The sequence below is a fragment of the Halichoerus grypus genome, chromosome 4 (genome assembly GCF_964656455.1).
Source record: "Halichoerus grypus chromosome 4, mHalGry1.hap1.1, whole genome shotgun sequence".
Lineage (NCBI taxonomy): Eukaryota > Metazoa > Chordata > Mammalia > Carnivora > Phocidae > Halichoerus > Halichoerus grypus.
Genome location: NC_135715.1, coordinates 133,107,947 through 133,609,650, shown reverse-complemented (window position 1 = coordinate 133,609,650; position 501,704 = coordinate 133,107,947). Strand labels below are relative to the sequence as shown.

General features: G+C 40.9%; 2 protein-coding genes and 2 pseudogenes across 3 annotated transcripts; 2 read left to right on the top strand and 2 right to left on the bottom strand.

The window, feature by feature from the left end:
- Positions 1–16,595: 16,595 nt before the first annotated feature.
- SP5 (Sp5 transcription factor) lies at positions 16,596–19,279 on the bottom strand. Of its 2 annotated transcripts, none has more exons than XM_036067347.2 (2): positions 19,091–19,279; positions 16,596–18,381 (listed from the first exon to the last, which is right to left on the bottom strand). In XM_036067347.2, the coding sequence occupies exons 1-2, from the start codon at positions 19,139–19,141 to the stop codon at positions 17,236–17,238; spliced, it is 1,197 nt and encodes a 398-aa protein (XP_035923240.1). In that variant the 5' UTR covers positions 19,142–19,279; the 3' UTR covers positions 16,596–17,235. The 2 variants fall into 2 exon arrangements, with proteins under 2 accessions (XP_035923240.1, XP_077926111.1); XM_078069985.1 differs by lacking the exon at positions 19,091–19,279 and adding an exon at positions 18,575–18,745.
- A 41,631-nt stretch (positions 19,280–60,910) lies between these two features.
- On the bottom strand, positions 60,911–455,695 carry MYO3B (myosin IIIB). Its single transcript, XM_078070027.1, has 35 exons — positions 455,549–455,695; positions 454,707–454,841; positions 444,597–444,701; positions 444,256–444,355; positions 441,009–441,085; positions 421,908–422,053; positions 347,382–347,447; positions 311,843–311,998; positions 300,015–300,111; positions 298,949–299,065; positions 298,324–298,428; positions 295,506–295,589; positions 294,471–294,673; positions 289,646–289,744; positions 289,187–289,301; positions 276,048–276,174; positions 275,076–275,265; positions 274,099–274,270; positions 272,701–272,854; positions 271,475–271,563; positions 269,610–269,743; positions 247,896–247,904; positions 235,149–235,275; positions 232,361–232,566; positions 205,529–205,640; positions 204,225–204,387; positions 202,577–202,657; positions 188,366–188,467; positions 176,980–177,064; positions 145,678–145,738; positions 144,643–144,742; positions 66,079–66,185; positions 65,658–65,704; positions 64,682–64,852; positions 60,911–61,728 (listed from the first exon to the last, which is right to left on the bottom strand). Exons 1-34 carry the CDS (start codon positions 455,693–455,695, stop codon positions 64,714–64,716), a joined length of 3,957 nt encoding a protein of 1,318 aa, XP_077926153.1. The 3' UTR covers positions 60,911–61,728; positions 64,682–64,713.
- LOC118519708 (large ribosomal subunit protein uL15 pseudogene) lies at positions 116,077–119,497 on the top strand (annotated as a pseudogene).
- Positions 212,707–213,312, top strand: LOC118519686 (ras-related protein Rap-1b pseudogene; annotated as a pseudogene).
- Positions 455,696–501,704: the final 46,009 nt, after the last annotated feature.

Below are 501,704 nucleotides of genomic sequence, written 5' to 3'. Positions count from 1 at the left end.
ATGTTTTGTGAAGCCCAAGTCATATGGGGAGGCCATGAATAGGTGCTCTGCTTGACAAATTCTACTGAGCTCAGACTGTCTTTCTAGCTCAGGCACCAGACATGTTGGTAAGGCAGTCTCCAGATGATTCCAGCGCCTTTGAGCCACCCCCAAGTAAGTCATTCCCAATTGAGACCTCAGACACTGTGGGATACAAGCCACCCCCACTGTGTCCTGTCTAATTCCTGTCCCACAGGACGTGTGAGTGTAATACAACATTTGCTATTTTATGGCAATAAGTGTTGGGTGGTTCCATTTAGCAATAGATAAACCTGAACACCTGGCTAAACACAAGTGATCCGAAGAATCATGCCATTTTCGAGCAGGAAAGGACCTCAAGAGATCCATCACCCACTCCTACTGACTCAGTTTTCAGATAAAAAAACCTGACCTTCCTAGAGCTCCATGCCCTACCTACAGTCATGCCATTAGTTAGTAGCAGACCAAGAGCCTGAACTCCTCTTCCATTATAGTACAGATGTGTCTACCACACAGCAGTCTCCTGTAAACTGGAACAGTATTGGCTGCTCTGCCAGAGATAGGATCTTCACTAAAGTTCTAGCTCTCTTGAGGGATAAAGCCCTGAATTTGGGTAAACCTTTAAGCTGAAGCTCCCTATAGGGCCTGTCTAAAGAGTCAGCATGAATCACATTACGAGACTGGCCAACTTGTTTCTTCTTTTCTCAATCTTCCTTGGTCTCTCTCCCTCTCCTTCCTGTGGCTTCTTCCACTCCACAATTTTCTTCTATTTTCCTTTCTTCAACACTGTGTTTGAATGAAACCTCGTGTATCGACCAATGGTTCAGAGAAGCCTAGATTATGCCTATAGTATATGGGACACAGACTCATAACCTAAGTGGAAAGGATCATCCAGCTGGTTGGTGATTCTCAAAAGAGCTCAGGATATGAAACAGAAATGGAACACCCCATCTACAAGGAGACTCCTGAGGCATCCCATCAGTCACCAGGAGTTCTAAGGAATTACATTTGGAAACCCCTAATTTCCCTCTCACTTATAGATGGGGAAACTAATCTCACAGAAGTAAAGTAATTTGCCTATAATCATCCATGGTCTTTGCACTTCTGTGTGTATCTCAGAACTGAAATCTCTCAAAATCAAAACAGGCAGCTGTATTTTTCCCCTTAAAGCTCTTATCTGTGGCAGTTTAATACATCACCAGTATTCAAAGAACACATTTTTCAAATCACAATTTTAGACTATCTAGATCATGGCATTAAATTGTAGGGATGAAAGCAAATTTAAAGGGTGCTCTTCAAGTGTTTAATGGAGCATATGTGTCTTCTCAAGACTGGTGCTTTAGAAAAGACGTAAAGGGAGGAAAATATAAATAAGGACACACTCTACAGAGAAAAAGAAAGAAACCTTATGAAGAAATAGTACAGAAACTCAAAATTTTAAAACCTGGTGGGAAGGTACTTGGGGATTGTTTAACTAAACTCAAGTGTAGACACTGTTATTTGGTCCTGCTCCACTGAGGAGCTGGAAATAAAATGGAACCATTAAGTTTAAACCTAGTAATAACACTGTTGGCTTTGGTTCTATGTTTCTGTTTTTGTCTGTGTTTTCTAGACAGCTTTCACATTTCTAGGAAAGAGAAGGAGTGAAGGAGTGACTATATTGAACACATAGATGGAGAGACTGGAGCTCTAAAAGGTGAATTCACATGATCAAGTCAAGGATTGGCCCATTTGAGTCACAGATCTGTTTTTGGATTATAAATCCTTTCAGAATTTAACTAAATTTTGGATTTACTCTCCAGAAAAATGAGTACATTAACAAATTTGCAAAGAAAAAAAAAACCCATTCATGAGGAAAGAATATCCAATGGGAAAAAGACAGTTTCTTCACAAATGGCATTGGGAAAACTGGACAGCTACATGCAAAAGAATGAAACTAGACCACTTTCTCACACCATACACAAAAATAAACTCAAAATGGGTTAAGAGCCCGGATGTAAGACCTGAAATCATAAAAATCCTAGAAGAGAGCACAGGCAGTAATTTCTCTGACATCGGCCATAGCAACATTTTTCTAGATATATCTCCTGAGGCAAGGGAAACAAAAGCAAAAATGAACTATTGGGATGACATCAAAATAAAAAGCTTCTGCACAGCAAAGGAAGCAATCAACAAATCTAAGAGACAACCTATGGAATGGGAGAAGGTATTTGCAAATGACATATGTGATAAAAGGTTAGTATATGAAATATATAAAGAACTTATAAAACTCAACATCCAAAAAAACCCCCAAATAATGCAATTAAAAAATGGGCAGCAGACATGAACAGACATCTCTCCAAAGAAGACATCCAGATGGCCAACAGACACATCAAAAGATGCTCAACATCACTCATCATCAAGGAAATGCAAATCAAAACTATAATGAGATATTGCCTTATACCCGTCAGAATGGTTAATATAAAAAACACTAGAAACAAGTGCTGATGAGGATGTGGAGAAAAGGAACCCTCTTGCACTGTTGGTGGGAATGCAAACTGGTGTAGTCACTGTAAAAGATAGTATAGAGGTTCCTCAAAAAGTTAAAAATAGAAGTGCCATATGATCCAGCAATCACACTACTGGCTATTTACCCAAAAAATTCAAAAACACTAATTCAAAGGGATACATGCACTTCTATGTTTACTACAGCATTATTTACAATAGCCAAATTATGGATGTAGCCCAAGTGTTCATCAATAGATGAATTAATAAAGAATACGATACACACACACACACACACACACATTATGGATTAAAGAGTACACTTATGACGAGAAAAAGAAAAGAAAAATTGAAAGATTATAGCAATAAACACATGTATGCGTTTAACCTAGATTCAGTGCTTCTTAACATTGTGCTACATTTGCTTTCTCTCTCTTTTGATAGATAAGGTGTAGATAGAGCCTACATATATATTTTTGACACAAACATTTGAAAGTAAGTTGCAGACATCATAAAACTTCACCCTGAAATACTCGAGCATGGGTCTCCTAATATATAGAAGTGTTGAATCACTATATTGTACACCTGAAACTAATATCACACTGTATGTTAACTATACTGGAATTAGAATAAAAACTTAATAAAAAAAACTGAAAAAAAGGCCCATTCATGGACCCTATATTTATCAACCTCTCAACCAAATGTATTAGTATAAATACAGACAACAGAACACCTTTAAGCAGTTAAAAAGATGAACTTCATCTTCTGTTTTGGAATGGAAAAGTGAACATGACTTAAAGGGTCCAAGAAGTAGACCCTAGAATAGTTGCATATAAGCAGTACAGGGCTATTTATATAAAAGCAAATATTTATATTATGCCTATAGCAATAGTAGCAGATTTTGGCTTTGGGTGGTTTTTTTTTTTTAGATTCTATTTATTTATTTGAGAGAGAGCACAAGCAGGGGGAGTGGCAGGCAGAGGGAGAGAGAGAAGCAGACTCCCCACTGAGCAGGGAGCCCAATGCAGGCTCGATCCCAGGACCCTGGGCTCATGACCTGAGCCAAAGGCAGATGTTTAACCAACTGAGCCACCCAGGAGCCCCAGTAGCAGATTTTGTTATTGAGTGCTTGTTCTAAATTATTTAACATATATAATTGAATTTAATCCCCTATAAATTAGGTACTCTTATTATACCCATTTTGCAACTGAGGAAACTGAGCCTTCAGGAATTAAGTAGTTTACCTGAAATCACATAGGTATGTATGGTAGAGGTGGTTTACAAACCCAAGACACACACACACACACACACACACACACATATACACACACACAAACTGGAAGCCACATGAGGCTAAGAACCATATTCAGCATCTAGAACAGGGCTGGGCATGCTGCAGGAGATCAATAAAGATGTGTTGATTGAATGAATGAACCAAAATGTTAATAGTAGTTATGTATATGGGGTGAGGATAAAGTAGCCCTTTCATTGTCTAACTTACATGGTTTTTATTTATTTGGATATTTATGATGAGTATGTTGGCAGAACACTCTTAGTGTTCAACAAATATCCATGTGTGTCTCTATATTTCCCATTCCCCATGCATCTAGGTGTGTTCATGGGACTAATTTTCACCAAGGACATGAGGGTGGAAATAATGTGTCTCCTTCAGTCTGAGGCATGTAAGAGACAAGGGTCATTAGGGGCCATCTTTGAGGCTGGCTACAATGGAAGCTACGGGAGATCCAGCAATGTGGCTGAGACTCAGTTTGCCTGTGTGATCTTGTACAGCAAATAAAGATAAATATCAGGTTGTTTTGTTTTATAATTCCCTGAAATCATCTTGTTTATTTGTTTATTGTGTAAATACTCCCCTACTAGCATGCTGGCCTTCTGAAAACAGGAAGTTTGTTGCACTGTCTCCCCAGTGCCTAAAACAGTGACTGCCACGTGAGAAGAGCCTCTGAATGGTGAAATGAAGGAACTGAATGAATGAAGTCCTCTGGGTGCCTGAGCATGGATAAAGCTGGAAAGCAGTGATGGAATTTTCCATAGCAGCCTCCTAAGAGGGTCCCCTTTCTGGGTTGAGAACTCATTTTAAGGACTCCAGCAGACACAGACTAGGAGGAGCCAGAAAGGTGACACCATGGGACATCTTTTAAAGGAATGTAATTCACAGCTGCCACAGGCAGACTCAGCAGGAGCACAGCTAAAAACGGCCTCTAGAAGCATGTGTGATCTACCGGTTAGAATAATGGTTTAGTTACTGTAACGCTCACCAAATAACAATGTCTTAAACAAGATGAGTTATTCTCCTCTTATATAAAAGGCCAGCTGGCGGGCAGCCTGGGAAAGTTGGGCCTGATTCCTTTTGTTTTGGGTTTTTTTGTTTGTTTTTGTTTTTTTGCCATCTTCCAGAGTGTTAGCCTCATCCACATGCTTGAGCTGGATGTCTACTACGAGGCCTGCATTCGGGCCTCAGAAAGGAGAAAAGGTGGGAGGGGAGCACAAGCAACTTTAAGGATGTTACCCAGACGTGGCATACATCGCTTAGGTTCACATCCCGTTGATAGGAACTTAGTCATATGGCCAAACCTGACTACAAGGGAGGTTAGGAAATGTTGTCCCTAGGTGGACAGCCATAGGCCTCCTTAAAAGTTGGGGATTACAGGAGTGCCTGGCTAGCTCAGTTGGTAGAACATGCGACTCCTGAACTTGGGATCATAAGTTTGAGCCCCATGCTGGGGGTAGAGTTTACTTTAAAAAAATCACAAAGCCTCATTCCAAATCTCTGTACTCTGTACCACCCACAGCACCTACACCCAAAAGAGAATAAATCTTTAAAACAAAAACAAAAACAAAAAAACTTGGGAATTACTATTAGTAAAAGGAAGAAAGGAAAGATGGATACTAGGGGGCAATTGGCAGTCGCTTACCAGTGAGGAAACATCATGGCTGATGCTGAGAAACAATTTGTCTTAGTCTTTTTGATCTGTGTATGTGACTTCATTATTATTATTTTTGACAAGCTGTGTCAAAGGTCGTGATAGGCATCCTCTAAAATGCCCCTCAATCATTCCTGCCTCCTGGTATTTAAATCCTTGTTTAATCCCCTTCTCCTGAATTACTTTCTTCTAGTGAATAGAATGTTGATAGGCTGTCACTTCCATGAGTAAATTACAAAAGATGTACTTTCATCTTGCTAGCAGACCCTATTGCCTTCCTCACTTGCATGTTTTGATGAAGCAAGTGGCCATGTTGGAGAGACCCATGTATCAAGAAACTGAGGGTGGTCCCCAGGCAAGAGCCAGCAAAGAACTGAAGCCCTCAGTCCAACAACCCACAGAGAACTGAATCTGCTAATAATCACTTAAGTTTAGAAGCAGATCCTTCACCAATCAGTCCCTCAGATGAGACTCCTGCCCTGGCCAACACCTTGACTGCAGCCTTATGGGAGACCCCGAAGCAGAGGCTGCAACTCAGGACTGTCTAGACTGCTGGTGCACAGAACCTGTGAGATAATAAATGTGTCTTGTTTTAATCCTTTAAATTTGTGGTATTTTTTTAATGCAAAAAAAGGTAGCAAATCTGCCAGGACTGTCTCCAAATGCTCTGAATCTAGGCTTTTTAGTAGCACCAGATATGTTCCTTCTGAGGTATGGTCCTTCCACGTCCCTAGGTCCATGAATCCTCCACATCACACACACAGACACACACACAGACACACGCACACACTACCCTTTTCAATCTGAGAGGCTCTCCTCTCTCCTCAGCTCTAGCTTCTTCCATCCCCTGCCCTTGTGGCTTTTTTTTTCTTTAAATAGTCACATAACATAATCTAAATAAGCTTACGTTTTGATAACAATACCCAGAAATGTTGTGGTAGGGAGAATGCCTTTAAAAGCTGGAGCAATGAGGCTTAGGGAACGCAAGGGAATGACTATTAAGACATTGGGAAGTTAAGATTGTCTCAGAGAAGCCAGCAGTTCCAGGATCCTGGGAGGGGAAGAGGCAGTCAGTTAGCAGCTTCCTAGGACTGTCACCTCACCCCTACCCAAGCAGCTAAAGGCAGAAAGGAACCTTAGTCTATACCCCTAACACACTTCTTACAGATACTGTTGGGAAGGGATAGTAGTTAAACCTAGGGCATCCTCACTGTACTGGCCATACTTATCATTCTACATTATATTCGACAACAAAAATATTTATTGAGTCTATACTATGTGCCAAGCACTGTATCAGCCTGTGGTAAGCAGTAGTGAACCACACCTGCTCCCCTGGTGCTTCTAGACACTGCCTATTAACTTTCTGCATCCCCTACTAGACTGTAGGCTCCCCAAGGGCAAAGACCTTGTATGACTTTTGCATGGTGGATACGCAGAGTCTTTGGCATCTGTAAATGTTTAGTAAGTATTTGTGGAATAAATGAACCTGCATGTGAATGGAATGATAAAGAGGTAAGACGCTAGGAATTACAACACTGTAGTTTCACTGGAATGCAAGCCTTATGAGGGCTAGAATTTTGTTCACTACTACATCCTCAATGTCCAGAATAGTACCTGGCACACAAAAGGCATTCCATAAATTTTTATTGAAGAAGAAATAACTTTCAAAGAGTGGCTGTATTTCTAAAAGTGATCTGAAATATTTATGCTACTTTTTTCTTTAAGAGCCCTATGTTGTTACATGACATAAACAAAAGTCCTTGGAAACACCTAATTTATTCACTAGATACTTACCTATAGACATCATAGTAGAAAAATTCCCTAATATTGTATGTAAGACAGCCTAGTTGTAAATCATTATAGGCTGTGAGACCAATGGGAATAAGGACATGAGGCAAGTCAGGGAGCCCTGGGCTGCTGCCTACGGCTGGGAGCAGTTTTCTTCCTTTGATGGCTTGGTTACCTCGTCTGTACAATGATAAGCTTTTAGTTGGTGAACTCTTGATATCATTTCAATTATAAAAGTCAGTAACTCACTGATTCTGAATTTTCACCAAAAGATACGAGCCCAGAATGAGAGATGTAGAGCATATCTGTTTACTTTAATTTTCCTGACTTCAGTTCAGAATCTAACCAACTTTAGTTGAGAATTTAGCAAACCCAAGTGACCATTTAGTGTCTCCATCCTTACATTTTGACAGGGAAAGGAGCACCTGGCTGGCTCAGTCGGTAGGCATGCGACTCTTGATCTCAGGGTTGTGAGTTTGAGTCCCACATTGGGGGTAGAGTTTACTTAAAAATAAAACAAAAAAACATTTTGACAGGAAAAGGATCATGACTTCTACAGCATTTGGCACAGACCTGGGTAAATAAGATAAAGCTTGTAAATCACCTCTCCTCTTTAAGATTCTGGCATGTTTGTGTCTCAGGTCTGAGCACATGAGCTGTTGACTTTTTTAAAAAGTAAAATTAGGTATGGATTTATTACCTGATCACTTGCCATTGTCAAAATGCTCAGAACTTGCCCCACCCATTAGAAGTTTTTTGGTCAAGAAGTGTTTCTCTAATGGTGGTCTTCTAACCACCTGTCTTGGAGTCCCTGGGGTGATGGTTATATGAAGCTTCCTGGGCCTCACGTCTAGACCAAATCAATCCGAAGGTCCAGGAAGGTAGCCCTGGGAATTTGCATTTAAATAAGTATCCCAGGTAATTTTCACGTACACAAAAAGGTGAGAGCCAGTCCTCTGCCAGCTCGGGGCCAAAGGTTCTGCCTGATGCTACTTCCCTGAGTCTTCTTCCATTCCTCGTGATCCCCAACTGTCTCTCCCTTTTCTACGCTGCTGGATTTTTTTGAGTGTTCTTAACATTTGATGTGTCATGGATAATGACTGTTTCGTTGATCAAGCATGCCCTCAGTTTTCTCCTGTTAAATGAGAGGGTCAGATTGGATGATTTTAAAAGTCTCCTCCAAACTCAACGTGTTAAATTCTATTTCTATAAATTCTGATTGGGGAGATTTACCTGGTCAGGGACAGCTCCCTTGGTCATTCAGGGTTCTGGGGAACTCCTTGGGAATATGTCATAGTCAGCGTCACCCTAGCTTCTTGTTGTCATTCATGAGGGTCTTCCTAAAGAACCCCAAATCAGCGATGCTTGCGTTGCTTAGACTTGGAGTTGCAGAGAGATAGCCATTCACTGGGAACAATTAAGGAGTATTCTCATTTACATTACAAGCTTTCCTGGTACCGGTAATTCCCAGATTTCTATACTTCAAAGGTCAGAAATAAACTGTTTTTCAAAGAAATTTTACAAAATCATATTCTGGTTTGAGTAACAGCCCCGAGATGCACCATGAGCAAGAAAGACTTCATGGGGCAGAGGGCTGGGCTAATGAAGCCTGCAGTGACAGCCAGGGGAAGCAAGGACTCCGGGTTTAGATCAATGCCTACCTGCAGCCGCCTAAGTCTGTGGCTCTCCAGAGAAGCCCTAGGCTTCTGCCATGCCCTGTCTGTAGTTTTAAAAAGCTATTTTAACAGAAAATAAGTTTGAAAAAAAGAACCTGGGCCTGTGTTCTGGAAGTGCCCTCACTGCATTTCTGCAGCTTGGAGGGTACATGTGGTTTTCCCTTGTAGTGGTGGAGTTTGTATGTGCCCTAAGATAATTAGTTATTAATCACCCAATGACTCTAAAAACCCAAACTGCTCGGGTAGTTGAGTATTCCTTTTAAGAAAACAGATGTTGCTGAAAGTCACTGTTCCACTTTTGGAGGAAAATTCCACTAACATATAAAATATATCATTTATGATTCAAAAATGTAAGTCTATTTGTATTAAATACTATAAAAGGAAAATTGTCTACATAACTATGTAACATGCATGTAAGAATCATTCCTTAAGACTACTCCTGTTGTCTCATGGAGCTAGAAGATTCTCAGCTGAGTTTCTCAGTTGGGTGAGGGATTTCAGCCAAGTGGTTTATCCATTCTCCATTTCCCCAGAGTATCTTGTGAGAAATGTTTTTGGCTAGAATTTGTTTATTTTCCATAGGTTAATCTTATGATTAAGTATGCAGCTTTCTAAGCCAGTGGTTCTCAAACTTTAGTGTGGATCAGAATCACCTGGAGGACTTATGAAAATACAAATTGCTGGGCCGCATTCCCAGAGTTTCTGATTTAATAACTTGGAATTGGACCCAAAGATTTGCATTTCCAGCAAGTTCCCAAGTGATGCTAATGCTGCAGGTCTGGGGAGGTATCTTTTGTACTACTCTGAGCTCTTTGAAAGATTGTGTTCATCTTTGAATCCTCATTGTACCTTATCTTGGTAGACATCAAATAATTCTTCTTTTTTTTTTTTTTTTTTGAGAGGGAGGGAGGGAGGGGTGTAGAGGCTGAGGCAGAGGGAGAGAGAGAATCCTAAGCAGGTTCCATGCCAAGCTGGAGCGCAACATGGGGCTTGACCTCACAACCCTGAAAATCAAGAGTCAGATGCTTAACTGCTGAGCCACCTGGGCACCCCTCATGTATTCTTTTCTTTTTTTTTTGCCTCTTATGTATTCTTTTTTTTTTTTTTAAAGGTTTTATTTATTTATTTATTTATTTGAGAGAGAGAGAATGAGAGCGGGGAGGGTCAGAGGGAGAAGCACACTCCCTGCCTAGCAGGGAGCCCGATGTGGGACTTGATCCAGGGACTCCAGGATCATGACCCGAGCCGAAGGCAGTCGCTTAACCAACTGAGCCACCCAGGCGCCCCCTCTTATGTATTCTTAATTGTACATACTATCTTAGATGACTCTGAGGGTGTGGGGCAAACACAGTTTCCTTAAACTTAACTAGGCCAAGGTTTGTAAATCTAAATACTTACCTCTAGTTAATTATTGAAAAGTTACCTCTACTTTTGAATCCTGTAATTTTACTGTGAAATTTCCATACACAGAAACAGGACTTGGGAGTGTGCTAATAATACAGCACTTACAAAGACTGATGTGCCCAGAAGTGTTATCTTTAAAAGCTAATGCTAGGGGCATCTGGGTAGCTCAGTCAGTTAAGCGGTCAAGCATCAGACTCTTGATTTCACCTCAGGTCATGATCTCAGGGTCGTGAGATTGAGCCCCACCTCTCGCCCTGCAACAAGCCCTGCGTCAGGGTCTGCACTCAGTGCAGAGTCTACTTGAGATTCTCTCTCCTTCTTATTCCCCCTCTGCCCCTCCCCCCGTTCGTGCTCCCTCTCAAATAAATAAAGAAAATCTTAAAAAAAAAAACGAAAACAAAGCCAATGCTAAGGTCACGGGACTAACTCCTGATATTACTTGCATAGAGGCTAATTTACCCTAAATCACCTTTGCTTCCCTTTAATACCTTTAACTATTTAAGAATAAACTATATCTTCAAAAAGTGGATTTCTGAAATCAGATGTCAGAATGTCAGAAATATTCATACTACTGTTGCATTTTTACTAGCCATAATCAAATGTATTTGAATTTTTTTGACTTACAGATTTTAGATTTGAAGCATTTCAGCTCTGCAAGTGACTATAAAGATCATCCAAGTCCACATTCCCTCAGTCAAGGCTTCCATCTTCCCTACAGCCTACTTACACTCACCTTTGGTTAAAAAAAAAAAAAAGAAAGCAACTTTCAGCTCCTATGCAGTTGCCCTATTTCAACCGCTTTAGAAATAAAGCCTGTCTAAACAGGGTAGTCCCATGTCTGTTATTCCCCATGGCTGTTTCCCTTTTCCCTACTTCTAGCTCTCCCTGCTTCAGAAGCAAGGGGCGGCTACAGCCCCACCACTTCCAGCTTCTAGCTGCTCAGGGCACACAGGCTTGCCATTGACAAGCCTGAATCATGACTGATGAAGGGAGTACTTTCTCCTTAGAAAACAACTTAGCAGCTTTCTACTCCAAACCCAGGCTCAGCACAAAACCTGTTACCACAGTGACTCTCTTGGCAGTTACTGCGGGACTAGCAAGAAATGATATGGACTTCATCAAGGATCAAAAAAGAATAAAGGCTTTCCAAGAAAAAGGTCTCTATCAAATATAATAACCTCAATAAGGAATATAAATATATAAATAGCTAAATGCTTACAAGTCTTAATTCACATCCCCTTCATTAAAACTTTAACTCAAAATCTTTTTACTAATTAAAATCTATCCAACCTGGGATTACTTCAAACCATAACCCACTATCATATTTTACAATTTTACTTTCAATTGTGATGAAAATATTTTTCTCACTGATGTTCACAAAGCCACAGTAAAAAACATCAGACATGTACTACATAAATAAAACGTGAATCTACAAATAGAATTGTAAGTTTAATTCACTTACATGTAAAATTTAGGCCAAGGAATGTAAATGTCTATTAAAAATACAACAGATTTAAAAGAACTACAGTTTAGAATACTGTCGAGTTCTGCATTATAGGCAGCAAAGTCAGATAATGTGCGTAAATTCTTTCAGCAAAGGCAGAGAGACACAAGACACAAACTGAATTTCCATGCTAGAGATGAACATGGGTTATAGAAGACACATGACCTCCACAAGTCAAGAGGCATACAGAATGGAAAAAGAAAACAGAATACAGAATGTAAGAATAAAACTCACAAAGATAGAAATAAGAGAAATAAGCTTTCATGACACCTTATGCAGACTTTAGGAAATTGCCACCAAATACTTTTCAAATTAGGACGCATTTTCCCCACCATAAGCATAAATGAGGATTCAGCTTTGATATTTGCCTTGTGAATTGGATGAAATTAAGCTGAGGGCCAGATGTTTTCCATCTGTGTTTTAGAATACACTAAACACAAAATCATTAGAAAGCGCCTGTATGACTGAATGGTTTAACTTTTTATTAAAAAGTCAGGTAACATGTAGCTACTGCCTTAGACTTTGGGTGATTTTAGTATATTTTTTGATGTTAGAATTTTGACAAGCAATGAAAAAAATTAGATGAATAATTTTGAAGTAAAAAACCCTCCCACTTCATAAATAGGCAGCCTGAATCTTCATAACGCTGAAACAACTTTTGAAAAATGAAAGCTGCAGATTTTCCATATATCAAACTAGGAACTTGATTTATTTCCCCTGACTTGAATTTTGGTATTAGGTACACAACCAAAATATATTAGTTAATATGGTTTATTATGTGTTGTGCAGAAACTACTGCAGTTCACATGCATGGACTAAATTAAGAATTAAGTGTCAAATACCCCACTGGGGATTATGCTTCAGCATAATCACTAAAGGCATGGAAGGAAAAGTATATAAAGTCTAGGAAGGGAAGTCATCAAAATGTCAGCATGGAAATATATATCAATCATCACATGCAAATCTACAATTGGTAGTAAGTTGTAATAGTAAAACTGAAACTACTGAAAAAAGTTGTGATGGCCCATAAGCTATTTGATTACATCTCTGTTGAACAGTATAACTTATTCATTATAGTAAGGAACATCATGTAAGCCATTTTACAATGTCCACAAACTAATTTGAAACACTGAAGATTCTTTAAAAACAATTAAGGGAGGAGCAATTGACACAAAGATCTTTATGCAAAAATGTGTTGAGTCTGAACATCACCAGAGAAAAGTGTACTGTTTATGTATATTGGATACCACATCAATCAGGTTACCATTATGGTGGCCTAATAATGAAATGTGTCCTTTTGGTGTATTAATCTAAATATAGATTTCATTTTCATCATACATCTTTCTATCTAGATTTTTTCCTTATTTTTTCCTGGTGCGTCAAACTATGCCCGCACATATCCTTAGCATTCAAAGCTTCCCTTGGTTTCGTACTCTTTTAAAGTTCCCCTCTATCATGCAAACCAGAGGTAGGTAATGATATCTGATAGAACATTAATATTACTTGTTTTGAGTAGCCCTCAATTTGGGATATTAGCAAACCATCATTCCGTTTACTAGAAAAACAGAGCTTGATGGTTGAATTTGATTCCACAACATGAGATTATTTCCCAGTGAGACATCGTCAATTTACTTCAACTTATCAATATTTAATGTGAAGAGCTAAGGCAAATAAAAGTGGTTTGCAATTTTAGAGTCCTAAACAGCTTACTAGGTGTTTACATGAATTTGGAGTTATTGCTACCGCTATCATAACATTCTGTGAAACTCTCATGGCAGAACCCAAATAAATGGGAAACACTAAAGGTGCAGTGTTAAATGGATTTCTTAAAACCCCACAGAATTAGAACAGAAACAGTGCAAATCAGGGTGAAAAACCGCCTTTTCTACAAATATCATTGTTTCAAATAGGTTTCTGCAAGAAGCATGCTCATCAAGCTTAGTTTTTAAATTGGTATGTCTTGTTAGATTGACTTATAGCAAAATAATTTAAAACAATATACACAATATGGTTATAAGATTCAAATTCTAACTGAAACTACACTAATATAGTAAATGATACAGTTGTATTTTCTTTAACATAATTTACTTCCACTCATCACCAGAACTATTACAGATTAGTGGTCAGCTAAAGGTAAATTTGCACAATTTTCTCTTGAGAAAACTATGGAGCATTGTTAACAAGTTCAGGAACACACAATTCCAAATTACCTAAATAATTGCTAACTCAATTTCTCCATGTTTCTAAGTTCTTGATCAAAATGGTTCATTTATCAATTGAGGGTTAAATTTAAAATAATCATATCACACTAATTTTAGAATTTTCTAAAATATGATACTTTGTTATATTTTTGCATGCTACTAAAATAGTTACTTTAAAAATATACTTGAGACCATCATTAACATATTTTCTTCAATTAGTTTTTAAAACTTAATTGAATTGGGTGCTCAGGTCTTTAAGCCTTGAATATAGTTGGTAGATTAAACTTTCTTTTTTTGATGTTAGCAAAACTCTAAATAAAAAATAAATTTTAGTTTACATTTAATAGCAATGTTTCTGAACTTTTAACTTGAATTTTATTGAATTTTCTGCTAACTGCTTAATTATACATCACTTATACATATTATTTCTGGCATATTCATTTATTTTAAATACTTTTTAAAGTTCTAAGTGGTATCGGTTGTAGTTTTATGAAACAGAGCATGCGGTAGCAGTTCAAATTTTAACAGCTTATAAAATTTAATACATTTCTGCACTGTCAAATTTCTATTTCTGATTTATTAGCTTATTTTTCAGTATAAACATGAAATGGTTTCCTACACTTGGATAATAATATCATATCATTGTGGCTTCCTGGCTTCCACTTGGATAATTTGTTTTAAGTAATTGGAACACAAATTTGAAGTGGTACAAGGAACAGTCTTTCAGCTGTACCAAGTTAGCCTAGAAACTGTACAGAAGTTTGCAGATTTAATTAAGTAGAAACATAAGAAAGTTACTTTGTCATCAAATGACTGCTCTGCTTTTAAATATTACATATATCCTATTTTTAGATAAATTCCATGTATTTCATCTAGCTCTTCTCTTAACAATCATAAAGATAAACTTACAGGGAAACTTTATCTTCAACACTTTATCTGTTTAGATACTAGATGATCATGGCTGTCAATAACAGCTAGCAGACTCATTTCAAACTTGCCACTTTTCTTTTTCCACCAAGGGCATTCTCTTTTGAATGAGAGAATCACTTCAACTTTTCTGAGTAGAAGCCCTTGGGTCTTTCCACTCTACCAGGATTTCTCTTTCCCTACTATCTGCCAAAAAATCTTTCCTGGCTCTGAAGTCCATCCCAGGGCATGGCTTAGATGTGAGTTTCTGTAACTCTTCATAGAAATGATTCTCAAGAATCTTGATTTAGATTAAGATTACACACTTAGATGCATATTAATGTAACTGTGTAGCAACTTTCTTATTACTATTGCTTGCAAAACCATCACACCCTTGGAAATTTAGCTAACCAAACTGCCCTTCCCAGGTAAAGACCTCTGAAGACTCACATTCCAATCCGTCATTTCATAGTTCCAAAATCTCTAATGAGAGCAACTGGTTCTAAGGCATATCTCCACAATGACTCTAATTCTCTTTTACTACCTTGTCTCAAGTTAGAGTAAAATGCTATTTCTTAGGAATATAAAAGTAATTTCATCTCTGTTATGTTGATGTTTGTGTTTTACTTAATTCTGTAAGTCTCAAGCACAACCCTCCTAGCTCTTAAGAACTTACCACTAGGTTTGACTTCAAACAAAAGGAAAGGTAACAACAGTTTGCGAAATCCTATCAATTTATATACACTTCGGCTACCATGACAACACTATTCAGTTCCACTGAAATCTGGCATTAATGATGCTACCTAAACATATTAACAAATGTTCTTTGATAATTTTCTTTCTTTGATAATTCTAAATCAGAAGATTAAGATTTCAGTTGCAGGTTTAAAAACTCAAATACTAGCAAACATCAGGGAGCCAGTTGAGTCGAGACACTTGAAAAAACAACTGTAAACTTTTTTAGAGACAGGCGAGAAACCTAGATATGAGTATTCCTGGCTCCTCCCTGAGCAAATATTGGTCTACTTCAATGATTAAAAAAAATAAAATCCCAAGATACAAAATGGAACTAAACTTCCAGGCCAGGCCAGAAATCCCTAAGCGGCTATCGTGAAGCAAGACTTAAGATTTTCACAGCGCGATGATTAAGAAGAAAACAAGCCAGACAACGGGGCTGAGGTTACGGGGCTCTTCCCGGGCAAAGACCAACCTTGAAGGAGCCCCCGCCCACCCCCCCGTTTCTCTGTAACTCTCCCAAATCTCATCTGTGAACAGATCCTTGGGCCTACAGTTCCTCTCCAGACACCAGCATAACCCGCTACCAGGAGGAAGGAAAGCTCTAGTGTGACCTCTGTCCCTACAGTACCACCAAATGGAAAGCCACAGGGAATTCGCCAGATAAAAGAACGTGCACTGTATGGGCAGCAGGTATCAAACTTTTAAGAGAAGCCCGACAGTCTCTGCTCAAGTCCTAAGGCCGCATGATCTATCCTCTTTACCACAAATCTGACCCTGTCCTCCTTCCTCCGTCCATGCACCCAACACACTTGCCCAGACCCTTCCAAACCAAAGAAACCTCCATACAGGCAGCCTACAGGAACCGTCTTCGTGGTGAAACCTGACCGCTTTAGAAAGCCTCCCCAAGAAGAAAAGATCAAATGAGACTGGCTCAGCCGGGTCCCGAGGTGACCCCGGAGTTAACGTATTTATTTTCAGGCTGCAACTGCTGATTGCTTTACAGAGACATTTCATGCTGTAGCTCTGCACGGAGCTGAGGACAAAAGTAACATTTTTATTAATGTTATAATTATTATAATTATTCTTTAACAAAGCTATTTAAATAACCTGTACAAAGCCCGGCCCGGTCCTAGCAAAAAAACAAAACAAAACAAAACAAAAAAACCAAACCAAAACAAAACAACCCCCCTCCCCCAAAACTGAGCACTATTTCAAATCTCCCAAGGTCCTTCTGCTTTAATTCAGCAGTGCTTCCTATATACAAGGCCAGCCCAGTGTGGTTCCCCAAAACTGTAGATCTCCCAGACGGTGGGAATGGTTCAGAGCTTGAAACGCCCTTGCATGACGCCGAGCTCCCAACCCTACCTCCCCTGCTTCTCCTGGGCACAGGGTCCCTGTCCGCAGGCCGGGCCAGGGAAGCTGGGAGCCTTTGGGAGACGGGCAGCAGGAAGACGCAAGTGCCTGTTGGGTCCTCCCTCGGCCAGGTGCCCACAGAGCCCCGGAAGCTCCCGGAAGAGGTGCTGGGACCGGAGTCCGAGGCGGGAGAGGCCTCGAGTTGCCCCGGCGTGGGCTCACAGGTCCCGCGGGTCTTCCCGTTTGACCCCGGCCTCAGCAACTTTGAACTTCTTATTCTGGTGCGTCTTGACATGTTTGGCGAGGTGGTCGCTGCGCATGAAGCGCTTGCCGCACTCCGGGCAGGCGAAGCGCTTCTCGCCGGTGTGAGTCCGCAGGTGCCGCTGCAGCTCGTCCGAGCGCGTGAAGCTCTTGCCGCAGAAGAGCCAGTTGCACACGAAGGGCCGCTCGCCCGTGTGCCAGCGCAGGTGTGCCTTCAGGTGCGACGTCTTGCCGTACACCTTGCCGCAGCCCGGCACGTGGCACACGTGCTGCTTCTTCTTGCCCGGCTCTGCCTCGGGGGCGCCGCCAGCCGCCTGGCAGTTGGGGCAGCGGCAGCGGCGGCACCTCCTGGCCGTGGCCGCCAGGGGGGCCTTGGTCTGCAGCAGCGCAGCGATCTGGCTCTGGTACTGCGCAAAGTCCGACGGGCCCAACACCAGGCCCCGCTGCAGGGCCGCGGCGGCCGCGGCGGCAGCGGCGGCCGCCGAGGCGGGGAAGCGGGGTGCGTGGGGGCCCCCGGCACAGGCGCCGGCGAGGCTGCCCCCCGGAACCCCGGAAGTCCCCGGACCGGTGCCCGCCTGCGGGATACTCCACCAAGGGAGGTCGTCGGGGGCCGGGTTGGGGGACAGCTGGCGGCACGTGGGCGGTGGGGGCGGGGGCGGCGGGGGCAGCAAGTTGGAGTAGCCGGGAGGCAGCGCGGCCTGTGCAGGGTAGGGCACGTAGGCAGGCGCGCAGCTGGCGGGCAGCGCCGCCATGCTCGAGGGCAGCATCTTGACGGGTGAGAACTCGTAGGGATACGAGGGGTCGGCAGGGGGTGTGAGCGGCAGCTCGTGCGCCGCCCCGAAGGACGGCTGCAGGTGCGTTTTCTGCGGCGTCAGGCCCAGGCTGGGGTGCGGGGGCGGCAGCGCGCCCGGTGAGTGCGCCGGCATGTCTGCTGTCCAAGGGTGAAAGAGCCTGGAGGGCGAGCCCAGCGCGGGGTCGTAGGGCACCTGCAGGAAGTCCGGGGGCGCAGCGGCTCCGGGCTGGCCGATGCGGCTACAGGTGGCGGCTAGCAGCGCCAGGGGCGAGTGCTTGCCCAGGTCCGGGGAGGCGCTGGGGGTGCGGTCCTGCATGGGCGGCGGCGGGGGAGGGCGGAGAAGAGACAAAAGGTTAGCGCTCCAAGCGCTGTCTCCGGGCCGGCCCGCCACCCCCACGCCAGCTATTATACCGCCGCCCCTCCCCCGTCCCGGTGTCCCTCCCCCGCCACCGCACCCCACGCACGCACCCACCAGTACGGTTAACTTTTGGTGCCTGCGCTACCTGAACGCGGAGCGCTCGAGCGCTTCCCGTGCAACTACTTGGTGCAAAGAGACGCCATCCAGACTCAGAGAAAGCAGGCACAAGGTGGGAGGGGAGAGGGATCCGACGGGCCGCTCCCGGCTCCGCGGTCAGAAAGGGTGTGGAAACACCCACAGCCCAGCTGCCCATCCGCCCTCCCTCCCATCTTTTAAGCTCTTTCCACGCTACTCTCGCGCTCCTCCTCCGCCCACCGCAGGCTGAAAGTCAGCGGGAGGGCCCAACAGGGTGAGCTCGGGCCCTGTTCTCTGCCAGACGCGCAAGTCCCAACAACCCCCGGATCCGCGCGTCCCTCCCCCAAAGGCCACACTCTAGACACCAAGGTTAGGTGCGAAGTTGACGTGGGCACCCCTCGGTCTGACTCTAGCGGCATCCCCCGAGCAGGAGTCCCTTTGAGATTCAGGGTGCCCAGAGTACCAGGATAGATCCGGACGCGACCCTTCCCACCTTTCCCTCGCTCCCTCCGAGCCCAGACCTGACCTGGAGGAAGGCCTGCAGAGAGTCGTTCCGGAGGACGGCCACGGCAGCCATAGCTACAGCTTGCGGGCCGTTGGCTGCGGAGCAGGGCGCCGCCGAGGCATGGAGACCCGAAGGCGAGGACCAACGGCCGCCCAGCGTCCCTCCCCGGCGCCCTCTCTGCGCTCCGGGGCCCTCCCCGCCAGCGCCCCTCGTCGCACCCCGCTCGCTCGCCCCGCGCGCGGTCTGAGCGCTTCAGGATCACCTCCAAGAATTTGATAAGGACTTTGCTGGGCCGCCAGCCAGTCAGAGGGAAGATTTATGGCTTTGAAGTTTGCCGCTACCCAATCATCAAAGAATAGCGGCTCTTTCAGAAGCGAAAGCAAATCCTTTGAATCCACAAAGCTCCTATGGTGTGTTTGTTGGTCGGGATAAAAGAACTGATTATTAGGGGGGATGGGAAGGGAGGAGATAAAGGCGGGACAATTAATGAAGTAATCACTATGTGGGAAATGTATATACACAAATAATTGGATTTTCCTGATCAAAGGGGGCCTTGCCGCCTGGAGACCCGCGCTTGGGTTGCTGGAGACACTCGATCCTCCCCCCCTCCCACTCCCCCGCAACTCCCTTGCAATTAAAGATTTGCACCGAGGCAGCGCCCAAAGTGACAAAGTGTCTTTGTTATCTCCAGAGAAATCTGCCTTTGGCTTCCAGGCGCCGGACTTTGAGACTGAGATGAGGGTAATTCTCCCCTCCCCCCGTACTTACACACCCCACACGGGAACGGCACACGCAGCGGCCCGCGCACACCGCGGACCCGAGGGAATTCCCGGGGCGGGGCGTGGGACGCACCTCGCCCTGCGGGCCGCCTGCCCCCCCTCCCCGCCCGCCGCGGTGGAGCTGCGGGCAGGGCTGTGACCCGGGGCGGGGCTGGGCGGCCGCCCATGGCGGCGGTGGGTGGCGCGCACGCTCCGGGGCCGCCTGCCTGACAAGCCACTGTGGCTCTCTTGTGACATTCCTGCTGGCGACCTGGAAGTTTTCTCCGGCCACAACTTTTGCAAATAGTGAGCCTGGGAAGAACACCCGTACCGCGCCTACCACCAAAGCTAGGCTTGGCAGGACACCCAGAGCAAACCGTAATATACACCAGAGGAAAAAAGTGTGACGTCGCTCTTCTCTCTTCAGGCTGGCCCCCTGGACGCCGCGGACGGCCGGTCAGGCGGCTGACGGCTATTAGGCCCCCGAAACCCCCGTCAGTGCTAGCAATATCTCTCTCTAACCCCGTCCAGCGAGTGCGCGCTCTTTGCAAGCCGCACATACCTACCAGGGAACTACTTGGAAAAAGTAAGGCGCAGTCGAGGAAACCTTTTGTTTTGAACAAACCACACCACAGTAAGAGAGAGGCCCTTTAACCGGAAAGAAAAGTCAATAAAAACTGTTGTTCCCGTCACCTTTGGAAAGAAAAGAAAGTTCAGGCGCGTGGCGTGCGCCCCGGGTCAGGGAAACTCTCACCCCGAACCCTCGCCCGCCCGTATGCCTGACCGCGGAGGGCCGGTCGGCCACCTGCTTCGGTCTGGCCAGGGCGCCAGGCGCGTCTCGCCGGGTCGGTGCGAACGCCGGGATCTCCTCACCCGGGAGGGTCGGGCCGGGGAGAAGGAAGAGGCGGGCGTGGCGCCGCGGGGTCCTCCTGGCACTGAAGGGGATTAGGGGCCGGAAGGGCCGCTGAGGCCTCCCGCCGGCGGCCGCCGCTCACGTGGCCGAGCAACCGAGTGGGCCGCCTGGGCTTGGACCCCGCTCCACGCCGGGCCTCCCCGCAGGCACGGTCTCCGCTCTCCGAGGCCGCCGGCTATGCGGGGCTCTTCGAGCCATGTTGCGTCCGGCCTTCTGGAGACCGCACCGCGGCCGGGACTGACTTGAGAGGACGGGCCGTGTGGCCCAGCGCGCCGTGCGGCGCCAGCGGTCAACCCAACCTCAACCGCAACCCGCCTCTGATGCGGAGACTGAGCTGTATCTTGGTGCCCTCTGCATGCCCATCAGGGGTCGGGATGCTACGCCACCAGACCCATATTTCCACATGCCCAGGATCTGCCAGAGAAATAGAAACATCCTGCTGAAGAGGAATGGGCCGCATGACGTCCAAATGCTAGGAGTAGTTCACAGGCATACCCCACCCCCAAGGTGTAACTCCAGGAACGATGAGCAGTGACCACACAGCTCGCTCGGCCAAGGCTCCTGAAGATGAGGTCCGGGTGCTCTGGAAGCGGGGAAGGGAGGGGACTTAAAGTTTTGCTCCGAGGCCTGGCAATCCTATCCCCTTCCACGCCCCATCCCTGGGTCGAGTGCGGGTGAAGCCTGGCACTCGAAGGCGCCCTTTCCCGGATGCCAGTCTGAGGCCAGGGAGTTCCGTGGCGCACGCGCGCGCAGGCACACCGCCGAACTGTCCAAGCGGGTCTGGTACCTTAGCGTGCTTCCTTTGCCGCTCCTTTGAGCTCTTCAAATCCCGCTATCCCCGAGGGTCGGGCCAGGCTGGGCCAAACAGGCTGGAAAGCAGTCTCATTTGCCGAATATGTTCTCTATTTTAACACAAACGCAAGAAAAGCCAGTTCACATCTGCGTAGTTGTTATAGGAGAGAACTTTTCCCTCCAACATGCCCCCATTAGCCAGTGAAACCACCACCAGTGGCCAGGAGACGAAAAGGAGTAGTGCTTGGTGGTTAAGAGGTCGGACTCAGAAAATCTGAACCCAGATTTTCTAGTTGACGCTTTTTAGTTGGTGACCTTGGCAAGCAAGTTACACAACCTCTTTGTGCCTCAGTTTCCCAATTGGTAAAATGGGGGTGATAGTAGTGCTCATCTTGTGGAGTGTTTGTACGCTTAAAAGAGGTAATATAAGCAAAGTCTTTAGGGCGGTGGGGCGCACAGTAGGCCCTCTCTTGACTCTTCGAAGTCCTTGCTGTCGGCCTCACCTCCATTTGTGAAAACCCGCCAGGACTGTAGCCCTTCCAAGCACGAGCTGAAGTTTGGAGAGAGACTTTTATGAGCTGCTGTTTAGCTTCCCTCCCTTTGCAGTCGGGCTCCTGAAAAACTTATTCTTAATGAAGTAATGTTCGAAGCGTCCATTAAAAATGCAATGCCGGGAGATCAAAGTACAATATTTATTTTAGAAATTTGTTGCAATCACCAAGAGATACAGGTATCAAGGCCAAATGTCAGTTCCGTTACACAAAGCCCCGCGCCCGGGAAGAGAGTGTGGCTGCTCTGCCATAATGTAAAGAAACATCAAAGACCAAGCGCGCTGCAAAAGTGCGCAGCCGGGAGGGAAGGAGTGAGCCCGGGAGGGCCGGGCGCGCCCCAGACAGCGAGGGGGCTGCGGGGGCTGCGGGGGCTGCGGAGGCGGGGGTCAGTTCAAAGAGGTATCCGCTGGGGCGCGAGTTCACAGGAGGGAAGATTTAATGGGCTTTCTTTTGTTGGTGGGTGTGTTTGTGCACAGAGGACCCACGAACTCCTCTGTGGTCCTCCAGCCGGAGGGCGGAGGTGGAGGGGCGGGGAGCGGCGAATAGGGAGCAAACTTTTACCGCGGCGGGGGGGGAGGGGGCGGCGGGGAGGTTGAATACCAGCCTCCCCGCGGCGGCTGGCGCGGCAGTGCGGCTCGCCAAGCTGCAGGGCTCCGAGGCCGGGAAGTTCGCAGCGCAGTTTCTTCCCGGGAGGGCTGCGAGCGCCGACCAGGTGCCACCAGCGAGAAGAGGCGGCGGGTAGGTGAACCCGCAGAGGCATTCGCACGGTATGCGGATCCGCTCAGCGCGCTCCAGATCCATTCCAGAAAAAAGTGTTTGCTGAGCACTCTGGGTTGCTACTTCCCGCCCGAGTCTGGTACCTCCTCGCCTCGGGCATTTTTTTTGCAACAACCGGGGACTCACGCCTCTGGAATCAACCCAATCGGTCACCCATCTCCAGTTGATTTTTTAAAAATCTATGCATTATTTAGGTCGTTTCAACAAATTCTTAATTCATTGGCTCTCTTGCAGCAGGGTGTGGTTTAACCGCCAAGATCTCTCCCTTCTTTTCCCACCCCCTCCCCGACCCCCGCGTTGCTCGCTAAAGGCTCAACCTTCCAATTGCCCGTATCTACCTAGTTCATGCCATTACCAGTCGTTGCTTTATTAAAGGTGCTGGGAGGGGTGGGGTCAGCGTTTCCCTCGTGCTAATGGGGCACTGAGTTGCAGGAGGATGCTTTGTGCATTTCTTCAGTCATCTGCAACCAAGTATTCTTAGAATAGTCACTCGGCAGCCTTTTGAAGTCGTGCTAGAGCAGAAAGCTGCTATTGTTTTCAGCTCTCAACATGGAAGGGATCAAACTTTGCCTCTTCAATTTGAAAGGTTTTGGCTTTTTTTTTTTTTTTTTTTTTAATGGTGGTGGGGGAAGGGGTTGCAATCTGATACTCTCTAAGTTAACTTTGAGGATTTGGAGAGGTCTCACAGTTTAAGCTGCAGACCAAATCACAGACGCTCTAAAGCTTGCGTCTGAAACGGGCTCGATCACTAACACAGCGGAATGCGCTCAGTTCCAAGAAATTATAATGTTGGGAATCTTTGGAAAACACTGTCTTAGTTTGGGAAAGTTTCCTCAACTGGAAACCTTGTGTTAACTTCAAGCTTAAACTTCAAAATTGGATCAGTATATAATGGATGAAGGAGTGGAATTCTAGGAGGGGTCCTTGATCTCCTCCAATTCGACTTCCTCAGTTGATGGCAGGAGGAGACTGCATTTACATCATGCATCATGCCTGCACAGTGCTATGAACTTCAGTAGCTGTTCAATAAATGCTCACTGGTGTTGGGTGGTAGAATGGAATTGTGTGTACCAATGTCATTTGCATAGTGTTTGGTGTCACAGAGCACACAAATATTGTAGGGACTCAGGAGAACACTGGTGAGGGCTGGAGTAGTTAAGGGAGGCTTATTAAGGAGCTGGGGTTTGGAGGAGACTTTAAGGACCTATGGAATTTTAATGGGGTGCATAGAAAGGAAGACAATGGGGGGGGAAGGACAGGAAGGGAAGAGAATTCTTTTTTCAGTGAAGAGCTGAATAACCACGGAAGATGACGTTTTTGCATCTTTGATCTGCTGGTGTAGACAGGATGGGCTAGGTTAGAGAAATCAAGGAGAGGAGACTGGGCCCTGATGCTATATGCAGTGTGAATTTAGTGTAGACTCCCGAGCAGGTAAATTCAACTCCAGTTCTTCAATGTCCTTCCCTAGGAGGGTTGGCTTGCTGAGAACTTGGAAGGATAGACGCAGATGCAGTTATCTAGGTGTGAGATGGCGAAGGCCTGGATTGGAAACTGGTGTGGTAGTCAAAGGGTGACATACATTTTAAAGAGAAAAAGAGGAAAACTTGATGACAATTTGGAATAAGAGATAAAAGGAAAAATAAAAAAGATCTCTTTTGACAAATGATGCTGGGACAACTGGATAGCCACATGTAAAAGATTGATGTTGGGCATTTTCCTTACAGCATACATAAAAATTAACTCTAAATGGATCATAGACCTAAATGTAAGAGTTAAACTATAAAACTTGTAGAAGAAAACATAGGGGTAAGTCTTCACGACATCAGCTGAGGCGGTGGTTTCTCAGATGCACCAAAAACACAGTAGCAAGAGAAAAAAAATAGATAAGCTGGACCTCATCAAAATTTAGACCTTTGCGCTTCCAAAAATACTGTCAGGAAAATGGAGACAACCCACAGAATGGGAGAAAGCATTTGCAAATTATGTATCTCATAAGATATCTATATCTGTAATGTATAAAACTCTTGTAACTCAACAATAAAAAGACAACTAACCCAATTTTAACATAGGCAAAAAATTTGAATAGGCATTTTTCCACATACAAAAAGCAGATAAGCACACGAAAATATGCTCGACATCATTAGCCATCCTTGAAATACAAATAAAAACCAAATGGGACACCAGTTCACATCTACTAGGATGGCTCTGACAGGAAAGCTAGTGTTGGGTGTGGTGAAACTGGAACCCTCACACATTGCTGGTAGGAATGTAAACTGGTACAGCCACTCTGGAAAACCATAGGCAGTTCTCAGAATGTTAAACATGGAGTTACAATTCTATTCCTAAATATATATCAAAGATAATTGAAAACCTGGTATCCACAGAAAACCTGGGCATGAAATGTCACAGCAGCACTACTCATAATAGCCACAGGGTAGAAACAATCCAATCCAGTCCATCTGTGTTGCTTTTGTGCAACGGAGTATTATTCAGCTGTAAACACGAATGAAATGGTGATACATGTTACAACACGGATGAACTTTGAGATTTTATTTATGTACTTATTTTAGAGAGAGAGAGGGGGCGTGAATGAGGGGAGGAGCAGAGGGGGAGGACTTGTAAGGAGAAGAGTGGTGCTAATGTCCTCCAGTGGGGCTGTCGTGCAGGGCAGAGGGAACAGTTGGGGTGCCTCTTTTGGCAGGGAAGTCCCCAAATTTGGGCATATAAAATTGCTGTCAGGGCACCTGGGTGGCTTAGTCGGTTAAATGTCCGACCCTTGGTTTTGGCTCAGGTCATGATCTCACAGTGGTGGGATCAAACCCCGCATCAGACTGTGTGCTCAGCCCGGAGTCGGCTTCAGATTCTCTCTGCCTCTCCCTTCTACTCACTTACTCTCTCATTCATAAATAATAAATAAATAAAATCTTTTTAAAAAAAAACGCTGCTGACAGCATTGCTCTGAGCCATCTTTAGGCACAGAGAAGGCCCCCTTACAAAAGGCACATCTTCAGAAAAGATAGAGCCAAACTTTCTTTAGTAAGCGTATCTTTTCCTACCTATTTTATCTATGAATATCCGTGTTTCAACCCTATGTTTTGATTTGTCACAGGAACCATTTGCTGTCAGAAGAAATAAAGGCACAAAGAAGTCCAAGGACTGACGGTCATGGCAGGAGCCTGCAGAAGCTCAAGATACCATTTTGTGGCTTTGTCTTCCATCTTTCCAGGTACAAGGAACTGAATCTGTGGGGAGTACAAAGGACATCTGCTCAGGTGAGCACGGGCATCATGGCGGACTCCCGAGATACGGAAGATGAACCCTGCCCTTTGGACCGTCTGGAATCCAGAGCTGAGGAAGAGCAATCAGAGGGCAGACACAGTTGGGTCCCAGCATCATGGGAGGGTATGAAGGGCTGATAAAGGTGGTGAGGCCCAAACAAGTGAGGTGGTTTCCTAAGATCACACAACACAGTGAAAAAATTGAGTCATGCATTATTTCTCTATGCTGATGGGGAACAGGAGTACTTAGGGAAAGATTCTCCATGATTTATTACCCATTTGTGGGGGCATTTATTTCCTTAAAAGAGACAAAAGTAACAAATATAGCAATAAAATGGATATAGCGATAAAATAAAAACATGCATTAATATATAGGAAAATTACTTTGGATGCAAGCCTAATACAGATTCTGTGTGCATATCAAGAAATGCAAATAACCTCTGGACCCTTCATTTCCAACCCTTCCAGTCCAGTACTCCTGGATAGAAGGAGGAGTTGGCTAATTTAGTTGGAGAAAGGAGTGCTGGTGAGGTCACGGGTTTGCATCATGGGTCTGCTCTGGTTTGCTGGCAGTAGTCTTTGGGGTAGCCCTGTCTATGAACACAGACACTTTCCCTTACAGTGTGCGGACCATGATTCTGTGGCCAATCACAACACTAGGGAATCTCACCAAATCTCTCACTAACCGGATTTTATGGATGGGGAAATTGTAGCACAGAGGAGTTAAATTGGATGCCCAAGATCCTACATCTTGTTATTGGAGTTGAATCCAGGTAACGTTTTTAATCATCACATTAGAGTACCTCCCTGAGTGAGTGCAAATCTCTATCATTGGAAAAACAAATGGATATGTGAGTCTGCAGTGACATTATTATTATTTTAAAGATTTATTTAATTTATTTTAGAGGTGGGGCGGGGCAGAGGGAAAGGGAGAGAAAGCCTAAAGCAGACTCCATGCTGAGGGTAGAGCCTGACCTGGGGCTTGATCCCAGGACCCATGAGATCACGACCTGAGCTGAAACCAAGAGTCAGATGCTCAACAGACTGCACTCAGGTTCCCCCTGCAGTGATATTATTAAATAAGAAGTCAGGGATAATTTGTTGGCCACATTACACAGGGTGTTATTTGCTTTGTGGTAAGAATGTCACGTCTTAAACTGAGATGTTTTAATCTGTTTTACCCAAGGAGAAATGTGAATTTTCACCGCAAGGATTACAGTCCAGATCTAAGACCCTTTCTTTCACTTCTAGAATATTCTTTTCTCTCTCTTGCCCCTTACCTTTACCCCAAGCCACCAGGGGGCAAACAGAATCAGCTCTTTATCTTGGATGTCTTAAGGCTCCAGTTTTAAGGATACAGGTAAATATTAGTTGATATCTTTAGGGGTCCAGCTGAGGACAGACTAACACAAATGTTGGGTCTCTGCATGTCCCTAGTTCCATTTAAAAGATCACCTCTACTTCTTATAGTTCTGGCAAGAGTCTCACCTATCGGTCTTCTGGTCTTAAGAAACAATGCCCTTTTTATTTGGGTTCTAGGATCACAGTTTAGTTTGAAGTTGGAACTGTTCTTTTTACTCAGACTTAGATGCTCCCTTTCAGGGTGTCAGCACTGATCTCCCTCTCTGTTTGCTCTACTTTCCTTCTCTAACCTTTTAATGGCTGCTCCCTGAAATATTTCCAATTTGTTATTTTTCTAAGATTCTCCAAAGTGGCTGCGACAAGAGGCTCCAACCTCTACACTAGGATCTTTTGCTTACCGTATTGGTAAGCAAGGTATTCAAATGTCTTAGAGATTGAATGGCGATCTGAAGAAACAGAGTCTTAGCTGAGCTTTTAGGAATGACTCCCAGAGCCACACCACAGACCTGGCTTTACAAGGGAGCCGCTGCCCCTGCTGGGCTCAGGCGGCTGTGGAATCGGAAGGTTGCCTGCCTACTGGGAAGCCACAGAATCATGCCACCCCTGCCGGGTACCTGGCCTCTTACCAACCACATATGTAGGCTGTGACATTAGGACCTCTGTTACAGCTGCCGTAGAAACAACAAATGTACTGCGATTGTGTTTACTAGTAGAACAGCAGGAGCGCAGTCCCTGCCTCACAGCTGTTTGCTTCTGTCTTCCAAATTTGGTATGCTGCGTCTGATTGGCACAATCTAAATCACACACCACAGAACCCTAGCTGCAAGAGAGTCCAGGAAATATAATTTTCAGCTTTCTGGCCTAGAAAGAGGTTGGGACGGCTACTGAATGAGCCAATCCAAATGGTGCTACATTTGCTGACTATGAAGTTGCCTCACTTTAATTCCTGGTCTCCTTTCCTAGACCCTTACTTCTCCGTTAGGGATTGGCCCAAGCACGGATATGCTTTCTTCTCATTACAAACACTGATTTTGGTCCAGCTACTCTGGTCCCAGTTACAGTGGGGGTGATGTCATTTAATCAGTATTTATTGGATCCCCTACCATATGCACTCCCTGATCATCTCCCTCTCTCATGACTCCTAAATCTGTGTCCAGCATTAACTTTGACCTTGCTCTAGAGCTCCATCCCTGGATAACTAACTGTCCTCCTTGATGTCTCCTCCTCAAGAACATCCCATCAGATCTCCAAAATAAATATATCCCCAAGAAACAACCCCTCTTCACAATTTTCAAACCAAGATTTCAGATTTGTGATTTTTAAATTGGTTCAGGTCCAAACTCACCGGGCCTTTCTCCTTCCTTACTCCCTACTTCAGCATTGCTAATTCTGTTTCCATGCTATGAACCAATTCTTACTTCTCTTTTCTTTTCCCACTTCCATTTTCCTGGTTGAAGCTTTCATTATCTTTAACTCCCATTATAAGGCCCTTGTGACCATAGGCTGTATTTTCAGAGCAGACTGTATTTTCCAGAGATGATCCCAACAAGATCTCTTGTCGTACAAACTGGCTGGCCTTAGTGACTTGCTTAGAGTCAATGGGATGCAGCAGAAGTAACCACTGAGGCTAGGTCAGTAAAGGCCAAGTGGCTTCTACTTGGTTCTCTTGGAACACTCACTCTCCAGCAGCCCCCCTCCCTGCCTTGAAATACCCCTCTTGGAACCACCCAGCCGTGAGAAGCCCGAGTCACATAAGAGGTGACCTCTAGGTGCTCTGGTCAACAATCCCAGCTGAAGCCAGCCTTCTAGTCATACTAGCCCAGGAGCCGACATGGGAGTGAAGAAGACTGCGGGTGATTCCAACCCTCAGCTGTTTGAGTTATCCCAGCTGAGGTTGCCAGACATCATGGAGCAGAGATGAGCCATCCTCTCTGTGCTCTGTCCAAATTCCTGACCTGGAATATCCACGAGCACAATGAAATGACTGTTTTACTTCACTAAATGTAGGGTGGTTTGCTCTACAGTGATAGGTAATCAAAAGAACCTTCAAATCCATATTGCACTGTAATGTAATCTGACGATTACTTTTCTAAAACATTGAGCAGCTTATATTTTTGCTGGGTTCTAAAGCCTTAAATGTCTTCCCACTGAAGAGGGAAATAATTGCATGTTTTCCAGGCTTGCATTCAAGATGCAGCATAGTTTTTAATCTTCCTACCTTAGCTTCCACTTTAACCCACTATCTACCCTTCATTCCAGTTTCACCAGGTATTAAATCTTCACTTGGCCAGGCCTGAAGCTTTCCTACCTCCATGAACATTCACAAGCACTGGCTTTTACTTGGAATCTTTATTTTCTATATCTATTAAACTCCCCCTTATCCTTCCTTGAAGCCCAGCTTCAGCCTTACATCCTCTAAGACTGTGCTGTCCAGTATGGTAGCCAATGGCCACACGGGGCTATTCATATTTCAAGTTAAACCAATTAAATTGCAATTTCAGTTCCTCAGTCTCACTGGCTACATTTTAGTGCTCAGTAGCCACATCCCACTGGATAGCACTGCTTTGAAAACCTTCTTAGCATTTCCTTTTCCAATTAATCTCTCCTTAATCTCTCCACCGAGTGGGTGGTCCCCAGATTTAAGATTCCCACAGAATCTTAAATTGCAACTTTGGCAATTTTGATTTGAATATTTTGAAAATCCACTACCATAAAATCACAATGCATCTTGGTTTTCTACTATTCTAGCACATTGCTCTGTACATGGTAGGCGGCTCAAACATTTCCTGAGTTGCATGGGAGCAACAGTGAATCTCTTGCTACTAAGGGGCCTGGGTCAAATAATCTCTTAGGATCTTTTCCAGTAAAATATTCAACAAACAGTACAAATCACATATCTTCACCAATATATAATCTACCTGGAAAGCTATTTTTCAAATCATGAATGGTTTGGCAGCAGGAGGATCTCTTTGGAGGGGTATTCTACTTTTTCCAGCAGCTAACGCTTCTAGGGATCTAATTATTTTGGAGTGTATAGTATGTATGAGTGTGTGCGTGTGTGCGTGTGTGTGTGTGTGTGTGTGTGTGTGTTTTGTCTCAGACTAGGCCAATCTTTGCCGAGCCCTCATGGCATGTTAATCTATATGCCAACTCTATACACCATCAATCCAATGAGGGATTTCCTTCTTGCTGTTCTTTCTCTGGCCAAGGAGGACATGGGAATAGCCAATTACCAGACTGATGAAATTCCATTCAGTTTAAGGAAAAGTTATTACCAGTCCCTAAATCATTCTATTCATACAAATAAAATACATAAAACAAAACTCTAAAATTATATACTATGTGATAAGTAAGACTCCTTCATCATATGTGTGTGTGTGTGTGTGGAAATTGAGAGAGAGATAATTTTTTTTAAAGTAATCTCTACATCCAGTGTGGGGCTCAAACTCACAACCCCAAGATCAACAGTTGAGTGCTCTACCAACTGAGCTAGCGAAGTGCCCCGAGAGAGAGAGAGAGAGAAATTTTCAACCTAACCATCTAAATTTTTTACTTGTATAATAAAGCAAGGCCATTGGGCACATGGTAGACTCGCTGTGCTCACAAACACAGCTTTCTACAAGACCTATAGAAGAGGTGAGCTTTGATGATGTTTATGTGTGGTACTGTGTGTTCATGTCAACAGTGTTTTATTATTATTTCCCTTCTCTCATAACCACAGAGTGAAGCTCCTACTAAACTTGGCACATTTTTGAGGTTAATATTTACTTCATCTAAACATTCTATTTTAAATATAAAACCTGGACTCTGTACCAGAAACACTTTTTCAGTTACTCAATAACTTTACTTTTATCAGACAGTAATAAATGGGATTTTTAAAAAACCTGTTTTTGGAATAGATGCTGAAAATTAGGGCATTGCTGCCTGGTTTTGGATTCAGTGACTTTCCGATACTTTTGGGCCACTCTAACTTAGCTGTCCCTTTAGAGTAATTATTATTTCACCCATCATGGCAATATTTTATGCTTGTTCAGTTAAGATGGGTTTTTAAGATACAGAAAGTATTAATTTCTCTTGATATTTTAGAACAGTGCCCTCAGGTCTCTGCATTATTATGAAACACTGTAGTAGATGCCCTTGGGGCGGAGGCAAAGCAAAACCTGAGCCTGGGGCATCTCAGTGGGTCACCTACCGCCATCCCTCTCTCTGGCTAGGGGAGGCCACTGTCTTGGTTTTTACCTCTGCCGAGTGGGTGGTCCCCAGGACTCCCATTCCAGCAGCAGGAGAGGGTTTTAATAACTTTCTATGTTATTTGCCATAATTGCAATATCACTCTTCAAACCTCAACAAACTATGAATATGCTGGCTTAAATTTAAATCTAAAATGAAGAACTATATGAAATACTGGTGTATTTTGTTCTCTATTAACGTTACTAATAATTGACAAAAATATTATTTCTCTGCTCTCTTGGCATAATATGAAGCATTAATACCACTTTCTTCTAAAACCAGTGTAGGGAAAATGGAGTTTTTTAATTTTCTTATTTTGATTACAAAATAGTAAGAAGTCCAAGCCCCTGGCATGCACACAGGCGTAGCTCTGGGACCCTAGGCAAAGGGTCTTGACTACTCTGGGCCTCGTTGTTTTCAACCCTGAATTAAAGGATTTTTTTTTTTTTTTGCTTCTACTTTTCTTTCTGGTCTCCAACACACAGTAATAGCACCTTTTTGGGGATACATTAAATTTGAGAAGCTTTTTTTTAAAGTTTCAATTGTGGTAAAAACACATACAATTTATCATCTTAATCATTTCTAAGTGCACAGTTCAGTAGTGTTAAGTATATTCACGTTGTTATGCAACCCATCTCCAGAACTTTTTCATCTTGCAAAACTGAAATCCTGTACCCCTTAAACAACTCCCCAGGTCTCTAGCCCTTGGCAACCACCATTCTACTTCTTATTTCTATGAGTTTGCCTGCTCTAGATATTTCATGTAAGTGGGGTCATACAATATTTGTCTTTTCATGACTGGCTCCTTTCACTTAGCTCAGTGTTCCCAAGATTCATCTACGTTGTAGCATGTGTCAGAATTTCCTGCTTTTTAAAGTCTGCAGTAATTACACTTTTTTTTTTAAAGAAAACTTGTGTCTGGAGGTAGATAAGATCATTAAATTTTAAGAGAGAGCCTGGCCTTGAAATCCAATCTCTTATTTTATGGGTGTGAAAGCTGAGGCCTAGAAAAGTGACTCCTGCAAGGTCACCCAGTAGGTTAGCAGAGCAGACCTGGCCAGAACTCAGGCTCTGAGGACTTGCCTCGCAAGTACTCCTTCCACCTCAGGAGACGAGGGGCTGCATTTCTGGACATTCTAAAAGAAAGGTGCAGGGTTTAAAATAACATTGGGTAGAAGGGAAAATAGCATCGATTATGCTGGAAAACAAAGCGTGCCCCTGGGAATGTGGGGCAGAGCTGTGGGAAGGGGTTGGGACATGAGGAAGGGATGGGAGAGGAGGAGAGGGAAGACCGATATGCAGAGGGGGGCAGTGAGATGGCGGGGAAGGGAAGAGTGGGAGGAGGGAGAACAGAGCTTGGGGGGGGGGAGGAGCCAGATGGGAACCTAGAGACAGGAAAGACCCAGATTTTAAAAGAAGCTGGTGAATAAATACAAATACCGCAGCCTAGAGCATTTAAATCAAGTTTACCTCAGGCCCACCTCCTCCAATCAGCTAAGTTTAGTGAAAAATCATGGAGTCCGCTATTGTCCCCCTCCACCCCCAACACTTGTGTCCGTGTGCTCAAAATACCTGAAAATAGAATCAAGGCTTTAGGTCTTAGATTGCAAATGCCTAGTTAGGTAACACATTGAACACTCTGCCCATTAAAGTACAATCAACCAAGCCTTCAACAACTGCAAGTGATTTTATCAGACTTCCTTAGTTGGGAGCACAATAGGGGGCTTGCTGGGATTTCTAGAAAGGGCGATATTAATTGTGGAGTGACCAGAAAGGGGAAGCCCCAAGTAGGGACCCCTGTGTACTTGCGCTTGGATTTGGCTATAGGCCTGGGGATTTGGAGGCAGATTTGCCTTGACCAGAACAAGATGACTATGGGCCCAGAAGTTCACATAATTTATGAAGATTTTACTTTTCAACCCAGTTAATTCCTTTCACAAGGAAGCTTTGTCCCAGATGATTCATAAATAGCGGGATCAGGCAACACATGTTACATAATATGTGTTTTATAGACACCCAGAATGTATTTGTGCACACCCCCGAGAACTGTAATTTGATGTTCATTTAGTTTGAGAGTCTTTGTTTTCCAAGAACTAATTCTTCAAAGACTTGCAGAAGAGAGCAGAAGCAACCTTTATGGTGGACACAATTTTCTTCCTCTCCCATGCTCTAACTCCTGGCTGGCTATAAAACTATCAGACTCATTTCCATATCAAACAAAGAGGAGGCAGGAAAATACTCCCCTGATCGACATAAAAAGGCACATTACTGGGGATTGTCTAAGAACTTGTTTTTATGGCCAAAATTAGCAAATTATTCACAGTAATAGGTGAGTTGGATGACAATAGTGTTTAAGAGAACAAAGCTGCTCATTAGGACTTCGACCCCAAATCTGCCCCACGGTGGGTCCCCAGCTGCCAGAACATCTCTGAGCACAGACAGCCAAGAGGCTATAAAAAAGAAAAAGAGGCAGCCAGGAAGTCTGCCACTTACCCAGACACAGCTACCAGAAAATGCATTCCAGGGCTCATTCCTGCAGCTGCCCAGAGGGCTCCGTGGGTGGCCACCGTGTTAATGTGGGGACACACGTGGCTCCCATCTTGCTGGCGGTCCCAGGGAAACTGGGGAGCTTCAGATGCCCAATATCTATTTCCTCTCTTGAATTCAAACTCTTGCGGAGGTTTTGGAGACTTTCAGCCGAAACCTGATCTGCCAGGTGCCAAGCCTAAGCGCTTGGTTTCTTGACCTGCACTTAATCAATACCAATTTAATAACCCCTTTGAAGACATTCACGTGCGTTGGGTTGCAAGGTGGTGAAAACACGGTTGGCACCCTTCTGTATGAGATCTGTCCCAGAGACAGTTTATCACATGGTAAATCAGGGTTAGCCAGCTGGGGCTCAGCGACCCTTCCTATGAGGCCGTGGTAAAAGATTCGATAGACAAGGCCTTGAAACCGGACCTGCTACCTGGGGCCTCCAGGAGGGGAAGAAAGTCTTAAGGCAGGACCAGCAATCCGTCTGTGGGCATCTGGGCTCAGACGTCTAGGAGTAACATCAGCAAGGAGCCCGGCCAGACAGACTGGGGATTTATACTGTTGCTTGCTGTTCATTCCCTCTGCCCCAGGACGTAATTAATGAGGACCTGTCTGGTGGCCTGGTCTCTCAGGGACGTGTCCTCTGTCGGGTGACAGCTAGGGGATCTCATAAGCTTCCCCTTATGCTCTAATGGGGCTCTCGGAGACAGTATCTCAGCTCACAGCATGCCTCCGACGGTAGGATTCCAGGCTCAGAGGTGCTCACCTCCGGCTGCAGGTGAGAATCATTTGGGGAGCTTCTCAAACATGTTGATACCCAGGCCCCACCCCCGGACTAATTAGATCAGAATTTGTGAGGCCCGGCCATTGGCATTTCAAAAAAACCTTTATTTTGAAATAATTACAGGTGAATAGGAAGTTGCAAAAATAGTGCAGAGATGTGCCATTAACCTTCATCCAGTGTTCCCGATGATTATATAGCTACAGTACATAAACCCAAGAAACTGACACTGGTACAATGTCCCCGTGTCACATGCGCAGACTTGTGGGACGGCCACAGCAATCAAGAAGCAGATCCATTTCATCATCGCACACTTCCTTCCTGCCACCCGCACGGTCTCGCCTGGGCCCCACGCCTGGCCGTCCCCAACCCCTGGCAACTGCCAATCTGCTCCTCGCCGTTCTCATTTTGCCACTTTGAGAATATTATATAAATGGAATTGTACGGTGTGTGGCCTTCTGATACTGACTTTTTTCACTCAGCATAACTGTGCCCTCGAGAGCTGTTCAAGGCGTTGCACGAATCAGTAGTCGGCTCCTGTTTATTGCTGCGTAGCTTTCCGTTGCACGGGTGTGGCTGGATTTACCCATTCACTTCTTGAATGACACGTTGGTTGTTTCCAGATTTTGGTTATTTCCAATAAGGCTGCTATAAAATTCATGTATAGGGTTTTGTGAAGACATAGTTTTCATTCCTCTGGGGCAAATTTTCCCATTCACTTCTCAGGTCATTTCAATAGGGAGCAGGGCTAGGAACTCTTGGAACAGGGGCAAGTGAAAAAGTGGTTACCAGATGTCTCAAACATTTCTTAAATGCTCCGTATGACATTGTGCTGTGTGGCGGGGAGTCTAGAAAAGTAAATAAGGGCGTGGGTGCTGATGTCACCCTGCCTGGGCTCATACTCTGCCTCCACCACTTTAGGGCTTGACCTCGGTCTCATTAGCTCATCTATAAAATGGGACAGTAGCACTAATCTCCGAGTAGTGTCGTGAGCATGCAATGAGTATTGCTACGGCCCGAACGTTTGTGCACCCCACCCAAGTTCATATGTTGAAGCCCTAATCCCCAAGGTGATACTATTTGGAGTGAGGCCTTTCAGAGGTAACTACTTTAGGTGAGGCTGTGAAGGTGGAGCCCCCGTGATGGGATTCATGCTCCTGTAAGAGGAGACCAGAGAACTTGCTCTCCCCTTCTCTCTGCCATGTGAGGATACAGCAAGACAGCAACCCTCCGCAAACCAGAAGAGAGTTCTCACCAGGAACAGAAGTGGTGGGCACCTTGATCTTGGACTTGCTCAGCCTCCAGAGCTGACATAAATTTCACTCAGTCTATGGTATTCTGTTATAGCGGCCAAAGCTGACTAGGAAATAAAATTCAAGTATAATTCATGAAGAAGCTTAGAACATATTAATAGCTCAATAAATGTTAGCCTTATCATTGCTAGGAAGTGAATTTAGGTCACATGATTTTCTGGCTTTAAAACTCAATGCCTGGAGTGCCTGGGTGACTCAGTCGTTAAGCGCCTGCCTTCGGCTCAGGTCATGATCCCGGGCTCCTTGCTCCGCGGGAAGCCTGCTTCTCCCTCTCCCACTCCCCCTGCTTGTATTCCCTCTCTCGCTGTGTCTCTCTGTCAAATAAACAGAATCTTAAAAAAAAAATAAACTCAGTGGCTATCACGGTGCCCCCCCCCCCCCCCCCCAGGTCCTATAGGCAAGCCTTAGTGCACTTGGGCTGCCATACCCTGCTGTGGACCTTTGGCTTGTGCTGAGTGCTGAGGTGAGCGATGGCACTTCCTCCTGAGAGCCGCGCGCTGGTTCCTGCCCCTCCGCTGAGCTCCACAACACTCTAGCCTTTTTTTTTTTTTAAGATTTTATTTATTTATTTGACACAGAGAGAGAGCGAGCAGATGAGAGCACAAGCAGGGGAAACACACTCCCCACCGAGCAGGGAGCCCCATGTGGGGCTCGATCCCAGGACCCTGGGATCATGACCTGAGTTGGAGGCAAACGCTTAACCGACTGAGCCACGCAGCGCCCTCCACAACACCCTAGCTTACCCATCTCCCTTATGAGACTTTCTGCTGGATGTCACAACTGCCTCTTGATGTGGCTGCCTCTATCGTATTAATACTGTGGGCTCCTGGGTGGCTCCTTGGCATAGGGCTTGCTCACCGTCAAATCTCCAGTGCTTAGCCTCATGCTTGTCAGTCCGTCCTCATTAAATACGCGTTGACTGAAAGTACAAATAAATGAACCAAGGGTTCTGTTATCGCGTGTGGCAGGAAAGGACTTAGCCCCCTGTTAGTTCCCTGAGAAGGTCCCGATCTTCCCCTTATTTAGGGTGGTAGAGGAAGGGAGCCGGGGCAGAAGGCAGAGCCTCGCGTTAGTCTCTGACTCCCCAGCTGGGAGTTCAAGGCTATATGGGTTATACTGTGAGCTCCCAAACCAAACATGACGGGCAGGTGCTGCGGACACGAGCACCAGCATGAGGATCAGGAAGACCATCAGAACAGAAAAACTGGGATTTAGAGTTAGACGAGGGCATTTCATGCTGTGTGACTTGGAGTAAATCAAGTAACCTCTCGGCACCTGCGTTTATGAGGAAAACAATGGTTGTTAGACCTTGGGCCGGATTCTGGAGCCAGACTCCCTGGGTGTGAATCTCAGTACTGCCACTTACTTCTTTGTGACCTTGAATACTCAACCTCTCTGTGCCTCATTTTCTCGTCTGTAACATGGGGATAATAACAGTACCTACCTTACAGGGTGACGATGATTAAAACAGTTCATACATGTAAAAGGCTTAGAACACTGCCTAAATTACTGTTAATTAAAATTTTAAAAACACATAAATACAACGAGAACGAAGGATTGTTGTGACAATCAAAATCAAAGCCATGTCGTTAATGATGCTGGCAAGGCTTCCTGAAAAAGACTTTGCTGTCTCCGTGTGCATTCACTATGCCGCACTCTGATACGTATCTGGAAACTGGCGGAGCTAGACGAGGGGGCTGCTGGACACCACGTAACCAATCCGCTCGGGAGGGACCAGAAGTGGCTACCATCTGATGTCTGTCTTGTGGCCGCATGGAAGGAGTTGGGGGTATAAGTCCAGTTCCTGGTGGACAGGTGTTGGAAACCCAGAGCCATCCTTACAATTGGCACCCTTGGTGAGGTCTCCGCAGACAGGCAAGGATTAAGTCGAGGGGAGAAGGAATTGCTCTTCCACCCGGAGCCGGTGGCCCCAGCAGGGCAGGGCTGGGGCTGAATGACAGAGAACGGGCAACCGGAGTTAAAGCCTCCACTGTTCTCTGTGCTCTGCGTCACAGGGGAATTGCAAGTTCGGGTCCCCAGAGTAGTCACCCCAACAACTCTCACAGATACTGTCACATTCACATTATACTTCCATCTGGCCACAACTGTTTCAAAGAATTAGAGGCATCCCTTTTATTATCAAAAGAATAATATAATTAATGCAAAGTGTTAGGCTCTGAATTCTGCGGTCAGAAATGAAATAAAAAAGCGGTGCCCTGGACATTACCTTTTCTTTAGAAGTTTTTCTTTTCAGTCAAAGCAAAGAGAATGCCAGAAGGAAAGGAGTTTTGAGGCATCTTGCTCTTGTTTTCTATTAGGAGTTCAACTTTAGTGTATTGATTTCTATTAATACACAGAGATTTTCAGAACCCAAGTAGAGTGCATGGCCAAAATTAGTGACATAGGAAGAAAACACCTCCCTCTGAAATTGAAATCACATGTACATGTATGAGATGATTGCATCTTTGGAAATCTCTCAAATGACCAAGAAATTATTTGCATACACGGCTGACGAACCGTTTCTCCCAACTGTCATGTGAACGTGCCACTAGCACAGGCTGAGCAGGATCCGAATGATTGGTGTTTGGCCTGCCCTGAGACAGTGTGGTAAGGTCAGAGGATCATGGTGACCACAGGAGAATACTGGAAACAATCTTGAAGGATGAAGTATTTGTCAGTCATAGGAAGACGGTGCTCTGCCCGTGGACACAAGTGGCCTGCCCGCTAGGAGAACCTATCACCAGGCGGGGGGCGGTTGCGGGAGTTGGTGCAGACTCAGGTCAGCGAGTAAGAGGCCCTGCCCACACCTTGTCTGGCCTGCCTTCTTTCTAAGACAGGTGGTTCTCAGCTGGAACTTCGAGAAATGTGCTTTCTACTCCTCTAAATTGTTGACTTCATCCTTCCCAGTCATCTTGATCTTTTAGAGTTTGCTCAGTGGGTTTTTCTACTGACAACAAATTGGTATCCTGTTTTATAAATCTGTCTTCTGCAAGATTAGGGAGACAGAAGTTTCAACTTGCCTAAAGGCCTGGGTGTTCGGTGGAGGTGCCTAGGGGGTGTGGGGTTGGGAGCCAGAAGAGGGGGAGTGGGGCCCTCCCTCAGTGTTTCATAGACTTTTGTGACTTCACAAGAAGGCAAGGCTCTTGACTTAAAACATTCTGAAAACTACTGGGTTATATTTATCAGTCAAGGTAGTCCTTCCCTTTTGAATGTTTGTAATTATGTTAATTGTAGCAATTAAACTAGAAATAATTTAGTTCTTGCATGCACTTCTAATTTGTTCACTAATTTGTTAAACTATTCCTTTAAATGGTAAGAATTTCACTGTTACTGATTATACAATTTAAGAAAATAATTTTTCCTATTAGAAAATACCTTGTACAAACATAACACGTTCTTGCACTGTTTTTTCTTTGTTTTTAATTCCAGAGTTTCCTGGATATTTGGAGAATTCTGAAATTAATGACATTTCTTGACAATCCTAAGAAAGTTTATAGGTCACTATTTATTTATTACCTTTTAATGGGCTTCATTATTTCATCATTCCTGGTTTTTCATCAGAATAAACTTTTGCTGTTGTCTTTGCTAGGAATGCTACAGTTCGCTATCTCAGGAGAAATGTTGTAGTAAGAAAAATGATGTCAAATATAGCGTTTATTTATGGGAAAACTTTTCAATGAAGCAGCATAAATATGAGGGCTTCGTTTATTACCACCACTGCTGCCTGAGTGGCACTGAGGATTCCTAGGGTTGCTGCTCTGGGCGCTCCCTCTTCCGTGGGCTACCCTGTGGATCACTGCTGGGGCCAAGGTCACGGCTGGGGCTCTGCTGGCGGCTGTGAGGGGACATGGGCAGCCCCGGCAGTGGGTGTCTAAGACCATGGCCAAGGCAGCAGGCTCTGGATGTTCACCTCACTGACAGGGAGCTCCCATTGTTAACCTGAAGACATTTAAAGGGGCCACTAGTTCCAAATCCCATGTTGTTCGCTAATCCCAGATCACCTGTCCATCTGATCCTATTGAAAGACAAATAAAAGTATAATACCCTATAGAGAAACAGGTGAATTTTCCTGCACATGTAAAATCCATGAATTTGTTCATTCTTTTCTCATACTCAAGGTGAACTACATTTCTACATTCTGGAGAATCTGATGAATTGGTGACAGTATTTAAATGGACTTTGGTACCTGTAGGTGGCTCATAAGACAGAAATCAAGGTGTTGAAATTTTGCAGGTAGGGCCTGGAATTAGTTGACAAGATCCACATTCCAGCTATGAGATCAACCTAGTTTTCAGACAGTGTTAATGCTTCTGTTTCTATCATGTAAAACTCCATTTCTTTATTCCGCCACCCCCCCCCCCAACCTGGGAAACTGTTTAGTCCTAATGATTTAGAAAAGCACTCTAATGTATAAGGATAATACATAGGATTTCTTGGAAGATCATACTTTAGTGAGGGTCTAATGGTATCTGTGTGAAACCAGTGACTGGAAAACAAAAAGGATGCAACGAGAAGCCAGAGGTTTGCTAAGCGTCGCCGGAGAGGACTTGGAATTGCTTCTAGCTCTCTTCCTCAGTGGCTTTCCGCTGAAAGGGGAGGGCAAGTCCTCCTCCTTTACATTTAATTGTCAGACTTATCTGCATCATTTAGATATTTTTTTTTTAGTTGGATAGAACAAGCCTAAACATTCTGCGGTGGAGGACTTTAAGTCTACAAGCATTTTTCTCACTTTTTACACAGTGAAGAAGTTATGAGGTTATGCGAGCTCTCAGAACTCTGGAACCTCGTGTCTCGTGTTCACCTCCGTGTATCTCCAGTTCCTGGCACAGCGTCCGGCCTGTAGTAGGTGCTCATTAAACATGTGTTGAATGAATGGTGGTGTGGCGTTACAGACTAGAGAAATTACCCCCAAAGGAAGAACTATAACTTGTCCAAGGCACTTCACAAATTATGGCAATTGGAGAATGAGAAATGGCATTCTGTTAATTTTGGAGACCAGACTGAAGACTAAACTGACTTATCCTAGATGACTGAGCTATCTTATTCCAGGTAGAATTCTTTATTATTCCTTTCTCTATCACCTACATCTTTCTGTTTAGAAGACATACATCACTAGCAGTCCCCAAATAAGCAAGCTGAAAGCTAAGCAAAGTTTACTAAATATAATGAAAATTTGCACGTTTTAGACATCTAAAAAGGTGTGTCTAATTTCTCCTAATTTAAAAAAGTTTATCTTTTGTCATTTAATTTATTTAATGCAAACACTCTCGGATCTGTAATAGGCCTGTCGATAGAATAAAGCTTTGTCAAATGGAAGAGGCTGTTGCTCAGCGAGCAATCACCCACGTTTGCAAAAAGAGTTGTGTTTGTGACCAATCAGGGGAGAAGTTCTGTAAATAAACACTCTCTCTCCTAATTGAGAGTTGCTATTTAACTGGTAGGGAAAATGCCAATTTTACAAAATATTTTAGGCACAAAAGCAAAATCTCTTAAGTCTTGTCCTGAAAATAACTTGACATGAACATTTTTTCCCCCATTCCCCAAGGCCTGGAGCTGGGCTCTGTAATTTACACAACATGATGAGGAGAGTTGTCTGCCATTTTAGACTAATTATGTAAGTTGGAAGGAATTTGCTCCTTCATTCACTATGACAAAGTATTTACTGTTTATGTGTACTAACTTCTAATAAATGTTTAGTTTGCTTCTTTTCGTAGCTGTGGATAGTTGCCTTAAAGTGCTGTTGATTTGTCAATGAGCCTTAAACACGATAACCAGGCATCTCTTTTTGAAAGATCGAAATTAAAATCCCGGATAAGGACACAATCACAGACAAGGCACCAATACAAAATATATTTTGCCGGTAGTTAGTCATCTAATTTGGCAGAGAGGAATTTGTGTTGCTGTTCCCTTAAAAGATACAATGACGATAATATAGTTGATTAGATTTTTTCCCCTTTAACTTTTCACGTTTCCAGGCTTTACTACTTGGCAAAGACAATTTGGGACAGATTTCTTTATTTTCTCCTCTGGCCTAAAACGAAAAACCCCCACTTTCCAAACTGTTACCACCGAAGAGTTTATTAAATGGCTGAAAAAGACAGCTGGTCCCACCATCTGTTAAAATTTTTCAGGGGCCAAATAAAACAGGTTACACCTTTAGCCATGCCAAGTCTTGTAATACCCCCTTCCTCTCACAGCCTGGGGAGGGCTAATCTGAATTTCACGCTCTGATTTTGCTATTGCTAATGCCTGAGCTGCTTATGTAGCTTCTCCATGTTGTTTCTATTACCTCTCTTTTTTAGGTACAAAGCTATTCTCACATTTCAACCAAGCTTATTTGCAACCCATTACCTTACACCTCTGTAGTCTGTATGGTGACACCCAGCAACAAGAAGGAAACCCACAGATACCTAACTAATTTCTGACTTTTCAAGCAAAAGGGGAGAGCCAAAAGTATGTTTCCGTTGTTTTGCAACCATTTTTCTATAAATGCTAATGGAGGTAATTCAGATTTTGGAACAAAGGCTTAGCTCACGACACACTGCAGGTGTGAAAGGGTTGAAACAAAAGAGATACTAACCCTAATGGTATTTCTTGTCATTAACAATTCTTTGATGTTCACACTGGAGCCTCCCTTTTATCTTTTAGTTTTTCAGCCATCTTTGTTAACACTCAGCTCAATTGAATCTTTTTTTTTTTTTTTTAACCTCCCCCTGGCCTTTAAAGACATCTGCAAAATGTTTATGCTAAGTTAGTTTCCACCGCATCTTTTAGTACCAAGGCAAAGTAAAATGAGATAAAGCTTGTGAGGTTATTATTAAAACATCAGTAAGTTTCTATCATTAAGCTGAAGGGGAAGATCAATAAAAAAGGAGCACTTAATGTTACTTTAATAAGGATGAGTTTCCTGTAACAGGATTTGGGATTAACTTTAGTATCACTGAAGTGGGCTTTACGATAACGACGTTGCCGTGATGAGAAGAGTTTGACTTGCCTTTACCCAATTAAACAGTTTGCAAATACTCTGAATGTACTTGATCTATTATTTCCTGTTTCATTGAAAGCTTCCATGATACAGCATATTTTAAGAATATTTGAGTAGAGCTTTTTCTTCTTTGTGGATGAGTCCCTGGCAGGTTGCCAAAGACTTTCTAAGGCAGGTTTGCCTGTCTGTCCTTCTGTCCATTGAGGATTGGGGAAGGAGGAGGTGAGATGACAGGGAGTGGAACCGCAGCTTTGAGAAAAGTTTAGCTCCCTTTGATGACAGCAACATGTAGGGAACAGTCAACACTACATAATATACCGTCCTAAGCTATTCAGCAGCAGGCTCTGTGACTGGAGCATGGGCGCAAAGTAGAATCAGATGTTTCACACAAAGTGCTTTGGCTGATCTCACTATTCATTAGTCTATTTTGCATTGTTTTGAATAAAGCAGAAATGTTGATTAATTGCTTCTGAATACACCTTTCCTTTTAACTGTTGGAGGGGACGAATGTTTAACTAGATAACTCTTTAGTACAAGTGGGGAATTGCTCTGGGCACTTAATTTCTTTTTACTTGAGAACGCATGTTTTGGCAAGTATTAATTTGGAGCTAGTTTCATACTGTAGTTCAGGGCTGTAATAAACCGGACAACTCCCTCAGCCTTTATATATGCTTCAGCCCCAAATGTCAAATGCTGGGGAGCAGATAATAAGAAAAGATAAAATACAAATTAATGTTAACAATGTATCTATTTTATGATTTTCCTCTCATATTATTTAATAATCCTTAGCATTTATACGATGCTTTTCATCTTCAAAGCACTTTACAAATGTTAGCTAATTAACTGCGAGGTAATGAGGCCTGGGTAATAATGCTGCAGTAAATTTTCTCTAGCTCAGATTATGAAGTAAAAATGGACATACATGTATTCAGATTATTTTTTTATAGCATTAGGTGGTCTTAGAGATTTTGTGAGTCTGAGACTCAGGCAATTTATCTTCTGTGTAGAACTTATGTTTCTCTGTAAAAAATCTTGCACAATTCAGACGCTCAAGAACTGTAAGGATTTTCCCATCTGGCAGGTGGTTGACAAACTTTCTTTTATCTTAGCTTTGTCTGTTCTTATTCTTTGTTATTTTCACCTTGATCTCTCTCTTCTTGTCTAATAACAGAGAAAGGTCCAAAGGGAAGGGCATTTACTATGAGGAATTAGGGCCGTACACCCGTTTTGTTTTTTCCCCAGGTTTCCCAAGTAGTTTTCTTTTTAATTTTGTTTTTATTCAGGAGTTCGCTCACAGGCCGCCCTGGCGAGCGGCGCGCTGGAACACTAGTGCTGTTGCCTACTGCTCTGTGCGACGCTGCCCGCGCGGCAAGCCTCGCCGCTTCAGAATGAATGGGGTGTGCGTGTGTGCACTGTAGACAGTCCAGGCCGACTTTGTGTAAGGCCTAAATTAGGTAAATTATCAAGAAAAGCATACTTTATTCAACATAAAATACCATCTGATATAAAATAGACTCTAGGAAGGAAAACTAAGTCACTAATGAAAGCAATGTAGTTCATGGCAGACTTATATTACAAGCTAGTAAACACACCGCTTTCTGAGAATGAATTGCTTGCTGCACTTACGGTCTGAGGGCAGGTCTTGTTTCCCTGAACTCCTAATTTGGGAAAGCTACTAAAGTTAATCAGATTCTTCTTATTCATGAATAAGATCCTGATAATTCAGAAGGAATTTTATTTGAACCACTGACAATCCTATATACCCCATTCTAAATTAGAAAAATTTAATGAGGATTTATTCTCTTTGTTAAATGCTTTCCCCTCCTCTTTCTAGGAGTTATACACTGGGCTATGTCTACATGCCCCAAACACAAGACTGACAAGTGGAGGTTTCAGTCTCGGAGCTTATCCTCCTGAGACTTGGGGAACATGCTGATACTATTTGGAAAAAGCCAGAGGAAGACTGGTGTATAACAGACAATGTCCAGGTGATGGATTTTTTTTCACTCTTCAGTCTGATAGTTTTAAAGTCCTGAACACCAAGTACCCGCCTGTATGCCTTTACAATAATATAAATCATCAAAGGGAAGAATCAATTGCTACGATATTCTATACATGCCTTAATGATATGGCCTCTCTACCAAACTTGTGCCTGGCGACAGACCGTACATAAAATGTACTGTTATCATCAAACTAGTATCCCTCAAAGAAATTAATTGCACACTTAGCTTGTAATGACATAACTTGATCAACTGGAGCTTACGATATGCTGCTCAGGGAGAAGTGTTTCTATCATAAATCATGACCTTGTTTCCAGCCTTTTATCCCTAAGCATACCCTTAGCTTGGTGTGTCATCAGGATGGCTCCAGTCTTCAGGTGGAGGTGGAAGAGGGATCAGGAAGGAGGAGAAACAAAATTGAAATTAACCCTTCTTGTCAGTGACACCTACCAGCCTCTTTCCTATTTGTAGGGGGAAAGGAATGGACCCCAGTGCAGACGGGAACTGAACTAAGTGCTTTCATATTATTCCATTGAAATCTCTCAAACACTTCTTCACCGACTGATTTTATTTCTGTTGAGATGATCAATTTCTACATTTTGGAGAAATATTATTCTTAAAGCATTCCCAATCTGCTTGGCTTGCTTTGTGGTCACCCTTGCTATCTCTGTATATTTGTACTCTAGAAACTTGCTGTAGCCTGCAAGAAGCATGGAAACTTAGCATAGATTCAATTACCAAGAAAGGTTTAACCCCTGGCCCCCTTCTCTCCAACTCTCCTCCAAAACCACCACTCCCTTCTTTTACTAGAGCAGAATCCATTTAGATGCAGAGATGTGTAGAAGTAGGAAAGGGGTATGACTACATAGTGGACTGTGTGTATACCCTCATGTGAAACTGTCCATAATAAGTTACTGATTCAAAAATACCACACAGTATTGCAATATGACATAATTTACATTTTAAAAGCTTCTATATGCTAAAGAAAAGCATGAAAATATGTATATTATTTCAATGTTTTATAATAAGGCTACAGACTTTCAAGATCATACGCTCTTGACCAACTCCCACACTTCTTCAAATCTTACTCAAATGTCTCTGGTTCAATCAGACCCATGCTGACCACCCTGTTAAGTTGCAATCCTCTCTCTGCTCTCCCCATTCTCCATGGTCCTTATCATCTTCAAACATACTTACGGTGACCATACAATTTGTTGACCAAATGGAACATTTTTTTTTTTTAAAGATTTTATTTATTTATCTGAGAGAGAGAGAATGAGAGACAGAGAGCATGAGAGGGAGGAGGGTCAGAGGGAGAAGCAGACTCCCTGCTGAGCAGGGAGCCTGATGTGGGACTCGATCCCGGGACTCTAGGATCATGACTTGAGCCAAAGGCAGTCGCTTAACCAACTGAGCCACCCAGGCGCCCCCAAATGGGACATTTTTGAAAGTGAAAGCGAGCATTAACTGGAATTGGGGGGGGCAGAATAATGTATATAATCTGAGACTATTTTGAGCAAACCAGAATGTTTGGTTACTCAAGATACACTATGTAGTTGATTTATTTATTATGCTTGTTGCTTTCTGGCTATCCCTCAACCTAAATTGAAGCTCCATGGCAGCAAAGGGGCAGAGCTTTTTGTCTACTTTTATCTATTTGCTTACTGGTGTATCCCAAGGCCTAGATCAGTGCTTGGCACATAGTAGGTGTTTAATAAAGATTCACTGAATGGATGAATACAAGAATAAATGGATGAATACACTGAATGAATGAATATATGAAACTCATTTTGGGAAAAAAATGTTATATAAATGCAAAAGAGTGTTCTAAGCTAAGTCCTAAGGCTCTGTGTTTCTGCCACACCCACAGCACTTTGCTGAGTGTTCCACACACAGCAAGGATATGTTCAATGTTTCCTGATTCGGTGAATATTTAGTTTGGAATTTGGTGAATTCTCAGAACACCCATCCCTGTTAAAATGACTAACTCAAAATATATCCCAGAATCTAACAGTAATGCTATTTTGATGGCACAATGGGCTGATGTGCTATTTTCCTTCCGTTAAGAAACAAAATTCAGCTGAGTAAATTTGAAGATCTCAATGGCTTTATTCAACAATTCATGAGCCAGGCAGTATCCCATCTAGCAGATAAAAAGAAGCTCCAAGGAGCTCTACAAAATGGAAGACTTTTATAGGCAGAAGGAGGCAGGACAAGAGTGTTATTGCAGCAAAGTGGATTATTTCAGGCAAGGTCACCTTCCATTGGAGGAAGGCCGGCGTCTATCAGGCAGATTTCCTCACTAGTGCTGACCCGATAATTCCAGATTGACTGGTTAAGACTATATTCCTGGGGGAGGCTGAAACTACAATTAGTTAGGTATCAAGTCTTGGTTTGCTGGCATGGGGCTTAGCACAGGTGACTCCATTTTGGGCTTGTTGTTTCTTTCTTTTTTTAAATACTTCATTAGTACCGATTAATGAGGATTGACTTGGAGGGCATCCACTTTTCAGTAGGAAAAGTTTTCTATTTACATTGTATTATTTTTTCATATAGGTTTTGTTTTTTGGGGCATGGGTTAAAATATTAATTTACAGATGGCCTTCTCACATGGTCTGACTTAAGGTTCTCCCTAGTGTTTTTCTTCTCTCAGGTATTAACCAATAACTCATGCTGACTTAGTTCCTGCATAGTTTCCATTTACTTTTCTCATTTTACCATTACAATGTGTGTATGTATATATATATATAATCTACCTTAACACCCACGTGTATTTTCCATACGGTCAGGAGGAACATCAGAAAGACTGCTCTTCAGGATTAAACATACATTCTTATATTGCTCTTATTCACCCCTCTCCCTTGTTTTGGTGTAATTTAAAACTTGTCTGGGTTACCTCAGAAGACAATATTATGAGGCCAACCATTGTTCTCTTTCTTCAAAGTCCAGGAGGCACTTGGACTTACTTTAAAAAATGACTTTATCATTAAATGCCTTTTGTTTAAGCTAATGTCCCCAAAGGAAGCTCTGTCTCATTTGGGAAATGTTTTCAATAATGTATGGAAAGGACAGTGTTTAGAGAAAAGTAAAGGGGGAGAAAAACTGTACACTTAAAGGTGAGGCAGAGAGAGGAACAAGAGAAGTCATGGCCCAAAAGAGCTGTGTTTACAGTTGAACATCTGACTGGGGTGTCTTTGACTGCTGTCTCCTCTAGATGGCATGAAATTGGAGGGCATCTCTCTTTCTAAAACCAGGCAAAGTGTGTGGAAGGAGAGTAGGGACAATAGGTAAGTTAGGAAGGTAGAGGGAGGACCCGGCCATGGATGGAAGAGTTGCCAATGGAGCAAAAGGCTTCTGAGAGCAGCAGAGTGAGGACGAAGGGACCACTGGGTGTCAGTCTGCTCAGACAACACAAGAATATGTTAGAAAGAGGGACTGGGGGACAATCCCATTCTCATGGTGGGGATAAGAGCACACATTGTGGTAATAATTATTAAGAAGTTGAGCTTCTGAGATAATTTGGAAGGAAGTTCCTACTTCAGGGATAAACTTTCCAGTCTTGTTAATTTTTACAGATAGAAGGTAATATATATTTAAATAGTGTGGAAATGTTTACAACAGAAATGCAAATGATTTGCCCTCTCTGCTGTTCTCTTTTCAGGGACATTTTGTTAGCTTCGAGTTGGAAATGCTTACTCCTGCTCTGCATCTGACCTTTAGTCTTTGTGTGGTTGCTGCTACAATTGCTTTGTTGTTAGCTCTAAGGCATCTTCCCACAGGAAGAAAGGAAGAACAGAAGGATGGAGGAGTGGGGGGAGAGAGAGAGGGAATCTGGAAAGAGGAGTGCCGGGAGAAAGCCGGACACCCACTCCAAGGTTAATTTTTGTTGCTCAGGTGGTGCTTTAAGGACTTGAGTTTTAATAGACTCTACTCTAGTATCTTCCACACTGGTTTAAATCAATGTTTCAGTTCATTCAAAGTTAAGGACTTGTCAATTAACTCAAGCTATAAAGATTTGCAGCAGGGGTTCTCATACCTTTTTGTGCATGGGAATCACTTGGGGTAGAGATTTTTCCCTCACGTGACCTCCAGAGGTTCTGCTCACCTAGGTCTGGGTGGGCCCAGGAAAAGGCCATCTTTAGCAAGCTCCCCACAGTGGCTCTGATGCTCTGAGCCAGAGGCACTTGGAGAAGCACTGGGTTAGCACTCAGTATTCTGACTTCTCCTGGGTTCCAAGAACCTCCTCTGACCTCTCTTTTATTTCTGAAGAAGGAAAAGTGGCTCTCACTTCTCTCTGCTCTCTGGAGGTAAAGGAGGCAACTAGGTTTCTGTGACCCCCCTCATCTCTTTCTTTTATTCTCATGGCTCTTTCACACATATCCTGAAGCTAAACATGCCACCTTCCTTTCCAGGTATCAGTGGGATGGGAAAAGTGGGCACTATCACTGAAGTACTGTTGAAATATGATGTATGAAATATGATGAAACACTCTGACCCCCTGGAGCTAAAGCCATTAGGTGAAAGTAATTCCTCTGATGTCCTTGCAGGAAGTGATTTCCCCCCTGTGATCTTTATGTGAAAATCTCAAGTGGACAGCTCTGTATTTAGCAGAAAAATCACAGAACTTGCTTAGTGTGGCTTATTTTAACAAGAACATGGAAATAAGAGAAACACAAAATAATGTAAGGGTTTCACATATACTGTAGTTGCATAGTTGGAGGTGTGAGTTTCATTCCTGGCATAGAGTAGTCATTTATTTTTTGAAAGATTTCATGTATTTATTTTAGCGAGAGAGCACAGGGGAGGAGTGGTGGGAGAGGGACAAGCAGATCCTGTGCTGAGTGTGGAGCCTGATGATGGGCTCAATCCCACAATCCCAAGATCACACCCAAGCCAAAATCAAGAATTGGACGCTCAACCAACTAAGCCACCCAGACGTCCCTAGACTAGTCATTTAACTTACATTTGCTGAATACATGAATATATTTTAAAATAAACTCAAGCCCTGTTTCCAGCTATATAATATAGACATAAGAGATACACAGATAATTTCTATTATACCTCTTCAGAGACCTATGACAATTTTTCAATCTCAGTTGAGCTTTTTGGTCATATGATTACTTGCCATGATTGTCAAGAATCTATAGCTACCCAGTTGCATGCCCAATTATTTGATGCTCTTAACTTGACCCCAAATGGATATGTTAGTTTGCAGTTAGTTGTGAAGAATATACTGCTGAGGTTTTATAGAACTTTGGAATCTTGCTGTGCTCAGAGAATAGTATCTCGTCACATTAAGCTTATGTATTAGTATTGGTGAAAAGATGTAGATTTGCTAATAATTAAAAGTTGTTAAATCATTCGGACATATTACACATAAGTAACTGGAGAGATCTAACATACTGAATGGACACTTCAGTGGTTTGATGATTGTTGACGGTGCTGTTCAAGAACACATCCAAATCTGGGAGTGAATGCAGGATGCTGGATTTCAGGACATAATGTCTTGGGATTTTGTGATGGTTCAGGAAAAGCCAAGGAAGTTAATGATTGAGAGTCCCTGGAAACCCTGGCATAGGCCCCAGGGAGAAGCCTAATGCCCTAACTCAACAGGTGAGGGAACTACAGCCTTGAAGAGATTCTCTCTGCTCTTTCTCTCTCAGGCCCCTTCGACCATGTTTTCGTCCCCTCCCCCCCCCTTTTTGAAGTGTTGTTGGTGATCTGTTAAGCATTCCATACTGCCTTCCTTCCCACAGTTATTGATCAATACATGGTTCGTTAGATAGGATTACATCATGAGCTCATACTCCATATTCCCGTTTATACAATATAGTATTAATCATGCAACTTAGGAAAAAAAAAGTCAATAGAACCATATTATTAGGCTTCTCGTCCAAGGATTTTTCACGAGGCCAAACCTATTTGGTGTCCCCCAGAATGGCTGGAAAGTGGTTAGAAAAAAGTTTTCCCCCTGGTTCTCTAAGTAACAGTCTAGAGCAGGGGTTGGCAGACTTCTGTAAAGGGCAAGAGAGTAAACAGTTTAGGCTTTGGGGGCCTGCCATTGTAGTGTGAAAGCAGCCATAGACAATATGTAAATGAATGGGTGTGTCTGTGCTCCAATAAAACTTTATCCATAAAAGGAGGTGTGTGGGCCAGAAGTGACCCATAGGCTATAGTTTGTAAAAAATTAGTCTTGAGAAATACGGTTTCCCTGCATGGCCAAGATTAGGAACAATTTCTGCATTTCAGTAGTTGAGAAATTTGGTGTTATTTATTTTTCTACCTGGATATTAAATCCTGGATAGCTGAGGAGAAAGGCTGATGAGCTATATTGATTTTTTTTCAGTCTGAATGTTCTGTGAATGAAAGCAGAAGTGACTGTTAACCGAAAATTAATGTGACATAGGAATAGCACGCTATTTTCAATGAAAGACTTGAAAACAGAGACAGTATGTATTAGAGTTATATTACTGTATCAGTTGGATATTGGATTGGGTTTTTTAGTTTAGGTTTTTACAGTCAGAACGACAGCCAGAATTGAGAGCCAGTGGAGTTTTTCCAGAGTTGCCCAGTTTTCCTTTCCGTGTCCCTTTGCCCGTGGGCACTCTTGGTGCTTCGTGCCTGTCCCTGCCTTTGCACAGCACGCCCCTGACTTCTGACTGCCCATCAGTCCCCAGCAAACTTATTTTTCCTGGTGCATTGCTTCAGGATCGGCTCTCAGAAGTTAACTCATTTGAGAAACCAATTACAACAAAAGTGTAAACTGCAACAATAATGTTTTGCATTCTTTGCGATAGAAGATGGTGCAGGTTGGTCTCCACACAGAAAGTTCACCCCCATTTTTCCCACTGCCTTGTTAACTTTCACCAAGAAATCAGGAATTTCTCTCGAAGTCCCCAGCAAGGCTATTCTGCACTGCCTCAAGACCTCCGGTAATGTCTTGTTTTCTAAACCAAGAGTTGGTTCAACTTTCTTCTCAATTCGGCTTCAGTTGAGCCTTTGGCCATCTAGTCACCTTCCTTGACGGAGTCGCCACTTGAACCTCTCTACAGGCCTCTTACGGAGGTTGCGGGTGTTACAGGGCAGCATGGAGGAGGGATTAAGGGGCACTCCGGAGCCACGCTGCCTGGGCTCACATCCCGGTGCCACCAAACCGCAGGGTCTTGGGCACGTCACTGAAACTTTCCTGTCAAAATGGCATAATGACAATGACAGCATATATCTAATAGGTTAATGTGAATGTTAAATGGAGTCAAGCACAGGATTTGGCGTATAATAACTACTCAATGTTATATTGTCAGTTATATCGTTCTCAGATAAAAATCCGATGAAATCCTCAGCAAATTCTATATTAAACTGCATTTTGGTTACCGTGACCCTGGGCAGACCGTCATTGAACTATCAGCATTCTTTGAAGGACAGTGAAATGCAGGCTGCTTGGCTCCTGCCAAGCTGGATTTGCATATTGCTCCTCCCCACTGGCTCTCTGACCATGTCAGCTAACGTAACCTTTCTGAACTTCCCATTTATGCTTTTTACCTACTTAGCATAGCTGGTGTGAAGACTACATGGGAGAATGCCAGTGAAATTGCATTAAATAAATCATTAAGAGGAGCCTGGGTGGCTCAGTTGGTTAAGTGTCTGACTCTTGATCTCGGCTCAGGTCATGATCTCAGGATTGTGAGATCGAGGCTCCCATTGGGCTCCGCACTGGGCAAGGATTCTCTCTTTCCATCTCCCTTTGCTCCTCTGCCCACCCCCTCTTAAAAAAAAGGAGAAAAAAGTAAGTAAATGCGTCAAATATTTTTATTTCAATAATGGCTTTATTATTGAAATAAAGGCCTGGCATCAAACATCTTACATCTTGGGAGAATTAGTTAGGGAAATATTTTTGGAAAGAAGAACATCTCCTTTCTAAGCAAATTATCTGCTTAGAACCTATTGACCTGTGTATAAATGAGGCTGGTCCTAGATCATATGACATCACTGGGAAGCTGGATAGTTTGGTACAGAGAATCCAGAATGTAGAATAAACTAACCTAGATTTTTGTCTTTATTACTAACTCACAGTGTGACCCACGGGTAAGTCACTGGTCATCTGCTCTGTCATCTGTAAAAAGAGTGGGGTTGGCCTAGTATTTTCTAAGGTTTCTTACTGTTCTAAAATAGAATGTTCAGGTGTACAGAGCAGTGATATGTCCTTAGACATATCAGTCCCTAGACTGATCTGGCAAGTGACAGCCAACCATCCAATGTTATCAAGGGAAGGTTAATCGATAGAAATATTTTCTTTGCTTTTAACATTGTAATATGAGTGGCAATAAGCCTTTTGTTGTTAGCTTTATTTTTGTTCCTCTCCTTTTATTTTGAATGATACATGGCCCAGTAAAGCTACAAGAGGGCGTGAATGAAGAAAACATTCTGGGGGCACCTGGGTGGCTCAGTCGTTTAAGTATCAGACTCTTCATCTCAGCTCAGGTCTTGAGCTCAAGGTCGTTCAAGCCCTGCATTGGGCTCCACTGGGGATGGAGCCTACTTAAAAAATTCTGTATGACTCAAAAGATTAGCATTCTTTGCTGTCATTGACCATGGGGCTGGTTTGGAGAATAGTAAATACCAGAGGTTCACATAAGTGGGAAACATTACCCAACTAACTAAATAAGCATAGGCCCTTCCCAACTTCTCCTTTTATTCCTAAATTGTCACTCGTTCCTGTATGTCATGTTTAAATGCACAAAATCCTTCTCTTCCTTTATCAGAATCCTTCCTTTACTGAAAACATGATTTGGCTGGGCACTTCAGTTAAACTGCCAAACTGGTGTTTACACACAGACACGGTCTGAACTGATGACTGGGTTAGTCATTCAACCAATTAACCTGATCAATAACCAGCCCACAACTTTACTGAGAGATCATCAATGGATCAAAAGATTCAAATCACTGCATGTGATTAGATGTGGTATTGTGAGTGAGTCATGGATACAAATAAAATATCTAAGAGGAAATATCTTAACATCTCTCTAAAAGTTCTACTTCACACAAATTTGACTGAGGATGAAGACTAATGTAATTCAAAAATAGCTACATAGAAAAGGAGCATCATAGGTAAATTAAAAAAAAAGGAATCCCCAAACAGTTCTTTTAGGAATAGTCTCTGAACTTTGAAATACATGTAAGTAGTATATATGATATAACAGTCCCTTTCTCTTGAAGCTTATTTTAACTGTCATCAGGGAACTGACAATAAATACCTTACGAAATCTCACAAATCAACATCGGCAGTGTGAAAAACCAACAAACACAGCTCTGAGCAAACTACCTTTCAAAAGCTGTTTTAATAATTAACAAGTATCTGAAATCCAGTTACTACACTGATTTTTATTTAACTTCTGAATTTCAGCTACTTCATTAACATAAAACATTACTTTTGCCCATTACTTAATCCTAATCCTTCTCTTCAGCCTGTTTCCATCCTACAAATCTGACCAATCCTGTAACTCCCTTGAATCACCTTTCTTCCTCTTTCCTTCTTTTTACCACTGAGTTTCTGGAAAATTAGCCAGCTGCCACAGGAAACTAAAGTGATGTCCCAGTCACTCAGCTGATAAATTGCAGATAAATTCCAGATTTCAACTCATTTCTTCTGCAAGAGATCATCTTTAATTTATTTTTCCTCCACCATTACTTCCCCAGTCCTTACTACCCAATCTGCAAATGGTATTTTTACAGGATGTATCGGTTTCACACCCTTTTTATTCTCCTTCCTTCATTCTAGCTTTGGTCTTTAATTCCTTTTGCTGAACTATCACCACATAAGTCTTCCAACTGATCTTGGCTTCTTATTTCTCGCTCCTTTGCAGTACTGCCAACAAGCTCTTTCCAAATTCGAGCTGTTCATGGCATTCCTCTGAACACAATCCCCAGTGGTTTCTTGTTGCCCAGTGAACAGAGTACAAACTCCTTAGCACAGTATTCAAAGTCCTCCATCATCAACTTCCACAGATTTACCTTTTATTTACTTTCTATGCTCCAGTCAAACCAGAACAGGACCTGAATCTTCCTGATGTTTCAGTTTGACTGGGCTCTTCCAGGACACTTAGTTGTTACAGTTCCACAAGGGTGCTTAGAATGGGGGTGGGGAGGGATTTTTTTCCCTAATTCACATCAAGGGCTAGCAGCTGCCCTTGTGTTCTATTTTATGGGGTGCCAGTTCTATCTCTGCCCATCTCTGCTCTACCCACCATTCAAGATTCAGGTTAAATGCTGATTCCTTCATGAAACAAAACTTTATGCTCCCTCTCTGCTCTTACTTACCCTGCCATTTCCTACTCTAAATATCTATGTATGTGTCACATCTCCTCTTCTATCCTGTAAACGCCTACATCAACAATAATGTCTTAAAACAGTAATATGTGGAATTTAATTGTGTGAAACTAATAATTCATTATTAATAATAGTTCAAATATACTGAATCGTACACTTTAAAAGGGTGAGTTGTATGGTATGTGAATTATATCTCAATAATTAACTGTTATAAGAATAATAGTTCAAATACTAGTATTTGTAAATTATTTACTTAATAATTTTAAGCAGGATAGGTTACAGCATGGCAGATATAGCATGCACACATTCGTATCTCCTATTCCTGAGATCTCATTTAAATGGCAGTAAGGTAGAACTAAGAAGAATAAACTCACAAACAGGGTGAAGGGCAGAGAGGGAAGCAGACCGCCCCCCCCCGCCCCCCATCGAACGGGGAGCTCAATCTCGGGATTCCGGGATCATGACCCGAGCTGAAGGCAAATGCTTAACCGACTGAGCCACCCAGGCGCCCCAAAAGTTGGAGTCTTAAAAACCTATGTTCCCAACACACACACACACCCTGACTTGGGCAAAGGGCTCTACTCTAGGAGATAGTGAACCAGATGTAGACTGCTCTTACAAGGATTGCAGGCCAGTTTCAAACCATTATAGGGTCTGCAGTTGGATTAAAGTGGTCCTGATTTATTAATGCCCCAGCAAATACTACTGTTTTGTGGAGGAAGGGAATATTATCCTGGGTCTCAAATTATCTTCACAAACAATTTCATAACTATAATTTCCAATATGCAATAAATAATAACCAAGAGAATAAGAAAACATAAATGAGAACCACATCAGATTAAAACTGCTAGAAACCAAAGAAAAAGAAAAACCTTAAAAGCAGTCAGGGAAAAAGACAGATTACCTTCAAAGGAACAACAATTTGAATTACAGTTGTCTTTTCATCAGATACAATGAGAACCAGAAGATAACGAAGTGCTCTTTAAAGTTCTAAGAGAAAATAACTGCCAACATATTATTCTACACTTACCAAAAATACCCTTCAAGAATTAAGATGCAATAAAGACATTTTTTAGTTATAAAAAAAACATAACAGCAAACTCACAGTAAGGGAAACACTAATGGTGCTCTTTAGGCAGAAGGAAATGGACATCAGAATAAAGGTCTGAGATGTGGGAAGAAATGAAGAGCAATGAAAACAATAATAACATCTTGTGGGATTTAAGATATATATGAAATTAAAACACACCACAATAGGGGCACCTGGACACCTCAGTTGGTAGAGCATGTGACTCTTGATTTTGGGGTTGTGAGTTCGAGCCCCATGTTCGGTGTAGAGCCTACTTAAAAAAATATACCACAATAGGGGCAATATAATCAAGGAGGAATATATAACATAGAGATATTGTTAGTGTTTTAAGGTCCTTGAATTCTTGAATTGTCCAAGAAAAGGGTAAAAGTACTAAGTAATATTAGATTTTGGTTAAGTCAAGGATGCATACTGTAATTTCTTGGGTGTCCAAAAAAAAAAAAAAAGTAAAATTGTGTATATGTACCTAATAATATAGGCTTAAAATACATAGAGAACAAAATTGCCAAAACTAAAAGGAGAAATAGACAAATTCATAGTGGGAGATTTGAACATACGTCTCTTAACTGATGGAAAAAGCAATAAGAAAAAAATATCAGTGAGCATGGAAAAGATGACAGTTAACAAACCGGACCTATTTTGCATATATAGAAGACTGCAGAATACACCCTATTTCTAAGTATATGTGGAATATTTATGAAAGTTTTACCAAAAAAAATCATATGCTGAGTTATAAGGTCTCAATAAATACCAAAGTCTTGAAATAATACTGAATTTGTTCTCTGGCCATAAGAACAATTAAGCTAGAACTCAACAACAAAAATATAGGAGAAAATCCTTGTATGTCTAGAAATTAATAAACTTCTGAAAATCTTATGAATTAAAAAAGAAATCATAACTGATGCAGCCAATTTTATCAAAGCAGAAACATAATAAGCCTAAGAGCAAAAGTTAGTGAAGTAGGACAGATAGGTAATGAAAAAAAATGAACAAAATCAAAAGTGTTTCCATTAAAACACTAATAAAATTGGCAGACCTGGCAAGAATAGTTAAGGAAAAAGAAAACACAAATTATCACCATTGCAAAAGGAAAAAGGGGATCCGACTGTAAATTCTACAATATTAAAAATACCTTAAGAAATATTTTGAATAATTCTAACCAAATTTGACAATGTAGAAAACATGGACAAATTTCTGGAAAACTAAAACCTAACAAAACTGATACAGGAAGAAATAGAAGATATGAGTAGTCATAAGTTATTAAAGAAATTTAATCTATAATTAAAATTTTCCCTCATAAAAAACTGTAGGCACAGATAGCTCCCCTACTGAATTAAAACAATTTTAAGAAAGAACTGATGTCATTCTTACATAAAATCTTCCAGAGTAAAGCAAGTAGGGATATTATGAGAACTAAGGATTTATATGTTAATTTCATCATGGGCACAGATATAAATTTTTTTAAATTAACAAATCAAATACAGCAAAATGTAAAAGGATAATACGACATGATAGAGTTGTATGTATTGCAAGGATACAAGGCTGCTTTCATATTAGAAAACCAGCATAACTCAGGACATTAACAAAATAAAGGGGTAAAATCATAGAATTATTTAAATACATAAAAAATAAGCATGTGACAAAATCGAACATCCACTTATAAGGGGAAAAACCCTCTTGAGAACAGAAAGGAACAGCAAATATTATAATTAGTTATAAAATACTGAAAGCTTTCCCTCTTGGAGACTGCAAAAAAGACAAGAGTGCTTATTATTAGCCCTCCTAACCAACCTTGTACTGAAAGTCTTAGCCAGGTCAGTGTGGTATTTTGATTAAAAAAAAAAAGTGACTTCAATTCTCTACTTTTCCTTGTATCCACACCCTTTGCAATATAATGGGACTCCGAAGCCCCTCTTGAATCTGAGCTGGCCTTGTATTTTGCTTTGGTTAAAAGAATATGGCTAAATTGACAATGTGCCAGTTTGAGCCTCAAGAGACCTCTTTCTCTCTCTCCCTCTCCTTCCCTTCTCCCTCTCTTTTTCAGTGACTCTGGCACCGCCACTGGGGATAATAACAAATTGGAGGATGAGACCATGTTGAACAGAACTAAGGGGGCCCAGCTGTCCTTGCTTGGTCTTAGATATGTGAGAAACCCCGCCAACATCAGCAAAGGTGCTTAGCTGACCTGCAGCTAACTGCAGATGCACAAATGAGTCCTGGCAAGACTAGTTCAAATCAGCAGAAATATTCGGCCAACCACAGACTTGTAAGAAATAATTTGGGGTGGTTTATAATGCAGCAAAAACATTATAAGACAGTAGGTCAAGAAAAAAACAAAGTATAAAAGGAAGTATGCAGTATGAAAAAGGAAGAAAATGTCTATAGTTATTTGTAGAGGGTAAAATTATGTATGTAGAAAATCCAAAAATATCTAGATACATTACTGGAATTAATGACTTAGCAAAGCTGATGGATCTCAAATACTAAATATCAATTGTACTTTCATATAATGGCATGTCTTAGTCTGTTTGGGCTGCCATAACAGAATACTACAGACTGGGTGGCTTAAACAGCAGAAATTAATCTCTCACAGTTCTGGAGGTCTGGGAAGTCCAAGATCAAGGTGCCAGGAGATTTGGTGTCTCATGAGCGTCTGCTTGCTGGTTCAGAGATAGCCATCTCTCCACTGTGTCTTTATGTGGTGGAGGCAAGCCAGGTCTTTGGGGTCTCTTTAAAGGGGTATTGATGTCATTCATGAGGGCTCTACTCTCATGACTTAATCACCTCCCAAAGACCCCACCAACAAATACCACTACATTGGGAATTAGATTTAAGCATATGAATTTTGGGGAGACATAAACATTTAATCTAGAACAGGCAACAAACAGTTAAAAAATTTAAAAAACACTTTTAAATACTATGAAATTATATATGGTACATAGGGATAAAACTAATAAACTATGTGTAAGATTTCTCAGATAAAATTATTAATCATTATTAAGAGAAGAGAAGGAATAACTAAATAAATAGAAGGATATACCATGCTTATAGTTTGGAAAATTCAAGATTGTAGACATGACAATTACTTCCAAATTGACTTACAGACTCAAGATAATTCCAAAGAAATACCAACAGTTTTTTCTTTTTTTCATAAATTGACTATTTGAATCTATAACATGCAAAGAGCCCAGACTAATCAAAGGTCTCTTGGAAAAGAAAAACCGTGTTAGAAGACTTGCTCTGTCGTATACCAAAGCCTATTATAAATGTATAGGATTTACAGCAAGGATAACAGATCAACAGAACAGAATAGAGAATCTGGGAACAGATTCATGATTACTTGATTTATGTAAATGGTAGTATTTTAGAGCAGTAGAAAAGAGATGGCCTTTTCATTAAATGGGCCTTTGACAGCTGAATATCCATTATTAGAAAACATGAAAACTGGCCCTTACCACATAGCATTCACAAAATTGATTCCGGGTGGATTGAAGATCTAAATGTGAAAGGCAAGACAAAATGTCTCCAGAAAATCCTAAAGGTAAATACCTTTATGACCTTGGGGCTGGATAAGATTTCTTAATAGGCTATAAAAAAGTACTAATCAAACAGAAAAACACCGATAAGTTGTATTATGTTAACATTACAAACTTTTTTTTTTAATCAAAAGATACCTTAAGGGAATGAAAGGACAAACCACCTAGTGGAGAAAATATTTGCAACACATATAACTAACAATATATAATACACTTCTTCAAATTAAAAGAAAATATATAGTTAACCCAAATAAAAATGGGCGTATCACAAAAGAAGGTATCTAAAATTTTAGGCCACTAAAGTATGAAAATGTGCTCAATATCATTATTCATCAGAGATATGTAAGCTATCAATCAACAGTGAGATTCTAATATATACCCATCAGAGTGCCCATATGAAGGAGACCGATAATAACAAGAATTGGAGAGAATACAGAACAATGGAAGCTCTTTTATGTCACAGGTGTGACTGTAAATTGGTAAAATCACTTAGGAAAACAGTTTGGTATTACCTACTGAAGTGCAGATATGGGTACCTGAGAACTCTGCCATCCTAATCCTAGGTATATAGCCAACAGAAATGCATGCAAATAGACACCAAGAGACACACAACAATGTTCATAGTAGCAATGTCCAGAATAGCCCCAAACTGGAAATAATTCATATTTATCTATCAAAAGCAGAATGGCTAATTCAATTATGCCATATTCATATACTGGAATGTTACATAGTTTTGAAAATGAATGAGCTACGTTTACACTCTACAACATAGATTAATCTCACAAATATAACACCAAATAAAAGAAACAAAACCCAAAAGATTACATGCTACATGATTCCATTTATATAAAGTTCCCAGAACCTAACTATAAGAGGCAAAATTTAACTATAGTGTTTAGGGATGTTTGTAAGTGGTAAAATTATAAAGAAAACCAAGGAAGTATTTACCACAAGAGTCATGAGAGTGCTTGTCTTTGGAGAGGTGGGTGATTGGGAATGGACAAGAGGGAGACTTCTAGTGTGCTGACAATGTTCCACTCGACCCACAGAAGGTTTATATATACTCACTTTCTAATAACATATGAGACTGTAGGAGTGGTTACATAGATAACTTGACTGTAGGGGCAGTTATATAGACATTCACTTTCTGATAACTTAATGAGTTGAGTCCTCTGATTTGTGCCCTTTTCTGTATTTGCATGACATTTAAAAATAAAGAAAGTTAAAGTGGATGGAGGCATGTCTGCAGATGAACCAAAATGGAAGAAAAGCCAGCAGCTCACAACATGAACACCAATGGTTTCCAGTGAAGCTTTTAAAAACTGTTCTATTCCCGGAATGATTTCTATTTTGTCCAAGGTCAGTTATTTTGTCTTGACAGTATTTTTCAGCTTGTTGGTTTTCTTCATGTCAGGTATTCTCGCAGAGATACTATCTAAAGTCAATGACACACAAAAATAGTGTTTAATTATATAATTTAAAGTTTAAAAGGTAATCAACAAACACTTAAACATCAAATTGTAAGCACTGGAAGAAGTAAGAGGGGGAGACAGAATTGAAATAAATGCACATCTTTCATAGAGGGGGAGAGTAAATATTTTTGAAAATGATAAACCAAGAAGAGGGAAGTAAATTATTCACAGACATGATGGAAACCATTAAAAGAATTAGAATTAGAAATAATAAAAAATGGTTGCTTCAGAGGGGAGGGACTAAGGTAGGGACAGGGAGAAGAAGATTGATTTCCATTATAAACCCTCTGGACTCTCTGATTTTTTGTCTTGTTTTTGCCGTGTGCTTATTACTTTGATAAATCTAACAGGACATTTATGAGATTCCAGGTTGCACCATTCTCATATATTTGATTTAAGAATTGCTTCTTGAGTTTGTGGCATTAAGACTAGTTTAAGAATAACATCTACAATCTGTAGATGGTGTAGCTGATAGTGAACCCCATTTCTCTAGTAGTTAGGAGTTCTAGCTGTGGCAATGACTAATTATTGCAGAGCTTTTTTTTTTTTTTTTAAAGATTTTATTTATTTGACAGAGAGAGACACAGTGAGAGAGGGAACACAGCAGAGGGAGTGGGAGAGGGAGAAGCAGGCTTCTCGCTGAGCAGGGAGCCCGATGCGGGGCTCGATCCCAGGACCCTGGGATCATGACTGAACCGAACGCAGACGCTTAACAACTGAGCCACCCAGGCGCCCCTACTGCAGAGCTTCTAAATTATAATTTCATAATTATTCCCATAAAAACGAATGAGATCTTGCCATTTGTGATAACATGGAAGGACCTAGAGGGGTATTATGCTATGTGAAATAAGTCAGAGAAAGACAGATATTGTATGATTTCACTTACATGTAGAATCTAAAAAACAAAACAAATGAACAAATGGACAAACAAACATAAAAACAGAAACCAGAAACAGACTCATAAATACAGGGAAAAAACTGATGGTTACCAGAGGGGAGTGAGGCGGGAGGATGGGTGAAATAGGTGATGGGGATTAAGAGACAACAAACTTCTAGATTTATTTATTTATTTATTTATGGAGTGGGGGGAGGGGCAGAGGGAGAGAGAATCTTAAGCAGGCTCCATGCCCAGCGTGGAGCCCAGAGTGGGGCTCGGTGTCACAACCCTGAGCTAAAATCAAGAGTCAGATGCTTAACCGCCTGAGCCACCCAGGCGGCCCAGACTTCCAGTTTTACATACTAAGTCACAGAGATGAAAAGTGAAGCACAGGGAATGCAGTGAAGTATATTGTATGGAGATAGATGGGAACTACACTTAGAGTGGTGAGCACATGATGCACAGAACTGTCGAATCACTGTGTCCTACACCTATCCTATAATTCAACACAAAAATACTTATATTTAAATTATGTTAAAAAGCTACATATACTAGATATTTTTTAAATAATAAAGGTCATTTGTGTTTCTTCTGCTTGTATACCTTAATAAACATTACCTTTGGGGTGAATGTGTGAGAAAAAAAATCAAGGCTCATTTTTTTAAAAAGTAAAGTTTAACTATTAAATAATTGGCTTTTCCTATTTCTTTTTCTTTAAAAATACATTTCTGAGATCTTTAGATGCCTCATTTCATTATTTTATCTTTGTAAAATGTATATTAAAAGTTTCCCCTCTGTAACTCTGATAACATTTTTTTTTCTATTTCTTCCAGTTATTTTTTCCCAAAAATCTGGGTACTCCCACATGTACGATCTGCCAGGTATTTTAAAGTAAAAAATGCTGAGAACATCTGTTCTAGAGAAAAGGTCTTGTAGGGTTTTTTTTTTTTTTTTTTTTACATCATACAGCAATCTCACACATTGTTTTGCATAGAGTAGTTGCTCAAAAGATGTTTGTTGTATTGAATCATACTGAGTATTATAATATATGGTATAATATTATTATAATAGGACTGGCCCAACCTGGGGTGAAAAATCAGAGCTTATGGTGTAAGAAAAGTGATTAATCATGTAGCACACAGAATTGAAATATACTTTCCTGTCACATATGTTAGTGTAAATAAGTGAAGTCCCTCCATTCACTTAAGGGCATTTACGGGATGTCCATTCTGTGACAGGCACTGACCTAGGCTCTGCCCACAAAAATAGGCACAAAACAAGATCCTTGCCCTACAATCATTCACAGCCTAGTGGACATCGCTGACCAGAGAATGGGAATTTACTAACCACGTGACATAGACTATGACAGGTCCAAATTTTCTTTCCCTCTAATTCCTTTGTTTTTACTGCTAAGGTGATGGGAGTAAAGAGGCAAAGCCTTTATCAGCATAATAACTAGCAAGAGAGGAGTTCATCTGCCTTACAGAAGGATTTAGGCCTCTCCCCCTAAACACAAAAAATTATCCTGCCCTAGGAGACCTTGGGTAGTGCGCTTCTTCAGGATGGGGACCCTCGGCAGTGGAATTCTGACTCTGGAGAAAGGCCTGAAGGGTCTCTCAAAGGAGGAGGGGAATGCAGGGGGAAGAATGTAAGGTGGAAAGGGAGGACTGAATTTTCACAGGGGCAGATTTTGCAAGGACTGACGTGGCAGGAAAAATAAATACCATCAGCATTCACGATTGGCTTATGGTGAGACTATCTGTGACCCTCCCAGATTGCGAGGGCATGAATGACGCCTATCGCTGTACTGGAGGTGTGCTCAGCGTCCCACAGGCACCCATGAGATGAGAAAAGGAAAAACTGCCCAGCTCAGGCTGCCCTGCAGATATGGGGAGGGCAATGGAGATACGAGAACATGGTTAGGAATCTGAAAATTATTCAGTAAGTCTCAGACCCAGACCATGTGTCCAAAGAAGATGACCCCATCGCAGTACTTTCTTATTAAATGACAGTTAGTCAATGACCACGATTGTTCTTACCCTCAACAGACTTGGGGGGCAGGAAGAACACCTCAGTACTGAGCAAAAGATGTTCCTTTTGAGGATGAGGAAGAAAAGAAAGGGCAGGATGGGTTGTCTTCCTCGGGAATAGAGTCCACAGGTGACAAGGATTTGTAATATTCATCTTCCCCATCAAGCACTTTGATTTGGCTGCAACAAAGAAAAGAGTTTTCAGCAGAAAAAGAGGACAAAGGCCGCAGTCATCCCTGGAGCAGCTAAAGTTGCGTGAGTGCTGAGAACAGGGTTGGGTCCCCTCAATGGCAGGTAGGTAGCTCAGGGTCTCCCAGAACACAGGAACTGAGGTCTGATCCGCAAAGCCTTTCACCTCAAGGTCACGGGCTGATAACGGGCCCAATTTAGTGGTGTCTGGAAGTTGTGATCATATTACAACTTGTCTGCCTGAATTGACTTGTCTGTCCTTGTTTGGTTCCCTCTAGAAGAGAAAGTTCCCTCCTGTCCTCCTCCAGTTCTCAAACTAGCACCAGTTACCTATGTCACTATATTCTCGATCGGGATACTAACAATCAAATGAGCCACAAACTCTCTAGTGTCCTCTGTCTAACCACTGGGGGAGATTTTCCTTTGTGTACTTTTAAGGCCCATGGGTAGGGTGATGTGGGAAGCGGCCTATTTGCACTGCGTGGAATGCTCTTATTTGTGGGAGAGTTTTATACAATCTGCTACGTCTGCAATTATGAGGGAAACCACAATTTCCTGGCATAATTGTGAAAAATAACATTTGCCTTTAGGTGGCAATTTCAGCCTTTTTGGACAGAAAAGATTCAAGTTTTATATAGCTGCTACTGTGAAAAGTAGTTTCCAATGTCAATAATAGTGGTGATAGCCCCATTTGCATATTTTTAGAAGCTTCTCTGGAAAGTTTTGCATTTTCTGTAATATCACAAAGGACCCCTTCTGTTTACAGTTGCTTAGAACTAAGAAGACAGATATTTACCCAAGTTTTCTTGGCTTCCTCTTGCTCCCTTGATATTCTAGAGTTCCCTGTGGAGAGGGCCAAGAACACACAGTCAAAGCAAAGCAGCAAGTCGTTAATTTTTAATTCAAAGTGATTTTGTGTTGAATGCAAGCAGATGCTGATAATATCAGAAGTCACAGCATAATTTTTTTGATCAAAGGGCTCAAGTGAGCCTGATGAAGCATGCATCTTGCTCGTCTTTGATAAACCACATCAATTATTCACCGTGAAGGCAGACATCCTGACATGAAAGCAACAGATAAAGAGCCTAAGCACATGTTCGAGAAGAGAGCATAAGAGAGTGGGGGTGGGGCTGGAGGGGCTGGAACAGGTATTAATAACAGAATTATTAACTGGAAACAAAGCCAGTGAAACAGCTTTATGGCCACTTTGAACTCACATTTAACTGGTTATAGTACATGGTGTCCTCAGGGCTACTCAGCATTTTGGGCTGCTGACATCTTCGGCGAGGTGTTCGCGGCTTCTGTATAAGACCATTTTCTGAAACTGCAACAAGACAGCAAAACTTTACTGTAAGCCATCTGAGGTGTTGTGGAAATCAGGTAAAAAACTGCTCTTCACATAAATGCACTAAGTGGAAACCGTGTCCCATTTTAACGGGTATGTTGGAGCTCTGCTAATATTGGCAGAAATGTCATCCTAAAACACAAATACACACATAGGAATTGCTAAGTGTAAACAAGGGCCGCTAGAACTTTGCTTTGTTGCTCTTATCCAAATCAGCTGTCAAGAGTGACAGAAAACAAATTGGTTCGTCCATGCTGGCGAAGTAGAGGTTGGTGGTCAGCCTTTGTAGAGTGCGGAGTAGTAGCTTAGTGGGATAACTCAGGACAACGAAGGCTATCTGGGATAGTTTACACCACATCCTACAGTGAGGGTTCAAAGACATCTGGAGCACACACACTCTTGGGTAGATGAGAAGCAAACCTTTTGGTGGGATACATTTCGGAGGGAAAATGGCTTGAACTAGTATTTACTGAAATGCTTTGAACAGTACCATTGATCCATGCAATCTCTGGAGATAGTGTAAAGGAGAAGGGGAAAAGATAATTGCATGATTTCACAAAGCAGCCTCTCCGTGTTAGCCCTGATTTCAGAACCTTGGACCAAGAGTGAACTGGAGATTAAGAAACCACGTGTCCAATGAAGTCATGATTTATTTCCCTTCTAAGCAGATGACTTTCGTGGAATCTGCTGTCCTTTTGGCACTATATCTGAATCAGGATTTAGCAGTTCTAACTTCTTGCCAACATACACACACACACACCCCAGAGCTGCCACAGAATATTGTTCATGAATGTCACAGTCCAGAGAAGAGATATCACTTTCCTCCACTGAGTATATAGCATATTCATAAAACAGAGTTGGAGATTTGTACTTGGAATCATAACTTGACTTCACTAGAGGTTCCTACTATTTAGGGAAATCCTCGGGGAATTTTCTAAATGAAGAATAACTCAGCAAGGGCCATTATGAATAGCAAATTATCAGTTTCCTAAGTATGAAGTTTTGCATCTTCACTTGAACTGGAAATATCTATGTTAAACAAGACTATTAGAACTATATAGGACTTTAGGAACCATTTATTCTAAATACCCATTTTTTTTTTGAAAAGAAAACTGAGGCCCACAAATGTTGAACGACTCATCCCAGATGAAGTGGCAGAGTGAGGATGCAACCCTAGATTCTTACCTCCTGTTCTAGAAGTGTTCTTTTTAAAACTACAGCATATTGTCTTTCTTAACAAGAAACTGTTTTTGTAAGCTAAGGTCTAAGTAAAAGCAAGCTCTGTGAAAACATACAAATAATTAGCACAGCACAATGAAGTTGCTTGCAGAGGGCTCCAGTAGCCTTTAAAGATATCCCTGTCCACATCTTCAGGAAGTCTGTGCAGAGGGCAGGACTCCAGCTCTCGAGATGGCATTGTCTTCAGACTACAACGAATCCAGAATGGAAATGGGTTCTTTCTGAGAGTTCCAACATACCTCCTGCTTGCTTTGTGAAGTCCATATGCTATGATATGGTAGGACACAAGGTGCCTTGTGTCATCTCCTCTGATTTACAGATTAATGAACAGAAGTGCCTGGAGTTAAGGTTGCTGGTGTGAACACACACTGGAGATCTGACATCTATTCTCCCTTAGACTTCCTAATATTATGGGAATTCCAACGCTGGAAACTCAAAAGGCTGATCTTAAATAGTTTCTGAGTTCAGCTGGAGTTCAGCCCAGTTCAGCTGGACTTCACGTAGTGTTTACATTTGATCAGAAGCTTTTATTTATGTTCTCAACTGGGTATGCTTAATATAAGATGTGGTTTTCAACTTTTGCTCTCGATGAACTTGCTGTTCCATGGGTGGGTGTTCTTTTCCTGATTCTTAGAAGGAATTAAGTTATTGGGTAGAATTTTCTCAATTTTAACATTTCTCCCACAAATTAAAAAAAAACTCTTGGCATCTGATGGTATCTGTACTATACTAGAATCTAGTGTAAGTTGGTGTCTGATTTAGCATCAAGTTTTAATTTTCATTATTTAACTTAAATATCTCCATGTTTCATGATGTTTTGCAAAAGGCCATAACTTCCAGGTGTTTTGCCAAGTCTGAGTATCACTGATATGTGATCAATAATAAGTAACCAAATAAATATTTGAGAAATGAATCATTATTTAATAAATGCTGTTGGAACAATTTGATAGTAATAATTATGCAAAAACTATGACCTGAATATAGACCTTATAAAATTTATCCTATATGTAAGGTACTTTCCTGGATATTGTGGGGGAAAACAAAGAAAAATAAGACAAGGTCCCTGTCTTCAGTCTAATAGAGGGCACAGGGTCTTAAGAGGTTAAGTGACTTGTCATAAGTTAGTGTTGCTGGACTCAAGTTAGTTTTAAAAAAAAATTCTAAATTGTTTACTTTTCTCAATATGCTTTTTGATTCTCACAGGCCACAATAAATTCCAGATGTGTTATATAGTTAAACATTTTAAATATTCCTATAAAAACCTTAAAGGGGAATGAAATGGATTATCTTAACTATGGAAAAAGATATAAGTGACAAGGATGGGCTCAATTATAATACAAACAATAAAGTAAAATATTCTATATGATGGACAGTAACAAAACTAAGATGAAAGGAAGTGCATCAGAAAGATAAAAACAAATTTAAAAATATATACACACAAAAGTCTACCATCCATAATGTGGAAAGACTGAGACAAGAGAAAGATGGAGACACATTCATACATGCTGAAATACAATTAATGAAATGAGATACTGAAAAATGCTTAGCCATCCTCACAAAGAGCTTCAACTAAAACAACTACTACTGCTTTTCTATTAATTAGGATAAATTAAAGATCAAAAGACAATGTGGGAGTGGACCCACATACACAAAGGAGTCCATAGGCTCCACCTCGCCTGAAGTGTAACTTGACAATAAATAACAAAAGCTAAGCAAACTTGTTCCAAGAAACATGTCCCAGTGAAGGAAACCAGAGGAGAGAAAAAGACAATTTATATGAAGATGGATTATGATAACAATTTTGTAGTGGAAAAAAGCTAGAAACATGACAAATATTTAATAATTGGGGAGAAGTTAACTCTGAGATATGAACACGATATCATCCTATGAAGGCACCAACAAAGACAAATTTAAGGTATGCTGTCGATAGATGAAAATTCAAAATTCAGAAAAAGAAGAAAAAGACAAAACAGCATATAGCACATTGATTAAATCTAAATAGGTGTGCACATTGAGAATTTATCATGAATTTTTTTCCTTTAAAATTTAAAAGAAATCAATGAGGCATGCAGGGCAAAATTATTCTTTCTTTTGGTAGATAAAGAAAGCATAGCTAAGAAAGCTAAATCTCAAAGTGGCAGAGTGGAAGCTGGAACCCATCTTTGGCTTCTGAGCCAATAGTTTGCATCTAAGAGCTAAAAAACAATAGGGTTATCTGGCGATTACCTAGTTCATTTGACTAGTTTATACAGACAAAATGGGCAATTCAAGTTTGAAGATAAATATTAGTATAGGAGTCATTTGAAGACAATGATGTTCAGATTCTGAAACTGGCCTATTTCTAGTTCACATAAATGTTTATAAGCCACGCCAATGCTCCAGTTTGTAATCCTCTGGGGACCACCTCCTCGTAACACTTTTTGAAAGTATATTATGTCATGGGCGCCTGGGTGGCTCAGTTGGTTAAGCGACTGCCTTCGGCTCAGGTCATGATCCTGGAGTCCCAGGATCGAGTCCCACATCGGGCTCCCTGCTCAGCAGGGGGTCTGCTTCTCCCTCTGCCCTCTTCCCTCTCGTGCTCTCTGTCTCTCATTCTTTCTCTCTCAAATAAATAAATAAAATCTTAAAAAAAAAAAAAGAAAGTATATTAGTCATGGATACCATTTAACATAGGTCTCTTTCCCTTTCAAGAATCACTGCACCTTCTTCTCCCCTTGTGCCTTCTGATTTCATATTTGAGATCTGAACACATCACTTTCTTCGGAGTTTTGTCCCAGAACCTTAAAATAAACTAGAGATAAATCTGTTGCAAAATGTGGGGCGCCTGGGTGGCTCAGTCGTTAAGCATCTGCCTTCGGCTCAGGTCATGATCCCAGAGTCCTGGGATCGAGCCCCACATCGGGCTCCCTGCTCCGCGGGAAGCCTGCTTCTCCCTCTCCCACTCCCCCTGCTTGTGTTCCCTCTCTCGCTGTGTCTGTCAAATAAATAAATAAAATCTTTAAAAAAAAAATCTGTTGCAAAACGGAAGACATGTAAATGGCATCTCAGTGGGCAGCAGCAGGACAGGCATACTCTTGGCTCCCCAACCCCAAATCATCACCCTGTGCGGGTGCACAACTGGCTAAGCCCTTGGTGAGAAACAAACAGCTGAATTCAGTTGCTGGCTTCGTTACACAACTTCAAACAACTGGTTTGGAAATTTCATATTTCAATTCTCTTTATTGAACATGCAGGTAGATCCATGCTAGAATTGCCAGATCAAATACGTAACACCCAATTAAATTTGAATTTCAGATAAACAACCAATACTTTTTTTAATCTAATAAAATCCTGTGCAATATTCAGGACATACTTGTATTAAAAAATGATCGGTTGTTCATTTGAAATTCAAATCTAGCTGGGTGTTCTGTATTTATTTGTTGTTTTTATATCGGGCAACCCTAATTCAAGCACCATTTCAAGTTACAAACAAGGCCTTTTGTTTCCTCCTAGGGTCTCAGAGATGAAGTAGGAAACTATTTCCTCAGTCTGATTGACTTACTGAATTATAGCTATTTTGGCTACAGATGCTCTTCCTCTATACTGTCCCCTAACACTTAGGGTTTCATTTTTTATCACCCATTACAGATGTGCCATTCTGATCCATTTCCTAGCAGGATCGTAATGAGGAAAGGACAATGGCAAGGGAGGGCAGGATGGGGCATATGGCCCAAATATTCCCCTGCTTAGTGGGGCAGTATGGATTCTGGGCCCCTGAGGAATGGACAGGCAGTGGGAAGGGTTCCTGGGAGGAAAGGGAGAGAGCACACTGAGAGAACCATAGTCCTATGCACTCTCCCTGTGGGCCCTCAGCAGGCAGGAATAAGACTGCTGATCTGATTGCCATTTTGTGGATGAGGCATTCCCAGGGTCACTTGCCAAGTAAAACATCCCCCTGAAGCAAACAGTGTTCAGTGTTCTAGATTTACAGATGGCCAATCCCCATATGGGGTTACTAGATATATCTCTGGGACATGAAACCGAATTAGAGTTATGCAATTAACTTACAGAGCTCTGTCAACTCTGTGTATAAAGGGAGGTACATAATTTCTATGACCAAAATTCTCAGAGCAGATGGGGGTGACAGTAGCCTAGCTGTCAGCTGGATAATCTTTCTCCTCAGTGATGGCTGACCACGCTGTGTAGTACTCCAGTGGACACTTAACGAACTAGCCTTCAATGAGATGACTTGTCTTTTCTGGCTCTATGTCTCTTCCACTTACCATTTCATTTTTACTATCAAATCTTGTTTTACAAAGTAGCTTTTTCTTCATTTCATCTCATTTTTGGGAAGGACAACTAACCCCAAAGAGATAAGAGAGGCATAGGGAGATTAAGAGATCACACAGCAAGTTAGAAGCAAAGGAGAATTCGGGTTTCCAAATGTCCCAAAGGTCATTTTCTTTACATTACACCAGTTGTTCAGTTTTAGAAATACTGGTGCCCAGATCAGGACTAAGGCATTGACATTAAAACAACAACAACAACTCCTTGGATGGTTCTAATGTATAGCTAGGGTGAGAGCCGCTATACTAGACCATATTCAATCTTTCCTTACCAATAAGAACCACACTGGCAGAGTCTGCAAGAATCTGCACTACCTTAAAAATGCTGTCTATGGAAGAATCTTCTTGATGTGTTGTAAACCACCTGATGCTGATATACCTTGAGGAACAGGCTATTTTGGGGATGCTCAGAGTCTTGACAGGGAATAGGAGGGAAGATATTATGCCTTTAGGAGTTCAGATTTTCAAATTTAAGTCATGGCATGGAGGATGATAAATCTCTGGGGTTTGGCCCCTTCCTTTTATAGCTAAGGGGTCTGAGCCCAGGAGCATGGGCCCCTCTGCCGGTCTCCCTTCAGAGCCAGGGCTAGAACTCAGGTCTTTTGATTCAAAATCTCAAAGCCTAGGCCACGGCCTTTACTATGATGCTTGTTCTGTTACTGAGACATTCTTATAAGTTTTCACCTCGCCCTAACTTCAGGAGGGACTAAGGAATTCGGTGGGCTTTTGTAAAACACACACACAACCAGAAAGAGAGATTTTCTCCTGGGGTGCATGTAATTCAGATCTTCCTTTCTAAGATGAAAGGAAAGCTACAAATTTTCCCAGTTGCCATGTTATGTCATGAACAATCTTCTTCAAAATTGCAAAATTGCTACAAAGAAAACATCTCTGAGTTAAATTAGTGCCTGTGCAAGACAGTGGAGTTATAAATTGTCTACGTGGAATTTTCTCCTTACTAGTTAGGGAAGTGGTAATAACTTCCCCTAAAACTATTTTATAGCTCAGGGCTTGGCACACACTTAACAAATAATGAATGAATGCATGGTGACCATTCACTATTCTTGTTAAGATATGTGGCCCACTCTGTGGTTCTGTCAGTCAGGATATTATTGCCAAAGCTTCCAATAGGAGAAGGGCCTTTCTTATCCTGGGACACCCCTGGGGAAACTAGTCTACCAAGGAGGGAGATGAAGTCAGCCTCTTAAAAACAAAGTTGATTAGTATTTTTTTTCTTAATATCCTTTCAAGATTTTTCTAGGACTATGCATTCACTTTTCTTCTTTTCTTGAAGATTTTATTTATTTATTTGGGGGAGAGAGAGAGAGAGAGGGAGAGAGCACACATGAGCAAGGGGGATGGGCACAGGGAGAGAAAGCAGCAGACTCCTCACTGAGCTGGGAGTCCAAGGCTGGGCTTGATCCCAGGACCCTGAGATCATGACCCAAGCCGAAGGCAGACGCTTAACTGACTGAGCCACCCAGGGGCCCCTGCATTCACTTTTCTTAACAACAAACAATTCAGTCACTTGTTACTGTGTTCCCCCCTACTTAACAATGAAGTCGTATTTTCCATGATATTAACTTACTTGAAAAATAGTATATTTCTTTGAGACTTACATTTTTTTTAAAGACTCGATTTTTTAAGTAATTTCTACATCCAACATGGGGCTCAAACTTACAATCCTGAGATCAAGAGTTGCATGCTCTACCGACTGGGCCAGCCAGGCTCCCATAGAGTCACATTTTTAAAGTAATAAATGACCATGATGTTCAAATAAATTAAGCAATGAAAAGTTCATCTTTTTTCCCACTCCGTGATCCCATCCCCAAAATAGAAGTAAATCCTGGAACAAGTTTCTTGTCTTCCAGATTGGTCTAAATGGCATCATTTCTAATGGTTGTATGGTATTTCATTTAATGGATGATGCATGATTAACTTATATAATTTCCTATATTCGGCATGAAAGTTGTTTCCAATGTTTTTCTCTAAGTAGTGCTTTGAGGAACATCTCATAGTTTGATCTTTGATAATCACATTAGTTTCTTAAGATAAATTCCTAGAGGTTGAATAATTGGCTAAAAAATATACCTATTTTTAAAAGTTATGATTTATTGCCATTTTGATTCATCCCAATTGTCATCCAGAAAGTATGCAGCAAATATACTTCTACCACCTGAACCTGAGATTTATCCATTTCTGAAGGCTCTCACCAGCATGGGACAGTATCCTTAAGAAAAAGTCTAATAGGGCGCCTGGGTGGCTCAGTTGGTTAAGCGACTGCCTTCGGCTCAGGTCATGATCCTGGAGTCCCGGGATCGAGTCCCACATCAGGCTCCCTGCTCAGCAGGGAGTCTGCTTCTCCCTCTGACCCTCCCCCCTCTCATGCTCTCTCTATCCCATTCTCTCTCTCAAATAAATAAATAAAACCTTTAAAAAAAAAAAAAAAAAAGAAAAAGTCTAATAACTGAATAGGTGAAAAATGGCACACCATTTGTGTTTTGATTTGCATTTCATTGATTACTTGGGAGGACGAGTGTCTGTCTTTCCCCCTCCCCGTTTATTAGCCATTTGTGTTTCAGGATTCCTCATGAGCTGAAAGCAGCAGCTAAGTTCATAGGTCCTGGCTGGACCTAAACAGGATGGAATGAGCTTTGCCTGCCTGTTGTGTTGGGATGAGAGATGAGACTTCCCACTGGCTAACAGGTGTGGAGATGCCTCTTTCGAAAATTAGCATGTTGTAGGAAAGCATTTCTCAAACTTCTGTCATCATCCACCACTTAAAAATGTTTTTTGCTATATTCAAGACACCTGTACTATTCTTCATGTAGTATTTTTAAAATCAACTATTTTTTTACTTAAACACATTTTTAAAAAATGAATCTTTATTCACTGCTGTGCTAAATGGAAAGCCAGTGTCATTTGCCATAAATAGAAGTAAATCATAAAGTAAATGCAATGAAAACAAAACAGTACTATCACAACTGAACTAGATTCTGTTTCCCACAGAATGTTCTGGGCTTCTTTAAAAGGTTTGTTTAAAAAGAGAGGTGTGAGAGGAATTTAAGACATATTTATATAGCTATGATTTTCTTCTTAATATGAGAATTTAAACTGAGAACTGAAAAAGGAGTAACTTTCTTTTACATGATTCGGTGTTATTTAGGGTCACATCCACACACCATCTAAAATCAACTTGCAGACCACTAGAGGACCATGTCCCACACTTTGAGAAATATCAGTGTTGTGAAAGAAAAAAAACAAAAAACAAAAACAACCCAGCAGGTTTAGAAAAACTGGAGCACGAATCCCACCTCTAGCCCTACTTTTTAGAGGTCTGACCTTGGTGAGGATGATCACCCAATTAAGGTTGCGGTGAAGATGACAGATAATGTATGAAAAGAGAAAACCTGGCACCCGAGGCTGAGCAGGTGCTCATAAGGGGTTATCCTAACTCTGGTTTAATGGGAGTGGTTCTCTACCCTGGTTGCACAGTAGAATCCTCTGAAGAACATATAAAAAAATACAGATGCCTTAGCCTCACCCCTGGACCTCCTGATTCAGTTAGTCAGGGGTAGGGCTCTGGCATTACTGGCTTTTATTTATTTTATTTATTTATATTTTTAAAAAAACTTTTTTTTATTATGTTATGTTAGTCACCATACATTACATCATTAGTTTTTGATGTAGTGTTCCATGATTCATTGTTTGCGTATAACACCCAGTGCTCCATTCAGTACGTGCCCTCTTTAATACCCATCACTGGGCTAACCCATCCCCCCACCCCCGTTACTGGCTTTTAAACACAGCGTCCCACCCCTCCTCCCCCAATCCCCTTCTGGATGATTTTAACTTGTAGCCAGCTTTGGAAAAACCAAGTACTTAAACCTCTCCTAAAAGCTTAGATTGATTTTGCAGATTAGCTAGCCGCCATCTTACCAAGTTGGCACGGGGGTCAGAGAAGTTTCAGTTGGGCAGGAGAAATCGTGGGGAAGGGCAGCAGCTCCTAGCATTGTGAGGTATTTGCGCTGGAAGCCGCATCAGGGGACTCGAGCTCCAAGCAGACGCTAATTTCCCTGGACACTGGGAAAATCATTTTTCGTATTCCAAGAGAACAATTTTGCTGACCATGGAAACATTATTGATCTCTGGTTTCCAGAGGTATGATATTGCTCAGTGCTCTTTGACAGGTTTTGGTGTGAATAAATGACAAAGCTGAAAAGCCATTCTGACCTACTAAACTCTTTTTAAATCAAACAGAAATGTAGGGCAAAAGCTCTGGGGTGTCGGGAGGGTTGGAACTAGTAAAAAATGTTTAAAAGGCACAAGCTTAGAATCAGTAATACAGATTCAGCAATGGGTTGCTATTGGTTTCTTTCTTTTTGCTTTACTTTACACAGTATACTCAGAATGTTTGCATCATGTCCCATCTCTCGGCTTTCAGGAGTTTTTTAAACTGCTTATTCTGAGGTCTTGCAACGTTCCCTTCCAGCCAGGTGTCTTCCTGTGGGGATGACTGACTTCATCTGTACTGCCCCTGACAACGGCTGTTCCCTAACTTTGGCCCTGTTGGGGGGGAGGGGGGACAGGAATTAAGGCCAAAATAGCCACCCAATCTCTGCCCGGTGAAAAACAGCATGAATTCAGCTTTTTCAAAAACGTCAACATGAAAAAATCTAAGACCTGATCTGATGCTTAGCAGACCCACAATGCCATGCGGCAGGCTGGGAGATGTCATTTCTGGAGCTCCTAATGAGATGCAAATCACCTAGTGAACTACTCGGGAGCTGGGAAACAATGTCCTGGGTAAAAGCAGATAAAAATGGAACGAAAGAATGTCTTTGAAGATTGGAACGACATTTTAAATGCTTGAGGATATGGGACACCAGATAGTGCTGGTTTTAGTAAACTAATTGTGACTGGGTCTTTGATTCCTCGTGGCAGGGAATCCTGGGGCATTCATCCCCAGCTCTGCCTTGCTCTCTAAGTTGGGGACCTGGTTCTGGTTCTTGCTATTAATATGCAAAGGGCAGGTCACCTGTAGTGAAACCAACACTGGACTTGGGGTCAGCAGGCCTGGGCATAGTTCAATTTCTGGAACTTAGTGGCATGTGACCCACGTGAACTGCTTACTTTTCTGGCTGCCACGTTTTATCTGTAAAACAAGGGGTTGGACTGATAGAGTGATTTTTTCGACAAAGGGTGGTGGTGCAGCACATTGCACATATTCTTGCCTGGAGATTCAAAGCTGTTATCCCTGAAGTCATGCTCCTTCCCTGTGTGTGAATGTCTGTGCGTAGTGAGAGATGTGCCTGGTGAGAGTTTGTTGTGTGAAAGCAGGAAGAGAGAGAACCATTAGCCAAGAGACTCTTTAAAGTCCCTTCCAACTTTAAGATGCTATGATTGCAGAGTTCCAGCCACTCATTTTCAAAATGGACATAAATCCTATGGACCCTATTGGTCTTGTTGGAATTTGAGGAAGATCAAACTGCAATCAGGCTTCAGGATGGAAAGTTCTTGGTAACTATACCAGAACTTCATTGTAACATGATTCATTCCCTTAAAGAGCAATGCTGCACAAGGGGGTGCTCATCTAAACCTCTTTCTCGGTTATTTGGCTACTGATGGGCTAAAAGACCACATTTTAATCTCACCCAGCCTTCCCAGCTGTGAGTAAAAACTGCAAAGCACAGGTTAATACTCTACAGCTGTACAAACACCCACCCAGGTTCACAAATTCTAAAATATTTTTACATATAGAGAGCAATCATTAGTATGATGGACTTGGTTTGGGGGAGATTATATGCACAAATGATTGGCAACTCTGTGTGTGTGTGTGTGTGTGTGTGTGTGTGTGTGAAATTGTAAAGTGTGAATAATAGACCAAATGAAATCACAGGTATGATTTTTATTTGCATTAAACTAATGAGATGCAAAAGTGGAATCAATGCAGTATTAGTGGTGAAAAATTAGATTACTCTGGTTCTTTCAGTTTTAATCTCCAAAAGCCAATAAAATAGGAAGTATCTGGGGGAAAGAAAGTTAAAAAAAATAACTACATTTGGGTTATTGTCCTATTTTTGTGCTTCATGTTGGAAAAAATTTCCTTAGTACACTGTAAATTAAACTTGGTCCAACTATCTAGTACACCTTTAAGATTTATAAAAATAGTGAGACACAGAGGTCTCAGTTCTCTGCTCCGATTAAGAGTTTAGACTCCAGTTCTTCTGGGTCATACAGAACTACTGAACTTCTTTGCCTTGTTTTCTTATAATCTGAGATGAGCTTAATCTATTATGGAAACAATATACAGATTGATGGCCTCTCATACCCTCCCTTTCCCTTTATTCTCATGGGAGGTTATCGTGCCATGAGGAGGTCATGAGACCTGTGTGTCTCCACAGGACTCAGGATCTCTCAACAAATTAATGTCATCAACCTTTTTTTTCCCGTTTAAATCCCACTTCTCTGAGTCATTTGACTGGTAGAGCTATAAGCACATTCCAGCATGTCACAAAAAACAAGCCAAGCTTAACAAAGTAAATAATTATGGTGGTTATCAGCATATCTGAAACTGGGTATCTCCTGGGTTATACAGTGATTTAGGCCTTGACAAGGAAATGAATCACCACTTTTATTCAACTTCTTTGCAGTGACTTTGTATACTGACACATTCGAGCTGCTCTGACCACTAGGTCTGACCAGGCTAAACGACAGTTCAGTGCATTTAATTTTAGGTTTCCAAACTAACATATTTTAGGGAATCCATATGCAGTTCTCCACCCTTGGACCCTAAAGGAAACACTCTTTCAGGGACTCTGTTATCTTGGCTTAGTCAAATAAAATATTAACGATCAGAAACCTGGTAGCATTTATCTGACAATAAAGAAAATCATATTCACAGGAGCTCTCCACTGGAGTGATCTTGGACATCCGTGATGGCGCCGGGAAACGCGCCACTACCCCTGAAAGGGCGGGAGGTTCTGGCTGACTTGGCACCTTCTCAGTTCCAGCTCTCACTGCCTCTCACCCTGCATGAGATGGGGACCCAGCAGAGTGGGGTTAAATGGGTTGGGGAGCCAGTCCAGCTGGGGGTCATTAGCAATCAAGGACCAGCATTAAAAGGCAGCAGGAGACTAAGGGTCTCTGACAGGCTTGGCTCCATGCACCATCTGGAAAGAAAGAGGCTGTCGAAGCTGGATTAAAAAAAAAAAAGAAGAACTTCATGGAGACCACTTCTTGGAGATACAAACATGAACAGTGATGTTATTTTCAAAGTGGGTCCTTCATTTTTGAGAGTTGGGCCAGGTAGCCACATTTTCAGGTCAATCTCTGGCCATAATGATAATTCATTGGTGCCTGGGTTGGGACCAGCCCAGGAAACTCTGTCTAATGGTTTGATAATGGCTAGTAATCAGAACATCTATGTTGGATAATGAGGCAATGGGCATGTGTGAAGCCTGAAGTGTGGGGGCAGGGCTCATACCAAATAACACATTTAGATGTATTCTACACACTATAGTACAATCTGTGACTAAGAAGAGAAAACCAGACAGCTTTACCTAGGATGTGCCTGAATTGATCATTTAAGTTGCAATTTTTGACAAAATGAAAATTTAAAAACACGCTGGGACTCACTTTCTAAGGTCATTCTAAAATCACCTGTACAAAGAGGTGGCAGTCACAGATGTCGCATATTGCATATACCTGATCACTGACTTGGCTTACATTATTAAGTTGCCTCTCTCTTTTTTTCCTTTTAGATTTTTGGATGCCCCTCCTCCTTAACTATAAATACATAAGAAAGAAAATATGTTTAAAGTAAGAATTTTATTTCTTTTGATCACAGGTTGTTACACTTACGGAACAAAGAAAACTTATAATGTGATCCTTAAGATGTATTACAACACTAATTTAGAATGAGCTTCTATTCTCACTGTAAGAATCACTAATATAATATTATAGTTGAATTCATGAGAGGAATTTGCATTCCAGCTCATTATTGTGTGGTTCTAACATTAATCTTCAGAATACCTTTAGTTCTGATTACAAAGCAGCCAGTGCAAGGAAAAGGACTCAGGCTTGTATTTGTTTTTAGATGGTGAATGTACTTTCCTGATATTGTTAAGAATGAATAGTAGCTAAAATTATCCTCATGAAGCTTTTGGCAAGGTTCTAGATGCCTGGGCCTAGGGAAAAAGTAATGGGAAAGATCTAGGACACTGTACTCTCTCAGATGTAGGGTCCCGTGAAGTGGGGCTCAGAGGACACTGGCTGCTGATTCAGGTAGTAGACATGATTTAGAGAAGAAATCAAGGTGGTCACAGACCAGCAGAAATGCACAATTCTGAGAGTTGAACCTCAATCATTTTTTATTATCCTATCCTAAACTTTGGCTAAATTTACATCCATTATTGGCTAGCCTATCAGAGGTAGTGTTTTAACTAAGGCTCCAGTCACAAAGAACCGAGTTTAAAGAGACATACAAATCCCTAGTGAGAGAACATTGTGGGCATAAGGCATGGACAAATCCTGTTCTTAAGGGTCTGTAGTTGGGCTCATGCTAATTTTGACAGTTCTCCTGAAAGCTTTTAGTTTTCTTAGGTATATAAAGGTGACTATGTGAATGTGACTTTTAAATCACGGAAACCCAGTACTGATTAGAGTTATGGGTCTCTGGGAATGGATATGAGGGTTTTCTTTTAAATAGTTAGGTAAAAATATCCAAACTTGATGCCTACTGCCCAATCTCACACTACAACTTCATAGAAGATTTGCACACTGGTTTAGTACGGAAGATCACTAGTACTAACGTACTCAAGTTTACTCCCCTGAGAAGCAGAGAGTAGAACCCAGGATTCAATTGGCACTAAAGCCCATGTTCCTTTTGTTATGGTCTATTGCTCCCCTATACTTTCCTGGTGAGAGAGGTGAAAGGGTAAGGGGACCATGGCTCTTTCTTTGCCATTACCAGATTAATCTCCTCTGGCTGCCCTGAGGTGTGGCCCCTTGCCAACCGTGCCTGCCGCAAGTCTTGGTGCAGTGGGATGAGCCCCAATACCAGTTGTCATGCTATACCCAGAACCACGACTCCCTGCTAACCCCTGGCACCGCTGGTGAGGGTAAACATGTCTTTTTCTCCCTGAAGGTAAAATTTGTCCCTTATAGCTTATTCAATTTTACTCAGGGCCTATTCTGTGCCAGGCCCTGGGGATGTGGCAGTGAACAAAGATCTCTGCCCTTAAGGAAGTCACCAGTTGGTGGAAAGGGGGGGCGGGGAAGGGGGTTGTAAAGGGAGAAGCAGGCTCCCTGCCGAGCAAGGAGCCTGATGCGGGACTTGATCCCAAGACCCTGGGATCATGACCTGAGCCAAAGGCAGACGCTTAACCAACTGAGCCACCCAGGTGTCCCTGAACTACTCCTGATTCCATTTCTAATCTGTAGAATTCTCATAGGTCCCAATGTCCTTGACACTCCCATTTTGTGCAAATACAGTTCTGCTGCAATAAATGTTATCCCCAGAGCTGGTTGTTAGGGATTCCATTTTGCTAAATGACTCTGGCCCTTGTCCTTAAAAAAAGAAACAAACAAAAAAGCATAATCCTTTAAGACATATCACTGTTGATAGAACTTTCCCTTAAATAAGATTCCTCAAACATGGGTTAAATGTCTATGTGATGTTATGTATGTAATTTTGAGGCAGAATGTTTTTAATCAGCCAAATCTCTGTTTCATAAGGATCTAGGTGGTGCCTCATCTAGTTGCCAACAGGGCTGACCTGCTAATTCTCTCCATTCCAGAACAGGGTTGTTTGTAGTCCTGATGAATTTGCCATGCTGTTAGCTGGGGTTAATCTGCGAGTCTTACATGAAGGTTAGTAAAGTACAAGCTATGCTTATCCTCCTCCTAAAAGGCAAATAGACTCAGTGACTCTTTCTGACCTCCCAGATCTGCAACAACTTGCTTCAGAGACTTCAGTCTCTTTTCTGTGATAATACAGCTTTGAAGGGTATATTTCCACCTCTGTATCCTTGTACTGAGAATTATATAAACTAGCTTCACAATATAGAAATTGCTCAATAATTAGAGCAGGCATCTTACATCAAAATATGCAATTCAGATTTTATCTACTACCCAAATGCAAAATTCTCAAGAGTGCTGAGTTATGAGATTATTCAAACATAGAAATTAGCATTTTAAAAGTTTTCAACTGATAGAAAAGTACTGTACTCCGCTACTTTTTCCTGTGCATAAGAAAATTACTGACCACGTGATAGAGGGCAATAACTTTGTCAAGAGAAGTCAGACTTGCTATAAAGTCATAGAGATCTCTGCCTTGGTCTCCCCTTCCAAAAAGCTACATTTAGCAACTGAGCATGATGAATATAATGGAAATAAAACTCTCCAGGTGGACATTGTTTTGCTCCCTGATTTGGTTTGAGAGCTTCCTCTTTACTGTGGGGAACATATTTGAGGTATCTGCATGTGGCTGATCTCCCCTCCTCTCCTTCTTCCCTAAGTTCAGGTTGAACCTGTAGCCCAGGCCTGGCCCAGCAGAGTTCCCCTTTCCCGTCCACAGCGATCCATTCAGGGGTGGGTGCGCAAGCCAGGCAGGGCTGAAGTTCCTGTAGGAGACCTGAGATAGGGCACTGGAAGAGAGAGTGCCTTTGTCCTTTGGGATCTTGAGACAGGATCAGGGCTGTCAGTGGTCATTTTACCAACACTGAAAAATGTTGCCCAAAAGGGATAAACAGCACTTTAGAGAGGGAGAGGGAGAGACAGTAGAGAGGGAGGGAGAGAGGGAGAGGCCTAATGACATTGTTTGAATCCTAATAAATTACATTTTGGACTAAGCTAGTTTGGGATGGGTTTTTGGTTCTCATATCTAAATGAGTCCTTCCATAGTTTTTACAAATGAGTAACTTACATAGTATTGTCCTTCCTGATAATCATTAGCTTTGACACTCCACACCTGCAGCCATTGAGGAGCACACTGGGGGCCTTTGCCTTAGCCTCTCAGACAGGTCTAGTGTATCAGGGATTCGGTCATTAGGTCCTTTTGAGCCACTAAAAATTAATACATGGATGTCCCTGAAGGGACACCCGCTTGTATGGTGTGTGTGTTTGTGTATAGCATTTCATACTTTAATATTAGCTAGAGGTAAAACAAGCTAAGCATGCCAGCGTAATTTGTGAGACATCCATTTCTTATTAATGAAGTAAACAGAGGCATTTATGAGGAAGCATGAGCAAGGAACTTAGCAAGCACGTGGGCGATTTCCCACCTACATCAGACGAAACATGAAAGAGCAACTCTTAATTACAACCAAATATTAGCTCTGGCTCCTGGGAACTCATCATCCCATCTCAAGGTCTATATTTATGAAAATTTAAGCAATGTCTTAAAACATGTTAATTTGTTCTTTGTTTATTTCTTTCCCTGACAGATTAATTTATTCCAAGGGACTTTGGTTCTCAAGCGCTAATATATTGATCGGGCCCATGTACGACATAGCTAATAGCCTGGGGAGGAGATTTTGGTGGAAAACAAAAGTCTTTCTTGTACTTTTCCTTAGGTAATTAACTTTTATTTGTGGGCCCTGGAATGCTTCCAGTTTTCTCCGGATTTGCATCTCTGACTTTCAGATCAATGGTTGATTTCATGAGAAAGAGGCTGGAAGCACTGAAAAAAAAATTACACTTTAGGCTTGAACGAACCAGTCAGAGCACACAGGCCAAAAGAAAAGTTATGAGTTTTTTTTTCCTGCTGGGTGATATCTTTCCAAGAGCTTTTACGTAAAGGACATTTAGACAGTCATAAGAATCTGAAGTATGAGAAATACTGTTTATCATTTATGGAAACTTCTCTCAGTGAGTTTTGGATCCTTTGGTCTTGTATAATCCCACTGGAAACTCAAAGCAATGCCCACAAAGTGCCAACCTTTTAATGTCTATTGCTTCATTCTCAGTTCTTTTATAGCTCACGAATTGTACTGAGAAGTCTGTGGAACTTACACACTATATGTATATGTATCTGTATCTTGCAGAAAGAGGAAGTACACAGCAAGTAAGAAATGAAATTAGCCCAGAACCTATATGTTCCCAAACAACCTAATGCTTTTAACTATCTGTATCATTAGACGAAGTGGACGAGAAAGTCTCCAGAAATGTACCTATTCTCAAAATTCAGGCAACTCATTAAACATTCTTAGATTTTGTCTATGGTAGTCTTTTTTTTTTTTAAGATTTTATTTATTAATTTAAGACATAGAGATACAGAGAGAGAGAGCATGAGCAGGGGGAGAGGCAGAGGGAGAGGGAGAAGCAGGCTCCCCGCTGAGCCAGGAGCCCGATGCAGGGCTCGATCCCAGGACCCTGGGATCATGACCTGAGCAGAAGGCAAACGCTTAACCATCTGAGCCACCCAGGCGCCCCTGTCTATGGTAGTCTTAAAGGTGTGCAAGTTTAAAGCAGTACATCAGGGGGCGCCTGGCTGGCTTGGTTGGTGGAGCATGTGACTCTTGATCTTGGGGTTGTGGATTCGAGCCCCACATTGGGTGTAGAGATTACTTAAAAATAAAATCTTAAAAAAACAATAAAGCAGCACATCAGAAGTCAATGACCCCTAATTATATTATTTCCCCTTCACAAACAAATCTTTCTTTTTTTAACAAAAATATTTATTTGACAGAGAGAGACATCAAAAGAGGGAACACAAGGAGAAGGAGTGGGAAAGGGAGAAGCAGGCTTCCCACTGAGCAAGGAGCCCGATGTGGGGCTCCATTCCAGGACCCTGGGATCATGACCTGAGCTGAAGGCAGATGCTTAATGACTGAGCCACCCAGGCACCCATAAACCAAATCTTTCTAATCAGCAAGCCAAGAAGAGAGATTTCTATCACTCTTAGAATTCCTGATTTCTGGGGCTCCTGGGTGGCTCAGTCGTTAAGCGTCTGCCTTTGGCTCGGGTCATGATCCCAGGGTCCTGGGATTGAGCCCCACATCGGGCTCCCTCCTCCTCGAGGAGTCTGCTTCTTCCTCTCCCACTCCCCCTGCTTGTGTTCCCTCTCTCACTGTGTCTCTCTCTGTCAAATAAATAAATAAAATCTTAAAAAAAAAAAAGAAATCGCTCCACCAGCCTGGGTCCGGAAGTGAAGATGCCATCGAGCAGAGCTGCAGTTACAGCGGGGTAGTGCGAGCGAGGAATAAGCCCTTGTGGTTACAAGCCACTAAGACGTGTGTGTGTGGGGGTGTTTGTTTCTGCAGCATAATCTAAGCTATTCTGACCAAGAGCTTAAACTAAATATGTATACTTTATTTATTAGTTTGACCCTTATGACATTGCCGTTTGGTAATAAAAACATGATCTAATAGCAGCAATCTCATATGATTCAATTTGTTATAACAGAAAAATTGGAATATAAATTTCTACTCATGAATGCTTTTTCTTCCCAACTATAAGTACTTAGTAAGAGAAGAGCATATTTATTACTTTGATTCTTTTTATTGAAAAGATCATATCAGAGCTAGAAAAAGGGTTGCAAAAAATACACATTCCTAAATCCACAGCAATATCAATAATTAATCGAGAGATAGTCATCCATGTATCAGTTCCTAGGGATGCACTGGTGAGCAAACAGACCTGATTCTGCCTTCATAGAGATTTCATTCCTTCTAGTGATGGTGTTCAACTCTGAACAGGTAAGTTACTACAAATCATGATAAGTGCAAACAAAGAAACGTGTAGGTTGTTTTCAGTTGGAATTACATAGGAAAGAGGACTGAAGATAGGGTGGTGGGAGACAGCCCCTCAGAAAAGCACGGTTAAGTTGAGGCCTCATGAATGACAGAAGCCAGCCATGTGAAAAGAGGTAAAAGTGGGGGTTGGAGAGCATTCCAGGCTGAGGAACAGCGTATACAAACCCATATTCATGACCCTGAGGGAGATCAGATCTGACAAGTGGGGCTGGACTGTAGTGAGAAAAGGGATCATAATGTGTGATGAAGTTGGAAAAATGGGCTGTGGATAGGTCATGTAGGGCTTTGATGGCCATGGAGGGAATTTGAATTTTAAGTCAATGGGAAGCTACTGAAGGAGAACGGGAAGAAAAAAGACAGAGACAGTTTATTTCTTATCGAAGATCACAATCTTTGACAGGAGTCCCATACTAGTAGAGGCACAAGAATGGAAACAAGAAGACCACTGAGGAGGCTACGGTGGGTCAGAGGCAATGCTTGTCTGGACCAGGTTGTGCTGAAGAGGCAGAAAGGTAGACAAAATGAAGATATGTACAGGAAGTCATAACTTGCTGATGGATTGGATGTGTGTCATTAATAATGACTTCCAGACTTCTGGTGTGGGTCACTGGGTGGATGGTACACCATTTACTGAACTAGGGAACACCAAGGGAAGATTAAGGTTTCCGAGGCCATGAGGAAATCAAGAGTTCAGTTTTGGACATGTTAAGTGTGGGTTGCCTGAGAAACCATCTGAGTGGCAGTGTCGAGTGGGAAGCATGTCTGGAATCCAGAGAAACAATCTGGGCAGGACATATGAACTGGAGAGTCATCAACTCATCAATGGAATGTCAGGTTTGGGGAATAAATGTAGAGGGGAAGAAAAAAAGGTTCTCAGAGGCCTGAGGAACTCTAACATTTAGTAGGAAACAAAGAGCAGCCATGAGGTTAGGGGACAGCTCAGGGGTGAGTCTTCACAGGCACTGAGAAAAGAGAGTGGTTTACAAAGGGTGAGGTGGTCAGCTTTATCAAATGCTGCTGAGAGGTAGAGTAAGGAAAGGACAGAGAAGGTCCTCTGGATCTGGTGGCCTGCAGGTGTTTACTTACCCTGACAACTGTGTCAGGAGAGTGATGGGCCCAAGGGATTCTGTAGGGGAGGGAATACAGGCAATAGGTATAGTCAAAAATGTTTTAAAATTTGGCTAAGAAGAAGATAAGAAAGAAGGGTGAGGGAAGAGAGCCCAGAATTAACAATATTTAATAAAGAGATACTATAAAAAATCCTGGAGGTTGAGTTTACCTGGAAGCTACCAGATTGTTTTCCACTATCAGCAAAAATGTAGGCTTGAGAACTAGCTAACTAGTTATAATCTTGCACATCTGCTTTATGTGGCCTCTTTCTGCAATACCATGTTCTTCAAGTGTCATCTCCTCCTCCATTTTCTTTTCCTATATTTCTGGAAGGAGTGTGTTTGTGTCACTTTAATTAGTACAGCTTTTCTAACCTTGCTTGATCTTATTTTGCCTCTTAAGTTCTGAAAAATATGCCGTCATTGAAGAATGTTCTTCTATTTAAGTGGGTTTTATTTTTTTCCTAACTCCAAAAATGCTGACCTAGTTGGTTTCTGTATCTCTTGGTACAGTTCGCTTCCCTCTTAGCTTAAGTGTTGTTAAATGAGAGTAAAATTTCATTACAAATTTTAGTCTAAAGTGTTTAATTAATATTTTTAATAAAAAATTCACACACTTTAGGTACAGGAAAAAAAGTCAAATAGCACAAGATTGCAGAACGAAAAATAAGTCCTTTCCAGAACCCTAGATTCAGCTCTAGAGGCAACCACTGCCATTGCTATATTGTGTGAAACAGTCTATGTAGACACAGTCCTAAGGCTCTATAGCTCTTGTCCCTGAAACAAAACCACAACCCAATAAAACTTCAAGTGGGAGCATACTTCTATACTCTGTGCCTTGCTTTTCTTCTTCCATTTTTTTTTTTCAAGATTTTATTTATTTATTTGTCAGAGAGAGAGAGAGAGAGCACAAGCAGGGGAAGCCACAGGCAGAGGGAGAGGGAGAAGCAAGTTCTCAGCTGAGCAGGGAGCCCAATGCGGGGCTCCAACCCAGGCCCCTGGGATCATGACCTGAGCTGAAGGCAGACACTTACCCGACTGAGCCACCCAGGCGCCCCTGCCTTGCGTTTCTCACATCTTGATGTAACATGGAGGCTACATGACAAGAATACATAGAGATATACCTCACTGCTTTCCATGGCTCCATTTTTATCGCTACACTGCCATTTAACAAGGTTTCCACTGATAACCATATGGGTTTTTCATAGCATTTTATTTTATTTATTTTTTTAAAATCTTTTTAAAGATTTTATTTTTAAGTAATCTCTGCACACGATGTGGGGCTTGAACTCACGATCCTGAGATCAAGAGTCACATGCTCTACCGACTGAGCCAGCCAGGCACCTGGAGGTTTTTTGTATCATTTTTTAAAACCATAAAATATTCTTAAATGATTACACAAAACTTCTACCCAATATTAATTAAACAATTATTAGCCCAAATCCCGAAGCAAGTTAGATTGGGAATAAATGCGATTTTTATGTAGTTTGTGATAAGGAAAGATAGCTGGTGTTTTTGTGACTCTTTCATCTATGAAATTTGGGGATATCAGCAATCATAACCATTAGGAATAATATGCATAAGCCATAGGAATACTAAGAGAAGGAATATGAAATTTTAAGACATTTAGAAAAATAATCCTTTAGAATAAAGAAGTATGGGTTATCAAATGGCTTATGCAGCAAGTGCTTGGTGTTTTGTTTTTTTCTTGGATAATATGCTATTAGATTTCTTTCCAAATGGCAGTTTTCTAAAGATGCTTTTTCTCACACTTTATAGTACATGGACAATCAGTATTTGCAATTTCAAACAATACTACGACTTTTATTTGGGATAGCTTTTTCATGGACCTAATTAATGTATTATGGAGGCAAAGTGCCTGTAGGCCTTACCCTAGAGTCACCACTAATTAGGAAGGTGTATTTCAGAGGCAGGGGAGTGGAGACTTTAGTTTTGAAATACGTAAAATAAAGTTTGACTGTGAAGGTTTGGAAGTCAGTTTTAAAGATTTTGTCTTTTGTCCCGTGGACTCTCAGGAGACGCTGAGGCTTCTGATCAGAAGAGTGACATATAGTACCAGCAGGGGATGGATTGGAGGAGGGACAAAAGGAAGAATAGAAAAGGACACTAGTAGTCCAAGCTAAGCGATGAAAACCTTGGCTGGAGTGAGAACAGCAGAAACAAAAAGTGAAAAGGACCTAAGAGTGACTCTTAACCCTCTTTCTCTGCCCCAGCACTGTTGCGAAGTAAGACAAATCCCATTAATTAACAGTTACTCACTCTGTATTGTTTTATAAATGCAGCAGAAAACCCAATTAAAAGGCTAAGCCATTAAAGTGGGTCACAACAAATCATGAAATTAGATATAAACAAGGAAGTGATTGTCTTCAGAACTTTCTATTGTGTACGTGGAGTAGGATGCTTTTAGCTTTTACCTCCTTTCATCAGTGCCTTCCCTGAGCTATCACTGTCATAAAGTAGCAAGGCAAGACCTCCAAGAAGGGAAAATAGTCAACAAGGGTGGCTGATTTATGAAGTTAATCATCTGTGCCTTACATAAATTCTGATAGCTTAAAGGTAAACATTTCAAGGATATTTATGGTAAATCTAAATATTAAAAACAGGATTAAAATGATAAAAAGAAGATATGGGTGAATATATAATCATGGGGGTGGAAAAGATCTCTCTAAGCATAAGTAAGACCAAAAGATAATCTAAAAGAAACTATTAGTTGACTACATTAAAATGAGAAAAAAAACCAAGAGACTTTTTAACAGCAAAACAAACAAAAACAGGCAAAACCCAAAAACAAATAAAAAGTAAACCCAAACAAAACTGAAAGGCAAACAATAAAGTGGAAAAATATTTGTAACATGTATATTTAGCAACAGATAACTTTGCCTAATAGATAAAGAGCTATTATAAATCTTTGTGAGCAATTGATTTCCTACCCTGAGCTCCCTTTGGAGAATAAAGCAGACTGGATACACCTTCTGAAATGCCTCTTCTTTGATGTAAAGGCAGCCGGCCATAACTGCCCAGAGCATGGACAAATGGGTACTCCCAGCACTAACAGAATTATGCCTTAGCTTGATAAAATCCTTTCTGTTGGGTAGTAAGGGGATAGAGGGCGACTAAGGAATGTGCCACAGAGGTGGGGGAGAAGGTCTTGTAGGGTGAAATAAAGACAGGATGGGTGGAAACACTGAAGAAAATGAGTAGAATACTAACTCTGTTTTTCGAGTGACACAACACACTGAGAAGGACATAAAAGCATCTAAAACATAGGACCCAGACTGCAATAGGCAACTTTAGAAAATTTATATGTATTGAATTTAAGCAAAGGCATGACATGACTAGAAGCAAAGAGGCAGAGACGAATAGATCCTGCCTTTAATAACAATGAAAACAATAGTTATATTATTATAGCTTACGAGGTACTGGATTTTTATTTTTTTTATTTATTGTTTTATTTGACAGAGAGAGACACAGCAAGAGAGGGAACACAAGCAGGGGAAGTGGGAGAGGGAGAAGCAGGCTTCCCGCGGAGCAGGGAGCCCGATGTGGGCCTCCATCCCAGGACCCTGGGATCATGACCCGAGCCGAAGGCAGACACTTAATGACTGAGCCACCCAGGTGCCCTGAGGTACCAGATTTTTAACTTAGATCTGACATGGATTACTTCATTTAAATCCCACAATAACTCTGTACGATTAATACTATTATTACCATTTTATAGATCTAGAACCTGAAATGCTGTGCTCAAATTCACATGATGAGAAAACGCCCAGGTGATTCAAATTTGACTCCAGAGCCCATGTTTTTACCACTACGCTTTACATTTCCTCACTGGCCGTCCCTCACCAGTAGGTAGACCATGTGGTCTCAATGGACCGATGTCCTCTGCCTGCAGTTACGAATATGATTCTTAGAAGGGCTGCAGTTCTGAATTTCCATACAGGATAGCTGGATTCCCCAGGTGCCACGAAGCTTCAGGTTAAGTGAGTAGTCTGAGAGACTGAAAAGGGAAGAGTTGCCATAAAATAAATGGTCTTTTGGGCATTCTTTCTAGTGACCAAACTATACTTTGTTTGTTCAGATGGAGGCGGGCCCTGGTGCCAAGCACTGTACGTTGCAGAATTTGTGAGGCCCTTTGATGTCACATGCATCCCAGGAACACCCAGCTAAAGCAGAGAGCAGCTTCGTGTTTATGCCTCTAAACAGAACCATTTGAGTACACAGACCAAAAGACCTGATCTGGGAGCCCTGTGTTTTCTCCAATAGAGTGATTCATTACCAATGTCTTCATTTTGGACACTGCTGTTGAATTTGAAGCCATATGCTTTAAATTAAAAGCACACTAAGCAAATCACAAGTTTCTCAAGATGGTGCTTAAAGTCTGCTTTGGCATCTGCTGGTTGCCAAAAGACCCATATGATCCTGTAATTAAACAAAAAATATTTTCTACAAAATCAATCATTTTTGCTGTCCCCAAATGCTACGATAATGATGTTTAGATGCTATGTTGAGAAATAAGTTGCACAACTAAACCTTTTCCAAATTGTTTGTTCTCTACTCCAATATTGTCCTGATCTTTCTCTAGCCATCTTATTACAACTGATTATATCAGAAGCAAAGCTTTTTAGCTGCATGAGCAATAAACAGCAGAACCACAAAGCCAGGAATGTTGGCAGCAGAACCACCACGAACAGGTACTATTGTATCTACTTGACCAGAAGATTGATTCACCATGAGGTTGGTACCAGAGTAAGTCAGGAGTCTTGGATATATAGTCATCAGAAACCAATTGAGACCATCTTAAGTGAAAAGGGAATTACTGGAAGGAAGTCAGGGATTCACAAAGTTGATGGGGAGACGGAGAAAGAGCCCAGGCTGGACAAGAGGCAGGATCAAGGGACACTCTGGAGAGCCAGAGAACGGAAAGAGGCCTGGCTACTGCCGTGCTGCTGATTCGGCCCTGCCATGTCCTTGTCTGGTTGACTCAAGAGTCTGGGGAGCACCAGGCTGGCAGGGCCTCTTTTAAGGGCTGCTCTCTGGCCACTCTGTAGTGGAAGAGAGAATGGTGTTCCGTACTTCCCATCTAGACAGTGGGGAGATTCCCCAGGGAAGAGAAGGATGCTGAGGGCAAGGCAAGGTCAACACCAGACAACCAAAAATTCTGGTTCCACACTCCTAAGACGGCGACCAGTTTTCATTTTCCAGTCATGTTTTCCTTTCTAAACAGAAAAAGGTGTGGCCAGAAAACCAGTTGCATACGGCTCTCTCCGAGGCAAAGGTAGATCACAGTACCTAACGAGCCCCGGAGCCCGGAGCCAGCAAGGGCAGGAGATTTATCTCTGAAGAAATGTAAATTTCTTTCCTAGGCTTGCGGCTGGTGAACGAGTGTTAAGAACAACAGCTTCTGGGCCTCCTTCAGCTAGGAGATGGCCTTTTACAAATGCATTGTTTCTTATCCCCTTCAAGGGCCTGCTCTACCCTGGACAGCAGATGGTGTAGTCCTGGTGGGTGGGGTGGGGCAGAGGAGAGAACAAAAGAACAGAGGAAGAGATACTTATTTAAAATGAGTCATTCTTCCTCCTATGAATCTTCTGGGTGGGAGAAAACATAAAGTCAGAATTCAGGAATTTCATAGCCAAATCAAGTCCAATTAGGAATGGGTGGTAATGCTTAGGTATGTGGAACAGCTAGAAACAGTGTTCTGCACGATTTACGTTGTGTTCTGAGGCCCAGCTGAATTTAGGTAAAAGTGAGCTCAGATGAAGAGAAGGCAGAGGGAGCCCCAGGGGCTGGTAATGGTCCACAGAGGGACCACCTAGGAGGAGAGACGTGAGGGGCTCAAGGGCCAGCCCTCTCCCAGGCCTGGTACCGGAAATGACAGCCTTCTTGGCGGGAGTGGCAGAGCTGGGGGTGATTAGAATAGGGATGCTGCTCGGCATGGTTGTGACCGGGCTTCTTATTTTCAGTATTACAACAAACCCAGCCAAAATCATAGATAGGCTAACTGGAACTCCAATTTTTTTTCCTTTGGGCCTGAAACGCACTCACTCAATGTAGTAGCATTGACTGTATCATGCTGGTGAGTTAAGCCCTAATGGCAACTATTCCTATAATGAATAAAGTGAGAAAATTAATTTTAGCAAATAAATTACACCATTAGGAGAAGATATAATTTCAAAATATAGCACAAGAGAATAATAGGTGTTACAGATGGCAAAAATGTTGCCTGGATGCAGGCAATTTTACCGCAAAAGATCCCCACTAAATTGATAGACATTGGGGAGGGTATGTGCTATGGTGAGCGCTGTGAGTGTGAGACTGTGGAATCACACACCCGTACCTCTGAAACAAATCATATATTATATGTTAAAAAAAAAAAAAAAGAAGATAGTAGGAAGGGAAAAATGAAGGGGGGGAAATCGGAGGGGGAGATGAACCATGAAAGACTATGGACTCTGAGAAACAAACTGAGGGTTCTAGGAGAGAGGGGCATGGGGGGATGGGTTAGCCTGGTGACAGGTATTAAAGAGGGCACCTTCTGCATGGAGCACTGGGTGTTATACGCAAACAATGAATCGTGGAACACTACAGCAAAAACTAATGATGTAATGTATGGTGATTAATGTAACATAAAAAAAAAATCCCCACTAAAATGCAACCATATTTGGGAGCATGGATTCATTACCAATAGTGGTCACAGGAGCCTCAATCATTCATTAGACGAACTGAGAAAGGGGCAGGGGTTGGTTAGGGTAAAAGTGAGAAGGAAGACCTATGAAGGGCCAGGAGGCATGTTCTCTGGGCCTGGGAGACCCAGGAATGCCCTTAGAGAATAACAGTAGACAAGAAGGGGGCAACAAAATGAGAGGGTTGCAGAGATAGAGGGTGAAGAATGGTTTCAGAATTTAATCTTGCCTGTGTAAAGCTGTGCTGGACAGCTTATCTTCCTAGCAGCCATGCTATTCCCACCGACCATCTGGCCATCTTTAGGTAAGACAGTAGTGGTTCATTTTTTGAACACCTACATGCTAGGGGCTGGACTGCATGACTGGCATATATTCTCTTTTCTCCTCAGCACAACCCTGCAAGATGGGGGCTCTTGCCATTTTACAGATGAAACTTCGCTTCTGGGAGGGTGACGTGCCTGTGATCTCGCAGCTAGTGAATGCTGAAGCAGCTGGGATCGTGGGCGCCAGAGCCCTTGGAACCCCTGCACAGGTACTCTAGAGCCCGGGGCACAACTCTGTCCTCAGGCCTTCTCCACACCACCCTCTTAGCTGAGTCAAATAGCCGATGGGGATTTAACAATCACCTTCTGTGCCCATTACTGGGCTACTTTTAGTAAAGTAGACAGAAAAGCGACAGTGTGTCAATCCCGCTCCGCACTGAAGGTGCGGGTACGCTGGGAGAGTGCGCATGGAGCAGCCATGTGCCGCAGAGAAAAGCGAGTAAGAAAGGCTGCAAGGGCCGAAACACAGGTGGGACTGGGGTTGGTGCAGGCGGGCCAGGTCTTAGCTGATGGGACAACAGGGGGCTGCTTGGGACCTGCCATCCTCAGGGTAACGATTTCACAGCACAAAGTTAGCCATTGTGTTTATTCCCCAAATACACAGGGTAAAATTCCCATTTGCTATTAGAAAATGTATTGGCTGCCTGTTGGCTCAAGTGACAAAAACCATCTTAAATTTGTTTGTGTAACACAGGGAACAATTGATGGAATAGTCTGGGAGAAGAGCTGGCTTCCAGGATTCCAGGGGTTTAAATCACGTAACTGGGGTTTTCTCTGTTCTTCTGTCCCTTGCACGCCTACAGCTTTCCCTCCATCTCTTAGCTCTGCTCCTTCCTATGCATCGACAATGCTCTCTTTCCCTTCATACAGCCTTTCTCTGCTTGGCAGTGTGGTGGGGGGGGGAGGGGGAGGGGGAGAGGATGTGCTCTGGGGGCTGGGAGGTAGGCATATACAAAATCTCAGGCCTAACTTGAAGCATATGTCCTACCCTGGACCAATCACAGTGGCCAGGGGATAAGCAATTCTGATAGACCAGTCCTGGGGCAGATACCCAGTGTTTTGACCAGGAGTTAGCATAATTTGCCCGAGAGCCTCATCAGAACCACGTGAAGTGTGTGTGTGTTAGGGGACAATTTCCCAAAAGAGGTAGATGACATGAGAGGAAGTGAAGGAGAAGGAATGTTGGGCTGAAAACACTAACAGTTGTTGGTTACAGTGTTATTATGAATATCACAATGTACAAAATCAGTGAGCTCCATGAAATAATATGGATTTTCCATGAAAAATTGTCAGCCATCTCATGACATAGGAAAATCTTACAGATGCTCCTGACTAATGACTACCAGGGTACACATCAGAGAGAGTTGGAAACAAAATAGTGGAAATCCAAGGCTGCATCATGTTCAAGTGCATGGAGCTCATTTATTTTAAGATGCTCAGTTCTCTTTTAATTATTTATGATACCTCACAGCATACTGTAAGTGGATCCCAGCATATTTGGTGAGAATAATGACATCACAGGACTAAGAGACCTCACTCAGATCTCCTGTTCTCCAGCTCTTGCTAAGAAGTGGGAGAGAGGCAGTGAAAGTTGATACTCAGATCTGTTTATCTGCTTGGATATGTACCTTTTCTACACTGATGTACGTGTGCAAGGAGTTGTGGGCTCTGGAGTCAGTGGGTAAACTCTGTGAATGTGGGTCACTGAACCTCAGTTTTCTTATTTATAAAATGGAGTTGGTAAGGCTCTCCTTAAAACTGGGGAGGAATTCATTCATTAACATATTCAAACAGTGATATTTATTGAGCATCTACTACGGCTGTGTGAGGGGCACCAAGGTTAAATCACTAAATAGGACAAAGAGCATCCCTGCCCTCAGTGAGGGAGACATGAAAGGAAATGATATTCAAAAAGCACCTGGCATGGGATCCTGGTACATAGTAAGTGCTCAGTAAATGTGAGTTGCCCTCCCTTCCCTTTCCCTGCCAATTCATTCACTCATCTCGTCTAAACCTAAAAATGGTATCAAGTCTCTTAATTTCTCAGAGTCTCAGTTTTCTTATGGGTTTATTAAAGGGGTGGAGAGACCTTCTGATGTTTCTTCTTGCTCTAAAATTTCTGCAAATCTTTGGTTCCCTTTCCTCTTCACCTACAGCACAGAGAATGGGAATCTCATTGGGGACTACCACCTAAATCCTGTCTTTGAAGAGCAGCTTCAAAGTCCTAAAAAGTCCTTAAAAAGTCCTCAAAAAGTACCTCCATCAACAGAAAGGCACATGTGAGAGTGATTTACAATACACATAGGAGGCAGTGTGGTTATGATAGGGCTCTGGTTCAGATAGGTTTGGCTGGAATCTCAGCACTTAGCTATGGGATTTTGGACAGATGATTTAACCTCCTCATGCCTCAGTTTCCACATGTATAAGTGGGAATTAAAAAAATCTATTTCAACAGGGTTATGGTGAGGACTGAATAAGACAATGTATGTGTGTGTGTTGGGGGGGGGGTTGGTGCCTGGTGTGGAATAAGCATTAGAAAATGGAATATACTACCCTGAGTTGAGAAGTGAGTGCATATTAATTGCAAAATGGTAGGTGTAAGAGACTTCTGCTGGGAAGTAAAGCTCTAAATTTATGCTATTAAGCTTAGTGCATTTTTAATGAGTTTAATACATAATATTTGTGTATTCTGCATATACATTATTTTTTTAGGCAAAAGCTAGAGGAAGAGACATTAGGAAAGTTAACCAGAAAGTATGGTGCTCACCTGTAAATCAAGAGAGTTGTACTAGAAGACCTCTAAGATCCTTTTTAATTCTAAAGTTCTATGATTCCAGGCTTTGTTGAAAATCTGTAGGAAAATTTGCCAAAAAAGAAAAAAAAAGTCTTTTGTCCTGCTCTGCATCCCTCTCCCTTCCCAAACTGGACCTGCCAACTGAGGACTGTTAGCCATCTTTTGTATCACTGACTTCTGTTGTCCTTAACCTCACGTTTTCATAGAAAATCTCTTTAGTCCGCTGAAATGTGAAAAGGTGTGGTTTACAACCCAACAACTCTTTTTTTATTTTTTATCTCAGAGAATGGGGTTTGAACTCATTTAGCATCATCATGGGAAATAATGGAGGCCCTATGTACCTTTAACACAGAGACCCAAGAGTTTTAGGTCTTCTGGGAACGAGATTAGCATTTGTGAAGGTCTAAAGTTGCAGGCACATATTGACACTATTCAAGCTCTTAAATCCACAGGAATCTGCTGGTGCTCCAAGGAGAGCAATCAAAAACCTAAATTAAATAGTTGTATCAATAGATTTCACTCAGGAAAGGAAAAATTATCATGCCTGAGGTTATTGGGAAAAAATAAAAGTTCTAAGTAGGGAGGGAGAAATTATAAAGGATCCAAAGGCCCAGTTTGATGATGTTCACACTTTAAAATGTTGAGAGCAAAGGTGGTAATATGACCTTTTTCTTCCACCAGCCCACTGTAGCAGGAATCTGTGGCCTCTGAATATTCAGACATATTCTCTCTCAAGTTAATCGACAAAGACACCCTGGCAAAGTCAAAAGTCTGAGGGACTGTGAGTGTGAAGAGAGCGGTTCCGCCAAGTGTTTTTCCCAGCAGCATCCTGGTCCTAAAGGAAAGAAGCCATTTTGAATACTACAGCCCACATTCCAGGAAATTCTAAATTTGGTATCAAAAGTGTAATACCCCCTCTACCCTCCCTGCCTGGGTTTAAAAGAGAGCAGCAGGCTTTTTTTTTTTTTTTTTAAATCCCCTCCTTTTTACTTCCTCCCTTTAAGCTAAATTTTCTTAGCTCCATGTCCTGTTCTTCATGGAGGAAAATGTACAGATAAAGAAAAAAAGATCTTTTAGATAATTGGATTTTGCTGATTCAGAGAGTTCAGAGGCAAAAAAAAAAAAAATTACATAGAGTGCATTACTTCTGGTAACAGAAATGGAAATGTTTGGAACAAAGTTTAAAGAAAGTAGCCTTAGTTGGTGTGCGGAGAGAAGAGTGCTTGGTTGGTTGCGGTCTGCTTTGTGCCTGGATCCCTCAATACAGGTAGCTTAAAAATGAGATATGTTAATGTGGGGGTGTGGGCATAATGAGAAATTTCATTTGATGTAAAACAAAATACAGAAGAGTATTTCCAGTTGTTTCCAAACAGCTTGGGTATCAGCTCTTATACTCAAAAGAGAAAAATTAAGATAGAACTTTTGAGAAAAAAACCTTAATTTTTGAATCTTGGTCCTTTTATTCATAGGAAACATTCATTCTCCTATGCCTTTCTGTTGTTTTCAAAGAAAGTAACTCTAAAAAGATTTTTGTTCTGGATAGTAATCTCCTATTTCCTATATATATTTCCTATATATATATATATATAAAGCATATAAATATGTGTAAAGGGAATAATGTATTATATATATACAAACAGAGATATGTGTATATACATCTTTTGCCTCTGAGTTCACCGTAATTTGGACAGTGGTTGTGACAGGAATATTAACTACAGAAAGTGACAAGTTTGAGTCTATTTTGACCAGGCTAATAAAGACATAAATCTTTTATAGTTCTGTGTTTGGGAGTAGTTGTTTCTTTCCGTTACCTGTGTAAGTGTGAATTCAACAAAACCACTTTAAAGACCCATGTCATGCATTGTTGTTTTGCAAAGGTAGTTGTGAAATGCTATTTAAATGCTTTCTGTTACAGTTGGTTGACATTACCTTTCTACATCACAAAGTGTCCCTACCGCTAACATGCTGACATTCAGCTTATTTGGCACTGGGCAGACTTGGCAAGATAGAAAACCAATATACTGATTCATCTTTAAAAATCCAAATTGAGTTCCAAAGCTTTTACTTAAGTGTTGCTTACACAAACTGTTAAGTATTTGGATAATCAAGTGTCAAAGTAGCAGTTCCTGGAAGAATTATGTTCTATGAAGCTGAAGTATCTCATTTTTTTCCAATATTTTATTTTTTATTTATTTTTAGTTTTGTAAGATTTTATTTTTAAGTAATCTCTACACCCAATGTGGGGCTCAAACTTACAACCATGAGATCAAGAGTCACATGCTCTACCCACTGAGCCAGCCCAGTGCCCCCTGAAGTATCTGATTTTGACATCAAAATTAATTTCAAAAATTTTAGATTATAATTTAAATCAAATTTAGATTTGATTCAGGGTCATCAGTAATTACATTTTATGAGAACACAGCGGTATCTCTGGTGCCTGACAAAGTCTTCAGGGCCACTGAAACCAAAATTTCCACCACGTGACCTTTATTTGGGGGCAGCTCTGCTTTTAAATTAAGAACTTTTCATCTCATAGAAAATGGAAAATAATGAGCAATTTCTTTGGGTCACATATCTCTATTGCCAGAAGAATAAAAGACATCAAAATTTTCAGTAACATAAATAACAGGCACCATTTTTGCTTTTATGTAAAGTATCAATTCCACATGTAATTGCTGAATATTTTCTAAATTAAGAGCCCATGTGGTGAGCGGGTGCACACAAAGAGATAATCAGAAAAATCTCGGCATTAAAATATAGTCTCCAAGTAAAAACACATAAATCACTTTGGTGAGGCCCAGCCTGCTGTGAAAAGTACTGCTCTCAGCCTGGTATTTCTGTTGGGTCTAGTGCAGAGGAACTGGACATCGATTGGGCCCATGAACCTTAGGTCACAAGGTAAAGGGGACAAGACAAATGGCTGCATACCACAAAGTCAAAGGCCAAAGACATGCAGAGATCTACAAGTGGGTTATAACCGAGTCTGTATTAGAAGAAGACTCGCTTTTACTTTCTAGTTTTCATTCCACTGCTTAGTAAATTCACGTCAACAATGGTGCCACTTTCCTAAGTGAAGATAACAAGACCTCTCCCTGAACACTGTGTGATTTCTTGACATGACTGCCAACTCCAAGAGCTGGCACTCTCCTTATTGCCTTACTCAGTTGCTTGTTCAGAGCCAGTACTGATGAGGCCACAGCTATAGGTTTCGAATCCCTTGGGTCTGTTCCACTGCCCACAAATGGTACTCCTAATGCTGGCTGGTCATCTCACAGATGTCACAAGGGGGAGAGCCTGCCTGTGCCCAATGTGACCCAGTGCTCGCTCCTGGAAAACCATGGAAGGGTATGCAAAAGTGAGGGTGGTTCTGTCAGAGTCAAGACGAAAATGCTGGTGGGTGGTGAAAATGAGCAGCCTGTTCATACAGGCTGCTCCTTCCTGTCCTGACCTTTCTAGAGGTGAGCTAGGTTAAAGAGCAGATACTTTTTGCTCCTCTGTAAAAGAAAGACATGCTCAACTGATTCCTGAAACCCTTCTTGGCTGTTCACCTGGGATGTATTATTCAGGCTTGCAGAAACATTTGCAACCTGAGGACATGCTGGAATTTATGTGTAAGACTTATTTATCAGGCTTCCTCTCTGTGCGCGTCCTTAGAGCTATGGTTTTCAGCCTTGGCTGCACAAGAGAGTCATGTGGGGAACTCTGAAATAGTCCCAATGGCCAGCTATAGCCAGAACAATTATATCAGAACCTCAGGAGGTGGGTCTCAGACAGGCGGACATTTTTTAAAGCTTCCCTGGCAATTACAATATGCAGTCAAGGTTGAGAAGTACTGTATTAGAGGAGGAACAGTCAGGAGCATGGATCTCAGGCTCAGGAGCTGAGAAGGGTGGAAAAGTTCTCAGTTATGCTGACCTGTTGAAAGCATCCCAGATTTCCAGGGTAACTACCTAATGTCTACTGAAAACTGATTTCAGTTTTCCTCCTAAGGGTCAGAATCAAAGGCAGACAGCCTAAAAATAACTCATCAGCAGCCTGTTTGGCTGATGGCAAAGCTGGAAATTCTAAGTTGCCTTTTAACTTCAGCTTATTGCCTTTTCCCTTTGAAATCCTGTAACTATTAAGAATCAAGTTACAGATCAATAAAAGGTCTTGTTAACCACGTTAACTAGTGTGAAAGGTCCAGACCAACACCCAATCCCTGAGTATTCCCTGGTACTTATGTATCCCTTTACCTAAAATTCAAGAAACTTAAAGGGAAAAGGACAGCAAAGATAGCCAAAGAGAACTGTATTTGCTTAAAGTAATGACAAGTGATACATTTTCCACACTAATTTATATCCGTCCTTCATCTCTACAGGCTCAATTAATAAAAGTTATGCATAAATCTTAGGAGAGATCATTAAATCAACCAGTTCATAGTGCTGACTAATTGGTAAATAAATACTTCATGAAAATCGTTGATGGGTGTATAGAGTCTGAGAAAAAATAAACCAGAAAAAAAAGCTTTATCTGTAGCTCTGGTAGAGGTGTCCACACCTCCTCCACTTCAATTTTGTATTTTTCAAGTTTGTTAGAGGGAGAAATACCACAAAAACGAAGCCCCGTGGGGAGACCACATCCTAGATGAGAAGTTTAAAATCAAATAAAAAATCCAGATTCATTTCATTTGCCAGTTGCCTGGTGGCAGGTACTGAAGACACCCTAAGTCTGGGTGCTGCCACCATTTTGCACTGGTCCAGTCGCGTGCCCTTGTGTGACTATGACTGCAGGTGGAGGACAAGAAAGGAAGACAGGACCAGGAGAGGATGAAAATGGCTTTCTGCTAGGCTACGCTGAAAACAAAACAGGTGCCTTGGAAATCAGCTTGCTTTTTGAAGTTTAAGTTTTTTCAAAGGCTATTGCTCTCTATAAACAATAACATCTTCAGATAGAAATTTTTCCCTCGTCACCATGAGACCCGAGTGTGAGATTAGGTGGTACTGTTTGCCAACTGTGTGACTTCAGGGTCTTATAAGATGTTTTCTTATTTAAGATATTATGTGGAAAAACATTTAACCCAGGTGCAGGCATAGAGTAAAATCCTCATGAAACAGCGGTTACGGTTGTTGTTATTTTCTATGTGTAGATAAGCCTAGTACCCATCTTGATTTTTCTAGAGAGAAATACAACTCTTCAAAAATGGATTCCTCGGTCAAAGACCCGGATTCAGATGTGAATAGAGCCCGGTGATTCTAAATAAAATGAAAATTCAAAAAAGTGATGCTCCAGCCTTGACCTATCATTGCCGTTTCTCACGGAGACCCTGAGTGTGGCCAGTGGAATGGTGAAGGCAAACTTAGAAGTGATGTGACGTTCCCAGGACCCCATGGGAGAAGAGTCTGCAAGAAAGGAGCAGATGGCTAACTGAGGGTCCCTGCCGCATGACCACAGGTGAGGGGAGACCTCTCTTCTCAGGACTCAGTAGGGACCAGAGGTGGAATGAGACCACCCCCACTCTCAAGACTCTGTCAATCTGGTAGGGGAGACAAGTGTTTGTTACCCACACAGATATGCTCAAACACTGAAACGGGAGTCCATCCGAGTTCTGTCCGGGCTCTGCAGTGTGGCAGCAGTCCAGGCGGAGGGCCCCGGACAAGGCTGGGCTCCCAATCCTCTGACCAGGGCTAGTTCCGCAGCTGTGGAGAGGGGTTGTGTGCCCTCACCAAGCGGTGACTTTTACACCCTCCGAAGCCAGCTGCTGCTGAAAAGGGTGGGTCTGTCGACCTCCAGAGAGCAAGCTCAGGAAGGGATTCCATGGGAGAGTGAAAGAGAAAGTCCTACTGTTCCTCTCCCCTGGGCCCCAAGAGAGAACAATGACAATTCTTTTTCTTGACAGAAGGTTTAAATATTGAATGCCCATGGCAGGGTACTTACTGCACTTTTCTGGGAGACCTAGAGGTCACAACTCCTGCTGGATTTTTATTTTTTAAAGAAAAAGAGGAGAAGAAGGAAACGGACAAAATGAGAGAAGGGGAATTGTGAGGAAAGGTGAGAGACAAAGGGAACCTGGAGAGTGCTCGCTGGGTGCCCGTAGGTGGAAGCCACCCCAGCTGGGCTACCATCCCAGCATGGTTCAGAGCAGGCTGAACTAGGGATGTGTGGCTGAGCGCAGTGACCACAGCGGTGGGCAATGGACTGCAGAGAAGGGCAGTGAGGTCCTCTTCCCTCAAAAACAATGTTCTCCCAAGGTTTGACTCCATCCCACACCCATTTGCCTCAAAGCCTATACTGTTGTGTTTTCTTTTTCTAAGAAAGGAAGCAGCAGTTAATACACATCCTCATCCTCACCCTCACAACTTTTCCCAAACTGCTTCTCTGAGTGACATCAAACCCCAGAAACTCCCTTCCTGTCCCTTTGCTTACTGGGAATCCTCCAGACTTACTGGTAGTGTGTCTCCAGACATTACAACCTTGAATCTGATTACAGTCCTAGAACTTCACAAAGTTATGTTGTGTGAAACAGCCTTTGCCCATGCAAAGATCTTTTTTTCTTCCTGAAAAGTGGATAAAAGGTAACTTATAAATCAACAATCTGCTTTACAATGACTGCCTGCCTAACCTGGGGTATCTCTTGGATTAGAGTAATATGATCCTCAACTTTTTGGGTTGTTTTTACTTGTTATAATGACACACATTTTTCAGCTCCTTTCCACTGCATATATGTATTTTTATAGCTTTGTCAAAATTGCCACAAAAGAGTCTTGCCTGAAAAGACAGTTCATTAACATATACCACCACCATCAAAAGTACAATGTTATTATTACATAAAGTAAATATTAGCTTTTGTAATGAATCAGATAGAGGTTAAGTTGCTTCACTAAAATTGTGATGGTTGAGCAAGATCCAAATCTGCAGAGAAGGCTGCAGCCAATCACAGAGCCAAATGACAGTTTGGCACAGCTTTGCGCCCCGCCCCCCAATCAGCACCAGCACCCCTTCCACAACCACCTTAGTAAACACACGATCTCGGTAGATGCAGTGGGCCTACAATTTAACACAGCTTTAAGGCTAGTTTTTAGCAGCTCTCTAACCACCCTGCAGTCCCTACCATCTGCCCATGTGGGGATTCTGGAGCCGCAATGGCTATAGCTATTTGAGAAGCAGTGCTGGGAATTTTCCATTTACCAAGGAGATGCATAGAGAGAAGGAAATCTAACTGACCTTCGTATTTAATCCTTTAACAAACATTAATTAATATGTACCAGCAAGCAAGGAGCTCTGTTAAGGGGTCACAGAAAATGCCTGTAGTATAAGATCCCAAGTCCTTAGCCTGATTTCAAGACCTGCCCCTTGCCTGTCCCTCAAGCTAATGGTACATTGTGTGCCAGGTGGACTGGACTTTTTCCAGTCCTTCTAGTTCCTTGTATATTCTCTTCCTCTTTTTTTTTTTCTTTCTGTGCTTTTGCATCATTCCCTCTGCCTGAAACATACTTCCTGCTATATTGTATAAGACTAACTTCTACTCCTTCTTTAAGTCTAAGCTTAGTTTTAGTCTTCCTAGGATAGTCTTCTCTGATTCCGTGGACTAGGCTATGTTCCTTTGCTATATGCTCCCATTGCCTCCTGGACTTCTCCTTTCATGTTTATAATTTTTAAATACTTTTCTTCCTTTCTGTAAATTTCATGAGGGCAGAGACTACCTCTGTCTTGTTTATAACTATGTCCCATTAGCCTAATACTTCATGCCTAGCACATAATAGTTGCTTCCTGTTTACTGAATTATTTAATTAAATAGAATGATCCCTGCCCACAAGTGCTCTTATGATAGGAAAGGGGAAAAATATTAGATAAGTGCCAGAGTGTATGTGTGTGTGTACATCTTTAAGTACCAAAAATTAAATCCTAACAGCAACAACTAAGAAAAAACCTCCAAACAAAGACTTGCCAATTTCTGGTTCTCCTAATACTGAACCATATCCTATGGGTCAGTGCTACTGTTGCAGATATTTGGCTACTATTTATGAGAATGCCTAAAAAGAACTCAATCTCTGAGTACTAAATCTTGTTCTCCTATATAACTCAAGCTTACATATTTTTTTTTTCCTCCAAGGACAAAGGATACAAGTTTGACTTTGCTTTTCTTGCATAGGCAAGTTGTCTGGAGTATAATGACTAATAATGAGATGAGTGCATGCGCCCTGGCAGCCCAGAAGCACCACAGTGAGAGAGCACTCAGAAGCTCTGTCAAGCGGGGCTCTGCTTAAAAACCTCTGCAAAACATTTACTTAAGTCGTTGATTCCACAGAACTATGCTAAGCTCTGAGGAGAAACTACAAAACTATAGCTAATGCTATAAAGCATTAGCAAGTAAAATTTAGTAGTCTATATAAAATACACTATGATCAAGTAGAATTCCAAGATTTCATGGATTTCAATATGTAAAAAGTCTATAAATGTACAATACCAATATGCCACACTAATTAGAAAGTTAAAGTAGACTAAACGAGGGGTGCCTGGATGGCTCAGTCAGTCAAGTGTCTGCCTTCGGCTTAAGTCATGATCCCAGGTCCTGGGATTGAGCCCTGTGTCAGGCTTCCTGCTCAGCGGGGAGTCTGCTTTTCCCTCTCCCTCTGCTCTTTCCCCTGCTGTGCTCTCTCTCTCAAATAAATAAATAAAATCTTAAAAAAAAAAAGACTAAATTATAGGCTCTAAAGTAGAACTTTAGTTTTGTGATTCATCTAAATAGATGCAGAAATAACTTTCAATGAAATATAACACTCAAGTATTATCAAACTAGGAATAGAAAATAATGTACTTAACCTCATAAAAGTTATTAAAAATTTACAGCAAAAATCACACCTAGTGGTGAAACTTTAGAGGCATTCTAGAGTCAGGAACTAGGCAGTCATGCTCATTAGCTCTGCTTATATTCAATGTTGTACTGAAGCTTCTACACAATGTGATAAGGCTAGGAAAAAGAAGGGTATAATTGGAAATGAAGAGATAAATTTTTCTAATTTGTAATAATATGATGGACATACAGGAAAACTGAGATAATCTACAACTATTGAAACTAATAAGAGCTTAGCAAGCCGATGTTCAAAAATCAACAATGTTTCCATATCCTAGTAATAGCCAATTAAAAAATATAATTAAAAAAAATCCCATTTATAATAGCAACAGAAAATGTAAGAGTGGTAGCTTGCCTCTAAAAGGGCCTCCAGTACCCCGGCCCTCACCTTCCTGGAATTCCTGTTTAATCAGTAGGATACCATAGAAATAACAGTCTGTGATTTCCAAGGTTGGGTCACATAAGATATTGTAGCTTCAGCCTTTCTCTCTTGGATCCCTTAGGACTGGAAGCCAGTCACCCTGTCATGCAGACACTAAAGAAGCAGCCCTAAAGAGAGACTCATGTGGAGAACTGAAGCCTTTTGCCAAGAGCCAGTAAGAAACTGAGGCTTTCTTCCAAGTCATTTTGGAAGCAGATCCTCCAGCGACAGTCAAGTCTTCAAATGACTACTGTCCTCACTGACATCTTAAATCTCATGAAAGGGCCTGGGCCAGAACCACACAGCTAAGCTGCTTCTGAATTCCAGGCCCTCAGAAACTGTGAGATAATAAATGTTTATTGCTGTCAGCCACTAAGTTTTGGGGTAATTAGGCAGCAGTAGATAAACAATTTTAACAAAAATTCATAAACAAATTTTAAGAAAAGATATGAAAGACTTCTATAGGAAAAATGTTTTATAAACCTTATTGGATGATATAAAAGACAAATTGAATAAACTGAATAAATATAATATCCTTTACTTCTAAAGACAGAAATTCTTTCCAATTTAAACTACATATTTAGAGGCAAAATCCCAGCCTAATTCCTATACAACTCAATGAGCAAATCTTTTTTTTATTTTTATTTTTTTTTTTTAAAGATTTTATTTATTCATTTGAGACAGAGAGAATGAGAGAGAGAGCACATGAGAAGGGGGAGGGTCAGAGGGAGAAGCAGACTCCCCGCCGAGCAGGGAGTCCGATGCGGGACTCGATCCCGGGACTCCAGGATCATGACCTGAGCCGAAGGCAGTCGCTTAACCAACTGAGCCACCCAGGCGCCCTCAATGAGCAAATCTTAAATTCATATAAAGATTGGAAGAGCAAGAATATTCAAGAAAAATTTGAAGACCACCACCAGCTATGTAGAGGGCAATGGAGCATGTCTCCCAGATATCAAAATTTATTATTAAGCTGTTGTCATTAAGATGATGTGGCACTGGCACAGGGGTACACAAATCAGTGGAACAACAGAAAGCCCACACACAGGCTTGGAAACTTGACCTATGGGGTAGGCATAATAAGGTCCACCCTCCTCCCCGCCTCCCCACCCCCACCGCAACAATGTCCACATTTCTACTCCTCAGAATCTGTGAATATGTTAGGTTACATTCTATGGGGGATTTAAGGTTGTAGATCGGATGAAATTTGCTAATCAGCTGACTTGACTTTGGAACAGAGAGATTCTCTTGGTTTATCTGGGTGGGCCCAATGTAATCACAAGACCCCTGAAAAGTAGAAGTGGGAGGCAGAAGAGTCAGTGTCAGAGAGATGGCACTGTGGGAAGGACTTAGTCTGGCTGCCGCTAGTTTTGAAGATGGAGGAATGGGGCCATGAGCCAAGGAATGCAGGAACCATCCAGAAGCTAGAAAAAACCAGGAAACAAATACTCCCCTCTGCCAGGAATGGAGCCTAGCCAACACCTTGATTTTAGCCCAGCAGAATCCATTTTAGACCACTGACCTCAAGAAATGTAAGATAATAAATTTGTGTTGTTTTAAGCTACTAAATTGGCAGTAATTTATTACGAGAACAATAGGAAAGGAATATGATCTACCCTACAAATAACTGAGGAAAGGATGTACTATTCAACAAGAATAGCCAGACCAACTGGTTATCCATATACAAAGAAAGAAAACTAGATCCCTCTCTCATGTCATATATAAAGATAAACCTGAGGTAGAGTGAGTACCTAACATGTAAAAAATAAAATATTAAAATTTAAAAATTTTAATATCTTTATGAGCTTGGAGAGAGACTTCTTAAGGCACAAAAAAAGCACAAGCTATAAAGAAAGAAACCGATAAAATTATGTTAAAATTAAATTCAGTTACTATATATAAATACAGAAGACAGGCCACAGACCAGGAGAATATATCTGCAATGCATCTAACTCATAAAAATTAATATCCACAGGGGGCGCCTGGGTGGCTCAGTCGCTTAAGCAACTGCCTTCGGCTCAGGTCATGATCTCAGGGTCCTGGGATCGAGCCCCGCATTGGGCTCCCTGCTCTGTGGGAAGCCTGCTTCTCCCTCTCCCACTACCCCTGCTCGTGTTCCCTCTCTCTCTGTCAAATAAATAAATAAAATCTTTAAAAAAAAAATTAATATCCACAGTATAGAAATAATTGTGATAAATCAATGAAAGAAAGACAACCCTACAGAAAAATGGACAAAGGAACATGTTTTTTAGGCAGTTCATAAAAAGAAATTCTAATGCCCATTAACATAGGAGAAAGGGCTTATCTTTATTATTAGTCAGAGACAAGAAAGTGATACATTGTGTGTTTCTGACAGGAAAAAAAATTTTTTAATCTGAAATCCTAAGGGTTGGTAAAGTTATGGAGAAAAGGAAGGCTCATAGTCTTCTGGTGTGAATACAAATTTGTATTTTAGTTTTGAAAAGCAACTTGGCAATATTCTGAACAGTAGAAGACGCACATTTTGTGTGACCCAGTGATTTATTTCTAGAGAAATAGATAACCCAGGAAACATCTTGTGCTTGTACATAAGGAGACATGCACATTTGTCACAGCGTCATTTGTTTTTTGTTTTTTTAAGATTTTGTTTACTTGCGAGAGAGACACAGAGATAGCGAGAGAGAGCACAAGTGGGGAGGAGAGGGAGAAGCAGGCTCCACCCTGAGCAGGGAGCCTGACGTGGGGCAGACGCCTAACTGACTGAGCCACCCAGGCGCCCCCATCACAGCATCATTCATAATAGTGAAACTCATGAACAACCTAAATGTCAATGAAAAAGAGAGCCGATACGATGTTGCACTCATAAAATTAATGAAATAGTGGTACATGTATCAACATGGATAAATAATGGAAATATTTAAAAGGAAAAATAAACTTGCTGAGTGATAAATACAGTCTGCATTTATATAAAATTTAAAAACATATACTATTTATGTTTTCATATATGTAAGCTTTGGTGGGGCCTAAAGCTTAAATAATTGTGTATGGGGGTCTTCTTTAGGAAAAAGAATGTAAAATTATAAATGTAAACTAGGTACAAAATTGAATATTAATTTTGAATAAGAAAAAAATCACAACTATAATTTTTTAAAAGCTGACAAATACCACAAAGGAAATCCAGAAGAACAATGTAACATTATTAACTATTGGACACCTTTTTATAGTACCATTCTCTTTGGCTCCAATTTTTTAATACTTTTTTTATAGAAAGCATAAAAAGATACTTCCATCTTTTCTCTAGCATGGCTGGTCAACAGATTTAAGAAAAAAGATAGTTTAGAAAAGATTCTTTAAGCATCACAACTCTGTCACTTCTGTCCTTCTCGCATAGCAGAGTGGCCAACTGACCTCTCTAGGCAGGGCTTCCAGAGCAGCCTAGACCATGGTCCTTCAGCCAGAAGCAGAGTCTTCCCTCAGGGTTGAATAGGATGAGGTCAGAGCCAGGGGCAGAGCATCTCTGGCTGCTGGCAGTTGTTAGGCTATGGAGGTCGTCCTGGCAGCCCCAGGGTCATGCACTCCAGGCTTGGGTGTTGCTCCAGACTTCCAGCCTCTTGTGGGGGCTGCTTCTGTGACAATGGCCCTGACAACTTCTGGGCCTTGGGAGGAAGCAATGGGAGTGGGTGTCCCTGAGTCTAAGATTCTTTAGTTTCAGGATAAATTGCCTTTTATTGTAGGGGAGGAAAAATTTTCTTCAACCTTCTTAGGGACCCTGGCTGGGTCTGAAAACTAAACTGACAAAGACAGATTAGTGGGGGGAAAGCAAACAAATTTATTTAATATAAATTTTATGAGACACAGAGCCTTCATACAAAAATGAAGAACTGAAGAAATGGTTAAACCTGACTCTTTTTATGTTAGGTTTGCTGAAGAGTGAAAAGTTGTGGAAAGATGTGGTAGGACAAAGGTGAGCCAAGTGTGGAAAACTGGGGAAACTTAGCAAGGGCAAGTTGGATCAGATCCCTCTCTTGTCCCTTCTCTTTGGAGATAGGGATGCTTCTTCCCTCCTGGTAAAGGGAGGGCATCTCTCACACGAGGGTTTTATGACCTGCTTCAGAGAAAGGACAGAAAGTCCTTCTTGCACATGCCATTTCTCAAATTCCTTCAGCTTGACATATTTAATATGCCAAGGCGCCATATTTGGAGGTAGTGTGCCCTGAACCACATTTAACAAAAAGTTAAAAACATGCTAGGAAATGAAAATTCAGGATAGTGATTACCATAGGGATAAGAGAGGAAAAATGGGACTGGGATAGGGTAATGGAGGATTTCAAAAGTATCTGAACTTTTATTTTTTTTATTTTTATTAAAAAAATTTTTAAGAGGGGAGGAGGGGCAGAGAGAGAGGGAAAGAGACAATCTTAAGCAGGCTCCATGCCCAGCGTGGAGCCCAACGTGGAGCTCAATCTCACTACCCTGAGATCACGACCTGAGCCGAAATCAAGAGTTGGACACTTAACTGACTAAACCAGCCAGGTTTAGTTTTTTTTTTTTTTTTTTTTTTTTTTTCCAGGTCAGGAAGTTTTATTGCTGACATGCAGGAAGAGTCCCCATGTAGTACAAAAATATGTCTTTATACAAACTTTTTTGTGACTTTTTCTGTTTTGTTTCTTTACAACAGGACCTCTCAGTGTGTGACACCCAGGGAGGGCAGGCCCAACCTCCTCTCATTTGCTTTGCCACAAACGTAATCAGACGCAGGGGCCGACCTTGGAGGGCCCAGCCTGTCTGATAAGGCTCTGCAGACCCCCGAGCGTATTGCTTTGAAAAGGAGGAGAAAGCCCACCTGTGGCAAGCAGGCCCAGAGGGTCTCGGCTGAGACCCTCCCGGGAGGACAGTCACAGGGGCTGGGAGCCCTAGGCCAGACTGCATTTCTACTCCCTTGGGAGACTTCTTTTTGAAATAAATATAGAAAAGAGGCCATCCCCCGCCCCCGCAGCACGACACCCTGGCTCTCAGCGGCTGGCCGCTGATGGAGGCAGAGCTTGGTGCTCAGGGGGAGTAAGTGCTGGGCTCAGGCGGGCTCCCGCAGACCCACTGAGGCAGAGGCAAATATTGGGATATTTGAACTTAAAAAAAAAAACTTGAATTCAAATAAGGTAAGATATTAAGACCTATTATGAGGGTGTTTTTGTACTATTTTTCTTCTTTTCTAAGTGTTTGAAAATGTTGTATTTATATATATATGTATATGTATACACACACACACACCCTCCCCAAAGCACTAACAATTGGGGCTGTAACTGGTAGTGCCCCCCCCGTGCTCAAATAACTTGAAAAGGTCTTGTCCAAAAAGAGTATTGTTTATAAATTACAAATCTTTAAATCTGGTGATGCTGATTCTCCAGTTCTTTGCTGGTCATTGTTTCTCCATCTTATTACACAACCAAGAAGTGTATTTTATTGCCTTGATACGAATAGTTGCTTCTACAAACATGCTGAGTAATTACATTCAAACCATAAACTTTTAGTTTGCCCAGGATTTATGGACTAATTAGAATATTGTTCCTTATACTATATAGAATTTCTGTAACAAAGTCATTTTTCTAAGAAAGTGCTAACCTCTTTGGAGCCTACTACTAAAGATCCAAGCCTTCAGTAAGCCGTCTGGGCCTCCTTCAGTAATGCCACCACCAGCGGGGGACAGCACGATTCCTGGGGGTGGGGGGGGTCTGTTTACTGAGACCATTACATCTACTCTTTACAGCAAGATTTACAAGTGAACACCGAGAATATTTTAGCAGTTAGTTCAGAGAAATGAGTGCAAATTGTGGATAATACAGTGAATATATTAACAGCTTAGGATATTTAATACATTTTTAACAAAGTATGAATTATGTAAAATGCAAATTTTAGCAGTAATTAAGAGTGTTCACTGTATTTACCTTAGGATGCTTTTGAAATCCTTTAACAGAAAATGTTCACTAAGTTTCCAATACCTTCTCGCAGGGAACTACTTTCGATATTACTTATTTAAAACAAACTACTTCACAGCAGCTCAGGAGAGGGTGAAATTTCAAATGCAGAACAGCTGTTCTGTTTTAAAGTCCAGGCCAGCCTTTAAAATTGTGCTTTAGTAAAATCGATCTAATTAAAATTAATCTGCTTGGTCACCCCTTCTGTCCACCCATGCCTCCTCCCCCAAACAACCCATTTTAGGTCTCCAGGCATTACAGTCCTAAGAGGGCATCGTGACCTTGTGTGTGTGAGAATCTATTTTCTCTCAGGCTGACAGCTTGGCTGTGTTTTGGGGAGGATGTATACTCCTCCTACTTTTTCCTAATGAACCCTTGATAATACCTCAAACAGGTATTGTTTATCCGGCTGTGCTTAGAGAGCATTTGGGCATAATATTAAATTTATGTCAGAAGTATTAGACAGGAAAAACATACATGCGTATGTGCACATGTGCGTGCACACACACACACATACATGTGCGCGTGCACACCCACACATTTTCACATACCCTGCAGTTGTAGAATTTGCAGTTAGAGCAAAGTCTTTCCTCTTCACATTTAATATTTGGAAATGCTTGAGGTTTAGGGAAAACATTTTCATTAAGTGTTTGATGTTGTGGAGGAGCTCCGGGCAGTGGAAGACTGCTTTGGTTCACATTTCAGGAGTTCCTCAGGACTTGGGAAGAGGAGCTAATGAAATATTTCCCTGTTTAAAGTCACATGCAAGAAAATGAATCTTTTAAAACTTAAGATATTCCATTTTAAAGTGCACAGTAATATTAAACACTACCCAAAAGCCATGACACTCTGAGGGGAATAGAGACCTACTACCTCCTTTGAGGAACTCACATACTTGTAATCTTCAACCCAATACCGATAAATGGGGTTGTTGAGTCAGATTACTAGAATTTATTCATGAATCCAGAGACTGAAGACACCTAGCTTTCATGTGTGAGCTAGCAATATTAAAATGAAAATGAAAAGATCTTCAGTCTTCTGATACTAACCAGTTAGGCCATATCTAGTTACCTATCTACCTACATATTGAATCAGCATTTACTGCCTATCAGGATACAGGTGTTATAAGAGGCTCCCCTGGACATACAAACATGAATCAGTCACAGACTTTGCCCTCCAGGAGATTAAAGTTTGAGATAAAAATATATTTTCAAGGGAGTAATAAATCAGAGATAATGGGTCTACTCTGGATTTTTTTATTACTTTCTAAATAATTAAAATTGTTTTATATAGAATTTTTGCTTCTTGTCCCCACAACTTTGAGTTTTCCTGGTTTGAAGGTCTAGGTACCCAAGAAAGGGATGCTTCCACCAGGGGATGCAACAATGGTCCCACTGAATTAGAAGATAAGACTGCCACTTGGCATTCTGGACTCTTTATGCCACTGAACCATCAGGCAAAGAAAGAGATTACTCTGCAGGATGGGTTGATCCTGATTATCAGGGAATTGAGGCTATGCAATGGGGGCAAAGGGGACTCTGTCTGGAACCCAGGATCTTTTGGGGGTACCTCTCACTACTTCCGGGTCCAATAGTCAAAGTTAATGGCAAACAACAGTAAGTAGAAATATGAAGAACCCCTGAAGATTCAGACCCTTGTCAGGTAAAGAATCTCACAAGGTGAGATCTTGACTGAGAGATCATAGAGTAAGAAATAAGGAAATGATAAGCATCAGCTATATCTTAATGAGCATTTCATTTACAGTAACAAACACTACAGCAGCTAACACATTTTCTTCTTGCTTTTCTTGGTTCCTGTCATCATCACCACAGTGACAGACTTTCACCCTGGCGGTGAGGGTTGATTCCAACAGTTGCAGTTAGTTCCATTTTGCCTTGTCTCATGCTACCAGAAGTAGCCTCACTGTGTTCCCCCAGATACCAGCACCAGCTGGACACGACCCTACTCAGAGGGCTGGGTTTCAGCTCCATGAGACTCCTCATCCAAGCCTAAGTTCTAACAGTCACAACATCTTCTCTTTGCCTCTCAAGCTTGAGGAGTGGTAGCCGCTTCCTAAAGTTTTTATCTCTGGGATACTACAGTGCCCCCCTTTTGCCTTTTCAGTTCTTTAATGTCGGTTAACAACTAAAGAGTTGTTAAATTCTGTTAAAATAATTGGCGTGGTTCCCGTCTCCTGACTGGACCATGACCGATAATGAACACTGCTGTCTCCTCCAAGTCCATTCCACCCCTGCCATAAGGCCTAGCAGTCATTATTTGGGAGAGATGGAGCCCCCAGATCCAGGGATGGGCCCTAATAGGTCTATGTCAGGGTAACCCCATTCCCTTCCTTACCGTAATTGGTGCATACTACGCAGGCACCAGCCAATCAGTCTATAGCACTCCCCTGGCTACAGGGATTGGTTAAGGGTAGTCCAGTCAGATTCTGGGACATGGAGGCTCTATTGCCACATGAATAGAGTTTTGTTTAGATGTAAAGTCAACAACTGCTGCTAGCCTTTTTGCCATCTTCAGAGGAACCAAACGGAGGATAAAACTAACCCATGTAGGATGGCAGAGTTAAGGGAATTGCGAAGAACAGAGCCTGAAGTCCTGACCAAGTCATACCTCATGTACTCAGGACATTTCAATTAAGCGAACCAATAAATCTGCTTTATTGTTTCAACTAGTTTGAGTTAGGTGTGCAATTATTGGCCAGCAGAAGCCTTACAATGAAGTCATCTTCAATTAAACATATGTGTGATCATAAAGGACCATGCAGGCTTCTTTAAGCTGCAGTTTTATATACATGCATTAGCTCCTCACAGGGTATATAACCCATATAAGGTGAATATGGTAAAATATTAAAGAGTGGTTAAATCCTTGACCTTTGTTTGACTTCAGCTAGAATTATCCTTTCTAACCTGTCTCCCCTTTATACCCTAAAAATACCATAAACCTTTACCTGAATAGGAAAAGTTTTTCTAAATTTGTTCTTTTGGTCGTAAGGGCATAGAAACCTGTTTGTTTTTTAATTTTTTCATTGGTATTTCTAATATCCGGGGGATATGAATTCAGAACCATTAGAACACATACAAGTCTTAATTAATTACAACCTAGAAGTGACTTAACTTCCATCAGCTTTGCCTTCAGCTCTTTACGTTAGCATATTGATAGGCCAGTAGGAGGAAAAGACCTGAGGACAGTCTATCGTTATTTCCAGCAACCTGAGATCTTGAAATGCTCTCAGGGCCTCTGCCCTCCCTCACTGGTTAAACACTGTGAAAGCCTCAGCCTCTTGCCTTTGACTCTTTAGTGAGAAGCAAAGACACATAATAAAAATGGCCTCTCACATTTGCATAGTGTTTGAGTTTTCAAAATATTTCATATAGGTAATTTAATTTGGATACCCAGCTCTCCAGGAAGTGGACAGGGGAGTTACTGCCACTTTGCTGACACCAAGAGCCAGGGCTGTGACTGACTTCTCCTTCTGTCCCCAGCCCAGCCTAGCAAAATGTCCTTGATATAATTCTCGGTGATCAGGAAATGTTGGCTAGTGAATGAAAATGAAAGACAAGAGAGTTTCAGCTGAGAGTTTTTCCTTAAAACATTCTTGGGATTGTAGAGCGAAGAGCTAGAACTAGGACCAGAACCCAGGACCTTTGGCTTTAGTTTTCTGCCCTTTTTCTAAGTAAGGCTGTAGTCAGAGAGTAGGCCAGCTAGGAGAAGAAGCTCTAAAGACCTGGAAGGGACCTGGGGCAGCAGAGAAGCTCCTGCGGAGAGGGGTTGTCAGGGACCACCTGTCAGACGAAGGCTGACAGTTAACCACCTCACCAAGCCTTCATAAATGGACTCTTCTTTTGACAAAGCTGACTACATGAATGTTACTTCTTCTAGCTACCTTGCTCCACATATGGGGTGCTTTCATAAAGGATTATTAGGACACCAGGCTTCTGGTGTTTTCACATATTAGCCTACAGGATTGGCTGAGGGTATTTTTAAAAAAGGAACCACAAAGGAAAGGGTACACACAAAATAAAAGTGATGAGGAAATTAAAACAAACAAACAAACCCACTGATCCTGACTACATCTAATGGTGCCTAGGGAGAAAGTCAAAAGAGCACTGTACCGGAAGTCTGGAAGCCTGGGGCCAGCTGAGACTCTCACACTGATTGCCTTGTATCTTGAGCAAGCTGTTAAGTTTTTGGACTCTTCACTTCCTTTTGTAAATTAAAGGGTTGAACCATTCAGAGATCTCTAAAGATCCTTCTAGCCATGAGATTATAGGAGTCAATGGGCACAGTAGAAAAGGGTTTTCTGTTCAAGCCTTGCCCCTGCCACTTACCATTTGTTAAATCTGGACAAATTCTTTCTTTTAAAAAATAATGTGGCTTTTTTGTCTGGGCTGCCAACATGCCATGCAGACTGAGGAAGACCAGGAAACTTCAGAACCACGCAAGCCACGGCCACATCGGCAAGTACCGGATGCACCCGGGAGGCCAGGGTAATGCTGGTAGCATGCATCACCACAGGATCAACTTTGACCCATAGCGCCCACGTTACTTCGGAAAAGTTGGTATGAGGCATGACCACTTAAACAGGAACCAGAGCTTCTGCCCAACTGTCAACCTTTATAAACTGTGGACCTTGGTCAGCGAGCAGACACAGGTAAATGCTGCCAAAAACAAGACTGGAACTTGCTCCTAACATTGATGTGGTGTGACTGGGCTACTACAAAGTTTTGGGGAAGGGAAATCTCCCCACACAGCCTGACATGGTGAAGGCCAAATTCTTTAGGAGAAGAGCTGAAGAGAAGATTAAGGGTATGTGTGTGGTGGGGGGGCTGTGTCCTGGTAGCGTGAAGTCACATGGAGAGAGGTTCATGAAATGCTAACAAGTGCTTAAAAAAAATATAGTGTGTATTCTTTTCTTCCTATTACTAAAGTATTATATACATACTATAGAAAGTGTAGGGGGATGCCTGGGTGCCTGGGTGGCTCAGTTGGTTAAATATCCAACTCTTGATTTCGGCTTAGGTCGTGATCTCAGGGTTGTGAGATCCAGCCCAGAGTCAGGCTCTGTGCTGGGCGTGGAGCCTGCTTAAAATTCTCTCTCTCTCTCTTCCTCTGCTCCTCCACCCCCTCTAAAAAATAAAAAAAAAAAAGAAAAGAAAAAGAAAAAGAAAAAGAAAATGTGGAACACATAGGTAATAATATTAAGGTAGAAAATAAGGACCTCTTACAATGTTGTTACTCAGCGGTAATTGACTATTTTAAGGTATTTCTTTCCATAAGGTAAACTATAATAACCCTTGGGCCAAACCTGCTGTTTTTGTATGACTCATGAGCTAAGAATGGTTTTCACATTTTTAAAAGGTTGAAAAAATTCAAAAGAGTAATAATATTTTGTGGCACATGAAAACTATGTGAAATTAAAATTTCAGTGTCCCTAAATAAAGTTTTATTGGAACACAGCCATGATTATTTGACTATGTACTGTCTATGTGGCTCTTACCCTACAACAGCACAGCTGAGCAAGAGACCCTATGACCCACAAAGTCTAAAATATTTATTACCTGGTTCTTTAAAGAAAATATTTGCTGATCTCTGATACAGATAAAATAAATATAAATATGTAGGTGTATCTAAATATACATGAAAAATTACATCATGTATATTCTATTCTATTTTTTTCTTTTAACATTTAAATACAAACACTTGCTGGTAACTAAATATTCTTTGTAAACATGGTTTTAATAGCTCCCTAATATTACATCACGTAAGATGTACTATAATTTAAACAGTCTTCTTTTGTTGGAAATTTGGTTTATTAAAATTTTTCACTTACAACTGCCACAAACATCCTTAGGCATAAATATTTGACCATATCTCTGATTATTTCCTAAAATTAGCTTCCTAGAAGTGAGATGACTAGCATAAAGTATACAAACAGTTATATACATAGTCAAAAATGTACCAGGGTATACACCCATTACTCTAGGTGAATGAAAGTGCTTATTTCCCTGTACCCTTCTGAGTAATCATCATCAGAGCAGAGAGGGGGTGGGAGGAGAGGGAGAGGGGGTGGGAGGAGAGGGAGAGAGGGAGATTAAGACTGAGATCAAAAGTGATGTTAGGTCCAGGGTCATTTGCCTCTATGAGCATATTTTCACTTCACTGAAATGGGGGTAAGAGTTCTAGGAGCTAAGTTTTGCTTTGAGGAAAAAAATTGTGAAGGCATTTTGTAAACTGTTAAAGCACAATCACTTTCTCATAATTATTATCATGATTTTATGAAAGCTATATATACGAACCAGCCAGTTGTTCATCCTGAGGGGAAAAACCCAACTCACCATAACTGTCCTTTTTACAAAAGAATCAGGTCTTAACTTTACAAAGAGTATTTCATCCCTGTGTTACATTCTTAAAATTAGACCCATGTGTTTCTTTTAATTACTATTTGATATAGTATTAATATTCTTATTTATCTTCTGCATGCCATATGGATTAAATTCTCATTACCTTTGATCTTAATACTTTTAAAATATGTAAATCAGCAGACACTGTCTTTAAAGCAGTGTTTGCATCCCTGTCTATTATTGCCTTGGGCAAAAGGAAAATATCTGCATTGCAAAAAATCCCCAAATTGTGTTGAAATCCTGAAAGCCATATATTACACTGGTCAATCTCAATTAATTAAATAATGGCCAACTGAAAATGAAGCCAATTAGAATTAAGTATTGCTTAAAACTGACAAAGGTTAATGTGAGCCCACCATGCGTGCATATCATCAAGATGGTCACATTTCAAGAACAAAACTAGTTCAAGGCTTTGTAATTTACTTAACTTCAGCAAATAGAACACAAGAAAGCTTTTCTGTTTAACAAACATATGCATGCTATACTAAGTGCTTCAGTGTTCTGAAAGTCTTTTTGTTTTGAGCGATAGCAAGTCATTTCACTTTCTTGGTCCTTAGTTTCTTCTACCATAAAATGGGGTGATTGGCTGATGAATTCCAAGACATATTCTACTCTAAGCACTAACAAGAAACAATTATAAGGCAGTTACTGAACACATTTTAAAGGAACTTTAAACTTAACTGGGACTATAGTTACTAATTAAGTGAAGAAAAACTGGAGAGGGGAAAGGACAACTATCGTTTTGATGGAAATTAATCTTAAACAGGACCATTTATATATCTACTGACAAGCACACTTAATCATTTAGACTTGTTTTCCCTTTTCTTAAAAAAAATATATTGTGAAAAATATATTGGCATTATCTTCTCACCTCTTAACTTGAAATACTTTTCTAGCTTACGCTAGGACAGTGATTCCCTCCCCTTAGAGCTTATTCAATTAATGATACAAAATACTTTTAGGAGAATTTTGTGTCAATCAAAGGTCTATAACCTGTATGCCACTAAATACCAGAAATTATTCCTGCTTATTTGCAAGATTAATTGCTTTTTGTCAGCTGTTCATTTTACTTTAAAAAATAAACAGGTTCCCAGACTCATAATGGAATTGATAGCCTTCTTGGACCATGGGAAGGCTTATGTTCTTAAGCCCAGATGTAGCTTTTTCTGGAAGAATGCAATCATGTGTTCATTTCAAATTAATCACCTCAGTTGCCGCTCTATAGTTTCTGTACTTTGACTGACAAGCATCCTACATCCTACTAGTTATTAGATAATGCATTTTTGCAATTCAGGCAAACTTTGCTGGTACAACTTAGTCTATGTACATAAAGTATTTCCTAGAAGCAGTCCAATCTCCAGAACAACAGATATCTTCTACCGAGAGTGGTTCTGCTTTAGAGAGTTTACAATCTAGCTTAGAAAATATAAAGCTTTCACTTTAGCCCTATCCCTGACTAGTAAAACACATAGAGAGACCAACTGTGCAAGGCACAGCTGGGACATCAAATATGAAAGATCGGAATTTATATGGCAAATTATTAAGGGATAAAAGGGCCAGGAATATCTAAAGGAAAACTAGACGTGACATGAATTATTTCTCATAATAGATTGGCCTAGAAAAATGAGAACCAGGCATAGATTTACAACACATATTACATTGTTTGTTTCTTCAGTTAAGCCATATGTTTATAGATATTTATGTTTGTTGAAATTATTTCAAGAAGTGCATCACCCAGGGGCATCTGGGTGGCTCAGTCAGTTAAGCACTGACTCTTGATTTCAGCTCAGGTCATGATCTCAGGGTTTTGGGACTAAGCTCATCATTAGGCTCCCCACTCAGTGGGGAGTCTGCTTCTGTCCTTCTCCCTCTCCTTCTGCCCCTTCCCCTGCTCACGCTCATGCGCTCTCTCAAATAAATAAATAAATACATCTTTTTTTTTTTTTTTTAAAGCAAGTGCATCACCCAGTGGAATATCTGCCATGTTGCACCACAGGTGCATTATGTGTAAGCAGGTGCCAACCTTGGCCGTGAAGGTGGGGCCTATGCTGTTGGTGGGTACAGGAAATACCAACCTGACCAGCAGTGTTTCATTTCCATACCAAAAGACTGACCCTTGTTTTCACACTTATTTCTCTAGCATCATTTCATCGTAACTGTAGCTACCTTTGAGACTCGATGCCTTAAAAAACTGTTGAAATGGCACCACCTTTCTATATTGTACTCAGGAAGAGCACAAGCCAGAAACAAAGACATTTCATTCCAGACCCCTCCCTCTCCTAGTCCCACTGTACATCAGTCACCAGGCCTTGTATACTCCACTTTTATCCCCACTGTGGGAATCATTCCTTCTATCTCACTGCTTTAATTCACACCTTATCAACTCTTGCCTGGACCACAGTGACTGCCTCTCTGCTAGTCTCATGTCCAGTTTTGCCCCATCCTATCTATTTTCCACATGGTAGTCAGAGGCAATTTTCTAAACAAGCATGTCATTCTCTGCGTAATATCTTCAATGGTTCCCCATAACTTTCAGAACAAAGATGGCACTCTTTAGTTCAGCACACACGGCCTTTCCTGATCTAATATCTAACTTACCTTTCCAGCTCATCTCCAACTGTTCCTTAGAGCTCAGTCTCAGCTCCAACACAACACCATCTGCTAGTCCTGTAAGAACTAGCTTAGGCTCATCTACTTCTGGGTCTTCCCTAACTCCCAAGTCCACATTAAATGCCCTAACACTGGGCTCCCATTTCATTCTGTGTATAATAATATAATAACAATTATCCCACCTGAGAGCAGGTACAGAATCATATTCATCTTTCTACTTTTATGGCCTGGATCACAGCAGATGACAAATGAACGTATATTCAAGAAATGAACAAGTATTTTAGTTGTTCTTGCTCAAAAACATCCACCAACATCTCCAATTCCTTCAGAAATTACACTTTGCTAAGTGAAAGCCAGCTAGCTAGTCTGATAAATGAAATCTATCTAAGCGTTATCTATCTTGAGAAACAAGGTTAACAGCAGGCTTATAGGAGGTAATTCTAAATCAGTAAGGGAGATGTTACTGGTGAGTCTTTCAGGATGATGGGATAGACATTTATGTCACAAAGACTGCCTTCCAACTATGTTCCCAGCCCCACATTAGGGAACAAGGATAGCAATAGGCTTAAGGTTAAGGCTATGGGAACTTCAAATTCCCGCCTATCATTTACAGATGGGTTGCTGGGTGCTGCTAATTTGTAGAATAAATATACTGATATCTATGTAACAATTGAGAACTGCCTGGAGATCTGCAAAGCCATTAAGAAAAATTGCAAATAAAGAATCCAAAAACTAAGCCAGAATAATATACAAGTGGTTGTCTCTTTAAGGACAAATAATCAGAATGGTCACTTGCTGAATAAGATCAGCACAGCCAGCCATACAATGATTAAGGCAAACCACCCCAAGGTAGGGTTAGATGTCTGCTAAGAATGGAAAGTCCGTGTGTCCAACCCCCCCAAACTTCAAATGTTCAAATCCTAATCCCCAACGTGATGATATTTGGGAGATGGACCTTTTGGGAGGTGATTAGGAATGGGATTAGTGCCCTTCAAAAAGAGAGGCAGGAGAGCTCCCTCATGACTTCTGCCATTGAGAACACAGCAGAAGGATCCTTGTTTGTGCACCATGAAGCAGGCCCCCACCAGACGCTAAATGTGCAGGCACCTTGATCATGGACTTCTCAGCCTCCAGAACTGTGAGAAATAAATGTTTGTTGTTGAAGCCACCCAGCCTGTGGTATTTTTGTCATAACAGCCCAAATGGACTAAGACATATCTTATGACATTGAGTGGAATAAAATACATTTGCCAGGGAAGACAACAGGGCATGGTGGTCCAGAGCCCAGGCTTGGCAGTGAGAAAAGTCTGTGTGGAATCTTGGCTCTGACACTTTCTGGCTGCATGAATGTGGAAAAGGCAGCACCTAACCTTTAGAAGCAGGAATTTCCTCATCTGTGAAATTGGGGCATTCTGTTCTTTTGTTCACAAGGATCTAATATAAAAAAGATTAATTTTATCTCTAGTAAAATATGTTTTTCTAGCATAAGAGAAGAAGCTAAGTAAAAAGACAAACCAACTCAACTCCAACCCTTCAAACCGATAGATACATTTCCTTTCAACACCATAGCTCCTGTTACAGCAGCTGGGAGAAGTTCGTTCTCTCTCTCTTTGTCTTCAGCTGAGATTGTGTATGAGATCTAAATCTGATTCCCAAACATTTGAAACAATAATTGTGGCAGCTCAGTAGATTAATTTTGGATCTTCCCTCATAATCACACCAGTGTCTGAGTCTCTTTAAACCTTTTCCAAGTTAGTTAAATTAGGTTTAGGTGGATGAAGCATTTACTAAATACTCTCATGTTCAAATAATCCACATTACCTTATAATGAAGACATTGTTAAAAGAACCAGATCCTGCAGGGGGGAAAAAAAAACCTGGCAAAGTCACCTGAATTCTAGGAAATAAAAGCAAAACATTTCCACAACTCTCAGTTTTCTATGGATCACAGTTCAAAACTTAAATCTTGAGAAGATAATCCACCTTGGTTTTACAGAGTCTCTCTCTCTCTCTTTCCTAAGGTCCCAGGAAGGAAATGACTCTTCCGCTGTTGGGTTAACACACAATTCAAGTGCAGCTTCATGGATTCTATTGCAAAATCCTTCAGAGGCTGTTGATGTAAGGGGGTGTCTTATTACAGAATCGTTTTAACTTAAGATACCACATTGGTGTGAAGAGAAAAACATATCATTTGAATATTGCTGGAAGCTGCATTTTTTTTCCTGGGGAAATGCAAAAGTGAGACACTGACTTTAGCTCACTTTTAGAAAGATGGGTGAAGAGCCATCAGGAAAAGCTGAATACAGACAAAAAGAAAGATACAGACAAGAGGAAACAAAGCTAGCACGCCAGCGTCCCCTGCAATAATATTCAGGCCCTAAGTCATGCAAAAGTGCAGGCATAACGATTAACAGACAAAAAAAGTGACATTCACAATTTTATGAATTTCTAGTATTTTAAGATTTTCTCTTTTTTTTTTTCTTTCTGTCTTCCCATTTGTCCTCCCCAAGGTTGAAAGGGAAAAAATGGAAGACTGGATGTCTAAAAATATCTTTGGATATTAAACACCAACTTATTTAATAGGACACATATGTCACTCAATTCATTTTTGTAGACCTTGTCCCTGGACATCCAACCTTTCAAAGAAATAGTTGGCTTCCATGGCCGGATTCCTGCTCTAGCAACTGCACTCTGGAATCTAAAAATCTAAATATTTAAATCCATGATCCATGGAATTTCACGGCCTCCTTTTATGCCTTAACCCTAATATTCCAAGATCCAGCTGAAACCACTGTTGAAAGTCTCTGTAATTTCACAAATGAAGATATCTTAGGGGACAAAAGCCTGCACATCTCTGTAAATGTGGTGAGGCAAACTACAGAAGACAAACCTGGGAGCTGGACATTTCAAAGAGCTATGGTTCTCATCTCTTTTTTTTTGAGCAAAAGAAGATCCAAACAAAGTCACACAACAGCTAAACCAATGCCATCTGTGTGGAAACCATATTTTAAACACAAACAAAATCAAACGCTCCATATGCCTTCACTCCCGAACATTTGCTAGAACATTTCTGAGTAGTTATTGTTAGAAAGTCAGCATGGTCAGTGAAACAAAAGCAAAAATGAACTTTTGGGACTTCATCAAGATAAAAAGCTTCTGCACAGCAAAGGAAACAGTCAACAAAACAAAGAGGCAACCCACAGAATGGGAGAAGATATTTGCAAATGACACTACAGATAAAGGGCTGGTATCCAAGATCTATAAAGAACTTCTCAAACTCAACACCCAAAAAACAAATAATCAAGTCAAAAAGTGAGCAGAAGATATGAAAAGACACTTCTCTGAAGAAGACGTACAAATGGCTAACAGACACATGAAAAAATGTTCATCATCATTAGCCATCAGGGAAATCCAAATCAAAACCACATTGAGATACCACCTTACACCAGTTAGAATGGCAAAAATGGACAGGGAAAGAAACAACAAATGTTGGAGAGGTTGTGGAGGAAGGGGAACCCTCTTACACTGTTGGTGGGAATTCAAGTTGGTACAGCCACTTTGGAAAACAGTGTCGAGGTGCCTCAGAAATTTAAAAATAGAGCTACCCTATGACCCAGCAATTGCACTCCTGGGTATTTACCCCAAAGACACAGATGTAGTGAAAAGAAGGGCCATATGCACCCCAATGTTCATAGCAGCAATGTCCACAATAGCCAAACTGTGGAAAGAGCCGAGATGCCCTTCAACAGATGAATGGATAAAGAAGATGTGGTCCATATAGACAATGGAATATTACTCAGCCATCAGAAAGGATGAATACCCAACTTTTACATCAACATGGATGGGACTGGAGGAGATTATGCTAAGTGAAATAAGTCAAGCAGAGAAAGTCAATTATCATATGGTTTCACTTATTTGTGGAACATAAGGAATAGCATGGAGGACATCAGGAGAAGGAAGGGAAAAATGGGGGGGGGGAATTGGAGGGAGAGATGAACCATGAGAGACTATGGACTCTGAGAGACAAACAGGGTTTTAGAGGGGAGGGGGGCGGGGGGATGGGTTAGCCCGGTGATGGGTATTAAGGAGGGCAGTACTGCATGGAGCACTGGGTGTTATATGAAAACAATGGATCGTGGATCACCACATCAAAAACCAATGATGTACTGTATGGTGACTAACATAACACAATAAAATTAAAAAAAAAAAAAAAGAAAAGAAAGTCAGCATGGTCAAGCAAAGGAAGCAAAAAAGCCCTTCGGGAAGTCCTTGGCTTTCCTGCACTGGCCTTCTGTCACACTCTGCTCTGTTATCACCGCACACCTTGTGCATTCTATCTAGGGACGCTACTCTACACTCTTTCTGCCTTTGTGTATTTACTCCCAAAATAATTTAACAGGCTCCTTCTTTTAGAATTCAGGGATTTTGCAAAGCATATTTGTAATGCAGGTTTTTTAGCCTTTGCCATGTAATGACCACACAGCAAGTTAGACTATTTGTATGGCACAGCCAGGCAGACAGAGGCGCTCCGATGGCCCAGTCCTGACTGCTACAGCATCTTGGTAGACCATCATTTACCCACTGCCCAGCAGAGCGCCGGAGGGCCTCCCATAAAGATCTGCGGTAAAATGTATTTGTTTCCAGGAAATGTTAATACTATTACTTCTTTAAAAAATTGCTAAATGGAATATGAATTTTAATTTAAAAGCACATAAAAATGTATGCAACTCTTCATCCCACTCCTAAATCTCATCAAGTTTTTTACAACTTGGCTGTGTGAAGACTACTTAAGACCCTATTTCCAAACACTTGCAGTTGTTTCTGTTCCCTGTAAGAAACAATAAAAGGTGGCTTTTCTACAGTGACATTCTGTTTGTGACTCTGGCTGTGTGTTATTTTTTTCATCGAACTTTCTGCCTGGAGACCTCTCAGCATTGAGAGTGGAGCCATTTAGCAGATCATTCCCTTGCAACCTCAGCCAAAGGCCAAACAAAACAGCTTATGCTGATCAGAAGCAAAGCTCAGTGACTTGTTCTTTGCTGCTCCGGTCCCTGTTAACTGTCTTAAACATTTTATTATTTGACTTTTTATGTACACAAAGAAAAATCATACTTTCAGGTCCAAAGAGAGCTTCAAACATTTCTATAAGTCTTCTTTGAATCTTCCACATTCTTCACTAGAATCACTTAAGATCCACTGGTAAGGGGGGAAAAGTTACATTTTCAGTTGAGAAACTTAAACTCACAAAGATCTTATTGAAATTCTTACTGATTTCATGAACAATCATCTAGTTATAATTTTGGTATTAGAATGACAGTTTCAGTAGAATATATTATTATAATTATTGTAGAGGCTGCTTTTAGGCAACAGGCTTGAGCAATGGAAACCTGAGTAAGGTAAAAGGGCCCACAGTGACCACCGGGCTGAATGCAAACAGGTCCTTTAGGTGATCCACCTCAAAATATCCATAAGCCCTAGCTGACCAATGGGCCACTATACAACCAGACACAGGCACCAAAAAAGGAAAATTCCATACATTTCCATACCTCCTCACTTCCCCCTTAACTATAGCCCCACCACTGCTTCCTGGCAGTCGGTCTCTCCTTTGGTGTCCTGACCGCTGCACCCTTGCGTTGTAGTCAATAAACTTCTAGCTCCTTTGTTCGGCCTCTAGTGAATTCCATCATTGCCCATGCCCCTGGCCTCCACCTGATTGGTCACCCTACACTTATTATTACAAATATAGTATTATTATAGCATGATAATCAGATTTATGTAACTAAACATCAAGCTTGTAACTAAAATCAGTCCCTCTCCTTCCTCTGTTGCATCATTTCATTTTTGCTCTTAGGAAACAGACTCTGGAACGACAAGAAGACATCCCTTCATGACAATACGTGCAAGAAATAGAGTTCAAATTGTTTTAACTGAAGGTTGCTTACAAAAAGTGTATGACCTGTTTCCCACATGCCATGGGCTAGGTGTCTCATTTAAAACTGTCAATATCAAAGGTTAGATGGTTGACAAACACCCCAGTTTAAGTCCTGAGGCTCTGAGTCTGTGACTCATGTACAGAATGCTGCCGTTCTTCAGCTGGGTTACTGCCCTGCTCCCAAACCTGGACTCAATCATGCCGAGATATGAGGAACTCATGCACGCTACTAATCTTACTGCCTTCCAGGAGGCACCAATAAGACAGCAAGACACTAATCAGAAACATTTGAACTTCAGAATTATTCAGAGAAGATTTACTTACTGAGAGTGAGACCCTTTTCAAAATGCCAAACCCATTCACACTTGGTGCATAATTTTTTAAAAATTGAGCTTTTTTTCACTACCATGATCTAATAACTCCATCGATTTCAATATTTTAGTAAGTTTAGTGCAGATAATGGTAATAAATTAGTGAAAAATGCTGTCAAAGAAATAGAATTTTTCTTACTGGCCACTCATAAATCCTTCCATAAGATGGATAATAATATTTATTTATAAGTAGAGCTTCAAAAAATTCAAGTGACAAAATTCTAGCTGTAATGTATATTTAAAATGAGACTAAAATGTAAGTTTTATTTTAACATTATTGCTTATACAATTCACATGGCAAAAATTCTCAGGTGTTACAGTCAACAAAATAATGCCATAGCCATATTTTAAAACTCATTTTTTGGGGGTGCCTGGGAGCCTCAGTCAGTTAAGTATCTGCCTCTTGATTTCAGCTCGGGTCATGATCTCAGGGTCATGAGACTGAGCCCCATGTCAGGCCCTAGGCTGGGCGTGGAGCCTGCTTAAGATTCTTCCTCTCCCGGGGCGCCTGGGTGGCTCAGTCGTTAAGCGTCTGCCTTCGGCTCAGGTCATGATCCCAGAGTCCTGGGATCGAGCCCCACATCAGGCTCCCTGCTCCGCAGGAAGCCTGCTTCTCCCTCTCCTACTCCCCCTGCTTGTGTTCCCTCTCTGGCTGTCTTTCTCTCTGTCAAATAAATAAAACCTTTAAAAAAAAAAAAAAAAAGATTCTTCCTCTCCCTCTCCCTCTGCCCTGCCCCACCACCCCCACTCACACGTGTGTGCTCTCAAAAAAAAGACTAAATAAATACATAAAACTCATTTTTTTTCTCAGTTACCATGTTATGTACCTAAACGGCATTTTCTATCCAGAGTCTTTCTAACTGAAAAACATTACTTTATCCTTCCCTTTGTAAGGGAATTAAGAATAAGTCTCTTAACCTTCTATTTTAGATGCTTTCTTACATTAAGTGATTTGAACACATTCTGTTGGGAATTACTAAGAAAATAAACACTGAAACTTGCAGAAGTTTCTAATTCAACATATTTTCATCATTAAAATCCAAGCATATTTTAATGTGCTGATATAAAGACCAATTTTTCAAGTTGTCTTCACTGATTACTATAGCCAAATTCTTTTGCAACAAAGGTTTGGGGATTTTTCAGGTGTGTTGTAGGAAAAATATTTGAGCAGAGGAGAGAAGACATTAAAGCAAGCTACACCCTCCTTTTAGTTGGTCCTGAACCATCTCTCCAGACCATGCTAATTTATCTAACATGATTATGCTTACCAATCAGATGATCCAGTTTGGTTTCCTCTCATCCAAAGCATTGGATAGAGGTAAATATAAACCACAGAGCAACCTGATTCAGTCTACCTGCCCCTACAGACTTTTCCAAGGCCCACTACTAATCTCTTTCTCCAGTCTTATTTGGAGACTGCATTCATTTTCATAATAAATTTGACTGTATTAAAAAAAAAACACAGAAAGAAAGAAATCCCATTTCTTAAAGTCTCCCACTGTTCTAGACAGATGGCTGTGCCCCATCTCCTAAGCTCTAGTCCCATGGTTACCACTGTTGACCAGAAATATTTACAATATGCAACTAAAGTGCAAGATCCAAGATGCTTTTTGAAACAAAACTAATTTCCTCCAAAGAGACTACCCATCTGAATTAATTTATCACTTGACAAACATTTATTAAGTACTATTATGTGCTAGATACCATGTCCCATGTCAAGCACATCCCTGTTTCTCGGCTCGTTCACCATCATTCTGAGTGAGAATTAACATCATTGAGTTGTGTTTATACATCAATACATCAGTCACAGAATAGAATGCACAGCTTCCGATATTCTTATCCAATCATGTATAGAGGATAAGATTATAGAGCAGGTATAGCTGGGACAAGAGATAAATGAGCAGACGGCCCTCTGAAGAGGTTGTTACCCTGACACAAACAATGTTATGAATGCTTGTTTCCTTGTATTCCTGACAGCCTATGCATCATCTTTTTTCTTCTAGTCTAACCTGTTTGATAGGCAAAAAATAAATTTTCATTTCTCATATTAAATTTTAAGGTTGAAAATTTTTGCATATACTCATAAGTCATTTATATTTTCTCCTTTTACGAACTGCCTTTTAAGTTGTTTGTCAATTTCTTTCTAAAGGAGTGTTTGGGGGAGCCTGGCTGGCTCAGTTGGTGGAGCATGTGACTCTTGATCTTGGGGTTGTGAGTTCAACCCCCACATTGGGTGTAGAGATTACTTAAAAATAAAATCTTTTTAAAACTCTCTTATTTTTAAAGATTTTATTTATTTATTTGAGAGAGAGAGATAGCGAGAGGGAGAGAGCATGAGTAGGGGGGAGAGGGAGAAGCAGGCTCCCCGCTGAGCAGGGAGCCCAAAGCAGGGCTCCATCCCAGGACCCCGGGATCATGATCTGAGCTGAAGGCAGACACTTAACCAACTGAACCAAGTCCCCCAAAAATAAAATCTTAAAAAAAAAGGACTGTTTGTTTATTTCTAAAGTTTGAGGTGGTGACAGGCAGCAATGGAGTGGAAAGCATAAGTCCTACTAGGATGGAGGCTCCAGCCATTCCAATCGGATATTAAAAGAAAGGGAGATATAGAGGATTCGAATACTCAGGCAAAACCACAGCAGAACCTTAGGCTATTATGACAATAAAACCAATTTATGTATACTATCTTACATGCTTTATAAATGTAGTTTTTAATCATCATATATTATTCTACAATAGAGCTGTATCAAATTTACTTAATTGTTCTCCTTTTTCTGGATGTTTTAGAAGGGCAAATTATTGGCATAAAGGATTTGAATAATTTTTTAAAGGCTCTCAATATACACGGCAAAATATTTTTGCACAAAAACTGTTCCTTTATACTTCCACCAGCATTCTAATAAGATGTGTCTTTTCCATTTCTCCTACTTCTAGACTCTACCAGAAATAGCTTCATTTTGTTTGCACAAACTTTCTCCACAAGACACTTGAATATGTGCTTTGGAATTTTATAGCCATCTCTTGTAAGTGGCCTTTTTCTTGCCTGCAGGCCTTGACATTCCATGAAGGAGTGAGGCTAACTCTCATCATTCAGGAGGGAATATCTGATTCATAGGACTTGAGAATTCCCAAGTTCAGAAACAAGCATGAGACAATGTCCTGGGCATATGTGCCTCAGATGATTAAATTCTACCTAGGATACTCTGGTTTCTCTTCAGATCGTATAAATCTTTCGCCTTTTAAATTCTACCTAGGATAATTACTACTAATTGTCTATTCAACTTCCATTCTTTCCTGTTTCTTTTGCAACAGAACCCTTATATCATATGGGGCACAATGTGATCAACTATGTTTTCCAGCTTCTCTTGTAGATAAAGGAGGCCCATGAGATGTAAACAGAAGTCACTGGGTAGGGCTTCTAGGAAAATCCTTTTTGCCCTTTTGCAAAGAAAGTAGCCATGATGATTGGATCTCTAACAGTCTTCTTGGGATCATGAAAGAAAAGGCAGGGGAGTTGCAGAGGCTTGGCCTCGCCTAACATTCTTGATCTTCTGAACCAATGCCAGAAACTGCCTACCCTCCCTGGACTTCTGGTGACATAAAGAAAGTAAACATTTGTCTATCGAAGTCACTGTATTTCAGTGTCTGTTTATTAAAGCAGAGAACAACTCCTAACTGATGCACTATTTAAAAAAAATCTTCCAGATAAGTATTTTTCATTTCTATGGGATATGGTGTGAACTTTATATTAGGAATTAAAGTTATATTGGGCTCCTTTTTTTTTTTTTTTTTTGAGGGGGATGCAGAGTCACAGATGGAGAGAGAGAATCTTAAGCAGGCTCCGCATCCAGCACGTGGAGCCCGATGCAGGGCCTGATCTCACAACCCTGAGATCATGACCTGAGCCCAAATCAGGAGTTGGACGCTTAACCGACTGAGCCACCCAGGCACCTCTATATTGGGTCCTTTTAAGTGATGTAGCATTCCTCCCTTACAGATCCATTTTCCATCCATTTCCACCATCTTCTCTGCCCCAGAAGCTGATCTGTATGGACTACGCTGGCTTCCCAGTGATTTGGCCACTAGAGAGCCCTAGCAAGAAATCAGAGGGAAGGAAGAGAGTGAGGAAAGAAAGAAAATATTCTCTTATTTCCCAGCTCCCTCTCTCTGGTGTTGTCTTGTGTTGAATATGTCCTTTGCTAAAAGTCATCTCTCTTCTCAAGGCCCCCTCCTCACGTGGCCCTCTCCTTCTGGGTTCCAGATGCCACACGCTTTCTTTGCCCCTTTAGGTATGTATGTGTGGTAACAGCTCTACTCCTGCCCATAACCTCTTAGTTTAATCTCTTTAATTAAACAACACCCAATTTATCCTAATTTGTTCTGTCCAATACATTCCTTGTTTTATACACACATGCACACACACATATATTCTAGGATTTAAGGAAAGGCCATAGGCCCATACCTGCCAGCCTCCATGTCAAGGTAAAGAGCATCAACTGTAATAACAGGATGGGCAGGAAAACACTTTCAAGGGGTGAGTAGACTTAAGGGAAGTATGTAAAATGTTCAAGTGGGGATCACAATCAAATCTTGAAAAACACTTCTTAAATTTAGCAGAGACTGCAATCATTTTACTGGTGGTGGGGAAGATGATAAATATCTGTCAGTGCACAGAACTTCATTTTTCACCCCTGGCATCTTCTCATTATAGAATCCTGTAACTTTAGGGAATTCAGGCATGACTTGGTTTAACCTACTCATCTTTCTGTGAGGGCTAATTTACTGCCTAAAACCAAATCCAAATGCCTTATCTCTAGACATTCAGTCAGGTTTGTTGTTATTTGGAGGTTTTATGAGTTTTGTGGGTTTTTTCCCCCTGTATTCTGATTCTTCTCTAAAGTCTACATAGTTATAATACAGCCTTTAATAAAAGAAAAATTAAAGACCATTTTAAATCTCCAAAACACAACATATGAGATTCTGGGGACCATTATTGTTCTTATTAAAATTAATAGCCTCAGAAGTCCTAGGGTAGCATCTAAGTTCAGGTTGGTATTAATGAGAATCAGGAAAAAACTGCTTTCAAGGAGAGCAACAATACAACTATATGTTGCGCATAAATTATCTGAGCATTTAAAAGTGGCTCAGAAGACATTAACCCCGCTTTGCAGGGAGTTCAAAGTAAAGTGTTAAATGATTTTATCTCAATTTTTATTTCCAACTTTCATTCTAGAATTTTCTTAAGAATCCTCCTTCTTAGGGGTGCCTGGGTGGCTCAGTCGGTTAAGCATCTGCCTTGGGCTCAGTTCATGATCCCAGGGTCCTGGGATTGAGTCCTGCATTGAGCACTGCATCAGGTTACCAGCTCAGTGGGGAGCCTGCTTCTCCCTCTCCCTCTGCCCCTCCCCCTATTGTGCTTTCTCGTTCTCTCTAAAAAGTTCTCTCTCAAATAAATAAATGAAATCTAAAAAAAAAATCCTCCTTCTCTATTAAATATGAAAAACTGAGCAATAGATAAGCAATATTTTTTTGATAAAAAAAGGGCTAAGATGATGGAGAAATAAACACAGGGCTCAATGTTTCAGTCTTTTCAAGAATTTGGAGGTTTTTAATTTTTTAAAAGGGATCAAATTTTTTCTTTATTAATGAAGAAGGAAAAGACTATAGTAACCTGCCTTGGCATTTCTGAGAAGCCATAGCCCTATCCTTTTTAGATGCACGTGCATCTTCTAGTCTAGACCCAAGGCCTTAGATTCTGGCACAAAACTTTCCTGAATGAAGCCACGGCTTTTAAGGGTCATTTGATGAATTATAGAGCCAAAGAACTCAAACAGAAGTCTGAGAAAGCTATAGCATTCTAAAAATATTTGAAGAACTACCATATATTAAAAGAAGTAGTCTTTTTTTTTGTTCAGTTATTGGGAAGAAAAAAGAAACCCTTCTATTAAGGTTTCTAACCATGAAATTGATAGTCTTCAAAATTAGCCAATTCCTCTCACTAGGATAGAGATTCTTAACCAGGGATGAAGACACTGATAGAACATGAAGGTGTTCAAAGAGTCCTTGAAATTATATACAACATATTTCTAGGGTCAGAGTACATGGATTCCATTAGCTTCTCCAAGAGGCTCATGATGTAAGAAGGTCTGCAAAAAACTGTATGAAACCATCCTGGTTGACCATTTGTCAGAAATGCTGAAGAGACAATAATCACTCTAAGGTCAATGCTTATAATTTGCTGGTTACAGATAATGTAAGCAAAGCCTTTACGCAGTGTGTGTTCTATCCTCTAATCACTCAGCAGTTATTTATAGGTGTCCCTTATGCTCATTTGGGTTGATTTGCTCAGAGTGATAGGTTAAAGGGAGCATCTATTCTAACTCCCTAAGGGGAGAGACAACAGGATGTACTTTTTTCCAGTGCCTCCCCACAGTGTTAAATAGAAACTGTGACATGAAGTGGGGGTTCCATTAATGGACGGATTAAGAGGATGTAATCTAGAGTAAGGCATGACCAGCCCAAAAGAGACGAGAAGAGCTCTGGTCCCCAGGTGGCAACCCAAGTTGAAAATCAGAAGGCAGAGTACAAGTGTGATGCTGTGAGCTGAACTATCCTGAGCATGGGTAAATAGAGCAGTGAAGGACAAATGGAATGGACACTTTGTAATTTGATCCTCGGAGATTTGGAGTGGATCCTTGGATGTTCTGTCCCCCACCCACACCCCAAACATTCAGGACCTTGTGTAATGAGTTAGCATATGAAGTGTCCTTTGGAGGACAAATCAGTTAAGAACAGAAACAAGTCTAGAGCTCTTTGCACTTATCTGATTTCTGCATAAATGCAGAGTTTGACATTTAAAGTTGGTGTGTGCCCATTGGGAGAGCCCAGCCATTGTGTCCAGGCATAAAAACTTCTCCTTTGAAATTAGGATAGTATGTAAACTCATCCCTTAAGAGCTTTGTAGATCTCTTGCATTTGTTTCTTGGACCTGTTTGAATTTGTTCTTTTAAATAGGCTGCTTAGAGAAAATACTTGGCACCGATTTAATGAAAAGGGATATCATTAATTTCTTCCTTTAAAAAGGAAGGGTCCCTTTGGGAACACGGAGTCTTCATGTATACGTCAGACAAACCCAGCCTAATGTCTAGGTAGACTGGCTGTTCTAATTGCTCACTGCTAAGCAGCTGAATAGACCCTTTTGGATAGTGAAGAAAGGAAATGGAGATCTGAGTTGGTGGGAGGGGTATAGTCCTTATACCACTTAGGTGGATTAATGAAACAGAACTCCTCCCATTACACAAATTGCCAGACCCAGAAAATACCAACAAATTAGTCCCACTCTTCTTAAATGCAGTAAAGGTTCAAGGTGATAAACTCTTGAGACTTGTGGTGACATCGAGGAAAAACCAAAAGCGGTTTATAGAAATCTTAGCATACTCCATAAGTCTTGACAATTTGAAAGGAAAGGAGGAGTTGTTAACTTGGAAATTGCTACTTTCAGAAGTGATTCTCATTTGAGGGGTAAGAAATCACAGCAGCAGCTAAATGTTTATTAAGTGCTTACCTTGTGCCAGGCTCTATTCTCATGAGTTAAACTGATAATCTGGAGTCTTATTTTTGTTGTTGTTGTTGTTGATTGTTGTTGTTGTTTTAGATTTTTATTTATTTGAGAGAGAGAGAGAGAATACAAACAGGGGGAGTGGCAGGCAGAGGGGAGAGGGAGAAGCAGGCTCCCCACTGAGCAAGGAGCCTGAAATGGGGCTCCATCCCAGGACCCTGGGATCATAACCTGAGCTGAAGGCAGACGCTTAACCGACTGAGCCACCCAGGTGCCCCTGGAGTCTTATTTTTGAAGGACAAGTCCTGACTTGGAGTTCCCTCAAAGTTGCCAGAGCATCACACACATATAAACACACACACATACACACACACACACACATGCACAAATTCTTAGGAATGTGGATCAGAGACCAAGGAAGTTCAGGCTAATCAAAGGGTTAAATGCCAGCAAAGTCCTGGAAAGACAGGCAAAATATAAGACCGGAAAGGTTTGGGGCTGGTGGTGGGCATTGCTCAGAGAAGTCTAGTTTAGGATAGAATGCAGACTTGAAGCAGGGGAAGAGAAAGTCACTGTGAATTGTTCTTGCTTGGAAGTAAATTGTGGACTCATTTAATGTCAGTTGTTTATCTTGAATTTTTCCTTCCTGTCATTACCCCAACTTCATCTTTATAGTTCAAAAAGAAATATATCTATTCTTTTAAAAAAATAACAAGTAATTTTAATGTAAATCTGACAGCAGTCCAAGCTAAACAGACACCTAAACCTCATGCCAATAGTCCCCGAGGCATGGTTTTATGTCCCTTATTTTGCCTGCTTGCCTCTGAACCTAACCAGGAGAGAGCCCATGAAATCGTATACCCTGACCAATACACAAACAATCAAATAGCTTGGGCATAAAGTAACAGACTTCACAGTCTACTGCTGCCCATAGAGCTAACTGTTCAACCCCTTGAGCTTTCTATTTTCCCCTCTTCCTTTGTAGAACAAAGAGGAAAATACATGTGAGAAGCTAAAATGGTTGTCCAAAGAACCATCAAGAATAGTCTCGGCCATGAGAGTGGTCCAAAGGCACCATTTCCTTGATTTCTCCCTAGAACCCAGCTCTGTATTGACCAACCGGGACTCAGTTTCCTCATCTGTAAAATAAGAGGGTTGAGGAGAAGTATTTCAAAGGCTTCTATAATTCCAGATCCAGATAAGTCAGGCCATAGAAACTCGGTAGAGAACTTACCCAAAGAAAAATGAAATATTCCCATGAATAAGAAACAGAACCCCATGCAGGAGCAAACTTCTGTTGAATGCTTACTATATGCCAAGTATTGTGTGAAGCACTGTACATGCATATGCCATGTTATAGGTATTTTTATTATTCCTATTTTACAGATGACAAGAAAGAGGCACAGAGAGGTTAAGTAATGTGCCCAAAGTCACAAAGCTGTTCGAGTGGCAGGGCTGAGATGTCCATTTAAGTCTGCTTGACTCCAAAGCCTGCTGTGCTATATGCCGAGAGTGTGGGACCACCATCCGTGGACATCTTTTTTATAAGAGCTCTAAACTGGAAGCAACCCATATACCCAGTGACAGAAGACTGGATTCATAAAGTAGGATACTCTATAGCAATGAAAATAAACAAGTTAATCTTAAAAAATGTAATGTTAAGGGAAAAAAAAAGAAGAAAAAGCTAAAAACCAAAGAATACATGCTGTGTGATTTTAGTTATGCAAAGTTTAAAGACAGGCAAAATGGAACTATGATATTTAGGATGCATACTTAGGAAGAAAATGAGAGTCATTATCAGGAAAGGGTGTGCAGAACATTTCTGAGGTGTGGGCAAATTCTTTTTGAGATCTCAGTTGTAGTTATGTGTGGGCTTCCTTTATAATAATTCCTTACACTGTCCATCTCTGTTTTAAATGTTTTTTTTTTTCTGTAGGCATGTTACATTTCAGAATTTTAAAAAATATAAAAACAAGAACAACCAAAATCTCCTCTCTCTACCATGTGAGCTGTTCCTGGTGTGGAAAGGGAACAGAGGGCTGGAACACCTTTCTCCCCTCTTTGCCTGGCTGATTCTTGGTCCTCCCCCCACCCCACCCCCCACTTTGGTTTAAGCCTATCTGGCCCTTCTCCACTCCTCTGAGACCCAGTATCCTTGTTGGAGCTCAGATCCAGTGCTCACTCTTATTAACACCTCCGTCAAAGGAGACTTGATTTTGGAGTACCTTGTCCATTTCCCTCTTGGAATGTAAACTTCACACGGACAAGCCTGGATCCTGCCGCCTTGTATACCACCAGCACCCAGCACAGTGCCTGCCACTTAGTAGGTGCTCAATAAACACCTGCAGACTATCTGAAAGAATAAGTAATAAGGATGTATTTCACTCTCTCCCAGCCCTCTCTGACTTAAGCCAATAATTTTTCTTCTGCTAAATACAGTTTTTACCAGAAGCTGACAACTGGAGTTTTCCTGGTCATTTTAGGAATACTAGTTACTTAAGAAGTATAAGTAGCAAGGAAACAGGAAACTCATAGAAAAATGGAAACTGGAAAAAAAATCTTAGCATGGTTCTGCATATACTCATATTTTTTTCTTACTTACTTTTGAACTATGTCTGTCTTGCCTCCCTATAACATTTAAAATTGATTATATTTCATTTGGGGAACACACTTGTGTCAGGTTCTCATATGTTCAACATCTAAATGACAGATCACCTTGTTCCTCTCAGACTACTCTTACTTCCTTGGATGCAGAATGGGTGCTAAGCCAAGATGGGAGTCAGGTTGATTTGAAAACATTTTTCTTCCTAATTATACACACATAAAAGATTAATTACTGCTCTACTAAAGACACTATTTAAACAATGAAAAGACAAGCCACAGACTGAGAGAAACATTTGTAAAACATATCTGGCAAAGGACTGGTATCCAAAATATACAGAGAATTCTTAAAACTTAACAATAAGAAGACAAATGACAATTTAAAAATGGGAAAAAGATCTAGACAGATACTTCACCAAAGAAGACATACAGGTGGCAAATAAGCATGTGAAAAGTTGCTTCAAATCATATGTCATCAGGGAAATAGAAATTAAAACAATAATGAGATACTACTACACACCTATTAAAATGGCTAAAATCCAAAACACTGATAATACCAAATGCTGGTGAGGACATGGAGCAATATGAACTCTTATTCGCTGCTGGTGGGAATACAAAATGGCACAGCTATTTTGCAAGACAGTTTGGCAGCTTCTTACAAAGCTAAACATACTCTTACCATATAATCTAGCAATCACACTCTCTGGTATTACCCCAAAGAGTTGAAAACTTATATTCACACAAAAACCTGAACAAAAATGTTTACAGCAGCTTTATTCATAATTGCCAAAACCTGGAAGCAACTAAGATGGCCTTTAAGAGGTGAATGGACAAATAATCCACACAATGGATAAACATCCACACAAGAGTATTTTCAGCAATAAAAAGAAATGGACTATCAAGCCCCGCAAGACATGGAAGAGCTCAAATGCATACTGCTAACTGAAAGAAGGCAATTTGAAGAAGTTGTGCACTGTATTATTCCAAGTATATTTCCATTTGGAAAAGGGACATTTTGTAAACAGTAAAAGAAAAAAACCAAACAAACAAAAAACAACAACTCCCACCCTCACCCCCCAAATAGAGGTTGCTACGAGTTTAGGGTGGGGGGGAGGGAGGGAGAAATAGGTAGAGCCACAAGGGATTTTTAGGCAAGTGAAACTACTCTGTATGATACTACAGTGGTGGATACATGTCAATACATTTGTCAAAACTCAGATTGTGCAACACAAAGAGTAAGCCCTAATATGAATTCTGGACTTTAGTTAATAACGTATCAATATTGGCTCATCATTGTAACAACTGAGTCACAATAATGCAAGATGTTAATAATAGGGGAAACTTGGGGGGAGGGGAAGACATAAGGGGGTATATGAGAATTCCTCACTTTGTTCAATTTTCTGAAATTCACAAACTACTAAAAAAAAAATTCTATGAATTCAAAAAAAAAATGTATTACTCCTAATCTTGGAAAACAAGCAAAAGTAAAAAGAAAAACCACTCCACTCCTCACTCCTACCACTATACAACTGTATGTTTAATTTTAAAGTTGAAAAGAATCCTTTAAAATAAAACAAACGAGGCAGCCAAGGTTAACAGGGTAGTCTATAGAGTATGTGCTGTTCCAAATACATCAAGTAGAAAAGAATTTAAAAATAAAATTCCTCTCAGCACGTTTTATAGCCATGCCCTCAGCATCCCATTCTGGAAGCCAAGTACCCTAACTCGCCTCACACACCCCGCCTCGTGTTGTTTGGCAGCTGTGCTCCTGATGTCCTGGGTCAATGCCAGAACCTCACTTGGCATCTGCAAAAAGTGCATCTTGACCTGACACACTCGGGAAAGCACCGGAAAAGTTCCTGCTGAACTTTCCTCGGATATGTTTGCAGTCACAGTCTAAGCAGAAATAATGGCCCCAAACTATGCAACTTCATAACGTGCTTTAATGAGTTGCAGGAATGAGAACAGACTGTCACAAGGCCTTCCGTGAGCCATGTGGCCTTGGGAATGGTGGCTGACAATTGACCGCCTGGGCTGTGGCCACTTCTCCTCCAGCCTCAACTCCTCAGGCAGGGTCAGGATCTTGCCGCCTCAACGGGTGGTGGTGCTGACCTCTGTGGACTGTGTCCCTTCTCCTTATCCTCCAGATCCCCAAATTTCAGGGAAAATGGGGTGCTAAAACGAATGTTCTCCTCTTGGTAGTTAACCTACAAAGTTCCTCCTAAAAGTCAGTTTTGGACAGAAGCCTCTGTTGGGGTAAACAGTCACGACAGCCAGCCAGCACTCCGCTCACATTCTCCAGAATTACAAAATAAAGCTGAACAAAAACAAAACAACCCCAAATCCAGATCTGGTAAAAACAAGGAAAGTCTTTTAAGCAGAAGAAGAAAGGTATCTGATTAACATAAATCAGGCTAAATTAGAAATGAAGTTTGGGATTCGGAGAGCTATAATCTCCTCTCTTCTTTCTCCTTCCACCCTCTACCCTCATGCCCACAAGCCTCCAACCGTGCAATCCTTATGCTGGCCTTACCTAAATTCTTTTGCAAAAAACCAGAACATAAACATTATGGTGATGACATACATATTAGAGATCCGTGCAAATATTCAGATCTGGGGGGGTTTAGAGCAATTTTGTGTTAAGAGAAGCTGGCAAAGCCTGGCAGAGTTTATAAAATAGAAATATTCTTTAAAAGCAATAATTCCTAATAATTTTAGAAACTGAGACACTTTATAAAAATCTGGAACACTCCCCTCCTCCTCCTCTACAGCTAAGTTACAAATAACTGTAACTTTGTTCTTGACAACTTCCTGAGAATTTAATGAGGCCACTTGAGATAAATAAGGACACTGGTGTATTCCCAAACCTGCTTTGGAAAATAACAGCAAAGACCAAGATATTAGAAATACATTACATTCTCTAAGTGTCTTATTTCACTTCCTGGCCTGCAGTTGATATACAGTGGGTGCTCAGTAAGTGTTTGTTGAATGAATAGAAAACCATACATATACAGTTCACTTTTTCTGACTCAGTGTAGTATTGCAGAGATAGGGGACGCCTACAGCAGTGGTTCCCAAAGGGTAGTCCCCAGACCAGCAGTGTGGTGTCAGCTGGGAATTTGATAAAAACACAAATTCCCCCTCTCCTCTACCCCAAATCAGAGACAATGGAATGACAGTGATTTTGATGCACACTGAAGTTTGAGCACCACTCATCAAAAAAGATCCTTTAACAAGGAGGTGGTTTTTCCACTTCCCATGCTAATGGAATAAGAATTCTATGCCTGTAATTCCTTTACTATCTCACTGAGAAAAGTCCTGAGACAGGCTTTAACCAGTCTCACTGATGAGGGTTTACGGTGAATTCTGTGGCACCTGGGCAAGGAGAAAAGATGTCTCAGGCCAATGGAAGCCAAAAAGAGGAGGGATTCAGAGTACCAGAGACTACCCATACGTGAGGGTGTAAGAGAGGCCACGAAGTCTTGTGTGTGGCATTCCATAATGGCATCAGATGCAGGCCAAAGGCCTAGCAGCCTTCCCTCCATATAGGGTTTGGTTTCCATGTGCTTTCCCAATAGGGATTATGTTGCCTTTGAGACTCCATTGTAGGAACATGCTCTCTTGGTCAAATGGATGACATCTGAGCCCTTTATGGTCACAGTGCTTGCTGTTTGGCAAGCTGCTTGTAACCCCTTCCAAACACAGGCAGGCAGTGTGAGGCAATTCTGTCACATGGATCTAAGGCTTTGTCTTGCCTGAAACAGTGATCTAATTAAAAAAACATTTCCTCCCCAAATCAAGTTCAACTTCTAGTATTTTAATAGGGTGACCAACTTGTCCCCATTTGCCTGGGACTGTCCTGGTGTTAGCACTGAAAATCCCACATCTTGGAAAACCCTTCAGTTCCAGGAAAATGGAGATGTTTGGTCAACCTAAGGATTAAGAGTTCCAAGGATAAAACAGAGCCCAAGTTTGCTTTCTGATAGCTGAACCAATGCCAAAATCAGTAAGAGTTAGCAATGAGCAACAAGAAAGAAAAATAATGAAGGAGATGGCATTAGACTGGGAAGAAGTGTGGGGCGGACAGGCCATGAAAGATCTCAAATCAGATCACTAAACCTGACATCAGACACCCCCTGAGGGCTCTACCACAGCCCAACACAGTGCACTGCCAACTGTCTCCTTTGGGAGGCCAGTGCAATTCCACCCGCTCCTCAGCTCCCTACAAATGTGCCATGCTCCAGCTTTAAGACCCAATGGAGTTAAAGTGCAATGTAGCAAGTGCAATGACCTTCTGACCTTCAAAAAGAAATATGGGGGCACCTGGCTGGCTCAGTTGGTAGAGCATGCGGCTCTTGATCTCAGGGTCATGAGTTCAAGCCCCACACTAGGTGTAGAGCTTACTTAAAAAAAATTTTAAAAAGAAATATGAATAACTTGTATTGCTTGTAGATGAGAAGATAACCAAGGGCAGACCTACCTCACTTAGGTGAGGTATCACAGGAAAGGGTAGGTGGTCCCATTTCACAATGGTCTCTAGGACTCTCTCTGCATTACGGCCCAGTGTGATAATTGTTAATGATCATGTACTGAGACACTAAAGAATTGTGTTCATTACACTTAGTATGAAAGGGAGTCATAGGTTTCAGAAAGTTTCAGCTGTCTGGAAAATGAAACTTACCCAGAATATCTCATTCACTGATGAGGTCTGTAGTCTATCCTCAACCCACGGGCTGGAGTAATCATTTTAAAACACAACTCAGGTCATGTCACTCCTGTGCTGAAAATGCTCAGCACTCTGCATTTCACTGAGTTTATACCCTTACTATTGTGGGCCTCAGAGCAACAATATTGGCACCACCTGGAAGCTTATCAGAGTTGCAGAATCTTCAGAGCCACACAGACCTACTGAATCAGAATCTTCATATGAACTAGATCCCTGGGGTACTTAAGTCATTAAGAAGTATGGACCTCGGGCACCTGACTGGCTTAGTCGGTAGAGCATGCGATTCTTTTTATTTTGTTTTATTTTTTATTTCTTTTAAGCAGGCTCCACGCCCAGCACAGAGCCCAGTGTGGGGCTTGAACTCAAGACCTGAGCTGAGATCAAGAGCTGGACACTCAACTGACTGAGCCGCCCAGGCGCCCCAAGCATGGAACCCTTGATCTCGGGGATGTGAGTTCAAGCCACATGCTGGGGGTAGAGATGACTTAATAAATAAAAGTTGGAAAAAAAAAAAAAGAAGAAGAAGAAGTGCTGACCTGTATCATCTGGCTCCTCACCTCCTGCCATTCTTCTTGCTCTCCCAGATCCTATCACATCGGCTTCTTTCTACTCCTCACCTATTCCATGCAGGCTCTCCCCTCAGGGCCTTTGCCATAGTATTCCCTTTGCCTGGAATGCTATTCTCCCAAATACTGCATGGCTAATTAGTTCACCACTTTCAAGCCTTCTCAATGAAACCAACCCCAACCACCCCATTTAAAAGTGCAACCATCCCCCAATCACTTTGCAACTAATCCAAGCAGTGAAATTATTTAGACTGATAGGCATATATCCAGACCTGATCTGATTTTACTGTTTAAAAATGTATCCTTTAGACATTTGTCCTTATATTTATTTATTCATCTATTTACTCAACAATTGTTAATACTTACTAAGTGCCAGGAACTCTCCTATTCTCAGACTTCTTGTACTGTTTTAAAAGACCAGTTTTGGGTTGGTTGTTTTAATTTCCAATTTGCACAGTCAGATACTTTTGTGAATACAATAAAAAGGAATTATAGTTGGCCCTTCAACAACACAGGGGTTGGGAGTGCTGACCTCTGCACAGTCAAAAATCCATGTCTAATTTTTGATTCATCAAAAATGTAACTACTCATAGCCTACTGTTGACCTGAAACCTTACTGGTAACATAAGCAGTTGATTAACACATATGATGTATGTTATATGTATTATATACTGTTTTCATACAGTAATACCTTTTTCTTAATTTTTTTCAGCATTTCTAAACTGTGCAGTTCATCTGAGAGTTTTTTCAAATTGTTGCAAATCTAAAGAAATTTTTCAAATTACTCATTTTACATGTGTAAGTACTGAGATAAGGAGCTGTTTCATAACTCAATTAACACTACACAGGAGAACAGAGATTTGAATCCAGGCAGGTCTCACTCTAGAATCTGTGCCTTTGGCTACTCAATCATACTTAAAATTTTTCTTTTTATGTGTATTTTAAAGTAGAATGCCAAAAGAGAACAAAGATCAGATGCGACAAATTGAAAATAAATAGCAAGATGGTAGATTTAAGCCAAAATACATCAATAATCACATTAAATATAAATGGTCTAAACAACCCAATTAAAAGGTAGAGATTGTCCATTTGGATAGAGACAAATGCCAACCAAATTCTTGCATAATGGATTCTGCTCCACCACAGTCTTTTCCCTAAATTTTCCTCTTTTTTTGCACTACTCCTACCTCTCCTCTTTGTGGCCTTACTCCTAAACACTATCTGCCTGTGTGGAAACACTGAACACTGTGCGGATAATATTCCCTTTGACAGATTTATTATTTTCTGCATACCCATTTAGAAGGTTCTGCTATAGTACAGTTGTCCTCTCTTGTCTCTTTCCAAGAGTTTGAGTTCCATACAGACTGAAGGTCCTAACACATTTGTTGTACATTTTCCACTTCATATTGTACTACTTTGTCACTGAAAAACAGGCTAAGAAGAAATTTGGAGAGACCTGAGAACCTACTGCATATTTCAGAAAAACAGATGAGGTTTACATTAAGTGTAATGTCAGTATTTTAAGTTGAAAAGGTTTCTTTCTTAGGAATGGTCCACACTGCTCTTAGTATCTTCTGGTTCATAAATATTTCTTACGATCATGCTTCTATTTTATCTTCCAGAAGGACATATAAGCTGCACAGTATAGCCACACATAAGCCCCCAAACTAACTTTCACCATATTCTGTAGCAAAGAATTTAGAAAAGGGGCCATAAATAGCTATTTCCCAAAGCAGTGTGGCAAGATGTGTGTATTCTTGCTGAAAGAATGGTAGTGTTGCCAAAAGAGCAGAACTACTCTCTAAATCCATATTCTTTACTAAGCCCTAGATTTTGACCCAAAATTATCTGTTCCACTGAAAGCTGGTCAACTGTTTATCTTTCTTTTGACAAAATGAAATTATGAAGCCATTGCCTAATTTGAGGTTCTTAACAGGCAAAGGGAAATAATGGCCTTTGATATTCATTTTCTTCCCTCAGAGAAGTAAACTTGAGTGGCATGAGAAGGCAGTAAATGGCTACCTTTAATACACATTTTGCTTCCAGCCTTTATGGTTGCACAAACCTGAACTTTTGCTAATGTTAGGTCATATTACTATCTGAGTCCCACCTTCTAGACAGTCCTGCCTAAACAACTCATCAAAAAGTGCACAAGCACGCCAAAGGTAGAAGCAGCATGCAGTTCAAAATGTTCTTACCAGATTTTGCAGGGGCTCCTCTTGAGGGACTTGGTCCTGGGCGACCTGGGGCAGCATGGCATGTCTGAGAAGACAGCAGATCAGTCCCAGAAACGGAATGCTTCGGAAAGACCCAGTAAGAGAAACATTACTTTTATCTTCGGATGAAGTAGCCTTAAGGACACAGCCTCCATTTAACTAAGGGACCTTTAACCCTGATGATATGGGGAAGAAGCTAAGTATATTGGGGTCATGCGGTGAGTTGCCCCTGTCTTGCATGAGAATTGAGAGGAGGTCCTCTCCTTGGGGCAATTAGTAGCAGAGTCTCAACACCTTTTGCTTAATTCATTTATTTCTTCCTCTGAACAAGTTAACCTAGCCCCCTCTTAAATTAATTATAATCCAGAATATAAAAAATAGCTATGTGCTGATTTTCTCCTATACTTAATGTTTATCCCTAAGAAAGAAAAAAGAAAACCTATAGGAAGGTATTAATCTACTTAACATTTCTAAGTACATCATCCAAAGGATTTTGTTTTTTTAATCTTACATATGCTCAGCAGAGTTACTGGCAAAAACTGTACATTTTCTTCATTTCATCCTTTCAACATCAAATAGTAGGCAGCAAAAATTGGATCAGACTTCAAAGCCTGCTGTGGGCTCCAAGTCACAGAGAGACGCCTCCATTTCACATATTGAATTCGAGCAGGATATCAAAGTGCTACCAAAGAACCTCGGGTCCTTACTCAAAAAGAGGCTCTAACATCTGTAGAGAGTGGAGTGCACAGACAAATCACCTCAGGGAGCAGCTAGCATTTATTCTCAGCAGCAAATTTCCAGGCTTTTGATTCTCTCTTCACTGTACCTCCCTGTCTCTCTGCTGAACCAAAGTTCTTTAGCAAGCTGGGCTTTTGTCTCAAAGACTTCAAAATATCACTAACAGTTTCACGTTTGGATGACCTGACCAAGCAGCCACATATAGGCTTCCCAACCATCGACTTGGACAAGTCTGAAACAAAGATACACAGTCACTTCAGAATCAAGATGTCCAGCTACCTTATGTGAATGTCCTGCGGAGACATCACACCCTTTTGGAGAACACTGCGCTTGTGGATGCCTAAAAAGAAAAACAGTCATTTTTTAAAGGCCTGAAATCATGCTTAAGAACTTAAAGAGGATTGTTTTCCTCCAAAGAGGTATCAGAACATACTCTTACTAAGTTTCCATTGTTTCCTATTCTGGTCCTCGATTAAAAGGACATGGTCAACTTAAGAAAATGCATCCTACTAAGTGTTACTGCTATATTCACAGTCAGCCTGAGGTCCTAAGACCAAAGAAGCTACCCTTTTTAAAGTTGTCTGATACAACTTAGTTTACTATTAGGCTTTCACAGACTTTACCAAGAAGCCAACAAAACTGATGCTAAGGTTGTACTTCCCAGCCAGCACATTGTAAGCACATTAATTGTCAGATAATTCAAAATAGATTCTGTAGTCAAATAAGTATGGGAAATGCTGAGTTGTACATGGTTAAGAGGCTTCCTTACTTCAGGAATGATCTTTTACAATCACAATATTCATTTCTGGATTCCTAAAGGCAGGGGTTGGGGGTGGGTGCATAGTTTCTTAAACTAATTTGACCAAGCAACTTAAAAAATGATAACCTACTAACATCTATTAAAGTATTAATGTTTTATGGAGCAAAGTTTGGAAAAATCAATTGTGCTGTGGCCCCAATTTCTAGTAATTGAAACCCATTGTATAAAATGTGGTAATTATTACTTACTGTTAAAATACAAGTTGGCCCTTTCAGATGGACCCCAGCAAAGTGGAAAGCACTGATGAGGGGAAGAGAAATCAGGGTTCTAACTCCTGCATTGAGACCCTGGTCTCTCTCTCTCCCTTTCTCGCTCTCTCTCACACACACATGCATACACAGACTGGGGAAATTTCTATAGTATTCTGGTTTCAAGTTTTCCTTCTCTGTAAAATGAAGGGATTGAGATAAACTATTCCTAAGGTCTCTTCTAGTTCTATATTAAAAATCTTATTGTTTATTTAAAATAAGAAATTCATTTCTGAATTTTCTGTGAACAGTTCATGGATAATACCATCAAAATGCATCTATATAGAGAGTATAAGCAATATCCCCATTTAAAAAATATAACATCAGTACCTGGGGAGAGGAGACTATAATGATACACTTATTTGTGTGCACATTTGTTTATCATATGTCTCCCACTATAGAATGTAAGTTCCAAGAAGGCAGGGATCAGATTTGCTTTATTCTATACTCTACATCAGCACCTAATCCTAGGGTCTGGTATGTGGCAAAGTGCTCAATAAATATTTGACAAGTTGAATGAATAAAAGAATGACTAGTAGACCCCCCAAATATGAAGATCAGCAAGAATAACCTTAACATTAACATTAAATTAATGAGCTTTTATATAACACTTCATATTTTTTAAAATGCTTTTATATATCTAACAAAAATTTCACAACCGTTTGAGCTAAGTGCTTTAATTGTCCCTATTATATAGATGAAGAAACTGTAGTTCAGAGAGAGTAAGGGATTTGGCCAGGGATCAGGTGAATACCTATCACAGCTAAGACATTGACCCCTGTTGGTCTGACTTTAAATCCTCTGTCTTCCTCTGAAACTTGACACCCTCTATGCACTTTGGTTTCTGTGCATCAGGCCAATGAACTCATTCCCGTCAGCCTAGGCAAGTCCCAATGGTTCTGGGACACCTAAAGGACAGATGGACTCTGAGGTCCTCCAGGAGTCCTGGTAAGGTTTGGAGACAACCTAAGGAAGAGAGTTTAGCTGTCACATTACTATGGGTTCTCTAATTTCTACCCTATCTGCCCCAACATGGAAATGAAACCTCTTAAGAACTCTGCTCATTTGCATGGCTTTGTAGGATCCAAAAGCCAGGGGCAGATATCTTCCTACTCTCCGCTGAGGGTCAGCTCAGCAGTTTGAGCCCCTCCTCATTCAAGCCTTTGGAAGAATCTAAGGCAGCTCAATATAATGTTTATATGTATTACCTGGTTTTATAAAAGCGGAGGTGGGATGGGTAGTGTCCACAGGCAAATAGATTAGAAAATACCTGATTAAGCAAATACTTGATCAAAGGAGATTTCTTTGCCAAGAGGCTTTCCAGAACCTTTAGCTTAATACCACGCACAATGAAACCCCACTTGTGGGAAAAAATACACAGCATTTCCCAGATGTTATCTTAGAATGGCATCCTTCTCCCAGGGAGCATGTTAGAGGCCTACTGGTTCTTATAATATGCCTTAGGAAATTCTAATCTGAGCAGCCTTTATTTGAAACAAATTCCAATCTGCCTTAATGGGGCACCTAGGTGGCTCAGCCTAAGTGTCTGCCTTCAGCTCAGGTCATGATCCTGGGTCCTGGGATCGAGCCCCATGTCAGGTTCCCTGCTCAGCGGGTAGTCTGTTTCTCCCTCTCCCTCTGCCTCTCCCCCTTCCCCACCCCTTGCTTGTGCATGTGCTCTCTCTCTCAAATAAATAAAATCTTTTAAAAAATGAAAATAAAAAATGGTATAAGTTTTCTTCAAAAGTCTAACTGCCTCAACTCCTTAGCAGCAATTTATCAGATATGTTGTCATTTGCTTCAAGGACTTGAGACTGGCAGTCAATGATAATGTTCCATAAGCTGTCACTGCTGAAATAAGGAAAAGCACAATAATGAAAAATAACCAAAGCTTATTGCATGCATACATTTCACCAGGCACCGGTGATACACGGTCATTTCGTATAACACTTCCAACAGCTATGTGAATTGGTTACATTTTTTATACCCATTTTATAGGTGAGGGAATCAAGGATCAAGAAGCTAATGACTTGGTTCATGTCATAACTAGTACATAAATAGTGCACCATAATTTGACAAGTACAACATCCATTCACAATAAAAACCCTCAACAAATTAGGTTGAGAGGGGACATACCTCAACATAATAAAAGGTTATATATATGAAGAACCCACAGCTAACATCATCCTCAGTGGGGAAAAACTGAGAGCCTTTCATCTAAGGTCAGGAACAAGACAAGGATGTCCACTCTCACTACTTTTATTCAACATAGTACTGGAAGTCCTAGCCATAGCAATCAGACAACAAGAAATAAAAGGCACCTAAACTGGAAAGAAAGAAGTAAAACCTTTCACTATTTGCAGATGACATGATACTACATATAGAAAACCTGAAAGATTCCACCTGCTAGAACTGATAAATGAATTCAGTGAAGTTGCAGGATACAAAATCAATGTTCAGAAATCTGTGACATTTCTATACACCACTAATGAAGCAGCAGAAAGAGAAATTAAGAAACCAATCCCATTTATAATTGTACCGAAAATAATAAGATACCTAGGAATAAACCTAACCAAAGAGGTGAAAGACCTATACTCTGAAAACTATAAAACACTGATGAAAGAAAGTGAAGATAACACAAAGAAATGGAAAGACATTCTATGCTCATGGGTTGGAAGAACAAATATTGTTAAAGAACAAATACTGTTAAACAAAATGCCAACAGCATTTTCCACGGAACTAGAACAAACAATCCTAAATTTTGTATGGAACCACAAAAGACCCTGAATAACCAAAGCAATCTTGAAAAAGAAAAGCAAAGGTGGAGACATCATAACTCTGGATTTCAAGTTATATTGCAAAGCTATAGTGATCAAAACAGTATGGTACTGGCATAAAAACAGACACAGAGACCGATGGAACAGAGTAGAAAACCCAGAAATTAACCCATAACTATATGATCAATTAATCTTTGACAAAGCAGGAAAGAGTATCCAACAGGAAAAGGACAATTTCTTCAACAAATGGTGTTGAGAAAACTGGACAGTAACATGTGGAAAAAAAAAGAAACTGGACCACTTTCTTACACCATACACAAAAATAAATTCAAAATGGATTAAAGACCTAAATGTAAGACCTGAAACCATAAAAATCCTAGAAGAAAACAGAGGCAGTAACCTTTTTGACATTGGGCATAGCAACTTTTTTCTAGATATGTCTCTTGAGGCAAGGGAAATGAAATAAAAAATAAACTACTGAGACTACATCAAAATAAAAAGCTTTGCACAGCAAAGGAAACAATAAAACTAAAAGGCAACTTATGGAATGGGAGAATATATCTGCAAATGACATATCCAATAAAGGGTTAGTATCCAAAATATATAAAGAACTTATACAAGTCAACACTCAAAAAACAAATAATCCAGTTAAAAATGGGCAGAAGACATGAACTGACATTTCTCCAAAGAAGACATCCAGATGGCCAACAGACACATGAAAAGATGTTCATCATCATTTACCATCAGGGAAATGCAAATCAAAACCACAATGAGATATCATCTCACACCTGTCAGAATGGCTACAATCTAAAACACAAGAAATAGCAAGTGTTGGAGAGGATGCGGAGAAAGGGGAACCCTCCTGCACTGATGGTGGGAATGCAAACTGGTGCAGCCACAGTGGAAAACAGTATGGAGGCTCCTCAAAAAGTTAAAAATAGAACTACCCTACAATCTAGCAATTGCACTACTGGGCATTTGCCCCCAAAATACAAAAACACAAATTCAAAGGGTTACATGCATCCCTATGTTTATTGCAGCATTATTTACAATAGTGAAATTATGGATGCACTTGTTCATCAACAGATAAATGGATAAAGACAATGTGGTATCTATACACAAAGGAATATTACTCAGCCATAAAAAAGAAATGAAATCTTGCCATTCACAATGACATGGATGGAGCTAGAGAATATAATGCTAAGCAAAATAAGTCCGAGAAAGAAATACCATATGATTTCACTCATATGTAGAATTCAAGAAACAAAACAAATGAGCAAAGGGAAAAAAAACAGAGAGGGAGAGAGAGAAGAAACAGACTCTTAACTATAGTGAACAAACTGATGGTTACCAGAGGGGAGGTGGGTGGGGGGATGGGAGAAATAGGTGATGGGGATTAAGGAGTGCACTTGTCTGATGAGCACTGGTGATGTATGGAATTGTTGAATCACTATATTGTACACCAGAAACTAATACAACACTGTATATTAACTAACTGGAATTAAAATAAAAACTTTAAAAAATAGTATAGCATAAAACCTGCTGACATAGAAAAGGAGACTCCAAAGGGAAATTATTGATTTAGGCAAGGATTATCAAGAGCTCATTAAACCTTCAGAGAAATGGTTGATAGTGAATGGGACAGTCATGTGATGCCAAAGCGCCTCTACACTGAGTCCTTCTTTCAGGGCACAAGGAGAGTAAGATAACAGTACATCTTAATCCAGCTCCAGTCTTAGCACCACTAATGCCCAGACAACACTGTCTTGTGATGCAAGGCAATATGAAGTATTTGACATTTATATTTTTTGTTTCAGTCAAAAACATTTAGCTTGAATGTAATCAAAGCTTCCAATCTTCCAGTTTACCTAGAACACAGGGTATAGAGGGACAAGCTAAGAGCCCTGCAAAGAATCAAGCAAACGAATACAGAAGGTGAGCTATAATTGGATCAATCGCTTAAAAAGTCAGAGCATGAGAAAGCAAGTATTACGTATTAAATGAGATTTAGGGATATAACAACTCAATGCAAGGTAATGACCTAAACTGGACCCCGGCTTGGACAAACAGGTGTAAAGAACAGTCTTAGGACAACTGGGCAATTTTGACTAAGAATTGGTATTAGGTGATATTAAGGAATTATTCATTTTATTTATTTTATTTTTTTAAGTAGGCTCCATCCCCAATGTGGGCCTTGAACTCACAATCCCAAGAACAAGAGTTACATGTTCTACTGACTGAGCCAGCCAGGCGCCCCAGGAATTATTCATTTTTAAAGTGTGAGATTATTTTGAATCTGTAGGAAAATTAAAAAATGTCCTCAGCCTCCATTAGGAATCACATGCTAAATGGCAGAATCAGGGAATAGGAGGCAGGTGTCTGTCTACATATGATTCTCTGCATATTCCAAGGGCTCCTCTAACCTCTCAGAATCCATGAGAGGATTGCCTCCAAGGCTTGGCAGCTCTGTTGCTTTGCTGCCAGTCAGTTCACTCAGCTGTGGGTTCTAGGGGAGACAGAAAAAGATTTCATTCCTCACTGACAGTGCTTCCGCTGAGCATCTGGCCTGAAAAAGCCCCTCCAGACGAAACATCGAATTCTTTCTTAAACCCTGGGATTCCCATATGACTGGATGAGGGGCCGGGTGCAGGCTGACTCCCGAATACTGGGCTGCTGAGAATGCCCCAGCATCTCTCTTCTACAGCAAGGATCCATGAGGCCAGCTGGCTTTGTCATGCTGGGCTGGCAGCACTCGGTGAAGTCACCACACTCTAAAACTGGGTCTCAGCTTTAACAGGCTCCAAAATTCAGTTTGCCAGTTCACTGAGGGGTGATGATCTTTTCAGAGTAGAGTTGTATTAACCAAACTCAGAAGAGTCATATTTGAAAAGTAGAATGTCAGCGTGTGGTTTTACAGTGTGTAGTATAATCTGGACCATACTCTCCCCTTCACTAGTTGGTTGAAATAATCTGGAGACAGATTTATGCATCAGAATTAAAACAAAGGAAGCAGAGTACTCTTTGAGCACTGATCAACCAATCTAGTCTTGTAACTGACCTTCTTCTACTTTAGGGTTAGAATCTAACTTTTTTCTTGGATGGGAGTAGAGACACACTGGTTACACTCTGACCTTCCATTTTATAAACTTCATTTAAATTTCTTTTTGCAGTTTTTATTAACTTTGATAAAAGTTGCAAAGATTATGTCTTATCTTTTATCAATCATAATCTTGCTTGTAGACAAATGAAGAAACCCATTAGTCATTCACACTTGAAAGCATGCTCTAATTCCAAAACAGAATAGGTTGCAGCTAATTCATTGTGGGTTGATTTCTGTTAGCTTCCTGCTGTCTCTAGATTTGGGAGTAGTTCTCATTGTAAATTTGTGTCTTCCGTGGCAGTCTTGGGAGAAAGGCTAATTAGCATAACCAAGCAAATTTGTTCCTGCTTCTTTGATAGCTCTGAAAAACAAAAATCTGTTGTATACGGAGCTCTTAATAAGAAGAGGTCAATTTCTTGTTCCCAAGCAGCTCCATCCCACGATCCTGAGATCACGACCTGAGCTGAAACCAATGCACCCTGCAAAAGATATGCTCAGATCAAGATATTTTGATGTCCTAGGATCCCCATGAGTCTTGAGGGAGGCATATTTCAGATAAATAAGTCATACAACTTTCCTTATGGAAATTACCATGAAGGATGATGGAAGACATGAACATCTTTGCAAATGGTTTCAGTAAGTTCAGTAAATAAAGACATTTAAAACATGACATCAGAGAAAAGGACACTGTCCTTTGTAAAGGCTCCTGTGCTGACCTAAGTGTTAACAGGATTTCCATACAAACTGGCCATTTAGTTCTTATATGCAACCTGAACATTGTGAGGGCTGAGGGTGTATATGGGGAACACTACCAGATCCGAATCTCCCCATATTGTCACTATGAATCTACTCTTCCCGGATCTGCATCAGCTAGGCGTCTTTGTGTATTCTTCTTACTGCTTGTATTTATTTAAACAGCTTTGAAGGAACAGAGGATTGGAAGATAAGAAAATGTTCTATGAAGAACACAAATTATCAGCTTAAGTTTAAAGGTACCCAGAATGTGTAAGATAATGCATATTGTATTACAAAACTTAGAAAGCTAGGATTTCTAGAATGCTTTTGTTTTTTTTTTTAAAGATTTATTTATTTATTTGAGAGAGAGAGAGAGAGAGACAGAGGGGAGGGGCAGAAGGAGAGAGAAACTTTAGCAGACTCCGTGCTGAGTGCAGAGCCTGATGTGGGGCTCCATCCCACGATCCTGAGATCACGACCTGAGCTGAAACCTAGAGTCAGACACTCAATCAACTGAGCCACCCAGTGCCCCTAGCATGTTTTTGTTTTCTATTCACCACCACCACAACAAATCAGCATTTGCCAAGCCCCCACTGAACCTCCTCAGGGTTGTATTCATACTTCTGTGCTTTTGCCTGGAATGTCGTCTCCTCTCTGGCCCACCTGGCCATTGCACCCTTACCCTTTAGCTTGGGTGTCAGCTCCTCAGAAGAGCCTCTTCTGCCCCATCCCCACACTGGCCACCTCTTCCACTCTGGGCAGAGCTGGAGGCTCCCTGGTACATTCTACAAATCTACTGAGCATAACCACACTGAAAACTTGGTACTGTAATTAACTCCTCTGGTGCCACATCCTGACCAATTAGAAGTGTCTGCAAATCATCTACTGAAGGTGAGCTTTATCAAATTTTGATTAAGGGAGGGAGAGCAAAGAACAAGCCACCTGGCTTTTGAGATATCAGAGCTGTTCCTATTGTTGTGTTCATCAGTTTTGTCTTTTCTTCTTTATATTTTAGTTGCTGAAAATGCTCCAAATTCCCAAAAGATCTGAATATTCACCAATCACTAATCAATGGAAGTGTAGTAATCTTTGACTTTCTACCCAAAGTAAACGACTAAGAGAACTAGTGGCAAAATGTTTCCTTTTTTTCTTTCTCTGATTAAAAAAGAATTTTTTTCTAATTAAAAAATAACATATATTCACTGTTGTACTATCTAAAATAGATATTAAAGGAGAAGAAAAAAAGATCAGGGATAATTTCCATACCCAGATATAACCACTGTTAATATCTTGGTGTATATCTTTTCAGATGTTTTTCTATACATATAATATACATTTTAAAAAAACAAAGGCTCATGATATATTTGCCATTTTAACTTACGTTTGGTAGTTACAAGCATCTTTCGCTGTCTTTATGTGCAATATGCACATATGCAAGTGTGCATGTGTGTCAAATTTATGGCTGTATAGTATTATATTGGGTGATTATCATAAATGATTTAATCTCTTATTTTTGGATATTTATTTCCAATTTTACGGAAATAATGGATCATGAATTATTCTGTGCATATAGTTATGAGTACTCATCCAATTATTTTCTTGGATGAATCTTAACTGAGGCAATTGGGTCAAAGGGTGAACAAATTCTTTGCCTGTTTTAAAGCTTTTGAATTATATCACCAAAATCTTCTCTAAAACGCAACAAAAATTAACATTCATACCTGCAAAAGTATGAAAAAACCCACTTCCCGTCATATCATCAACACTGGGTATTATCAGTCTTTTTAATCATTGCTTACCTCTTTGGCCAAAAAAACAGGTTGGGGGTACCTCATTATTAGCTTAACTGGGATACTTTAGGGATTTGTTGATTCTTAAAGAAGGAAAACATTCCTGGGCTTTGATATATAACATGAAGGAAATACAAAGAATACAGAAGAAGTGAAAACAAATAATAATCATGCAAAATAAGATCACCCCTATTGCAGGAAAAAAGAGAAACAAGAAAGAATGATCACAGATTTTGTATTATTTGTTTTTCATTAGGTTTGGCCACTTGGTAACTCTTATAAAGATTTTGAAGCCAAACCCTGTATCTCAGTATCCTGATCAGTATCACTGCTGAGTAAGTTGAATATGCAAGTTATACTTAAATAGATGGGTATTTGTTTGTTCTTGGACACATAATTATTTTAAGTTTTAGAACATGGCTCAAGGACAAATTCATCAAAAGGGCTCAAAAAGCCCAATAAATGTTTTATAATGCCATTGCTCAAAATTAGCACTATTAGTTAGATGTATGCTTATGTTAATTTCCCAAGTCCCACTGAGTCCTTTAAATTTGATATTTGTTTGCCTCACTGCTTTTCCCCAACCATAAGCGCATACAGTCTTAATTTGCTAGTTCTTGTATTCTCATTTTTTTTTCTCCTGTACTACTTTATTGCAGGCAGTTGTCATGTGTCAAGTGTAAGGTAAGAGCAGGAGGCCTTTTTTCATTCTGCTGAGAATGTTTGCCTTATTGGAAAAAAGGACATTCAACTAAGAGCCTTTAAAATAACCCACACTTAAAGTAACCCATAAAACTTACTTCAGTTCTTTGTCAGCAACCAAGGGAGCTTAAGAGAAAACCGGCCTCAGACCCAGGGATGGGATTCAGATGCAGTAGTGAGGAGGAACACCGTGACCCAAAGAAATGCACAGGCACAGGCTGAACACACTTTACGGTGCTGAGAATCTGACCAGATTATCTTGTTTAATCCTCGTGTCAGGACTAGCAGCCTAGGTCCTACTAGGGTCCCCTTTTCACAGCTGAAGCTTGGGCCAATTGAATAACCTGCCTAGGTGGCATGCAGACATCCTGATCCAAACCCAGATCCGGTGGACACAGAACCTGTGTTTTCAGCCTCCAGCACCTTTTTTTTTTTTTTACTGGACTCTTCCAGATAGTCATATAATCATATTTGGGATCTTTTATTTTTTATTTTTTATTGTTATGTTAATCACCATACATTGCATCATTAGTTTTTGATGTAGTGTTCCATGATTCATTGTTTGTGCATAACACCCAGTGCTCCATGCAGAAGGTGCCCTCTTTAATACCCATCACCAGGCTAACCCATCCTCCCACCCCCCTCCCCTCTAGAACCCTCAGTTTGTTTTTCAGAGTCCATAGTCTCTCACGGTTTGTCTCCCCCTCCGATTTCCCCCTTCATTCTTCCCCTCCTGCTATCTTTTTTTTTTTTCTTAACATATATTGCATTATTTGTTTCAGAGGTACAGATCTGTGATTCAACAGTCTTGTACAATTCACAGCACTCACCATAGCACATACCCTCCCCAGTGTCTATCACCCAGCCACCCCATCCCTCCCACCCCACCCCCCACTCCAGCAACCCTCAGTTTGTTTCCTGAGATTAAGAATTCCTCATATCAGTGAGGTCATATGATACATATCTTTCTCTGATTGACTTATTTCGCTCAGCATAACACCCTCCAGTTCCATCCACATCATTGCAAATGGCAAGATCTCACTCCTTTTGATGGCTGCATAATATTCCATTGTATATATATACCACTTCTTCTTTATCCATTCATCTGTCGATGGACATCTTGGCTCTTTCCACAGTTTGCCTATTGTGGACACTGCTGCTATAAACATCGGGGTGCACGTACCCCTTCAGATCCCTACATTTGTAGCTTTGGGATAAATACCCAGTAGTGCAATTGCTGGGTCATAGGGCAGCTCTATTTTCAACTTTTTGAGGAACCTCCATACTGTTTTCCAGTGTGGTTGCACCAGCTTGCATTCCCACCGACAGTGTAGGAGGGTTCCCCTTTCTCCGCATCCCCACCAACATCTGTCATTTCCTGACTTGTTAATTTTAGCCATTCTGACTGGTGTGAGGTGGTATCTCATTGAGGTTTGGATTTGGATTTCCCTGATGCCGAGCAATGTTGAGCACTTTTTCATGTGTCTGTTGGCCATTTGGATGTCTTCTTTGGAAAAATGTCTGTTCAGGTCTTCTGCCCATTTCTTGATTGGATTCTTTGTTCTTTGGGTGTTGAGTTTGATAAGTTCTTTATAGATTTTGGATACTAGCCCTTTATCTGATATGTCATTTGCAAATATCTTCTCCCATTCTGTTGGTTGTCTTTTGGTTTTGCTGACTGTTTCTTTTGCTGTGCAAAAGCTTTTTATCTTGATGAGGTCCCAATAGTTCATTTTTGCCCTTGCTTCCCTTGCCTTTGGCGATGTTTCTAGGAAGAAGTTGCTGCGGCTAAGGTCAAAGAGGTCGCTGCCTGTGTTCTCCATTAGGATTTTGATGGACTCCTGTCTCACATTTAGGTCTTTCAACCATTTGGAGTCTATTTTTGTGTGTGGTGTAAGGATAGGTCCAGTTTCATTCTTCTGCATGTGTCTGTCCAATTTTCCCAATACCATTTGTTGAAGAGGCTGTCTTTTTTCCATTGGACATTCTTTCCTGCTTTGTCGAAGATGAGTTGACCATAGAGTTGAGGGTCCATTTCTGGGCTCTCTATTCTGTTCCACTGATCTATGTGTCTGTTTTTGTGCCAGTACCATACTGTCTTGATGATGACAGCTTTGTAATAGAGCTGGAAGTCTGGAATTGTGATGCCGCCAGCTTTGCTTTTCTTTTTCAACATTCCTCTGGCTATTCGGGGTCTTTTCTGGTTCCATACAAATTTTAGGATTATTTGTTCCATTTCTTTGAAAAAAGTGGATGGTATTTTGATGGGGAGTGCACTGAATGTGTAGATTGCTCTAGGTAGCATTGACATCTTCACAATATTTGTTCTTCCAATCCATGAGCATGGAACGTTTTTCCATTTCTTTGTGTCTTCCTCAATTTCTTTCATGAGTATTTTATAGTTTTCTGAGTACAGATCCTTTGCCTCTTTGGTTAGATTTATTCCTAGGTATCTTATGGTTTTGGGTGCAATTGTAAATGGGATCGACTCCTTCATTTCTCTTTCTTCTGTCTTGTTGTTGGTGTATAGGAATGCCACTGATTTGTGTGCATTGCTTTTATATCCTGCCACTTTACTGAAGTCCTGTATGAGTTCTAGCAGTTTTGGGGTGGAGTCTTTTGGGTTTTCCACATAAAGTATCCTATCATCTGCAAAGAGTGAGAGTTTGACTTCTTCTTTGCCGATTTGGATGCCTTTTATTTCTTTTTGTTGTCTGATTGCTGTGGCTAGGACTTCTAATACTATGTTGAATAGCAGTGGTGATAGTGAACATCCCTGCCGCGTTCCTGACCTTAGGGGGAAAGCTCTCAGTTTTTCCCCATTGAGAATGATATCTGCTGTGGGTTTTTCATAGATGGCTTTTATGGTATTGAGGGATGTACCCTCTATCCCTATACTCTGAAGAGTTTTGATCAAGAAAGGATGCTGTACTTTGTCAAATGCTTTTTCTGCATCTATTGAGAGGATCATATGATTCTTGTTCTTTCTTTTGTTAATGTATTGTATCACGTTGATTGATTTGCAGATGTTGAACCAACCTTGTGGCCCAGGGATAAATCCCACTTGGTCGTGGTGAATAATCCTTTTAATGTACTGTTGGATCCTACTGGCTAGTATTTTGGTGAGAATAGTTGCATCCGTGTTCATCAAGGATATTGGTCTGTAATTCTCCTTTTTGATGGGGTCTTTGTCTGGTTTTGGGATCAAGGTAATGGTGGCCTCATAAAACGAGTTTGGAAGTTTTCCTTCCGTTTCTATTTTTTGGAACAGTTTCAGAAGAATAGGTATTAATTCTTCTTTAAATGTCTGGTAGAATTCCCCTGGGAAGCCATCTGGCCCTGGGCTTTTGTTTGTTGGGAGATTTTTGATGACTGCTTCAATTTCCTTAGTGGTTATAGGTCTGTTCAGGTTTTCTATTTCTTCCTGGTTCAGTTTTGGTAGTTGATACATCTCTAGGAATGCATCCATTTCTTCCAGGTTATCTAATTTGCTGGCATAGAGTTGCTCATAATATGTTCTTATAATTGTTTGTATTTCTTTGGTGTTGGTTGTGATCTCTCCTCTTTCATTCATGATTTTGTTGATTTGGGTCATTTCTCTTTTCTTTTTGATAAGTCTGGCCAGGGGTTTATCAATCTTGTTAATTCTTTCAAAGAACCAGCTCCTAGTTTTGTTGATCTGTTCTACTATTCTTTTGGTTTCTATTTCATTGATTTCTGCTCTGATTTTTATTATTTCTCTTCTCCTGCTGGGTTTAGGCTTTATTTGCTGTTCTTTCTCCAGCTCCTTTAGGTGTAGGGTTAGGTTGTGTACTTGAGACCTTTCTTGTTTCTTGAGAAAGGCTTGTATTGCTATATACTTTCCTCTTAGGACTGCCTTGGGACTGCATCGCAAAGATTTTGAACAGTTGTGTTTTCATTTTCATTGGTTTCCATGAATTTTTTAATTCTTCTTTAATTTCCTGGTTGACCCATTCATTCTTTAGTAGGATGCTTTTTAGCCTCCATGTATTTGAGGTCTTTCTGACTTTCCTCTTATGATTGAGTTCTAGTTTCAAAGCATTGTGGTCTGAAAATAGGCAGGGAATGATCCCAATCTTTTGGTACCAGTTGAGACCTGATTTATGACCTAGGATGTGATTGATTCTGGAGAATGTTCCATGGGCACTAGAGAAGAATGTGTATTCCGTTGCTTTGCGATGGCATGTTCTGAATATGTCTGTGAAGTCCATTTGGTCCAGTGTGTCATTTAAAGTCTTTATTTCCTTATTGATCTTTTGCTTAGATGATCTGTCCATTTCAGTGAGGGAGTGTTAAAGTCCCCCGCTATTACTGTATTGTTGTCAATGTGTTTCTTTGCTTTTGTTATTAATTGCCTTATATAATTGGCTGCTCCCATGTTAGGGGCGTAGATACTTACAATTGTTAGATCTTCTTGTTGGATAGACCCTTTAAGTGGGATATAGTGTCCTTCCTCATCTCTTATTACAGTCTTTGGTTTAAAATCTAATTTGTCTGATATAAGGATTGCCACCCCAGCTTTCTTTTGGTGTCCATTAGCATGGTAAATGGTTTTCCACCCCTCACTTTCAATCTGGGGGTGTCTTTGGGTCTAAAATGAGTCTCTTGCAGACAGCATATCGATGGGTCTTGTTTTTTAATCCAATCTGATAGCCTGTGTCTTTTGATTGGGGCATTTAGCCCATTTACATTCAGGGTAACTATTGAAAGATATGAATGTGGTGCCATTGTATTGCCTGTAAGGTGACTGTTACTGTATGTTGTCTGTGTTCCTTTCTGGTCTATGTTGCTTTTAGGCTCTCTCTTTGCTTAGAGGACCCCTTTCAATATCTCTTGTAGGGCTGGTTTTGTGTTTGCAAATTCCTTTAGTTTTTGTTGGTCCTGGAAGCTTTTTATCTCTCCTTCTATTTTCAATGACAGCCTAGCTGGATATAGTATTCTTGGCTGCATATTTTTCTCATTTAGTGCTCTGAATATATCATGCCAGTCCTTTCTGGCCTGCCAGGTCTCTGTGGATAGGTCTGTTGCCAATCTAATGTTTCTACCATTGTAGGTTACGTATCTCTTCTCCCGAGCTGCTTTCAGGATTTTCTGTTTGTCTCTGAGACTCGTAAGTTTTACTATGAGGTGTCGGGGTGTTGACCTATTTTTATTGATTTTGAGAGGGGTTCTCTGTGCTTCCTGGATTTTGATGCCTCTTTCCTTCCCCAAATTAGGGAAGTTCTCTGCTATAATTTGCTCCAATATACCTTCTGCCCCTCTCTTTCTTTCTTCTTCTTCTGGGATCCCAATTATTCTAATGTTGTTTCGTCTTACGGTATCGCTTCTCTCTCGAATTCTGCCCTCGTGATCCAGTAGTTGTTTCTCTCTCTTTTTCTCAGCTTCTTTATTTTCCATCATTTGGTCTTCTATACCACTGATTCTCTCTTCTGCCTCATTTATCCTAGCAGTTAGAGCCCCCATTTTTTATTGCACCTCATTAATAGCCTTTTTGATTTCGACTTGGTTAGATTATAGTTCTTTTATTTCTCCAGAAAGCGTTTCTCTAATAACTTCCATGCTTTTTTCAAGCCCAGCTAGTATCTTTAAAGTGATGATTCTGAACTCTAGATTCGACATCGTACTAATGTCCGTATTGAGTAGGTCCCTGGCAGTCGGTACTACTTCTTGTTCTTTTTGTTGAGGTGAATTTTTCCATCTTGTCATTTTGTCTTCCAGAAAGTGGTCGCTTTTCTGTTTAGAGAGTTGTTGCTATTCTTTTCTTCGATCTCCTGTTGAGTTTGTAGGTGTTCAGAATGGTTTGATCCCTATCCAGCTGAATTCCTGAGACCAGACGAAATCCAGGTCTCCTCCATATTTGGGATCTTAATAAATGTTGCTTGGAGCGACTAACATTTAATTCTAGAAAACCTGCCAGGAAGTAGATTAAATTAAGCCCAACTCTATCTAGAGACACCCCTTGATCCCTGACCTGTTGACCTTTTATTTACCTTGTATCCATGGACTAATATTAAGATTATATACACTGTACCACACTCAAGATTCTAATTTGGTGGAAAGACTTCTTAAGATTCTGTATAATTATAAATACAACATATATTACATGTGCAATATAAGGTCCTCAATAGCCTCTCAGACATCATTCATTCTTCCACAAATATTTGAGTACCTTTGTCTCTTGCTGTTATTGGGGATACAGCGGTGACAAGGAAATCTAAGACTCCTATGCTCTTAATAACCTACATTCTAGTGGGGGAAGCAGACAATGAATGAAAGAAATAAGTAAATATGCTAGCACATTAAACAGAAGTGCCAAAGAAGAAAACTAAAGCAAGAAAGGGGCATAAGAAGTGTTGGAGGCAGCGTCTGCAATTTTAGATTGAATGGCTGCAGTAGATGATATCTGAGTAAAGCCCTTAATAAATAAATAGGAATTGATATCTTTGCATATGTTTTCAAGCAAAAGCTCTTACAGGGTAAAAAACATTACGTGTTACAGCATGTAGAGGCCAGAGGACTACTGTAAACACTTGGTAAAGGTTTAGCAACACACTCTATGATATATATTTACGATATACATGTACAAACTCATGACATATTAGTTCCAGAGCACTTGGGCTGGTGCTAAACACACCCACCTAATGGTGTATTTTGAATTCTAAGTATACAACAAATAATTTTTTGGTATAAGTTTTTTCAAATACTTCATGGGGCATACACTAAAAAAACTGTTTATTTAAATTTGGATTTAAGTGAGTATCCTGCATTTTTACTTGTTAAATATGGCAACTCTAACTTGGGCAAATCAGTAACTCAGATTCTTCATCAGGAAAATATAAATAAAAATTCTTGCCAAACTGGGACAAAAGGATTCCATTTGTGCTTTTAGGCAGAATGAAATGTAAATGTAAGACAATAGGATTTTAAAAGAATTAAGAGATATACACATGGTCAGAATTTAAAAACACACTTAGTAAGGTGTTATATTAGTCTTTATAATTCTGTACTTCTGAGATAAAAGTCCTTGAACTGGGAAACTTCAGGCTTGACAGACAGGAGAAGGATAATGAGAGGTATCTGGGTTGGCTTCCTTTCTCCAACCTCTGTCTCTCCTTTGGGTGGGGTCACAAGGTGACTTGTGGGTTGAGTTAATTTTGAATTACAGTTTTAACACTTTAAAGACTGAGTCAGGCCAGGGCATAGACTTGTGGAGACAAAGGAAACGTCACAACTTTTTCATGCTGTATGCGGGAAAACTGAGGCTCTGAAAGGCTGATGTGACTTGTCCAAGTTAAGTCAGAGGAAGAGATGAGTCTAACATCCACATCCTTTGCATGATGCTCTCATCACTAGTACACCCCCAAAAGAGAATATTTAACCCAGTTTCCCTCTTTGAATTCTGGAAGCTATGCTCAGTTCAGAGAAAGAAACAAGAAATTCTGAAATAAAGTGCATGAGAAGCATGGCCTTAAATGATGAGGCCCAAAGACAGATGAGGGAGGGGGCATGAGGGTAGGGAGGAACAGTTCAGGGAATTTTTAAAAAATTAGGTGAAAAAGCCTAAACAAGACTGTTGCAGTTAGCAGAGTCACAGTGGAGAGGCTCAAGGACAGACAGCGTGCAGGGCAATGCTGATGTGAATACACATTTAGGTCTGGATTGAGAAGGAGCAGGATCTAAAGAGACAGTGGCTGATGAATTGCCCAGCCAAAAGGAGGGAAGCAGCACTGACTTGATTTTGTAATTTTAGCTTTTTATTTTGACTTAATTTCACATTTATAGTAAAGATGAAAGAATAACAGAAGGGATTCTGTATATTCCTGAGCAGATTCTCCAAATATTAGCAAAGTACACATTTGCCTTATCCTCTCTCTCCTCTCTCTCTTTCTCTTGGTACATGTATACTGATATCCATATACACAAAAAAATATATGTAATTTTTTTTCTGAACCATTTCAGAGTCAGTTGCACCTGATGTTCCTTTATCCCTAAATACTTCAGTGTGTTCTTCTTAAAAGCAAGGGCACTTTCTCATATGACCATAGTACAATAACCAAAATCAGGAAATTAATATTAATACATACTATCATCCAATGTATAGAATGTTCAGATTTTGCCAACTGTCCCAATAATGTCTTATTCTATAGAAAAGGAAAATTCTGGACCATACACTGCATTCAGTTGTCATATTTTTCTAGTCTCCTTTCATCTGGAACAGTTCCTCAGTCATCCTTTGTCATTCATTTTGAAGCCTACAGGTCAGTAATTTTGGAAGAGGTCTCTCTGTTTGGTTTGTCTGCTATTTCTTCATGATTGGATTCAGGTTATGCACATTTGGCAGGAAATCCACAGGAGTGATGTTGTGTTCTTCTCAGTGCCTCCTATCAGGAGGCACATGCTGTCAATCTGTCCAATTACTGGTGATACTAACTTTCATCACTTGGTTAAAGTGCTGTTTGCCAGATCACCCCCACCGCCCTTTTGTAATTACTAAGTATCTCATGGAGATTTACTCTGTGACTACGTGAAAAGCTTGTTACTCCTTAAACTTTCACCTACTAGTTTTAGCATCCACTGATGATTTTTATCTGAAACAATGATTATTTTGGTAGTTGCCAAACAATTATTTTCTGTTTTCATCATTCCTTTTACATTTATTGTTTCACATTTTATTGCAAAGAAACGCTTACCCTGTTACTTCCTTTCTTCATCCTCTTTTCCCTCCCTCCCTCCCTTCTTTTTTTCTATCAATGTGGATTAATGGATTCTTATTTTATTCAGTAGATTATATTCTTTCATTATCATTTACTTTGATACTGAAATTGTCCTCAATTTGGCACTGGCTTAATTTATTTATTTACTTCTTTAATTTGTTTTTTAGAGAGGGAGAGAGAGAGGTGGAGAGGATCAGAGAGAGAATCTTAAGCCACAGGGCTCAATCTTACAACCCTGAGATCATGACCTGAGCCTAAAACAAGAGTCAGATGCTTAACCAAATGAGCCACCCAGGCACCCCTGGCACTGGCTTATTTTTAAAGAGTTATGAATCACAGGCTTCAAAATGAATGCCCCAGAAAAGAATGTAGAACACTAAAAACTACACAGAGAAAGATGAATCCTTCAGAAAGAGTGACAATAACTCCCTCTTACCATTTATGAGTGCTTTTCATGTGTCAGGTGAGATGCTGTGCACTTGATATATGTTATCTCATGGGACTTTCTAGACCTGGCGAGGTAGACATTGTACCATTTTGTCTTCCACTTAAAGATGAGGACATGGAGAAAATAAGTTCATCAAGGTCTTCCCCTTAGTAGCAGCAGGTCTAGTGGACTGTAGATAGCCCCTGCTCTCAAGCACCAGGCAGCCCTACAAAGAAGTGTGGAAATCTTCAAGAAAGGAAACGGTCTTGGGAGCAAGTCTCCACTGTTATTGAGGGTAGCTGGACATTCGTTCCAAGATTTATAAAGTCATCTGCACTTCTTGCATTTTTACAAATGGGGCATTTGGAAACTGTCTACAAGTCTGTCATCAGTCTAGGAACTTCCCTAACCTGCACTGTGGCAATCGTCCAACCCTGCCTATAATCCAGTGAGGAAAGCAAAAAGAAAGAGCTCATTTGTGCCAGTGTCAACTGACATGGATCCAGAAAAACATGAGTTGGCCAAGTCAGCCAGGCAAGCATTCCCATGGGTCAAGACAAGTGAAAGCCAAATTCAGGAAGAGAGGAGAAAACTAAGGGAACATCAGGGCAGGGATTCTTAAGAAAGCTGGTGTCTATTCAAGTCTTTAGATCCCAGGTGAAGACAGGGCTGTAGCGTTGCCCTCCTGGCAGGCTAGCATACCAGATCCTTCTTCCTGCAACAATACCACCCCCTCCGCTGCCACCACACCACCACTTTTAATATCAAATTCCCGATCTTATGAGAACGCACTTAGGTGAAAAAAGTATGTGGCATGCGAGTGAAACGAATGGAGACAAGTGCCCTGCCTGAGAGGGAAAAGCACAATTGGATCTGAGAATAACATCCTTACACTCCCAGGAGGAACAAACTAAAAATAAAAGACAACAAGGTGCTTCCTGCCAGTCAGTAAATCTAATAAGCAAAGGAGATGCCTCAACCTGGCGCTGGGTAGTTAACCGTCAGCCTGCCTCCCTCCACCCGGGAGCAGCCATGTGGTTCTCAGAGCTAACAGCTGCCAAGCAGAACCCCTCAGATTAACCCATAGGTGGTGTTGAACCACTTCCCATTAAGATATTTGCAAAGCAAACAAAAATGATAGCCCCACTCTGAGTGCTGGGAGCCGGCCAGGAGCGCTGGCTGTTCTTGTTGACACAAAGAGCTCTCCGGGGAAGGTCTGGGCCAGAGCAAGGAAGCCCATTTCTGCCTGCGTCCCCAGGCTGTGTTGATTTTAGGCCATTAGAATCTTGGTAACAGGGTCTGTTTATTATCTAATTTCCCAATCACAGCGGTCGCTAGGGCCCTGTTTCACCAAAGCTCTCTATTCCTGTCTTCCTGACCTACACCATTCAGATGAAAAGAAGAAAATTCAACCCTCCTCCTGTTTTGTCTACTCATCAAGGAGACAAGTCTGAGAAGTCACTGAGATACACACAGAAAAAGTGTGGCATTACTACTGTCAATAGCTTCTGTGGCGAACACTGCTTAGGTTCCTTCTTAGGTTAAAGTGACTGGGGCAATGCTAATGGGAAATGTGCCCTACAGGTAGAAGCCAACTGCCACTGAATTCACAAAACATACTTGGAGCAGAAACACTAATATTTTTTCCTCTTAACCCAGAGAAGAAAATGAAATAAAGTTAATAACATTGTGGAAATGTACAAAGTTAATCCGCCTTCAACCTCAGCATTATAATCTAGGTTTCCTTAAGTGTTGATAATAAAACACTTTTATGTAGAATTCATTTTTACACAAATCTTGTCTCCTGCAATACTTGAGCAAGTTTTCTTTTCTCAAGTTTTTTTTTTTCTTTCTTTCAAAATAGGCTTAATATGAAAAGGCATTTTTGTCAAAAACTCATTCTGAGCCTGAATATCACAAGGGTATGGGTGAGGATACCAGCAAAGTAAGTATCAGAGATATATGGAATTTCTAGAAATTCCTACACTCACAAAATGGGTAATGTAGGATGGGAACAAGGGGCAATGAAATGGTCAGAAGAATTTGCCAGATTTTGTCATTACTTGAAATTGTCCTTTAGATGAGAAACCAGAACTTTTGAGGTGTAGGTATCAACTGTGTAAGGAGAGAGATAGAGATGTTGAGAAAGAGAGAAGGAAAGAAGGAAAAAGAGAGAGCTAAAGAAAGATGGAGATTTCTTTAAAAAAGTAGAGGCATCATCATTCTAAAAAGTTGATTTTTTTAAAGAAAGGAGAGCTATTTGACATTTAAAGTACAAAGTTAAAGAGTAATGTTTTAGAATCTTGAACACATCATTCAGTTTTAGATGATATTTATCCAAATAAAATTAAATGTCACTGGACCAAAGTTCTCTGTAAATGTTCAAGTTTTCCAGAGAGAAAGTGAATCCAACTTTGCAAGTCAACTCTGCAGAGTCATGCCATCATTTGCTGACAGCATCCTTTGCTGATGGCAGATGTATTCATGTCCTCAGGTCATCACATTAAAGGCCTTGGTGGGGTGGTGTCGTAACTTCAGCTATATGTAAGATATGCTGAACATACCAGAAATTGGTTTTCATGCCAAACTGTCCAAATCATTTCTGAAGATGCTTCATGTTTGTCTGAGACACCAGGCACAAAACATTGCCTTGAAGTGTGGATCTCATGTGTTGGGGGGTGGTCAGAGAACCCAAGTCAAAAATGTGTTCTAAGATTATTTCTGCTTAAGTTCACTACGTCTGGTTCCTAGCAACCAACCCTAATTTTTTTTTTAAAGATTTTTTTTATTCATTTATTTGAGAGAGAGAGATAGCTAGAGAGAGCACGAGCGGGTGGTGGGCAGGGAGGAGAGGGAGAAGCAGGCTCCTGCTGAGCAGGGAGCCTGACACGGGGCTCGATCCTAGGACCCTGGAATCATGACCTGAGCTGAAGGCAGACACTTAACCGACTGAGTCACCCAGCCGCCCTTGAACCAACCCTAAATTAAGATATTAACCACAGACACTTACCTGCCAGTAATTGAGCTTCATAAAGAAAAGACATAATTAAGCATCTTCCAAACCTGGGTCTTATTTTTCAGTTAGGCAGTTAGATCCATCATAGAAAAATGAGACAATGTTAACATTTCCCTTCACTTATTTTGTTAGCTCTGCTAGGTTTCTGAGAAAACCAGATTCCTAATTTATCAAAAATTAATTATTATATTCAAGTCAAACTCAACATAAATAAGAAGCATTTCTTGAGGTCAAACTAATTAAATTTACCTTTGGATCTAACAGAAATAAAGAAGATAGTAGGAAGGGAAAAATGAAGGCGGGGGAGTCAGCGGGGGAGACGAACCATGAGAGACTACGGACTCTGAGAAACAAACTGAGGGTTCTAGAGGGGAGGGTGATGGGGGATGGGTTAGCCTGGTGATGGGTATTAAAGAGGGCACGTATTGAATGGAGCACTGGGTGTTATACGCAATGAATCATGGAACACTACATCAAAAACTAATGATGTAATGTATGGTGATTAACATGACATAATAAAATAAAATAAAAAAAAGAAATAAAAATTTAAAAAGCACATATTCATTCACCCATTCATCAATTACCTTTATGCTTATGATGGCCCATGATTCTACATCCAGATTTAGTTGAATCATTCAGAAGTGAGTGACAGTTTCAACCCTGGAGTTTACTATCTCATGGAGAATACAGTAATAACAGTTAATGATTTTGCGCATTTACTACAGGCTAGGTAGTCTTCTACACATTCCCTATAGTTTATTCTCACAACAGCCATAGGAGGAAGGTACCATTATTAGACATATGCTTTAACTTGCCCAAGGTCATCGAGCTAGCTGGACACAGACCTGAGCCTAGACAGAAGCAATCTGGCTCCAGAGTCTGTAGCCTAAATTGCTTCCTCTGCCGGCATGGTGCCTCTGCACACACTGGACAGGAATCAGACTCAGATGCTGGGGGAGCCAGGCCATGAGCAGGTATCAATGAAAGACAGATTCTACACGGTTCCAGCAGACTGCTGCTTAGATACCTTAATTTTTCAAAAGCCATCAGAAATCTGAATTGTTCCATGAAATCTATTTTTATATGTTGGAAACTATTAAGAATTTCAAAAACATTGTGCAGGCCAAACAAAATATGTCTGCAGACCATATTCTACCCAATGACTGTACGTGAACATCTTTCAGCTTATAGAATACGGTCCAAAATATTTTGCACATCTTTTAAGCCTCCCACGTCTTGGCTCCCATCTGCCTTCTTGCCTGTTAGAGTACTCTCTGCATCACGCCACCCCCACCCCTGCCCCCTCAGCCTTCGTCCCACTGGACACCTCACCTTCCCAGAGCGCCCCCTGAACATCCTGCCTCTGGACCATGGCTCACTCTTTCTCCTGCCCGGGATGCTCTTCTAGCTTTAGTCTGCTTCAAGGCCCTGCAGGAGGGCCACATGCGTGATAGCTTGAAGGCTGGGTAAAATATCAACAGGTAAAGAAGGAACTGGCAAGGAAATTCTATTCAGAAGGAACAGCATGAACAGATACACAGAAACAGGAAAACAAAAGACATATTGAAAACCACCAAGCAGCTCCAAATATTTTAAAAAGAGGCCTCCAGTCTCTGGAATCTGGTCCTATAAAGAGAACTTGGACTGCTGACATTCTTGACATCCACAATCCTTCTAAAAGGCTCCTTTGCATAAGGATCACTGATGATTTAAGGTTTGTTGAAATAGTTCAGATAAATATTTATGTACAGCCATAGGCAAATCCACAAGGAAAAATATAACTCAAAACAGATTTTTTCCCTGCAGCTCCTTTCAGCTGGTGATAAGGTTTCTGGCTTCAAAAAGGTTTTGAAAATAAATGTGACCAATTAATATTTTAAAAATCAAGAAACTCTAAGAAGGCCCTAATAATTGAGTAAGTTCTGAAAGTTATCATTTGAGGGCGTGCCCCTGGAATCCTGGCCATACCGGCAAGGGTGAATCAGGCCCAAAGTCAACCTCAGATTTATCCCTGAGATAACAGCCAGGACCACAGAAAATAAAACTGGGCTCTCAAGTTAAAGCAGAGAGTGAGCATTGTTCAAAGTTTCTAAAGTGCTGGAATCCTCAATGCTTATTTCAGTCTAAAGCCCTAGAGCAAAGCCAGAGGGATTTTGACCCTTCATATCAGGTTAGCTTTATAGTGACCTTTTGTTTTTTTTAATTTTTTAAAAGATTTTATTTATTTATTTGAGAGAGAGACTGAGAGAGCACAAGCAGGGGGAGCGGCAGAGGGAGAAGCAGGCTCCCCACTGAGCAGGGAGCCCAACACGGGCTTGATCCCAGGACCCGGGGATCATGACTTGAGCCGAAGGCATACGCTTAACCGACTGAGCCACCCAGGCGCCCCTACAGTAACCTTTTAAATACTACTATTACTACCACTATTGCTACCACTTCCGTCACCACAAGTGATAGCAGCTGGTCTTCATCCCTTGAGCATTTATTATGCGTCTAGAACTACGCTAGTTCCCTTGCATAGATCATCTCTAATCCTCACACGCATTACCGTTTTTGCAGCCCAGCATACTGAAGTTCAGAAAGATGAAGGAATTTGCCCAAGGCTCATAGCTTATAAAGAGTTGAACTAAGGTTTAAACCCAGGACTGTCACCAAGGCCCATCTGCTTTCCACCCAAATGAGATAACACACAGAGTATCTTGCACATCCTCAGCGCTTCATCAAAGAAGGCCACCACCTCCACCACTCCTCCCACCCCTGCTGCCTACCTCTTTCGGGGTCCACATGAGGTCCTCTACTGCTTTAGTGCATTGACTTGGCCACAGCGGTAGAAAGTTCGCTGGAGGGCACTAGCCTCCTGAGGGGGTGAAATGGAAGTAGAAGGAAAACTGAGCATGGGGACTGAAGGGTGGGAGAGGAAAGGCCCTCTGATATGTAAGCAAAGTTTTGTTTTATCTTCTTCGCGGTGCCACATATTTCTGCAATGACCCCCCCACGCAGAGTGTTTGTCAAGATATGTGGCAATCTGTACTTTCACAGCGCACATGAAAATCTGGCCCACAGTCGGCCCTGACTGGGAGGCTGTTTCTCTGGCTCATCGATTCTGAGGTCAGCCCAACTGGCTCCAAGCCCCAGAGCTGCAAGGATGACACACGGGAGAAATATGTGCTCGTTTTCCCCTCTCTCGAGGTGCCAGCTCTCCTCGAGCCGCCTGAGTCATGAAGATTCCCATCCCTCTGAGTCTGAATCCTCACTCAAGTGGCCCACACGAAGCAGCTTCTCCGGAGGTGTGTTACAAGCTGCCGGGTAAAAACATGTGCACCAGCATTATCAATCTCTTGCCTCCCTTACAGGGGCTGCTTTTTATATGACAACAGGCTGGCTGGGCTAAAGAATGTCAAATAAAAGCCTTGCGAGAGCTCTGCCATATGCAGGCCAAATTAAATTAAGGAGCATAATCCTCACTATTGTACTTATCAGCATTAGAATAGAGGATTACCATCACGGGAACAAAGCCCCATGACATAAAAGACTATTTCCTTTCTGTCATTCACTGTACACAGTTACAGGCTCATGGAGGAAGAGGGGCGGAGGAGTGTCACCCCAACCACTCATTTCTACTTTCAACCTGGAGTTGCCTTCTCCTTAGCCAAGTTAGCTCCCAACCCACGGTACACAGATGGGAGCATCTTCTCCATGAGGCTTTATCCCAAGACGTCAGTGCTGGAATTTTTCACACCAATCACAGAATGACAGTTTTATGCCAATCAGGGTTTATTCCTTAGCTCGTTGTGATTTACGATTTGTTACAATGACAGTTATAAAGAACACAGAGCAGAAAAAAGCCATGGGCTAAGCATTTGGAGCCTGGAACCTAGACTGGCAGCAGAATGTAACAGTATCTCAAAAGTTTCAGCTCTGGAGTCAGAAGACCTGCATCCAAATCCTGACTGTCACTTTACTAAGCCACACTGGCAAATCACTTGTAATATCTTTTTGTTTAAGCTTCCACAAAGGCAATTTATTAACAGAAAACAATAATTTGAGGAATCCTGTCCACAAACAGTGACCATGGCAACCCCCCTTCCCACAGGTACTGTGGGGGTGGGGATGGGGGTGAGGGTGACATCCTCAATCCACCTGATCTTCACTCCTGAGCAGGCAAGGGCTCTGAGGGCTGACTGGGCCCTGGACCCGGGGGTTTTGGTGCTGTTTCCTCCTGTGACCTGGAGTTTGATGAGATGCTCAGTGACTTGCCCCTCTGGGCTACATCCTGGGCAGCTAATATGGCAGCATAGGGAGAGGATTCATCTGGGTCAGCCTTCACCTTCAGCCCACCAGCCACATGGTGGATGGTGTCCTTGCCAGAAAGACTGGTGACATGGACAGAAGTGTCACTGAAGGATGCAAAGATGTGGCAGACACCACACACATTTTGTCCTTTAGCTACCTGAGGTCCAAGTCTGATGACCTGTTTTTCCTTCTTTTTTTTTTTTTTTAATTTTTTTAAAAGATTTTATTTATTTATTCATGAGAAACAGAGAGAGAGAGAGAGGCAGAGGGAGAAGCAGGCTCCCAAGGAGCAGGGAGCCCGATGCGGGACTCGATCCCAGGACGCTGGGATCATGACCTGAGCCGGAGGCAGACGCTTAACCATCTGAGCCACCCAGGCGCCCGACCTGTTTTTCCTTCTGCTTGGAGGTGCCATTTCTGCACGTCTTCTCCAGACTCCACCACCAGAAAGCGAATTACTTGTAATATCTTAATGTCAGAAATTATAAAACGTGTACCTCTTTCATCAGGTAGTTATATAAGGATTAAATAAGGTAACACATGTAGAACACTTAGTACAGTGCCCAGGAATTTGTTAATACGTGTCAAATGTTAGTTGTTTTTATTGTTGGAGAGAGAAGTGCTGATTTCAAACCCAGACCTGCCATTTATTTTCTGTGTGACACTGGGTGACCCTCCCGATTAGCTGATTAGGGGCAGGAGTAGGTAAATCTGATATGTCCAACTCAGCACTTGTCTCTAGACCAGCATGTGGGACCTACTTATCTTAGCCTTCCCTGATTTAGTTTACTTATCAGTAACATGGAGTCAGTAACCACCCAAAAAGGCTAGAATGAGAATCATGTGAGATCATTGTGGGAAAAGACCTGGACTCACAACAAATGTTGAGTGAAACTGAATGATTATGTTGTTCTTATTCTCAGCAATATATCTTGTCATGTTTGGGTCTTCCTTATGAACTCTTCCCTCTGATTTTACCTTCCCTTTATCTTTCCCTGGTACCTATCTGCTCCCATCACTACCCCTTCAGGACTCTTCTGGCACATTGTGTTGGTTGGTTCTCCAACCCCTTTTTTCTTTGCCTACTCTCTCCTGCAAAGCTGCAAATGCCCATGCTTGCATTCCCAGCTTTCTCTATTGCTCCTGGGCAGAGCCACCTCTGCAAATTGGCAATTACTGGCCAGTGAGATGCAAGGGGTGTCCTAGGGACTTCTGGGAAACAGAGAGAGACTCCCGAGGAGAGCCCCCTTCCCATCCATCTCTTCCTGCCTGCTTTGGACATTGCCATGTGAGGAAATGATGCTTGGTGCTGCTTTAGCCACCGTGTGACCGCAAGGGGGGGCACTGCTGATGCACGGAAAGTGGCAGAGAGATGAAGAGGACCCACGTCCTTTTTGACATCTCTGAGCAAATGAACCAGCACTGGAACTTCTGTGTCCAGACCTCTATCCTGAGGGATTCATAAACATATTAGTTGAAGGGTCTGTTAATTACTGCTAAGAGCATCATCATTGGCATGACTTAGCTTTCTTCTTAGTCTGCCATCTCTTACCCTGGCATTCCCCCCCTCCTTGGTTTCCTTCCTGTCAACCCCTGGGTTGATCCACAGGGCACTGAGGTGATCAAGCACAGAGGGCAAAATGAGACCCCTAGCTCCCTGGGGCAGGCATATCCTATCCGATGAATTATTCTCGATCCTATTGTTGCTCTCACCACCCAAAGACTGAGCAGGAAGAACACTTCTTTCATAAAAATCTGAGCCTTAAGAGGGGCGTTGGAAGTCAGCTCAATAAACTTACGGAGTACCTATTGCACATATTGGAAACAGGGAGAAGTAAGAGTCAGCCCTCACCTTTGAGAAGCTGACCTGCTCGCATACAGTCAACCACAACACCAGGCAATACGTGAAAAACTGCAGAGAATGATAAACCAAAGTGTGGTTTGTTTATCACCAGGACACTGTCTGTGAGCTGTTACTGCTCACAATGTCATAAGGAGCTTGTGCCAGAATGTAAATCAATTCATCACCAAGTACATTGTTCAGCTGAGCTGATATTTTTTTCATAGCAAACTTTCTTGATGCAGAGAGCAGTGGGTTGATTTATATTCTGATGTAAGTTCATTATCTCGTCGTGATCCAGGATTTTGAGTAGTTCTGTTAAAATGGACTACAAAGGTTTAAGGAGCATTGAAGAGAATTGAGGTCTTCATGGAGTAAAGGGATATGTCAATGTATCTTGATGAGATAGCTAAGAGCTGAACAGAAAGGCATGAGCAGAGAGAACAGAGGTAGATGTGTTGGTAAAACAGTAAGTCTGACCACACAGGGTGCATTTCGGGACATGCTGGAGGTGATGTGGAAGACAAAGTCCAGCAAGACAGAAAGAAGCTTGGTATGGCACACTGAGATGTCTGAACCTCTTTTGGTCTAAAATGGGAAGCAATTAAAGTTCTTTGAAAAGTCAGAATATGCTCTAGGACAATTGATCAGGTGTCAGAAATAAAAGCTGGTCTATAAAGAAGAGAAACAGGAGAGAGAGAAGGAGATAATGACAGGCCTAGACCAGGGGAGGACGCTAAAAAAATGACTGGAGGTGGGGTTATGTGAGAGGTAGGGATCAAAAATGACTGCCGGAGAGAAAAACTGACTGCCAGGTTTCAAGGCTAGGTCACCAGAGAGTGTTTGTACAACTCACCACAGTAGGAGGGTCAGGCACAAAAGGTACTTTGCTGGGGACTTTTCTGCTGAGGCCCTGGTGTGTAAATCAGAAATACATGGCCAGGAGGGTTGGGTGTGGGAGTGAAGGGTTCAGAACACAGACCTGAGAACCATGCTCACTGAGCTGAGAGTTGATATCAGAACACATCAGTGAGAGAGGATATCACCCAGGTGAGGAGTAGAGAAGAAAGTCAAAGACCTGGAGAACTACCTCATTTCAATGGTGGGTGGATGAGGAGGATGGAGCCAGAGAAGACAGGACCAAGGATATCTCAGAGTAAGAGCCTGAAGCCTGCAGGTCCGCAAACACCAAGGAAGAGGGCAACCTGAGGCCAGCACGGCCCATGGAACAGATGCTGCAGAGTCTGATGAAGATGAGGTTCTAGCAATTGGGAGCTGAACTTCCCAAGAGCAGTTGTAGAGACACGGGGAGGGCACAGATCAGATTTCAGGATCAAGGAGGGAGGGGTAGGTGAGGGAATGAGGCAGCTGACCCAGATGTCAGTCTGAGATAGTCTGATAGTAAAAGTAAGAGGGAAGCCAGGGCCAAGAGTAGCCTTTTTTGTAGAAAGGGGAAAGGTATAAGCAAAAGGGAAAGAGACAGCAGAGAGAGAAAGCTGTGAAAGCAAGTGTGGGCTAACTGATGGGGATAGGGCCTGGAGGATAGGACCTCGAATGAAGGCATTAGTTAGCCTGTGCAAGGAAAAGACCTATAGTCTTTTGAGACGAGAGCAAAGGAAGAAAGAACAGCTGGAGAGAAAGAGATTCTGAGATGCAGGGAAGTGAAGCTGAAGTTGCTCACAGCACTGCCCTGATACTGTGTAAAGTCAGCCACCAGCTGAGGCTGAGGGGAGTCAGGCTTGGGCTGGAGCCAGAGCCATTTCCCAAACTGGTTCACTGACTTGTCCAAGGTCAAACAGCTGGAAAATGTTGGCACTAGGACCAGAACCCAAGTCTTCCACCTGCCAAGTTCAAGGGTCTTCCTGCTGCATCAGAAATTCTAAACTTTGTCATTCTAGTATGAGGTGATAGGCCTATAATATTTCCTCAAGTACCCTTGGATGAGCTGTTCTGTTGGGAAAGTAGTGTACTTTATAAGCAGCCCAACAACAATTTGAGACCACTAGAGAAGTACTGATAATGTAATTTGTCAAGTCTCAAAAATATTAATAAGAAATCTCAAAAAATTAAGAAATATTTTTAAAAATTACAAATCAAAACCACTTCTTTTTCCAAGGGAAAAGATGCAAAGAAGCTTCTAATGATCTGCTTCTTTCTCCAAATCCCGGAGTAAACTTTTAATGAAAAAGTCCCTACAACTGATTTAGAGGAGAATATGAAAGGTAAGCTTCATTCTAGTTAGACCATCCCTTTGCCATGGTCCACTCCTTCCTGTAGTTGTGTCCTCTTCTTGGTGACATGTATGACAGGGCCTGAAAACCTTTTCTGGGAGAAGGTAGGTTATGGAGATGCCCCTGAAGAATTGGAAGCCTAGGAGTTCCTTGAGTCTCCAGTGCTTGATGTCATGGGCTGGCCTGGCCTGACTTAAGGTGACCTGAGCCTACATTTAGCCAGGGGCATTGTCCTCTGCAGACCTGAGCAGCTCCTGTGTACACTGAAGATGCTGCATGGTGGCCCTGGGCTCTAATGCTCTACTTATTTTGAGTTATATTTAACTAGAAAGTGTGGGTAAACAGGAAATGATACTCCCTTTTTGCTTTATCTTAAACACAAGGTTTTTCTACCTTGGAACATTTTGGGCTGGACAATTCTTGGTTGTGAGGGGGCTGTGCTGTGCATGGTAGGATGTTTAGCAGTATCCCTGACCTCTACCCACTAGATGAGATGACATTAGCACAACTCCTTCCCTAAAGGTGTGACAACCAAAATATCTCCAGACATTGCCAAATGTCCCAGAGGGAAGAGGAGCAAAACTATCCCCAGCTGAGAAAAACTGCTTTACCTTAATGAGACCAAGGACCTGTTTTACCATGAAGAGAACCCAAAAAGCAGGATTGTGTTCAGGTTGCCCTACAGAATAAAGACTTTTGTCCACAGAGTAATGACCTCTGACCTGGGAGAATCTGATAAAAAACACTTTTTGCCTCTACTCTCTCCAACTCACCAATATAAAACACTGTTAGGAATACTTCTGTTTCACTGTCCATTGGAACAGAGCACCCGAGTTTAAGACTGGGAACATTATGGATAAGACTCACCAATTTTTCTCAGTGACAGCAGAAGAGTTGCTTGAAGTCTCTGCATGGCCATTGTTGAATTCTGTTTGTGGACTGCTTTTATGATCTATTAGAGCCCCTCAGAACGGAGAGAAAACAAACAAGAAAACAAACAAAAAACTTAGAGATCTATGGCTAAGTTCAGAGGCAGGGTTAGGTTTTAGCCCCCATCCACACTCCGCAGCACCTCTCTCCCCACCCTCATGCTGTTGTGCAGCCTTTGTCTATGACATGCTATCAAGACTGACCTGTTCTGGGATCCCAGCCAGCAAATTGAGTAAAATAATTCAGTTATGGGGAAACAAGCTACCTTTCTCCAACAATAGATAGAGATAGTGGACAGAGATTCGAGGCCCCCAGGAGAGGTCGACTGCCATGGTGGTGTGCAGGAGTTGGAATGGCAGTGGGCTAGACAGCAGACCAGCTTCCAGTCCCAGCTGGACAGGGCAGGGCTGCCTGCTGATGCAGAATGTACATCAGGGAATGGATTGTCATGATGTTCGTACGACAAACTGTAACTAGGGAATCATTCCTGGAGTAACCCATTTCTACACTGTGAACGAGGGTGGTTTACTGCTTCTCAAGAGTGGGAGTAACAAATACAATTCCTCCTTTCTGTGACCATGGCTGCCCAGCCATAACTAATCAATCATGACCCTGTTTTCCACTAAATCTTAATTCAGGTTCAAGTTCCTTTTTTTTTTTTAGATTTATTTATTTATTTGAGAGAGCGTGAGCTTACTTGAGTGGGGGGAGAGGCAGAGGGAGAGAGAGAGAGAGAGAGAATCCCAAGCAGACTCCTTACTGAGTGCAGAGCTCATGGGAGGGGGTGGGCCTGACGTGATCTCACGACCCATGAGATCATGACTTGAGCCGAAATCCTGAATCGGATGCTCAACCGACTGGGCCACCTAGGCTCTCCAGCTTCAAGTTCCTTTTTTTTTTTTTTTAAGATTTTATTTATTTATTTGACAGAGAGAGACACAGCTAGAGAGGGAACACAAGCAGGGGGAGTGGGAGAGGGAGAAGCAGGCTCCCCACTGAGCAGAGAGCCTGATGCGGGGCTCGATCCCAGCACCCTGGGATCATGACCTGAGCCGAAGGCAGACGCTCAATGACTGAGCCACCCAGATGCCCCCCTCAAGTTCCTTCTTAACATGCTTTACATCAGTGGTTCCCATGGTGCAGATGCCACGTGATCATGACTCCATGATGACAACACATGAAGCATCAACCTCACTTAGAAGCTTGTTAGAAAGTTGGGCCCCACCCAAGACCTAGTGAATCAGAACGTCCAGTGGTGGGAGCTGGCAATCTGTGTTTTTAACAGATTGGTGATCTGGATCCATGCTGAAGTTTGACAGACACTGTTCCAGATCAGTGATCCTTAATCCCAGTGGTATATTCAAATCACGTGGGAAGATTTTAAATATGCCTAAGCCCAGCCCCTAGAGATTCTGAAATTGACCTGGGGTAAGATTGGCATTAATTATAGGAAGCTCTCTGGATGATATTAACGTATGGCCAGGGCTGAGAATTAAAGTTTCACACAGTCACTACTAATCAGTTAGGATAGGGGAGAGACTGCACCTATTTGCTGTCCTTATTTCAGGTCATCTAAAAGCATCCAAACCAAAATATAAACAGTGAAGACAATCTGTAAACTTGGCAATTGCGACATACTGCAGAAGATGCATAAAATGTATAAAGTTGGGGGCACCTGGGTAGTGCAGTTGGTTCAGTGTCCAATTCTTGGTTTCGGCTCAGGTCATGATCTCAGGGTCGTGAGATGGAGCCCCATGTCAAGCTCTGTGCTCAGCGGGGAGTCTGCTTAAGACTCTCTCTCCCTTTCCCTCTACTTCTCCCCTCCCCCACCCCCAGGCTCTTTCTCTCTTTCTAATAAATAAATAAATCTTTTAAAAAAATGTATAAGGGGGGACGGAGCAAGATGGCGGAGGAGTAGGAGACCTGGATTTTGTCTGGTCTCAGGAATTCAGCTGGATAGGGATCAAACCATTCTGAACACCTACAAACTCAAGAGGAGATCGAAGAAAAGAATAGCAACAACACTCTAAACAGAAAAGCGACCACTTTCTGGAGGGTAGGATGTGCGGAGAAGTGAATCCGAGGATAGACGGCGGGGGAGGGGGCCTCCGACGGCCACTTCCGGCAAGTGATAGAGCAGTGGAGCACAAAATCGGAACTTTTAGAAGTCTGCTCCACTGAGGGACGTCGCTCCAGTGGCTAAGCAGGGGGTGGAACCCTCGCGGGACAGTGTGGTCTCAGGACCCTCAGGATCACAGAAAGACCGGGGGTGCCTGAGTGCAGCAGAGCTCCCAGGTATCGGAGAAGGGAAGCCGGCTGCAGAGACAGAGCCAAGGCGTGGGCTCTCAGCTCAGGGTTGCCATAAACTGTGATCTGCGGCACAGTCAGGCCACTGCTCTTCCAGCAGGGACCCAACAAGTGACAGATCCAGGGAGCCTCTCCTTCCTCCCTGGGGAGGAGTGGGGCGGGAGCTACTCAGTACGGACATTAGTACGATGTCGGATCTAGAGTTCAGAATCATCACTTTAAAGATACTAGCTGGGCTTGAAAAAAGCATGGAAGTTATTAGAGAAACGCCTTCTGGAGAAATAAAAGAACTATAATCTAACCAAGTCGAAATCAAAAAGGCTATTAATGAGGTGCAATAAAAAATGGGGGCTCTAACTGCTAGGATAAATGAGGTAGAAGAGAGAATCAGTGGTATAGAAGACCAAATGATGGAAAATAAAGAAGCTGAGAAAAAGAGAGAGAAACAACTACTGGATCACAAGGGCAGAATTCGAGAGAGAAGCGATACCATAAGACGAAACAACATTAGAATAATTGGGATCCCAGAAGAAGAAGAAAGAAAGAGAGGGGCAGAAGGTATATTGGAGCAAATTATAGCAGAGAACTTCCCTAATTTGGGGAAGGAAAGAGGCATCAAAATCCAGGAAGCACAGAGAACCCCTCTCAAAATCAATAAAAATAGGTCAACACCCCGACACCTAATAGTAAAACTTACGAGTCTCAGAGACAAACAGAAAATCCTGAAAGCAGCTCGGGAGAAGAGATACGTAACCTACAATGGTAGAAACATTAGATTGGCAACAGACCTATCCACAGAGACCTGGCAGGCCAGAAAGGACTGGCATGATATATTCAGAGCACTAAATGAGAAAAATATGCAGCCAAGAATACTATATCCAGCTAGGCTGTCATTGAAAATAGAAGGAGAGATAAAAAGCTTCCAGGACAAACAAAAACTAAAGGAATTTGCAAACACAAAACCAGCCCTACAAGAGATATTGAAAGGGGTCCTCTAAGCAAAGAGAGAGCCTAAAAGCAACATAGACCAGAAAGGAACACAGACAACATACAGTAACAGTCACCTTACAGGCAATACAATGGCACTACATTCATATCTTTCAGTAGTTACCCTGAATGTAAATGGGCTAAATGCCCCAATCAAAAGACACAGGCTATCAGATTGGATTAAAAAACAAGACCCATCGATATGCTGTCTGCAAGAGACTCATTTTAGACCCAAAGACACCCCCAGATTGAAAGTGAGGGGTGGAAAACCATTTACCATGCTAATGGACACCAAAAGAAAGCTGGGGTGGCAATCCTTATATCAGACAAATTAGATTTTAAACCAAAGACTGTAATAAGAGATGAGGAAGGACACTATATCCCACTTAAAGGGTCTATCCAACAAGAAGATCTAACAATTGTAGGTATCTACGCCCCTAACATGGGAGCAGCCAATTATATAAGGCAATTAATAACAAAAGCAAAGAAACACATTGACAACAATACAATAATAGTGGGGGACTTTAACACCCCCCTCACTGAAATGGACAGATCATCTAAGCAAAAGATCAACAAGGAAATAAAGACTTTAAATGACACACTGGACCAAATGGACTTCACAGACATATTCAGAACATGCCATCGCAAAGCAACGGAATACACATTCTTCTCTAGTGCCCATGGAACATTCTCCAGAATCAATCATATCCTAGGTCATAAATCAGGTCTCAACCGGTACCAAAAGATTGGGATCATTCCCTGCCTATTTTCAGACCACAATGCTTTGAAACTAGAACTCAATCATAAGAGGAAAGTCGGAAAGACCTCAAATACATGGAGATAAAGAGCATCCTACTAAAGAATGAATGGGTCAACCAGGAAATTAAAGAAGAATTAAAAAATTCATGGAAACCAATGAAAATGAAAACACAACTGTTCAAAATCTTTGGGATGCAGTCCCAAGGCAGTCCTAAGAGGAAAGTATATAGCAATACAAGCCTTTCTCAAGAAACAAGAAAGGTCTCAAGTACACAACCTAACCCTACACCTAAAGGAGCTGGAGAAAGAACAGCAAATAAAGCCTAAACCCAGCAGGAGAAGAGAAATAATAAAGATCAGAGCAGAAATCAATGAAATAGAAACCAAAAGAACAGTAGAACAGATCAACAAAACTAGGAGCTGGTTCTTTGAAAGAATTAACAAGATTGATAAACCCCTGGCCAGACTTATCAAAAAGAAAAGAGAAATGACCCAAATCAACAAAATCATGAATGAAAGAGGAGAGATCACAACCAACACCAAAGAAATACAAACAATTATAAGAACATATTATGAGCAACTCTATGCCAGCAAATTAGATAACCTGGAAGAAATGGATGCATTCCTAGAGATGTATCAACTACCAAAACTGAACCAGGAAGAAATAGAAAACCTGAACAGACCTATAACCACTAAGTAAATTGAAGCAGTCATCAAAAATCTCCCAACAAACAAAAGCCCAGGGCCAGATGGCTTCCCAGGGGAATTCTACCAGACATTTAAAGAAGAATTAATACCTATTCTTCTGAAACTGTTCCAAAAAATAGAAACGGAAGGAAAACTTCCAAACTCGTTTTATGAGGCCACCATTACCTTGATCCCAAAACCAGACAAAGACCCCATCAAAAAGGAGAATTACAGACCAATATCCTTGATGAACACGGATGCAACTATTCTCACCAAAATACTAGCCAGTAGGATCCAACAGTACATTAAAAGGATTATTCACCACGACCAAGTGGGATTTATCCCTGGGCCGCAAGGTTGGTTCAACATCCGCAAATCAATCAACGTGATACAATACATTAACAAAAGAAAGAACAAGAATCATATGATCCTCTCAACAGATGCAGAAAAAGCATTTGACAAAGTACAGCATCCTTTCTTTTTTTTTTTTTGAAGATTTTATTTATTTATTTGAGAGAGAGAGAATGAGAGAGAGAGAGCACATGAGAGGGGGGAGGGTCAGAGGGAGAAGCAGACTCCCCGCTGAGCAGGGAGCCCGATGCGGGACTCGATCCTGGGACTCCAGGATCATGACCTGACCTGAAGGCAGTCGCTTAACCAACTGAGCCACCCAGGCACCCTACAGCATCCTTTCTTGATCAAAACTCTTCAGAGTATAGGGATAGAGGGTACATCCTTCAATACCATAAAAGCCATCTATGAAAAACCTACAGCAGATATCATTCTCAATGGGGAAAAACTGAGAGCTTTCCCCCTAAGGTCAGGAACGCGGCAGGGATGTTCACTATCACCACTGCTATTCAACATAGTATTAGAAGTCCTAGCCACAGCAATCAGACAACAAAAAGAAATAAAAGGCATCCAAATCGGCAAAGAAGAAGTCAAACTCTCACTCTTTGCAGATGATAGGATACTTTATGTGGAAAGCCCAAAAGACTCCACCCCAAAACTGCTAGAACTCATACAGGACTTCAGTAAAGTGGCAGGATATAAAAGCAATGCACACAAATCAGTGGCATTCCTATACACCAACAACAAGACAGAAGAAAGAGAAATGAAGGAGTCGATCCCATTTACAATTGCACCCAAAACCATAAGATACCTAGGAATAAATCTAACCAAAGAGGCAAAGGATCTGTACTCAGAAAACTATAAAATACTCATGAAAGAAATTGAGGAAGACACAAAGAAATGGAAAAACGTTCCATGCTCATGGATTGGAAGAACAAATATTGTGAAGATGTCAATGCTACCTAGAGCAATCTACACATTCAGTGCACTCCCCATCAAAATACCATCCACTTTTTTCAAAGAAATGGAACAAATAATCCTAAAATTTGTATGGAACCAGAAAAGACCCCGAATAGCCAGAGGAATGTTGAAAAAGAAAAGCAAAGCTGGCAGCATCACAATTCCGGACTTCCAGCTCTATTACAAAGCTGTCATCAAGACAGTATGGTACTGGCACAAAAACAGACACATAGATCAATGGAACAGAACAGAGAGCCCAGAAATGGACCCTCAACTCTATGGTCAACTCATCTTCGACAAAGCAGGAAAGAATGTCCAATGGAAAAAAGACAGCCTCTTCAACAAATGGTGTTGGGAAAATTGGACAGACACATGCAGAAGAATGAAACTGGACCATTTCCTTACACCACACACAAAAATAGACTCCAAATGGTTGAAAGACCTAAATGTGAGACAGGAGTCCATCAAAATCCTAGAGGAGAACACAGGCAGCAACCTCTTCGACCTCAGCTGCAGCAACTTCTTCCTAGAAACATCGCCAAAGGCAAGGGAAGCAAGGGCAAAAATGAACTATTGGGACTTCATCAAGATAAAAAGCTTTTTGGAACTGGAGGGTATTATGCTGAGCGAAATAAATCAAACAGAGAGAGACATGTATCATATGACCTCACTGATATGAGGAATTCTTAATCTCAGGAAACAAACTGAGGGTTGCTGGAGTGGGGGGTGGGGTGGGAGGGTTGGGGTGACTGGGTGATAGACACTGTGGAGGGTATGTGCTCTGGTTAAGTGCTGTGAATTGTGCAAGACTGTTGAATCTCAGATCTGTACTTCTGAAATAAATAATGCAATATATGTTAAGAAAAAAAAAAAAAAGAAGAAGATAGCAGGAGGGGAAGAATGAAGAGGGGAAACCGGAGGGGGAGACAAACCATGAGAGACAATGGACTCTGAAAAACAAACTGAGGGTTCTAGAGGGGAGGGGGGTGGGAGGATGGGTTAGCCTGGTGATGGGTATTAAAGAGGGCACCTTCTGCATGGAGCACTGGGTGTTATGCACAAACAATGAATCATGGAACACTACATCTAAAAATAATGATGTAATGTATGGTGATTAACATAACAATAAAAAAGTTTTAAAAAAGATAAAAAGCTTTTGCACAGCAAAAGAAACAGTCAACAAAATCAAAAGACAACCGACAGAATGGGAGAAGATATTTGCAAATGACATATCAGATAAAGGGCTAGTATTCAAAATCTATAAAGAAGTTATCAAACTCAACACCCAAAGAACAAAGAATCTAATCAAGAAATGGGCAGAAGACATGAACAGACATTTTTCCAAAGAAGACATCCAAATGGCCAACAGACACATGAAGAAGTGCTCAACATCGCTCGGCATCAGGGAAATCCAAATCCAAACCTCAATGAGATACCACCTCACACCAGTTAGAATGGCTAAAATCATCAAGTCAGGAAATGACAGATGTTGGCGGGGATGCGGAGAAAGGGGAACCCTCCTACACTGTTGGTGGGAATGCAAGCTGGTGCAGCCACTCTGGAAAACAGTATGGAGGTTCCCCAAAAAGTTGAAAATAGAGCTGCCCTATGACCCAGCAATTGCACTACTGGGTATTTACCCCAAAGATACAAATGTAGGGATCCGAAGGGGTACGTGCACCCCGATGTTTACAGCAGCAACGTCCACAATAGGCAAACTGTGGAAAGAGCCAAGATGTCCATCGACAGATGAATGGATAAAGAAGATGTGGTGTATATATATACAATGGAATATTATGCAGCCATCAAAAGGAATGAGATCTTGCCATTTGCAATGATGTGGATGGAACTGGAGGGTGTTATGCTGAGCAAAATAAGTCAATCAGAGAAAGACATGTATCATATGACCTCACTGATATGAGGAATTCTTAATCTCAGGAAACAAACTGAGGGTTGCTGGAGTGGGGGGTGGGGTGGGAGGGATGGGGTGGCTGGGTGATAGACACTGGGGAGGGTATGTGCTATGGTGAGTGCTGTGAATTGTGCAAGACTGTTGAATTACAGATCTGTACCTCTGAAACAAATAATGCAATATATGTTAAGAAAAAAAAAAAGAAGAAGATAGCAGGAGGGGAAGAATGAAGGGGGGAAACCGGAGGGGGAGACAAACCATGAGAGACGATGGACTCTGAAAAACAAACTGAGGGTTCTAGAGGGGAGAGGGGTGGGAGGATGGGTTAGCCTGGTGATGGGTATTAAAGAGGGCACTTTCTGCATGGAGCACTGGGTGTTATGCACAAACAATGAATACATCTAAAACTAATGATGTAATGTATGGTGATTAACATAACAATAAAAATTTTTTTAAAAATGTATAAGGTTGAAGTTATAATGATGGAACATATAGCATGACAAAGAGTGCAGAAAAAGAAATACAGAAATCAATAGTTTTATGTTGTCTATTCTGGGAAGAGTTAACTCTGATTCTATGTTATTGGTTTGGTTCCTTAGACATAAATATCTCTTGTGTAAAAGAAATGCAATTCTTCAAGCTATCAGTGATAGATAAGACCATCTGTTACTATTATTATTATTATTGCTATAAACACCAAAAGAAAAAAGATAAAATTTTAAGTGGAACATTATTATATTTTTATTATTACACACAAAACAAAACATTATGACCAAACAGTGAAACAGCAATGTTGAAAGAAGAAGAAAAAAAAGAAATCAAGAAAAATAGCTGCAACCTTCCAGAATTTCATTAATGGATTCCCTTCCCTCTCTTCCCTGCCATCTCTTGATTGACCAACTCCTCCAGTGAGAGGATCAGGCAGGTTTACCCCTACTGGAGATTCTAAAACAGTGTTTGGCCTAAGCTCACTTGTAATACTATGACAAGCAACATAAAAGCAAGAACTGACTTGAAAAGGAGAAAGAGGAGCCTACTTCAGGGGCACAAATAACTCTGCTTCCTTATTAGGAAGGAACATTGACAGGAATAATCTTTAACCTTGTGCTCGGGCCCAATTCGGCAGAACCAAGAGCTACCACGCACTGATCAAAGTCCAGATGGTATCACCCATGTGGAAAGCTGAGATTGCGCTTGTCTCCATCTATCTGAGATCTTCAGAATAAAGAGGCACAAGAGCAGCTTAATAGTAATTCAGAGAGGAAAAAGCAAAGCAAGAAAAGATCACCAAGCCCCTCTTGGTTTGGGACTCTCAGGAGAAAGGTGCTATGTCCACCTCCAGAGAGGAAGCTTCAACATCTTTTCTTGGAACTTAGCAAATGCCCCCAGTTACTTTGCTTGGGTTTCCAATAAAAGTCCACAGAATTTCTGTTCATGTAATTGAAGGGAAAACTTATTCCATGTTTCTTATTCATTTACACTTCAGTCATCAAAATATTGATTTTTAAGAGTTATTTGAAGTATAAAAATCAAACAGAAAACTTACAGAATATTCTTAATAAAGCTTAGATGAAGTCTGTTCTTCCATCTCCCAGCTTTGCCTGAAGAGCAGGGAGAAGGATTTGAGTCAGAGTAAAAACATAAACTTAAATAAGAAGGAGGCCATCAAACTATTGAGTTCAAAGCAAAACCCAATATTGTGAAATATTTTTAAGTATGTCCTGGTGACACTTGGAATCATCTGGCATCTCTTTGGCAAATTAATTGCTGAACCAGGAGATTCAAGAAACAAAGATATGGAGAAAACCAGAAAGGTAAAATAGGGTGGTCATTCTAAGTGAATGGATCAAGTTAAAAGGAATAAGACCAGTGACATGGCTGAAAAAATTCAATGATGAGCTTGCCCAGCAGACCTGAGGTGTGTGCAGGTGGGGCAACAGAGGCTTCTCCAGATCGGGGTCTCTTCTCCTCAGAGGACCATCCCTAAGTGTTCGGTTCAATGAAATAAAGCAATTCTAAGAAGGACTTCTCTGAAGGAGTCGAATCCTTCCAAAGTTGGATTGAACTCAATGAGCCATTCATATTTCCTAGGAAAGTCAAACCAATTCTCCACTGGAGCATTTCGGAATAAGATAGAAAGGCATTTGGCCGAAAACATGGGAGCAGGCAGTGCAAACTCAAATGCCTTTGGGGCCACCCAGGTAACGTCAATGTGTGCACTGTCAGGCAAAGAGAGAGGGAAGTGGGGGGGTCTGAGGTGAACCAGAGAACGTATGCCCCACCTAAAGACATTTGGGTTCAAAGTTTAAAAAAAACAAAACAAAACACTGTGTCTAGCCAAACAAAACACATCTGCATGGTGATTACATCTGTAAGACCTCCTATTTGTGATTTCTGCTAAGGAGAAAGGGTCCAGGCCATGAGTCAGTAGAGTTTAGGCGTCCTGTTTTTGAAAATGAAAAGTGTGTGGTTGTCTCCGCCCCCAAGTCTCCTCAAATTTAGGAAACACTGCTGCTCCCTGGGCTGCCCCTCTTTTCCTTCTTTCCCACTCCCTAACCTCCCAACTCCAAGGTAAAGTCCCAGTTCTGTATTTCTTTGAAACAGAGGCTAGGAGGCAGATTCCAAAGGAGTGGGAAGTGCCCAGAAACTCTTTGCTGGGTCTGGCAGATAAACTGCAAACTCTACTGTAAAATCCAGGGCAACTCATCTGCACATTTCAGAAAATGCTGGCATTAGCATTAAAGGCCATATTTTTGAAAATCACAGCTTCTTCCAGCAGAAGTCCAGAAACTGCAAACTGTAAAAAGGGAAGATTCTACTATTTTTTTTAAATGTTTAAAAACCACTGATTTAGTCTGTCTAATGCTCTCACTTTACAATGATGTTAACTAATGGAAGGTGGCTTAGACCAGATAATCAAGTTTTAATTTCTTGTCCCTGGTGCTCCTCCCCACCATAAATGTTCTCCATCAGTTTGAGATCTATGGACCAATGTCAGGATCATAAAAAGACCTTCTTGAGAAGCTGAATTTTCGTAAGTCCTGAGGTAGATCAGACAGAAATATGTCAGCGTCCACTCCAAGAGGAGTTGAGGAGATGCAGTCGGTAAGGAGAGTCACAACTAGACCAGTTTCCCAGCAAAGAGGTCAATGGGCAGAGAAGCTGAGATTATCTCTGTCTATTCTTTCCCTTTTGTGAAATCGCTGGTCAGGATCGCCTGTAAGGCTGCCCCTGAATTTAATCAGCTGTCTCCTATAGAAAAACAGAGGGTCCATATCAGGTGGTCATTTCCATCTCTGGAACCTTCTCTGGAACATCCCTGAATATAGGATACCCATCCCAAACCTCTAATGACCCCACCTGTGTGGTCACCAGGTTTACTGCAGTCTTGATCCTGGGCGCTTCTCTTGCTATCCCTTGTGACAGTGGGCTGCAGATCACTGCTTTGGTCTAAAGGGTGTCCTGTGGAATGAAACAAAGGAGGAACTTACCAAGTTTATGCTCCCACACCTGGAGGAATTACCCAAGTGGGTGACACAATGTGGTTAGGGAAACCCACACTTGTCTCATGGTCTGAGGCTCCAATGTTATAAATCTCACCAACAGATTTGGTGCTTATTTTTAAGATTTAATACAGTGTGGTTGGAGAGGGCCTAATTGTAGGAATTGGTGACTGTCCTGACTGGACTCCCTACTTGATAATTCCAATAAGCTCTGTCTCAATGATTGCATTAGTCAAACTGGGAGCTTAAGTGTACCAGGACAGGGCTTCTGGTTGGACAACTGGATGGTTTTCCTATTGCCTTTTTAGTTGTACCACCAGGGAAGTAAAAGGAGGGACAAGGTCTCCTCCTTTCCTCCACATCTCTGCCCCTCAGGCATATGTGTCCTTTCCTTTCATCTTGTAGTCCTGTTCACTGATGGTTGTGGGTCGACAACGAATAATGCGGTCATGGAAAAGAGAGACTACACATTCCACTAGGTTGAGGACTACCACAGTTGCAGCTTTTTATTGTCCAGGCAGCTTAGCTCATGTTGATAAATACCTAAATACTTCTCTACCAAAACAGCTCACGACTTGAGTGGAAAAATACTGAAGGGCCTGTCCTGGCCGTCACATCTCTTCTTCCATTCTCCATGACCCTCGAGGGCATGATGGGTTGAAGATGTCCCACCACCTCAGACTACCTCAGGTATCTGAAGAGGGCTGGTTCTTCCCAGCTGGATCCCTTGGCTCTAGAAGAAACCACACTGGTAGCAAAGCCCCTCATCCTAAAGATATGCTTCAGGCTTTGCCCTGAGGCAGCCCCCTCTTCTTTTCCTCTGACCTGCGATGTAAACCTTGTTCTCTCTCATCCTGCTCCTTCCTTCTGACTCTGGCTGTTTCAGATTTGCTGGCAGAACTTCCAGATATACCATATTAGAATATTTGGGATCTCTGACCTTTCTCCTTCTTTTATTTCCTTGGATGGAATTTTTTTTTCCCATCCTGTCCCTCTCTCTCCTTCTGAGTGACTCTCCTACCTCAACATCACATTCCCACACCCAGCCTGATGGCACCATGTCTCTCCATTCCCTGGAGGTGCCCAGCAAACCCACGTTAAGCAATGTCAGCTACTTCAGACTACACTTAAAGAGATACAGTCCCTACTCCCATGGAGCTTACATTCTAATACATTCTAATATTCTAGGAATAAAAAGAAATAACAGATGTAAAAACACCCTAAAAGTTTTAAGGGAGTGACCTGGGTAGACTAGAGTCCCCTCAATATTCCTGTCTACCTAGAACCTCAGAATGTGACCTTATTTGGAAATAAGCTCTTTGTAGATGTAATTAGTTTAAGATGAGGTCATACTGGATTAAGGTGGGTCTTAAGTCCAAAGATTAGCGTCCTTATAAGAAGATCACGTGAAGACACAGACACAGGGAGAATGCATGTGATAATGAAAGCTAAGAGTGGAGTGATGGGTCTACAAGCCAAGGAATGCCAAACATTGTCAAGAACTACCAGAAGCTAGGAGAGAGGTATGGAAAGAATTGTCCCTCAGAGCCTCCAGAAGAAACCAACCTTGCTGATTTTGGACTTCCAGCCTCCTGAACTGTGAGAGAATAAGTTTCTGTTGTTTTATGCTACAGAGTTTGGGGTAATTTGTTATGGTAGCCCTAGGAAACTAACATGAAGAGGTAAAGCTGACAGATGATAAGAAAAAAGAAATAGATGAAAAAGATTAGGTACATGTATTCAGCTTGATTTCACTGGGGGGTGGGGGGTGTTAAGAACAGGAATTAGGGAAATCTCCATTATTTTCATTTAACAAACAAATACAAATATATGGATTATTATGTTCCATGCAGTGTTCTAAGCCCTTTACAAAAATTTACTCTTTAATCTTCATAGTAACTCTAAAAGGTAGAGGCCACTATTATTCCCATTTTACAGTTAAGGAAACTGAGGCCCAGAGCGGTTAAATAACTTGCCCAAGAGTCACACACGGCTGGAGAGTGGCAGAGCCAGGGTTCAAATCCAAGCAGTTTTGCCCTAAAGTCTGAATTCCTAAATATGACATGGTACAGCCCCATTTATGTAAACATTTTAAAAATCATTAACCTCTACTCTTATTTTTTCCTTTAAAAGTGGAAGTAAAAATTCAGACTTTATTTCTTTCACATGCCGGGGCCTCTAAGTTCTCACAGATCCGCTGCTGTGGGAGGAGGCTCTGGCTTGGACTGGCATTCGATGACCCACCCAGAGGGTAGCCCCAGAGGCATGGTTTCCAGCAGGGGCACCGTCTAGGTAGATTTCTTGGTTGGGGATCTAGGCAGGGTAGGCTTTCCTGCCCTCATGATGGACCTGGCAAACAGTGCCTACTGTATCTGGCAGAGAAGGCGCATACAGATGAGGCACAAAGGCGCAGCCTTCCCTCCTCACCGCTGCTGGCGAATTGCACCAGGAGCCCGTGTCATTTCTGGCTGGAGTGACAGCTGGTCAACAGCCATCTTATCAGAACATAAAGAGGCCAACTTGTGGGAGGTCTGACAGCCAAATGCCACCAAAAGCAGCACTGAGAAAGTACAATTCTTTTTTTTAAAGAATAGAATCTCACTGACAGATTTTTTTTTTTTTCCCCCAACAGCCACATCAGAAACCCCCTTTCCACATAAAACAATTCTGGTAATTCCAAGCCTATGAGAACATTTTCCACTTTGATTCTCCAGCGCTTAATTCCAGTCATTATCCCGGTCAAACTTTGAGTTCAAAGAAAGTCTTGCCGGGTAATTGCTTTCTCTAACTTGGAAACTAAGGAGGCAGGTTTTCCCTTATCCTAGAGATCAGTTTCTTGTCTGCCTCAGAACATCGCCGTTTGGGAAATTCCCCTTGCCTTCAAGCACCCAGGCACTGTCACTCTGTTCTCTTCTGACTCCCAGCGACCTTGGGTGGGATTTATTTCTTATAATTTATGCCCCGCCTGCTTCCAAAAAGGACTGGAGGAAGCTTCATAGGTTGTTTGTTTCTTGTGGTTGTGTTAGCTGGCTCTAGCTTAGCACTCCTCTTAAGCTTGGGGCAGATGTGTCCGTCCTGGTTCCATTTGAGACTGTTTCTCCCACCTCCTTTTTAAAAGATTTTATGTTTAAGAGCAGTTTTAGATTCTCAGCAAACCTGAGAGGAAGGTACAGAGATTTCCCATATATTTCCTGCTTCCACATATGCATACACTATCAACACCTCCCACCAGAGTGCTACATTTGCTACAATTGATGGACTTACACTGACACTTCTTAATTACCCAAAATCCATAGTTTACACTATGGTTCACTCTCGATGTCGTACATCATATGGGTTTGGACACATTAAAATGACATATATCCATCATCCTTGTGTCATACGGTAATTTCACTGCCGTAAAAAATCCTCTGGGCTCTGCCTATTAACCCCCTCCCACACCTGTGGCAACCATTGATCTTTGTACAGTCTCCACAGTTTTGTTTTTCCCAGAATGTCATAGTTGGAATCATGCAGTACGTAGGCTTTTCAGACTGGCTTTCACCTTGTAATATGCATTTATGTTTCCTGCATGCCTTTTAGTGGCTTGAAAGCTCATTTCTTTTTAGCACGAAATAATATTCCATCGTCTGGATGTACTATAGTTTATTTATCCATTTACCCACTGAAGCACATCCTGGTCGCTTCCAAGTTTTAGAAATTATGAATAAAGCTGCCTCAAACATCTGTGTGCAGGTTTTTGTGTGGACATAAGTTTTCAACTCCTCTGGGTAAATACCAAAGACCGTGAATACTGGATCATATGGTAAGAGTCTGTTTAGTTTTGTAAGAAACTGCCACACTGTGTTCCAAAGTAGCTCTACCATTCCGTATTCTCATCAGCAATGAATGAGGTTCCTGTTGTTTCACATCCTCATCAGCATTTGATGTTGCCAGTGTTACAGATTTTGGCCCTTCTAATAGGTGTATAACAGTATACTGATGTTTTAATTTACATTTACCTGCTGACATGATGTAGAGCATCAGGCTGTCTGTCCCCTCTCAATGGGGAAAAAAATAATTTTTATGGTGCTTTTGTGACCACCCCCAAAGCATTTAGCAGAGTGTTCTGCACAGAGAGGATGTTCAGAAAATGTTTGGGGGAAGGGCACCAGATCAGGAGTTAGGCAGTCTGGATTGCAGGGAAGTTTCTTAGCCACCATCTGTAAAATGGGGTAAGATTCCCAACCTACTTCTCAGGGTTACTGTGAGAACTACAAAAATAAGGTGGGTGAAACTGCCTTGTATAAACTAGAAATTTCTATGCAAAAATATAGCATGTTAGGAAAGTAAGTATTTCTGTTTGTTAATCAAGAAGGAAATAATTCCCACCTCTATGATCATTCCAGCTTATGCAGTTCTGGTTTCCTATAAATCAAAGTTATTTACTTTCCTATAAATCTTTCCTAAAAAGATAAAGTTTTAGATGTTTACAGCAGCTTTATTCGTAGTCACCCAGATCTGGAAACAAATGTCATTTAGCTAGTAATTGGCAAAACTATGGTATATCCACATCCTGGAATTCTGCTCAGCAATGAAAAAGAACAAATTACTGTTAAATGCATGAACACTGATGAATCGTAAAAGTATTAAACTAAGTTAAAGAAGCCAGACGCAAAAGCTTATATACTATATTACTCCATTTCTATGACATTTTGGGAAAGGCATAATTATAGGGATAGAAAACCCATTAGTGGTCACCAGGACCTAAGGGTGGGGGAGGGATTGTAACAGAAGGGGCAGGAGAGAGCTTTTTGGAAATTTTCTTTTTCTTGATTGTAAAGGGGATTACCTGTGCTCATCCAATTTTATCAAACTGTTTTGAGTTTTACTGTATATAAATTATACCTCAATAAATATGACTTTTTAAAAATCACCAGGACCTAAAAAAATTAAAAGATAAAAGTCTTCTCAAACTGATTGTTCCTGGAAAGCAGGATCCAATCATTTCTAACCCACTAGGAGGAAAGCGTCTGGTGGGGAGAGCCTTGCTGTTGACGAGGGACACTTCACAGCCATTTGTATCATTGACCATAGCTGGTTTTGACACTAAGTACTTGGCTCAAAGTCTATGAAATTAGCAGGCTCTGGTTGCTAGTACATCTCAACCGTCACAACTTTATTGACGAGAATGGCTACCAGCTGTCACCTCTGCCTCCACCTCTGTGCTCAGTGATTTAGACTTCATGGCCACAGCAAATCAAGTCATGATCCTGCTATGGCTCTTCGTGTTGGGGTTTGAACTCCTAGCCAAATGGCTGTCGCTCAGCTGTTAGGCTGCCAATCACCCGTCACCGTGGGTTAAGCATGATATGCACACTGAGATCTTCCAACTCCTTAGACATCTGAAAGGCAACTTGCTTTCCACACCAGCAGGCAGCAAATCTGGGTGATATTTAACTCCTGGATTTTAGAATTTCCGACTTTATGGAAGGGGGCGAGGAGGGGACTTGCTATTTTACAGAACAAGTTGCAGTAGGGCCTCAAATCAGTGAATGGGGGAAAAACAATGTCATTAGCATACCACCTAAATCTTAACAACTGTGAGGCCAGTGAAAAATTTATCTACACAAATGACTCCAGCTCTTGGCATGATGGAGCAGAGTTCTTTACAAAAACAAAAACAAAACCACTTCAAATCTTTCACATGGTACTATTATATTTTAATTTTCCCCTGTTAGATAAGCAAGACATAAGATTTAGAAAGTTCTCTCTTTTATAAATGCTTTATTGTAACTGTATTTAAGATTTGACAGGTACAATTTTTTTCTCCAAAATTGAGAGAAATGGTTTCATCTTTTTGAAGTTATAATATTATTATGCTCACCATTGAAGAGTACTACACAGACAGATTTATTTCCCAGTGAAGTTCATGTTTAGGAAGGGGGTACACAGAGGGAACTAACATTTGCTGAATATCTACCACATGCCAGGTACTATGCAGGATGCTCTGCATGTATTATCTGTAATCATCTTCACAGTGGTCCTGAGAACTAGGTCTTCATGAGTTCCATTTTACAGGTGAGGAAACTAAAACTCAGAAGTTAAGTAATTTTCCCCAAACCATATGACAAATTATGGCATAGCAGAGATGTAAAGTCGATTGTTTTTTGTTTGCTTTTCTTTCCTTTTTCTTAAAATTTGAGTATAGTTGACATGCAACATTACAGACGTTTCAGGTGTACAAGATAGTGATTCAACATCTCTATACATTACGCTATGCTCACCAAAAGTGTAGCTGCCATCTGCCACCATGCAATGCTATTACAATACCACTGACTGTATTCCGTGTGCTGTAACTTTTATTCTCATGACTTATTCATTCCATAACTGGAAGCCTGTATCTCCCACTTCCCTTTACCCATTTTGTCCATCTTCCTGCTCCCCTTCCCTCTGGCAACCATCAGTTTGTTCTCCGTATTTATAGGTCTGATTCTGCTTTTTGTTTATTCATTTTGTTTTTTAGATTCCACATATAAGTGAAATCATATGGTATTTGTCCTTCTCAGTCTGACTTGTTTCATTTAGCATAATACCCTCTAGGTCCATCCATGTTGTTGCAAACGGCAAGATTTCATCCTTTTTATGGCTGTATGATATTCCATTGTGTATATATACCACTTCTTCTTTATCCATTCATCTATCAAGAGACACTTAGATTGCTTCCCATATCTTGACTATTGTAAATAATGCTGCAGTAAACATAGGGATGCTTATATCTTTTTGAGTTAATGTTTTCATTTTCTTTGGGTAAATACCCAGTAGTGGAAGTACTGCATCATATGGTATTTCTATTTTTAATTTTTTGAAACACTTGCACACTGTATTCCATAGTGGCTGCACCAATTATATTCCCACCAGCACTGTACCCAGGTTCCTTTTTCTCCATGTACTTCACCAACACCTGTTATTTTTTGTTTTCTTGATTTTAGCCATTCTGACAGATGTATGGTGACATCTCATTGTGGTTTTGATTTCTATTTCCCTGATGACGAGTGATGTTGAGCATCTTTTCATGTGTTTGTTGGCTATCAGTATGTCTTCTTTTGAAAAAATGCCCATTCAGGTCCTCTGCCCATTTTTAATCAGAGTTTTCATTGTTTTGGTTAAAGTAAATTGTTTTGACTCCAAAGTCCACTTGCTTAAGTTGGTATATGAAACTTTTCCCAAAGCTTTGACTGGTACTCTATGTCAGTGTGCCATATCCAAGGTGCAAATAAATGGTAGAGTGTGGTCTACTGCAAAGAGCAGTAGATAAAGACTGAGAAGAGGGCTTTGATACCAATTTTTTTTTTTTTTTAAGATTTATTTATTTTAGAGAGAAAGGGAGAGAGCACCAACGTGAGCACACATGGGAGGAAGGGAAGAGGGAGAGAATCTTCGGGCAGTCTCCCCACTGAGCATGGAGGCTGCACAGGGCTAGATCCCATGACCCATGAGATCATGACTTGAGCTGAAACCAAGAGTCAGACACTCACCCAACTGAGCCACCCTGGAACACCAGCCAATTCTTAAGCTCCCATAACACATAAGGAGAGACAACTTATTTAAATTCTCTGTGCTTCTGTTTCATCTGTTAAGGGGGAAAACAAAATCTGCCTTTCCACACACAGGAGTCTTTTGAGGAAAAGAAGTCCAATCACTCTTGCCAGAGCAGTTAATTTTGTCCCTAAATGTTTCTTTACTATTATGTGGATATAGCCTAAATAACTATGATTCCATATGAAAAAAAGAAACTTGAAAAAAATTTAAAGGAACAGAATAAAGGTGACTTGAGTGTGTTAGTGATCACAGTCACGCTGAGTGTAGTTGATAGGTTGAGGTGTTAAGATGCCACTTTGGGCAGGACCTCTTTGCAGCCAGATTGTGGAGTTCTACATGAGGTCCAGAATGGAGAAGCTGATTCAAAGCTGAAGTACGCAGGGACTTCCTCTGAAAGTTTAATCTTGAGTCCTGGGGGCACAGACTGCTGCACCAGTTTCATCTTAAGCACAGTTCTGTGCCATGTCAATATATCAGTCACAATCAGACCTCAAGCCCATGTCGGCTCTTTACAGTTTCCTCTCTGTGCATTAGGTGAATAGCACTCTGGGCATTTAATTCTAACACGGACAATAATTTGATTTCATAGCAAAGGACATTCCTTAGCATTCCAAGTTATTTCATGGCAAGAATTCCATTGTTTGTGCCCAAGTGAGGTTTGCCAGGGCCCATTTCTTGACAGAAACCTTGAAGCCACAGGCCTGGCCTTCTCTCTGCTATATACTACTTCCTCTAAGCCAAGCTTCGGGCGCTCTCTGTAGGTCTCATGTCTCTGTATGTGTCCTGTCACAAATGGCGCAATTTCCCAAAGTAAAGCACAACCCTTACAGCTGTCATAAATCAGCCCCAACTTTTTACTTAGAGAGAGCTAGAGAAACCCAGGCAGTGTGCAGGTGGACTGGGCAGGACTCCTTGCATGAGCCTGAAAGTACTGTCTTCTATTATACAAAGATTTAGAAGGCAGTAGGGCTAGCATGCACCTCATGGTTCAGCTCAAGCCTGGCACACCAGCTAACACGTTCCCCTAGATGGTGCTTTACTCTTGTATGGCTATGACTTAACACAACAGGAAAAGAGAGGTCGATGGTTCCTGCCCTGGCCATGAAGAGTTTGGAGCCTGTCTTCTCTCACATTTTGAGGAAGTAAGCATTTGTGTGAAATGACCAGGAGTCTAAGAGATAGAAATGGAGTGAGTGAAGAAACAGTGGAATAGAGGTAGAATGGGAAATAGAGATGAAAGGAGAGGAGTGATCAGATTGATTTCCTTCTGTTAGTTCCAGGTGGACCTTTGCCTTCAATGGTACATTCACTTGACCTTCCTCTACTGTTTGGCTTGCGATCAACAATCTGCTTATGCACAGCTTTGTCAGTCTGAAACTATCTCCTGTAACCATTTTTACCTTCAAGAAACATGGATTATTTCAATGTATATCCTCAGTTATATTTCAGAATGATTTTGACTCTTTGTATTGCACTGGAGTCTTATAGAACTCCCTCCTAATATGTACTGACATGATATAGAGTACCTGATATAAACAGCATCCTTCTGAGGAGCAGCATGTTTTATCACCCTCTGTATCAGAGATGGGAAATTTGATGCCCCAAATGAAATCCCATCGTTCACCATGGCAGCTCCAGCATACAGTAGGTACTTAATAAACAGTGAATGAAAAAAGACATTTCCAAATTTAAAATATAGTTGTCCTGCACACCTAGGGATATTTCCGGAAATCTAGTTCCAGGATATTACTACAACCACCCAGTCACTGCCAACTCACCAACAGTGCTAAAGGAACCAACCTTTTGAAGTTAGAAAAGACCAGAGGAGGCCTTACCTGAGAGAGGTTTAAAAGTTCAGGCAGCCTTTTTTTTTTTAAAGATTTTATTTATTTATTTGAGAGAGAGAGAGACAAAGATAGCAACAGAGAGCACAAGCGAGAAGACCAAGCATGAGTGGGGAGGAGAGGGAGAAGTAGGCTCCCTGCTGAGCAGGGAGCCCCATGCGGGGCTTGATCCCAGGACCCTGGGATCATGACCTGAGCTGAAGGCAGACACTTAACTGACTGAACCACCCAGGCACCCCAAGTTCAGGCAGTTTTAAACACAAAAATTTGGTTTTGTTATGAAGCAGGGTCAAGTTTCTAAAAGAAGTTAAATAGTCTCTGATAGTTTGCTATCTGAAATTGTATCCAAGTGTGCTGGAACCTCTCTGGACATGACGCTTGATTTCCCCTCTGGAAGCAGCATTTAAAGCAACTCTCATTGCCCAGTGTCACATGATGCACCCAGCAGTTGCAGTTGAATCGGGTTTAAAATTGCCTGTTCACAGGCTCAAGGAAGCCTAAGCCTTGGCAGATGCCAAAAGGCATCGGAAGGAGAAATGGCCATCGTTTATCTGTGTTGTTGGAAGGGCGACGGAGGGGGAGTTAAGTGGGAAGTTGATGGAGGACAGAGAGGGAAACATTTTCCACTGCCCTGAAGCAATTAGTTGAAAATGTGCTGTAAACCAATGGGCTCTTCCTGCTCCTGGGGGTTGGGGGAGATCAGGGAAACGGGGCTGGAAGAGCCTACTCCTTCCTGGGGACACTCTTTGAAATTCCATTCCCAGCCCCTGGGGCTCCACTGTCACCTAGTTGAGGCATTTTCCCCTCTGAGATGGGGAAGCCCACCACTTGGCTCTCACTTAAAAAACAGATCTTGAATTAGAGGAGCATTTTTAATGAGATATTGTAGACCTTTTAAAAATCCCTACTAGGTTATGTGTTTTGATAGTATTTACTGAGGAACATATTCATTTTTATTTGAATAAATCTGGTTATATCCACTTTGTGACACTAAAGAGTTCATTAAAAAAAATAATAGATTAGTAAAGGAATGACATATAACTGTTACTTTTTACTTAGAATACCCCATCTATCTGAAAACTAATGTGTGTAATCTTATCTTTCTGATTAAAAAAGTATGTAATTTTAAATTCTTTGGTGTTTAAAAGAGTATGTTTTCCTTTGACAAGAGCCTATTATTAGCATTAACAAATAAACACACACAAAACATGTCACTTCTCACCAAGATGACATTCAAAGTTGTTCCCCTGGCGAAAAAAAAAAGAAAAAGGCAAACTGATAAACTATACTTTTGCTTGGGATCCCTAGCTCTCTCTCCCCGAGATTGCTCACATCTCATAGAGGCCCTTTATTGCCGGTGCAATGTTATACACGTAGGAAATAGATGCGTATGTACCTAGGGTATTTTTTTCGTTTGTTTTCTCTTCCAGCATTTGATCACTGGCTGGTGAACTGTTTGGGCCCACAGAGATCTCTAGACCACCAGCTCATGTATTTGAAAGGCATCTGTTTATTTTGAAAATGCAAATGTGGCCTACCTCAAAGACTGACAGGCAAGAAATGACCCACTGAGCAAGGGGAGAGGTTTCCAATCTGGAGCCCTGTCCCTCCCTCTATCAAACCGAGATCACTCGCTGTCAAAACCACTTAAATGAGCTCCAGGAATCCGAGTGAAGGGCCCACAATTAAAATGAACAGGCCTCTCTGTGTGTGTGCGTGCATGTGTGTGTGTGTGTGTGTGTGTATCTCCTTCCCTCTCTCTTTCAGGAATTAGCCAGGCAGATCATTTCTCACCTAGTTTAAAGTAATGAGAGGTCAGTTACAAAAGGACTCTGCACCTTTGAAATGGTGGCTCCTAGACCGAGGGCTGCCTGGAGGAGGGACACTGGCCTCTTAGCAGTGGCAGCCCAGTCCTGGGGACGGATTCCCGGAGAAAGCCCAGGAAGGTTAATACCCCGACTTTGATCTCTGTCAAGGCATACCAGCAAGAATTAATTTACATTTCAGATGAAAAAGGTTGACAGCATGAAAAGGCATCTTGTTTCTGGTATGTGAACGTGCCGTAATAGATCGGGAATTCTGAAAGGAAGTTCTGAGGAAGCTAAAGGGATAAGCTGTGCGGCTGCTTTTATTGGGAAGGAGATGAAAGGAAAACAAATTTCAATATGTGCTGCTCTGGAGCAACATGTATGCCAAATGCTTCCTAAATTTCAAGGGCTGCTCTTTTAAAAATATATAACATATCTTAGCAACACCACTAAAAAAAGAAAAAAAGGCAATGGGCCGGAACTTGAAATACAAAGAAATGCATTCCATAGAATCTAAATTTCAAGTGCAATGATTTGTTGAAAAAAAAATAAACGAGAGAATAAGTTTCGAAAACAATCAGAAATGATTGTACTAGGATAATATCCGTAAGCCACTTCCTGCAGGCTTCACAAGTAAGGGAACCGCTAGGTCTGGGGCTTGTTCTACTCAGAAACATCCTAGTGTGTGAAGAGCTTGTAATGAGAAGATTATGCTTTGGGAACAACACACCTGAAACAGAGAAGTTGGAATGAGTTGCTTTGCTTTTTAGATAAACACAACCATGCCTTCCAATATAAAGATAAGGACAACATTCTCACGTAAAAGTAAACTGCCCGACACTACATCAAAAACTAATGATGTAATGTATGGTGATTAACATAACATAATAATAAAAAAAAGTAAACTGCCCATACAATTGCAAATGCTGTTACCCTATCCAGGCATCTTTTCTGCTAGCACAACACCAGCACCTCAATTCCTGTCCATGGTGTTGGGGTGAAGGGCAAAGAGACTCTGGCTGCTTTGCTCCGACTGCCACACTACTTGCAAGACGGAGAGGTGGAGTTAGTACCTGTTCTCATGTCCCCCCAAGCCCCTGTAAATTCAGTTAGTGGAAGTTCCCAGCACCACTTGATAAGTAGGAACACTAGCGGCCGGGCTAAAAAAAAAGGGGGGGGGGGTGCTGGCAAAGCTTAAAAAAAAAAAGAAGCACCTTGAAGACATGTGTTCTCTCCAGTTCCACAAAACAAAATTATCCTTCCATGGTACCTACCGCATGGGTGCTCTACCAAAAAGGTGCATTCACGACCGGCCTGATATGATGATGAAACAAACCTGTCTCTGTTTTCATGCAGCCCTCCCTCACTTGGCAATAACAGAGTGCAAACAGGGAACCCTCTAAAGATCATTTTCAGAGAGGGAAAATGTGATTTATGATCCTATATCCTGAACTCAGTGGATCAACAATATATAACCCAAAGTTTATATTTTAAAACATATGTTGGGCTTTGGGCCAAACTGCAAGATCAGAAATCAGTCCAGGAGACCGTGGGGGGGGGGGTGTGAGCACGCGTGTGTGCGTGTGCCGTGTGGTGTGGTGTGGTGTGGTGTGTGGAGGTGGGCAAGGAAGGAACAAATACGCTGTGAGTTGTCTTTCTTAAGCTGCAACTAGAATTGGATCCTTCTTCCAATGAACTCTTTGAAGTTGTAGAGCTTAAAATTCCTAGGCGATGGTGTTAAAATTTACACATTTGCATCTCAATGACATCCCTTCCTTCCAAATATTTTGGTTCTGAATGAAGATGTCAGGTCTCTACAGTGGCCCAAGAGAGTTGGGAGAAGAGTTCCTGGAGCCAGGTTCTGGGCAGGGACAGCCTCAAAAAGGTTGCAGCTGTTTTATTTAAGAGTTTGCTTCAAGACAGCAGTTTCTGAAATCCTATCTCTCTTCAGGCTTGTGGAATCCGCAGGACTGGCCACTGCTCTCTCACTCTGTCTCCACATTTTACACTCTCGGAGCTCCAGGTGTGCTCTGGGGCCTACTTCTTCCAGGGCCTCACTTAGCATATAGGGCTTCCCATGATGAAGGGGACCCAGGCTGGCAGGCACCGTGGGTACTGCCATTTGCAGAAGAACAGAGCCACCCAGGAGCCAGGGACAGGTCAGATGAGGCAGGAGCCAGAGCTCCAAGCACTCAGGCAGCCAGGCCCAAACTCAGCCACAGCTTAACCCCTCGGGGCCCAGAGGACCACCTTAGCCACATACAGGCTGGGGTGTGGGAAATCCCATTTGCTGGGAAAGTCCCAGAGCTATTATTATCTCTGTGATGCTGAAAGATGGGTGTTGCATATGATCCAAGAATTCCAAGGTTGCCAGACACCTTCCAGACTTAACCAGACTTGGGCCTGGCCTCCTGTTTCACAGATGACAGATGTGTGACTCCAAGAAGGAAAGGGATTTGTTCAGTTGGCGGTATATGAAGTTGACTTTATCCGACCTGCCGGTGTTCAAATGCTGACTCTGCTACTGACCAGCTGTGTGACCGTGGACAAGTTACTGCGCTTCTCTGGGCCACAGGTGCCTTCTCTATGAACTCAGGAATATTAGAGCACTTACTGAGAGTCTCCTTACACAAGTATGGCAAGCGGCAAATGCTCGCTGTCAGCCTTTTCATCATCACGCCGGGGTGTGTCACAACAAGCACTAGAACCCCCACTAGAACTCGAAACTCCGATTCCAGTGCTCCTGAATTATTCACCTCTCAGCTTTCTAAAATCATATGAACTCAATCACAGAATATTTTCAAGTGGATGCTATGAAAATGATGTTTTAATTACCTGCTTGAATAGGAACCGCAGACTCACTCCTTCTGTTGCTTATTTTCTTAAATTTCTTCCAAGCATCATATCCTCTCCAGGCTAAAAATACAAAACCATGTGCTAGGAATGATATTAATTTAAGAACTTGCCAGCGAATTGATATAAGCTGTTTTCCCTCCAATCTATTACCCCTCTTGTCCTCCCTCCTGCTTTCTCACTGAAGAAAATAAGCAGAGATACGTGAGCGATGATGGGGAAAAGGGGCCTCTCTGTACTCTTAGCTGGGCCTCCAAGATGCTTCTGAGAAGGAGTTATTTTTGTTCCGGCAGTGAGTTTCCAGAACACTCTGGATTCTACTTATGAATCACTGGGGACCTCTATCCCAGGTGAGGCTGTTCCCTGTCATTCTAATCCCTGGAGGAAGCTCTGTGTTCAGGACTTGGGAGTAGGGTGGTTTGTGGGGATGGTAGGAAAGAACTGGAATAGCCTGATCTGTTTGATTTTTTTATTTCGGAGGAAGGTATGAACATGAAATTTGAAGGAGTGAAAAATAAAGAAGGGAGTCAGGGTGCCTGGGTGGCTCAGTCGGTTAAGCATCTGCCTTGGGCTTGGGTATGATCCTAGGGTCCTGGGATCGAGTCCCACATCTCACTCCCTGCTCAGTGGGGAGCCTGCATCTCCCTCTGCTTGCCATCCCCCCTGCTTGTGCCCTCTCTCTCTCTCACTCTGTCAAATAAAATAAATAATAAAAAATAAAGAAGGGAGTCATGGGGGATAATTAGTAGCACAACACCTGCATTTGGTAAGGATGAACCATGTGCCAAGAACTGTGCTTCGGGAGAAGGAAATGATGCAATAGTAAGGCAGAAGGCAAGGAAAATGGATAAGGAGAAGAGAAAGAGAAATCTCTGGGGGTGTGCTGAGTCCTACAGACAGTGGACTGGGACATTAAGCTGCCCACCAGGAGCATGACCACCTCACCTTTTTGTCCTTCCCATTAGCATCACAGCTCCCCATGTTGCTGAGTGCGGTCATGAAGTCCAGAGTGGACAACGGGATTCTGGGTTATGAGAGCACAAAGGAAATTGTCCACTATGTTCAAGACTGATGCTTTCATAACCACTCATCAACAGCACAGAAGCTCAGATGCTGTTTGTAACATAAATGACACCCACATGTGCAAAGAGACACTGCATGGGCCGGGCATATGAGAGAGCCTGGTGATTTGTTCCCTTGGTTTATAAGCTCTGTCTGTGCTAGAAAAGCCTTTGGGAAAGGGCATTAGTAATTCTGATGCTGAGAACTTGGTGATGGGCCTGGGGTGTATATTATATCAGTCATCTGGGAGAAGGGGCACAGGTCTGTGTGATTTGGGTTTTCCCTCTGCCCACTTCACACTCCCTCTACCGTGCTGCTCACTACAGTGTGTTGTGATGGCTTGTTTGCTTATGTGGAGGTCAGAGGGACCATGGTAGTCTTGCTCATGGCTAGATTCCCAGCATCTAGCCCAGGGCCTACAATAGGCACTCAATAAATATTTGCTGAAGCAAGGAAGAAAGGAAGGAAGAAGGGAAGGAAGGGTAGAAGAAGAAAAGAAGCCATTGAGAAAAGCAACAGATGAGTGGCCCCAGTACTTGATGAAATGCCAAGATTCAGGACCGTTTACCTGATTGAATGGCAATCGCCGCCTTCTCTCTCCTCTCTCTGATTCTTTTGTATCTCCTGGCTCCAAGCCACCCCTTGGCATATGCCTGCAGCACAACCACTCTGCCTATGACTTCTTGCAGCAACAAATTTAACTGCTCGACATGGTAATATTTGAGAAAAACCTGAAATGAGATATTAGTTTTAGCATTATGTATGGGCTCCCAAACAGAGGGTCAGTCTACTCCAGAGTATTCTTTTTTTTTTTTTTAAGATTTTTTTTATTTGACAGAGAGAGAGGGAACACAAGCAGGGGGAGTGGGAGAGGGAGAAGCAGGCTTCCCGCTGAGCAGGGAGCCCGATGCGGGACTCGATCCCAGGACTCTGGGACCATGACCTCAGCTGAAGGCAGACGCTTAACCAACTGAGCCGCCCAGGCGCCCTGACTCCAGAGAATTCTTATTAAAAACATTAAAACTGTTATCTACATAAAGTTTACAGTGACTTCTTTTATGCTAGCATTACTGACTTCTTGGGAGCAAACACAATACCCCTTCTAAGGTTAAGCCAATCCTTGATTACTGATACAAACAGATGATGAGGTTAATGGGATTTAGGAGATCCCAAATGTTCTCCAAGTCTGCTTTATAGCTGCCAGGAGTTCTGTTTTCTTAATTTGATTTCTACTATCTATCTCCACAGCCTTTGATGGAGGTACTAACCAACAGAACTGATCCACAGCCAACGATGGAAGTTCAGAAGGAGAACGACCTAAATGATCCACAGTGATCTAATTTCTGCTGAGGAGCAACCGTGTTGCCATCCACACTCAGACTAAGACTGGCTTTGTACGGCAATTCAGAATGGATCATAAAAACCTGGGTCAGGGATGGGATGTTCCCTAAATGAAGAGCTATACACGATGAGACTACTAATCAGGGTACATAGTAAAAAACACATGAGTCTAATGAAAAATGGACAAAACTGTAAAAGATGCTCATTCCTGTCATTAATAAGATTTGTGTATTTCCATGAGGTGCTGGAATAAGCAACATTTTAAAAGGGACATTTTAAAATAAACTCAAAGTTCTCATTCTGGAAATGCTAAGTGGTTCTCTCAAACTACATGCAGAATAGGAGGGAACCCTCCTCTTCTTGTCCAGAGGTCCTAGGACTCCTGACCCAAGACCAGCAAAGATCAATGTTAGGCTGGGGTTTTGTCTGCTAAGCCACACAACTTACAGAGCTATTCATATCACTGACAAGAGACAAAGATACACAGTAGAGCATCACAGGTGACAATATGAACAAAAGAGAAAAAACTACCTTTGTTTTTCCCAGCACCCAGTGATCTAATCTGGATTTTTCCAAGATAGCAACACAGCTCTCTTTGCTGGCAAGAGGTGTTTCATGTGCTTTGAATGCCAAGTAATAATACCTACAAAATAAAAGAGTAAAATAAAACATTTTTATTTTTTATTTTTATTTATTTATTTATTTTTTAAGATTTTATTTATTTATTTGACAGAGAGAGACAGCGAGAGCAGGAACACAAGCAGGGGGAGTGGGAGAGGGAGAAGCGGGCTTCCTGCCGAGCAGGGAGCCCGATGTGGGACTCGATCCCAGGACCCTGGGATCATGACCTGAGCCGAAGGCAGACGCTTAACGACTGAGCCACCCAGGCGCCCAAAATAAAACATTTTTAGTTATCATTTCATTGTATAGTGGATATGCTCTGGAACCACTGCCATGCCTTGTTTTTTAATAGTAAATAGTTCTTGAGCACCAATATTAGCATACTAGGTAGTGAAAGGTATACAATTTATTAACTTGGCTCTTACTTACTTTTATATTTTCTGCTATGTGTATTTCCCTTTTAATATTGCTTTATAATTCATGTTCAATGAATATTTGGCATATTTTGCATGCAAAATCAAAGTATCGAATTCTTTAAGAAAACTGAAATTTAGACAGCCTTCTAATAAAAGTCATCATTTTATGTGTTAGCATTATTATAAAATAATTTGTAATCTCACTGTATAAATTTTGACTCTGCTTTGAAAAGTCCCCTCTGAAGCAATTTGTAGATAGCAAAAATGATCATAGCCTAATTACTACTGAATCAGTCTGCTGAGCTACATGTCCATCTCGAGGTACAGAGTAGGTATGGGGGTTTTTTTGTTGTTTTTTTAAAAGATTTTATTTATTTGAGAGAAAGAACACAAGTAGGGAGGAGGGGCAGAGGGTGAGGGAGAAGCAGACCCCCGGTGAGCAGGGAAGCCGATGCAGGGCTCCATCCCAAAACCCTGGGATCATGACCTAAGCTGAAGGCAGATGCTTAACCAACTGAGCCACCCAGGTGCCTGGTATATTTTTTTCTTAAAGATTTTATTTATTTATTCTGGGGGGGGTGGAGGGTGGGGGTAGGGGGTGGGGAGTAGAGGGAGAGGGACAAGCAGACTCCACACCGAGCGTGGAACCCGATGTGGGGCTCAATCTCAGGACCCTGAGATCATGACCAGAGCTGAAACCAAGAGTCAGATGCTTAATCGACTGAGCCATCGAGGCACCCCTGGAGTAGGTATGTTTTTTGATATAATCACCAAAACCATATTTGTCTTCCTAAATTACTCCGTTTAATCAATGTCCATACTTTCTGGATAGATTCAAAGAACACCACAAAAAGGTTTTTTTCCCCTTTTTCTTTATTCTTTATTCTCCCCTTTAAAATATACACACACATACACAGTGGAATAGATTATCCTTATAGAACAAACACCTTACCTTAGTTTTTCTTTAAAAAACTTTCAAGGATCTTTGCCTCTTTGCTGCCATCTATAATTAAATTCAACCCCTTGGAAGTTTAAAAATAAACCTAATTTCCTTGTCAAAGGATTTTCCTGCCGTTCCTCAGACAAGGCTGATCTGTTATTTTAGAATTACTGTACTTTAAATATAAAGCTGTTTTTACTTTTCAAAAAAAAAAAATTCACCTAAATGCAAAATACGACCCTCTCCTTGCCAAATATTCCCGTATCTTTCTGTTTATGGAAAAATAAACGTACCTGATTAGCACTTCGGTCATTTCACTTTATCTTTGTGCTACAAGACTGTTTTACAAGGTAGGATCTAATGCTGAATTTGCTGGAAACATTTGCATTGAGAGATCCTGGGAATGTTTCCAAGGCTTTGAGTCTCTGTTCCCACCGTCGGGGAGCAGGGGCAGTGCTCTTACAGAACCCCTGAATGGTGGCCAGGACCACGCTAGGTCACTTGGCCAAGCCAGGAACCTGTTCACAGGAGACACCTACTGGAGCTAGGTGGGAGGAGGGAGAGCCAGGAGTCCAGCTTAAGCCTTGGGGGCAGCTCATGGCATTGGCACAGATTCTTCAGCCTCAGTTTCTCCAGGCTGTCGTTTCAGTCATGGCTTCTCTGACCTGGCTGTAGCTAAAGTAAAAAGATTGCGTTCTGGAGTACATGGGGATGGTGGGAATGGATGGCAAATCTATATGGGTGAAGTTTTGGGAAAGCTGAAGTACAGATAGTTTAAGGTATAAAAGTCAGAGGTAAAACCAGGATTTCCTACATTCTTTCTGTTAGGCCTGGTCATTTATAACATGAGCTCCCTTAGCTTTAATCAGCCCAGGCTCGATACTATTGATGATGAAGTATCTAAAGAGAATCTAATGAATGATCCATCCTGTGCAAGATGTAAGAGGAATGCAAGATATGTTCCAGCTCTCCAATTAAGGATTTCTACTTGTTTTCCAGGCATCTCTAGATGGTTCCTAGCAATTTTTAATTTCTAAATAGGCAAGAATGAATTCTGAACTAACATAAATATTAGAACTTAACTTTGATTTCTGATCCTTCAACCCAAATCTCTTAATTTATTATGATGATAATATTCACATTTGGCTTAGTTCAGAAAGAGATGAGTAACAGTACTGCAAAGAAGTGAAGGTTTCAAAAAGTATTGAAGAAACATGTAAGTGATATGTCTGTAGTAATCAGGTCAGGTAAGTCTAATGGATTTCCTCCGTGGAGTAGTTCTGAATTCTGGCAGGTACCATGGTAAAAAAGCACTTTGGTTGAGCTCCTGTGTGCTTCAATATAAGGGCAAAACTGACGGGAACCAAGACAAAAGATCTGTCAGCAAGAGGGGTCTTTTTAGGAAGATCTATTCCACACCCACTTCCTGAAGCAGCTTGATGATTAAATGAGCAGGAGATATGCAATAGCAAAATAGTAAGTGTAAAGGTCCTGAGGGTCTAGGCACTTGAGAACACTGCAAAGACCAGCTCTGCCCTGAGCTGCCTCATGTAGGTAGAATTTATCTCTCAGACTGGAGTCTGAAACTGAGTTAAGAGTGAGAGGCTCTCTGTTGGGTAATCCCAAATCACTTACCTCTCTGTACCTCAATTCCCACAGATAGAAACGGGAACCAGTGGTTCTAAACTCTTTTGGGCGGGAGGCAGGGGCAGGGAAGATTCTCTGAAAATCTGGTAAAAGGTATCCATATTCTTTCTTAGGGAAATGTTTTTGTTTTGTTTTGTTTTTTTAAAGATTTTATTTATTTATGAGAGAGAGAGAGAGAGAGAGAGAATGAGTTGGGGGAGGGGCAGAGAGAGAAGCAGACTCCCGTTGAGCAGGGAGCCTGAAGACACTGCTTTGGATCCCAGGACCCTGGGATCATGACTTGAGCTGAAGGCAGACACTTAACCGACTGAGCCACCCAGGTGCCCCTCTTAGGAAAATGTACTTAACACAACACACTGCAAGGGTCTACATAGTTCCTGTTGGCCCTCCAAAGACCAAAGAGCTTTTTCCTGCTTTAGAACTCTATGGAAAGTGATAATTTTCTCAAGGTCTCATCTCATTAAAATATATAAGCTATTAAAATAGTAAATATCCAGTTGGAAAATCTCTCTACTCAAATATGTTATTTAGTTTTCTGCCTAAAATGGCATATGGAATGCAGACTCTTCAAGGAAGAGTTTTAAAATATAATAGCCTAAGCACTTTGTAAACTATTAGTAAAAGCAACAGGCAACTAGAGATACATCCTCCCACATTTAAATTACAGAATCATAAACAGGAAGTATCTGTAAGGTTATAATATATATAAGGATATATTAGTTTTCTGTTGCTACACAACAAATTACTCCAAAATTTAATGTCTTAAAACAAACATCTGTCATCTCACAGTTTGTAAGGGTTGGGAATTTAGAAGCAATTTATCTGGGTAATTCTGGTTCACGGTCTCTCATGAAATTACAGTCAAGATGTCGGCCAGGGCTGCAGTCATCTAAAGACTTGACTAGGGCCACATGATTTATTTTCAAGATGGTGTACTCACTTGACTGATGGTAGAAAGCCTCAGTTTCTTACTGGCTGTTGGCAGGAGGCCTCAGTTCCCTGCCACATGGGCCCCTACAGAGAACTGCTTGAGTATCTTCATAACATAGAAGACGGCTTCCCTCGGAAGCAGGGATCCAGAGAGAAAGCGCAAGAGGAAACCCACAATACCTTTTATGACCAAGGCCTAGAAGTGACATACCATCACTTCCTTCATCTTCTATTCATTACAAGTAAGTCATTTAGTCCAGACCACATTCAATGAGAGAGAAATTAAGTTCCACCTCTTAAAGGGAAGAGTATCAAGTAATTTGTGGACACATTTTTAAACCATGACAAAGAAGCTCTCTAGAATATTAAATCTTTGTTTTACTGGTGTAGAAAACTGTTCTTGGTGAGATGAAATGACTTGTTCAAGACGACAAGAAGTGACAAAGGCTAAGATTATTTAAGTCTCTGGACCTCCATCTCATTGATTAAAAACAAACAAACAAACAAACAAAAAACTGACATGAATCCAGCTAATAAAGTTTAGTTTTTGATGTAAGGGGGAGAAACAAAAAAGAAAAGATTGATAAATTTGCCTACATAAAAATAAAAATTTTCTACTTAAAAAATTGAAAATTTAGGAAGACTTGGTCTTTTTTAGTTTTATTGTCTATTTAGATACAATGGTTTTTTCACATTAAAATCATGCTCTCTATAGAAAGTCCCCAGCAAAAGCTATTGCTTGGAATGTAGGTGTATCCCCACCAAATTAATGGTGGTGAATTTCTTAGGCTGATCTCCAAAGCCTGTATAAACTATTTAATTTGAAGAATAGTATCTTTGAAGGGCACCCGGGTGGCTCAGTCAGTCAAGCAGCTGCCTTCGGCTCAGGTCATGATCCCGGGGTCCTGGGATGGAGCCCTGCATTGGGCTCCCTGCTCAGCAGGGAGTCTGCTTCTCTCTCTCCCCCAGCCCCTCCCCCCCTGCTCATGTGCTCTCTCTAGCTCTCCTCTCTCTCAAATAAATAAATAAAATCTTTAAAAAAAAAAAAGAAAAGTACCTTTGAGGCAAAATGGTGCTTTTATTTTTCCTCATTTCTCCTTTCTTATGCTCTTCAGTGCAGGTTGACAAAGTCTTTGGTAAGACAGAGTAAAGAAACAGAGACTATTAAATACACCAAAGTTGTCTTTTGAGACCTGGTCCATGTCAGCAAGAGGAAGGCTTTTTGATCTTATTTGTGTTCCACTCAGAAAACTGTGAGAGACTTATGTCTAAGAAACCATAATGGCCAAACATTGTCCTTCCAGGGTGGAGCCAGGAACAAAGCCTATAAAATCCCCCAAGAATTTCTAGGCTTCCCTCAGAGAGAGCAGGACCCTCAAGAGAGGGAAGAAAGGCAGAAAAGACTGAGGGGACTATAAAGAAGGAGTGAGATGGAAAGTGTCCCTGGACTTCATTCAAGGCGGGCTCTGGGTCTACTGAAAGAAACCTTAACTGCAAAAGAAAAGAAATAGAGAAATTTTGGAACTTTTGCATGTTCCTGATCAGCTTCCAGTGAGGTTATTGTTTTTCCTGTAAAGAGCTAGACTTGAACTCTTCCAGGAGCAATGCGGGCAAAACTGAGGGATTACATCTGACCAGTTGTATTTCAACGCTTACCACCATGTGTTGGGAGACACCAAGGCAGCTAGAGCATATAGGACAGAGTACCAGCAGAGAGCTATGAAGAACCCTGAACATCTGCGGAAGGCCTCTTGGGTATTCAGCGGAGTACTGATCGGCACATGCATGGGAGGAAACTACCCAAGGCTGTGGAAAGAACCATCTAAGAAGATTAAAGGAACTAGTGCCTGATGCTCATAGAGGGCTGGGAATAATGTGTTTCTACCAGCCAGACTGATTAACATCATAATTCATAAGACATTGGATAGAGTACTCAGAAGTGTCTTGCTTCAGTAGTGAGGAAATATTAGCCCTAAACATGGCTCTGCTTTTACCTAACAGATCTTAAAAACAAGATCCAAAAGGATGAAACTGTTTCCAATATAGGCATACCTCAGAGATACTTATGGGTTCAGTTCCAGATTACTGCAATAGATCCACTATTTCAATTAGGTAAGTCAAATGAACTTTTCGGTTTCCTGGTTCATATGAAAGTTATAGATCACTATTCTGTGGTCTACTAAATGTGCAATAGCATTATGTCTAAACAAAGTACATACTTTAAAATACTTTATTGCTAAAAAATGTTAACCATCATCTGAACATTCAACAAGTTGTGATTACTGATCACAGATTACTATAACAAATATAATAATAATAAAAGAAAAGTTTGAAATATAGTGAGAATTACCAAAATGTGACACGGTGACACAGAGTGAGCAAATACTGTTAGAATGGCGCCAATGGACTTAAACTTGAGGAAGGGTTGCCATAAACCTTCAATTTGTAAGAATCTGTGAAGCACAATAAAGCAAAGTGCAATAAAACAAAGTATGCCTGTAATTTAACTTTATCCCAGAACAAAGCACAAAGATATTTACAGGGATACAAAAATATCCAGCACACAAAAAGATAAAACTGACAATGCCAGCACCCAGTCAAAGATTATCAGGCACGCAGGAAAATATGACCCATAATGAGGAGAAAGTCAACTAACTGAAATGGATCCAGAAGTAACACAGATAATAAAATTAACAGAGAACAACATTAAAACACTTATTTGAACTGTATTCCATATGTTCAAGAAGTTAAATGGAGACACAGAGATACAAAAAAGACCCAACCAGACTTTTTGGAAATGAAAACTACAATGTCTGAGACAAAAAAAATATATATATATATATATTTTTTTTTTGTATATATACATATATATACACACACGCACACACAGAATAGAATTGGCAGAATTGAGATACTGAGGAAAAAAAGATTAGTAAACTTGAAAACATGACAATAGAAACTATACAAAATGAAATACAGAAGAAAAAAAATAATTAAAAAAACAAAAAGAGAGCCGGGGCAGCGGTGGTGGTGGCGGCGGCAGGACCGCCTTGGCGCCGTGAGCAGCAACCCGGAGGGAGTGCAAGGCTTGGGGCGACATGGGCTGTGGGGGCCCGGTGACAGCTGAGAGTACTAGCTTGTGACAAGTCTGCACCATGCGTGAGTGTAAGCTAGTTGTTCTTGGCTCAGGAGGCGCTGGAAAATCTGCTGTGACTGTACAGTTTGGTCAAGGAATTTTTGTTGAAAAATACGATCCTATGATAGAAGACTCTTACAGAAAGCAAGTTGAAGTAGATGGACAACAGCGTATGCTTGAAATGTTGGATACTGCAGGAACTGAACAATTTACCGCAGTGAGAGATTTATACATGAAAAATGGACAAGGCTTTGCATTAGTTTATTCCATCACAGCACAGTCCACATTTAATGATTTACAAGATCTGAGAGAGCAGATTCTTCAAGTTAAAGACACTGATGATGTTCCAGTGATTCTGGATGGTATATAAGTGTGACTTGGAAGATGAAAGAGTTGTAGGAAAGGAACACGGTCAAAATCTAGCAAGACAATGAACAACTGTGCATTCTTAGAATCTTCTGCAAAATCAAAAATAAACGTTAATGAGATCTTTTATGACCTAGTGTGGCAAATTAACAGAAAAACTCCAGTGCCTGGGAAGGCCTGCAAAAAGTCAACATGTCAGCTGCTTTAATATATTAAATACATTGTAGCTCTTAGCCAGGTCTGAAGAGCTGTTGCCCAGTTCAACCTCGCCAACATTCCAAATTTGTTAACCCTACCAACGTCTTAAATGGACTTTCTGTGGTGGGACCCTTTAGGAGGCAGATGAAAGCTACTACATCAGTTTGCGCATTTTAATCACTTTCCAGTATCACAAGAGAGATTTTAACTTATATAATAGTCCTAGAGTATGCAGCTGGTAAAACCAGAGGCTACAATCCAGTATTATTGCTAAGAGACGTTTTTCATCCACCTATGTTGTACATGTATGAAAATGGTGTACTGTATACTTTAACATGCCCCATACTTTGTATTGGGGAGTACAATAATGTAAATCCTAAAAGCACCACTATTTTAGCATAATAAAGTCCAAAGAGCTCCTATATAGACTACTCCAGATAACTTTGCTTCTTTGATACTTGTAGCTTATTGTAATTTTTAAAAATAAATTCAAGGTCATTATCATTGTATTGTACAAATAAGCGCTTTGATTGACATAGCTATAAAGTTTTTTTAATTTAAAAAAAAATCCGTGGAGACAGTGATCTTGTCTTTAAAATATAATAGTCCTTTCAGTATAATGTCTTAAAGATATTGCTTTTAATATCTGTTGGGCAGGAAATGTCCAGACTTGTCAAATCTTCTATTATGTTTCCTTTTTTGTTTACATAGGGAGCAATGTTTATAGTTGTGTGTACAGTGGGGGTCTACAACAAGAAGTGTATATTTTCAAACAATTTTTTAATGATTTAACAATTTTTGTAAATCATTTTCAGGCTTCTGCAGCTGTAGATTCTCACTGTGAATCCCTTGCTTGCTCATGCATAAGTGTATTTGCAATACCAAATGTACAGGTTTAGTATTTCTGCCTATTAGTGGTTGTTTCACAGGTGTAATGTTTTGGTTGAGACGTTAAATTGTGGAAGAGTACTGTGGATGTGAATGTGGCAAGTAATTTTAATCATGTGTGATTGGTCACAAGGCCTAAGTTGTAGTAACTACTGCTGTTTTATTTAACAATGCCTTGTTGCTTTGTATGCATTAACCGTTTTGGGTGTAAAGACTGTGTGTCTTAAATACTGTGAGTCACAGTATTTAAATTAACCAACCTAATGTTACAACTACTTTGAGGTAGCCAAGTGTAAACTGAAAGCCTTAATTAAAGTGGTGCAATTTTGTATAACTTAGCATCAGTAGTTCAATAAATTTGGATTGCCATGCAAAAAAATAAATTTAAAAAAAACATAAAACAAGCATTAGTGAACTGTTGGACAACTTCAAGTGGCCTCAATACATGAAATTAGAGTCCCTGAAGAGGGGAAGAAAGAAGGGTACAGAAAAAATATTTGAAGAAATTACGGTTAAAATTTTTCCAAATTTGATAAAAACTACAAACTAACAGACCTAAGTCCAAGCACACAAACAAAAAAACTTGGAGGAAACTACACCAAAGGATTTATAATCAAAGTGCTCAAGAACAGTCATAAAGAGAAAATCTTAAAAGCAACCAAAGAAAAAAGACGAGTTACATATAGAGGAACAAAGATAAATATGACATTAGAATCCTCAACAGAAACAATGCAAGTGAGAAGGCAATGGAGCAAAATCTTTAAAGAATTAAAAGAGAAAGAATTCTATACTCAGTGAAAATATTTTTCAAAAACAAAGGCAAAATAAAGAATTTTTTCAGACATACAAAGCTGAAAGAAGTCATCACCAGATGATCTGAATTATAAGAAATTTATTTTTTAAAGATTTTATTTATTTTTACTTTAGATAGAGAATGTCCGCATGCAGGGGGAGGGGGAGAGGGAGAAAGAGAGAATCTCAAGCACACCCCTTGCTGTGTGTGGAGCCTGACACAGGGCTCCACGCAGGGCTTGACCTCATGACCCCGAGATCATGACCTGAGCTGAAACCAAGGGTCGGCCGTTTAACCAACTGAGCCACCCAGGCACCCTGTAAGAAATGTTAAATGAAGTCCTTTATGAAGAAGGAAAATAACACCAGATGGAAATATGGATCTACATTAAAAAATGAAGAATACCAGAAAATAACTATGTTGTTAAATATTGAAGAAATTCTTTATTATTTAAATCTTTTAAAAAGATACTTAACTGTTGAAACAAAATTAACAACAATGTATTATGATGTTTATAACATATAGATAAGTGAAACATGTGACAATGTAACATAAATAGCATAAACATAACAATAAAGGCCAGGAGGAAGGAAATGGAAGTAAACTACTGTAAGATTCTAATACTATTTGTGAAGTGATATAATACTGCTTGAAGGTAGGTTAGCATAAGTTGAAGATGTATATTGTAAATCATAAAGCAAGCCCCAAAATAATGAAAGAGCTATAGCTAATAGGTCAACAAAGAAGATAAAATGAAATCATACAAAACACTCAAAAATCCAAAAGAATTAGAAGAAGAAGGGGGCGTCTGGCTGGCTCAGTTGGTGGAGCGTGCAACATTTAATCTTGGGGTCGTAAGTTCAAGCCCCACACTGGGTGTGGAGCCTACTTAAAATAAAATAAAACAAAATAATTAAAAAAAAAAAAAGAAGAAGAAGAAAGAAAAAAAGAACACATAAGACAAATGTGTTTGGGAAATGAATAACAAAATGATAGACTGGACCTAGCCAAACAAATCATGTTAAATATAAATGGTCAAAACACCCCAATTTAAAGGTGGAAATTATCAGACTGAATAAAAAAGCAAAGTGTAAACTATATGCTGCTTCCAAAAAATACACAAATATAAAGACACAAATAAGTTCAAAGTAAAAGAAAAAGATATGCCATGCTAACACTTAAATATTAAAACTATAGTAACTGACTATATTAATATCAACTGTTATATATATATTATACAAATATATATATATACACGAATTTTAACTATATAAACTGACTATATTAACATCAAAGTAGATTTCAGAGCAAAAAATATTACCAGGGATAAAGATATTTATTTCATAGTGATAAAAAGGTCAATCCATCAAAAGAACTTAGGAATCCTAAGCATTTTTGTACCTAATAACATGAAGCTAAAACTGATTTGCAAGGAGAAATATACAAATCCACAATTATCCTCAGAGAGTTCAATACCCTCCCCAATAAGTACTAGAACAAGTAGGCAAAAAAATCATCAAGGATACAGAAGTCTTAAACAACAAACTTGACTGACTGGAAATTTCTAGAACATTCCAGCAACAAAAACAGAATATATATTCTTTCCAATTGCGAATAGAAATATTTACTACAATAGGACATATCTGGGCATAAAACATGACTTAATAAATTAAGTGTTCAAATCACACAAAGTATGTTCTCTGATCAGATCAGAATTAAATTAAAAATCAACTATAGGAAGATATCTGGAAAATCCCCAAATATTTATGAACATACTTCTAAATATCCCATAGGTCAAAGAAGAAATTAAAAGAGAAATTAAGAAGTACTCTTGATCAAATGAAAGTGAAAACAATCTATTAAAACTTATGGGATACTGCTAAAGTAGTATTTAGAAAATTATACCACCAACACCTATAATAGAAAAAAAGAACGTTCTCAGAGACATGAGCTCAGCTCATTAGAAAAAGAGTAAATTAAGCCCAAAGAAGCAGAAGAAAAGACACAATAAATAACAGAATGAAAAATCAACGAAGCAGAAAATAGACAAACAATGAATTAAACTAAAAGCAGTTCTTTGAGAAGGTTAAAACGGGTAAACTTCTGGCTATATATCAGGGGGGCAAAAGAAAAGAAAGAAGATACAAATTATATAATATCACATATTTTGTGATATTATATAGATCCTATAAATATTAAAGAGATAATAATGGACAACTTTATGTCATATTAACAAGCTAAAAGAAAAAAGCATGATCTTAAATGAGGAAAAGCATTTGACAAAATCAAACATCTAATCCTATTTTTAAAAGAAAAAAAACTTCTCAACAGGTTTATACAAGAAAACCTCCTCAACCTCATATTAACAGCTCTATGAAAAACCTAACATATTTAATGGTGAATGACTGAACACTTATTCCCCAAAGATTAGGAAAAAGGCAAGGATGTCCACTCCTGCAACTTCCACATTGTACCAGAGATTCTAGCCAGTGCAAGAGGACCAGAGAGAGAAAGAAAAGGCATCTGTATTAAAAATGAATAGAACTGTCTTAATTTGAAGATGACACAATTGTCTATGTAGAAAATCCAATGGTATCTACAAAAAAACCTGTATCAGAACTAATAAGTGAGTTTAGCAAAGTTGTAAGATAAAAATCAATATACAGAAATTATTGTATTCCTACATACAATTAGAAATTGAAATTTTAAAAACATCATTTATAATGCATTACAAATGTGAAATAATAGGGATAAATCTGAGAATAAATGTGCAAGACCTGTACACTGAAAACTACAAAATATTGGCTAAGAAAAATTAAAGACAACCTAAGTAAATGGACGAAGATGTTATGTTTGTAAGTCAGAAAAATATTGTTAATATTTGAGTAAAGTGGACTACCTCCATAATGTGGGTGGGCCTCATCCAATCAGTTGAAAGCCTTATGAAGAATGACCGTGCTCCCCTGGGAAGGAAGGGATACTATCTCCAGACTGCCTTTGGACACAAGACCACAACATCAATTCCTGCTGGAATTTCTAGCCTACCAGCCTGCCCTGCAGAGTCTGGACTTGCCAGCCCACACAACTGCATGAGCCAATTCCTTAAAATACGTCCCTTTCTTTCAGTGTACACACACACACACACACACACCCCTATTGATTCTATTTCTCTGGAGAACCCTGACTAATACAGTACTGTTCCCACACTGAGTAGAGACAGAGCCAACCTTGGCGACACATTTCCTATAATGGTGCAGGTTGTTCTTCAGTAACTTTCTTCCTAACATTTCTTCTCCCTTTGTCACTGAACTTTCCAAGTTTCCCACAGATGCTGGGGCTTTGGCACTGCACACTAAGGATCTAGGACCACCCAAATCTAGCTGTTCTTCCTCATGTTCACAAACAGATGTGCCCTGCCTAGGCATTCCCACAGGGCCATCTGTGGAAGGGACTGGCTTGCTCCTCTAATAAACATTTAGATCCTGAAGGGAACTTAGAGTCATCAATAAAAATTCTTGTTTTGTAGAAAAGAGAAAGCCAGACAGAAGGAATTGGCTCAAGGTCACAGATTAGTAAGTGGAGGCCTGAGGTTTGCCCATGTCTTTTAACTCCAAGTTTAGGCTTCCTTACATTCGTAACCTGCATCTACCCTTAGCTCTTACTGTATACCTGGTAGTTTCTTTGACTTTCTAACAGGGACTTTTGATACTCTAGCACTTTTCAGCTCATTGGAACTTGTGTCTATAGCAATCTGGAATATTGGGCTTTTGACTTAGGAGAAGTGTTGATTTCCTACATCTGAATACCAGCTGTCAAGTGCTCCTTGACACATGTGTGGGGGATCCAAACAATACTCTATTTGGACTAGTGTATCAGTAAGGCATTGGTACTTCAGTGGAAAACTATGTACACCATCTTTAGCACACCCTTCTGGGTTATCAGATTCTAGCCCTGTGCATCTTCTGTGAGCTAGTTGGCAACTCTTCGTAAATTATAGGTAATTGATAGATACATAAACTCTATCCAGTCCGGTGATGATTTTACTTTCCACTGTGGAAAACCCAGTTTTGTTTCCATTTGCAATTCACCTCAACATTCTTTTACTTCATTTAAGCTTGTGCTGTTTAACTTATCCTTTGAACCAATGATAATATCTGCTTGATATCATACGAATAAAATAAATTCTTTAAATACATTCATCTTTATATCTGTATGTGAGTCATGATGTTACCTTCTGGAAATTATCTTTTAACAAGAGGAAGAAAGAAATACAAAAACCTAGGCTGTAGACATTTGACCCAAAGGAGTACAAACCCATGGGCAGGTTGAGGCAGGAAGTCATCACACTTAGGTAGACCCAGTGCTACCAAACAATCCTAAAAGGTCTAGTGGCTCAGAAACACTGCCACTTTTCTACTTAAAAACCTCTGAAGTGGAACGTTCTGCATGGAGCACTGGGTGTTATGCACAAACAATGAATCATGGAACACTATATCTAAAACTAATGATGTAATGTATGGGGATTAACATAACAATAAAAAAAATTAAAAAAAAAAAAAAAAAACCTCTGAAGTGGAAACATTGGTTAGTGTAAGAGTTTACTAAAAAACTCAAAATGTTTCCAAAGTGATCACACAGATATATACCTCACCAGTAGAGTCTAAGAGTCTTGTTGCTCTCCATTCATGCCAATCCAAGGAATTAACCGATTTACTCATTATTGCCAATAGGTATCAAATGATATTTAATTGCGGTTTTAATGTGCGTTTCCTTAATTACTAGTGAAGTTGAAATTTTCCTTTTGTTTTCACTGAAGTCCTCTGACAATAGACAATATATACAATGAATTTAATTTCTCTATGTTTTCCTAACGATTACCCATACTCCTACAAGGGGAGAGGAGAGAGAGAGAGCAAGAGCTAAGAGTTAGCTATGTTAGACAAAAATTATATAAGCGTTGAAGACTGCTTACATTTTTGTAACACCTGACATTTAAAATTTGCACTTCTCACATTGGTCATTCTGTTCCTGCATTTTTACATTGTTTGGGAAGGATATGCATCTTTTAAAGATGCTTTTTAAATCTCAACCTATAATGAATGAGCCCTGCATTGACTCATCCTTCCAGTTTCAGTTTTATATTCAAAGGCCTGCAAAATATCTGTACTACTAAAAGATTTGCCATAGCCTTGAGTCAATAATGAGATTTTTTTTAAAGATTATACAAACATTTTTATTGTTTTTCTAAAAACCTTAAGCAAATACTTTCCTTTAGGATGAGTCATTCATTCTGTATAGTTACACTCTCTAAATTAAATTGGCTTTTCATTCCCATTCTACTCATTTGTTCATTAAACAAAACTTTATTTAGGATCAGCTAATGTGCCAAGGACTGATGGAAATAATGGAATGTCATGAGTGAGCAAGGTGGACAATTCCCCTGCCCTCACGAAACTTATATTCTAATCAGGGAGATAAATATTAAACAAGTACATAAGAGCATCATTGGGTAGGGATACATGCTATGAAGAATAGTAAGTCAGGATGGGGAAGCGGGGTTAATGGGTATATTTTGTAGTGTATTTTGGCAGGTAGCCTTTAGCAGCCAGGACAGTGAGGGAACATAAGCCATGTCATATGAAGAACTGCTGAAGACGCTGGGGGCATTGAGCTTAGACAAAAAGACTTAACTGGGTCTTACAAGAAAGGAAAGAAGTTGTCCTAGACCCTTGAGTCTCTGGCTGGGTCTAAAAATTAGATTGCCAAAGCCAGATTACCAGGAAAAAGCTGTGTAAAAAATTACACAGTCATGTAATAGAAGTTTTACACTACACAGGAGCCTTCATAAGGAAATGAAGACCTGAAGAAATGGCTAAACCGGAGTGTTTTAATGCTAGATTTGATGAAGAGTGGAGAGTCACAGAAAGAGGTGATAGGACAAAGATAGGAGTAAAGTGTGGTAAACTGGGGGAACTTAGCAAGACCTGGTCATGTGGATCCCTCTCTGTATCCATTGTCTTCAGAAATGAGGATGTTTCTTTCTTCCTGGTAAAGGGAGGACACCTCTCACATGAGGGTTATATGACCTGCTTCAGAGAAAGGACAGAAAATCCTTCCTGCTCATTTCATTCCTCAGATTCCTTCAGCTTGAAATATTCAATAGGCCAAGGTGTCATATTTTGTGGAAGCGTGTCCCGAACCCCATTTTTCTCTTCAACTATGTCAGACCACCTGCATCAGATCTACTTGGAGATTTCATAAAAGATGTGGATTCCCAGGTCATACTCCAGACACGAAATCAGAAGCTCTACAGTTGGGGTCCAGGAATCTATATTTTAATAAGCTCCTATGGTGCTTTTGATGCACCACAGGGTTTGAGAACTGCTGACTTAGGGGAACATGATAACTGACTGTTACCAAATAGAGATAGGAGCTGATTTGTTCTCTAAAGCCCAGAGTGTAGAACTGGGATGGATGCAGAGATGATGATTTTGGTCAAGGTTAGGAAGGACAAGGTTGTTATCAGACATCTAAAAACACAAAACAGGTTGCCTCCGGAGGCAGAGAGTGAATTCCTAGACCCTGGAACTGTTCAATGGGAAGTGGGGATGTGGACGGACAAGGTCAAGAATATTGCCAAAGAAATTCTAGTTTTAGCTAGGTACTTGAACTGGATGGCCCTTTAAGATTACTTCCAACAAAGATGCTATGTTGACTCGTCTCTTGGCCTAAAGAATTGCTTCTGTAATTTTAAAACTGATGTGTATCATCAACACTATACTGTTACTGTAGCAAGTCTCGGGTTATTATCATTGTATCTGGATGAACTGGAAGACTTAAAATTTCCCTAGGCATTCTGTTTGGGGCTCTTAGAATTTCAACTATGATCTCTTTCACAGGATATTCTCAACATACCTGAACAATGGCTGAGTAGTTTCCTGATCAGCAGTATCAGAATCACCTGGAAACCTGCACACATGCCCCCTACTAATCAAAAACTCTGCAGGTAAGGCTCAGCAATCTCTGTTTTAACAAGGCCTCAGGAGATTCTCACACATGAGAAAGTTGAAGAACCACTGACTTATTAGACAAACAGAATCCCAGGGAAGTGAAGCGACTTGCCTACAATGACACAATCCATCTGAGGAAAGAAACTGGCTATGTCTCTTCATGGTCTTTTCTCTTTGTTTTGACCAAATGACTTTCTGGAACACATCACTTCCCCCTAAAAGGTCAATTCACTGCAAAATCCACCCTAAAGAAATTCTCAACACAAGTTTAATATGTAAGATTGAGCATTGCTGGCAAACAACTGGACACAATGTCAATATCCACCAATAGAAGAATGGCTACATGAATATTACCAATTTTAAAGAGGGAGTTAAAAAGGAATGCACTGGAGCTATGGAACAACATAGATTTATCTCTAATACATACTGTTAAATAGAAAAGGAAGTTGGCAAATGGTATAAAATACGTAATTCTAGTTAAGCTAAAAATGTAGGGTTTTTTTCTCTTTCTTGATCTCTCCCTTTCTTCCCCCTCTGTGTGTGTATGCACGTATGTGTGTATTCTGAAAGGCTAACACTACCAAGAATAACAGTAACTACGTAGGGAGGGGCCATGATGCAAGCAGGATACTGGGAAATGGAATTTGGGATGCAGAAAGAAAGACATTAGTCTTATACGTAATATTTAAAATTTTATAGGAAAAGGTATTCACACATTATTTTTGCAATTAAAAGTTAATTTCAAACATTAAGTAAAATTTTTTTTAATTTTAATTACAATGTGCCTATATCCTGGTCAAAGAATCATGTTATCTACTAATTTGATTACTATTACTTACATCTAAGTAGATGCATCCCCAATCAGGCAGCAAAAATTATCAACCCTTTTCTTATTTAAAAATATTCCTTGAGGGACCCCTCAATCAACATTAGTGACCACCCAGACTGTCTACTCAGATATCCAAAATACAGGGCAATTATCGGAACAATTCAACCCATACAAATAATTTTCTCTTAGGTCGATACTGGAGGGAACTGAGCTATTCTGGCTTGGATAATTTGATAATTACCCCCAATTGTGCATTTCCCTTTAGAGTGTATGAAAATCCAGTTTTAGTTTTTTAAGTTCTTTCTTATATTTACCATAAGCCCCTTTATTTTAATTTTTTCCCTCCATGTTTGGCCTTCAGTAAAGACAGAACAGCTGGCCACCATCTGCTACAAAAAAAAAAAAAGCCATTATATCCATTATATTCTTAGGAAGACTCCTAAATTTGGGCCTTGGGATAAGAAGTCGCATTGATCTATGCTATTAGATTGTGGAAGTCCTGAGATTGTAAATTCCTTCTAATTCAATATTACTACAGCACTCAGCACACACAATAGGTGCTTAATAAATGTTTCTGATGCTGCTGCCCCCACCACATAAGCTTTAAATGGGAGGCCTTCCAAAGAAAAAAAAAAAAAAGACAGTGGGAAGTCAAGATTGAGGCTGAGTTTATTCACAAATTTGTAATAGAAAGTTAAACTTTAAACTGATCTATTTATAGCTAGTAAAATTATTAATTTTTTTTTCAATTGAATTCTACAGACTGATTTCACAGTGAATATTTGGGCTGTATTCAATTGTTTCATTTAAATATTTTGAAGATGGGCTTTGGAATCAGGTAGATCTTTTTTTTTAAGATTTTATTTCAGAGACAGAGAGCGCAAGCACAAGCAGGGGGATGGGGCAGAGGGAGAAGCAGCCTCCCTGCTGAGAAAGGAGCCCGATGCAGGACTCGATCCCAGAACCCCAGGATCACAACCCCAGCTGAAGGTAGACACCCAACCAACTGAGCCACCCAGCTGCCTGAGAATCAGGTAGACTCTTATTTCATATCCTGACTCTACAAGACATTATCTGTGTGATTTTGAGCCAGATTCCTCATTTGTAAAACTGAAATAATTTCATGTATTTGGGGGGCTATTACCAGTGTTAAATGAGGATGATGTCTTTTTTTTTATAAGCAGGATTTATTTATTTTAGAGAGTGAGTGAGTGAGAGAGCATGTGGCGGGGGAGGGCAGAGGGAGAGGGAGAATCCCAAGCCGACTCCCTGCTGAGCGTGGATCCTGATGCAGGGTTAGATCTCAGGACTCTGAGAACATGACCTGAGCTGAAATCAAGAGTCAGACACTTAACTGACTGTGCCACCCAGACATCCCCAAGTGAGATGATGTTTGAAAGCACAAGGATGAAGCCTGCCATCAGCAGGTGGTTAATAAATACCCCTCTCTCCTATCTTCCTTCCCTTTGACAAAAATGTTTTTTTCTCTTCCCCAACCCAAGTGTATATGAAAAAGTGGCTAGTAGTCTTTCCTCTGAGTCATCTCTAAACCATTTTGCTCAGGGGTGGGCAGATATTTATTGTAAATTGAAAAGAACATGCTAGAATGGGTATGAGGTCAACTGTGGGTCAGCTGATGGATTGGGCAGTGGTTTCCTAGGGCACCGTGTTGGGGAACTCCAGGGCCACATCTGGGCTGTGAAGGCCATGTGTCTTGGCTGAGGAGCCAGGTCTGCAGCTGGGGCTAGAGAGAGACGTGGTGCTCATTTGCCATCTCTGTGCCAAGTTTCCTCACATTCTCCTTTCTCCTCTTCCACCTTCTCTCCTTTTCAATTCATTATTTTCCTTATTCTTGTTTGTTTTTGCTGCTTCATTGTTATCATTATCTAACATAACGTAGTCCCACTAAATTGTTTTAAGGAACCTCCAATCAGGGCCATAGAGTTTTAATTCAGCCACTGATTTTCACAGAGTAAGCTGGGCAGCCAAGCCAAAGGTCCAGAGTGGTGGTCTTCTCAACTGCATCGATACTGTCCAACACTTCCATAACATCTTTCTTCTTGGTTTCCTTTGCTCTTTCTTCCTGCACTGTTGCCACAGCATTGGCCATTGCCCACTGTGTTTCTATGTCCTCCTGGGTTGTTTCCTATACCTGAATTAGCTCATGAGTCTGCCCACAGTGCAGACATTCAAAAAATCAGGAAAAGACACCTTGTTATTATTACTGCCTCCACTCAGCACCTTTGGAGAAGAGTGTGATTGATATTACCTCTTGTCTCAACTTCTCAAGTCACCACTACAAATTTCAGGCTGAATTTGCAGAGCTATCAACTACAGAAATGATTTTTCCAATACTTGAATAGTGAAAGATAGCTGTCAGCAATGTGGGCTCCAGGAGAAAGGTAGGACCTTAAAAGAATGGGTTTCGGGATTTGAATCATCTACAGCCTTAGACAAGTTGGGAAGAACCCACAGCCCAGGCAAGGCCAATATGAGCCCATTCCACCCCCTAAGAATAGAGAGAGGGGGTCACTGCCTCTCTGAGAGACTGATACTGCCAACCTCCTAGAGGTGGGACCTTAGAGAAGCTGCTTCACCTCTCTGGCCTAAGCCTCCTCATCTCTGAAATGCAAAGTTGGACTAGGCTACTTGTTGGAGTCTTTCAATGATATTATAAAAGGCACTTTTAAAGGTTGTTTGTTTGTTCATTTAGTACACTAACCAAGATTATAAAAACGGCAAATATAGGGGCGCCTGGGTGGCTCAGTCGGTTAAGCGGCTGCCTTCGGCTCAGGTCATGATCCCAGGGTCCTGGGATTGAGCCCCGCGTCGGGCTCCCTGCTCAGTGGAGAGTCTGCTTCTCCCTCTCTCTCTGCCTACTTGTGCTCTCTCTCTATCTCTCTGTCAAATAAATAAATAAAATCTTTAAAAAAAAAAAAAAACGGCAAATATAAGAGTGAAGAGAGAGAAGTCATCCAAGGTCTCACCTACAGAAAAGGCACGAACACATACAGGTGGGGAGGGGTGGCCGACTCATTCTCTCAATTAAACACAGAACAATGGGCAGGAATGACAGTATCCAAGGACAGCAGTTGTTAGAGACCCCTCCAGAGAATGCCACCACTCCTTTGCTGCCCTTAGAGCATAAATGCAGAGACTGTTCACATGAGTCTGCAATATGTTTAATACGTTTACTCACAACATTGAAGCTGTCCATTATCTTCCTTACATATTCACATACTGTGTCCCCTACTACCATGCAAATCAATTTGCAGGGAATTGAAGATTCTGTCCACTTTGCTGCAAATCTACTAGTTTATCTGAATGGCACACTAAGATCTATTTTATGTCAGGCTCTCACCTATGTAGTTACAGGTAAAAACAAAAGAAATTCAGGAATGTCCTGTGAGAGACAAGGCATGGTATCACCATCCTAGCTCTTGGAGGATTTGTGCTTTCCTATTCACTGCTTAATATTCAGAGAAAAAAGTAGAAGCTTTATTCTTTGAAAATTGAAACTTGGATTTCAGCCTTTCTTGAGATGTCTGGATTCTTTTGTGAGTTGATTTTTCTCTCAATTCCTGTCCTATGAGCCAGTGCTAACCTTGGTTCTCTGTAAGGGAAAGTCAAGGACCCTGTCCTCAGGTGAAGTTTTCACAGTGATAACTGATGATATTCAGTTCATTTTGCAAGAGCTAAAAGAATTTGTTGCAGGCTTAAAATTGCAAACACACTTTTCATAGCAATGGAATTAAAGGGCTCTCAGTATCTTGCCTATTTTTACTCAGGCACTTCTGTACTTGTTGCTAGTTCTTCAACTACCATCTTGAGGAAGAAGCTGGGTAGCAAGGAATAAGAAATGAGTGGGTCGTGGAGAACTGGAAGTATTTATTCAAATTCACTCAGCCTCTTAGTTATTCAGTTACTCCTTCATTCAATTAATAAACATGAAATTTCTTTTCTGTGATAAGCATAATTAATATCTCTCTCATTTCCATTCCCACTTCTTCCTGGCTAAAAGAACAGTAGTTTCTATCCTTTGGGTGAAATTATTCCCAGTCCCAGTCCTGTGCCCTACTTTCTAAGCCCCTCTCTGTAGCTAGGAATGATTACATGACTCTGTTCAGGCCAATGAGATGTGAAATGACTTCTGGGAAAATGTTTTCCTTCCTAATAAAGGGTGGGACAAATATGGTTGGCTTAGTCATTCATCTTGCCCCTTTCTTTCTTTGAATATAGACGTGATGTCTGGAGAGGCAGCAGCCCCCTTGTGACCATGAAACTACAAGCCAACCCACATAGTAAAGATGGTAAAAAGGAATGAAAGGAGGTCAGAAGGCATATTCAGGTCCCTGGTGACATACCTGAACTAATATTAAAAGTAGCTTACCTCTTAATTTCTTTTTGTGAGAAACAAACAAACCTATTTGCCACTCGTTTTCAATTTGGGATATTTGGTCCCCAGGGGGCATTTGGGAATATCTGGAGACATTTTTTTATTGTCATGACTCGGGGGTGGTGAGGAGGTTACTGGCATCTTAATAGGTAGGAGCCAGGGATGCTATTATACATTCTACCTTCTACTAGGCACAGGCATAGTGTTCCACAACAAAGAATCATCCGGTTCAATATGTCAGCAGTGCTGAGATTGAGAAACCCTGGTTCAAGCACTAAATATGTTTGTTATTCACAGTCAAATGCATTCCTGACTGATACACATTCCCTCATTTGGGAAACACTAAACATACATCATGGAACATGCATTATACCAGGCAAGATGCTAGAAGTAAAAAAATGAGTGAGGTCCACCCCATCCCCGCAGAAGTTTACAGTCTAATGGGACAGACGGACATGTTTGGATAAAAATAGAAGTATATGTTCTAAGAGATATCAACATCCAGATGTGGGACAGAGGATGGAGCAACTACCAGGCAGCTCTGCAGAGCTTGGGCAGGCTTCAGAGGGAAGGCTACTGGGCTAGAGATTGGGAGATGGGCAGGAGGGACCAAGTAGAGACTTTCCACCAGAGAAAAGAGGAGGTGTAAAGGCCAACCTTGTGCATGGGCCTGGAGGGTCCAAGGTTAGAGTGACAACAGCCTAAGGTATGTGAGAGAGAATGGTGGGGAAAAAATGAGAATAGCTGGCTGGTACTTGTTACAGAAAGCCTTACCTACCGAGCTAAAGGCTTTGGATGTTATCCTGTAGGCAATGAGGAGTGGGCACAGAATTTTATTCACAAGAAAGACATGATTATATTTTTAGAAACATAACTAGTGGCAGTGTAAGGAATGTCTAGTAAACAGGCTGGAGTTGGAAAGACACATTTGAGGCTAGGCAAAAATTCAGTTGAGAGATTACCATTAGTATTCTGAAAAGTACAGCAGGGAGTAATCAAAAGGAGAGAATAAATGTTTAAGATGTTCTGTGTCATATGTTCTTTTGTAATTCATCCCCTCAACAAAGGTACTTTATTCTTGTCATTTTTTTTTTCTTTACCGCTGTTATTTATTTATACTCTAAGGGGAAAGACACACAAAACTCCTCACTGAGGGCATCTCCAGAGTTGACAAATTGACTTTCTTGGATTCTAGAGCAAACCTTTGAGACCCAGATATTCTTGCCAGTGGAGGGTCTAGAGTGAGTCTAGACATCCAGACATTTTTTAAGTTGACCTTGATTTTCAAGTCTTTCATACTTGGGGACTTTGACCCTTAATTTTGTACTCCTTCAGGGTTTTTCCAGAGTGGTCCCTGGACGAAACCAAGAGGTAGATATACATGCTCATTAGCCACTCACCTACAGGGCTTCTTAGCTCCTGGCCATGAATATATCCTCCCTGTTATCAAGAGAATACGTGTAATGAGAACCTAGCTATATGGCAAGTTCCATACAAGGTGCTGAGAACACAGAGGAGGCACATTCTTGCCTTCAGCATCATTGGGTTTAGAATTATTTGTTCCACATTTTTTGAGTACCTACTCTGTGCCAGGCATATGGAGACATATCAGACATATGGAGACATTCATAAAGGCAGCGGAATATAAATGACTTTTTACGAGACAGTTCTCACCAGGGCACTGTGATTCTCCACAAATGTTCAGAAGCAACAATTGTGTCCATAATCCTTGGCATTCACAAGGCTTCTCTATAGCTGCTAGAGATTCTGCTACTCCTTGGAAGGTGGTAGAAAATCAGGTAACTCATTAACAAAAAGGTCACACCAGAACCAGTATAAAAGTCCTAATAAATGTGGTTCCTTTTAAAGATCACTCATTCCCCAACTCCTTGGGACATTACATGCTCTCTTTGCCACAGACATTTCAAGGACTTATTTTTAGAATCTATATCTGGACTTCCATTTAAAAGCCTCAAAGTTGGGCACCTGTGTGGCTCAGTCTTAAGCGTCTGCCTTCGGCTCAGGTCATGATCCCAGGTCCTGGGATCAAGCCCCATACCAGGCTCTCTGAGTCTACTTATCCCTCTCCCTCTGTGCTCTCTCCCTGTCTCTTGCACACGTGGATGTGCCCTCTCTCAGATAATAAAATCCTAAAAAATAAATAAATAAAAGCCTCAAAGTTGGTAAATTTTTGTCACGTACATGTGTTAATTTTCAGAAATAGCTAAAATTAATTCAGAGTCAAGTCTAATAGAAAAGGTGGTCATACTGGGTGTTCCCAGAAGTCAAATAAAATAATTGTGTGCTTAGTTCTGAAAGAAGCTCCAAATAAAAAATACTTTGAGTAACAGCATGGTTTGTTGGAAATAATGTGTTTGTTTCTGCAGCTGCTGAGAGGATCACCCCCACCCTCAATGATTATGAAAAACTAGTATCTATTCCATTAAATCACACATTTAGACTCAAACTCTTCTATGGATTAATTGTACACTTTTTCTGTCACTGCCAGGGAATTCTACAAGTTTACAATACTTCAGTGATTTCATTTTAATTACAAAGGGAAAACATAGGAAGAGAATAATGAGAAATAATAAACTATTGAAAGGGAAGATCTTAAAGAAAATTTAAGGTGTTATGTACATTAGGGAGATCTCAAATAGTCCCGGGACTACAGTATACAAAATTCCACATGAAAGACAAGTAATCTTTCTAAGGTGGAAATTCCCTTCATCATGGGGTACAAAACTGTGATGTCCTGGGTCAAGGGAGTAAATGTTATTCTGTTTAACAGATACTGATTTAACAACTGTTATGAAATGCGTCCTGGGAGATATAGTTCTCCCTCCTGTGAGCTTGACTGTGGGAAGTGGGCCCTTCTGGAAGACTCAGGAGCCAAGTAAGGCCAACGAATCTGCATGCAATCCCTGAATATCTTCAGGATGTGGGTCCTGTGTAATCCTGCCTTCTCATGCAGATAAGGAAATGTCAAGTAACTTGCCAAATACTACCAAAAGTAGATTAGAACCCTGATCTCATTACTAAATAGCACTGTTTACTGCAATAGTTTAATAAACAAATGATAAGACTTTGAACTGAATGTGCACTCCTATTTTACAGACATTTGCCAGAACACATCCCAACAAGTGCCGTCCTATGTGTTTGCCCCAGTAGAGACTTTCTGCTGACCATGCTTCAGAGCCCAGTGACCATGAAGCCAATGAATATTCAATCATTTTCTGTGATGTCCCTCAACAGTATGACTTCAGGAGGCTTCAGCTGAAGTCACTGCTAGGTGACTTCTTCTATGCCTATGTGAGAATAGATAAATACTTCCAACCCACATGGCCCCATGGATGAGAAGGTGTTAGGAACAACCTCTTTCCCCCAAGGCTCCATGAATAGAAAATAGGAAGGGCACTTCCAAGTCATTTTGCCAAAAAATTCAAAGATGATGGGGTGAGGAGGTATTTTAGGTTTGGCCAAGTGGCAGATTTGGGTGACTTGGGGAAATACTTCCCCATTCTGGAACCCGATAACATAATCCCCCAAATGCTGTCTTTCAGGATTCAGTCCCAAATGCCTACAAAACGGTAAAGAGTAACATAAAACAAGTCTTTATCTTTTATTTACCTCTACCCGATAAACCCTGAATGACTCTGTTCCCTGCCTTTGATTGTTCTGTCTGCCTATCTCCGCTAAGAGTTTACAAAACAGCACTCCCAAACAGGAAGATAAGAGGCGCACCTATTTGTTGAATAACATCAAGGAAGAAAACTGCTAACTCATCTATTTTGTTGTTAAATTGCTGAAAAGGATCAAAATACCAATTAACTTGCTGGCTCAGAAATCTTTGATACCTTCGGATTTACTGACATTTTGAAATTCTTGTTCATACTTGCCTAATGGCTTTCTGATTACAAACAAAGAAGTGCCAATCTGTTTAGCATTTGACCTGTTTTCTTAAATATTTTTATGTATTCCACACTTAGTGGCTAAAAATACTTGACTAGTCACATTCATGTGCTAAAATAGTTTTTCTTGTTCGACCTCCAAATTTAAGAGGAAAAAGGAGCTCAAAGACACTTCTTTTTTAAAAGCCATTTTGTTATTTTTTAATTTAAAAACTCTCACTGTAAGGAAATTTCTTTGCCTTTCTTCTCCATGGAATGTAATGGCATTGGAAGACTCGATGAAGCAGGATACCATATTGGAATCCATTCTTCCTGGAGAAAAAGTTGGGAAAATGACCTTGAGCATAAGTTTCAGAAAGGAGGTAAAAAGAAACTAAAGATGGCTGATGGGGTGCAGATTTTATAATGGGTTTAATTTTCCTCTCTGGATGTCCTCAGATAGCAGTGTATCTCACAGGTGGCTTTTTGTTATTGTTACCCTCTATTTCCTCACATTTTACAAAGTTTTGTAAAAATTCTACCCGTAATCACATGCTACACAATGCATCCCTCTGGCCATTGTATAGAAAAGAATAGGTTTTCACTCCTAGATAAAGTCAACTTCTGGGTCTAAAAAGCTCTAAAACAATTTATTTCAATAAACACTGAATTCCATGGACAGAGGAAATTAAAAGTGTGGGTGCTGAAGACTGCGTGGGTTCAAATTTCTGCTCTACCACTTACTAGCATGGGACCTTGGGAAAGTCACTTATGTTTCTTTCTGTGCCTCAATTTCTTCATCTGTAAAATGGGAATAATAATACAGCCTAGCTCACAGGGTTGTTCTGTGGATCAAATGAGATTATACATCTAGGACATTCTAGGTGCTATGTAAATGTTAGCTATCCTATTGTATCATGCCATTGTTTTAGCCTGAGAGAGGATTTGGGTGCCTGGGTGTATTCACATCCACTGGAATCTCAACCCACTTATGGAGGAACACTTTCATCATATCAATTAAGTATCTGGAGGCTCTGAAATCTAAGGATATATGTAACTTATATATCTATGGAAGTTTTTATTTTTTAAAAGTGATCAGAAGGGTGCTTACTCTGTCCTTCAGAGCACTGCAATTTAGTTGGAGCACAATAAAAATGCAACATTTAAGCAAGTAAATGGTAGCTGGTAACTAGCCAATTAAATGTTAGGAGGCAAACAAGCAGGAGGAGCAGTCCCAGGGGACAGGGAGAGCCACAGGACAACTATATTTAACATAATGTATTTCCCAAGATTCTGGCCTGACCTTTTCACAAACTCTTCAAAGAGGATGCGGTGGGAATACCCCTGCCTGCGGATGCTGACTGTCTCCAGGATCCCTGTAGAGCGGAGCTGGGCCAGCACACTCTCTCGGGAGAACTTCAGGGCCTCTCGGTCATCATTGGGTTTAATGCAGCGCACAAAGTGGGGCTGTCCGACCACCATTTTGGAGAGCAGATCCATCAGAGAATACTACCAGGGGAAAAAATACACATGAAATGAGGTTACCACAAACATAATGGATAATTACAACATAGGCCCACAGGGACCTTTAGAGCAGTTTGTTGGCTCGTAAACAACTCACACACCTTTATAAGGCCGAAAAAGAAACCAGCAATAGGGGGTGATAATATAGCTTCTGATGAGTACTTATAGCTGCCTGTGGATTCAAAAGCACTCTTTAAACATCACCTAGTGCCAGGGCGCGTGGGTGGCTTAGCTGGTCGAGTGTTCTACTCTTGATTTCAGCTCAGGTCATGATGTCAGGGTTGTGGGATTGAGCCCTGCGTCAGGCTCCCTGCTCAGCCAGGTGTCTGCTTGAGATTCTCTTCTTCTGACCCTCCCTCCTACTTGCACTCTCTCTCTCTCTCTCAAAATGAACAGATGAGGGGCATTTAGGTGGCTCATTCGGTTAAGCATCCAACTCTTGATTTCAGCTCAGGTCATGATCTCAGGGTCGTGGGATTGAGCCTAAAGCGGGCTCCTCACTCAGCAGGGAGTCTGCTTGAGATTTTTTCTCTCCCTCTTCTGTCCCTCCCCCCAGCTCACGCTCTCTCTCTCTCTCAAATAAATAAATATTTAAAAAATAAAGAAAGAAATCAAATAGATGAATCTTTAAAAAACAAATATCACCGAGTGCCAAGCAATATCCCTATGAGGCAGAAACTTAGCTGTCGAAGAACATGCTTGGGTCACCCGGTAACTCCATTGCCAGAACCAGCTTGTGTGGTATTCTAACGCAGTACTCTATAAACTGTACCTGTAATTTAAAAGGTCTAGCTTTTAGAAAAGGGGCCAGTTGCTTCTTCAGCCTAAGAACCATCAGAAAGTCTAAGCAAATCCTACCAATATCACTGGTAATGAAGCAGAAGAGAAACAAGAAACAGAAAAAGGGCAAAGAACACAAGAAAACTGGAGAAAAGGAGACTATCATGAAGATCAACTAACATCCGTCAAGTGGCTGGCAGGGAGCTCTCACAGAAAGAGGGCACGTGGAAAAGCAGAGCACTGCTTGTGTGGGGACAGCCTCAGTTGCTCCTCAGGGGTGTCCACCTTTGGAACTTCTCTGTGGACACACCTTCAGGGGCAATTATAAGCCACACAGGAAATCAGTCCCATTATTTCATAATCACACCTCCTAGTGATCGAAAATGGTATTACCTAGCTTGCTGCTATATTCTGTTTCTCAGAATTAACATTTGGGGAACACCAAACTGATTGTCATGGATATATTTCTGAAAAATCATAAGGCAAAGATGGCTTCTTCTGAGAGAGGGACTCTAGGATCCTGAAGATGATCTCACAGGATTGTTCAGAGCCTCCAAATCCCATGGGATGGGGACACACACGCACACACACACACACACACACACACACACACACACACACCCTACGACACTAGGAGGATACAGCCACTAAAGGGGACAGGACCAGGGTAGGTCTCAAGATAAGAAATAAATGGCAATTAGAAATGTCCAACCATGAAGTGATGAAGCAGGAGCTGAATATTCACCTGTTAGAGAAGTTGTAGCAAGAATCACCACATGGATGGAGTGCTGGACTCAAAGGCCTCTGGGCCCAATTCATACCCTCTGAGCCCAATTTTAGTCTACTTCTGAAGTACAGCTGACTAGGTCAGATTTCTTGGCTTTGGATCCTTCTTGAACCTGCTAGCTTTCCATGGAGCCTTCCACCCATGGTGCTGGCTCCAAGGTCCTGTCCTTCAGCCTGCCTCAGCAACTCTAGCTCATGACCACTTGACCTCCCATCCCTGCTGAGCCCTTCCTATTGCAACTCCACCTTACAACCTGAGATCAGTAATTCCATCTTTGGCCTTTTAGCATCTCCACCACAAAGCTGCCTAGACCTTAGCTCCCAGGGGTACATGATCTCTAAGGGGCTTCCAACCCTAGTGCTTTATAATTTGAAGATAAACAAATCTGTGCGAATTGGTACAAAGTGTCTGCATCTTATCTTTCCTATATAATGTGCATTTAACAGAGCCCTTCTAGGTACAATGTTTTTACTCAAAGGAGTCATTTTACTAGCTGAAATATCAAGAATTGGGGCAGCAGAGATGGGAAATAATTGGGTCTGGCAATGGGTCAATTTGATCTAGGAAAATAAAGTTAAAACTAAGACAGATGCCCTCAGGATCTGAACTTAATAAGCCACCTTCTGGAATTTTATTAACTATTTTATTTCTCAGTAAATATGCTGGAAAAGTGGCTGGTTCCAGTAGCTTTAAGGTCAAGGAGCAGCTCAAATGCTAATAGAATCAGCACATTGAATGGACAGAGCTATGTGCCAGTGACAGGGAGGGCCCCCTCTGTAGACCACATGGGATTTCATCTGATCTTTCTGAAATCAGAGTACATTATACTTAGAGGTAGGTTCCCCACTATAATTTTTCTCTCCCCACACTCCCACCTTTCTCAACTGACTCTTGTGCTTTGCTCTTATTTCAGTGATTCCATCATATCTGGGCCTCTCATGGGAAGGGTTGGGAGTCCTTTTTGGAAACAGGCAGAATAGAGATCAAAAAGACTCCGTACCCGGAAGTAAGAAGCCATGGTCTGCCTCTTCATGTTGGTGGTTTCTTCTGGATGTCGTATCACCTCCAGAGTGTCCACCTGGAGCAGAGATAGAGGGAAGTAGTTTAAGGATATAGACATTTTCTGGCTTTTCCAAAATCTGAAAGGCTTTTTGGTTAAATACCTGAGGGACCTTGATGTTTAGAACATGATAGTGAATACTGTGGGAGAAGTTTTAAGACATATAAAAGAAAAATAGAATTTGCACTGTTCTACCCACTTGAGAATGGACCACCCTCTGCAAAGTACCATATGGTCTCGGTATAAATACCCACCACTATTATTTCTATATTTCTTGATGTTCTAATGGGCCCCTGTTAAGTTCTCCAATAAGGTCACATGAGACCAAACTATTTCTTAAAAGAAAAGTGGGCAACGACCCATGAGGCTGGGTGATTATAAAGACATGGGCTCAAAGCCCAGGTTGGACCACAGGGAATTAGATGAGCTCCAGTCACCTTCCTGCCACCCTCCCACATCCCACAGTTCCCACGTGCTCACTGTAGATCAGAGCTTGAGATACACCTGCTCCCAATCATCTATTCCAACTACCTAGGCTGACTGGAAGAAATTTATGAATGAAAACAATTGTAGGAAACAGCTTGTTTTGTTACTGTACCTCAACAATAAAAACACTGCTCCTGCACATACAAGCTATTTGGTTTGCAAAGTGCACGAGAGGCATTTTAGCACCAGCCTCTGCCATGGCAGCCTCCCATCTGCTCGGAACAGGTGGCAAGGGGATGAGGCAGGAATGTTTGAACTGGAAGATGCCGCTGTCAGCAAGTGTGTTCTGCTTGGTGGACTGCTGTCCAGGCGGCCACCTCCCCATGGGGTGAGGATGTCTGCAGCCTCGTTCAGTAAAAGTGCAAAGTGGGTGCTACAAGGGGGGAGGGCACGAGGGTAGGGGCAAATAATGAAGCCTTCCTCAAGGGGTATTTAGGAGACTGTGCAAAATGGAAGGAAATGCTTCAACTGGCTTAAAGAATACAGGTTTGTTTAAGAAAGGGAATAAATGGGGAGCTAAGTTTTCAAAAATTAGAGACGCAACCCAAATAGTGAGCAGGAATATGAGGCTATCTCTGCATGAAGCGATGTCAGGGGGCAGTGCAGCTTCCTTTTCTAGGCTGCATGTTGGATGCGTTCCCAAAGCCATCAGTTCATTTACATGCAGCTGAAGCTATGGTACAACTGCCTCTAGGTTTGACTTTTTTATTTTTTTAACGAGAAAGGAGGAAATGAAAGCTTGGTGTTGAGCAGGAAGGCTGTTCTAATATAGAAAAGGGAAAAACAGACACCAGCACCCGCCCCACCTGCAGAGACCATATTGCACTCTCCCCACGGGCATCTGCCAGGACCCACTGAAGGTCTTCTCGCCCATCCCATCTCTGTTTGGAGGATGGCGCTCAGAGCTGGTGAGTTTTGGGGCCAGCAAATGAGGACTGAAGGAAAGAGGATCTTGGCTAGGGTCTGCCTTCTGCCAAATTGTAAATTCTAAGTTTTCCTGAACTTTTTTTCTCCTTACTTTCTTTCCCCCCAACTTGACCTTTATACACACACACACACACACACACACACATTTTCTAAACTTGGGAATTTCTCCACCACTTCCTTTTATTCAGAGATCCTCCCTGAAGAACCCTGTCTTACTTTGAACTTTGCTTTTCCTCCCTCATTTCCCTCCCTTTTTATTCAAACTAGTCAGTGAGTGCCAGCCCTTCAGACTCTAGGGCACAGTAAAAGGGCAGCTTAAAAACTCATCCATATTTCTCTATTAGGAGGATTTACCTGTTAGCTTCCCTCAGAACATACAATGGGCCCTTGGCATTTGAGAATTTAACAGTTTAGTGATCAGAAAACCCTTGATAGATATTGTGCTGAGACATAATTTAAAAGGTACAATAAGTACCGTTTTCAAAATCACTACTTGTCCTCTGCAGCAAACTGGAAAAATAAAGAATGAAGCACTAATTTGCACTCCAAAAGTTACAAAGCTGATCGGCTCCCCTATCTAACCACCCACCATGACCAAGTTCTGTCCTTCTACTCACATACAGAGTAACTCTTGGGAAGGAAGTAAAAACCTATTTGGTATTACATACAGCCTGGAAGTGCTAATGCTTGTTCACAGTTTATTACCTATATATTTAGTACTGCATTTTAAAGAATAAATAACATGCTATTGAGGTATTTTCTAATTTAAGAATTTGGAAAGGTCTTGTTTTGGTCAAGGACTTCTTGTATAGTCACAAGGTTCTGAACATGGAGTGGATCTGAAAGAGGGAATTTTGGACAAGGGACATAGCAGAAGTAGAGTCTCTTGCTCCTTCAAACTAGGAGACTAGGCACAAACCTCAGCTCTGTCTGTACCAGGTCTACCAGGAACTCTAAGGAACTCCCCAAAAATCCAAACCAAAACAGAAGTGAAGGTTGTTGTCTGACCTAAAAGTTTGTCACCTGAGCTAATTTAGTTAAAAGTAGCTTCATTTAATTTAAAAAAAAAAATCTTTCAGAAAGAATCCAGAAGGTAAATTCCATTAGGGATATCATCTAGCATATAGTTCTTCTCAAAGATGGGGAATTCACAAGAAACAGTCTTCCCCAGAGGATCTTAAAAGCTTTTACCTCAGATATGGGAAAAAGACACTAGAAAAGCTTTCCTGGGCTTAGAGGATATATGCTATAGAACACAGAGTTTTGGAACTGGACATACCTCGTTCAAATCCCAGCTCCTCCACTTACTACCTCTGTGGACTTGGACTTGTTATTCAACTTCTCAAAATCTCTGTTTTCCTTATTAGGAAAACTGGTTAGTAAAAGCAACTGCTTTGTACACATGCAAGAAGTGTATCCATTCCCCTTCCGTTATTACCATGCTTAACTTAGTTTTAGTTTAGCGATGAATGTCAAAGATGCAGGGTTTTCTTCAATGGCAGATGGCAAGTACTAGCACCCATGCAACACAGCAAGGAGATCTTTTTACTTATTGGCAGAGAAAATACTTCCAATGAAACCAATTTCAAAATGATCAGTAGAACCAATATTCTGGATCAAACCATTGTCTGTCTAACCCAGTATCCTTTCTACTCCAATGCCAATTTATACCATGATATAAGTCAGCTGGAGCTGAGCAAGTCGGCTTTCTGCCCACACGACAAATGTCCTGCCCAATTCCTTGTGAGAGGCGCTGGTTAGTGTTCAAAGTAGTCCTGAGCAAGCTTTACAAATTGTAATACAGACTCCAAGTCCACAGGAAATGAGCAAGCTTCAGTATACGCATGGCCTCCACACATGGAGTTTCAGATGGTTATCAAAACATGAATAATAAAACATCTACTGTTCCCAAGTAAAAATCATTGTAATAACCACTTTGCCTCTATTATGCCAGTAAGGTCTCAAAATGACCCTATGAGGTAAGTACTATTATTATTCCTATTGTACATATGAGGAGGTTAAGGCTCAGAGATTTTAGGGAAATTTTCCAGAGTCTTGCAGCTAGTAATTGGCTATGCGCACCTCTGAACCCAGTTCTGTCTGATTCCAAAACCTTACTTTTTTTTTTAAATTTTATTATGTTAATCACCATACATTACATCATTAGTTTTTGATGTAGTGTTCCATGATTCATTGTTTGCGTATGCTTCTTAAACATTATATACTGCCTTTCTATGTGATTTGATATAACTTATAATATGGGTCTGAAAGCATGGTATTATTAAAAAGACTTGCCTCATCTGTCAACAAAATTTACTCTATGACAAAGACATAGATTCCAAGAAGTCTCATAAACCATCTAGATTTCAGCAATAAATGAAAAACTGAAAGATTTTTTTCCTGGTCTCAGTAAGTGCCCACTATTTGCATCCTGAAACCTCAGAGGTGCTTATATTCATCTTCCTGACAACATCTTTTGTCAAGAATTTTTACTGCTATCAAGTGATCCATCCACCCCTTAAGGAAAAAAGTCCTACAGCGTCACTCCTCTCAGAGCCTCCACAGCCCTCAATGGAAAAGCAAGACTTTTCCTTGACACCATCCATGTGTCATAGTGTGGTGGTGCAGAATGTGTTGGGAGCCAGCTTTCTAACAGACCTCCTGTGTTATTTGACCTTGGATAAGGCAGAGAAAAACTGCTTTTTTATTGTTGTTGTGACGCTTATTTTCTAGTGCCTTAACTACAACTTTCAACTCATCTCTCTTCCAAATGAAAACAAATCACGAGACATTTTCATCTCACTGATACACATTATTATGGTAATGATGTATATATATGCCACATACTAGAGGGCACATTTGTCACATAGGCAAGGTCTGAACAACAGGAGGCAGTGTAGAGAGAGGTAACACTGTGCTGATATTCTGGGTGTGGGAGACAGGGGAACAGGGTCCTGTTCCAGAATCCAATAGCCACAAAATCAAACTGAGGAAAAGACCGTAATGGGGGCTGATAGAGAATATTACACAGGAGTCTTTAATCTTTTTGCGTCATGATCTCTTTCAGAATCTAGTGGGAGCCAATGACTCCAAAAAAAACAAATACAGCTGATCCTCATTCTTTGTGGATTATATATTTGTGAATGTGCCTACTTTCTAAAATTCATTTTTAACCCCCAAATCAGTGCCTACCATGCTTTCATGATTATTCACAGACATACAGAGTGGTGAAAACTTTGATCACCTGATGTACATGTTTCCAGCTCAGGTTGAACAAGGTGATACTCTGCCTTCCTGTTTTAGTTCTCATGCTATACGCAAGTGTCCTTTTCCAGGCTTATCGAAGTGCCACGTGTTTTGCGTTTTTGTACTTTTGGCTAGTGATTTCACTGTTTATAATAGCCCCCAAGCATAGTGCTGGAGTACTGTCTAGTGTTCCTAAGTGTAAGAAGGCTATTAAATGCCTCTTGGAGAACATATGTGCATTAGATAAGCTTCATTCAGGCATGAGTTATAGTGCTGTTGGCCTTGAATTCAATGACACAAATACTGTAATTAAAATATTATTTTAGGGGCTCCTGGGTGACTGAGTCGGTTAAGCGTCCAGCTCTTGGTTTTGGCTCAGGTCATGATCTCAGGTCCTGAGATCGAGACCTGCATTGGGCTCCATGCTCAGAGGGGAATCTGCTTGAGACTTTCTCCCTCTCCCTCTGCCCCCACCCCACTCGCATTTGCTCTTGCTCTAGTTCTCTCTCAAATAAATGAATAAATCTTTTAAAAAATAAAACATTATTTGATACAAAGAAATACTGCATATAATTATTTATAAGAAATATATATTAAATGATGTGCCTTTAAGTGGAAACACACATGAAACAAGATTATGTATTAACTGGTTGACAACAACATTGTGAGCAGAAGCTACCAGGAACCTAACCACGTATTTCCCCTAGGAGCAACGCTTCAGTATTTGCTGATTCAGTGTTCACAGCAACTTTATAGAACATAATTTCATGAAGAATAAGAATCAACTGGATTTACAAAATTTTACATGTAATAATATCAAGAGGCTCTTAGAACCAATGAAACTCCAATGTAAATCTCTTCTAGGGGCCCATATAATCCACGTTATATAGTCCTAATATCTTGCCACAAACTCACAAGACTGAAAAGTAGAGTAATACATGTAGTTATAATAGCAACGTGGGTATAAAAATTATTGTTAACAAAAATTATCTGAGTCCCTATTACATGTAGGTAAGTCTTTCATTCTCAAAGAAAGTTAAGTATACATATATATGTTTGTATCAATTTTGAGATAATATTCAACAGTATTCCGTGTGGCTGAATTTATTATTCTTTATTAAATAATATTCTATGTAAATAAAAATATATGAACATTCAGAGACGTGATCTATTTATTCTATTACTCCATCACCTTTTAGATAATTGGATTTTGGCGTTAGTATATACTATGAACATTAACCAGCCAATCAATCCTTGAGATCCTTGCTAAACATTAGCTGAAAGGATGTAACAGTTAAAAATATTTTACAGTGGAATTATTTATTAACCCTTCTAACATTCCCTTTGCACAGACAAGTATACCCCTCATTTTTCAGAGAGCAAAGAAGAATGACAGGAAATGGTTTGGTTTCTTTCCTCCCTACTGACTCCATTTGGTCCCTGTTATCCTCCTCCGTAGGTTGGTGACAGCCTCAAGGCAAAGTGCTTTATCTCTTCTAGATAGACTTGACTTTCAAGTGTCATTGTTCTGTATCCTAAGTGGTCTTTCTGAGAATCACATGAAGGGGTCCAGAATATGCCACAGTGGCATAGCTATTATTTTGAGTTGAAGACATTTGAGAATCAACAGTTACAAGAAGAGGCTTTTTCTGAACTCCCCTTATCTGGCTGGAAACAGGCCCTCTCAAAATCATCCCACTGTCATAAATCTCCTCCCTGGCAGTTTCACAGCCTGCCATGGAAGATTGACTCCTATCACCAGAGATGAGAAATGAGCACTGGGATAAGAAACTGCCTAAACAGACACTGTCACAAAACTATCATACCTCCCATCTATTCTCCTAAGGGACCATTTGTTTTTCCCAAAAGTCATCTGTTCTCCCACAAGTGCCCTCCTCCCCGACCTCCTACCTCATTCATCCCCTTTTAAGATAGCATATAGCCTCAAATTCTAACTAACCCCCTCTTAAGTCACTTTTTTGAGTGAGTTCCTGTATGTATATAGTTAAAATTTGTGTTTTCTTCTGTTAATCTTTCAGGTTGAGTTTAATTCAGTCCCCCAAGAACTAAAGTTAAGAGGGTAGAGGAAACATTTTCTTCCATAACACAGCATTGTAAGGATTCCATGATGTTGTTTCAAATTTCCTAACCCCTGATTTCCTAAATGCCTTCCATCTCTTTACCAGATTTCCCTGGCAGTGGGCCAGATAAACTAAAGTTGCCTACTCTAGGATTATCCCCAAGGCAGGAGCACCCCATGGTCCACATTATTTTAAGTACAAACCTGCTACTCACCTTGGTTCTCCCAGCACTGAAATGGGGAGGCAAAGATCTTGAGGCTGCTGTTATCCTGGCTCTTGTCTGGGCCAAGTTACCTGAGCAAAAAAGACAAAAAAGTTAAAGTGAAGGAAAAGTTAAGGAATAGTATTATGAGTAATTTTTCCTTTTATGTCCTTGTATTTTTATTAATTTCCCAAATGATCTGCTCTGAATATGAAAAATTTGGAAGAATTTGAATTTTGAAACTTTAATGATATAAATTATAAACAAATTACAATAATTTATAAATTATAATTTATTATACAAATTGAATTTATCTTAGTTTCATAAGCAAAAAGGAAACAATAAAAAACTCTCCAATTCACTCAATAAATTAGCAATAGAAGGAAATTGCCACAACATAAAAAGGACATATATGAAAAGCCCACAGCTAACATACTCAACAGTGAAAGATCAAAAGCTTTTTCCTCTAAGATCAGGAACAGGGCAAGGATGCTCACTCTCACCACTTGTATTCAACTAGCAGTCAAGCTCAAGCAATTAGGCAAGAAAAAGAAATAAAAGACTTCCAAATTGTAAAGAAAGAAGTAAAATGATCTCTGTTCATAGGTGGCATGATCTTATATATAGAAAACCCTAAAGATCCTACCAAAAACGCTGTTAGAACTAATAAATCAATTCAGCAACGTTGTAAGATATAAAATCAGCATCAAAAAATCAGTTGCATTTCTATGCACTAACAATGAGAATTTGAAAAGGAAATTAAGAAAATACTATTTACAATAGCATCAAAAAGAATAAAATACTTAGAAATAAACTTAACCAAGGAGGCAAAAGACTTGTACTTGCTAATACTTAGTGTTAAGTAACTCAAGGGGTGGTTAGAATTGGGCTCACATAGCATCTTAACAAAAGAACAATAAATGTCTAGGTAAGTGACAAAAGATCTTTGAGTTTTTAGGGGCAGTAAATTATGGGAAAGTAAATATATGAGGAAGCCAATGGAAGGTAAGGGCAAGTTAGTAAAGTTTTGTTATACAGATTCCTCTGGTGTTGTCTCTGGGCTGATAAGGGTCTAGAGTTGTCTCTGGTGATTAACTTCTGTCGTTCCTAGTAGAGAGGGGTGGGGGGGGGTACTTCTACAAATTTGTATCTTGCTTTTATGTAAACAGGGGGAGGGCAGGGAGCTTTTCTTATATCTACTTCTTCTCAATTACCTTCAGCTCAAATAATCTTTATGCCAAAGTGGCATATTTTTGGGTGGCATATTCTGCTACCCTTTACTGTGTTCATGGATGAAAATATCTAATATTGATAAAATGTCCATGATACCCAAAAAGATCTATAGATTCAAAGTAATCCCCATCAAAATCCTAATGATATTTTCACAGAAATATAAAAAACAACCCTAAAATTCATCTGGAACCACAAAGGATCCAAAGCTCCAAATGATCTTGAGAAGGAAAAGAAAAGCTGAAAGCTTCACGCTTCCTGATTTCAAAATATATTATAAAGCAACAGTAATCAAAAGAGTATTGTCCTGGTATAAGGACAAACATATACACCAATGGAACAGAATAGAGAGCCAGAAATAAATCTATGCATATATGGTCAAATAATCTTTAAGATGTGTATCAAGATTATACAATGAGGAAAGGGTGGTCTCTTCAACAAATTGTATTTGGAAAACTCGATATCCATATGCAAAAAAATGAAACTGGACCCCTATCTTGCACAAAATTCAATTCCTACTGGATTAAAGATTTAAATGTAAGACCTGAAACTAAAAAACTCCTAGAAAAAAAACAGGGGGAGTTTCATAACATTGATCTTAGCAGTGATTTCTTGGATAGGATATCAAAGCACAGGCAATAAAAGCAAAAATAGACAAGTGGGTTTACATCAAATCAAAAGCTTCTGCACAGGAAAAGGAAACAATCAACAGAGGGAAAACGCAACCTACAGAATGGGAGAAAATATTTGCAGACCATCTAAGGGGTTAATTTCCAAGATCTATAAGGAACTCCTACAATGTACAGCAAAATATAAAATAACATAACCTGATTTAAAAATAGGCAAAGGTTGGCTCAGTTGGTTAAGCATCTGACTCTTGATTTCAGCTCAGGGCATGATCTCAGGGTTGTGGGATTGAGCCCCACGTTGGGCTCCACACTCAGTGGGGAGTCTGCTTGGGATTCTCTCTCTCCCTCTGCCCCTCCTCCCTGTGTGTGCGCATGCACGCTCTCTCCCCAAAATAAATAAATAAATCTTGAAAAAAATATAAAAAGAACAAAAAAATTAAAATGGGCAAAGGACTTGAATAGGCATTTTTCCAAAGAGGACATAAAAATGGCCAACAGCTATATAAAAGATGCTCAACATCACTAAGAATCAGGGAAATGCATATCAAAACCACAACGAGATATCACTTTATACTGTTAGGATGGTCATTATATAAAACAACAACAATAACAAGAGAAAATAACAAGTATTGGCAAGGATATGGAGAAACTAGAATCTTGGTGCACTCACTGCTAGTGGGAATATAAAGTGGTGCAGCCAATATGGAAAAGAGGTGGAGGTTCTTGAAAAAATTGTGGAGGTTCTTGAAAAAAGTGTGGAGGTTCTTGAAAAAATTAAAAATAGAATACCATGTGATCCAACAATCCCACTTCTGGGTATTTAGCCAAAACAACTGGAAACGGAATCGTGAAGAGGTACGCGCCTCCCATGTTCACTGCAGCATTATTCACAACAGCCAAGCAGTGAAAACTAAATATTCATCAGATAATGAATGGATACAGAAAATGTGGTATATGCGCACAATGGAATATTATTCAGCCTTATAAAGAAGGATGTCTTGCCATTTGAGACAACACAGATGAACCTGGGACATTATGCTAAGTGAAATAAGTCAGTCACAGACAAATACTGCATGATTCCACTTCTATGATGTATCTAAAATAGATAAGCTCATAAAAGCACAGAGTAGAATGTTGGTTGCCAGGGGCTGCAAGGACAGGGAAATGGGGAGTTGCTGTTCAATGGGTAGAGTTTCAGTAATGCAAGATGACAAAGTTCTAGAGATCTGATCTACAACAATGTGGGTATAGTGAACGATATTGTACTATATACTTAAAAATGTGTTAGGAGGGTAGGTTTCATGTTACGTGTTTTTACCACAATAAGAAAAAACAATCTCCAACTAGGGCACTGTCAGTCTTTGAAAGAGACGAATAAGCAAGAAAAAAGATGCTGGGAGTTTTCCCAAAAGAGAAATTGGGCAACAAAGAACCCCACTGTGAAGGTTTAAGACACAGAAACTGATTAGCAGATCTGGCAGTATGGGCCCCTCAGCACACAGGGAGAAAGCCCGCCACGCAGTGAACCAGAGGACATAGAGAGCATGGGCAGTAGCCATTGAGTCCTGGGGACTGATGGCTTTTGCATTTGCCCGGGGTGTGAACAAGTTCGCTAGTATCTCAGAGCCCAAGTTTCCTTATCTATAAGATGAAGACAGTATTACCTCATTCTGAGAGTTGTTATGGGCATTCAATGAGGGTAATTCACGATAAGCACTGTCAACATGGGACTTGTTCAAGGTAAGTGCTCACTTCATATTAGCCAGCATTGATTATTATTAATAATATTAATATTATTATTATTTGCTATGAATAGTCTGCCCACACAGGTCTCAAAACAGAGAGTAGAAGGCAAGAGAATACCAAGGAATCTTACTAATTTGCTACTGTGAGCACTGATCAGTCAAAAAACTAATGAAAGAGGAGAAAAAATGATAAGGCAACCCCCACTTTGAACCTCCATGTCTTGGCCACTCTGATTCCCAATGCTTTTTGCCTTTGAAGAAGCTGAGCTGCCTGTTCAGAAGCTCTTCTCCCCTCACCACCCACCCACCCTTAATCTCCTCTCCCACCCCTAGCCTCCCAAACTAAGTGCTTGAAGATTTGTTTGTTTTTTTACCTACGATGTCATTCGATTCTGTAGCAAAATAAAAAGTTGTCAATGAAAGGAAATGCAATTTGTGCATATGCAAGACACTCAAGATTTCAAAGTTTTTAGCAAGTCTAGCACAAAGATGTCCAAATGTTTTCTCTGGCGATATCTTCAGAGGCTAAACTGTGATTAATAGCCCAGAAAGAACCCTTTGAAGCAGGATTGGTGACATCAAAGTCATAATCCAGGGGTGGCAGGAGCTTTATAATGAGTGGGAAGCATTTTAACACATTTCAAAGGATTTACAGCATGAATAAACAATAGACCTCAGCAGATGCACTGCACACACCTTTCAGTAACATAACCTATAAGAAGTTTCCATTTTAATTTAAATGTAAATACAGTGTTCACATTTGTTTCAAAGCATCCTCCCAGCTTCACCCCTAGACCGCCTCTTTGGCTAAGGATGCCTCACTGCCCCAGAGCACGCTCCTGTGCTTCCCGAAACTGTGACTACTGACGTGTGTTGGGAAGGGAAAATGGAAGTCAGAGGCATCTAACAGAATTTATATCCTATGTGGGAACTGGGTTAAGAAAGAATCTAAAATGGAGCTTACAATGATCCCACACAATTTCTCTGTTTCCAACTTAAAGAGAAAGAGACAAGTGGTCTGAACACAGAGCTGGAACTTCTAAACAATGGCAACTTCCTGCCTGCTTCAGAGCATTTCATCACTTGGAAAGTACCCAGGACCCATGATTTCATCTTCAGTTCCTTCTTAAGAATTGTCCAAAATGATGGTTGCTGTTTAAATAATCATGCACAGAATTCGGCTTCCCTCTGCTGCCCTCTCTGGGTTTACAGAATTTGTTGCAGGGTTCCCGTGGTGACTGCTAGTAGACATTTGTTTGGAAATTTTGCCTGTTTAAATTTTCCCTAACACAAGGAATACGCTAATAAGTCATAAGCTAATAAATTACTGCAAAGCAATGCTGAAATGTAAAAGTCTTATGTCAAATTGCTACTAAGAAAGAAGCTGCAGATAAAAAAATCCAATGTTTCAGTTCATCTATTACCAGAGTAAGTTATCTGAGTAGACCTGATTATTGAAACCATTGATCCAACAGTCAGTCTGGATACTGAGAACCTAAACCACACCATACTGTCTACAGAAAAACAACCTTGTACCACCCCATCTCCATTAGCATGAATTTCTTTTTCCAAGCAATGGTTTGATTGTTCATTATAGGAACTCCCTGAAAGACCTAAGACCATCAATTCTTCAAAGGAAAATATCAACAGCGATTTACCCCTTAGGATTCTATGAATCCCTGGGCTCAAAAATCCTCACCTTGCTTTTTCCACCAATCATAGACTTTTGTTCTGTGATCCCTACCCAACCCTAATCAAGCCCCCTCACTTTGAAAGACCCACCTTAAAAAAACCTTTATCCCAATAAATTCTGACCCTGCTTTTCCCTCTCCTGGACACTGCCAAAACTTTGAGAGGTGGTGGTCTCCGTTACTGTGTAAGTAATGAACTCCGCTTTGTTTCATTAACAGGTTGTGTGGGTGATATTTACCAAGTCAGCGTGGGACAGACCAGGGCTGGCGTGATCCCTGCCGTGCCTGCAGTGTTCTAATTTCAGTCACAACACCATAGTAATAAAAATGCAAGGAGTCAAATTCAGTAGTTGTATAAAATATACCATAGTATTTTGTATGCAAAAAAGCTTGTTTTTATATACCTATCTATCCTAAATATAATAAGGATTTGTTTCAGATTTGATACACTGAGGTAACCTAAAACAGCTACAAAAAATATGAAACAGTTGTAGGAGGCCAAAAGAAAAAGTGTGTTGTTAGATTTTGTTCTGCAAGTTTTTTAACTTTCTTCCCTGGCATTCTACAGCTTTGAGTGTGAATATCAATAAATGGGCAGGAGGGAGGTGGGAGAGTTCCCAGCCCACTTAATCTCTCAAGAAAAGAACATTGGTAATATATCGAATGGGGTGTAGTTTTGTGGAGGCAAAGCAACAAGAGTAAATAAAACACCAGCCTGTCTTCCCAGCTCTTTTATAGAAGAAAGATGCACACATAACAAATTCACTCTCTTTTCTGAGTGCACAACCTTTAACATGCACATGGATAATTCAACGCCCAAAAGAAACCACTCTCTCCTTCCTGTATTGACTTTTAATTGGCAGTTATCTGGCATCTTAGGAAGTTCTGCATAATTAACACCTCTGGACTATCTGCTTAGAAGGAAGCCAAACCAATGTTTTTGCTGCTTTTTTTTCTTTTTCATTTAGAATGTGAACTACAGCTTTAAAGATTGGTGACCCAGCAATTTCAAAATCGTAGAGCTGAGGAAAAACAGTAACTCCTTCTTTCCTCCTTTCAGCTTTAAAACTCATAAACAGGATGTCAGCCCACCAAACAACTGTACCGGATGATCGGAATTCAAGGAGGTAACAAGGCTTTCCTTTCCTAACTTGGTCAAGTGGAGCAAAGGCTCTCTGTTTTCTGCATTTTATTGCCACCTTGGCCGAAGCTTCAGTTCAGTCTATCCTCAGGACAAGAATCTCCCCATTGGCAAAGCCATGTAAAGAAAAAAAAAAAAGCTCTTAATATTTCCTGCCATCCCCACATTTTCTGGGGCAGTTTGCTTGTAAATGACATGACATGTGTTCACAAAAGTACTGGAGCCTAGACTGTTATCTATCAAAGAAGACCTGATCCATTCAGAAAAAAAATGAAATTCACATACACATATCTGTCAGAACCCACTCATCACTGACATGTGAGATTTGCTTATTCCAGCGTCAAAGCAACATCCCTATGCAGCAGAGCAGGTTTTAGTGCAACCAATGCTGGTCCTGGAAAAACTGTAATTTAGGCAAAGGATGTATTCAAGTTCCACACACTCCTTGGCACACTCCCATTTCCACTTCTGAAGGTGCACATGGCTTTAATGCTGTATCTCCTCCCTACTCCAGCAGCCAGTTTCCCTATTTCCTCGACCAGGCGGTACAGACCTCCTCCATCAAACCTCCCCTATGTTCCAAATCTTCAGGTTACTATTCTCCTCTGACAACTAATCCAGATCTCATTTGTTTATGCATAGAGAAATGTATTACTTCACTCAGGTGAGATGTTTGCAGGATATGGAAAGCCTTCTAGGAACAAAACATTCACAGAATGATTCTGCTGATGGAAATGTTGGGTACCTATAGACCATCCAGTGTCTGGGTAAGAGGACAGTTTGTTAGTAGAGGCGCTTTCAGTTAATGGTGCTCAAGTTATTCATGCTTTGAAATAAGACATTAAGGGCCCTCCGTGGTTCTTCCAAAGATGGACAGAACACAGTTCTTCGTCTCAAGGAGAGGACAGCCCAGAGAAGCTGCTGGGGGAAGGGAAAAGACTGACATAGAAACAATCCATTGCAATTTGAAGTGGAAAGTGTTATAATAAACCTGAATAACGTGACCTGAGAGGACAGAAGACTAAGTTTTCTTGCAAGAATGAGAAAAAAAGCTGAAAAGTAGGCAATAAATGAGCTAGATCTTGAAGGATTTTCAGGAGTTTGACAGGAAAGGGAAAGGATTCTACCTGGAAGATGCAGAATGCTTAGTGAGAAGAGAGATCTTTAAAAGTTCCAGAGACTGGAGTGCCTGGCTGGCTCAGTTAGAAGAGCATGTGACTCTTGATCTTGGGGTCATGGGTTCAAGCCCCATGTGAGGTGTAGAGATTACTTAAATAAATAAAAAACTAAAGATTAATTAATTAATTAATAAAAATTCCAGAGACTTTCAGAGACCCTATACATCAAACTCCCAAGGAGCTTCTCATTTTTATTAGACATATAATAATAGCAAAAACTATTTATTTTTTTACCCTTATAAGCATAAACACGTTACTTGTCTCTCCTACCAATGAAAATACTAACTATGAAGGCAATTTCTGGGGGAAGAAAACATGGAAAAGGAAAGCTTTGCTAAGGCATCATAAGTCACTGAGACCATGGACAAAATCTTTGCTATTTTGCTCTTCCAGTGGCCTTCAGCTAGAGTCCTCAACCATTTGGCCAAAGTTGGATGGTCTGGATGTAAACCAGTAGGGTACAAGCACTAATGAGACCAAAGTCTTGAGTAAAATCTCATATGGGTCAGGTAGTTGCACAGAGAAAGGTGACATTCCATATCTAAGACTATGTAAGTAAAATGCCCAGGCAGGAGAGAATAAACTGATCACTGCAGATTTTAAAAGCCCCTCTAGAAGTTCTGCTCAAGACACCTTATCTGTTGATGATGAGTCTGTTCCATTTCTTTGTGTGAAGCACAATACTTGGGTTTCCTTGTGTTTTTAGTTAAGACCGTGAAAGCCACAGAGGGCTTCAGGAAATAAGATGCTGTTAACTCCCATTGTGCAGGGTAACAACTGAGTGCTTGAAACTATAAATGTTTCTTTGGTTCTCCCTCCTCAGCATGGAAGCAATGAAAAGGATGCTAGACTTGAAAGTGAGAAATCCGGATTCTTATCCCAGGCCTGCCATTGACTTTAGATCATTCTACTCTCTGTGACTCACTTGTATGATATGTCAAATGAGGAGTCTGAGGATATTAGTGGTCTTCTACTTGTATGCCATAGCATTCTGCCATGGCACCCACAGAGCAAACCCTTTGTGGCTACACAGCTTCATTTAGATCAATACCAGGTAATGTGGTGTTAAGAGGGGTAGAACCTTTTTGACGGGAAACTACAAGAACTGTGTAATGTCCACCTGGTGCCAAAAAGAGACTGTGTGACATCTGTGGCCAGGACATATAAGAAATTTACCTGGGCTATAAATCAGAGAGCTGGTCAGGGCAATAAACAATATTGTTCAAAAAGCAACATCAGAGAAAATTATTTGCAAAAGATAGATCTGATAAAGGATTGTTATCCAAAATATACAAAGAATTCTTAAAATTCATTAAGAAAACAACCCAGTTGAAAAATGAACCAAAGATTTTTTTTTTTCTTTAAAGTTTAGTTTTTTTAGTAATATCTATACCCAAGGTGGGGCTTGAACTCACAACCCTGAGATCAAGAGTTGTATGCTCTTCGGACTAAGCCAGCCAGGCACCCCAAACTGGACCAAAGACCTTAAAAGACACTTCACCTAAGAAGATACACAGATGACAAATAAGCATATGCAAAGATGCTCCACATCACATGTCAACGGGGAAATGCAAATTAGAATAACAATGAGACACCACTAGACGCCTATTAGAATAGCCAAAATCAAGAACTATTGACAACATCAAATGCTGGCAAAGATTTGGAGCAACAGGAATTCTCATTCATTGCCAGTAGGAATGCAAAATAGTACAGTCTTTTTTTTTTTTTTTTTAAGTAGGCTCCATGCCCAGTGTGGGGCTCGAACTCAAAACTCTGAGATCAAGACCTGAGTTGAGATCAGGGTTGGACATTTAACCATCTGAGCCACCCAGGTGCCGCAGTATAGCCATTTTTGGAAGAGAGTTTGGCAGTTTCTTACAAAACGAAACATACTCTTAGCACATGACCCAGCAGTCCCACTCCTCAATATCTACCCAAAAGGATTGAAAACTTATGTCCACACAAAATCCTGTTGCCAAAACTTGGAAGCAATCAAGATGTATTTCAGCAGGTGAACAGATAAATAAACTAAGGTACATCCAGACAATAGAAAAGAAAATGAACTATCAAGTCATGAAAAGCCTTGGAAGAACCTTAAATGCACATTACAAAGTGAAAGAAGCCAATCTGAAAAGGCTACATATTATGTATGATCCCAACTACATGACATTCTGGAAAAGGCAAAACCATGGAGACAATAAAAAGATCAGGAGTTGGGGAAGGGATGAATAGGCAGAGCACAGAGGACTTTTATGGCAGTGAAAATACTCTGTATGGTACCATAATGATGGAGACATGTCATTATACATTTGTCTAAACCCACAGAATGTACACCACCAAGTGTCAACCCTAATGTAAACTATGGACTTTGAGTAATAATGATATGTCAATATAAGTTCATCCACTGTAACAAATGTACCACTCTGGTGGAAGATACTGATAATGAAGAAGGCTATGCATGTGTGGGCAGGGGTTATATGGGAAATCTCTGTTCCTTCCCCTCAATTTTACTGTGAACTAAAACTGCTCTTTAAAAGTAAAGTTTTTTTTTTTAAAGCAACATCATGCTGACCAACAAGCAAACGAATTAGTGTAACAATTGTGGATGCAAATTATAGTAAAAAAGATCAAATAGTATTAGGCTTCCATTCAGCTCTGAAATTCTACCTACGGTCGTAAAATCTTAAAAGAAGCCTGAGGTTGGGGAAATAAGAAAGAACCAGATAAAGAAGATAGAACTAAAATCTGCACAACGTATTATTGTTTCTTAGCAGTTTGGTAGGCAACAGAAGGAGGAGGGGGCAGTGATGATAGTGTGGCTTAGATAAATGGAGAAGTGTAAATGATTTTTACCGAGACCTGAATATATAATTTGTCAATGCGCTCTTCAGAGCTGATCACCCTGAGCAACTAGCAATGGTTCCGTTTCTGTGGTCTCTTTAGTTACTCCTCCTTCACTTTGCTATTGTGGCTACAGTGAGCTTATTCAGATCCCCAATTTTTATACCACTCTTCTTAGCACATGAGAGAGGGGACAGAAGTATAGGTTTTTCTCCCTCCCTACAATGTTTTCAAGATTAAGGAATTCAATGTGCTTATCTTTAACATCTTTATAATATATATTCTCCTAGTAAAAAAAAAATCATGCTTCTTTCAGATTAGACATTAGTAAATACCCACCATTTTGAAAAACTGGGTACTAATCTGAATGCAATCATCACTATGTAAATCTTTTTTCTATTGAGTCTCTGCAAGCATAGTTATCCAAGTCTATTTTTCACATTTGCCAACTATTTTGCTTTACTCCAAGGAAAGACTATTCCATATCACCTAGCTCCTTTTTTAAAGGACCTAGTCTGAACATCCAGGTGCACATCTTTGAGAAAAACTACAGAATCCAGAAAATAAGGAGAGGCATACTGAGAAAGACAACATTCTGCAGGAAGCAAAACTTACAACATGCCTAATTGGTCAGCATTACTCATATCTAACTATACCGCCATGGGTTTTCTGAACATCCACACACCCACATTTCTCTTTTATATATACGATTTTTATTTTTTTGTTGTTGTTGTTACCAACTCATAAAATGGCAGTGCCCAGAAAGTTCTACTGAACCTTATATGCATCATGGTATAGAAGGATAAAATTAATCTATTTTTATTTCTTTCTTAAGTACAGGCATTGCCTTTTTGAGACCTTGGCCTTATGATACAGACCTTGGCCTTGTGATATAGCATACAAAATAACCCTTTGATTTCAAAAACTTTGTAAATTAAAGTCTTATCCTACATATGGGGGGTGCCATAATTACTGATCTTTTTTTTTTTTTTTAAAGATTTTATTTATTTGACAGAGAGACACAGCGAGAGAGGGAACACAAGCAGGGGGAGTGGGAGAGGGAGAAGCAGACTCCCCACTGAGCAGGGAGCCCGATGTGGGACTCGATCCTAGAACCTTGGGATCATGACCTGAGCCGAAGGCAGACGCTTAATGACTGAGCCACCCAGGCGCCCCTACTGATCTTTTTTTTAAAAGAACAGAACCTATTAAGAATAAAGGTCAGCAAAAAGATTATTCCTCTGATGAAGTAACTCTACAAGCATCACAACTCTGTGCTAATTCTAGAGGCTGCAGCTAGTCAGTGTACTTGTGTCTGAGTCCTTTTAAGTCAATATAAATATTCTACCTTTCATGGGTATTTTTGTTTAGGAATGATTCCTTATAGAGATTATAAGCCCTTCGAAGCCAGGCACCATGTATTTCTATTCACAATCAAGGTTTAAATGTTTCTAGAGAATGTCTCATCAAAAAATATTTCTTTAGCACCTGCTAAAGACTTGCAAAGTGTCCTACAAATAGTAGATGCTAAAGAAAAATTGTTTACTGAAGATGCTCCAACGCACCAGAACATTTTAGATGATTTCTACCCTTGCCTTCTAGGGATGGATCATATCCACCATCTCCTGTCAAACTTCAGTATCACAGATTCTTCCTTCAATCATCCAAGAATGCCATGGCTCATTATCTTAAGGAGATAAGCAATTGACTGTGAACCATTTTGCAGAGTTATGTAGCACCACGGATGAGTAATGAATCTGAATGAAACAGAGTTATGGTTTAAATGTTTCTAGAGAATGTCTCATCAAAGCTAAAGATGTTCCTTGATGTAACACTGAAAGCTACCCATGAATCTAATTAACACTGTCTTCTCATTGGAGTCTAAGCTCCATGAGGGAGGACACTAGGTGTATTCTATTTACCACTCTATACCTAGTGGTCTATTTAGCAGAGAGTAAGCATTCAAATACATGTGAATGAATGAGTGAATAAGTTGTGCATTAAATTTTTATTTAACATTACATCCAACACTCTGTAAGAGCAGGCCCTAGTTCATCTCACTCCCTTCCACGTAGCCTGACCTTCTTGCTGGTCTTTGTCCATGCCATGCTCCTTTCGTATTCCAGACCCTTTGCTCAAGTTATTTGAGGTCTGGACTGCAGAGGTGAAGTAGTTAAGATTGTGAGTTCTGGGATCAAACTACCTGGGGTTTGTCTCAGCTCTGCCACTTACTGGTTAGGAGTGCTTGAATGAGTTACTTTCTTTGTATCTGGGTTTTATCATCCAGAGGGCTGGACAAATGTTTATTGAGCTTTGGGAACAAAGTGTTCTTATTAAATTTATAGTTAACAGAGTTTCAGTGGTGAGTATAGATGCAGATGTTGCTGGTATAGGGGATTTGATTAGAGCCACATGGAACCCCTAGAGGTCCTAGTTGGCCAAGGAGTTTTAGTTAAAGCCAAATAACTTGACTCAGTGGCAACCTCTTCAGCATACCTTTTGAGATTTACAAAAATGTTATTAATTAGAGATCTGATTAATCAGAGTTTTATAGAATATCCAATTTTCTACTGCCCAGAGCCTCATTAAATGTTGGGTTGGTTGACTAGAAAGGAAAGCAAACAAACTGAGGACTTAAGATTTGAGGGTTTATTTTATTCTGTTATTTTCTTAAGATATTATTTTTAAAACACAGAAATCACAAACTCTCAACAGAAAGAAAGGAATAAAGAAAGACCACAGTACTATGTAATATTATCCATCTTTTAAAAAATGCATCAGAGATAAGGAAATTAACATAGAAATCCACTTATCTTGCCCTATATTTGTAACTTAGTTCCAGATCAGAAAAGAGTTAACAATTCTTAAATACTAACATTCACTAAATGTTTACAGGGTAGTAGATACTGTGCTCAGTGTGTGAAATGAATTTTTATTTTTTATTTTATTTTATTTTTTTTTTTTTTAAAGATTTTATTTATTTATTTGAGAGAGAGAGCACAAGAGGGGGGAGCGGGAGAGGGAGAAGCAGACTCCCTGCTGAGCAGGGAGCCCGATGCGGGACTCGATCCCGGGACTCCAGGATCATGACCTGAGCCGAAGGCAGTCGCTTAACCAACTGAGCCACCCAGGTGCCCTGAAATGAATTTTTAATGTGACAATCCTGTGAGCTGTGGCCCCAATCCACAAAGAAAGGAAACCGAGGCAGAGAGTATTCAAGTTTCTTGCCTGAGGTTGCGTATCAGCAGTGCAGAGCACTGAGCAGTCAACACCAAGAAAGCCCATCACCTGGGATGGCCTAATTTAAGATTTTGCAGTAGTTTCAGATTTTTGATCGTATCCAAGGCAGACCACTGAGTAACTGATGGGACTGCCGCCTGGCCAAACTGATTGAACCCAATTGATTTTAGATGATGTCTGGATTTTTTTTTGTCATTTACACACCAAACCAGGTCAACCACCCAGTGATCCCACTGATTACTAAGCAATCACCATTGTTGTGGCTAAGCCAAACCTAATCATCTGGAAAACAGTTGATTTGGTTTTTGTGTAACCTCAACTACCCTTGTGAAATGCAAAGAATGGAACGACTTTGCTAAATACAAACCTTAATAAAATCTAAGCGGTCCTCTCTCCACTTCCAGCTCTCAGGTTCAGTTCAGTGACATTTTATTTGGTTTACTGATGTCTCACATGTGCAAGCCAGTAAAGTTCACAATTGTTACTCCATACAGCTGTGGTTTACAGCTTTTCTTCACACACAAGCTGGCACCACAGCAAAATGATTAACTTTTATATGCTTCTAACATATGGACCAGACTGTCAGAAGCTAGTCTTGTATTCTAAAGAGAAAAATACAGTTTCTATTAATATGACCCAAATTCCTGGGGAAAAAGTGTTAAATTGTGATCCATCTCTAAGTAGAGAGATTATAATTATAATGGCTTTGTTTCTAAATCATTTGATTTGCAGTGCCTGGAGTTACCTTTCAGGAAGGGAAGGAAGGAGGAGGGTTAAAATGACCTGAAAGCCCCATTATAAAGAGATTTTATAGTGGGATAAATTAATAAACTGTAAATGGCCTTGAGACTTTTTCTCCAATATGAGCTATGAAATAAAAGCAAAGAACCTTTCATCTTAAATGGGAACATATTTCTTTTCTATGAATGAGAAGGATGTTGGCTGAGAGAAGCAGAACTTACTTTTCTTGCATTTTTGACCACTTGAAAAAAAATCACAGCTGCCACATTTGCTATACTTGAGAGGATCATTAAAGAAATAAAACAAAATGTCTCTAAATTGAACTGCCACTTTAGAATAAAATGTACATTCGCTGTCACATTTAGGAGCTATGAAAGAACTATTAAAATGTGTTGAGGAAAGATAGTGGATCTGATTCACAATAGATACTAACGTTCCCAATATTAGAGCCATTATCGCAACTCATTATTGAGCTCAGTTTTTCCTTCTCAAGAACATAACATCAACAGGGTCCCTTGAACTAAGAAAGGAACTTTTGGGAATGGATTTAAAACCCACATGACAAGGTTGCCCTGGAAAAGGAAGTCAGGGAGAAAATTCTCTGATCAGCATTGCCTCAGCGGGTCCCACTTGACTCCTGACCCTCAAGATGCTTTCCACAAAAAGCAGTTTCTTGGTTTTGGAAGCTCTGTATGTAAGAGGCATCTCTTGGTATTTCTGCAATAAAGCTATGTATTGGATTTTCACAATCAGTATTCCCCACACTTTTTGACCACGGGAATCTCTTATTCACCTCACACCTCTTCACATCCCACAAACCTTGTGCTTCATGAAACACATTTTGGGAAACACTGCTCTCACTACTGACAATATGGGAATATTTCTATCTCTGCCAAAAGAGTCAGGAAAAATTTTTAAAAGCTTATACTGGAACTTGGCAAATCCAGAAGAGCGATTTCTCTCATACACAGGAAAATAGTCTAATGTCAAATCTGGACACAATAAAATATTGTTTTATGAAGAGAGAAGACTTTATTTTCTTTGGGAGGATCAGCAAGAAGGGCTCTTTGTCATCTCTGCACTTCTCTTTAAAAGCAGGAATGAGGCACTTCTGTGGCCAGGACAGCGATTCATCAGAGCGACAGCTATTCAATATGGTAGCTACGGAACATGTGGAATGTGGCCAGTCCAAATTAAGATATGCCATAAGTGTAAAATACCTACCAGATTTTGAGAACATAGTACAACAAAAAAAGTAAAATATCGCATTGGTAAGATTTATATTGGTTACATGTTAAATGATACTATTTTTGATATATTAAGTAAAGATACATTATTATAATTATTTCACCTTTACTTGTGCTATAGACTGAATGTTTATATCCCTCCCCATTCATATGTTAAATCCTAACCCCCAATGTGATGGTACACACATGCACCCAGAGCCCCCGGGGTGACCGTGTTTCTGAGCAGGGAGGTGGGGCCTTTGAGAGGTTATTAGGGGATTCATGAAGGCAGAGCCCTCAGGAATGGATCAGTGCCCTCACAAAGGAGGCCCCAGAGAGCTCCCTTGACCCTTCCATCATATGAGGACACAGCAGAAACGCTCTGTGAACCAGGAAATGGGCTCTCATCAGTCACTAAATGTGCTGGCACCTTGAGCCTGGATTTTCCAGCCTCCAGAACTGTAAGAAATAAATTTCTGTTGTTTATAAGCCACCCAGTCTATGGTATTTTGTTATGGCAGCCTGAACAGACTTAGACAACCTGTTTCTCTTCACATTTTAAAATGTGATAATAGAACATTTTACATTACACTGGACAGCATGGTTCTACAGACCCACACACAAAAGAGGGCCCAGTGAAAGCTTTCAAATTCCAGACTGAAGGTTTGGGCTAGAGATTATTAGGGGTTTGTCTGTTTGACCTTAAGGTTCCATCTAATCGGAGGAGGTTTTTCATGCAAACCCCTCAATGTGCAGATGGTAAGCTGGTTCAGAGAATTAAATCCGAGAGATACAAAGTAGCAATCTATATCTAAGTCTCCCGACTTAACAGTCCAGGGCTCCTCACTCCACCACAGCTGATGGGGTAGAAGAAACTGAAGGCCAACTTTTAAAAAGGAAAGAAACACTTAAGTTGCTTACGTTTAAACACAAAGAAAATAGCACTTGGAAAATGCAAACTCAAAACCTAAAAGCATTCAGGGATAAGGGGGAAAAAACTAGAATTACAAGAGATGCTCTCTGCCCACCACCACCATACTACACAGGCATTTTGTCTTCTGCAAGGCTTTTGACTGAAAACCATTCACAAAGGGAGAGGTAAGAAGGTGTAAAGGTTCTCCAGGGGCTGTTCAGCTGTTGCCAGGAAGCTCTGCCTCCTCCTCCAGCCTGTTAAAGGGCAGAGGAGGATGCTGCCCGTCACAGAACTTCACAGAGGCAGCAGAGGTTCAGGCAGTCAGGTAAGGGATGGCCACACATCACCCACAGCCCCCAGGACGGTCACATTTCTGAGCAAATACATGGCTCTCACGCTTCCTGGCACAGTCTATACTTTAATCCCGTGTGTGCTGTTTGCTTCTGGGACAGCCCCCTCCCGCCCACTCCAGCCAGAAGGGGGCTAGCAATCTATTTTAGATGCCAGATGTAACTGCAATTACACCTGCACTTCTCTGGTACCTGAGTCCAAACAGGGCTTCACACTTGTTCTTCTAGATTCAGATTATGGAATTCTAAGTGGAGTTCTTCTCTGAATTTCACAACTTGTGAACATAGATGTCCGATGATGGTGGGCTTCCAACCGACACCGCAAATCACAGGGTGGTCCAGTATTTCTGACGTGCTTCTAGTGCTCTCAGGACCACCAGGAAATTCTGGTCATAAATTGCACTCCCTGCCTGAACAGACAGATCTACTGAGCATCTCCTATGTGCCAGGGGCTTCGCTAGGAGTTGGAAAGAGGAGCTAACTAAATAGATAAAATCCTATCCTCATGGAATTTACATTCCAGTGGTGCAAGGAATTGGACCCAACCCAAAATTTCCTGGAGGAGGTGAGGCTAGGGCTGAGTTCTGGAGATTTAAAAAAAAAAAAAAGAAAAAAAGAAAAAAGGATTCAGAGGCAGGAGAGGGGGAAGGATGGAAGGTGTGATATGAGTGTGGGGGTGGGGGACAGACACAATTCCAGAAAGCGGAATGCATGTGGGCAACGGTGTGGAGCTGTGAAGTACTGTGAACAGTTCCGACTACATGTTCTCTGTATACATAAAACAGAAGGCACCTCTCTGTTCTCATGGGGCTAACAGTCTTCTCAGGTAGACAAGATGGTTACATGGGCAGAACTGCATAGCTGGGTAGACCAAGCACTGAACTAAAATTCTGATGACAGATTGTTGGAGATGAAGAGCCCATGTAATTAACATTCGCTGTTTCTGTTACTCATGAGTGACTTGCCCTATTCAGTGCCACTTGCCCTATTCCTGAGACAAAAATCTGACTCTCATCTGCTCCAGGCTGGTGCTGGGATGAATCCCCAGTTAGTGATGGAAACTGCCAGCCTCCTAGGGTCACATGTACAGAAAGCTTTGTGGCTCTCTGCTGTGCCTGGAGCATGAAATCAGCATACTGAGGCATCCCAGTTCATTGGGGATAAACATTGCCTTTTCCTGTCATTTCCCTCACCCACACTGACCCACCTTTCTGTGAGGATGGCAGTTCTCTTAACCATATTTCTGCCCCAGTTCATAGATCTTTTAGATATTTTCTATTAAAGATTACTTTTGGTTTTAAAGATACATTCTTATTTGTTTTTAACTTCTGATATCATACCAATTCAAAGCTCTTTTTCCCATTCTCCCTTTCCCTCCAGACTGGATTGATGGCTTTCATGGCTTGGGGGAGTCTTCTCTTTTCTCCAGACTAGTTCATCTGGTCAGCAGAAGGGAGAAAGGAAAAGGGAGAGAACAGAGCTCTCCTTCCCTGACTGGGTGAGGCTGCAAACACTCTCTGGCAGGTCACAGCTGTCCTTGGGTTTTTTGGGGAAAGGTGGTGGCCCCCACATGTCCCAGAGGTAGGGGGCTCATATCGAACAGCTCCCTCAGCTATTAGTGATCTGTGATAGGTTGCATCATATCCCCCCACCCAAATTGATATGTTCAAGTCCTAACCCCCAGTACCTCGGAGTGTGACTGCATTTGGAGACAGGACCTCTAAAAGGTGATTAAGGTCAAATGGGTGATCCAATATGACTGGTGTCCTCATAAAGAGAGGAGATTGGGACACACAATATACACACAGACCAAGGAATGACCATGTTAGAATACTGAAAAGGCAGCCATCTGCCAGCCAAGGAGAGAGGCATCAGAAGAAATCAAACCTGCCAACACTTTAATCTTGGACTTCTAGACTCCAGAACTGTGAGACAATAAATATCTCTTGTTTAAGCCACTTTTTATTTGTGGTGCCTTGTTATACATAAAACAGAAGGCACCTCTCTGTTCTCATGGGGCTAACAGTCTTCTCAGGTAGACAAGATGGTTACATGGGCAGAACTGCATAGCTGGGTAGACCAAGCACTGAACTCATAAATTTATGAGGCAGCCCTCATAAATTAGTATAGAGCCTTAAACTGGGAGTCAAGATTTGGATTTTAGCTTTAGTTTCTACCTTGCAGGAGTTACCAAGTTATTTAACAAACATTTATTGAGGACTTACTATGCACTGGGCATTGCTCTGGGTTCTGGGTATACTGTGGTAAAAAAAAAAAAAAAAAAAAGACTGATAAGGTCTCTGCTGTCAAGGAGCTTACAGTTTAGCATTGGGGACGGGGGAAGGAGGTGATACATAGAGAGGATAATGTTAGATCCCAATGGAGATAGTTAAACAGGGTAATGTAACAGACTGAGTATGGAGGTGTGGGGCTACTCTCCATTGGGTGGACAGAGAAGATCTCTCTTTGGAGATGATATCTGAGCAGGATTCTGGATCACAAGATGGAGACAGACCTGTAAGATCTGGAGAAAGAGTTTTCCAGGCAGACTGAGCAGCTGGTTGCAGAGTCAGGAAAAGGCTTGGAATATCTGAGTAACAGAAGGAAGACAGAAAGTGAGGGGTAAAGATCGGGACAGAGAGAAGGGCAGGGACTGATCATGTTTGTAGAAAAGGAAAGGAGTTCGGATTTTTTTTTTTATAGATATATTTATTTATTTTCGAGAGAATGCATGAGCAGGGGGAGGGGCAGAGGGAGAGAGAGAGAGGAAGCAAACTCTCTGCTGAGTGGCGAGCCCCACATGGGGCTTAATCTCAGGACCCTGAGATCACAACCCGAGCTGAAACCAAGAGCTGGACACTTAACCAACTGAACCACCCAGGCACCCCAGGAGTTTTGGATTTTATTCTAGGTGTGATGAGGGGCCATTGGAGGCTTTAAGCAGGGGAGTGAGATGACCAGAGTTACATTTTTTAAAAGACTACAGTTTAGCTGTTAGGCTGTAAAAGGCAAGAGTAGAAACAGAATTTAGTTCAGAGGTTCAGGTGAGAGAAGCTGTACATGCATCACCCTGCTCTCTGCTTTCATCTTCACACGGCACTCTCCCTGTGTGTCTCTATGTCCAAATTTTTCTTTTTTATGAGGGCAGCAGTCATATTGGATTAGGGCCCACCTTGATGACTTCATTTTGCCTTGATTATCTCTGTAAAGGCCTTATTTCTAAATAAAGTCACATTCTGAAGTATTGGGGCTTAGGACTCCAACATATCTTTTCGGTGGTGGGGGAAAACACAATTTAACATATAATAAGGAGTCAAAAAGATGGAAGACACTATGTTGATGAGAATGATCACATTAAGAGGGATAAACAGATGATGCAGAAGAGAAGAGAAATAACTTCATGATCAAAGTCCTTGTGAAAGTGAAAGGGGAAGGAATAGAGAGGACAAGTGGAGAGCTGGCCTGTAATAAGGGCAGGCATAGTCCAGTCATTTAGAAGGAAGACAGAAATGGGAACAGATACAGGTGGTTGGGTAGATTTGGTTTCATCCATCATTTATTCAGTAAGCATAAACTGAATGGCTACTATATGCCAGGTAGGATACAGTAATAGACAAACGAGACAAAAATCCCTGCCATCTTGGAACTTGCATTATGGTGGAGGAAGGCAGACAATAAACAAGATAAATAACTGTATATGGTATATAAGGTAGTGATAAGTGCTAAGGAGAAAAATAAAACAGGAAATGGGAATATAAAATATTGAGTAGGTTGACATTTTAACAGGAAAAGCAGATTTTGATAAAAGACCTAAAGAAAGTGAAGAAGCTAGCTATGGGTATGTCTTGGGGGAAAATATTCCAGATAGAGGGAATAGCAAGCACACGGACACCTACATGAAACCTCCAGCTAACATCATACTTAATGGTGAAAGACTCTTTCCCCCCAAGATCAGGAACAAAGGAAGGATGTTTCCCCTCTTACCACTTCTATTCAACATTATACTAGAAGTCCTAGCCAGTGAAATAAGGCAAGAAAAAGAAATAAAAAGCATAAGAATGGAAAGAAAAATAAATGTTCTTATTTATAGACAACATGACTGTCTATGTAGAAAATCCCTAGGAATCAAAAAAGCAAAAACAAAACTCCTACTGAGTTTAGCAAGGTTGTGGGAGATAAGATCAATCTGCAAAAATCAATGGTATTTCTGTATGTTAGCCGGACAACTGAAAACAAACAAACAAAAAATGTTTACTAGCTCCAAAAGTTGAAATACTTAGGTATAAATCTAACAAAACATGTACAGGATCTGTATGCAAAACAAAATACAGATGACCCTTGAACAACACACAGTTTGGGGTGCCAAACCCCTACATGATCAAAAATCCACAAATAACTCTTGACTCCCCCAAAACTTAACCTACGAATAAGCTACTGTTGACTGGAAGCCTTACTGAATAACATAAACAGTTGATTAACACATATTTTGTATGTTATATATATTATATACTATATCCTAACAATCAAGTAAGCTAGAAAAAAAGAAAATGTTACTAAGAAAGTCATAAGGAAAATACATTTACAGTACTGTACTATATTTATTTAAAAAGTCTGCATATAAGTGGACCCACCCAGTTCAAATGAACTATGTTGTTCAAGGGCCAACTGTACTGATTAAGAAATCAAGTAAGATCCACAAGTAGACATACTGTGTTTGTGGACTGAAAGACTCAACATAATGAAGATGTCAATTCTTCCCAGACTGGTCTATAGATTTCATGCAATTCCAATCAAAATCATAGCAGGATTTTGTATAGATATAGACAAACTACTTTCAAAATTTATATGGAAAGGCAAAGGAACTGAAATAGCCAAAACAATTTTGAAAGAGAAGAATAAACTTGGAGGAATCGCACTACCTGTTTTAAGACTTACTATAAAGCTACAATAGTAAAGACAGTGTGGTACTGGTGAAGAATTAAATACACAGATCAATGAAACAGACCCACACAAATATAACCATTGATTTTTGACAAACGCTAAAGCAATTCAATGAAGAAAAGACAACCATTTCAATAGTGTTCGAGCAAGTGGACATACTTATGGAAAAAAAAATGAACTTCAACCTCATACCTCATAGAAAATTAACTCAAAATGGATGCTAGATCTAAATGTAGAATGCAGAAGTATTTATGGAGCATCTACTCATACATGGCTCCAAACACATGGGGCGCACCCTGGTTCTCAGTCAGTCAACACCCCCACACAAGTTTTCCTTTCTCACCCTACAACTGTTCTCTCCAGGAGCCTGTCCTGACCACCCACAGTATTTCAGATTGGCATCAGAAGCCCACCCTTGGCTCAGAGACTGCCATCATTTATCCATCTTGCTTCCTTCCCTGTGCCCTGAGTCCTTTCCTCATGTCCTAGTCACTTAATTATCCCACTGCCTTCCTCTCCTTTCCAGTGCTATAGACCCTGGCTTAGAATGCCTCATTACTTCCAGACTGTTCAATTTTTTTCTACTCTCCATTAAAACAAATAAACAAACAAAACCACAAAGAGAAAAAACTCTTCCGGGGCGCCTGGGTGGCTCAGTCGGTTAAGCGTGGCCTTCAGCTCAGGTCATGATCCCAGGATGCTGGGATCGAGCCCCGCGTGTGGGGCTCCCTGCTCAGCTGGGAGCCTGCTTCTCCCTCTCCCTCTCCTTCTGCCCCTCTCTCCCCTTGGCTCGTGCTCTCTCTCAAATAAATAAAATCTTAAAAAAATAATAAAAATAAAAATAAATTTTAAAAAACTCTTCCAAGAAGTCTTCACAATTAAAAGAAGTTTTCTCCCATACGAACACATATTTCCATGACTTTTCCCTCTATTTTTACTTATACAGACACAATGCTTACATTGTCCCCATTTATTGACTTACATGCCTATTCAGAATTTACACTATTTTGTGCATACTTTATACATTTAGGATACGCACTGTCTGTCCCTGACTATTCAAATTGGGATTTTCTTTTATTCCTTCTAGAAAGCACCTATGCACAACACAACATCTAGATAGACCCTAAATATATAATTATCTACTGACTGAAATACACTCTCAAATTAAATAGAAAGAAGCAGGTCTCTGCTTGAGGAACTCACCCCTCGGGGCTTCCTGACAGGGTTGGCTCATTAGAGCTGCTGTTTCAGGAGGAGGCAAGCACTGTCCATGTCTGTGACCCTGGAACCTTGTCATTTAGAGTCAGCTCATCCTGCTAGACCCATTTTCTGAACTGCCAGTAGGGAGGAGAAACCATAAGTGGAAAAGGAAAACTCCCAGAGACAGTTACCAAAAGGCATCCTCTTAAGAGCTGAATGCTGAATTTGGGGAGTGACAGAATCAGGAAGAAGCAACAACAAGTATTTCAGCAGTGATGGTGTTAGTATTTTACAGATATACAACGAGGGGGCTCATCTTGCCCCTCCCCCATCCAAATAAAAAGAAGAACCAATGGAAGTCAAGATAAAGCGAATTTACTGTTGATTTTCACTTCAAAGAAATTCCAAGGGAAACTACCTGGGAGAGCTTGGGCAGGAGAAAATAGAGCCAAACTCAGTTCTAGATTCTGAAGCAAAGCCAGACTTGGAGGCTCGTAGAATATTCCCTCTGGCACTGCTCTTGTTTTTTCTAGTTTCTTCCAAGTTCTGAACTCCTTTAAAACCCCAAACCCTTACTTGAAAGTCAGAATTCACAATTCAAAGACAGAAATGGATTTTTCAAGTTCTTTTTGAAATCTCTTGTCTTTGTTTCCTTGAGCCTTTTGAACTTTTCTCTAGTTTATTAGTAGCAAGTGGAACGTCCCCCAAACAAGAAAATAGGCGATGAAACCTTGTTATAACATCTTTCCTTTTAATGTTTTTCTACCTAGATCATGCAGTATGAAAAGTCCCAGCTGAAGATTTAGAAAGCAATGTTGCTGCCACATCAAATTTTCATGCATGAAATCTTCAGAGAACTTCCTATCAATAGGAAGAAAATTACAAAGAAAATTTCACCACGTCTGAAGTGGCCCATCTAGAGGCAAGAGAGCAGTCCCATAAGTCTGAGCTGCCTCCGAGCACCTGATGGCCAGTGAGTACCCTGGAGTGGGAGCAGGCAGCTGCGTGCCAGAAGAAGGGGCTGCTGCTCAGGGAGCTACAGAAATTTGGGAGAAGCCCTATCTCCCGATGACCCTGCGCCTCCTGCCTTCACACCCCACGTTTTTTAACCTTTTCGATATTTGGGGATGTACAACATGAACAGGAAGGTGGGTACAGGAAACAGGAAAATGTCAACTGGATTACTCTCTCTGATTTTATATTATGGTTTCACACAGAGACACACAGAGGTTAATCCTCTCAACCTCATTAAGAGATTAGACCAAGAACCAATACTTCTGTTTTATAAACACTAATGAAGGGATTGTTACCTACCTGCCCAGCAGCCCAGAGAGGAGGCTGATTTAAACAAACAGGAATGTCAGCCAGGAGCTCTCTGATGCCTGCCTTTGAACGCCAAGGGCTGCAACAGTCTAGCTACCAGGAAACCTCAACTTAAGGGAACAGGAAATCTTAGATAAAAAAAGTTTCTCTTTGCATTTTAAGATCTCCTCTCTCTTTTGGAAAATAAAAGTGCTATTGTGAAATAGAATGCATGTACAGAAAAGTTTGCAAAACATGTACAGCATAACAGATATTATAACACATAACCACCATGAGGACCACGAGCCAGAGCAGTGCCAATATCCCATAGAGTTCTCTTCACTCGAAACTGAGGAGTCCCAACAATGGACCTCTTTTCAAAGTCTGGGGCTAACAGCCTCCCAAGCTTCCCAACTTTGGTTTTTTTCCTTCCTCTCTGTAGTTCATCTCCTAAAGAAGTTTGTAAAGTAACTACCCATATCTATTTATGCTCATTGAACTAGTGACCCATTTAATTTTAATAAAACAAGAATTTAAGGGTTCAAAACAGAGTAAAAAATAAAAATAAAAACAACCAAGAAAATGGTTTCTCATTCACTGAAAATATCAGCATACTCTTTTTAAAATGCCAGGATGTGAGGGACCTTGCTTCCAGCAAGAATGCTGAGATGTACATCCACATCTGCTTTCATAAGAGACATGTGCTGGAACGAGTATTTACAATTTCAGTAAAAATAGCACGAACTATTTCTGTCCAGTAAGGTTTTCCCACCTTCAAAGGCTGGAATATACTAAAACCAAAAAATATAGAATATGGATGTTTTAAAACTTAGAATCTTAATTAATATTCTGACCTTCAACATTGGATGCACAATCTCTTAAGAACTGATATTTGAGGGTAAATATCATCATAAGGACGTAAATTCTAGACAGAAAAGTGAAGGTAAAGGAAAGTTCCCGTTGCTTTAGGGCAAAGCCATTTTATCTTTATCTCCTCCTTGCTGCCTAAACGGTGTCTTATTATTAGAAGCTGTTCTATAAATGTTGATTGAAGGCATTTTTATATGATTAATTTCAGAAAAAGAAAATAGAATCATGCTTATTAGTTTTGATGTGTTTTTGTGGCTTCTAAATTTTACTCAAAATGTGGAGAAAATAAAGTTTAGGATTTCAAAAGAAATTATCATATACCATATCAACTCAGGAATACAAGGAAGCTTGTTAGGAAAATATGTTTGTTTCCAGTCTTCTTTTTCACTTTTGTTTCCTCCAGGAGGTATGGAATGCAGTTTGAAGGCAAGATTCACAAAGAGTTACAAGACAGGAGGAAAGCTCTTTCAGGGAAAAGCAAAAAGCAAAAAGCATAAAAAAAAAAAAAAAAAGCAGAGGCTATCTCTTTGTTCCTGTTCCTCCCCATTTAGGCAATCAAGGGCAAACACAAGGCTTGCTGCCGAAGTCTGACTTCTTGCATCACGCCACCTAGTGGCCCAGGCTGCGAAATTGTTTTTATTTTGCCAACCCCTGAAAAATTGGAAATTCCAAAGTTGTGAACAGATTTGATAAATCGTTACTCATATTTATGAGAGAGTGTAAATGCCAACTGACAAGTCATTTGGACAGATTTCACTTCAAAGAGTACATATTAGGGGTATTAATAATGGGTGTATCTTTGCCCCTGCACATAAGTTTCCTGATAAGACCTAAGTGTCTGGTGAGGGAGCCCTGCTCACATCTGGCCACTCTGAAACAAATATTTATAATTTCAGCAAAAACAAAACAAACTACTTCTGTCCAATAAAATTCTCCCACCTTCAAAGGCTGCAATACATTAAAACCAAAAATAGATGTTTTAAAATTTAGAAGCTTGATTAATATTCTGACCTTCAATGTAGGATGCACAATCTCTTTAGAACCAAGGTTTGAGGGTAAATATCTTCATAAGGAGATGATAAATCAAATCCTGGCTCTGCCCAAGGGAGGTGTCTGGAAAGAAAGGTGGAGGCAGCTTTCTCATGGGCACCCTACTATTTTTGTTTAAAGGAGCATGTTTGAAGAAAGTTAAGAACTGGTTTCAACTTTCTTCCCAAGTTAAGATGAAGCAAAGGTTGTAGACTGTGGCTTTTTTCTTAGCCAAGTTTTTCATTCCTCTGCATGTTGCTAAAAATCAGACCTGGCAGCCACTCCCTTTCAGCATACAAAGGCCCCAAGCTAGACATGGGTGCCAATGATTTCAAGAGGGAGTGGGAAGAAAGAAAAGGAAATAATGAACAATGACAAAGAGGCTTCTCCTCCAGTTTTCATAAAAGCATACCCACAGCTGTTTCCAGACAGACCCTCAGCACATAACTCCCTCGAGAGGAAAGTTGTGAGAAGACCTAGTGGGCTACTCGGCCAAAGGTAGCAGATCCCAGGTTGACCAAATGGGAATCTATTTGGCAAAACAGCAAAGACAGGGAAGTTCTGTTCTTTGGCCCTAGTTTTCTAATTCTTATCATAAGAACTGACAGTGCAGCTAAACAGAAGCCATTAAGCAAAACGTGGCTGTGAGAGGGCAAAGGCCGGGCATGCAGGCCATGATGGACCTATTCTAAGTTGGTTAGGAGAGTGGGGGGTGGGGTCACTGACTGGGTAGTGAGTCGGACCAGGTGACCTCTGAGGACCCCATGACCCCATGACCTTTGGATTCCCCACATTCCCTTCACTTAGAATCATATGTGAACAGAAATAATCTTCCCAAAAAAATTCTAGGTAAACTGAGACCACCCTAGAGTGCTTAGCATGAATTAATGATAACTTATGGTTTTATAAATGGAAGAATGGAAAGAGGCAAGCAGAGAAAATGAGAAGTCTAAGAGTTAATGTTATAAAAGGTGTGTGTCTGTGTGTGTGTACACAGTGCATATACACTGATGATGTGCAATTAAATTGCAAAAGAAACAATCACTTTCCTTTTCTTGCAGTTGGATAGACCTGTACCCGTGCTTAAAGTTCCACATGGTAGTACTGTAGCCCTGGCAGTATTGAGACACGAACAAGAAAACTCCAGCAGTGCTTGTGGAAGCATCAGGCCCAGGGAGGTCGGGGGCTCCACATACCTGTTTTGGTCAAAGGAATCGAGAAGAGTTGCTGCAGAAGCTTGTTTTCTGACATTCTCAGGACCACAACCACATCAGCAGGGAGAGTGTCTCTGTTTTTCTCAAGAACCCCAGAAGCATCGTATAATACCTGCAACATGAACAGCAAATAGCAAACTAGCTGACATCACCCATTGCTGGCGACACTGGCGAGCTGTCTGAGGTCAGTCACTCATCGACCTATGTAGAGACTCTATCTTGACACAGCCATGCCTCTAAACACAGACCATGAGATAAGGAGGGAAAAACTGTAATTTTTGACAGGCCAATTTATCTTAACTTCTTGTTCAGGTGCTCTTTGAAGAAAAGAGGTGTATCAAAGATATATCATGTGAGAATAACTATGAAAATAAACTGGGCACTATATATTGGTCACTCTGCATAAAGCACCTGTCCTATACGGTAAATGCTATTAACTACCTCCGTTATACTGGTGGGCAGAGACTCAGCGAGAAGCTGAGTGATATTCTCATGGTGACAAATCTCACAAGTGGCAGGCAGGCTTCCAAACCTGGGAAGTTTGGGCTCCCTGCTCATAACCACTGTACGGTTGTTGCTCCCCAAGGTACTCATGGCACATGAGTGATGGCTCAGGGATGCGGAGCCATTTTCAGTTCTCACAACAGAAGGGATCCAGGTCAGAGAAATTTTAAGGAACATGCCAGAGAAAGAATGAATTCAGGAAAGGACACTGAGCCCAGAAAGAAAACAATCCTTTTTTCCCCCTTAAAATCAAGAAAGGAGAAGAAAGAGAAAGGGAAGATGGGTGAATAGGAAATTGGTGTAGAAGGACAGAGAGACAGAAAGGGAGGTGCAAGGAAGAGGACAGGAATGGGGGGCGGGGCTCAGGATAGACGCGGGTATCCCAGATGTGGAGGACATTAATATATGGTCAGACATCAGTGCTAAGGTGAATGAAGTATTTAAGGGTAAAAACTGGCTTGCAATTTCTAACAAAGATCCAAAATAGATAGTATGCACTATGTGGAGACAAAAATAATCCTCTTTACTTATATTAGAATTGCCCTCCAACTAACCTCCAGTCAGGCAAAATTAATTTCAATACCATGATATGAATATAAAGAATACTTTCAATAAATCTTAAATCAACAAAATAATCCCAAATGCCTTTTGTTGAACTCCTACCCTTTTTTTGGACCCAGGTCCTCAGCAGACCCCACCAGAACCAATTAGCCATAATTCCAATGACTCCTTTGAGAGTAACTCGAGCAATGAGTTGTTGGCTGCAGAACCAGAGAATTTCCTGAATTAGTCACCACTCTGCTTCGGGAACTTGAAATGAGACTGAGGTGTAAGTTATGAAAGGTGGAAATTTCAGTTAGTGTTATAAAAGCTTAACATCTGGATGATGAAGTGAATTTGTTTCCCTTTTTATCTAGACATTTTTGGTGTCCTGTAGACACATATAGTTAAAGTGCTAAAAACCGAGCCCCACTGTGATATTAACCCTCCTCTGTTAGCTACACATTTCCCAATGACTTCAGAACGTGCACATTCACGGCTAACCACTGTGAGCGCTCTACTGTGTTCTCCCTCCGGAGAGCTGTCACTTCCAGGCCAGAGCTCAGGTGAGCAGCAAGCAGATGGCTACACCACGCCACCCCAGCGAGAAGTGGCTTTCTTGCTAAGGGCGACTTTCTGTGAGCAGCACCACTGAGAAAGTTTGGGAATTACACTTAGGTGTTCGCAGAGAATTAAAAGGAGAAGGAAATCCACAAGCCCTTCTGTGAGCAGCACAGACAGGGTAATATGGACACTTACCCTTGTCAAATTCAGGTTTACTGACACACACTTGCCTTACCTTCCCAGCGTAGTGCAGAATGCCAAAGCACAGCTCCACTCCTTTAGGCCTCCAGAAGTATTTGCTTCGTAGGTTATCTTCAAATTTATCTGGGTGGATTGTCATGTTTAAAAGTTACAATGAGAACTGCTGACTCCTTCAAACAAAGAGGTGCTTCTTGAGCCAGGAGTGACCCAGAATAATGGATATTGAGGGCAGCCTGATGTTATCATTGTAGGTACAAAGATGGAGAAAAATGCCCCGTTGACATGAGCTTACAATCAAATTTTGTTTAGTTGTTTCATGTTGTCTTTAGTGTCAGGCTATGCCCTAAGATCTCTCGTTCTCAGAACTCCTAGCTTGGACACTGATGACACCAGAACTCTGGCCAATTAGCTTTAGAACCATGAAGATATCCCATGGAAGGCAAACAACCCTGGTATAAACTTATTGTGGCAACTTCTGATGACTTTATAGGTAAAAGGAAACCGCCAAGGGTGACAATTTCAACTCCTAGAAGGGACTCTCTCCCACCAATCAATTTCCTATCTGGGGAAAAGGCTTGAAACTTTCTGTTCCTCCCTCAATAACAACTTTTGCTATTGTTGTAACTGTGGGCCTACTCTGTGTGAAGAACCATGCTAAGTACTAAAGGGTTGCAAAGATTGGGGCTTTGTTGCCCTAAATATCTCACAATCTAAGTGAGGGATGAGATCGTGTGCAACACTGAAGATTAGAGAAGGTCAAGAGGAACAGGGATAGAGTGCAGAGGGCCTTTAATGCCAGGAGGAGGTGTCTTATTGGCATCCTATAGACAACAGCAACCTAATGAAAAGGTGGCTTTAAAAAGACTAAATTAGCTGGGATGTTTAGGGTAGAGGGGAAAAGTATGAACCTAGAAGCCAGGAGACCAGAAGGGTCTTCTATACAAACTTGGACTAGACACAGATGGGGTCCAAGCAAAGATATGAGAGAAGGGTATGAAAAGGAGGGGAAGCAAGAGCTGGTTATAGGAAATAAGGGAGAAGGTATAAAAATGATATTGGCAGCAACAGGAAAGTGAGGAGGGCTTGGTGATGGGTTTGCTTTCAGACACAAATCTATCAGGACATTTGCTGAAGATTTCAATTCATTAAAAACAGGGTCTATACTTGCATAACCTACCAGGTGGCCAGAATACCAAGTTAAAATACCAATGAACCAAGTTCTCTCCTGAGTGTATTATGCCTTTTCCAAGAGACACTCACCAACCAGGGTCTGATCAGTTGCTTGGGGAAATCGACTTTCCTCATCCAAAAGCGCAAGCAGTCCCAGGGGTTTCTGGAGGAACATGTCCAGGAGTGGGCGATTGTCCTCATACGCCACGGGGGTAGCATCAATGCCTTCATTCTGATATTCCATCTGGAGCAAAACAGACTGTGAGTCTCTCCAGCCCGACCCTGGCCTGGGTAGCACAAGGCTGCTTCAGCACGCACTCTGTAGCTGGCAATGCTGACTGCATGTGGCAAACAGGCAGTTGTATGTGAGTAAAAGACTCTTCTGCATACCCCACTGCTGAAGCTTGGGTTTGGGTCTGACCTACAGGCAGCCTGTGGCAGACAGCTGAAGCAGCCAAAGAAGGGACAGTGTTGTCTCCCAAACACCAACTCGGTAAGTCGTAATTTAGAAACTGACATGGAATTGAAGGGAAGCTGAAAAAAATTATTTTGGTGATAAATATGGCTCAAACCAGGAAGAAAGCAGACTTCTACCTTCTACAAAGGATTCTGCTAAGGGAATCATCTCAGACTGGAAAACGAGAAAACTCCAGACTTCCCAGGGAAATGAATGCAAGGAGCCTTGAGTGAAAGGAGGTCGAGTTTTGTACAGGGTGGGAGGGGAGGGGGAGGGCGATACAGGTTTATCCAGTTCCACTGATAAAACCAATACTGACATTTTTACTCCATATCTTTGTGTTTATGTAATCACAGTACAGTGTGTGTGTCTTCACTTCTAAAACAAAGGGCCCAGTCAGAATGGTTCATTGTTGCACTACTTCATACAGCATAAAGTCTTGGGGTTGGAGTAGAAATTCGGGTGGAGGGGAAGGCCTCCTAGCCTTTGGCCACATGAGTGTCACACCCTGTTTTATTTATCATTAAACTCATAAGGGAAAGACTTCCATTTGGAGAAAACCAAGAACATAACCTACTCCTCCCTGGAGACATCCCCACTCCCAAGTTACTGTGGGATCTGGTGTGTAGGGGCGGGGGTGGGGATGGCCTATTTGGGAGTTAAGAACAAGAACCTGTGCCCTGAATTCAAGATCATCCTGTGTCATGCTGGACACAATCATAGATGCTTTTAGTCAAATAAAGTAGAAGAGAACGTAGCATTTTGGACAGTGTGATGAAATAGTTTGGAAGCAACATTTAAATAACTGGCTTGTCACCAGCTCCACTCAAGTGAGGAAATGTAACTTTCCACAGAAATCAAGACTTTTTCTCTGGCTAAATTTACGCTATTTATTTTGACAGGACTGTCTCACCAGTGGTTTCTCCTCAGGATCTTTTACCTGTTAGCCTAACAGGGTTCCTGCTTCAAACTGTGGGCAGCTTGGAGACACCTTACCCGTCAGGTTTAATTACTTCAGAGTTCACTATTACCTGTTCGAGAGCGAAAACGTGCTGGTTGAAATAGTACTGGATTTGCTCATTGGCGATGTTTATGCAGAGCTGTTCAAATGAATTTCTCCGAAAGTTCTCGAATCCAAAAATATCCAAGATCCCTACATTCATACCATCATCTGCATTACTGCATGGGAGAGAAGAAAACAGCCTTTTAGGGAAGGCAACATTCATCTCAAGATGATGAAAATATATGTGCCCACGTGTTTACCAACATATGCACCCACTTACAGAAAAGCAGCATTCAGCTGCCTCTAGGAAGAAACAGTTTGTGTCTTAAACCATTCATTCCTTCAGTCTCTCAACAGTATTTCCAACTTTTTCTTTTAAGCAGTAGAATCCTTTAAAATCTCACTCAGAAGCTCCAGATAGAGATTAGAGAGGAACCACTCTGTTCGAAGAGGCTAGAACTGCTGCCCATTCATTCTTCGACCTTCCCACCCATTAGGCTTAATTGCAAGAATATTCTTTAGAATTTGATGCTGTCAATTTTTCCACAATATAGAAACCACTAATGCTTAGGAAAGAAAAGTAGTAGTAGCAGCAATAATATTATAAGATCCCGTGCTTTAAAACTTTTCATGAAATGTCTCATTCTAAAAACAACCCTATAAGGAGGATATTATTATCCTCATTTTACAGAGGAGAAAACAATGACTTAGAATATGGGGGCTGATCAAAGTGTAGAGCTGAAATGCAAACCCAGTTTGCCCAGCTCCCATTCAAGCCTGTTCTCTTGAACACTACACTATAATAGCTGTCAGTCATGTGCCTTTTCCATTCTCCTGGATCCCATTCTCCTTTTAGAGGAAAAGACCTGAGAGCTTCATTAAAGAAAACTCGGGAGAGGACCGAACGCTTCCTCTTGCAAACTCTGAGAGACATCGGGGTCGCTGACAGCTCTCCCAAGGCCTCTGCTTCCTGAGGGAACTTGCCATATGTTTCTATCTGGCTGCAGGAGTGTATTGATGCGATTGACAATCCAACTGAAGAGCCTCCCATACAGGGCTTTGGACATGGCATCTCGGACATCCACAGCCCTGTCGACAGTATTGGCTCGGACGATTGTCTCACCGCGGGTGACCACACAGTGTGAGATAAGGGCCTCTTGGAGTTCTTCGGGGCTGATGCAGAGAATGGAGGCAGCTGCAATAAAAGGTAAGGATGATACCAGAGAATGTAGTCATCCAGCCAGCCAGCCAGCCAGCGAGCCAGCCAGCCAGCCATCCAGCCAGCCAGCCAGCCAGCCAGCACTGACTCAGCATCTATAATGTCCTAGGCTCTGCCTAGGCACTTCAGATGCAAAAGTAAATAAGCCAGGTCCCTAACCCCAAGAAGTATCCAGATGGACACAGTATCTCCCAAGCGGTTCTGAAAGCTCTTCACAGGTATTTGATGAGAAAAAGTGAGAGGAGATGATGGGCTTTGGTCAGATAGCTAGGGACTGTATTCTTTTCAAGAGTCACAAAGCACAGTAGTTTATTAAAGGCAGTAAAAGATGCTGCAGTTTAACACAAAGGGTGTTTATTTAAATCACTTTTTTTCTAACTCAGGATTCTCATTCCTTGCGTCACATTACCTATAGAACCTTAAAAATAAATAGGTGCTTATCCCACTGCAGATGCTGATTCAGTGGATTCAGACAGGGATCTACCTCTTATATTTTTTCAAAAAATTGTAGATGATTTTCAAAAGTAGCCAGTGTTGACACCACTGCTAAAAGTTACCTGCTATAGAATTTCTTTTCATTTATTTGCAGCTTATGAAAAGAATACTGATGTTCTACAAGACATCCTTTGGAGAATCCTACTTAGTGAAAAAACCCATACTATATTTTACGGCATCTTGAGAAACTACCAAAGTGAAAACTACCAAAGTGAAAGAAACATGCATTTTGGCTACACAGTGCACAGACATCAAATAATTACCATTTTCCAAAGCTTCAGCATTGGGCACCTCACTTTTATCAGTTTGATGTTGAGAGGATATGGCTGCAAACTCAATGCTTCCAATATTCAAAATCCCAGCCAAAATTCTGTACACTGAGTGCACCTCCTGAAAAGGACAGCAAGAACCATGTTTGGTCATTGCCAATCAAACCAACAAACCACTAGCACTGCTAGCTGTCCACCAAAGTCCGTCATCCCCCCTTTCCTGGGCACATGAACAAATTTCCAAAGCTCCCTTGCAGTTAGGCAGTGGAACTCAATTCTCAACAAAGGAGCAAGTAGAAAGATGTGCGTGACTTCGGAGCCCAACCTTACAGAAGCAAGCATGCCTCCTCCATGCTTTCTTTCCCATTATTGCTGGCTGGACCTCCCAACAACCCAGCCTCAACTACACAGTTGACTAGGATTCCTGAGACCAATGACTGCATGGAACAAAGTTGTTCTGCAACATGAACCTCTTACTTTGAAATGCTTCCGTAAGAGACAACTGATCTTCTTTGTTCTTTAAGCCACTTTTAGTCATTTATCCTAACTAATACCAGCACCCAAATTCAGGTATGTTCTTTCTTCGAAATAAGAGAGATGTATCTTTAACCACTTTTGAAAATAGCTTTTATGTAAAAGTTATCAGGACATTCACTGATGGTTCACTGAACATTTTGAAGTTAAATAATGGAGTATATAATTATGAATGACATCAGGAAATATTCTGACTCACTAGAAATTATCTGTGATATTGTGATATAATAAAAACATATATTTGGTCTTCATACCAATTTCTGGCACAAGAGCTAAACAACCCATGGAATTATGAGTAACAGGTGTTAAAGGAGTATCCTCTGTTATTCATAATAAGCCCCTCAACCATAACTGAGTTTGTGCCAAGGAGGTAACTCTTGGGGAATGGGGCTGGTTGCTAGAGAGACCACATATGTGATTAAAGGATTGGGATTTTTAGCTGAACCCTGGACTTCCAGGGAGGTGAGAAGGGCTGGAGATTGAGTTAATCACCAATTGACAGTAATTTAATCATCTATGCCTGTGTAATGGAGCCTCCATTAAAATCTCTAATTGATGAGGTCCAGAACACTTTCAGCCTGTGAGAAGTGTAAGAGGAGGCAGTACCCCCTTTCCCATTACCCTGCCCTATGCATCTCTTCCATTTGGCTGTTCCTGAGTTGTATCCTTTATAATAAACCAGTAATACTCAGTAAACTTTTCCCAAGTTTTTGAGTCCTATCCAATTATTAAACTCAAGTTTGGGGTATTGGGACCCTAAACCTCCCATTTTATAGCCACTTGGTGAGTGGATGAACCCTAGGACTTGCAGTTAGTGTCTGAAGTGGGGGCAATCTTGTGGAACTAAGCCCCTAACTTATGTGATCTGATGTTAACTCCAGGTAGACAGTATTAGAAGTGAACCGAATTGTAGGAGAATTGGTTGGTGTGAGGGGAAAAAAACTCCATGCATTTGATGTCAGAAGTATTGTGAGCAAATACAGATCATCTGAGTCCTATTTTTATATTGAAAGTTAAATACATAAGTAGCATTAATGGTAAAAAATAAAGTGCATTTATTTATTTAAACATATGTATTTCCTGTAGGTAGGCAAATATATAGCCAGGAAATTTCTGCATCTTATGCTTATAGATAGAGAAAGGTACTTCCACAAAATATACTCAGGTAAGAAACCTGACTTAGTACTATACATAGCAGCAAACTAATAGGAACTGTCATTAGACCATTGATAAAGCATTGTTCCCAAAGTGAGCCTTCCTCGGAACATTATTCAGTAAAGCCAACAACTGAACAGACTGTAATAGTGACATCTGCTGGATACCTGATAATGCTATAAAGACAAATGATTTTAAACCAGGCTTCTACTATAGATATTGTTCTTCAAACTTCTAAATCAAAGGCAAGATATCATGTTTTTGATGTCAAAAATCACTGTTTTAATCACACAACTTAAGACTGGCTAAGGAGAACATCTACCAAAAGGGTTTTCTGGGATCAGTCTGGATTTAACATGACAGACCTCATTACCTTGATCAATACAATGTGAGACTTGGAAATGCAACAAGCAAGCAACTTCCCGGAGGGTAAACACAGACTCTATAGCAGTGAGTTCTAGATCTGTTATTTCTATGTCCAGTTATCTCAAAAAGTTACCTAAACTCTCAATACTCTTAGAAAAAAAATATTTCCTCTAACACACACACACACACACACTCTCTCTCTCTCTCTCTCTCTCCTATATGACAGTATAAGCCATGAAACCTCCCAAAATAGGGCTTCCAGGCATTTCACCACTAGGAGGATTATCCCCAAAAGAAATGGCAGTTCTCCCCTGGTTGTTTCTCTGGCAATATTCTCTTCAGCACAATGCTCAGACATTTCCTCTTTTAAAAAAGAACACTACCCATGACCTTCAGTGAAAACTTTGGGGTTCAAACACTGTGAATGACTGAAGCCAATGGTAGGCTGGGTCTCCTTCCTTGGGTCAGAAAGGGGAACTTGAGAAGGGTATCCAATGCTGACCTCATTGTGGAGGAATTAGACTTAGGGTGCTTTTTATGCTACATTTCTAGGCTATTCCACTTGACTCCTTTAGTCTTACCCTTGCATTATTAATTAGCTCTCTGGCCTAGGAACCTACATCCACCCTTATGTTCAAGTCAAAACATCACCCACATACAGTCATGATGGAAGACGATTAGTAGCATGTTCATCTGTGGGGTTACACCTCTACCCACCCCCCCCCACACACCCCCATCCAGAACTTCTTCATCCAGTCTCTTTTCTCCCTACAGCTAGCCTGAGGATTATCACCTTCCTCACTTTGCTCATTTCCTCTTGCCCGATCTCCAGCTATGCACCTTTCCAGGCATCCCTGCCTTTGCTACCAAATCTTGCTATGATGCTCTTTTTATTTCTTATGTTTCTATTTTCTATATGATAAAACAAAATAACCTCATTCAGGACAGGAAATACTATCAAGAAGATTAATGACTCCTCCAGCTGGTTTCCCAATTCATTGTTGATGAGTATGAATTCGTTTTTACCACCAATCAGTAGAAGTGGGGAAGAAAGAGCCTTTCTCCATCAAAATCCCATGCAGGATGGTCTTTACTATTTTGTTTTGTTTTTTAAGTTTTTATTTATTTAATTGACAGAGAGAGAGCACAAGCGGGGGGAGCGGCAGGCAGAGGGAGGGGGAGAAGCAGGCTCTCTGCTGAGGAGGGAGCCCGATGCGGGGCCCGATCCCAGGACCCAGGGATCATGACCTGAGCCACTCAGGTGCCCTTGCTTTTTCTTTCTTTTTCTCAGAAGACACTCCTTTCACTGATGTAGGTATTCTCTCAATAAAGTTGAGGCTAAGTAGAAAATTGAAAAGGACCTTGGCTTTCTGTTAGCCTGGAGCTGATTAAGGAAGTTGCTCCTAGCTTGGTTCACAAGCATCTCATGATAGTTGTTTCCCTGGTAAGTTCCCAGAAATTGACTTGCCCTCTCAGTATCTCTCTACCTTGTTTCCTTTTTGTAAGTCTCTAGTTTTTCACCAGTTCTGCCCTAAGCACCACATTAGGCCGAATTAAATGGTCTTCTCCCTTATGGGCTCCATCCCAACACCTTTCTTCAATTCCCTTTTCAGAGGTTTATAATATTTGTATCTTGAAAGCCAATGATTGGTTTAAAAATATTTGAGGGGGGGTATATCAATCATACATCAATAAAGTAGTGTAAAAAAAAGTCAATGGTAAGTCCTATTATCTGTCATTAAGACAATGGAAATCCCCAATTTACACTTTAACATATAACCCTTCAGTCTCTCTTCAGCAATACTCTCCCAAATTCATAATCTATCTTGAAGAAAGGGAAAAAATTTTGCCCTAATCTCAAAGCCTTCTCCCTAACATCTTCATCAAGGGATCTGCAGTAAATATCCAATGTTGACCATCATGCAGATAATCTGCCAAAAATGTTTTCATGTACTATTAAATATAAATATGTTATGATAATTCATATACCAGTAAGACAAGCATAATATTAAACAGAAATAATATGGTTTGACTCAAAAAACAGGACTCCAAAAGTCTGGATCTTCCTAATAGGGTTTTAGGTATAATCCCACCCCTGCCCAATCCCCTGCAAGGAATCATCATTGTTAGTGGAAGTCTCCTCCTACCAGGGAGGTTTCTTTACAATAAAGTCAAGGTCAAGTGTTCTTTCAGATACTTTTGGCTGGTGTCCCAGAATTAAAATTCACGCTCTTGAATCCACACTACAGTTTGCTACTCACAAAATTTTGCTATAGGAATTTGGGAGAATCTGAAGAATACTATGAAGATTCCTGCAGGGAACTAATGACATTGTAAGAAAGAAGGGTGACCATAATTTTGATTAAATTGACCAGTTCATTTAAGATACATCAGCTATTTGGCATCTGTTCCCAGACGACATTCAACTGAATCTCTCCGATCTTAGTCAAACTACTTTGAGTTCATAAAGCGAATTGAGTGAATTCAGCAAAAACAGGTTGTCTATAGAGACACAGAGAAAGATATAACCAAAAAATTTAGGGTCAGGGAGATACGAGCCAGCCTCTTCCTTCCATTTCCAAGGTTGCTAACTGACATAAATTGGTTTATTTCCAGTATGAATTAATACGGGACATGGTGAACATATATGCATACATATAATTACATTCTGGTTATTCATTTTACAGTCAAGATCAGGCAGAAATTAAGTATGTCTACCACTTTTTACATTTCTTTCTTTTCATATTTATTCATGAATTCATTCATTTCTGCTCTACTTATTTTCCACAAGGGTTAGAGATGGCTTACTTCAAGGACACATACTTAGCATATTTAATTTTTGTTTTTAATTTTGTTATCTTAAAACAGCATCTGTTTGAGTGTTATTTGCAGTACATTTTTATTATTAGAACAGAGCCATCATACACCTTTTAAAGCTAGGACTAATCTCTTCACGGTATTCTATAACTATCTTTACACTCATAGAAAGCAAAATTTTTTTTTAAAGATTTTATTTATTTTAGAGAAAGAGAATGTGCATGTGCACAGGCAGGAAGAGGGGCAGAGGGGAGAGGGAGAGAATCTCAAGCAGACTCCGCACTGAGCACGGAGCCTGACATGGGGCTGGATATGATGACCCTGAGATCATGACCTAAGCCAAAACAAAGAGTCAGACACTTAACCAACTGAGCCACCCAGGCAACACAAAAGCAAAATATTATAACCTTATGGCTAACTTCTCTATCTGTTCCTGTACCCTTTTAAGGTAGCATGCCCTGAACACTTTGGCATGACCCAGGTGACCTTCAATCACTCTACTGCCATCTCCACCACGCTTGGACTCTTCTGGTGATGCAATTTGATAATAACCAGCTCCATAAATTAATAACCACAAAGGTCCTTTAATAAGGCTGGAACCTGTTTAACTGCTCTCCTCTAAGGAGCCAAGGGAAATATAGTTCTGTTTTTATCTGACCTTTGGGATTTTCCACTGTCTGTCAGTCTAAAGTCAGTGGGAGGCCAAAAGAGAAAATTAACAGCTGGCTAGAAAAAAGGAAGGTATTATTACGACTAAAATCAGCCATGCTGGGGAGGGAAGGGCTGGCCAAACTCATTAGATTACAGAAGCAATCCTTCTGTACAGGACAGAGTGGCTGTCCCAGGGTAACTGGAATGTCTTGTAATCTAATCCCTTAAGATTTAACACTCTCACCTACCTCCTAATCATTCACCACCTTTGTTGAAAAAGCAAAAGAATCTGTGTATTTTGCCAAATTGATGGCATGAAGCCCAGAAACTATGATATAAATGTATCACAGAATAATATTTGAACCTAGGGTTATAAATATCTTCTGTCACCCCTGGCATATATTTAATAGAGACAGCCTGTATCTATTAAGATAAGAGTAGTACAGTACTTAGAGCTAGAGGTAATAATGTACATCTGTGTACCATGGAGAAGGAAGTCACTGCAAGAAAGTTGAAAAGGTTTAAATTAATTTGTTTTGGTGCACAAGGAGCTACTTGCATAAATATATTTCTGTGACTGGGTGTAACCTACATATCCCTGTACTTCTTTTACACAATTCACTTTAATGGCTGGAACAACCCCAACTCAGAAAAGGGCAGTATTGTTTTGGTGTTTGTTATCATAGCTGTAGTGAACTGATGACAAGGGTAACAATTCACAGGCATGAGGCACTTATAACAGTACTTCTACTTTAATATTCACCTGTGCATCTTGTTAAAAATCAGATTCTGGTTCAACCATTCTTAGATGGACCTGAGAGTCTGCAAGTCTGCATTTCTTTCTTTTTTTTTTTTTTTAAGAGAGGGCAGGGAGGTGCAGAGGGAGAGAAAATCCTGAGCGGGCTCCACTCCCAGCACGGAGCGCAATGTGGGACTCAATCCCACGACCCTGAGATCATGACCTGAGCCAAAATCAAGATTCAAACATTTAAATGACTGAGCCACCCAGGTGCTGCCCCCCTACCTTTGATTTTTTTTTTTTTTTTTGAGAATCTGCATTTTTTTTTTTTTAAGATTTATTTATTTGTTTGAGAGAGAGAGTGCATGCGGGACAGGGAGAGGCAGAGGGAGAGAGAGAATCTCAAGCAAACTCCCCACTGAGTGTAGAGCCCAACTTGGGGCTTGATCCCACAACCCTAAGATCATGACCAGACCCAAAAATCAAAAGTTGGACACTTAACTGAATGAGCCACCCAGGTGCCCTGAGAGTGTGCATTTCAAACAAGCTCCCAGGTGATGGTAATATTTCTGGTCCTCCGATCATACTTTGAGGAGCAAGAACTTATACATGATCAGATGACAGGTGAAAAGAAAGGCTCCTCCTCCAAGTTAGAACATTCACATCTTCACCCACATTGATCCAAGAATATGAACACTTGGGGGAAAGATGGCGGAGGAGTAGGGGACCCTATTTCAACTGGTCCCCGGAATTGAGCTGGATATCTACCAGACCACTCTGAGCACCCATGAAACCAGCCTGAGATGTAAGAAGATCTGGATCTCTACAAACAGAATATCGCAGGCGGTTGGTTGTGAGGTACGAAGCGGAGAGCCGTGATTCTGTGGGCAGATATCGGAGGATAAACGGCAGCGGGAGGGTGCCTGGACGTGGGGATCCTACACCGCCGGTGAGTGACAGCCTCGCGCGCTGCGGAGGGGCACAGACTCGCAGACCGGTAGCGTTGGGAAAGGACTTTAGGGCAGCCCCCGGGGTGGAGGACCAGACCGGCGGGGTCGCGGGCACACGAACCACAGCCGCCCAGACAGAAACCCAGAGCGACGGTCGCGTGCACGCGAACTGCAGCCTCCCAGACGGAAACCCGGTGCGCCGGGGTCCCGCCGGTGAACTGCAACCTCCGGGGTGGAAACCCCAAGCAGCGGAGCCGCGCCCACGCGAACTGCAGTGTCCGGGACAGGACCCCAAGCGGCGGAGTCGCGCGTGCACGCGAACTGGGAGCGGCTGGTGGTTTTAGAAGCACAAAGGACACAGACGTGCCCCGACCTGGAGGCAGGACTGGGAGCGCTGTGGAGGGGCACACAACCCAGGACACTGCAGTTTATAGCAGCACGGACAGAAACAGAGACGGTGTAGCCTGGAGAGCTCACTGAAGAACAGACTGCGGTCTCTCTGCTCTGAGGCAGAGGGTTAGAAACGGTCTCTTCTGCTCTGACTCGAGGAAGAGACGCGGAAAGCCGCCAGGGAAAGGCGCCAGAGAACAAAAGCCCCAAAGACTGATTCCCACTGAGCCCATCCCCTGCCACAGGGGCGCAGGGCAACTCCGCCCAAACAGGGTTGCCTGAGTAACAGCGCGGCAGGCCCCTCCCACAGAAGACAGGCTGGGAAAACAAGAGGCCAGCAACCCTAAGGTCCCAAGAAAACAGGTGCATCTTGCTTGGGTTCTGGTCAATAATTTGGACTCTATACATTCCCTCAAACACCCATCAACAGAATGACTAGGAGGAGGAGCCCCAAAACAGAAAAGACTCAGAGATTATGACTTATGCTGCAGATTTACAAATGGATGCAGATATAACCAAGATGTCGGAGATGGAATTCAGGCTAGCAATTGTGAAGACAATGGCTAGAATGGAGAAATCAATTAATGGCAACATAGAGTCTCTAAGGGCAGAAATAAAAGGGGAATTGGCAGAACTTAAAAATGCTATCAATGAGATCCAATCTAATCTAGATAATCTAACAGCTAGGGTAACTGAGACAGAAGAGAGAATAAGCGATCTGGAAGACAGTATAATAGATAAAAAGGGAAAAGAGGAGGCCAGGGAAAAACAACTCAGAATCCATGAAAATAGAATCAGAGAAATAAGTGACACCATGAGGCGTTCCAATGTCAGAATCATTGGAATCCCGGAGGGAGTGGAGAGAGAGAGAGGGCTAGAAGATGTATTTGAGCAAATCGTAGCTGAGAACTTCCCTAATCTGGGGAATGAAACAAACATTCGAGTCCTAGAGGCAGAGAGGACCCCTCCTAAGATGAAGGAAAACAGGCCAACATCCCGGCATGTAATAGTAAAACTTGCAAATCTTAGAACCAAGGAAACCATCTTAAGGGCAGTTAGGGGGAAGAGATTCCTTACGTACAGAGGGAGAAACATCAGAATAACGTCAGACCTATCCACAGAGACCTGGCAAGCCAGAAAGGCCTGGCAAGACATATTCAGGGTACTAAATGAGAAGAACATGCAGCCAAGAATACTTTATCCAGCAAGGCTTTCATTTAGAATGGATGGAGAGATGCAGAGCTTCCACGACTGGCAGAAGTTGAAAGAATATGTGACCACTAAGCCGGCCCTGCAAGAAATATTAAGGGGGGTTCTATCACCCCAAGAGTGATCTACAACAGAAAGTTACAGGGACAATCTATAAAAACAACGTCTTCACAGGCAACATGATGACAATTAATTCATATCTTTCAATAATCACTCTCAACGTGAATGGCCTAAACGCTCCCATAAAACGGCACAGGGTTGCAGACTGGATAAAAAGACAGGACCCATCCATATGCTGTCTACAAGAGACTCATTTTGAACCTAAAGATACATCCAGACTGAAAGTGAAGGGATAGAGATCTATCTTCCATGCCAGCAGACCTCAAAAGAAAGCTGGGGTAGCAATTCTTATATCAGACAAATTAGATTTTAAACTAAAGTCTGTAATAAGAGACACAGAAGGACACTATATCATTCTTAAAGGGTCTATCCAACAAGAAGATCTAACAATTGTAAATATCTATGCCCCCAATACGGGAGCAGCCATCTACATAAGCCAACTGTTAACCAAAATAAAGAGTCATATTGATAACAATACGTTAATTGTAGGAGACCTCAATACTCCACTCTCAGCAATGGACAGATCATCTAAGCAGAAAATCAACAAGGAAACAAGAGCTTTGAATGATACATTGGACCAGATGGACCTCATAGATATTTACAGAACATTCCACCCTAGAACAACAGAATACTCATTCTTCTCAAGCGCACATGGAACTTTCTCCAGAATAGACCATATACTGGGTCACAAATCAGGTCTCAACCCATACCAAAAGATTGAGATTATTCCCTGCATATTCTCAGACCACAATGCTCTAAAACTGGAACTCAATCACAAGAAAAAATTTGGCAGAAATTCAAACACTTGGAAGCTAAAGACCACTCTGCTCAAGAATGTTTGGGTCAACCAAGAAATCAAAGAAGAACTTAAACAATTCATGGAAATCAATGAGAATGAAAACACATCGGTCCAAAACCTATGGGATACTGCAAAGGCGGTCCTAAGGGGGAAATACATAGCCATCCAAGCCTCACTCAAAAAAATAGAAAAATCCCGAATTCACCAACTAACTCTACACCTTAAAGAACTAGAGAAAAAGGAACAAACGATGCCTAAGCCACGCATTAGAAGAGAAATAATTAAAATTAGAGCAGAAATCAATGAATTAGAAACCAGAAACACAGTAGATCAGATCAATGAAACTAGAAGTTGGTTCTTTGAAAGAATTAATAAGATTGACAAACCACTGGCCAGACTTATCCAAAAGAAGAGAGAAAGGACCCAAATTAATAAAATTATGAATGAAAGGGGAGAGATCACGACCAACACCAAGGAAATAGAAACAATTATTAGAAATTATTATCAACAACTATATGCCAATAAACTGAGCAATCTGGATGAAATGGAGGCCTTCCTGGAAACCTATAAGCTGCCAAGACTGAAACAGGAAGAAATTGACAACCTGAATAGGCCAATAACCAGTAACGAGATTGAAGCAGTGATCAAAAACCTCCCAAAAAACAAGAGTCCAGGGCCTGATGGATTCCCTGGGGAATTCTACCAAACATTCAAAGAAGAAATAATACCTATTCTACTGAAGCTGTTTCAAAAAATAGAAACAGAAGGAAAACTTCCAAACTCATTCTATGAGGCCAGCATTACCTTAATGCCCAAACCAGGCAAAGACCCCATCAAAAAGGAGAATTTCAGACCGATATCCCTGATGAATATGGATTCCAAAATCCTCAACAAAATCTTAGCTAATAGGATCCAACAATACATTAAAAGGATCATCCACCACGACCAAGTGGGATTTATCCCCGGGATGCAAGGGTGGTTCAACATTCGCAAATCAATCAATGTGATAGAACACATTAATAAGAGGAGAGAGAAGAACCATATGGTCCTCTCAATTGATGCAGAAAAAGCATTTGACAAAATACAACATCCTTTCCTGATTAAAACTCTCCAGAGTATAGGGATAGAGGGAACATTCCTCAAGCTCATAAAATCCATCTATGAAAAACCCACAGCGAATATCATCCTCAATGGGGAAAAGCTGAGAGCCTTTCCCTTAAGATCAGGAACACGTCAAGGGTGCCCACTCTCACCACTGCTGTTCAACATAGTACTAGAAGTCCTAGCAACAGCAATCAAACAACAAAAAGAAATAAAAGGTATTCAAATTGGCAAAGAAGAAGTCAAACTCTCTCTTTTCGCAGACGACATGATACTTTATGTGGAAAACCCAAAAGACTCCACCCCCAAATTACTAGAACTCATCCAGCAATTCAGTAATGTGGCAGGATACAAAATCAATGCACAGAAATCAGTTGCTTTCTTATACACTAACAACGCAACTGTAGAAAGAGAAATTAAAGAAATGATTCCATTTACAATAGCACCGAAAACCATAAGATACTTTGGAATAAACCTAACCAAAGAGGTAAAGGATCTATACTCTAGGAACTACAAAGCACTCATGAAAGAAATTGAAGAAGACACAAAAAGATGGAAAAATATTCCACGCTCATGGATCGGAAGAATAAACATTGTTAAAATATCTATGCTACCCAGAGCAATCTATACCTTCAATGCCATCCCGATCAAAATTCCAATGACATTTTTCAAAGTGCTGGAATAAACAATCCTAAAATTTGTATGGAATCAGAAAAGACCCCAAATCGCCAAGGAGATGTTGAAAAAGAAAAACAAAGCTGGGGGCATCACGTTGCCTGATTTCAAGCTATATTACAAAGCAGTGATCACCAAGACAGCATGGTACTGGCACAAAAACAGACATACAGACCAATGGAACAGAATAGAGAACCCAGATATGGACCCTCAACTCTATGGTCAAATAATCTTTGACAAAGCAGGAAAAAATATGCAATGGAAAAAAGACAGTCTCTTCAATAAATGGTGCTGGGAAAATTGGACAGCCACATGCAGAAGAATGAAACTCGACCATTCTCTAACACCATTCACAAAGATAAACTCAAAGTGGATGAAAGACCTCAATGTGAGACAGGAATCCATCAAAATCCTAGAGGAGAACATAGGCAGTAACCTCTTTGACATCGGCCACAGCAACTTCTTTCAAGATACATCTCCAAAAGCTAGTGAAACAAAAGCAAAAATGAACTTTTGGGACTTCATCAAGATAAAAAGCTTCTGCTCAGCAAAGGAAACAGTCAACAAAACAAAGAGGCAACCCACAGAATGGGAGAAGATATTTGCAAATGACACTACAGATAAAGGGCTGGTATCCAAAATCTATAAACTCAAACTCAACACCCAAAAAACAAATAATCAAGTCAAAAAGTGGGCAGAAGAGATGAACAGACACTTCTCTGAAGAAGACATACAAATGGCTAACAGACACATGAAAAAATGTTCATCATTAGCCATCAGGGAAATCCAAATCAAAACCACATTGAGATACCACCTTACACCAGTTAGAATGGCAAAAATGGACAGGGAAAGAAACAACAAATGTTGGAGAGGTTGTGGAGAAAGGGGAACCCTCTTACACTGTTGGTGGGAATGCAAGTTGGTACTGCCACTTTGGAAAACAGTGTCGAGGTGCCTCAGAAATTTAAAAATAGAGCTACCCTATGACTCAGCAATTGCACTCCTGGGTATTTACCCCAAAGACACAGATGTAGTGAAAAGAAGGGCCATATGCACCCCAATGTTCATAGCAGCAATGTCCACAATAGCCAAACTGTGGAAAGAGCCGAGATGCCCTTCAACAGATGAATGGATAAAGAAGATGTGGTCCATATAGACAATGGAATATTACTCAGCCATCAGAAAGGATGAATACCCAACTTTTACATCAACATGGATGGGACTGGAGGAGATTATGCTAAGTGAAATAAGTCAAGCAGAGAAAGTCAATTATCATATGGTTTCACTTATTTGTGGAACATAAGGAATAACATGGAGGACATTAAGAGAAGGAAGGGAAAAATGGGCGGGGGGAATTGGAGGGAGAGATGAACCATGAGAGACTATGGACCTGAGAAACAAACAGGGTTTTAGAGGGGAGGGGGGCGGGGGGATGGGTTAGCCCGGTGATGGGTATTAAGGAGGGCACGTACTGCATGGAGCACTGGGTGTTATACGAAAACAATGGATCGTGGATCACTACATCAAAAACTAATGATGTATTGTATGGTGACTAATAACATAATAAAATTAAAAAAAAAAAAGAATATGAACACTTGAGTTTCTTTTTCTCTTGACAATCACTTACCTTGTCAGTGAACCCTATAATCTTGAAACAATGCTGAATTGCTTCAAATTGTCTTCTGTAAGACTCCTTGGAAGTTATGTCGTGTATCACCCTTCCAGTTTCATCAGCTATATACCTATATGGAGTATGACCAAATACAATGAGCATTGACTTGGCAAACAGCACCCCGAATACCAGGGCATCACTGGGCTCCTTCTTCGCCAGGACATTTCCCTTTCAGTCTAATAGCGAAGTGGAATAAGGGTGCACATGGTGGAGTAAAATGGCTGCAGTTAAGTTTCTGAACTTTCTCGAAAATGAAAATGGTGAGATGTAGTTCCCGCCATCTCATCCTGGGTATTTCAACTTAAGAGACTATCAGTGTCCAGTTAGGAAAAACAGTTCCATTTATTTCTAAGTTTTCTCAATTGCTAGTTACACATTCATTAAAAATCAACAACTAAAACCCCTTATACTTACCTAGGAGGCTTTTCTTCAGGAAGTCTGAACTCAGAAAGTTTCTTCTGGTGATAAAGACCAGCATAAATGTAGTAAAATATATGAAAATTTTTCTCTCCCCTGAAAAAAGGGGGGAGGGGATGTTATTAATAACATATTCTGCTCCCCTACTTCAAGTAATTTACACCATTTCCTTTCTGTGAAAAATATTATCCTGTAGCAAATTTGTATTTTGAAATATGGAAATTAAATAGGCCACATCCCAATTATAGAATAGGAATAGTGATAGGATTAGTATAGTAATTGTCACAGTGTCACATTATGAAACACACTTATCTTTACGCAGAAGGAGGTTTTAGAGAATGGAACATTCATACGTAACAGCTCAGGTTACACATGTTTAGAGATCTTTCTAGTACAGCCCAAATGACTATGCATCTGTGCCACTTGCTTTCTGTTTGTAGTCCACGTTGCTTAAGAGACAGTGATATCCAGCTTAGCGAGATATCAGCCAATCTCCCTATTTTACTGGAGCCCCAGACAGGAAGTGGCTCTCCAGTCCAATGGCAAGTTAGGGAGCAGAACTGGTCCCAGAACTGAGGTCTCCACTCTTTCAAACTTGTATTCTTTCAAAGCGGCATGCACCAGTCCCCTGGTCTCCTGTCCTCCACCCTCTTTTAGGCCATTGTGGCCAAGGTCCTTTCAGATATGTGCTACTCTAAGTGTGGTCTGTGGACTGCTGTCAGCATACATGTCTAGACATTTTATAGCAAGTGACATTGCCATGACATCCAAGGATATAATAATTCTTTGGATAATTCATTTTCATTATGTTTTACAAGATATTAGCTCACAACGGATTGAGAATTTTTTTCACTGGTCCTTCAGCATAGACAGTTTGAAAAGCCCTGCTCTGGACCCCTTTCCTTCCTCTGGAGGAGGACTGTCTCTTCTGTTGATACCCCTACGATTTGGCAAATCCTCACCTTGGCCAACTTAGCTCTATGGAAAGAAATCTTCTTTCTACTCCTTGTTCCCTTCTGTAACATTGGCCCCACTCTTTTCTTCAGTTTCTCCTGGGTATCCTGGTCTTCCTTTGGTCATTTATCCTGTCATAGCTCTTCTGGTGTATTCTTATTCCTGCCCTGTATTCTAGATGCCTCTGTTTGCCAATTCTCACTCATTTGTTCCCTCAACTAGTAAGTTTACCAAGTGCCAGTCATGGTGGGCATGGCACCATGGTGCCAGGGACACAAGACTATGAGATTTCATGTCTTCTGGAGCTTTCCTTCTAGTGATGGAGTTAGAGGAAACAAGGAAACCTGTGATGAGGGCTTTGAAACAAACAAAAGGCTGAGATGAAGAATAATGTGGGGGGATGAGGGCTAATTGTATCAAGTCAGGAGAAATAACACTTAAGCCAAACACTGAAACATGAGAAGGGGTTAGGAAGAGCTCCAGAAAGAAGGGGAAAAAGCATTCCAAAGACAGGGAGCAACATATATACAAGGGCTCTGAGCATGATACCCGTATAGAACCAAAAAAAAAAAAAAAAAGAAAGAAAGAAACTGCTAGTGAGAAGGGGGTGGGCAAGGCCAGGCCACACCAAGCCTTGTTAGGCCATAATCAGAACTTTGTTGATTAGGCAATTAGAATTCTTTGAAGCAGTTTAAACTGGAGCCAAGGTGCACTGTAAGTGTATGACATGAGTAGATCCATGTTGAAAAAAGTACATTCTAGCTGCAGGATGAAGACTAGACTGTAAGAAGCCAAGATGGATACAGGGAGACCAATCAGGAGGTCCAGGTGAGACAGCAAGTGACTTGGATAGGTAGTGATGATAGTGATGATGGAGAAGAAGGGTAAGCTTAAAGATTTATTTGGAGGAACAACTGAAAGAACATCCTGAGAGAATGAATGAAGGTGGTGAGGGAAAGGGATATGGAGTCTGCCTCCTAGGTATCTAACTTGAGCATCTAGGGATGATGGCACTATTCAGGGAGATGGTAAAGACCTTTTAGAGCTTTATTAATCAGTATGCTTGGTACAAATATCACTAATTTTTTAAACTCTGATAAATGTGCAGACTTCAGCTGACCCATCTTGGTCTTGCCTTCTTATAGTTTTTTTGCAGATATTTCTAGTTCTCAATTCTTCTGAATATTGCCTACCAATATGCACCCCTAACATAAATTCAGTTTAGTTTTCATCCCTGTATCTATCAGGTTTGGCTAGGTTTTGTTGCAATAACAAACATCCCAAAGATCTTAGTGGCTTAACTCAACAGAAGGTTACTTCTTGCTCAGAGTACATGTCCACTGAGGGCCAGCAAAGGGAAGGGAGTGTGCTCATCATAGTCACTCATAGGCCCAGGGTGATGCAGTAGCCACCATCTTGCACTTTGCCAGAGGGTCTTGCCATTAAATGCTCATTTGCCAGAACTGGTCATATGACCACATCCGACCCCAGGGTACCTAAAAGGGAAATCCTACATGTGCCTGGAAAGGAGCAGGCAAGAAAGGTTAGGTGAACAGGACCTGCACAAGCCCCATTTTCTCCCCTCACCCAATATCTTCAGTCTATTTTACCTCATCACTGCTATCATATTGAATAGCAGTTTAATAATCATAATGTTATATTAGATACCTATTACGTTTCAGATTCTATGTTTGGTATAAATCACATATCTCATTCGATTCTCATAACAGCCTTGTATAGGTGACTTTATTATGCCCTTTTTGCATATAAGGAAAATAAGGTATGAGGATATTACATTAAGTGACATATACAATAAGGGACATAACTGTGATTGGAACCCTCTTCATATTATCTTTGTAAAAGACATTTGTACACAGAAAACCATATTTTCCATTCTGTCAGAGGTAGCGCCATAAACTTTAAAATCACCCTAATTTGGGGAGAAAGAAGCAAGGGACCTCATAAAAATTAATCAAGAAGCCACAGGGAAGCTAAAATAACTCACTCTGTCTTTTTGTTCATTTGTTTAATTTGCATGCCAGCCCCTATTTTGTGAGGAAACTGCAGAGGAGGACGCTTGAGTTCTGACCCCAGAACAGGTGCTGTGGATTCTCCTTGAACAGTAGCTCTCAGATTCATCCACTTCTCTCCACCTCTCTCTCCACTGCTATGCTCTTAGTCCAGGCCAACATTCTGTCTCACAGGGATCTGGCAACAGACAGCCTCCTAATGGTCTCAACACAATCCCTACTGCATCTCCTCCAATCCATTTTCCCCACTGAAGCCAGAGCGATCATTTGAAACGCAACTTGGGTTTTGTCACTCCTCTGCTTGAAAACATTAAATGGCTTCCTACTGTCTTTATTTTTTAAGATTTTATTTATTTGAGAGAGAGAGAGAGAGCACACAAGCAGGGGGAGCTGCAGAGGGAGAGGGAGAAGCAGGCTCCCCGCTGAGCAGGGAGCCCAAGGCAGGGCTCAATCCCAGGACCCCAAGATCATGACCTGAGCCGAAGGCAGCCATTTAACTGACTGAGCCACCCAGGTGCCCCCCTACTGCCTTTAGAATAAGGTTCAAAATCCCCAGCCTGGTTCCAAATCCCAGCATGATCTGGTCTCAGGCTCATCTTTGCCTATCTCCCTCATTGGGAGGAGCACTACCTTGCTGACCAACTCTTAGTGATCCTCAGGTCTCAGATTAACTGTCTCATACACAGGGAGCCCCTCTCTTCTTGGACTAGGTTGTGTGCCCTTCCTTCTCCTCTTTTACCTTATTAGCACCTTATATTGTTTCCTGGTGCTTATCCTAATCATTCTGCATTTAAGTTTATTTGTTTAATGCCTGTGATCCTCCCTCCCCTCCCCCCTCCCATCCCCCATCCACTCTGAGCTCCATGAATACTGCAACCTTGTCTATTTTGCTTTGTCTTGCAACTCCAGCAAGGAGCACAACACTAGCAGACAACAAGCATTCAGTAGATAACTAATGAAAATACAGGACCATGCTCCTGAGGAAGTCTGGTGTGCCGCAATAATAAGAAAAAGCATAGATAGCCCTCTAAAAATATGTACCACCACTAATACGTACAAGGCACTTTTTAAAGTAATTTTATATAAATGAACTCATTAGTCTTCACAGCATACCCAGGAGGTAGGCACTACTGGATTCTCCGTTTCATAGATAAGGCACAGAGAGGTTAAGTGACATAACCAAGGACAGTAAATGTCAAAGCCAGCATTTGAATCCAGAGAATTCCATACTATTGATCACTATTGCTAGACCGCTCTTCTTAAAACAAAATCATTTTTTTCCTTTCTCAATCTAGGGAAAAAATTAGTATGTGGAATATTATCAGTGCTTTTTTTAATAGACAAATTCAATGTTAAGGTATCTAATTTTTTTTTTATAGATTTATTTATTTGAGAGAGAGAGCAGGGGAGGAGGGGCAGAGGGAGAGGTAGAGAGAGAGAATCTCAAGCAGACCCCGTGCCAAGCATGGAGCCCGAAGCGGGGCTCGACCGGAGCTGGACGCTCAACCAACTGTGCCACCCAAGTGCCCTGGTACCTAATGATTTAAATGTTCACAATGTTGTTAAATTCTAGCTGGTATAACCAACTCAAAAGAAATGGGCATACTAATCCCAAAATACTCCCACCCCAACCATTTGTACTTGGTCTGCAAACATCTTTTAGGTTAAAAATTACCACTTATCCTTTGCTTAAATAATTCCTTGTTCTTGGACAGCTTGGCGGTGGCAGTGGAGGGCACGGATGCTAAGAATAAGGGTGAAATGAAGCCATTAAGATTACCAGAGCCTCCTGGTCTATCTTGCAGAGCAAAGACAGAGTAATAAAACAATGCACCTACACTGCCTGTTTTATGACTCTGGATTTTTCAAGTAGATATTCAGAGATTCTTGCCCCCATCACAGCTCCGGTTGGCGTAAACATCATTTCCAGATATTTTCCAAAACGGCTGGAATTGTCATTGATGGCAGTGCATGCATTTCCAAAGGCTTCCACCAGGGAGTTGACTTGCAGAATTTTCTCTCTCAAGGTCTGATTATTGGCCTGTGCCAAACAGACAACAGTCAAGAGGAGCTTCCAGAAATATTACCTTAGCAAAATTGCCAGGCACCCCTCCTTACCCCCCAAAATTCACATTATCCTTTTGGGAAGAACTTCACTTGGGGAAATTAGCATCAACCACCAGCACTGTTTCCTCAGACGAGCAACTCCCCAGGTGCACAGGTGTCACATGATGCTAGATTAGGTTATCAATTTTTACATCCAGCCACACTTCACTTAAAATCCTTCACAGATAAAATGCCTAAATAGTTTGTAAAGAGTTTTATATAGAGAGATCCCATAACTTTTCTCAGTCATCCATTATAATGTTCATTAAACCTCATCTGTAGAAAATACTCCTTAAATTCTATCTTAGTCTCATAATACACTAATTCTGAGTCTAAGTAACTGCTAGACCATTTTTTAAGTCATTCCTTCAATGTCCATTTCCCCAAGCTAAAAATTTCCATTTCCTTCAACATTTGCTCAAAGATTTCTATTTTCCAATCCTTTAATTGCCTTAGTGGCTCTCCCTGATCCTGTTCCTAGAGTTTAACCACTTTTACTACTTAATGGTTAAATGTTCCTATTACATTGAAAACATAAAAAATTGCTGATAATCTAGTAAATTCATGCTGGCATTATTTTCCTCACTACGTGAAAGAGGGATAGCCTGTTGACAACTTAAGAGGCCTCGTTATCAGGAAGTAAACATAATAAAGATGGAAGGTTTTTATGTAACCACTAATGAAAACCAGTATTTCCATCATTTATAAAATATGCAGTTACACTGGCAAGGATTCTAGCCACGACACATAAAACAGGTAGTCAATACCTTTCCCAAGAAAGTCAAATGCTGAACAATCAGGTGGGCACTTTCCGTCTTCCCAGAGCCACTTTCTCCACTGATGACGATGCACTGACACAGAAAATGGAGTGAGAGTGAAGAATTCATAGCACAGTAAACAACTTGTATGTTCAGGAATGGTTTTCCTATAATATCCACCACTGTACACCTTCATTTTTTCACTGAATGATTTATCTTAGGAATCTTTCCATTTCCGCACACTGAGAGCTTCTTCAACCTTTTCACAGCTGCTTGGTCCATTATACAGATGTACCATAGTCGATTTAACCAGTCTCATATTGATGGATACATAAGGAGTATACTGCAGTGAATAACCCTATACATAGGGCATTATATTTACATGCAGGTTCTTCTATAGAATAAATTCCTAGAAATGGGTTGTTGAACTAAAAGATAAATATATTTGTAAGTTGGATAGAGAGTACCAAATTGCTTTCCTAAGGACTGGACCAATTCACGAAAGTGCCTGTTCTCCTACAGCCTCACTAATAGGGTATGTTGGATTTTTGCCAATCGGAAACATAAAAGAATGGTCTCTCAGTGTAGTTTTAATTTGCATTTCTTTTATTATGAGTGAGGTTGAGATCTTTTCATTTGTTTAAAATTATTCATATTTTCTTTTTTGTGACCACCCCATATCCTTTGCCTGTTTGTTTTTTTTGTATTACTGGTCTTATTATCATTGATTCCTAGGAGCTCTTTATGTATCAAGAAGATTAGTAGGTGTGGTATAATAAAAAACATGTATTGGGTCTTTGTCTCTGGTTCCTGGCACAGAGCCCCTAAGACCCTTGGAACTTCCTGAATCATAGGGACAACAGGACCATCTTTTGTTATTCACAAAAAAGTCCCTTTCAACCAAACCTAACTGCTAACCAGGTGGTTCAAGTAACTTTCACAAGTCTGTGGGAAAGGTAAGAATTTAGAGAAGCCAGGTTTCTAACCTATAGTGAATCCATGTACTCCATTTTGTAACTTGCACTGTTATAGTTTCATCTACTCCTTAACCAACCCATAGCTGGGACTTCACAGATCTCAGGAAATTTATACAAAGCTAGGGCCCAAGATAGCTTCCCAAAAGGTGCTGGTCACCAGAAAGACCAAATACATGATGAAAGAGTGGAAACTTTCAGCTCCATCATCCCAACTTCTAGGGAGGAGAGAAGGACTAGAGATTGACTGAGTCATAAAAACTCTTAAACAGCAAGATTCAGAGAGCTTCTGGTATGAACATTTTGGTATGCTGGGAGGGGACATACCCAGAGAAGGCATGGAAGCTTTGCACCACTCCTCTCCCCTATATCTTGCCTTGGGTAATCTCTTCCATTTGGCTGTTCCTGAGTTGTATCTTTTATACTAACCCAGTAAATTTGAGTGTTTTCCTGAGTTCTGTGAGTTGTTCCAGTGAATTGTCAGACTTGAGGGTGGTTGTAGGCTGGGCAGAAGTGCAGGATGCCTGGGCATCCCTTTTGTGCCTGGCATGTGAGATGGGGGCAGTCTTTGGGGCTGAGCCCTGACCATGTGGGGTCTGTACTAACTCTGAGAAGTGAGTGTCAGAATTGAATGGAATTGAACCGTTGGTCATCCAATTGCTGTTGGAGAATCAAAGAATTAGTTGGTGTTGGAAAAGACAAACTTCAGTGTCAGAAAAAACACAGTGGGGCAACTTCCCAACTTGAGAAATAAATGTATCTCTCTCCATTGACTTCCTCTCTATGAAATCTATGGACATTTCACAAGTCTGTGGGAAAGGTAAGAATTTAGAGAAGCCAGGTTTCTAACCTATAGTGAATCCATGTACTCCATTTTGTAACTTGCACTGTTATAGTTTCATCTACTCCTTAACCAACCCATAGCTGGGACTTCACAGGTCTCAGTAAATTTATACACAGTAACTCTCTCACAAAACTTTCTTACCAGTTTTATTACTTATATTTCAAACAGACTAAAGACACAAAGGAAAATATACATATTGAAAGTAAAAGAAGGGTTAAGGTTGGATATATCACCACTTTGAGTTGAAGGTCCAAAAAGGGAAGCTGTATGGGTGAACTTTATGTTTAACTAGCATTGAGTTTAAAATCTGTTCAGTCTTTACCAAATCCACTACAATTTCTCAGCAGCTAAATGGTGTGGGGCTTGATCACTGTCAACCTGTGTGCAATATTTCATACAAAAAATACCGAACCATGAAAATTCTGAGACCTTAATAAGAACAATTTCATTTATGTCATTCTACATTCTGTTTTTATTACAGTTGTAGTCATGTAATCAGATTTGTGTTGGCTCTGTGTTCTCACATTCATATTAGAAACACTCTTAATACATTTTATCAGGGAAAATGAGTACTTTTTTTTTTTTTAAAGATTTTATTTATTTATTTGAGAGAGAGAGAATGAGAGAGAGCGAGCACATGAGAGGGGGGAGGGTCAGAGGGAGAAGCAGACTCCCTGCCGAGCAGGGAGCCCGATGCAGGACTTGATCCAGGGACTCCAGGATCATGACCTGAGCCGAAGGCAGTCACTTAACCAACTGAGCCACCCAGGCGCCCGAAAATGAGTACTCTTGATGTGAATGCTTCACGTTACCCAAAAGAATTTTCACGTTCTCTGGCTGCTCTAACTTTATCACTGTTCCTGTTCCACTGAGCTACTCTTTCATTTTCTATTTCCTTGAATTAGCACCAGCAACCAGAATGGAGCTTTCAGGAAGACGTAAGAGCTGCAGAGGAAGACAGTACACATCCTATTGTGTGACTTGGCAGGGAAGGAAGGAGAGGTCTTACCTGGTCTTTGCTGAAAGTTACCATACATTGGTAAGCAGCATCTGCTGACGCAAATATGTGGGGAGGATTTGAGGCACGTTTCACCCCATGATAAAGTCTGGAAAACTGAAGAAAAAAAAATAATTAATTTAAAGAAAACTTCTAATGCTCCGGTACCTGTTGCCCGTGAAACCAAGGCTCTGTCACTTGTTAGGGGAGTTGTAGCTTCAGGAAGGCTATAGAGCCAGGCTCTGGAGTCTGCAGGCCTAAGCTCAAATCCCAGTCCTTCACTTACCAGTTTCATGAGCTTTTGCAAGGGAGTTAACTTCGTCATGCTAAGTCTCCTCATCTGCCAAATAGCTTTAGTAACTGTGCCTGCTTCACAAGATTATGAGGGGTGAGTGAGGTAAGTCCGTGCCTGGCATGTAGCAAGCACTAAATGAATGCTAGCTATTACTGTTATGTCTTGCTCTAAAAAGTTGCCCCCGAAAGAGAGGAATTCCATCTGTGTTGTATTGTTATCTGCAGGTCGGGGTATACACTGCTAAAGCAGCAGCAGTTTATTCTCATTTTCCCCTTCTTTTCATTTTCCCTTGTGGTTTTTAATTTCTATTAAGGAGCAACATGCTCTAACAGCACCCCTTACCTGTGGAGAGTATATGCTTAGATTCTGGAAGGGGTTTAAGGCAATTAAGATGTCTCCAACATATGTGTAGATCAGCAAGTCCACATAACGCTTTTGCAACTGACAAATAATTGTATCCTAAGAAGAGGATAGATAGTACTGAGAGTAAACATTATTTCCAACCAAGAAAGAATTCTAAAAATAACAACAAATTTAGTCTCATAAGAATGTTTTTTTTCTAAAAGAGGAAAGTAATCAATTTAAATCATACAGTGACCCTAAGGATCCTCAATGCAGATATTTGCCTTGGAAGAAGAAAAAAATAGGAATATGCTGAAAGAATAAGGTCCACTTAGGACTTGCTAAAGGCCACTGAGATAACCAACAAAGGTTTTGTTATTATGAAAAACTTGTCTTATCCAATCAAAATGCTCTCCTTAGAATTTTATTTATTAGGCCATTCCTATTGATAAAGTATAGAAAAAACAGTAACTTCATTTCTCAAAGCACTGTACTTAAAATTTATGTGGTGGGAATATGGAATTGAACACTTCCATATTACACTTCAGTGATTCATCCATTGTAGTTAAAGGTCTCTAGAGTTAGAATCAGCAAAAGCAGTTCCAGTGCAATTAACAGCTCTATTAAACATGCACACTTTAAATGGGGATTATCACAGCTTTCAAATTTAGAATTCAAGCTATATTATCCTTCACTAATTCCCTAAATAAAGCTACTCTTTATGAAGAACAAACAACTATCTTAAAAGTGAAACTGCACTTTCTCTAGAACAGAAAATAATTTCTGGTGATGTAATAAATCATTTAGGCTCACAATATAAAGGGCTTTATTGGAAAAAATCCAAATCCTTTCCTCTTCATCATTTAGGACATTTGGGGGACTATAAATGAACACAACACAGGATCATAGTCACAGCAACCAAATGCTCCCTGAGCTTCACCCCAAGGCTATACAAACAATTAAATTTTCAAGTGACCTTAGGAGAACATGGTCTACAAGAAAAAGGTCAGACCATTCACATGAAACAAATGTCATCAGTGAGAATTGCCTACTAAATATTTAGTACCTCATCCAGAACCTCTAAATTGACCAAATCATCCTCAAGGCAGTATTTTTCAGCATCCTCCACATGATAGGGTCTTCTGGTATGCATTCTTTCATGCCTAGAAATTTATCCAGACAACATTAGCATTAATACAGTAAAAAGTGTAGCAGAATGTAGACCACGAAAATGTTTCATTCACAATCTTCCCACGTGACATGTTCAGAGACTTCAGAGATGGGGACAGGATGTGCGGTCCAGGTCCCCAAGCTGCAGGGCCCTCTCCCTGTTGCTATAGAGCTATCTGGGGTAAGGTGAGCTCCAGACCCCAAGGTTCCCTTCTACCACAGTGAGGAACATTGCCAAATGGGCCCATCTAATACTTATATCTGCTCTTCTCAAATGCCAACCACAGCCTTTCTCGAAATAAATATCTCATGTTCTTTCTGCTCATTGTCAGGTACATAGTTCTCACCCAGGTACTGCCCTTGAGGTCTCCTCGTGCTTATCCACCAGCATCAACCCCAACTTTTCGAAAAATATTTAAAACTGAGAGCAAATATCAATGAATCAAAAATGTTTACGTTTTACCTTATTTATCTGAAATCCTTTGTTACCCATGTTTCATCCCACTCCCCTTTCCTGAATGACTACTATTTGGTGGGTATCCTTACAGTCTATTTTTAAATATTGGTCATACATGTAAGCAATATACATATTCTATGTGTTAACTATAAAAATGATACGCTGTTTCATTCTGCAAAATTGTTTTTTTCTACTCAACATTATGATTTTTTAAACTATATACATGTACATACACATACGTATACATATTTTGGTCACTTTATTTATTTATTTATTTACTTTTAAATTTTTTATTTATTTATTTGACGGAGAGAGAGACAGCAAGAGAGGGAATACAAGCGGGGGGAGTGGGAGGAGAAGCAGGCTCCCCACTGAGCAAGGAGCCTGATGCAGGACTCGATCCCAGGACCCTGGGATCATGACCTGAGCCAAAGGCAGATGCTTAATGGCTGAGCCACCCAGACGCCCTTATTTCGGTCACTTTAGTCACTGGGTAATATTATATCATATGAATATATACCAATTTATTTACTCAGTCCTTTGATCTCCAACACTTAGATTGATTCCAATTTTTGCTATAGAAACAAAGCAGCACTGAGTATCTTTATATGTATCCCCTTGTCTAAATATGTGAGATTTTTCTCTTGCGGGGCATTACTCCATAGGCATTTAAAAAACATGGCTGGCAAAAAACAAAAACAAAAACAAAAAACTTGGTTGGCAAACAATACTAATCTCCTTCGGCATACCAAAATATAGTTCTTTAAGGTAAAAAATTAGTTCAAGTCAAAGTAGGCCTTCCCATAATTCCTTCATAAAGGTATCACTACTCAAGTGGTGTAGGGGGAAAGCAGCAGCTTAGAAGTTAAAAGCTCTGGGTCCTTGTTTCAGGGTTCTGGGGAATGTGTTGTGGGCCACTGAGCAATTCCCTTAGCAGCCTGCATCTCAGTTTTCTTCATCTATAAACAGAACCTCTCATGACTGTCTGTCTCACAGGGGGCTGTGAAAGCAATACAGTTGTGGATATAAAAATGTAAAAGAGTTGAAAACATGCACCAAGTATTGTCAAAATTTGGAACCAAAAATTTGCACAACTCTACATATTACTCGGAATACCAATAACTAAGCAAAATCACGTGTAAGATCCCTTCCAGGTACTGTCAGTTCAGAAGCATCACTGCATGTCCTTCACTGTCACTTATCATGCTCACCATCATCACAGCTTCACAGGATACAGTTTTATTTTGCCAGGTCCCAGAAGCTAGCTTTACCGAACATTTTGCTGTATGTAGCAGACAGGCGTCAGCATCCTGTTGTACACTCTGTCCCTTGCTACATGCATTTCACAGAAGTAGGCAAAAAGGAAGACGCAAATTCAACAGCTCTACATATTGAATCTTGACTTTATAATATGATGGAAATGGGCAAAGAAAACATTGACTTTTTTTCTCTTCCTGCCTATTAAATTTTACTTCCCAATTCCCATCATTGATAGATTTGAAGAAGGGGTATCTGAAGTGTGGTATTAGTCATTTCCAGTGCTAGAGCCAGTTTTGCTGCCAATCCATACAGAGATCCAAAATAGATAAAGCTTAATTTTACTTAATAAAATCAAATTTATAACCTAGGCATTTTAAAAATTATTAAACACAAGGGTTTATTCATCTGTGTCCTAACATATTAGTGATGTCAAACAGAAATCAGACTGAATTGAAATACAAATTTTTACTAAAACTCGGAGCTGCTGCCTGCTTCTAGCTAGCCCTTTGCTAAACAAAACAGCAGGAGGATGCATATTTCTGGCCAAATCCTCTTCACATAAAACCTAAGCATTTTTTTCCCTTGAAGCTCATCAGGAAATGAAATATACATTTTTAAGAAAATGATTAAATCCTCATCATATTAAATATGGTTAATTTATCTCCTTTCTAAATTCCTACCTTGCTATTGTATGAAATAGACTAAATTAGAGTTTATTCTATACATCTTCAACAAAGAAAATGAGGAATTAAAAAATCATCCACAGATCTGGTTCCAGTCAAGATGGGAGTAAGCACTCTCCAATCTGCCTCCCTCCTGAATGCAACTAAATACCTTAGACAGAATGCACGGGACTTCAAGAAGTAAACAATAACAGGAAGACCGGGGAAATCAGAATTTGAAATACCACGAATCAATGGCAAGTTTCCCATGGATTATTTTTTTCCTTCAGTAACTCCTGACCCGAGCGTAAAGGCAGCCTGACCTGCGTACAGGGATGTCAGGCTTCACGCTGTATGACATTTTTACAGCCAACCAAAAATGGAAATACTGACAAAACCTCACTTGCAATATCACAAATAAATAAACTCTAGAGAAAGTTGTGCTGTTCAAGGTGAACACGTACAATGCAATATACCCCCAGGATCAAAACTGTCATCTTCTGAACCCTGCAGAAGGTTGTCTATATACCAATACAGATTTAATCTCCAGGAATAGTGCAGATGCTGTCTGCAAATCTGAGCTTGATTCTCACAAAAAAACTTCCCCTTATATTATAAACAACTTTTAAAAGATTTTACCTGCTGTGTGATTAGCCATGTATCACCTCTTCCCATGCTTGTTGGCAATCAAATTCCTTAGACTTATTTGCTTCCAAAATTGAAGCTGGCAATCTAGAAGTTGATGTTGATGCAAGGTATTTCCACTCTATCAAGACCACTTCATTTCCTCAACCAGTGAAAAAAAAATATCTCTTAGCCCCATCTCTGCCTTCCCCAACTAGTGTTCTAAAATTGCCACCTGCTTCATTTTCCTTTGGCTATGGGGTTTGTAGAGTCTACTGAAGACAAAAAAAATTACTTATTCCAGCTCTTATCTGTTTTTAAAAAAATTATCCTAGACTTTACATATACTCATAAAAAGTATTACATTGTTTTATATTTGTCTATTTTTAGTTGAAATTAATAAAAATAATTTGTTTTAAATTTTTTAGTTTTCTTTCATTAAATGATTTGTTGTCACTGGCAATTACCAACTTAAATTTCCTTTAAATTCACATGCTCCATCTAGTGCCTTACTTGAGAAAAGCATCTACTATCAATTTTTGCTGAAGAATTCCTTTCCAACTACAAGGTACTTGGATTGAAAGTTTCAAAGCTCAGAGGAATGGATAGATAGATAGTGGATGGAAGAATAGTAAAAGGCATTCTATTAAATCAAGAGGATAAGTTTTAATGACTCAAGTCATTTTCAAATCCCAGTAAAGTCTATACTGCTTTTTGCTAGATTCTTACTTGTTTTTATGAGGCTCTACGTATGCTGGCTGCCAAGCCTGGCTTCCTAAACAAATGGAGTTTGTGGGGTTAAAGCTTAGAAAGGAAGAAACTCAAAGCTCTGGCTTGGGCTGGTTCCTGGAGTTTGGGTTCATGGGGGGCGGTGGATAGTGAGTAGGACTGACCTTAGGTTTCAGGGATCAGGAAAAGGACAAATTGTTGTCAGAATTCCTGGCTCAGGTAAGCTGGGAACAAGGGCAAGTCTGAAACATCAAGTCCAAAGAAATGGGTGGAGAGTAAGAACTAGATCTGAAGAGTGGCTGAGACAGGCAGAGGTTAAGAGTTCCTGTAAGACAAGGGTAGGCACAGATGAGGCAGAAGATGGGAGAGACTTTGGAATGTCTTAGTCCCAGCCCATGAGTGAGAAACAAGCTGTAGAGGGTACCAAACTGGTTCAGACACTGGGGGGATTGTTTTCTTGGAATAAATATCTGAAGTACTGCTGTCATCCCTATAGTTTCATCTCTATGTCTGCATTATAGTTAAAATCATTTGCTTATGCATGCTCTTTAATATCTCATCAATGGGCTACAGACTTCTTTGTTCAAGCTGCTGGGCCTATGAAAGATTTTGACAAATATTATATATTTTGTCTGAAAGTAATTCCTTAATCCCTTAGCCTCTTCCTATCTGTCAAATCTGCCTGTGGAAGCAGTGACTTCCATGTAGATAGGTCAAAACAGGGCTTCACATAGGTGTGGCAGGATGCATTCTTCTCTTCACTCCCAACTATGATGAAGAACAAAGCAAAAGGAGGCCCTCTAAAACATAACTCAGGATGGGAAGGAAATAAAAATGTTTTAGCCTAATAATTACAGGAGATGTGCTAGTGAGAGAGGTTAAATGCTGCACTGAGAAATGCCTGATGATATTTTGGGGACAGTCATGCTGCGACAGGACCATTGTGAAGGATACCTCCACCTTAGCTCCTCCACACTCAGGCTCACAGCCCTCCCCTCCATTCAAGAGTGGAACTGGAAGGAGTGGAGAATGACTAACTCTCCCACCAGATTCCAGATACAAAAGGAAGTAAAATCTGTTGAAAGTGGAGAAAAGAGGGGGAGAGAAGAGAAGGAGTAAGAAAAAAGGTCCAGGCTCAAAGATGGTGGTCCTCAAGACTCTAAAAACAAAGGCTTCTGTGGCTATGGACAGAGCTCAGGGACAAATTGACAAGTTGGATAGATCAGAGGAACCTGAGAGATCAGAGGAACTCCTTTATCACACCACATTCAATGGATTCTATCTATAGTGAGGAAAATATTACTCAAAACTAGAGAAAGAGTACTATTATATTTCTTCCAAATCATTATTTACATTTCAATATACCCTTTGATAACAATGTTGATGAAAGAGAAACTTTTATTTGACTCTAACTATATAATCATGGACCTAGAATGAGAAAAACAATAGCAGACCATCTAGAGGTGATACCATTTTACTGAGAGTCAAACATGGATAGAGATACCACCTAGATAACTTTAACTACTACATGAGCTCTATCTTGACCTAAAACTTAAGTTTGTATCTATCCAACAAACATTACAATACATAGATTAAAAAACAGAATTGTTTGGGTAGCAATCACTATAGTATCTCCCTATTTTTTCATTGAAGCATGGTTTGGGCCAGAATTCCAATCAATCAGCATCTTATCATCATATTAAAGGGAACTGGATATACTCACCTTCTCTAGGCAGCACGAATCAGTGACAACATCAAAAAATTAAATATTAATTTATTCACTCAGTTACAAACATATAGACAGACAGCAGATACTACTTATATTGGTGTGGATTTATTTTGTGTCTGTTAGGAGGACAGGACGATCTTTAACCTCCTATGTGTCAAGCATCTTTAGCACTTGATAATCATTCAGAAGTCATTCATTTACACAGGAGTCCAGGAACTCACGAGTGTATGTAATATGGTGGATGTGAATGTGTGTGCATGTTTGCAGGTAAAAGAGGAAGTGAATGAGCAAGGCTTACTGGGGAAGGCTAGACAGTTAAGCAGTGACAAATCTGTTTAAAGGTCACTGCTGCAGGTTGAAAAGAAAATCAGAAAAGCTGAGGTCATCGTTTTAATCAGCCTCAGGCAAATTGCAAGGGTAGAATAAAAATCCATTAAACAGAGCAGAAAACAACCAGCAACTTAATTCTCCTACCAAATAATACTTAGAATAGACCCCTGGCATTTGAGGGTTTAACATTTGTGGTTTCAGTCAGTCCCAAGCCACCTGCAGGGGAAAGACATGCTGGATCTTGTAATTTTACTAAGGATTGCCGTTGCGCCCATGATGGGAGATGGGAAGGCAGGAGGGAATCACAGCCCAGCCAGCCCAGCACCTTCCCTACCTCCACTCACATTCCAGACAGTGGTTTTGCTCTTTTCCCACTAATTCTTATGAATTAAAACAAAACATGTTTTCATGTCTACTCTGAACTTTAATGATGACACATGATACTAGATGATGTTGCAGAATTCAGGGGTTTTAAAACTGGTTTGGGGGAAAAGTCCGGTTGAAGGTCAGGGAATGGGAGCTGATGTAAAGGAAATGGCCAAATTGTTTAAAAGCATCCCTGACAATTAAGTAAAAAAATATTGCCCTCAACTATTGTTCACAGGATTTTAGGGGTTTTTAACCTCCTTTGAGACAGTAAGCCTTGGTTTAATAACTGCTCTACCATACCTGAATCAAATATATGCTATGGCAAAATTATAAATTACTGGAAAAACTTAAATTCCAACAGTTACACTCATACACCATAATCAGCATTAGGAAATGAGTATCAAATTTCAACACAATGTTGCTTTTCTACAGTTGCCTCACATACACAATGTGAAAGGGAAATGGATCATAGCCTCACTTTCCACACAGCGAGACCACTTAGAAGAATGCTTAGATCCAGGAGAGGGGAGATGGGGCCTCACCATTCAAACCCTTCTTCATGCACACCGCAGCTCCTGCTCTAAAGGGAACAAGCCCCAGTGATTCCCAGCCTTGCTCCTGAACACTTACTTATCTCAACAGAACTGAAGTAGACCACTACCCCATAACACTCTTGCCCCAGCTTCACTTCCCACCTACTCACTGTGAAAAGGTAGGGGAAGGGGCATCCTCCCTGCTCCCTTCTGCATTTCTCAGCCATACTTCTCCTTAACCAATCTTTCCCTTTTAAAAATGCCACATCATCCTTGTATATCATCTCCTCCAGCACTTGAGCCCCATTTTCCTTTCTCTCTGCCCATTCCCCTGGTGTCAGTCTTAGGTTTCCCCACCCCCCACCAATCACTTTGTTAATTCTTCCCACATGCTGATCTCAGGGTTCGTCAACTTGTCAACTCTCTAACAACTTTGATTTCTAGCTCCACTGAATTTGTCCACAAGTTCAGACATGACTAGCTCCCACTTATTTCTCAAAAGTTCCCAAGATCTCAGTTCTACAATTCCTGTCTCATCATCCACTCATGGAATCTGCTCTTTATCTACATTGCAACTACCAGTCTTTGACCTAGACCAGGCCTCAAAAGTTAGAAAGCCACTACTGGCTTCACTTTCTTCCAAATCCCAAAAAGATCTGAAAGATACTCTCCTACTCATCTTTATTCCTCTGCCCCCTTGTCCACCCATCATGTCTGTCAAGCTAGTCTCCAGTCTGAAGACCAGAGTATCTGCTTTCTCTACTCCTACCCCTTGTTGCTAAGAATTGCTAGAGATAATAGGAAAGGCAGTGGTAGTGATGGTACATTTTTTGAGAGGTTCTGGTGCCAAATGTTCTACATGCATTATCTTAAACAGTGATTAACTTCACTACAATGGAATGCTATTCAATTAAGTTCCTCTTGGGTTTTCTGCGCTATTGAGCAATCATGTCCATCTTTAGTGGACCCTTTATAATATTCCTCCTCGTGGCTATTTCAAAGAGTTAACATTTTCCTGGTGTCCACAGCCCACTCCTAACTTTGAGACAACCTTGCTTAATTTTTTTTGAAAGATAAAGGCCATTCACCACGAGCTGCCTCATAGGACCCCCTCTCCCTACCCCCACCCTCACTCCTGAAATTTTCTGGATATCTTCATCTAACCTTTCTGTGTCTTTCCCAACCTAGAGGGTCTTCCTAAGGTCAACCCTCCTCTTAGGCCCTTGTTCCCACTTCCTCTTGCTTCCTCTATATAAGATCCTCCCCTTCACCTGTCCAAGTTTGCCCCATCCTTTAAGAACCTGCTTTCTTCCCCTCAAACCATTAACTTCTGTCTCCCATGGAGAAAATACTAAAGTTGACAGAACATTCCCTCCCTTTGCAGGAACAGTAAGACAGTTTTTCCTGTAGGTCTTATTTCTCTGTATTTAGTTCTCAAAACTAAACAAGTCTCTCCAGCTGGGGGACCTAGGGCTGTCTGGAACACTGTAGAATGCTTACAGAAAGCTGGAAACTTTGTGTAATATCTGGAAGTACTTGACATTGCATTTGGTAGGTTAGGAAGAGGAAGCAAAATCTCTTTACTGATCTCTGTCTCTTAGTGTCTTTACAATTTCTGTTTGATTGTAGTCTTAACCATGGCAGAGAGGCAGCCCAATTGGGGTAACACTTCTCTCTCTCTCTCTCTCCCTGATCTCTCTCATCCAATCCACCACTAAGTCCTCAATATCTTCTGTTATTTGCAATTGCCACAATCTGCTCCCTTGTCTCCCTGGCACCTGCCTTGCCCAGCTTCAATCCATTCTCTACACTGCAATCAGAATGACCTTCCCGGAGCACATGCCTGCTTAAAAACCTTCAGTGGCTTCTGAGTGCCTGAGACAAATCCAAGCTCCATAGCCCATCATGATCTGGCCCCTGTCTGCCTTGTTTCTCCCCTCCCCTGCTCCATGCCAAGCTCCAGCAATGCCAACTAAGTGTTCACCAAATTCCTTAAGCTCTCTCCAGCCTCCGTGCCTTTGCCCTTGGCTCACTGCTCATTATTCCCCTCTACCTAGAATAATCTCCTTCCTCAACTCTTCCATTTGTTCTTCAGGATGCTTCAAGGATCATCCTCCCACCAGTTCCAAGGGTCTTTTCTTCCCAGGTGTCCCAGGAGTTACCCCAGCATCCCTTTATCCAGGTACTTTTCATGTTGAACTGTTCTCATCTGATTCTTGTCTGTTTCACACACTGGACTCTTAGCTCTTTATCAGGAACTGTATCTGATTTGCCTTTGTAGTTCCTCTGTTCAGCAGAGGGCCTGACACATGCACACATATAAATGTCTCTTGAACAAATAAATGAATAAATTATATTTTAAATGAGATAGAAATTGATATTTTTAACATTCAGTAGCCCAGTACTGTTATTTTCATGATGTTATATGATAAACAGAGATGAATTTATACTAATTAAGGCCGAGAGGTAGGTAGTATTAAACAGAAGTGAAGGACTCTGAATTAAATAGACCCCCGTATACTACTTCCACCACTGCTAACACTGTGAGGGTTAACTCTGTATCAAGAGCTAGTCTAGTTATTTTTTTGTGTCATTTTATTTTTTATTATTATTATGTTATGTTAATCTCCATACATCACATCATTAGTTTTTGCTGTGGTGTTCCATGATTCATTGTTTGCATATAGCACCCAGTGCTCCATGCAGAACGTGCCCTCCTTAATACCCATCACCAGGCTGACCCATCCCCCCACCCTAGTCTACTTATTTTTTATGTATGGACTCACTTGGCCCTCAGAAGAACCCCCATGTTATAGAGGAGGAAACCTCTGAACAGACCAATGTAACAACCTGTCCCTGAGGGACTGAGCTGGGATTTAACCCTGGCAGCGCCACTGGCTTCAACCGCCACACTGCGCTGCCTGCTGCACAGAAAAGTGGTAGGTGGGGCATCTGCCTCACTCATCTATTACTTGCCTCAAGTCTGCTTTCGTTTCCCCACCTTATCTTGTAAACGCACAACTTTAGATATATGGAGTCACCGGCATGAAATGGTATTTGCGAGTTTTCCTGGGTGGGCTTAAAAACACCTATGTAGCCAACCCCTTGCCTGCTGCTACGAGGCAGGGGGCCGGTTAAGTGTCCATTACAGGCATCGTGTTCCCTTTAGAATTAATTTTCCTGCCTCTTAAGGAGAGGGTTGTTTAAAGTTTTGATTCTTATTTGTGAGGTCGCGGGGTTTTTAAAGTTTATTTATTTATTTATAAAGTAATCTCTACAGCCAACGTAGTCTCGAACTCATGACCCCGAGATCAAGGGTCGCATGCTCTACTTACTGAGCCAGTCAGGCGCTGTTGGTTGTGTGTGTGTGTGTGTGTGTGTGTGTGTGTGTATGTTTAATGACTTTCAAAGAAACACAAACTCCTGAGTGAACCTGAAGATTACAAAGACCCTGTAAGAAGCCTTTGCCACCATATATGACTTTCGATAGCAAAGAAGTTAAAAAGATAATGAGAAATGAGAGAAAGTGGGTGAGAGAGACTGGAGTCTGATTTTTTTATGCTAAAAGAAGGAACATCTTTAAAAAGAGAATATACATCTGGACAGGCAAAGTCAGGCAAATGTGAAAAGCTGCATAACTTTGCAACCTAAGTCTTAGAAATTGTTCTGCAGCAGATTTCAGAACATAGAGAAAAGGAGGAGAAGACTGATTCAACTTACAGCATTTAAATGCTGGGTTTGTTTTTTCGCTTGGCCTGTTTGATTTGATTTCATCTTCCTTTCTGGTGCTGGTGCTGTGTGTGCTGGGGGCGGGAGGGGGAGCTGGGGAGGTGAGTGGTTTGGGGGCAGAGGCTGGTCTACAGGAACAAAAACAGGGGAAGAAAAGGGATTTTAGTTCCTTGGGGCTTAAACACAAGTTCCTACTGCTTCAAAAATGTACCAAGTCACAAGAATTTCTCTACCCTATGGGCAAGCCATAGAAACACAAATGACAGTCAAAAGGGGGAAAGAACAGGAAAAAATTTGTTTTGAGCTATCCAAAAGGGAACTTGGTGGTGGTAGGGGAAATCAGCAAGATATAGTCACCTTGAAACTATGCCTCCAGCTGCAAGAGTTCCCATGCTTTTTTGATTTGTAAACAGTGTTCTGCAGAAGACATGAATATTTCCAGAACTTGTGACTAGTGATATTTTATTTTCTTCACCTCCAGTCCTTCGAATGTTCCTTTAATAATAATGGATTAGAGCTTATCTGCATCCTGGCCAGTTTTATAAAACCAAATAATTGCTGAGCTGGGAAGCAGGTTTATTTGCATTTAAAAAAAATTTAAAGAGAAATTCTGCCACCCTATGGACAGAAACCAAAGATCTATTTCTTAGAGACCACCACAGAATACCATTTTAAGCAACTGCCCCTGAAAATAAATGTTTATTTCTTAAAATCTACCCTTTAGAAAAATGGGGCAGGGAGGGAGAATCACAGTTGTTTTGGATAGCATAGACATCGCCTGTGGGGGAAAAAAATCATTTAAAAATACTAAATTGCCTCTAGGGAATTTTTAACTAAAGAATAGGGTCTCAGAGCACATTCGTGAAAAATCCTCCAGTGTTTCACTTGTAATCTTTCCAAAATCACTTTACAGCTTTCAGCAACGGCCAAGTAAAGATTTCTCACGAGATCTCAGCCATGGCTGTTTTCATACAGCTACCTTTATTGGTTTTTAAAAAATTCATATTTATATTAAATATAAATATATGTGTGTGTTGGTTTCTAACCAGAACATGAGGGCAGAGTGGGATTTCAGCCACAGTTGAGAGAGATTAGCCATTAGAGCACAAATGGACAGCTTGTTTCTAAAGCTCTCCTGATCTCATCCATGAGTATGGAGTACTTAATGTCATGTAAATGAAACTCTCAAAAATGCAGGGATATGATAATTACCAGTACTAATGCTGGGCAAATCAAAACACATGACATGCCATTTTTATAAATAACCAGAGAGAGGAAGTAGGAAGATGCCATGTACCATACCTGGTTTTAACAACAGGGTTTAGATGCTTCTGGTCTTGGAGGACCGTGGCCAGCTGTTTTTGCAGAAATAAAGCCTTCCCGTGGGCTCCTTTAATAAATGGGTGGTCGAGGAGATGTGTGACAGAAGGCCGCTTTTCAAAATCCTTAATAAGACACCTGTTTGCAAAAATCAACAAACAATCCAAAGTACAATCTTAGATACCTGGTTCCCCTGTGAATATGAGAGAGAGGAGGCAAAAAAAAGTTCATTTATAAAACCTGATCACTAACCTTACACAGCTCTTTCTTTATTCATATGTACCAGAGGGTAAAAAAAATAGTAATTCTCTGCTGGTTGAATTAATCAGTACATCAGAAGTCTATTTTAGTTTGGGTTAAGTACATGTTGAAAACAGTAAATTTTTGCCATCAACTGAATGGGAAGTATTCAAAACACTGAAGATATAGACTGATCAGACTGAATTTTCTGTCTGAACTTTCACTACAGAAAAATGTTTGCAATGGAGTCAAATTGATTAGTCCATATATCTTAGAAACATATAAAATTATATACTGTCACTCAAATAAAATCCTAACATATGAAATGTCCACCATTTGATGGTAGGGAAAATGCATTCAGGAGCTTGCAAGGAAAGAAACTAATCATAAAGAAACCTTCACAGAGAAACTCCAACACCTTGATTTCTAATGTTTTTCTGAAGTAGAAAAACCTCAGAACAGGAAGTGACTACAATATAATTCAGATGAACTGGAATGGAATTATGCAAACAGGGAACAAAAAGCCCATTGAAAATGGTAAAAATTGGGTTGCATTTAAACTCCTCTGTGGTTAATTGGTTAAAACCACACTGGTGTAACCACTTTCCGTTTCAGATTCAAATGCCCTTTTCGAAGAAAACAATGATTTAGTACATTTTGCTGTATGCCCTATGTTATCCAAGATGACTTTGATACAAGGAAATTTCTAGTGAAATTGAATCTGATGAATACCCCTCCAATTACCACTGCATTTCCATTCTGAGTAGCTGCCCCTTATAGGAGAAAGAAATTTCAACAACTGCCCTTTTAAGCTATCAGTCTTTAGCTCACTTTGGAGGCTTAGGATAAATGCTAAATGCCATTCTGCCCACTCTGTGAAACAAACATTTCCAGTTTTCCCAAGAGTGACATGCCAGCAACATCTAAGACACAACATATTTTAAATAATGAAATACACTCACAAAATGGTTAAAAAAAAAATCAGCCTCACCTTGAACATTTTTTTAAACATTTATGCAGAGTTCTTAAAACAATCCTTAACTGCTGGACTTACAAAATGACTTTAACCTTTGCAGTTTTCATTTCAAACCACTTCCACATCCCTCACCTCCTAGTCCTGAAAAGATACTCAGTAAATTTCCCAGTCAGTCAGTTTTAGAATGATGCAAGGGATTTCCTATCTATTGGAACTGGAGCTTTCAGTCAGAAAAGCCAAAAGAACCTAGATTATCTCCATTCTGCTGCCTGCATGACTATAAATACCACCTCTGCCTTGCCATGGGAAGAAATCAATCATTTGACTTTTATGGGTTCAGGGGACTTTTGTATAATCTATTATTTTTCCTACCAAAAATAAGTCAGTGCACATTCTTAAAAAATACTATGTTCACATCTATATTAGCAGTCTTCCCTAGATTCCATGTATATTCATCTGTATATGTGACTACCAAAGGAAAATAAATGTGGCTTCCCTAAGCACCTGGAAAATAAGGAACCTCCTGATAGTTTACGGTGAATAGTACAGGTGTAGTGGCCCCGTCCTCCTGGCTTAAGGGATGGTATACAAAAACTCCTAAAATGCAAACAGTCTGTGTCCTCTGAGAGTTCCTACTGCAGATGCACATAGTGGCTTCACACACCACAGCGACCCCCCCTCCGCCCCCAGCCCCCGAGGGCATGCGTAGGATAGGAGTCCAGGAATCAAGCTTGCCCAGTGATCTGGGGCAGGTCACACTACATCTTTCCTGCATTGAGCAAAAGTATTAGGGCAACCCCCAGCTGCCTGCTGTCTAGTGCCAACACGTCAAATGAGTAAACTCAGGGCTGAGACTGAAGGTGAGAGCCACATCCATTAATAGAAAATCCATAGCATGTGAATGAGAAATTGGGATGAAACTGCCTCTACTTTCCTCCACAGGACAGAGGCCTTGGGACGGTGTTCCAGATGAGGCCTAGAAATAAGATCCTTCTGGTACTTCAATAATTAAAGCTCTTTGGATAGGGTCTGACAGAGGCCAAGAAATACATACTCTAGTTTTACGAAAACAGGTCTCTACTGGAGTCTGGGGATGTAATTAAAGGTGTTATATCTTGTTGCATAATTTCAGCATCCAGTGGGGGAGAAAGGCTACCAACAAGGTTGCCAGGTCATTTGGTATTTTCAAGAGAGGGTCACTCCATGTCACAGAGGGAGTAAGAAATGGCAACTAAATCATGAAGTGAGATAATCAGACAAGGAAGAAACTAACGAGTGAATCTGTTGTCTCTTGAAGATCTCCAAAATGAAGATGGTAGGTATTCTACTCTGTGGAAGCAATGATCAAAAGGATTTGTTAGTTCTCTCAGGAAGACCTGAGTGGGCTGAATGTCATATCATTGGATCAGCAAAACTGAAAATGAGTATATATGGGAAGAATGCTAAACAGAGTTGTGACATATCCAGCTGCACTGGAGCATTTTTAGGAGAAGGTCATAAAGACCTTGAGGGTATAGCCTTATTCTAAAACACTTCTGCATACTTTTTTCTCATGGGGAGCAAACAGCCAGACTGAAATGGAATTACTATTCTACTGAGAGAGGACAGTACTACCTTAGGAACAGATATGGCTGAAAGTCATGCATTACTAGACTCCAGGTCATTGGAATCAGATCATTTCATTTGTTCAGCAAACATTTATTACACAGCCAGAATTAGCCAAAATAAATTAATTCATAAAGAATCAAGACCATTTTCCTTGAGGATCTACAATCTAATTGGAAAGATGGAAGGACAAGAGGAACACAGGAAACAGCAAAAGCCAGTGTTTGCTTCTATATTCAGAATAAGAAATAATCAAACAAAAACATAGGGTTTTGGAGCTAAAGGACTGAAATTTTCTATTCTAACCTCCCTTTTTATGAGGTGAGCAAATTCAGGTCAAGTCCTGACAGAGATGAGGCCAATTCTCTGACTCCTATGGGAGAACCCTTCCTCCTCTGTAGTAAGTGGGGTAGGGAGCTTCAGTCAGGGAAGCCTTAGTGGGGGAGGTGAGAAGTGAGGCAGGTTTGAGAGGGAGCTTCAGTCAGAGAAGCCTTAGTGGGGGAAATGAGAAGTGAGGCAGGCTTGAGAGGATGTTTTGGGACTAAACTGAACTTGGTGGGGAAGAGGTAGAAGAGATTTCAAAGCTGGGAAACTGGATGCGCAAAGCAAGAAGCCAGACTGGGCAAGCTGTGTAGCCAGGAACTCAGAAGGCCACCAGAACATTCCCGGTGCCCCCTAGGCGCCTCCCTTGAAAGCCTAACAATAATTCTTTGCTTTAGTCCCTTTTCCAACTTTAACTAGGGTATATTCTTTATTGCTTAAGACTCCAAACTCATACTGTTTACATTTGTCAGCTTGTCATTTCTGTTTTAGTCTCCTTCCAGGCAGGGATTTAGTGGATTAAGATAGAATGGACTGCTAGGGTCTATAAGAACACCTGACAGCCTCCATGTCCTTTATGAAAACATGATAGAATCCTCCAACCTGACTTGGAAGAACAAACATTGAAAACTAAGGAGTTATAATATGCTATTCATTTCAGGATTGCTTTTTAAACCAGGAACTGCAAATTCCAGATGCAGAATATTTTCTCCCAGCCAGGGATTGAGCAGTTTTTATAAGGGAATGCATAGAATGTTGACCTCTGGATGGGAAAGAGGGGCCAGCCAGCATGAGGTGAGCTGGGATAAACACTAGACACATAACACATTCCATTGAAAAATGAAACTAGTGTTCTGGTCAAAAAGGTTTGGGAAACATTGGTGACTGTCTAACCAAGTAAGTCTGGAGTTTTATAATAATAATATATATATAAGTATATATATTATTAAATATATTATTTTTATATATTATTAAATATATAAACATAATATAAAAAATATATGTTTTATATACATTTTATATTATATTTATAAAATATATAAAATAAATGTTCTTAGAACTTCTGGGGTAAAGAAAACAGCTTGACCTTTCTAAACTCTTTTTTTGTGTCAGTGAAACCAGAGCCCTGCAAATGACATCCTTGGAAAGGCTGTTGTGAGAAATCAGTACTAGGCCCTCACAATGGGTGGCAGAGTCCTCATCCCAGCTGACTGAGGGAGACACACAAAGCCCCTGATTGTCAACAGCACATTTGAGACACCTGTAGGCTGCTGTTTCTGTAGAAGTCAGTGTCTCAAGCTGAGGAAATACATTCCCCAAATTCAGTTCTTTCCAGAGTCCTTAACCCTGGAAAAAAACTAAATAAGGACTAGATTTAGGGATACTACTTTCTTCCAAAGTCGTAAGTAATTCTTTCACTCCCAGAAGGTTTTTAATCATTTTTAAAAACCTGGATTTAGGTGTAGCTCTCTCTGTGCTAAGAGATAGAACAAAGCAAGAAAATGAAAAATTTAAAACTACCATGAGATGTATTTCCTGGATTTATAAGGCCATCGTGAGTGGTTTGAATAGGACAGAAAAGTCCACCAGAAGGAAAAGGAAGCAAATTCCAAGTCTTGAAGGAAATCAATCCATTACCTAATTTGAAATTCTAGTACCTTCCATCATACTTTCTTGGCTGAAGATTAATTTTCGGAATTCATTAGTGGCACCACATTAAACACAGGTTGTTGCAGCCATTTGCTGTGATCTCCCAGCCTACCTTCTGCCAGGGACAGGCAAAAAAGAGACATTTCTTAGCAAGAAACAAGGTCGGGCTCATGCGTTGCACTCTGAAGCCGGCACAGCCTGCGTTCTTTCTGTTCCCAAACGATAACACTGCTGAGACAGGGCTGCCTTGTCCCTGCAAACTGCCATTTCAGAACCAAAAAATCAGATGCCTGCAAGAGGAAGCTATTTATCAAGAGTCACGCGCAGATGTTTATATGAATAAAACACACTTGATAAAGAGCAGCTGAAAAGTCAAAAACTAAAAATACCGGTGAACTGGGTGAGAAAAGCAGGAGGGTAAGCAATCTTATTCCATGCAAAACTAGATCAAAACTTGGGATTTAGGTCTCTTCGCATTTCTTTTTTAATATTCTGTCTTTTATGCTTTCTGCTGTTTTCTTGTGGGTTTAGATTGTTAAGTGTTTGCATTGGTACAGAATATCTAAACATTTTTGATCTGAGCAAACATCTGCCTGCCCCGTGATGCACCTTGCTGCCCTGCGGTTCCTATCATCCTCAGACAGAAGCCTGAGTGACAAAGAGGCCGCTGCATCAAAAGGAGAAAATCCTCTAGGGGATATACTAATTATAGGTTAAATATTGGAGCCCGTGGTGCTCTGTCTTGGAAGGAAATTTCCATTCTGGAAGACAGGACTACGACAAACAGAAGGCATTCTCCCAAGATGACTAATGCCTCCAAAGAGGGCAGGCTAAGGAACTTGACGATGCATATGTTATTTTAGTGACACATCACCTCTCCATTTGGTGGAATATTTAACTGCATTTCAGTTTTCATGAAGCTGACAAATACTGCACGTGGTGTGTTTTAAAGTCTTGCTGGCAAGACTGGAATGGCATGTTAACTTCACACCTGGGGTGAGAAAGTGGGCTCCTAACCTGAAACAGGTAAGTGGGAACCAGAATTGCCTTCACTTGAGTCAGGGAGGGAGGTCTGTGGTTATTAATCAGAGAGAAACAGTATTTACTAGAAGGAAAAAAACCCTGAGAAGGTAGGACAGAGGGTTTCAGAACAGGAAGCTGAGTCTGCTTTTGAGATGGGTTAACAGGTGCCGAGTCCGTGCGGCAAAGGCAGAGACAGACAGCTGGACAGGACAACAGGGCAGCTGCCCTGCTGCCGGAGATACCAGGGCAAGAGAACCCAGATGCGGGCTTACAAAGTCAGGAAGTCAGCCCAAGCTTCAGACAAAGCGAGCAGCACCGAAGGTCCAGGGTGTGCTCAGGGGAACCCAGGAAGGAAACAGAAGGGGAAAAACACTGCATTTCCTGGAACCTGAGGCTGGAGACAGAGAAAAAACAACTTTTCTCACCCAAAGAAAGCTCAAAGGTGAAGAAGGCAACCAGAGAAAAAGCGTAGGGTGGCTGGAAGCCAAAAGACAGAATCCTCAAGTACTGCTTGTCCGGGGGACTAGCTGGGAGAGATGGAGGGAGGACAATATATACTATGGACAGTGGGCAGAATTAATCTGGGAGGAGGACAAAGGAGTAAAAGTACCAAGCAAAGAGGTCAAGTGAGGAGAAGGGCCAAGTGGAACCAGGCCAAAGCCAAAGATCAAGTCTAGATGAAGCTCAGGACACACAAAGGCTGTCCACGGAGAAGCCCATGGAATGTGTGACAGCAGAAGTGGCGGTTTTATTATAGTCATTACTGACATTCCTTCTGTTTAATCTGTGCTTCTGAAGTATCATATGGCAGCTGCAGAAGACCAGGATGAGTATGAGCTCCACTAGACATGCCATAGCCAAGAAAGATCCCAATACTTGTGTCCTACAACCAAGGCAGTCTTAAGAACTGGAACCAGTGGCCCCAAGTCACCACCTTCTTGCTCTTGTTTTGTTTCATTCTTCCTTGGTTGGGAAAAGCACTTTGCAATTAAGTATTTTTCCAGGCAACTCCAGCCATGTAGTTCAGTCAGGGTGCCCCCCCAAAAATGAACGGTTACATCATTGCACAGCCCAGTGACTAGTTTATTGGACTGTTAATCTTCTCAAATCCCACCCTCTGCTTCAAAGCGCTGGGAAAAGCATCTCTGGGTGATGGGGATCCTGGGATGGCTCCACCTCTCACGTTGCAGTGCTGCTAGTCCTCAAGGGTCTGGGTATTCGCTGCTCCTGCAGGTGCTACTGAGTCTCCCCTACAGCAGCCACACCGCTGCCTTTGGGGCCTCTGTGAGGGGCTGAGGTTGGCCGCAGGTCGGCCCTAGACTCAGCCAGCAAACCAGGCACAGGCCTTCGTTTCCTTTAAAGGTCTTTGCTTCAGGTGAAAATTAAAGAAATATTTGCTTGAAGCACTCCAGGAAGATGAGGAGTCATCAAAGAGGGAAGTGATGGCTGAATTCAGAAGGAAGTGGTTATGGAAAATGTGGGTGAGTCAGGGCAAAATAATCTAGGTGTTGGCAAGTCCATTTAAAAAGGTATTAATCTTTATGTTAATTATTATCATCATAATATACATTCATGTAGCATATGATATATATAGTTAAATATTACCAATCTTAAATATTTAAAATAGTATGTTGATTTATTTAAATAATGATGTCCTTAGTCTCCAAACCCATTATTCTCCCAAGCATGGCATATGTACTCACTCACTTAAAAAAAAAATGTTTGGTGCCTAGTGTTGGGCAGTAACACATAAAGGTTAAAAGCCGGACACTGAGGTCAAACTTAACTCTACTTCTTATGGATATGTGTTGATATGCAAATTAATGAAATTCTCTGAACCTCAGTGTCTTCATCTGTAAAACAGTAATAATGTCATCATGGGGAGCAAATGAGATAATCCACGTACAGTGCCTGGCACACAGTGAGCATTCAGTAAGTGCCAGCTATACAGGCCAGCCACTGAGGTGCTGGGGATACGGTAAGTCAATCCACTGGGGGAAGACAGCCATGGCATGCCCAATTCCAAGCAGCATGAGCGCTATAAAAATAAATGTTTATGTGCAATGGCTCCTTGAGTTAGACTTGAATAATACTATGTCCATAAATTAGCTACTCTTTCTCAACGCAATTCCCACCACTGTGGACAAAACTCCTGTCTGATAGATGTCCTGATCAGAACTTACAAAGTTCTGGGGGAAGAGGGGACTTTGAGGGTCTGACAATTCAGCAAAAGCAAAGAACTCTGGCATTTTCAAGTTCAAGCCCTTAGGCACTCCTGTTTTTGAATGTCTGGCTAATTTCTTTGATTCAAAAATCAATTTCCATTTTGACAAACAGTTATGGTCTGCTTCGTAGTCCAGGCTTAAGTGCTGGGGGATATATGAATTCTAATCCTTCCCTTGATCCTATTTGCTACCCTACCCAGAATTAAACCCATAATTCCCATTTGTATGCATTTTTTCCCTACAAGGGGAAGCAATGGACAGTACCCAGCCATCCCCTATGAGAAATGAACAACCAGTTCTATAGTGCATGACTATTACAAGTTCAGGACTAACCAGGACTGGGGTGGGAGCTAGGAGAGTGCAAAACAAACGAAAGATACCATATGCCTCCGTAAGAAACATATCTTCCAGGGTAATACCAAACTTACATATATGAAATATTTAGTGAACCAGGTGGAATTTAACTCATTGATTCATTCATACTTACTAGGTATTTACTGTGAATGGCGCTCCACCAAGTGCTCATGGGGAAAAGATGCCTAGAGTGAGATGCTAGATTTTATGGAATTTATAAACATAGTAAAATAGATATGAACATAAATAATAATAAAGGCTGAGAAGTATAAGCACTAGAGTAGCTCAAAGTAAACAACTCTAGCTAGAAGAACAAGTGTTTCATGTGAGAAATGACTCTTGGGTCTTAAAGGTGAAAGGGATACTGAAAGAAGCATAGGAGAGGGGCATTCCCAGTGGAGGGTACAATAGGAATAGCAGCCCATTGGTAAAATGCATGGCTCATAAAGGAATAAAGCAGAACAGAATAATGCAGTTGTAATAGAGATGAGGGTGAGAATCTGGTCAGGAACATCTTATCCAGACCCTAGAAGGCCACGCTGGTTAACTTAGGTTTTCTTTCTTAGCCACACTGAACTGGCTTTTTTGAGCAGGGAGATAACACAATTAGATCTTTGCTTTAGAAAATGAATAGGCACCATATTATAGAGTAAATCAGAGGGAGGAAAAGAAGGGAGCCCTTTAGGAAACATACAGTCTGAACTGAGGAAATGGGAAGGGAAAGGTGTTGATTGTAGCTGTGAAACTTGAAGACAAGTCAGGAGTGTATGACGAAAAAAGAAGGGGCCGCTGGTGGAATCTTCGGCCAACTTAAATTTAAATTTACAGGATGTACCTGCAGCTAAACCTTGGTCAACATAATAATACTTTTTATCTTCATTGCCCAAATGTAATCTCTCTCAGAGGAACCCAGGTCTTTATGTTACCAATTCAATGGTCTCTTTTTACTTTTCATTCTATTCAACCCCTCTGTCCAAGCTGTCACTGATGGCCACTGTTGACCTGCCCCACCTTCTCGAAACATTCTCCTTCTGTGCCTGAAGTGATGCCACATCTCTTAATCATTCTCTTACTTCTCTGACCACTCTTGCTCATTTATTTTCACTACCACATAGAATAAGATGACAAGGGAGAGGAGATAGGGTATGCAAAGACAAGGCAAAAACAAAAAGGAACAGAAATAAAATGACAGCATTTGTGCCCACAGGCTTGGAATTTGCTGCTGAACAAACAGACTTTGCCCAGTGGATCAAATAAACTGAACTAGGTAATATGGAGAGGATTTGCATCCTTTGGAGATGAACATCCTTATTCTTAGAGATTCACAATCTCAAGCAAGTCTACAGATTCTGCTGAAAATAAGTGGGCTTAACTCCTATGTGCATGTCTGGCACTAAGTGAAAATTAAAAGTATAAAAAAAACCAGCAAAAACTATTCCATAAAACTCATAGTTGATTAATTACTGCCGATGATTTTCATAATAGCTTTAATGTGATATAATTCATATACCATACAGTTTACCCTTCTAAAGCAAAGTTTTAGTATATTCATACAGTTGTATAATCATCATCATAATCAATTTTCTGAATATTTTGATCACTCTCAAAAGAAATCCTGTATCCATTAGCAGTCACTCCCCATTTCTCCTCAACCTCCTCAGTCCCAGGCAACTACCAATCTACTTTCTGTTTCTATGGAGTTGCCAAATCTGGATATTTCGTGTTATATATGTGGTCTTTTGTGACTGGCTCATTCACTTAGCATAATGCTTTCAAAGTTCATCCATGTTGCAGCATGAACTAATACTGCATCCTTTTGTTCACTAAATAATGCTCCATTATATGGATATACCACATTTTGTTTATCCATTCATCAGCTGATGGGCATTTGGATTAATTCCACTTTTCAGCTATTATGAATAATGCTGCTATGAACATTTGCATACATGTTTTTATGTGGACATATGTTTTCATTTCTCCTGGGTATATATACCTAGGAGTAGAATTACTGGGTCATATGGTAACTTTATGTTTAACCTTTTGAGGAATTACAAGACTGCTTTCTAAAGTCACTGCATCATTTTACATTCCCACCATCAGTGTATACAACTGATTTTTAAAACTTCATCTTAATCTAGAAATAATTTAAGGCATTCTACAACAACACATGCTTAAGATATGTGCAATAAGACAAGATAAAAAATAGGGAGGAGGAGCAAGATGGCGAAGGAGTAGGAGACCTAAATTTCTTCTGGTCCCAGGAATTCAGCTAGGTAGTTATCAAACCATTCTGAACACTACAAACTCAACAGGAGATCGAAGAAAAGAATAGCAGCAATTCTATGAACAGAAAAGCGACCACCTCCTGGAAGGTAGGATGTGTGGAGAAGTGAATCTGAGGTGATATACGGGAAAATAGACAGCAGGGGGAGGGAGCCTCCAACAGCTGGCTACCAGCAAGTGATAGAGCAGTGGAGCACAAAATCAGAACTTTTAGAAGTCTGCTCTGGTGAGGGATGTCGCTCTGGTGGCTAAGCGGGGGTGGAACACTCGCTGGGACAGTGTGGTCGCAGGACCCTTGGGGTCACAGAAAGACCGGGGGTGCCTGAGTGTGGCAGAGCTCCCAGGTATTAGAGTGGGGAAGCCAGCTGCAGAGACAGAGCCGAGGAGTGGGCTCTCAGCTCAGGGTTGCCATAAACTGTGATCCGCGGCACAGTCAGGCCATTGCTTTTCCAGCAGGGACCCAACAAGTGGCAGATCCAGGGAGACTCCCCTTCCTCCCCCAGGGAGGCGCGGTGCGGGAGCACACTGCAGGAATCTGCTGGGTTTGGAGACTCCACACCGGGTTGTGTGCCAGAGATAGAAACGCTCGGTCACAGGCCGGCTGAGCACAGAGAACAGCTGGACACCAGGGAGACAGGAGTGATTGACTACTTTTCTCTGGGGGCTCACTGAGTGGGGCCCTGAGTTCTCAGGTCCTCTGGGGCAGAGATTGGGAGGCCGCCATTTTCACTCTCATCCTCCAAAGCTGTACTGAAAGCGTTCAGGGAACAAAAGCTACTAAGAGCAAACCCAAGCAGATTACTTAGCCTGTCCCCTGGAGAGGGCAGGGTGATTCCGTCTCAGGAAAAGACATTTGAGAATCACTGCAACAGGCCTCTCCCCCAGAAGATCAGCAAGAACATCCAGCCAAGACCAAGTTTACCAATCAATGAGAACACAGCAAAACCCCAGCACTAAGGGAATACAGCACACAGAATTCATGGCTTTTTTCCCATGATACCTTAGTCTTTCAAAGTTAATTTTTTTAATTTTCTTTATTTTTTTCTTTTTCTATTTTTTTAGGTGAATTTTTCCTCCTTCCTTTTTCAACCAACATCTTATCAATTCCTTGTTAAAAATCTTTTTTGAATTTTCATTTTTACACTCATATTCTATCCCTTCATTGTATTTAACATTATTTTTTGTATATATATAAGTTTTTCTTTCTTTAAAATTTTGGGATACAGTTTCTTCTAACAGACCAAAATATACCCTAAATCCAGTATATAACGTTGTCCTAGTCTCCTGCCTGATCACATTCTCTGTCTTTTTTTAAAATTCTTTTTCATGATTTTTTCAGCCAACTTCTTATCAATTCCCTTGTAAAATCTTTTTTAATTTTCATCTTTACAGTCATATTCCATCCCTTCATTGTATTTACCCTTATTTTTGTATATATATAAGTTTTTCTTTCCTTAAAATTTTGGGAGGCAATTTCTTCTAACAGACCAAAATACACCCAAAATCTAGTGTATGGCTCTGTTCTATTCATCAGCCTGATCGTATTTCTTTTTTTTTTTTTTCCCCTTTCTTTCCCCCCTAGTTTCGGGTCTCTTCTGATTTGTTTAGTGAATATTTTCCTGGGGTCGTTGTTACACTGTTAGCATTTTGTTCTCTCATTCATCTATTGTCCTCTGGACAAAATGACAAGATGGAAAAACTCACCTCAAAAAAAAGAACAAGAGGCAGTAATGACTGCCAGGAACCTAATCAATATGGACATTAGTAGGATGTTGGAACTAGAGTTCAGAATGACGGTTATAAAGATACTAGCTGGGCTTGAAAAAAGCACAGAAGATACTAGAGAATCCCTTTCTGGAGAAATAAAAGAACCAATATCTAACCAAGTTGAAATCAAAAAGGCTATTAATGAGGTGCAATAAAAAATGGAGGCTCTAAATGCTAGGATAAATGAGGCAGAAGAGAGAATTAGTGCTACAGAAGACCAAATGATGGAGAATAAAGAAGCTGAAAAAAAGAGAGGGAAACAACTACTGGATCATGAGGGGAGAATCTGAGAGATAAGTGATACCATAAAGTGAAACATTAGAATAATTGGGATCCCAGAAGAGAAGAGAGAGGGGCAGAAGGTATATTGGAGCAAATTATAGCAGAGAACTTCCCTAATTTGGGGAAGGAAACAGGCATCAAAATCCAGGAGGCACAGAGAATCCCCCTCAAAATCAATAAAAATAGGTCAACACCCTGACATCTAATAGTAAAACTCACAAAGAGAAAATCCTGAGAGCAGCATGGGACATGAGGTCTGTAACCTACAATGGTAGAAACATTAGATTGGCAGCAGACCTATCCACAGAGACCTGGCAGGCCAGAAAGGACTGGCAGGATATATTCAGAGCACTAAATGAGAAAAGTATGCAGCCAAGAATACTATATTCAGCTAGGCTGTCACTGAAAATAGAAGGAGAGATAAAAAGCTTCCAGGACAAACAAAAACTAAAAGAATTTGTGAACACCAAACCAGTCCTACAGGAAATATTGAAAGGGGTCCTGTAAGCAAAGAAAGAGCCTAAAAGTAACATAGACCAGAAGGAACAGAGACAATATACAGTAACAGTCACCTCACAGGCAATACAAATGGCACTAAATTCACATCTTTCAATAGTTACCCTGAATGTAAATGGGCTAAATGTCCCAATCAAAAGACACAGGCTATCAGATTGGATAAAAAAACAAGACCCATCAATACGCTGTCTGCAAGAGACTCATTTTAGACCCAAAGGCACCTCCAGACTGAAAGTGAGGGGAAATGGAAAACCATTTACCATGCTAATGGACATCAAAAGAAAAGCACTGGGGTGGCAATCCTTATATCAGACAAATTAGATTTTAAACGAAAGACTATAATAAGAGATGAGGAAGGACACTACATCATACTTAAGGGGTCTATCCAACAAGAAGATCTAACAATTGTAAATATGTATGTCCCTAACATAGGAGCAGCCAATTAATAACAAAAGCAAAGAAACACATAGACAATAATACAGTAATAGTAGGGGACTTTAACACCCCCCTCACTGAAATGGACAGATCATCTAAGCAAAAGATCAACAAGGAAATAAAGGCTTTAAATGATACACTGGACCAGATGGATTTCACAGATATATTCAGAACATTCCATCCCAAAGCAACAGGATACACATTCTTCTCTAGTGCACATGGAACATTCTCCAGAATAGATCACATCCTGGGTCACAAATCAGGTCTCAACTGGTACCAAAAAATCAGGATCATTCCCTGCCTATTTTCAGACCACAATGCTTTGACACTAGAACTCAATCACAAGAGGAAAGTTGGAAAGAACTCAAATACATGGAGGCTAAAGAGCATCCTACTAAAGAATGAATGGGTCAACCAGGAAATTAAAGAAGAATTAAAAAAATTCATGGAAACAAATGAAAACGAAAACACAACTGTTCAAAAATCTTCGGGATGCAGCAAAGGCAGTCCTAAGAGGAAAGTATATAGCAATACAAGCCTTTCTCAAGAAACAAGAAAGATCTCAAATTCACAACCTAACCCTACACGTAAAGGAGCTGGAGAAAGAACAGCAAATAAAGACTAAACCCAGCAGAAGAGAAATAATAAAGATTAGAGCAGAAATCAATGAAATAGAAACCAAAAGAACAAGAGAACAGATCAATGAAACTAGGAGCTGGTTCTTTGAAAGAATTAATAAGATTGATAAACCCCCTAGCCAGACTTATCAAAAAGAAAAGAGAAAGGACCCAAATAAATAAAATCATGAATGAAAGAGGAGAGATCACAACCAACACCAAAGAAATACAAACAATTATAAGAACATATTATGAGCAACTATATGCCAGCAAATTAGATAATCTGGAAGAAATGGATGCATTCCTAGAGATGTATAAACTACCAAAACTGAACCAGGAAGAAGTAGAAAACCTGAACAGATGCATAACCACTAAGGAAATTGAAGCAGTCATCAAAAATCTCCCAAAAAACAAAAGCCCAGGGCCAGATGGCTTCCCAGGGGAATTCTACCAAACATTTTTAAAGAAGAATTAATACCTATTCTTCTGAAACTGTTCCAAAAAACAGAAATGGAAGGAAAACTTCCAAACTCATTTTATGAGGCCAGCCTTACCTTGATCCCAAAACCAGACAAAGACCCCATCAAAAAGGAGAAGACAGCAGGAAGGGAAAAATGAAGGGGGGGAAATCAGAGGGGGAGATGAACCATGAGAGACTATGGACTCTGAGAAATAAACTGAGGGTTCTAGAGGGGAGGGGGTGGGGGGACAGTTAGCCTGGCGATGGGTATTAAAGAGGGCACATACTGAATGGAACACTGGGTGTTATATGCAAACAATGAAGAATGGAACACTACATAAAAAACTAATGATGTAATGTATGGTGATTAACATAATAAAAAAAGTAAAAAAAAAAAAAGGAGAACTACAGACCAATATCCCTGATGAACATGGATGCAAAAATTCTCACCAAAATACTAGCCAATAGGATCCAACAGTACATTAAAAGGATTATTTGCCACGACCAAGTGGGATTTATCCCTGGGCTGCAAGGTTGGTTCATCATCCGAAACCAATCAATGTGATACAATACATTAATAAAAGAAAGAAGAACCATATGATCCTCTCAATAGATGCAGAAAAAGCATTTGACAAAGTACAGCATCCATTCTTGATTAAAACTCTTCACAGTGTAGGGATAGAGAGTACATACCTCAACATCTTAAAACCCATCTATGAAAAACCCACAGCGAATATCATACTCAATGGGGAAAAACTCAAAGCTTTTCCCCTAAGGTCAGGAACACGGCAGGGATGTCCACTATCACCACTGCTATTCAACATAGTACTAGAAGTCCTAGCCTCAGCAATCAGACAACAAAAAGAAATAAAAGGCATCCGAATCAGCAAAGAAGAAGTGAAACACTCACTTTTTGCAGATGATATGATACTTTATGTGGAAAACCCAAAAGACTCCACCCCAAAACTGCTAGAACTCATACAGGAATTCAGTAAAGTGGCAGGATAGAAAATCAATGCACAGAAATCAGTGGCATTTCTATACACCACCAACAAGACAGAAGAAAGAGAAATTAAGGAGTCGATCCCATTTACAATTGCACCCAAAACCATAAGATACTTAGTAATAAATCTAACCAAAGAGTAAGAGCAAAGGATCTGTACTCAGAAAACTATAGACTCATGAAAGAAATTGAGGAAGACACAAAGAAATGGAAAAACATTCCATGGTCATGGATTGGAAGAAAAAATATTATGAAAATGTCAATGCTACCTAGAGCAATCTACACATTTAATGCAATCCCCATCAAAATACCATCAACTTTTTTCAAAGAAATGAAACAAATAATCCTAAAATTTGTATGGAACCAGAAAAGACCCCGAATAGCCAGAGGAATGTTGAAAAAGAAAAGCAAAGCTGGCGGCATCACAATTCCGGACTTCCAGCTCTATTACAAAGCTGTCATCAAGACAGTATGGTACTGGCACAAAAACAGACACATCGATCAATGGAACAGAACAGAGAGCCCAGAAATGGACCCTCAACTCTATGGTCAACTCATCTTCGACAAAGCAGGAAAGAATGTCCAATGGAAAAAAGACAGTCTCTTCAACAAATGGTGTTGGGAAAATTGGACAGCCACATGCAGAAGAATGAAACTGGACCATTTCCTTACACCACACACAAAAATAGACTCCAAATGGATGAAAGACCTCAATGTGAGACAGGAATCCATCAAAAACCTAGAGGAGAACACAGGTAGCAACCTCTTCAACCTCAGCTGCAGCAACTTCTTCCTAGAAACATCGCCAAAGGCAAGGGAAGCAAGGGCAAAAATGAACTATTGGGACTTCATCAAGATAAAAAGCTTTTGCACAGCAAAGGAAACAGTCAACAAAACCAAAAGACAACTGACAGAATGGGAGAAGATATTTGCAAATGACATACCAGATAAAGGGCTAGTATCCAAAACCTATAAAGAGCTTATCAAACTCAACACTCAAAGAACAAATAATCCAATCAAGAAATGGGCAGAAGACATGAACAGACATTTCTGCAAAGAAGACATCCAAATGGCCAACAGACTCATGAGAAAGTGCTCAACATCACTCGGCATCAGGGAAATACAAATCAAAACCTCAGTGAGATACCAGCTCACACCACTCAGAATGGCTAAAATTAACAAGTCAGGAAACGACAGATGTTGCTGAGGATGCGGAGAAAGGAGAACCCTCCCTCACTGTTGGTGAGAATGCAAGCTGGTGCAGCCACTCTGGAAAACAGATGGAGGTTCCTCAAAAAGTTGAAAATAGAGCTACCATATGATCCAGCAATTGCACTACTGGGTATTTACCCCAAAGATACAAATGTAGTGTTCTGAAGGGGCACCTGCACCCCAATGGTTATAGCAGCAATGTCCACAATAGCCAAACTAGGGACGAGCCTAGATGTCCATCAACAGATGAATGGATAAAGAAGATGTGGTAGGTGCACCTGGGTGGCTCAGTCGTTAAGCGTCTGCCTTTGGCTCAGGTCATGATCCCAGGGTCCTGGGATCGAGCCCCGCATAAGGTCTCTGCTCAGCGGCAAGCCTGCTTCTCCCTCTCCCACTCCCCCTGCTTGTGTTCCCTCTCTTGCTGTGTCTTTCTCTGTCAAATAAATAAATAAAATCTAAAAAAAAAAAAAAGAAGATGTGGTATATATATACAATGGAATATTATGCAGCCATCAAAAAATTGAAATCTTGCCATTTGCAACAATGTGGATGGAACTAGAGGGTATTATGCTAAGTGAAATAAGTCAATCAGAGAAAGACAAGTATCATATGATCTCACTGACATGACGAATTTTAGAAACAAGACAGAGGATCATAGGGGAAGGGAGGGAAAAATTAAACAAAACAAAACTGGACAGGGAGACAAACCATAAGAAATTCTTAATCTCAAGAAACAAACTGAGGGTTGCTGGAGTGGAGGGGGGTGGGAGGCATGGGTTGGGTGGGTGATGGACATTGGGGAGGGTATGTGCTATGGTGAGCGTTGTGAATTGTGTAAGACTGATGAATCATAGACCTGTACCCCTGAAACAAATAATACATTATGTTAATTTAAAAAATGGATAATTGCTATCCTGAAAAAAAAAAGACAAGATAAAAAATAATTACAAGCAGATGAGAAAAATGAAATAAAAGAGAAGTTAGGGAACGAAAAGAGAAATTAGAGTAGCAAATAAATTACTTTGGTAGAGGTGGCCACAAATTTGGCTCTGGGCTCTATAGCAGCCAAACATGAATGGGAAAAAGCAATCTATTCTATATTTCTTTTTTTTTTTTAAGATTTTATTTATTTGAGGGAGAAAGAGTGCATGCAGGAGCGGGGGCAGGGCAGAGGGGGAGGGAAAGGGACAAGACTCTGCGCTGAGCCCAGACCACAATGCGGGGCTCCATCTCACCACCCTGAGATCAAGACCCAAGCCGAAATCAAGCCAAAATTGAGAGTCAGACGCCCAACCAACTGAGCAACCCAGGAGCCCGTGTTCTGTATTTCTTAAAAATCCATGATACAAAAACAGACTAGCTGCTTGTAGAACCATGAAGATATGATGATGATGATGATGATGATGATAATGACTGGCAAGGAGACTAGTGATATAGTTTTCCTAGAAATGACTATATAACGTAATGAATATTATTTCCCTCCAGTAAACATGTCCATGAGTGTCATACAGCTCTTTCGTATAACACTCTTCAATCCCAACTGATGTCTTCTATCAAAGAAAACTATCTATTAAAAAAATTCTCCCTGGGTTGCCAATGCAAGGAGGCACAGAACTCTCTGATCTTAATCCAGAGCTAAATCTACCAGCAACTTGGTAAATTTTTAGTCAGATCTCTTGATCTTAAAATGCTGAATGCAGTGCCCAGATGCTGGCATCCATCAAGGAAAGGAAAGGCGGAGTGACAAGCTACATGTACAGTTGACCACTTAACAACATGGGTTTGAACTCCACAGGTCCACTTATATGTGGATTTTTTTCAATAAATACAGTATAATACTGTATGTGTATTTCCTCTTCCTTATATTTTAATAACATTTTTTCTCTAGCTTTATTGTAAAAATACAGTATATAATATATATAATACAAAATATGTGTTAATCAACTGTTTATGTTAACAGTAAGGCTTCTAGTCAACAGTAGGCTATTAGTAAAGTTTTTGGGTATCAAAACTTATATGCAGATTTTCAACTGTGTGGAGAGTTGGTGACTCCAACCACCCCATTGTTCAAAGGTCAACTGAACTATTCATTGCAAAGAATGGAAAGAAAATTGCTGAAAAATTCAGCCCATGAATGAAAAGCAACTCAAAGGAGGAAGCAATTTAATCCCGTAGGTGGGGTTTGGGAGAGGGCAAGAAGAGGACTGAAGCATTGCACAGGTGGGCATGGAAAGAATAGGACCATCAAATTTGTTTTTTAAATAATTACAATAATGGTTCCAACTAAGATTTCAGGCCATAGTACATGGTGGAGGTGGAGATGGGAGGAAGATTACATTGAGAAGAACAATAATGGCCAAGAGTTTCAATAGTCCGGCTGACATTGTGTCTGCCCACATTTAGCACCCTTCCCTTAATGTGTGCTTTTTTGGTAAAGACTTACATAGACTAAACACTGGCTGATTGCCAATTATATGAATATTTTTGATGGTATGAAATCAAATTGGAGAAAATAAACTAGACCAGGTTTTCATTAATAACCTAACCACTACTGAAAAGCCTAGAGAAAATATTGTCAGATAATAAGTAGCTATAAATGTCATGCAAATCAGGATTTTGCACAGCTATTGGCAGCCTTGGTTTATGTGCCACAGAACACAAACCATCACCATGCCTGTCACCTGCCATCCCTCTGCCCAACTTCTGAGCAAAAAAAAAAAAAAAAAGCTTCCAAGGGCAATGAATTGCAAGACCTAAATGATTGCTTCTGTTGCACTTTGGAGAGATGGTTCTTCCCGAGGAAGTGGCCACCCAAGGAAGCCAGTTACTGCTGAGCCTCTGTGCTTTTAGGCCAAGAAATGAATACTTCACCCCCTGGGGATGTCAATCTAGTGCCTTGTTCAAGCACTAAATTTTTGTAAGATAAAATATTTTTCTTTTTTAGGCAAGGGAATGAGTAAAGACACCAACTGCCAAAGAGAGCCTGGGGAGTCCTTAACCCTTTTCCATTAACATGAAGGAGCAGAACAGCTCCATCTATTACATCAAAGCCTCATCAGAGACCCTAATCCTTTCTGAAAGGAACTCTCAGGCAGCCAAGCCTTTAATTTGCTGAATAATAGGCCCCCTGATTAACCCTTGCAAAGCAAAGCACAGACGTTGCAAGCAACAAATGTTCCCAGGGGTTGAGAAAGAAAGGGGTGGGGGTTGGGATGGCTCCTATTCCCACTGTTAGTGAACTAACTCTATGCATGAGTTTCTAAATGGTTAGTTTTTCTGTTTTCCTTTCCATTATCCCTTTCACTCTCTCTCCTGGGAATATGCTACTTCCCTGCTCTAGGACTATCATGTGTCCTGAGCTTTAAGCCACTGTAACTCAGTGACATGCATAGACAGGTGATGTGGAATGACTTCTGTTGCCAAATATACTCATAGTTGTAAATCAGTAACATGAAAGGTCCTTTCAGTACCATTTACCAACCACCCCACTCTGTGAAAAGCCACGTGTGCTCTGGGGAAAAAAGACAGATACACAGAAAGAAAAGAGAGACAGAAAGAGAATGAAAGAGAGGAGAGGAAAGAAGAGAGGAGAGGAAGAAGGAAAGGGAACAAAGAGGAAAGGAAAGGGAAAAAAGGATAGGAGAAAAGAAAAAAGAAAGAAAAGAATAGGACTAGGAACCCACAATTAGAAGGAAGGAAAAAGAAAAAAGGGAAGAGAGGGAATAATGTCAGCTCAGGCCATTTCCCCTATCTATTCTAATTAAATTAAATAGATCTGGTGTTGAAAAAAAAAAAAAGGTGGATAATCCTCCTTGTGGGATCCTACTGCTGGAGGAAGACAACTGTATACTATGTTGCCAAGGACAGGTAACAAATTAGATGGGTCCTGGGTTTCACAGTAGTGTATACTAATAAATCACATACATACTGGACTTCCTGCTCATTATCAGATAATGAGATGAATGATTGAATGTATGACACAGTGGTCAATTATCATGTGGAGGATATAAATTCTATTGTGCTGAGGACATTTATCTCTGTATTGATCTGGCTTTGCAAGCAAGGATCATAAATTACTAGCCTTCCATAACTGTATGATAAATACCCTAATAACAAAATGCCACCAACTCCTGTTTTCCCAATAAATTTCCATATGGTTTCAGTTAGAGAAGCAAAATGCAGAGAATGTTTTTCTTAATTTTTATTTTATCGTCAAAAATTATATGCAGAATGAAGACCATAGAGAAAAGCCTGTCCATCCCAAATAGTGGTGTGCCGGAGCCAGCATACACAAGTTCCCTAGATATTATTGTCGCATTTTCAGAAATTTTGTGATCTGATTGATGTTACATTGGTAGCCTGAAATTGGCCATGGTGGGGGTATTGACACCACAAAATCAGTAAATGATATGAATCAGCCCCCTGGCCCCACTCAGTCAGTTGTTAAACATCACTGCTCATGGACTAGAGATCTTGGGAAAAACTGCCTGCCTGATAATTCAAAAGCACTGTGATATCAGTACAAATCTCTTTTTACCACCTTTCCCTTCCAATTTTTTTTTTCCTCATTTCCTACCTTCTGTTGGATTGACGGTTTTCTATTAGATCCTTTTTTCCTTCTGTTGGTTTAGAAACTAGACATTGTTTTCCTATAGTTTTAGTCATTACCCTGCATGTTTAAAATATTTGCTTAACTATAAACTTTCCAGTAGTTCTGTCTTCTTCTTAAGCACAAGAATCTATGCATGCCTTAACCATGAACTGAACACTGCCCCTCCTTGAATTTTATGATTGTTTAGATTTCATCCCAAGTCATTTTCCTTTTTATAAACTAGAACAGACTGTTCTATAAAATTATTTCATTTCAAATGAATTCATGCTTCATTTGTTGTGGTGATGAGCTGTCCTTCTTAGCTTAGCCTTTCTTAGCCTCTTCATGTGTTTTGAAATTTCAGTTGGCAGGCTCACTTTGAGGAGGAGGAGAATTTTTCCCTCTCTCTCTCACTTTCTCTCTGTGCTCATCCTCTTAATGTAATGACTTTAGAGTTGTGTCTTCTTGGATCCCTAAGTCTCTAGCCCAGAGCCAGGTTTTAGAATGCCATTTTGTGCTCCTGTCCCCAGGTTTTATTAGGTATATGAAAGAGCTCATCATCGTGGCAGCAGAAGGTCTAGCTGCTTATATATCCTACCACTCTCAGCCAGAAACTGGCTAAGAGCCATAGTCCTGGGTGATGGTCAGCACTTCCCAGGTGTTGGAGAATAACACAAAGGAAACTGTTATAGTTAGAGCACAGGATCATATGACCTCTCCCTTATCCCATTTTTTCCCTCAGCTTCTTTTTATCAGCCTACAAGAACTACCCCACATACTGGCTTCAGGCAGGAGTCCAATTCTGGATGTTATCTTGCTTGGAACCCTCTTAGTCCTTTTATCCACAGGAGCCAAACTTAAAGCCATCACAGCTTGCTTCTGATCCCAGCAAACTTATGACTTCAGCTCAGCTGAGCATTTTGTGTTTTTGGTCCATTCTGATCTGTCTCAATATTTATATTCCTTCCTTCCTTCCCTAGCAATATTTTTGGCCTTTCCTTTTTATATGTGGTCTGTCATTGTTACGTTTTTGGAAAAGTATAAAATTAAAGACCCCCTTTCACAGAAATTCTTGCATGGAAACATTTAAAGGCAAAAATCCTTAAAATTCAAAATTATCCAATAATTTCTTCTGCTTACCACCCTCCTAAATTGTTTTCCTTTGGTAATATCTATTGGTGTGAAGAATATATTAATAATGTATATGGTCAAGATTAACACCTATGATATACCCCTGCTCTTATTTTATAGAGCAGAAACAAAGTCTAGGTCATAGGCTTAAAAATCCCCACATCTTGATTCTCACCCATCACACCTCCATACTCCCTTAAGGCAGCCTCAGCATGGCAATGTTTATGTTAGAAGGAAACTGCAGGCCCTGTAGACTATCATGTCACTGCGTGGTCCTGAAACATCATGAGCCATGCAGACATAGCTCTTTATCTTAATCCTGGGTTCAGAAATGGCTCTTCTTCAACCTTTCTCTGGAATTCTGAACCTGGTGATGGAGTAGGTGGTGGTGGAAAATAGGGAAAGTGGGGTGGCGGGGGGAGAGTGTGGGGGAAAGTAGAATAGGCAGAAGCCGTTGGAAAGAAATAACCACTGAGACTGCCAGGGAAGATTTGTTTTGACATTTCATTTATTCAAAGCAATCAAAAAAAGAATCCATAGCTAACTATGGCTATATCGTCCACTTTTAACAAACCCATCATATTTCTGATGGTTAAACTTTTAGTTTTGCTTTGGCAAAGTATGTTGGGGAGTGCATTTGACCACTTTTTTCACCTCACATTCTTTTCCTTAATATTATGTTTGCAGTTAGGAAAGATTTACAAAGACCATGAGTCCTGACATTCAACTTCTAACCCAAGTCCATCATATGCTGTGTATGATTTTGAAGGTATCACCTCCTCTCTACAATTTTTGGTTTTTCAAAAGAACTGATGTTTACTGAACACCTGCCATGTGCTAAAAACTGTGCCAGATATTGGGAATAAAAGCAAATAAGATACACTTTCTGCTCTCAAGGAATTCACAGCTTGAGTGGGGAAACTGATGCACAAACAATTTCAGAATGGCTTGACTCATTCCTCTCTGCCCCTCTTGTTATGAATATTTGTGAAAGGCATCATGCTGACACACAAGAATGAGGGAAAGGGCCTCTGAGTCTTCCTGGGGAAGTAAAGGCAAGCACCACTTATTCAATTTTGCTAGAATGTATAGCCAGTAAGGAGAAAATACTATTGCATATACAGAGTCTATATACTGAATGACCTTGTGTGTTATTAAAGGCTTTGAGTGTGTCCTATAAGCAATGGAGAGCTGTAGCATGATTAAAGTAGGGCATGACTTGATCAGTTTGGCTTTCAGAAAGATCACTATGTTTTGTAGAGGATGGTTCACAATGACTATAGTTGCAGAATCATAAACAGTAATATGGAAGCTTTTGCTCTAGTTGCAGTAAGAGCTGAATCATCACCCAAGAACACCAGACACCTGTATGATGAAATGTTCTGGGCACCCAAAAGAAGCCAGATAGCAAAACTACCATCCTAAATTGGTAGATTAGGGAAACAACATATGTAGGCTATAGCCAGTGCTCCTACTCCTAGAGCCTCTGGGTGCTTTGGCCCCAGATATCAAGAGGAGCAGAAGACCATGTCCAAATACTCCTTACTTATGTGGGTACAGGGAAGAAGGCGGCATTCCAACAGTCTGGTCACCTATGATAGGATGTGGGGCCTGACAGGGAAAACTGGAAAAGGTATCTGAGCAGCCAAACTTGGATCCTCTTCATATCTCCAAGTGGAAGAACATGATGGAATAAATTCTAACATTCCTCCTCAAAAACACAGAGTAATTAGCCATACAAAGGAATGAAATACTTACACATGCTACAACATGGATGAACCTCCACACATTATGTTAAGTGAAAGACAAACACCAAAGATCACCTACTGTATGATTCAATTTATATGAAATATCCTGAATAGGTAAATCCATAGAGGCAGAAAGCAGATTAGTGTTTTTCAGGGGCTAGATGGGTGGGGGAAACAGAATAACTGCTTAATGGTACAGGGCTTTTTTGGGAGTGATTAAAATGTTTTAGAATTAGACAGAGGTGGTTGTACAACACTGTGAATGTACTAAACGACATTTAATTGTTCCCTTTAAAATGGTCAATATTGATGTGAATTTCACCTAAACACACACACACAGCCCACAGCATCATGAGCTTGAGAACTGGTCTTAGACTATGATACAGACCTGGGTCTGAATCCTAGCTGTCAGTTTCTAGCTGTGAAACATCATGACAGTCGCTTATTTTCTAAAAGGCTCACCTTGAGTAGTAACCTGTCTAAAAGGCAGCAGTTGGAAATCACTGAAATAATGCATGTAAAGTGCATTTCACCATGTCTGACACATAGAAAGCTTTAAATAAATTTTACTGTTAATATTATCTGTACTCCTCACACACACAACCCCAGATTTATTCAACTACTTTTAACTCTCAGGTATCTTTTAAGCTATACTTGATTTGGTTGAATGTAAGCTTTCTTTGGCTAAATGAGTTTTGCCATGAGCAAAGATTTTCACATAACAGAGAACTTGGTTATAATTAAAAAGAAAAGTGGATTTTAGGTCCACAAAGGTATAAGCTACCTTTATACAGTTACTCCAGTTCAGTCATAGAAAATATCACTAAGTGATCATGAACCTCTATCCTGGACACAGCCTCAGAATCCTTCTAACACAGCATTCTAGGAAGGCAATCAGGTGTCAGTCTTGGGATACAAGATGACACTAATCTGCCATCTCTTTTTATGTAATTTGTTCCTCTCAGACAGGCACATATGACCAAGACACCTTAGCTCAGAATATGTATTTGATTCTTGAAGCCCTCAATGAAGGCCAGCAAATATTGATAATCACAAAAATACCCCTCTTTTACTATTGGGCGGTAGGCTTGGGAGGAATTTCATATAAACCCTTAACATTTGAGACATACTTAAAAAAATAAAACAAAAGGGAAGAAGGAAGGAAAAAAGGAAGGAAGCAAATAAGGAAGAAAATGCTAAGGCTTTACGGTATAATACTAATACTTCGTGATGATGTTCCACTGTACTAAAATTTTTTACATTTGATCCTTACTGGCAGGTAGGTGGACACTGCTATCCTCACCCACAGCTAAGGAAGCAGAGGCTTGGAGAGGTCAGATGAGGTCAAGTCCTGTAGCCATCACATCATGGACTGTATAGTTCCCTAGGGCTGCTGTAACGAGGTACCACAAACTGAGGGGCTTAAACGGGAGATATTCATTGTCCTACAGCTCTGGAGGCTGGAAGTCTGAGATCAAGACTCAAGGCTGGTAGGGCAATGCTCCCTCAAAGGTGCTAACGAAGGATCTGTTCCAGGCCTCTCTCTTAGCTTTGGGTTGTTTCTTGGCTTATGGCAGCATAACTCCAATATTCACATGGCATTCTCTCTGTGTGTATGTCTGCATCCAAATTTCCCCTTTTTATAAAGACACCAGTTATACCAGTTTAGGGGCCCACCCTATTCCAGTATGATCTCATTCTAACACATTATATCTGCAATAACCCTATTTCCAAATAAGGTCATATTCTGAGATACTGAGGGTTAGGACTTCCACATATGAAGTTTTAAGGGACATAATTCAACCCTGAACATGGGTTGATCAAAGCCAAGCATTCTGTACATGCATGAGCAGCACTGCTTGAGTCTAAGAGTTTAAGCTCTGGGCTTCCCTTAAAGGCAAGAATTCCCACTATTCACTAGAAGACTTTCAAATAAAATTTTTCTTTCAAAATCATTCAATAGTCCTTCACATTAAAAATCAATTATGGGGGCGGGGGCTCCCTGGGTGGCTCAGTCAGTTAAGCATGTGCCTTTGGCTCAGGTCATGATTCCAGGATCCTGAATTAAGCCCCCAGAGCCAGCTCCCGGCTCAGCAGGGAGTTGGCTTCTGCCTCTCCCTCTGCCCCTCCCCCAGCTCATGCACATGCATGCACTTGCTCAAGCACTCCCTCGAGCGCGCGCGCTCTCTCTCTCTCTCAAATAAATAGTCTTTTTTAAAAAGTCTATTATGGGATTTTCACCCAACTCACTGACCTGGTATGATACCTATAACATGTATTTGATGAGGTTCCTTATTTCCTTAGGAGGTTCTGAATTACAATACTAGGTCAGCTGGAAGCTGTACACATACCCAAAAGGAGATGGAAGACCAAGAGAATCTATGATTGTTCATTATATTTAATATCGCTGTTATAAATTTTGAATCTATTAAAAAAAAACAAACCAGCCCTTTCCTTATTAGTGCCAACTGGCTATGTCTGTTATTTTTATCCCTGCCAGAAATCATCAGTGGGCTGGAAGAATGTAGTACGGGTGACATGAGCCTTCATTTCCATTTTTAATTAAAATTCTTACTGACCCAGAGCCAGATTTCCTTCTGCACCAGAGCCTATGGAAATTCCACAGTGGAAACTACAGTAGCCAGGGTAGGGAGGAGCAGGCGGAAGGCTGGGAGCTTAGCACTGAACCAGAAGAAGAACACAGCTTTTAAGAGAAGATACAGGAAAGGTGTCAACCTGGCCACCTCATGTTCCCACCTTGTCCTTACTTTCCCCATCCCTCTCAGGCCCTAGATCAGCCTCAGTGGGGATCATGATTGCCCCTCCTCATGATTCACTCTGTTGTGACTCATCACCCTGCGGACCCTACTGGCTCTCCTTCCCAACTCTCATATCTCTTTTGATGATACCACTATTGAGTTATAATAGTCATCATCATCACTCACATTTGTTGAGCTCTCAGTCTGTATCTCACTTAATTCTTGCCACATTCTGTAAGGCAGCATGATTGCAGACTGTAACCCATCTATACACTCTCCATTCTACTTAAGGATATCGTGCTGGTACTGTCCTGAGCCCAGGGCTGCCCTGTTAGAAGACTACATTTCTTAGCTTCCTTTGTAGCTAGGTGTGGCCATGTGATTGAGTTGTAGCTAATAATATGTTGCATGAAACTGCCAGAAAGTCTTCTTAAAGTAAGGAAACTTCCATTTTTCTCTCCTTCTAGCTGGCTGTAATAAGCAGGTAAATGTTGGAGCTATAGCAGCCATCTTGGCCCATGAGGTGACTTTGGGAATGGAAATCACACTTAATGGGGCAGCACGAGAGCAGGAGCCTGGGTGGCTGCCATGTGCCCTGCCAGATCAGCAGTACCTACATGGCCTAATTCCCAGATTACTTCATACGAAAAGAAAATAAAAATCTATCTTATTTAAGCCACTGTTATTTGGGATTTTCTATCATAGCAGAATCTGTCTTAATCCCAAATGGTTATTATATTAGTACTCCCATTTTTACAGATGAGGACACTGAGGCTCAGAAAGATTAAGTAATTTGTCCAAGGTCAAAAATCTAAGTAGCGGGCGCCTGGGTGGCTCAGTCAGTTAAGCGTCTGCCTTCGGCTCAGGTTATGATCCCAGGGTCCTGGGATTGAGTCCCACATTGGGCTCCCTGCTCAGTGGGGAGTTTGCTTCTTCCTCTGCCCCTCCCCACTGCTTGTGTGCTCGCTCTCTCTCTCTCTCAAATAAATATCTTAAAAAAAAAAATCTAAGTGGCAATGCTAGAATACAACCTGACTTTAGATCTAGTGCTCTTAATCTCTCCAACACATAGTCTCCAAAAAGACCCTTTCCCACGCTCAAAATACTGGAGTCCCCACGTTTAACTGTTCCTTTTCTGTAGCACCTGTCTCTTCCCATCATTCATTGCCAAGCACTGTGGGTTCTGCCTCCCAGGGTCCAGGCATCCATCTCCTGTCCCCCTGCTCCTTCTGCATGAAGAAACTTGTGGCTGGCTGACAGCAGAGACAGAGGCACTAGGCCTGGACAAGATATGCCCTGGGATAGGTGGGGGAGACAGGGCTGTTTGTGGGGCAAACATGTGAAGGTAAGTGTACACACCAGGCACTTTGACTCCTGCTGGAGCAGATTCTCTTGGGTTGAGTTTGAGGGGGGTGGTACTGTTGCTGTTCAGAAGGGAGTGGAGGGGTGTGTGTGTGTGTGCGTGTGTGTGTGTGTGTGTGTGTGTGTGTGTGTGTTGCCAGAGCTGTGGAAGTCAGTGAGCTGAAACTTAAATAAAGAGAAGGTGGACAGCAGATTGAAATATTCCAGAGGTATTAAAAATGAGAAGGTCATTGACCCTTATTTTTCTGAACAAAAGGGTCTCTTATTTATTACTAAAACCACTAGTACAGAAGCAAAGAAACAAAGAGAAATAATTTTCCCAGTAAAACATGTCCAAGTGCCCAGATAGCAGTGATGTCTGTAGTTTGGTACAGTAAGCTGCTAGTCACTCTGCTACCATATAAATACAGCTGGCATCTCACGTGGGATTCCTTACAGATCCAGCTTCATTCCTTTCTAGTATCTTCTCTTGGAGTTGTACCTGATTTTATTATGAAACCACTGGGGAATGGGATAATTTTGCTTTTGTTTCTTGGCCAGGAATTGCTAGATCTGAAGGTCTTGTGAGAAGACATACCAAGGAATGGAGTCAACTGCACACACCATGATGGTCCAGAAAGGGACAGCGAGCCAGTGACACTTTCAAAAAGCAATTTCACAATAGTGGCACAGACCAAATGCAAAGAATAAAAACTACTGTTGGCTATCAACACTGAAACAAGTTTTGGGGGGCTTGAATCCCAGCTCCCCTACTTATTAGCTGTGGTCCTAGAACTCTTGACTTCTTTCTACCTCAATTTTCTGTAAAATGAAGATATTAGAACTGTCTCATAGGGCTATGAGAATTACCTGAATTATATGACATGTAAAGAACAGAGCCTGGCATGAATAAGAGTTATTTGCCAGGTTCTACAGACACATTATATAATTTAATCCTTACGATAACCCTATGAATCAGGTCTTTGCTCTCCCCGCTTGACAAATGAGGACCAAGGGTCAGAGAGGTTAAATATCTTCCCCAGAGTGGCACATCTAGTAAGTGACACAGTTGAATGCACATACTGCTATTCTTGATGAACCAGGTGGCGTTCTGGGGAAGGGTGGTGGGAACAGGCCTTGGGCAGGGGTAGGAGTCATGCCCCCAAGCCCCTCTCAGCCCCAAACCCTACACACACCATGTGCGTGGACACATAACACAGAGCTCACCATCACTTCTGTTGACGTCAGCTGTAGACACTCTTTGATTTATATTATGAAATTCAGGTATGAATTTAAAAAAAAAAGAAAGAAAAAAAAAAAACAGTATGGGTTAAATGGAAAGAATATCATCTAGGATAACCCCATCTAAAAGTCACCTGACATAATGTGCTACAAGCACCAATGTGAAATCTACGGCATTTCCTACAGATCTGGTTTCTCACAAGTGCCAAACCCAGCATTTGTTGGGAAATAAATGGAATATGCTGCCTAGAGTCTGGATTACCCACTTTACTATACCTCTTCTTGCTTCTTTTGGGTAAGGCTGAAACCCTCACTGCCAGGGTTCCTATGATAACAGTATATTCCAGATATATGTGGACACTATACCATGTTTCAAACTTCAAATCACACTGAACCACTTTCTGGTTTACACCATGAGAAAATCAGATTTTATTGGCTGAGTTTATAAGCAGGGTCTAATTGAGATCAAATCAGGCCCTTGGTGCCTTTAGACGATCTATTAGGTAATCTAAATTAGACATTCTTCGGGGAGACATAATCTGGAAACACGCAGCGGTATCTGTTCTTTTCATGAAGAAGGAAAAAAAAAAATCCCAATTTTTCAAGATGAGAAAGAAGTTGGGTTGCATTTATAAGTATATTGATCAATATATGTTAAGAGGAGAGAGAAGAATTTGGGGGGGTTTTAAATTATAATTTTTTAAATTTTGGGCTTCTTCATGAGTTTTTATTAATTCACTAATTCCCTGTAGCTCAAGAGATGCTAATTAATTCAAGAAGCCATAACAGCTAATCATTGGCTAAATAAATCTAAAATGGAGAGAGTCTGTCACTGGAGATACCACTGCTTATTTTAATTAAAATTACCAATTTGTGAAGTAATGTAAATAAAGGTTATTGTATCCTTCCACTCCAGGAAGTATTAACCCTTTGCACGGCCACCTGAGAATCTAACAAGACTTAAAAAGCCAAGAATATTTGTGGAGCTTAATCAATCACTGAGTTAGGATATTTATCATTCCCAGTGTGTTGTTCATGGACATTATAAAAACCGTGTGGAGTAAAGCTGCCTTGAAACAAAACAGGGGATGGAGAAGAGCTAAGGGTGGTTGCCTCGAAGGAAATACAATCAATGTGAAGGAAGCAACCACCCCAAAATAAATGATTACCTTTATAAACATTAAGGCCTAGGGAAAAGCAAATGTTCCAGCTCTGAGTTTCCATTTGTAAGGAATAAATTTATGCAAATGCCCATTAGTTTTAGCGGTTTTGTAGCTCAGGGTGATCTCACCTTGTTAACATGCAGTACAGCTGCTTGTAGCCATTTGAATGTCATTTGTAGAGACAGAAAGGCTGCCTCTTCATTACATGACTAAATGGCAAGGCTCAGCCGCAAAGCTCACCTTGGGAACCGGATACACCTGCATGCTTAGCCGCTCAAGCCAGCCAACCCAAGAAAGCAGTGTGTGTAGGAGACTATATAGTGTGAGTCATCACTAAATCCTAAGCTGAGCAGCCATGGTGCTCCTGGTAGATTTGCCCTTGCCTAAGAGAAATCCTTCTTTCTTGTCTCTCTGATCAGCTCAGGAGCCATTGATGATAAAGTCCTAAAACTAACTGCTAATAAAACCCCAAAAGTTTTAGAGGCAAAATGAAAAAGCACAGTTCACAGATACCTTTTAGACAATGGTTGGGGAAGTATTACAGTTTAGTCAAAGATCTGAAATTAGTCTGAAATGAAAAAAAAGGGACATGCTTTGGGATGAAGGTGAAGCTGGCAAAGGAAAATTACTGTCATCTTGTCAAAAGGCTACTTCTGAATGGAGCCTCCTGACAAAACAGAAGTCTGGCTGAAACTTGAACCAGATAAACTTGTTATGCAAATAGCTTTAGCCATAGGGGAAAGGGCTGATAATGAAATCTCTACAAAGTCAACCACACATTACAGAGGTGACAAAAAACACCAGGCAGGGTCCTAGCTTACCGTTAAAAAGCAGTGCAGAATTTATGTGAGCATCATGTTTAATTTATCATAACTAAGCTGTCAGAGGAGTCCTGCTTTGACAAATGCATAACTAACACATACAAATGAGTCAATTATCACTAACAACCAAAGGTTCAGAACCAAACTGATGTTTCTTTTCTTTTTTTTTTTTAAACCACAAAACATGTTTACTAGTAAGATTTCAGACTTTCTTAAAATCTCTCCTAGTGTCTCCAGATTAAGAAGGCTGGACACCTGAAAAACACCAAGCCACCTCCCAGCACCCGCTCCCCCCCCCCCCCCCGACTTCATGTACATTCCCTCTCTCATTCACACACACTCACTCTCTCTCTCTCTTTCTCTCTCTCTCTCTCTCTCACACACACACACACACACACTCACACTCTCTCACACACACACACAGACCCTGTCCCCTGTCTACACAGCTATAATCAGTAGGCTACAGCCAGGTCAATCCCTTTGGACCACTGCAGCAAACAATGAGAAGTCATACAGGTCCTTGGTAAATGGAGACCAACATGGACTGAAAAAGATCAAAATTATTGAATCACGTCTGCTATGTTTTAGCAGTCACATGGGGATAGGGTATTAAAAGTTTTAAAGCTGCTAAAGAATTTCTAGTCCTGTTTATTCTTTAGAGAGAATCAGTCTATTTACCTTAATACAATGCACTGTTATTCAGTCTACAATGGGAATTGAAGCAATTATCTGAATAATTCAAGCTAAAAACATCTTTCCTGAAATTACCAGAAAATCATCTTCCCCACCCCATTTCCACCAATATGAAAATCTGAAGGCCTTAATCCTCTGTCCTTCTCCCGGTTCCCTCCCAATATGAACAAGATAAGTATAAAAGCAAACCAAGGCTCTCTCTTTCAATAGACATTTCTAACCCAGTGAGTGTCATTGTTTGTATTTCATTAGAGATTTGAATAAACAGAATGAAATAGTAAAGTCAAATTCAATTGGTAGGCTGAGTAATGGCAGCCTAGGGTATGCAGGCTCATCTATGAAACCAAAGGTTATTATTTGGGAATAGTGGGCAGGTTTCTACCTAAAGATATAAAATATAATAATTAGTCCCTAATCTTGAGACTCTATTCCAAAAATCTTGTAAAAAAAAGAACTCATGGTTGAGGAATCTAAGATGGTATGGGGAAAGCAGGATTGGGAGCTGAAATCAGGAAAGAATCTATGAACAACTATAACATAGAATATTTTCACTAATAAAACCATTAAGGACAACTCATTAAATAAACAGAAGATTGATGACATTTTTCCATATCTTAAATTAGTAGTAAAGCACACAATCACTTGATTTCTATTCACCTTCATTGGTTCATAAGAACTTTTTCAGACTCTCCCTCTCCTGCCGTTTCAACAAGATGCTTTTGCTTTGCCCCGATAGCATGCATACTAAAGGCATTGTTTTTTGTGTTCTGTCTTCCATTCTAGTATCAAGACCCTCTAAGTCTAAAGCAAATCAGGATGAGTGCACCTGGAGTTAAGCAGATTTAAATGCGCATATAATAGGATACTGCCATAAAGAAAAATCAATAGTTGGGAGGGATTTCCACACTGTTTAACCCTGAGAGTCCCAACTCCATCATTAAGTATGTACCTTTATTCCCAAATCCATCTAAGCAATACCGTGCTTGGTTTAAGAATCCAAATACACTCTTGAAAATATATATAGAAGATAAAATTTAGTGAGTCAAGTCACATTTTAGAAGAATCACAAGAGCTTGGTATAGGAAGGCATATTTGTGAATATGTAATGGATTTTTCTAGGCCAACAGCTTCAAGAAGGTCAATCAAGAGAATCTATATGCAGCAATGGAATGAAAAGGAAAACTCTTTAAATCCAGCCTCTGCTAGCAAAATCACTGGAACCCATAGCCCCTGGATTTCTCTCCCTGGGGTGTGTTCCCAGCCACCAGGATGTCTTTAGTTCTCCAGTTCCCTTCACCTCCCCCTTTGGCTCCCAAATCCCAGGAAGTGCCTCTTCCTCTGCTCCTATGTGAGCATCATCCCTCTTCTTCTATCTGTTGTTCCTCTCACCATTGTCTGACATTGCCACCTTGAGGTGTGGCTGCTTCTGCATTCTGCAAGCTTTGCAGAAACACCAGAGTGGGGACTGGAGGGGTGAGGAAACACCCTGGCCCTGAACTTCATGGTCACATTCCAGTACGGCCTTGCTTGGTAGAGTTCTTGGAATATTTACCACTCTTGTCTCCTGACAAAGGTGAAACAAATCCAGGAGGGGCTGGACAAGCAAACAATTTCAGGGACCTTGAACTATGATGCACTTGAAACAAAAATTAAATATAGGTTTACAGCTCCTTCTACTAACCCTTGGGGTCAAATATTTTTTTGGAATTCAGAATTTTATCAAATTTTAGAAAAGTAAACCAGTGCATTTACTGTATGTTATGTAACATTCCCCAGCAGGATCGGGGGCAGCACACTGTAATCAAACACATTAATATATCTGCAGCAATTCACATGAATATTCACACTGAGTGAGATAAATAAGGACTATAAATAGCTTCACTTCAGTTTAGGTCATGTGTTGCCACCAAATCAGTTCACATAAGGCCAGGGCCTGTAGCTAAATGAGTCAAGTACAAAAAAAACTTTCATTTCTCAGAGCTCTTTGGATTCTAGAATTGTGGATAAGGAATTACTGATCTGTATAATGACGGAGTAAGGAAGATGATCAAGGGACCCAGTTTCTTTCATTGCCCTGACTTTTTGAGGAAGCTAAGTCTGCACATAGGCATAAGTTAAGAGAAATTTGTGTTGACCCTTCCCTAAGTACTGTTTATGAGCTATTTTGGGCACTTCTTTTCTCCCCCCATGACTTCTGAACACCTTGTTTGATCTACTAGACACTGAGCACACCTCTTCCCAGTCCCTGTACCTGGATATGCCTTGTAATGCCTGGTCTGGATTTCTGCCCCCACAGTTCATCAGGAGCCTAGCTTGGGGTCACACAGTTCCCTCCAGCATACTGAGCATCTTCCCCAGATCTGGGACCAGTGTGGTCCTCTATCAGACCAGGGGCCAGGCCAAAAGCTCATATTCCCAGAACTGAGTCACCATCCTGTTGGTGTTACTGTTGGTTCTGCACCTGTCTTAGTCCCATTCTATCTTGCCTAGCTCCTGGTAACATAGCTCCCATCAGGCACACCACCCATCACTTGGGTTTTCATCTTGTTCTCCCTGCCCTGAGCCCTGGCTGGGGCTGTTCACCTTGGTGCCTCAGGCCTGAGATCCTACTGTGCCCCCTCAATCATCTTGGGAACTGGAGCTGTGTTCCCACACCACAGATCTAGAGCAAAGCCCAACTTCCAAGCTATAAGACCCCCATAGAAGGCTGCCACCCTCTGTCTCTTCCCTGGGCCTAGTAGGGGCATCATAGTTTCAGATGTTGAGTTTCCTCCACTCGCATTATTCGCCCCAGGACAAGTAGATTAGATAAATGTGAGTAGATTCTCAGATAAATGTGACCCATATGATCAGGAGGTCTGATTACAGTCAAAAGTCAAATGGAACTCTTTATTTTTCAAATCCTGCAGAGGCATCTTCTATCATTTACTGAAACAAATTCTGTGTCATAACGTGCTAAAAGGCATAACAACTTCTAGCGCCAAGTAAATTCCACAGCTCAGATTTCCAATCACTGTTCAAGGCCTTGCTGGATAAGCAATTTTTAGTGGAAGAAATACTCACTGTGAAATAAAGTGGTTGAACTCCTCACACCATTTTTCCGGATGAAGTAAAGTAGGTGGAGGATTTCTGAAAAACAAAAACAATTTTTTTCTTACAAAAAAAAAAAAAGTGTTTAGTTAAAGGCAAAATACCAACTTGTCTTTACTGATATTGTTCTAAATAGCTCTGATAAAATCCATTCTGTTTCTTCCCGGGTGGGAGCCACTCATTAGTGGTAAATTACAAAGTGCCAGCCCCTATTTATTTAGTCCTTCATTTTCATTGATTAAAGGCCTACTATGTCCATGGTTTTCTGTAGGAGCTATGAGAGTTACACAGATCAGGACCATTCCTCAGGGAGCAAGCACTAATGAGGGGCAAGGCAAGCATACAACCACTATAACTGAGAGCTGAGTATTATTAATGCCATAAGAAAGAAAGCTACAAACCTAGTGCTAGGGGCTTTAGAGAAATTTTACAAGGATTTTCAGATCATTATACTACCATGTGAATTAATTATGTGATGCATTTAAAGTACACTCATAAATTCATCAGTCAAATTTTTAACTACTTCCTGTATGTCAGCTTCTGCAATAGGCACTGGGGAAAGCAAAACAGCTAAAACAGTGTTCCAGGCCCTATGGAGTCCCTGCGTAGAGAGGGTGACAGACATCTAACATAACTAAGTACTGGAGGTCCAAGAGAACTAGAGAGCTGCAGAAAGACTCTGGTAACCAGGCCACTTCCTGGAGAGAAGGCAGGATAAGGGGAAAGTAAGAGCCCTGCATTTGGCTGAATATTTACCCAAAGAGATTAGATTTTAAAACAGAACTGACATTACCTTTAATTGGTAAGAGGTTTTTTTCGGGTCATAAATGGAAGTAGGGGCTTCTGGGCAAATTAAGTATAGCAAATAGAGAAAGTGACATTTCTGTACATCTGAAATAGGACTGTAAATCTTAAACACATTATATAAGTTATCTTTGTTTTCACCTGGGTTCTAACTACTTCCTAAAGCCACAGATTGCTTAGCTTCAAAAGGTAGAAGAATGGGAAGCAGCGAGAATGACTGAAATAAAAAAAATGCATCAGATAATGTGATTGCAATTTGCCTCTCAATACCCATTCTCCTCTCATTTTTTTTAGTACAGTTTTTATTCTGACACAATGCTGCTATATAAAGACTACGTTTTCCTGAGTTTCTTGCAGCTAGATGTGTCCATGTGACTGAGTTCTGGCCATTGCTAAAATTGTTCAATGGTATTTCCAGGAAGTCGTCTTTTTTTTTTATTTTAAAGATTTTTTTTTTTTTAATTTATTTATTTGACAGAGAGAGAGAGATAGTGAGAGCAGGAACACAAGCAGGGGGAGTGGGAGAGGGAGAAGCAGGCTGCCCCCCGAACAGGGAGCCCGATGCGGGGCTTGATCCCAAGACCCTGGGATCATGACCTGAGCCGAAGGCAGACACTCAATGACTGAGCCACCCAGGTGCCCCTCCAGGAAGCCTTCTTAAAAAGAGGAGCGACATCTTCCTTCTTCCCCCTTGCTGCTTCCTGGAGTATGGATGTGATGGCTGGAGCCTGAGCAGCCATTTTGGACATGAGGTAAACTTGAAAATGAGAGCTATAAGCTGAGTATGGCAAAGAAGATAGATAGGAAACTGGATTCATGATGACACTGCAAAGCTGCCATACCAGCTCTAGACTGCTTCCTGTTAGTCTTCCTTAACAGGAGAGAAGTAAACTTCCACCCTTTTTAAGCCATTGTTAAAATGCAATTAATCCTAAATGAGTCAACAATATTTCAGAGTATTATCCTATCACATGATGAGAAGAGAAGTTGATAAGTGATACAGAAATACACGAAGATATGTGGGAGCATAATTAAGGAACAATTTACCCAATCTGGTGAGTCCCAGAAGACTTTATAAAGAAGATGAACTTAAACTGACCTCTGAAGATTAGGATGGATTTTTCAAGACAGAGAAAGAGAGGATTGCCACAACAGGCTTAGAAAACAACATGTACCAAATCACAGAAGTGTAAAAAAGTCTGGTAGGTTCAAAGAACATAAGTAATTTTTTGAGGCTAGACTATGTGATTCTTTTGGATCTGGAGAGAGAGCAGGAGGGAAGTAACAGTGATAAGAGAGAAGTATATAATTTCCCTGTTCTGCATAAGAATTTAATTATCCTTCAGATCTTCTGATTCAAAGACCCAAAGGAAAATTATCTGTGTGCCCAGCTAGAAAGAGTAAGCAGCTCAAGGTTGCCCTTCAGTTATTTTGGAGGCTGCCTCTATCTCGTTCATTTTATTCAACAATATTTGCCTTCACCTTTCCCTTGCATTTTTTAAATAATCAAAGTACCATCATATAACTTCTGCTTCAGTGCTTATTTGAACTGACCTGTTCTTACTGGCTCCAGCTGTTTGAGGTCCCAGCTGTGGGCCTCAGTGTGGCCTCTCTCAGTGAGGTTATCCTACATCATCTCCTAGAGCCCTTTCCAGAACTTGAACTTTCCTTAGGTTTTCTGCTCATTCTGATCTCACTGAGGTCAGTCCCACAGAGAAGACATGCTTAAGCAATTTACTATCTAATAGACTTAATTCACCCCTAAAGCAGTTAACCGTGACCAAGAAGTCACTTGTAGACGGAATAAACAGACTTGATTAAAACAACCCTAGTAGGCTCAACACTGGCCAGCTGAGCATGAAGGGACAGTCCTCTGCTGCAATTGAAGAATGACCCCGCAAGAGTCCATTGGAGAAATGGATGGCAAGCATCCACTCTTGTGTAGAGAACACTGCACTTTCCTGTTTTCAGTCTAGTTATCAGCAGGAACTACAGGCCGGGCGATGGTTTATGAGCTGGCCTGAACCTCTGCAGCAGGGCACAGAGGAGGGAGCAGGAGATCACCACTCATCCAGACCATCGCCAATCCCTGGTGGCCTCACATGAACCCCAAACAAGGAAACATCTTTGAAGCTTGGCATCATAGGAATTTGGTTTCAGAGAAGCTTATTTGACCTTGTAGGTAGGTGCCCTGTCTTTCCTGAAGTTGATCCATCATACTTAGGTTCAGTGAATAGAGATCTTGTGAAAGATTATTATCTGTGTATAATGAAAACTAAAAGGAATATGAAGGCTTTATGGTATTTTGTTTGCACTAGCAATATAAATTCCAGTTCTCTCGCCATCCAGGAGGAGCACCAAATAGTAATGATGGTACCTTTTTTGGCTGTCAATACCACAGATGCAAGCTGCAACCGTGCCCAGCGGGTCTCTCTCCAAAAGGAGAGGAGATGCTTCATGTTCAGTGCGATGGGAGAGTCAGTGCATAGCTGTGATTCAGAGACAAGCAGGCATCCCTCACTTATGTGTATGGATGCCAAGAGCCTGCAGAATGTTTGAATGGTGAGTGGCCGGAAGGACTGTGAATCTGAATAACCAGCTCTAATTTGGATAATGTTTATAAACATACATTTTGTTTTTTGAGAAAAGGCAAAAAGCGAAAATAGCGTTCAGTGTTTGTTTTGCAGTAAGTCTTTATAGGGGCAGTGCAAAGTCCAAGCAGTGAGAGAGGCCCCACCAAGCTCCCTCCCTCGGAACTACACTCAACTTCTCAGCATCACGCTGCCATAGCCTTGAATCCTGTCTGTGAGCATCTGTACTTTAACTCGATTTATGTTGTGCATCCGTTAGTAATGTGTCCTAAGGCATCAGAAAAACCTAAAAGAGGTTATCTTTTGGGTCTTGGAATGCTCAAAAATTTTTCTATATAAATTAATGACAATTGCTTCTTTGCTTTACACTATTTTGGCTCAAGAAAGATTTCATAGGAACACTCTACTTTCGGGTAGCAGGGGAAACCTGTATTTGATCTGAGTTTTGCCTGTCTGGGTTTTACTCCTGTGATTTGGACGCCAAGTTCAATTTCTATAAAGATGATCTGCTGTACACAGACAGCATTAGGGCTACATGAGACTAGAAGCATGGGGTGATGTTAAAGAGAGTCGTGAACCTATTATATATCCATTTTTGACCTGGGTCCAGCAAATACAATGGAGATCAAGTTAACCTTCTTCTCCCAAAGCCTAATAAACTGCTTTTCTGAACAGCTGAACTGAATTCATTCTAGTTCCTGAAATGGAGAAGCAGCTGACTGGGGTGGGCACCTGGCCTCTGGATAGCCAATCCCCATTTAAACTTCTGGCCTATGCCATGGCATGACGCAAAATGATAATCTGGGTCAATCTGATTCTCTCTAGGTTTTTTCCCCCACCTTGAACTAAAAAAATAAACACAAAACAAACAAAAGAATGAAGGAGTTTAGAATGAGAGCTGAAGCTAAGAGATCCATGATGACAGGGCAAATGGGAGAGGTCACGGAGCACAATGTGCAAGCTGAAGTTTTAGGAAGCAGAAACTATGAGGAGGCAGAAAACGAGGGAATGAGGAGAAAACAAGCCAGGCAGAGGAGAAAGGATGAAATGTGTCACAAAAAAAATGAGACCCCATAGGCTATTCTTGAGTTCCTTTTATGAGTGCTGCTCTCTCTGGTGCACCTGGAATATTACTGGCCACAGCATTCTGTTCTTGGCCCTATTCTCTTCCCATTCTCCACATTCATTGAGGGCTCACTACATGTCAGCATCTCCCCAATCTCTATCTCCTGCCTTGATTTCTCCTCTGCCTTTTGGCTAGTGCATCCAACTACTTTCTAGATGTTCCATTTTGATTTCCCAGGGGCACCTTAAAGTCAGCATGTTCAAAACAGAACTTATCTTCTTCCCCTAAATCTGCATTCTACTTGGTTGTTGGAGTCAGAAACTTGGGTTCTACCCTCTCCCATAACCCCACATCCAATTGGAGAAGACAGAATAATGGCTCCCCAAAGAAGTCCACATTCTAATGCCCAGAACCTAGAGAATACTCCACTTTCCATGGCAAAAGGGACTTTGCTGATGTGGTTAAGGTTAAGGACATGAAGGATTACCTTGAATTATCTGAATGGATTCAATTTAATCTCTAGTCCTTTAGTTGTTTTTGTTTTTGTTTTTAAGATTTATTTACTCATTTGAGAGAGAGAGAGCAAGAGAGAGAGAGCATGAGCATTGTGGGAAGGGGCAGAGGGAGAGAGAGAATCTCCAGGAGATTCCCCACTGAGGAGCGTGACATGCGGCTCGATCCCATGGCCCCAAGACCACAGCCTGAGCTGAAATCAAGAGTCAGATGCCCAAACAACTGAGCCACCCAGGTGCCCCTAATTTCTATTTCTTTAAAGTAGAAAAAAGAGGCAGAAAGAAGAGGCAGGAGAGATTTGAAACATGAAAGGGACTCTACTTGCCACTGCTGGCTTTGAAGGCAGGGAAAGGGTGTCAGGTGCCAAAGAATGCATGTGGCCTCTGAAAGATGGGAACGGGCCTCTGCTGATACCCAGCAAAGAAATGGGGACCTCAATTCTACAAATGCGAGGAACTGAATTCTGCTAATAACCAGAATGAATAAGGAAACCCATTTTCCCTTAGCGCCTCCAGAAAGAGGTGCAGTCCTGCCAACACTCTGATTTTAGCCCCGTGAGAGCCATGTCAGATTTCTAACATACAGAACTATAAGATAATAAATCTGTGCTATGTTAAGCTGCTAAATTTGTGGTAATCTGTTATGACAGCAATAGAAAACTAATACATCAATCAAGTACCAAGTCCTATCAATTCTACTCCCTAAATTCCTTTCTAATCACTTCATCCTCTCTTTCATGTCCTAATTCAGTCACTTATCATCTCATACCCAGACTACTCCAGTAGCCTCCTTATTTTTCTCCCTCCCTCTATTCTCATCTCCCTCTAATCCATCTTGCACTTGGCAGTGAGAATTTCCTTATAACATACAAATCTGACCTTGTTATTTTCTTGCTTAAAATTCTTCAGTAGATCCACACTGCCAGCATGATAAAATCTCAACCCCTCTGCATGATATGCAAATGGCTTTGCCTGTCCATCTACCCAATCTCATCTCAAACTACTTCCCCATGTGCACCTGATGCTGCAGTACTGTACTGCACAGTACTTGTAGCTCCTAAAGCAGGTCCTGTTATTTCATGCCTCAGGGCCTTTGTATATGCTGTACATTCAGTTTAAAGTGCTATCCCCAATTTGTCTACCTGGTATACTCCTACTCATGCTTCATGTGTATCTTTAGTACTCAGCACAGAAGCACTCCATAAATTTTTGCTGAATGAATGACAACATGAATGAATGCACACAAATATCCATCTATTGTAAGTAAGCCAAGAAATGATGCCAGGACAAAATATGACTTGGTCCTCAAAGTAGCATAAAATTAGACAAAGTGAAACAGCTTCTTTGGATGTGAGCAAATTCTAACTAAATAATGCAAACAAGCAGGGTTTGAGGAACAAAGGAGTCCCCTCTGGTGCTGATTTGGGTTGGACTTGACAATACAAGCCTCATCTCTATTCTTCTGAAGCCTGAATGTCCCCAGATCCCTGAACATATCTGACCAAAAGGAGGAAATAAATCATGATTAAAATCTCATCACAGACATTATCTGATGTCAGGACCATTATACACATATGCATGGTGAGTTGGAGATAGGAGGAGATCAATACTAATAACTACCACATGTTGAATGCTAACTACCACCAATCTCCTTGCCAAACAAGCCTATGAAATAGAAATTATTACTCCAGTTTCACAGGTGGGGAAAATGCAGCTTAAAAGAAGAAATTTTCTTAAAAACATCCATCAAAAAGTGGACAGGTCAGGTTTTAAACAAGTATTTCTATCTCGATATCCATATTCCTCACTGTTTTCTGTATTTTATTTCATGAAGAGTCCATTACACTGGAAGATGAATCTACATGAAAAAAATGACAGAAAAACAATTAGCAAGCAACACCTCTAGAATAGGTGCAAAATGAAGTCCTCAAATACAAAAGCACACTCACCGAAGAGATGTGGAGTAAAAAATTTCTCAATGAGACTGAGTTAATTAAGAAAAGCTTCCTGGAAGTTGTAAATTTTGAGGCAGGTCCTAAACAGAGTACATACACCAGTTGGTGAGGGGAGAAGGGTGTTAAGGAAGGAAATGGAGAATATAGAGAGGAAGACAAAAAGACATTAGTATAATAACTAATAAATAATTATTAACATGCAGTTAAATAAACTCATGGGAGTGCATTCAAATGGTATTCTATTTATTTACTCATAAAAGCAATAAAGTAAGGCGCTGAGCACAATTAACCATTCTGAGAGTATTAACCATAGCAACAGAGCTGCCATCCTGATCTACAACTGGTAGATTCATTTATGAGGTTGAATGGCTAGGTTTGTATCTGTGTCTCATCCTTAAGCATCACCACCTAGCCCTAGCCAAAGTTGCTTTTCTCCTAGGGCACATCTTCATTGTTCAAAATCAATTACTTAAAATTTTTTATATTTATTCCTAATACATGACTCAATCTTAATGTAGAGAATTCCCCAATGCAGGAACATAATATCAGAGCAGAAGACCTTCCTCCACCGTATGGTCCTTCTAGCTGGATTTAGAATCAAACTGACATGAGACAGATTAACAGGGGAAAGTCCAATTTAATAGCATATGCATGGGGAATCCACAGACATGGAATTCCAAAGACAATGAAGCAACATGAAGCTTGTAAGAGCTAAGGAGAGGGGTAGGAGCCTGAGAACACAAAGGGGAGAAAGACCATTAGCAAGGAGGTGAAAGGAAATGTTTGGAAAAACAAAGGTTTGCCCTATTATGCAGATCATTTTTTAGGTAAATGAGAGTCTCCATTCATAGCTCTCTTCCTGGTACAGTCTCTCCTTTCCAATGTAAATTTAGGCACTTGAGGGACAGGCAGAGAGCTTTTCCTGCATCTACTGGGTTTTGATTACCTTTAACTCAAAATAATCTTTATGCCAAAGTGGCACATTCTGGGGCATCTTATCCTGTGCTCATTCAATAGAAAGCAAAAAGCAAAATACCTCTTCACTACCACCCCTAATCTCAGACTCTTGCCCATATCAGTGTGGCTTGTCATCTTTCAGACCTTTTTATACACGTTTTTAATATTTTCTATAAATGCATATAGACTGTTTTGCTGTGCTAAAAGTATATAATAAATACAATATAAATTTTATAATACACATAGTTGGGGACAGTAGAAATGGGATTAAATGCTACATATAAGTGTCCTGGTACTTCTATTTTCTATTCAATAACATGGTTTAAAGATCATCCCATGCCAACTTGATACCTAAATAGTATTCCACAATGTGGGCATACTATAGTTTGTTTACCCATTCACTCATTGATATTCAGGCGGTTTCTATTTTTTTCACTCTTAGAACGAAGGCTGAAATGGTTTACACATGCCACATGTCCTATGTGATTTCTAACTTTTAAAAGATTTTTTAGGTGACAAACACTGAACATTTGTCACTGAACATTTAGGATCCTACTATGTAACTTAAATGCAGAAAAGAGTAGGCACAGATTGACTCCTCTCCTCAAGGTGGCCCAGCAAGCAATTTCAGAGCCGCAGAGGAAGTGGCCATGAAAAGGCCCTACAGGGTTGTGAAGAGTGCCCCTAAGCCACCACTCCATAGAATACACTGTAAATGGGAACTCTAAATTGTTCAACTCCACCCACGTCAGGCTTTGAACCCCCGCTGCTGGATTCCATTCTGCCACTTGCAAGAATCTGCTACCTAGATTGAACAGTGAGTATCTCTGGGTAATTACCTTGACATATGGGGCACAGATCAAGATTTATTCAAAATATACATATGCTATACATCTGCTAAAGAGGAATCATTTGAAAAAATTACATAGTTGAAGATATTTCTTTAAAATCAGAAAATAGATGATATGAAAATGACACAGAAATCAGAATCACAATGCTATACACTGCACCTCAGTAAATGTGAAAGAGTTCCAGGTTGGAAAAGACATCCATGTTAACATGGATGCTGAATCTACCGTAAAGGCATCTCCCGGGGCGCCTGGGTGGCTCAGTCGTTAAATGTCAGCCTTCAGCTCAGGTCATGATCCCAGGATCCTGGGATTGAGCCCCACATTGGGCTCCCTGCTCAACGGGAAGCCTGCTTCTCCCTCTCCCACTCCCCCTGCTTGTGTTCCCTCTCTCACTGTCCCTCTCTCTGAGATAAATAAAATCTTAAAAAAAAAAAAAAAAAAGGCATCTCCCAATCAGAGTCAATCCTTTGAAGTAGGGAAAAGGAGAGGAAGAGGTCTGCAAGGAGGACACTAGATGAGGAGGTGTCTGGAAGGAAGTAAACGTAGGAGAAGAAAAGTATCTTTTCCTTTATACTTTAGGTTTCTGACAGGGACTTCTGTAACAAGGGACAGATTAATAAGAAAAAAGCATACAAATTTATTTAATAGAAGTTTTACATAACATGGTAGCCTTTATAAGGAAATGCAGACCTGAAGAAATGGCTAAACCTGAGTGTTTTTATGCTAGATTTTTTTTTTTTTTTTTTTTTTTTTGAGAGAGAGAGTGCACAAGCCAGGGTCGGGGGTGGGGGAGGGAGGCAGAGGGAGAGAGAGAATCTTAAGCAGATTCCCCACCCAGTGCGGAGCCCAATGAGGGGCTTGAACTCACAATCCCGAGATCATGACCTGAGCCGAAATCAAGAGTTGCTTAACCAACTGAGCCACCCAGGCGCCTCTGATTCTAGTTCTTAATAACCTAATTTGACCCTGTCCCTAAATAACACCATTTGCAATGTTAAGCTATAATCCTTGAAATATAAAGTTACCACATCAAATCACAGGGCTCATAACAAACCCATTCTTAACCATTTACCACCAGTAAGTGACAAGATACTTCCTCTGGCTTTTCAGGCCTGCAAGAATCTGTTTCAAAGGTCATCTCAGAATCTGAAGACTACATTATGTTCCCCATGTCAGGGGTTACTAGCCCAGGCCTCTATTTGATATTGGATGTGTTACAGACCTTTATTAATCTTTGGTCACTACAACCAACATTTCAAATGTTCACAAAAGTCACTTTTTCTCATACTCTCTAAAACACATTGGGGTACTTTTCTCTCCACTGTACTCTCCTTATGCAAACACATAGGATGCACAAGCAACTCAGCCATGCATGCTGAGCGCAGGAGAAAGTCAAGGACAATAAAAGGCGCCATGTCAACAGAGATGATGGAGGGGACAAGTGGCATGTGGCTCACTGTCTGAGCCAATGTGATCATTTGCTGACACCTAGTTCTTCAACTTCCTCCTTCAACAAGAACTCAGCAATGCCATCAAGTCCAACTGTTAAAGTCTAATGTATCAGGGAAGTAGACCTTACCCAAGGGCTGGCTAATGACCCTTTTCCTCAGTGGTCCTTCATGCACAGAGTGGAAGCCACATGTCTATTTTTTCCACACAGTTTTAAATGCATTGTCTGTTAATTCATGATTGTAAAGAGATGTGTCTCGAATAGATCAGGTTGTTTTCTAAATGTTTTCCTATCACCAAATTCTGGACTATTTATGTGGTTCTGTGGGGACCCACTCATTGAAGGTGAATAGTATGGTGTGTCTAAGCATTCTGGCAATATAGAATCATTCCTCAATTAGGGTGGCATTTTAAGAAAAAACAGCTTTATACATTGGCATGAAAGTCACAGTGATGGGGTAGTGGCCAGGGGATAGGCAACGTTAAACAGACATGCTAGACATGCTGTGCTTTCCTGCAGTATCCATTTTTTTTTTTGGTGATAAGTTATTTTACATTGTTTTATATGAAAATCATCAGTGAGGGAGGAGGAGACAATAAAAAGTAGGACTTCTTCCTGTCTCTGCTGTGAACTAATTTAGGAATAAGATAGTCAGCAGATTAGGTCTTAAATAATACTTTATTACTGATAAAGCTGATCTTGGAGAATGTGGCTTTCATCTGCAGGGAGCTGGGTTTTAAAACCGAAAGACAGAGTTAGACAAACTTATCTGGCAGGTCTTGGGCCCAGGGCTGGACCACCATAGGTCCTCACTCAGGGGCAGAGCCTTGGCCACTGAGCTGACTGCTGCCTGAGAACAATCACCCAGGGCAGGCTGACTCCCAAGAGAAGGGAGAAGGGAGAGGAGCTGTGATATGCCTCCCCCAACTCACCATCTGTACACATCACACCTGATCCTCGAGGATCTATCAATTTGGGTCCAATCAGAAGGCAGAAAAACACTATTAATTTGAACAGGGAAAATTTAATATAATTATTTACTTGTAATAGGGGATTAGATGCTGAGGAGTAAAGAACTCTAACAAGTACAGGAGGAGCAAATACTGGAAAAGAGCTACTACCTCTAGCTGAGACAGAATACCCAAGGAAGAAACGAATTTAGAAGAGTCCCTGACCCAAAACCAAGACTGAGACTCAGACCTCTCTGGAAAGGATGTGACTAGGGCCACAGGTGGTGAAGTTTTCTGAAGTGAGACAAGCCAGGGCTGGCAAACAGGAAACCACCTGCCAGGATGCCTTTGACACTTAAGTGGGAAGCTGCTCAATGAGTACTGGTAAAACTTGCTGTAGGGTGAGCACCAATGGGTGTCCCAAATGCCACTGGGAGGCAAAAACCACAGAAACAAGAAAAAAGTACACCAAAACCAGGACGAGTCCCCTTTCCTCCTGCAGTGGCCTTCCAGTGCCCTCTACTGACAATGCCTAACACCTGCCACATGGCAAAGGAGAATCTCTATTGAGTCTACTCCAGTATCACAAAGCAGGGCAAAGAAGGGTAGAGTCAGAGCTGAAAAGCACTAAATTGATAACTGGCGCAGGAAGGAAGTGAATGGGAGAATATAGAGATGCCGCAGTGTTCTGATGTTCTTTTTTATTTTTAGACGAAACTAAAATTTTTTAGGAAATTTCTATTTCAGGCTTGCCATAAGCTATTTCCAACCATCATCAATTGAAGGAGTCCAGTATCCTCTGACATTAGATGCATTTGCTAGATATATTTCAGAGGTAATGAAGAGATAATGGAAACCTTCTTCCCCTTCTGTTTTGTCATGGTGCATGAAATGTCCTCATTAAGACTCATTGTTTTCTATCCCAGAAGTTCCTTATTGAAAGGGGAATGTTCTGGAAAGCATCTTATTGTAAACCTTTATTGGCCAAAACTTTACTTGGAAAAAATGGCAAGACAAGAATAAAAACTTAGAAAAAGGCACCCAAAACAAGGACCAGTGAGCAGACAGGACCACAAACACAGACTTAATCTCTTTGTGGTTTTCCATTTCTACGGTTTCAACTTTTTGTGAGATGAAAAACTGAAGAGTCAGGTAGTATCTTATTCTTATTCTTTCCTGTCTTTCTGCCTCTAAGATTTCTCTTAGGAAAGAAAAGAATTAATGAAAGTCAGTGTGCTTCAAAACTCTTTTGCCAGGATAACGGCCATAGAGGGGAACTCCTTTTTCTTCTGGGCCCCCTTTCCTACCCACATGGTTACGAGTGCTAGATAGTGAGCAGGCTGAAGGGAGCTGGTAACGGTTCTTCCCCCTATTCTCTCAAGCCCAGTCAGGAACCCATGGCTTTCCTTCAGCTGGACCACTTTTCTGCAGAGTCTAATATTATTTCTAATATTATTTCTAAAATAAATATTATTTTTATCCTTAATTTCTTGAGAGCTTATTATGTATAAGCACTGTGCTAAGAATTTACTCATTTAATCCTCACATATACTCTGTGAGGCACGTTACACAATCCCCTGTTTCCAAGACAAAGAAACCAAGGCTTAGAGAAGCTAAAAGGTTTTCAGTGCAGGCAGCCTGATCCCAAAGAGCACAACTGCAACCATTGCGCTGTCCTGCTTCCCCACTAAGGAATTCCTCTTGGTTAATTAGACAACACATCTTTAGAGTCTGCCAGAGCAATTTACATCATATTAATGGGAGAACAGGGGCCCAATTTGATAAGCCAGTTCAAGCATAGTACTCTTCAGATCACGAAGACATTAGCAAGCAAACCCAAAGAATATTTTGTTTGGGATGCAGAAGGATCAGTAATAGGGAATATGAGCTGAGAATGTTTTCATCTGTTGAGTTTTATGCATCCTCTGTCATTCAGCTCCCTCCAAAGTCACAGCTGGTAAAACCAAATGGGTCATTTTACCACAATCAGACTAATGTCACAGTTCAAGAAGCGCCATTTGTCCTCTAAGGCAAAGCCATGCACCTAATTACAACACACTGTTAATAAATTTATAATAGACAAAAAGAAATTGACTGCTATGGATTTTTTTCCTAGCAAAGCAAAACCATTTAAAGGGCAGATTGCAAATCTATTCCTTCTTTTATTGTTTCAATAAAGTTAGCAATATATTCTAGATGGGAAAACCAGGGCAGACCTCAGATGAACAGATTGTATCATCAGATCCTACCACATTGCCTCTAATGGGGAAATTAACAGCTGAATATCAACACCTGTCACTGTGAGCCGAGCAGACCCTGGCACACACACCAGGTAGGAAGGCTGTACAGTTCCTTAGAGCAATCTGAGCCTGGGCCACCAGAGACAATATGCATGCCAATGCCCACAGAAGCAGGCTCCATTTAAAATCAAGTAGATACACTAAATGCCAGGGGAGATGAAGCGGCAGTTCCTAAGGAGGTCTGGGTGTTAACAATTGAGAGCTCTAAAGAAGTTTTAGAGATACTGTGCTAACTGCAAGAATGGAATCACACAGACTTAGGCAGAGACCGGCCCCAGCAGGAACCACTGAACATTCATCCCCTTTCAAGGGCAAAGGTACCACCAGAGCAGCACCCCCTCTCACACTTGGGTGGTTTGAGTCATGTCTCCTCTGGGTAGATTATGGTCAATTGTTTTCACCATCCTCAAGATCAATTACAATCATTGCTACTGAATGAATTATGTCTCAAGTCCTGGCAGTTTGTGAGCAAGCCCAAGTGAGCAAGCCCACATTTATTTTTCTGACATTGTAAGCATGTTTTCTCTTTACAAGGGCTTTGGCTATTTTTCTACTGGGTTGCCTAGCAACCTTTGAAGGGACAGAAATATGGAGGAGGGATGCTGGAGACATAATGATGAGTGAATCTGTATTTATTTCACAGATTCCTTTTTAAAAGTCATTCTGTTGTCCCCTCCTGGGGTGGGGGTGGGTGTGGGTGAGAGGCTGTGTGATATTATCATAGTGCTTCTACTCTTCTAGCAGGAGCATTCAATGCCAGTTAAGTATATTTACACAAGCATATTCAGCAAATGGGAGGTTATATCTGGTTATTGCCTAGTAATACAGATGAAGATGAATAAATACATCACACCATCAGAAACTTGAGTAAACACAATGCCCATTGACTGTCCTCGCTTAAGGTCTCAGACCATGCCAGAGGAAAGCCTGTAATCTCTCTCATTTCATCCTAGTCGTGACTAGGATGAATGCTGCATTCTTGTTTGCCTCCTGTCCTTTCTTTTACTAAATTATATGTCCCTACAAAAACAACTCATTTTGTTCAGGTGTCAAGTTTATTTGCAAGGAATCGAGCAAAGCAGCCTCCCATGATTCTTTTAATTTCTTGTGTGTCTGTGGTTACTTCCCTCTTTTTTAAATTGTCTGTGTTTAAGCTTTCTTTTTTCATGATTAGATTAGTTAGTAAGTCATCTATTTTGTTATTTTTATCCAAAAAAAGCTTATGATTTATATATTGGTTCTACTGCTTCCTATATTTTACTTCATTAACTTCCACTTCTATTTTATTACTTTCTTCTACTTAGGTTTTAAATTTTTTTTAATTTCTTGGATGGAAAGCTTAATTTCTTTACTCTCATTCTTTCTTGGTTATTAATATAAGTACTTAGGACTATGAATTTGCCTCTAATCCCCGCTTTAACAATTTCCCCTTAATTCTGATATATAGTATTTTGATAATAATATGTTTATATATTCTTCAATTTCCATTTAGATTTTTTTTAGAAAGAGACAAAAATAAGTATATATTTATTAAATAAGTATATATGTATAGTACATTTATATAACATATATAATATAAATATATATTACTATACAATTATATAAAAACATATAGATCAAAACTTGTCCCTTATGAATAGAGAATGCTCTTTACAAGTGCCTCTGAAACTTTCACAAAAACTTATACCATTGCTTATTTTGTACATATTACGTCTGTCATGGATTTAAAGAGGTTCAATAAGTAACTTCTGCAACCATGTATATCTCCTTGTAATTTATGTAGTTTGTAGTTTCTGTTTCATGAGCATGATGCCATAAATATACTTCTTATATCTTCATTAAAAATAGCATTTATTGGGGCGCCTGGGTGGCTCAGTTGTTAAGCGTCTGCCTTCGGCTCAGGTCATGATCCCAGGGTCCTGGGATCGAGCCCCACTTCGAGCCCCACATCGGGCTCCCTGCTCAGCGGGAAGCCTGCTTCTCCCTCCCCCACTCCCCCTGCTTGTGTTCCCTCTCTCACTGTCTCTCTCTCTGTCAAATAAGTAAATAAAATCTTTAAAAAAATAGCATTTATTAAAAAGTGTCCTTCTTAGATGAATTTAATGGTTTGGGTCCTGGATTCAATATTGTCTAATATTAAGAATACAATGCTATAATTATTACTTCATAAAACCTTCTCTCTTTTAAAGAAGTTAAGAGAAAATGAGAAAAATATATTTAAGGAGTCTTTCATATTAACTTATATGTTTACCATTTCTTTAGTTCTTTATTTCTTGCTGTGGACTTCAGTTACTATCTGTTATCATTTCCTTTCAGCCTGAAGGATAACCTTTAGTATTTCTTATAAGGCAAGTTAGCTAACAACAAATTCTCTCAGTCTTTATCTAGGATTGCCTTTATTTTGCCTTCATTTTTGAAGGATAGGTTTGCTAGATATAAAATTACTGGTTGACAATTTTTTCCAGCACTTTGAGTATGTCATTCCACTGCCCTCTGATTACCAAGGCCAAATTGAGTGAGGTGATAAGTTAGCCATAAGTCATATTGATGCTCCTCTGTACAGTGTCAGTTGTTTTTCCCCTGCTGATTTCAAGATTTTGTCTTCATCTTTAACAGACTGACTATGATATGTATAGGTATTTATCTTACTTTGGGCTTATTGAGCTTTTCTTTTATGTGGACTAATGTTTTTCATCAAACTTGAGATGTTTTCATCCATTATTTCTCCAATATTTTTCTGGACCCTTACCTCTCTTACCTCTTTCCTGGACTCCCTTTACATGTCTGTTGAAATTTATGATGGTATCCCACTGATCTCTGCAGCCCTTTTCATTTTTCTTTGATTTTTTTTCTTCTGTGTTCTTCAGACTGGTTAATTTCTACTAATCTATTTTCAGGTTTACTGATTCTTTCTTTTATCATATTAAATCTGCTAAGTTCTAGTGACTTTGTCATTTCAATTATTATACGTTTTACTGTCATTGTGGTAGAACAGACGCAGCCTAGCATAGTGGAAAAGAGCATAGCTCTGGAGTCAGGCTTCATGAATTCAAGTCTATATACCACTATTTATTAGCTGTGTGACCTTAGGCATTATTACTTGGCTCCTCTCTATTTTTAATTTCTCATCTATAAAATAGATATACTAATAGTTCCTATTCTGTGGTGAGTGCAATATGAGAATTAAGATAATACATATAAAATGATTAGAACAGAGCCTGCCATAAAGTAAGCACCCCATAACTCTTTGCTATTATTACTATTGCTGATGTAGGAGTTTGGTCATCAATAGTGGATATGGTCTGGAATTAGTTTTGTACTACAGGCCTGAAATCTGGTGTAAGAGGAATAAGCCCCATGTAGGTGATCCCTTTAATTATTCTTCCCAAGTTCTGATTCCACTGTTTATTCCATTGGTATATTTGGGTTTCTCTAAAATTATACTATAGTTACACCACTGGGTTAATGCTCTGCCCACTTGATGAGAACTTTAGCACATGATACAGATTTTTCTAGTCCCTTCTCTGGAAGCTTATAGGTGCTACATGTCATCAGACTCCAAACCCACTAACCCCTTTTTTTTTCTAGTAACTGTTAATATGCCATAGAACTGTAGGAAACAGTGCCCTACACCAAGCTGACTCACAGGAAAGGCAGGGAAGGCCAGATTGAGTGAGGCTGGGGGGCTCTTTGGAGAAGGACACATCTCTGAGCAACCTCTAGCCTTTCACCAAACATTTCCTCCACCAAACATGATCCCTCTAAGTAAAAAGGGACCCTGGTGATAGGACAAAGTGGACTACTAGAATGAGGATAAGGAACAAATAAAAATGCACAGATGTACTTAAGACTGGGAATCTTCCCAAGGTGGCCCTAACTCATTGGTTTTCAAAATGGAGTTTACAACACATGCACATCAGAATCATCTAGGAAATGTGGTAAACATGAAGATTCCAAGACAACACACAGACCTGATGAAACAGAATCTCTGGGAATGGGGCCCAAGAATCTGCATTTTAAAAGCTCACTAGATGATTCTGCCACAACTAGAATTTGAGAAGCATAACATTTGGTAGCCAACAACAGATGTGAGACTTTTCCAATTAAATCAAAGTCACAAACCAAAATGAAAAGGGCCTGAGATGCATCCAGTGGGGGACGATTTAGTTCCATGGTAAATAACCACATCTCAATGAGACCAGCCTTCCTGGGGAAGACTATTCCATGGTCTATCAGATCTCTTCATTAGGGAACTTCCCTGCTATTCCAGCTAAGTAGCTTTCCTTAATTTGATCTTATTACTCCCATGCTTTATACAAAGCTGGGTATAGCAATTATACTCAATAAACAAAAATGCTACATAAATGCCATGCCAGGCTCATCTTTCCATTCAATTACTCTCAAATAGTCACATCTCCCTACAAAGTGAGGGTCAACCTAGCTGTGTAAGCAAGCTTCTCTAAGTTTCAAACTTGATTTGGATGAATAGTGCCATCTTCAGAGTTAAGTGTATGGCCCCATTCTTGCAAACAGATGGCATTCTCACAGCTCCTCAGCCACATTACAAAGATTGGGACTCAGAGGGCTGCTCAAGATGGAGGCACTTAAGGAAACTGGAATATGACCATAACTATCGACTCAGTTATAAATGCTGTGATTGCCGGGCCTTGAGAAAATGACCATGAACAGGATAACATCAGCATCATAACAGTCAAATGGAACAAGCCAAAGCAGGAGAGATGTGGACTGTACATCCTGAAATATCTGCTGACAATCTAGATTATTAGGAATGGCAATAAGCTACGAAGAGAGGTGGTATGGTATCCTTTACAGATCATTACAAATTGAAATACAATTTTCTAAGATAATTTCCTGCCAAGATACAGGTGGGTAGACAAGATAAACCTTTTCAGATTTCAGAATAAAGATTCTATATTCAGAAGATGCAGTTAGAGACGATTGTTCTTGGGATCAACAACAAAGCTCTTTGGAAGAGTAAATGATCCACTTAGAGATCATTTGAAGAATTTCAGGTGATTTTCCGGGAAATAATTTGGTCTAGGAGCAACTGGGAAGAGTTCAGTGGATTGGTACACCCAAAATAGTTCAAATAATTAATTAATGATAATATATAATTATTATATAAATAATAATTAACTTTAAATTAGATACACCTAACCTTTTGTGTGTGTGTGTGTGTGTGTGTGTGTGTGTGTGTGTGTAAACATGTGCATGTATGGTTAGAGTTTTGAAGGTTGTAACGCTTGGAGTTCCCAGTATGGAATACCTAGCAAATTATTTCACCTAAAAATTCAATGACAATTAATAGTGATTCTGCCTACAAAATAAAGCAGATTCCCACAAATCATAAGTTAAATGCTGCTTCTAATTCTTGTAACTTCAGTCTGTTCAAAAGTAAAAGAGATGAGATAGTGTGTGCTGTTTATGAATCTTGAGAACCAAAAAATAACAATAAAACAGTGACAACAAGATGTGTATGATCTGAAGCAAAACTTGACTGTACTAAAATTATCACTCAAGGCCTTAACCACCTAATACAAATTCCACACAATTAATGAACTCCTATAAGGCTCCTATAAGGCTGATGCTAAATGAAATACATGGATATTGGTGGACCACCCTTGAGGAGCATAATTGTGGGAAAAAACTGAATAATGCTGACTAATGCAGCCTTAGTATGTTCTTTTACACATTCTATTTCCAGAGATTTACTTCCAGCAGGAGATGCTTTTCTTCCAACACTTCCCATTCTAAATCAATCTATCTATCATCTATCTATCTAAAGTAATCTCTACATGCAACATGGGGCTCAAACTCATGACCCTGAGATCAAGAGTTGCATGCTCTTCCAAACTGAGTGAGCCAGGTGCCCCCCAGCACTTCCCATTCTAGAAGGACTTCCTATCCCTATCAGCTAACTGAAATCTTACTCTTCTGTTAGGACTTGCCTCTCCCCACAGCCATCCCAAGACATTTAGCTTAAAATGCATTGTTCCTTACTTGAACATTCATTCATTCAATACTGCTTGAGTGCCTACAAACAATACCTAACAATATATAAAACTCTGTGCTCAGATCTGATGTTGACATATTTTGTGTATACACACACACACACACACACACACACACATATGTAACTATATAAGTTCCCTTTTCTTGGCTATAGTCTCTGTCCTCCAAAAGTTAAGGATCCAATGAAAGATTGCAAGACAGAACAGCATAACTGAAGGAATTTAGGGGAGGGAGAGGAAGCACTGACTGGGAGCCAGTAAATGGCATCATAGCATGTCTGAAAGAGATGTTACTAGGCAGGTTTAAAATGGGGAGTCAAGGGGGGGGGCCTGGGTGGCTCAGTCGTTAAGCATCTCCCTTCAGCTCGGGTCATGATCCCAGGGTCCTGGGATCGAGCCCCACTTCGAGCCCCACATCGGGCTCCCTGCTCAGCGGGAAGCCTGCTTCTCCCTCCCCCACTCCCCATGCTTGTGTTCCCTCTCTCACTGTGTCTCTCTCTGTCAAATAAATAAATAAAATCTTTAAAAAAAATAAATAAAATGGGGAGGGAAGAACACTTCATCAGGAGGAATGCAACTTCATTTCCCTCAGAATCTAGCACTATTGGTCGTCTCTAATGAAATAGAGCCTATTTAACCCTCATCCAGGAAAACGGGCAAGTCAGGTCTTGGCTCAAGGTTATTGAGGCCTTTTGGGGAGAAGTGCTTGGCAAAATCTGGCCACAGTACCAATTCTAAACCTCACGTTAAATAAGAATAAAAGATGTGAGTTGGGAGGGGAATAGCCGGCAAGATGTTATATTTCTGAGAATGGCATATGAGTATGAATTGGATGAGGGGATATCGGGGGGGGGGGCAGTAGGGAGGGAGCATAGGCCCCTTCTTCCCTCTCACCCATCAGGCTTGTGGTTCACTAAAACCCAACTGGACCCTTGTTTTCTTTCCTGGGCCAGTAATGAATGGCAGTAATTATCCATGCAGGGCTCTCTGTGAGTCACGAGGCAGCTCTGGCTCCAGTCTCCTTGCAATTTTGAGCAGTATGTGTGTGTGTTTTTCACCCACTACTATTGAGGGGTGGAAAAATAGATTACAATTACATTCCGGCTGGCTTTTGAAGACTTGATAGACAGCTGGAGAGAACTCTTCCCTGCAGCTGCCAGGATGAGAGGGTGGCCTAGAGGTGGGTGTGGAGAGAAAAAGAGAGGCCCTGTCAGGAGAGGAGGAAACCATACAAAATGGATTCAGTACATCCTCAAATGTATTTTTAAAAGATCAGGGTTGCTAATATGAACAACAAATCTGGTGTCCAGGTGGCTGACTGCGTATCTGTGGGAAGCAGGTCCCTTTCAGGAACATTTTGGGTCTTCAGGTCCGAAGATACTATCACGGGATCATACAGAAGATCAGACTTAAACTGAGGCTGGCCCTGAGGATGGGTACAGCCCACAGCTCTGAATCAAAGTGCTCAGCTGCATGTTTCTCCCTCTACATCTGGAATCACTTTACTAGGTTACAGCTGATATGTTTCTCCAAGAGGTTAGATGAGATGATTTCTGTATTCCCTTCCACTCCACCCTGTCTTTTTTTTTTTTTTTTGTAAAGGAACTCCCATTTACTTACGGAATATTACATGCTTGCCACTATGCCCCATGCGTTATCTACATATCCCATGTAATCCAGACCACTTCCCCTCAGAAGGAAAGGTCATAACGCTCATTTTACAGAGGAGGAAAGTGAAGTTCAGAGAGGTGAAACAACTAGCTTACAGATGTTAATTGTCAGGGTGAACAACCGAGGGTCAACTTCAAAAGGAGTCTCCCACCCACGATGCAATGCTGAGCCTTCATCCAGTCACAAGTTTCTGTGGTTCTCTGAAATATTATCTCACAGGCCACTGGAACCTATTACTGAACCTATTATCCCCTTATCAAGGACTAGTCAACCAGAGTGTGGGACACACGAACAGGCACATACAAAAGAGGAGAGAACAGGAAAGGCCCCATGCACCGGGTGTAGTTCTTGGAGAAGGGTCTCAGTGGGGCACTGAAACACAAAGGCAGGAGCTGCAGGAGGAGTGCAAGGGACAGTCACAAATAGGGCAGGTCTCGGGAAAGAGTGGCAAAGCTGAGCTGCAAATACAAATTCAACCTCCTTCCCACCTTGCCTTAGACTAGCCCTGACTCTGGGTTGTTTGTGCAATCCCATACATATCCATCCTAGACCACACCAGCAACTGTGTCCCTATGACTTCAAGACATGTCAAAAGGGTAGGCGAGAGTACACTGGTGGTACAGCATGAGCGTTCACTATGACCTCATTCCCAGTGTCAGTGCAAGGGGGTGTGCCTTTTGAATATATGAAGACCGCAGGTATATCTTTAGATGGAGCTTATTCAATGAGTTAGACATCTTCAAACAAACCTGGGTGTCAGGAAACCAAGAGGTAAGAATTCTCATACACTCCTCAGGCTACAGGAGACTTTGTAAGTCTTCTTTAATCTGCTTAGAGTATCTCCTAACTGAATCATACCATAGCCTCCTACTCACAAAAATAAGAAAATGATTAAAAAACAAAACAAAACAAAACAAACCCTGCTTTGGAACAGCTGGCCCATATCGGACCTTTTTCTCAACACAATGGAGTGAACTACAGGCCTAACTGGCAGGCGTGGCACTTCACTTAGCGCCTGACCAGGAACTATTTATTCTTGCTTTGTTTCCAGCCTCACATGGACAGTACAGATAGATCTGGATCACTAAAAACTCATCGATAAGAAGGGAAAGACAAATACCTTTTCACTTGCTAACAGTCACCCTTCAGGCTAAATGCAATGTGCCTGCAGTATTTGATCCAATCATTCCTGTTACTGAAATAGCATGTCAAAGCAAGAGAGGTAGATCAAACGAGGCATCAAGGATGCAGAAGTACAACAAAAGATTTTATTTTTAATAAAATATTTCTGCAATATTTTGTTTCTATTATATATTTTTAAAGATTTTATTTATTTCAGGGAGAGAGAACAAGCGGTGGGGAGGGGCAGAGGGAGAGAGAGCGAGAGAGAAGCACACTCCCCGCTGAGCAGGAAGTCCGATGCAGGGCTCCATCCCAGGACCCAGAGATCATGACCTGAGCTGAAGGCAGTCGCTTAACCAACTGAGCCACCCAGGCACATTTTTTGTTTCTATTATAATCAAAAAACTAAAAATTTGGAAAGCAAGAATGCCAATTACTCCAAGTAGTGGAGGGAGCAATGCTAACATATTACTCTTCTCTAAAATAGATACCCAGTTGTCTAAGTCCTACAATTCCATAAAAAACATAGTGGTTAAAAAAATAAACATGGTTTAAAAAAAACCAACATGGTTACATCACAAATGAAATATTGATAGCTCCTCGATGTGTAACTTACACGCATTTGTAGATATGTGAGTATAAAGTCCCCACTCCGTGTAAGGCACTGGGGAACTCACCAGCTTTAAGTGCTACTTCGACTCAGACAAAAATTGTAGGTAAACATGACCCCCAAACCACAGGTAGACATAATTTCCCTAACAGATGGAATGGATTTCAATAGGCCTCTAACCTCCAGGGAGGGTGGTTAGCACAGTGGTCTGCCTGGACTACATGGAGCTGCCAAGTAAAATATTCAGAAAAGCCTCCCTTATCCTTAGCTAATTGCAAAATAAACATTTCTACTTTTTACCACCAGCCTTCCATGCAGGGTTTCCTTTGATGGCATTTTGCCTATTGGTTTAGATCAAACATAGATCACAATTTAAAAACTGGTCTGGTCAGGGATTTCTTTATTCAGTAATATACTAAGTAGGCATAGTAAGCTTTTACTGAAGGCCAGGAGTTGTATTAAATATTAGGAATGCCTTCCTCATGTTCCAACTGTTTACAGATCAATCACTGATAAGTAAATGTACCATTACAAAATGCTGCATGGGAGTCCCAGCTGGACTGGTCAGAGAAGGATGCTGTGCCAGATTTCACCTCCCTGATATCATTTCATTCTATTCTATACCAATCTTAGAGGTGTTCACATCATAAAATCATAGCAAACCCTAACTTCTCCCTGCAAACTTTTTTTGTGACTGTGAAAAAAAATGAATACTTAAAGAAATGTGCATCTTAGGACACATGACTATGTTAGTGGTGCAAAGGATAGAGAAGAGGGTGCACAAAGAAATAAGACAGTCTCAGTTGCAAGGAAAAAACTATTCTGTGCCAAAAGAATGTTGAAAAATAAGAATAAAGTTAGAAGATGAACACTTCCACACTTCAAAACTTACTACAAAGCAATGGTAATCAAAATAGTGTGGTACTGGGGCACTTGGGTGGCTCAGTCGGTTAAGCATCTGCCTTTAGCTCGGGTCATGATCCCAGAGTCCTGGGATCGAGTCCCACATCAGTCTCCCTGCTCAGCGGGGAGTCTGCTTCTCCCTCTCCCTCTGCTCCTCCCCCTCGTTTGTGCTCTCTCTCTCAAAATAAATAAATATTAAAAAAAATAAAATAGTGTGGTACTGGCATAAGGACAGATAGATAAATGGAATAGAACAGAGAGTCAAGAAATAAACCCATATATCCATGACTGACTGATTTTCAACAAGGGTGCCAAGACCATTCAGTGAGGTAAAGAACAGTCCCTTCTGTTGCACGCTGGGACAACTGGATATTCACATGCAAAAGAATGAAGTTGGACCTGTACCTCACACCATATACAATAACCAATTCAAATGGATGAACAATCTAAAGAGGAGAGCTAAAACCATAAAACTCTTAGAAGAAAACATTAGAGTAAATCTTCATGACCTTGGATTTAGCAATAGATTCTTAGATATGGCACTATAAGCACAAACAACAAAAGAGAAAATAGATTCATTGTGTTTCAAAGGACACCATCAAGATACTAAAAAGACAACCCATAAAATGGGAGAAAATATTTGCAAATCATGCATCTGATAAGAGTCTGGTATCCAGATATATTATATATATATATATATATATATATATATATATATATATAAAATATATATATAAATGTATGCTTGTATACACACACACACACACATATAAAACTCTTACAACTCAACAACAAAAAGACAGTTAACTTATAAAATGGGCAAAGGACTTTAATAGACATTTCCCCAAAGAAAATACATTCAACACCATTAATCATTCAGGAAATACAAATCAAATCGACAATTAGGTACCACTTCACTACTTCATACTAGGATGGCTATAATTTTTTTTAAAAGTGGAAAATAACAGGGCTCCTGGGTGGCTCAGTGGGTTAAGCGTCAGACTCCGGATTTTGGCTCAGGTCATCCTCCCAGGGTTATGAGATTGAGCCCTGTATCAGGTTCCATGCTGGGTGTGGAGCCTGCTTAATATTCTCTTTCTCCCTCTGCCCCTCCCCCACCCCATCCCTGCGCAGGTTCTCTCTCTCTCTAAAAAAATATTAAAAATCTTAAAAAAATTGGAGGATAACAAGTGTTGGAGAGGATGTGGAGAAACTGGAACCCTATACTTTGCTGGTGAGAATGCGAAATGGTGCAGCTGCTGTGGAAAACAATTTGGTGATGCCTCAAAAAGGTAAACATAGAATGACCATAGAATTAAAAACAGGTACTCAAACAAATACATGTACATACACGGTCACAGCAGCACTATTCACAATAGCTAAAAAGTGAAAACAGCTTAAACGTCCATCAATGGATGAATGGATAAACAAACTAAGGTATATAGATACAATGGAATATTTAGCCATAAAAAGGACTGAAATACTGATACACTACGATGTGAATGAAACTTGAAAAAATTCTGCTAAATGAATGAAACCAGACACAAAAGGCCACTTACTATATAATTTCATTTGTATGAAATATCCAGAATAGGTAAATCCATAGAGACAGAATGCAGATTGGTGGTCACCAGGGGCTGGGGGAGAGGAGAAATAGGGAATAACTGCTTAAGGGGCACAGAGTTTCCTTTTGGGGAGATGAAAATGTGTTAGAGAAACAGAAGTGGTGCTTGCACTAACACTGTGAATATACTCAAATATATACACTGAATTGTTAATTTTATGTTGTGTGAATTTTGCCTTAAAAAATCCAGTAACTACAAATTTAAAAAAATAAAATGTCTACAGAACATTCATTCCACAGCAGGAAAAGGTCCAATGGAGGAAAATACTACTATGTATTAGGCTCCGTGCTGAGGAGAAAATGGTAAGCATACCTGTACCAGTCTACTGGCAAAGACAGACCTTAATCAAATAATCATTTTCTTCAAGCATAAGCACCATGAATGGAAGAAATATGGTTTTAGACTAGATTAGGGAAGGCTTCTCTGAAGATGTCAAAAATGAGCTGAGATAGAAAAGGTAAGTTAGAGTTAATAACTGAAGTGAGGTAAGAGGGGTTGGGGCAGTTGGAGAGAACACTCTACTCAATGGAAACAAGGTGTGCAAAGATTCTGTGGTGGAGGCAAAAAGGAAGCCAGCACTACACTGGCATTTGAAAAATTTATCAGTTAACAGTTCTGACAATTTGCAAGCCACCCACAGGTTTATTAAATGTGGTAATTTACAATTTTACAGAGACACTAATTCAAATTGTGACGCTGTGTGAGTGGCCCTAGTCAACTTTGTTATATTCACTACCACATTTTCATTTTATTGTTGAAGGGGCCACTTAAAATTTTTAAATACTCTGTGGCATTTTATGAGGGAAATTACATGCCATGGTCGTATATATGATTTCAAAGATCCCAAGAGCTCCCCTTGATAATATCCAGTGCCCTGTAGATTCAACAGAGAGAATAAATCTTTGGTAAATGGGCCAGATTCAGGCAAAAATACATTTTGTTTGGCCTGCATGGTCTTAAAAATAAGATTCTGAATGTCTTTTGGGAGGGCATGACCTCTCCCGTCTAGATCCAGGCTCCTCTTCTTACTAATTTGACAACACCAACCTGTTTCTCTTACTTTCACTTTCTGTTTGGCCTCTGACTACATTTGAATTGGTGCCCCTCCACCTCCACCACCACCAAAAGAACAAGCTTATGAGGGTATGTTTGGTTGCCTTTTGGTGTTGTCTTTCTTGAAGGCTGGGAAGGGGAGGAGCATGATAGTCTAATCAAAAAGGGTGTGCAGGAATGTGAGAAGGGGTCCTTCATTAATCATAATACAGAATTAAAGTGGCATTTCTAATAAGCAAAAAATAAAAGGAGTCTTGAGAGAAAGGTGAGAAATCAAATCAATGTCTGACCCCAGCCCCCTTGGACGGTGAAGCACAGAGACCCACGTATACCCAGAATTAAAGATCAAGGAGAAGGCAGCATGATCCTTACACAAGTCAAGATTGTTGTGGTAGCAGTGATTTCTGCACATCCATTGACACAAATCTTGGCATGCAGAATCAATCTATACCCACCAGGCCCAGGGAGGTGCCCTTGTGCAGAGAAAGAGAAGGGAGGTGCACATGTCTCACGCTAAGCAACACAGCTACAAAAATAATTACAAAAGGCAATGGTTTCTTTGATTTTTGCTTTCAGGTTTCTGCATGTCAGAAAGGCCTCCAAGGGGCACCGCCTACAGCAATTACAGCATCTCCTTGCAATGTTGCAAGAACAGAACATTCATGTTTTCCCAGAACTATTATCACAGTATGTTCTGAGACAATGGGGTTCAATAGGGCAAACAAAAGGCAGGAAATAGGAGGCCAGCACATTGAAATCATTTTGCCCTAGCCATTCACTCAATAAATATTTATTGAGTACTTACCATGAGCCAGAGCAGGCCAGACATGGGAGACAGAAAAGAATGACTTCCCATTTTTAGCTGAGACAAATCATTCCCTCCATCTGTGACACAAAGGGTCTTGCCTTCACACTTCAAATGGGGTCCTAAAGAAACTGCCTCTGACATTATCACTGCCACATTCTACAATGAATAGCCTCTGGAAGGGTAAATGTAGAAAAATAGCCAGAAATATTTTTGGGGAAAAGAATGAGGACTCACCCTGCAGCTAAAAAAATACACCTTAAAGTAATGAAAACAGTGTGGTACTGTTTTAATCACACAACAGAAGTGCAGAAATAGACCCATGTGTCCGTGGTATTTTAGTGTAGGATAAACAGACATTTCAATCATTGGGAAAGGATGAACTATCCTTTAGAGTGGTAGAGGATGAAGAATGTGTCCTGTGGTATTGGGACAATAGGTTATTCATATTTTAATAAGTCTAGTTACCTTCTGACTTGAATTAATCATAAAAATAAGTTCCAGATGGCCTAGAAATCTAAGTATCTAAAAATCTAAATATTTATATTACCTAAATACAAAACCTCAAATGATAAGATAAAAACTTAAAATTTTAAAGATAGGGAAGAATGTCATGAGCATGATATAAAATTCAAAAGCCATAAACAGAAAATTTGAAGTTTAACTGCATTAAGATTTCAAATACTGTGCAGAAAAAAATAAAATTAGAAGCCCCCCCAAAAAAACACAGAAAAAAATACCTGTAATATATATCAAAGGATTAAGAGTCATATTATAAGCATCTACAAATTCTAAGAATATATAAAACCCTATTAGAAAAATGGATGAAAGCATGAATAAGCAATTAACTTAGATGAAGTACAAATGGCCCAAAACAGAAATATGTTAAACTCTACCAATAATCAAAGTAGTGAAAATAAAATGACTTTTACCCACCATATTAGAAAAAATGTTGAAGATTGATAATATCCAGGGTGGATAAAAATGTAGAGGAATAGGTATTCTCATGCACAGTTGGAGAAAAATACAAATTGGCACAGCCACCTTTTCAAATAATTTAGCAATGTGTGTCAGTATTAAAAATAAATATCTTTTCACTCATGGGTTCCACTTTTTATTAACTATCCTATAGAAATGCTCACAACAATACACAGATATACAAATATACACACTTATTGAAGCTTTGTTTATAATAGCAACAAAAAAGAAACAACCCAAATACCCATCTATAAGAGAATAAATACATTATGAAACTCCTGTACTATGGGATACAATGCAGCCATTTTAAAAAGAATCAGGTAGGCCTATATAAGTACAAAGAAAGAGATCTTTGATAAAACTGCTAGGTGAAGAAAAAAAAGTAAAACATGAACATTATGATCATGTTTTGGTAAGAAAGCAAATTTACAAATAAGTGTGTTGTATAAATATATATTAAGAGGTGCATAAGAAAAATATAAATGTGCATAAACACACAAATACATATATACATATACCAGAAAAGAGAAAATGTCTGGGAAAATATAAACCAAGCTGTAATCAGTAGCTACATCTAATAGAAATATGCACAGTAGTCTGAATTGCAAAATCTTTTTATAACAAGATCTATCACAGTCCTTTCATAATAGAAAAGCTCATCAAGGAATAAAGTGATAAAAAAAGGGAGAGTAATGAGTCAAACCATCTTCTCTTTGTCACTGCATCATGACAACAAAACTGCCATCCTCCTTGCCTCCTAGTCAATACCTCCATGTTTTAGCTCTTTCTCCTATAAGATGCCTAACATCTGAGAGGTTAGTTAGAACAAGAGTTGTTTTTGCAAGACTCATTCTCTAAAGCAATGATCTCAATGAGGGAGGATAAAAAATTTAGAACCACATGTGCCTCATGCCCTGCAGATAATAATACCCTTCCCCCTACCCAACCATGGCATATCTGGGCTTTCACTAGAATGAACTTCACAACTCCAGAAAGTCCCTCCTGCTAATAGGAGTGTGTTATACCCTTCAGGAGTTTGGAGGCAGGAAGAAGGTTGCCAAACACTGCTCTAAGGGCTGGTTAGTTAGATCCTTTGAAATCCCCTGGTGAAACTGGGACTGTTGCCACTACATGGGCAGTAATACTTAAGCTTGATTGTACGGTCCCAAAGACAGCTGAACTTGTTCAATTGTGGGAAACAGAGAACCAACTCATTTAAGGTGTACTTCCATTCCACATAATGTTTTTTCCCCATTTAAAACTCTTCATAATTGTGGTGCCTAGCTGGCTCAGTCAGTAGAGCATGCAACTCTTGGTCATGAGTTCAAGCCCCATGTTGGGCTTGGAGCCTACTTAAGAAATAATAATAGTAATAATTTTTCAAAATTAAAAAAATTGAAAACTCTTCATAATCATATTAACTAGATATTAATTGTGTATGAGTATATACTAACTCTAAGAGAAAATACCATGTGGAGCAAGAGTTAAAGAAATATAAGACCACATACAAAATAAGACTCTTACAGAATTTCAATTTACACTGTTATTACTCATTGTGCCTGTTCCTTTTTTAAAATCAGAAGTCACACATCTCATTCTCTGCAGCAGTGCTGAGGGTTTTTAGGAACTTTGAGAGCTGCTGAAGGATACATCCAGCTTGGTGGAAAGACTTGCTGACACCTGCTCACACACTTCAGTCTTGCTTCAGGGCTCCAGAGAAGTATCCAAAGCTCACAAACACCTAGCTATTTAGAATTTCCCAGTAAGGCTTTAATTTGCCTCCTGCTGAGGGCTCTAATTATCTAGCCAGTGCCTGAGAGGGAAAATCCAGCCTCCCGCTTCCACTCTGCCTCTATAGCAGCTCTATGTTGTTTCCTGTAGGCTTCCTCATCCTGCACAGACCCAGACACACACAAAGGCCCTGAAATACTGGGCCATGTGTCCCTAACATCACCTTCTGCACGACCTGTGTATCACACAATCAGGAAACAATTACTCATGATAATTATCATTTCTTATTGCAAGCAGACTATTGAAGATTAGCTGTTAAACCACTCCAACAACTTCCAAGTGTTGTTTTGTTTGCTTGATGGAAGCTGGGATTCTGACTAAGGGCATTCTCTTTAAAAGATTCTGCCTCTTTCCTCATCTGACCATTTTAAACATAACTGAATTTAGCAAAAGCATTCGAATGTGAGAAATTTATTAGTAACATCCTACCTTAATGTGACTGTGTTTTGTGCCAAGAATATAAAATTAGAATCATCTATAACTATTATCAATTCAATTGGAGGGACCATGATTCCCTCAAATTTCAGATAAATCATTTGATGTATAAAGTAACCCAAAATATCAACATCCCCAAATTGGACATATGAATACATTGTTTGGACTCATTTAAGTCTAGGATACCTTCATTAGTCAACCAGGATGCTTTTTCCTAGATTTTAGTCACCAATATAAAACCTGGTTGAGAAGTTGGTGCAGATAATTAGGGGTCCTGTGGTCTTTACTGTTTGGCTGAGGGACCACCACACACTGACAAGTAGACTGGTTTAATGTTCAAGGGAATTAATCTCATTGCCATCAGTTGATTCCAGCTCCCCTGTCTATTGGAACATCTTTCTGAGGCTGGGCTGTCTCCTCAACAGGCAGCCTGAACAGATGTAGCCTGTAAAAGCCTGATATGCCTCCACACCAGCACCCACCATGGTCTGTCAACTAATTGAGCAAACCTTCTTTCTGTAATTAGCACCTCTTCTCCAGATTTATTTTGATTCTCCGAGAGACCTGGTGTGTGGAAATCTGTTTCATCTTCACTTTTAGCTAGTTTTGAGATAGAGGACCATAAAAACAAAAACAAAACCTAACTCTCAAGTTTTACCAAACAAGTCATTGAAGATGTAATGTGGTAAATTTCCAAAAAAGCAGAAAAATAGCCTCCATACAACTCATTTTTGTTTCATGAGCACTAGCTGAAGCTGGTTGCAGACTAGATGTGTCAGGATGAAAACAGCCAGCAAGAACTGGTTTCAATCTTGTCATTGTTACTGTTTCTTCTAAGGCTCAACCCTCTACTTTTTAAACCCCAGTGGTGAGAAGAAAAGGAGAAATAGGTATGCTTGCATCTGCAGCACTAAGTCCTTTATCCTGACATTCTGGTCCAGCCACCAAGTGCCCTTATGCCTGATTACCAACCTCCCAAGAAGGCTTTCCACATTACTACTACCCAGAGGGACATGACTGGGGGGCAGGGGTTGGGATAAGATATGCAATATAAGAATTTAAAAAAGAATTTAGAATCCTTAGATTGAAGGCTGGAAGTGAGTCTTCTCTTGTGGCCCTAAATCACCTGGGATGGTAGGAAATAAGGGAGGTGCTGATATGCAGTTAACGACTCCATTTTTTTAATATGGGCCAGCCCTCCTCATATCAGAATTCCAGCAAAAAGACTGACAAAGCCTACACTATCAAGAACGTTGTCCATCAAAATAGGGGAAAGAGAACATGTGAACCACACAGAAATGTCATGTGTTACCTCCACTCACATTTCCTTGGCCAAAGCAACTCCCATGGTCAGACCCAATTTCAAAGGCCCAGGTGAATAAAATCGAACCCTGTGCCAAAGGAAGGGAACTGGAATACAAGACCAGCTCTAACCATTACCATGCCTGCACTGCATACCTCAGAAGGGGTTGAGGATCAGATGAAACAAGATACGGAAAGTGCTTTTAAAACCTGCAAGCCCGGGCACCTGGGTGGCTCAGTCGTTAAGTGTCTGCCTTCAGCTCAGGTCATGATCCCAGGGTCCTGGGATCGAGCCCTGCATCCGGCTCCTTGCTCAGCGGGAAGCCTGCTTCTCCCTCTCCCACTCCCCCTGCTTGTATTCCCTCTCTCACTGTGTCTCTCTCTGTCAAATAAATAAATAAAACATTTTAAATAAATAAATAAATACATACTGCAAGCCCTATACAACAGTGAGTTCTTTTATTAATGAGTGCCACACCACTCACTGACAAGATTCAAGACCTTTGCCACACTGAGATTGGATAACCTCAACCCAACAATGCAAGCATGTTTTCCGGCATTCAGAAAATGCTTTAGATCTCATCAGAGACCCCACATAATGCTTCCTGTAATCTAAGAATGTACCTTTTTCCCATAATGCCCCTTCCCCACAATAAAAAGCTTTTTAACCCTGTTTCTGAGATCCCAGAATTGGGTTCATTTCTGTTTATACTCACTGTCCTGGGAACAAAGGGGGTAAAAAATGGAAGCTAAACTACTTGGTTGCTACTCTGGCCCTAACATATGCTAGTTGTGAAATCTTAGCCAGCAGTGCGCCTAGCGGTACCTTGGACCTGCATCTTGCTTCAAGAGTGTGCGCGCTGGGGTGCCTGGGTGGCTCAGTCAGTTAAGCCAAAGACTCAGGATTTGGTTCAGTGTCCTGGGATCAAGCCCCACCTGGGGCTCCATGCTCAGTGGGGAGTCTCCTTAAGGACTCTCTCTCTCTCACTCTCTCTCTCTCCCTCTGCCCCTCCTCCCACTCTCTCTCTAAAATAAATACATGCATTTTTTTTTTTTTTTTTAAAGAGTGTTTGGGTGTAACAGACCCAGGAGATGCCCCTTCTTCCAGCCTGCGACCACCCTGCAACCTCTTTTCCCTTCAGAATCCTACTCTAGCTATCCTCTGCCTTCAGGGCCAGCCAAAGCCGTTTTGGGGGCTTACCTCCTTATTGCCGACCTCCCGCGAGTTCCCAGATTTATTCCACCGAGGTGGAGGCAGCCGTCAACCCCCTGATCAACAGGCATCTGCGGGCCTCTTACAGCTACCTCTCTCTGGGCTTCCATTTTGACCCCACGAGGATGTGGCTCTGGAGCGCAGCGGACATTGCTTCCTGAGTCGGTGAGAAGAGCAAAGGCTCCAGCCCCTCGGGAACACGGGAACCGCCCGCAGCCACGCCCTCTTCCAGGACACGCAGAAGCAGCACCAGGCTGCCGCCAGGGTCCCCAAAAAGAACCTGGCCCCGGCGCTCTGGGGCTGCATGCCTGGGTTCTGCCAGCGCGGACCCCCAGCTCCGTGACTTCCCGGAGAGCCACTTCCTGAATGAGGAGGTGAAACTCAACAAGAAGATGGGCAACCGCCTGACTCACCTGCCCAGGTTGGGCTGGGCGAGTATCTCTTCGAAAGGCTCGCCCTCAAGCGCCACTAGGAGCCTTCAGAGCCCGGCGGCCTTTGGAGGGGCTCTCCTGGGACCCCCCTGGTGCCAAGGCTTGTACCTGAGTCTCTTCCTGCAGCCCTCTCCCAAGCCCTAGACCAAACGGAAACAATAAAGCTTTTGGCAGAAAAAAGAAAAAAAAGTAAGAAAGAAATCTTATCCAGTCTTTCTGAGTCTCAGTGTCCTGTGAAAAGTGGGGTCATTAGCAGCCAAAGGTTTTGAAAGGAATAAATGTACATAATAATATAGAAAGTGCTTAACCCAATGCCTGACTCATAAATAAGCATCTCGTTAACATGTTTTTTTTAAGATTTTATTTATTTATTTGACAGAGACACAGCGAGAGAGGGAACACAAGCAGGGGGAGTGGGAGAGGGAGAAGCAGACTTCCCTCCAAGCAGGGAGCCCGATGCAGGGCTAGAACCCAGGACCCTGGGATCATGACCTGAGCCGAAGACACCTAAACGACTGAGCCACCCAGGCGCCCTGTCTTTTATTTATTTTTTTTTTTTAAGAGAAAAGAAACTGTAAAGTTATTTTAAGGGCCATCGTAGCACTGAAGGTAACTGTTATGTCAACCAAAACAGTAGCAATGTCTAGGGAGCAAGGATGGTCCTAGAAAATGGGACCTGAGGCTGCCTCAGTGGAGTAGTCACTCATTTAATTAGTCAATCATTCAGCATTTACCATTTTTTCTACTCCAAGCACTGTGCTAGGCCTACGATTCCAAAGATAATTAAGACACTATCCTGCCCTCTGTGAGCTCACAATCTAGTAGGGAAGCAGATGCATAAACTTACTGTTATTCCAGAGCATAAGAAACATTATAAGAGATATAAGTCCTAAGTGGAGTCCAACGCAGTCCCTAGTCACCACCCATCCAGAACTCCCATGCCAGGTTACCTTGCTTGAGATCTTATCCCAAGAGTTCTAGTCCTTCTGTGTAAAGATTTACCTCTTGTTAAAATGAAAATAGGCCTGAGAGAAGAATCACATTCTCACTTCCTGCCGCCCAAGACCAAACTTGCCAGGGGTATGATCTGGCTGGTCTCTGGGGAGGGTCCTATCCTCAAACTCTCCTCCCTAATCCTGCCATAGGACCTAATATTTCACTAAGGTTCATTCATTTGGATCATTCTTTAGGCACCTGGGACCTGATTTGGAAAGAAAACAAATTACCTTTAGAATGATTCTAATTCTCTAGACAAAAATTCCCAGAGAACAAGCCCTGAAATATATACAGCATATATTCATATCACACAGCTATAAATACACACACTTATAAGCCTTCATCAAAATTCTACCAACTCTCCAAATAGTATTTCTAGAACATGATTATCATCATTATTTCCTTGCCTAATCATTTTTCCTTCATATAGTTGTGTCTTTGGTCTCATGATGGCACCTGTGATAGGCTAGAGTTCCCTAATTGTTAAAAGTATGTTCATGAGCTATTCCTATAGTATTGCTGCTTTACTAATCATGAACAGCGATTAAAAATCTTGCAAGCAATTTTAACATTCATCAAACTGATAATGGCAAGAAACAAATTGGAGCCTTTCAGTGTTTTACCAGATGTGCTCTCTAATTCCTTATTACTCTATATATTTCTGGAAACTATTTCTATATACAAGCCAAGCTAAAAAGAAATGTGCTCTTTGCTGCAAAAATAAAAGAACAAGTTTACGCTGCTTGCCACCCTGTGTATAATCACAATCACATTAAAATGCAGCTCGATGGCTCATCTTTCGTCTTTCCCCTCTATCAGTCAGTAAATTAATTCCTTTATAGATATGAACATCAATATTCTATTTTTGTTAAAAATGCCTTTTTTTCAATTACTTCCTGGGAAAAGCAGAGTTACTATGGCAATCTCTGAATTTTGCACTCTGCAGCTTTAGACTACCACTGTTTTATAAATGGGAAGCTATAATTTAGCTCAATTCATTTTATAAGGTATAAGAACACCCACATGTTCTTAACTGTCTGTGGCAACAATGTGATATGTTGGGGGAGAGGTTGCTGCTCAGGCCTATAATGTGGGATGGGGAGTGGGGGAATGCACCTTTTCCTAGGGTGAATTTTTATACCCCAGCACCCAGTGAGTACCTCAGTCACAATGGATGCCAGATAAGTTTGTTGACAATGAAGATGAAGAAGAAATTGTGTATCTTCTTGTGAATTTCTCCTATGACTCCCTCCCATTAATAAATCTAGTTAATGCATGAAGGAGAGCAGTAGGTGAAAAGAGTTTATGTTCCTTTGGGCTATGAAGAGTGGTCTCATGGCCCATGAAGACCCTGATACCTCCCCATTACGGGCTCTGCTCAGTTCTATAGCCTCCTTTTAATCCCACAAAATGCCATTTTGCAGTCCCCCAATATCTAGATAACAAGAATCTTCTTTAACAGGCTTGCATTGACATGGAGACATCTAAGTAATCCTATTGGAAAGCCCATTTGAATGCCACTCTGTTGTAAACCATGCAGGTGGAGCTGTACCATTAGTCACCAGTGGTTACACAGATTAATAACATCCCAGCAACTTACATTTCAGCTTTAGCTTCTACATGCATGGCCTTTAGAGATCTCTTTTGCTTTGGACCAGCTTCTTCCTTTTTTTTTTTTAAGATTTTATTTATTTATTTTATTTATTTATTTGAGAGAAAGTAAGCATGAACAGGGGTGGGGGGTGGGGAGAGAGACAAGAAGACTCCCCACTGTAAGCTGAAGACAGATGCTTAACCAACTGAGCTACCCAGGCACCGTGCCCAGCTTCTTTTTACCACTCCTCTCTCTTTCAGCTAAGCCTCAGACTGGAAAGACAAAAGAAGTTCTCAACCCACACACAGTCCAGCGCTCTGCACACCAGAGTGGGATCTTAGAGATGGGATTAAGACCAAAATTCAACATGAAAAGATATAGGGCCTACCTTCCACTTGGAAAGACCTCCCACCTTTGGAGGGCCTGTAACAAATTTTCTTAATCTGGGGCCATGGATGAGTTTCTGAGTTCCATAAACTCTCAAATTAAGAGGAAATATTTTATCCAATTTCTAAATAGGAGGTTATATGATTTTCAGCAGGCTCCTATAAGCTCAGGACCCCCAAAATGGGTGAAGCCCATTGGCTCAGCAAGTCTAGAGTGGGCTTCAGATGGAGGCTTGGAGCATATGGCTAGCATTCTTTGCAATAATGTCTTCAACATACTGAGAGAAAATAGCTTTTAACACAGAATTCCATTCCCAGAAAAATTATTTTTCAAAAATAAAGATGTTTTATAGTAAAGAATAAAGATATTTTAGAAAGATAAAGACAGAGAGCTTATTACTCAAATACTACAAAAGAACTATTTAAGGTTGTACCTTGACCCTGAATGAAAAAAATAGGATATAAGAACTATGCTGAACAAAGAGATTTGGTAAACATGAGTAAATTTTTAAGAAATGGGTAATAGTAATGACTAATTCAGGGGATTAAAAATTAGGTACAGTAGGATACATACATAGAGAAGAATTGAGAGATTTATAGAGTTAAATCTTTTTAAGGTTCTTTTATTGTATAGGGAATGGGTAAAGATATGTACTATCTTTAGACCTTGTTAAGTCAATATATTATGTTAAAAATTTAAGGGTATCCACTAAAATATAAATCTAATATACAATTTCCAAATGATATAGAGGGGGGAAAGGAAGCAATAAAGAAAATCAATGTAATAGAAATACACAATAAAAGGAAAGTATGAAAAATAAAAAATAAAATTAAATAGTAAAAATAAATCCAAAAATACCAGAAATTATGAGTATAAACAGAACAAACTATCCAATGAAAGAATCTCAGATTGATTTTTTTTAAATCCAACTGCATGTTATTTATAAGACGTACCACTAAAGTACAAAACTAATAGGAGATTACATAATAACAAAGGGAACCATTCACTAGAAATAAATAATAGTTCTGTACTTGAAAAATGGAAAAAATTACAAGAAAAAATTAATCTACGGTTAATGTGAGAATTTTTAATATGTTGAATTTGATGGTAATATCTAGGATCTCCTTATAATTAAAGAGCACACATTCCTTTTAAGCATACATGAATTATTTTCAACAGTTGACCATGAACTAGTTCACAAAGTCTCAATAAATAATATGAAGTTGAGGTCATACAAACCGCAGTGTATAACTGTAGTATAATAAAACCAGCATTCAATTTTTTAAAATATAGCAAACTATTTTTTGCAAGAGTAAAACAAACTTACAAATAATTTAGGCACTAAAGAAAAATATAAAAATAAAAATTAGTAACTATTTAGAACTAACACTGAAATACTACATATTCAAAATTGTGAGATGCAGCAAAAACAGTTTTTAGGAGAAATTTTATAACACATTGTATTTATGTGTGTAACAGAAGGGAAACGGGAAGATTGACCTAAGTCTTCAATAAAAGATTACAGAGGAAAATAGCAAGATAATCCCAAATAAAATAGTATGAAGGGAATTTTATTTGTAAGCATAGATATTAATAAAATAGAAAACAAAGAAATAACAGGATTGGTCAAACCAAAGCCTTCTCTTTAAAAAGATGAAGTAAACACACAGTCTTGTCTTACCCTGAATGCAGCTACAATATGTGGACAGAATTCATCAAGCAGTTATTTGAGGACTCTGAAAAGTAAATGGGAGCTGGTAGATTGGGAAAAATGATTCAAATTCTAAGTAGCACCCAACCAGTGGTGAATTGATTATTCTTTTCCCCTCCATATGCCCCAGACTGTTCTAAAGACAGCCTGAAACCCAGAAGTGAATATTGGCATAGACAGAGAAGGCTCTAGGACAATACCTCTAATTCAGGCTTGAAAGGCAAAAAAGGGACCTCCTGGTAGCAACTGGCACCTAAAACTCTGAAGGAAGGGAACTTTCCTCTCTGATCAGATGTGCTCTAGTCCCAAAGAGGTAGAGTGAGTATCTTTTTTTTCTTTATCATCCAATCACTTGACCCCAGATACATGTGCAGTCATAGAAAGTATGTAACAGAAAAAGGTGAATAAATCTCCAGACTTCTGGCTGGATGATTAAAATGGGAACTCCAGGAAGCCAGACCATGGAGATCACAGAGAGGGAAGAGCTTAGGAAAGCAACCCCATAAAGTTGTTTATGAACTCATGCACATACTCCCAAATTTTACCTGTGTGGATCTGATCCTAAACAGCATACCAAAAAAATTTGAGAATTAAACTAGGAGATAAACCACTACCCAGGTCCCAGATTGGCCGCTGGGTAGTACACATGCTGGACAGATCTGAATGATACTGTAAAGGCTTTGAAACTGATGGTAAAATCACAACTCACAGAGGTTGGATGGAACTTTTGGCCTATACTCAACCAGGTCAATTGCATACTAAAAAATATCGACATTCCCCCATAGAAATAAGACTCAGAATCTTAAAATATGCTACTCAAAATGTTGAGTATACAATCCTAAATTATTCAGCACACAAAGAACCATGAAAATCTTGACTCAGGTGGGAAGACAATGAATAGACATCAACACTAAGATGACAGAGATGTTTGAATTATGTGACAAAGATTTTAAAGCAGCTATTATTAAAATATTCTAATAAGTAAGGGCAAACATTGTGGAAATGAATGGAAAGAGTAACAAACTTTGAAGAATATATGTACATACATATACATATACAGAAAATTTAGAACTGAAAAATACAATAATCAAATTTTTAAACTCTCAGAAGGGTTAAATACAGAATGGAGAATTTAAGTCTGTGAACTTAAAGAGAATTATCTGGTCTAAAGATTAGAGAGAAAAAAACACTGAAAAGCTAGTTTCATTAATATAATTATTAATTATAATCACTAACTTAATTTATTATATTAACAAATTAGAGGAGAAAAATACATGATCATCTAAAAGTTTAAGAAACATTTGATAAAATTCAACACCTATTCATGATTTTTTTTTTTTTTTTTTTTTTTTTAAAGATTTTATTTATTTATTTGAGAGAGCGAGAGAGAGCACATGAGAGGGGGGAGGGTCAGAGGGAGAAGCAGACTCCCTGCTGAGCAGGGAGCCCGATGCGGGACTCGATCCGGAGACTCCAGGATCATGACCTGAGCCGAAGGCAGTCGCTTAACCAACTGAGCCACCCAGGCGCCCCCCTATTCATGATTTAAAAAAATAAACTTTTAGGAGCACATGGGTGGCACAGTCATTGGGCGTCTGCCTTTGGCTCAGGTCATGATCCCAGAGTCCTGGGATCGAGCCCCGCATGCATCAGGCTCCCTGCTCAGCAGGAAGCCTGCTTCTCCCTCTCCCACTCCGCCTGCTTGTGTTCCCTCTCTGTCTCTCTCTCTGTCAAAATAAATAAATAAAATCTTTTAAAAAAATTAAAATAAAAAAATTAACTTTTAGCGAAGTCAGAAAAAATTTATAACCTGAGAAAATATTACCACCAAAAAATATTTATATAACAGTGGAACCATTCTTCAAAATTAGGAAGAAAGATGCCCACCATCACTTCTATTCAACATAATACAAGAAATAAACATCAGAACTAGTAAGAACTTGTAAGTATTAGAACAAACAAGCAAAAATATCACTTAAAACAGCAATAAAAATATTAAGTAACTAAAAATAAATCTTTTTTTTAAATATGCAAAACTTTCATTAAAAGTATAAAAGTTAACTGAAGGACATAAAAGACCAAAATTAAAGGAGGGCTATACCATTTTAACAGATGGAATGACTAAATATTTTAAAGAAGTTCATTCTTCCCAAATTACTCTTTAAATATTTGCAATTCCAAATAAATTCCCAATAGGATAGAACTTGACATACTACTTCTAAATTTCATATGAAAAAGTAAAATGCCAAGAATAGCCATAATAATTTTTGAGAAGGGGAAAAAGGAGGAGAAAGAATGTAGTGGCCATGACTAGATCTGTTTGTGGAAAGCCCCTAAAAAGTAAGCATAAATGGGAAACTTCCCAGACCATACAGTACAGGTAAGGATAGAGGCCAATTGCCCCAGTGCTGATCCAGCAAGAACCTCACAGCCAGTATAAAAGAATTATGGAGGTATTCATACCAGGTCTGCCAAATAGACCAATGGAACAGAATACAGAGTCTAGAAATAGGTCTACAGTAACACCTGGGTGGCTCAGTTGTTAAGCGTCTGCCTTCGGCTCAGGTCATGATCCCAGGGTCCTGGGATCGAGCCCCGCATCGGGCTCCCTGCTCAGGAGGGAGCCTGCTTCTCCCTCTACCTGCCGCTCCCACTGTCTGTGTTCCCTCTCTCGCTCTCTGACAAATAAATTAATAAATAAAATCTTTAAAAAAATAGGTCTACATATAATAAGATTTAGACATCTGGTAGATACGACATTACAAGTCAGTGGGGAAAGATCAAATCAATAAATGGTATTGGGACAATTGGCTCTCCATATAACAAAAAATTAGGTTTCTCTCTCCCATTATATGAAAGTTGAAAATTTCAAATGAATTAAAGACCTTAAATATTAAGAAAAGCAACACTTTAAAAAATATGTAGAGAATAACTTTATGCTTTCTATACAGGTAGTGCTTTCTACAATACAAATATATATATATATAATGAAAAAAAGACTGAGAAATTTGACTACACTGAAATTAAAAGCTTCTGCACAATAATAAATATCATAAACAAAATTAAAATACAGGCCACAGGGGCACCTAGGTGGCTCATTTGGTTGGGTGTCTGCCTTTAGCTCAGGTCATGATCCCAGGGTCCTGGAATCGAGCCCCGCACTGGGATCCTTGCTCATCAGGGAAGCCTGCTTCTCCCTCTGCCTGATCCTCCCCACTGCTTATGCTCTCTCTCTGTCAAATAATTAAATAAAATCCTTTAAAAAAAATAGAATAAAATACAAGCCACAAGAGAGAAGATATTTACAACACATAAAATAGTAAAGCATTAGTATTCATAAACTATAAGATATTCCTATACATTAATAAAGACAATAAATCCTTTGAAATGCAAGTTGCTACTAACTGATTAAGTTGAAGATGTGCATATCCAATAACATAGCTGTTCTACCTCTAGGTGTGTCCTCCAGAGAAATCCTCATACATGTACACAAGGAGACAAGTACAGTATTGCTTGTAATAACAATGCCAATGCCCATCAATAAGGACAAGGATAGGTAAAGTATGACATATTCCAATAATGGAATATTATGCATCAGATGAAATGAACAGATGATCTACATGTATCAACATGGAGAAACCTTAAAAACATGATGTTTAGCAGTACAAAAGCAAGATGCAAATGAACATATACAGTATGAGACAGTTTATGTAACATTTTAAAACAAACGATGCTCTATGTTATTAACAGATGTACATGCAATAAAAGTTTTAAAAATGCATGGGAAAGATACACACCAATTTCAGTGTGATAGTCACCTCTAGAAAGGAGAGAGAGGAATGAGATGGGTAGGGGTACTTTACCTTTATCTATTACATTTTATTTATTAAGAACAAGGAATTTAGGGAGATGTGGGAAGTTCACAGGTATCATTATTTTCTAAGCTATGTTGCATGTTTCAATGTTTAACACACAAAAATTAAATGAAAATTTATAAACCTAAGCCACTCTCTTCAGGGAATATATTATTATAAACATCTTTCCCAAGAGTTCCCTTCTCTCTTTCTTCTCTCCATTATTCACTAAAATTCTGTGTAGGCCTCAACATCTTTGAAAAAAGCTCCCAGACTCCTCACTCTGTCTCTCCCCCTCCCTCCTCTGCATCCCCACTGGACACCCCCACTGGACTCACACCCTTCTCTGTTATCAGAGCTACCACACTGATGTGTTGGGCTGAACCACAAAAGACTGCTGCTGTTTCTAGGTCAAAAACATTTGAATATTGGGAATGTCATATGGTTCCACTGATAATTACCTTTAGATATCTGCCTTTCCTACCAGACTCTGGGCCCCCTGAGTATTCATGTTAGATTTACTGTGTTGTGCAGGGGCATCACATAGGGGTGCTCGGTGGTCACTTGAATTAAACTAATTCCATTAAGGACAGGCATTTCTTTTATGCCCCTTCTTCAATCTCTTCCCCCTAGATTTAAAAGGGTAGGTAACTGGTACAAACATTTTTTCCACCTTATATCATCAAGGAGCTCTGGAGTGGTCATGGCCATGGTCTTTGCCTCATGGAGTTCTACTTATGGAAGGAGGTAGAATTAAAATATGTAAGCAAAGAACTCACAAGACTGCTCAGCTGTGGGGCAAAAGGGATTCTTGGGAAACTGAGGAGCCAGGGTACTGCTGCAATAATGCATGAAGATGCTCGTCTATGTATCTTTTCATTCATTCATTCACTTATTCATTTGTTCAGAATCAGATGCAAGTTATCCAGACTTGCTAGGAACAACCAAAGAATCCAAATATCATGTGCCATTTTAACTGCCATCTTCAACTATTGCTCATCGTCAGCCTTCTGATATCTGCACAGGGAACTGACCAGAATCTTTCGACCCAGGAAGAGGAAATTACAATTGTTGTTAGTGGCAATTGGTTTCAGGGATGAGCCAGTTTGTGCCTGCTTTACAAAAGACCAAAGGATGGTCCGCTTGTTTCCTTTCCTCTGTTTTTATAAAAGGCTGTGTCCCATACCTGCAGTTCAAAGCAAGAGACATTCTAACAAGGAAAAATATCATAAAATTTAAACATTATAATGAATTCTTTTTAGTATTTAGGATATTTGGAATCTTATTTAATAGCTTCAAAATCTTGCAGCTGTTGCCTAAAATAGAATGTGTGTTATTTGAATTCCAAAGAGCTATTTTATAAGGGAAATGGAATGAATTGTAGAAGGGATTCTGAGTATAATCCTTTCCTACATCTTTGCTGTATATAGGACTATGACATTCTTAAAATTTGAAGCAGGGAAACCTGCTCTGGTTACCTTGGTGATAAACTGGGGATAAAAATTACACATAATTGCTGCTGATGTCACTGCTGCCATATTGTTTCCAAGGCTACAGATTGTCTCCAAATAATTGTAATGCTTTGTGCACTGGAAGCCCACTCCGTAGGAAAAAGCTTAGTACTGCAGTTACTCTTTCTAAATCTATCTAATAAACCATCCATGGCCTCTCAGGGGCTTTGGATAATTATGGAGATAAATCAGCATTGAAAATGCCTTTATCTTAAGTTATTCCAGACCCACAAACATAATTTGAAAAATCTAATATATAGAAAAGTTAGTTTCTACTACGATATATCAGAAAATTTCCTTCTAAAATACGTTTCCTCTAAATGCTAGCAAATAAAGCAAACTGCAGAAATGTGTGTGTGTGTGTGTGTGTGTGTGTGTGTGTACTCTGCATGGAAAATAATGAAAAATGTGCAGCAGACTATATACCTCAGTGGTACCCTCTGAGAGGGAGGATGAAGGCAGGCTTTCATTCTCTACAAGACATACGTTTGTATAATATCTGAATTTTTGCAGTCTGCATATATTATTTTTGTAATCAGATAAAAGAGTACAGGTAAAACAAAATTCCTAGTCCCCAGCAGAGCTATACTTAAATTACCAGCCTAAAAGAAATGGTTTTCCTAAATTGAATGAATAAATGAAGCCATTTATAAAGGTCACATTTCCCTCTGACCTGCTTTCATTTGTAAAAGCAGCACCCAGTGAGTTCTTTGTGCAATCACACTCAGCCACAGCACAGTTACTCTCATATGTTACATTATGCAAAAATCAAAAGTCTCTTTGAGAATCAACAATTGATGTATACTGATTTAATCATGTGTGTGTGTGAACCCTAGATGCTCACTGCCCAAGAGCTCACCACAGAACAGCTGTGGTCAATGAAAAACACCATTAAATTTTAGCTTCTTGGGAAATCCTATTTAAAGCATAATAGCCTCGATAAACACTCCAGTAATGATGTCATTAACAATAAGAATCATTAGAATAGAGTATCTGTACTTCCAAAGCCACCAAACCTGCTGGTAAACCTGAGTTTCTAGATGCAGCTGGAGCCCTGGATTTAATTGCTCACCTGACCAACAGACAGAGCGGGGCCTTGCACTCAGCCCTCTCCAGGTGCTGCGCGGGCCTTGTGAGGCTTGATGACACCCAGTTCCAGCAGTGACCTTGTCAGCAGGACATCTTCCACCAGAGCAAAACAGCGCTGGTGCTCACTGTATCTTAGCTGCCCTTGCTTGCCTAAACAGCAGATTTTGCATAGTAACAATTTACCTTTGGAGGCCATTTACCATATAATGCATAAAATGGCCCACATCTGGGGGCAGGGAGGGGGACTCACAGAACAATCTTCATCTTTTAGACTAAAATATACAGAAACTGGAGATAGGAACTTTGATCCAAATAAATAAGTAAATTATAAAGCAAAAACACAGCCCTTTGTATCACAGAGTCCTGATTCTTTTTCTGCTGGTGAAATTTACATAGGAAATTGCAGCTATGAAAGAGAATGGAGATCAAAGAACTATGTTTATAAGAAAAGCAATGGGATATATTGGGCAGGTATTATATTATCCACCTGTGAGGAACTGAATACTAACTTCTCCCACTTGCCTTTTGATGGTCATCACTTTAGACTCTAATAATTTAATGATTTAATTTTGTGCTTCCTATAATTGGCCATGTGACTACCCACACATTTACAACCTAATTACTGCTACAAACTGTACAATTAAGAAGGCACGACTGTTAGGCTACAGGATTTGCACACCATATAAAATGTTTTCTCATTTTGCCAAAGTCGATTCTGGAAGCTCTTAGATAACCATAAGCATACAGGTTCCACTCTAGAAAGCTCTTCAGGACATCATGAGACCAGAATTAAACAGCTTGGGTTTTATGAACAAGTAGTCTATAAATAACAGAAGACTCATTCATAATACTCCAAGGTTCTCTAAGTGACCCAAATTTTTGCCATTTCAATGGACCACACAAGGAATAGTTCAGTCAGGACTTGATACCACACCAGTTTCTGCATCACCCACTCCTGACTTGGGCAAAATCTCTTTCTGTGGCAGTGGGTACAGATGGGAAATCTATACCAGCAGCTCTTTATATAACTTCATTTGTCTAAAGTGACAATTACTATTCCAGGGATAAAATTCGTAAGTGATCTATGAATGACCCCATCCAGAAGATGACACTGGCTAGCATGAGAAAGTATGGAACTGCAACTCCAAGGTCTTCTCTCATTGCAGAAGAGAGCAGCTTGGATTTAGCAAAGATTAAACAATTCTGCTGTTAAAAAACCATAAATGATGGAGATTATTAAAACTTCATAACCACTGCAACTATATGCAGACTCAGAGGTGATTTTTGTTTTGTTTTGCTTTTCCTGTGTGAACAAAATATAAACACTATTTAAGGTGAAAATTTCTTCCTTTACCCTCATAAAATGCAGATAACTGGTTTAATCCATTTTTTGTTTTGTTTTCTGCACAGATTTTATTGGTTTTACAGTACTACACGTTTTCTGCAAAGCATGAAACAATTCCTTAATAAACATGCCTCAGAAGTCAAAACAAAAGGCAAGAAAATCATTCTTGCCCTAACAATGAGTACTACTTACAAACACCAGACTTATTTTTAAAATAAGGTAGTACTAAACTAGTATGCGAAAAAGAAGTTCAAGAGGCCCTAAAACTCCATATCTTTCTAAATAAAACAAAATAAAATTGGATGCAACTACCCAGTATATAGGACACAGTACACATGAAACATGTCATAGTAACGCTAATATTTCATTTAAACCAAGTTCCAAAGTAAAGGTGTAGGAAGGAGATGACAACATTTAGAAATCTGGAATGAAATAGGATTGACAGTAATCTGAGACATTTGTAAATTGCAATATCTCACTTGGTGGACTCTATCCTAAGACACCGGAAAGTCCTGAAACAAACAAAAAAACCTGTTTACTTTGTTTAAACTAAAATGTCCCAAATGTACCTGATCACAGCTACTTTCATAAGTCATAACTGTTTTTGTTGTTTTCAATTAGCCTATTTGTTTAAGTCTGGGAGATGCTGGCTTAGGACAGTATAATCAATATTATTTAAAGCTCTCAAATAGTTAATAGGCAAAATGTTAAATGAGGGCCTAGCAGAAACTGAAGCTTAGGAATGTGGATTTATTTCTCTTTGAACATAGTCTTTTGTTTCAATTGCTACTCAGAACTGTAAGTGGAGAAATGGTACCTTCTATTTTGGCAACATTTTGATGCCAAAAAGCAAAATCGTGTTCCATAATTAAACATCCCTATTATGTGGAGCCTAAGGTCACAAGAAAATAAAAAAAAGAGAACTGAGTAAAACTATACATAAAAAAGTGTTGAGATTTATTATTAGGAAATTAATAGGTATATGAAGAAAATCCTATTTTCTTTTGCTTTCTTTTCTTTTTGATTGATTCATTTTTTAGGTCAAATTATACTGCGTTATAATTGACATTTGGCAAAACTCATCCTCTTTAGGTGTGCAGTTCTGTGCATTCTGATAAACATATAGAGTCATGTAATCACCACCAGAATCAAAATACAGAACATTTCCATCACTCCAAACAGTTGTCTGGTGCTCCTCTGTAGTCAATCTCCAACCCCACTTCTATGCCTTTCAGTTTTAATTCTACATAATAATTTCCTGGGCACGCTACAGCAGCATTCATTCAATATTTACTGAGTGCCTACTAACACCAGGCACTGTGCTATGTGCTATGGAAGTGAGAATATAAAGAGAAGAAACCTTGTGCCTTCCCTCAGAAAGCTCCCAGAGATAAGCTACCCATAGCTCTCCTGGTTGCACTGAAGAAAAACCTGTTTCAAATAGCTTGACCCAAAGGAGTTTTATTTAAGGCTATAGCACTCCAGTGAACCTGGGAACAAAAGATTACATTCAAACAGGCCCCAAGTTAACCAGGCTGGAAACAAAAAAAGTCAAGAAATTTGGATTAGATCCCTACACCATATTGTCTCACCAACTCCTAAAGTTACCTAGCTTCTCTCTCTCCCCTACTCCCTCTCCCTCCCACCTTGCTCTACTTATCCCTCTTGATACAGATCCAATATGGCCATCCCAGCCCCAACTCTTTCCAACTTTCAGCTCATATACTGCTACAGACTGAATGTTTGTATCCCACCCCAAAATTCATACATTGAAATCTAATCCCCAGTGTGTTGGCCTGTGGAAGGTGAATAGATCATGAGAGCAGATCATGAATGGGATTAGTGCCTTTAATAAAAAGATCCCATAGAGGTCCCCCACTCCTTCCATCATGTGAGGACACAGCAACAGAACGGCTGCCTATGAATGAGGAAGCAGGCTCTCCTCAGACGCTGAGTCTGTTAGCACCTTGATCTTGGACTTCCCAGCCTCCAAAACTGTGAGAGATAAATTTCTGCTATTTATAAGTCACCCAGTCTATGGTATTCTATTATACCACCAATTGGAACAACCCTCTATGTCTCAGTTAAAATTTCCGAGAGAGGAAATCTGATTGGTCCAGCACCTTAATCTATGGCTCCCCCATTTAAAGGGGGATATTTGCAAATGATATATCCAATAAGGGGTTAATATCCAATAAATATAAAGAACTTATACAACTCAACACCAAAAAAGCAAACAATCCAATTAAAAAATGGGCAGAAGACCTGAATAGATATTTTTCCAAAGAAGACATACTAATGACAAACAGGACACATGAAAAGATGCTCAATATCACTCATCATCAGGGAAATGCAAATAAAAACCACAATGAGATATTACCTCACACCTGTCAGAATGGCTAAAATGAAAAAGACAAGAAATAAAAAGTGTTGGCGAGTATGTGGAGAAAAAGGAACTCTCACGTATTACTGGTAGGAATGTAAATTGGTACAGGCACTGTGGAAAATAGTATAGAGGTTCCTCAAAAAATTAAAAATAGAAATATCATATGACCTAATAATTCCACTACTGGGTATTTACCAAAGAAAATGAGAACGCTAATTCAAAAAAGATATATGCACTTGTATATTTCCTGCAGCATTATTTGTAACAGCCAAGATATGGAAGCAACCTAAGTGTCCATCAATAGATGAATGGATAAAGAAGAGGTGGTATATATACACAATGGAATACTATACAGCCATAAAAAGGATGAGATCTCGGGACACCTGGGTGGCTCAGTCAGTTAAGTGTCCAACTCTTGGTTTTGGCTCAGGTCATGATCTCATGGGTCATGAGATCAAACCCCATGGTCTGGCTCTGCACTCAGCAGGGAGTCTGCTTGAAGTATCCATCTGCCCCTCTGCCCCTCCCCCCACTCACCTGCACGCTCTCTCTCTAAAATAAATAAATAATAAAAATCTTTTAAAAAAAAAGATGAGATCTTTCCATTTGCAACAACATGGATGGACCTAGAGGGTATTATACTAAGTGAAATAAGTTAGACTAAGAAAGACAAATACCATATGATTTCATTCACATGTAGAATCTAAAAAGTAAATGAATAAATGAACAAACAAAAAGCAGAATCAGACCTATAAATACAGAAAACAAACTGAGAGTTGCCAGAGGTAAGGGGTTGGAAGTATGGGCAAAATGGGTGAAGAGTAGTGGGAGATACAGACTTCCAGTTATGGAATGAGTAAGTCATGGGAATAAAAGGTACAGCATAGGGAATACAGTCAATGATATTATAACAGCATTGTATGGTGACAGACGGTAGCTACACTTGCAGTGAGCATAGTATAACATAAAGATATTGAATCACTATCTTGTATACCTGAAACTAATGTAAAACTGTGTGTCAACTATATTTTAAAAAAATTTTTTTAAGATTTTATTTATTTGAGAGAGTGAGAGAGAGCACGAGCAAGAGGGAGGGGCAGAAGAGAGGGAGAAGCAGGCTCCCCGCTGAGCAGGGAGCCTGACGCCAGGTTTGATCCCAGGATTCTGGGATCATGACCTGAGCTGAAGGCAGATGCTTAACCAACTGAGCCACCCAGGTGCCCCTAAAAAATTGTTTTAATAATAAAAAAATGTTTTAAATGAAATAAGTGGGGTCTCCAGGCCCCTTTTTACTACCTTTGGCCTAGGAAATTGGGGTCATTTCAAGCTTAGAAATATCTTTTTTTTTTTTTTAAAGATTTATTTATTTTAGAGAGAGAGAGTGTGCACAAGTGGGGGGGCCGGGGAATCTCAAGCAGACTCCCTGCTAAGCACAGAGCCTGATGCAAGGCTTGATCTCACAATCCTGAGATCATGACCTGAGCGGAAATCAAGAGATGGACACTGAACCAACTGACCCACCCAAACACCCCTCAAGCTTGGAAATATCTTATTCTAGGAATAAGGCAATTGTCACAAAAAGTATTTATTAGACCAACATTATATGGTAAATGCATACAAGAGTCCAATCTTGCTTGGTGGGTTTGAAGATTTCATAGAGGAGGTGATATATGAGCTGAGTTTTAATAGATGGTCACCAATGCAGCTAGTGGCAGGGTTCAAGGGTAATGTGGAATGTGGAGTATGTGAGAGCATTCCAGGCTGAGGATACAGTATGTGAAAAACATGAAGAACCATGCAAGAGCATATCTTCTTTAGGGAACTTAATCTGATATAATTGGAGAGCAGAGTACACTTGGACAGTGACAAGAGAAAATAAGTGGGAACCAGAATATGAAGGGCCTTATAGGCTATAGCAAGAGATCTGAACTTCATCCTATAAGCAACTCAAAGATTTGAGGCAAGAGTAAGACTCTAGATTTGTTGATATAATAAACTTAAGAACTCAGAGTCCCAAAGTCCCAGAATTCTCAGATCCCTACCTTTGCCCAAGAGAGAAATGCAGAAAGATTGCTCCAGGCTAAATCACTCTGTTAATTATCAGCTGAGGCTTTCATCCCAAACCCCAGGATAGTCATTGAGTGAGGTGGGACAGACTTCAGAGAGCCGAGAGGACCCCTTTTGACTTGGCTCCACGCAGCCCTCAAACCTACACCCAAAGCAGGCTAAGTAACCTCTATGGATCCTTCCTGGAGACCCACTTTTAAATCTTGACTCTTTTGATCTTGGGTCTTGGATGGCAAAATAAAGTTGATCGCAAGGGAAAAACATAACACCCCACCACCCCTAACTAAAAGAAAAGGGAGAAAGAGTAGTTTACCCAGTGCTCCTTCCCATAATAGTTACCATCTCCCCAGCATGGCTCTATCACTACTGCGGTCTTACTGCATCCAGTGCCCGGGCCCACTCCTCGTAGGTGAGTGGAATAAAGGGGGAAACTCGGGATCTCTCAAGAGTGTTGAGGGCTCCACTGGTGACAAGACTAAACCAGTCTTTCATTAAGAAGGCTGACAGTGATCTAAAGAATGAATTGCAGAGTTTGACTGTGGAGGCTGGGAGACCAGTTGGCGGTGCTATTCCAATGGCTTGGGCTTGATGTTGATGAAGGACCACACCGGAGCAGTGGTATAGGGCTTGGAAAGGAGTTCTCAAGCCTTAGGGAGCATCAGGATCACCAGCAGGGCTTGCTGAAACACAGACATGCGGGCCCCACCCCCAGAGTTTCTGATTCAGCAGGTCTGGGTTAGGAATTAAGATAATGCATTTCTAACATGCTCCCAAGTAATGCGGATGGTACTGGTACAGGGACCAAGCTTTGAGAACTACTGGAAGAGCACATTCCATGCACTAAGTAAAAAATGAAGTGTTTTCTTTTGTCCCCACTTAGAAAAGTGATATGTCCTTTGTGCTAGGGGCATTAAGATCAAACGTAGAATATTAATAGTCCCTCACCAGTCAGCAAGGTTCCTAGGCACAAAAAGCTATTGTTACATTGTTATATACTGAACCTGGGTGCAAACAGTCACCCAAATCTACCAGTCCCCACACCAAATTCTGAGACTACATTCAAAGCAACTTGGAAACAAAAGCCATCTTAAGGAAGGTTTCCAAATTTCACCGTAGGTACTATCAGAGTCAACGCCAGGCATAAAGCCATTAAATTTGGCTTCTCGGTGGTCAAAATTCTTATTATGACTTAGCAATTTTCACAAGTTCTTAGTAAGACTAGATAAGTAGCACTAATATACACCACTTTTCACAAGATAACTCAGCTTAAGGAATTTCTGGGTTCATTGCATGTTAAAATGGTTAATTTCAGTGACTTTCAGCATTAGGCCACGCTGTGCTCTATCCACTGAGCCAGACTCAACACAAGCAGAGGCAGCAGATGGAGGAGGTTGAAAGTATCAAATACCAAAGTATCAGCTTTACTAGGCCACCTCCCTTCATAATTTAGACCCTTCTGTTGGAGATTTGAAAATACATTCTAGACAGATGACATGTTAACAGAATCATTTCATGGTTCAGCGTCCTCTCAGCATGATTTATCTGTATCTGTAGGCACCGGAGGCCCCCTATTCAAGAGATTTATGAGCTACCTATATAATTCTATTTTGTTGAAAGGAAATGTGTGCATTATTGAAAAACAAAATGATAATATTTATTTTAAGATTATGCCATTTTCCAATTAGAAGCTTTAAAACTAAAACATGTTCACCACTTTTATGCCCCATCCATTTCTTCACGCCATTAGCAAATACTAAAATAATACCTTGAGGAGTAAAGGAGGAAGACCTCCTCATTTCTAAACACTTGGAAAGGACTTGATCTTACAAGACTGGGTATAAATTCCAAATATGCTACTTAGTAGCAATCTTTATGGGCTTCAGTTTCCAGACCTGGAAAATTAATATAATACTTCCTTCCAGAGTCTGAGAATTAACTGAGATAAATACATGTGGGGACACCTGGGTGGCTCAGTTGGTTGAGTGTCTGCCTTTGGCTCAGGTCATGATCCCAGGGTCCTGGGATCAAGACCCCTGTCGGGCTCCCTTAGTGGGGAGTCTGCTTCTCTCTCTCCCTCTGCCCCTCCCCCTGCTTATGCTTGCTTCTCTCTTTCTCTCTCTCTCTCAAATAAATAAAAATCTTTTAAAAATTAAAAAAAGCTTTAACAAACAAATAAATACATGTGGCTACAGCTTATAAATGGCGAAGTATTACACAACTCCATGACTGTAGAACTAGTAGTAGTAGCAGTAGTGTTAGTTGGAGTAAAACACATTTTTTTTTCTTTTCTCTCACATTTACTATACAAGCTCAGCTAAAGAAAGGTTGATGAAATAAACAACTAAAGTTACCAAATGTCTAAGTTCATGCAATAGTCATGAGTTATAGCTCCCTAGGTGAGTACCGCCTTCCCCTGGGCCACAGCTCTGACCCCTCACCCCCACCAAGTTCTTTCCTCAGCTGACATTCCAACAACCTTGCAACAACTGGAGGCAGCACAAAATGGTGGCTCCAGTGGTGACTGTCAGGCTACGGCGGACTTCCAGGCGGGGCAGGGCCACAAGGACAGGAGCCTACATTGTACAAGTGGTCGGATACTACAGGTTAAAACCGCACTGGGTTTAAGACCAAGGAACAGAAAAGTCAAATCCAAAATCTGAGAAAACAGGCTCAGGGAGAAATAAACAAGGACCTCAGAACTAAGCAGCTATGAGCTCGGAGTGTATAAAAGCTGAGCAACATTTAGACTGAAAACTTGATTTTATGGTTCCATCACCCTATCACTGTCAATCGTTCTCATCCAAACTCTAGTCCTGTTGCTCTTACAACTATTGAACAGACTTACTAGTTCTCTTTTTGTTTCTTTTTATAATTTTTTTCTTTTTAACACAAGTAATACATAAATATACCCTCCATGTAAAAAACTGAAATAATACAAAAGTATAGAATCAAAGTAAAAGTGCTGCCTCTCCTCAGGAGAAAACATTGTTAGCAGTTTGATGTATATCCTTTGAGCCTTTTTCCATTTCATGTCCATTCAAATATGCAGAGATTCATAGTAACTGGGACCATACTGTACATAATAATCTGCAACTCAATTTTTTCCATTTAGTACTGAGTTTTTGGAACATTTGTTCTCAAAGTGCGGACCCCAGACCAGCTGCATCATTATCACATGAAACTTGTTTAGAAATACAAATTCTTCTGCCCTGCCCCCAACACCAGACCTCCTGAATCAGAAACTCAGGGAATAAGCCCCGATAGCTGTCTTTAAACAAGTACTGCAGCTGATTCTAATGCACACTAAAGTTCGAGAACCTCTATTTTTGAAATCTTTCCAGGTTGGGACATACAGATCTACACATTTTTTATAATGGATGCATATTACTCCATAGACTGTATATATCAAAGCTGTTTAGCCATTGTCCTCCTGACAGATGTTTCTCGTAAGACAAAAACTGTAGCAATGAATATTCATATCGTGAACTTTTGTGCTTTGTCTATAGATGGATTGCTAGGAGTGGAACTGCTGTGCCAAAGTGGTTTTTGTTTGTTTCTGTTTTTTCCAGATTTTGATACTATCCAGTTGCCCTCCAAAAGTGTTTACCAGTATTCCCATCAAGGGTGGTAGTACTCGTTTCCTCACATTCTTAACAACACTTGTTATTAGCAGTTCTTCTCAGTTTTACCAGTCTGATGAGTGAAACAAAAATGGCATAGTAAACTCACACGTTACCCGGGGGTTTAGGGTAAGTGCAGGTTCTAAGGCGGTAAAGTGAAAACCACGTATAGTCAAAATTACTCTTAAGATCTCTGAAGAATAGCTACTTTGGAGACCTACACACTCACTCCAAATATGGACAACTCAGCAGACTTTTTCCCAGGCTGTTTCTGGAGATCAAGACGAAATGTTTGGGGGCACTGTCATAAGAAAAGTACACATCTTTAAACACCAGACTCACACTCCATGAGGTAGAGTCTCTCACATCAAAAAGCAGCCTGTGAGATATGCAACCATGTGAGCAAACAGCAACTCCCGAGCTCACACCTTACCTTCACCCAGGCAGAACTGCCCCACCTTGAGCCCTCAATTAAGCTGGATTCAAGTAACTTATGTGCCCCTTTGAAGGAGCTTGAGGGTGTTCCATTGTTTAATTTTATATTTTCTTTATTTTTATGTATAGCGATTTGAACATTATAAGCAGATTTTCAGGTTTTCAATGGCCATTTGTATTTCTTCCATAGAATGCCAAGTTCTATCTTTTGCCTTTTTCAATTGGACCACTTTTTTTCTTACTTATTTAAAGGGTTCTTTATATTATTTTAGAAATTAATTTTTTTATGTTATGTATATTGCAAATATGTTCTTCCCATTTAAGTATTGCTCATTTGGTACTCCTTTATACACTTGCATTATTTATCTGTTCCTATGTCTTTCCAACTAGATGACTGTAAAATTAAAGAGCAGTGAGTGTGCCTTACATTTTAAAATTTATCTCCTCATCCCCTCCAGCCCCCAAGTTTGTAGTAGAGTTACAAATAGTTCAATGTTCAATAAACGGAATGAATTATATAGGAAAGCAAAGTCTTAAGCACATAACCACATATTACTCAAGATTTAATACTCTGAGAAGTTTCCATTAGGATTCCTTCTTTCAAACACTCTATCCATTGTCCACTATTTTACATTATGACCATCAGAAAAAACCTATTAGGAACCATATAAGACTGTTTAAAGCTTTATATACCTTCCTTTAATTTCTGACTCCATGGATGAGAATCTGTCATAAACTAGGAAGAATGAACTTATTAAAGATCCCTAGTTGTTACGATGCTTCCCTAAAACTTGGGCCTTCCTTCCCTCACTTGTATCAGTCCTTCCACTCCCTTCATGACAGAAAAAAAAGATGGTAAAGCATACTTCTATACACAGAGCACTGACTTTTTTTAAACACAGAAACTGTTAAGAAATAGATGAGCCATAGAAAGAATTACTTAAAAGGGACACCTGAGTGGCTCAGTCAGTTAAGTGTCCGGTTCTTGGTTTTGGCTCAGGTCATGACCTCAAGGATCATAATCTTGTGTGTTGTGAAATCGAGTCCTGCATCAGGCCCCACATTCAGTGCGGAGTCTGCTTGAGATTCTCTGTCTCTGTCTCTGCCCCACCCCCCTTACTCAGGCATCCGTGTGCGTACAGGCTCTCTCAAACAGAATCTTTAAAAAAAAAATTTTTTTTTAAGAATTATTTAAAAGTATTCTAAAAGCAGTGATAATTTCCTGTAGATATACTACAAAAATATAGTTAGTTTATAACTGGCAATAAACCAAATCGATCAGTTACCTAGAAATCCATTTGTTTAACTCAGAGAGTATACCAGGAAATGGATTAAATACACTAAAGTTAGTTTAAAAATTAAAACTAAATGCTTTATTGACTTTCATTGTATTTTTATAGCCAAGGTGGGCATTCAATCTATACTCTATAAAATCCAAAAATTAATCTTGTATTAGGCCAACCCACCAGAAAGCTATATATGTGAGCTGCACTGTTTTATTAATTTTGACTGAATTTTTCTTTATAGTCATGATGTCAATCTACACTGAAAAACTGTTGTTGGATTTATCATAAAGATGATAGTGAAAACACTACTATGTTACCCATCCTGAGCACAAAGCTTGTTTTTAATCTTCTGAACACTGCAAACTGTGCAACTGAATGTATTTTGCTTTTTGGCTTGGCAGCTAGGAAGCTTGGAAGCAAATGGGTAGACCATGAATGAGTAAGAAATTAAGGTGTGCATTTTGTTTATCAACCTTGCCTTGGCTTAATCTTTTCCTTATCTTTGTTTTCTATTTGTACAAAATTCCTTTCCTTACATATTTCATCCAGTTGCATAGTTTGTGTTTTTGTAAATGGTCTTAAATACTTTTGGGAATGAGCCAAATGATGGAGAGATGGATACCTAACTAGAGAGAAGAGCGAAATCAAGCTGTTAGAGTGGAAGCTAAGTGTAAACCTTCAATAGAATCACAGATTTTGTTCAAGGTACTAAGCCTAGCATTGCCTGGGCCATAATCCAACCAGGGGGCTAAAGTCCTTTAACTCCCTATCTCCATCTACCTTGAAGCTCCTGGTTTTGACATTTCTCTGACTTGTCAGCTCCTTCACTTTGTTTCCTGGCCCCTACCTCACCTAATCTTGACTTCCCTCTGCTTATGACTACCTACATCTTGGCATGGAGACCTGGGTCCCTGTCTAGTTTGCTGATTTTGGCCCCAGCCATGCTATAATTACTCCCAAATGCACATATGGTAGAGGTTTTTTTAATCACATTTACCTTCCAAGCTATACAGAAAAGTGCTTTCTTTTAAAAGTATCTTTTTGGAATGCATGAATCTTTTCAGAGTGTTGGAGTCTCCAGTGGTATGATTTCTAGGCAAAGAATTCATAGTTCTCTGAAATTGAGGCCAAGACTTAAAAATCTAGAGGAGCTACATATTCTTTAAGTGTCTATCTCCAACCAAGGAAGACTTTGGGAGATGAGGACAAAAGAGCCCTCCACCCAGGAGGCAAAAAAGTTAAATGAAGAGATTGAGTCCTGATATGACAGTAAAATCCAATGGCTTTCTGGTTTCTAATCACAGCATTCTAAATATGAATCTGTAAAATCTTAAGAAAGCTTTTTAAAACCCTGCCCTCATCAATGATCTCCTCTCACATATCTTCATTTTCTACTCTCCACTTGCCCTTCTGCCTAACCTGATTTTCCCACTTGACAGGCCCTTTCACTGCCAAGCTGTGCTCACTGCCCTCAAATCCACTCACAGCTTAACTTTTGCCACTGGCTTCTCGTCCTCATCCTGCCACTACTCTCTTGCAAAGTCAGGCTGTCACCACAGGTCTCCTAAATGTCAAACCAACAAACATCCTCTTCCCAATTTTCATTGTATTTATCCTTGTTAAGTGCATGTGACAGTAGTAATAATAGTAGCTACTATTTATTGAGCACCAACTGCATGCTAGGGCACTTTGCCACATCATTTCTTTCCCTCATAGCACCCAATAATGTTGATACTATCTCGGCTAAGAGAATTCACATAACTTATGCCAAATCACACAACCAGCAAGTGGCAGATTAGGGATTTAAGTCTGGGAATGTTGGAATGGTGGTTTCAAGGTGGCAGCAAATTCTCTGCCACCATTCTACTAGTCAATTCTCAATCTCTGTCTTACTTGACTCAGGAGCATTTGATACAGTTGATCATTCTCTCTCTTTCAACTCCTTCTTTGGCTTCTGGAACACTACCCTTTTCCAGTTGTTCTCTTGCCTCAATGGCCACTGCTTCTCAAATTCCTTTCCCAGTTTCTCTTCATCTTTTCCATTTCTAAATGTGGGACGAACTAGCCTTCAGGACCTCTTACCTTCTTCATCTACATCCACTGCCAGGGTAAAGACTACTAGACCCATGAGATTAAATATCATGTACACTCTGATGACTCCTACATTTATGCCTCCAGTCCAGATGTCTCCATGGAACTCCAGACTCCTGTGTCTCACTGCTTACTCGTTATCTCTATTTGGATGACAAATTTTCATCTCATACTTAATGTCTGAAACAAAAGTCTTGATTCCTGCCCTATCCCCTACCACGTCATCTCCTCCTACAATCATCCTTACCTCAGAAAATGGCAACTCTTACTTTCTAGTTTCTCCAGCCAACAACCTTGAAATTTTTACTATGTCCTCTTTTTCACTCATGTGCTATATCTAACTCATCAGCAATCCTATCAACTCTGCCTTCAAATTATATCCATAATCCAACTAGTTCTCAGGGCGCCTGGGTGGCTCAGTTGTTAAGCATCTGCCTTCGGCTCAGGTCATGATCCCAGGGTCCTGGGATCAAGGCCCGCATCAGGCTCCCTGCTCGGTGGGAAGCCTGCTTCTCCCTCTCCCACTCCCCCCTGCTGTGTTCCCTCTCTTGCTTGGGTCTCTCTCTGTCAAATAAATAAATAAAATCTTAAAAAAAAAAAATCCAACTAGTTCTCACCATCTTCACCTTGATCCAAGCTGCCATTCTCTCTTACCTGAATTATTACAGGTAAGAACCTCTTACCTTGTCTCTCTGCCTCTACTCCTACCACCACCCCCCCATTCACTAGCATTCCATTCTCCATGTAGTATCCAGAAGATCTTTAAACAGAAGTCACTTCATGTCACTTCACTACTCCAAAATCATAATGGCTTTCTATCTCACCCATAGAAAAATCCAAAATCATATGGAGGACTTATGGCCTTACACGGTCCATCCCCAGCTCTCTCTCTCTCTCTTCCATCATCTCCTACCTCTCTCCCTTTCTCTGTGTTCCAGCTGCCTTGGCCTCCTTAGCATCCCTAAAATGAGCCCTCCTCCTTCCTACTTCAGGGCCTTTGCTCTTACTCCTTCCCTAGGCATGGCTTGTTCCCTCACTCCTTTTAGACTCTTCCCTTTACCTTATCAGACAGATCTTCCTTCAGCACCTTATATGATAGTAAATCCCACCCCAGCTGTCACTCTCTATTCCCTTTATCCCACTTTACTTTCTTTAGTTCAGACACCTATCACCACCTAGCATAGTATATACTTTGTTTATTATTTCTCTCCCCCCCTTTAAAATACAAACTCCATGAGGATAGGGAATTTGTTTTGTTCACTGCTGTGTCTGATACAGTACCTGATCACAGTATATGCTTAATAAATACTTACCAAATGACTGAATAAGTTAATTCCAAGCATCAGCTCAAACCCCATTTTTAAGTAGGTCACTATTTATACAAATGCTCCTAAAGACCTGAAATAGTTTTAATTAGGAAGCTCTTACATTTTGCCAAATTCATTTGGCAAACTTTGTTACCCTGGGGTCATTCTTTCCTTACTTGTAATTTTGTGCCAGGTACATTAATTTTTTTTTCAACCACTTTACAGTTGGAGAGTATATTCTTACCAAGCCATTGAACTCTTTCCTGGTTGATAATACATATGTAGTTACAGTAGGGTTTGTTTTTTTCCTTTTTAATAGACACAGAAGTGCCAACATGTGAACTTTGGGAAGGAAGTGAAAAAATGCTCAACATCATCTGGCATCAGGGAAATACAAATCAAAACCACAATGAGATACCACCTCATACCAGTCAGAAAGGTTAAAATTAACAATCCAGGAAACAACAAGTGTTGGTGAGGATGTGGAGAAAGGGGAACCCTCTTACACTGCTAGTGGGAATGCAAGCTGGTGCAGCCACTCTGGAAAACGGTATGGAGGTTCCTCAAAAAGTTAAAAATGGAGCTACCTTCCAACCCAGCAATTGCACTACTAGGTATTTACCCAAGGATACAAACAGTGATTCGAAGGAGCACCTGCACCACAATGTTTATAGCAGCAATGTCCACAATAGCCAAACTATGGAAAGAGCCCAGATGTCCACTGACAGATGAATGGATAAAGAAGATGTGGTGTGTGTATACACAATGGAGTATTACTCAGCCATCAAAAAAAATCTTACCATTTACAACAATGTGGATGGAACTAGAGGGTCTTATGCTAAGCAAAATAAATCCATCAGAGAAAGACAATTATCATATGATTTCACTCATATGTGGAATTTAAGAAACAAAACAGAGGATTACAGGGGAGGAGAGGGAAAAATAAAATAAGACAAAATCAGAGATGGAGACAAATCATGAGACTCTTAACTATAGAAAACAAACTGAGGGTTGCTGGAGGGGAGGTGGGTGGGGGGATGGGGTAACTGCGTGATGGGCTTTAAGGAGGTCGTGTGATGTAATGAGCACTGGGTATTATATAAGACTGATGAATCACTGACCTCTATCTCTGTAACTAATAATACATTACATGTTAATTAATTGAGTTTAAATTTTAAAAAATTCTGCAGGTAAGACTGTAGAGGTTTGATGGTGTCATACTAATAACTTCCTGCATGATATACACTAAGGAAGAAGTTCATCATTCACATAAATCCATAGTTCAGGTAGTCTTCAGGGTAATTTTGAATTTTGAATTTTTGAATTTTGAACCTGAATATTACCAGGTAATATTTCCTGGTAAATATGATTACCTTGTCATTGTTTTTAGCCTGATGTGGCTGATGAAGAGCTTGTCCTAGGAGGACAAGCTTTATCATCTCAGCCATTTTTTCTGTTGCTCACTTGTGCTTGCATTAGAATTAGATTCAATCTGAGGTTTCTTTGAAGAAATCTTTTAAAGTCACTGGTCTGCTTTGTGAAGATCTATTTAGCTGAAACTTGATGGCATTTGCCATATAATCACTTAACAAGGCACTTTTTACTTCAGTGCTTTCTAGGACTCTAAAATTGAACCCACAAGTGGGACCTCCTCAGCCCCTTGATGAAACTCCCTCATGATTCATCTGCAGACCAACCAGACAAAACCATCCAATGCTTAGATTGAGTGAACACACTAGTGTTGAACTTCATACGTAGTAAGAGGAAAGCATAATTTGTTCCTTGTTTTTTTAGATAAGAAATAAATAGAAGTCCTAGTATTTTCTCTCTGCACCCTGGTGGATTGCTTTGTATCCTCCCATGTTGGAGACCACTGGAACAGTCAGTATGTCTCCTTTATTCCTCTTCTCCCTCAAGTGTTTGTTGATACAAATGAGTATATAAGAAACCGATGAGGCCAAAAGGGTGAGGTCTGGGGCAGGAGAAGTGTGGAAGAAAGTGGAGGAAGTGGTATGGATTGCTTTGTATCCTCCCATGTTGGAGACCACTGGAACAGTCAGTATCTCTCCTTTATTCCTCTTCTCCCTCAAGTGTTTGTTGACACAAATGAGTATATAAGAAACCGATGAGGCCAAAAGGGTGAGGTCTGGGGCAGGAGAAGTGTGGAAGAAAGTGGAGGAAGTGGAGGAAGTGGTATGCAGCCACATCTCTGGCTCCTTGGACTGACGAAAAGAATGAGGACAAAAATAGAAGGAACTGCTTTTCTGGAGGGATTTGATGCTACTCTGATAAGAGAGGAGGGTCAGAAGCTGACCAAAATGGGGAGGCTCTGGGTACAAGTAGAGTTGCTCAGGGACCCAACTGACAGAGTGTGGCTCAGAGCTGAGGAAAGGGCTTACTTCCCTTCTTCTGAGTAGAACACAGTGCTTTGGCATCCTGAAACTGGAAGCTATGAGAGTGATCAGAACCAGCAGCCCCACAAGCAGGGGTGTTCTGATGGTGACTAAGTGGACAACATACAAGGGCAAAGAAGAGCCAGATGGGAAAGAAAGAAGAGGGCAGAGGCCACATAATGATGGTAGCTCAAAATGGCTGTGGGCACAAATGGAGCACATCCTTGAGGATTTCTAACAATTTCTGGGCAATACTTTGGGGGGTACTGTAGGCAGAATAATGGACCCCAAAGATGTCTATGTCCTAATCCCTTGAATCTGTAAATATGTTCGGTTATATGGCAAGGGAGAATTAAGGTTGCAGATGGAATTACACTTGCTAATTACCTGACCTTAAGGTAGAAAGATTACTGGGGATTACCTGGTTGGGACCAGCATAATCACCAGTATCCTTAAATCAGGAATAGGGAGGCAGAAGAATGAGTGAGTGTCAGATTGATGAAATGTAAGACTTGACCAGCCACTGCTGACTTTGATGATGGAGGAAGGAGACATGAGCCAAGGAATGTGAGCAGCCTCTAGAGGCTGGACTAGGCAAGAAAATGGATTTTCCCCTAGACCCTCCAGAATGGAAGTCAGCTCTGATGACTCCTGGATTTTAGCCCAGTGAGATCCAGATCAGACCCCTGACTTTCAAAACTATAAGATAATAAATTTGTGTCGTTTTAAGACATCAAGTTTGTGATAATTTGTTATAGTAGCGATAAGAAGTTAGCACAGGGGATGTGCAGCTCAGATCTTACTATTTTGGAGTTGAGCCTAAGGACATTAGAAACACATAAATATAAAGCAATATTATCATGCAGGTGCTGAATGGGTTCCAGAAATTTCCAAATTAGCCAGGATCCCTGTGAATTGGTGGTAAACACCTACCTCCTCAGCCCTTTAGGTACTATCCCCTCACTCTTCTGGAAGGAAGAAGGAAAGAAAAGGATACTTTCATCAGAGCTAGGTATGGACTGCAGGGTAAGGTCAGCCAGAAGAGGCTATACCTATCAAGACTGATGAGTAATGTAGCATGCATGCAGGAGCTTCCAGCCCAAGGGAAAGAGGGGGAGGAGGGATCAGCAGTCTGACTCCTGATTTCAGCTCAAATCATTATCTCAGGGTCATGAGATTAAGTCCCACAACGGGCTCCATGCTGGGCATGGAGCCTGCTTAAGATTCTCTCCCCCATCCCATGCTGGCGCTCTCTCTCTCTATTAAAAAAAAGAAAGAAAGAAAGAAAAATGAAAAAAGAATACAAAACCAAAATAAGTGGGAGCTGAGGGTTCAGATACAGAAGAAGCAATAAGGTGGCAGGGCCCAAGAGGAACCCCCCTACCCCACCCCATGTGCCTCGCTATTCCCTGAACTGGCCACATGTTTCTGTAAAGCTAAAGAGCAAACCCTGGGTGAGGCCTGGTGGAGATCAACGCCCATATCTCATGCCAGTATGAAGCATAATCCTGAGATGCTCACCTGCCCTCTGTGCAAGCATGAAGGCCCTTCAAGACATGAGAAGCAGATGGTACTGCTCCATGGATCATACTCCACAGTGCCTGGCCTTGCCCAGGTGGACACCTGGATTTTCTGGGAAACTTCCCAGCACCTGTCTCAGATAGGCCACCACAACTACTTCTGAATGCCCAAGTATTACTTGTACAACACAGTCCCCTTTGTTCTGAGATGGCAGACTGACAGTTAAGAACCATCTCATTTCATTCCACACTCCATTCCAGAAGTACTGAGTCTGGGGGAGAACTCAGAGAAAAAACTGCAGAGCTCTCTTTCCACACTGAACACTGTGGAAGGAAGGGAGTCTTCCCTGCCCAGGCAGGTCTGGATGAGGAAAGGAGTTCTTGGCTCAGTGGTCTAGAACAAGGGAGAAGAGGAACCTTTCATATACCCACTTCCTATCTAGAATGCATGCAGATGCTGAATGGGTCCTGCTAGGCCCCTTATGTAAGTATGTCTTGATTCCTACAGAAATGCCACCTGGGGTTGATGGGGTGGCAGGCTGGCCAATCTAACCCTTCCCTACCCCCAGGACTCTCCCTACCCCCAGGACCACCTCCCTTCCACCTCCAACTCCCCATCTTTAATCATGCCCTTGGCAGCGCTCCAGGAGCAAAAGACTCAAAACTACATAAAGTCACTGTATTTGTTTCCTAGGGCTATCCGTACAAAATACCACAAACGAGATGGCTTAAAACAATAGAAATTCATTCCCTCATAATTCCAGAGGCTGGAAGTCCAAAATCAAAGTGTTAGCGTAGCCATACTCCCTCTGAAGCCTCTCGGAGAGGCTCCCTCCTTGCCCCTCCAGCTTCTGGTGGCTTAGGCACTCCTCAGCTTGTGGCAGCGCTGCTGTCTTCCGTGTCTCTGTCCTCATCCGTCTCTGTGTATGTGTCCATGTCTAAATGTCCCTCTTCGTTTAAGGATGCCAGTCCTGTTAGATGAAGGGCCCACTCTGCTCCAGTATGACCTCATTCTAACTTAATTAATTATATCTGCAGTAACCCTATTTTCCAAATAAGGTCATATTCTGAGGTACTGGAGGGTCAGGACTTCAAGGTACCTTTTTGGGGGGGACACACCACAATTCAGTCCAAAGCAGTCATGGTTGACTATTCTGCAAGAATTCTCTTTTCTACTTTTACATTCTTCATAATGTGCAATACAGTCTCATCTGTATCATCTGTCATTTCTCAATTCTCAACCACAGAGTGGGGATGGAAAAGGCAGGAACCAGACTTCCCAGCAGAGATTATAGCTTTGAAATATAGATAAACAAACAACAGTCTAATGGTTATTTCTGGGCAGGGTTTTTCTCAACCCTGGTTGCACCTTAGAATCATCTGGGGAGGGGCACCTGGCTGGCTCAGTTGATGGAGCATGCGGTTCTTGATCTGTATTGTGAGTTCGAGCCCCACATTAGGTTAAAATGTTAAAAAAAAATTAATCTGAGAATCATCTGGGGAAACTTTGAAATATAAAACAATACGCATGTTATTACAAATATGTATCTGTTAATTATATATTTATATAAATGCTGCTCTTAAACCCAGATCAATTACACTGGAATCTCTGGAGGGTGGTATCCAGGAGCTGGTATTGTTTAAAGCTCCCAGGGGATTCTAACCTATAGCTAAAACTGAGGAACCCTGTCCTGGGTGAGACTCTGCTGTAGGGAACTGCTATAGAGACCACCCCTACAGTTGGGTGACTACTCACATTCCTCTGTATTGAGCCCCTTCAGAATGTAGGGAGGAAACTGAAGAAAATATATAGGCCCAGTTATCTGAGTGTAAAACATTCTGCTTAAGGGTGGTGCCATTTCTGCCCCTCTGAAGGGTGAAATGACAGACTGGTGACAGAGCAGGACCAGAAACAGCACCCAAGTGTTCATCCCAGCTTGAAATGCCAGCTTCAGGCCCATTAGACTCTGCCTGGGTAGGACTCTCTTGTAACAGTTTTGAGTGTGGTACCCAGAATGAAGCCATCATTCCAAAGGGGCTTCTGACTGGGACAGAGCCAACGTGGGGGTAGGGATGGTATTTGTTTTGACTATTAAACCTTATGTTAACCATGCAGTTAACTGATTTGACTCCTATTGGACTTACAGTCACAATTAAATTCATTTTTCCCCTGTGGGTTATGAAGCCATGGCTGTCAGCCGGTAAAGCTTACCAGAGTTTCTGAGTTGTTTGTTAGAAATCCCCATTGTTCTTGACAACTGAGATCTTTTGGGGTTCCAAGTCTGTCATCCAACATACCAGCTACCCTTCCATGAATGTGACCTATAGGCTACCAATGTCCTCCAACTCATTACAAATTTTAAAACATTCAACAGGCAGGGTGGTTAGCAGAACCCTGCCCAAGGCCTCTAGGACTTCCTTTGCCAGGTTGACACTGACACCATTACTGAGCATTCCTTAATACAATCTTTCCTGGGTATGATCCATCACTACCACCATTCTCTAGCCTATGTTTCTCCATCGTGGCCACAAAGATATCACAACAGATTTTACCTAAAGGCAAAATTACAAATATATTATGTCTAAAACACTCTCCATTTTGTACCAGTGTTGCCAAACAAGGACTTTAATCTGACATGTCCTACTTTTAGTGAACCCATGCTAATTCCTAGTGATCACAACTTTTTCTCCTAAGAATTCACAAACTATTCAAGGAAAAGAAAAAAAAATCTTAGTAATTAGTCCATAATGAAAGTCAAGCTCACCAGGTAGTAATTTGCAGATTCTGCCTTCTTCCCTTTTTTGAAGAATTGTAGCACATCCTCCCCTTTCCACTCCTTGAACACTGTTCCTGTTCTGCAGAATTCTTCCAAGATCACTGACAGTGGGTTAGCAGTCTTACCTGTATATTCTCTCAGGACCTGGGCTATCACTCCTCCCCGCCAAGAAACCTGAACTCATCTGAAACAACTAAGTGCTCTCCTTACAATTCCCTTGACTGGCTTGGGTTTCTATCTCCAGTTGCCAATGTTTTTAGCCATTCCAGGCTGGGCTAAAAAAAAGTCATTCTCTTTGGTGGAAAAAAATGGGAGCAAAATGGAGCCCAATCTAGACTCAGTGCTACCTACAACTCCTACTCCTGTCCTTTTACCTGGGGACAAGAAATATCCAGAACCTGGGTGAAGTTTGTACTTATCAAGGGAGCTAAAGGGGCCCTACTGGGGGAGGCAGCCAAACCCCATCACACAACTCATCCACCAAGCACAAAGCCACCACAAAGATGGAACTGATAGGAAAGGAAAAGCACTGTGGCCTCAGCATCTCCATTCATTGTAGACACACTGGGAGTAGAGACAAGGCCAGCTCTGCTTCCCAATGGGCAGTTCCTGTCATCACATTCAGGGGTGTGTATGGGGGCAAGGGGAGAGTCCATATCTCTTAGGAGTGTGTCTATTAACAAAGGAGTTGTGACAATGGATATTCATGGCAGAGTCCTTCAGACAGGTGCAGTAGAAGTAGTAAGGATTTACTGAAAATCAGTCTTCATTCTCTCTCAATTCCCCATACAATCATCAATCACTTAGTTAAACTTTCAAATGACTGATCTCAGGGTGGCTCTTTTGAATAGAAGTTTTCAATTCTTAAGCTACAAGGGAAAGCAAATTCCTTACATACAACTATATCCTTGGGATTTTTTCTTTGGGAGCACCCAGCAAAAATCAAATGATTACTATGAACTGTTCTGAGCATTTTACATTGATTAACTGCTCCCAAAAATTCTATGAAGCTGATAGTATTCACATTTCCATTTTACCAAGGAGGAAGCTGAAGCACAGAGACATTAAGTAACTTGGTCAAGTTCATACAGCTTGAAGGTGGTAAAGCTGGTATTTGAACCCACATAGAATAACTGTAGAACACTTATCTATGGTAAACTGATTGCAAAAATGGGCCAATTTTCTACCCCTTCCTGCTTGGAACCCTGTCACCAATGCGAGAACAGCCCTGGCTAGCCTAGTAGAGGATGAGGAACCTCATGAAGCAGAGCCTAGCTGTCCTAGCCAAGGCCATCCTAGACCAGCCAGCCCCCAGCGAAATCCCCAGCTAACCACAGATGCATGAGTAAGCCCAGTCAAGATCCACAGAACCACCCTGAGACCTGACAGACTCATGAGAAATAATAAATGATTACTGCTTTAAGCAACTAAGTTTGGGGGTGGTTTGTTACATACCAGTAAATAACTGATACACCAATGCTTGACCAATACTCTACATTTTCTTTCTGATGACACTGGCTTCATCTGACTCTAAGATTCTCCTGGAAAGGACAGCTTCTGCTGTGAAAAGCCTTCCTCCAGACTACTCCCTTCCCTCTTCACCCTTGTGTTGCCCCTGCCCTACCACTATGACAACCTATCAAGGCAGTTTATAAATATTCCTCACCTTTAGTCCCTAGCTTTTTCTGGAATCAAGAGGAAACTAGGGTACTTCAAAACTTTTGGTACTATTTTGAGCTCTGTTTCCTTGTCTACCTCTTTTCCCATCTCACCATCATTTAGGAGCTAAGCTGGAATTAGCCAAAGTGGTGCCAAAATAATGAAATCAAGAGTAATGAGGGAGAAAGCATGGATAGTGCTGTAAATCAACACCTCTCATTCTCGGGCCTTTCCCTTCTCTCAGGATAGGCTTCTTACTCAACATGGATAGGGACCAGCAGTCCCTGAAGGCACACTTCTGCTTTGCCACCTGATCCCCAAATGAAACCTTGTAGAGCTGAACTCTCCCCTGCCTGCCAGGATTCAGGGGGGCAGCAAGGTGCACCTCCACAGGAACTAACAGCCCCAGCTGCTCAACTTAAATTAAAATAAGAGTTTGGAAACATGTTCCACAGAGTGGAAGCCTTCTGGGGCATTTCTTCCAGCTGCCTCCAGCTACTGTGTTCCCAAGGAAATGGACAGGAGACTCCAGGGGAGAAGGGGCACCCCTAAGGCATCCTGAGGGATAGGGACCACAATCCACTGAAAACGGGACTAGAAATCTCCCAAAGAAAGAAAAAGACTCATAAAAGACAACTGTTTTTCCACTGGATTATTTCAGAACTTTTTTTTCTGTTAGGCACTCAATAAATACTAAATGATGCTAATTCTTCTAGCTTTTCTTGCTTTGTGAGTGAAGCCGAGATTGTGAGAGTTCGTTGCTCAAAAGGCCAATAGCTAAGTGACCTGGGTTGGTGAAGAGAAACCAAATTTTCCCGGGGCAAATCTAGCCTTACTGTGCCATTAAACACCCACCCTCCTCACTCATTACACTTCAACAACAATAGTTTAGTTTTAATTTCTTTTCCTTATATTTCACAGCCCTAAGGGAAAATGTCCTGTGACAATTCTGTAATAGTAAGACAATTACTGGTGACTCAGGGCTCCCTGCTGCCTCTGCATCCTCTTGCAGCTGAGGAGCAGGCTTCCCACGTAGGAACAATTTGGCTTGTGAATTAGTAAAGTCAGATTAAAAAGAATCTTTACCTTTAAAAATGATAGAAATTCAGATGAAATTTGATGAAAATTCAGCTCAAGGACTCTGTTTCAGAACAAAAGTCAATTGTAGGCACTGGGTCCCTGAGGAAACTTTTCAATTAAACTCACAAATATTTCAACTGGGAATTTACCTCTTCTGAGCCCACCACCCACATCATCCAGGAACCCTAAGAGTATCCTTTTTGATTTCTCCTCCTTATTCCTCTTTTTTTGCTATCCAACTTCTGCCTTTTTCACCTTTGACAATGAATAGGAGAGAATAAGTAAAACTGTTCTTCTTGAGAGAAAAACAAATAAACCCTGCCTTGTAACTCAAGCACTCAACCAGAGCCTAATTCAGAGTGAACAGTTAGAGATGTCCTAGGTTAGAGGACATAGGAATCCCCAAATTCCCAGCAGATTGTGTTCCAAAACACTTTTGTGAATGGGTAGTTTAGAGCTTAGACAGATTTTTTCCCATAAGCATAAAGTTCTAGGGATAGGTTAAGTCCTCAGACTCAACCATAAAACTCTACTTGGCCACAAGAGTCTAATAATGCACCCAAAGTGAAAACTTTAGGTGTTACATTGCCTCCTCCTAAACAATCTTTTAAAATAGTTTCCATGAGAGAATGCATGAGAGGCGATGCCAGAAACAGATTTCCACTTACCCCAGAACCAAAATGAGCTCTTCCTACTTAAAAAAAATAAGAGGAAGGTGAAGGGGGAGGAGATTCTGGCTATACCAGAAGTAGCCCTGATGCGGCAGGTGCAGGTTTTCCAAGGAGGGTAGGATGGCACAGGAACTTCTGGGTCCCAATAATGATAACCTGAAATACCTCTCTTTTACATAACATATGTTCTGCAATTCTTTAGTTCAAACACTTGTCTTAAGTGTTTCAAATTAGGAACTAGAAGGCAGTTACTTAAAAGGGAGTTTGGAGAAGGAAGGGATTTTTGGTTTGGGGGTCATAAATCAATCAATGAGCCAAGGAAGACTTATGTTCACCTGTGATGACCCTCTTGATTTCTGTTCTTCAATTTCATGGCTGACACAATCATTGATGTTAATAAAATTCTAATTTTCAGGTTTATAGTAGCAGTTTAAATTGGGAGCAGGAAGAACGATGCTGGATTATAAGCTTCTTAAAGACTAGGATGTCCCATTTATTTCTGTATACTCCAGTCCCCTTAGTGCTTAACTCATAATTCATCGATAAATAAATATAACTTAAGAGGGGCTTTAATTTTTCAATGTACAGTTGACCCTTGAACAACATGGGCTTGAACTGAGTGGGTCTATTTACAGGCAGATTTTTTTTTCAGTAAACACAGTAGACTGCTATAAATGTACTTTCTCTTCCTTATGATTTTCTTAATAACATTTTCTCTTGCTTACTTTATTGTAAGAATACAGTATATAATACATATAACACACAAAATATGTGTTAACTGACTGTTTATGTTATCTGTCAGGCTTCTGGTCAACAATAGGCTATTAGTAGTTCTGTTTTGGGAGACTCAAAAGTTAAATACAGATTTTCAACCACAGAGCGTTGGCGCCACTGCTGTCCAAGGATCGACTGTAGTCGCAAACATGTGGGCTTTGGAGTCAAAGTTCTCAGATTCAAACCATTTTCCTCCATGGGTGCATAATCAGGGACTTTCTCCCTGGGCTTCCAGTTTTCTCCTCCGGAAAAAAAAGGGTGATGATGGTATCTACCTCAACAGGGTCACTGTAGGGATTGATGCGTTTATATTTGTGAAACACATAGCACTGCGCCTGCCACATAGCTAGCACTCAACAAATCTAAGCTATTATTATTTTTCCATCATCATTTAGCTAGCTATCCTAGATTCTGCCCCAAATTAGTTTCTCAGGGAATTTAGAAAACATGAAAGTTGATGGTATAGTAGGTTGAACTGTGGCCCCCAGAAGATTGTCCACTTGGGACCTGAGAATATGACCTCATTTGAGATAAGGGTCTTTTGCAGATATAATTAAGACAAGGGTCTTGAGATGAGATCATTCTGGATTAGGATGGGTTTTTATAAACCAATAACAAGTGTCTTTCTGGGACATGACAGAAAAGAAGACAAGGAGAGACACAGAAGAAAGCCACATGAAAATGGAGACAGAGATTGGGATTATGCTGCCACAAACCAAGGAATATCAGAAGTAACCAGAACTTGGAAAGGGCAAGGAAGGATTCTCCTCTAGAGCCTTGAGAAGGAGCATGGCTCTGCCAACATTTTGATTTTGGACCTCTGGTCTCTAGAACTGTAAGAGAATATGTTTATGTTGTTTTAAGCCACCAAATTTGTGGTAATTTGTTGTGGCAGCCTTAGGAAAATAATGTACAGTTTGGGTACAGTTTGGAACAACCTAAATTTGGTGATGAAAACAAGCCTAAACATGAACTGGTAATTATCATGAGTTCTCCTTTCTTCAGCATACTCCAGGGAACCTTCTCTTTAGGAAGGGAAAATCACCGGCTTCAGGGACTGGAATGTTCGGGCCATTCTGTCCCAACCACTCCCAGCCAAAGACATTTCGGCTAGGAATCTTGAAAACATTCTGCATTTTCCACAAGGAATGAAGTGGAAGTACTCGATAAGTGGTAAGACAGTGGACAGAGTCAGCCTCTATCTGGCCCCAAAGAAATGGGCAGGCAACACAGCTCTTAGTGCTTGTCCAATAAACACACTCACACTGGTCCCCACTGCCTTTCTGACTCCTGTCTAAGGAGGTCAAAGAGGTCATTAGCCAAAGATTCCAAGCTAAGGAAAGATACCTGGTTGCCAAGAGAGCAACATAATTGTATTTTTTCTCCTAACTCTATGGGTTGTTGCAATTACATATTATGAAACAGATCTCCTTTTAAATGAAAAAAATATCCAGGTCATCTGCAAGATCCTTCTAAGCCTTTGAAATTTTAAAGGAGTCCTCAGGAGAAAGTCATCAGAGAGATGTCAAATCCACTGATGCCCAGAGAAATGGTTTTCATTCTTTGCCTCTCTTCTAACTGCTAGAGAAAAATAGCAGCAAACAGAGCAGCGACCGTCAGGGAGGGGTGACTTTTTTTGGAGCAAAGGCGTTAGACAAGATGACACATGCTGACAGGTTCAGCAAATAGTGGATGCTGTCACAATCAGCAGATAACTTCTGTGTGTTTGTGATGTAGGAAAGACTGCGAGTCACGCAGTATTTCAAAGACAGGTCACGATTACTCCATGTGTCATCTTCTAACGTGAAGGTCAAAAGAAAGGGGAAGGTGCTCCAAAAGAGATGGAGGAAGAGCAAGGAGACCTCTGTGCGAGCAAATCAACCACATCCAGGCAGGTCTCACTTCATATTTCCTGACAGTGTCCAGGGAACCTACGTAATTATCTGCTTTGTTGACATCTGAGGCTCTCACCTCACATGTAACCAGCACTTCATTAATTCCTAAGTCCTTTGTAACTTGTGAAAGTCACGTCTTCCCTGACTCAGTAAAGGGTTTCTTTTCTTCCCTTATTTTGGTAATTTACTCAATTTATTTCCAGTAAAGAAGGCTGTAAAGGGAAGAAGCAAGTGAGGAAAGGCAAAGGAGGAAGCCACATATGGTGTTCCGGACCCCAGAATATTCTGAAATGGACCCCATTGCTTAACTGAAGGGAATTCCAGAACACCTAAAACACTCATAACCAAAGGGGGGGAGGGAATCAGAAGCCAAATGTCTTCAAAGAATTTTTGTCATTACTTGTCATTTTCTTTTCTCCATCAGGGAAGAAAATGCTGAGAGAATGAGAGAGAGAGAAAGAACCCCATGAAACACAGAGGTAAATAATCTGAGTGCCTATGTAAAATATGTAAATGCTTAATTTTTCCACTCTCCATCAAAGAGCTTTTCTGAGGAAATGTACATTTTTAGCACTCAAAATTAAAATAGTACACACACATACGTGCTTGGTCAATCCACAATACTTCATAAGAGAACTGCATGATTCTAATTGACAGGGTAATTTTTAAGTAAATTACTTGATGAGTATAAAAAGCTATGCAGTATATGCAATTATGCTACATTTTAATTTTTAAACCTCTATCCTTCCTGCCCAGGAATGTCAAGTTGGCTGTTAGGATTGGGACAACGGCAAGTGTTCAGCACATAGAATCACACCAAGGATCTGCTGACTGATTATTGTTGACATTACCTAGTCCACTCTGATTCATCACTTGGGCAGGAACCAAGAGATGGTAAAAGGGCAGGAGGTTACATTAGGAGGAGAAAAAGTTTCAGCCTATGTTAGGATAAGAATCCTTGTTGCCCTAAGATCTTTTTCTAGCAATTGTCCTGTTCCTGGGGTTCACCCTGTCTGGAAGCAGGCAGTGTGGGGCTTGGTTATTTGTGTTTCAGATCTGGAAGCTTCTCCCAAGATGGAAGAAGTGAGGTGCAGAGATTACTAGAGACCAGAGACTTGGCTAGGCACAGAAGCAAGCTCAGAGGAGTCACTGAAGACGAAGTCTATTTAAACACGCGCGCGTGCACACACACACACACACCCCTTCTAAGCTACCTCACATTTACACCCTATGAAATTTTTGAACGGGTGGTCTGTACACAAACATATACTTAAAAAACAGAAAGAAAAAAATATGCCCAAATAGATGATTTCTTATCAAAAGTACATATATCTTGCTAATCAGAAGCCACACCTTAATTCTGATCTTTGGGAAATTATGTGGTCCCAGTAAACAAATGATGAAAAGTAAATGATTTGTAAAAAATCAAAGCACACACACAAATCATCCCAGACACCATTTCTCATTTTCTGACATATTACTGAATACAATACTGTTTTTGGTCCTGCATTCTTACATCGTTTTGAATGATCACCAGACTATTAATTTTAAAAGTCAGTCACTTTGTCTGTTCTTCTAATTGCCTGGACATGTTTTTATACTTTGGAAAAAGCAAAAAGACCAACCCTGACTTGGGTGGGAATCATTTTTGGAATAATGGTGGGTGGTTGTTCACATCTGGATTAGGTATAAAACGATAACATTATGATGATGAACAACACAGAACCTCATCTGCATATAAATAGACCTAATCAGAAATGCAAATTGCAATCAGGAGAAATTTTAAAGGCTGTGTGATTGTGCAGATAAGGAAAGGTTAACACTTGCATTGTTAAAGTAGTTAAACGGCTGCAGCTCCGCTCCGGCTTGGAGCCGCCCAGAGTCTTCCTTTGAATGAGAAATGTGGAGGGTATAAACCTCTTAATTTGCAACCTGGCCAGGACCGAGCTCCCTGATTGCTTCGTTTTCAGTAACTAGAGGCTTAAGCAGCCAAACAGCAGCCCGATTCCGATGAAAGACAAACAACCAAACCTCTTGTACAAACCCCTAATGAAGACATACAATAGAAAATACACTGGCATTTAAATGCCCTCCAAACAGACCTCTTTCAGCACAATGTCCCATTGAGATGGAAATCAGGGGACGGAGAGAAGGTCTTATAACTGATTCACTTTTCTGATATTTTTTTAGTGCTGCTCTGAGTGGATATGAAAATATAATACACAGTTTTTCATCCCCAAATTTTCCTGAATACTCGAGAAAGAGTCAAACAAACAAAATGACCAGATGTGATTATATAATTAAAAAGAAAACACCAGTATTTAGACAGATTACTTAATCCAAAACTGCATTTTTAGTCCTCTTGTGCAAAGCACAATAAACAAGTATCTCAGAAAAATCAGAGTACTGAAAATATATGCAATGGTTACAACACGGTCCTATTTTTCCTCGGGATACGCTGTCTTTCAGGAACATCCATCCTCTTTCCTCCTCGACTTCCCCTATTTTCCCCCAAAAGAAATACATTTTACAACCAGGTTTTCTCAGGTTCGGCCAGAAATTGTTTACGAACTATTTATTATCCCTCTTAACCAACCTCTTTCACAAAGAACTAATGAGCCAAGAGCGCCATCTTGTGTCCTACCTTGGAATCTTAAAAAGCGTTTTCACAGGATGCATGTCAAAGAGGGGAGGGTCTCCATCCCCCAGTTCAATAGCTGTGATCCCCAAGGACCAGACGTCACACCGAGCGTCATAGGAAGAGTCATACTGCTGCTCACAAGCAATGACCTATCAGACAAAAGCAAAACACATCAACCCCACTGCCACCTCAGATGTCCTAAAAGACCCTTGGACCATCTTAGCCCCCTCTTAGTTCCCTTGGTTACAATGATACTGAATTCCAGTGATAGTAAGGTATGTGTTATCTAGACCTTATTTGTGTGTGACTGATTTATCATCTGGGTGTTCATTAACTTTTTAAAATGTGTCCTTTCAGTACAATAAACATACATTGAACCCTCTAGGTACCAAGCACAGTGCAAGGGGAGACACAAGGGTGCATACCTCACTGAGCTCGCTCTGACATCCCTTAAGGAAAGGCTTTGTCTGCATCCTTCACCTCATTACCAGCTGCTGAATTCAACAGCAAGGAACAGTTGCTTGCAAAGATGTTTGTTTCCTGCACAAAATCCCCAGGAGTGTGGCCAATTGAGCAGAAAGATGTTTGAAGACTGGAAGACTGATGTGGTTAACATAAAATAGGAACCATTCCCTTCCATCCCTTTTTTCTAAGAACATCTGCCCCCTCCACCAACCCCAACAACTGGTTTGTATTTCAGTAGCAGCTGCTTCTTCCGTTACTGGCTTGACTGGGTACAAGGGCAGCAGAACTAGAAAATGCCCCTGGGTTTTTCCCTGGTTCGGGGAACATGGAACCCTGTGAGGAAATCTCTTTCCATCAACTTTTTGAGTCAGGAAAAGCCCCTCCACTCAGACTTGTGGCTATCACAGTGGGGCTGGAAGAAGGTTGGGGTAGACCAGAGAATGTGGAGGAACCAGGTGTCCCTATTTGACCTGAAATCGGCCTCCTCAACCAAGGATGACCCTTGGCTACAGGCAGGTAGGAAACTCTGTACTGCTCCAAACAGCCTATGAGGTAGACAAGCGACATCCCTGAAGAGCACTGGGGGGCCAGAGTGACAGGCCTGCCTGCCCTGATACGCCACCAGAAGGCATTTGGCTTTGATTCTGAGTAAGATGGGTCAACTGGCCATGAAGAGCAGAGTGACAGATTTGGCTTACCTGTTAGCAGAATCACTCTGGCTGGTGTGCTGAGGATACATTAAAATGGGACATGAGTAGAAGAAGCAAAACCAGCTTAAAATGCTACTACAAGAATACAAACTGCAGACAGAAATAATCAGACTGATTATGTAATTTTGAAGGCAGAGCCAACTAGATTTGCTGACTGGAGCTTATGAGAAAGAGGAGTTGAAGACGAGTCCACAGTTTTTGACTGAGCAATTCCAGAATGGAACTGGTATTTGATGAGATGGGGAAAACAGGAGGAGAAATAGCTTTGGGTTGAAAGGCAGGAGCTCCATTTAGGTAGGACATGTTAAGTCTGAGATGCCGGTGAGAATTCCAGATGGAGTTCATTTTAGCCAGGTGAGTCTTGTACCTGACTAATGACCTGGAGAATAAATGTGTGTTGTTTTAAGCCTCACATGTGCAATACTATAGTTTGCAGTGACAGAAAACTATTATATCTCCTCTTGGCCAGACCCACTTAATTGGACTTGCAATGACAAATATGCCTACCATCTTGCCTGAGACCTGGTGCTTTTGCTCCTATAACTGCCCTCTACCCTTATCTTCTGGTTTCTGAACTGAAGTATGCCTTTTCATATTCCTACATCCCTGGCCTGATACCAGCCCTATTTTCTGAATAGACTAACCTGCCATAGAATATCCTGCCATTTTAACACGTGATTTTCAAATGTGCATTCAAACTAAAGTTCAAATAATTCCAACTTCAGAAGCAGAAGCCATTTCATAGCCCCCAAAGACCTCCCTTTCATACCCCAAGCAGGTGAGAAACACTGCTATTTTTAAAGATCTCCAAAGAAGGCTATTCAACAGCTTCCCTTTCAGAAATGACATTTCTAAACATTTCTAAACATAACTTTAGACCTATCAATCAGCAAATAGTTCACCATTCTTACACGTTCCTATGAGGGAAAGAAAATAAGACTCTGTCCTTCTCCAACAAAAGCTACGGCCAATTAAAATTTGAAGTGAGCCTATAATAAGTAAATAACAAACCATGTCCACTCTAAATGTCCTAAGACAATGTGTACTAGCATATCCAATAAAGGATATGGGCTCCAAATGCTTGGGATATTAGAGGGAGACCATGCCAGGGGAAGCAAGACAACAGAAAGTCACTAGTGCCCAAAGTCCACACCTTCTGGGAAGAAATTCAAATCAACTTCTAGCCATCTTGGATGGGACACAGAAGGCAATTCCAAGAACCCATCCAAATGTGGGAATGGAGATATCCTAATGTTTCACAAGTGCAGTCATAAAACATTCAAAACATTTATCTGGTTTCAACTTCTCTTTACAGACCTTATCTTCAGTTCTGTCTGACTAATAGAAAAGTTTCTCTTGGCCAAATTCTCCTCCCAAAACTTTGTAATTCAACAAAGAACTTCTTTAAGATCAGCTTTCCAAACAAGTTTACAGAAAATTTTGCTACTAAAATAATTCACAAATAATTACTGAGTACCCATGAGTCAGGCATGGTACCAGGTCCTAGGGAGAGAAAGCTAAATTCACTCTGAATTTAATCTTCATAATCTTCTATGAGGTAGGTGCTATCATCACTTTGCATAGGTGTGGAAACTAAAGCATAGCGCAGTTAAATAGCTTACCCATGGCCCATAGCTAGTCATTGCAAGGGTCAGAATTTGAAACCAGGCAGAGACAAGTAAACAAATCATTATAATATGGCAAGTGTTCTACACAATAAAGGTTATGTTCAAAGAATGGCTGAATTATCAGCTTCTGCCCTCATATTTTGAATAAATTTAACCAGGTTTCTTGAGATTTTTGTCACTTAAACTCCCATCCCCTCAGAAGGAGTCTCTTTCAGGACCGATCTTTCACAGAAGTAAAAGACCCTTTATGTGGGCTACATGTGTGATGGGATTCATAGACACACCCTAAGAGGATGCATCACAACTGAGGTCAACACATCCTGGATTCCTTATCTATCCAACACCAAAATCTACAACTATTTCTTTTTTTTAATTAACATATAATGTATTATTTGTTTCAGGGGTACAGTTCTATGATTCAACAGTCTTGCACACTTCACAGCGCTCACCATAGCACATACCCTCCCCAATGTCTATCACCCAGCCACTCCATCCCTCCCACCCCCCACCACTCCAGCAACCCTCAGTTTGTTTCCTGAGATAAAGAGTCTCTTATGGTTTGTCTCCCTCTCTGGTTTCATCTTGTTTCATTTTTCCCTCCCTTCCCCTATGATACTCTGTCTTGTTTCTCAAATTCCTCATATCAGTGAGATCATACAATACTTGCCTTTCTCTGATTGACTTATTTCACTTAGCATAATACCCTCTAGTTCCATCCACGTTGTTGCAAATGGCAAGGTTTCAATTTTTTGATGGCTGCATAATATTCCATTGAATATATATATCACATCTTCTTTATCCACTCATCTGTTGATGGACATCATGGTTCTTTCCATAGTTTGGCTATTGTGGACATTGCTGCTGAAGGTGCCCCTTCAGATCACTACATTTGTATCTTTGGGGTAAATTGCTGGGTCATAGGGCAGCTCTATTTTCAACTTTTTGAGGAACCTCCATACTGTTTTCCAGAGTGGCTGCACCAGCTTGCATTCCCACCAACAGTGTAGGAGGGTTCCCCTTTCTCCTCATCCTCGCCAACATCTGTCGTTTCCTGACTTGTTAATTTTAGCCATTCTGACTGGTGTGAGGTGGTATCGCATTATGGTTTTGATTTGTATTTCCCTGATGCTGAGTGATATTGAGCACTTTTTCATGTGTCTGTTGGCCACTTGGATGTCTTCTTTGCAGAAATGTCTGTTCATGTCTTCTGCCCATTTCTTGATTGGATTATTTGTTCTTTGGGTGTTGAGTTTGGTAAGTTCTTTATAGATTTTGGATACTAGCCCTTTATCTGATATGTCCTTTGCATCTACAACTATTTCTTAAGGAGAAGTAATCCCATTCTTCTTAGCACAGTATTCTCTTTATTTCAAGGTAAAATAAAGCTGAGTTAAGAATGCTTAGATGGTCTATTGGTCTTTGGTTCTCTTGCCCCAAGGAGAAGGCAACCTTTCAAACAGCTCTCTGAATCAGATGTTCTGGTACTCTCCTAAGAAAAGGAGACTGGCAATGGCAAATAAGTATACTGTGCTGAGACCAAGTTTCCCAGGTTCTGTAAGTCATGTTAAAGGGGTAGAGAGAGACAGGGTGAGATGGCATGGACTCAGGCCCAGGACCCCAAACACCTCATTGTCTCATACCTCTCCACCTCACCTCACTACCACCACACTAAGGAGGAGACATGCCCAAGACAAGTGTATACACTCCTTGACCTCAAGCCTTTGCTTCAATCACAGGAGTATAAATGATGTTGGTGGCAGTGGAATAGGGAGGACAGAGTAGGCGTAAGAGAGAGCTCAAGGGAAGATCTGCAGGACTTAATATGGAGATGGATTTAATATGGGAGGTTAGGGAAAGGGACACACCCAGGAAGACTGACTTTTTGATCCTGGGTGATCAGGAGAATGATGGTGCCATCAGGGATGTCAGGAGGAGAAGTCAGTTTGGCAGGCAGTATGACAAGTTCAAACTGGGTCTGAATTCTACCCCTCACCAGATGTAGAAAAATCGCTTGTACTCTTGGGAGCTCACTTTTTTTTCACATGTAAATGCAATAACAAAAGCAAAATACTATTAAGATCAGAAGCAGAATATATACTAAAGGGTAACGATAAAATACATGTTTTCAGTGACTACATTAAGTTTTATATTACAGTAAATATATCTTACATTTCAGAACTCTATAGGTTTAAATCTTCCTATTGTTAGTTGCCAACACAACTCGTCAAAATTTGTAGTTTTAATACACAGTTATAAATACCAGAAGCAGATACCAGGTTGTTTATCATGAACTCTAACAAATTTGTGTATCTACCTTAATCAAGTGTTGTGAATTGAAAACCTGCTAATAAATGTCAATTTTATAAAGTATGGATTCTCCAAAGTTGATTTTAAGTCCCACAGCATGTTGGAGGTTGATATGAAGAGGATGTGCCTTCTGGAATATTCCATGAGACGTGTATGGACTGTTACAAAATGTTTAGTGTACCTGGCAAAGGCTAAGAGCATAGCATTAAATGAGTCAAAACAGAGATAGGGTCCTTGCAGTAATTGCTAGTGGCCTAATGGCTCCAAGATTAAAATATTCTCTGAGTCTCAATGAGTTTCCGAGGTATATAAAGCCCTACATACTTCTGCATAGACGCCTTTAACAATCCTCAAGTCTCTGGCATATCAGTGAGTGTTTATACTGTTTCTGAGTTTTAATAAATAGTTTTATCCACTTGGTGTTAATCTACTATTAACCTCATCATTTTTTTTTTATGTTTTAAAGGGGCCAGAGCCTTGATGATCTCACCAGTTACCCCTGAAGTAAACCTAAGTAACCCAGGGTAAGGATTATGTCTTATCTTTCTTCCCTCCCTGTCCACATCAATTTGTGGCACACTTCAGAGAAGCTGTGTTGAAAAATCTTCAGATTGGAATCAGAAAGTCTGAACTCCATTATTTACCAGCTGAGTGCCTTTGAGCAAGTCCCTTGAAAACTCTGAGCTGAGGCTTCTTTAGGTATAGGGCTCTCACTTTCTACATCTATAAAACGGAAAGGTGGGAATGAATGATCCCTGCTATCCCTTCCAGCTCTTATACTCTTATGGCTTTACACTTTCCAAATAAGTGATTTTGGGGTTGATCTCAGAGAGGATAACCTCTCCATGCAAATTAGCTAGAGCGAACAGATTATTCTGGGGTGTGAATGGGAGGCTGGAACCTTAGAGATTTTATTGCCAATATTTTGTAAAAGGTCTTAAGGTCTATGAAAAGATGCTGGTTGCTGTGATAATGCCTCTGTTAGGGAAGATGAGCTTCAACGACAGAGCACTTGTTTGGATGCTGGTTAATGGAGCATGTCCGGGTTCCTACCTTGAAATGTGAACTTATGGCTTTTCTGGTACACTTAGACTACACTGCTGCTTATTTTAGGAAGAGGAAACACACTAATGCTTGGATTACTAGCAATATCTATGTGTTAGCAGCCACAGTGCCCAATGGCAATAGCTATTTTACCCGGAGGTGGGCTTGAGCCTCCCAAATGTCGGTCATTACCACCTTGGCTGCCAAAAACTTTTCTTTCTGGAAGGGCATGAGAACAAGAAATAAGTGTTCACTAACCGTTTAGCTCTACTGGTCTTTGGAGCAAAGGCTAGCGGTCAACCCTCTTTGTTAGGGCAGTTCTCCTTAGCCTTCTTCAGGCTAATGAATTCCAAAGTTCCAGACTCTCTAAATCTGCCTTGTCATTCCTTCCAGCCCCACAGAGGGAGCAACTCCTCCGCTCTCATGAAGGAGTTCAGGGGGTAAAACTGTACCCACAACTTGATAACACAACTGCTTTGACACATATCATCTCCTGGTCCACCGTTGGGCATGGTCGGCTGATTTCTGTTGAGGACGGGTGACCCTTTCCTCAGTTACCAGGGGAACGGCAGAGAAAAAACCACTTAGTAGCTCTTGGATTGTAGAAAAAGTTTGTAGCTCTGGCTGGTGAAAGAAAATCCCAGAGCCAGGCATTTTCATTTTGGTTTTGCCATTCCCTTACTGGATTACTTTAGCAAATGACCTAATCTCCCTGCATCTCTTCTTCCCATGCAAACCAAGCAACCCCTTTCTCTGGGCCTTGTCTGATTCACTGATTATGAAAATGCTGGTTACCCAGCTTTTTCTGTGGTATCAAAAGTTAATTGTAGATATCATTGCATCACTGATATATGGGTAATATCTATTTTGTTTACTTCTTTAACCCTTTTTGCATTTTCTAAATTGTCTAGAGGGACCATGAATTATTTCTATAACAAAAACAAATGTTGTCTGTTTTTGGTCTTGAAAATGTAAATAGTATTGAAAAGTTTGCCTTAATTTTCAAGGATTTCTTTCGTTCCTCCAGAGTATTTATTTGCTGTTGGGATTTTTCATCAACCAGTTGGAAGGTTAAAAGTAGTGTCAGTCATGAAATGAGGTACCCGGAGATTAATACAAGAAGAATTAAAGAAATTCCCTTCCCAACAATATCCCTTTCTATTGTAAGCACAAGGCTACAGGGAGTACTTTCACTTTCTTAGGCCATCACCATCCCGTGAAATGCCCCATGATTATAGTTTCATTTCAGCCTTGACTAAGAGTAGGGCTTGCTGATAAAGCTCTGAAGATAGAGGTAAGATCCACTTTCTATCTCTTGCAAAAAGACGTGGGCTATAGGAACCTGAGGGAACAAAACAGTCTCTCCTCATCTCAAGGTCTTCACTATCTAAAAAGAACACCTGTATTAGATTAGATGTAAAGGGGATAAAAGACAGTAACATATGAGCTCCTGCATTCAGAAAACCTAGATTTCTCCAACAAGATATTTAACTTAAACCATTTATCAAATTATATATCAAAGTGCTGCTGGGCTGAAATCTCTTTCAATAATGTGATTTTAACCAATACTTTCAAGCAAGTAGTATTATAGGAGCACCATCTAACATAAGGAAAAATATTTTTTACTCTTATAAAAAATAGCTTATCAAACTTAAAAAATAATAGATGTTATTCAGACTATCTCATTTTCCCACTAATATTTTAAAATGTCATTAAATATGCAGTTAGGTTTGCCTTATATGTTCTGATTTCTCACCTTAATAGAACTGATTGTGTGATCCAAAATTATAATCAAAGCTCGAGATTAAAATTTCACTCAAGTACACAGGCAAAATGTTATTTCAAGAGCTAAATTCAGCTTTAAAATCGGCAAGGCAAATAGACCTAAAGCTATTAATCCTTGCCTGACCTTGAGCCCAAAAATGCAGTCAACACACTGGCAAATAAGATGGGCTGAGAGGTAGGCAGGCAAATAGGATTCCTAATTTTGCTTATGTAATTTATGCAGCATAATTGGTATATGTTACTGATCTTAAAGATTTCTAAAACAGAACTTCTCTGGCACTGGAAGTTGCAGTTATAAATATTCCAATGGCAAATATTATTCATCAGTTTCACATACAAGCATCTTAAAGTGTTACAAGCTGAGGTACTGAATAAACATATGAAGGCTCTTCCCTTGGGTGAAATATAACTTCAAGGGAGGATACATTTGAGATTTGCTTGAATATTTTTGCAAAGGGGAGGTGGACTAGAAGAACTGAAATTGATAGGGTTGGGTTTTTTGGGGGGGGTTCTTTCAGAAAACTCAAGGCTAGACTTGAACCTATATTTTGTATACTGAGAAACTGCCAAAAATGGTTTGTATTATGTTTATGAAATTCAGGAAGTTCTCTAATTAAAATATAATGTTCTATAAGGCTTTTCTCAGGATTGCTAACATTCAACTTATACCTTTAGAGAAATAAGACAAGGTTCAAATTAATGCCTACACAATACCAACTTCCCACCATGGTAGTGGAGGTTAGAGGTGGACTGGTTTTGGGTTTGAGGCCAGCACACAACACTGATTTTTGCACTTAAATTCCCCAAAGCCCCAGGAATGTGTCACTTATTCTTATTTATGTGATAAGCCCCGTACTCAAACTCAGGACCAATATTCACAGAACTCTTTTGTGAAAGGTAAATTAGTGTGCCCACATTTTTCTATGTGTCCCTAGTACTCAAAAGGTTCTGAATCCATGTAAGGACACCGAGAAGACAGCATCTATGAACCAGGAGGCTAGCAGGCCCCACCAGATACTGAAGCTGCTAACACGCTGATTTTGGACTTCCAGCCTTTAGAACTGTGAGAAATAAATGTTGTTTAATTTAAAAAAGAAAAAAGGCTGTAAAGGAGCACATTTGCTTGAAAACCCAAGATAACCCCACTGCCCTCCCCTGCTGCAGCAGCTTTCCCCACTAGAAATGGACGCTAGAAGGGATCTTAGGATTCATTCAACCCCCTTGGAAACTTAAGTCCCAGAGCTGGGGGTGGGGGGTGGGGATGTGACTTGTCCAGAGTTACACAGCTGGTTTGTGGCCATACCAGGAGCAAGCTCCATGGTTCCCCCACTACCCTCCTGAGTGAGGCATCTCCTGGGAATTCTTATTAAACAGGGAATGCTAGGTCATTGCCAAAGAGATTTCATGTACCATAAGCCACAGCCACAGGAACTTCCATTCTGTGAGCATATAAGCACACCCTCCACTTAAGCAGGTGGATTTACTGCCACGTCTCACTTCCTTGCTGCCCCTTCCCTTTACCAGCTAATGCTCCATTTCTACCAGAGTTCAGTTAAGGAAATAATGAGTAGCAGTTATACAGTTCAGTTCATTTTACAGCTTGCTAGGTCAGGTTTAATTACCCCAGTGAGGAAACAGATTCAGAAAGGTTAAGAAACTTGTCCAAAGTCACACAGCTAGTAGGTAACAGAATTGAAGCATGAGCCCACAATAAGAAACTAATGGAGGGGGGTAGTTTTCTCCTCCATAATACATCTGAAAAATAGGAAGGGAAGCAAATCAAATAGAATATCTGAATGCTCCAACGTAGGCATACCTCTTTATTTGCAAGTTGTCTCTGGATTCTATCCTCTCACAGGCTGATATCACCATGCAAACCAGGATGCCCTTGGGAATGTCATACATTCCTACCAGATAGTCATTTCCTTTAACCTTCTAAGACTAAAGAAGGTGTGGAAAAAACCTGGGACATAATACAGCACCACAAATACTAGTCTCCCCACACCCCACCTGCTCCTGCCTCACCCCCACCCCAAGGCTCCTCTGGGATCCCATTCCGAAGGCTGAATACCCTCCTCCCTTTGCTTCCTCCTCCAGCTCAGTGACCATCAGGCAAAAGATCAAATGTAGGGTCTGGCCTAGGCATGAACTCCCTTTCATGGGGCCGAGCCCCTGGGCCCTGGGCAGGCCAGTGGAGGCACTGATGGGAGTATAGCCACCAGGTAACTTGGGACTCAGAGCTCAGGAAGAGCCAAGGCCGGGTCTGACATTCCTTCAGCAAGCACTTCAGCAAACAAGAACAGTTTGGCCCTTCTCACCTCCCCAGAGGGGTGGGAGGACAGCCTGGAAAGCTCCAAATGTTCACAGAGGCCATTATTTTGATACTTCTTGCTCAGCACTGAGTGGGGGATGGTAGGGGTAGAAGGGATATGAGGCTTCTGCTCTGGGCCTCACATGCTTCTGCACATCTGGGAGCTGAAGCCCTCAGAGGGAGTTCTATATTTAGACCCACCAGGAGGAGGGTAATGACATGTCACCACCACCTCCAGGGCCAGCCCCCCACCTCTGCACTAACATATGACACATGACTCAACTTCCCTGCAGAGCTCCAGCTGAGGGGGGACCTCTCAGCTGGAGCTGAGGTTAAAGGCTGGGGCTGCACTCAGTCATTACACCCTTGCCCTGGGCCCTTTACCCACCAGGGCCCCAAGTTCCTGGGTTATGCTTCAGAGCCCTTCAAGGCAGAACCACTGTGGGAATGCAGGCAGGGTCAGCCCAGAACAAGGAGGAAGGGAATCCCTGTTTCTTAGAAGCTGACACAGGAGTCTGGAGGGAATCCAGGAACACAAATGGCTACAGAATCTCAGGAATAAATGTCTTGGGGGAAGACACACAGGTCTTCCAGCCACTGATCTGGGTTCTAAACCCCTCACTTGAATCTCCTGAGCAACCAAGGCCTGCATTCCTTACAGTGATATGACTGGCACATGGGATCCCAATACCCAGCCATTTAAAACAAAGTCAGGTAAAAATGGACTCTAATGTTCTCACCATTTTTATCACTTCAACCTTACTGAGAGCTTGGAGAGATCCTGCCTTCATTATCAGAGGAATACTAAAGCCATGGAATATGGGAGCTAGAAGAGGCTTTTTTTCCCTAAAAACTGTAAATGTTCTCTGAAAAATAGAAGGGAGCTTGGAGGCAGAAACTACCCAAGCCAATCTCTTCTTCTTACAGAAGAGGACAGGTAGGGAGGAGTGAGGTGCAGACACTGTGAGCCACCAGTTTTTAAAGTACTTACTATGCCAGGGGCTGCACAAAAAATGTTCAGTGTGTCACTTAATTTTGTCCTTTGAAGCTGTTTTTTTTTTTTTTCCTTCTCATTTTACCTCTTTTAACTTCTTCCACCTTACTAATCACAAATATTCAGTAACTTGCTTGAGGTCCATGGTTAGGTGGGTAAACAGGTATCTATGATTTGCTCCCAGGTCTGACTCCAAAATGTGTGCTCTTAACTTTTCTACCCAAACTGAAGCCATATTAAAATAACTGAACCACAATCACTTTTTAAAAATGAGTGGCAGAGCTAAAACTAAAATCTAAATCTCCTAAATTCTCTTCTGAAGAACTTTGTCATTTTATTTTTTTGGATCCTTCCCTTGCGTATTAATCACAATGACTTCTAGTGTCATGTTGAATGATTACATTTTCCTCAACATATTAGGAAGGATAATTCTTACCCAAAATAATTTTGAAATTGAGAAGGTTAACATCTTATCTGGTACACTGGTGGTCACAATTAAACCATTTGCGCTAGTATAGTGGTTAAGAGGAAGGATTCTGGAGCTAAATAGCTGGGTTCAAATCCTGGTGACATCATAATACTTTGTCCAAGGACAAGAACAGTATTTCCTGTGACTTACTTAATCTAAAACATTGCACTAGTAATAGCACTGACTTTATGGAGTTATTGTGAGGATTATAAATGAATTCATTCATATAAAGCACTTAGTGCCAAAAGATGTCTACACCCCTATGTTTACTGCAGCATTATTTACAATAGTCAAGATATGAAGCAATACAAGCGTCCATCAATATGTGAATGGATAAAGAAGAATGTGGTCTTTATAGACAATGGAATATCACACAGCCATAAAAAAGAATGAGATCTTGCCAGCTGTGACAACACAGACGGACCTAGGGGGTATTATGCTAACAGAGAGAAAGACAAATACCATATGATTTCACGTACATGTGGAATCTAAAACACAAAACAAAAGAACAAACAAAGCAGAAACAAGACCCTAAATACAGACCACAAACTCGTGGTTGCCAGAGGGGAGAGGGATAGGGCAATGAGCAAAATAGGTGAAGGGGAGTGGGAGGTACAGGCTTCCAGTTATGGAATGAGTAAGTCATGGGGATGAAAGGTACAGCATAGGGAATATATAGCCAGTGGTATTTTAATAGCTTTGTATAGTGACAGATGGTAGCTATACTCATGGTAAGGATAGCATAACATATAGAGTTGTTGAATTATTATACTGTACTCCTGAAATTAAAGTAACAATATGTGTCAACTATACTTCAATAAAAAAAAAATAATAAAAAATCATTTCCTAAAAAAAATAAAAAATAATGCACTTAGTACCTGGCACATAGTAAGCACTCAACAAATGCTAACTCTTATTTGGGGACCAAATCCATTAGCTAGAGCTTAGGAAGCAAAATGGTAATAATGACAATAATATTTCAGTTCTGTAGTGTTTTATGGCTTTCTGAGCCCTTCAACACAAAATATCTCATTCGTCATCTCTAGTCCTGGCAGTGTCAAAGGAAATAGCATTATTGTGTCATTTAGCTAGGAAAGGCATAATTAATGAAGGCAAGAGTGGTGCAAAAAGCCTGTGATATTTCTGCATTGGTGTAAGCTTGTTGTTATGGCAACCGTCCCCTGTCAACGACCCTTTTTCAGGCAGAGAGAGACCCAGTTTTGGAGCTGTCACAGCACATCTGTTTCTCTGCTCAACTGATTAGCTCTTGTTTGCAACAATGAGCAGATGGAAGTAAAAACAAAAAAAATTTTTTTTTTTTCTAAAAAGAAGCAAATGTTTACTTCATCCATAAGTCTGCTTTCTAATACAGAAACAGATCTTTAGCTGTTTTAAGAAGATGCCGAGTAAACTGGATCCTTAATATATGGGCCACTTCTCTCCCTGGTAGGACTGCAAATTGTAGTCAACTATAAATTACAGGTGACAGGTCCTTCATGTATGTCTTTTAAAATGATGTGTCTCATGCTCTAGTTTCAGAGTATTCTTCTACTACATCTCTGTGTGTCTTTGTTGTATGAGCTCATACAACAAAGTGGGTTGGGAAACCTGAATTCTGGGACCGAGACTGCTCTGAACTAGCACAGAGAATGGCCTCTCCCTGCCTTAGTTTCTTCATCTGTCAAATGGGACTTGCATGCCCATGCTCTGAAAGGCCAAACAGTTCTGGTACTTACTAGGTATGTGGATTTGGGCATGACCTCTCCTATACATTTCTTTGAGCCTCACTTTCCTCAGTGGTAAAATGGGAGAAAATAGCATCTACTACAGAGAGCTGTTGAAATGAAATGATGTGTTAAATACCCCTAACCTAGTTCCTGATACATTAATGTGTCCTCAAGCAAGTGAAAGTCCCCTTCCCACTATACACTTGCTTATTAGCAGGTACAATATTCAAACTATCTGACACTCAGCTGGCTCATGGCACTGGAGCTGGTCCTTGTGGTCCCTTGCTTGACAGATATTACCTGTAGTGGGTGAACCATTAGGAGATCTGGGGTGTCCGAAGGAAAGAGACAGGCACCTCTGGTGGCTGAGGAGCACTCAAGGGGCTCTGGAGGCCAGCCACTTACCATCCAGAATAGAAGTATTTCAATATTTTACCAATCAGTATGGCCACACCCATGAATACCAGTTAACTCTAAGGCATTATTCTAACATAGTCTACAAATGTCCCCAATAAAAATAACAGTGATACTTTGGTCCTTTTTCTTGAGTTTCAGTCATTTACAAACATTCAGTTTAATTCTTTGCTACATGTGACGGTGGGAAGGGAAGATGAAGGATCAATTTCCCCAACCCCCCACCATCACCATCAATACACATAAAGTAGGCCTGTATCCCATTTTGTTATAGACCAGGATATTACCGGGCATGTAAGTGATACAAATACTAGCTGAGCAATACCAACACTGACAGTGGACATGGGTTGTATTGGAAATCTTCTAGTTCACAAAATATAGATTCTAGTCACCGTTACCCACCTACCCACTCAGTGTCCCTGAGCACTTGGCCTGGCAGAACCTTGGATTCCTTATCTATTAAGTCATGTACTCATTCCTAACTGGCATCCTCACAGATAGGTGTGAGCACTTAAAAAATAATATCTGTAAAAGTTCCATGCAAATGTGAGATACTATTATGCATATTATTTATTATAAGAAATTGGCTGTCAGGAAACAGTAGAGGAGAAAAGAGACAATAAACATAGCTAATAGGAAGACTGTGTTAAATATATACTTACATACATATATATATGTATGTATGTATATATGTCTAAGATAGAGGCTAAAGTAAGAGGCAGGGAGACCAGAAGTTCAATGTAAACAGAGGGTTGAAGGAGGTAACCTGAGTCAAACATCTCAGGAGATAATAAAAAAAAATGCTTGGCTAGAGATCAGGTAGGACAGAACAAAATTCTGAAGGTGCTGAGTACCCAGGTGGGAAGGCAATTTGTTATGCTTAGTACATCCAGAAAGAACTGTGTTTGCCTTAAATACCTGAGGCTGTGAGAGAACAGTGTGTGTGTGCGCGAGCGTGTGTGTGTGTGTGTGTGTGTGTGTGTGTGTGTGTGTGTGTGCAGAGAGCCAAAGCTGAGGTCTCTAAGCTAGCTCCTCTAACATGCAGACCTGTAGATCCCAGAAGACTGGCTGATTATCCTGGAAACTTGAATTATTTACTACAGGAGGGGTGTTAAGAATTTGGAGGGCTGTTATGGGTTGAGTTGTATCCTCCAAAAGAAAATATGTTGAAGTGCTAACCCTCAGAACCTCAGAATGAAAACTTATTTGGAAATAGGGTTGCTATAGATGTAATTAGTTGAGTCAAGGTGAGGTCATACTGGAGCAGGGTGGGCCCCCAATCCAATGTGACTGGCGTCCTTATGAGGAGATAGCCAATGTTAAGGCAGAGACACAGAGGGAGAGGGCCTTGTGACTACAAAGGCAGATACTGGAGGCCAAAGAATACTGAAGACTGCCAGCAAACCGGCAGAAGCTAGGAAGAAACGAGAAAGGATCTTGGAGGCTTCAGAGGAAGCGAAGCCCTGCTGACGCCCTGATTTTGGACTTCTAGCCTCCAGAACTGGGAGATAATAAATTTCCATTGTTTTAAGCCACAGAGTTTGTATTACTTTGTTATGGCAGTCCTAGAAAACGAATATGGAGCAGACAGCCTTTGACCCCAGGACAGGAGGAGAACCCTCTTTAACTTCTTCAACACAAGATCAGCCTCATGGAAGTAAAGGGGGGCGTCTGTTTGTACCAAGGGTACTTTCACTGGTGGCTACCGCAATACTGGAGCCACTACTGCCCCTCAGATATTCACAGGCAAGACTGCCCCCCAAGTCAGCCCCTACCTACAAAGCCATACAGGTCGCAGCAGGCACAGCCGGGATTTTTGATGGCTTCACGCAGCTGCTGAACCAACAAACTCTGCAACTCCCCACTTCTGTCCTTACACGAGAAACTTAATTTCCTATTGTTTAAGTCATTTTGCTCAGGGTAATCTGTTAAACACATAGTTTCTATGTTGAGTGTTTTCCTTTCCCTCTTGTCTTCCCTAAGTCATAGTATGAAGTACTATCACACTTAAGGGCACCCCTAGAATTCTTCTTCTTCTATTTTGCTGAGTTGATACTGCTTTTACCCAGTATTTTTCAACTTTAGTCATATCCAGATGAGGCAGTGAGAGGAAGTAAGTGGAGAGTGTTGACAGTCTGAGAGCCAATGCCTGCCGCAGCTTTGAGCTGCCCCAGTGAACTGTGCATTTGGACTGTTCATCAACATTTGATTGTGGTGTGGTCACATTCCATTAGCTACCTGGTTTGTAGTATAGCCTACCTGAATTAAATATTGAAGTTACTCAAGCTGGTGAAATAAAAATGGAAATAAAATTGAGAAAAGAATAATTGGGTTCCATTTCTCAAAATTAAATAGGATCAAGGATCTTTCATCTGCATTTTCAAAATAAAAGCCCTGGTCACCTGGAATGATTTCATGCCACCAGTACCGGCACTGCACGCATTGTTGTCATGTTTTATCTAAACACCGCTTATTCACACTAAAGAAGCAAAAGCATATTAAGATCAATATACTATGCAGGCTGTCACATGAAGGCAATGTTCATTTGAACCACTGCTGATTATACTTTCAAGAACTGCTCTTGACCCAAAGCTTTGCTCACCAGGGAGAGTACAAACGTTTGTGGAATCGGTCGGACAAATGGAAAATTGTTCCTGTGGACACTCTTACGCAGAATTATGAAGCAAAAAAGAAGCTTTGTTGGAAAGAGTAATTCTCCATTTAGAAAATAAAAACATGAGGATTGTGTAGGCTTGAGTGCCAAGAACTGCAGCCCGGGACTGACAGCATACCCCCGACACAAGCGGGCATCCTGAGAGAATCTGAGGCAGGCATGAGCCATCAGGCACTTGCTGCTGAAAGGCACTGCAGGGTCTCCACATGGCCATCTGCCTACTCCTCAACGTAACCACTAGAGCAGGCAGGATGCCATGCTGGCTTTTCCCTGCTGAGAACACAACCAGTTCCAGACAATATGAGCAACAGAGGCTCACCACAGATCACTATACTGCCCCTTCTAGAAACATTCCACATATTTTATTCAACCCAGCTGAAACTGAAAAGTCACAAACACATGAGAAATGTAGAAAGCCAAGGGCAGGCTTCTCTTATTTACGTTTTGTGATTGTGGGAACACCAGCTTGCTGTGGATTAGAACACCATCTTTGGTGTTATGTCATCCTAAATATGCGCTGAGTGGCCTCAGTTATGCTTTAATAACAGATCAATCAAAATCTACAGAGAAATTTGTTGATACCAGTAGTTATAAAGCCTCTGCAAACTACCCTCCAAATGCATCTTCTCCTTTGGCTTTTTTTTTTTTTTACCAATGGATTCATTCATCCGACAGGTGTTTACTGAGCACCTACTCTGTATCAAGCACTATGTTGAGAGTGGGACATCATAGGACCTGCTGACAATTACAATGGGATGATCACAGTGTGCTAATGGAGGCTGTAAAGGCTGCAACGGAAACTTAAGGACACGAGCCTCAGTGTCAGCCAGGCATTAGGGAAGGTTTCGTACCGGAGACAGGTGCATCTGAGCTGACACCTGAAGACTGAGGAGGAATGTGTCAGAGTTCTGAGGGCTACTCCAGAAGATATAACAATGCATGGAAGGGTTTAAAGGAATGCTGTATCAACATGGATTTGGGGTGAACTTGTTGTTCACTACTCTTGAGGCTTAAGAACAAGTAAATTGGGAAACAGTAACCTGAGAAGAGGGTGGATAGGTAGATACGGGCTGGAATATGAAGGGCTTTGTTCACCTTCCAAAGGAGTTTTGATTCTGTCCTCCAGTGTTTCTCAAAGTGGGGTTCACAAGGTCTCTATGAAAATTTTTATGTTTTTGTTGCAATAATAATTTTATTAGTAATCAAATGGGAGGAACAGTGATAAAAACATATTCCAAATCATCTGGATGACCATTTGCCTCACAATTTCAGTGCCCCTATTTATGTTTACTATTAAGTTGGCATAAGCCAACAGAGATGTACCAGTTAGAGACCAAAGAAGATGTTGTTTGAACGAAGATCACCCTAGTTGAAACTGAGTAAAGTGGTGGGAGAACGGGGTCACCACATGGTACATGGTAATAAGTAAGACAAAATAATTCAAAATAATACATGCTGTCATGCTCTGAAACATATTCATACTGCAAAGGACAACTGAGTTTCATAAAAGTGTCACCTGTCTCATTAAATTAAAGGTGTTTATTTGAATGATACTGGCTCTGTAACTTTTTCATAACACATTTTTTTCTTTTAGTTTTATAGTTCTATAAACATAAGGCAGAAGTTTATAAACATAAGGCAGAACTAGTTTCATGTTTTTTAAATCCTATTTAAGAAACATTTAAGATTTAAGTAAACACTGGAATCTGCAGGGTTTTTCTTTTTCTCCAAAACGGGCCTGTCCCTAACCCAAGTATGAAAAAGGACCACAGAGAATTGTGAGCCACTGAAAAACTTTCAGCATATTGGTGTGAACTGACTGCTGTGTTAGGAGCTCACCTGTGCAGTCACATAGAGGAAGAACAGCCATGGGGTCAGAATGGAGACAGAAAGACCTCTAAGGAGATGAACGCCTCAGTCCTGTTACTAAAAGCGCCCATTTGCTTAATCCCAGAGACCTGCTCAGGGCACAGGCCCCAGTACTGTGGAATTAAATGCTGACAGGGCAAGCAAAGCTGCATCAGTGTTTCAGGGTATGCCTTATCTAGGTGGAAAATTCCCTAAACTTCTACATGATTCATCTCATGGAGGCCTCTGTGACGATGCCAGAACTAAATTAGGACCAAATCCCAGGTTTTGCTAGAGAGCCAAAAAAGCACACAAGAGAAGTTGCTATCTACCTGGTAACAACAACAAAAAAAACCCAGGACCTCTGCATATAGTGCCGTAGTCCGGCTGGAGCTGAAATCTTTCTCTTTACCAATCCATGTGTCACTGGGCTGCACCTATCCAGGGAAGGTGACTTTTTCTAACTTACACAAAGGCTGGGTGAACTTGCCAAGCCATGACCTGTGGAGAGAGCTGCATCTTCTGGAGGGAACACCTTTTTCTAATTGCATGAAGGTAACTTATAGGCTAGCTATGACTTAATCCCGCTTTTCTCAGATTATGTGTCATCATTATCACTCCCCAAACCAGAACTTACAGTTCTGAAAATTTGGGGAAGCATATGATTTTCTCATAAAAAGGCATAGTACCAGCACACTCAACAACGTAAATAAATGCCTTCTGATTACCTCAGGAGCCATCCAGAATGGGGTGCCAACAGATGTGTTTCTCCGTAGACGTGTACTGGTGAGTTGAGCGGAGACACCTGTAAGAAAAGGGTACCATAATTCAGCAGTGAACAGAGGGTGATGCTAAACCAGAGGCTGGCAAACTTTTTCCATAAAGGGTCAGACAGTCAGTAGGCTCTGAGAGCCATATAGTCTCTATCATAACTGCCACTAGAGAGCAAAAAGCTGCACAGACAACACAGAAACAAATGAGTGTGGTTGTGTTTCCATAAAAATTTATTTATGGGTACACATAATTTTCACGTCATAAAATATTCTTTTGATTTTTTCCCCAATCATTTAAAAATGTAGAATCCATTTTTCTTTCACAGGTCATATAAGAGGAGGCAGGTCAGATTCAGCTGACCTGTAGTTTGCCAAAACTGTAGTTTGCCAGTCACTGTGTGGGAGCATTTACCTCTCTATCTAAATCACTAGAATATTTTTTTTCATAATGAACATTCCTACCCGTATTGCTACAGAATTGGAATCAAAAGAAAATATCGGGGCACCTGGGTGGCTCAGTCGTTAAGCGTCTGCCTTCAGCTCAGGTCATGATCCCAGGGTCCTGGGATTGAGCCCTGCATCGGGCTCTCTGCTCGGTGGGAAGCCTGCTTCTCCCTCTCCCTCTCCCACTCCCCCTGCTTGTGTTCCTGCTCTCGCTGTCTCTGTCAAATAAATAAAATCTTAAAAAAAAAAAGAAAAAGAAAAAGAAAATACCAAGGGGGACCTGGGTGGCACAGTCGGTTAAGCATCTGACTCTTGGTTTTGGTTCAGGTCATGATGTCAGAGTCATGAGATGGAGCCCTGCGTCCAGCTCCGAGCTCAGTGAGGAGTCTGCTTGAGATTCTCTCTCCCTCTACTCTGCCCCTCCCGCTTATGTACTCTCTTTCTAATAAATACATACATACATAAATAAATCTTTAAAAAAAAAAGAAAATATCAAGAACTAAACCCAAAATATCTTCCTATTATATTTCCAAAATATTTCAGGTGATTTCTTTCTTAAAATGGTGCTTCATTTTATGGAGGAAGAAAATCGGCATGTATTATTTATAATAGAGCATCAGTGTAAACATAAAAAGTTTCTAGTCCCTTATCTTACCTAGAAGCCTGGACACCTGGCAAGAAAACTATGTTTGTCAAATGGAAAAAGAAGCTGACGAAAAATATTATTATCTAGGGCTCAGTGTTGAGGACCAGAATTTTAATGTAATTCCAATGTATTTTATCTCTCTTAAGTCTTCAGCTCTCTTCTTTATACAAGTGAATAAAGTAGGGCACCTGGGTGGCTCAGATGGTTAAGCGTCTGCCTTCGGCTCAGGTCACGATCCCAGGGTCCTGGGATCGAGGCCCACATCGGGCTCCCTGCTCAGCGGGGAGCCTGCTTCTCCCCCTCCCTCTGCTTCTCACCCTGCTCATACTCTCTCTCTCTCTCTCTGTATCTCTGTGTCTCGAATGAAGAAATTAAAAAAAATACATTTAAAACAAGTGAATAAAGTAGAAGTAAAGACGCACTGGATTAGGAGTCAGAAGACCTGTTTTCCATCCCAATTATGCCTTTTCCTAATTGTATGACCTCAAGCAGACGCCCTCACTCTGAGCCTCAGTTTTCTTATCCTCAAATTGGGGATAATGATACCTGTCACACCTAACACAAAGGGTTCTTCTTAAAGATCAAATAAGAAAACAAATGTGAAATAACTTAAAAATTGTAAAATATTTTACAAATATAAGGTATTCTTTTATGCCAAGCAGAAATCTAAGGCAGCCCTTAACAGAATCACAAGCATTGCCACTAAGGCTGTTGAGGATGAGAACTTAGAAACCTGAATCAGGCACAGTTTTGCCAAGGCCCAGGTTGTTTTGGGTGATGGTTGCTGGACATTTGCATTCTCTTTATTAGAAATCCAAAGAGGGCTCTCTAAACTCTACTGGCCATGGATAATTTGTTATTTTGCCAAATTCCCTGCTATAATTTTGGTTAAAAAAAAAAAAAGCTTTTCTGTTTTTAATTTCTAGAAATTTCTTTTGCAGCAACTGGATATTTAGGAACCTTCTACTGGCAAGATTAGGAGACTCACTTCAAATCACAAAGCTGGTGAGTAGATAAATCAGCATTAATCCCCATCCTCATCCTCCTACGCTCTTTCCCTCACAATACATTGACTGCCCTTGGGACCACGTGTAAAATACATCTCTGACGTTATCCACAGCACATTCATAGGGTTATACCATTCCTTATAAATAAGGAGGAGCATAAGACTTGAACAAAGTCCCTCTCTGCTATTTTTCTTTGCTTGCTCTTTTAGTAAATAAACCAGTACACCTAAAGTAACTTCATTTATTTTTGAGTAATTTCTTCTAAGCAAATCATTCACTAATACATTTTAATACTGAATTCTTTCTTAACAGTAAAACAATGAATATTCAAAATCATCAATCTTTTCTCCTACTATGTTGAATTTATGAAGAACATTTTAAAAAGTGCTTCTGTAAATGTTTTCTCATTATTTGTATCAATCAAAGTGAAGTACTGTTGTTGAACACATTTAGAAGATTAAACCATTCAATAAACTTAAAAAGGAAAACCAAATGGTTTGTTGGTTTGTGAATATCAACACATAAGTGTTGCAAGGAGATATTTAATAGGTCTCTGGCCTTAGGTGATATTGCTCTGCATTTCCTCTCACATTTCCATTTCCTGTTAATGTTTCCAGTTCAACCAGCCTCACATGTAGCAGCAATAATCACAATTTAAAGGGATGTTAGCTGCCAGACCCAAAGGACTATTTTACCTTCTGCTCACTGGGAATAAGTATGCCTGAGGCTAGAAAAAGTCATTTGAAAGACCAAACTGCTTTCTCTTTTCATATGCAAAAGAAGAAATGATGAAATGTAAATTATAGACAACAGCCCTGAGAATAGAAATTCTTCCCAGAAAAGCAAGTTTTTCCATCAAATTCTTTTGAAACACTTTTATTTTCTATCTTTAATAAAATTGCTTCAAAGCTGAAAATAGATTAACAAACACCATCTCCTAGGGTGATCCATCTGGTAAACACCCCACTCTCCAGTCTGTGTTTGACTGGAAAAGCCCCTCAGCCTATGGGATAGCAGAGAGGCCCCAGTCTTCTGAGACTGCAATAAATTGTTGCCTTGGGCTAAACTGCACACATCAAGAAAACAAACGACAAGCAGTCATTACCAAAGTCAACGAGCTTAACTCCTCCTTCTGTTGTCAGTAGAATGTTATTCCCCTTGACATCACGGTGGATGATTCTGTTATTGTGCAAATGCTGAAGGCCCTGCATGGTGTCCCACCACCACCAAACAACAGGAAAGAGAAAGGAGAAATTTGAATGGTTATTTTAAAACAATCACCCTACCTTTAAAAATCCAATCAACGCCCACATTTGGCCATACCTCCCTGCTGTTACACACCTTGCATATTACAGGGCCATTTCCACTTGTTAATAGGCAATTGTGATCCAACTGATTACAAATTGCCCCCTCTGATGTCATCCCCAGCCTGATGGATGTTCTTACCAAGAGGGCCCCATATAAGATGTATGAGATCATTGCTTCATCCAAATGCTGGCCGCACCTGAGTAGACCTTTGACAAGTTCGGTGACTGAGCCCCCATTACACAACTGCAAGAGGAGGTGCCAAGGAGAGAGATTCAGCAGGACATACAAAAGAAAATGAAAAAGACGTTAAGAAGAAAAGCTGATTATTGACCTGATGTAGTAAATTTACAGATCACAAAACTCCAGGTCAGAATAATTAAACTTCAAATTTACATTATACCGTCAAACCTAGGGTATATGTGTGTATTTATTCAGGGTGATGATTTATAAGTGAAAGTACATGTCCAAAAAGTTGATTGTCAAGTGAAATATAAAAGCACAAATTATTTAGACATTTGAAAGAGAAAGCATATGAGTAATCATGGTGATTTATTGGATATTCTTCATTTTACATGAATATTGTCTACTTACACACACACACACACACACATACACGTGCATTTTAAGGATAAGAGAAGACCAGAAGATGCCGTTGATACTTGGGAGGAAATAAATTTCATTTCAAACCTTCCTGTCTCCAGGGCTAGCACTGCAGGTATCAGAAGCCCAACCAGCAGCTCTTTCTAGAGTTGCCATTTGCATGTCAAATTTATGAGGTGGAGTTCCCTCATTTGTGCATTTAACCTTCTCATATTCAACCCTGGGCATTCAGCAACTTTATGCCCTTATTTTTTTCTGTAATGAAAAACACTGTAAAAGTATATCTTGCATATTTGCTCTTTGTTATATATTATACATTACTGAAATTTGAGACTACGTGAACCAGGCATACTATACTTTTGTGGAAATTTAAGGGTTTTCAAGGATAATTTTTACTAACTGTAGAAGTCAATATGCAGGTTTGGGCTTGGTCAAAAGCTTGGGCTTAAGTCAAAAGTTCTTAATCGGTTTGAGCAGGACATGTAAATACCTTGAAACTGTAGGCGGCATGTTGTATATGCATCTTGCATTTTTTCTGCTGAGAAAATTCAGAGCTTCCTTCAAATTCTCAGAGCCATCCTTTCTCTTATAAGGTTAAGACCCCACTTTAGACTAGGTTTCCCCCTGGCACTTTACCTGAAATTTGGGAAAGAGTTAACTAGTGAACAGTGGGGGGCTCCCCGGGTTTGTGGCTGCTTGAATCAACTGGCTTTTCATAAACAAGGAAATATGAGGGAACATAGATTAGCACCTTTCCTAAAAGAAGACAACTCTTTATCAAGATAACACAGTAGGATCTATTTCACTCTAATTATGAATATCTGTGATGTTTTATCAAAGGGTGAGTAGATGTTTTTATTTGATGTGTGTATCATTCCCTGTTACATAAATGGCAGATACCTTGCATACACATTAACAATCAAAATGATCTGGAACTGAATCTGCCCATTTTTTACCATTTAAATTGCTCAAAAGTAGTAATATGTGATTAAAAATCTAATTCAGAATTAGCAATCTTTAAAACATGATAAAACTACTATCAGGAATGATTTAGGAGGGACGCTAAAAGCAGTGAAATGCATTGAAGACTACGATGGTCCCATCAGTTTGTGATTAAAGTGTCCTTGGAATCTACTCTCTACCAATGTCAGGTATAACTTGTAATTCAACACAGATCATTCTGATGGCCCTAATGCTGAGAACCAGGGTAATGTCTTCCAAAGGATTCCACATTCTCTTGATTATGATTATGTTTTACATGACCCAAAAAGGGCAAATAACATTCAGTATTCAATCTAATATCCTCTTGGGCAATGAATGCATTTTCAGTGCCATGATTTGTATTAAAAGCTAAGCCTTCAACAGACAAAGATAATTTTCCAGAACTCCCCTAAATAGATTCTGTATTTCAAGGAACAAATACTGGAGAACTGACGAGAGTCAAATGATGATCATGACATGACAGAAGGGAAGTTCTCAAGAAAAAGAAAAGCCCTTCTGGAGCTGGTGGTATAGAGCTTGGAGAGCTTGAGAGAAAAAGATTGGAGTGACAATGCTCCCTCTTGAGGGGTTCTAAATAAGGGCACAATTATCATAGAAATTTCAATTTCTTATGACCCTCTTTTCATTTGTAAATCTAAGGGGAGACCTTCTCATAGGAGCCTCATGCCAACAAAGGGGTGTCCATGTTGAACGGAAATGGCAGTAGGGTAGGGTGAGGCTGACCAAGGCTGGGATTTTAACAGTTCCCTACAGCTCATTCATGACTTACAGAAGATTCAGAACTTTATGCTCCATTTGGGGACAGGGATAAGACTATAGAGTTTTAATGACAAGGACAAGAGAGTGAGGACCTCATGATAAGAAGGAGTATCAAGGATCAAGGACATGGGGAGATACCAAAGCCATAAAGTACAGGGACTTAGGGGTCACCACAAAATTCAAGGCTCCTGTCCTCACTCCTATAGCTTTACATGAACATCTGTTGTACCTAGATCCAGATGCCACCCAGGACAAAGGGAAGAGGAAGAGGAAAGATGAGGTTCTAAAAATACTGAGTCTTTACCCCCATGATTGAGTTTTGACCTGGACTGTGAAAACAGGATATAAATAGTAGAATTTGCCCCTTTCCAAAGAAATCACTCAGTTGGACTAAGTTTAACAGAATGAATTAAATCAGTTGTCTCCTCTAGGCAGGCTGGGGGCTCAAGAACAAAGTTGAGTTCAGTTATTGAAAAGAAAGCTACCTCTTTGTTCTCAATAGTTTGTGACTGTCCAGTTTATGACCCATTACTCATTCATGAATACAACACAGTCCCTGACCTCAAAAAGCTTACCAACAGTAGCAGATACATTAGTAATTAGGGCATGGCATAAGGAAGTAGGGGTGTGCCTAAGGGAGTGTGGTGGCACCAAAGAGGGAATGGTGGCCTCTGCTGAGATAGGGTGAAGAAGAGACAGTCTGTGAAATCTTCTTAGAGGATGCAACATTTACAATGGACACATGAGTTTATGGCAGATGGACAAGAAGGGGAAGGGCATCTATGAATTCCAAATAATCAGCTACTGTTGGAACAAAGAGTGCCAGAATCCTAGGGCAGGGAGATGGGGAAGGAAGGTGGGGAATAGGAAATGACAAGTGTGCCCTGCTAATGAGTCAGGCTTTATTACTACATATGTGTCTATTATAACACCATAATATATCATTAGATAGGAATGGTAAGCAATCAGCAGGTTTTAGGCAAGAGGTCTCTATTCAGATTTGTAGTCTAGATAGACCAGGGCAGCAGATGCAGAGTGGACAGAATAGGAAGACAACAGAAGATGGACACCTGCTAGGAGGTGTTGAAGCAATCAAGAAAGGTAGGGTCAAAAAGTCAAGAGTCATGAGGATGAAGATTCAGGGACAGATATAGGAGGCTTTTATGAGATAGAATCTGCTATCATTTCTGACCATCTGGATGTAGATAGTGAAGAAGAAAGAGACCTATGGATCTTGTGAGACTAAGGGAAATATCAATAAAGTTCTTTGATCCTCTAAAGCCAAAGTGATGAGGGAGCAGAAGGTAGGCTGAGGACAAAGCACAAGCTAACACCCCAACCCCCTCCCCCCGCCGTGGTATATATGTGACATTCCTCAGGCACCCCTGGCTGCCCTGAACAAAGGAAAGGGAAAAACAAATGGTTAACTGATAGAGATCACAGTCATGCAGGACATGAGTCTCCATCAGTTTGCAACTGTCTTGATGATTTACAAGGAAAAAAGCATCTCCAGAAACCTACAGACTCAATTTCCTGGACCCCTAACATTACCCTCCCCTCCATAGGATAGAAAATCTTATATAATCAGTCATACCTCACAACCCCAGGGCAGGTCTTTCTGCCCACGGGTCCTGTCCCCGTGCTTTAATAAACCACCTCTTTGCACCAAAGACATCTAAAAAATTCTTTCTTTGCCATTGGCTCTGAACCCTACCACTTCAAACCACATCAAAAGCAGTAACAGGAATGCAAGGCACTATAACACCTTCATCAGAACCTCTCCTGAGCCTGGCTCCTATCTCCGGGTGGCACATGCTTTGTTGAACTGGAAGTGCACTATTAAAATTCTACTGAGAGAAAATTTAAATTAAATGCCGGGTGATGATCCAAGCTAACTCAATCCTGGAATTCCGCCCCCCACCCTGAAACGTCACTTTATTCTCTCCTGCCCTACTTTAACTGTGGCCACTTTGGCAACACAAGCCTATTCAGCGATATTTTATACACGTAGCCAACTTATAAACTTTCCTCATAGCTCTAGAACCTATGAAGAGATTAAGAGCAGCCATTTCTGTATCAGAATCAAAACAGAGCTGTGGATTTAAAAAGAACAAAAGGATCCTACTTGGTAGGTGCCTTTTGTTCACTAAATGTCAGAGTTTAAGAGCTGTGTGACTTCCTGTGATTCATGAAAACATGTAATCAAACTGCCCACGGCCCCTTTAGAGGAAGCTGTCCTGTGAAATTGAAAAGCCCCCCAGTATAGTTTTAAAGGGCAGCCTGTGGGTTACAGAAAAAGGACTTTGGGTACTTGGTATGAATAAGGAAAGCAGGGACACACTGACAATTGTCCTATCAATGTAAATGTTCAGTGAAATGAAATGAACATTTTAAAAGCATGACAAGGAATTACATTTAAACGCATCAAATAAATAATCCCCTTAGAGTTGTAAGAAGGCAACCAAGCCTCCAGCCCCACCCCTGAAGGTTGGCGCATGCAGCCTTTCATTCCCACCCACTCTGCCAGCCATCAGATTCAAAAACAGAGGTGTGTCTCCATCCCTGCTTTCTTCCCTACGCCCTCCGCATTCAGGAAATGTGGCAGCTGGATGCACCTAGAATTTAAAGAGCATTTTGCTCCAAACCAAGAAAAATAGAAAAATGATTATGTACCACATCTATTTTCTAAAACACCATTGAATATTGATTCAATCACAGTATGTGCATTTGTTAAGATGGCCATAATTTCAAGCAATAAAATGTTCCTTGCTCAATAAGCCATCAACTTTCCCCTGTGTTATTAAAGAATGGCCCATACACTATAATCACCAAACCTTTATTCTAGTCAAAGCTCCAACTTTCAAGTAGGTTCTGTACTGGCATGTTGATTTGACCTAGTCAGATTGCAGAATTAAGAGGAATTTCTTTTCGGTGCCTTTTTGTTCAGGGGATTTTATCTTTCAAGGGTGTTAGGTTCAATAGGGGACATAAAGCAAAAGTCAAGAATCATCAAAATTACTCAATAAGATGCCTTAGTGAGTAAGGAAAGGGTTAAGGTATAGGCAGGGAGAGATAGGAGGCCCCTGACCCCCCTGACTCGGCTCACACAAGGGGATATATGACCAGGCTCACAGAAATCCCAAATGTGGAGAAAGGCTGAGGGATACAAAGCCAGAGATAAGGGAATAAACCAGACCACCTGGTCCTGAATGTGAGGGAGTATTTTTTTTGGCAGCTACATTGTAATCACAGAAAATGACCGGATCTCAAGAAGAACTAAGCCAATAAGGGTGTTATCAATAGTCCTTGCTCAAACCAAAATGGCACAAGAATTTCAAGGCCACAAGCTTCCCAGTCGGTTCTCAACAAAAGACTGCCACTAAAACCCCACAGTGGCAACCCATTCGGGACCCCTCTCACTCTGGAGAGCTTTTTCTTTCTGTTTCTGCTCTCACCTTCACTTAATAAACTTTCACTTTGTGGCTCAGTCAGTTAAGTGTCTGCCTTTGGCTGAGGTCATGAGCTCAGGCTCCTGGGATCTAGCCCCACGTTGGGCTCCCTGCTCAGTGGGGAACCTGCTTCTCCCTCTCCCTCTGTGCTCCCCCTGCCCCGTTGTGCTCTCTCTCGTGGTCGTTTAATCTCTCTCTCAAATTAAAAATAGATAAGTAAATAAACTTGCACTTCACCCTTTTGTATCCACAAGACTCATTCTTTGACTCTGTGAGACAAGAACCCTGCAACCCTGTAACATTAGGAAGCACTGTGTTGGATGCTAGCCACCACTCACTAAGGCCAGAACAACATATTTTTCCTCCACACTGTTGGGGCAGATTGTGTTTATTTTCTGATAGCAGGTGAAGTCAATGGCTTGCACTAGAAGAATGAAAACTGCGCCACTTGCAACCCAAGCGTTCCCATCAGAGTGGGGACGTAGGAAGCCGACTCCCCACTGAGGGAAGTCCCACCTCCCATGTCATCTCTCCAGGGCACGTGCTTATTGAGGAGGGTGGTAGGTGGGCAGAGTCACTCCCACTCCTCAGCTTCTCTCGCTTTTGTTGAGCACACACAGTGCATGTACACAGGATGCAACGCTGCTGCATTTCAAAGTTCCTCCCTTCTTCTCCACTCCCAAGGGTTCTACACCTTCCTTCTGACCCCTAGCAATCCAGTGACTCTCCTTCTAGAACCCTGCCAGAGGCTGCCATCGGAAGCAGGGCTTGCTAACCATCTCTGGCCAACCAAAATGTACTTGTCCTATGTTCCAAACCATCAGAGCCCTGCTATGACGCTAATTCATTAACGTGAGAAACTTGAGTCATGCCACAATATCAGCGGGTGAAAATGGTTTAAAGTTTAAACACTTGCAAAAAAATAAAAAATAAAAAAATAAAGTATAACACTTGCAATGATAATCAGGCCCATACCAGACTTTCTCGGGCCTTAAATAAAAGCAAAAACTGGACAAAGGATGTCTCCCCTCACTTCAACCCGGCTTAGTTACTGAACTTATACACAGATCTCTGATAGAAAAAACAGATTTTAAAAAAGTAATTATTTTATCAAGTTTTATAAATATTTTACTTTACACTCATTTATGTGCTCTAAACTCCAAACCATTTAAGATGAACATGTGATTCATGCTGAAATTAATAGTTTCTATCTGCTGAACATTTTACGCTAAAAGGAAAAAAGAGAAAATATAGTTTATGCCTTAGCACACACTAGGTATTTTTTCTGAGTATTATGTTTTTCTTAAAGGCCTAAATTCTTATATCTCATTTAGGTGAGAGATAATAGGACTTACAGATTTTTAAAATTTAATATTTAGATTAAAACTTAACTCACAAATTTTCCAGAACATTATTATGTGTGTTTTCTCTCCACACCTTTCTAATATAGTAGGTGTCTGTCACAAAAGAGAGCTTTGGTTTATTTTCTGCTAACAATTAGTAATGAATTTCAGAAAGGACATTTTTATTTGCTTTTGTTTTCAGAGTTGTGGTGATTTAAGGGGGTTATTAACAACATTTTTCTATCCTCTAGAATTGCTCTATAGAATAGCTTCTCACTGGTCCTTTCATCTCATTCAGCAAGAGCAAAAGTAACATAAATTTAATCTCAATATACATAATGAGACAAACAATATTAAACAGACCATAAATTTATTGTGTAAGTCTCCTAAAGCATGCCTAAAAAAACTGCAGATAAAGCAAAATGGTCAGGGTGCCGTGTAGATCATCATGGTCTTCCTACTGTGTGTGTAGGGGTGTGTGTGTGTGTGTGTCCAGGAACTGCTTTGATCGCAGCCAGAGAGGCTGAGTGTGTGTGTGTGTGTGTGTGTGTGTGTCCAGGAACTGCTCTGATCGCAGCCAGAGAGGCTGAGTGTGTGTGTGTGTGTGTGTGTGTGTGTCCAGGAACTGCTTTGATTGCAGCCAGAGAAGCTGAGTCTGTGTTCCCCAGGACTCTATGGGCAGTGCCAAGGGAGTAGCAACATATGATGGGAGAAAAGTTCTGAAGTGTGGTTCTCCACCCAGTTCCGCCATGTAACAACTTATGTAACCACAGACAAGTCACTTCTTCCCTGGGCCTCTGTTCCTCAACTGACTACCAGGAGACTGACCTGATGAAAAGCCAAGGTTCCGGCCAGTTTTAGGAGCCTGGGATTCCCTTTTCCTATAAGCAAATGGTAGGCACTGGACACACCTGACCACCCAGCAGCGTGGCAAAGATTGCCCATTCTGGGACAAAAAAAGACTAAGGACATCTGGTTCGGCATACTACCAACTCTGGCATGGGCCAAAACAACCTGCAAAAGGCGTAAATGTCAGCATTGTATTACTGAGATATGAGTAATTTAGTATCTCAGGGCAGTCTCATTACCCGCCTGTGGTCACCCTGAAAAAGCAAGAGATAGTCCGAGAGGAGCATTTGCATGAGGCTTATTAGTTCATAGTTCTGGGCTCCTTCTCATCTTTCAAGGCCATGCCCAGCCCTTTCTGGCTGCCTTGCCCATGCCTGAGGGGCTGATGTTCAATCACTCCTTGTCAGGAAGAGCATCTATTCTCCAGGTGGCCACTGGTATGAGCAGCTACCTGCCTGCCTGGTCACATCGAGGGGAGGCCCGTTTTCAGGCCTTGGAAAATTCCTGGAAATTCCAGTTCTCCATGTTTGAATAGAGAGCCTTTATCAGTCAGGGGGTAAAAATGAACTGAAACTAAGATTTCTTTGTCACTGTACTTGCATTATGAAATTGCAACGGGGTTTAAAAGATGGAGATCTTAAAGAGCTGAAGAGGAATATAATCAGAGACCCCAGAAACAAGACTTTCCATGTCCCAAGAAAAGTGGCATTTTAAAAATTAATATTTATTCTAGAGCTCATTAGTAGGATAAAATATATATTCTCAGGGAGGCAGTAGGGAATAATAAAATATAAAAGAAGTACTATGAGAATATGTTCTATGACAACCAGCCAACCAAATAGACAAAGATGATCTCTGAAAACCAAAACCCCTTACATATTTATAGTCTGAGGAAGGCAACTGATTTGACAGAAATGTTCAAACTGGTTTCCCTGCAGATTACCCCATTTGAATATAACAAATGAATTCCCCATACACGGTTGCCATGGCAGCCAATAATATATCGTTCTGTGCCCAGGCCGTCTCAGAGCCAGGCAAAAGATTGGGACAAGAAGCTAGAAGATGTACTGAGGCCTGACCTCTGGTTTAGCACTAAATAGATTTAAAAAAAAAAAAAAAAGGTATTTGAAGCCTTCCTAAGTAATGGGGGTAGAAGGTGGAGGATTAAGCTTTCACATGTGGTACCTGTGCTCCTGGACCACATATGTGGAGTCAGGCACAGAGGCATCTCCGTCCAGAGGAGCGGAATCCAGAACAAATCAGGGTGGGCCTAGTGAACATGAGACAATCCACCTGTCCTAATATACTAATTTCATATATTGCCATCACTATGTCTTTGCCATTTTCAGCCTCATGGGGCATGGGAGTTGCAGGGAATTGACTCTCTTGCATCCAGATACACACATTCATTACCATTAATAAAGAAGAGAAAGGCAGGATTACAGTGGATACAGTGGCGCTCTTCTCAGGTTCCTGCTTCAGAGCACATGCTCCAGGAATCCTGGCTGCTCCCTGCTCCCAGCTCCGGGCAGTACCTCTCACTGGGAATCTCCCCCAGCTCCGGGGAACTGCTTCCCCTTAGGTCACACCCCTGCCCAAGGTGGCACCCAGCTGCGACTGGCTGATGCCGAGATACAATCCAGGACAGCTCTGCAAGAGCACCCCAGCCCTCCATCTCCCAGAGAATGGGCAGTGGCCTCTGTTGCAAGCACACTGCCGTCCCATGTCTCCCTTGCCCAATCCTGCCTTCCTCACTTCCTCCCAGGTCTAGCTCCTGTAAGAACTCTCCGATAAACCTGCCACACGTGATGCCCAGAGTCTGTTTGAAGGGAACCCAATCTAAGATGAAGATGAATGAACATGAATGGGCTAATCCAATCTTGCCAAGCCAAGTAAACCTTGCGTTAGCAATTTTTGAAAATGAGTTGCAATCAATTGGAACATGTTTTCTATGAAACGTTCCCAGTTTAAGGAAGAAAATAACCTTTTCCAAACTGTATTCCTATATTCACTCTGTATGAGAAGAAAAGATTATTAAACTTTTGAAGCAGAGAAACATGAACATTTTCAGCTCACAACCTACCTATAAGAACTGTGCAGGAGAAAGTCCCATCTGGTAAGGTGCTTGTGACACACAGGAGGGACCAACTCCTCGTATGTGTATCTTACACTATTTAGGCAGCAGTGCATCTGCTTGTCCCTGGTGTTCTGTTTAAATGGACGGGTACCCAACGGGAGCCTCTTACCTCCAGGACCAGCCACAGCTGTCCTCCCACACAGTGATCCGCTTTGTAAAACATCCCATAAAACTTTACAACGTTGGGATGATTCGGAAGAAACTGCAAAATGTTGTATTCTGCTTCAATCTCTTCATCCATATCCTACACAGTGTAAAAAATGCATGCTGGATTAAGTCTAACATCTGAGGAAGGGTACAGGCACGATATCATTAATAAAGCATATTTATTCTATATTTTTTACGTCATCATAACTGTATCTTGAAAATACCTAACAATGGACATTCACATCCCAAACAAAACCTTCTAGTTATTACATTAATAAAATGTCTTTATTATATCCTTTCCTCTTTAATAACACTATTACAAATATCTATTTTATTTTAAAACATCTGATTTTTCAAAGTAGTTAAGGAGAAGTAGCTTGAAGGGACCCAACCCAGCTTAGGACACTTTATAACCTCACTGTGCAAGACAGCTTCCAGCATTATAACCTAAGTGCTCAGTGCTCTAAAAGAAGATGAATGAATACCACAAGTCTAGAACACTTTGTAACTTACAAAGAGACTAGACTCTGTATAAGGGAGTGAAATACATTACTCTTTCCAAGATAACTTTTGAAGAACCCAGAGGGTCAAAACCAAAACAACAGTAAAATGGACAAGAAACAGAAATTCAAGGAATTTTTTAACTCCAAATGGAATCCCTTCTTTCAGATGAGCTGACAAATCATGACTCATTTTGAAATTTCATGCCAGGTTTTATGAAAATCATCCCTAGAACCAGGAAAGAAGCTGAAAGCTTAATGTGAATGAATTATATTGTGGTTTCAATTTACTACCATTACTTACACTGATTGGATCCAAAATTTTTACTGCAGCCAGGCTCCCATCTCTCTTGTTAGTTACCTTGTAGACCTTGCCATAGGTGCCTTTACCTATGGTTTCTATAATTTCCCAGGTATCAGTGGGATCTGGAAGTGATTCAAGTCCAAGCATTGTGGGGTTGTAATGAAACAATCCATACAGATGTTTCCTGATGGGGAGAAAAGTTTGTTATGTGCAACAGATCACAGGACTGGGGGCATTGGGCTTTCAAAACAAGAATATTCTTTAAAAAAAAGATTTTATTTATTTATTTGAGAGAGAGAGCTCGAGGGAGCATGAGCAGAAGGAGGTGCAGAGGGAGAGAGAGAAGCAGACTCCCCACTGAGCAGGGAGCCCAACACAGGGCTGGATCCAGGACCCTGAAATCATGACCTGACCTGAAGCCAGAAGCTCAACCCACTGAGCCACCCAAGCTCCCCTCAGAACAAGAATATTCTTATTTCTTAATTAGCAATGTTATGGCACTTTTTCTTTTTATTTTCCCCCTTTAAGTAGATTTAAAAAAAAAAAAAAAGGTATTTGAAGCCTTCTTAAGTAATGGGGGTAGAAGGTGGAGGAGTGGGCAACATGACTCTGAAATATCTTTTAATCATATGATCTCACTGATATGAGGAATTCTTAATCTCAGGAAACAAACTGAGGGTTGCTGGAGTGGTGGGGGGTGGGAGGGATGGGGTGGCTGGGTGATGGACATTGGGGAGGGTATGTGCTATGGGTGAGTGCTGTGAATTGTGTAAGACTGTTGAATCACAGACCTGTATCTCTGAAACAAATAATACATTATATGTTAAAAAAAAAAAAAAAGAAGATAGCAGGAAGGGAAAAATGAAGGGGGGGGGAATCGGAGGGGGAGACAAACCATGAGAGACGATGGACTCTGAGAAACAAACTGAGGGTTCTAGAGGGGAGGGGGGTGGGGGGATGGGTTAGCCCGGTGATGGGTATGAAAGAGGGCACATTCTGCATGGAGCACTGGGTGTTATACGCAAACAATGAATCATGGAACACTACATCAAAAACTTATGATGTAATGTATGGTGATTAACATAACATAATAAAAACAAAACAAAAACAAAAAAACCATGATTCTAAAGAGAAGATTATATAAGCACTACAGGAAGGAGCAAAAGGGCCAAAGAGTTGCTGCTGGGGTAGAGTCTGAAAGCTAAAGGTCTAACATCTTCAAGCTCAGGTTCTGGTAGCCATGAGCAGGCCTCCCTGATGGTCGCTGGACACCAGTCTCCATCCTCCATGTGCAAAGTCTAGGCTACTAGGAAGGAGGATTTGGTGCCTCTACCAGGCATCAATCAATGTACAGCACCCACTGCTGACCAGGTCTTGGGTCTTGCAAGGATTAGTCAAGCTCAGACTCCATCCATACGGCAATAGCCTAGTGTGGGAATCACACTGAGTAGTTACCCAACAGCTGTTAACTCACTTTGTCTATTTAATAAGAACTCAGCCCTGTGGAGTTCAAGTATTTTAAATACCAGCAGCAAGCCTGACAGGCAAATAAAGTCATCCAAGACTGATCCCGTGGAAAAGCCCCTTTAAGTTCAGTTGCTCCCTGATGAAGAGTCCCAAACCCAGTCTGTTTCTAACCACAGGGGAGGGGCCAATCTGGCTCCAACAGCGAGAGTCATAGCATCCAATCCCCACACAGTGGCTTGGTAGCCACCCACAGTGAGCACTTCTGCCTCATCCTGAGCATTCCAATTTGCACTTCTAATTCTAATTATTTTCTATATAGCACCCTCCCAAGGTGCAGCCTTCTGACCTGGCACATGAATCCAGTTTTTATCCCTACCCTTTGTGATGGGGGCATTTCAAAGATACTGAAAACCATTACCAAAACAAAATAAAATCCCACTGACTGTGCAGTTGATGCTGGAAAAAAACTTGTCTTTCCAGAACTCACCTGGCAAGCACATAAGGCTCCAAATGAGCCTACAATCAGCACTTAAGAACCCAGGCAAGGTTCACCCTGGGCTAAGGAACTGACCCCAAAAGACTGGCTGGACCCCAAACAACTCCTGCCTTTCATCTGCTCATTTCAAGATTTGAATAAACTCCAGCCTTTCCTCCTGGCCAGTGTTTTATAAAATCAATCTTTCTCACCACATGCTTCACTATTTTTGCCATCTGTACATTACCTATGTTATTAGTTATTAAATATGTTTAAATTACTTGCTTTTTCATATTTTTACTTGCTTCTTCATATTAATAAATGTCTTTTAAAGGCACTTTTATTTCTACCCTAAATGCAAAACGAGTATCATCTGCCATACATCAAAATTAGCTGCAAAAAGAACATTATGCTAGAAACAATAAAGAGTTATTCAAAAGTTCAGCCAGATACTGCTACCCTGTCTGTGCTCTCTCTTTCTGGAAAAAAAAAAAAAAAAAAAAAAGGGAGATAGAGGCGCCTGGGTGGCTCAGTCATTGAGCATCTGCCTTCGGCTCAGGTCATGATCCCAGGGTCCTGGGATCAAGACCCGCATTGGGCTCCCTGCTCTGCTGGAAGCCTGCTTCTCCCTCTCCCACTCCCCCTGCTTGTGTTCCCTCTCTCGCTGTGTCTCTCTCTCTGTCAAATAAATAAATAAAATCTTCTAAAAAGGGGGGGGGGAGAAAGATCATCAAATGATGGAGAGGAATTATAGACAAGCACTAAGTTTTCCTTAACGTCATCAGAAGACCAGAAAAAGAATGAGCAAGGAAATAACTTTCTATGTGTTTCAGTGTTCTTTATTGTGAGATACCCCAAACCTCTCAACACCTTGAGAACTGTTCCAAGCCTAGCTTCTACAACAGCAAAAAGCTGGATCAGCCAGGGGTACTGGTCAAGGCCAGACGGGCTTGGGGGTTGCTGGGGAGGGTACTGAGATGTGCTTCCTGGAGAGAAGAATCTGGCCCATCAGCTAGATGGAATCACTTTACATTTGCCAGTGCAGTCCCTGTTCCTCCACCAGCAGGGACACTCACATCTGGGTTCAGTGTCCTGACAGTAGTGCTCAAGTCAAACTGTCTGCATGATCCTGGCCCTTCCCTGACCAACCCTGAGATGTGAACTGGCTACTCATCTCTCTGTACCTTGGTTTCTTCATCTGCATCATGGAACCGCTATTGGTGATTCAACCCACTTCACAGAGTTGCTATTAGGATTAGGAGATGGAGACAGAATAAAGTGAGCGTAATGAGAGCCCAGAGAGGGCATCTGCCATCATAAAAGCATAGTACCAAGTTCTGCTTCAGAATAGGCAAGGCTTAACAGTTTCCTGTTTTGTTTTATCTCACTTTTAGCCATGAACTAAATGAGAACCAAATTAGTTTTACTCCAATCAGTTAATAGTTTCAGACAAATGGCTGGAATTTGGTGTGTGCAAATGAAATTAAATCACAGAATGTGGAATCGGGAGAAGACCCTAGAGGCCACTGAATCAAGTGGTTTTCTAATGATTTTTGGCCAAAAAACCCTTTCGTTAAATTCAATCTCCCTGAAGATGCTGATGTTTAAGCTGAAAGAAGCAGCTCAGGTCTGGCTGAGGCATGCTGGGGAGCCCTGTGCCCCCATGGGAGACATGTAGGGTGACTAACCATCCTGGTTCACCTAGGACTGCCTCAGCTTTAGCACTGAAAATCCTACGTCCTGGGAAACCTCTCAGAACTGGGAAAACTGAGATAGTATCTGAGGTCCCCTCAGAGCATTATTAGAACATCACTGTTCAAGCACCCCCACTCCACCCCCCCTTACTCCCTGTTATGTACTAAATCGTATCCCCCCCAAATTTAGATGTTGAATATGACTATATTTGGAGATAGAGCCTTTACAGAGGTAATTAAGGGAAAATAAGTTCATATGCTGGGCACTAATCCAGTATGACTGGTATCCTTATAAGGGACTAGGACACAGACATACAGAGGGAAGACCATGTGAAGATCCAGAGGGAAGACGGTCATGTACAAGCCAAGGAGAGAGACAGAATCAACCTTGCCAATACCTTGATCTCAGACTTCAGCCTCCAGAACTGTGGGGAAATACATTTCTGTTGTTTGAGCCACCCAGCCTGGGAAATTTTGTCATGGCAGCCCTAGCAAACTAGTACACTCCCATTTTACAGATGAAGAAAATAAAACCCAGACTGGTGTCACGACTGTTTACAGGCAATGCAAGAATGGGAATCCAGGCCTCCCTGGGCCTGATCCTGTGATCCTTGTTCCACAGAAGAGAATGGAGGGAGTCAGCTGGTTAACAATGGTCCTGTCTGACCAACTGCACCAAATATTTAAAAGTTCTGTGGTGGGAATACTCCCGATCACATGGAGGCTAAATGCCTCATGAACCTAATGGATGGCAATCTCTGCTCCCCGCCAGAACAAAAATAACTCACCTAGAGGGACTCATCTACAGTTAGCACCAATGATGGGTGAACAGAGGGAGGACCAGGTGCCACCGCCATGCCCATCACGTCCATCTGGGCATCAAGAGACAAGGTTAAATAAAGGTGTAACAGAACAGATGCACAATAACAGGGTTGCCAGTCCCTCTCTCTTTAAAATCAATACCTGACTCTATCATCACTCTGATGATTGATTAAACAGTCAGCCCAAACAGTGGCTGCTTATACAGCTCTATAGAGGTGGTGATAATCTGCCCTGGGGAGGCAGCGGGAATAGCCCTTCTGAGAGCCAAAAAGCTGCTCCTTGTCAGAATGTTAACCTTGGGGGAGACTGCACTTCTGCCTATGTCTGGGTCTGGGGCATGACAGACAGAGCTGGACCTCATGGATATAGCCAGGACTGAGCAAAGAAGAGCCAGGGGTGGTTTGGATTGAGAGATGAACCTGAGACCTCAGGACTCTGCAGAACCTCAGAAGTCCCGGCAGAGGCACCTGAGCTTCCTGCAATCCCTGAAATGGGGCCCCCGTCATTTATTTGGACTTGAAATGAAGGGATACCTTCATGAGGCTACAAAACTCAGGTTACACAGGCTACTCTCTTTGAAAGACAAACAGGACTAGTCTGTCTTGGCAGAAGAAAGTGATACATTTGTCAGCACAAGGTAGGCTTGAGCAGTTTACAAACCACTCAGAAGTCCTATTAGCCTGGACATGTCTATGTGTGCAGTTGCTCTAAAGTAAAGACTTGGGCGCCTGGGTGGCTCAGTCGTTAATCATCTGTCTTCGGCTCAGGTCATGATCCCGTGGTCCTGGGATCGAGCCCCGCATCGGGCTCTCTCCTCAGTGGGAAGCCTGCTTCTCCCTCTCCCACTCTCCCTGCTTGTGTTCCCTCTCTCGCTGTCTCTCTCTCTCTGTCAAATAAATAAATAAAATCTTAAAAATAAATAAAAAATTAAAAAAATAAAGACTCGAACAATCTTTGTTTTTGCATTGTGTGAAAAGGGGTTATATCATATTAAAGGAATATTTTCCTATCTTTGTCACACATGATTAGCCAATTATCTACGAGACAGCAAAACTTCTCATTATTTAAGCAGAGAGAGAGAGATTGATTGATTGATTAACTGATTTAGTAAGAGACTTTATCCTTGTGGTAACACAGTCCCTTGGAAGTTAAGAACAATTGTCTTTTTCTTGTTTTGTTTTGTTTTGAGAAGGCAAACTCCTAGAGGGCAGAAGCCCCATCTCCTTACGGTGGTTGAGAATATTCTTTCTGTTGATAAGTACTAACGGACCAAACCTGGCCTCTGCTTGCTGTTAACAGCAGGGGCAGGTCTCACGCCACCAGAGAGCAAGCAGCTCAGTTCCAGATCCCTCTTACCACCAGAGAGGGGTGACTTGCCCAGGTTACACATCACACTGTGGTGAGGTGTTTCACATATGACTGTAAACTAATAGCACAGCTGTTGTTTTATCTTATCAGGATTGAATGTTTAGACTTCCTTAGGAGTTTGGGTTTCATTCATCAGCAGACAACATACTTTAAAAAATAAGCCACAGAATATTCCATAGTTAGGTTTTGTCAAAGATGATTCCATAGATTTCTAATTTCACACACATACACAAAGTCAGGCATTAGGCTTCCTGAACGTCCTGCTACCTAAGAAATGGTCCTGCCAAAAAAATTAAACCTGACTCTCATCAAGCTTCTGAATTACCAATTTACAGGAATAAAAAAGGGCAGGATAACCACATCATAATACATAGAACTGCCAATCACTATGTTGTACCTCTGAAACTAATGTAACATTGTATGTCAACTGTATTTCAATAAAAAAAAGGCAGAGCACAAGTTAGACAATACCATCTGTGTACAATAAGCAAAATCCAGACTCTAAATCTCTCCAAGAAACTCTCCAAGACAAATGATCCAATTTCTTCAAAAAATAAGTTGCAAATAAAAATAAATTGAGAAGGATAACCTCGGGGTTAAAAAAGGCTTAAAATACATATCAACTGTGAAATAAAGTGTGGATTCACAAAAAAAACAGACATTAAATTATAACATTTAAAGACACTCAGATCACTGATTATTTAATGATTATTAAGGAAGCATTGCTAATTTTGTGTTAGTTGTTATAACTGTATTTGTGGTTATGTTTTTTAAAAGGTTCCTTATCGGAGTGCTTGGGTGGCTCAGGTGGTTAAGCATCTGCCTTCTGCTCAGGTCATCATCCCAGGGTCCTGGGATCAAGTCCCATCGGGCTGCCTGCTCAGTGGGGAGTCTGCTTCTCCTCTCTCTGCCCCTCCCCACCGCTCGTGCCCCCCCCAAATAAATAAACAAAATCTTTAAAAAAAAAGATTCCTTATCTTTTAGGAATACACTCTGAAATATTTACAGATGCAACAATATGAGGAAAAAATAAGAAGGGGCATACATGACAGAACATTGGCCATGAGTGGTAATTACTGAAGCTGAGTACATGGGAGGTTCATGATTATATTGTTTACTTTTGTATGTTTTTTCAATTTCCAGAATAAAAAGTTTTTAAAATTCAGTTTAACTAATGAATGTCAGTGTAGATTCTGGAATTTATACACCTGGTCAACCCTGTCTCCCTGAAGAGTTTCCCCACCACCACCCTTGATAATATTCTAAAAAGTCTCAAAGTCTCATGTAGGCTAACACTTTATTCATGTAAGAAACAATAAACCTTTAACCAATGAAAACACACCCCAGAAATTGATAATAAAGCACCCATACTCCTACTGTCAGAAAGTCACCTTCTCATTCCCCCTCTAGCTGACTGAAGCAGTCAGTGCTCCTCTGTGGCTGATGTCTCAGCCCAAACTGCCGTTAAACACAGAACTATAGTTAGGAGGAACTAATGAACCACTGAACAGCACAGGAAAATCAATAGGCAGAAGAAGGCAAGTGACCTTCTTCTGTCCATCCAACTCCTGTTCTTTCTTCCTGAAGAAAAAAGAAGGAACATCAATTTACAGACACTGAAATGAACAAAAAGATTCATCACCACAAAGATCTATAATCTTTTTCATCATGTCCCTGAAAAAGAAACTGCCCAATGGCATAAAGTTGAATCTGCCCAGGCTAAAAACAGAGAGTCACATAAAAGAAGAGAGAAATGCGTACTAACTAACTGGGTGGGTGGCCCCTATGCAGCTGATGAAAGGCCTAGGAGGAAAATGAAGAATAGTCTAAGGTGAGCTTTGACTCTGGCAATAAAAGGAACCCATGGAACAAATTTCACATGGTGCCCTTAAAACTGATGTGTTTACTGAAGAAGGAAAAAAAAAAAAAAAAAAACCTAATCCAAAGGACGAAAATGCTCTTGATAAATTCCCTGTTCATTCATCTGTGTCTTTTCAGAGGCTCTAAGAGCTGACATCCACATGGGGTCAAAAACAAATAGATGAGCTCAGTTCCTCCAGGGTTGAAGTGAGCACTAAACATCCTCATTCTGAAGTGTGGCCATTTCTTCCATGTCCTATGGCTCTTTCCTTTTGCTTTGCCTGTCACTTCTTTGGATTAATCAAAAACTAGACCTGGTAATTCCAAGGTGGTTGTACACCATCTCCCCTTCTTTCAATAATAGGTCATAGATTAGACAAAATTACCATAAAATTTATTGCTGTGCATTCAGTAAGTAGTTTCTGAATGCTCATTGTATGCAAGCCCTGATTAGGTTTTACGACAAATATAGGTAAGAATAACAAACTCAGCTCTGCTTTTGAGGTTCTAAACTTGTTTAGAAAACCCTTATGACTTCTGGGGCAAGATGGAACAGTGAAGTCAGGTATTGACTTGCCTTAAAACTAAGTGAATGAACAATGTTAACAACAAAAAGTTGAAATCCAGCAAACAAAACAAAAATATAGTAGCAGTAATTAAATAAAAGAAATGACAAAATTTCATGCCATAATCTTTGAAAAGTAGCATTCAGGGAAAGTGAGAGATGGAAGATCCCAGTCACTGCTGTACTCAACCAAGCTCTCTCTTCTCCCAGAAGCATGGTGGGTTTGGGAGATGGTGAGTAGACAAAATGCTGAAAAACCTCAGCAACACTCCCTATTTAAAAAGAAGTAATCAGAGAGGGAGAATTAACAGCAGGGAAATGAATCAAGGCTCATTCACTTATATATTCAATAAGAATTTATTAAGAAACTATTGCATAATCACTCAAAACTAGGCTCCGTGGGTCATTAAAAGGAAGTAGAATAACCAGGTTCTGTTCTAAAACAAATTGCATTTCCAAAGATATGCAGGAAGATGCCTTCTGCCAAGTGAGATGACCCTAGCTCAGCACTTGAAATAATATTTCAGAAAGAAGAGCAAAATCAATATCCATCAACCATGATTGCACCTAATGCCTAACACCTCTACATTAGGGATGAATGAATATGAATAGGTCTTAGAGAGACAGATATTTCCTGATATAGTTACTGAATATCACAGCAGAGAGAGAATTTTTCAGTTACAGAGAACCAATATAGACACACACTCACCCCTCAAAACAAAAAGCAACAAAATAGAACAAAAGCTCAGGCGTCCCTCCACAGCAATACTCAATACTCAATACAAGAAAATACATAATCCATGTGTACAAAGTTCTGAAGGAGAAAAAAGTTTGAACAAATATTTTTTATTTAGCCAAACTGTTGTTCAAGTATAAAGACAACAGACATTTTCAGACACAGAACAGCTCAATGACTCCGTGAGACTTGAGCCCCAAATCCAGAAAACCAAGAGATAAATGTGGAGCTCTAGTAAAAAGTCTGATAGGGAGAAATGAACCTATATACATTTAGAAATTAGGTTAAACAACAGCATGAGGTACATTTATTTCATACTGGTAATGTTACACATTTCAACAATAAAAAGTAATAATAGGGCTCCTGGGTGGCTCAGTCGAAGCGTCTGCCTTCGGCTCAGGTCATGATCCCGGGGTCCTGGGATCGAGGCCCGCATCGGGCTCCCTGCTCCGCGGGAAGCCTGCTTCTCCCTCTCCCACTCCCCCGGCTTGTGTTCCCTCTCTCGCTATCTCTCTCTCTGTCAAATAAATAAATTAAAAAAATCTTAAAAAAAAAAAAGTAATAATAAACCAAATTCAACAGTTTGGGGAGAGGTAGAGGAAAAAATAAAGATAGAATTTCCTCACATTTCTTTACTTCTAAAGATGATAAATCAAGAAATTGAGACTTAAGTATACTATTTGAAATTATAAAGTTAACCAAGTAATATAACAATATTAGCAAAAATAAGGACAAAGTGTGTATGATACTTTTCTTATCCATCTCAGTAAGTAGTCGACAGATAATTGATAAATTGATAAGTAGAGGTTAAAACCACTATGTAAATTTATAAAAGAAATCTCTAAAAGACCAAAAGATAGACTACAAATTTTTGACATTATCATAAAAAAGTACACTTATTCATATTTGTCACATACATACACCATACAAAGAAAAGACAATCCATGGGTAAGAGATGAGTTTGGGGTAGGGATGGAGGAATCATTAAAAACAGAAAGTACAGGGGTCCTGGGTGGCTCAGTCGTTGAGCGTCTGCCTTCAGCTCAGGTCATGATCCTAGGCACCCTGCTCAGCGGGGAGCCTGCTTGTCCCTCTCCCTTTGCCCCTCCCACACTCTTGCTTGCGCAGTCTCTCCCTCTCTCAAGGAAATAAATAAAATCTTTTAAAAATTTAAAAAATTAGATAAAATAAAAACAGAAAATATAATGTAAATTAAGACGTATTCATCCTATAATAAATATATTTCTTAATGAGGCCAAAATACAGAACAAACCAAATCTTTAGAGATCCACATATAAAATAAACTCTCCAAGAGACTGTTTATAACTCAGAAAGGTTAAAAATAAATAGGACATCAAAGATAAACCAGGAAAATGGTAAGGAAAAAGAAAAAAATTCATAATTTTAATATCAGAAAAGAGCAAATTCAAGGCAAAAACTATTAAAGAACTTAAAGGGTTATTTATACATTCAGTAGTAATACTTAAGCAATTACTATGTACCAGGAAATATTCTACACACTATTAGAATCACCAGAGTTTAAGTCAATAATGTGCTTATACATGTTATAAATCTTTCACCACCAAAAACAAAGTGTTGAAATTCATTTAAAAAAAAAAAACCCTAGAAGAAACCAACAAAACACAATAATAGTAACAGACACAGCCAACCATGACAGAAAAAGAAGACAAAATATTAATAAGAAATATATACAATACAATCAATATGGCTCACCCATCAGATATATAGATATACATATCTATATAGGTATAGTTATAGATACATATATAGATATAACATAAAACTTCTTTTCAAGTACTTTTTAATTTTAAATTTAATTTTAATCAGAGAAGGAAATTTAGATTCATCATCTTAACAGACTAAAAAATAAAAACCATATGATCACCTCAAGAGATACAGAAAACACTTGACAAAATTCAACATCCACTCAGGATTTTTTTTAAAATGCTCAGCAAAGCAGAAATAAACATGTACTTCTTCAACTTGATAAAGGCATCTACAAAAAACCTAGAGTTAACATCACATCTTAATGGTGAAAAATTGAATGCTTTCACCTTAAGATTAAGAACAAGGCAAGAATGTCTGCTCTCACCACCTCTGTTTAACATTGTGGGGGAGCCAGTGCAATAAGGCAAGAAAAAGAAATTAAAAGCATCCAGATTGGAGATTAGAAAGGAAGAAACAAATGGACTTTATGTGCAGATGACATGTTCATCTACATAAAAAATCTGATGGCATTTACAATAAGGCTGCTAGAATTAGTGAATTTATCAAAATTATAAAATACAAGGTCAGTATTTTAAAATCAATCATATTTCTGTATTACTAGAAAGGAAAGCTTTTCAATAAACAGTGCTGAAACAATTGTACAGCCATATACAGAAAGAAAAGAGGAAACTACACCTTTTCCTCTCATATACAAAAATTAACTTTAATTGATCACAGAACAAATGTAAAAGTTTAAACTTCTACTAGATAAATATACAAGGATGTTCATTGTAGCATTGTTTGTAATAGAAAACAAGATACAACCTTAAGGTCCATCATTATAAAAAGATCATGTAATAAATCATAGTAATTACATAAAATTAAGTACTATCTAATCACATGTAACCATTTAAAGAAAGAAAATAAATTTTGTGTCAATTAATATGGAAAAAATAACAAAATAAACAATTATGGTTTTTAAAAAGTATTGAACAGTATGTAAAGATGATAACTTTTGTGTAAATAAAAAGAATATTTATGTGTGTAGCTATTTTATGTGTATGTTTATGTGTGTCTATCTATATATGTGTATCTTTATAAATGTATTTTCCAGAAAGCTACAAAAAAAACCTCTTAAACTTTAGGAAGAGGTACCAGGAGTCAGAGAAATTAGAAAAGGGAGAGATTAATATAATTTTTAGAAAATTTAGACCTTTCTATACTATTTATTCTTTTTGTTTGTTTTGGCTAGGGCAAGTATTATATTATTTTGAAAGTTAAAGAATATTTTTAAGCAAATAAGAGATCTCTCCAGAGGAGGTCATTCTGGCCCAGATGCCTGCTGAGGTCATGGGAGAACAGAAACCACATGAAGCTATAGAAGCCCATCTGAGAAGCAGAGGAAAGCAGAGAAAGAAGAAACCAAAAGGACCATGCTAAAAAGAGGACTGGCCAGTGGGTTCACTACCAATTCTAAATCCAGGCCCTCTGAGGCCTGCTAAGCTTTGTCTGTCCTTGTACATCCATGAAATTTCCTACTGCAGTCTTCTAAGAAGCTGCCTCTTCTCACAAGCCAATTTAAGTCCCTCACAAGCTAGTTTTAATTCCTAACAACCCCCAAAGGAGCCTGGCCTGTACCCTTTTTGAATACCTTGCATTATTCCATAGTGGAGGTGCTGCCTTACCGTGCTGAAAACGAAGCAATCTGAAGCATGTACCCTGTGAACTCCTGCAGTCAGTCAAGCCTAGCAAGTATGATTTAAATAGAAACTTGTCCAGCAACATTTTCTACTTGTAAGAAAATTTATGATGAAGATTTCCATCTGAGTATATTATTCATAATATTTTGTCTAAATGTTATAGTAAGCTCTGTATGAATTACAAATCATAGAATAATGCTTTTAAACCTAGAGAATAGCTTTTAAAAAAGAAATCAGAAAAGTGAACACTGGAAGTTTAGAGGAAGGGGAAATTTGCACAAATATTAAATATAATAAACACCCAGAGACACATCAAAAAAGAAAACACCATATAAGCATGAACAAACTACAGTATAATTCCAAATTAACATATAAGCAAGTGTGTGATCCAATGGTAAAGGCTGGTAAGAGACTAGACCCATTTTTAGGAACTAACTTCTTAACAAACGGAACCTACCTGCACAAGGCTGCATAGAACCTATTCAAGTACAGCTTAGATGCCATCTCTTCTAGGAGGCCTTTCCTAACCTTCCTATTAGAGGTGACCTTTCCTTTACGGGCTCTCACTGTATCACGTACTCTTTTCTAGCAGTTACCACATTGCCTGACATTTACTGTTCACATGTTGGTCTTCTCTACCAGTGGGCTCCTACAGAATAGGGGCCATGCCTTCATAATTTTTTATGCCTCATAGGCAAATGCCCATTGTATAATAAGTGCTCAATAAATGCTTGTTGAATACAAGATTAAAAACCAGAACTTTAAGAACCAGTAAGGTTTTCCTAATTAAAAAACAACAGCTGTATTTTCATAGAGCACTAAGAAAATGAGGAAAAAGAAAAATGCTACGACACTCAAAATCCCACCATTCCAATTCATAACCACTCTTAACTATAAATATCATTGCAGATGAACATACACAACCACTGATTCATTCATATCACAACCTCACTTAAACAAGTAACCTGCGATGGCTTCCTATTGCTAAATTAATTACAGTCCAAATTCTTCAGTCAGATATTTAAGACCTCAGCAACCTAAACGCAACCTTCCTTTCCTGTCTTAAAACTCCTTTCATTTCCCTGTATCAAGCTTATGATGAATTTCAACCAAACCCCTTGTCATTTCCTGAATCATCCTTGGATGTTTGTACCTCTGTAATTTTGTCCAAATGATTTCTACCATCAGGAGTGTTCATTCCACCATATCCATTAATCACGATTCCTACCAGCCCTTCAAGAGCCAGCTCATGTTCCCTTATCCCTCCACAAATAGGCAGCTCCTTTTCCTCTGAAACTCTGTAGTGCTCATATATGATAAGCTGGCCTGTGGTGTCACTCTATGAATAAACCTCAACAGCCAAATGAGGTCCCAAGCATCTTAAAGGCAGAGACTATCTAATTCATATGAGTCGACTCTTTTTTTTTACATCAGCTGTCACTCAACAAACATTTGTGAAACAAAGGAAGAGACTGAGTGTAGTTAAACAGGGAGTGCTGAATTTTGGAGTCTCAAAGCAATGACTTCAGCTGACCCTTGAAGAAAGTATATGCCTTGGATTAGTGGAGTGGGGATTGTGTGAAAGACATTCAAGAAAGAAAAAAATAATGGAGACACTTTGGGCATTTCAACAAGAAAGCACGTCATTGTGCAGGGCTGTTCCATATATTTCAGGATTGTGTGTCCCAGCTCATTATGTACCAGCCGCCTTACATTGTGACAACCAAAGACATCTCCCCACACTGCTTCCAGGTAAGAAGGCACTACAGAGGGGCCATGGGCATCTGGAGAGGGAATTCATGAGTCCTGACCACATCTGGCTGGAGCAAAAGAATTACTTCCACCAAAGAGGTGAGAAGAACGCCCAGCACAATCTATCTTTGGACCCCTCATGCTGCTACGGAGGAAGTAAGTCAACTGACAACCATTCCTTTTCATCTCTTTCCCAACAGCTTCATTCATGCACATACGGAGTGAGAAGCAGTGAAAAATAAGGTAAAGAACATGGTCTCTAGTCCTGAGTTTGATCAAATCCTAGCTTTTACACTTAGTAGCCATGTTGGCAAGGGAAGAAATGTTCAACCCTTCTGTGCCTCTGTCTCTTCATCCATAAAGTGAAAATAATGAAAGTACTCACCACTTGAAGTTGTATGGTAGTCCCAGCAAATAGGAAGCACAAAATGTATTATTTATTATTACATCTTGGAAAAATCTGCTAGCTGGACAAGAGGAATATCACCACTAGATACTCTTTTCATGACCTGTAAAACTTCATCTATCGTAGGGAACATTTACTGAGTAAATACTGGACATTGGACACTATACCAGATGGCATACCTCCACAAGGCAGTAACTACTACTATTCCTATTTTACAGATAAGAAAACTGATACGCTGAAAGGTTAAGGAAGTTAAGATGGAAGCCAGGATTTAAATCCTTTTGTTTACCCCACTCTGCCTCATTGATTTAATAAGTATTTAATGAGCATCTGCTACTTGTCTGGCATGTTTCCAGGTGTTGAAGACATAACAATGATCAAAATAGACCAAAACCATGCCTTCATAGAGCTTATATTCAGATATGGGACAGGGGAGGAGCAGATAAATCACATATGTCTTTATCAGCCCTTTTAAGTTAAAGACCTGGCTTTCACTTAGACTGAGATCAAAAGCCATTGGTGGGATCTGAGCAGTAAGGGCATGATCTGACTTATGCTTTAACAGGTTACTTTGGTGGCTACGCAGACAGTAGAATGAAGGTGTCGTCACTTGAAGATCCCTTAAGAGCGGTCAAAGTTATTATTAGCAGGAAAAAAAGGAGCAATGCCTTCTTCAGTTCCACCAGGTGTGATCACAATGGATTATTTTCTTATTTTTCAGAGCAAAGTGCTTGGGAAGCCTCTTTCCACCCTATCTATGATGTCTTGTTGAATACATCAGTTGTAGGGAACCCTCCTTCAATTATACTGCAACTAGGAGCCTTTCCAAAACAGGCTGTCAGGGTGCATCCACAGCAGCTGGCTAGAAATCCCTGCATTCTCACTCATCACTCCTCAGTGTTACCTTCATTTTAGAACATGAACTTGAGTACAGAACTGGTTGTCCCTTCTTAGTACAAAGTTGGCCTGCTATGATTGGGACATTTAGAACACGGTTGAGTGGTAGAAGTACAAAGTCCAAAGAGAGCTAGGCTCAAGCTTAGCCAGACATTCCACAAAATGCATACTGAGTACCCACTCTGAGCAAGCCACTGAAAGACTTTAAAATGAATCAGACTCAGTCCTGACCTAAGTGGGCATATGGCTCCTACAGTAAAAGGATACAGCTTAAATGCAAGTTGCTATACAGCAGTAAGTATACACTATGGATTGCAGGCTACACACTAACTATAGCAAACATAAGGAGGGAGACAGTCCATCCAGCCAAGAGGATCTGGGGATGGCATCTGACTTGGGCCTTAAGGGGAAGCTGGAGCTGGGTACACACAGATGGGCAGGCTTGCCAGGCAGATGGAGCAAAAGAAGAGAATGGAAAATGGAGGACTTAGGGTGGGAACCATGGTTGGAAGAGTTTGGGAGGAGCCAGGGACATCCATAAAAATCCCCCAGCAACTTATTTTAAAATGCATATTCTGGGCTCACTCCCCAGCAATTGTGAGTCAATAGTGGGTGGAAGAATCTATATTTTTATCAAGAGCCCTCAAGTAATTGTGAGGTTTCCCACTCAACTCCACACCCACTTTGAGAAACAATGGTAGAGATGAGTTAAAACCACCCCATGTAAATTCCCCTATTATTCTCCCTCAGATAATCCTGTTTATTTCCTCCAAGCACTAATTGCTACAGATACTATTTTTGCATCTATTTACTTATTTACAATTGATTTACTCCACAGAATATGAGCAATGACTTTTCACCTTGGAGCATAAGATTTCACCACAGAAAAAGAAAATTATTTTTCTAAATAAAAACAAGGATTTTACAGAATGTGTTCTATTTATTAATGCTGTTTCAGCTACTGTGGTTTTTGTAAAGTACAATTGCTTCCACAAATGAGATTCATTGTTAGGCAGGTAAATGAAACCCTTTTACTTATAGGTATCACCCCAAAGTTCATATGCTGAAGCCCTAATCCCCAGTATGATGGTGTGTGAAAGTGAGGCCTTTGGGAGGTGATTAGGTCATGGGGGTGGAGACTGCATGAAAGGGATTCCTACCCTCATAAGAAGAGGCACTAGAGAGATGATCGCTCTCTCCCCGCCATGTGAGGACAAAGCAAACCAGGAAGTGGGCTCTCAAAGAACTCAACGGTCTGGTACCTTATTCTGGACTTCCCAGTCTCCAGAACTATGAGAAATAAATTCCTGTTGTTTCAGCCACCCAGTCTATGGTATTCTGCTGTAGCAGGGCAAACGAAGACCGTCAACAAGCTATACCATGGATCAAAATGGAAAACTGTATGATTTGATCATTGAAGGCTATATGTGGATGGGAAGAAAATCTTTCAAATTTACAAGACTTCTTTTTCTAACAAGTTCCAAATTATTTCACCTGTGTGTAAGTAATTAATTAGCACTCCTTGTGGACAGTAAGTCCTATCAGCTCTGCTCTAAAAATAAATTCCTGAATCTGGGTATCTGCCACAACCACCACCACTGCCCCACTACCGGGGCCACCGCAAGCCACCACAGAGCTTTTTGAGCAAATGAGAAAAAGGACCCCTCCCCAGCTCAGCCAGGCACCTCCCCCAGGGCACTAAGCGCAGCCCCGCCACCCCCTCCAGGCGGCCAGGCCACTCTCGTCGCCCCCGGCCCACAGCCTCGGGCTCCCTTCCGGTCCCTGGTTTCAGTTCTCACGTCCTGTCCCCCTCACCCCCTTCCCCGGCAGTCTGTTCTCCACACAGCTTTGAGTGGGATCTTTTTCAAAGTTGTATAAAATGCCACCGCAACTAGAACAGGATCCAGCCTTCTCCCACCGTGGCCCAGAGACCCCCCTCTCCCTCTCCGGCCGTGCCTTCCGCGGGTCTCCCGCCGCCGCCCGCCATCTTGCTGTCCACGCAGCACTCGGCGTTCTTTCCCACCCCAGGGCCGTTCGGTTACCCTTGCTGTTCCCGGGTGGGAAGTATCCCCCTGCTCCTTCCCGCCCAGCAGTTCCGCAACCTCCTTCCCGCCATTCATGGCTCCATTTGTTTACCTCGGCCTCCGAGGAAACTTCTGGAACCACTGTGCTCACTGTGGACCCTGAGGTGGGTGGGCGGGAGTCTGTGGGATGGGCTGGGGTCCCGCGAGGCATCCCCAGCAGCCATTCATAGGCTGCAGTTGGGACAGGAGGTAGGAGGAGCGCTGCCTGAGGACGGAGGCGAGCTCTGGGCGGGGCTCTTCTGCAGAGTCGCAAGCAGCAGCCGAGAAAGTATAAAGTTGGTTTGTGTGCTGCTTCTCGGCTGTTGAATCTTACGTTGGACCTCCAGTTGGGCAGGTGGCCCTGGTGGGGCGAGGGAGCAGGGAGAGGCACTACAGGAGCGGCCCCGACCACGACGACGAGGGAGGCCAGTAGGCCAGGAGGCAGCCGCAAGGCTAACCGGGTCTCCCGTCTCCCCACTGCGCGTGCTCGCGAAGGGAACCAGGTCTCGGCTACTGCGGAAGGAGCTGGTAACCACGCAGGGCTAGGCTAGTTCCAGGGCCGGAGAAGCAAGGGCTTTCTCTGTTGGCTGGTGGAAATGCACTGAACTGGAAAGCAGGACACCTGGCCTGCAGCGGCAGCCTTATCTCTCTGGGATCCTGGCAAATACCTTAAGTCTCTTCATCTCTTTGTGCCTGTTTCCTCTTCTGAAGAATGAGATGCTTGAACGAATCACGGTTTCTCAAAGTTTGCTGTAGGCACCACTCGCTGTACTTGCTCAAACCCAGGGCTGCTGACACTGAATCTTGGGGCAGGGCAGGAATTGGCCTTTGACAGGGTACCCTGGGTGGTTCCAATGATCTCTAAGTTCACTTCTCTAATGTTCTATGAATTTTAAACCTTAAACCTATACAAATATTGGGGGTGGGGGGAGAGTCGCGGCATAATCGAATTTATTTAATATCATTCAAATTGTCATGTTACCAAATCACAAATCAGTCACGATGTTGCACTCACTTAGGAACATTACATAACCACAGCTATGACAAATGATTAACTAAATGATCAGATTTTTCACTTCCTCACCAAAGCATGGGGAAATTTATCTTAGCTTTAGCTGCCTTAAGCCTCTCTGAGTGAAATACATTAAAAATAACTGCAAATTATTGATGACTAATGCCCTTCAATTTGGCCCCAAGCTGAGAAATTCTGTGTAAGAATAAAGTGGTTTATAATCCCACACGTCCGTTCTATTATAAACTGCAGGTGGCAAATAAAGTGGCTATGAACTCCTCTGTGTGTGTGTGTGCGTGTGTGCGTGCGTGTGTGAAAAATCAATACTCAAGGAGGGTATTTCTTCACTGCTTCAATGGGAATTTAACAGCCCGGACAAAAGGCAGATAGATGCTAGCACTGAGGCCCCAGGAATCTGGGTGGTACCTCACAAAGGCCTGAGGCTAGAGTGGTCGTCACCCACCTCTAATGCACACCAGCCAAGGCCAGCTGAGCCTGCCCTTTGCAGAAAAGCAATCTAAAGCAAGCACCGAAGAAAGCTGGAAGGAAAATAATTGCAACTCACACCGATGACCTATTTTCTGAATCCGGCTTATCCGAGATTGGATTCTCACTCCTCCAAAAAGCAGCAGAACACTTCATGCCCAGAAAATGGTGTCTTTGTGGAGTGCATGGACCAGAATGTATGACAGACACATTGTCACCAGAGGACTTTTTTCCGACCCAGGTTCCAAGTGGTGTTAGGCTCAGACAGCTATTGTGGGAGGGGCTGATAAATCTACCAAATCCTTGGTGGCTTCGCTTCCCTGCTAGCCAAGATCAACATGATGCTAATTGGTTGTGAACCTGATCTGCTTAGTGTTTCCTACCAGCAGAAGCAGCAGAATCAAAACCATCTTCCCAGGCCCCATGTGCACATCATGTAATGTCTCCAACTTTATATTCCCCCTACTTGAGGTTGCATTGCCCGTTCATTCCAGACATGGCACAAACTAATTATCTTTTTCTAGGTCAAGGGCTAAGCAAAGCCCGTAGGCAGGTTCACTTTTGTGAGCAGCAGACACACCTGTGAGTTTCTGATTTGGATTCCCAAGGAAGGAAAAGTGACTTTCAACAGCATTCAGCAGCATGCCCTGGGCTGTGTGCAGAGCAGCAGGCTCACAGGACAGAGGCGGAGCTAGGAACAGGAAGGCAGGGCCCGCCTGCCCGCAGCCAGCTTCTTTTCTGGCCAGCCAAGGTGGCACGGAGGCCCTGTGAAATAAGCTGAAGACTGCAAAGCCGCAGACAACAAGAGCCAAATAACTTTGGATTATCTGCATCCATAACTTCTGAGGAAGAGACCATTCAACCCAGGACCGAGACTCCAGTGGGACTACTTCCTGGAGTAGATAAACTTAGGTATGGTTTTGAAGGAAGAAGTACAAAGGACTAGCGTTGGCAGGCAGGAACTGCACTCGGAGAATGCAGTTATCAGAGCATGGTTGAGAGAATGAAGATCTACCTCTGCTGGTCAGTGCAACCTTTTGTGTTTCTATTAAGTGTCATTAAGAATCTTAAGAATAAATCTCAGGAAACAAACCGGAGGGTTGCTGGAGTGGTGGCGGGTGGGAGGGATGGGGTGGCTGGGTGATAGACCTTGGGGAGGGTATGTGCTATGGTGAGCACTGTGGTTCAACAGTCTTACACAATTCACAGTGCTCACCATAGCACATACCCTCCCCAATGTCTGAAACAAATAATACATCATATGTTAAAAAAAAAAAAAAAAAAAAGAGCGGTGCCTGGGTGGCTCAGTCGTTAATAGTCTGCCTTCGGCTCAGGTCATGATCCCGGGGTCCTGGGATGGAGCCCCACATCGGGCTCCCTGCTACACAGGAAGCCTGCTTCTCCCTCTCCCACTCCCCCTGCTTGTGTTCCCTCTCTCGCTGTGTCTCTCTCTGTCAAATAAATAAATAAAATCTTTAAAAAAAAAAAAGGAGGAAGGGAAAAATGAAGGGGGGGATTCAGAGGGGGGAGACGAACCATTAGAGACTATGGACTCTGAGAAACAAACTGAGGGTTCTAGAGGGGAGGGGGGTGGGGGGATGGGTTAGCCTGGTGATGGGTATTAAAGAGGGCACGTACTGCATGGAGCACTGGGTGTTATACGCAAACAATGAATCATGGAACACTACATCAAAAGCTAATGATGTAATGTATGGTCATTAACATAACATAATTTAAAAAAATCAAAATAAATTAAAAAAAATAAGGATAATATGTTCTGTGTTCTTGTATCCCTCACAGTGCACATAATAAATGCTCACATTTTGGCTTATACAATTATAGCATCATATAGTTGGACCGAACTTATTGGTCATCCCATTTGTGTGCCAGATGAATAAATGAATGAACAGAATACAAAAAAGACCTTGTTCCAGGAGAAGAATCATAGGCACAATCAAGAGATCTTCATCTCTTGAATTGATGGGGGAACTTTCAGGCAGCCTGGAGGGTGAGAATTTGATGCCAGCAGTTTTTCTCAGGAAAGAGCGGAACAAGAAGGCCAGCAGGACATAGTTTCAAAGGTCATTGACTGCTCAGGACGACTAACTAAACCATCTTTACCAGGGATTTTTCCCTGGCCCTTCCAGGAATTTATCCTGCCTTCCTTCCCCACCTCCCCACCTCCTACCCCAACCCTCTAACAATACTTATTAGTTCAAAGTGAACCATCTGAAGGAAGGGACATGCCCCTGCAAATGGCTAAGAGCTTGATCTGCTCCAGGTAAGTGTTTCTAAGAAACGAGTTATAATGCATTCCCAGTGTGAGTGCAGTAGCGACAGCCTGACAGCCATTTGCATAATTTCTCTTCTGTAACAGGCCTCAAAAATAACAATAGGCAAACCAGATCGAATCTATTAATTTTAAATTTGCTTGAGCTGCTCTTTTTAACGGAGGTAAATACTAAAGCACCATGAAGATTTTAAATCCACGAATTACCTACAGTAACATTTGTTCTCTCCAAGGAGACATTTTGCAAAATGGATACTTAGTTTGTGTTACTATAGAATCACCAACTGATTCTGGAATGTCCAATTGCTCTGGAATAAGGTTGGAAGGTAGCTTGTTTAGAAAGTTCATCTAAGAGTGGCAGAAAAAAAAATGGTATCAAAAATAATAATATATAATAATGGTATCAAGATAATAATAATAGTATCAATAATAATATCATATCAAAAATTAGGTATACACACGTCAAGTCAGCAATAACTCAAGAACCTCAGAGAAAAAGAATGCCATAGATAACTTTTGCAGTTGCTGACATCACTACACGGTCAGCGATACACGGACGGGGACCATGCCTATCAGGTCACATACCCCCAGGCCTAATATGAGGCCTGGCATGTGACTATATAATGGAGAAAGAAATGACTGACTGGATGAAGGGTGGAAAAATGAATGTGATTTATTTACATAACAAAGGCAATCATATACTTTAAAAATGTATACGTAAGATTTAGTTTTCCAAAACCCTAGAAATAGCAAGAATGTCATCATGTCCATTTATATGTGCCCATGTGTGCACACACTGCAAGCAAAAACATCTTCAGAAGGTAAGTATGTCAAAAAGAGACTTTAGTTTTTAAAGTCTTTACATAGCAGAAATATTTCAAAACTAGCAAAGCATATTAAAACATTTGAAAATGAATTACTGCAGATTAACCTTTTAGTCTCCTTCATCTATTTATGGAGCACCAGGCACTACACTTGGTGGTTAAAGAATTGCAAAGCAAGGGGGAAAAAAGCTACCTTTTGGGTTTCTTCCCCTGGATAATTTTTCCAAAGAACATTCTATTAAGTTTTACTCAAAACAGATGCATTTTTGGCAGGACCAAATAATCCATTTTCTGCTCTATTTTAATATCCGTATTTTCATTTCATGGGTTTTATCCCTCAATTCCAAATGACATTCTAAGTCAAATGAGAATTTAACCAAAGTCATCAGCTGGTACTTTTTTAAAAAGTAGATCTCTGTGGTAAAAGGAGATAGGATCTCTAGATATTAAGTCTGTTCTGATTGGCGCAGCCACTGAAAAACGGCAAATAATGTGTTCAACTTGAGATTTTAAAAATTTGGGGGATTGGAGTTCACCTGTTTTGTAACACACACACGCACACACACACACACACAGAGTTCACCTTGTGTCTGAAAAAAACACGAGAGAAAGAATGGCTGAGGAAAAGAGACAAAGACCGAGGACAGTGGTTTTGCTGTAGGTCCTCTACCTACCTGGGTGAGGGGATTGTTTGGGGAGGGTTGTTCCTACACTTTTAAACCTCTGTCCATGTATAGGACCATCTTCCTTCATCATGAACTAATATGAGATTGCCCCAATCATATTCTGGATAATGCCATGTTCAAATCCTTTGGTGTTAGTATTTTTTAATTAATCCTTCTAACACACCCTCTCATCAAAGCACAGTTGGATTCATTCCATCACTATTCAGTGGTGCCAGGGTGTGACAGGTCCTGGTGACATAAAGCAGAGTCCTTTTGCTTATGAGTGTTACAGAAGAAAAAGACAAGATAGTGCAGGAGGCCTAGACAAACAGAGCTAATCCATCCCAGGTGGCGGTGGGTTCTCCAACTTGGTTACACATTGGAATCACCTGGGAGATTTCAAAATACTGATTCCTGGGCCCCACCGATAGAGATTCTGATTTCATTGTTCTGGAGTGTAGCTCTGAGCACCAGCAGTCTTAAAAGCTTCCCAGATGAGTCTAATGTACAGAAACATTTGGGAATCATAGCTACAGGGTAGTGGTTCTCAAACATTAGAGTGTATCAGCATTCCCTGCAAGAGTTGTAAAACACAGGTTTCTGGGCCCCAAACCCAGAGTCTCAGGCATTAGTTGGGGGGAAGAGCCCCAGAATGTGCTTTCTAACAAGTTCCAGGTGATGTACATTCTTGTATACATACCTGATGATTTTAGATTAAAGTCCTGGGAGCAGAATTGTTGGGTCAAAGGATTTGAATATTTTCAAGGTTTCAGAACAGTCCAGGGAACATGCACGCACACGGCTCCCAGGGAAGCTCTCATAATGCTTTGGCCTTTCAAGTCAACTACCTGCTTATGTCCCCTCAGGAGGACCAACACATTAGCCTTCTTAGTTCTCCTAAGTACCACTGGCACTCTCTAAATGCCTGTCCAATCTCTTCAAAGGGAAGCCTTCAGCTTCTTCTTCCTTCCAAGTCAGAATAGAAAGGCTAGGGACAATGATACACTGCACGCCCATAGCCCCACACCTGCTCTTCTTTTCAACGGGGAAAGTTTTCCTTGGCAACCATCTAAATCATTGCCCCAACTCCTCCTGCTCACTAGGTCCCTATATTAGCAAATAACAAGACTCTTTTTCAGGATCTGGACTGTTTCTATTTTACCACTTTCCCCCCCCCAGACTCTCTCTCCGTGTGGGCAGAAATGGTGGCTGTCTTCTTTACCACCAACTGCTGTTCTCCCAATGCCTGGCAGCAGTTCTCAAAACGTGTTTGCTAAATGAATAGATGAGATTTAGCAACCTCCCTTTTGTATGCAAGGCTTGTAAAATTCATAAGCACTTCGAATATTTAGAAACAAACTTGACAAGACAAAACAGTTTGCAAACAGCCATATGGTGGTTTCCTCACAAGAGTTGTTAAGAATGAAAATCTCCTAGTTCCTCTGATTTGATCCAAACTGAATTAGCAATGCACCCATTAAAAGTAATTCATAAGAACTGAACATACAGCATAGTGTTATTTCCCCAACTAGATTATAAAGTGGGAACGATCTTACTGTGGTTGCTGAGTATGGTTGGGGAGGTTGTACACTACCCAAAGTCACCCAGCTGAGGAGACAAGAGGGTGCTGAAACACATGAGCCCTGGCATGGGGCTTCATATCCAGAGAAAAGGAAAACTTTGCCTAATGGTCACAAAGGTGTAGTTGCTCACCAAGCTGTACAGCATTTCATAATTCACACAAAAAACACTAGATGGGTCCTTTTTGTCTTATATTTATTCATATTCCTCAAGCTCAGGGAGCAAAGTCCTTAAATATGGAGGTGTCCCATCAATATACATCAACTAGATTGAGTACGCTGTTAACTGGTAGTTTTATTAAAACTACTTTGGGATGGGGATGGTGGTGGGAAATCCCAACTGAACTATGGTTTACTCTTTGGGGATCAAATACCATTCTAGCAGTTGAAAATGATTCAGAAAACATGTCCTCCTCATGTAATAGGAAAAAAAAGAGGCTTAGAGAGGTCACCTGCATTACTGGACTCAGAATAGCATTCTTAAGCCAAAATCAGATGTAAATTAAATTCTCTGCTAATCTAGGCCCTAAACAGCACCTCATAACCATCAGGACCAACAGTTTGGTCCCCTGCTAAGCAAGTGTAATGATAAGTGAGCAGCTCTGCAATTTGGGACTTTGAATTCCAACTGAGTCGTTATATTGCATGAATGATTTTTCATATCACTTAACATCAAGATATTCCCCTAACTTTCCAAAGGAACTCTGATAGCAAAGAAATAAATCAAACTTTTATAAGATCTAATAGATGTCAGGGTGTTCTTTCTGTGGCAGCAGTTTTAATTCTTTTTTTGAAAAAAAGATTAATCATCAAAGCAACTTAGTATAAAATTGAAATTCCTCATTTATATTATATTAAATTTATATTACCTGCCACTTCTATCAACTCTAACGGGGTAATTTTCTATATTGAATTATTTATATTCTCTTGTAATCAGATACCTGATAAACTTTTAAACATTTATACATCCACCTAATTCAAAGATGGCAAGTGAATTAATCCTGCAAATGAAAATCTGCCCATCAGAACTCGGGGTACTACCGAATTGTGTGTCTGTTTATCTATCCACTTACCTGTATCCCTACACATGTGTCTGTATGATTGTTGCTGCAGAGTAGGCATCTGATCATTGCTAAATGAATGATGAATGAGTGTAATAAATACTGTAAATTAAGATGGCAAGAGATAATGTCTACGATGGCAGAGAAAGTAATAGATTAGCAAATTATTTCAGTACTCCATGAATTTTAATGCAGCCTACCTTGTTTGTTATTGCCATTTCTGTAGAGAAGGCTTGACAATGTTGGTTTCTCCTATCATACTAAGATTCTTTTTTTTTTTAAGATTTTATTTATTTATTTAACAGAGAGAGACACAGCGAGAGAGGGAACACAAGCAGGGGGAGTAGGAGAGGGAGAAGCAGGCTTCCTGCAGAGCAGGGAGCCTGATGTGGGGCTCGATCCCAGGACCCTGGGATCATGACCTGAGCCGAAGGCAGAAGCTTAACTACTGAGCCACCCAGGCGCCCCTATTATACTAAGATTCTTATAATACAAGCATATTTTAACTTTTTATCAGCCATAAGGATTCCTAATCAAGATACAGGCTACTAAAAGAAAAAAATGAATTTGCTCCCTGAAAGTGTCAAGATAATTTTTGTATCACATAACTACTCTGCCTTTCTGTATTAGTTTCCTACTGCTGCTGTAAATTAACACAAACCAAAATTATTACCTTATACTTGTAGAGATGCAGAGGTATCACTGGGCTCAATTCAAGGTGTCAGCAGGGCTGTGTTCCTTCCTGAGGCTCTAGTAGAGACTCTGTTTCCCTGCCTTGTCCAGCGTCTAGGGGCCACCTGCATTCCTTGGCTTATGGCCCCTCCTCCCCCTGCAAAGCCGGCAGCCTAGCATCTTCAAATCTCTCTGACTTTGACCCTGACTGTCCAGCCTCCCACTTTCCTTACAAGGACCTTTGTGATTACATCAGGCCCACGCCGATAATCCAGGGTAATCTTCCTGGGTACCCCGATAATCCAGGGTAATCAAGAGCCTTCATTTAATCACTCTACAGAGTCTCTTTTGCCACGTGAGTTAGTATTCACAGCTCCAGGGATTAGGATATGGACATCTCCCAAGGCCATTATTCTGTCTACCTCCCGTTCTAAAACTGTAGTTGGCATTTAGCATCGAGCAGTATCCAGAGGGGTGTAGCAGAAGTAGCAGATGGAACACGTTTTGGAGTGAAGGAGAGCAGTGTTTGAATCCTGGCTTTGGCCACTTACTAGCTGTAAGACCTTGGCCGTTTAGTATATGTGGTGTTTAGAATACAGCATACTAAACCCTCAGAGCCTCAGTTGTTTTTTTTTTTCACTTGTAAAATGGGGCCACAGTACCGACTTCATTTTATTGTTGCAAGGATTAAAGAGAAAACAAACATAATGCATCTGGCTCCCCACTCACAGTGGGTGTTGAATAAATAGGAATCGATTCCTCTCACCCATGCATTAAAAGGGCACAGCAGCATTAAACCAACTGCACGCTGATTTTTATTGTACTGACATGAGGTTAATTATTATTAAATTCAGTACAGAGAGGTTACCTCTGGCCCAGAAAGTTAAGGATGGACAGTCAGTTACGGGTTTTCTTTGTTAACCAACACTGTCAGACATTAGCAGGACTGCCTGAAAATCTGCTCTACTCAGGAGCTTAAATGACAACCTGATTGAAAACAACGGAAAGGATTGCTCTTTATCTCTCATTCTCAGTTACTTCCTCGGTGAGATATTTATAGCCAGAAGTTACTAAAATCACACTTGAAATCAGCAGAAAAAGATTAAATATAGTGGAATTCATATTAAAGGGCAATTAAACAATGCTAAATCTTACCTCCTAATAACTTATACTTTTTTTAAATTTGGAAGTTATATATACATAATATATACTAAGACTGACTAGAGAAAACAATACAGTAATTACTTGAATGTCATAAACTGAGTTGTCATGGATATAGCATTAAATTTGGAGTCAGATGATTATGATTATCAGGAGTCCCATGTCCAAGTCCTACCTATCCCACTCTTCAGCTATGTGCCTTCAGGGGGTTCACATTACCTCTCTGAGCCTTATCTGTAAAGTCAGGGTGACTACAGGGATTAACTGAGACTATGAATGTGAAACCACTATACGAGTATAGGATATTATCATCCTTTATTCATTCAACATTTTATCTTTACTCTGTTGAAGACATTGAAATGAAAAGGGAATAAAAAAATGAGTAAGACTCTGTTGCCTTCCCTCAAGGCCCTGTCAAGGTAATGGGGAAAGGGACAGAAACATATTAATTTTATAAAATTTCCCCTTTAATTTTGTTACTTTTTAGTTGCAACATAATTTGCCTAGAGTGAAATGGTCAGATCTTATATGTACCATTCAGTCTCATTTTGTCAAGTGCATCTCAAGAGAAAACATTTCCACTACCCCAAAAAGTTTGTGCTCAAAATGTTTGTGCTCAATTTGGCTCAAGCCAATCCTCAACCCCTTCAGACATAACAACTGATTAGATATCTATCACCATAGGTTAGTTTTGCCAGTTCCAAAATTTCACATAAATGGAATTATACATTATGTACTTTTCTGTGTTAGGTTTTTTTCATTCACTGTATTTTTTTTTTTTAAGTATAGACCCAAGTTGTTACGCTTATCAATAGTTCTTTTGTTGTTTATGTTTGTTTTTTTTTTATACTGAGTAGTATTCCTTTTCTGGCTATCTCACAACTTATCCATTCTCCTGTTGGTGGAAATGTGGCTTATTTCCAGTTTGCGACTATTATGAACAGAGCTGCTAGGAACAGTCTCGTATAAAGCTTTCTTGTGGACGTGTGTTTTCTTTCTTAAATACCTTGGAGTAGTATTGATGGGCCATAGGATTTCTTTTCATTTTAAATTTAAAATTTATGCTCTTTTCTATACACTATACACTTGACGTACTTTATAATTTAACATAATTTTAAGTGTTTTAAATTATTAATAACTATTTTGGACTTGTTAGAGCAACTTCTATTTGAATAGAATAACCCCAAGAAATTTTTTTTTACCACTGCAAGTAAAATTTCTTTTACAAAAATAAAAAGAAGTGGCTAGAGTTGGAGGAAAATCTATAAAACAAAACAAAGCCATTTGGAGGAAGCCGACGTGGTTCTGGAAAACACACATCGTGGGCCTGACTACCAGAGCCAGCAGCTAAGGAACTGCCTGTTCGGAGGCCTTTCTCGGGCTTCTCCATTCATAATCCTTCTCCATACTCCAAGACGGCGTTGTTGATATTTTGTTTTTGTTTGATATTTACCTTGTCTGTCTCACTCCTATTATAACCCCAGTGCCTCATACAGTGTTCAGCACCTGAGAGGCTCTCAGCAAAATTTCATTGAATGAATGGTAGGCTAAGCAAAAAGAGGAGCCAGAATGAAACAGCACCCAACTCTGTTACCCTCTTCGATCTTGCCATCAAATAGTGATAACCAGGGCGCCTGGGTGGCTCAGTTGGTTAAGCATCTGCCTTCGGCTCAGGTCATGATCCCAGGGTGCTGGGATCGAGCCCTTCATCGGGCTCCCCGCTCAGCAGAGAGCCTGCTTCTCCTTCTCCCTCTGATGCCCACCCCCACTTGTGCTCTCTCTTTCTCTGTCAAATAAATAAAAGCTTTAAAACAAATAGTGATTACCCTCCAACTCTCAAATCACATTCCTCAACCATCTGAGCAGGAGTAAACATATCAGACACCATTGTGGCTCTTTTCAAGTCATCTCTGCCTCCACTACTGTCCCACGCCACCCCCAGATTCCATCTGCTCGCCCTCGGGGAGCACGGACACCTGGTTGAGAATCACGGCAGCAATAAGCCCTTGTCTTTGAGGGGAGGGTGTTGCGCCCCACAGATTTAGGAACTTTGCTCTAAACTCACCAATTCAATGACTGTAAAGTGGACACAGACAGCAGGGAAAGTGAGAGGGAGAGGAGCACCATTGTGCCAGCATCCGGGGGCACAACAGTGAAAAGGAGATAGAGACTCATTTGTTAGAGCCAAAAATTTTCACCAGTTTTTCACTCCACTTCCTACCATAACAGACACTGTACTTTCACCATCTGATGTTGGAGAAACACATATTCAGAAGTTACTATGAATTTAATAACACTCCTAAATGAATTTCTGTTTTATTTTTCACAGGCACTGGAACATGGGCTGTGCCTGTTTTAAATAAACCACCCGTTTGGGAGGGACGCACGGATTTGTTGTCCCTTTGTGATCCTGCCATGGCCTGGGCTCTGAGGTCTGTGGGTGGGGAGCGCAGGAGGAGAATGCGGATTGATTTCTCCACTGCAAGAGAAAACTGGAGAACTGGAAATAAGGAACTTTGAACCAGAGGAGGGTAAATACAGGGCAGCATTCATAAGCCCAAGAGCAGCTCTGTGGAGTCTGGTTTTCCATGTGTGGGTCTCAAAACAAGGAAAGCTTGGTTGCCACTTGCCAAGACATCTCAATGCTCTGAATACTTGGAGCCTCGTTCTATGTTACCAGACACATAGCAAAATCAAATGAGGATGGTCTTTTAACTACCTTTTAAATTTTTTATCTCCTTATACATGGGTTACCTTAATCAGAAGGAGAAATCTATTATTTAGGAGAACTTAGATATAGAAACAAAACGGTTCAGTTAGTGCATTTAGAGAAGAATGTACAGGCCAATGAGACCTTGGAGAGACCAAGGGAAGAGGGAGAAGAAGCCAAGAGACCTTTCTGGAGATTTTTTTTTTATTCTTCTCACTTCCCAGAATGAGAAGAGTCAAGAACACCACGTATGGTCAAGTAGAACAAAGTCTTCATGAAAGGTTGAACTCACTAGGTGAACCCTCCATGTTGCCCCGACAATAATGCAGCGCTTTAGGAGGATATTTGAATGAGACAATGGGGGAAAATATGAAAATGAAGAAAAAGTATTTAGGGGTGGAGACAACATTCAGCCTTAGCAATTAAAAAGCAAATCCATTTCATAACTCTTAGGATAGGTCACATCTTCTCCTTATAACTTTATTTTTGTCCGTAGCTCAAAAAGTTTGTAAATCCTAGCCAGATCTCCCCTCCAGGAGGAACTCAGCAGCCCATGGGGTCTCAACCCTGCATGCTCGGTTGGAATCACCACAGGAGCTTTTAAAAACACAAGACCTGGCTCTTCCCTCAGCAATTCTTATTTAATGGGGCCAGAGTGAGGCCCAGACACCTGTTCACAATGGCTGATACTCTTAATAACCACAATAGTGTCTTGATTATACAGAAACAATTTCATTCAAGCAGTTCATTAAGACTTACAGCGTGTTTACTATTATTTACTATGCAGTTAGCAGGCCAGATGCTTAGAGCCGGGAGCTACCACTATGTATGAACAGATTAGAGAAAAATGAGCAGCATTGTGCATTTTATACTATTAGCATAACCTGAAAGAGAGCAATAATTGGTAACACATTAAAAATCCTGTAAAATGAAGTCAGTTGCTCCCATCCGGGACGCCAGGGAGGGGAGCGATTGCAGTGCAGATCCAGGGCAACTGGTGTGCTTTGGTAAACGGTGTGGAATTAAGGGCCCACCACTTTTCCAGCTCCAGATCTTGTGGGCCAGGAAAGCATTGGGCTGGAAGTCAGGAGACCTGGGTTCTACTCCTGGCCACCTGCCGAGTTATCTCAGGGGAGTCACTTGAATTCAAATTAGGTACTGAGCCCCTTCAGGGAGAGGGATGGTGACTGGGCTGGTTTTTTATTGGGTTAATTTTGAAGGACAAATAAAAGCTCAAAGTTTGCACAGGACATAAAAAGCATTCTAGACAAAAGGAATTCTAGGTGGCAGAAGAAGGAAGCATAAAATGGCCTGACATGCTTGGGGAACCACAAGTACCTTAGCACGGCTGGAGCACAGATAGCCAGGAGAAGCAGAGGCAGGAATGCGGAGACACAGACCGACCGCGTTCCATAGGGTCTTATGAGCCATGCTGCGAATATAGGCAACCGGAGAGTCGTTGGTTACCATAAGGAGCGCAATAACAATCATGTACGTGGTTTAGAAAGATCATTCTGGCATCAGAGAGAAAAGGGGAGGAGCAGGCTGGAAGTGGGGGAGAAGGGAGGAATCTCAACCCAGTGGCAAGAATTCTAATTAAGAGCCTACTGCAGTCACTTTATTTCTCTGGCTGTCAGGGTCCTCGTGTATAAAAATGAGGCGTCTATTAGTCAGGATACTATTTATAAGTAACAGAAACATAACTTCAACCAGCTTTTTTTTTTCTCTTTTTCTCATGGTTAGAACCACAGGTGATGATGAAGATGCATTTCTCGCTACATTACATTACAGTAAAAAAACTTCACAGAATTATTTCGTGATCAGCAAGAGGATTTTACTGGCATTAGTGGTAAAGGTAAGGAGAGAAGAGTGAAGAAATTAAGCTACCTTCTTTTTAAAAGGTAGTTTCCTGGCTCACATCCCAGAAATGTCCAGGGATAGATGGATTTCAGGCATCACTCAAAAGATCTGATCAGAGTTCTCTCTCTATCTTTCTAACAGGATTTCCCTGCATGAAAACCAGGTGGCCACCAGCAATCCAGGGCACCCCATCTACAGCCCCCTCAGTGGACTAACAGCTCCAAGAGCAATGTCCCAGGGAGGCCTCTGGGCTGGCTTGGGTCATGTGTCCAGCCCTGAATCAATCACTATGAATCGAGAAATGGAGCTCTCTGGATGGCCAGACCTGGGTAAATACCCACTCCTGCGAGATGGGGGCAGGGTCCGTCCCACTCAAGCCACATGAAATGGGTTCCCCATAGGAAATGGGACTTATGTTCCCAGAAGAAAGGAGAAAGGATACTGAATGGGCAAAAACAACAGATGTCCACTAGAAGAAGTTGGACTAAATGGTCTTTAAAATTCCCATGCCATACCATAAGCCCATTCTGCTTTCTCCATTAGCCCAGGTTCCCAGAAACCCAAGCACCAGTCCAGGAGGGGAGTTTGGAAATCTCTTACTAATGTTGAATAAAGTTAGGTCTTTTGAGAGAACAGAGCACACACACAGACACACGCTAATGTGGAGTAATGAACAGATCCCATGACTTCTTTAGTTCTTGTACAGTTCATTTTTACTCTAAAATAAATGAAAGAAATGGAAGAAGGATAGATTCCAATAAAGCAAGTTCCTTCTAAAAAGCACTCGGTATCAGAAACTCCATTTAATTACTTTTATTACGGAACTGGAGAGAGTTGAAAAGAGAGCTGCAAAATTAAAGTGCTAGAAAATAAGTTTCTGAAAAAGCTCAAGTATCTAGAATTTTTCAGTGCAAAGAAAAGATTAAGAAGATTAAATAAATGACTTGTACCAGGGAGGTGACATGGTCCTTATCTGCAATATTCAAGAGTTGTCCCAGACATAGGAACAACTATTTATCTTTCCCTCTTTTCCCCCTCTCTTCCTACCCTACCTTTTGATGGAAAGAATTTGTGGTATCTTAAAATGATAGATAAAATTCTACAAGTGAAAGGCATTGGAAATTAAAATGGTTACTAGAGTGAGCTGAGTGTTGAAAGAAAAAAAGAAAGAGATTGAGAGAGAGAGAGAGAGACTATAGATTCGATGGATAGATTTGAAATTGCCAGTTCTTTCCAAAGGCAAGGAGAACTAAATGATGCTAAGGTTTCTTGAGGTTTTCTATGTAATCTTAAAATTAAATTAGGTGATAATTTATATTCCTCTCACTTGACTTTGGCCATCTTTAAAAAAATGTTCCCTTCATGCATTAAAATACCCAACTGTAAATAATTTAGTCGAACAATATTCTATTTAAACATCATGTAACACTTCAAGAAAAACAATAAGGTACTATAACACTAACATCTTCTGTTTCAAAGTACCAAATAGAATAAATACATTGCTAATTAAAGACTTCCAAATCTTAAAAACGAAACAAAGATCTCACTAGGAAACCAAGTAATAATTTTGTTTTTAAATTTCATGTTACCCATTTTTGTTTAAAGTGGTTCATGATGCCATCAACAAATATTTACAGGACATCTATCACATGCAAGATATTTTCCCAATAACAGTGGAGAACATAAAGAAGCAGAAGGTTATGTCTCTGCCTCTGTAAAACATATAATTAAATCGTGTAAACAAAACATAAGTACTTTGACGAGTTAAACAAACATGCACAAGAATGGAATATAAGAAATATCACCTGGCAGGTCTTAAGGAATTACAAAATGAGTGCAATTTACACCCTAAGTCGCAGCAGGGCCCAGCACGATGGGCTGGGGAGATTGCATGGAAAAGGAGAATCCTGAAGGGAATCTAGATGAATGGGTAAGAACACAGGAGAAGGAAGGGTAGGTGGAGGCTCAGACCCTGTGTGAGGCTCAGAGCTGGAAAGCACGAGGGATGTTTGATCAAAGAGAGCTGGCAGAGGATTCCTCTGTGGGAGCAGCACGGTCAGCCTGGGTAAATATATTGGGATAACCCTGGCCTTGAATTCTTTAGGGTTAAGAAGTTTCTTAAGAGAATTCCAAAATCAGCATTTGAGGACCATTTGTCTGGTCATAATTTATTTATTTTTATATACTGCTTGTCATGTGGCAGATAGAGTTCTAATTGCTTTATAAACACTGACTCGGTTGACTGTCATGACAACCCTTCAGGGCTGATACTAGGAAGCGAGAGCACAGAGCAGTTACAGAAACATGCCTGTGGCCACATAGCTAGGATGGGGCAGAGGCAGAATTCACAGCCAGCAGTCCATCTCCAGGGTTTATGCTGTGAACCACGGTGCTATGCCTTGCAAGGAACAACCAGGAAAGAATGTACCTCCTGGAAGCAGATTGGGAACCCCAACCCTGGGGGCTGAGTACTGAGTCAGGGCAATGGTGGAAGGAGAGGAGGAGAAGGGACACACTAGAAGTATAATGAACTGGACAAAATGATGAGTGGTTGAATGTGGGGTAGGAGGTGGCACTAAAAGTGATCAGAAGGGAAAAGTCAAAGAAAACTTGGAGTTTTTTATTCATATGCTTCCTCTGGAGAGGAGGAAGTCTGGTTGGGGAAGATGCGTTCAAATGTAGATATGAAAAGTATGAGCTCCCTGAAGTCAAACAAACCTGAGTTTGAATTTAGCTGTGTGACTTTGGGCAAGTTACACAATCTCTAAGTCTCTCTTTCTTTATTTGAAATGGGAACAATGCCAGTAACTGAGATGATATAAATCAGGGGTTAGCATAGTATCTGACAAAGAGAAAGCCATCCATCTGATGCCCCCAGGCCACTAGAGGTGTGGAACCCAGAGCTTGGGGATGAGTTCATGGCTGGAGAATGTGGATATAGGGATGGAAGAAAGGAAGAGCTTAAAATAAGCAGTGACCAGCAATGTGACTGCCACTGTTCTGGGCTCTTCTAATGCCTTATTATATGTAATCTCACAACAACGAGTGAGGCCATTTACAGATGGAGAAAACTCTGACCTACAAAGGCTGAGTAGGGGGCAGCTTTTCCAGCGTTGGGTCTGCCTAACTCCAAAGCCCTCAATCCCCACAACTTGTGGTCTCTCCAACTGGAGCTATTAGAGAGACCACACATGGAGCCAGAAATACCAGAGAGGGAAAGAGGGATGAGGAATGAACATGGGGAAAGGAGACCGAGAGGAGCCATGGGAATGTCTGCCCTTCCCCAGTGTCTTGTAGTCATGGCTGCCATCTGCAAATTGTAGGGTCAAGCTGGCAAGCAGGGTTGTCCTTCAAATGTCCAAAAGTCAAAAGAGGAGAAGACCCTGGGCAGCAGTGGCCTTGTCCACACAGTCTACCTGTGGAATAATAGAAGAAAATCTGTATATTGGTTTCTGTCCCTAGCTCCTGGCACAGAGACCCTAAAACATTGTAACTTTCTAAATCATCAAAACACTAGAAGCTTTCTTTGTTCTGATATTTGGTCTTCGACCTGGGTTCCTGACACAGAGCTCCTAAATCCCTTGAAATTTCCTGGGTGATATAGAAGTGTCTCTCCTCTAATGAGGCAAATCTTGGTGGGCTCCTGGCTAGCTTCAGGGTGGAGGCTGTTCACCAGAAAGACTAAGCCATGATTGGAAGCTTGGAACTTTCAGCCCCTCCCCCTATCCTCCCAGGAAAGGGAAAGGGGCTGGAGATTGAGTTAATGATTGATCATGCCTATATGATGAAGCCTACTTCTAGGTTGGTGAACGCATCTACATACCAGGAGGGTGGTGCACCCTGATCCCATAGGGAGGGACAGAAGCTACTGCACTTGGGACCCTTCCAGACCTTACCCTATGTATCTCTTCATTTGGCTGTTCATCTTGTATCCTTTATCATATCCTTTATACATAATAAATCAATAAGTGTAAGTAAGTGTTTCCCTGAGTTCTATGAACTATTCTAACAAATGATCTAATCCAAGGAGGAGGTCATGGGAACCTCAGATTTGTAGCCAAGGTGGACTATGGGCAACCTGGGGGCCTACTACTCACAATTGGTGTCTGAAGTGTGTGTGTGTGTGGTAGGAGGAGAGTCTTGTAGAACTGAGCCCTTAACCTGTCAGGTCAGCTCTAACTCCAGGCAGTTAGTAACAGAATTGCTTGGTGTGGAAAATCCACACATCTGGTGTCAGAAGTGATGTGGGTGTGGTAAGTAGTGATAGTAAAGGAGCAATGGAGTGTTTTTCCAAGTCGCTACCCCACATGAGGGCTCTCCAATCAAGTCCACATAGGGACTTGTCTCAGGTCTGGTACCCAGGAAAAGCCCAGTGCTGTACCACAGAAACCAAGTAGGGGCCTGCTTTCTCTTCTTCCTGCCAATCCTATTCCCAAGGCTGAGAGTCCTTTCTTTACTACTAGAGACTTGACTGAACACAGCCTGCTCGGCACCTGAAATCCCATATCTGCTTACCCTCTCAGAAGTGCCCCCATTCTGCTCCCTTAAATACTGACATGGGCCCAGAACTGAACTAGAATTTTCCATGGCCTTTCCTTTTCCAGGGTGTTCTAACCCACTGGCCATTGGCCTTTTCCTGGGAAGAAGCCACCACTTCTGCCCAGGGCTTTCCTTACCCTCTTAAGCCCAGTAGGCCCTGAGCTCATAGTCCCTGCATGTCTTGCAGGCTCTTATCCCCGTTCCATAAACCATTTCTGGAAGAGGGGGAGTGGGGATCCCAGCCATAGAGAGCCAGAACAGTCAGTAGTGATAAATGCTACCAGGAAACTGAGGAACAGGAAACAGCCACTTGACTTAGCTAATGAAGGTTAATGGTGGCTTTCAAAGATGCTGAACAACGGAGGCAGAAGCCACATTGCCGGGGTGAAGAACAGAGGAGCTGTAAACCACTTTTTCCCCAAACACATATCAATGACAGGAAGGGGAAGACAAGATGATGGAGAAAGGGGGCCACATGATCAACCGAGAGTTTTTTCTCAAGATAGGAAACAACTTGGGTTATTTTCAAGCATATGATAAAGAAATAGAATATGATACCAAAGTCTAAAAGTAATAAAATTCCCCTCTTGTGGATGAAATATTTATATCTATTTGTCATCAAAAATTAACTTCACCTTCCAAAAGCTTTAATGAGTGAGTAAAGTCTGTATAAATATAGGTATTTTTTTCCACTTGGATTTTGAGAAAGATAGATATAAAAGCTAATATATGCACATCCTTCAAAAACTCTAAGCCTTGTAGGACTCTCTGACCCCTTTTGATTAAATTCAACTGGCATAAAAACAAGTAACTGAAGTATTAAGAATCAATTAGCAGCGATCCGGCTGATTGTCATTACGCCTTTAACGAGCAGTATTGGTTTCAGTATCACAGTGCAATGGTTAGTGGCTGCAAATGAATTGATTGCCCAGCCACCAGCTGACATTTTGAGAACCTTGAGACATCATCACTTTTTCCTGCTACTAATTAAGATTTATATCTTCCATGGTATTAATATTGCAAAGGCTTTTGTGAGGGAGGCAGGGTTTTTCCACTGCCTTTGTGTCCGTGGGTCTCATCAGTTACAGCGTACGGGCTGGGATCACAGACTGGTAAACTCCATCCCAGGAACTCGGTTCAAACTGGGTCCTCTGCTGATTCATTCAACGAAGATTTATAAAATGATGACCGTGTGCAAATCACTGTGCTAAATGCCAGAGCAACGGAGCACCTGGGTGGCTCAGTCGTTAAGCGTCTGCCTTCGGCTCGGGTCATGGTCCCAGGGTCCTGGGATCGAGCCCCGCATCAGGCTCCCTGCTCCACGGACAGATCCCACTCCCCCCGCTTGTGTTCCCTCTCTCGCTGTGTCTCTCTGTTAAATAAATAAATAAAATCTTTAAAAATAAATAAATAAATGCCAGAGCAAGCGAGGAGAGAGGACCACCAAGATGGATAGACACTGGCCTGAATTTAGGGTGCTTGTCATCTCCAGGGAATACACACATGGTACCCAGTGTAACCCAGAGGGATGCAAATTAAAACAGGACAGAAATAATGCAGATGGGGGCATAGACGAGGGAGCATTCATTGTGATTCCCCAAAAGTGGATTTTTTTAATGCTACCGTCACCAAGATTCAAGAGTTCACCTGAGTCCATGCAACTGGGACGGGGACTATTCATGGATAATTCCACAACAAGCCTGAACATTCGTGGGAAAGGCTGCTCCTCCATCTACATTTGTGATTCGCACTCCGAAGGGAGAAGGGACTGGCACAGCCTATGTCCCACGCTGGCTTGGCTCTCCATTCACGGGTCGGAGGGGTACCTGCACCCTGATGGGCATACATTCTCTCTTCCTCCCACAGCACCTCGATGCCCACTGTTGCTTATTTAATTACATAGGGATGGCTGCAACTGAATAAACATGCCCAAGAATCACTTTGGAAACCTTTTTAAATTCCCATCTTTAGGCTCCACTCTAAGAGATTGTATTTAAACTGATAGCCTAGGTTGTTCTGATGCTACAAGTCTCCAGGCCACATTTTGAGGAAAATGGCCTAACCCAGCACTCTCGCTTTACAACTGAGGGACCGGCACCAGAGAGGGAATTGTCCTAGGACCCACGTAGTGTTTAACAACAGTGGACGCTTGTACAGCGCTCGCCACGAGCAGGTGTGCTTCCAGATGTCCCCCATGTGCAGAAGCCATCCCTTTAATTCTCACAACAAAACTACCAGGTAGAGATGGGCATCATCTCTTGTATATGGAGGTAAGGAAACTGAGGCACAGAGAGGTGAACTAAGTTGCCCAAGGTCACACAGTGAGAAAATAGCACATTTAGCCTCTGAGCCGAGACCGCCTGACTCCAGAGCCCACCATAAGCACTAGCCCACCGAGCAAGGGTGGGTCTGAACCTGGGCTCTCTGACTCCCAGGCCAGGGCGCTCTCCGCCACACCACACTGCCTTTAAGGCTGTGATTCTCAAGTAAGGACTTGGGGGTTCCGTTGGCCACTGAGAGCTCCAGTGGGTTTTCCTTTGAGAAGAGCTGCCTTCTCTTGGAGACTTTCCCACACCACTTCTTCTCCTCTGCAACATTCTACGCTTTTCTTTGCTGAAAGCATCTTGAGAACCAGAGACGCTCAACTTTAGAGCTACAGGTAAGCATCCCTTTAACACATTCTTTGAGCAATTAAGCTGAAGCATTTCATGAGCAATTCTAGCAGGGTCAAGGAAGAAAAAGATATCCCATACCCATTTTTGAGTGTGTGCCGGGCATTAGAACTCCCCACATTATAATTCCACCTTGGCCTCATCATTGAACTTTTCTTCTTCTTCTTTTTTTTTTTTTTTTGCCTGAACTGACTGAGAGACCGAACTTCTCAAGGAAGAGCTTGGAAACGTCAGAAGTTCCAGGTCATTAAGAAGAAAGTATGGGGAGTCTGGCTGACAGAAATCAGCTCAAAAGCAGAAGAGCCTGACCACGGATTCGAGTGCACCCATCTGCACAAGAGAATAACCTTCATGAGACATTTCTCTTTATGACTCTGCTGTTTGCAATCTCTGGCAGGCTGTAACTTTAATTAAACAAAGCTTTTTATTTCTGAGTCTCTTCATTATAGAAAAAAAAAAAAAACCTCTCCCTGGTCTCCTTAGCAAGTCCTTTCTTGCTACTTTGTTGCTTGATGCTGCAAGCTAAAGGTCTGTGTTCCAGCTGGTTCTACAGCCCTGACTCAATCCTCAAGTACTTAAGGACTTTCAGAAATCTCATTTCTAAGAGCCGGCTGTTTTCCTGGGCGAGGCTGGTTGCCAGCTCTCGTTTCCAGAAGGTTCCCAGGCTCAGCTGAACTGCCCGCTTCATGCCACGTGGCCTTGCTCTCAGAGCCTCTGTCCTTGCTCAGCAAACCCCTTCTCCACCAGCCTAATGTTGTCCTCACCGTGCTGTTCCTGCACAGCGTCGTCACAGAAGGACACCCGGTGTGCAGTCCCGATGCCAGCGCCACGTGATTAAAGGAGCAGGGCTCACTTTTGCTGCACCTGTGTCCACGCCAACTGCTGGGCTCTGGATTGTTGGAACTAATGAGCACAATTCTGGAAGCGGTGTTTCCTGGGACTTGACAGCTAAACCACAGTAGGACAAGGAAAGCAACTGTCACGTAATGTTGCCTGGGATCTTAGCAGCCTTCGTTGGTTTTGCCACAGTCGAGGCTTTTTGTAGACGCCCTTTGTCAGGTGGAGAAGTTCCCCACTGTTCCTAGTTTGCTGCAAATTTTTAGTCACAAGTCAATGCGGAATTTTGTCTTCAAATGCTTTTTCTGCAACAGGTGACATGATCATGTGCTTTTTCTTCTTTCAACTGTTGATAAGGTGGATTCCATTGATTTGTATTCAAACATTGAACCAGCCTTGCATTCCCAGGACAGATCCCACTTGGTTGTGGTGTAATATTCTTTTTTTTTTTTTTTAATGGCTGGATTTGATGTGCTGGTATTGGGGATTTTGTGTCTATGAGGATATTGGTCTAGAGTATTTTCTTTACTGTCTTAATCTAGTTTTGATATCAGGTTAGTACTGGCCTCATAAAATGAGTTGAGAAGTGTTTCTCTTGTATTTTCTGAAAGAGATTATGTGATATTTATTTCTTCTTTGAAATATTTGGTGGACTTAGTGAAACCGTCTGGTATTTGGAAGATTCTAACTATGGACTCAATTACTTTTGGTAGTTATAAGACTATTCATATTATCTATTTTATCTTGGGTTAGTTTTGCTAGTTTCTGTTTTTTAAACTGGTCCATTTCATCTAAGATGATAAACTTATATACATAAGAAACAGAAGCCTCAGTCCGACAGCCCCAAAGAAACGAATTCTGCCAAACCACCCGATGATGCACAGCCCCAGCTGCAACATGGTGAGACTCTGAGGTAGAGGACGCAGCTCATGCACGCCCAGACTTCTGCCCTACAGGAACTCTGAGATTATAAATGTGTGTTGTTTTTAACCACTAAATTTGTATTGTTACACTAATACAATCTTTCCCCACCTTTTACCTGTATGACTATATTTGAAGTGAGTTTCTTAGAGACAGAATATAGTTGGTGTGTTTAGACATAATTATTGATAAGTTTGGATTCGGGTCTCCTGCTTTATTGTTTTCTGTTTGTTCTATATTTTTGTTTCTCTGTTGTTCTTATGTGCATGGATGTGTGTGTTTATTCATTTTGACAGTCTCTGCCTTCGATTACTATTAGCTGGAGTTAGTCTCCTTTTCTGTGCCTTCTTTTGGATGATTTGAACGTCTTCTGGTATGCCATTTAAATCTGTTTATGTATTTTCTCACTGTATATCTGTGTGTAGTTTTTTCCCAGCGGTTGCTGAAGTGATTACAGCTTAGCCAGCATTCCATTTGAAGAAACACAAGTGGGCTGTGAAGCATGCAGCATGAATTCGTGTCATGAAAGGGAAATGATGTGATGGAATGCACAGGGATGAACGACACGGGATGTAATAAAACAGGGCCTATGGCCCATCCTTTCCACTCAAGCCAGAATGCCAGTGTCAAAATGCTCAAAAATAAATTTTCTTTTACACTACCAGACTGGCAAATACTGGATTCTTTCCTAGACCATTTATCTCAAGTAATTGGATGTTATGTTCCTTGGCCAGATTTGATATAATCTGAAAATTGTTTTCTTTTTTGTTGTTGTTGTTTTTAAATGTTTACTTTCCCTTCCTCTGTAGACCCACATACCCTGCCTGGAGGTGGTGCTTGTGGGGCCTGGGGCACAGTTTTAAAAAGCGTCCACCACTCACAGCTGGGAGCCCCAGCCCAAGCACCCTTCGTCAGTGGTCAGTCCTCACTGTGTCTAGCAGAGCGTACACACCTACCACCAGAAGTCAGCTCTGTGAGAAATGATCAGGCTAAGATGGTAGTTCAGACCCTTAGTCTGGTGGGTACACTGGCGCAGGGCCGAAAGCAGATCCCAGCCCATTTCCCATCATGTTAAGCTGCACCAGTCGACCGCTCTGTTCATGCTCTCCCCTTCCCCTGAGCAAGGTTGGGGGGTGGCCATGATTTCCAGCCTTCTCTCCCCTCCGTGCAGTAATGGTGTTCAGCCCTGTGCCAAGGATCTCTCAGTCCCTGCGCCCTCAGCACTGTCCTCACTGCTCGAGATGCCAGGATCTCTTGAGATTCCAACAGAGAGCAGCCCCACGGAGTCACCAAAGCAGCAGCAGCTGGTGACAGGTGACTGAGCAGAGCAGTGCCTTTATGTGCAGCCAGACAGAGAAACTGACTCAGAGCCCCCCCTCCCCCCACCAGACCCGGGCAGCCCCTGGACTCTGCCAGCTGCATTACTTCAAGGGCTTGTGATGAAGGCGGCCTTAATAAAGTCCACTTAGTATATTTTAAAGGTACAAGGGGGAGCGCACAGGCACACTCTCGCTATCCTTCGAACCCCTGATGACTCTGACCCTAGATACTTAAGGAGGCTGTGATCCTGTTGTTCTTATATTGTTTCTTCCTCCTTCCTTCCCCATCGACTTACACTTAGGTGACAAGAGGAATGAGTTAATTCCTTAAGTTACATGAATACTGTTTAATTCTCTTCCCTCTAGGTTGATGAAAGTCAAAGAGAACATGTGCACAGTTGTGGTATACCATTTACAGAATTCAAGGAACACAAATAATTACTTAGTACCGAGAAGAATAAACCATGTTGCCAAATGGGGAAGCATATTATAGATAGTCCTGTCTATTGGTAAATGGACAGGCATACACACAGACTGGAGCCTCCCTCCCTCCCTCCCTTCCTTCCTTCTTTCCTTCCATAAGTATTTACCAAATATTCATCCCATTCCAGGCACTATGTTAGGCCCTGGGATATTTATGGTCTGAGAATCATTCCATAAGAGTTCAAGAACACTACCGTCCATCCAAAGCCATTCTTTCTTTCATAGTAATGTGATTGTAGCTGGGTATGCCATCAGACTGATTTCCCAGCCTCTACTGCACTTACGTGTGCCCATGTGTCTACATTATCCCCAATGGAAAATGAGAGGTAACATGTGCCATTTATGACCAAAGTTTTTTAGAAGTAGATATGTTTCCTCCACGCTCTTTCCTCTTTTATCCATTAGGGGCAGTCCAAAATGAGAGGGTGGCAAGGCCCCAACAAAGGAAGTAGATTCACACTCTTGAATCTCCATGTGAAGGAGACTCTGACCCAGGAATACCTGCCTCAAATGTTACATACGTACTTTCCTATTATGTCTGTGCTATTACACATCTTGGGGTTTGGGTGGAGTGGGGTGTTAGCAGTTAAGCTACCCTCACTGACACAGAAATTGGTATCTTGATGTGGGGAGCCGCTGTATGAAAAATGTGTATGTGGGAATTGGTTTAGTGGTTCGGTATGAGATAGCAAAGAAATAGATAGAGCAGGATGGAAAGGTGGAAATTCCTCTTGTCCTGTGGCCAAAATATTTAATAAAACTACCTTCTATGTTAACTTAGAAGGTTAACCCAATATCTATCAAGCCTATAGCTCCAGGGCAGGGGCTAGTAAACTATGACTCATGGGCTAAATTTGACCTGATGTCTGTTTCTGTAAATAAAGTTTTATCAGAATACAGTCACCCTCATTCCTTTACATATGGTCTATGGTTGCTTTTGCACTATAAGGGAAGCATTGTGTAGTTGCAAGAGAGATCATATGACCTCCAAACTCTAAAATATCTACTACCCAGCCCTTTAGGAAGGAGTCTGTCAACCCTTGGTATCCTGGGGTTGACCATGACAATGATGGGACCTAGGTGATGATGCAGCTAGACAGTGGAAGGTACCTGGGTTCCTGGATCACTATGTGAGAAGAGCCACCTCCTAACCAGGACTTGTACTGTTAAAGGGAAATGAACTTCTACTGTTTTTGAGCCATTATATGGCTTGGGAATTTGTTTCAGGAGTTTAGCTTCCTCTACCTGTGGCAGATTGATCGCAAAAATGGCTCCAAATCCTCTCTCCTCCCTGGATCTCTTTTTTGTAGAACTTCACAGTGCCTTCCCATTCTGGGTGGGGCTTTCTGTCCCAACCCTTGACTCTGGGTTCAGCCACGAGACTTACTGTGATCAATAGGATGTTAATAAATATAACACAAACAAATGCTTGAAAAACACTTGCACATTTTCACTTTCTCCCTCTCGTTCCTCTGATGTTACCCTGAGAACAAGCCCAGGCTGGTCTGCTGGAGGATGAGACACATGGACCAGAGCTGAGTTGGCACAAGTGTCTCGGCAAAGGCCCCCAGACACACGACAGAGCCCAACCAAGATTGGCAGAGCCACCCATCCAACTTATAGACTCCTAAGCAAAAATAGTGTGTATTGCTATAGGTCACTGAGATTTTTGTGGTTGCTTGTAACACAATGCTTCATTGGGATAATAAATACCCGTATCCCTACTAATACATACATAAATAAATAAGCTGAGGTCCTTCTCTTGTGTAAAGCCTTTACAAAACCTTATGAGGCAGCTACCAGTTTCCACTTCACATAAAGAAAAAGACTCAAAAAGATAAAGTGACCTGTCCAAGTGGCCCCAACAGAAAAATGCCAGAGCTGTGGCTTTAGCTCTCATCTTCACACTTCAAATGCAATGGTTTTTTACCACAAAATCAAAGCAGCCTGTCCAACATCTTCCTCAAGTGTCACGAACTCTAATGGACTCAGGACCCAGGCGGCCAGGCGAACGGCAAAAGGGACAGCTCACGTTGTCACCGTGCTCAGGGAAGGGCAGAGACTGAGGGAAGTGGAAAGCATGGGGTCCATCTGAAGGGACTGCCACAATTCAACTCAGACCAACTACTGCCACACAGAAACGGGGTCCAGGTGGCCCCAAGGCTTGGTTTCTCAAGAGAAGCCAGAAACCCAAAATGTTATGTAAATTGTTCTATTTTTAAACATTTTTTAAAAATACAGTGCCGGCCAAATAAAATGCATATGCCGTATCTGGCCCAGAAGCCGTCAGCTCCTGGCTGCAGCCTTATATTTGCACAACACTCCACAGTTTAACAAGTAGTTTCACATCTGTTCTGTCATTTCTCCCTTATAAAGCTGCTATAATGACAGGAAAAATAGATACTCTTATTGACACTTATATAGATGTAGAAACCGAGGCTTAGAGAAAGTAGGTAACTGGCCCAAATTTACACGACCAATTAATATCAGTCAAGACTAGCATCTCCAGGCCTTCAGGTTCCTGTAACATTTTATTCCTTTTTCATATCAAGCGCACACAAGCGTTCAGGACGTTCTCGTGTCCACGGCACAGGGGACAAGTGTTCCTGAAGGTTCCACTATTTCAGGGAGCCACGGTCTGGCCAGGTCGGCCAAGCTATGTGCTGTGGGCAGATCTTCATTTAAATTAGGAAACTGATTATAGTCACTCCCCCACATAGTTTACTTTCTCTGATTATTTTCTTCTTTTTCTCCGTAAGTGAACCATATCTACTTATTTATAAAACTCTGCCTGCCTACCAAATGGCCTCAGGCTATAAAAACAAAGAAAATTCACAATTAAAGTATTAATAGAGTTTTAAAAGCTAGCAGAAATAATGATAAAAACATGGGCCTCAAATCTATAAATTAAGCACAAAATTACATTCAGAAATAATTTTCACCCAGTATCCAATCAAGGTGGCTCAGCAGACTGCAAAGACAATATAACACACAGCAAAGCATCTGAGAAATAAATGACCCTCATCAAAACAAGCATGTAATTTCTGCACAGGAAGCAGGACTGTTTTTACTTACTCACTTACTCTTTAACCGTTTTAGCAAATTTATATTTGAATAAGGAGAGACAGGGAGAGTGGGAGGCAGGGAAGATGAATAGATGTTTTTTCACAGTTCCCAGCCGGCCAGGAGTGGCCACAAAGGCTTTAGAAGGTCAGGGCCTTCCTAAATTCATTTGTCTCCATCCTGAGGGCTCTGGTTTTTCAAATGGGCTGCAAGGCTGAAGAGAAGTTTACAGTAAGCATAGGCGGACGGCAGCAGGGACACACAAGGACACCCATCCGTGCCTAAAAGGGATCCATCTTCCGGATAAAAACCATTCACAAGCAGTCCTATTTCCATGAGTGCTCGTGAGATCGTAGATACATCAGCTTCTAGACTGACAGCAAACCACAGATTGCCCACATATAAGGAAACACAGCAGAGTTCATGCTGAGCATAAAATGTGCTTGAGAAATCCCCTTGTCGAAATTT

Bases quoted from the DNA above. Each gene is read 5' to 3' on its own strand.
- SP5 (XM_078069985.1), bottom strand. From the start codon at position 18,742: ATGGGCAGCTGGGCTGTGGGTGTTTCCACACCCTTTCTGACCGCGGAG. The intron at 18,382-18,574 runs GTAGCGCAGGCA...CCGCCCATGCAG, and splicing joins CTCGAGCGCTCCGCGTTCAG to GACCGCACCCCCAGCGCCTC.
- MYO3B (XM_078070027.1), bottom strand. From the start codon at position 455,695: ATGCTTGGACTTGAATCACTTCCAGATCCCACTGATACCTGGGAAATT. The intron at 294,674-295,505 runs GTATTGACTACC...TGTTTGGCACAG, and splicing joins ATTTGACTTTCTTGGGAAAG to GCCAATAATCAGACCTTGAG. The intron at 204,388-205,528 runs GTAGTTTTTTCT...ATCTCATTTCAG, and splicing joins GGGTGCTGGGAAAAACAAAG to GTTTTTCTCAAATATTACCA.